Source organism: Lissotriton vulgaris, chromosome 3_2, assembly GCF_964263255.1.
Source record: "Lissotriton vulgaris chromosome 3_2, aLisVul1.2, whole genome shotgun sequence".
In the NCBI taxonomy this organism is placed as follows: Eukaryota; Metazoa; Chordata; class Amphibia; order Caudata; family Salamandridae; genus Lissotriton; species Lissotriton vulgaris.
Window position 1 is genome coordinate 299,620,990 of NC_141690.1, and position 576,716 is coordinate 300,197,705.

General features: G+C 50.3%; 3 protein-coding genes and 1 pseudogene across 3 annotated transcripts; 3 read left to right on the top strand and 1 right to left on the bottom strand.

Moving 5' to 3' along the window:
* Nucleotides 1–74,949: 74,949 nt before the first annotated feature.
* LOC147725757 (uncharacterized) lies at nt 74,950–464,120 on the bottom strand. Its single transcript, XM_086964587.1, has 6 exons — nt 464,003–464,120; nt 225,648–225,710; nt 212,841–212,936; nt 207,468–207,659; nt 188,672–188,818; nt 74,950–75,742 (listed from the first exon to the last, which is right to left on the bottom strand). The coding sequence occupies exons 1-6, from the start codon at nt 464,046–464,048 to the stop codon at nt 75,051–75,053; spliced, it is 1,236 nt and encodes a 411-aa protein (XP_086820713.1). The 5' UTR covers nt 464,049–464,120; the 3' UTR covers nt 74,950–75,050.
* On the top strand, nt 99,346–101,003 carry LOC147725758 (uncharacterized). The gene is made up of 2 exons (XM_086964602.1): nt 99,346–100,590; nt 100,983–101,003. The coding sequence occupies exons 1-2, from the start codon at nt 99,346–99,348 to the stop codon at nt 101,001–101,003; spliced, it is 1,266 nt and encodes a 421-aa protein (XP_086820728.1).
* On the top strand, nt 101,347–104,410 carry LOC147725759 (uncharacterized). Its single transcript, XM_086964586.1, is given in 2 exon segments — nt 101,347–103,172; nt 103,174–104,410. Coding segments are annotated over 2 exon segments (3,063 nt in total).
* Nucleotides 182,075–183,625, top strand: LOC147725760 (endogenous retrovirus group PABLB member 1 Env polyprotein-like; annotated as a pseudogene).
* Nucleotides 464,121–576,716: the final 112,596 nt, after the last annotated feature.

Here is a 576,716-nt window from a genome sequence, read left to right on the forward strand (position 1 = left end):
TCAACGACACGCTCAAAGACGTCCAACACTGGCTCTCACAAAATCACTTAAAGCTCAATCAAGAAAAAACTGAAGTTCTAATCATCTCCAACAGAGATGAAACCCCCCAAACTGAAGAATGGCTCAAAGCCATTGATGCCCTCAATGTCACCCTCAAGCCAAAAGACTCTGTCAAATCCCTAGGTATCACCTTAGACCCCAAACTAAACTTGAAAAAACACATCGCTAACTCCGCCAAAAGTGCTTTCCTCAATCTTAAACTTCTTTACAAAATAAAACCATTCCTTCCTCCCAAGGACTTCAATAGGCCACGCAAGCACTGGTGCTCTCAAGAATTGACTATTGTATCGCAGACCTGACCGGCACAGCCAAATCACACTTAGGACCCTTGAAAACTACCCTCAATGCCGCGGCCAGAATGGTCACAGGAACTAAGAAATTCGAACACATTTCCCCCACGCTCAAAGACCTGAAATGGCTCCCTATTGAACAACGAGCCAACTTTCGAACAGCATGCCTTACACACAAAGCCCTCCACACAGGCAAACCGGAATACTTGGCTGCGAAACTCAAAAGGGCGGGCCAGTCCAGGACCCTTAGAAGTTCCAACACACTTCTTCTCATTCCGTTGAAACCGCGGAAATGCAAAACTTCAAATAAATGCTTTGCAGGCAACGCACCCAGGATATGGAACGCCATCCCTCCTCACATCAGAATGACCACCCACTTCCCTAAATTCAAGACTCTACTCAAAGCCCTCTTCCTGGAAGACACCTGAACTGTAGGGGATGCTCACATTACCACCTACCCGTTTAACCACTACGATCTGTATGTACTTTGTTATTTGAAATCCCTTTGAGTTGTTCAGATATCAATCTTCCATCGCCGTTAAGGCACTCTCTTGTACATGGTTGTGAAGCGCTCTGATACCTTCGGGTCCAGCCAGCGCTATACAAAACTCTTAATAAATAAATAAATAAATAAATAAATAAATAAATGTTGATGCATGCCAAAATATGCAAAAAGACCTTTTGCGATTTGCAAAGGCCGAAATTCTGCGAATTACGGCCTTTGCGAGTCGCAAAAGGCTTGATACATCTGCCCCTTAACCCCTTGCATGTGTGTGACGGAACCGTTCCATCACAAGCCTCGGGTGAGCTGTGCTTGTGACGGAACGGTTCCGCCACGGCCCGCTCGCCGCGCCTGCGCGGCGCGAATTCCGCGCCTGCGCTGACGTTTTAATGGGCGGGCGGGTTCGTGACGGAACCGTTCCGTCACAAGCACAGCTCACCCGCGAGCCATGACAGAGCGGTTCCGTCACAAGCACGAACCGCCGCGCAGCCACCCTACCCCCTTACCGCTGCAGCGGAATTGCCGCAGCGAAGGGGTTAAACAGGTACTAGAAAGATTCAGTCAACATAACCTCACGGTAAGATTAGAGAAGTGTAAATTCAAGAAATCTTCTAATGACTATTTAGAGCACACTAGATAAGGTAATGGTGTGGAACCTAAACGTGAATTGATTGAGACCAAGTTCTTGGGATGACCGAGTACTGTAGCAAATTTGTGGAATGTTTTGCAGAAAAAACTGTTAACATAAGGAGTTTGTTGTGCAAAGGGATTTACTTCAATTGGTCTAATTCATGTGAAAATGAATTTGTTAACTTGAGAAATTGTCTCAAGAAAACACCAAAATTTCCGAGCTTTGATCCCTCGTTGAACTCGTTTTTTATCACTGACGCAAGTATGAAGTGTCTTGGTGCTGTTTTACAGCAAGAGAGTGGTGAAACTCTAAATGTAATCTTGTTTCTCTCTCGTAGTTTGAAGGGTGCTGAACTCAGATACTCAGTAATAGATAGAGAAGCTCTAGCTGTTCACTGGTCCATTAAGAAGCTGAAGAATTTACTTTGGGGCACGAAATTCTTGGTGAGAAGTGAACATAAACCCTTGTGTGAAGTGTTCAACAACAAAGGTGTTGATGCTATTTCAAGCAGGATCTCTAAACGGATTGTGGGTCTTCAAGCGTATGATATTAAAGTTGAATACCTACCTGGTGTGCATAATTGCAATGCTGATACGCTCTCCAGGCTAGTTCATCATGAGAAGGACAATGTGGACATAGAGGATGAAGATATGAATGAATGGGTTTGCAATATTGAGCTTGACGGTATTAAAGAGGACAAATAGCGAGAAGCGTGTGATTCTGATGTTGAATGTATGGAATTACGCTCACTCATTAAAAAAAAGGGTGGTTTTGCAAGACTCATGGGAATGTTGACAATTTGTGGAATGTAAGGCATGAACTGTCTGTAAGTGGTGGCCTAATCTTCAGAGGTTCAAGATTAATTCCTCCGAAGGTAATTCGTGAGAAGCTGGTCAAGTTAGCTCATGAAGGTCACCAGGGAATATCTAAAACTAAAGAAAGACTTAGACTCAATTACTGGTGGCCAGCCATGGATCTTCAAATTGAGAGGAAGGTTAGAGACTGTATACCTTGTATTTCAAGTGAGAAATCTCTCAAACCAAGAGTACAACCAATGGTCATAAGGGAGCGGCCCAAATGTCCATGGCAGGAACTTGCTCTTGACATTTTGGGTCCTGTATCTTGTAGCGGTGGTGAGACCTACGTTCTTGTTCTGATTGATATGTTCTTATGGTGGCCTGAGACCAAGTTTACTAAATATATTGATACAAACATGTAATTACATTTCTCAAAGAGATTTTTACGCGTAAAGGTCAGCCTGATAATGGTGTGCAGTTTGTGTCACGTGAAATGGAAGATTTCTTACAACGCTGTTCCATTGATCACAAACTGTGTCCCCTTTACCATCCGGAAACAAATGGCATGGTGGAACGCTTTATATGTGTGCTTAAAGAGACAATCTCCATGTCAAAACAAAATGGTCTCGATTGGAAAAATGAATTAAACAAAAGGGTTGTAGCATATAGGTTCACTCCACATGCTACCACTGGCTGCACACAGTTTATATTACTAAAAAATAGACAACCCAATACTTGTTTGGCCCCTTTCTGGGTGAACATTGCTGAATCTAAAAAGAAAGGTTGTTCTTCTCAACTCATGTGTAAATCTAAAGACGAAGAAAAAGCAGATGCTAGGAAACAAAAATGTTGATTCTAGGAAAGCAGTGAAATCTACTGTTGGTTGGAGCACCTTTTGGAAGAAAAGCTTCAGGTTTATTCGTAAAGCTGCACAAAGTTGTTAAAGTGTTAACAGATGCTATAAAGACAGAAGATTCCCGAATCCGGAATCTTAATAGAGTGGTTGTGTTAAAAAAAAAAGATTTGATGTGTGACATAAATAAGCCTGACAAAAATAAGCCTCATTTTAATACTTCTACAGACACTCCTATCTTTGTTCAAAGGGAACGTAGAATTAAAAATGTACCTTCAAGATTCAAGGATTTTAATATGAACTATTGAACTTTTTAACTATTGAACTATTTAATTTTAAGCGTCGTCTTTGTTGTTTTCTGTGTGTGGAGGGACTATAAAATCCAAACATCAAATAGATTTCAATGTCCGTCTACACTGGATGGTTTGGATTGACTCAAGGGGGAGGCTTACCTAGTTGGGGTGAAGAGTAGTCAGTGAAACACTGTCATAACTACTGACGGAAAAATCTCCGCTGTAACTCCCGAGGAAATATGGCTGATACAGGGCACAGGCTCCCAACCGGCTGAAGGTAGCGTCTTAGTTGACCATATAGATAATTACTCTATAGTAATACCACAGGAAATACTGCAAATACAGGTTGTAATCCGTCAACCGATGGTAGGTAGCCCCTCACCCGACCCCATAGATACTCCAAAACTAAAGGCAAAATGTACATTACCAAAACTTTTGGGTTGACTATTCTGGAATGCAGCAGAACTGCAGAATAAAATATAGACTACAGAGTGGCTAGACTTCATAGAGGATTTCCTAATTATTTCCTTACAAGAGACATGGCTTACAGGGGCTATTCATATAAACGGGTATATAACTTATTTTACCTCAGCTACCCCATCAAGGCACGGCAGGGCAAAAGAGGGTTTGTGTATCTATATCTCTAACATGTTGCAATTTACAAATATTATATCTGTCACAAATATTCCTTATTACCAAATAACGGTTTGTGATTCAAAAGGTGTTGCTAGTTTAGCAATAATTACTTTTTTCCACCATGAAACAAATCACAAACGTCAAACAGGAACTAAATAACGATCTGGAGGGTTTTGTCAATTCAGAAAAGAACCTCTGACGATCTTGTGGGGAGGTGATTTTAACATGCGTCAGTGTATGGTATATTCGAAAAAACAGTGCGGCATGTCACTCCTGGAAGATGATGACCAGTCCCACTCTACGCACAGTACTTGTGGTGATAAAATCAATGAATTGTTGCTTAAATTTGACTTGACACTCGCAAATGAGATCTCAACCCCTTATGCCACCAGAAAGAAAACTTTTTAACGGGAGCTCAAGTAACAGCATTATTGATCACGTTCTATTGTCAAAATGATTTGCTGGCCTTACGTTTTCTTGCACCCACTCAATTTCACTCAGTGACCATTTCCCTCTGAGTGTACAGTTATCACTTGATCCGTTTTTTAAACAAGGGCACCAGCACAATGTAATGGGAACACCTTACGCTGGACTCAGGTTATCCCGGAGGAACTCCTTAAACATCTGATAGGTCACAACAAAGAGGCCTGAAGGGCACTACCCCCTAACAAAGTCATTGCAGATTTCCAGACTATATGCCAGGGTGTAAGGGAGAGCCTTTTTGTTAATAACGATAGAATGAAAAAACAAGCCTTGGCATAGCCAACAGGTCTCGCTTTTGGGAACTTATAAGTGTTTAGCCATGCAACACTTGGGGGCCGATTCCGATTCGGGAAAAAACGCTCCGAATAGCCGTTCGATTCGTACCAGGAGCTGGACTCCGTACGAATCGTACAGAGACTGTACGACTCAAATCCCCATACGAATCTCCCTCAGAACCCGCTGTACGCGACATCTGTACTGGTTTCGGGTACGCGCCGTATGACCCTTTTACTACGGGAGCTGAAAACAGCTGTAAAAGCAGAGTTCGCCTCGAAACAGGTACGGAACGGCCCATCCCTGGTACGTGTCACAATTCAACCCACCTGTGTATCCAGTTGGTTCTGCTGGGAAGTCGATGACAGTTCGACCCACCCTCAAACCCCTATTCCTGCCACACTGAACTGAGAACAGCGTGTCAAGAAGAGGAACTCAAGGCAAGGGGGAAAATGGATAAAATAATAAAGTGAGAGAGAACACAGCTCCTGGATAGCGTCTAATGGAATTCACAGGATACTAATGGTTGCTCCTAGTAACACATAAATACAAACAGAAATTACCATTCACCCTTGAGCTATCTTTAAACTCGAAAATATCACAGTGAATCATAACCTTTAATACCTCTCTTATTCTGGTTCTGTGTTCACCAGAGTCTAGAATTTAAAAGGCTTTTCTTGTCAAGAAAGCAATCTGTGAGCATAAAAAAACAAATAAATACTTTTAATAGAACGTATTACTTCCTAAATCTATGTATATATGCAATGTCGGGGTTTTACGCTCACTCTCTTGACCTTTTAATTATGCTGCCCTTGATTTCTCACAGGTTTGTTTTGTCACAACTCGAGCAAAATGATCTTGCTTAAATGAGTCCAAACTGAAAAATAGCTCTTTAAAGTCTCAAAGAAAGGATATATTTAGCACTGAAGTTCCTTCACTTCAATTGCAGTCTAAATTCTCATTTGTGAGCAAGTTCCGAGTTTTCTTTCCAAGCTTTTCTTGCGCCGATTAATTAAAATGTTCTGAACAAGTTTTTTTGAAATAATAATGTCTTTTCACTTACTTGTATCCGATGGGTGAATTAGCGCGCTAACCTTAATGATGTGTTGTTTCTCTTTATTAGTGGAGTGGTGTGGCTCACTGGTAGTGGAGTGGTGTGGCTCACTGGTTAGAGGCGGCAGACCCGTAAGCAGAGAACGGCCCGGGACCAGGGTTCAATTCCCGACGCGGCAGGGTCGTGGACCAGGGTCAAAACGGACTCGATAATTCTCGCCTCGGTGCCTACTCTAACCAGGGAACACACTCGGCAACTCTGGGCATTAAGCTTGCCTCATCTCTACAACGGCCCCCCACAGACGCCGGGGATGCCTGGAGATACCCAGAAAGGGACCATCTAACAGGGAAAACCAGGACGGGTTCCCCAGCGGTCTTCAGCGCCAGGATACTCCATGGAGTCGCAGTGCGCTTTACAAGCACACCCACACACACACATTAGGTAATTGTTGCTGGCGGAATGTTCAAGACGGGGAGCCAGAAGCTGGAGCACCGGAAGAGAAGGATCAGACCTTAAAGCTGATGGGAGAAGTCCCGAGTAGAAACAGGACAAACAGGTAAGAGGAATATGCTGACGAGCACAAGCGCGGGTGATTGACTGAGGAGAGCTTTTATAGAGGAAGGCAGGTGCTGATAGACGCGCTGCACGTTTCTAGGACGTTCGTTGGTAAACGTGCAGCGCTCATTATGTATGCAGCCCTGAATACCTCCAAGGAGAATTACCAGGACTGTGACTACGTGTTGCCTATAAAAATAACAACCTTTGACAAAAACAACATCCTGAATTCCTTGGCAAAACAGCAAATGCAAACTTAAAGTCACGCAATTTCTGGCATAAAACAAAGGCTTTCATACAATTATTATGATTAATGGGAATGGTGAAGACAAGCTATGCATACACAAACCAAGGACTCTCATACTACTATCCTGGCTAATGGGAAGAATAAGGACAAGCTCTTTGCACGGCGCTAACCCTAACAGTACGGTGCGTACACCCCATGATCGCAGAGGTACGGTGCGTACCCCTGTGATCATGAGGTGTACGCACTGTACCCCGCGATCATGGGGTGTATGCACCGTACCCCATGTTCGCTGGGTGTACGGTGCGTACACCCTGCGATCGCGGGGTACGGTGCGTACACCCCATGATCGCAGAGGTACACACCGTACCCCCGCGATCATGTGGTGTACGTCACGTACGGTGTGTATGTGATTTTTTGCTTTTCCGTGCGAATCGCCCTTACATGGCGTGGACCGTATGAATAGCGTCCTCATCCCCCGGTCCGGATCATACTCGTCGGTTCGTACGGTATGTGTATGATTCGTACGGAGTGGGCTCCGGATACGAATCGTACGGACAATTTTTTTCCAGGATCGGAATCGGCCCCGGCCCCTAGATGTTGTTGCACCAAGGATATTGTGCCGGACAACTAAACACTTATAAGGTCCCAAAGGCAAGACCTATTGGCTATGCCAATGCTTGTTTCGATTTTGTAAGAAAACCCTTTAACCTTTCTCTGATCTACAACTCAGTTATTGAGGGGTCAAAGTTACTTATTTTATTACTCTGCTAATTGATGTGGGGTCTGATGTTCAGAAGGGTGTTCTGTTATCGCAAGATCAAGGGTGATGAAGTAGAACCACTAATGGGGAATTTCAATGAGATTGGCATTTTGGGGTACTGGAATTTAGTGTTCAGGGCTCTGCTTCCATAATAGAGGTACATTGGACAAGGGGAGTTTTACTCAATAGAGTCACTAGGGATACAAAATAGGGGGTCCCAGTGAAAAGGTATCACAAATACACGAACAAACACTTTGAAAGACACAATTCAAAGAAATCACAGACTAATAATTCAGCACACTGTTATTTATTCACAATGTGCTTATTCATATTAAATATAACAGAATATTAACACAACTGTCATAGTGCCCCAGGGAAGGGAAAGGTAAGGGACGGTGTTTGTGTGGGGGAGGGATGTGCAAGGTAGGTCATAGTGACAATGATATCAATATATGATTCATGAACGATCAATACAGCTGGCTGCAGACCACTGAGCCAGCACAATAGAGGAGCTACTAATGCTCACAATTAAAAAGAAACCATGATAGCGATGCTAATAATTAATAATTGAAGTGAAGGTTGCATCGACTGGTGTATGGTAATAGCCGTCGACGTTTCGACCCCAAGATTATAATGGTAGGTATACGTCACACCTTAAAGCAGGGTCTTCATCAGGACAAAAAAGCCCAGGGGAACACTGGTTTCTCTATGAAAAATGGAATAAAAATGTGTATCATTTACAGGGGGAATTTTTTTTTTAAAACCCGCGCACAAGAGCGCCACAACACAATCGAATGGAACAAGATTTTAATCAACATGGAAAGTTGGGCTGTTTAGCTCTCAACATGGACAGGAGAACAAAGAGCGTCACTTTATCCGAATGAAATTGCAGGGATCGATATGTATCAGATCCAATAAATTCAATTATGAATACCCAATTCCGGGAGATGCCAAAGTGATCATCAATTTTCTACAGAGGAAAACAAAGAACATAAGGGACATATCGATATTGTGTCCCTCAGATTCTATACTGAGATAAAAATATGCAATGTGACTGATCCGACTCTCCACTGTGCTATTACTTAAATCCTTTCACAAGTGGCTCAGATCTTAACACAATAGGAGGTGGTTATTCCGTCCTTGATATTGCATCACTACAAAGGAAATGGTATAAAACCAAGAAGGGCCGGGACTTACTCATAATATCATACTACAGATGTCACCATACTCAGGACTAACATACACGTGCCAAAAAGGGAAAATTGCCGTGCCTCATCAAGTCAGGTTCTTAGCCGCAGCAGTATTCATAGGCTGGAATGTAACAATAATTTGATCATTGTAGGATTCATCGATAAAGCAAGGCGTAAATTACTAAGGATGCATACCTAAATATGCCGACAATATTGCATGTCCGCTGTGTATAAAGCACTCTGAAGACAGGGACCCTCAACGTGACTGTGACCCTCGTCGTGGCGGTAATGTTCTATAAAAAAGATGGATAATCCAATTAAACCCAAGTGTATGGATGTCATAATCAATGCTGCCCAAAACCGATAGCCGCTACATACCTATTTGCGCTAAACACAGCCTTCACTCAGTACTGGCGGAGGTGTCCATTCCTCAAAAGGGACGTATATACTCTGAAAAACGGTAATGGCAACAATGAGGGGATTGCTCCACGATATACATATTGTATCACAAGTGGCCAACTAGTATAGCTGCAACACCCGCAATACCACTCCAAAGATGGCAAATTCTGACCTTAAACATGACAAATGTCGTTGTTTATCCAACTTCTTCGGTTGCTCGATCCGCGTCTCCGGACTTCGACCGACATTGGTTTAGCAGGAAAAAGAAGTGCGCGTTAACGTCCGGATTGTAAAAAGGAAGGACGGACCTCGGGGAAACCCGAAAGTAGTGAATAAACTTTGTGGGCCTTGAATCGTCATGACAACCAACACGGCTCGCCATAGAACAGGTCCTTGGCAGCAAGCCAAGGACACACAGAAAGCGCAAGTTTTGACACATCACCGAATCTCAAAGTTATCATAAATTTCCAGTATGACATCTCGACTAGTCACTTTAGAACCACCTTATTTGAGTGTGTTATGATTAAAAATATACGCATGGCGACATGGTTGTTATGCGTAGTCGCAATAAAAGTATTTGGACTTAAGTACCGGTACGGTCACTGAAAGGTGTACCGGGGTATGTACATAGCAATGTTTGATGGACCTTATCACTAATAGTGTGGTCAGATATAGATAATTCCGCACCTCTTACACAAAAGGGTGTAGGCAATCCATTTCTTCATAGAAAATTACAAAAAAAAAACTTTTTACCATCATTTAGAATTATTTGCACAATATCCCTGCAAACATACATTGTCTTAAAAGCGTCACGCACCTCCTACGCAGAGGGGTGTAAGCGACTGCATACATCCATTATTTTAGAGCATCACGCACCTCCTAAGCAGAGGGGTGTACGTGACTTGACATATCAGGTTGCATCCTTTATTTGTGATAAAAGCTGTGAACTTTCGTGCACCTCTCACACAGGAGGCTGAAAAGGAGAGTTTGAAGCTATAAGCCTGGCATAATACCGATGACTTAAACCCAGGAGTTTAACGACCTAGTCTTGCTAGCTGGGCATGACTACTATCTGCCTCGTTGAGTCCATTAGTGATTGAATGCAGGATAGCCATCCATTTGGATTCTCGAGTGTTGGGGATAATGGATATATCCCCACCTCTAGGGCCCAGAGTCACCTTTTCCAAAACCAACCATTTCAAGGCTTCAGGGGTATGTCCGTGTCTCTTGCAATGTTCCACCAAAGGGGCACCCGGGACATTACACCTGATTCTACTCCCATGCTGTAGTATTCTGGCCTTCACTTTTTGCTGCGTTTGTCCCACATATATCTGGTCACAGGGGCATTTGATCACGTAGATGACATTTACAGTGTTTCAGTTGGTATGTGCTTTCAATGCATAACTCTGACCTCTGTGTATAAATTCCTTAGTTTGAATGGTAGTGGGGCAGGCAACACATGAGCCAAATGAGCTCTCTGCGTGAAAGACGGGAGACTTGTTTGCTCTCCTCACTAGTCCCTTCCAGTCCCTCCCCCAAAAAATGATTTCTCTTTTGGGAGAAGGATTGTTTAGCCTGGTGTGTAACACTCCGAATTGCACCAGGTGATGGTCCGACCAGCCCACCGGCAACATTTTGTCCATTATGATCGATTCTTCCCCAGCAAAAACCAGGTCTAATATATGCCCTCCATTGTGGGTTGGTTCAGTGACCCATTGCAGCAGGTTCAAATTAGCACAGGATTGAAGGATACTGTTATAGCCTGCAACCATTTTCCCATTATTCCAAAGATTGAAATCTCCTAAGATCAGTAGGCGCGAATGAGTAAGTGCCATATCATTGAATACATCAATCAATCTTTGTTGAAATTGTTCGCTGACAACACCCGGAGGTCTATAGCAGGTAATGCCTGTCAGTACATGGCCTGCAGGTTCTTTTATGGAGAAACCCAGTATTTCTATGCCCACCACCTCATCGATATCCATGGGAGTAATATCCCAGAGTTCCTTGTAAATGACCCCTACCCCTCCACCTCTACCACTGGTCCTTGGTTTGTGAAATGCTTTATACCCTACTGGGCAAGTCAGACCCAACTCCGGGTCTTATCCTGCTTCCGTCCATGTCTCTGTCAAAAACAAGGCATCTATTTTTTGTGTCTCGAGCAGAATTTGCGTCTCAGTGGAATGCTTTGGTAGTGATCTCACATTCAGGAGGACACAGTTCAACACACCCTGCTTTAAAAAGTCTGAAAACGGCCCGCTGTTTTTTGCAGTGTAAATTTACCCGCTACGTTCTCCTGCTCCCCTAGGGCATGTTGTTGTTTCCCGGAGTGTCTAAGGTCAGGTTTTTTGGTATTATAAGTACTCAGACCGGCAGCATGGCTGGCGCTGTGCGTAGTCGATGCATGGACGGGCGCAGACGGGCTTGCCTTTGGCGCGCCTCCGCTGCGCATCTGACTCTGCAAGTAGTTTTATACTGAGGTAGGCTAGTCTGCTAACCTCCCGTCCTTGGGTGTGCCTTACTTCCGGTTTAGTGGCGCCTCCCTCCAGACAACCGGAACAATCCGTGCTGGACCGGGGAGGACGGTAATACTGGGGACAAGAGGTGGGTGACTACGAGTGGTTTGAGACTGTTTTAATCAAGAATTGTAGTGCAATACGACAAATTTTTAAACAGGAACACAACAATGCCAACGTGTGAGAACCCTTTCCCAGGCGCTTTCAGAGCTTAGTGCAGTTTAAAACAGTGCAATTTAACAGTTTAAAAGAAAAGGTTAAAGGAGCCCTTTCCCAGGCCCTCCCCGGGGAGGGCCTATGTATATACATAGGAATGGGGTAGAGATTAGCTCCTGGACTCTGTAGCTCTGAGTGGGGGAGGGCAGGAGGAAGTTAGTTGTTGAAAGCTTATATTTATATTTATTATACTCCTTTGTACCATGTTCATAACATACGCTGCGACAACTTATGATGTTCATTTAGAATGACTAGTACCCGGTATTTACTTATGTATCCTGGTAATGGCATGGATGAGGTAATTTCAAAAATAATAAAGAGCAATATAAAAAGAATTAGCGTTCCTCTGTGGTTTAGAAATCAAGTACAGATGAAATCCAGTTCACATTAGGTAAAATAGAGTCAGTCAAAAAAATTTGGGGCATATTAGCAAGGGCAATATCGCCGGTTAAGCAGCACTTTTTCCCACTAAAGCGACGATATTTTCATCGCCCTATCAGCAAGCTGTCGCTAACAGCAGTTAGCGACAGCTTGCAGGCGATAGCGACCGGTTTGGGGCCCGCTTTGCATGTCAGCAATATTTATCGCTAATGACATGCAAAGTGTGCGTACCCAAACTGTTAGCGACTGAAAGCAGTCGCTAACGTCGCTATCGCCTATTAACAACGCAGGCTTAGCGATATAAAAAGTTGCGCTAAGCGCGATTTTTGCTAGAATCTAACGCCTGCTAAAAAGATGACTTACCTGTGTCTTCAATGGGAGGTGGATTGTCAGATTAAGTCCCCATTGGCGTTAATGCGTGAATATCACTGGATTTCCAGCGATATTCAAGCATTTTGCCGCTATCACTGGATATGTTAGCACAAAGGAGAAAAACGTTGCTAATAGCATGTGTTCTCCGCTAACATATCCAGCGGTAGGCAGCGATAAAAATAAACGCGCTAAGCGCGTTTTGCGATAAATAATGCTATTCCTTGCTAATATGCCCCTTTATTTCGGCTATACAGCCATAAAAGCACATATATTTATACCGTTACATGTATTACAAAAAGATATAATACACAGAAGTTATACATAAAACAAAAAAAAATACAAAATATTCTTAAAACCGAAAGAGGTAGTATAATGCAAGTTTTACATTATTTTCTGACTCCACTACTTCTAATCACCCTGTTATTAATAACCTTAGATGTCAATCTTTGGCTGGTAATCTATGAGCATGATTTTAAAAACATTTAAACACAATTACAATATATACATTTAAAAGGGAATAAAGCAATAGAATAGCTCAAAAAAGGGAAGGTTTCAAAGCAGTTTTTCTAGCTAAAGAGTTGTGCAAACATAGTTTAGCAGCATAATCAACGGGTGAGCACAGTTGGATTATTTCCAGGCTCTTTTTTCTTTATAATGCCCCTACGTATGCACCACATCATGAATAAAAACCTGGAAATGGCAAATACAAAGAGTGGGTGTATGTCATATTTTAGTAGCCTGATGGCCTCGGTATGGTGCCTAATCCCCACATTTCTGCAAAGCTGGAGCTCCCACTTAGACCTTGGACTTCTAAAGAAGGGACAAAAGAGAAGGACATGGAGTTCTGTTTCTTCGGTCAAATTACACCCTGGGCAATCTAGTTTAATATCTCCCTTCCATTTGTTTGTGAGGCTCGGAGCGGGAGCACCCCGTGTCTAAATTGAAGGAACAATTTCTTTGCAATAAAAGGTTGAATACTATCCAGGGCCAACTCTATCTTATATTGCTGTTTGACATCCAGAAACCTGGAGGTCAGACTGTTTGAGCTGATGCTCTGCGATAGTTGGGCTAATTTATGTTCTTTATAGGAGAGGAATAGGGACATTTTGGGAATGGAGGAACAGATCTCTTCTGGTGTTAATCATGTATTCGCCCTCCAAATGCTTGGCATGTATTCCCAATAAGGCACCGCCATGGTATATTCCCTGCTCCCAAGATGGTCATAACATCCTTCAATTCCTCCCTGTAGTTTACTAGCTCTGGTGTGCTCCAGAGACGGCGCCAGAATAGGAGTGGTCAAGAAGTGATTATGTCAGCAATGGGGCCGATACCCAGGTCATCCTTACTGGTGTTAAGGGGGTGCTCTTGGGGAGACCCAACAACTCCCTAAGAAAGGTGTTCTCTGTTATAGATAGCGTGCTAGTTGGGCAGTGGCCCCAGAGTTCTGTTCCATATAGTGACACTCCCCTTGCCTGTATTTTATATATTTCTGCAGGTTGACCTACCACTTTCTGGTTGCTGTTTTTATGTACTTTTAGGATACCCCCTATGGACTGTGTCAGTTCTAAATGAGCTTTCTTCACCCGGGTTCCCCAATCCATCTTATCGTTAAGTGTAAGGCCCAAGTAATCGAAGATGGACACCCTCTCTAAGGCCCTGCCTTCCATTTGGGGGTGGGGGCAATTGATAGTATGAGCATGGAAGAGCATGTATTTTGTTTTTTGAAGGTTTATCTCCAAATCCCTCTTCCTGCAAAATGAACAGAACTCCTCCAATACCCGCTGCATGCCCATGGGAGACTTGGACAGTAGCAGCGTATCGTCGTCAAACATTAAAGCTGGTATTTTGCGGTTTGCTAACCTCTGTGAATCTATGTCTTTCACTGCCAGTAGAGTTTCAATTAGACCGTTTAAAAAGAGGATGAACAGGGTCGGGTCTAAAACACATCCCTGTCTCACCCCTTTCTCTACAGGGAAGGGAGCTGTCAATTCCCCTTTTTTACTGTATCTTATTCTCGTAAACGTATCCTGGTGCAAGCGCTTCAGCTGCTGGCATTGGTAGGCTGGTACTCCCATATCACGGAGTAAGTCCCATAGCTGATCACGCTGCACCATCTCAAATGCGGATTTAAGATCCACAAAGGTTAGGTAAAGGCTGCCACCCTCCAAGATTACAGTTTTCCAATGGATCAATTGCAATCTGAAAGAAGTGGTCAATGGTTGAGGTTTTAGTCCTAAAGCCAGCTTGTAAAGGTGTTAATACATTGTGTTCTTCCATCCATCATTGCAATCGGCCCAGGAGAACACGGGCAAATATCTTTAGGGTAACGTCTATAAGACTTATTGGACGGTAGTTTGCCAGATTGAGCAGGGAGCCTTGGGGCATATTAGCAAGGGCCATATCGCCGCTTTAGCAGGACTTTTTCCCGTTAAAGCGTCGATATTTGTATCGCCCTATCAGCAAGCTGTCACTAACATCAGTTAGCGACAGCTTTTAGGCGATAGCGACCGGTTTGGGGCCTGTTCTGCATGTCAGCGATATTTATCGCTAATGACATGCAAAGTGGGCGTACCCAACCTGTTAGCGACTGAAAGCAGTCGCTAACATCGCTATCGCCTATTAACTAGGCAGGTGAAGCGATAAAAAAAGTTCCGCTAAGCGCGATTATCGCTAGAATCTAACGCCAGCTCAGACCATGACTTAACCTGTTCATCCAATGGGAGTTGGATCTTCAGGTTAAGCCCCCATTAGCGTTAATGCATAAATATCACTGAATCTCCAGCGATATTCACGCATTTAGCCGCTATCGCCGGATATTTTATCGCATTCGAGATGAACGTTGCTAATAGTACCTTATCTCTGCGATATTATCCGGTGATAGGCAGCGATAATAAAAATGCTCTAAGCGCATTCAGTGATAATTATCGCTGTTTGTTGCTAATATGCCCCCTTTTTTGTAAATGGGAATCATTTCTGCCCCCATCCAAGTCGGGGCAGCGCCATACCTTGTAGGATAGCGTTAAATAGTGTCCACACTGCTTGTTCCTTTCTGAATAGGTCTCCAGGAATTCTATCCAGCCCCGTGCCTTGGCTGGAAGGAAATTACCCAGTGCCACAGTGACCTCTTTCATTGTGCAAGGGGGGGGGGGGCACTAATATTTAGGGGGTTTATCTACTGCTACTTCCCTAGCGACTGCAGCTCCATCTAAGGCCCTTGAGTATAAAGTTTTAAAATAGGATCTCCAAACTTCTTCCCCCAAGTTTGGTTGGATTGCTGAGTTGCCTTCGGATTTCCCAGTTTTGACTAGGTTCCAGAAGCCTCTCATATCTCGATTGTCTAAGGCTTTTTTAATTGCTTCACGTTTGTCTATCTCCCAGGTGGTTTTTGCTTCAGCTAGGGTATTTTTTTATATTGTGCCCTGGTTTCTTTAATACGTAGATTGTCATTCTCTTTAATCCACATTAATAGAGCGTGTTTAGCTTCCCTACACATTTTGTTATACCAGGGATGTTTAGGTTTAGCGTCAGAACTAGTATAGTCGCTATTATAAAAAAAACTCTGCCAATTTTAAAAACATATCCTGGTGGTTCTTTCCTAGTAACAACAGAGATTCAGAACATTGACTGTTTTCAAACAATCAAAATGCAGATTCTAAGAAAGGAATGATTTGTTTATACAAGGTGGCCACTTTTTCCGTCGACTGTGCAAATGTTCCCCAACCTACTCTTCTACATCCTTCAATTGTAACTAAATTTGGAACAGGTTGTGTGGGTATACTCTGATGGTCCTTGGGCAGAGGGAGAGCTATTTCTAACACCAACGGATTACAGTCAATTTCGTGTCGGGATTTGACCGAGAAATCTTTAATTTTGTGCAATAGTTCAACGTCTACAAAAATATAATCAATTATAGATGCCTGTCTCAACTTATTAAAGGTAAAGTTACCTGGGCTGTCAGAGGGGAATCGACCATTACATGCCCTTAGAGAGTGGCTAAAAGGAACTGAGTTCATCTGCAGAACTAAAGAGGTCTAGCCCCTAATTGGGTTGATGTTGCATTCAGAGATTGGCCATGCCGACTCTTCCTCACTTGTAATAGTAGTAGTAATGCCATTTAGCGGCTCGAAGTGACAATTAAAATCCCCACCAATAATTACATAGGTATACTGGGGTAGAGTGTAGAGAAAAGTGGTGAGACTATTGTAGGTCTGTGAGGTTTTCCCCTGCCTCACTGGGCGAGAATAGATGTTGATGATAGCAATCTTCAAGGTGTATTAAAAAGAGAGTAGGATGCACAAAATGTCAGGGGAGAGGGTGTCTATCATTTTAATATTGCATCCCACATGTAAGCCAACCCAGGTATATAGGCCCCCTGAGTCTCCCCCTGGCCCCCTGGGCGGCTGGGATACAATACGTGACATATCCCACTCTATGTAGATCTGACCTTGACCATGTATCCTGGAAGAGGCATCGTTCATGAGTGTCTATACAGTCTCCCCAATCTGGGAGATCCATTTTTGAGCTAAGGCCTGCTATGTTCCAGGATAAAATCTTGGTGTTCTTTATTTCGTCTAGGATGGCAGTCTGAGTGTGGAGGGAGCGTCTTTCCTGTTGTGTTACTTGGTGCATGGTTTTGGCTTGGTCGTGAGTCCATGCCTCTATCTGTGGGCTACAGTCAGGGTCCCGAAGCATCTTAATAGAAACACTGGGAGTACTAGTTGCTGTGGTGGCCTCATAGGTTTTCTCAAAGAGTTGGTCACCATTCTACGGTCTACCACAGTTATGGAGCTCAACTGACTGTTTAATAATATTGGTCGAACTTTTACAGGTAGGATTCAGTCAATCAACCAGATCGAGGGGACTAAATCTATTGCTGACGGGGATATTAAATGCCATGATGTTTTTGCATCCCCGGCCCATGTTTAGCATACTACCACTCTGGGCTCTCGATTCCCACTTTTGGATCACAGTTCCCACTCTGTCTGACAAAGGACTAGGGGGATAGAAATAGCCCAAGGGCAGTGTCTGGATGTCTCCTGACTCCCTAGCGTATCCCCATTCAAGAATATGTTGGACCCCCTGCTATCTCTAAAGTTGATCAGAACATAGTCCCCCGGAATTCCCTTTTGCCTCTGCCCCAGCCAGTTGACCCTGCGTGTAAATAGGATTTCGCTTTGTATTAAGTGGGGGAGCGGTCGGTATTCGTAGATTGGGGCATATTAATACCGATGGGAATGGGATCTCCCTTCGCCCTTTGGGTTATTTCTACCGTCCAGTATACTCAAGGAATAACCCAAGATTCCATTCTAGCACCGGCCAGAGACCGAGGTTCCCAAACTATAATATCCAAACATCAAATAGATTTCAATGTCCGTCTACACTGGATGGTTTGTATTGACTCAAGGGGGAGGCTTACCTAGTTGGGGAGAAGAGTAGTCAGTGAAACACTGTCATAACTACTGACCGAAAAATCTCCGCTGTAACTCCCCAGGAAATATGGCTGATACAGGGCACAGGCTCCCAACCGGCTGAAGGTAACGTCTTAGTTGACATTATAGATAATTACTCTATAGTAATACCACAGGAAATACCGCAAATACAGGTTGTAATCCCTCAACCAATAGTAGTTAGTCCCCTACCCGACCCCATAGATACTCTAAAACTAAAGGCAAAATGTACATTAACAAAACTTTTGGGTTGCCTATTCTGGAATGCGGCAGAACTGCAGAATAAAATACAAACTACAGAGTGGCTAGACCTCATAGAGGATTACCTAATTATTTCCTTACGAGAGACATGGCTCACAGAGGCTATTCATGTAAACGGGTATAGAACTTATTTTACCTCAGCTACCCCATCAAGGCACGGCAGGGCAAAAGATTGTCTGTGTATCTATGGGGCATATGTAGGTAATTTTTGTTTTGTGATTCTCAAATTGCAATTTTTAGGGAATCGCAATTAGAGAATCGCAAAACTAAATGTAGGTAGGATTAGCAATTTTTTGTGGGAATCCCACTTATTCCTTATTTGCGAATCGCAAATTGAGATTCGCAAATAAGGAATACCTTCTCATTCATTCCTATGGGCTAGGAGACCCATAGGAATGAATGGGAAGACATCCTCAATTTGTGATTCTCAATTAGAGAATCACAAATTGAGAATGCAATTTCAGGGTTATAGGACACCCTTTTGCAACCCTGAAATTAACATGTGTACATGTATGTGACCCACATAGCACTTTGAAAAATGACAAAAAGTGAATTTTTCAAAGAAATCTCAAAATACCACCAACCTGAAGTTGGTGGGATTTTGCGATTCTTTAAGCCAAAATTCGCACAACTTGGGTGGTTCCTACATTGCATTTAAGGAATCACAATTTGCGATTCCTTAAATTCAATTTCAAAATAAGGAATCGCAAATTTTGCGATTCCTTATTTTGCATGTGGGTTTTTGTGTGCTACATAGCACACTGCCCTAATTGCGATCGCAAATGCTGAAATTCCGCGAATTTCAGCATTTGCAAGCACAATTAGGCTTCCTACATATGGCCCCTTATCTCTAACATGTTGCAATTTACAAATATTATCTCTGTCACACATAATCCTTATTATCAAATAACGGTTTGTGATTCAAATGGTGTTGCTAGATTAGCAATAATTACTTTTTGCCACCATGAAACAAATCACAAACGTCAAACAGGAAATAAGTAACGATCTGCAGGGTTTTGTCAGTGCACAAAAAGAACATCTGACGATCTTGTGGGGAGGTGATTTTAACATGCGTCGGTGTATGGTATATTCGAATAAACAGTGCGCATGTCACTCCGAGAAGATGATGATCGGTCCCACTTTACGCACAGTACTTGCGGTGATAAGATCAATTAATTGTTGCTTAAATTTGACTTGACATTCGCAAATGAGATCTCAACCCCTTATGCCACCAGAAAGAAAACTTTTTAACGGGAGCTCAAATAACAGCATTATTGATCACGTTCTATTGCCAAAATGATTTGCTGGCCTTACGTTTTATTACACCCCCTCAATTTCACTCCGTGACCATTTCCCTCTGAGTGTACAGTTATCACTTGATCTGTTTTTTAAACAGGGGCACTAGCACAACGTAATGGGAACAACTTATGCTGGACTCAGGATATCCCGGAGGAACCTCTTAAACAACTGATAGGTCACAACAATGAGCCCTTCGATTTATGCCTAAAGGGCACTACCCCCCTAACAAAGTCATTGCAGATTTCCTGGCTATATGCCGGGGTGTAAGGGAGAGCCTTTTTGTTAATAACAATAGAATGAAAAAACAAGCCTTGGCGTAGCCAATAGGTCTCGGATGTATGTCAGTACAGTATGTAAAGTACCGCGATCAAAAAGATCGTGGTACTTTACAACGCGGTTTTCACAACGCAAGTCGTTACAATGACTTGCGTTGGAGGGCGCTGGATTGAGGATTAATTTAATTTTCTATTCCAACTCCAGCCCACGTAACAGTAGGGAAGGTGTTGGAATAGAAAATCAAACTATTCCTTAACCAAGAGAGCCATCCAGCGCAAGTCATAGTAATGACTTGCGTTGTAATGGCTGCGTCGTAAAGGTCGCGTGGTGTAAACACAGCGTTGTAAAGGATGTTTCCCGTCTCGCCTTTGGGACCTTATAAGTGTTTAGCCATGCAACACTTGATGTTGTTGCACCAAGGATATTGTGCAGGACAACAAAAAACTTATAAGGTCCCAAAGGCGAGACCTATTGTCTATGCTTGTTTAGTTTTTGTAGTAAAACTCTTTAACCTTTCCCTGATCTACAACTCAGTTATTGAGCGGTCAAAGTTACTTAATTTATTACTCTGCTAATGGATGTGGGGTCTGATGTTGAGAAGGGTGTTCTGTTTTCGCAAGATCAAGGTTGATGAAATAGAACCATAATAGGGAATTTCAATGGGAATGGCATTTTTGGGTACTAGAATTTAGGGTCAGGGCTCTGCTTCCATAATAGAGGTGTCGTCTACTAATGAAGTCCGAGGTCACTTACCTGAGTGATTACAACAGATAAATGAAGGTCCCATTTGTCCGAGTTATGGTCTGGAACATAGTGATGCAGAATAAATACGCAGCGGAGCACACTTAATGTATTGTAGTGTATTGTTTGAGCATTTTTAAAGCGATGTAACCCTACGGGCATCCTGGCGCTGTGACACCTAAGTTACTGACTAGGTCTGCTGTACATCAAACTGAGGAGATTATACTCTGGGGAAGAGCCAGGTCTTGATTTTATTTTGAAACAGCATCAGATCCTGTATCTGTCTCCATACAAGGGGGAGGCTGTTCCAGAGGCGGGCCGCTGCCACTCCAAAAGCTCTCCCCCCCCATGGTTACCCTCTTAGTTTTGGGTATGATCACGAGGTTAGCTGATGAGGAACGGAGGTTACGTATAGGGGCATACCATCCGAACATCTTCTGTATAGGTTTTGGTCCGAGTCCATGTACAGCCTTGAACACTATGCAAGGGACTTAAACTATACCCTCTGAGCCACCGGGAGCCAGTTCAGCTCTGCCATTGACTGAGTGGAAGATGACTGGCGTGGTCTCATAAGGGCAAGTTTTGCTGCTGCCGCTGAGTTCTCCGGAGTCTCTTCAGCAGATATTTTGGGGACTCCAGTATCAAGGCATTGCAGTAGTCCAGTCGGCTCATGATGACACTCCTGACCACTGAGGCTCTGGCCTGAGGGGGTAGTACTTGTAGCACCTTCCGCAGTTCTCTAATAAGATTAGAGCAGTTTCCCACCAACTTGTTGACATGAGATTCTAGGTTCAGCTGATCGTTAAAGCTGACCCCCAGGTTTCGCACAGTCCCCACGGGTACCAGAGGCACCTCCGTGGGAATAGGCCAGAAGTTGGTGGGAAGTGTTGGCGGCACTCTACCCACTCCACCGTGCAGAATCTCAGTTTTATCATTATTAAATTGCAGGGAGTTGTCTCTCAACCAGTTTACCATTTCCCGCATACAGGACTGGAAATTTTCCAGGGCACCATCATGGTCCCGTTCCAATGATTGAATCAGCGGGGTGTCATCAGCATAGTTCACTAACCTAATGTTAAATGACTTGTTAATACCTATCAGCGGCCGCATATAGGGATTGATTATGATAGGGCTGATTGAGGACCCCTGGGGTACTCCGTGATTGATGTAAAGGAAGTCCGATTGAAAGGGAGGGAGGGCCACAGCCTGCTGCCTGTTGGCCAGATATGACTGAACCCATCTCAAGGCCACCCCAACCACCCCCATTTCTTCCAGCCTACCCAGGAGGATCACATGATTCACCATATCGAAAGTGGCGGACAGGTCGAGCAGAATCAGAATGGCCGATTCTCCCCTGTCCGCGCGCATTCGGAGATCATCCAGGGCGGTTATCAGAGCAGTTTCTGTCCTGGGTGGATCCCAAATTACTTGTCCTTCAGCTTGTTATTAGCCTCCAAGAATTGGGACAGCGACCTGCTGACCAGGCGCTCCACTATCTTCACTGGGTATGGGAGCATAGAGATGGGCCTGTAGTTTTTTAGGCTTTTAGGGTCTGCTGTTGGTTTTTTCAGAAGGGGAGTTACTTTTGCCTGTTTTCAGCAGGATGGAAGTAACCCGCTGCCTAATGATTGGTCGCACAGCTGGCGAAGAAGTGGAAATAGTCCCGAATCAACTTACCTCCACATTTTATGAGGGAGGGGGTCCAGGGGTGAGCCAGATGTAACTCCTAAAGCTATCTTTATAAATTCTTCCTCTCAGGGTAGTACAAAGTGGTCCAGGGTGGCGTCCTGCTTTGATGGTGACGCCTCTCTGTCCCTAATCCCAATGACCTTTGGTATTTATCTGTCCTCCTGCTTTACAGTGCTAAATTGTCCTCCGTGTTCATCTCTTTAATAATCGTGCTTATCTTCTCCTGGAAGAAGGAAGCCAGACTATCACATAATTCCTGTGTATGCAAGATCTTATTTTTAACGCATTCAGGGTTGACCATGTTTTTTACTACTATGAAGATGCTTTTAGTAATATTGGTTGACTTCGAAATTATTCGGAGTAATATTCTGCTTTGGTCATGACAATAGCTTTTTTATAAATGACTATTTTCCAAAAATTGAAATCTCCTAAGATCAGTAGACGCGAATGAGTAAGTGCCATATTATTGAAAACATCAATCAATCTTTGTTGAAATAGTTTGCTGACTACACCCGGAGGTCTATAGCAGACCATGCCTGTCAGTACATCGCCTGCAGGTTCTGTTATGGAGAAACACAGTATTTCTGTTGCACTTTTTTTACTGCTTAAGCGGCGAAATTTTCATCGCCCTATCAGCAAGCTGCCGGTTTGGGGCCCACTTTGTATGTCAGCGATATTTCTCGCTAATGACATGCAAAGTGGGCAAGCTCAAACTGTTAGTGACTGAAAGCAGTCACTAACACAGCTATCGCCTATTAGCAACGCAGGCTTCACGATATATAAAGTCGTGCTGAGCGCAATTATAGCTAGAATCTAACGCCTGCTAAAAAGATGACTTGCCTGTGTCTTCAATGGAAGGTGGATTGTAAGATTAAGCCCCCCTGGCCTTAATGCATGAATATTGCTGGATTTCCAGCGATATTCAAGCATGTAGCCGCTATCGCTGGATATGTTAGCACAATGGAGAAAAACGTTGCTAATAGCATGTTGTTACATTCCCCTTTATACTTGTTTGCCCTGTGTTACATTTCCCTTCATACATGTAGTCCCCTTTAATCTTATTAGATCTTTCTGTTAGCTGGTCTGCATCATTTGTTAAGTGTTCCATATTCTAGGTAGACTTACGATGACCATCCGACTTAGCAACAGCTATCTCTTTATGCTCTTCAATAAACTTAATTATACATTTGAATACATATTTTTACGGTATTTTTTACTTCAATATTACACGTTTTCTCTGCTAACATATCCAGCAGTAGGCAGCAAAAAAAATAAACGCGCTAAGCGCGTTTTGCGATAAATATCACTATTCCTTGCTAATATGCCCCTTTATTTCGGCTATACAGCCATAAAAGCACATATATTTATACCGTTACATGTATTACAAAAACATATAATACAGAGAAGTTATACATAAAACAAAAAAAATACAAAATATTCTTAAAACCGAAAGAGGTAGTATAATGCAAGTTTTACAATATTTTCTGACTCCACTACTACTAATCACCCTGTAATTAATAACCTTAGATGTCAATCTTTGCCTGGTATTCTATAAACATGATTTTAAAAACATTTAAAAACAATTACAATATATACATTTAAAGGGGAATAAAGCAATAGAACTGCTCAAAAAAGGGAAGGTTTCAAAGCAGTTTTCTAGCTAAAGAGTTGTGCAAACATAGCTTAGCAGCATAATGAATGGGTGAGCACAGTTGGATTATTTCCAGGCTCTTTTTTCTTTAAAATACCCCTACGTATGCACCACATCGTGAATAAAAACCTGGAAATGGCAAATACAAATAGTGGGTGCATCTCATATTTTAGTAGCCTGAAGGCCTCGGTATGGTGCCTAATCCCCACATTTCTGCAAAGCTGGAGCACCCACATAGACCTTGGACTTCTAAAGAAGTGACAAAAGAGAAGGACATGGAATTGGGGGGCATATTACCAACAAATAGTGATATTTATCGCTAAGTAGGGTTATCGGCAATATTTCTTATCGTTTTTAAGGCTGAGATAACTAGCTATTAGCAAGGTTTATCTCAAAAGCGATAACAATCCAGGAGATAGCAGCAAAATGCGTGAATATCGCTGAGAATACAGCGATATTCACGCATTAGCGACTAAATGCTCTTAGCCATGTTATCCACCTCCCATTGGATAACATGGCTAAGAACTGGTCTGGGCATGTGTTAGTATTTGGAGATATTCGCTCTTAGCGCAAATATTTCCATCGCTACGCCTGCCTTGCTAATAGGCGATAGCGACGTTAGCGACTGCTGTCAGTCGCTAACGGGTTGGGTACGCCCGCTTTGCATGTCATTAGCGATAAATATCGCTAACATGCAAAGCAGGCCCCAAACCGCTCGCTTTCGTCTACAAGCTGTCGCTAACTGTTGTTAGCGACAGCTTGTTAATAGGGCAATAGAATTATCGCTACGGCGATATTCGCCTATCGCCCCCCTTGGTAATATGCCCCTCTGTTTCTTCGGTCAAATTACACCCTGGGCAATCTAGTTTAATATCTCCCTTCCATTTGTTTGTGAGGGCTCGGAGCGGGAGCACCCCGTGTCTAAATTGAAGGAACAATTTCTTTGCAATAAAAGGTTGAATACTATCCAGGGCCAACTCTATCTTATATTGCTGTTTGACATCCAGAAACCTGGAGGTCAGACTGCTTGAGCTGATGCTCAGCGATAGTTGGGCTAATTTATGTTCTTTATAGGCGAGGAATAGGGACTTTTTGGGAATGGAAGGACAGATCTCTTCTGGTATTAATCACATATTCGCCCTCCCAAATGCTTGGCATGTTTTCCTAATATGGGACAGCCATGGTATATTCCCTGCTCCCATATTAGGAATCCTTCAATCCCTCCCTGTAGTTTACTAGCTCTGGTGTGCTCCAGAGACGGCGCCAGAATAGGAGTGGTCAAGAAGCGATGATGTCAGCAATGGGGCCGATACCCAGGCCATCCTTAATGGTGTTAAGGGGGTGCTCTTAGGGAGACCCAACAACTGCCTAAGAAAGGTGTTCTCTGTTATAGATAGTGTTAGATGGGCAGTGACCCCAGAGTTCTGCTAAATATAGTGACGCTCCCCTTGCTGCATTTTATATATTTCTGCAGGTTGACCTACCACTTTCTGGGTGCAGTTTTTATGTACTTTTAGCATACCCCTATAGACTGTGTCAGTTTTAAATGAGCTTTCTTCACCTGGGTTCCCCAATCCATCTTATTGTTAAGTGTAAGGCCCAAGTAATTGAAGATGGACACCCTCTCTAAGGCCCTGCCTTCCATTTGGGGGTGGGGGCAATTGATAGTATTAGCATGGAAGACCATGTATTTTGTTTTTGGGAGGTTTATCTCCAAATCCCTCTTCCTGCAAAATAAACAGAACTCCTACAATACCCGCTGCATGCCCATGGGAGACTTGGACAGTAGCAGCGTATCTTCCGCAAACATTAAAGCTGGTATTTTGTGGTTCGCTAGCCTCGGTGAATCTATGTCTTTCACTGCCAGTAGAGTTTCAATTAGACAATTTAAAAAGAGGAAGAACAGGGTCGGGGCTAAAACACATCCCTGTCTCACCCCTTTCTCTATAGGGAAGGGAGCTGTCAATTCCCCTTTTTTACCGTATCTTATTCTTGCAAACATATCCTGGTTCAAGCGCTTCAGCTGCTGGCATTGGTAGGCTGGTACTCCCATATCACGGAGTAAGTCCCATAGCTGATCACGCTGCACCATCTCAAATGCGGATTTAAGATCCACAAAGGTTAGGTAAAGGCTGCCACCCTCCAAGAATACAGTTTTCCAATGGATCAATTGCAATCTGAAGATCTGGTCAATGGTTGAGGTTTTAGTCCTAAAGCCAGCTTGTAAAGATGTTAATACATTGTGGGGAATATTACCAAGCAATAGCGATAATTATCGCTATTGCTTGGTTAGCGGGAAAAAAATATTGCCGAGCACCGAGGATTTTTACCGCTGAGATACCTTGATGTTATCAAGGTTCATCTCAAAAGCGGTAAAAATCCTGTGAAATGCATGAATATCGCTGAAAAATCAGCGATATTCATGCATTATCGTGACAATGCTCTTAGCCATGTTATTCACCTTCCATTGGATAACATGGCTAAGAACTGCTTTTAGCAGGCGTTAGCTTTTGGAGATATTCGCGCTTAGCGCGAATATTTCCAAAAGTTGTTAATAGGAGTTAGAGATGTTAGCGACTGTTTTCAGTCGCTAACATCTTGGCACGCCCACTTTGCATGTCATTAGCGATAATTATAATTAATTGACATAGAACTTCCTGAGGCGGAAGCCGGGAGTTGTGAGAACCTATAATTATTGTTTTTAGCCTGTGAAATATTGTGTTTTTAATACTTTAACTGATCGTTTGGCACTAGCTTTTAGACTTCCCCGAGCAGCAGACTGAACGCTGTTACGGGTAGACCCCTCCTTCCTGCCGCCATTACCTGCATGTGAGGGAGCCACGAGACACGCCTACCTCTGCTGGCCACGCCCCCCCTTCCCCAGGTTTAAATAGCTCGCGCTGACTACTAACGCCGCATTGACATAGAACCTCCTGAGGTTGAAGCCGGGAGTTGTGAGAACCTATAATTATTGTTTTTAGCCTGTGAAATATTGTGTTTTTAATACTTGCACTGATCGTTTGGCACTAGCTTTTAGACTTCCCAGAACAGCATATTGAACGCCCGTTACGGGTAGACCCCTCCTTCCTGCCGCCATTACCTGCATGCGAGGGAGCCACGAGACACGCCTACCTCTGCTGGCCACGCCCCCCCTCCAACACCCCCAGCACTCCCATAAATCATGTGTCTCTGCCGGAAGCGCAGCGGACGAGCGCAGCGGGCGCGACGATGGCACGCCGAAGGCGCGCTTAAGGCAAGCTCGTCTGCGCTCGTCCGTGCTAGGCAGAGCTCAGAGCTAAACACTATAGATAAGACCATCTACCCCATGCACAGATACTCAAGGGACGCTCTACTACACTTAAATAGAGAACTAAAGGGCCCCTGTTTACACTCCGTATCGGGGGACCACTCCCTTAACCACTGTCTCCATTGCCCGTATAAATATACACCCACCGTGCCCAAAAATTCATCGCCCATCCCAATGCGCATGGCTCTGATCAACTGTAGATCTCTCCCTAAGCACTCATTAGAAATCTACCAAACGCTTGAAAATCATGAGCTAGATGCTCTCTTCCTAACGGAAACCTGGCTAGGACCTGACTCTGACCCCGACATTGTTAAATCCCTCCCCCCGGGCTTCCTAATTCAACACATGGACCGTTCCAAAGGGAAGGGTGGGGGTGTCGCTACAATCTACAAAGACCATCTTTCTTGCCGACTGCAAGGTAGTCCTCTTCTAGAATGTGAAAATATCTTGTTTTCAATTCAAGTCTCCCCATGTAGATCTCTGTCAGGTCTTCTTATCTACCGCCCTCCAGGACCCCAGGGCCAGTTCAGTGAATCTCTTGTGGAACATACATACACACTGGCCGCCACTCATTCCACTTGTATGATCCTAGGTGATCTGAATATCCATTTTGATAAAAAGGAAGCTAAACCAGCCGCTGACCTAATAGCAGACCTCGAAACCCTTCAGCTAAAAGTACAAAGTCGATTACCCACCCATTCATTGGGCCACCTGTTGGATCCGATCTTCTCCAACATTAACGATCTTACCATCTTAGATCCCATCCCGGTACCCTGGACTGCCCACTTTTTAGTCCCACTAAATTGGCAGCTGTCTCCTACCCCACGCCTCAAATCCCTACCTAATAAGCCCACTCGCTCTTGGGCTACGCTAGACCCAGAAAAATAGAAATTCCATCTAGAGCGCTCCCCCCCTAAACTTGTCTCCAACCCCATTCACGCGGACGCAGAGTTTTCGACCTGGATAGGAGAGACACTGGACAAAACGCTTCCAAAAAAGTCTTCCTGCAAGCCTCGGGGTAAAGCTACCTCCCCATGGTTGACTCAGGAAATGCGACTTCTAAAAAAAGCATGTAAGAAATCAGAAAGAGACTGGAGAAAAAATGTTGATCCCATTAAAAAAATTGAATACAAACAGATCCTTCTTAACTATAAAAAGGCACTTAAAACTGCTCAAGTCAATTATTTTGAGGAAAAAATCAGCTCATCCACCAACTCATCTCGGGAGACGTTTCAAATAGCTAAGAAACTTCTCAAAGTACCGGACCCTCCTCCCCTAGTAGAGCCGTCAGTTACCCGATGCAATGAACTTGCAGAATTCTTTGATTTAAAGATAGAAAACATCATCAATTTCCTCCCGCCGCCAACTTCGGACGCTCCCTCCATTGCCGATCAGTCCTGTCCTGCACCTCATGCTACAGCATGTCAACTGTCACACTTCACTCTCCTGACAATAGACACTCTCCCTCCTATATTCAACTCAATCAAAAGTGGTTGCCCTACTGATCCCGCACCACTTAATATCCTTAAGTTAGTTGCGCCTACCATTCTCCCCTACCTGACAAAGCTGATTAACATCTCACTCACCCATGGCATCGTTCCCCCTAGTTGGAAAAAAGCAATTGTCAAAGCACTCATCAAAAAAATCACACCTGGACCCACTAGAACTAGGCAATTATCGGCCGATTTCCTTGCTCCCAGGCATTAGTAAAATAGCTGAGAAGCACGTCAACTATAACCTCTCCCAGTATCTCGAAACCAACGGGCTCCTGGAGCCTTCTCAGACTGGATTCAGGCCCGGCCAGAGCACAGAAACTGTGATATTGGCGGTTGTCGAAGAGGCAAGGAAAATCATAGACTCAGGAGGATCAGTGGCAGTGATCCTCCTGGACCTGAGCGCGGCCTTCGACACCGTCAACCACTCGACACTGGTCCACAGGCTCAGAGAGCTTGGAATCACTGGAACGGCCCTGGCCTGGCTGGAATCCTTCCTTAACAATAGATCTTTCCAGGTAGCAGATGGCAATTTCACTTTCAGGTCCACTGCCATCAGCTGTGGGGTCCCTCAGGGTTCGTCCCTGAGCCCGACCCTTTTCAAAGTTTACATGTCCCCCCTCGAAAAGATCGTCACCCCTTTTGGGATCAAGCTTTTAACCTACGCTGAAGATACCCAACTGGTCGTATCCTTAAGTCAGCAAGACCAATCCCTCTCTAACCTCCAAACCTGTCTAAGCGAAATAACTAAATGGATGAACTCCTCCCATCTCAAACTGAATAACGACAAGACAGAGATAATGATCCTGGGCAATCAATCACTCTACCACCCCAAATCTCTATGGCCGCCCTGCATGGGTACACCGCCCAATCCGAAACAAGAAATCAAGAGCCTAGGAATATGGCTGGATGAAGGCCTCAATTTTTCCGCCCAAGCAAGAAAAACGGATGGTGTGTGTCACGGCCTCCTACGGTCAGCCAGGAAAATTCTGCCCCTACTCCCAACACAGTCCCAACAACTCTTGATCCACGGTCTTGTGTTGTCACGCCTGGACTACGGCAACGCCCTCTATCTGGGGGCCCCTAAAAAAGTACTGTCAAAGCTTCAGACAGTACAAAATGCTGCCGCCCGCCTCCTCACAGGAACTCATCGCCGCTGCTCGGCCAAACCAGCTTTGAGTGCCTTGCATTGGCTACCTATTCAGGAGAGAATACAATTCAAGGCACTCTGCACGACACACAAAATCCTACATGGTAAGGCCCCACCAATCTTACAAAACCTTATCACACCATACACCACCAAGAGAACGCTACGATCCTCAAACTGCAATTTAGCATCTGTTCCCAGGATCAAGAAAGCCCGCTCTGGCGGTCGTCTGTTTGCATACAATGCCTCCAAACTGTGGAACACGTTACCCCCAGGCATCAGAGCCCAACCAAACCTTCTCTCATTCCGTAGGGCACTTAAGACTTGGCTGTTCCCGTAAGGCTCCATCTGCATCTGGTTCATGTCATTAGCGCTGGGACGCTTACGGGCAGCCATACGCTCTACAAATCTGTAAAAATAAAAAATAAAATAAAATAAAAAATAAAATTATCGCTGACATGCAAAGTGGGCCCCTAAATGCCCGCTATCGCCTATAAGCTGTCGCTAACTGGTGTTAGCGACAGCTTGGTAATAGGGCGATAAAATTATCGCCGCATTAGCGGGAAAAAGTCCCGCTAATGCGGCGATAATGCCCTTGGTAATATGCCCCTGTGTTCTTCCATCCATCATTGCAATCGGCCCAGGAGAACACGGGCAAATATCTTTTGGGTAACGTCTATAAGACTTATTGGACGGTAGTTTGCTGGATTGAGCAGGGAGCCTTTTTTGTAAATGCAAATAATTTCTGCCCCCATCCAAGTCGGGGGCAGCGCTATACCTTGTAGGATAGCGTTAAATAGTGTCCACAGGTAGGGTATCCACACTGCTTGTTCCTTTCTGAATAGGTCTCCAGGAATTCTATCCAGCCCCGGTGACTTGGCTGGAAGCAAATTACCCAGTGCCACAGTGACCTCTTTCATTGTGCAAGGGGGGGCACTAATATTTAGGGGGGTTTATCTACTGCTACTTCCCTAGCGACTGCAGCTCCTTCTAAGGCCCTTGAGTATAACTTTTTAAAATAGGATCTCCAAACTTCTTCCCCCCAGGTTTGGTTGGATTGCTGAGTTGCCTTTGGATTTCCCAGTTTTGACTAGGTTCCAGAAGCCTTTCAGATCGCGATTGTCTAAGGCTTTTTTAATTGCTTCCCATTTGTCTATCTCCCAGGTGGTTTTTGCTTCAGCTAGGGTTTTTTTTTATATTGTGCCCGGGTTTCTTAAATTCGTAGATTGTCATTCTCTTTAATCCCCATTGATAGAGCATATTTAGCTTCCCTACACATTTCGTTATACCAGGGATGTTTACGTTTAGGGTCAGAACTAGTATTGTCGCTATTACAAAAAATCTCTGCCAATTTTAAAAACATATCCTGGTGTTTCTTTCCTAGTAACAACAGAGATTCAGAACATTGACTGTTTTCAAACAATTGAAATGCAGATTCTAAGCAAGGAATGAGTTCTTTATACAAGGTGGCCACCTTTTCCGTCGACTGTGCAAATGTTCCCCAACGTACTTATTGTAATTCACAATAAGACTACAAGGAAGACGGTAAGTCTACTTTATTGGTCATCCAACTCTCCTAACCTCGTAGAACTGTCAACATTCCAAGATGAGCTTCAGGGGACTGTTCCAAAAGGGAAAAGCTGTAGGGGTGGGAGGAATGTACATTACAGTTAGAGATTACAACACATCTCCCTTAATCATCATCAGAAAACACATTACATTTTGTAACTCTGTCACAACTCCAATATTGTCCATTTTCCAGACAAATTACATTTTTTAATAATTTGGCTATCCTACAGGGAGGATAGAGCTTGCTCTCTTTATGTGACCCCTGCACATTCGTTTTCACCTGCACCATCTCCCCAACGGTCCACCCAGGGGATTTTACCCCATTCTTTGTATCATACCAGTTTTTGTATTTCTCCTGGTGCAGTTTAACCTTCTCGCTAGCTACTTCAGGATTGTGGTTAGACGCAACACCCCCTCCAACCAACCAGGGTTGAGTTTGGTGCAGGGTTCTTAAATTGGGTGTAGTGTGGTATGCCCATAGACAATCCCACAGGGAGGTTTTTTTTTCCCACCCATTCATAGTGGGAAGCTGAATGTGTTCTTTGATGAGTCTATTCGCCCTTTCAACCAACCCATTAGCCTTAGGGCAATATAGGGCTGTTCTTTCGTGTTTGATGTTCATTTTTGTTGTTAGAAAGTCAATCATTAGCTGTGACGTAAACTGAACCCCATTGTCAGTGACTAGGGATGATGGTATGCCTTCTTTACAAAAGACATGTTTCAGAAATTCGAGGACCACATTTGTGTTTGTGTGGTGGAGAAATCTATAGGAGACCCAATGTGAAGTGTAGTCTACCAGAACTAGCATGAACTGCTTGTGGACCCCAGGACTATCCATTGGCCCTATGATGTCCATAGCGAGTTTGCTCCATGGGTTGGAGGGTACCTCCACTGGTGACAAGGGTTCTTTCCTTAGAGATTTGCTTTTGTCGCTTCTGGCACAATTGATGCAATCTTTGACTAACTGCTCCACCATTGTATCCATTCTTGGGAACCAGAACTTCTCTCTCACTCTTTGTTTGGTGAGGCTGGGCGTTAAGTGTCCTTGATGGGCTAATTCCACGATCTTCTTCCGGAGGTTGCTTGGTGGTACAATCCTGTCCTGTCTGTAAATTCTGTTTCCTATGATGCTTAGTTTGTGGCGCACTTCCCAAAAGTCCTTGATATGATCTTGGAGATCGCTGCACTTGCTGGGCCATGCTTCAGTGATGAGCTCTTTGAGATTTTGTATATTTTCATCTTCTTCTGTTCCTTTCACCCATTCTTCCTCCGTCAGTGCTGGCTTGTCCACAACCATGATGGAGCTGTCTAACATTTCCTCGGTTTGTTCACTTTCTACCGGTGTCCTTGACAGGTAATCCGCTATCTTGTTCTCGGCACCTGGAACGTATTCTACTTTGAATTTGAAATTTTCTAGACCTAGGATCCATTTGCCAATCCTCGGAGTGCAGTTCTCAGTTCCCTTTACTGTAAAAATAAATGTAAGTGGCTTATGGTCAGTGCGGATAGTAAAATTCACTCCCCATAGAAAAAACTTGAACTGCTTCACTTCCCAGTAAACACCCAGTGCCTATTTTTCAATTACAGAGTAATTTCTTTCTGCTTTAGATAGGCTCCTGGATGTGAATGCAATTATTTTTTCCTCCTTCCCGTCTTGTTGAGACAAGGTGGCCCCTAGACCTTTTTTAGACGTATCAGTGGTGAGTATAGTTTTCCTTGTGGAGTCAAATGAACCTAAAGCTGGTAACTAACACTTCTTCCTTCAGCTTGTCTACAGTGATCCGATGTTGGTCCAGCCACTCAAAGTCTCTGTCCTTCTTAAGCAGTTCACGTAAGGGATCGCACTTGGAAGCAAAATCTTTGACGAACTTCGCCATGTACTCCTTCAACCCCAGGAATGACTTGAGTTCATCCTTACTCTGCGGGTACGGTCATCTTTTACTGCTTTAAGTAGATTGTTCTTTGGTCTAAAGCCCTGTTCAGAAATTAAATGGCCGAGGTAGTCGAAAGAAGTCACCCGGATTTGGCAATTAGACTTCTGCACAGTCAATCCTGCGTCCTTTAGTTTAGTGAACACACGTGGAAGGGTGCGGTCATGATCTTCTACCGAGTGCCCATACACTACAATGTCATCCTGGAAGCACATTGTCTGGTCCACTCCACTTAATACTTGGTGCATGATTTTTGGGAATACCACCGCAGCGGAAGCCAGAGCAAACGGCATTCTTTTGAACATAAATGCTCTTTGGGGCATTATAAAAGCAGTGAAGGGCCTTGAGTCAGGGTGTAGGTCAACCTGGTGGTAGGCCATCGACAGATCAATGGCACTAAAGAATCTGGCTTGACCCATTGTGCTGAGCATTTCATTTATGTTAGGAAGTGGAAACCTTTCAACCCAGATGTTATCATTCAAGCTGCGTCAGTCCACACATAAACGGATGCCCTCCCCACTGGCCTTGGCTGCTATTACGACAGGCGCCAACCATTCTGACATGTCAATTTGTTGTATAACTCCTAAATTGCACAACCATTTAAGCTCCTTTTCTAAGGGTTCTCTCATCTGGTGCGGTACATGACGCAATCTGTGTACCACTTGTTTAGCACTAGCCTTGAGTTTGATCTTGTGCTGGAAGTCACGTAGGAGGCCCAACCTGTCCTCGAACAACTTAGGAAACTCTTCACATATTTTGGAGTCAGCAGCACTCTGATCAGTCAGCATTACTTGTTCTTCTTCATTTGGGTTGAGGATTATTCCTAATTCTTTTTGGTGTTGCCACCCTAACAGGTTGGATCCTGCCTGCACTATGTAAATCTTGCCTATGGTGATTCTCCCCTTGAATTCAATCTGCATCACTTCCATGCCTAGGAGAGGAATAGGCTCCTTGTTGTATCCAGTAGGGGAGATATCCGCTGCCCGCAAGAATTTATTCTCCAGCTTGCTAATACTCTCATAGTCCTTGCAGTTTAACAAAGTAAACGGAAAACATGAGTCAGCATACATGGTAACACTTTTGTTGTTTAGTTTTACTTCACACTTGGGATATATCATGTTTATGGTTTCGGTCTCTTCTTTGAGCTGAAACACGTACTTCCTCTCACCTGGCATCACACAGTTAACTTCTTTGCTCATCTGGCCTTCCGTGCTCATGCTCTCTGCGTGATGAAGCTCCCCGTCTCTGCACAGCCTTGCAAAATGTCTTCTCCTGTTGCATTTTTTGCACGTGACACTCCTGGCTGGACAATGGACATTATTCGCCACATAGTTTTCGCTGCCACATCTATAACACTTGTAATTTCTCTCACAGCTGGGAGGTTTGTGTGAAGTGCTCTTATTAATTACTTTATTCACTTCGCTAACTTCTCCCTCCACTTGGACGTTGGCCACTACTTCCGTTGTGGTCTTCATTTCTTTTATGCACTTGGCCATATGATCTACTGACTTAGCAATGCTGACAGCTTCACATAAACATGGATTCTTAGCAAGTAATGTTTCCTGTATGCGCAAGTTGTTAGTACAACGTACTAGTTGATCTTAATTAGGGAATCAGTTAAGTTTCCGAAGTCACACAATTGGGTGAGACCTCGTAGAGCCGCAATGTAGTTAGTGACTGACTCCTGTTTCCCTTGGGACCTGCTAAAAAACGTATGTCGTTCTAATACTACATTTATTTTGTCCCCAATGTGAGTTTCAAGTTTCATCATCGTGGTTTCGAAGTCATCCGTCCCTCCCACTGCTTCACCATTCTGGTTTTCTGGTTCCGGCAATGTTTCATAGATTTTGCGTCCATGTACACCCAGATTGTGGAGTAGTATGTGCTGCTTGCGGGTTGCAGTGAACCGTTCCCCTCCTATGGCAATCAAATACGATTCGAAAAGCTTGACCCATTCTTTCCAGCAAATCTCTGGTTCCCCTACTTCATTTAAAAATGGAGGTGGCTGGGTCATGCTGGCAGCTGCCATCATAGTAGAACAGGTAATTGGCGGGAAAGTGTAATGAAGAGGAAGAATATGAACATAAAAAAAACTGGAAAAAGACCCATGACGCAAAAATTGCCAAGTATAGATTCTTAAGTGGAACTTTCTCTTAATACCTTTCTAGCACTGAATAAGTACATACATGTGAAAATAAGAAAGGTACAGGAAACAAGAACTCAGCATTACTTAAGGTAAAATGTAGCAAAATAACGGCACCATTATGGAAGTAAAGTGAGGAGGAAGCCTAGTAAGACTGCATACAAACAAAATACATGTGCCCTGTGACTAAATGAGGGTCTGTGGTGAAGCAAGTTTAATTTCTAGTACAAGGCCCCACAGGAGTTAATTCCTGCATGTAGTTCCAAAAAAGACCACCAGATGGCTCTCAAACAATAAATGTGCTTCTGAGGGAAAGCTATCCCATTCTCGTCGCCAGTATTGTAATTCACAAGAAGACTACAAGGAAGACGGTAAGTCTACTTTATTGGTCATCCAATTCTCCTAACCATGTAGAACTGTCAACATTCCAAGATGAGCTTCAGGGGACCGTACCAAAAGGGAAAAGAGGTAGGGGTGGGAGGAATGCACCATTACAGTTAGAGATTACTACAGTACTCTTCTAGCTCCTTCAATTGTACCTAAGTTTGGCACAGGTTGTGTGGGTATACTCTGATGGTCCTTGGGCAGAGGGAGAGCTATTTCTAACACCAACGGATTACGGTCACTTTCGTGTCGGGATTTGACTCCGAAATCTTTCATTTTGTGCCATAGTTCAACGTCTACCATAATATAATCAATTGTAGATGTCTGTCCCAACTTATTAAAGGTAAAGTTACCTGGGCTGTCAGAGGGGAATCGACCGTTATATGCCCTTAGAGAGTGGCTAAAAGTAACTGAGTTAATCTGCAGAACTGAAGGGGTCCAGCCCCTAATTGGGTTGATGTTGCATTCAGGGATTGGCCATGCCAAATCTTCCTCACTTGTAATGGTAGTAGTAATGCCATTTAGTGGCTCGAAGTAACAATTAAAATCCCCACTTATAATTACATAGGTATACTCGGGTAGAATATAGAGAAAAGTAGAGAGACAATCTAAGGTCTGTGAGGTTTGCCCCTGCCTCACTGGGCGAGAATAGATGTTGATGATAGCAATCTTCAAGGTGTATTAAAAAGATAGTAGGATGCACAAACTGTCAGGGGAGAGGGTGTCTATCATTTTAATATTGCATCCGAGATGTAACCCAACCCAGGTACATATACTCCCTGATGGTCTCCCCCTGGCCCCCTGGGCGGCTGGGATACAGTACGTGACATATCCCACTCTATGTAGATCTGACCTTGACCGTGTTTCCTGGAAGAGGCATAGCTCATGAGTGTCTATATAGTCTCCCAATCTGGGAGATCCATTTTTGAGCTAAGACCTGCTATGTTCCAGGATAAAATCTTGGTGTTCTTTACTTCGTCTAGGATGGCAGCCTGAGTGTGGAGGGAACATCTTTCCTGTTGTGTTACTTGGTGCATGGTCTTGGCTTGGTCGTGAGTCCCTGCCTCTATCTGTGGACTACAGTCAGGGTCCCGAAGCGTATTAATAGAAACACTGGGAGTACTAGTTGCTGTGGTGGCCTCATAGGTTTTCTCAAAGAGTTGGTCACCATTCTCAGGTCTTCCACAGTTATGGAGCTCAACTGACTGTTTATTAATATTGGTCGAACTTTTACAGGTAGGATTTAGTCAATCAACCAAATCCAGGGGACTAAATCTATTGCTGACGGGGATATTACATGCCACGATGTTTTCGCATCCCCGGCCCATGTTTAGCATACTACCACTCTGGGCTCTCGATTCCCACTTTTTGTACACAGTTCCCACTCTGTCTGACAGAGAACTAGGGGGATACAAATAGCTCAAGGGCAGTGTCTGGATGCCTCCTGACTCCCTAGCGTATCCCCATTCAAGAATATGTTGGACCCCCGCTATCTCTAAAGTTGATCAGAACACACTCCCCCGGAATTTCCTTTCGCCTCTGCCCCAGCCAGTTAACCCTGCGTGTAAATAGGATTTTGCTTTGTATTAAGTGGGGGAGCGGTCTGTATTTCTTTAACCAGAAAGTGGCTTTACTTTTCAGTGCAGGATATGACTCCCCTCGGCCTATTTCTAGCTCTGGTACTCCAGCTAGTATAACAACATAGGGCGTGGAGGTTGGGGGCAGATCTATACAGGGAAATGTAGAATTTGTTTCCCTTGCTTTCGGATGAGATATGTTCCTATTGTCCTCAATGCTGGATCTTTGCGCCTGTTGTTTTGTTTGCGGACCTGAGGTAGTTGCTATAGGCCTAGAATCATGAGCGTTATCAGGGCAATGGGGAGACCTGTGTCGGAGAATAGCTGGGGCCTGATTTTGTGGGGCCTGAGATTTAGTCGCAGTAGGCGCATTCATTTGTACAATTAGTTTATGCCCTTCAAAGAGGGTTGGTGGTACACAGACAGATGGAGTTGCCTGGTATCGTTGGGGGGACATTTCCAAATTTAGGTATTTCATAGATTCAATGGTGTGCATGATGGCTTCAACTTTACTCCCCCGTGAGCCCATCAGTGTGGTTAGGTTGTCAACACGTCTCGTTGCGACTTCAAGTTCGGATTTTATGAGCTGTTCGAAATATCCTTTGAGCTCCGTTACCAGATGTGATACCCATGCTGGGGGCTCCAAAGTTCTGTAGCTACTCTCGTCGGTGACATATCCCCCTGGGGGTTGGTTTGGTGGCATCCCGGGAGCATGTTTCGCATGCTTCCCTCCCTTATGGTCATTTTGCTGCCTAGGCCCTCCTTTCTTTTTTGCCCCCCCCACCCGTGCCAGTCTCGGTAGTATTTTCCAAAGCCATGGTTTCTTGAGTGCACAGCAGTACTAAAATAGTGGGGACAGTTAATGTTTGGGGTGAGTAAAGCAGCTCTGACTCCATAGTTGGTGAGGTGTTTGGGATCATCGGTGTTAGGGACAGGCGTCTCTCAGTGCGTTCTATTTAGCTGGAGACGGCTCCTTTTGCCTGCGGAGCATTTTGTCGAGAGCAGTCAGTTGGGCAATGGGGGTTAGCATGGGAGCTTTCTGCCTGGTCGTTGGCCTTGTGAGCGGGGGGATACGTTTTCCCATGGTTATTTACTATCTAGTCCTCCCCAGCCCACAACAAAATTCAATGATATCAATCATTAGATTAGGACAAGCGCTAACCCCGCTGGCCTCCCGAGATTTAAAGGTCTGTAATTTTTCTCTGTGGGGCCCCCAAATGCTGTCCCTAAATCAAATCGCTCTATGGGAGCCAGTAAACGAACATTAGGGCTAGCAGGGAGCGGATTAAAGGGGGGTGGCCCAGCCCTGCCTCGTCGGGCTCAGACGGGCCCGCCCTTGGCCCGGGCTTGTCCCGCGCAGCGGGGTGCGAGGCAGCGCTTTGTAGTCCGATGGGAACACCTCTGCCCTCGTCAGGTGTGGGTAATTAGCAGCGTTTCACTCTGGGACTCCGAGTCCCACCAGAGTGTAGCCGCTATCAAAGCCAGCAGAAGGAGACCTCCGCGATGTCAAGCAGCTCCTCACGGGAGGGGGGTTTCCCCCAGGCTCCCTGGTGTTCCCTCCAGCAGCGGCAGATGATCCTTGAAGCAGGTAAAACAACCTGATTTTTATCGAGTGTGTTTTATGGTTGCATATGAATTTGTAGCTTCTGTCTAGCTCATGTATTCACTGAAGCTGTTTAACTGTTAGTACTGTGCTTTTATGATAGCTACTGCATATCGAATAAAGATAAATTCGATTAATTGAGATAAAATACAAGAAAAGGCTTGAGTAGACTCGTCCAGAGGGTAGGAACGAGAAGCAAGGTATGCTGCAATAACAGCATGAAAATGCAGTGAACCCAAGCTGCAGTGCCCAGGCCTACAAGCACATGGGTAGCTAGCCAGTGCTCGCTGGCACATTTACAGGAATGCTGCCAACACAGCATATCTGGAAATCAGAGGACAAAAGTCAAAGCTCACAGTGTTGTAACACCTCCCCAACATGGGGACTCCAAACTCCGCTCAACCTGGCACAGTGCAAGCTGTCTGAGGCAAAACAGGCTAATCAATGGGAACACGGGCTACCTAAAGATGTCGGCACTACGGGAAATCCTAAACGACTCAAAATAAAGCAGATAGTTGGTAACAATCACGAAGAAGGTATGGGATTATCAACAGAGGGAAAAGGCTAGCAAATACGGGAGCAGCCAGAAGTGGCCAACCGGAATCCATTTTTCTTGTAGCTGCTGTTGCTGAACTCCATCAGAAGCTTCTGTCTGGCGTATCCCCAGTTTTTTCGCGTGGATATGATGAACATCTGTCTTAAAATAAATCCGGCCCTCTTGGACATCACTTGGACACCACCATTCTAGAGAGAATAGATTTACATTTTTGCATAAAGTCCAATGTGTTCTGAAAATTGCAGTGTCAACTTCCCCCGGCAGGAGTCAACCCAAACACCTGTCCCTACAGATGCCGGGTGGCACTTTCGAGGCTATCCGCCATCATTAGAGGAATTGCCCCAAAGATATAGGGCCATATTATCTAGAAAGGGCGATACATTATCACCGCTTTTATTGGCAGGAAATTGCCGCTAAAGCGGCGATAATGGGCTTGATAATATGCTGTTGTGAATTCCCATAGAAGCTCTCAACACATCAGGGCCTCTACTCACTTCTTGAGACCTCCCTCAAAACATCAGGGCCTCTCCTCACTTCTTGAGACCTTCCTCAACACATCAGGGCTGCTCCTCACTTCTTGGGACCTCCCTCAACACACCAGGGCCTCTCCTCACTTATTGAGACCTCCCTCAAAACATCAGGGCCTCTCCTCACTTCTTGAGACCTTCCTCAACACATCAGGGCTGCTCCTCACTTCTTGGGACCTCCCTCAACACACCAGGGCCTCTCCTCACTTCTTGAGACCTTCCTCAACACACCAGGGCCTCTCCTCACTTCTTGGGACCTCCCTCAACACACCAGGGCCGCTCCTCACTTCTTGAGACATCCCTCAACACATTGGGCCTTCTACTCACATCTTGAAACTTCCCTAAACACATCAGGGCTGTTCCTCACTTCTCGAGACCTCCCTCAACACATCAGGGCCACTCCTCACTTCTTGAGTTCTGCAAGAGGCTGAAGTCCTGGCTCTTTGAATAATTTGATCCGCGGGAACCAGGCACCCACACACCTGCTCAACCGCCTGGATACCCTCAAGGGTGATTAGTGCGTTTCACAAATCTGCATAACATAAAAAATGTCAGCAGATTCAGAATAGATTCCTAGATATGTTGTACAGTGACTATCAAGACAGAGGTCAGAGCCCAAGAGTGGGTCAACACTGAGGTTGCCTATTCTTAAGCCTCTGCTTTGGGGGGACCTGCGGGTCCTCATTGTGCGCTGCTATTTATACCTGAAGGGTTCATATGTAAGGACACAGCCAAGGCCCACAATGCCTGAAAGAGCTGTCACCAGAGAAAAGGAGAACTTTGCGAGTTAGTTACCTGTGGCGGAAACCACATAAAAAACAAGCACATTAGGTGTAATAACTTTAAATACATTGAAATAACCACAGGTAGCCCTAATTTACACTTAACATGGACACTTCAATATTTTGCTTAATTCTTTATTAAAAACAATTCAGCTAGAAGATCATCGCCTCAGGCGTGTTTAGACATAAACAATGCAATGCACCAAGAACAGAAATAATAGGCGGATTACAATACAATATCAATGACAGAAGGACTATCAAAAAGCCAATTTTTCAAGCACACTTAAAATCCTGAATTGGGTCAGTTCATCATATTCAAATTCTCAGGGAGTTTGGTACAAGGAGAGAGGCAGCATCTGCTGCAAACAATGAGGAGAAAGAATTCAGAAGATTCTGGTCCAGATTGGGCAGGCACTGATAGGGGCCAGGCTGAGGCAGGGAGCCGAGTTAGGTTGTCCTGAATAAGTTTCCAATATTCTCCTGTGTGCAGAAACCCATCTCTGGGTTTACCACTGGCTAGTCCGGTAAAGGAGTTAGTGAAACGCTGTAACTTGATTCTCTTCTCTAAAATGATGTTTTACCAAGAAACTAGCAAAGATCAAATGAGATCTACTGGCTGCGGGATCAGGTCGCTGATGTTTGGTGTAACGAATACAGGAAGACATTGCAAAGCAGAGTGCCTCCTTTACCCGACCCTCGCGGCACTTTTGCTCCGCCGCAGCATTACTTTTTTAAAGCTACGGTGCCGTAATGTGCAGCAGCCGCAAGGCCACTATAAATGGCTTTTCATGGCGTAGTAAATATGTTCCTCTTTCATGTACAACACTGCGTGAAAGAGGTGTTCCGTGGGTGTTCTGTGGGTGTTCCATGGGTGTTCCGTGGTTGTTGCTGTGGGTGTTCCGTGGGTGTTCCATGGGTGTTCCATGGTTGTTGCTGTGGGTGTTTCCACGCAACACAGGTGGAATCGGAAGCATTCACACATTTACGAGGGCTCATGTACCTGGAAATGTGCCAGATTCCTAATAATCGCAAGGTGTAGGAGTGGTGCAACGAGGAGAAATACAATTATTTCTTCTCGTTTATTTCACTTTCTGAGTCCTGCATTCTGCAGCACACAAAGAAAGAGGAAAATGTCATTAATGATTGTTTTTGTGCAGGACGGCGCCCCTTGGAGCACAAAAACAATCATCCCCATAACGCAGGCAGCCCTTGCAACATGACGCAAGGGTGTCTGCGTTGATGCACGGCTGCTGTTTGGGCGCTGGCGCAGGACAGGAATGCACCATCATGGCGCGAGGGTGTCTGCGCTGGTGCACGGCTGCTATTTGTGCACCGCCACAGGGGAGAAGGACAGGAATGCACCATCACGGCATGAGGGTGTCTGTGTTGGTGCGCGGCTGCTGTTTGTGCACTGGCGCAGCGGAGAAGGACAGGAATGCACCATCACGGCATGAGCGTGTCTACGCTTGTGCATGGCTGCTTTTTGTGCGCTGGCGCAGGGAGAAAGACAGGAATGCACCATCACGGGGCAAGGGTGTCTGCGCTCGTGCACGGCTGCTGTTTGTGTGCTGGCGCAGGGGAGAAGGACAGGAATGCACCATCACGGGGCAAGGGTGTCTGCGCTCGTGCACGGCTGCTGTTTGTGTGCTGGCGCAGGGGAGAAGGACAGGAATGCACTTCTTGCCCTTTTCTCGTGATGTGCGGCGATGCAGCTGCCATGCGTCAAAAGTTTGTAAATGGGGTTTAGAATATTTAGTCAAATCTCATGTTTCAGCTGCAATGAGAGATGGGATGAGGAGGGGGGAAAATTCTCTGATCTAGAAGATAAGTTTAGTCTTAGACAGATTTCCATTCTAAATTCTAATCCTAAGCGCTTTAACGTTGTCTAAACTCCCTGGAATTTTAAGTAGACTCTAAAAACCTCTTTAAAACACACACACACACACACCTACACGTGTTACCATCCTTGTGGGGACTATGTGTGAATACCAGCCTTGTGGGGACTAACCTTTCCCAATGTTTTTAAAACACACTAATAACAGAAAAATGTTGAGAAAAAATTCATGATGCAGGATCCTGCTTCAAATTTGGAAATATATTGTTATTTAATCGTGCGCACAGCACCATCCTTGTGGGGACTTGAACACGTGCTACCATCCTTGTGGGGACCTAGTCTTTAACACTCTTTGTGATGGTATACAGTTGAAGGCACATGGCTAAATGTTTATTTTATCAACAATAAACACAAACAGCATTATAATCTATTCATATATAAATTGCTGAATATATACTAGGGGTATACGTTAAAGACACATTATGCTAATGTGCCAGAAAATATCATATCATGCTTAAAGAAAGGACCTTAAAGCTGTATTTAACCTATTTATTAGTGCTTAAAATCTTAGGAGATAAGGGAACTAACACACAAAGAAATTAACATATGGAACTAAGGAATATGGTCAAGTCGAACGCAGAGCTTGATTAACTGCTAACATTTTTGCCAAAATAGATGTTCAAGTCCCCACAGAGATAGTAGGTGAAGATCACTGTGTTTAAGTCTCCATAGAAATAGTGTGTATATTCAAAACTTAAATCCCATTATAACGAGTGTGAAGCTAATGATGTTGTGTGTAATTATAGGAATGCTCTAGTCCCCACAGAGATGGTATGTTATTATAGGAATGTTTAAGTCCCCACAGAGATGGTGTGTTATTATAGTGATGTTCAAGTCCCCACAAAGATAGTGTGTTAATATAGCGATGTTCAAGTCCCCACAAAGATAGTGTGTTATTATAGCGATGTTCAAGTCCCCACAAAGATAGTGTGTTATTATAGCGATGTTCAAGTCCCCACAAAGATAGTGTGTTATTATAGCGATGTTCAAGTCCCCACAAAGATAGTGTGTTATTACAGCGTTGTTCAAGTCCCCACAAAGATAGTGTGTTATTATAGCGATGTTTAAGTCCCCACAGAGAGACTGCATGAAGGTGATTGTGTTTAAGTCCTCATTAAAGTACTACTTGTCAGTATTCACAAAGGTAAATTTAGACCAAAAGTCTAACTTTCCTACTGTTCAATATTCACAAAGCCCCATATAGAGAATGTGAAGCTGATGATGTTCAAGTCAAAGCAAACACAAGGAGATGATGGACGGAGTGATGAAGCCTTTCAGACACTCATCCCCAGTCACAGATCTGGGTTCATTTCATGATCGTTCTTTAGCTCACTTTGCCACCCTAGTTCAGACACAGCTATATGCAAATCAGTCTTGACCCTGTGCCTCATGGCACCCCCTGGTTCTTCAAGTCAAAACAGAGCATGTGTTTAATTTCAGGAATGCTGGAGTCCCCACAGGGTTGGTATGTTGTTCTGTTCAAATCCCCACAAAGATAGTGTTTTATTATAGTTTTTTTCAAGCCCCCACAAAGATAGTGTTATTATAGCGATGTTTAAGTTCCCACAGAGATAGTGCATGAAGATGATTGTCTTGAAGTCTTCATTAAAATAGGGCCCGATTCACAAAGCAAAATTTCAACCAAAAGTCTAACTTTACTACATTTCAGTATTCACAAAGCTCCATACAGTGAATGCTAAGCTGATGATGTTCAAGCCAAAACAGAGCTTGCATGTAATTACAGGAATGGTCAAGTCCCCACAGAGATGGTGTGTGACCATAGTATTACCACGGTCATCACAGAGAATGTGTGTGATTATAGACATGCCCAGGTCCCCAAAAGATAGTCTGTGATTATAGACATGCCAAGGTCCCCACAGAGAAAGTGTGTCATTATAGAGATGTCAAGATCCCTACAGAGATAGTGTGTGATTATAGACATGCCCAGGTCCCCACAGAGATAGTGTGTTAATATAGACATGCCCAGGTCCCCACAGAGATAGTGTGTGATTATAGAGATGGCGAGGTCCCCACAGAGATAGTGTGTAATTATAGACATGCACAGGTCCCCACAGAGATAGTGTGTGATTATAGACATGCACAGGTCCCCACAGAGATAGTGATTATAGACATGCACAGGTCCCCACAGAGATAGTGTGTGAATATAGACATGCCCAGGTCCCCACAGAGATAGTGTGTGATTATAGAGATGGTGAGGTCCCCACAGAGATAGTGTGTGATTATAGACATGCCCAGGTCTCCACAGAGATGGTGTGCGACTATAATATTACCACAGTTGTCAAAAAAGGTTATGTGTGGTCATAGAAATGCCCAGGTCCCCTCAAAAACCTACACCCACTTAAACCCGAAAAATTAACTTGCCACTCAAAAACCCATACCCACCATAAAAAAAGCCATTGTGGCCCAAATACCCATACAAACACTAAACCTTAAATGATTTCATTGCAAGACCGGAGGCTACCATTATGCATATTTGTTTTAATGCTAACTCCAAGCAGCCACTTAGAAGCAATACATCATAAAGTGAAATAGACCTAGAATAGAATCTTCCAGATGTACAATAGCCATTCACATAGGATACTCTGCCTCTTTTAAATGTGGCTCCAATCAGATAAGTACATTTTCTCTTCACTTTCATGTATGACCTGTATCTTCTAGAATGGGCAACTACATGTGTATGTTTTCTCAATTTAATTTGTATACCTTTCTGAATGGACTTGTGCCCTTTTTAAATTAATTTATACCTCTTTGACCTCAAACTCTTCTCAAATTTCGGCTCACACCTAACTGATTTCCAACTTATAGAAATCCTGCTCCCCCCCACTCTCCGCCCTCACCCTGGACCTCACATTGTATTTCCACCCAATAATGGGCTACCCCGAAATACAGACAAGTTGGGAACTCATAACAAAAATCAATAATTAAAATAAAAATAAAATCTTTAACCCATCTATAGTTGAGGGGCTACCTGGGCAGCAGATCAACAGCTGATCGCTCCCAATGCTATCCGATGTCAGGAAGTCTGGCAGTTGGACACTCCTGTGATCAGCTGCTAACTGTGACCGCAAGTACTCAAACTATTTTTACTCCAAAAATCTCATTTTACAGTAAAGGAGCATAAAATGTAAAAGATCTGATGTAACAATGCATTAATTTACATAAGCTCCTCTAACAAATCCCTAATTTACATAAGCTCTTCTGAACCTTACTAATAAATCAGATTGCCTACCTTCCAAGTCATCTATATAGATTACTAACTACTACGACCCGTAAAGGAGTATAACATCCAACATATCTGATGTAGAATCAGATGGTCTTGAGGTACTTACCCCTAACATCAATAATGAAGAAATGAAAAAGATTACTCAACAAGAGATGCACTCCTGCATGTGCAAAACACTCAACCGGTTCATCGCAACCAAAAAAACCTTAATAGTGAAAGAAGATGGCACTATTGAAACCCAGAAAGGCCAAAACGTGGAATGCAATAAAAAAAGGGGGCACAACATTAAAGAGAAAAAACAACTTTGAAAGAGCAAGCCCCATGAGCACATTGGGAGGTCTAAGCACCTCAATTTGGAAGGTCTACGCACCTCATCGTTTAAAGGAGGTCTAAGCACTGTAAGGGAGGTCTACGCACCTCAAAAGTATCAGGTGTCCTTAGCGACACAACCTATCAAAGTGTCCAAAGCGGCACACAATATCTAAGTGCTCGCCATGATGCACAAGATCTTGAAATTGAACCACATGGTGACCAAAACATGAACCTGTTGGATGAATATATCCTTTACCTAGACCAGGATGATCGAGACTTCGAGCGTCCCCTATCAGAGGAAGAGCTCCCTTCATCCTCTAAAGAAATTCTAACCAACCCACTGGGTGAGGAGATGTTCTCTCCACATAATATCAGACACCTGAGGAGCTCAGAATGGTGGCCCCAAGATCCAGTGGTTCAAGAAAAGGTATGCCTGACACCCAACCTCGACCCAGAATTAATCAAATTCCTATTCAAAGTGGGTAGAGACCCCAGGAAGGGCATGAAAAGGTAACTGAAGGCCTGCCAGGATCGCTTGATATTTTAGGCCTGCTAACTAGAATAATTTATGTGGCGGAAGACAGCCATTTTAATGGTACCCCGTTAGACTTGGATCTACTAAGAAAAGAGGATGGAGTCAGAAAACTCTAATCCTATTAGGGAACGCAAATGCAGGGATAAATGCATACGACGAAGAGTAGTCCTAACCAAGATCAACCCTGAGTTGAGAGACATGGTTGACAAAGAACCCTCAGCAAACCCCAAAGGACTCTTATTTGGAGAGGACATGATCAAGATCTTAGGCAAATATATCACAACATCCACAGCCCTAGTCAAAGCCCAGAACAGCGTGCGTCGAGTATTCAACCCTAGTGTTTTTGCCAGACCTGACAGAAGGGGCCGCTCTGCCGGCGGTGTTCACCAAACACCCTACTACAGACAATGAGGATTAGGTCAACTCAGATTTGTTTTTTGAAGACTTGGAAAACAATTACACCAGACCCCTGGGTTTTAGAAACCATTCAAGGCTTCAAAATATAATTTTTGAAAACACCGACACAATCCTCACCCCAAGGAACCTAGTACTGATCACAGAACAGAAAATAGTAGAGGAAGAGGTAATGCCCATGATAGAGTAAGGAGCATTTATATAAGTGCCATGGGATCATATGAAATTGGTAAGCACTCTCTTTCCGGTAAAGAAAAAAGACAAGGGTTGAAGACCAGTCCTAAACCTGAGAGAACAGAACAAATATCTTATCTACAAACACTTCAAAATGAATGGCATCTACCTCCTGAGAGACATGCTTTTAGAAAAGGACTGGCTAGTGAAGTTGGACTAGTGAATGTGCCTACTTCACAATCACCATGGCCTCAGAGTTCCAACCATACCTCCAATTCACATGGAACTGTTGTCTATTCCAATTCTAAGCTCTCCCCTTTGGGCTATATTCTGCTCCCTGGTGTTTCACTGAGGTATTGAGAGCTATAGACATCATTCTTGAGAGAGAGAGAGAGAGAGAGATGACTGATAGTCTATCTCTGTGACATTTTCATTATATCCCAGCACCACTCTCAGATTCTTCAAGACCGAAATACAGCAGTAAATCTCTTAGAGAGCCTTGGCTTCATAATAAACCAAACAAAATCTGTCATGACCCTCAAAAACTCTGGAGTTATTGGGAATCATTGTAGAGTCTTTTGCTACTACCCAAGAAGAAAATCATGAAAATAGGCAAAGAAATACGACTTGTATTGAAACAAGACCTCTTGTCCCTGAGAGAACTTCCCAAACTCTTCCTATATCCAAGCTATCTTTCCAGAACCTTTACATTATCTAGCCCTTCAAAGAGTGAAGGCAAAAGCCCTCCATGCTGGACTATGGTACAGAGACAAAGTAACCCTAGACCACAAAGCCAAACCAGAACTGAACTGGTGGTTAGAGAATTTAGATGCCTGGAACGGCAAAACCGTTTTTGGAAACTCCTCAGAATTCATTCTAGAGTCAGATGTGAGCCATCATGGCTGGGGAGCATGCTTACAGAACCAGAACATGGGAGGTCTATGGTCCTATACAGAGAGCTCACACCACATAAACTACCTAGAGTTAACTACTGGCCTTTATGCTCTGATGAGCTTCAAAAAATCCCTACAAGGCTGATTGGTTATTATAAAAATGGACAACATATCAGTTGCGGCATACATAAATTGCTTATAGGGTACAAAATCCTTAGACGTATGAAATCTAGCAAAAAACTCTGGATGTTCTGCCTAGAACACCAGATAGTCCTAAAAGCAGTATACTTACCAGGAAAAAGCAACGTCACTGCTGACTGGAATTCAAGATTCCTCCTAGACCACAGCAAAGCCTTCAGTTCTGGGGCCCTCTGAAAGTAGATCTTTTTGCAAGCAGACTGACATTCCAACTGCACATATATTTTAGCTGGATGCCATATCCCGGTGCTCAAGCAGTCAATGCCCTTCTCCAGCCATGGAAAATAATTCGAGCATATGCATTTCCCCCATGTGCAATGACCCAGGGTGTCTTCCGGAATGTGAGACAAGACCAATGCTCCTTATTACTAATAACCCCTTTCTGGCCCTCCCAAGCATGGTTTCCGATGAGCTTGGAATTAGCCTGTGAAATACCCTTTCTACTTCCACCCACAGAAGGCCTTTTAGGAGACATCCTGCAAGAGTCATGGGCTCCTGGAACCCACTAGATGCAATAGCATCTGGAAAACTTGGGTACGCTGGTGCATGGAGAGGAACCTGGATTCCTTGGAGGCTACTATTGTACACGTAGCAAACATTTTAGTTTAACAATATGAGAGAGGGGTTACTTACAGATCAATTAATTGCTACAGATTAGCTATTTCATCAGGCCATGCTGTAATAAAGGGCAAGACCATAGAGAAAAATGCCACAATATGCAGAAATATGAAAGGTATCAAACTAAGGAGACCACCTAAACCTAAATATAAAACCCTATGGGATGTTAAGTTACTACTATACTCTTTCAACACCTGGCCTGAGAACAGATACCTAAATAAGAAGAGACTTTCCATAAAACTAGCATTTCTTCTCTGCCTAATCTCCTGCCGTGGAGTATCAGACGTTAAAACACTAGAAGTAACTCAGTCTATGATGCTTTTGGTGTCAATTTCGAGATTATTAAGAGAACTAAGACTATATCAGATACAATTCTCATCAAAGTTTAACTCGTGGAAAAAATCTTTTGTGGTAGAATGTATGAAAGAATAAGATGCAAGAATAAGCGAACATCATGCGAATGGTGTTAATCAATTACTTATCTCTTTTGTGAAACCCTTCAAACCCATTACATCAGATTCTATAGCAAGATGAGTTCTATAAGCAATGCAATCAGCTGGTATTGGCCTAAAAGATTCCAGGCACAGATTCCGGGCACACTCATATAGGGCGCTATGGCTAGCGAATCACTTTAGAAAGTGGGTAAACTAGATGACATGCTCAAAGCAGCTGTTTGGTCAAATTCTAACACTCTTGCTAAACACTATTGTAATCCTATTAAACATATGTCAGATGTCATATTACTAAACTACCAACATGCATAATGGTAGCCTCCGGTCTTGTAATGAAATTGCGATTCTCCTAATAACATGACAAGAGAATCTGGATTTCATTAAAGGCACGGAGGCTAACATTATCCCACCCTAGCCCTCCCGTGAGTGGATACATGAATTACTGACCAATAGATGCATAATTTATGATACAACCTTTATTCAATGTATTGTTGAAAGTTTCATACAATCTTTTTTCAAAGGATTGTTAAAAATGTCATAACTTGAGCGCTTTGATATTTCACCTTTCATAACATGACAACAGAACACTAATACTCTTTCTTATATCAGATAATTCAATATAACTAATTCATCTATACACTGCTGTTTCCGCAAGGAAGATGTCCAGAAAGAATTAACTCTTTGCCCCCTTCATTCAATCTTCATTATTTCTATCCATTTGGAATGCACACAAAAAAAGAAAGAATATTCTACACAGAAGAAGACTTTCCATATTAGCTTGCATATGAAAGAGGCAGACTATCCTATGTGCATGGCTATTGTACATCTGGAAGATTCTATTCTAGATCTATTTCACTTTATGATGCATTGCTTCTAAGTGGCTGCTTGGAGTTAGCATTAAAAGAAAATGCAGAATGTTAGCCTCCATGTCTTTAATGATATCCAGATTCTCTTGTCATGTTATTAGGAAAATCGCAATTCATTACCACCATACCAGCCCTAACCCTTGAATGTTCCATTGCCACCCAAAAACCATGCTCACTCGAAATCCTAAAAAATCCTTTTCCACCCACCCTAAACCTTAAAAAACCCTTGTGTCCCAAAAACCCATAAACACTGTAAAATCTACAATATCACCAAAAATCTCACACCCTCCCTCAACACAAAAAATTCCCTTGCCACCCATAAAGCCCATACCAATCCTAAACCCTAACAAATCTCTCACCACTCAAAAACCTACACCCACCCTAAATCCGAAAAATGCACTTGCCTCCCAAACACCCATACCCAACCTGAAAAATCCCTTGCCACCCAAAAACCCGCATAAAAACTACACCTAAACAATTCACTACCAGCCAAAAACCAATGCCCAGCCTAAACCCTAAAACCTTTCTTACCAACCAAAAATCCATACCCACCCTAAACCCCAAAAATTACCTTATCACCCAAAATCCCACACCCACCCTAAACCTTAAAAATGCCCTTGCCACTTGAAAAAACATACCCACCCTAAAAAAATCCCTTGCTAATCAGAAACCCATGCCCACCCTAGAAATAAAAATTCCCTTGCCACCCTAACCTTAAAAAGTCCCTCACCTCCCAAAAAACACACATCCACTCTAATCCCTAAAAATTCCCTTATCCAAAAACACATACCCACCTAAAACCATAAATTTCCCTTTCCCCCAAAAAATCCACACCCACTCTAAACCTTAAAAAATCCTTTGCCACTTAAAAACCCACCCCATCCTAAATGCAGAAAAATCCCTTACCACTCAAACACCTACACCCACCCTAAACCCTAAAAAATCACTTGCCTCCCAAAGCCCATAACCATTCTGAAAAATCCATTGCTACCCAAAAACCCATACAAATACTACACCTAAATGATTCATTACCACCCAAAACTCCATTCTCACCCTAAACCCCAACAATTACCTTATCACCCAAAAACCCATACCCAACCAAAACCATAACATTTCCCTTGCCCCCAAAAATCCACACCCAACCTAAACCTTAAAATTTCCCTTGCCACCCAAAAACCATACCCACCCTAAAAATAAAAATTCCCTTGGCACCCTAAATCCTAACAAATCCCTTGCCACACAAAGACCCATACCCACCCTAAGCCCTAAACACTCCCTTACCACTCAAAAAACCGATAGCCACTCGAAATCCTAAAAATTCCTTGCAACCCTGAACTGAAAAATTTCCTTACCACCCAAAACCCGTACCTGCCGTAACCTTAAAAAAACCCTTGCCTCTCAAAAACCCATACCCACCCTAACCCCAGAAAAATTCACTGGTCACCCGAGAACTATACAGAACCTAAACACGAAAAAGTATGTGACAACCCAAAAACACACCACCTCTCTAATCCCTAAAAATTACCTAATCATCCAAAATCCCATACCCACCCAAAACCATAAATTTCCGTGCCCCCAAATATAGACACCCACCCTAAACCTTAAAAATTCCTTTGCCACTTAAAAACCCACACGCATCCTAAATGCTCAAAATTCCCTTGCCTTCCAAACACCCATACCCACCCTAAACCCTAAAAATTCTCTTTTCAACCGAAAACCTATATCCAATCTAAACCCTACAAATTCCCTTGCCTCCTAAAAACCCATACCCACCCTAAACCCTAAAAATTCCCTTGCCACCCAAAAACCCATACCATCCAGTCCTGGGCCCTTGGAGGTGAATTTAGCACTGCAATCAAGAAACCAATGCTTTGACTCCAAGTGTCTGTTTGGAATTGGTGCATTCCTACAATATTCGATGCATTGCTGCTGCCTGCACCGATGCTGCGATCCTCGCTCGCTAAGGGCACGACACATCGACCATGACTCACAATGCTGCCATGACTTTACTGATACAGCCCCTCCAAAGAACCGCCACTATGTGAGTCTCGAGCACCACTTCACTGAGGTTTTGACACACCACCCCAACACCAACACAGCCCCGCGGGACTTTCACTCAACGCAGCACCTACAATTCAGCTGCTCAACATCGAAGCTGAAAAATCAACATAGCACGCTTTTGACATCATCAACACTGTGTCGCCTTCAGGACAGAGGTCTAGCACAAGTGACAGATGCATCACCTCATCTGTGCAACATATTGTCCCCAAGCGGGAAAGCTCAACGACCCTGCACCGCCTTAAGGAACCAAAGCATCACTTACATCCGTAATGACTCACCTCTACTGCGCCATGCATTGTCTTTGTTTTCTGATGCATCCCAGATACTGTAAGGGGATCTAAGTGATTTCTAAATCCAGCCCGTGCTCCTTCACATCCGTACTGAACTTTTGGATTTCGCCCTGTCATTTGCTACCAGATATCTCCAGTTGGAGCTATTATTTTCTCAGAACTAGAACTGTATTTAACCTCAAAGAATTCATAGCTCGATTTGTGTAAGTTGGATTTTTTTTTGTAGTTGTGGCCTTGTTTTACTCAGATAAATATTGTCTATTTTTATAACCTGAGGTGGAGCACTTTTGTGGTGTTTTCACTGTGCTACTTTGTGTGAATGGGCACAAATACTTTACACTAACCCTTGGTGGAGTTCCGCACAGCGGAACTCTGCAAAGTGGGAAAAAAGCTCAGCTACGCGGAGGTCTGCAAGCAGTGGAGTGTGATAGAAAAATGCTGTTTGCGGTGCCGGATGCTTGTCCGCAGTGTGCAATAATCACGAACGACACCATGCACTGCGCAAGCGGGCGCTGCATTCCTTTCTGCCGTTCGAGTAGATTTTTTCTCAAGCTGCAGCTTTCTCAACGCGAATGGACAGTTTCTCAACGCGAGCGGTCACGTGCATACATGACCACTTGCAATGAGGAATCTGACCCCCCCTTGGAACAGGCTGACTCTTGCCACTATCCTCGCGTTCCCCACCACCGACTTGGGAGCCAGATGAGTCCTGTGAAGAACGAGGAAAACACTGATCAGGGACCTGAAATCTATCCGGAGTCTTAATTTTCACATGGTCGCGCAAGTCATAACCACGCTCACAAGTGTCTTGTGTTGGTGAACCTGCACTTGACCCCTGCTTTTGTTGTTGTTGTTGCCCCCTTTTTTTGTTCCTCCAGTTCATTTTGGAAAAGACTGGCGTCCATCTGTGGCAGATGGAACTTTCAGCTGTGTTTGAGTCTGAGTTTGCATTTGAGTAAAAGGTTTTTTCTGCAAACTATTGTGGCCAATGGTTTTATAAGCCTTTGCAATAATTTTTGTAATTTGCGTGGTTTGTCCACTTCAGGGACTGCTGCCAAGCCATTAGCGACTTGAAAGCTTACTTCATCGCCCTTGACATTGGCAAGGAACATATCAGCCACCACGTCAAACACCCCCACCAGACGCATCCCCAATTCCACAGTGGCTTCAGCGTCCTGCTCATCTTGAACACGGTTAATCACGGAGGGGAGGACTGTCATAGAAGGAGTGCCGAAACACTTAGAATACACAGCTGCAAACACCTTGCCCCAGGTATTACAATCAGCTAACTCAGGAGTAATTTTGTTTTCCTCCCACTCTCCCTTGTAAAATCAGACAACCATTAACTTAAAATGCTAATTACGGAACTGACAGTGGCCTGCAAAGAACAAGAGAAACTAAAGAAACCAATGTTGCAGGACTAAGTTGTGGTTGAAACAACATCTAATTTAGAATCTTAACTGACTTGGGTCCCCAGCTTCTGGGAAAGAGCTCTCCTAGCCAAATTTCTACTAGGAACCATTAGATCATTGCTCTGTTTCCTATTAGAGCAGTACGACAAAGAGACCATTCTTATGTTCCCATGTGATAAATCTTAGTTTTTTGTATATAACCACCATGCACTTTTATCTAACAAATACCAAAAACCTTTTCTTAAATTTTATGGTTTTGAAGAGTACAGATCTGCCTAGTACTTTTCACCAATGTTGGTAAGCCCTTTCATCTGTTTCCATGTAGGATGCTTTCAGAAATCCGCTATTTCTTAAACGTGGTGTTATTATGACTTTTTATAATGCATTGTTGGTACCCCACACTCTTTTGCAGGTGTACTTTAGAAACTGTAGTTCTTTTTAATGCTACTTCTTTATTTTATTCTATGTGTAATTTGTCTTTTATGTCCATTTTTTTATGATCGAAAAAGGTTATATTGATGTATATTGATATTGACATATACCTTTATATACAGGCTGCTATCCCTTCCAAGTTTAACTTGAATCCAGTTATTATAATAGAAAGCTATGATGGTATTTAACGTATTGGCAGGCGTAACCCATTGTTCAAATTTTGCTATAGCAAATTCCTTTTAGTGATCTCGAAACCCTTCTAAATGTTGATTGCATTAAATAGCCTTTGACTTAATATAGCGTTGAGGGCTAGTAGGGCGTGTGCCACAATGTTGTCGATGGTTCAGCTGTTCATCAGAAATCCAGTTTGGAACTATGGTATCCGATCTGCCTGCTCTACCCACTCATGGATATCGTATTTGAATTCCACTTCCTGGAGGGATACCAACCTATACTCTAGAAAATCATGCTGGTTTCCTTTTTTATGGATTGGATACATGTAGGAGCCTTGCCAGGGTTAAGGTATTGTGGTGAACGATGAGAATTTTCTTTCTGAGATTTTCATCTTTGATATTTAGACCTGGCATAAATTGCCATCTTTCAGCATCAAGATGCAAGGGTATCTGCATTAGAGCCTGGCAGCCAAAAGTGTGTCAACATTAGGGGAAAGAAAAACAACACTATATCTTTGTAGAGATAGCAGTCATTTTGTCTTTCCTGTTGAACCTTAGCTTGATGTGACTTGCACCAAAACTTAGTAAATCTAATCACATGGCAATTTCAGAAGATGGAGACAAACTCTTGGCCTTTTGATTTGCCTGCCCAGACCGTTTAGGTTAAATGTTTATCGCATTTGCCAAAAGTTGGACCCTGGACCTGATACAGGATCACTTGGACAACAGACATATTTTTTATCCATGCTTTCAGTCTATTATGGTCAGCGGCAAGAAAGAGCATACTTTTGACTTTTTTGTTACCTCCAGCATTGTCATTATATTCAAGCCAACCATTTGTTCAGTATTTCTTGTCTTTCAGTCACCATTCAAGGCCTACATTTGAAAAGCTGGCCCCCGGACTTGTAACTTGTAACACCTCTTTTTGGAAGGCGTATATTTTTGGTGTATTCCCAGGTTTACCAGTTCGGGGAAATCTTGGAATGCGTCAAAAACCACGGGAAATGCATGGGAACACCCATCCAATGCCCAAGGAATGCCTCTCTCATGCAGAGTAAGACAATGCAGCGATTTCCGCTGCACGGCATTGCTTTACTCCAGATTTATTGGGCCACTCAGGGTGATGCAAAGAGGCCTTGCGTGGCTTCGTAAATAGCCTTTAGGGTTTGCGTCAGGCATGCACCTTGGAGCATTTAGTGATTCTGATTTCCTGATGGTAGCATCTGAGGTCGGATTTGTGGGTGCTCCTGTAGGTGGCGTCCTGACTGTATTGCCATCTGCCTTCAAGTTGTTTGCAGAGGCCTTCGATGAGCCTGAGCTCTTCGCTGTTCCAGTTTGCGTGCAGTCTGTTTCTTGTGGCTTTGTTGGCTTTCAGCGGCACCAAGGTATCTGTGCAGGTGGTGATCTAGGCATTGAAGTTGGAGATAGATTAGGGAAGGTTGTTTTTGTATCAAGGCTGGTGGTGTAGGAGTTCGGAGAGTAGGATGTTTCTAAGATCTTGTGATCTGGGGCTGCTGCTTCATTAGGGCAGAGGAGCACCGCCCCACTGCTTTCTTGCAGTGTGAGAAGCAGAAAAATAAAATGGTATTTTAAATACCATTTTATGTTTCTGCTTCTTGCACTGCGAGAAAGCAGAAAGTTATGACTGTTTGGGGGCGTTGGAGAGGAGTGGCTTGCCCAAAGCTGTGGTCCCTGACTGTTTGGTGGGCCCTCTGGGGGCTGATCAACCAGTCATGCGTACTCTGCATTTTCACTATGTAGGCTGCATGCAGCCTACATAGAGAAAATGGCCTCCCCATCGACACCCGGCTGGGCGCCTTCCTCACCAATCACAACACTTCCATAGCAGCGCTGTGATTGGCTTTGGGGAGGGGAGGGAGGCTGCATTTGTCCTGTTGCTGCCGGAGGTAGGAGAGCAGAAAGGCAGGCGCAGCAGGAAAATGCAGGACCCGGTCAGGAGTGGAGGCAGCATGGAACCCGATAGGTAAGGTTTTTATTTATTTTTAATTTTTAAATCCACACCCCATGCGATTCCCCCCCCCCCCCCAGCACCGGCGAGTCATGCCAGCCGCGATTGCTTGTGATGGTGTTTCTACTGTGATATGGCTTGGCTCTGCTGAAGTTGATGAGGGTGTGGTCAGACCAGGTGATCGGTGCAGGCTTCTCTACTGTGAATTTGCTGAAAGGGGTGAAGATGATGTCCAGTCATTGTCCGGCAGCATGTGTGGGGGTTCCACTCACTGAGAAAGTCCGAGGTTGGACATGTCCTTGAGGATGTTGGCGGTGTTGAGATCAGTGAGGTCCTCCAGGTGGTATTTGATGTCCCAAGGAGGAAACTAGCACTGGAGTCAAGGATCAGGGAGGTTGAAATGTTTGCAATGGTGCCATTGAAGGTGGCATATGGCGGTAGACAACAGTGCCACTCAGGATGTAGTTCACTATGATGAGGAGCTTGTAGGTCAAGTGTTCCATGTTGCTGGAGGTGCTTTCCAAGGTGGTGGAGCACTGGATGAATTATTTGAAGATGATAGTGATTCTGCTAGTCTGCTTGTCTTGAGATCTTGTATCTAGGGAGATTGGCGTGGCAATAATGTGAGCAGAGGATAAAGTCGAACAGGTTTCGAGCAGGAATAGCAGGACTGGTGATCAGTCGTGTAGCAAATCCCAAATTTCGGTGGCATGTTTAAAACAACAACATGTGTATTTCTAAAGCACACGTTCACCCAGAAGGGTATTTTGATGCAGAATAACAGATGTTTATTTTTACACAACGGTACTTATTTTATCGACCATAGAAGGATGAAAGGCTGAGTGGACCTGCCGGGATTTGAGCCTGTGACCATGAGGCCAAACACAGGTTTCTACAGTAGATGCATTATTCCATTAAGCCACCAAACATGAAGCCCCATCAACTTCAAGTGACAGTGCTCCATCTGGAATCAAGACAATGTGAACAGATGGAGCTGCAGTCCTCAAGGCAGGAAAATACTGCCAAAACAAAGGACTCCCACCTGCCTTAAGGCTGTGACTGTTGAAAACTAGTGACAACTGCAAAGGTCTGTTATGCTATTTTGCATCCATCAATAAAGTCCTGAGGTGTGAGTTTGCTGCCCTCAATCCTATGCCCACTGGCTGAGACATTGACTGTGCCACTGTGAATGGTGAGCACCACTAACTCCTGTGCTGTTCTGCATTTCAGCGAACAGGTAACAAGAGGCCTAAATCTAGACACTGAGAGATTGTGTCTGGGACTTTGCTAAACCCCCAGTGATGTGTACAGTATATCATTATGCTGTGAAATGAAAGAGCTTTTCTTTTTAATAAGTCAAGCTCTGGATTGAATAGTGCATCACTTTCTCATAAATGAGCCCGAAAAGGTTGCTGTTCAAAACCATTAACTTAAATTTGCCTACCAAAATGAATACTTCACTCTTCAAAATCTGTATTTCCAGCTTTGAATGTTTCGTTTTAATGGACTTTTTAAAGACCTATAGAATACCAAATGAAATCATTTGTTTTTGCTAAATTGTTAAGTATGCTATGTTTGCAAATGATTTGATTTGGGTTTATGAAAGTCAAATTGCTGCTGTCATCGCTGATCATCAGATTAATAAACATTTTATAACTTTGATATTTATTGTAAAATTTAAATTTTGATACAGCAGCTTGAAACATCAGAGCACTTTACATGTGAAGAAAGAGCGCTAAAGTTTGTCACCAAGCAGAAAAACATCATATAGTGTTGTATACGTCGGAACACCTAGCTGCGTCTCCTTGAACATTTACCTCTGAAGTAGGCATGGTATTTTCTAATCGTTAAGATTGTAAGAGATGCAGTTCTGAAAAAGTGCGTTTTTCACATGCTGTAAACGTGCATGCCCTACCTAACTCAATTCAAGGTTACCCCAGTCAGTTAAAAGCCAATATTTTTGTTTGCTAAACTCGTCTCCAGGCAGCTTCGTTTGAGAAGCAGAAACCAGCGCAACACATCAGCCCCACTGGCTCCCCTTCCCCCCATCTACAGCCCCCTGCTGCAGGTGAGCCCAAGGAATGCTCACTCAGTTTAGGCGCAGGTGCCAGGGTGTGAACAGGCCTGAATGGAGCCGAGACTGTCAAGCTCTCGGCCCTTTGTTATGCTGAACTTGGGTCCGAGCGCATTTGCACCTAACCCCATGACAACAGAGGCCGAGGAGAGGCTCCCAACTTGCATATGACAGGTGAGCTGGCAGGCCTGGTGCAATGAATACCGCGCCTGCATATTTCACGTTAGGACAGTTAGCCGAGAATGAAGAGCGGTAACACATGCCTGGGCATTTCAGTAACTAGCACTTTTGGAAATCCAACCAAAACTACTAGCATCTTCATGACCATTTCAAGACTAAAATGAAATTCCCATACAAAAATTAATTACATATCCTGAGTGGAAGAAACATTTTTCATATTAAATTCCCTAAACAGTTCTTTTAAAACAAATCTATTTCTACTCATGCACTAACGCGGTAGTATTTTTTAAATGCACGCAATGTAAAATACATTGTATTAGTTTGAACTTTTTACATAATCTTAATTTTATAGGTAAAATGTGTGTGATTTTCCATCTTCGGTTGCAGGCATAACTTCTCTGCACGAGCTTAGATTAGCTTAGAGGCGCTTCTGAAATTTATATTGTTTTTTCGTTACAAATATGGGCTCACAAGTGCCAGAATGGAGAGAGAAAAAACAAGCACTAGCAAAGCCAATAGGTCTGGTCTTTTGGTGATCAGTTATATTAGTGTTAAGGTCCAGATACACTGAATATAATGGCTCGAAATATATGTGATGGCGCTTTGGTTGGGTACTCAAATGATTTCTCAAAGACTTCCAAATGTTGCAGTAGAAAAAATATTCTTTACTTCATGATAATTCTTGCACATAAGCTACAAGCATGTTATAGCTTTGGCTACATAAATCTTGTGATGATGTCTAAGCAGGGGGGAGGGGGTGTGCACAGCGCCTGCATGCTCATGACGAGCTAAACTAGTCATGAGGCACGGCGCTCCTGTGCTCATGACGAGCTGAGCTCGTCACAGGTGTACCGGCTCCCGTGGAACGCTCAGCACAGCAGGGGAATTCTCCCCGCACCTGAGCGCTCAACGGCTCATGACGAGCTGAGCTCGTCATGAGCACCGGAGCACCGTGCCTCATGACGAGATCAGCCTCAGTGAGTTCAGAATGTTAGAAAGGTCTTAGTGGGAGATAGTCTTGAAGAGTGACCAGTTAGTGGTGTACTGGCTGGGTATAGGTGATGGTGTGGATGATACTGATGAATGGCTGATGTTAAATCCGATTTTGTTTTTTCCATGAAGAAGGAGTTGATAGTGCTGAATCTGTTGGATTAGGGTGGGATAACGGTAACTCGGTTGGGGTTGGCACACTGTATGACAGCCTTAACCCCTTAGCGCTACGGCGGCTATTCCGCCGCAGTGCTAAGGGGAAGGGGCGGCTGCGCGGCGCTCCCATACTCGTGACGGAACCGCTCTGTCACGAGCCTCAGGTGGGCTGTGCTTGTGACTAAACGGTTCCATCACGGCCCCGCCTGCCTAATAGAATGTTCAGCGCAGGCACGGAATTCACGCCGGCGAGCGGGCCGTGACGGAACCGTTCTCTCACCAGAACAGCCCACCCGAGGCTCGTGACGGAACGGTTCCATCACGAGCACGCAATGGGTTAAAGTGGGCTATGCCTCTGTTGATTGCTCTGTTGAATAAGCCCTTGGAGTATGTGGCTTTCGCTGGGATGATAATGTAATGATGGATGCAGCAGAGCGGTTTCAGAATGATCGGGTCCTCCTGGAATTTCATTCTTCTCCATTTCTTCTCCAGTCTTCAAGTACTGTGCTTGTCTTCAGTAAGTTCTTGGATTTATCAGGGTGCTGACAGCGTATTCTTGGTGACACGAGTTTTCAGAGTAGCAAAGTGTTCTAGCTATAAATCTTGAGAATTTTATCTTTAGACGGCTGGAAGGGGAATTGAGGCTATGTCTGAAGAATGACAGTGGTGACTCTGTACCCGACTGTCTTTTTTTATGGGCATAGTGCTCCCAACAGTCATCACTATTAGTGGGCCTAATAGATGGTGGTGGCCAACAAATGGGCTTTTAAAGAACTGTATGAATCAGCACTTACATTGCATTAAAAAACTGATGGACAAAATATTCCTGCACTCAGTGCTTAATTTGAGACATGGTTTCTGGTGCTCAGCACAGACACTTAATCATCAACACTATTGCTTTTCATGAGCACCAGTTAAGGACACATTCGCTTATGGTAGGCATGGGGAGATTAAGTGATTCGTCAGGAATCAGAGGATGTTGAGCCGACCCCAAAACTCAAACCTGGTTCCCACTGGCTACGAAGTAAGCAGCACCACTGGCCATTACATACATTCTCACCCTATTTTTTATGGTTAGTAGTTGGTTCTATTTTAGGCAGCACTAACGGGAAATATGGGCTAGTAGTGCATGCTGCCTCCTGACCAGAGCCCCATACTTATTTTTTTTGCAAATTAACCGTTGCTTACACTACTTAATGAATGGAGCTGGGATGAGAATGTCATGAGTTGAATGCTATGATTGGGTTTGTTTGAGTTCTTACCTTATCCCATCCCACAGCATCTGTGACAATTTTCAAAACTTGCCAAAGTGGAATGGAGAAATGATGTGGGATGCGAAACAATTGAGAAATTTCTGAAAATATGATAACATAGGCGTATCAATTTGGGAAATATATTCCTGCGAAGATTTTCATGAGGAATACAAACAACTTCTCACAACTGTACAGATAATTACAGCTTAAGAACGCCTTCCTCCCACTCAAGAGGGCCTCGCCAAAAATCCAAAATGAACCACTCTAGAAAGAAGAGTACTGAGAGAAGCGAAAGGAAAGTGCCATCTCCCAAGACTATAAAACACACCCAAACTTTGGGAATGACCCTAGCAGACAGGGCTAAGTCCAAAACTAGTCATGTGTTTCTCACACATCAGACACTGCCCTAGACTCACACTTTAATTAATGTATTAGACTGGAATAGGAAGTATTGACACAGTCCACTCAGAAACAAGGGTGACCTATAAAGCTGGCATGCTACACCTTGTTAGAATCTGTGTGTTATTCATGGCTGTCTGTACCAAAGGAGGCAAACACAAGAAGATGGACGGAGTGCTGAAACTTTTCAGACATGCACCCCCCCAGTCACAGATCTGGGTTGAATCCATCAATAATCTTTATGTCACTTCACCACCCCAGTTCAGACTCAGCCATATGCAAGTTAGTCTTGACCCTGTTCCTCATGGGAAAAGTCCAGCCCAAACTGCCAAGACAGGTCTTCCCTGGATCGGAAACAACCATCCTAAGACCAGTTTCAGGGTAACAGAACTCATTACTTGTTCCACACTCTCCCCTGAGGCGGAAGCCGGGGGATCTCTTTACTATTCTGTTTAGAAACTCCCTGCACGTTGTTGACTCACTAATTGTGTCTTTTAGAAATTGTATATATTTTAAGCAGATCGCTTTTAATTGCTCCTTACCTCGGCGCGAGATCAGCGTCGCCCCGAGGCAGAACCTAGGCTCTTCCAGTTCACAGCGCTGCCGTTCCCCAGGCGCCGACACGTCACCTGACCCACCTTCACCCGCCATCTTGAGGGATGTAAGGGTGGCGGTGTAGTGGTTGGACCCCTCCCACCCTCCTTCTCCCCATCACATGTATAAAAATGCTAGACCACCCCGTCCGCGCAGCGGGCGGGCACAGCGGGCGCGCCGGCGGCGCGCCAAAGGCAAGCCCGTCTGCGCCCGTCCGCGCCGGGACCGGGCCCAGGGCCATAACCCCTGCCCGACCGGCACCTAACAGCACCCGGGCTTACTCCCAAACCTCCCTATTGAAACTCCGGCCATCACCAAAAACGTGTTGCACAAGGATAGATCCCACCCTGGCTTTACCTGAATTCGCCACAAAATGTTCGCACTGTAACAGCACAATACCTATACTAACTGCCCCTGCCTATACTAATCAAGTAATAATCACAAAAGAGGACATCATTACAATCGCCCTGATTAATGCTCGCTCACTTTGCAAGCACAGGCAGGAGATAGCAGATTTGAGTACCGACTTTAAACTAGACATTCTTTTTGTCACAGAAACGTGGACTGACGATTCATCTGAGCCAGATTTGGCAATTGCAGTGCCTAATGGATACAAAGCTTATCGCCAGGATAGAGTCAGGAAAAAAGGAGGTGGACTAGCTATTATAGCCAGAGAACGGTTTACAGTTAGAACAACCCCTATTCCATCCACCTTCTGTGAATACATGCAGTTTGGCATCAAGTTATCCGCCCTTTTCAATTTTAAAGGAATATTGTTATACCGCCCCCTGGAACGAAGACTGGCTTCCTTGCCAAAATCAATACCATAATGGAATCAGTAGCCACCGAAAGTTCGTTCACGGTCCTAGGCGACTTGAACTTTCACTTAGAACAAGGCAATCAAACTGACACGTCCACTCTAATTTCCGACATGGAAACACTGGGGCTAAAACAACTAGTCACCTCTTCCACTCACTCGGCGGGCCACACTTTAGATGCCATATTTTCCAACGTCGAAGGTCTACAAATAACGGACATTTTGCCCATGCCGTGGACCGACCACCACGCCATACTCACTAAGATCACCATCAAGACCCTCCCTAATAAAAAATTAGCTCTAACATCTCTAAAAATCTTTCAAAGACTGGAAAAACATAAATCAGGCCGACCTCAAAACAAAACTGGACTATACCCGCCCAAATGTGTCCACTGACCCCAATGTGGCAATACAACAATTTCAGACCTGGCTGGGCCATGCAACTAACCACCTAGTTCCCACCAAGTTACTGTCTAGAAATAGAGCTAAACCTACCGCCCCATGGTATACTGAGGAGCTAAGGCTACAAAAACAAATTAATAGGAACAAGGAAAGGCTTTGGAGGAAAACTTATGACACAGCTAGCAAAACCTGCTATAAAGATTCATTGGCGCTCTACAAAGCTATGATCATAAAAGCGAAAAAATCTTTTTACTCAGATCAAATTTATAAAGCAAAAAACTCAAGCAAACAATTATACCAAATTACCAAAACATTGTCAGGCAACGCCCCTGACCTCACTCCTCCTCCCTCACAAGCACTGTGTGATGCTTTGGCCACCTTCTTCTTCACCAAGGTTGATGATATTTATCAAGCCTTTACTGCCAAATCACCTCTGATGAAATCCGCCTCCCCCACTGCACCTCCGGCAAATATCTTTCCCAGCTTCCAAGCACTTACAAGTGACCACATAAGAACAATCGTGTCAACAATCAAAACAGGATCTGCACTGGACCCCTGTCCTTTTTCAGTCCTCCCACCTGTTATGGAGTCCATTATCCCAGTAATTACACAAGTTTGTAATTCCATTCTGCTATCAGGGATATATCCGGACTGGTTAAAAAACACCTTACTAAAACCCCTATTAAAAAAACCTTCCCTTGATAAAAACGAACTGAAAAACTATAGGCCCATTGCGAGTCTCCCGTTCGTAGCTAAAGTGACTGAAAAGGCTATGAATACGCAATTATCGGAATATATTGAAAAATATCACCTCCTGGACGATACTCAATTCGGCCTCCGGAAGTATCACGGGACCGAAACAGCCTTGATCAAGGCCGCTGATGATGTCAGGGCAATTAGGGATCAAGGTGGGACAGCGATCCTGGTACTGTTGGATCTATCCGCAGCCTTCAACACGGTCGACCATACCATCTTGGTCGACCATGTCGGAAAGCTCGGCATCTGTCATTCCGCCAGAGACCTGCTTGCGTCTTTTCTGGCTAGAAGAACGCAGGCGGTCACTCTAGGACCTTTCCAATCTGCGCAACTTTCGTCGCCATGCGGAGTTCCCCAAGGCTCATCCCTTAGTCTGACACTATTCAACATCTATGTGTCGGACCTTGCTAATGTCATCAAAGCACACGGGATGAGCCTAACCTCCTATGCCGACGACACGCAGTTGGTATTAGCCATCAAAGGCGATGGAGATCAAGTAGCAAAGAAATTCAAAAATGGAATGCTTGACACAGGAGAATGGATTGCTACTAACTGCTTAAAACTGAACTCAGAAAAAACTGAGGTAGTTATTTTTGGACCCCTTCTCCCAGCCTGGCCATCTTGTTGGTGGCCAGAAGCCTTCGGCACTCCCCCGGGCCCGACAGCCAAAGTCAGGAATCTAGGAGTCATCTTCGACGAAGGACTTAATTTTATGGACCATGCAAATAAAACAGCTACCACAGCCCACTACAAATTGAAAATGATCAGAAAATTCCGCCCTTTTCTCCCGGAGACAGCCATTAAAACATTGGTCAGCTCCTTAGTTTTGTCAACTCTAGACTACTGTAATGGTTTATTTCTCAATGCCCAGTCCAGAGTCACAAGGAAACTACAATCAATACAGAATGCTGCAGCACGTCTGCTCTCTGGGAAGACCAAATATGAGCCCATATCAAAAATCATAAAGGAATTCCATTGTCTGACGATTCAGAACAGAATACATTTCAAGTCCTTATGTATAGTTTATAAGGCACTCAACAATCAAGGACCACATTTTCACAAAGATCAACTTCAAATTTACAAACCTAGTAGACTGCTTCGTTCTGCCACCCTCAACCAACTAGTCATTCCACGTTCCAAAACAGTGTCTTGGGGCGATCGCCGCTTTCTAGTGGCAGCACCCAAACTGTGGAATACTCTCCCCCAAAATATTAGGCTGAGTCCTTCCCTTCTTCAGTTCCGTAAACTCTTAAAGACTTGGCTGTTTGACCAATAACTCCCTAACTCTCTCCAGCTCCCAGCTTTACAAGTAAGTGTATTTCCCAGCGCCGAGACGCCTGCGGGTATTTGTCGCGCTCTAGAAATGTCAAAAATAAAATAAATAAATAAAATGAATCAACCAGGCTAGCTTGAATCTAGTGGCAAAGTGAGAAAGGGACCCACGCCAACTTAAGGCATACAAAGCAAGCACAAGGAGATGATGGACGGAGTGCTGAAACTTTTCAGACACTCACTCAAGCCACAGAAATCTAGCCTGGCTGATATGGGTGTTACTTTGAATGCGGTCCCAGGATGCTTGTTTCCGTTCAGGCTAGACAGTTCCCATGAGGAACAGGGTCAAGACTGATTTGAATATGCCTGGGTCTGAACTGGGCTGGAAAAGTGAGCTAAAGAATGATCCAGATCTGTGACTAGGGGTGAGTGTCGGAAAAGTGTCAGTGCTCCGTCCATCATCTCAGGGCATGCCCAGACGTGGGTCTCTTGTTCACTTTGCCACTGGATTCAAGCTAGCCTGGCTGATTTGGGATGCTACCCCGAAACCAGTGCTAGGATGCTTGTTTCCGGTCCAGGGAACACCTGACTTGGCAGGACTGTTCCAATGAGGAACAGGGTCAAGACTGATTTGCATATGGCTGTCTCTGAACTGGGGTATTGAAGTGAGCTAATGAACAATGATGGGTTCAACCCAGATCTGTGACTGGGGCGAGTGTCTGAAAAGTTTCAGCGCTCTGGCCATCATCTCCTTGTGTTTGCTTTGTTCACCCTAAGTTGGCATGGTATGCCCAGATGTGGGTCTCTTGCTCACTTTACCACTGGATTAAAGCTAGCCTGGCTGATGGGGTCTGTTAACCCAAAACCAATCCTAGGATGCTTGTTTCCGGTCTAGGGGAGACCTGGCTGAGCAGTTCGGGCTGGACTGTTCCCATGGGGAACAGGGTCAAGACTGATTCACATATGGCTAGGTCAGAACTTGGGTGGTGGCTAGAGAACGATGTTGGATTCAACCCAGATCTGTACGAGTGTCTGAAAAGTTTCAGAACTCCGTCCATCATCTCCTTGTGTTTGATTTGTGTGCCCTAAGTTCGAAGGGTATGCCCAGACAGGGGTCCCTTACTCACTTTGCCTCTGGATTCGAACTAGCCTGGCTGATGAGGGATGTTACCAGGATGCTTGTTTACAGTCCATGGAAGACCTGGCTTGGCATTTAGGAATACATTGTTCCCATGAGGCACAGGGCCAAGACTGATTTGCATATAGCTCGTTCCGATCTGGTATGGTTAAGTGAGCTAAAGAACGATGATGGATTCAACGCAGATCTGTGACTGGGGTGAGTATCTGAAAAGTTTCAGTGCTCCGTCGATCATGTCCTTGTGTTTGCTTTGTACGGAAGGAGGACCAGGCAGCCAGCCTTTTTTTACAGAAAAAGTCAGACTACAGAAATGTGGCCTTTTCCTCTCTGTGAATTCCGAAAACAAAATTCATTTCAACACTTTTTGAAAATGTGTGATGGATTCTTAGATCAGCTGGAGTGCAGGGTCTAGTCACTTATGCATTATAGTCCGAGTCACTGGAATTATGCAAATTTGCAGTCATAGTATTTTCTGCGTAAGTATGGTTTTGCCTCCTTTCCTACATAATCTATCACCTGCTGCAAAATCTGCAGATTTTAACACAAAAATTATTGCTAGCGCAAATGAATAAAAAGTTACTAAAACACAGCATAACGTGTTGCTGCGCAAAGGATGAGTGATCACCTTTCTTTTGCATACTGTTGTATTTGGGTGTCAAAGTGATACTAATGAGGTGAAAGCTTTGCCCAGATAGTGTTAATGTGTAAAATTGACAAAATAATAAGGTAATACTATCATAAAATGTGCTGCATTATGCTGCATAACTTGCCTTTTCTTGACACATAATTTAGTCAAACCTGTCACATAATTTGGGGCCCCCATGCTGCATAATTCCAGCGCCCCTGAATGGAGTGTACTAGACTGCATATGCCAACCTTACCAGGGAGACCTTCAGGATTTAATTTGAGCTCATTCCCAGTCACAAAAAGGTAATTTTACCAAACATAGCTTTACATTTGCCATGCTTACTAAACTTCTAAGCTGAGAGTAATTTAATTAGCCAATCTAGCATGCTTATTTCGCAGATAATGTTATCCCATATTGATAGGGTAACTCGGGAGCCTGGATTTGCTGAGTCTGTCTTCTTCAACAGATTTAGAACGTTTCCGGTTTTAAGTAATGGGCAGCTAGACACAGAGGAAAACAGGTTCATGAGTTCCAGTGCAGAGTTAGCTAGCTGCCCCAAAGCAAAAACAATTTAGTTAACACAGATTATACTGTGCAAGGGCTGCTTTTAATTTCTCTTACTGTAACGTGGACCGTGTTGGAGAATGCTGGCATTTAAAGTATGTAAGGTATGCAGTGGCCCTGGGTCCATGCAAAATTATATTTCCATGTCTATGTTCGGGGAACACTAGAGTTTTTTGATTTTCAAAATTTGGTTATCATGAATGTCGGACCTTTTTATATTTTTCATGCATCCTGTGACTTATTGTTCCCATATATAATGATAAAAAAATGTTCCAGAATGAAAAGGATAAAAATAGAATTTGAAGAATTAGTTGTTGAGTGTGCAGTGTTTATGTGGTAATATCAAGGAGATGCTTATGAGACCTTAGTGTCTAGAAGCCACGCAGCATATAATTGAAAATTTGCAAAGTCAGACATTTTATCTATACAATTCAAATAAGGGAAAACGCACAAGCAAATTCAAAGCTTTTCACTGTGTGTGCTTTTCAAAGTACACCCTCTCTAAAGCACCAGCACAGGAAACTAATTATAGATTTGAAATTAGTAATATTGGGTTTCTCCCGTTACAGACACTTAACAGTTTACTTATATTGGCATATAGTTGATGGGTTATTTCAGAATGAATTTCCAGTCCGTGCATAAAGATGCAGAAATGCCAAGGTCAGAGAATAGGAGTTCCATTCACCTTTTTATTCCTAACAGGATAGCATACAAGGAATGTGTCAGTGGCGATAGCAACAGGGTCTTTGCCTCTGCACATTTTTAGGTCGAAGGCCTAAAAGGCTGCGCTTGCGCAGTCTTAGGCCGGAGACTTAATGAGTCTGAGTAGGGCGAAGGTCCCGCCTCCGTGCCCCATCTCTCCTTCATTGGCTGGCTTCCTAAACGGAGGCCAGCCATTGGAGGAGAGATGAGTCACTCCAAACAAGCCCCGTCCTTTTCGGATTTGGGGGCGTAATTTTTGATGTTCTTTAGACAGTGACGTTGCCTGTCACTCAGAACATCAAAACCACGCCCCCAAATCGGAAAAAAATTTCGGAGTTGCTGGCGCCATTTTGGTTCACCGGTTGAGGAGTCCGCATCTCTGCTTTCCTTCCCTCCCCGGTCAATCCGGTGTAGTTCGGGGTCATATTTCCATGCCCCTGGCTCACTTCGGTTCCCTGCGATCCCCCTTCCAAGTTCCCTTCTGCCCAACCCGAGAGCATGCCCCTGGCTCACTTCTGTTCCCTGCGATCCCCCTTCCAAGTTCCCTTCTGCCCAACCCGAGAGCATGCACGGCGAGAAGCACAAGTACTGCAGCGCCGCCATTTCAGCGAGGGTGAGGAACAATTACAAGGTGAGTTCTGTGTGTCCGGAATGTAGTGACTGGGGTCGTGAAGGAGTTATTTGCAGTCTGTCTTCCGTTTTTTGTGCCTCTGTGTTCCACTGTCTGTGCTCCGGTTTGTGTGCCTCTGTGCTCCCCTGTCTGTGTTCCGGTTTGTGTGCCTCTGTGCTCCTCTGTCCGTGATCCTGTTTTTGTGTTGCTCTCCTGACCCCCCCCCCTCACCGCTGCAACTGGGCCTGGATGCCCGCCCAACCCGCCTCAACAGCCCAGAGCCCTCACATGGAGCACAGCGGGGTTCCGGGGTTTAATTAAAAAAAAAACAACGGGGGTCTCGAGCACACCACCACAAATGGGTCCGGAGCCCCCACCAGCAAAAACCCTCACAGAACCACCAGAGCTCCGCATGGAGCACAGGGGCACCTGTGGGGATTCAATTATTTTTTTTAAACCAGCGACGCTCGGGCTTTGTATTTTTTCTTTGTCCCTCTGAGACCCCAGTATTGCGGAGGTCTTTCTGTCCCTCCCACCCCCCCCCCCTCCCGCTGCCATGAAGATGTCCGCTATGGAGGCTCGTGACCCAGGGACCGCAGCACTGGGGTCGTGAAGGAGTTATTTGCAGTCTGTCTTCCGTTTTTTGTGCCTCTGTGTTCCACTGTCTGTGCTCCGGTTTGTGTGCCTCTGTGCTCCCCTGTCCGTGATCCTACCCGAGAGCATGCACGGCGAGAAGCACAAGTACTGCAGCGCCGCCATTTCAGCGAGGGTGAGGAACAATTACAAGGTGAGTTCTGTGTGTCGGGAATGTAGTGACTGGGGTCGTGAAGGAGTTATTTGCAGTCTGTCTTCCGTTTTTTGTGCCTCTGTGTTCCACTGTCTGTGCTCCGGTTTGTGTGCCTCTGTGCTCCCCTGTCTGTGTTCCGGTTTGTGTGCCTCTGTGCTCCCCTGTCCGTGATCCTGTTTTTGTGTTGCTCTCCTGACCCCCCCCCCCCTCACCGCTGCAACTGGGCCTGGATGCCCGCCCAACCCGCCTCAACAGCCCGGAGCCCTCACATGGAGCACAGCAGGGTTCCGGGGTTTAATTAAAAAAAAAACAACGGGGGTCTCGAGCACACCACCACAAATGGGTCCGGAGCCCCCACCAGCAAAAACCCTCACAGAACCACCAGAGCTCCGCATGGAGCACAGGGGCACCTGTGGGGATTCAATTATTTTTTTTAAACCAGCGACGCTCGGGCTTTGTATTTTTTCTTTGTCCCTCTGAGACCCCAGTATTGCGGAGGTCTTTCTGTCCCTCCCACCCCCACCCCCCCCCCCTCCCGCTGCCATGAAGATGTCCGCTATGGAGGCTCGTGACCCAGGGACCGAAGCCACTTCATCTTTCGCCATTATGGAATCTTTACCCGACTGGCCAGGCTCACCACATTTTGGCAGCAGCAGCTTTCAAACTCCGGCGCTGCCACCCATTCCTTCCGCTTTTGAGTGAGGAAATCCAGATCCTCATGCAGCCACTGATCTCCCAGGTCGCTCCCGCAGCCATTGATTCTCCCCGGGCCCTGCCTTTTCCTATAACCCTTTAGTCCACCCCTGTGTCTTTGTTCACCTGCTCGTTACACCCCTAGTGTGTGCCAGCTGCATGTAAACGCTGCTTCAATGCCCTCTGCACAGTTATCTGCTAAAACAATTGTTGCAACCCATGTCCATGCTCTTTAGGGGCCCCTTGCCGCAACTTTCACATTCTGTGAGCACCTTTACTTTGTGCCCCAGTGTGTATGTTTTCCCTACATCCGTCTGTGGTCTCCCCGTCTATACCAGCAGCTCCAATTTTTGCGCCAAATCCCCTGTCCTCCCTCGCTTGCTGACAGGATGTAAACGCTGCTTCAATGCCCTCTGCACAGTTATCTGCTAAAACAATTGTTGCAACCCATGTCCATGCTCTTTAGGGGCCCCTTGCCGCAACTTTCACATTCTGTGAGCACCTTTACTTTGTGCCCCAGTGTGTATGTTTTCCCTACATCTGTCTGTGGTCTCCCCGTCTATACCAGCAGCTCCAATTTTTGCGCCAAATCCCCTGTCCTCCCTCGCTTGCTGACAGGACTCTGAAGCACTACAAGGCTCAGTCACTGAATAAATAGTCGGTGACTGCAGTTGAGCTTGCTCTACGTTATCCAGCCACCTTCATGCTCGTGGTTGTTCAGAGTTTGTGTTTGCAGTTCATACTTGATGTGGTTGCACCCCCTCACAGTTTTAACATTGCTCCAGCTGCAATAACCAGTAGCGGACTTTTTTTTTCTTTTGCCTTTCACGCGGACTGTTACATTTTCACATGTGACTGCAATTATTTAATACACTGGTGCTTGTTACTTGCAGGGAGATAATTCTCGAGGTTGGGCAGGGACGAAAAGGATTTGTTTTGAAACTATTAGCATTCTGCCCCTGAGGAATCCGTGGGTGCATTGTTGTGTCTCTGTGTGTGTGGGGGGGGCTTTGTGTGTGTGGGTAGGGCTCTGTGTGTGTGGGTAGGGCTCTGTGTGTGTGGGTAGTGCTCTGTGTGTGGGTAGGGCTCTGTGTGTGTTTGGGTGGCTCTGTGTGTGTGTGGGTGCCTCTGTGTGTGTGGCTTTTTGTGTGTGTGGCTCTGTGCCCGCGAATAATCTCTAGTACTCTCTAATGCTCACCCATTGCCATTGTAAATGACAATACCATTTATTTATGTTTTAAAAAAAATGTCATGAGCAATGCCAATAGCTCTACCTTTAATAATGCCGAGACCATTGCATTGTAAATGCTTGTTTGCCTTTCTCCTTCGGGAAGAGCCCTTTCACTGCCCGTTCTCCTTGGCAGCCCTTCCCCCCTGAAGGTGTGCTGGGCGTGGACCCTGCAGCGCAAGAGAGCCTCTATTGAGAAGAGGTGTGATGGGGAGCTTCCTTCAGCGCTGCATGACAAAGACTTTGACTTTGCCGGCTCCGTCAGGCCTCTTTCAACCCACGCCCCCAGCAGTGTTTGCATAGCTGAGACTGCGCCTTCCCCAGCAGTCTGATTTCTAAAACTGTCCGTCTTTGCTCATAATTCCTGTCTTCTGACTCTAGAAGCGAGGATACTTGTGTGCCTTTCTTTTAGTGCGCACGCATTCTTTGATTGGGGGGGGGGGGGTGGGGGGGGGCGTAGGATTTTTCCTCTCATTAGCCCCTTTCTTCTTGTAGGAGACGAAGGCATGTGTTCATAAAATATTCGGTATTCAGAGTAAACTCAGCGTGTACACACAACAGCTCCGTAGAAGCACTTCTGCTGAAGCTGTTGAAACCATTGTTAATAATGCTTTAATTTATGGATTATCAACCACTACAGGCCCCCCAAAGGCTTTTCTAAATACTTTTAGCAGATTTTTAAGATTGGATCCCACGTTTATTTTTACCCAGTACTTACAGCTCCCGGTGAGTGCACGCACGTAAGGAGCATGTATATGAAAGCAACTTGTAAAGGAAAGTTGTGCTTGCTCCAAAACGATCACTGGGACAAAGAAAATCGTTTCTTGTTATGAAGTGCTTGTGCATGAACAGAGTGAGCACAAAACAAGTGTTCTCATGAAACAATTGTGTGCCTGAACAAAGTGTACATAAAAGACGTTTCTGCTAAAAAACAGTGGCCTATTAAAAAAGTGTGCTTACGGCAGAGCGCACACATGAAAGAAATCAGTGACTGTGTGCATCAGCGAACTTGTGCATAAAAGCAGTATGTTCTTGAATCCAATGCATGCATTAAATAGGTTTAGACACAAAGTAATGTGCAGGAGACAACAGTGTGCATGAACTGCTCTTTTCCATTCAACCATCGATCCATTTATATCACATTTTCATCCTTCCATTCACCCACTGATATCCACCATTACAACTTTGCATTCAGTGATCCATTCATTCTTTCATCCATAGTTTAATTTATATCCATCCATCCACTCTGCCATTAATACAGTGTGCCATCCACCACCCTATTCTGGTATCCATCATCCATTCACACATCCAGCTACTCTGCCATCCATTCTTTCATCTTTTAACACACCCTTCCGTCCCTTTACTTTCCCATCCTTTACCTGTCCATCAAACTATCCATCCATCTCTTTTCTCTGCCATCCTTTCACCTATCCATCCACCGATTCATTTACTCACCGATCCATCCATTCTTCCACCCATCCTTTTATTCTGCCATCCTGTCCATCCACCTATCCTTTTTTTCATCCTTTCACCCACTCATCCATCTACCCACCCACTCATACATCCATCTATCCTTCCTTTCACCCTTCCTTTCATTTAATATTCCTTCCTTCTTTCTCCTTTCTATTTGCGCACCTTTTGTTATTCAGCGCTCCTGCGTGCTCTTTTATTAACCCAATATTCCTTTAACGCGTTTATTATGAACTTCTGTCTGCCGAGTTGCAGACATAGGAGGCCCTAAAAGAGCCCCAATCCTGCTTTAATTGATAAAGCGGTAGTTCACGACAACACTAATTGTCTCCCCTATGTATGTCATCCAAAGTGCTTTGAGGCTACTGCAAGGTGGGCATAACATTGCTTCAGTTAGCTGCCTGAGAGAAGGTAGCCTTTACCACAAAACAACGCTATTCTCTCAATCCTCTAGCCATAATCTAAAAGAACATATTCCATGTTGCATAGTAATATTTAAACAAAGGCAAATCAATATAAAGGCTCTGCATTTTTGGTATAAGCACTAACCCGTTTACCGCTGCCGCGATTTTGTGGCAGTACGGAACTTCCGCAAAACGGGCGGGCCGTGTCGGCCATTGGCCGACGGCAGCACTGGGGAGGTAGTGCTGCCGTCGGCCATTGGCCGATGGCAGCATGGAAGGGGTTAAACTAACAATTGCCATTGATGCCCCTAGGTTACTTGCCAAAAGCAAGAAAATCAGTTTATATTATATTACATTGTCTTTCACCTTCATTCTTTAATTGCAGGTAAGGATCAAATGTCTATAATAAAGTAATCTGGGATTCGATACTGACCAAAATTGTTTATAGGAATCCTATAAAACCACTAACAATTTTTAGACCTGAGTAGTCTAAATTGAAAAGCTTCATAGCAATAAAGTTTTATATTAATAAATAGAGAAAATGTTAATTTGAATGAAAAATATTTGGATAAACATCGGGCTATACAGCTTTTACTTCGAAATGTCTATCCTTTCTGCTGCTAGTCTGTTTCTGGTGAGCAAAGTGTGTTTAAATGCAAAGTGTGTTTAAGGCTGCAGTACCACCTCCTGTCTACAGGGACAGAGCGAGCAAAAATATAAACACACTTTATGAAACACAGGTCCCCACAAGGCAATTTTTTCAAAAGTTGTAAAAATCGGCACATATGTTCCTGAAGTCATTCTTTATCATTTAGAAGACATTGCCTTGTGGGGACCTGGGTTCAAGTCCCCACAGTGCAATCAAGTCCCCACAGCGTGAGTGTGTTATCGCACTCAAGTCCCCACAAGGATAGTAACACAAACCCACACCCACACACACACACACACACACACACACATTGTTTCCTAAATGCAGGGCGGGGAGGAACAGCTGCCTTCATTGTGTGATCAGCCCCCATCTGTCTCCTCTCCTCTCTGCCGGAAGTCCGAGGGTGGATTTCCGGTGTGGGGGGAGTGGCAGGCAGGGCCGGGGGGCCTCTGTGGTCTAAGGTGCTCCTGCCTCAGCCTCCTCCCCCTTGGCTCCTGCCTCAGCCTCCTCCCCCTTGGGTCCCATCATGCTGTGTTTGATGCTTTTCATCTTGTGCTGGACCCGGAGGCAGATGGACTCTGTCAGCTCCGGCAGGAGGCGATCGACGTCTTCATAGTCCTTCGGCAAGAACACGTGGGCTGCGGCCGGGGGGCTGGTGAGGGGCTCCAGCCTACCCCTCATGTACATCGCATTCCAGAACACTCCAAGAGCAAAGACCTCCACCCCGGCCCCCCGGAGCTCCCGGGACGCACCCGCAGCATCGGCGTCTATACTCCAACGTGTGATGAGGATCAGGAGGACCCGTGGTACGAGGGGCAGCCCCCCCCCCGCCCTCGGACAGCACCCCCGTCTGACCTGGGTGAGGGCTCCCCCCAGGGTAGTGACATTAGGAAGCACATGAACGGTCCACGGGGACGGGGGGTCCATGAGGCGACGGAGCACGGGGCGGCTCTTCAAGCGGCGCAGTGTCCGTGGATCAGAGTTGTACAGGACCAGGTGGAGGCGCACGGAGCTCGGGGACACGTGGAAACCCCCCAGCAGTGCCCCCAAGGAGAACTCCAGGAGGAGAATATAGACATCAGTTAGAACGGAATCACCATCGACCAAGAGCGCGACCTCCGCCTCGATGTCCGTCCGACCAGAGCAATCTGTGGAGAGAGAAAGAGAGGAGTCAGAGGGAGCAGACAACAGGTGCCGAGGAGCACAGGAGGAGGAGGGGGAGCCGGGATCCTGCCCACGAAATACACACCAGCATCCACACTGCACTGTCACCAAATACACTTCAGCATCCATACTGCTCTGTCACCAAATACACTCCAGCATCCACACTGCGCAGTCACCAAATACACTCCAGCATCCACACTGCGCAGTCACCAAATACACACCAGCATCCACACTTCACTGTTACCAAATACACACCAGCATCCACACTGCGCTGTCACCAAATACACTCCAGCATCCACACTGCACTGTTACCAAATACACACCAGCATCCACACTGCGCTGTCACCAAATACACACCAGCATCCACACTGCGCTGTCACCAAACACACACCAGCATCCACACTGCGCTGTCACCAAATACACACCAACATCCACACTGCACTGTCACCAAATACACACCAGCATCCACACTGCGCTGTCACCAAACACACCCCAGCATCCACACTGCTCTGTCACCAAACACACTCCAGCATCCACACTGCGCTGTCACCAAATACACTCCAGCATCCACACTGCGCTGTCACCAAATACACTCCAGCATCCACACTGCGCTGTCACCAAATACACACCAGCACCCACACTGCACTGTCACCAAACACACCCCAGCATCCACACTGCGCTGTCACCAAACACACCCCAGCATCCACACTGCTCTGTCACCAAATACACTCCAGCATCCACACTGCGCTGTTACCAAATACACACCAGCATCCACACTGCGCTGTCACAAAATACACTCCAGAATCCACCCTGCGCTGTTACCAAATACACACCAGCATCCACACTGCGCTGTTACCAAATACACACCAGCATCCACACTGCGCTGTCACCAAACACACTCCAGCATCCACACTGCGCTGTCACCAAATACACTCCAGCATCCACACTGCGCTGTCACCAAATACACTTCAGCATCTACACTGCGCTGTTGCCAAATACACACCAGCGTCCATACTGCGCTGTCACCAATTACACACCAGCATCCACACTGCGCTGTCACCAAATACACTCCAGCATCCAGCATCCACACTGCGCTGTCACCAAATACACTTCAGAATCCACCCTGTGCTGTCACCAAATACACACCAGCATCCATACTGCGCTGTCACCAAATACACACCATGCTGCCGGTCCACCAGTGGGACTTCAACTCCCAGAGGCCTTGGTGACGCCGTTACACCGCATCATCCATTAGCGCCAGAAGGCCCTTTAAACAGTGGGCGGCCACACGCAGCGCGGGACGCGCGCGGGCCTGCCCGGGCGAATCCTGGGCAAGGGGCGCGCCCGTCCGCGCCCGTCATAGCTAGGATAAGGCAGGGCTGGGCCATCCCCCTTTCAACTTTTACCCAACATCTTCAAGGATCTGGTTAGTGACTGTTATTTGGACAAATTGATTTGCTTTTTGTTTTCCCTATGTTATATTGTGATCAGATTTTGGGATCCAAAGCTGATAATGTCTAAGACTGTCCACAAGGGTGTTGTCGGGACTCTTGATGCATTTCTCCTACGAGTTGAATCTGTCCTTATCAAAGAAAACAAACTTACTCAAAAAGACTGTCCCTTGATTCATGAAGAGCCTCAACTGGGGCTCCTGTATTGTGTTCTCAAGAGGGGGTGGGTGGTTCTGTTAATGTTTCACAGCAATCGTCATTGGGGCAAACACTCCCAGTGCTCCCAGTACTACCAGTCCCTTAACCCCTTTAAGTGTTCCCTCGCCCACCAACACCTCCTCTGACATGGGATTAACATGCCAGCAGAGGCAAAATCTATCTAACAGGGAATCCCTTGAGTTCTTTGAACCCAGCATTAGTTCCCGCTCCTTTGATTCCAGCCAGTACACACGCTAACAGCAATTATATGGCCGGGACCATTGCTGAAGATCTCCAGCCCCCTGTATTGGGTAATCGACTAGTAGCAGTTGAGCCAGCACACAATGGGAGAGTAGTGCCAGGGAGCAGTACATGTAATAAGGTCCCACAGGGAGGCAGACCCAGGCATCACGCTAATGAGTCCCTCAATCTACCACCCGAGTCCACCCCCTATACTGTGGTTCTTACCAATGTACCCCACTTGTAATTTGGCGCTGAGGAAAACGGGGCCTCGGTGAGAAATAAGGCTCTCCATTTGATTATCTCCAAAACTAGATTGGGGAATTCCTATTTGGGAGCTTCAAATTAGCACGGAAAATAAACTGGGTAGGCCCTGCCAGGAAAACAAGTAGAGGTGTGTGGTGGTCAATTTCGGGTCCCCGCACGTAGTTAAATCAATTCTTGACATAGCTGGCTCATGACACTTGAGTCAAGATGGTATAAACATCGTTCCACTAAGGTTTTTCTATAAAAACACAAGGCCACCGATGATATCCATGAGTGTACGTAATCTTCAATGTGTCAATATTGGGGGTTCATCTCTTATGACCGTTGACCAAGCACCTACTACCTTAATACCAAATACAGACCCTGGTTCAATGACTTCTGCTCAAATTGGGTCCTGCCCTGCTCTCAAAATAATTTCATGGAACGTAGCGGGGCTTGCATCTAAAATTGTAACTACGGAATGGACCTCATTTATTGAGGAGCAAGATATTGTATTCCTTCAAGAAACTTGGGCGGTGGATCAAGTGTTCTTTGAGGGTTATACTAACTTTTCCAAATTAGCAGTTATGGGAGATAGGGGTAGACCGAAGGGCGGCTTATTGATCTAGATTAGACAGCTCCTCTCCTACAAACTTCAGGAGATTGTCATTGACAGCCAGGACATCCTTATAGTGAAACTTTCGCTAGGTAATCCCCCCGACACTATACTTGTTAATGTTTATTGTAGGGGACAGCAAGGAGGGAGGGCATTAGCCACAATAGAACTTTTAGATACTTTTTTAAATCACTATAGAGACAATAGTAATATCATAATTGCAGGGGATTTTAACTGTACCACTTGACTGTGAGGAGCTAAACATTGGCTTCGAGGAAAACGATCAGTGGCTGATCCCTTCACTTGAACATCCTCCAATTAAAAAGTGGACAAGAGCAGCACTCCCATTAAAAGCTTTCTGCATGGAACATGTGCTAAGTGCGGCCAACGGGCGTACAAAATCTGATAAAGAAGGGACACCCACATTTAGCAATGGCCATCGATCCAGTCGTATTGGCTACTTTAGTTTACATAAGGAAATGTGGCCAGAATTGCTTGATATGAAGGTGGTAACCAGGTCCGAGAGCGATCACAACCCACTCTCAGTGTCAGTGCGGGAGAGGTGTGGCGCCGCGGCCAGGGCGACTGACGCTGGAATCTGGGGATCACGGTTCGATCCCCGGCTCCGGCGGCAGGTTAGCCCAGCACCATGTGACTCTGGGGAATAGCTTGCTTAATCTTCCCGACGGCCCCCAGCGCCTAGAGACCCTCACGGGTGATTGTGCGCTTTACAAATGTGGATTATTATTATTATTAGTGCGGGCATTTGCCCATAACTGTGGTGTAGGTGTGTTAGATTGTCTGGATTCTGTAGAAGCTATCCTTTCTAACGACACCAGACATCTCAAACGATGCAAGCTCGCAATTGACACATAGAACAATTTAGTAGTTAATACTTTTGATATTCTTCAGACAGAAGCTGAAATGGGGTTGCTAGGGACAGGTTTCCCCAGGTTCATGAGCTTCTTTTTAACCAACTGAAAAGTTTTCTTATTACCAAAATCAAAAAAGGGCCAGCTCCACCTACCACAAAGGGGGCAGCATGGTATAATTCTAACTGTTGTTTAGCATACAAACCCCAGTCAATGGCAATCAGGAGTAAGGATCAGGCCTCAATTAAAGACATGAGGAAGGTTTACAAGGTGGCCAAATTGAAAGCCAAGCAAGAATGGGACGAGGCCTGCTGGGCTGATCTTCTCGAGGCTTGCTCAAGGAGGGATATGACTTGTTTCTGGCATCTGGTGAAATGGGGGAGTGGTACTCCAAGCAATGTTCCAGTTAACCATGTGGAACCGGATAAATTGATCAGTCATTATAGCGGCCAATTTGCAAACAGTTTGGGGGCTCGGGATAACTTCATTGTGCCATTGTCCTCTGTCCCACTTAACATTACTAGATTGGAAGTAGAACAAGCGCTTGAATTAGTTCCAAAAGGAAGGGCCACAGGCCTCGACTGTGTCCAAACAGATCTTTTCATTCATGATCAGATATCTTGGGTAATCTATATTCAACTAATCATGAATGCCATTGATGAGGGAGCAGCTATTGCTGGCTCGTGGGCAGGCACAGTTATTCTTCCAATCCACAAAAAGGGGGACTCCTCTCAACCAGGGAATTACAGGCCTATAAGCCTGATCGACTGTATTCAGAAGGTAGTGGCAAGAGTGATTCTATCTAGAATACAGGTATGGTTGGGCGAGCATAACATTCTTTCTGATTTACAAGCAGGTTTCCGACGAGGGATTAGAACGGTGGACCAGGTGTTGAGGTTTATTCTCATCTACTGGCACACCGTTACTTTAGGAAAAGGGTCAATTTACGCAGCTTTTGTGGACCTTAAGTCTGCATTTGACCTAGTGCCTCGCTCCAAACTGTGGCAAAATCTTATTAAGCTGGGCATGCCACTGGAAATCGTGTCCTTTATGGTTAAACTGTATGCAGACAACTATGCCCAGGTTAGATGGAACAACTTAGGACATACGACGGATACATTTTTGGTGGAAATGGGGGTAAGGCAGGGATGCGTCCTTGCACCCACCCTCTTTTCGATTTATATTAATGGGGTACTCAAATACTTTGAAAACTGCCCCACGGACGCCCCCACCATAGCTGGCAAAAAGATCCCACTCCTAATGTTTGCCGATGATACCCTCATACTATCAAAGACACGCCAAGGGCTCCAACGTGTGCTAAACAGATTCGAAGAGTTCTGTGTAGATCATGATCTTGCAGTTAATGTAGACAAAACTAAATTCATGATTCTCCAGAACTCTAGCAAATCCATTGGCGGTGGTCTTAGAGCAAACCGAGATATTTTCCTACTTGGGTGTAGTTTTAGACAAACGGATGAGCTGGAAGCCCCAAATCGACAGCCTTTTGGTTAGACATGCCCAACTCTTGGGTGTCCTGCTCAGGGAGCATAGTCGGTCATTTATTAAACCTGTGACTCCAGCATTGCACATTTACAACCTAAAAATGAGTGCCTCAGAGCTTTGGGCCCATGCGAACTATGAGGCTCTGGTGGTGGCGCAAAACAAATTTCTCCGATCCTTGCTGGGGCTGCCACAATCCGCTCCCTTGATTCCCCTGTATTTGGATCTGGGGTGCCACTCCATCAGAGACGTAGTCCGCTACAGGTTACTAATATACTGGAGAAGGCTTTGGGTGACTCCTGAACTTGCCATTTATGCTTTGGCTGTTTTAGAACTCTGTGAATTAGATGTGAGCAATAAAATTGGGTGGTTTAGTAGTATTAGAAATGTTCTCTGTGATTTGGGCATGTAGCAACTGTGGACTTCTCCGGCTGACAGCCCATTCCCGAGCAAAGCAGAATTTAAGGGTGCATAATATTGGCACCTGGTATATTCCAGGCAATTTGTATCCTTAACTCTGTCTAGCACCTTTCTACAAACTGAACACGTACCCAAGTATTAACCATATTGGGATCTCATCACATCATCCCACGATAGAAAACTTTTCCACCAATTTAGAGTAGGAACCCTACCTACCAAGACCTTCACCTCGAAATAGTCTAATTCGGGCTCCAACTCTAGTGATTGCCCCTTTTGCCGAGGCCATCGTGATACTGTGAAACATATGTTATTTGCCTGCCCAGCCCACTGTAATCCGAGAAGACGCTGGCTGAAACCAGTGTGCTTAAATATGGGTACTAGGGACCACAGCGAGGCCTATAGATTATGGAAAACAGCAGTGAATGGCCCCTTCGTGGTTGCCCTAGCCAAGTTCTTTGGATGGGCGTATGTGACCTGCTGGTCAGCAGGGAGGAATAGTTAGACCTCCTCTGTTTTTTTTATATTTTAAAATGTACAGATTGTGGATTACTTCTATTTCTGCATCGGATGCTCGTATGTATATGATATATCGATCTTGGGTACTACCTGGAGTGGAGTGGCTCACTGGTTAGAGGCGGCAGACCCGGAAGCAGAGAACGGCCCGGGACCAGGGTTCGATTCCCGACGCGGCAGGGTCGTGGACCAGGGTCAGCGGACTCGATAATTCTCGCCTTGGTGCCTACTCTAACCAGGGATCACACTCGGCAACTCTGGGCATTAAGCTTGCCTCATCTCTACAACGGCCCCCCACAGACGCCGGGGAGGCCTGGTTTCACCTTGGAGATACCCAGAAGGGGCCATCTCACAGGGAAAGCCAGGACGGGTTCCCCAGCGGTCTCCAGCGCCGGACCGCTTACGGGCAGCCGTGCGCTTTACAAGTCCAATACATTTACATTTACATTACCTGGTATTCTTTTATAGTTGTATTTAAAATTTATTGTTTTAACATTGTCATACTTGTCTGTAACATTTACACTATGTTTCCCACGTCAGTGTGTTTCTATTATTTAATTCATTAACTCAGTCCCTCTGTGGTTTTGTGATGACTTTTTTTTATTTATTTTTAATCGAAATAAAGTTTATAAATTGAAAAATTGCTATTAACAAATGCACGCCAGAGTCCACACTGCGCTGTTACCAAATAAACGCCAGAGTCCACTCAGCGCTGTTACCAAATACACGCCAGAGTCTACACTGCGCTATTACCAAATATACGCTAGAGTCCACACTGTGCTATTACCAAATACTTGCCAGTATCCATACTGCAATGTTACAAAATACACACCAGAGTCTACACTGTGCTATTACCGAATACACACCATAGTCCACACTCCGCTGTTACCAAATACACGCCAGAAAGCACAGAGTGTGATAGATAAGAGATAAGAGGCGGCGGTGAGTGAACTGCAAATACTACGGTAAGACCAAGAAAGCACAGAGTGCCAGAAATAAGAGATAAGAGGAGGAGGTGAGTGAACTGCAAATACTACAGTGAGACCCAGAAAGCACAGAGTGCCAGAGATAAGAGGAGGAGGCGAGTGAACTGCAAATACTACAGGAAGACGCAGAAAGCAGAGAGTGCCAGAGATAAGAGGAGGAGGTCAGCGAACTGCAAATACTACAGTGCGACCCAGAAAGCACAGAGTACCAGAGATAAGAGGAGGAGGTGAGCGAACTGCAAATACTACAGTAAGACACAGAAAGCACAGAGTACCAGAGATAAGAGGAGGAGGTGAGCGAACTGCAAATACTACAGTAAGACACAGAAAGCACAGAGTACCAGAGATAAGAGGAGAAGATGAACGAACTGCAGATACTACAGGAAGACGCAGAAAGCAGAGAGTGCCAGAGATAAGAGGAGGAGGTCAGCGAACTGCAAATACTACAGTGCGACCCAGAAAGCACAGAGTACCAGAGATAAGAGATACGGGGAGGTGAATGAACTGCAAATACTACAGTAATACCCAGAAAGCACAGAGTACCAGAGATAAGAGGAGAAGATGAACGAACTGCAAATACTACAGGAAGACGCAGAAAGCACAGAGTACCAGAGATAAGAGGAGAAGATGAACGAACTGCAGATACTACAGGAAGACGCAGAAAGCAGAGAGTGCCAGAGATAAGAGGAGGTGAGCGAACTGCAAATACTACAGGAAGACAAATGGACTTGGCCCTTCTGGCAGGTTTACCCCTAAACTTTTTGCTTTTGGTATGTGACCTGGTGTTAGTTATTTTTGGCTTCTGCGCACTGTCACTGTGTCCCGGTGTAAAGTGCGTGCGCTCCCTGAGTGCATGTTGTGAGATTGGCCTGCCCTCCTATTGGATTGCATGGGGAATGTATGTGTCCATGTTAGTTCCTGATGTGTGGGGAGTGCAGGCTCGAGTTTGGTATGTGCGGTGATTGAATGCTGCGCGATGATGTGTGCAGCATAAATGCATCTACTGTGGAAGTGCCACTTCTAGAAGTTACTAAACAAAGAAGGTGTACCAAGTAGGAACGAAGAAGGTAGCATGGAGGTCGGTCCTCGCTTTGACTGAGTAGGAGACATTGATCTTTGAGATTTAACCACAATTGGAAGGTAAGCGCGCTCTGCCGCTTTCATTAAATATTAGACACGCTGACGAGTCTTCACTCGGTTGGCGGTTTCTTCCAACTGGAATTCTTTTTCCTTTTTCAGAACCCTAATATCGGCGCTGTTGGCTTTCTTCCGAAAGACTCATCCAGCCCTGATGAGAGTCCGGTAATTCCAAAAACCGAGACTTGAAACGCGTCGGCCACTATATTAAGTATAGCTTGAATCTCGAATGATAGAAATCTTTGCATCAATTTGTAATTGTACTTATAACAGTTGCATTTTCCTTTTTCATGAATTGTGTAAATATGCAAGAATGATTTCATCACATTCCAACTGTTTTCACCAGGTAGATGATTAGATCACTACATGTTATAGTTGTTGATGTTGTTGTTTAAAACTTGTGATTTTTGTGTATATTCTTTTTTGTAAATGTGTATAATTGATTTGTGATTTCTTTAGTCGCTTTGTGTATTCTTAGTAGGACATCACCAATAATGTATTCTCTGTTGAGTTGATTACATGTCCTTCTTCTTTTTATAAAAGTGTTGAATAATTAAATACTAATTAGCCAAAGTCAAAGGCTAGGAATAACGGATTGATTTGCGTTTTTTCCGTTCTAATTAATTTTTCAAACTAAGTGGTTGTGAAGGTACACCTTCTTTGTTTAGTATTAATCGGCCCTACCTTCCTTCCCCAAACCTGCTGGGCCAATCCCCTTCTTTGAATACTTCTAGAAGTTGGCATGTCTGTGTAATGTATGTGAGTTGGCTGTCTGGCTTGGGATTGGCTGGAGCTGGCTGGTGAGCCTGGCTCCAGGAGTCAGGATGGGTATGCCCCGGTGGTGAATGGGAGATCTGCATGAGTGTTGTGAGGGAGGGATGCACCTGGGACCTGAATAGGGCTGGGCTTTCCCTCAGACAATGCTGGCTCCGCCCCCGGTGGTGCGACTGATGACCCTACCCATCCTTTGAATAGGCAGAGGGGCTGAGCAAAAAAAAGTGCTCAGGAACCAGTTGTATCTGGTTCGCCTCTTGCCTGCACCCTAGAGACAAAGGATTTCTTGGATTAAGAAGGGGGTGGGACCCAATACAAAATGTTCCTCTTTCCTGATTCTAACTTGAGGGGGGCCTGCTGCTGCTGGGCGCCAGGAGGAACCGCCACTGGGGACTGCCTCCCTGCCTGGAGGGCCCTGTGAGCCGGCCCCTGGGCCCACCTTGCCCCCCTGCCTTTCTAAAAAGACTTTACTGGACACTGACCAACACACCACTATTTCAACCTTAGGACTACAGAGAAATCAGCGTGTAGAAAAAAGACACGACAGACACAGTCTGTCTTCGAATTTGTTGATCACATGACCGCAACTCGGCCATTAACTAACACACGCTACGGCGCACAATCTTTCGAGAGACGCCGTTTTCTGAGTAAACAGACGGTTGGGAAAAGTTTCAGCCTATCCGGCATACTGAAAAGGTTAGTCCATTCACGAACATCTTGTTCGAAAATGTATTTAGGATACTCACGGAGCAGTTAACAAACAGGACACAGTTTAGACATATCCTCTCTTTTACTTTCAGTGCACAAACACTTAAAGAACAGCACCAGGCATGTGAGTTGACAACGTGTCTAATTTTATTTCATTTTGTTCACCGATATCGATACCGTAATATATGTTATTTAGGCTATGGACCAGAACTATTTGTCACGATGGCTAATTACAATATGCATGGCAACTGTTTTATAACATCATGAGAACTTTGTGCAACAGTCATAGGTTAAAATGTTTTTGTTACAGTATGTGAACGACAATTAGTTACATTACCATACTTATACTATTTCTTTCAGCTATGTCATTCCCTGATGAAGGGCTATGGTAGAGCCCGAAATGCATTGGATATGATAATTTGACAAAGATGCCTCATTGGAGAAAATGATAACTGTTTAAACTGAATTTGAGTTTGAAGAATAACTATAAATAAATTCATGATGAACTTTCAATAAACAGTGTGAGGAATCCTTCTTAAAATGGAGACACGTTAGCCCTCTCTGGGATGGTCCTAGTGAATCACTGGAGCCACATCATTTGAGTACAAGATAAGGCGTGTTTGGGGAAAAGACGCCACCAGAGGGGACCAATTAAACTATGATTTAATCAGAATCTACATCAGCTGTGCATCTACCCAATTCTGTGATTTTGAGTGCCCCAGAGAGGGATTTCAAAGACGAAGGGGCATTTACTCAGAGTCCACGAGGGACTCCAACGTGTGGGGCATTCTGTAATTAGAGCCACGAGGCTCCCACCTGATTAGGGGGCATTTTCTTATTCAGAGCCATAGAGGCTCCTGGGGGCATTTTGTGTCTTGAGCCCACGAGGCTCACACGTTGTTTTGGGCACTCCGTGTGATTCAGAAGCCCAGAGGAGATCCCCAGCTGCCCAGCACTTAGTGGGCAGCTGCTACGTTTAGGCTGGTCCCTCTGATGCATTTCTGTTGGCTGCCCGCGTAGCCGGCCCTGACACTTTGCTGGACACAGGGCATTCCAGCCCCTGAGAGGCCAGTTGGCCTAGGGACGTTTTCATGTGTTGTACCCTTGCTAGGAGTACATGTTTTCCCTCTTGTCATCTTTGCGCAATGTGATTACCTGCCTAATGTGATTCCTTCATCATGTGTAATGCTTTATTTATTTATTTATTTTATTTGAAAGTTTTATATAGCACGAACAAGATCTTTGCAGATATCAGAGCGCTTTACAGAAGAAGGTTATAGCATGTGAGTACATATCAATTGGGGTGGGGAAGGTACATGTGGGAGCATAGTTGGACTCAACAGCATATTCAGGTCAGACAGATGCATCCTAATATAGGTCCTACTAGTGAGTTCATGATTCCCTGCGTGATATTTTCCTAAGGTGGTTAGGGTTGCGTAGGTGGTACTTACCTCTTGCCAGTGGTTACTGGTTGTGTGCTACATTTGGTATTTGGTGCTACAGTCATTATATGTTCTATGTCCTAAGAGTTATTTCTACCAGGTGCTAGGTCTAAAAGTGCTTATTCCTGACAGTGGTCCATGTGGCTCTGTCCTGTACATATATCCTCTGTAAATTCTGCCCGTTCCTGTCGGCACATTGTAAAGTGTGTGTTTTTATCTAATGTGTTTGAATAATACAAAGGCTATTTTTATACATAACCTTGTGTGGCGTTTCCTTTGTGGTGGGCCTTGGGTGTTGTCGCTGGGTGCGTGCGCAAATACTTAACCCACATTGCCTCCGGGATTAGCCTTACTGCTCGTATCACGTTGCCTAGAGGGTGAGCAGGGGTTATCTTTGGCGTGTAACTCCCTTGCCCTGACTAGAGTGGTGGTTTCTGCCTGGCTTTGGCGCAAGCCTTAGCCAACCGTAAATCCCATTTCTAACAAAGACGCAGAAAGCAGAGAGTGCCAGAGATAAGTTATCATAGGAGGAGGTGAGTGAACTGCAAATACTACAGTAAGACCCAGAAAACACAGAGTGCCAGAGATGAGAGGAGGAGATGGCACAGATGTCTTGCACAGGTAGGTTGTTGATATATTGGCAGGCAAAAGCACCAAATGCTGGATCACAGCAATAAACTGAGCAGATGCAAAGAGCTGAGCTAACTTTAAGAAATAAAGAAGAAATGGCTAAAAAGGGAGAACAATTTGTTATCAGCGAAAAAAACTCCCAAAAGTTATACTGAGCAAGTCATTAAGCGGGCAAGTAGACAAATTAAAGCAACAGAACAAGAGGGATTTAATCTAGTAAACTCTTGCAAGTTTACATCTAAAACTACATAATCCAGCAAGGTGGAATACCTATAGTTTGGGGTAGGCTGTGTGTGACGTGCAAGCTAAAGCTACAAAAATCCCCCAAATTTACAATTTTAAAAATGAAAGAGACACTTGCCAAAATGCAACGGTTAAAGAACTGAGCTGTTGAACTCAAGTTTAGCCTAAGATGTAAAAACCAAATTGCACCTGGATTTTACTTAAAGAGATTACTGAATTCAAGACTCTTGCAAGACCCCTTTGATCACCCACAAGTCACTCTAGCCACGTGCCAATCTTCCTAACCAAACACTTTTGGTCCTTCCAACCTCCAATGCAAGATCTGCCTCCTGGAACCTTCTGGACACCTACTCATACAGGCTCAACGATTGTCAGATCACTCCAATTATTTATTTATTTATTTATTTATGCAATTTTATGTAGAGCGAACTTTACCAGAAGGTGTCAGAGCGCTTTACATAAGAACCAGTTGAAAAACATAAGGACTTAGGATTACATGCGTTACATAAAGGATACAAACAGAAAAAAATTGCAAATGTACAAGATGTAAAGTCATACAAGGAGGAGATACAAATGGATATACTCTAAGAGTCACATAGGAATGGTAGAGAGTACAAAGGTCTACGCATATACTAGTGATTAGAGTTATCTCTATATACATAGGGAAGGGATACGGATGGATATACTCTAAGAGTCACATAGGAATGGAAGAGAGCACAACGGTCTACTTCATATACTAGTGATTAGAGTTATTTCTATATACATAGGGAAGGGATACAAATGGATATACTCTAAGAGTCCCATAGGAATGGAAGAGAGCACAACGGTCTACTGCATATACTAGTGCTTAGAGTTATCTCTATATACATAGGGAAGGGATACGAATGGATATACTCTAAGAGTCACATAGGAATGGTAGAGAGTTCAAAGTTCTACTGCCTATACTAGTGATTAGAGTTATCTCTATATACATAGGGAAGGGATACGAATGGATATACTCTGAGTCACAAAGGAATGGTAGAGAGTTCAAAGTTCTACTGCCTATACTAGTGATTAGAGTTATCCCTATGTACATATATATACATACATAGTAGATTTCCTCAGGCAGAGTTCCATTAAGTGGGGTCGGAGGGGGGACATAGTCACAACACCAAGGGAGGGAGGGAGCGATGCGTGGGTATTGAGAAAAGGCAAAACAGAGAGGGGAAGAAACATTTGAGGATCCTCAAGGGGGAAAGGAGGGAAAAGGGTAAAAGACGAGGGAATGGACAAGATGACGGGTCAGGGACCAGAGAAAAAACGGCAGAGAACAGCAGCAAAATGGCGGGCAGGACAAAGTGAAAAGTAAAGAAGTCCGTGAGAGACTGTGGTCCACAATTTCAGTGCCTCAGGAGTTTCACGTACCGAGAGCTGCAATTGTTGTCATACGATTCTCCAAAGCATCTTATAGGAGTGCCCCTAGTCAAAATAAGGTGCCCTGTCCGGCCTGATGCCTGCCTGTATGGGTGTGTTTATCAAAAATCTGCTTCAGAAAGAGCAGCCTGCTTTGTGGTCATTTCGAAACTCTGTTTTGTTGAAAGAGCAGAGGGTTCTGCTTAGTGGTAAGGGTCAATTTAACTACTGGAGTACTTGAACATTGTGCTTGTGTAGAGAGGGAACCAAGGGCCCAGCTCTGCCTAGGTAACAGAGTTTCAGACCCAGGGCTAATCTGCTGGCCATCCTTTGGATGGCCTCAATCGACGCTATCTGGTACACGAGGATGTGCCTGAAAAGGGAGATGGCACATTGTAGGTACCAGAACCATCAATAGCTTTGATGACCAAGAGTTGCTGATTTACAGAGATGAATGGACCAATAGCATTCTCTCCTTTGTTCTTGCTGTTTGAACAATGGCACCTATGCAAACCTTTCAAAACGCATGTGCGCTAGCGGATCCGAAGAAGCACTTGCTGGTCTACAAGTAGGCCTTTCTCCAAGTCCCATTTCATGCTCTGAATATCAGCACTGAACGCGTTTCGACTGGAAAGTTCCAGTGCATCATGACAAGGCTGTCTTAGTACACACGAGGCAGTAATTGCATTTCTCAGCAAGGCTGCGTGCACTCATCCGACACTAGTAGCAGCACTTAAATAGTGTTGACCTATGTGATTGTGCAGCAACTGCATTTCTCAACATTACATTAAATGGAACAGTACCCGCACTGTATTTTATGTTCAAAGTTTTATATTGACACAAACAAAGCCTGAAGGCGTTTAGTTGGCCTAACATGTCCTGGTATTTCAAATACAATAATTAACATTGGCTTGGGAGTGACCCACAATAATTCGAACATGCCTTATACGAGTTGTTAAAATGAATTGCTTTGTTGTACTTTCCATGTGCTTTGATGTACTCTCTGGAATGCCCCCCGCTCCTCAGCTGGCCCCGCTCCTTGTGCACTCACCCTTCTTTACCTCACCTCCCATCGGAGTCCAATTCTAACTGTGCTGCTGAAAAGCAGCAATTTCCTCAAGGCTTGTGTTACTCCCCGAGTTTTGGGATTCTTAGTTGTAGGAGACGGTGTACCCGTTCTGTGCCTTTTCAGGCCCTCCCGTTGTCATTCCCGATTCTGTGCCTGTCCAGGCCCTCCCGTTGTCTTCCACATTCTTGCCTGTCCAGGCCCTTCCATGGTCATTCCCGATTCTGTGCCTGTCCAGGCCCTCATGTTGTCTTCCGCATTCTGTGCCTGTCCAGGCCCTCCCGTTGTCATTCTTCATTCTTTACATGTCCAGGCCTTCACATTGTCATTCCCTATTCTCTGCCTGTCCAGACCCTTGCGTTGTCATTCCCCATTCTGTGCCTGTCCATGCCCTCCCATTGTGATTCCCCATTCTGTGCCTGTCCAGGCCCTCGCGTTGTCATTCCCCATTCTGTGCCTGTCCAGGCCCTCACGTTGTCATTCTCCATTCTGTGCTTGTCCAGGCCCTCCCGTTGTCATTCTCCATTCTGTGCCCGTCCAGGCCCTACCGTTGTCATTTTTCATTCTTTATATGTCCAGGTCTTCGCATTGTCATTCGCCATTCTGTGCCTGTCCAGGCAATTGCGTTGTCATTTCCCATTCTGTGCCTTTCCATGCCCTCCCATTGCCATTCCCCATTCCGGGCCTGTCCAGGCCTTCCTGTTGTCAATCTTCATTCTGTGCCTATACAGGCCCTCCCATTGTCATTCTCCACTCTGTGCCTGTCTAGGCACTCACATTGTCATTGTCCATTCTGTGCCTGTCCAGGCCCTCCCGTTGTCATTCTACACTCTGTGCCTCTCTAGGCCCTCCCGTTGTCATTCTCCGTTCTGTGCCTATTCAGGCCCTCCCATTGTCATTCCCCATTCTGTGCCTGGCCAGGCCCTCGCGTTGTCATTTCACATTCTGTGCCTGTCCAGGCCCTCCCATTGTCACTCCTCATTCTGTGCCTGTCCAGGCCCTCCCGTTGTCATTCTCCATTCTGTTCCTGTCCCGGCCCTCCCGTTGGCATTCTTCATTTTGTGCCTGTCCAGGCCCTCCCATTGTCATTCTCCTCTCTGTGCCTGTCCATGCCCTCGCATTGTCATTCTCATTCTGTGCCTGTCCAGGCCCTCACGTTGTCATTCTCCATTCTGTGGCTGTCCAGGTCCTTCCATTGTCATTCTCCATTATGTGACTGCCAGGCCCTCCCGTTGTCATTCCCCACTCTGTGCCTGTCCAGGCCCTCCCATTGTCATTCTCCATTCTGTGCCTGTCCAGGCCCTCCCATTGTCATTCCTCTTTCTGTGCCTGTCCAGGCCCTCTCGTTGTCATTCTCCATTCTGTGCCTGTCCAGGCCCTCCCATTGTCATTCCTCTTTATGTGCCTGTCCAGGCCCTCTCGTTGTCATTCTCCATTCTGTGCCTATCCAGGCCCTCCCATTGTCATTCCTCATTCTGTGCCTGTCCAAGCCCTCTCGTTGTCATTCTCCATTCTGTGCCTGCCTAAACACTCTTGTTGTAATTCCCCATTCTGTGCTTGTCTATAACTCCCATTGTCGTTCCCCATTCTGTGCCTGTATAGGCCCTCCCGTTGTCATTGCCCATGCTGTGCCTGTCCAGGCCCTCTCGTTGTCATTCTCCATTCTGTGCCTGTCCAGGCTCTCTTGTTGTCATTCTCCATTCTGTGCCTGTCCAGGCCCTCCCTTTGTCATTCTCCATTCTGTGCCTGTCTCGGTCCTCCCATTGTCATTCCTCATTCTGTGCCTGTCCAGGCCCTCTAGTTGTCATTCTCCATTCTGTGCCCGTCCAGGCACTCCCATTGTCATTCTCCATTCTGTGCCTGTCTAAGCCCTCCCGTTATCATTCATCATTCGGTGCCTGTCCAGGCCGTCCCACTGTCATTCTCCATTCTGTGCTTGTCTAGGCCCTCTGTTGTCATTCCTCATTCTGTGCCTGTCCAGGCCGTCCCACTGTCATTCTCCATTCTGTGCCTGTCCAGGCCTCCCATTGTCATTCCCCATTCTGTGCCTGTCCAGGCCTCCCTTTGTCATTCTCCATTCTGTGCCTGTCTAGGCCCTCCCGTTGTCATTCCTCATTCTGTGCCTGTCCAGGTCGTCCCACTGTCATTCTCCATTCTGTGCCTGTCCAGGCCTCCCATTGTCATTCCCCATTCTGTGCCTGTCCAGGCCTCCCATTGTCATTCCCCATTCTGTGCTTGTCCAGGCCCTCCCGTTGTCATTCTCCATTCTGTGCCTGTCTAGGCCGTCCCGTTGTCATTCTTCATTCTGTGCCTGTCTAGGGCCTTCCGTTGTCATTCTGCATTCTGTGCCTGTCCAGGCCTTCCCGTTTTCATTCTAAATTCTGTGCCTGTTTAGGCCCTCCCGTTGTCATTCTGCATTCTGTGCCTGGCTAGGCCCTCCCGTTGTCATTCTAAATTTTGTGCCTGTCTAGGCCCTCCCGTTGTCATTCTCCATTCTGTGCCTGTCTAGGCCCTCGCGTTGTCATTCTCCATTCTGTGCCCGTCCAGGCCCTCCCGTTGTCATTCTTCATTCTGTGCCTGTGCAGGCCCTCCCATTGTCATTCTTCATTCTGTGCCTGTCCAGGCCCTCTCGTTGTCATTCTCCATTCTGTGCCTGTCCAGGCCCTCTCGTTGTCATTCTCCATTCTGTGCATGTCTAGGCCTTCCCTTTGTTATTCTCCATTCTGTGCCTGTCCAGATCCTTGCGCCCTCTCGTTGTCATTCTCCATTCTGTGCCCGTCCAGGCCCTCCCATTGTCATTCCACATTCTGTGCCTGTCTACGTTCTCCCATTGTCATTTTCCATTCTGTGCCTGTCCAGGCCCTTGCATTGTCATTCTCCATTCTGTGCCTGCCCAGGCCGTGCCGTTGTCATTCTCCATTCTGTGCCTGTCCAGGCCCTCCAATTGTCATTCCACATTCTGTACCTGTCCAGGCCCTCACGTTGTCATTCTCCATTCTGTGCCTGTCCAGGCCCTCCCATTGTCATTCCACATTCTGTACCTGTCCAGGCCCTTCCGTTGTCATTCCACATTCTGTACCTGTCCAGGCCCTCGCGTTGTCATTCTTCATTCTGTGCCTGTCCAGGTCCTCCCGTTGTCATTCTCCATTCTGTGCCTGTCCAGGCCCTCCGATTGTCATTCTCCATTCTGTGCCTGTCTACGTTCTCCCATTGTCATTCTCCATTCTGTGCCTCTCCAGGTCCTCCCGTTGTCATTCTCCATTCTGTGCCTGTCTAGGCCCTCCCATTGTCATTCTCCATTCTGTGCCTGTCTACGTTCTCCCATTGTCATTCTCCATTCTGTGCCTGTCCAGGCCCTTGCATTGTCATTCTCCATTCTGTGCCTGCCCAGGCCCTGCCGTTGTCATTCTCCATTCTGTGCCTGTCCAGGCCCTCCCATTGTCATTACACATTCTGTACCTGTCCAGGCCCGCACGTTGTCATTCTCCATTCTGTGCCTGTCCAGGCCCTCCCGTTGTCATTCTTCATTCTGTGCCTGTGCAGGCCCTCCGGTTGTCATTCTCCATTCTGTGCCTGTCTAGGCCCTCCCTTTGTTATTCTCCATTCTGTGCATGTCCAGATCCTTGCGCCCTCTCGTTGTCATTCTCCATTCTGTACCCGTCCAGGCCCTCCCATTGTCATTCTCCATTCTGTGCCTGTCCAGGCCATCGCATTGTCACTCTCCATTCTGTGCCCATCCAGGCCCTCCCATTGTCATTCCACATTCTGTACCTGTCCAGGCCCTCGCGTTGTCATTCTTCATTCTGTGCCTGTCCAGGTCCTCCCATTGTCATTCTCCATTCTGTGCCTGTCCAGGCCCTCCCATTGTCATTCTCATTTCTGTGCCTGTCTACGTTCTCCCATTGTTATTCTCCATTCTGTGCCTGTCCAGGCCCTTGCATTGTCATTCTCCATTCTGTGCCTGCCCAGGCCCTGCCGTTGTCATTCTCCATTCTGTGCCTGTCCAGGCCCTCCCATTGTCATTCCACATTCTGTACCTGTCCAGGCCCTCGCGTTGTCATTCTCCATTCTGTGCCTGTCCAGGCCTCCCATTGTCATTCCCCATTCTGTGCCTGTCTAGGCCGTCCCTTTGTCATTCTTCATTCTGTGCCCGTCTAGGGCCTCCCGTTGTCATTCTGCATTCTGTGCCTGTCCAGGCCTTCCCGTTTTCATTCTAAATTCTGTGCCTGTTTAGGCCCTCCCGTTGTCATTCTGCATTCTGTGCCTGTCTAGGCCCTCCCGTTGTCATTCTAAATTTTGTGCCTGTCTAGGCCCTCCCATTGTCATGCTCCATTCTGTGCCCGTCCAGGCCCTCCCATTGTCATGCTCCATTCTGTGCCCGTCCAGGCCCTCCCGTTGTCATTCTTCATTCTGTGCCTGTGCAGGCCCTCCCGTTGTCATTCTCCATTCTGTGCCTGTCTAGGCCCTCCCTTTGTTATTCTCCATTCTGTGCCTGTCCAGATCCTGTGATGTATTCCTATAGGTTCTGTATCGATCCCCCTATTCCTGACCCTGTTCTGGTTAATAATTAACTAGCAGCCATCCCACGGTACAAAAAACCGTTATCTGATTAAGCCACACCACGGTACAGGAACGCGTTATCTGATTAGGTCATAACGCTTGCCATCTAATTAGGCAAGCACTATTCCTCCAGCCCCTGATAAGGCATACGGAGTTCTCAAAACAAATCAAACCTATGACAACCTGGGAAAATCCCTGCGGCCATTGTTTTGATTTCACCGAGAACTTCAGCAAAAGAATGTCCGAACAAGCCCGTTCGTATGACATCCTTATTGATGTATCCATGTCCATCCTTACGTCAATCTCGGCACCTTACAGGTATAACTATTACCGACATTGACTTAAGCAAACACACGCAGTGGTGACGAGATCGGAGCAGCGAGACGTGCTGAGGAGCCCAGCAGAGAGCGAAGCCCACACGCGCTGCCCTGCCTTCCTGACGCGCTGAGAACGAGACGCTGCTTTTCTCCTACCGAGAAATCCAGCTCCGGCGCTTCCAAGCAGCCCTCGCAGGCAGCTGGAATATCAAGACCAGAGACGAGAGATACCAGCCCTCAACCATTCTAGACCTCAGGTACAGAACTGAACAACCCCTTGCAGAGAATTCTTGAGTCAGTCCCTCGGCAAAACAAACTTAACTTAAACTGCTACTTATCTACTCCCGCCCACGTATTAGGCTTAGGCCAGGTACACTGGGGTAGGCGTGGTTAGAAGCACCAGTTGAGTACGATTAGTCAAATGTATATATGCATTTATCTATTTTATCAATTTTAAATATCATATGGCTTAGAAACCATATCAATGCTTCTGCAGTATTATTTTATACTCCTGCTTTTATTGTATGCACTTTACTTAACCATAAGTATCGCAATATTATCGATTCATTTCTCTTGTACGAGAAAAGAGACTGATCAATAAATACCATCTTTTATTGAACACGCCCGTCTCTTCCTTTTCTCTACAATCTGGTGAAACTAAGAATGCACGTACTGACTGAGTGAAATAAGTTGTCTTTTGTTTTCACACGACTCTAGAGATACACTCTTGATTAGGGGAGAGCAAAGTTGTCATGTTCTATGGTTGTCAGAAACTAAATCCCTTCTTGTCTATCCAGGGAGGTTAAACTCCTCCTTGGCTATTCGAGAAAGTTTCTAGTGAACTCTGAGCTAGCTGGAAAAACCAAAAACTGAAAGTCTAATATCGTCAGTAGAAGACCTAGTTAACCTCTGCCCTAGGTCTATACTATTGAAGATATTATTCCAATGCGCAGAGCCTATTGGGATAATAGGAACTACACTACATGGCGCCCAACGTTTGGATAGGCGATAAAACTAACGCAAGACATAAGAGTAACTCAGTCGTGCTTTTTCACACAGAACCCCTTTTTTTCCCATAATACTCCAAAGACGTCTGGAGTGGGTGAAAGGTCATATCCGCCAAACCTCGCAGGAGGAGACTCCTATGTATGGTTATTGGTCTAGTCAACGTTGAAGGATACACTGTTCCAAAATATTGTGCATCTAATCTTTGTTTCCATAGAAACCTGATCTGCAAACAAACAGAATAACCTTCCTGTCGGAAAAATGGTAGACAGTGATGATGAAAGGGAGACAGTTAGACTAGCAGCTGAACTAATAGCAGCTGATAATACACTGCTACAAAATGACCCGGATATAATACTCATCCCGGTCAACATAAGAAAATCTATAACCTTAAAAGTTATAGAAAATGGACTGACATCGAGAGGTGGTACAGTCATATTCGTAATTGAGGCACACGAAAATCGGCAGACAGAGGTATTCCTTTCATGGATAAACTTTCCAGCAGCAAATGCTGTAACAAAAGAGTTCCACTATTATAAAATAAAGGAACCACCGGATACCTACACTCCTTTCGAGGAGGTGGAAGTACCACTTAAATTCCAAGAGCACCTGCTCTTGTTTAAAGGCGCCCTAAAACATAATAATCACATCACCAGGCTCGGTCGACTAGGTAGACCAGGAGCAACGTGGCCGGTCCTAGCCGGATATACACCACATCCAGACATTGAAGAAATGTCTGCACCAGATCTTTTAATACAGCTAAAACAACTAATCAAAATACATAGACAATTAGTCCAATATGTAATGCGGACTTCAACAGTCCAACCAGCAAGTAAAATTCCACAGCTGACCCCTCATCAGGGGAACACAAATAAAATTACACCACAGAACATACAGTCCGATCTGGGTAAAGTACCCGCGAAACGGGAACAAATACCTTTCTGGCTAGCACAAAAAAAATCACTCAAATAGAGGCGGTGTTTCCAGACACCACCCCGGTAGAGAAACACAGGATTCTGTCTTCCAATGGGAATCGCACCACACGTGGAGGACTGTGACACTTGGGGTACAGTCTTTGCTTCCATATACACAAAAACACATGGTGTACCATCCATGTCAGTAATACCAGATGTGCTAAAACAGATTCAAGATGAATATGGTCCAGAACCCGCTTTAACTCTTGGTATGAAATTACTGAAAGACTTCAAGCAGGTCTCGGCTATATTATTAGCCAACATAAAGGGAGAAGCAGCAAACGTGGCGATCCGCCAAAGGTTAAAAGAGACAGATATAGCAGACCAACCAACTGAAATTGCCAGAATCATAGAGAAATCCTATGAAGAACTTGGAAGAGATAGTCTAGGTGGAATACCGGTAAAACCTCAACTGATTGAAAGTCCTGAAAAGGTATTTATTAAAAATAATTCAAACACTCAAAAAAAGAGCTGGGATGGAAACAAACAATCCAATCCTAAAGAAAAAAGATTCCAGTCCAGAGGAAGGTCTCCTCGGCGGAGAGAAAGATCTCCGAACCAAGGACGCAGGTCTCCCCAAAGTGAGCCCTCTGGGAAAAAATACAACCTTAGAAATAGGGATAATATAAAGAAACCTGATAGATATCAAGATAATGATACACGTCCCTCTCAATCTTTTCAGACTTCCTCGCAGAAATCGGAAAGAAGAGGACGATCAGAACACAGGGAAGAGCACGTCAAGTTCAAAGACAAGGAACCTGCTCATCCAAATAAAAAGTTACAATTTCCAAAAAAGAAGGTAGCCAGTATTAAAGTAATCAAAGATGCCGAGAATACTGAGAACACAGCTGAAAAACTGAGAATGGGCTCAGACAATGCTAGACAGCGCAGCAGAAGTGAGCATAGCTCGCAAAGTCCTTATGAATCATCTGGAGACAGTGGACACGAATGAATACATTCAGGTGGAAACTGCAGATACCAGAGTTAGCAAACCTCATAAAATATATGAAATAACATTACGTATAGAAGGGGATAAGACTAGAAAAAAAAGGGGACTATTTTGGGATAATCTCTCCCAGGGCTATGACATCCTTCTAGCTGAGAAAGACTGGCCACCAGAGTTTGTCAGGGAGTGTCCTCATGGCGAAGAAATAATTATGCCTGCCTTCTCAAATCATATTCCAATTCATAAAAAATATACACTTGCTAGAAAGTGGGCAGTAGCTCAAGCTCCTGCTTTATATAAAAATCATGTAGGATGGGATGAGGACTCTCCTCCTCACAAAATCCAGTTAAAATCACAACCTACTGCACAGAGGCAGTACCCAATTAAGCAAGAAGCTAAAAAACAGGTAAAAGAGATCCTAGATCAACTTGAATACCAGGGGGTGATTGAAACTTGCACCTCACAAATGAACAATCCTTTGTTTCCTGTCTCCAAACCAGACAACTCATATTGTCTAGTTTTGGATTACAGACACCTTAACTCATGTTGCAAAACCTTTGCAGTGCACAACTCGCATAGTGCTGCACTAATGAATACCATAGTGCGCAAAAAATACAAAACAACATTAGACATCTCTAATGGATTCTTTTGTCAAAATATAGCACCAGAGAGCAGATATTTGACTGCGTTCTTGGTAAATGGCTCGCAAAAAAGTTTCTGCCGTTTACCCCAGGGGCACAAGAACAGCCCAGGATTATTCTCAAAGAGAGTAACAGAATTACTACAAACATACGATGACGAGGCATTATCATATGTCGACGACATTTACCTAACAGATGACTTGGATACTCACTTGAAGAGAGTGAACACCATAATACTTGGGTTCGCAGCAGAGGGTTACAAATTCAACTTTAAAAAATCAAGAATTGCCCATCTAACAGTCCTGTTTTTAGGATATGAATTATCAAGTGAAGGCAAAAGCCTGGCTGACAATTTCCTAGAGAAATGTGCTGTACTCCAAGCTCCTAGAAGACTAAAAAACTTACAATCAATTCTAGGCTTCCTAAACTTCGGAAGAACATACATTGCAAATTACGCAGAAAGGGTTAAACCCCTTTATGATCTAATAAAACCAGATTTTAAAAGAATCAATTGGACTCAAAAACACACAGAAATTTTGAGATCTTTACAAACAGACATGCTAATTAAAACAAAATTAGAAACACGTGACAACACACGCAATCTTGTGATTCGAGTCATCCCAGGAAGATGCAGATTCACATACCTGACCTCTAATGAGGGAGAAAAGGTACCATTTGCATACAAATCACACTTGTACACAAAGGCTGAAATGAAGTTTAGTCCAACGGAAAAAATTCTGACCGCGGTACAGACTGCTGTAGCAAAGGAGCGGGCCCTAGCACAAGGTAAACGAATAATCATCGTGACACCGATACCAGCCCTGGAGGCGGTAACAAAGGCAAGCATTCCGAATGCTAAAGCACTCCATCCAAGGTGGATACAGTGGGCTAATTCTCTTGCTGCAACAGACGTGGTATACGAATTTGATCCCAACTTAAAAACACAAGAATTTCTCCAATACGAATTTGAATGTCCTCCGCCAATCGAAATTCTGCCTCTAGAACATTACGGCTGTATAATATATACAGACGGGTCAGCACAACCCGCAGTAGGGGGTAAACAAGCTTACAGTGCTGCTTGCGCGATTGGTAAAGATCACTGGCACGAAGGGAAATTTAAACCAGCGGTCACTAAAACACAATCTCTAGGAGATTGTACAGCTCAGCGAGCTGAACTACTGGCATTCAAGATGGCGCTTGAAAATACGGATCGAGAATTCCCCACACTCATAGTGTGCGATTCGTATTATTGCATTCAGTCTTACAATGAATACTTGCAGATCTGGCTTCAGAATGGTTTTAAGGATGCAAAAGGAGGCACAATCAAGCATAAAATGCTTTGGGAACAAGTAGTTCATTTGCAAAAAGAACTACCAAAGACTCACGTGATACATACACTGAGTCATCAACGTGATGGCGTTCACGTTGCAGGGAATTCATTGGCTGATGAGGCCGCGAAGGCAGCTGTGCAAACGGCTTCCGTAGCTGCCATCACACGGTCAAAAACAAAAATAGACAGCGATATATTGCAAGCTGTCAGCGCTACAGAAAAAGATTCGATAGAAACACTCCCGAAAGGCTTTCCAGTGAAGTACTCATATATAACTGATACAAACAATGTTCCGTTTGCTCGAATCCCTGGAGTGGGGGATAGGGCAATTCCAAACATGGAACATAGGTTAGGACTAATAATAGCGGCACACGAAGGACTTGCTTCTGTACATGCTGGCGTCTCAGCCACAGTATTGTTATTAAAACAGAGATACTGGTGGCCACAAATGAGAAGACAAACACGGAACTATGTTCTAGAATGTGAAATATGTCAAAAAATGAAAGTATCAACAGTGAGACGACCAGCGCAGACGCCCCTTCTAATCTCGGATAAACCATTAGCCTGTGTTTACCTGGACGACTGCGGTCCCTTACAAAGGGATGGTAACTATAAATATATCTTGGTTGCAGTGGATTCATGCACGAGATTCATATGGATGTGGCCCCAGCGATCGGCTGACGCCAGAACTGTTATAAAAGATTTGCGAGTCTTTATCGGCACATACGCAATTGGCATGCTGCATTCTGACCAGGGTCCTGCTTTTAGCTCTAGAGCTTATAAGGAGGCCATGACCAGCATGGGCATTGCATTGCGGTACTCTTGTCCATTTCATCCCGAGGGAAACGGAATCGTAGAAAGAAAAAAATGTGATATAAAGCAATCTATAACAGCGAAGGTATTAGGTTCGGGAGCTGGGTGGGTCAAACATCTAATAAGTGTCCAACGTAGTCTAAATAACCTGCCAAGAAATTCTCTGAGGGGATTCAGTCCGTACAAATTATTGTTTGGAACTAGAATGATGGTCTTAGATCTTGACAGTCAGACTTCAGTGGTTAAAGAAAAAAGCTTTGATATCAAAGATCGTTTGGCTATTTTACAGGACTTAAACGAAACAAGGAAAGACCTGAGCAACATAAAGTTGAAACAACAGCCAACGACCACTGAAGAAAAAACCACCTGTCCCAGCAAGACCTGTCTGGATTCCAAAAGTCGGGGATCTAGTCAGAGAAAAGATCGCGGTAAAGAAGGAATTTGGGCCTTCTTACAGAAAAGCAGTTCCTGTCTTGTCTATCAACGGGACAAGATCAGTAGTACTACCGCCCCTTGCTGGTAAAAAGGAGAACAGGGTTGTATCAATTGACCTGATAAAACCACAGTCATGTGGCCGATAACAAACAGTAGGCCAAGTGGACTCCCGATAAGTAGCAGAATACCAAGGTTTGCTACAAACACAGAGGTTCAATCTAAGAGGCTACTCACATTTGAAATGCCAACAGAACAACAACAAGGACTATGCAACAATGCTATGGAACTTAAACCTCTAAAAACCCAAATAAAAACATTTAGCAGAGACACACCAATCTACAATGAAGTAACAAATGACTATGCTGCTGCAACAAAACACACTTATAAAGCAAAGAGCAATCCTGAAACAATAGGAACAATAGACAGAACGGCATCCGGTTACTTCATCAACTTCAGTGATTCATCTGAAGACCTGAGTGAATCAAAGGAACAAACATCAACAAAAACCTTTAAAGATAAAGCTAAGGAACTTTTTCAACATCTGAAAGAAACCTATCTGATTTCTCCATGGAATGAATTCTGGGTGGCCTTAGGTGCAATAATCCTCATACTTTGGCTCATCATGGTACTATGTTTGGGACACTTCATTGAGGGAAAATATGCTAAAATGGACACAGCAAGCCAGAAAATCAACCTGGTCCTCAAACCACACACGTCTTCACACGTCGAGAAAAGAGAACTTTCTTCAGTCAACTTCACAGCCAATCTTATACCCGGTGGGGTAGCATGGGACAATACTGATTATGAAATCTATGGTCCGGTTGAAATCCTGAAGTATCCACATCAAATCAATATCTCATTGAGTGACTTTGTAAAACCAAGCTCAGTTGCTGATGATTGGGACGTTGAAAGCATTAATAATATGATGTCTGACCTAGTGATGTCTGCTAAATTTACAAAACATGATTATTTGCAGGGTTCGTCTAATTATGATAAAATGTTCTGCTATAATCACAATAGTAATCATTATCTGCATAAATCTGCACAACCTAGAAATGTTTTGAATTATAATCAATGGGAACACTGTGCAACCCCTCCAAAAGGTAGCTCAATAACTTTTTATGACAAATATTCATATTTTTCAGGGTGCAACACAAGCAATGCAGAAACATTTTATTTCAAATTATCAAATAAGACAGGTACAAAGACCATGCTTACAAACACTAAATTGATATATTCAGACTCGTTTTTTGAGCAAATGAATACATTTGGTTTTGATTACTGGGACAAAAATGTTGAAGTAAAAAGTGTTTGGGGTACAAAGGAATGGCAAGTACAAGGTATAGAATCATTGTTTAGAGCCTGCATGATCCCAGAAAAAATTATATTTTTGAATGACACTGTTCAACAAACTACCTGTCTTGGCCTAGCCAAAATCAAAGACTTAAACAAACCGTCTATTCCAAAGCCATCAATGAACGGTAATATATCTTTAGATGAGGAGATAGACATAAACCATATATTAAGCCAAAACAGAACACATCCTGATTGGAAAAAGTGGTTGATCTGGCCCACAGATACAAATAACCGTCAAGACAGATTCCTGAACAAAATCCAAGGGTTCACATTGACCAGGCCAGACCCTAGATATTCCCAAAGACAACACCCAGGGATAATTACCACGTACAGTGTGGGCAAGCTCTGCCTTCAATGGCTACAAACATCCACACTGGCAGAAATTAAGCAACACCTGACTTTACTTACTGATGGTGCTGACTTGCGTGATTTCATTATGGGACCGCGCAAACAGCGTCAAAAACGCTTCATAGCAGCCTCTGTATATGCAGCTTATAACGAAGCCTGGAAAATAACTCAAATTGAAACATCAGAGAGAATACGGGAAATTGACCGTATTCATTTGGAAAAATCACTTTCTGTAGTGGACAATGGGTTAATGACTGTCTTCCAGAATATACTCTTTGGACAGCATTGTGTCTTCAGCAATCGACATAATATCGCAAGACTTACTGTTGTTACAACACGGTCAGTCTCAATTGCGTTCTATTGTACAACTTGGCTGGACGTTACAAAATCTGCGTTCAGGCTATGTGCCTTGGCGTTTAATCAACACAACGTCACTGTTCAATATCTTTAACCTTACTGATAAACAAATCAGTATGGCACAGAAGGGTGCTGATTATACAATCCTGAGCATTGAGAAACTCGAGAGATTACCATTGACAATGTCAGAACGACCTGTCAGTGAATGGATAATACATGGAATAATTAATATTCCAATATCTACTTTCAGGTTTCAATATTGCCAAAAATATATACAGGCTGGCATGTACGAAAAATTGGGTAAAGGGTACATTAAGTCAACATGGAACTTGCCCTATTCACATGCTTGTGTCAGTAATAAAGGCCGGAAAGTGTTTCTTAGTGGCAATAATTGTGCCATGTCACTAAGCGGTACACTTCTGTGTAATGGTATTAGTTTACACGGAGCCTGTGAAGGGTCCTCAAATAACCTTTCATGTCACCAGCTAGGCACACCTGCAACACAAATAGAACCATTCTTTAGGAGACTATCGAACGGGAGTTATATTATAATCGTAGACCGCAGATGTTGTAGCTTGGTGCCCGGAATAGCTTATCTCATAACTACAACTGCGAAGGTTATGTGCTGTGAACGAGTATTGTTCCCCAGCGCAATGCCAGACAGGGAGGCAAGGTTATGGCCGAATTTGAAAATTGCTTCCATTCGAGTTGATACTGTAAGCAGAATGAAAACAGTGCTCCTTCAGACGCCGACCAGGCTCACGTCATCAAAAGAAACGTATGATCTCCAAGTTGCAAGGACAACGGCAGAGATTCATTCATTGTTATCAACTAATTCCCCCATACATTTCTCAGAAATCCTGAACGAAATCTTAAATATTTCTGATACCAGTGGAGTCTCAAATGTATTTAAGACAGTGTTTTCGGGGGCTTTAACACCATTTAAAGCCATTCTGGGTATTTTTCCGGACTTTGTCCATTCCATCTTTGGTGGACTTCCTCTCCTTTTGGGACTAGTGGCAGGAATCCTATTTTTGATTCTGTTATTTCGCTATGGCAAACCGTGTCACAGACAAAACACCTGCGACAAGGGAAGAAACAATCCTAGCCATTGGATACCGGGACCGGATATCTAAAATCCTTGGAATGTCCCGGCTTAGAGACCTAAACATGACTTGGTTTCTTTCATTTAGACCAATGTGGCAAAGCTGTGTTTTACCTGTATTAAGGTGCTTGCTATGCGGAGAAGAATGCGTGTTAGACACCTGTCTGATGCTACAATCGGATGCGCCAATGGATGCAGAAACTTTGTTGGGTCCGGTCACGGCTCATGCATTGTGCTGTCCCCTGCGGCTACCAATCCTGATGACGGCATTCGTGGAGACTTCACCACTACGATTGAGGGGTAGTGAGGTTCAAGATGAAAGCAGCATCGATCAGGTACGACCTTCTGTTAGCTATGCTGATCAAAACATCAATGAAGGCAATCATGCTCATGAATGCATGGTAACATCTTTTTCCGAGTTAATGGAACTTTCGCAGGAAGCTGTTGACAGTTTTTTCGAGAGTCTAAATGATATGATGTTCTCACCAGAGCAGAAATAATGACTTTTGAGCAGGCTAGCACACGGCGTTCCCAACACCCTGAATTTGGCCTTCAACTTTGATAATAAAGTATCATGAACAATTTTTTCCAGTTTACGGACAGCGGAACATAATTTTTTCAGCGGCCCCAAAATATTTTGCAGTTTTTCGGGACACTTATCTTCTGCTTAAAGTAGAAACTATTCTTAGGGAACTAAATTTCTATTTTAGGAACTTTAGAGACATTAAATATTTTATTTTGTGATGAAATGGTCTCACATTTTTTTTCTTCTGTATTAAGAGCCATTTCATGTGTTATTTTTCAATATTTTATTAATAATGATGTATGAATATGGGTGATTAATTTAGCATTTTTCTACTGCTTGAGTGCATATAATGCATATATTTATCTTTTAGTATACGTCATGGTTTCAAAATGCATATGAATGTATTTTGGGGTGGTACGGTATACACATGCTCTACTAGTATATTTACTATGCCTAGATTTGTAAATATGGACATAGTCTGCGTGGAGTGGGTGTGATGTATTCATATAGGATCTGTATCGATCCCCCTATTCCTGACCCTGTTCTGGTTAATAATTAACTAGCAGCCATCCCACGGTACAAAAAACCGTTATCTGATTAAGCCACACCACGGCACAGGAACGCGTTATCTGATTAGGTCATAACACTTGCCATCTAATTAGGCAAGCACTATTCCTCCAGCCCCTGATAAGGCATACGGAGTTCTCAAAACAAATCAAACCTATGACAACCTGGGAAAATCCCTGCGGCCATTGTTTTGATTTCACCGAGAACTTCAGCAAAAGAATGTGCGAACAAGCCCGTTCGTATGACATCCTTATTGACGTATTCATGTCCATCCTTACGTCAATCTCGGTACCTTACAGGTATAAATATTACCGACATTGCCTTAAGCAAACACACGCGGTGGTGACGAGATCGGAGCAGCGAGACGTGCTGAGGAGCCCAGCAGAGAGCGAAGCCCACACGCGCTGCCCCGCCTTCCTGACGCGCTGAGAACGAGACGCTGCTTTTCTCCTACCGAGAAATCCAGCTCCGGCGCTTCCAAGCAGCCCTCGCAGGCAGCTGGAATAACAAGACAAAAGACGAGAGATACCAGCCCTCAACCATTCTAGACCTCAGGTACAGAACTGAACAACCCCTTGCAGAGAATTCTTGAGTCAGTCACTCGGCAAAACAAACTTAACTTAAACTGCTACTTATCTACTCCCGCCCACGTATTAGGCTTAGGTCAGGTACACTGGGGTAGGCGTGGTTAGAAGCACCAGTTGAGTACGATTAGTCAAATGTATATATGTATGTATCTATTTTAAATATCATATGGCTTAGAAACCATATCAATGCTTCTGCAGTATTATTTTATACTCCTGCTTTTATTGTATGCACTTTACTTAACCATAAGTATCGCAATAATATCGATTCATTTCTCTTGTACGAGAAAAGAGACTGATCAATTAATACCATCTTTTATTGAACACGCCCGTCTCTTCCTTTTCTCTACAATCTGGTGAAACTAAGAATGCACGTACTGACTGAGTGAAATAAGTTGTCTTTTGTTTTCACACGACTCTAGAGATACACTCTTGATTAGGGGAGAGCAAAGTTGTCATGTTCTATGGTTGTCAGAAACTAAATCCCTTCTTGTCTATCCAGGGAGGTTAAACTTCTCCTTGCCTATTCGAGAAAGTTTCTAGTGAACTCTGAGCTAGCTGGCAAAACCAAAAACTTTAGGTCTAATATCGTCAGTAGAAGACCTAGTTAACCTCTGCCCTAGGTCTATACTATTGAAGATATTATTCCAATGCGCAGAGCCTATTGGGATAATAGGAACTACACTACAATCCTTGCGCCCTCTCGTTGTCATTCTCCATTCTGTGCCCGTCCAGGTCCTTCCGTTGTCATTCTCCATTCTGTTCCTGTCCAGGCCATCGCATTGTCACTCTCCATTCTGTGCCCATCCAGGCCCTCCCATTGTCATTCCACATTCTGTACCTGTCCAGGCCCTCGCGTTGTCATTCTTCATTCTGTGCCTGTCCAGGTCCTCCCGTTGTCATTCTCCATTCTGTGCCTGTCCAGGCCCTCCCGTTGTCATTCTCCATTCTGTGCCTGCCATGCCCTCCCGTTGTCATTCTCCATTCTGTGCCTGTCTAGGCCCTCCTGTTGTCATTCCTCATTCTGTGCCTGTCCAGGCCGTCCCACTGCCATTCTCCATTCTGTACCTGTCCAGGCCCTCGCGTTGTCATTCTTCATTCTGTGCCTGTCCAGGTCCTCCCGTTGTCATTCTCCATTCTGTGCCTGTCTACGTTCTCCCATTGTCATTCTCCATTCTGTGCCTGTCCAGGCCCTTGCATTGTCATTCTCCATTCTGTGCCTGCCCAGGCCCTGCCATTGTCATTCTCCATTCTGTGCCTGTCTAGGCCCTCCCAATGTTATTCTGCACATGACAATGAGCTGGGCGACTTTGTGAACACCGTCACATTAGTCTGCAACAGCCTTTTGAGTCGAGCACCAATGACAAATCCAGTCCAGGGGCCTGTTTACCTCACCATAGGCCATCAGTCGAATTTGAATTTTCCTTCTCCTTGCCTTGCTGAGCCTGGCCCCTTTCCCTGGGCCTCACAACACTTAAGTCTTATCGGGTGCCTTATAATCCTTCTCACTGCACAGGACCCTTTGGCCACAGATAGAAATAGTAAGATGTTTGTTGAGGATTGGGGGACTAGTAGTAACAGCACATTGTTGTGGTGCTTCATTCCATTAACACCTTCTCTAGATCTGATCATTTTAAAAGACGGAAATAGAGTGGCTGGATCCGGTGCTTATATCTCTCACCCAGCCTCTTTCCTTCTTTCTCTGGTTCAGCCATTTTTGTATTCTTCTTTCCTCTTCATGCTCTACTCTTTTTTTTAAGTTTGAAAAGCTTTATTGAGTAAATGAAGACCATGTAAAACATCAGTACAACTGCAGGAAGATAAAATACAGTATAAGAAGAAACAAAAATAAGCCTTGTGTGTATAAATAATAACCTCAAAGAGGTAAAGAATATACCAAGGGAAAATGCTTTTATAACTTTTAGAATTTTGGGGAGGGAACAGAAAGAAGAAGGAAAAGAGAGAGAGGGGAGGGAGGAAAGGGAGGGGAGAGAAACATCAATAATAGAGCAATAATAAAGCTATTACATTATGTAATTATATTAATAGTATGTAAAAAAAAAACATCTTATAGCAGACAAATGAATATGAAGCTAAATGGCACATTTGGATAGGTAATCTGTTAAAGGGGACCATAATAAATCACGTTTAATCAGAAGGGAGGTAGAAGAGGCATATGCACGATCTAATCTATGGTGATGACAAATTAAATTCCACCATGCAGCATATTCGACATTCTTGGTATCTTTCCAATTGGTAGTAATGATTTGAAAAGCAATAGCAATACATAAGTCAATGAATTTGCGAGTAAATGGTGGACCTTCCCAGACTGGAGCTAAACCACCCAGAAAAGCCAGAGAAATATCAAAGGGTATATTATTAGATAACATTTTGTTCAGGGAAGACCAAATACGTGACCATAACAATTGTACTTTAGGGCATAGAAAAAACATATGTTTAAAATCACTTGTAATACAGGAACAGGACCAACATTTTTTGGAATGTATTAGTTTAAATTTAAAAAGATCACAAGGAGTGTAAAACAATCTATTGTAAAAATAGTATAGGGTCTGTGTGGTACTAGCGGAGCGGGAAGTTGAATGGAGTTTAGACCAAATAGAATCCCATGTGGACTCGAGGAAGGTTTGGCCAAGGTCTAGTTCCCAAGAAAGTTCAAGTTTTGATTTGGGCCTCACTAAAGGTGAGGGAGAAAGTATTTTATAAATGGCTGAGGCTTTGAGGGGAATGTGAAAATTGGGAGGGGAGGATAAGAGAGGGGGAGTGTAGGAAGTGGATGAATCTTGTATGATATTGGAGTGTAGTGAAGGAATAAGTGTGAGAAACTGTGAAGAGAATTTATTGGAGATACCAAAAGAGTCACGAAGTATCTGAAAAGTCGTTAGAGAATTATTAAGAAGAAGATGACTATGTAAGGATTCCTTTATCAATCCATTCTTTCCAAAAAAGGGCATGGTTGCGAAATTTAAGAGATTTATTGTACCACAATGGGGTATTCAAGTGGAGAGTAGAGGACGAGGAAAAGAAGCGGAAAAGAGCAACTACAAGGGTTTTCGAATGTTTGAAAATAGGTGAAGAGAATTTTGAAGGTGGCTGAGTAAGGTTAGAAGCGGTGAGAAGAGAGAAAGGGGAGATTTGTGTTGATTCTAAAGAGCTCCAGGATGTAATAAGTGGCGAAGGAGAGTCAAGTAAAGAAGGCCAGATTTGTTTAAGGGAAAATGCAGAGTGGAAGCGTGAAATGTTTGGAAAGTTGACTCCACGGAGATGTTTAGGTTGTTGAAGACGGGATAAGGCAACTCTGGCTTTGTGATTATTCCATAGAAATTCAGAGAAGAGACTGTTGATGGATTTAAAGAAGAAATGAGGAAGGGGAATGGGAAGCATAGAGAGATAGAAATTCACAATGGGAAGGAGCATAATTTTAATAGTAGAGAGACGACCCCACCAAGAGAGAAAAAGAGGAGACCAGCGATCAATAAGTGAAGAGAGTTTTTTTAGAATATCAGAATGATTGATTCTAACAGTCTCTCTAGTGGAGTTAGCGTAAAGAATACCGAGACACTTGATATGGCTTGAGGTCCATTGGAAACCATAACCATGAAACATATGTGGGAGACAAAATTTATTGAGAGGGAGAATTTCTGTTTTGTCGATTTTCAATTTATATCCGGAATCAGAGGAATAGTCGTGTAGTAGAGAAAAAAAAGCGGGAAGGGAGACCGAAGGGTTAGAAATGTAAAGCAAAATATCATCCGCATAGGCGGTGAACTTAATTTCCACATTCTTAAAAATAAAACCAGAATAAGAAGAAGATTGACGAATCTTCACGAGGAAGGGTTCCAACGCCAAAATGAAAAGAAGAGGGGAGAGAGGACATCCCTGTCTGGTACCTCTATAAAGGGGAAAGTATTTGGACTGCATACCGTTGATCCAGATAGAGGTAGATGGAGCAGAATAGAGGAGTTGGACATATTTAAGGAAAGTGGGGCTAAAGCCATGCCAACGCAAAGCACCAAACATGAAGTCCCAATTAACCCGATCAAAGGCCTTCTCAGCATCAAGAGTAATTGCGGCAAGTGGGGTATTCATTTTAGCAGAGAGGTGAATAATATTGAGAAAAGTTCTTGAGTTATCGGTGATGGATCTACCTTTAACGAAACCGGATTGATGGATATTAATCAGTTCAGGAATAATGGAATTTATGCGAAGAGCTAAGAGTTTCGAAAAGATCTTGCAATCAGTGTTGATTAATGAAATAGGCCTGACATTTTTGCACAGGGAGGGATCGTTATCTTTTTTGGGTAAAAGGACAAGCATAGCCTGTGTGAAAGAACCTTTGGACTCGCCGGTGATGAAAAAATGATTGAGTAACTGGAGTAGATAGGGGAGTAAAACAGATTTGAAATGAAAAACAAAAGCGAACTGTAAAACCATCGGGACCAGGAGTTTTATCTTTGGGCAAGAGGGAGAGGGCAGCAAGAATTTCCTTTTCTGAAGGTGGAGCATCAAGAGAAGAAAAGTCAATCAGCGGAGTGGAGGGTTTGAGAATTGACTGAAAAAAAGCATCTAATTGATCAGTAGAGGGAGTGGATTCGGGGGTGTAAAGAGAGGAATAGAACTGTACAAAACAGTCGAGGATTTTAGCATCAGAGGAGTGAATAGAACCTTGTGAGTCTTTGATGGAGATTATTTTAGATTTTTGTTTTTTGATTTTAAGATAGTTCGCAAGAGCTCTACCGGTTTTATTTCGACCACCGTAAATTTTTGCATTAAATTGGAGAAGTTGATTAGAAGCAGAGTTCCAGGTGTGATTATTAAACTGCATTTTAGCGGAGATGAGAGAAGATAAAGAATCGGGGGAATTGGAGGTATAATAGAGATGTTCAAGTTCTTTAATGCGTGTAAGAAAGGAAGAAGCTTGGGAATGTGTTTTCTTCTTTTTGCATGACACATAATCGATAATACAGCCACGAGCAGTAGCTTTAAAAGCATCCCAAAGGAAGTGAAAATCAGAGGAAGTGTGTGAATTATTTGTAAAGAACTCATCCATAAATTGAGTGAAGTGTGTTGTAAAGGCAGGATCCAGTAAAAGGGAGTTGTTAAAACGCCATCGGGAAGATTGAGGTGTAAGGGAAGAGTAGTCCATATGTAGAATAACGGGAGCATGGTCAGAAATGAGGATGGAGCCTATTTCGGAATTAGTCATGAATTGAAAAGCGTGATGTGTTAGAAAGATATAATCGACACGGGAAAGGGAAGTATGTACAGGAGACCTCTGGAGGAGATGGATTTATGGAAGGATTTCTGCATTTTATTGGGAACATAACGCATTTGTGATTTGCGATCCATAAATGGGTCCATCAATTGATTGCAGTCCCCCCCAATAATCATGTCCTCATTAGCATTGGAGGAGATGAGGGAGGAAAAATCGTGCCAAAAGGAGAGATCTATACCATTCGGACCATGAACATTACAGAGGGAGAGATGAACATTATTTACAGTACAGTCTAGGAACAACCATCTACCATCAGCGTCAACAGTTTCTTTTTGTATTTGAACAGATAAAGTCTTATGAAAGAGTATAACCACTCCATTTTTATGATTAACAGCAGGAGAACAGAAAACTTCGCCAACCCATTGTCGACGTAACATTGATAAATCTTGTGTTGAGAGATGTGTCTCTTGAAGAAAGGCAATTTGACATTTCAACCGGGCAAGGTGGGATAAAACTAGCTGTTTCTTAATAGGGTTCCGAAGACCCTTAATATTCCAAGAAATGAATCGGAAACCTTTCATGAGGAGAGAGTAAAAGAGAAATAGGGAAAGGAGACAAGACAAGTAAGAGGAGAAAATAGATTAAGAAATAATTGGAAGAAATGAGTAGCATACAAAGTAGGAAGTAAGATTGAATAAGTAAGAGAGCAAGCAAAATGGAAATAGGAAAACCAATTAAAACAAAGCAGGAGTAGCAGATAAACGTGCAAAATGAGGAAATATGTACGAAAGAGGAAAAGAGTGGAGAATTTATTGCCATAGTGCCAGAGTGAGAAGAGGGAAGAGGATAAGAAAAAAAGAGTAGGAATAGTCCAGAATGAAGAGCAGTGAAAAAAGGAAATGAAGAGAACAAAGGAAAGAGAGATAGAGAGAGAAGGGAAGGAAGAGAGGGAAAAAGGAAGGAGGAAAAGGGAGGAGAATCCTCCCGAGAAAAAAGATAGGAAAGAAAGGATGGCCAAAAGTCGGAGAGCTTTAGCCATAAATTGCGCACAACGAGAACAGAACGAACAATATAGTGAGAGCGGGAGCAGCAAAGAGAGACAGCCGCATAAAATAAGTATAATGCGGGAATCTGGACTAAAAAAAAAAGCTAGAAGTAAAAGAATAACAGAAAATAGGGAGAGAGACCAGGCCCGTCAATTTAATACAAGTGAAGGAGACTTACCAAATAACCATGAAGGAGGATGGCGTACTGGGGTAGAACAGAGACAATCAAATAGTGACTTAACAAAACGGAGGAAGGGAGAGGCTAACAAACCAGGACCGGAACACCCAATCTTAAAAATAAGAAAGGAGCAAAACATCACGTTATGAGAAGAAAAGGAAACGGGCCATAACAAAATAGAATCAACAAAACAAAAACAAGAGAAACATTAAGAGCCACTGTGGTCCATGTTGTCCACCCTATGTGTGTCGATGAACTTGCGAAGGTCTGCAGGATCGTCGAAGCTGTAGGACCTTTCATTGTATGTAACCTTGAAAAAGCATGGGTGAATGAGTCCATATCTGGCATTCATAGCACGAAGTGTGGGTCTTAAGTCCAAAATTTTTTTGCGACGGTCGGCTGTCGGCTTTGATACATCTTGGGTGAAAAAAAGTTTATAACCAGACCACACTAGCTGTTTATGTTGTTTAGCAGAGTGGAGGACTTCCATGAGGTCGGAGTAAAGAAGAAAGTATGCAATTATGCCCCTGGGCTTCGAGGAAGCAGAAGAGTGTTTAGGACCAAGGCGGTGTGCTCTCTGTATGTTAACGTCCAGATGTTTAGGGATTCCTGTGATTGGCAAAACTTGAGATTTCAGAAAGGCGATGATATCAGATCCCTCTGAATTTTCTGGAACACCATAAATACGCAGGTTGTTGCGCCGATTTCTATTTTCTAAATCCTCTGTGGTTTTTTTAAGCAGCACAACTTCCTTAGTAAGACTTTCGACCTTAGCAGTAACATCTTGAACATCACAAATATGTTGTTCAACATCAGTCACTCTTTTGTCTAAGGAAGACCATTTTTCGTCGATTTTCGGTAATGTGGTAGTAGTGTCTGCCATAAAAGGCCTAATAAGGCGAAGTTCTTCCATAATATCCTCAAGTGTTATGGGGAGAGGAGATTTGGAAGGCGAAGGAGGATATATCTTGACGCGTTTATTGGTATTAGCAGATTCTTTGCGAGACGCATGAGTTACAGATGAGGCTTTAGAACTCTACGCGTGTTCCATTGTGAAAAAGGCAGACAGAATTAGGCGTGTAGGTAAAGAAGGCAGGTGATAACTAAAAGGAGGCCAGTGACGGGATTGTTCTAATCCAAGAGTTCAATAACAGGAGCAGCAAAGTCATTAGATGTAATATTCAAAACAGTCGAAGTATCAAATAAATGCGGTATGCAGAGACCATGGGGCAATGTTAATAGGAGGAAATTAGAGCGTGGCAATTTAAATGAGATGACATACAGCATCAGACAAAAATAAAGTTAGTAGATAAAATGGCGGTCATTATCCTGACTGGTAGATCCTCACAGGGAAAGCGGAGGTCAGTATCCAAAAACTGAAGAGGCAAATATGTTCAGAGGAAGTGTGGTGTTCCACATGACAAGTCCACCAGTTAATGATAAGAAAAAAAGTGCCAGAATAAGCTAATTAGCTTAAAACGAAATTCAGGACCAAAAAAAAACGATATGAGGAAAATCAAAATGGCGGCCGGAATTTGATTAGGCAGTTAAAAGTATTTCCATTGAAAAAACGAAATATGGAAGTCAATATGCATACCCTCGTAATCAGGGAGACTTCCGACGCTGGAATCGGCATCTAATTTGTATATTTGCCGCTTCTGTGAAATCCTTCGTGTGCGAAGCGTCGCAGCTGTTGCGGAGCTCACGGAAGGGCGGCCATCTTGGCTACCGCGTCGCGCGCTCTACTCTTTACCTCTCAATTTTCCGTCCAGTCTCTCAACTTCTCTCGCTATTCCTGCCCCTCTTACAGCCACATCTCCCTGCCTAACTCAATTCTTCACAACTGAACTCACCACCCAGCATTTTATCTGGCTCAGATTAAGCTCTGGTCTCTGCCTGCTTGATCCATCCCTTTCTCTTCCTGCCTCCTTTTCCTCCTGCCCCTGTGCTGATTCTGCTGATCTCTCTTTACTATCCCTATCAGCTCTTCCCTCTCCTGCACCTTTTACCATTTTATTATCAACTCACCTGGTTATGCTCTGCTATACTCCTGTTCCCTTCATCATGGGTGAGCAGTGCCCATTGTGATGCAAAGCCATTTTTGTGGAGTGTGATCTTTGTAGGATACACCTGCATTTCATTCATGAGGGGGCAGTAATCACTAACACATAAGGGCACTTTAACGGCCCTTGTAAACATCGCTGTTAATATGCAGATACAGCATTTAGTCCTTCACTCTCTCCCATCAGGTAATGGGGCTGCATCCTCCCTTGGGGGATTCTTGGCATCACACCTACACACACTCTAGGTACATTCAGAGTAGGGTTCACATAGTACGAGTACGCTAGATTACTGCCTTGCTTATATGCCAGCATATATACAATTGTTTAGCACCGTGGCAGGAATATGTCTACTATTTACGCTTTTGGTGCTTGTGATCACCTTGATCTGCTTCTGTCTACTAATTATGGCCGCACATGTAATCTATACAAGAATAACGTTTTTTCAATAAATATTATTGAAAACGTCCCACTGTGTAGTCTCTGTATATTAATCTGAGAATAAGTGAGCACGAGTGACTGAGCGAAAGGTTCTGCACTGTTTCCACGATTCCTGAGGGGACAGGGTTGTCATGTTCAATGTTTGCCCAAAACAATTTGCTCCCCGGGAGGTGCAGGGGGCTGACAGTGGCACTGTGAGCTTGCTGGTCTATCGACCAACATATCCTGTGGAGTGTTCGGAATCAGTCTTGACACTGAGTCCTTAGTTTATGTCGTCCAAACCACGCACAGATCTAATGGGTCAGTAGGAACTACATGACAACCCAGCCCTGCATGCTGCCAGAGGTGTCTCAGTGCCACCTACCACTACAAGCTGGCAAAGGTACCTCAGTGTCACCCACCACTACAAGCTGCCAGAGGTGTCTCAGTGCCACCTACCACTACAAGCTGGCAAAGGTACCTCAGTGTTACCCACCACTACAAGCTGCCAGAGGTGTCTCAGTGCCACCTACCAGTACAAGCTGCCAGAGGTGTCTCAGTGCCACCTACCAATACAAGCTGCCAGAGGTGTCTCAGTGCCACCTACCAATACAAGCTGCCAGAGGTGTCTCAGTGTCACCTACCACTACAAGCTGCCAGAGGTGTCTCAGTGCCACCCACCACTACAAGCTGCATCTGGTGCCTCAGTGCCACCTACCACTACAAGCTGCCAGAGGTGTCTCAGTGTCACCTACCACTGCAAGCTGGCAAAGGTACCTCAGTGTTACCCACCACTACAAGCTGGCAAAGGTGCCTCAGTGTCACCACCACTACAAGCTGCCAGAGGTGTCTCAGTGCCACCTACCACTACAAGCTGGCAAAGGTACCTCAGTGTTACCCACCACTACAAGCTGGCAAAGGTGCCTCAGTGTCACCTACCACTACAAGCTACCAGAGGTGTCTCAGTGTCACCACCACTACAAGCTGCCAGAGGTGTCTCAGTGTCACCACCACCACAAGCTGCCAGAGGTGTCTCAGTGTCACCACCACCACAAGCTGCCAGAGGTGTCTCAGTGCCACCTACCAGTACAAGCTGCCAGAGGTGTCTCAGTGCCACCTTCCCCTACAAGCTGCCAGAGGTGTCTCAGTGCCACCTTCCCCTACAAGCTGCCAGAGGTGTCTCAGTGCCACCTTCCCCTACAAGCTGCCAGAGGTGTCTCAGTGCCACAACCACTACAAGCTGCCAGAGGTGTCTCAGTGCCACCTACCACTACAAGCTGCCAGAGGTGTCTCAGTGCGACTTACCCCTACAAGCTGCCAGAGGTGTCTCAGTGCCACCTTCCCCTACAAGCTGCCAGAGGTGTTTCAGTGCCACCTACCACTACAAGCTGCCAGAGGTCTCTCAGTGCCACCTTCCCCTACAAGCAGGCAAAGGTACTTCACTGTCACATACCAACACAAGCTGGCACTGGTGCCTCAGTGTCACCCACAGCTACAAGCTGCCAGTGGTGTCTCAGTGCCACCTTCCCCTACATACCTACTTGCGATGTCTCAATGTCACCCACCCCTATATACCTGGCAGAGGTGTCTCAATGTCGCCCACCCCTATATACCTGGCAGAGGTGCCCAAGTGTTACCTAGTCGTACATACCTGGCAGAGGTGTCTCAGTGTCACCTACCCCTAACTTCTGGTAGAGACGTCTCAGTGTCACCTACCCTACATACCTCAAAGAGATGTCTCTGTATCACTTACCCCTGCATAGCTGACAGAGGTGGCTCAGTGTCACCTACCCCTAACTTCTGGTAGAGACGTCTCAGTGTCACCTACCCTACATACCTCAAAGAGATGTCTCTGTATCACTTACCCCTGCATAGCTGACAGAGGTGGCTCAGTGTCATCTACCCCTATATACCTGGCAGTGATGTCAGTGTAATCTACCCCTACCTGCTGCCAGAGGTGTCTTAGTACCACCTAATCCCACATGCTGCCAGAGGTGTGTAAGTGTCACATCCGCAGAGGTCTTCAATCTGTGGGGCGCGACCCCCAGGGGGGTCGTGGAGTCCTGGGAAGGGGGTCGCAGATTCTGCCAGAGTGCAGTTCCTGGCGTCGGGCTGATCGAGGGTGCTCAAGGCGGAGGCCGCCTAATTCACACCGAGGTGTGAAAAACATCAAAGCCTCGTTAACAAGTAAAGGTCTTTTAAAGACCTGTGATAGTACTCTGGTGTGCCTTTGTGCGTGTCCAAGCTGTTTCAGCCAGGCTGACATACACGAGCTGGGGGGGGAGGGGGGGCGGAGGCTGTAGCCCTTTGAGTTCAATGGACTTAGCTGTGGGTTTATTTTTACTTTTAACGTTTTATATAGCGCTAGTTTAACCCGTAGGTATCAGAGCGCTTTACAAATACACAGTAAACAGCAGAAGGACAGCAGAAGGACATTACAATCATATCATTGGTTCAAGTCCCACGAGCCCTCATACCTGGCGCCTGTGCAGGAGAAATGTGGCTGAGAGTCTGTTCTTCATGGTGAGATGTTTTCACAGCCGGCTGCCACCCCCCCCCCTCCCCCCCAAGCAGGGAGGCACAGAGATGCCCTCCCATGAGAGAGGAAGACGAAGCAGAGAGATACTGACCCCCCCCATGAAATAGGCACAGACAAGGTGGGTGAATGAATGATGGGTGGATGGATGGATGAAAGGGTGGACGGATGAAGGATGTATGGATGGATGGATGGAAGGATGAAAGGGTGGACGGATGTGTGAAAAGGTGGGTGGATGAATGATGAGTGGATGGATGTGAAGATGAAAGGGTGGATGGATGAAGGATGGATGGATGTGTGAAAAGGTGGGTGGATGGAGGATGGATGGATGAAAGGGTGGATGGAAGGATGAAAGGGTAGATGGATGAGGGATGGATGTATGGATGGATGGATGGAAGGATGAAAGGGTGGACGGATGTGTGAAAAGGTGGGTGGATGAATGATGAGTGGATGGATGTGAAGATGAAAGGGTGGATGGATGAAGGATGGATGGATGTGTGAAAAGGTGGGTGGATGGAGGATGGATGGATGAAAGGGTGGATGGAAGGATGAAAGGGTAGATGGATGAGGGATGGATGTATGGATGGATAAAAGGTTGCATGGATGAATGATGGATGGATGGATGTGTGAAAAGGTGGGGGATGAATGATGGATGGGTGGACGGATAGATGAAAGGGTGGGTGGATGAAGGATGGATGTATGGATGAAAGGGTGGATAGATATATGGATGGATGAAGGATGGATATATGGATGGATGGATGGATGGATGGATAAAAGGTTGCATGGATGAATGATGGATGGATGGATGTGTGAGAAGGTGGGTGGAAGAATGATGGGTGGATGGATGGACGGGTGGATAGGTAAAGGATGGATGTATGGATGGAAGGATGAAAGGGTGGATGGATGTATGGATGGATAAAAGGTTGCATGGATGAATGATGGATGGATGGATGTGTGAAAAGGTTGGGGATAAATGATGGATGGGTGGGTGGATGGATGGATGAAAGGGTGGGTGGATGAAGGATGGATGTATGGATGAAAGGGTGGATGGATATATGAATGGAATAATGAAAGGGTAAATGTAAATGTAAATGTAAGGTCCATTTATACCGCGCTAGCAATCGCTCCAGGGAGTATCTCGGCGCCATTAAAGGGTCAACCAGGTGAAAAAAGTTGCCTTACTGCTTAAGGAGACTGAGACCGGAGTCATACTAGTGCTCTGGCGATTGAGTCTGGAAGGTTGTAAATCCAGGTTTTCAGTTGTTTACGGAAATCAGATTCCTTGTCCAGGGCTCTTAATGGGGTGGGGATGGATGGATGAAGGATGGATGTATGGATGAAAGGGTGGATGGATGAAGGATGGATATATGGATGGATGGATGGATAAAAGGTTGCATGGATGAATGATGGATGGATGGATGTGTGAGAAGGTGGGTGGAAGAATGATGGGTGGATGGATGGACGGGTGGATAGGTAAAGGATGGATGTATGGATGGAAGGATGAAAGGGTGGATGGATGTATGGATGGATAAAAGGTTGCATGGATGAATGATGGATGGATGGATGGATGTGTGAAACGGTTGGGGATAAATGATAGATGGGATGGGTGGATGGATGGATGAAAGGGTGGATGGATGAAGGATGGATGTATGGATGGAAGGATGAAAGGGTGGATGGATGAAGGATGGATGGATGTATGGGTGGATGGATAAAAGGTTGCATGGATGAATGATGGATGGATGTGTGAAAAGGTGGGTGGAAGAATGATGGATGGATGGACGGGTGGATAGGTAAAGGATGGATGTATGTATGGATGGAAGGATGAAAGGGTGGATGCATGATGGATGTATGGATGGATAAAAGGTTGCATGGATGAATGATGGATGTGTGAAAAGGTGGGTGTGTGGATGGACGGGTGGATAGGTAAAGGATGGATGTATGGATGGAAGGATGAAAGGGTGGATGGATGAAGGATGGATGGATGTGTGGAAGTGTGGGTGGATGAATGATGGATGGATGGATGTGATGAGGTCTAACAGGCGCATTTATGGTTGTCGATAGTTGTTTATGATGAAGAGTACCAGTTTCTAGAATCTTTTGTCGGAAGGGGGTCCTTACGCCTAAAAAGGTTTTACAAGGGGGTCTCGGCATCAAAAAGTTTGAAGACCTCTGCCCTACGTGATGGTAGAGGTGTCTTGGTGTCACTCACGTCTACATGCTGGCAGTGGTGTCTCTGTGTCAACCCCCCACGCACACTAGCAGAGGTATCTCAGTGTCACCTACCCCTACATGCTAGCAGAGGTTTCTCAGTGTCACCTACCCCTACGTGCTAGTAAAGGTGTCTCAGTTTTACCTACCCCAACATATGTAGCAGCGGTATCTCAGTGTCACCCACTTCTACATGCTGGTCGAGGTGTCCAAGTGTCACCCTCCCCTATATTCTGCCAGAGGTGTCTTGGTGTTGTAGGAAGGTGGAATCTGACTGCATGGTTATCCCCACTTTTTTCCTGGTGTTTTGCTGGTTTTAGACTTAGTCTGACTGGGATCCTGCCTTATCAAGACCTCAGTCTATCTGATTTCTCTCTAAATAGGTTTTTCATGTACTTTAGGTACACTCCAGATTGGATTCTGGGGTACCCTTATCAGTCCCTAGTCTATGATATACTATGTACCCAGGGCATAGGTACCCCATATGCCTCTCAGGGTCTGCAGCATGTATTATGCCACCGCTGGGAGACCATTCAAACTGACACCACAGGTCTGATACTGCAACCTGTGTAAGGTGGTGAACCCCTTACTTAGATATAGGTTCACTAAATCTATCATATATCACTGCACATAAAAAATCCATCAGTCACCCCTATGGCTGGCCTAATCAACCCTGAAGGCAGGGTGCTGGGTTTTAGGTGAGAGGGTGCCCCTGCATAAGGAGAGCCCCCTGCAGCTTTCGGAACCTATATTTGATGCTTTGATGTCTGCACTGGGGGCACATTTGGTGTCCCTGGGCATAGCCAAGTTTCTGGTGTGAAACAGGACAAAGGACATGGGTGTAGCCACCCCTCTAACCTGACTCTCGCATAGGTGGGTTCCCAGAGTTTGTCCCACCCCTTCCTTGGGTATAAAGTAGGAACCCCTGTCTACAGGACTTTGGATTTACTTGGACAAAACTTTGCTACAAAAACCCATACTTCGACGATCTACACTGCGCTCGATGAATGAAGAATCTCCCTTGGAGTAAAGGAGTTACTCCCCTGATTGACAGGCACCAAAGATGCATCTGACCGGTTTGCATCTCCAGAGCTCCTGAGAACTCCGACGATTTCTGCAACACAGGAGGTGGGTTCCCAAGTTTCCCCGAGGTCGACTAGTGCTCTCAGCAAACCTGAGACCCATATTCCTTGTGGGGACCGTGAAACCCTGGCCCCTGTGCACCGTGTCCATTTGCAGCAGCATATGCTTCTTGGCAATCCCTAAGGCTGTGCTTTTGGATACTTGTAGTCCTGACCCGAGTAGTAATTCCACCAAAGATTTCCGGCCTACACTCCACAAGTGTTCCGTGGGCTGGTATTTTGTGATTTAGGTCGAGGTACCGTCGCGATCCCTGGTCCATCGACCTGTGGGTCCCTGTGAAGGCAACGTTAACTTTCAGTGGGATTTCCTGGTTGCTCCAGGCGTGCCCTGACTCTCCATCACTTGGGGAGTCCCCAGGACTTTGCCGGTCCTCACCGAAGCATCTTTATTCTGACTGTGTGGGTTGCAGTTGGTGTTCAATCCGGACACTGACCCCTGAGCACTCGACATCCTTAGTGGGACAGCTCACCTCTGTACTTTGGTCATCGTCGACATCTCCTGGTCCCCGTGGCTGCAGAGTCAAGCTTCACCTCTTTTCCCCTGAAACACCCGACATCGGTGGGCATTCGTCTATCGTGCCCCTGGTCGCTAGTAAGTGAACCAGACTCTGTCCCCGCTGCTTTCAGGTTCTTCTCAGCTCAGATCCAGGCTTGGATCACACCAGACACTTCTCATCTTCCCGCCAGGAGCACTTCTTCGCATCATTCTATTTAAATCAATGAGTGTTTCTGACACCACCTGACCCTTATGCACCCGGCTCCCCTGGGATAGGTAACACAGGTACCTCGGTTCTCTTAAGGGTGCTGGCCTTAGAACCTTCTATGTACAAAGGGTTTTCTTAAAGTCCTCTCCTAAGTGTCCTTAATCTTTAAAATTCCAACTGTGACTTTCTCATAGAGTTGTACGGAACTCGCGTCTGTGTTCTCACACTGCACACGTCCTCTGCAGGTTCCCTGTGTCACTACCTTGGGTGGTTCCTTGGAGTCCCAATGATTCTACGTGCTCTAGGCACTGTGTCTAGTCAAGTCGGGGTGTTATACCACTTTCTTAGTATATGGTTCGGTCTCCCCCTGGAGCCCGCTGTGTATTGTGCTATTTACTGTCGTTCTAGTGCTATAATATTGTATATCTTGTGCTCTAATTTCATAAAGAGATTAGTAGAGAGTGTGTTAGAAATAGGGATTTCTGGTTGTCTAAGGCTTGCGCCAAAGCCAGGCAGAAACCACCACTCTAGTCAGGGCAAGGAAGTCACCCGCCAAAGATAACCCCTGCTCACCCCCTTGGTAGCTTGGCACGAGCAGTCAGGCTTATCATGGAGGCGATGTGGAAAGCATTTGCGCGCGTACTTAGCAACAACACCCAAGGCCCACCACAAAGGAAACTCCACACAAGGTTATATATAAAAATAGCCTTTGTATTATACCAAACACATTAGATAATAAGCACACAATTTCCACTGTGCCACTGGCACGGGCAGAATTTACAGGGGATTATATACATAGGACATGGCCACATGGACCACTGTCAGGAATAAGCACTTGGTAGAACTACCACTTTGTAGGAAAAGCACTTAGAACATAGAATAATTGTAGCATCAAATAGCAAATGTAGCACACAGCCAGTAACCACTGGTAGAAGGTAAGTACACCCTACGCAATCCTAACCACCTTAGGCCTATATCACGAAGGGAACCATGAACTCACTAGTATAACCTATACTAGGAAAAACAACCTCCTAAGCATAAAAATACATTTAGGGGTATAAGCAAGAAGAATTGCATATTATGCATACATCACATCAAGGTCCAGGTTGCCCAAATGCGCCAAAACCTAAATGTGAGAAAAACACCAAAAATGCCCCCCACCCTTATTCACAATTTTACTTAAAAAAACAAACTATATTACTATATTTTATTTAGATTGGTGAGGTATTTTTATTCATACCGATCATTTTTATATTTTTTAATTATTTTTCAAAAAGATTTCTAAATGCAAAAAAAGACCACTGTACATTGATCAATTTACAACACTATACATTCACAATAGAAAAACACATATAAGTGAAATATATCAAATCAAAATGAATTGCTATCAGTCATTCATCCCAAACATAAACAATTCTAAATGAGACAATACATTACGTACACTTCAAATGTCAAAAAGTGAATAGACAAAGTAAGACAACGAGGAGTTCAATTAATGAAAAAAGTATATATATCTACACATCGGATTTTCTTCATTGATACTTTAATGAAATATTTGCTCCTCCCTGTTTGCCGACGCGTTTCGAAACCGGGGTGTCAGTTCCCAGAATCTCGTCAGGGCTTTGTCATTATCTACATTAAATGAAAAATAATAAAGTTTTATTTACACAAAAAATTCTCAATTTGAGTTGCACTGATTAAGTTTATTTACCATTGCACCAACAACCTACCAAAATTTCCACAGAGGAGGGTTGTGGGAAGCTTCTTTATTCTATCACACTGGTGTGGGTTTCTTCTCATTAAGTGCAACCTTTCGTTCAGATCGAGCAGTCCTGCTCGAATCTATTATTTCACTCACCACCTATCCAAAAGAAGTTTTAAAGGGCTAGTGTTATTTTTTATCTAACATTGGACTATGTTTGTAGGAAAAGAGTCTCTCTAATTGGCACATACCTCGTGAGTATTCCTGTAAGAATACAGCAAGTTTTCTTTATGCCCTCTTGCTGGGCAGCGTATTTAGTGGCTGGCGTTTACCATCGCCTGGATTCTGTCTGGAAAAATTAGCGTTTGAAACTTGTGTTACCAAGACTTGTCGTGTGCTAATATATTTCTGCTCACTTCATTTAAACAAAAATGGAGCGTAGCTGAAACTCTTTCCTCTTCTTTTGTGTGCTAAGTAGCAGCGCTCAAATTCTGTTAAAAAACGGAGCAACTTGTTACACCATTATTCTGTATATTAGTAGCCCCACTGTTCTCCCCGTTTTTAAACTATTTAGCTCAAGTTGTGTGCTCAGGCTTACCTCTGCTTCATGAACGCTGTGTCCAACAACCCGGTTAATCCAAGATGGCCGCCGGTTGTCTTTTGCGCTATTTATGTTAATTAGTGCTCGGTGTGGAATTCTGGGATCTGTAGTTTTTGGATTTTCAGCATTCTTTTAACTAGTGTTGGAATTAGCGAACTTGATGAGCTTAAAGTATTTAAAGGGGGAACAGGGTTTCTTAGATTGAAAACCGACACTGGGGTGGTTCATTAGCATATCTTTTGTATAATGAGAAATCAAAATCTTTAGTGTAAACGAAGATGGAAACATTTAAATTAAAGGAGGCCAGGGGCACCCACTGTGCCAAAGCAGTGCTTGAGAATATCCACTTTATTGTAAATGTCAGACAGCTGGGGCGCATTAATGATGGTGGTGGTGTAAATTCATCATCAGTGCATAATTCATAATCTTGCTACTTCGGACAGATTATTAAGTCCTGTCTGTGTGCTATTAAATTTCAAGATTAGATAGGCTTCTTTTTGAAGTAGTCCTATGCAACAGTAATCGAGTTTATAGATAAATACAGACACAATGGAACCCGTATTCTACTGACTTGTCCAGCCGGACAGGGGTCAAAAATCTTTTTAATGAATTCAACTGGATAAATAGAGAATATCCTTCGACACTCTCACGTAGTGGGGTACAAGCCTGTAACACATTCAAACACACAAAACACTTTAGTACATTCAAAGTGAACAGAAAGGGCTTTTAGGCAAAAAAGCTGAGTTGTTCTTCAAATCAAAATACGAAGAAATATTTTCAAGATGCGCCATTACAACGACATGGTACTCATTATATACACACTGTATATGGCACACAATTTGGTCGACGGCGTTTCGATCCCACTTTTTAAATCAAAGGGATCATGATCAGGACATTTTAATAAGTGCCTAATAATTTCAAGCCTCTAGAACCTAAAAAGAATTGGAGCGAGAAAGCTTTAGGATTTTAAAACATTGTGGTTATATCAACGTGACCTTTAGTGCAAGGGTGAGTTTAAAAGTCGTCCAAGTCTTGTTCAGGTGACGAACTCGCGGTGTGTGCATGGCTATGGACTGACGTGGCGACCAATAATCGTGGCTATATGTGAGTCGATAAGGTGAGAATAGATGGTTAGATCCCTGTGAACGGGGAACAACTGTGCGTATAACCTATCAGGTAAAAGGGTTTCCTAGTTACCGCAGTACGGTCCGGTATATATAGCAGATATTTAAAAAATGGCGGGAGTGTCCCGTGAGCGGGTATTATCGAGGTGGAATTCGATTAAGGGTTGTTTAAAATTCCGGCGCAGTGGCAAGATCGAATGGCGCAGTGGAAAAAGAGAGCTCACTATTGGATTTCAGGGCATAGGGTCAGGATATCGAGTCACCGAAATTGGGACCGAACAGGCTGGATAAGTCTTGAAGTTGACCAGTACCTGTAAAGGGGATGGGAATTACCGTCAAAAATGTGCGTTCAGTTCCCGAGTTCCACACTGGAGGGGCACTGGGCAGGCGAGTGGAGACTTACCGGTTGAGTCGGTATCACGGCGGCCTCGGCAATGCGTGCTGGAGTAGGAGGCAACAACCAAACGCCATGTTATGTTGGTCCAAGGACCGCAATGGAAAGTGAAGCGGGGGCTCTGTGACCCAATACATGCTGGGTAGTGTGGCGGCCATATTGGAAAGGGAAGGTAAATCAAGGGAAGGTGAGTGAAAGTGACAGTAGTGCTCGTGAGTGACATAATAACGAACCTAGATCATCACTTTAATGATTACAGATAATAACCACTGAGGTACATTTGCAGTTAAACTATAGGTTGACTGCGAAGACAGACTGGATAAGCAGACAGTTAAGGGTTAGACCAGATTGGTCCAGTCTTCCTGAAGGTTCAATCCGGTGTTAAGACTGTCCGTTCTCAGTATCCACTTTAGTTCTTCTTTGTTGAGTAGTCTTGTGAGATCACCACCTCTTGGTGGAAGTGTGACCTGATTGACCACTGTCCAACGTACATCATTATCATTATGCCCTTTCTCGGTGAAATGTTCGACAAGTGGGACATTTGCTGTCTTGCACCGGATCCTGCTGCGGTGCTGGGAAATGCGTTGTTTTATTTTCTGCGTTGTCTGTCCCACATAGATTTTATTACAGGGACAGAAAATAGCGTAGATCACATTACAGCTATTACAATTCGTGAATGTACCATGCTCATTCCTTACATTCTCAAAGACAAAATCCTTGCCCTCAATGCAGAATAGACATACAACACAAGACCCACATTTGTGATGCCCCTTCAGGGGGGGCAAGTCCCAATGGTCATTTAAAGTTACGTTTGGAGAAGTTATTCCAGGCAGTGCCGCCCTAACGAGTTGATCCCTCAAGCTTTTATTCTTCTTGAACGCAAACATCGGTATTTCTAACTCTAAGGTGCCTGCATTGATGATATGTCAGTTTTTCTTAATGGATTTACGTACTTTGTTGGAAATGGGAGAGAAGGTGGTTACACATACCAGTTTTTCAGTGGATTTCTTAGGTTTAGATTCTAACAATGTCTCCCGAGGGCAGTACCACGCCCTCTTCATTGCATTTCTCACTAAGCGACGTGGATACCCTCTATGTTGTCATTTCTCAGACAAAGTGTTTGCCTCCATAAAGTAATCAACTTTCTGGAAGCAATTCCTCCTTAGTCTAAGGAATTGGGAATAAGGCAGACTGTCCTTGAGTGCCCTAGGGTGGCAGCTATGATAGCTGAGTAAGGTATTTCTTTCCGTAGGTTTACGAAAAAGGGAAGTAAATAGTAGGCCATCCTTATGTTTAATGAGTAGGTCCAAGAAAGATATTTCAGTTTTGCTGTGGGATAGGGTGAAGGTAAGACCACTGCAATTGTTGTTCAACCAGTGGAGGAAGGAATTAAGATTCTCGACTGGCCCTTCCCAAATCAGGAACATATCGTCTATATAGCGTTTCCATTTTGAGATGCCAAGATGAAAAGGGTTACTGGGTAGAAGTATGGTGTTACACTCCAACCAGTCCATGTAGAGGATTGCCAGAGTTGGAGCAAAAATGGCTCCCATGGCCGTCCCTCTGACCTGTTGGTAATACTGGGAGTCAAAGGCAAAAAAGTTACGAGTCAAACAGATTTCCAGTAATTGGATTATGAACAATGTGGACACTGCATGGGGACGCGTTCTCCTATTCAGTATACTTTCCATGACCAGCAGTTACTCTCGCTGAGGGATATTGGTATAGAGAGACTCTATGTCCATAGTGCATAGAGTCTCTCTACACGGGTCAAAAGGGTGATTTTCAATTAAGTTGATCATAAACATATTGTCTCGAATTAAGCAGCATGTTTCAGGTACAGAATCTTTCAAAAAGAAATTTACATAGTGGCCAAGTGGTTCCAATATGGAGCCACAACCAGATACAATGGGTCGACCGGGTGGACACTCAAGCCTTTTGTGGATTTTCGGTAGAGTATAAATCACAGGCATCCTGGGATTCGTCACATTAAGGTAGTCCAATTCGTGTTTACTTAAATACCCGGTATCAAACGCCTCTCGTGTGATTTGTCTAATTAATTTTTGTAATTCTCTGGTGGGGTTAGTTGGTAATAGACAATAGTGATCTGTGTTGGAGATCTGACGTATAATTTCGGTTTTGTAGTCGCTTGTACCCTGCAGGACAATTCCACCCCCCTTATCAGCTGGTTTTATGACAAGTTGGTTGTTGTTACGGAGGGTTGAAATGGCTGCTTTTTCATTTAATGAGAGATTGTATGGGATGAATACATGCGATTTGGCCAGTTCTGTAATCTCTATAAGGATAATTTTTTAAAAGGTGAGTATTTCCTTGGGTATCATATAAGCAGATGGTGAGAAGGTCGATGGAGGTCTAAAAGGAGTAACAGCTACCCTGGGTTCGGGTGGTTTCAGATCAAAGAAAGCACGAAGTCTAATCTTTCTGAAAAAACCTAGTAGTTCTGATTGGAGATCCAGAAAGTTAGGGTACGTGGACGGGACAAAGGATAATCCTTTACTAAGGATAGAAATTTCTGCACTAGAAAGGACATGGTCAGAAAGGTTAAACAGGGGGATAGTCATGTTGGAAGTGTTTGCTACCACTGATAGAATTTCTGGCGGGTCTGTCTCTCGCCCGGGGATTGTACCATCTCGGTTGGCGTTTTACTCTGCCCCTCCGCCCTTGTTCGAAAGTACCTCTCCCTAAAAAATGGGGGTTCTGATTATGGGGGTTCGGATTGTGTGTTGAGGAACTTGCACCCTCTCCAGGGTCAGAGCTATCAGAAGAATCGGCAGAGGAATCTGTGAAGCCGACAACAGTGTTTCTTCTGTTGAAGCGCCCCCACGGTTTGGGATTTTGCGGGGTCTGGTTAAAGTTACGATTGGTGTAAAAATCCTTGTGGAGGTACGGGTATGCCCGTTCCAATGTAAAGGATTTAATGTCTTTTTTTTACTTTGAGGGGTATTCACAGATAACCCTAAATACATCACTGGGTTTAGCCAGATTGGTACCACCTCCTCCCGCCACTGGTTAGTCCTTGGGATTGAAACAGCAACCGAGGAACTCAAGAAACTTGATGAACTAATTAAAGACATTGAGAAACAAATTAATGATAACAATACTGTTCCTGATGCAAAGAAACTACTGGACAAAGTAGAAAAAACTGTACTAGAATTTCACCGCATTGGGCAGAACAAAAAATCGAACAAAGTAAAAAAAATCATTAAATCCTTTACATTGGAACGGGCATACCCGTACCTCCACAAGGATTTTTACACCAATCGTAACTTTAACCAGACCCCGCAAAATCCCAAACCGTGGGGGCGCTTCAACAGAAGAAACACTGTTGTCGGCTTCACAGATTCCTCTGCCGATTCTTCTGATAGCTCTGACCCTGGAGAGGGTGCAAGTTCCTCAACACACAATCCGAACCCCCATAATCAGAACCCCCATTTTTTAGGGAGAGGTACTTCCGAACAAGGGCGGAGGGGCAGAGTAAAACGCCAACCGAGATGGTACAATCCCCCAGGCGAGAGAGAGCCCCGCCAGAAATTCTATCAGTGGTAGCAAACACTTCCAACATGACTATCCCCCTGTTTAACCTTTCTGACCATGTCCTTTCTAGTGCAGAAATTTCTATCCTTAGTAAAGGATTATCCTTTGTCCCGTCCACGTACCCTAACTTTCTGGATCTCCAATCAGAACTACTAGGTTTTTTCAGAAAGATTAGACTTCGTGCTTTCTTTGATCTGAAACCACCCCAACCCAAGGTAGCTGTTACTCCTTTTAGACCTCAATCGACCTTCTCACCATCTGCTTATATGATACCCAAGTGTGAGAAGTTGGCCTGGTATATAATGCTCACTAATTCTAGTGATCACTTTGTACCATGCCAAGCAACCCTTATGATGATGGTTGTAATTCAACCTTGTAGACCAGTTATCCTAGTGGTAACGTGGACAAAGCAGTCTTAGGCTAAACTCTGAAAGGCATGTGAAGCCAGCTGTTATACCATACACAACCCCCTTGAATACCAAATGAAAGGGACACCACACAGATATATATTGAAAATATATATTGATTTATTAACTATAAAATCCCCTGGACTCTTTATGAGCACAGAAGCACAAGCGTTAAATCACAAGACAGTTTAAAATACACAAAAGTTGCACAATATGGATGAGCCCTAGGGGCCACCTAAACCATATACTAAGAAAGTGGTATAAGAGATACCAGGAGGAAAGTGAAGAGGCCTAGGGCCTTGGGAATCGCTGGAGCTATTCGAGACTGGCAATGACTAAGTCGGGAAAGGCCCACGGGACTCGGGTGCAGTGTTCAAAGTGCACGCACTTCTCAATACAAAGTCTATGGTGCGTAAAAAGCACAGAGTTAGAAAGTTAGGAACCTTCCGAGTGACCTACGGAGCTGAAACTTAAAACACAGGCCCTTGGGATGTGTACCAGTGCAGGAGCACCGGCGGAGCTGAGTTACCTCACCCACAGGAAGCGGGTGCACAGGGTCGAAGTTGTGTCGGGTTTCGTCACGCTGGTCGATGGTGCTTGGAGCTGAAGATGCTGCAGGCGGCTCGATGAGAAGAGTTCCGGTGGATCCAAGGGTGGATCTGAAGATGTGAAGACCTGAAAGCAGAGGGGACAGTGTTCAAAGTCACTAGCCAGTGACTACCGTGGAACCAGATTGGAACCAGGCGATGTCGGGTGCAAACAGGCGTTGTCGGGTAGCTTCTTTCTGCAGCCACGTGGATACCCGGGGTCGAGGACGTCCAGGAGTCGGTCACAAGCTGTCCCACGTAGGCTTCTCGCTGTTGGCGGTGTCAACGACCTGATCGGAGCAAACAGGCCTTGGCAAATGCAAGCCACGCAGAAGTTGAAAGATGCTGTTCACTCGGACCAGCAAGGTCAGAGCGGGTGCTCCTTTTCACAGGAGCTTGGGTAGGTTTGGAGCAACCAGACCTGCTGTGTAAATCTTCGGGTTCGTCGCCAAGATGGCCGCTGACCACGTGGCTAGTGGCCGGGATGGCGCGTCGAGTGGCACAATGCAAAAGGGCCCCACGCAGATCGTGGAGATGCTGGAGGGCTGATCTTCGGTGCAAGGGCTGCTCGGTGGTGGGGGTTCTCAATCCCCAAAGCACAACGTCGAGGATGCCTCAGAAGCTGCGCAGTCAGCTTTTCGAGTGTCTTTCAAGAGGTCCGGTCCCACGCCACTCGGTGCCTCCACGGGTCCCTTCTTCGCAGGGACTGTGGATCAGGCTCTGAGAGGTCTGGGAGTCTGGTTCTTGTCGGGCTCTGGGCTCGGTCTCCGGCGGGAGGCGGTGGCAAAGCAGACGTCGAGTTGCTGGTTGGTACCTGTGTTCACAGGGTGGCCACTCCTAGGCCACAAGGGAGATTCTCTTCAGTCTTCTGTGCAGCAGAATGTCGAAGTCCAGTCTTCTTCTTGTTTAAAGTTGATTTCGGGATGATCTGCTGTGCAATGGCACTGCTCCCCCTCTTATTCCCAAACTGGGGGTGGATCACCTACTAGGTCCCTCCTCTGGGAGGAACCAGGAAGGGGGGCGGTTACACCCCCTTTCCTTTGTCCAGCTCCGCGCCAGGACTGGGGCTGGAAGGCCCCAGAACCGGTTTGGACTGGCCTATGCACGGGGACACCTTGTGTGCCCCGGGCATGTCTGATTCTATTCAGCCCTGTCCTACCCAATACACAAAATCCTGTCTGGGGTGGTGCTCGCACCTCCCAAGGCAGGAAACCCTTTGTCCAGGCCACCATCTGCCGAGTTTCGGTCAGCAGCAGGAGGCCAGACTTGTGTCTGTGGTGGCAGCGTCCATTTTGTGAAGCTGAGGCTCTGTTTAACTTTAACCGGGGTTAAGGCTACACACATGTCGTGTCCCTCTAGAAGGGTGGAATGCTATCCCCGTCGCCAGAATTGGCGAGGGGATAGTATTCCAATTCGTATGACACCTTACTCGACATGTTTTGATAAAGCCAAACCAAAGATAGCATTTAACCGCGAGGATTATAATGCACTTAAGAGTATATGGTATGGCAATATCCCGGAACAGCTTAGGGAGTTGTTCCCGACAGCTGCAGACAGGCTCAGCTCATGCTAGAGCACCATCTCACATATTTCCAAGCACTCTGCCTCCAGGATTGATGAGGCCTTCCATAGGAGTGGCTGATAGGAACATATGTGTCCAGTTTAGGGTTAGGCACAGACATACTGTACCTAAGTAAGAGGTGGTTACACCGACTTACCCCAGCTGAGTGATCAGCCAGTTGTGTCAAATATGGAGGCCAGGCCAGGGGTGGCACAATGCGTGCTGCAGCCCCTGGTAGGCCTTGGATAAACCTATGCCCTGGGCACCTAGGGTGCACTATTACAGGGGCTCATAAGGTGAACCAGTTCCAATTCGTAATGCACCTAGAGTGCATTGGCAGTAATTTAGAGAGAGAACAGCAGGCTGTGGGTCTGATTAGCAGGCCCACAGCCACATTAAGTCAGAAACCAGTGAAGCAAAAAGCAAAAATTTGGGGTGACCATAGGATAGCAGACCCTACTCTCCTACACCAAGGAAATACTCACCTTTGAAAAAATTATCCTTAAAGAGATTACAGAACTGGCCAAATCGCATGTATTCATCCCATACAATCTCTCATTAAATGAAAAAGCAGCCATTTCAACCCTCCGTAACAAGAGCCAACTTGCCATAAAACCAGCTGATAAGGGGGGTGGAATTGTCCTGCAGGGTACAAACGACTACAAAACCGAAATTATACGTCAGATCTCCAACACAGATCACTATTGTCTATTACTAACTAACCCCACCAGAGAATTACAAAAATTAATTAGACAAATCACACGAGAGGCGTTTGATACCGGGTATTTAAGTAAACACGAATTGGAGTACCTTAATGTGACGAATCCCAGGATGCCTGTGATTTATACTCTACCGAAAATCCACAAAAGGCTCGAGTGTCCACCCGGTCGACCCATTGTATCTGGTTGTGGCTCCATATTGGAACCACTTGGCCACTATGTAAATTTCTTTTTGAAAGATTTTGTACCTGAAACATGCTGCTTCATTCGAGACAGTATGTTTATGATCAACTTAATTGAAAATCACCCTTTTGACCCGTGTAGAGAGACTCTATGCACTATGGACATAGAGTCTCTCTATACCAATATCCCTCAGCGAGAGTCACTGCTGGTCATGGAAAGTATACTGAATAGGAGAACGCGTCCCCATCCAGTGCCCACATTGTTCATAATCCAATTACTGGAAATCTGTTTGACTCGTAACTTTTTTGCCTTTGACTCCCAGTATTACCAACAGGTCAAAGGGACGGCCATGGGAGCCATTTTTGCTCCAACTCTGGCAATCCTCTACATGGACTGGTTGGAGTGTAACACCATATTTCTACCCAGTAACCCTTTTCATCTTGGCATCTCAAAATGGAAACGCTATATAGACGATATTTTCCTGATTTGGGAAGGGCCAGTCGAGAATCTTAATTCCTTCCTCCACTGGTTGAACAACAATTGCAGTGGTCTTACCTTCACCCTATCCCACAGCAAAACTGAAATATCTTTCTTGGACCTACGCATTGAACATAAGGATGGCCTACTATTTACTTCCCTTTTTCGTAAACCTACGGAAAGAAATACCTTACTCAGCTATCATAGCTGCCACCCTAGGGCACTCAAGGACAGTCTGCCTTATTCCCAATTCCTTAGACTAAGGAGGAATTGCTTCCAGAAAGTTGATTACTTTATGGAGGCAAACACTTTGTCTGAGAAATGACAACATAGAGGGTATCCACGTCGCTTAGTGAGAAATGCAATGAAGAGGGCGTGGTACTGCCCTCGGGAGACATTGTTAGAATCTAAACCTAAGAAATCCACTGAAAAACTGGTATGTGTAACCACCTTCTCTCCCATTTCCAACAAAGTACGTAAATCCATTAAGAAAAACTGGCATATCATCAATGCAGGCACCTTAGAGTTAGAAATACCGATGTTTGCGTTCAAGAAGAATAAAAGCTTGATGGATCAACTCATTAGGGCGGCACTGCCTGGAATAACTTCTCCAAACGTAACTTTAAATGACCATTGGGACTTGCCCCCCCTGAAGGGGCATCACAAATGTGGGTCTTGTGTTGTATGTCTATTCTGCATTGAGGGGAAGGATTTTGTCTTTGAGAATGTAAGGAATGAGCATGGTACATTCACGAATTGTAATAGCTGTAATGTGATCTACGCTATTTTCTGTCCCTGTAATAAAATCTATGTGGGACAGACAACGCAGAAAATAAAACAACGCATTTCACAGCACCGCAGCAGGATCCGGTGAAAGACAGCAAATGTCTCACTTGTCGAACATTTCACCGAGAAAGGGCATAATGAGAATGATGTCCGTTGGACAGTGGTCAATCAGGTCACACTTCCACCAAGAGGTGGTGACCTCACAAGACTACTCAACAAAGAAGAACTAAAGTGGATACTGAGAACGGACAGTCTTAACACCGGATTGAACCTTCAGGAAGACTGGACCAATCTGGTCTAACCCTTAACTGTCTGCTTATCCAGTCTGTCTTCGCAGTCAACCTATAGTTTAACTGCAAATGTACCTTAGTGGTTATTATCTGTAATCATTAAAGTGATGATCTAGGTTCGTTATTATGTCACTCACGTGCACTACTGTCACTTTCACTCACCTTCCCTTGGTTTACCTTCCCTTTCCAATATGGCCGCCACACTACCCAGCATGTATTGGGTCACAGAGCCCCCTCTTCACTTTCCATAGCGGTTCCTTGGACCAACATAACAGGGCGTTTGGTTGCCGCCTCCTACTCAAGCACGCATTGCCGAGGCCGCCGTGATACCGACTCAACCGGTACGTCTCCACTCGCCTGCCCAGTTCCCCTCCAGTGTGGAACTCGGGAACTGAACGCACCTTTTTGACGGTAATTCCCATCCCCTTTTCAGGTACCGGTCAACTTCAAGACTTATCCAGCCTGTTCGGTCCCAATTTCGGTGACTCGATATCCTGACCCTATGCCCTGAAATCCAATGGTGAGCTCTCTTTTTCCACTGCGCCATTCGATCTTGCCACTGCGCCGGAATTTTAAACAACCCTTAATCGAATTCCACCTCGATAATACCTGCTCACGGGACACTCCCGCCATTTTTTAAATATCTGCTATATATACTGGTCCTTACTGCGGTAACTAGGAAACCCTTTTACCTGGTTATACGCACGGTTGTTCCCCGTTCACTGGGAACTAACCATCTATTCTCACCTTATCGACTCATATATAGCCACGACTATTGGCCGCCACGTCAGTCCATAGCCATGCACACACCGCGAGTTCGTCACCTGAACAAGACTTGGACGACTTTTAAACTCACCCTTGCACTAAAGGTCACGTTGATATAACCACAATGTTTTAAAATCCTAAAGCTTTCTCTCTCCAATTCTTTTTAGGTTCTAGAGGCTTGAAATTATTAGGCACTTATTAAAATGTCCTGATGATGATCCCTTTGATTTAAAAAGTGGGATCGAAACGCCGTCGACCAAATTGTGTGCCATATACAGTGTGTATATAATGAGTACCATGTCGTTGTAATGGCGCATCTTGAAAATATTTGTTCGTATTTTGATTTGAAGAACAACTCAGCTTTTTTGCCTAAAAGCCCTTTCTGTTCACTTTGAATGTACTAAAGTGTTTTGTGTGTTTGAATGTGGTACAGGCTTGTACCCCACTACGTGAGAGTGTCGAAGGATATTCTCTATTTATCCAGTTGAATTCATTAAAAAGATTTTTGACCCCTGTCCGGCTGGACAAGTCATTAGAATACGGGTTCCATTGTGTCTGTATTTATCTATAAACTCGATTACTGTTGCATCGGAACACTGTTGTTCTAATAATCATAGCTCCCCGAGGTCCTGTGCTGACGCCATTTGTGGCCCCCCTTGTTGTTTGAAAATATCTTTTTGAAGTAGGGCACGGTCCATATCCAAGTGAGTTCGTTTCATCACTGACAAAATGGACCATATAATGTCATTTTCGTCATGTCCTTTTTCAATAAAATGCTCAACCATTGGCGCGCTAATCACTCTTTTCTTAATGCGCGATTTGTGTTGGCTAATTCTTAGGTTGACCTGTTGGCTAGTTTTGCAATATATATCATTTTGCCGGGGCAAATTATTACATAGACCACATTCTTGGTCCTACAGTTTGTAAAGTCTAGATGTTTCCATTTCATGCCCTTGTGGCAGAATTCTTTCCCTTCGACAGTGCTTACACAAGCCACACAGTTCACACATTTGTGATGGCCCTCAATGAGTTTCATTTGCCATTGTGACATCAGGTCAACTTTCTTTTTCGGTAACGCCACATCAGCGCGGATAATTCCTTGCCCAATTGACTGCTTTTTTTTTTTTTCTCGGGTGTGCACTTTTGTAGTGCAAAATAGTGTTTTTGTCAGTAGCACACCGGAGAAACCTAAAAGCCAACCTTCCGTATGGACTGCTGTTACGCATAAGACGTAATTGCTCTGAAGTGAAGGAGTATGAACAACATGCACAGACTTTTTGCAACGAAATGAAAGAGCGAGGTTATCCTAAAAAGTTGCTCAAAAATTCCTTCAAAAGAGCACGATTCACACCACGTGAATGCTTACTGGAAACTAAAAAGAAACCAGAAATGGAGAGGCTTGTATGCGTGACCACTTATGGTCCGGATACACATAAATTAAGGCAAGCAGTACTAAAAAATTGGCATCTTCTAGGGCAATTAGATTGCCCTTTTCCAAAACCCATTTTTTTTTTTTTAAAAACCATTCAATTGGGCAAGGAATTATCCGCGCTGATGTGGCGTTACCGAAAAAGAAAGGTGACCTGATGTCACAATGGCAAATGAAACCCATTGAGGGCCATCACAAATGTGGGAACTGTGTGGCTTGTGTAAGCACCGTCGAAGGGAAAGAATTCTGCCACAAGGGCATGAAATGGAAACATCTAGACTTTACGAACTGTAGGACCAAGAATGTGGTCTATGTAATAATTTGCCCCTGCAATATGATATATATTGGCAAAACTAGCCAACAGGTCAACCTAAGAATTAGCCAACACAAATCGCGCATTAAGAAAAGAGTGATTAGTGCGCCAATGGTTGAGCATTTTATTGAAAAAGGACATGACGAAAATGACATTAAATGGTCAATTTTGTCAGTGATGAAACAAACTCACTTGAATATGGACCGTGCCCTACTTCAAAAAGAAGCCTATGTAATCTTGAAATTTAATAGCACACAGACAGGACTTAATAATCTGTCCGAAGTAGCAAGATTATGAATTATGCACTGATGATGAATTTACACCACCACCATCATTAATGCGCCCCAGCTGTCTGACATTTACAATAAAGTGGATATTCTCAAGCACTGCTTTGGCACAGTGGGTGCCCCTGGCCTCCTTTAATTTAAATGTTTCCATCTTCGTTTACACTAAAGATTTTGATTTCTCATTATACAAAAGATATGCTAATGAACCACCCCAGTGTTGTATTTCAATCTAAGAAACCCTGTTCCCCCTTTAAATACTTTAAGCTCATCTAGTTCGCTAATTCCAACGCTAGTTAAAAGAATGCTGAAAATCCAAAAACTACAGATCCCAGAATTCCACACCGAGCACTAATTAACATAAATAGCACAAAAGACAACCGGCGGCCATCTTGGATTAACCGGGTTGTTGGACACAGCGTTCATGAAGCAGAGGTAAGCCTGAGCACACAACTTGAGCTAAATAGTTTAAAAACGGGGAGAACAGTGGGGCTACTAATATACAGAATAATGGTGTAACAAGTTGCTCCGTTTTTTAACAGAATTTGAGCGCTGCTACTTAGCACACAAAAGAAGAGGAAAGAGTTTCAGCTACGCTCCATTTTTGTTTAAATGAAGTGAGCAGAAATATATTAGCACACGACAAGTCTTGGTAACACAAGTTTCAAACTCTAATTTTTCCAGACAGAATCCAGGCGATGGTAAACGCCAGCCACTAAATACGCTGCCCAGCAAGAGGGCATAAAGAAAACTTGCTGTATTCTTACAGGAATACTCACGAGGTATGTGCCAATTAGAGAGACTCTTTTCCTACAAACATAGTCCAATGTTAGATAAAAAATAACACTAGCCCTTTAAAACTTCTTTTGGATAGGTGGTGAGTGAAATAATAGATTCGAGCAGGACTGCTCGATCTGAACGAAAGGTTGCACTTAATGAGAAGAAACCCACACCAGTGTGATAGAATAAAGAAGCTTCCCACAACCCTCCTCTGTGGAAATTTTGGTAGGTTGTTGGTGCAATGGTAAATAAACTTAATCAGTGCAACTCAAATTGAGAATTTTTTGTGTAAATAAAACTTTATTATTTTTAATTTAATGTAGATAATGACAAAGCCCTGACGAGATTCTGGGAACTGACACCCCGGTTTCGAAACGCGTCGGCAAACAGGGAGGAGCAAATATTTCATTAAAGTATCAATGAAGAAAATCCGATGTGTAGATATATATACTTTTTTCATTAATTGAACTCCTCATTGTCTTACTTTGTCTATTCACTTTTTGACATTTGAAGTGTACATAATGTATTGTCTCATTTAGAATTGTTTATGTTTGGGATGAATGACTGATAGCAATTCATTTTGATTTGATATATTTCACTTATATGTGTTTTTCTATTGTGAATGTATAGTGTTGTAAATTGATCAATGTACAGTGGTCTTTTTTTGCATTTAGAAATCTTTTTGAAAAATAATTTAAAAATATAAAAATGATCGGTATGAATAAAAATACCTCACCAATCTAAATAAAATATAGTTAGTTTTTTTAAGTAAAATTGTGAATAAGGGTGGAGGGGGAATTTTTGGTGTTTTTCTCTTATATAAGGTCCAGCTTCTCCATGTCCTAAAGGACCTATCTCCATAGTTTTACAAAAAAAAACTAAATGTAGCAGCTGCCCACTTCTTGCTGGACAGCTGGTGGAAAAGAACAGGCCCTAAACGCTGCAGCTGGCACTAAGTGCTGCACAGCTGTGGGAGGCCAAAGTAGGGGCGAAGGAGTTCAACTCACTCCTGGATGCAGTGTACATGTCCCTAGAAAGAAAAGCCTAAACGGTGCAGCTGCCCACTACTTGCTGGGCAGCTGGGAAATCAAACTGCGGCAGGGGGTCTCTCACTAGCCCCTCAGGACAAGTTGCGCCAACATTGTAGCCCTCTAGGCTCTAAAACAATACATGTGCCCTCTGGAGCACTCTGGCTCCTCAAACAAAAAGATTGCCCAAAAGGTTGGAGCCACACGGGGCTCAGTAACTAAGTAAGGTACCCCCTGTGAGTCAACTGGCTCAAAAAACAACTGGGGCTTCGCGGGAGCTCTCAGGCTCCAGGGTTAAATGAGGCCAACAAAAAAGGTGGGCGAGAGCAGGGGCCCTTCTGTACCCCCTTACGGCGCTGCAATAATCACTGCCCCTGGGCCACTCAGGCCCCTTTTAGAAATAGGTGCCCTCTCGTGCCCTCTCGTGGGAGCGGCCCGCTGGTAGACGGGGCCGCTATACCTCGGTGCCTCACTCGGGCACCACCTTCTCCATCTGCTCCTTTGGGGAGCGGAAACTGGAATGTCTCCCCCGTTCCCCGGCCAGCCCTAACTCACCGGGCTGCTCGCAGGCTGCGGGGCTGTCTCCTCTCGCAGGGGACTACGGCGGCCATACTTTGCTTGTGGCACGGGACTTCCCTGTTCCCTGCCCTGCGCTGCCTATGGTGGCCTCTGCCGCCTCCTCACTTCACCCGGTCCCCCCTCCAGGGACCCAGGACCTCTAAATGGAGCCGGCGAGGCTTCAGGCAGATTCTTCCTCCGGGGCTCCCCCTCGCTCATGGGAGCCCCGTGACTCTTGTTCTGCTTCCTGCCCAGACGAAGGCCCTGCCCACATCACAGGCGGGTTTGCCTGACTTCCGGGAGGCCGCGGCTGGGTGGCCACGGCAATTTTCTTTCTCTCTGGGCACAGCGAGTGGTAGGCTCCCTCGAGCATAAAAATAAATAGCGGGGTGGGCACCCGTAGTGAAAAATAGTTAAAGAGCGGGGTAGGCACCCATATGAGATCAATGTGACAAAAAGCGGGGTGGGCACCCGCGAGGCCGGTAAGATCGGGGGAATCCCTACGCAGGGGATTCCCTCAGGACAAGGGGCAGCTCAGCGCTCAGCTGGGCAAGTTCCAAAAAGCAAAATAGAGCGCTCCTTAGGCACTGGAAGGCTGTAGCAAGCCTGGGTAAAATCCACCAAGGATGAAGTAGGTCCCAGAGGTCCTGGGCATAAGAGATGGAACACAGCAGCTCCCAGCAAAGGCAATTCCTCCAGCATCCAGGGGCTGGGCTGGGCAGGGCCCAGGAAAGCAAGCCTTCCCCTGGGCCCCAGCAGCAGCACACCCCTGGTAGATTCAAGTCAGGAAACAAGAACATTTAACATGAGGTCACAGCCTCTTTTAATACACAGAAATCCTTTGTTGGCAAAGGTGCAGGCAAGGGGCGAACCAGATGCAACTGGTTCCTGAGCACTTTGTTTTGCTCAGCCCCTCACCCTATTCACAGGACAGGCCAGTGACATCAGACCCACCACAGGGGGTGGAGCCAGCATTGTGGAGGGAAAGCCCAGCCCTATTCAGGTCCCAGGTGCACCCCTCCCTCACATCTCCATGCAGATCTCTCCATTCACCACCGGGGCAGACCCATCCTGACTCCTGGAGCCAGGCACACCAGCGAGCTCCAGCCAATCACAAGCCAGACAGCCAATTTACATTCACTGCACAGACAGGCAAACTTCTAGAAGTGGCACTTCCACACTAGACACAATAAATCTGGACACAACATCGCGCAGCATTTAATCACACGAGTCCGCACATACCAAACTCGAGCCTGCACTCCCCACACATCAGGAACTACCATGGACACACATATACCCCATTCATTTCTATGGGAGGGCAGGCCAATCTCACCCACGCACTCAGAGAGCGCACCCACTTTATACTGCTCCACAGTGCTAAAGTACGCAAAGACCAGAAATCACTATCATGATGTAACATTAAAAGGCAAAAAGTTCAGCGGTGAACCTGCCAGAAGGGCCAAGTCCAACAGAGTGTTTAAAATAAATACAGATTTTTATAATAATACTTGTGTGGTTCTCCTTTCATATAGTCATTCAGGACGTTATGATCTGGTAAAACAAGCTGCTTTACACTCCTTCAAGACTTAGCCTGAAGGCTGCGCTCCACAGCTACCACTAGGATAGCTTTCTATAAAGGTTGTCTTTAACCTAAACATCAGTAAGGGTCGTTTGGGCTGGTTCAAGGTGCCCACTAGCATAGTGGACAGCATATACCAGGCCAACCTCTCACATTGGTGTGCAGCGGTGGGATTCAAGCTTGCTGCTATTGCTTTACCAGATAATCTCATTGAGTGACTAACTGAAAAACACTAAGGGGCAGATTTACAATAACTGGCGCTTCCCTGCATATCAGCCGTGATGTGCCATTTATTGTGGGTCACGGCTCCGCCAACCATGGATGTGCCACATTTACAATGCGGCGCACCATGGGGCAAAAATGGACAGATGTGTGACGCATCTGTGCCGTAAAGGCAGCGCATTGCTGGAGTTACATTGCAAGCGCGACACAGCTCCAGCAATGCTCTGGGGTGCCCTTTCTGTACAATGATGCTTCAATCCTTAAAGCTGCATCAAGTAGGCGCAGGGTTTTGACACAGCATGGGCTCAAAAGTGACTGAGTGAAATCTTGTAGCTTCCACTTTTAGGAGGTGTTCCTGCGCCTGAACGCCCCCCCGCCCCTGCGCAGGAACGCCTACTTCTGGAGCAGGGCTTTACAACATGACGCATCTCCCAGATGCGTCATATTGTAAATACCCTGTAGCATGGCGCTGGTTTTGCCCCACCGCTGCGTCACAAAAGTGATGCAGCAGCGGCGTAAAAGAGATGCAAGGGGCTTGTAAATCTGCCCCACAAGGTATTAGGTACATATAAATCAAGACGAGAATAAGTAAGTTCTGCTGAACTTGGAGTTGGGTAGTCAAGGGTCTAGCACACCCTTTCTGCAACTCAAGACAGTTTAGTAGTTGCCACTAGGTAAGGTAGGTGCCACACCACATAACACTAGTATGTCTTCAAGGCCAGAAGCCAGTGGGCCTCTGCCAACCAAGTATGACCACATCTCATTCCAAGAATTGAGAACCGTGGGCCCGATTCACAGAATGAACTTAAGACTCAATCCTAAACTTACTACTATTTTGGTATTCACAGAATGCACTTACTACTTTTGGTATTCACAGAAGTTAGGATTTTGTCTTAAGTCTGTCTTAAATCTGTCTTAAGTTTGTCTTAAGACAGATTTAAGACAAAATCCTAACTTCTGTGAATACCAAAAGTAGTAAGTGCATTCTGTGTATACCAAAATAGTAGTAAGTTTAGGAATGAGTCTTAAGTTAATTCTGTGAATCGGGCCCCATGTGTACATCTAGAAAACTGATGATCGAGAAAAACCCAAACAATCAACGCCGCATAGAGGCTTTGCTGTTAGATGACCTCAGAAAGACCCCAGGGTCTGATGAGGCAGGTACGTTGTGTGGGAGAGCAGAAGAGGAAAGGTCAGGAAATGAAAACTTCTATGACCTGGACTCTGCTGCTGGCCACGAGGATCCAGAGGATCCTAAGCTGGACAATCCAATCCTTCCTGAAGGTGAGAGAGAAAGCCTCAGTGGCCCTCTCCTTACCCCACCTGGAAGGGTTAACAGTGTACCAAGAAGATCCAGATCTCCTTCTCAGAAGTCTAATCATTTGTGTACATCTATAGGGACCTCTGTCTCTCAAAGGACCTCTGCTTCTCACAAAAGGTAGTCCTCTTATAATAAGAAGGGCCAACTGCTTGAGTTTGAGAGAGCGAAGCTCGGAATCAAGAGAGAGCAATTGGCCTTAGACAGGGAATCCCTGGAGTTTCAGAGAGCTTCAAAAAGGTTGGGGCTAGATGTAGGAGAGTAGGAACTGCTTCCTATGCTCACCCCCACTTTTTGCAGTGTTTCACTGATTTATCGACTCTAGTCTGGCTGGGGCCCTACTAACCAGGACCCCAGCCTAGCTGTTCTCTCTCTAAATTGATTGCATGTACATTAGGTACACTCCAGATTGGTTCCTGGGTTACCCTTGTGAGTCCCTAGTATATGGTACCTTAGGTACTAAGGGAATAGGTACCCCAGAGGCCTATTAGGGGCTGAAGCCTGTATTATGGCACCACATGTCTGCTACTGTAGCTTAGGTAAGGTGGTACTTGTACCCCTTACTTAGATATTTTATACCTATATCGACCTATATATATAGACACACATAAACCTATAAGTTACTCCTATGGCAGCCCTTAACAATCCTGAAGGCAGAGTGCTTGGTTTTGAGTGAGACGGTGCCCAAGCATGAGCTGAGCCCCTCTGCAGCTTTCAGAAACCCTTCCTTATAGCTGTTCTATGATACAGCCATACCATATATTCTTAAGTGCATTATAACATTACGGTTAATGGCAACATTGGAATGACTGCCTCAAAACATGTCGTGTTTGGTGTCAAACACTTTGGAATACTACCCCCCCTCCACCAGTTCTGGCGGCTGGGGTAGCATTCCACCCTTCTAGAGGGAGAAGACATGTACACACTGGTCTAACCGGTAAAAGATAAACAGAGCCCCAGCATCACAAAATGGATGCTGTTGCCACAGACACTAGGCTGACCTCCAGCTGCTGGACGACACTCCGGCAGGGGAGGCCTAGACAATAGGTTTCCTGTCCAGGGAGGTGCCAGCACCTCCCCAGTCAGGCTTTAGTGTAATGGGGCAGGGTGGGTGCATTCACAGAATGCTTTTCAGACACTGCCTGGGGCACATAAGGTGCGCCTGTGCATACCCCAGTTCAAACGGTTGCAGCGGCACTCAGGCCCTGCTCTGTCATGAAACTAGAAGGCGGGAAGGGGTGTAACCACCCCCTCCGGAGGTCCTCCCATAGGTGAGACCTTAGAGTTAGTCCAACCCCTAAACTTACTATAAGTATAGGAACCCAATCTTTAGGACTTTAGATTACCCTGGATGAAACTCTGCAACATATATCTTAGACCTTCGACATTCTATTTCGACTAGAAGACTGAAGAAATCTCCCTTGGGGTCAAGGAGTGATTCCCCTGTTCAAACAGGCACAAAAGAAGTATCTTGCCGGTCTGCATTTTCGAGGCTCCCGCCGGATCCCGAAGAATCTGTGACACATGACATGGACTTCCAGACATCTCCGAGGCCGACACGAGATCTCAGCAGAGCTGAGACCTGTAGCCATCACGAGAGACGTGGGACTGGAACTCATGAACATCCAGCACATTTGCTAGTGCATCAACTTCCTGAGCTTTCCCGAAGTCGTGCATTGGGCTACTTGTAGTCCAAGCCCTGAGCACCTCTTGCACTGAAGCTTAAGGGCCTACACACAGCGAGTGTCCCGTGGCCTGCTTCCTGCATTCCTGCTCGAGGCACTTTCACGATCATTGGTCCGTCGATTGGTGGGTCCCCACAAAGGAAACTCTTTTGTTTCTTGGGCTTTTCTGGTTGCTCCAGATGTGCCCTGACTCCCCTCTAAAGGGTGAATCCCTCAGACCTTGCTGGTCTGCCCCAAAGCCAATCTTTGCATCTTGCGTGCGTTGCTGTTGCCAAGGCTTATTGGGTCCAATCCGGATACAGATGCTGCAGCACTCAACATCCAACGTGGGACAGTGCAAATCCAGCTCCTGGTTGTCGTCGATGCCTCCTGAACCTCGAGGCTGAAGAGTTAAGCTTCACCTGCATCACCTGAAATCACCCCACATCGGCTGGCATCTTCTTGTCGCCTTCCTGGTCACTGGCTAGTGACCCAGACTCTGTCCCCTCTGCTTTCAGGTTCTTCAGATCTCTGATCCACCCTTGGATCCATCCGTACACTTTTCACCTGGTCACCTGCAGTACTTCTTCGCAGCTCTCCATAGGAAACGACGACGAAACCCAACACGAAAAGACACCTATTCACCCGGCTTCCCTGGGTCAGGTAACACGAGTACTTCGGTGCTCCCGTGGGTCTTGACTCTCGAAGTGTCCATTACTGAAGGGGTTTGTTTGTAGACCACTCCCAAGTGTCCTTATTCTTTAAAAACCTAACTGTAATTTTCTCCATAGAAGTCAAAGGTGATTCACGGCTGTGTTTAGACACTGCACGCGTCCCCCGTGGGTCTCCTGTGTCCCTACCTTGGGTGGTTCCTGGTCGACCCAGCGGTTCTACAGGCCCTAGGCCTTGTCTCTATGTTCACTGCGGTAATTATACCACTTTCATAGTATATGGTTTGTGAGACCCCCAGGGCAAAAAGCATACTGTGCTAATTTACTGTGTGCTACTTAAGTTCTTGTATTGTACTTTTACTTCTAGCCTCATAAAGAGACTAGAGGGTTATGTTTAGAATAAATCCATATATGTATTATATATACCTGGTGTGGTTCTCCTTTCATTTGGTCATTCACGAGATGATAGCCTGGTAAAACAAGCTGCTTTACATTCCTTCAAGTCTTAGGGGTCCATTAGGATGTCGGGCGGATTGCCCCCGCCAGAGTGGCGGTGGCCACCGCCACCCTGGCGGGGGCAATCCGCCCAACATCCGCATTCTAATTCCCCCCCGCCATATTAGGATGGCGGGGGGGACCGCGGCGGACGAAAACACTGTCCGCCGCTTTTCCGCCCCGGTCGCATTGCGGCCGGGGCGGTAATGGAACCATATGGTGGCGGTGTCCATCAGACACCGCCATCCATATTAGGGTGCCTGTCTGCAGCTGCTTTTCCGCGGCGGCAATTCCGCCACGGAAAGGCAGGCGGGGATTGCTGTGGGGGCCCCCTGCAGGGCCCCCAGGTTCACGACACTGTCAGGGGGCACATGGGGGGTACCTATGGTACCCCCCCACATTTGCATATGCAAAGCGGCAGGCACCGCGCGGTGCCTGCCGCTTTGCATATGCAAATGCAAAAAAGCATTTTTAGCATCGTGGCGGGCGGTGCAGAGTGCACCGCCCGCCACAATGCTAAAACTACAGGATGTGCCCGCCACTGTGGCGGGCACATCCTAATGCCCCCCACGGGACCCCCGCCCTTATGGCGGGCGGTCCCGTTTCCCACTATGGTGATAGGCGGACAAAGTCCGCCCGTCATCATAATGACCCCCTTAGCCTGAAGGCTTCTCTCCATAGCTACCACTAGGATAGCGTGTTGACGAGCTGCTTCAGTCCGAGGTTGTCAAGAAGTGTGGTGGAGTCAGGGTATCTGCGGTTGTCAAAGTGGAAATTTAGGGCCCCGAGTAGGATGTAGTCCATGGAGGTGATGGCGTGGGGTGTGACGAGCTCGGTGATGGTAGTTGCGGACTGGGTGCGAGGTCCCGGGGGTCTGTAGACAAGGGTGCCATGTAGTGTGGTCCTGGGGCTGGTCTGGATCTGGAAGTGGAAGTGGAAGTGTTGGAGTGGGGGTCTCTCATGCTGGAGGTGGAGAGTCGGAGGGAGGTCTTGTGTGGGATGGCAAGACTCCCTACTGGGTGGTGGGGGTGGTCCTTTCTCTGGATCTTGTAGCCATCTGGATGGCAGTGGCGATGTCGGGCCGGAGGTGACATTGGTCAGTTTTCAGTGAAGAAGGTGATGTCGGGCTAGAGGGTGTCGATCAGGTCCCAGATCTCTACGGCATGTCGGTGTAGGGAGCGCACGTTGAGCAGGATGCATGTCAAGGCTTGGGCGGGGAGTAGTTACAGAGGGCCTTCGTCGGTTGGGCGGGCGTTGTCGATGGTGAAGGATCTTTGGTAGAGTCTGCAGGAGAACTATCCATGGGTGGTATTCAGTGAGGATCTTTCGCTGTTGGTTTGTCTTCTGGGATTGAGTGAGTGGAAGGCTGCGGAATCATATCGGTGGGGCCTTGAAGATCCAGGGTTCCTGGCGCTGGCCGCGGTCGGGACGCGGACGGGCGCAAGCGGGCCTGCCTTAGGTGTGCCTTCGGCACAACAGCAATGGGACCGCGCAGTGGCCATCATTAAATAGGTAGGAGGAGGGAGGAAGCTGAGAGACGGAAATGAGTGAGAGCAGGGAGAGAGGCCGCAGGGGCAGCAGCGGCATGCAAGAAAAATGAACAGAGGGCACAAAACAAAATACAGCAAGAGCAACAATACAGTAACAACAGCAGTAAACCAAACACAAGTCATAGCAGGACATAAAGGAATACCCAGAGCACAGTCACAACTCACGGGCAAGAAGAAGCAGGCAGGCAGTGGCCTCGAATTCCTCGAGGGAGGAGTCAAATACTCAACGGCAGCGATGATGGCGATGAGCTGCAAGGGAAGAGCATGCCGGTGACCTGGGTCAGCTGCCTCACTTACACTCTCTCGCAGCGGCCGCTAGTAAATTGGGGAGGGGAAGGGATGAAGCTGGGAGGCAGGAAAGAGCAAGAGCAGGGGAGGGGCCACAGGGGGAGCAGCAGCGTGTGAGAAAACGAACATAGGACACAAAACAAAATACAGCAGGAACAACAATACAGTAAAAACAACAGTAAACACAAAAAAAGTCACAGCAGGAGAAAAGGTATACCCAGAGCACAGTCACAACTCGGGGGCAAGAAGAAGCAGGCAGGCAGTGGCCTCAAACCCCTCGAGGGAGGAGTTAACAGCTCAACGGCAGCGACGATGGTGATGAGCTGCGGGAGAAGACCATGCCTGTGACCAGGGTCAGCAGCCTCAATCCTCTAGTCATACAAACTTCAATATACCATTATTCAGGTTACAAATTGACAAGTATAATAAATTCCAGGTAATCAAAACACCGAGTAAAAATACATGATTTACAATACAGATCTTAATTACCACTTGACCTGAGTCTGACGGCAACCCGTAAAAAGTTAAGAGTATACAAAACGGTATCACTAGAAAGAAGTTGTAAAAAGATAAAAACTGGTCTCACCCTTCTAAAACCCGTTTTTTTAAGAATGGGAATGATAAATTACTGTGCAGGAAGAGCATAAAAAGTACAAAACATTAAAAATGCATCATGTTCTGAGGAGACTGTGAATCACAGCCACAGGGCATGAGGCACTGACCACTGTGGGAGCCATGGGGGTATGCCAATAAGTAATAAAAGAGGTCAAGCTGGAACCTCATCAATAAAAAATGATTGTAGATACTTTTAAGCCGTAAAATAAAGGCTCTGTGGTAGGCACCGTTTTCCGTACAATTCACTTTCGCACACTGGGCTTACACAGCTCTTTTCCCTCTCTTTCACAATGATGTGTCCTTGTCAGAACTGGTACTTTCAAACACACACAGGAGCAGACTTTCGCCTAGTCCCAACTCCCCACTCAAGACTCATCCGCAAGGAACTACATTCTCCGTTGCAGGTAAGTACCAAGGGGGGAAAGGGGAATGGGATAAAAGAAGAGACTGCCCTGTAGTCTTCTTGGTTCACTGTCTCTTTCATCTTGATCTTCTTCTTAAGAGCTGTAATAAATGTACATCGGTTACCTTATACATCTATTCTACAGCACTTTACCTTTTTTAACTAAACAACTGTATTATCTCTTACCAGGAACCTTCTCAGGGCTTGCCTCTCTTCTGTTCTGTTGGCTGATGTTTTTTCTTTATCATATAGGTTCGCTATAAGTACAATTCTACTAATCTTAAAGAGTAAAATAACTTGGTAAGTATCTTTCTCTATTTCTACAATGTTCTTATATTGTCATGTACGTATTTTTCCTTACTTACTATATTGATCTCTAGCTTCCTCTATTAATCTCTCTTGATATTTTCAATGTAGTGATATTATATCTTGTTGTGATTCTTGACAACGATAACTCGAGGGCTATCTTATCAGCAACAACTTGAGTCACAAAAGTAATTTCTGTCTGAACCCAAAACAACTATATACTAATCTCGCAACTGGCCAATAAACTAAGGAGGTTCTCTAACTCAGCCGAGTTATGCTTTTATCAAATAACCAAACGTCACACAATCTCTAAATTCAAGGTATCGGTTAAATTCACCTTAGGTAAACTGCAGATAACCAAATAAGACTCTCGGCTTTAGCGGAAAACTGTCTCTTCAGATGTTTCTCACCAAAGAATTGTTTCTTCACTGTAATGCTACTCTTAGCACATGCGCATACAATTTTCAGCCAACTAAGTTTTTATTCACACTCCGTATACTCATTCTTGACTGCTTTTACTTGGGACCTGCGCACTAACAAATGACTCAGGTAACATGCGCCAAGACCCAAACACTAACCTGTGGAACTCTTCCCTAAACCGGACCTGAAGTGGAAGCCCCGACGACTTAGATGGAAACCCTAGCTGACTAAACATGACGCTCCAGAAGTAGGTTTTCTCCTTGGAATCTTCTCGGTGAAGTGCGCTGAGAAATGTTAACGTGCGCACTTCACCTGTGTTCAGGGAATGAGGGCTGAGAACTAGACCGTTAAACGGCGGGTGTGCTGGTGGCCATCTTAGATGTCAATGTCGCCAGCACACTCGTAAACTCCAGGCACAAGGGGCCCTGCGATAGATAAACCGTGAAGCAGAGGTTGACATCAGAGCCACAACAGGGCTGCGGGGAGGAAACCTCCCGTGAGCCCTGACAGTCCTTAAAAAACACTCCAAGGCCCAAACGAGGTCTCTTTCACAAGTACCCTCAGGGTTCGTAAAATGATCTGCTCTTCCTAGCCTGGCGAGGCCAACTCTTATGTACTGAAGCCATCGGATAGGTGAGACATGATCAAGAGAAAGACAATCCCGTAGGACGTCTTTACTAAGTGTGTTCTCTTGCTTAGCCCAGATCTTGAGCCACAAAGACGAAAGGCCAGATCATCACAAAGGAAGGACATCCCCAGTTCCTCATGAACAACATAAGATGGAGTACATTGGGGAACAGAAAAAACTCTTCACAAGAAGGAGTTTTCAGTGCTTTGCTCAGCCCCAAGCTTAATATTGCCCCATATCTCACTCCCATAACTAACCTTTGAAATACATTTTGCCTGGTAGACCATCAAGAGGGCCCCTATTGGCTTCCCTCCCACTCTGCTTGCAAAGTTAAAAACGGCTGTGGAGGCTTTAACTAGATCCCCTTTCTTACATTTAAGCAAGGGGCACCAACAAAAGGAGTCAGCAAACACTACTCCCAAGTAGAAGAAAACATTTGTCTTGGGTATAGAAAACATTTGTCTTGGCTATTGATGAGCATCCTAATTTAAAAAATGGGCTGCTTTGTCTCTGCTTTTCCGGAGCCACCTGCTTGATGTAACATTTGGAGTGGTTCACCGACAGGTCCAGCTCCTCCACGAATGGGGCGAAAGAGAGGAGAAGTTGTAAGCTCCTTGCTGTCCACGCCAGGAGGACTGCATTGTCCGCGTATAGGAGGACCGGCAGGCTACGCTTGCCTACCTGGGGACTATCTGCTTTTTTGCTACGGGGGCCTTCTTTAGGGAATTGATGTATAAGTTAAAAGGGAAGGGTGCGAGGATACACTTCTGGTGCACCCCCCTCTGATGTTAAACTGGCGGGACACTTTCAAGTCCCTTGAGTAACGGACTAATGCCCTAGAATCTCGGTGAAGAGCCCTCAAGAAACAAATAACGTTATTGTGAATGCCGATGGATGACATCAACTGCCATAACTTGGACCTATTCATGCAGTCAAAGGCTTAAGACAGGTCCATGAAGGCTAGATATATGGGGCAGACGCAAGCCACAATATACTTATTCAGGGCAAGATATAAGTTTAGACACTGCTCCACAGTGGAACGACCAGGGCGGAAGCCGTATTGAATCTCGGATATAAAATTACTTTCGTCTGCCCAGGATACCAGTCAGTCAAGAATCATGCGGCTCACCCCCTTCACCACAGAGTCTAGGATGGAAATGGGCCTGTAACATGAGGTGTGGTCCAGATCACCCTTTTTAAATACCGGGAATATAGTTGATAAAGCCGAGGAATCAGGGCGGCCAATCCGAACTGAAGCATTAATGACAGCTGTTGGGGCGGGCACCCATATTTCTACATGGGCAAAGTAGAGGTCAGGCAGGATCCCGTCTGACCCAGGTGCCTTACTTTTAGTCAGACCTAGTATACCAGCTCTCACCTGGGTGGTAAAAACTAGATCCGCCTTACCTTCCACCTTTTCCTGCCCCTCAATTAGCATAGTGTCCAGCTGAAAAATACTCTCAAAATGATTAACCCAATCGTCTTCCGTGATATGGGCATCCAGTAGATGAACATTATATTCTGGAAGGAGTGGGCTATTGATGATAGCCCAGAACTTAGAGCTGTTACACAATGTACTTGCCTCCACTAAGTTAGACCAGGCCTCCTCCTTCAGGATGGACTTGTGAGTTGCTAACACAGCCTTGTATGCTCTGCGGAAACCTTTAACCACCAACATATCTCAGGGCTTATCGCTCATTGCCTGTCTCAGCTTCATGAAAGCCAGGGAACACGTAGAATCAAACCATCTTGGGCCTATTGACTCGAGGCCCCCGTCCGGGGCCCATAATAGCCTCCGTTTAACAGTGGGCATGGTTCCAAATGCACCCAAGATGTCCGAGGCACTTGCCTCGATGTCAAGACGGGTGGCAAACTCCCTACAACACTGGTTTGCGAGAGACTTATGAAGTAACTCTGGTGCTATACACCCCGATTTTAGACCCCTCCCCACCTTAACCACTTTAATCGGGACCCCCCCCCCCCCCCCCGCCCACCTCGTTGCATCTGTGTACTAGGGACCAACCATCCTGTTGAAACACAAATGGGATTATGGTCACTAAATTCACTTGTCTGGGCAGAAAAATCTGTAACCAAGGAAAAGAAAGGGGTAGATACAAAGGTAAAATCTATAAAGGTCTCACAACCTCTCCCAATGGCAGTGGGAGTGATATCTGCTTTCCCCGGAGGCAACTTATTCATGACTGATATTGAATCAAATTCAAGCAGAATTGAGTTGAGCTCAGTGCCCTGAGGGGTGTGTTCCATATGCCGGCCTGATTGTCGTGTACGACCCATGGCTTCCGCTCCTCCTTGTCTGAAGTCCCAACACATGCGGATGTTAAAATCCCCTGTTAAGAAGATATAATGCCAGTTCTGACTTATCAAGATGCCACCCCGCAATACTGACCCCAGCTGCATTATGTTACGCTCATCCTCGTGTGTAATTCCTGCATTATAAAAATTTACCAAAATGAGTCTGCTCCTGCCACTAGACAGCAACATCACATGTACATTGGATGACTCATAAAGTGCAGTAACAGAGATGTCAAGGACAGCTAACGAGTGAGTCGCCCTTAGCTCTCTGACAGGGATGGAAGTGCTGGGATGAAAATGGTTTTGTAGCCATCCAGGTGGTCAATCAATCAATCAATCATATCATTTGTAAAGCGCACTACTCACCCGTGAGGGTCTCAAGGCGCTGGGGTGGGGAATGCTGCTACTGCTCGAAAAAAGCCAGGTCTTGAGGAGTTTTCTGGAGGTCAGCAGGTCTTGGGTCTGCCGTAGGTGGATGGGGAAGGTGTTCCAGGTCTTGGTGGTGAGGTGGGAGAACGATCTGCCACCGGAGGTCGCACTTCGAAAGCGGTGGACTGTGGCGAGGTCAAGGTTGGTGGAGCTGAGCTGGCGGGTGGGGGTGTAGAAGCTGAGCCGTCTGTTGAGGTACGTTGGTCCGGTGTTGTGGAGTACCTTGTGTGCGTGGGTGTGGAGCTTGAAGGTTATCCTCTTGTTGACCGGGAGCCAATTCAATTCAATTCAAAAGTGCTTTATTCGAGTAATTACTCATAAAAGCAAGACATACAAACATATTAAAAAACGATTAAATATACAAGTAATCAGAAATTACAGAGCACTTACAAATCCCTAAGAACAGTTATACAAAGATAAACCACAATATTAATAAGCAAATAAGAAGGTGTAAAAGTTCTTTGTTAAAAACTTTTTTGGGTAACCAATAAGTTAAAAACATTAATATACATTTCGTGGAGACACTAATACAATACATAGGCAAAGAATAGTCAATTCACTAGCAGTCTCTGCCTAATATCGGCAGAGAATAGTTACATAACTAGCAGTCTCTGCCTGATTATCCAAGACCAGCCAAGGTATTTTGCCGTGGCAATTATAATCCATGTGAGGGAGGTTCAATCAATCAATCAGTGACACTTATAAAGCGCGCTACATACCCGTAGGGTCTCAAGGCGCTGGGGGGGGGGGGGGGTGCCGCTACTGCTCGAACAGCCAGGTCTTCAGCTTCTTCCTGAAGGAGAGGTGGTCTTGGGTCAGGCGCAGGTCGGACGGGAGGGAGTTCCAGGTCTTGGCGGCCAGGTAGGAGAAGGACCTTCCTCCTGTGGTTGCTCTTCGGATGCGGGGGACGGCGGCGAGGGCGTGGTTGGCTGATCGGAGGTGGCGTTTGGGAGCGTAGAAGTTGACTCGGCTGTTGAGGTAGCTCGGGCCTTGGTCGTGTAGGGCTTTGTGTGCGTGGGTGAGGAGGCGGAAGGTGATTCTCTTGTTGATGGGGAGCCAGTGAAGGTCTCTCAGATGTCCGGAGATGTGGCTGGATCGTGGGATGTCGAGGATGAGTCTGGCTGAGGCGTTTTGGATCCGCTGGAGTCTCTTCTGGAGCTTGGCGGTGGTCCCGGCGTAGAGGGCGTTGCCGTAGTCCAGTCGGCTGGTGACGAGGGCCTGGGTGACGGTCTTCCTGGTCTCTGTGGGGATCCACCAGAAGATCTTCCGTAGCATGCGTAGGATGTTGAAGCACGCCGAGGAGACGCTGTTGACTTGCCTGGTCATGGAGAGGGAGGAGTCCAGGATGAAGCCCAGGTTACGTGCATGGTCTGTTGGTTCGGGTGCGGTGCCCAGGGCGGGAGGCCACCAGGAGTCGTCCCAGGCGGAGGGAGAGGAGCCCAGGATGAGGACCTCCGTCTTGTCCGAGTTCAGTTTCAGGCGGCTGGTCGTCATCCACTCGGCTACCTCTTTCATCCCTTCGTGTAGGTTGGCTCTGGCGGCGGCGGGGTTGTTGGTCAGGGAGAGGATCAGCTGGGTGTCGTCGGCGTAGGAGATGATGCTGAGGTGGTGTTTGCGTACGATGGCCGCGAGGGGGCTCATGTAGACGTTGAAGAGGGTGGGGCTCAGGGATGATCCTTGGGGGACGCCGCAGATGACTTCGGAGGCCTCTGACTTGTACGGTGGTAGGCGGACTCGCTGTGTTCTTCCGTCGAGGAAGGAGATGATCCATTCCAGCGCCTTGTCCTGGATTCCGATGTTGCTGAGGCGCCGTATTAGGGTGCGGTGGCAGACCGTGTCGAATGCCGCGGAGAGGTCTAGGAGGATGAGGGCCGCTGTTTCTCCATTGTCCATCAGGGCTCGGATGTCATCGGTGGCGGCGATGAGGGCGGTCTCGGTGCTGTGTTTGGCTCGGAAGCCGGACTGTGAGGGGTCGAGGGATCCGTTCGTCTCGAGGAAGGCGGCCATCTGCTTGTTGACGGTCTTCTCGATGACTTTGGCTGGAAACGGGAGAAGCGAGATGGGGCGGTAATTCTTGAGGTCGGTGGGGTCCGCTGTTGGTTTCTTGAGTAGAGCGCTGAGTTCGGCGTGTTTCCAGCTCTCGGGGAAGATGGCGGTGTCGAAGGATGTGTTGATGATGTCTCGCAGGTGGGGTGCGATGACAGCGTCGGCCTTGTTGAAGATGTGGTGGGGGCAGGGGTCGGTTGGTGATCCGGAGTGGATTGAGTTCATCGTGCGGATGGTGTCTTCTGTGCTGATCGGGGTCCAGGCGTGGAGGGTGGTGGTGGGGGGGGGGTGGCTGGTCGGTCGTGGTGTGCGTTGGTTGGTTGTTGAAACTGCTGTGTATGTCTGTGATCTTGTTGTGGAAGTAGGAGGCGAGGGAGTTGCAGAGGTCTTGCGATGGGGTGATGTCGTTGTTTCCTGCGTTGGGGTTGGAAAGCTCTTTCACGATGTTGAACAGTTCCTTGCTGTTGTGTGCGTTGTTGTCCAACCGGTCCTTGAATGCTGTTCTCTTGGCGGCGCGGATCAGCTGGTGGTGTTTCCGGGTGGCAAGTTTGTAGGAGGTCCTGTTGTCCGGTGTCGGATCCCTTTTCCAGACTTTCTCGAGGGCTCGGCAGTTCTTCTTGGAGCTCTTGAGTTCGTCGGTGAACCATGGGGCCTTCTTGCTGCCGGGTCTGCTAGGCGGGGTCCTCAGCGGGGCGAGTTCGTCCGCGCAGTTGCTGATCCACTTCGTGATGTTATCGGCGGCCTGGCTGGGGTTCGCTGAGCTGGCAGGAGGGTGTTGGCTCAGGGAGGTGGCGAGCTGGTCTGCTGTGATCTTGTTCCAGCTTCTGCGGGCGGTGTGTTGCTGGTGTTGGTGGGTCGTTGTTCTCGTGAAGGTGAAGTGGACGCAGCTGTGGTCCGTCCATTGAAGCTCTGTGGCGTGGCTGAAGTCGATGTCTGTGCTGGATGAGAAGACGGCGTCGAGTGTGTGTCCGGCGAGGTGGGTGGGGGTGGACACCAGTTGCTTGAGTCCCAGGTTGGCGAGGTTGTCGAGCAGGGTGCTGGTGTTGTGGTCGTTGTTGTTCTCCAGATGGAAGTTGAGGTCTCCCAGGAGGATGTAGTCATGGAGGTTGAACATAAAATACGCAACGCAACTCTACTGCATGTGGTACCAAGGTTCCTGCACATAGGTGCCAGCCAGACTCGTCTAGGGTCTCTGTAAGCTTTGCAGGAAAACAAAAAGTGACCGAGAGATTCTCTTCCTAAGCCACAAGCAGGGCAGATAGTGGATCCTAAGTGGCCCCATTTTGCTGTTAGTATTCTTAGAGGGAGTGAACCCGCTCTCATTTGGTATAGAAGTTTCCTGTCTAAGGGTTTAGATATAAAATCCCAATAAATTTCAAATACAGGAAACAATTTGACCTCCAGAAAACTAACAGACATGGACCCATTATTAGAATTACGCAAGCTGACATTAGCAACATATTCCCAAAACATATTCTTTAAGATTGACTTGGACGGAAATAAAGCTCCTGATGGGTCATCCCACAGCTCACTTAACCCAAGCTCAAACAACATCAATTTTAACGATTTAAACCAGGTAATCTTATGGAAACAGTCTGCTTTGATAACGTCAGTAAAGCCTTCCGCATAGTGGGAAAGCTCGGGGGTAGTCCAGAGCCTACGCCAGTATAGGATTGGCCGTAGTCTGGCTAAGTCCACAATTTGCTTCCTGCCAAGATCGTATCTCAAGGGCAGTAATGGAGTGCTACTTGGGGTACCAGTAATTGACCTCAAAAATGTGTTCTCGGATATTTGAAGCACACTCAGATTTTCATACCCCCACATCTCTGCCCCATATAACGCAGACCAGATTGCCTTAGCTTCATAAATCATCAGAGCTGGTTTAACTGGTTTAGTCAAAGACTTCCTATGTTCCAGATTAATAACACCAGCTAGTTGTTTATGACGTAGAGTTGCTATATCAATGTGATGACACCACCTATTGTTATCCGTTATATGAATCCCCAAGTAGGTGAATGATTTTACCACATCAAGAGGACTACCACTCATGACAATTTTGGACTTAAAGCTACGATGTGGGTTAAAAATCATGAGCTTCGTTTTAGACACCTTCACCTCCAAACCGTGATCCACACAAAAGGTATCAAAGATGGTCAGTGCATGTTGTAAACCACTTGGGGTTTTGGATAAAATTAACGTGTCATCCGCGAACCTTAAAATAGGAACTTTTACACCTGCAAGAGAGGGAGCATCCACTGACTGGGATAACATGCGTGGGACAATACCGTTAATAAATAAGGTAAACAAGGTTGGGGCCATTGAACACCCTTGCCGAACCCCGCGCTCAACAGGAAATTCAGCAGTGTCCTTACCATAACCACCCCACTGAATTTTTGCGTAGGTTAATTCATGAAGTCTCATAATCACGGTCAGCAGAACCATGGGAACCCCCAGAGCCTCCAGAACCTGCCACAATTTTGCCCTTGGCACCAGGTCGAAGGCAGCCCGTAGATCTACAAAAGCCGCGTAAAGGCTGCCTCCTCCTAATACCACGGTCCTCTACTGGATCAATTGGAAGCGAAAAACTTGGTCCACTGTACTGGTTGCCCTTCGGAAGCCAGCCTGGAACGGTGATAGAATATTATTATCATCCGCCCATTCAAGCAATCTATTAACAATCACTCGGCCGACTATTTTTTGTACAGTGTCGATCAAGCTTATTGGTCGATAATTACTTGGCTGAGCACGATCACCCTTTTTATACACAGGTATAATCACAGCCCCCCGCCATGCTGCCGGAATGTCAGCACCTTTAGCGATATGATTGATAAGCAGATGAATATATTTACACCATCTCTCTTTGTCATTTAGAAAAACGTCCGCGGGGACGCCGTCTAAGCCCGGTGCACGCCCACTATGTACAGATTTGAGGGCAGACAGAATTTCATTATGTGTGAATATATTATCCTCTGCTAAAGACTGTATAGGGCGATTCCCAACTTCCACCTGGGCACTTGCAGCATAATGGGAGATAAAAAATTCCACCCAGTCATCCTGTGGGACATTATTATTAGGTTGCTCCTCAGATCTTTCGCTACCCCATTTAACGATATTCCAAAACAACCGGGAATTTTTCCTATCACTAGCATATTTCAATTTATTCCAATGTGCCTCATCCCAGATTCTCTTGGCTTTCGCAATACAGGCTTTGTAGTTCTTTCTAGCAAGGCGGATATCCTCTACCCCCTTTAGCCTGATTGTCTGTCCCAATGCAATTCGAGCCAACCTGAAATCAATATTATACCATTTAGCAGGTTTGCATGCACGTAATCCATGTTTTTTTGCCGGTTTCAAAAAGTGACATTTAATTTTGCCAAAAAGGTTATCGTGAATTTTTGCCACGGCACCCAGGCCAGGAGACACACCTACAACTGACTCCACGGCCGAGATAGCTTTATCTGTTTCCTCTTTAATATTTCCAATAGCCTGCTGATCAGTCATAACGCTAGCCCACCGTAGCCTGCGCATATCGTTTTCAGGAATAATCAGCGGTGGAACAAGAGCATTAGGGCAAATTAAATCATCAACAGTAAGCCACCATTTATGCACCACACATAGAGGGTTATGATCACTTTCAGGTCTTAGCACAACTTCCATGTCACAGACAGTCGACCATAGAGTCATGCTACAGATCACATAATCTATTCGACTTTTGTGTCTCCCATTATCAAATGTCATGGAGGCTGTCTTGTCTGACATAGTCCTGCTGTTTAATGCTCTTAATCCTAGTTCTAGACACATGGCATTCAGACCTAAGATATCCTCTGTCCAGCGTAAAACTGGATTTGTTTCTAAGATAGGGATGCCCCATTGTAAATCCTCCTCAGCACCTAGAAAAGCTTGACCAGAGGCTCAAAAGTTCGGTTCAGGTCACCAGCTATTACAATCCTATGACCAAGCGAATATGTGTCAAGGAGATTATAAAGAGCAAGGAGGACATCAGATCTACCAGTCTTACTGCCTCTAGCATATATGTTATAAATGTCTAGAACATCAGAGGTATCACTAGTAATCCTGATTAACTGGATATCTTTTTGGCTAGTCGCCAAGCTCTTTACTGACATTTTAAGGGACTGACGAACCCAAATAGTGAGTCCCCCCATAGGTCGCCCTTTTGGTCCCTTAATAGCTGGTACATAAAAATTTAGATATCCCAAAACATAAACAGGTTCACAAGCCCAGGTCTCCTGGAACATACAAAGATCGTATGTGCTGGCGAAGCCTAGCGAGTTTCCACATACTAACTTGGAGCTTAACCCAGCCACATTCCAGGAGATTAAGCTCCCCATCCCAGGCAGTGATTCACCTATTGGCTTTGAAATAGTAACAGGATTAGTTGGTGGAACATCACCTCGAATTTTGACATTATCTTGACATGCATTACCCAAAACAACAGACTTTACCACTCCCTGAGGAGCGGATACTAAATCACAAGGTTTCCTTGCTGTACCACAAACCACCTGGTGGTCATTCACAATAGGCCTGCTAGCACATGGATTAAATGGAGGTTGTATTGCAAACTTTGAGCATGCAAAAAGTCAATCACACTCGTTCAAGTTGGAAAGAGCAGAAAACCTGTTATCAAGACTTAGTCCCCAGTCATTAAATACAGGAGCATTACTCCCCCTATTAGGCACCACGTTCCATTTTGTCCTTAGCGTACAGGGATTGGGGCCTTTTCCTTTACATGGGTAGAAGAAATTCAAAGTCAATGGGACAATAGTGGTCGATCTTCTCTGTGGAGGTAGTAAGTTAGGTAAAATATTTGACAGCACCTCAGCGTTAGAAAAATTAAGAACAACACAAACCCCCTTAAATCTTTTAGCCCTATTTCCAATCCACTTAACGCTTCTAGCCATCACTAGCTCTTCTGATAGTTGTTCTTTCCCCCAAGGAGTTATCACCATGTTATTGGTTAGCCAGGATAAAGATTTATACAGTAAAGATGGGGTGGTTTCTTCTTGACCAGGGGCCAGTGGGGGAACATTGGCTAAGACAAGAACGAGGGGAGAGGCCTCAACAATAAGCTCGCATGAGCCCTTTCCAAGGTTCGTGGCATTAGGTGTAGGTAATGGGGCTGCCAGTCCTTGCACACTTCCAGCTAGATTTATCTGCGGGGCCATTGGCTGAGCTATCAAAGGGATGGCATCAATACCACCCTCAGGGTTAGAGCTACTCTTTAGGGACTCTACTCTAGTCACTACTTCCTCAGGTAGTTTTTCTACTTCCACTAATGTTTTACTCAGCAAACCACTCAATCTATTAACCTCAGCAGTTAACTTTTCAATCCGACCAACCAAGGGCTTTACGATGCCCCTAATTTTAGCATCCAACATACCCCACAACTTATTAAATTGTGTATTAGTTAGAGTCACGCAAGCTTCGTCGCTAGACCCATCCTCCTCCTCCTCAACTATTTTTCTAGGGGGAGTAGCAACTTTTTTCCTACTTGAACGAAGCCCCCCACGTTTAGGCAGATCCTTTTTTCCACCCCTGGTGGTACACGGGGCAGGCACTGGGTCAGGGGGGGAGGCCTCGATCACAACCTCACCCTCACTTTCACTGCTATCTTCTATACCATCTACTGTACCACTGGGCTGCACAATATCAGCATCGGTGGGAAAATCAGGAGTTAGCCCAAGGCTACCACTATTTTCTTGGTCAAAAGGATCAGCCAGCTCTAAGTCCCGGGGAGGGAATTCAGTAGGTACATCTAAGCCCAGCGAAGATCTTCTGTCGCTGTTTATTTTTGCCACTACTTGGACGAGATAGTTCTCCATAGTGTTTTTAGCTGGTGATTGTTTTTTGGGTGGCATGGTTAACCGTAGCAAGTTAGTGAGTGCCTCTGGGTGCACTATGCTAAAACACAAAATAGTACCTAGTTGTAGCAAATGTTGTCCGAGATGGGCCTTGAGTCTTGAGTCTCACAGCAGGTTTCCAGGAGAGTTCCTGGCCCAGACCAGAGGCTGCCAGTCCCGGACTGTCGCAGACTGTCCCGCCCTTGTCCCGGGCTTCTCCCGGGCGCACTCCTGCGCGCTCCCGCGCAGCGGTCAAATGACCTCCCTTTATTGCAGTGAGGAACGATGATGGGTGGGGGGGCGGGGCCAACAGGGAGAGCAGCCCAGGTGTAATCAATCGGGCTCGCAGGGTCTCCTGGTAGCTGGAGTCCCTGCCTCGAGACTCGCAGCCCTGCCGGCAGTTCCACGCACCCCAAAGTCTCTAACACAGCTCCTGGTGGATGTGGAGCGCTGCGGGACCTGCGGAGCGGGTCCGGCTAGTTGTAGAAGCCCTCACAAAGTCAGGGGTTAATAACAGAAAAAAGGCGGCGTCGGTTGAAAGGCAGCAGCAAAATCCTCAGCCAAAGGGTCCTACCAGCTCAAAGAACAAGACCCGCTTTTCACTCCGTGGGCGGGGGGGGCGGGGCCAACAGGGAGAGCAGCCCAGGTGTAATCAATCGGGCTCGCAGGGTCTCCTGGTAGCTGGAGTCCCTGCCTCGAGACTCGCAGCCCTGCCGGCAGTTCCACGCACCCCAAAGTCTCTAACACTGCTCCTGGTGGATGTGGAGCGCTGCGGGACCCGCGGAGTCAAAGGTCTCTCAGGTGGGGTGCGATGTGGCTGCAGCAAGGGATGTCGAGGATCAGACATTCAGAGGCATTCTGGATGCGTTGGAGCCGTCTCAGGAATTTGGCCGAGGCTCCTGCGTAGAGGGCATTTTCATAGTCCAACCTGCTGTTGACGAGGGCCTGGGTGACCGTTCTTCAGTGGGGATCCACTTGCAGATCCTGCGGAACATGAAGAGGGTGTTGAAGCAGAAGGAGGAGACAACATTGACCTGTTTAGTCATGGAGAGGGTGGAGTTGAGTATGACCCATAGGTTGCGTGCGTGGTCGGTGGGTGTTGGGGCGGTTCCCAGTGTGGTCGGCCACCAGGAGTCATCCCAGGCCAAAGGGGTGGATCCGAGGATGAGGACATCCGTCTTGTCCGAGTTCAGCTTCAGTCGGCTGTTCCTCATCCATTCAGCAAAGGCCTTCATTCCTTCATGAGGGTTGGTTTTGGCAGTGTGGGGGTCCTTGGTGAGGGAGAGGATCAGCTGGGTGTCATCGGCGTAGGAGATGATGTTGAGGTCATGCCGATGGGCGACGTGGGCGATTGGTGCCATGTAGGTGTTAAACAGAGTTGGGTTGAGAGAAGGGCACTGGGGTACGCCGCAGCTGATATCGGTGGCTTCTGAGCGGAAGGGGGGAAGGCGGACGCTCTGTGTTCTGCCAGAGAGGAAGGAGGTGGAAGTCCAGGGCCTTCTCTTGGATCCCAGTGTTGTGGAGGAGTGTTCGTAGTGTGTGGTGGCAGACAGTGTCGAAGGCGGCTGACAGGTCCAGGAGGATGACGGTCGCCGTTTCTTCGTTGTCCAGCAGGGACATAATGTCATCGGTGGCGGCGATGAGGGCAGTCTCGGTGCTGTAGTTGCTGCGGAACCCGGACTGGGAAGGGTCCAGGATGTTGTTCTCCTCGAGGTAGCGGGTCAGTTGTTCATTGACGGTCTTCTCGATGACCTTTGCCGGGAACGGTAGCAGTGAGATGGGCTGGAAGTTCTTGAGGTCTGCCTTGGGTTTCTTGAGTAAGGCGTTGATTTCGGCGTGCTTCCAGCTCTCCGGGAAGGTTGCTGTCTCGAAGGAGGTGTTGATGACTTTCCCGAGATGGGGTGCGATGGCTGTGCTGGCTTTGTTGAAGATGTGGTGTGGGTATGGGTCTGACGGAGATCCGGAGTGGATGGTGTTCATGATCTTGATGGTGTCGCCGTTGTTAATGTTGGTCCAGTAGAGCAGGCGGTTGGTGCGGATGGTGGTCGTGGAGACGGAGGTCTCAGTGGTTGTCGGGGTGGTCGTGGCGTTGAAGCTGTCATGGATGTCTGCTATCTTGCGGTGGAAGAAGGTGGCCAGCGAGTCGCACAGGTCTTGCGAGGGTGGGATGTCGTTGCTGTTGGAGCTGGAGTTGGAGAGTTTCTTCACTATGTTGAAGAGCTCTTTGCTGTTGTGTGCGTTGTTGTCTGCATGTTCTTTGAAGGAGGTCCTTTTGGAGGATCTGATGAGGTGATGGTGTTTGCAGGTGGCATCCCTGTGGGCTGCGTGGCTGTCCGGTGTTCGTTCATGGAGCCAAATCTTCTGCAGCTTTCAGCAGGTTTGCTTGGAGGCCCGGAGGTCTTCAGTGAACCTGCTGGCTTTTTTGTTGGTGTGACTATTGGAGGGTTTCTTGATCGGGACGAGGGTGTTGGCGCAGTCGTTGATCTACAGTCGGGTGGGCTCTTGGTGAGGCTGGTGGTTAGCTGGTCTTCGGTGACTTTGCTCCAGCAGCATCGAGGCATCTGTTGGGTGCGGTGGTGCGTGGTGGGTTTCTTGAAGGTGAAGTGGATGCAGCGATGGTCGGTCCAGTGGAGTTCGGTGGTGTGGTTGAAGGAGACGGAGAAGATGGGGTCAAGTGTGTGACCGGCGGAGTGGATGGGTGTTGTGACGAGTTGTCTGAGTCCGAGGTTGGCTAGGTTGTCATTCAGGGTGGTGGAGTTGGTGTCGTTGTTGTTCTTGAGGTGGAAGTTCAGGTCCCCGAGGAGGATGTAGTCCATGGAGGTGAGGGTGTGTGTGCTGACAAAGTCGGCGATGGTGAGGTTCTGTGAGAATCGGTACGACGTTTTTGGCATGATCGAATATGGACGAGCTTGGTGTCGGTGAACCGTAAATGACGAGTACAGTAAGTGTACGCATTTTCGCTACACTACTCGAAGGGATTATGCCTAGTTTACGTGTTTCTTCACCTGAACCCTCGGGTTCCATTTTAGATACGGCATCCATTTTGTTTCTTGCCCTCAAGTTGTCAGCAAGCAGGCAACTGTTCGCTTCATGACCCTTTGGTTCCCAAGCCTTATGGAAGACGCATCTTCCTTTCATGCGTCTTTATAACCGGAGGAATGACACTGTAGAGGCAGGTGGCCCAGCTTGAGGGTAATCTTGCCGTGCCAGGCTATTGTTTCAGCCGTGCATGTGCGGGGATCAAGCCCTTTGATCCTACGATTACGCTACGATATTACCCCCACACTTTTTCTCTCTGTTTGTCTGACTTCCTTGCAGCTGCTCTTGTCTCTTCTTCTCGCTCATTTACAACTCACGTGGAATGTGCATAATGGTGGGAAGATGTGCTTTTACAGTTGGGAACCGGCAATGCTACTGTGATTATGTTCCGGGGTTCTGAAAACATGAAAGTGACCCTTTTGTAGTTTTACTGTGAGAACGAAGTGTAACCTTTTGTTCACATGTTGTGCTATGATGAAATCATGTATAAAAGGAGCGACTCACATATGCAATTTGAAGCAGACTCTCAGAACCTACATGCCGATGTACTTCTAATGACTCTTGCCTCCCTGCAGTAATAAACGCTGATCTTTGACGCCGAAGGAAGTCTCCCGTGTCTCTGTCTCTTGTGCGCCGAAACAGGTATCCCATGAAGGTTATAGGTGTTGTTCCCTGGCACCGCTGGTTCTGCTAAAAGTCCAGTCCTTCAGTTGGCGCCCAACGTGGGGCGACATCAGCGGTACCGGTCCAAAGCCTGACGATTGCGAGGAACTTCGTGTGAAATCTCCGAGGGAAGGTGCACCCCGCTTCATCGATCCTGTTGTCGAAATAAGTGGCCCGAAGATTTTCCCTGCGAAGCTTCCCGCCTCCTGACGGCTGCAACGGACTGATGCCCTGACTGTCGACCTGTCTTTGGTGCCCGGCGTAGACCTTATGTAAAGCTAGACGATAGACGGGCCTTCCTGGTGACGCCATCGAGTTCTCAGTTAGGTATTTGTGGGTCGCTCCCAGTCCTTAGTTGTTGTATGCACGGTTCCATTACGGTTCCGTTGCATTTGTGGTTGTTCATGCAAGGTTACGTAACAGTTCCTTCGCATTTGTGGTCGTTCTTGGTGCTTAGTTGTATACATGGTTCCATTGCATTTGTGGTTCTTAGTTGTTGGTGCTTAGTTGTTATTTGACAGTTGCAATTGCCAAAAACCGAGGGTTTTGTTTTCCACGGAGATTTAGTACTTCGGTAACCCTTGAAGTTTGATACTAGGTTAGTGTGCACGATGCCTAGCCATAGTGGTTTGCTTAGTTTATTTAAATGTTGCAACAAGGATTCCCGGTTGGAGGACTCGTGTCCGATACCTCCAGTTGGAACTCCGATATATGAGCTCTACAGCCGGCATGGTGTGGGTCCTATTATTTATAATAAATATTGGGTCCGTTACACGAAAAAAGATGGTGTCCTTAGTTGGCCACCACATGGAAGTTTTGAGTCTACAATTCTGGATAATCTCGAAGCTAAATTGTTTAAAAAGAAAGTTAGACCCGCTATGTTTGATTCTTTTCGGATGTGGCGTAAAGAGGCCAAACAAAAAGAAATCAAACAGCTTAAAAGGAATCGAAGAGTGGGTATTGCTCCGATAGAGCAAGTTGTACAACAATATGAGCAGGATAAAGATGAAAGAGAAATAGAAGTTTCTACTAGATTAAGGCACATGCGGATAGACAAATGTTATCCGGCCTTACCAACTAGTCCAGATAAGAAAGAAAAGGATTCAAAAGAGGATCCTCTGTTAGCGTATTGAGGTAATTGGAATTTTTATGGTCAATTGTGTCCCCTAACGTAGACCCCAACGGCTCCGTGTTCGTGCTTCAAGTACATGTAATTTCCCTCCATGACCAGATATGAAGACGCAAATACATTTGCGTCCAACGTTAACATGTCCTCTATCAGATCCACCATGAATGGGTCGATAATTCCGTTCCTAAGTATACCGTGCCACCGTCTTTACATGGTGCATTTTCACGTTTTCCTGGCTCTGTCGAGTTAGGCCCTGATTTCTGCCATCGAGCAATTTCTGTTTCTGCCTCAGAAAGCTACAGCCTGGACCTGCATCCATGACCCTTACCTTACTCCCTGCGCGGCGAGCGGTGCCCGGCTCGACCTGCTTGCCTGCCAAGACAATTCAGCCTTCAAGTTATCTGCTCCGCTCCTCGAAAATACATTCCTGTCTAGTGATTTAGGTAAACATCTCCCCAGCTGCAGAGCAAAGGGCCCGGCCTTTCTGTCTCCGTGCAGGAAATTCATTGCTCCCGTTACCATGGTAGGCCCATGGCCCCTCGCATTACACGTAGACCCATAGACACATATGCACGCACTAGCAGTCAGTATAGAATAGCCTCTACCCGAAAGACCTTTCCTTCTAGATAAAAACAGTTCTCCAAACACAAGATATCAGATATGATTTGGGTTTAGGTTGTTCTGACACGCCAGACTTCTGTCTCCCCTTATAGTGCTAAATGTCAAGTCCCCTTCACCCTCCAGTTCCACGTCAATCACACGTCATCTTGCCTGCGCGCGCATCCAGCCATATATTTCTGCTGACACTGCAGGATTCCTCTATGAATCCACCCACCTGTGACACTTTCCTGTGACGTTTCTAGCACACACCTCCGTGTACGCCCTCGTGCACGCCTTCTGTTACGCACATGTGTTCTTATCTCGTTTCTTTCAGCTGTTACGCCTTCTGTATCCTTTACCACTGTATGCATTTACTATATATATTGTGCACTGTTAATAAAGCATTGTCTATCCCTTCCTGAACCTTCGTGGTGATGGAACATGATACCATGGTTCGAACCATTCCCTTTCATGGAATAAAACCCTTATAAACTCAGACTCCACGGATTCTGCCTCTCATTTGATTGAGTATTTTATTAAACTTATACCGCATAGAAATTCAGTATACGGTAAAACTTATTTACCACATAATTTGGCGCCCGAATAGGGACTTCTCCCCCACCTTACACGCCGGCGATGCGTCGCAGGCCTTGCCCCCTGCCACAGCCGTGACGGACAACTACGCGTACCCACAGGATTTCCTGTATCTCCCTCAGGCCTACGGAGGTGACGGAGACTGCGATCGACATCCAGACGAGGCGGTAAGGAGTGCGGAGGATCCCGACCAGAGCCCAGCCGAGAGAGCAAGGTCTGAGGTGTCTAGAGGCCCATCAGTTCCGAAGTATCTGCGTCACGTGTCGAGTCGAGTCCAGTCCGGTCCAGTCCAGTCGAGTTTCCGAGGCCTTCTGTTCTGTGCTTCCCGGTGAGTACCGTTGCTGGGGACGCATCTAGGCGGGTGCATTAATTTGTGTCCGGTCAAGACGGGTTTGGGTACGCAGACCCGGTCTGCACTGTTTTAGCAGTGTATCTGTACTGTTTAGCAGTATATCCAGTATCCAGTTATCCAGTTATCTAGTTATTGTTGTTCGTTTTCGAAATGTTTATACGTGTTTTAATGTCGTGGTATGAGTGATTGTTCGCATTTTTACTGTGTTAAATCAATCCGTGTTTATTGTGTATAGTGTCTAGATCGAGGTAGCGATGCCTCTATTCTCTAAATTAAGACAGATAGGAACTAGGAAAGGGATACTTGAGGAAGCTGTTCCCATCCCACCCAGGGACACTCCTGGATATTTTATGTACCACAAGCACGGCTTAGATGCCATATTATATCTTGACTTGTGGGTGGATTACACTAAAGACTTAGCAGAGAATCAGAGATGGCCCGTTACAGGGACATGGGATGCCGAGTGCATCATGAGAGTAGAGGAAGCATTATGGAAAAAGAAAGCCAGACAGTCACAGAAAGATGCCATTGAATTATGGCGTAAAGAATCACATAGACGGACCGAGAAAGCACTCAGAAAGGCAGAGAAAAGTAGAGAGGATTCTGAAAAAGCCAAAGAAAAAGAACTACTAGAAGAAGGAGAACGAGTTAGAATGGAACAACACGATAGACAGAGTAATGCCATTTCGACAGGACTGTATCCGGTCCTGGCCGAGGGCCTGCCCAAGGCGACCCCGGAAACACCGAAAAATCTGCCCCCTCCATTGGTTCCGACTAAATTACGTCACAAGACCGCAGCAGATATTTTCCTTTCTTCCTATTTAGACGATGTAGCTCCCGCATATACCAATGTACCTGTCCATGTACCACCTGCTGACGTTAACTTACCCCATGGTCATCAGCCCCCAGGTCCGCAACAGCAGACCCCTCCCGGTCCGCTTCCTGCACCCTTGCCTGTTGTTCCCCCTGGTATTCAGCAATTACATCCACTTAATCCTTTTGGGGCTGGCACGGTTCAGGCCCCAACCCAGTTACAGCAGGTACCGACCCTACAGCCAGGTTATGCTCAAGCCTCCGCTACAGGAGGTGCTACAGGAGGTTATCGAACCCCGCCACAATTACACCGAGTGACAATGAGAGATTTCGCAATGGCACGGACACCTAAAGGTGCCCTGGCAGAACAGCTTAGAGAACAGCTTACAGATTGCAGATATGACACAGTGCCTGGTACGACAGGACCCATGTTGTTAGCGTCACTACGTTTAAGACGTGTTACAGATTATTTGCTATTACTACCAGAAATGCCAGAGCATCTAGACAAAATGTATCATTTTATTAGAACAGGAGAAAGACCGGAGAGTGTTGGTGAAGCCATGTCACGTCAGAAAGTTGAGAACAAAGGTTTAATCATGCGATTTCTGGTTAATTGTTTGATAAGAGAACAAGATCAGGCAGGTTTTTCACAAAATGAGATGGATAGATTGAACAGATGGGGTCAGAATATTGCTGATGGTAAACATGATAAAGAGAAAAGTGTACATGCTATGGTTAGAAAGATCCGTAAAGAAATAACAGATATACATGCCCGTCGAGAATCTGATGAACCACTCGAATCAGACGATCCAAACTCCTCGCAGGAGGAGGATGAATCAGAGAAAACAACAGAAACATCGCAACTAGCAAGTAGAGACATGGTGGCATATGTAGGTAGAGAGAAACTCCCTAGACCGCACCCTCTTGATAGGCCCTTCGATAGACCCATTCGTAAACAAGAAACGTTCGAAAACAAGAAACGATACCTTTGTCCAATACCAGAGCGATGTACCCTTGAACATGTATTCCAGGTTACTGATAAAGTACTGAAAGAAAGGATAGGTTATCAAGAACTCAATACCTTACGTGATCAGGAACTAGCTCGGTCCGCAGTACAGTGGGCCGGGGATGACAGCATATATAGAGACGATTCAGTAGTACAAACGTTTTTAAGTCTTACTCCAGAAGAACAGCGACTGGCTGGTATATACATGACACAACACCTCATTATACAGTATGAAAATCAAGCATCCGATCCAGGTCCGTTATATAATTTACTGCAAGACTTACTCCTGAGAAGATGGAGAGGTCTGGGTACCGATCTAATTGAAACGATTTTAGAACAACGCCACAAATATAGATCTTTCTTGACTCCACATCTTGTTTCTGTTCCACCCCCAGTCAGGAAACCGTTTCACTTTGACTTTGACAAACAGAATCCTTTACGAGAAGTACATCCAGTCAGGAATACTGATGATACCCTTACACGTGTGTATGTATACACGCCTATAACTAAGATGGAATTATTGGAAATGAAGAAAATAGTGCAGAGTCATGATAAAGACCCTGCAGGTTTTCATCGTGAAATAAAAGACATGTTACTCATGGGAGATTACACCTATCCCGACATTATGAAAATATTGAAAGTGTTATTGCCTGCCGGTATTTACGAGAAACTCAAAGAAAAAGAATGGGAGGTGGGAGACAAAAAGATTGATTGGGCTGCATTAGAAACGGAAGAGACTGCTCGAACCCCAGGTTTAGGGCTTGGGGATAAAACTAAAGCACTACCAGGATTGTTAGTACAGGTTTTGCCACATTTGTTAGCAACTAAAAAGGAGGACTGGGATGCAATCTCAGCCTGCAAACAGAAACCCGATGAAGACACTAGTGATTTTTATTCCCGATTTGAGAAATGTTTTATTATTAATAGTGGCCTGAAAGCAAATAGCGAGTCATACCCACACCTTTTTGTATCCAAATTAGTCGAGAATTCCTTGCCCCAGGTTAAGAACCGTGTACTGAAAGTCGAGAGCACATGGCAAGCTAATTCACCTTCCCAAATGTTACAAATGTTACAGTATCACCAGAACAGGATCAGGGAAGAACATGACCACGAACAGAGACGTATGAAAGACACGAAAATGAAAATGTTAGTTGCTCAGTCAGTCCCAACTGACGGTCATAAAAAGGGTACAACACAATCACAGTTCAATAATTCAGCAGCTCCTGTTAAAGGGACATGCAACTATTGTAAACAGCCAGGTCACTATGTAAACGATTGTGCAGTTTTGAAACACAACATAGCTACAGGTAAGACTAAGGAGAGACCGCGTCCCCCTAGACAGGACCAGGTCCAACAACACGTTCCGCAGAATATACAGCCTATGCAGATTCCACAACAGACCGTAGCGGTACCACAGCCACAACCCACTGCCGCAACACAACATGTTACACAGCAGATGTACCAATATGCACAATCTGACTATCCCGATTATCAGCGATACACTTGAAACAGCCTAGAGAGGGAGGTTGGCTTGCCTCTTATTGAGGTTCCTGTAGATCAAGAGGGTCCTTACGTACATAGTCAGGTATTAGGAAAGGATAGAAAGTTTTTGATTGACACAGGGGCAAGCAGGACGACAATCAGTCACGACGAGGTTCCAGGGGCACCCCTCTCAGGCTCACAGAATGTTTCCCTTGGATTTTCAGGAAAGCCTATTGTTAATGAAGTTTCTAAACCAGTTCCCCTTGCAGTTGGTCCATTGTCACGTACTACAGATTTGTTGCTCACGAAATTATGTCCAGAAAACTTGCTTGGTATACAGACCTTGAAAGCTCTAGGAGCTGTAATTTGTTGTTCTCCGGAAGGAGTAAGACTGTTTCTGCGTGACTTTAAAGGTCACTATGTGTTGAGAGATATTGATTCCAGATTACAGAATGTTCCTGCACATTTATGGGCACAAGGCCCCACTGATGTAGGTTGTATGCACATTACACCATATCGAGTTACACTCAAACAAGGAGTGGTACTACCACGCATCCGACAATACAAGTTACCCTCTGAATCTGTAGTGGCTTTACTGAAAATCATTGACGAGCTCATTGCACATGGAGTGGTTGTAGAAACCGACTCCAACATTTGTAATTCCCCTATCATTCCGATTCTTAAACGCACTGATCCGAATCCACCTCCAGTTTATCGATTAGTGATTGATTTACGAGAATTGAATAAATGTATTGTACCACAGTATCCTGTGGTACCAGACATCTCTTCATTATTGACAGCTATTGATTCAGAAGCAACGTTCTTTACTGTAATAGATCTGAAGAACGCCTTCTTTAGTGTCCCCATTGATCCGGAAAGCCAATATCTTTTCGGATTCAGTTTAAATGGCCGAAGCTTCAAATTTGCACGTGCACCTCAAGGATTCACAGAAAGCCCCAGTATCTATAGCCAAGCATTAAAATGACAACTTGACAGTATCCACATGCCTGACAACACTGCCCTACTCCAGTACGTCGATGATCTATTGATCACCGCCCGTAGTGAACCAGAATGTGAACAAGCGTCACTGACAGTTTTGCATTTCCTGGCGGACAAGGGACACAAGGTGTCTCCTTCGAAGCTACAATTCTGTGTTCAGCAAGTGGTGTACCTTGGGCACTTGCTGACCAAGTGGGGTAGGCAGCTGACACCTGAACGAATTCAGTTAATTGCACATTTTCCGCAACCCAAGACACAGAAAGAAGTACGAGCCTTCATTGGACTCACTTCCTATTGCAGACAGTGGATTCCACAGTATGCATTCTTAGCTAAGCCACTCATAAAGTTGACAACACAGGAGGCAGCGTCTTCGACTGTCCTCCCTTGGACTCAGGAACATACACAAGCTTTTGACGAATTAAAGAAAGCCTTATGTCAAGCACCAGTTTTAGCAACACCATGTTACAGCAAGCCTTTTACACTTTTTGTCACGGAACGCGAAGGTACTGCATTGTCAGTACTCACCCAGGATCAAGCAGGTTCACACAAACCGTGTGCTTATTTTTCTAGTACATTAGATCCAGTAGCCCAGGCTCTGCCTGCGTGTTTGAAATCTGTAGCAGCAACAGCTCTAGCAATCAGACAAAGTGATTCCATAGTGTTAGGACATCCATTGACAGTACAAGTTCCACATTCTGTGGAGGTCCTTTTGAACAGAACACAGACGCAGCATTTGACTATAGCACGACTGACAGGTTATGAATTGACATTGTTTCAGCCACACATAGAAATCAGGCGCTGCAATACATTGAATCCGGCTACACTTCTACCGTTAAGTATGACAGACCCTATGGCACATGATTGTGTAGAAGTCATTACCATTACGACGAAACCCAGACAAGACTTAACAGACATCGCATTACCAGATCCAGACCTGACACTTTATGTGGATGGTTCATGTATGAGAACAAGTACAGGAGAGTTGGTGGCCGCATATGCAGTAACGACAGAAACTGAAGTCATAGAAACACATCGCATTGACACATTGTCAGCTCAAGCAGCAGAGCTCATTGCTCTGACTCAAGCCTGTATACAAGCAAAGAACAAGAGAGTTGACATATACACGGATTCCCGTTATGCATTCGGAGTCGTACACGACTTCGGGTCCTCTGGCAAGAAAGAGGTTTTTTGACCTCTCACGGAGCCAAGATTCAGCACGGTCCCCTCATTCAAGCTCTGTTAGAGGCCATACATTTGCCTACAGCCATAGCCATCATGAAGTGCAAAGCACATACGAAAGTTACAGATACCATTTCCCAGGGTAATGACCTGGCAGATCGAACAGCCAAGCATACAGCTTAGACTCATACTCACACAACTGATATGACAAAGACAGTAGTCCCGACACCGACACATTGCATGACAGTTAGGGATCCCGCCCTAGATGTAATTGACATACAGACACATGCTACACCGGACGAAATCAAGAAATGGACTGAACTAGGAGGGATACAGACAGAACAAGGATGGATGACGAAGGGAAAAGCCACATGGTTTCTCCCCGACTCTATGGTTCAAGTTATCATTAACACAGCACATAGTCCTGCACATTTAGGAGAAAAAGCCATGTTGGACAGTATTCAAAACCTTTAGTTCAATAAGCATTTACGAGCAGCAGCAAAACAGAAAGTGCGTACTTGCATGATCTGTTGTCAGTTCAACCCAGGCAAAGGCATTCCCGTAGAGCAAGGTGGATTTCATCCTCCCGATCACCCTTTTGAAGTCCTCCAGATGGATTATATCCAGATGGAACGTTGTTGAGGATTCAAGTATGTCCTCGTAGTTGTATGTGCACTTTCCCGATGGACAGAAGCATATCCAGTCCCAGATTACACTGCTCCGACCACTGCCAAGCAGCTGGTACGTGAATTCTTCCCACGGTATGGTTTGCCCCGTATCGCGTACTCAGATAATGGTCAGCCATTCTCGTCCGAACTTATGAAGCAGGTATCACTCCTGCTAGGATATCAGTGGAAGTTCCACTGTGTCCGACATCCCGAGGCAGCAGGTCTCGTAGAAAGACACAATCAGACCCTGAAAACACGTCTCGCCAAAGTGTGTAAAGATAAAGGCGTAGATTGGATAGTAGCTTTACCAGTTGCCCTTTTTTATATGAGAATGATAGCACATTCAAGAACAGGGCTATCCCCGTACGAGGTGGTCTTTGGCAGGCCGCTGAATATGTGGGGGACGCCTCTGCCCCCTAAAATCACAGATGTTGACTGTAATATGCTGACAGATTACCTTGCCTCCTTGATGTCTGCACTACAATCATGTCGTTCACAGGTAGCTGCAGCCTTTCCCGACAACACCGAGGTGAAGCCACACGAGATCGTCCCTGAAGACCTAGTGTTTATCCGGAATTTCGATAGGAGGAGTCCGCTGGAACCCCGTTGGCAGGAGCCGAAGCTTGTTCTGCTGACAACAAGGACCGCTGTTAAAGTGGAGGGCCGCAAAGGCTGGCTCCACTCGAGTCATATCAAGAAATGCCATGGACTACCGCCAAAGACTGTTTTCCAGCCCTGCCCCATTCCAGAGACTGATACTAAACCCCCCCTGGTAGAGAAAACTCCTCAGCAGGAGTTTCGCATGAAATTGAGGTCTAGCAAGTCAGACAGTTTAATTGTTTAAGTCCTCCCCTAGGTGAAGCGGTTAGACAGGTTCCTGACATGTACAAGTTAGACCCCAATAGAGAGAGAGATAGACAGAAACAGATCAAGAAACGAATATATTGTAAATCTCTCCGTAGTCACTGTATTGTGACATTATTGATTATGTTTTTTATGAGTCTTACGATTATTATTGCAAGTTTATTGTTACACATGTACTTTCCTATTTCCGTACATGCACATTCTTCCTCAAATGACACTGTCGAGCATACTTTCAGTGAATTGCCCCCTCACGAGTTATCATACCGACTTGCGCTGCGCAACAATACTTTCATCAGTATGTTACATCATTCCCATCAGACCAGCAATGCTACAAATTGTTGGATATGTGGCCGACTCCCTCCCTATCAGAAATACAAGGGAGTTCTGCCCCTCTTTCCGTACCCGTTTACACACAATGGTTCATGTGGTGCATGGTTTAGTTTAATACATTCTTTAAATTCCGATTCCATAGTTTACCAAGGCAAGTGGGTATGGGGAAATCTGAACACAGTTATGCATAAAGCATGTTTCCCTGACAAGAAGGGTCTTCCACGTAGGACAGGGGGTTCCAGCGATCTAGAAAACAAAGTGTATGGATTAGGTAATTTTACACTTAACCTCATGATTCTGAATATCCAGTCCGATACAAAACCAGACTTACCCGCTATGTCAGTATTACCAGTCAAAGGTGAATTATGTGTCAGAAAGAATGGTTCAGTACACCTAGGTCATAGTGAATGTACTACTGTGATTGAATTCAGTGATAAAGGCAAGTCTACATTCAAAGCTTCCCGTCATTCCTATTTCATTTGTGGTCAGACAGCTTATGTACGCTTACCTCTAGATTGGGATGGTACTTGTTACATTGCATTCCTTCTGCCACCTGTTTTCCTAGCCCCACCTGACTATCATAGGGACTCCCATCTAGTACACAACAGACCCAAGAGAGATCTCCCGATTGTCGACTATACTGAAACAGCATGGGAGCAATACACAGACTTCAATAAAGGTTTCTTTCCCTATTTAGGTACTGTCTCGAATAGTAAACTGATACGTAAATTAACTAGAACCCTTGAAGCAGTAGTGAATGAAACTACTTCCGCCCTAGGCAACCTAACAGAGGAACAGTCTGCTATGAGACTTGTTGTTCTTCAGAATCGTCTCGTTCTTGACGTCATCCTGGCCGATAGGGGCGGAGCTTGTAGAGTCATCGGATCGAGTTGCTGTGTTTTCATTCCAGAAAACGCACCATCAGTATATAGAGCCATAACACGTCTCCACAAGATTGCAAGTCAGATACACCAGAATCCAGGCACTTGGACTTGGTCCGGTTGGCTCTGGAGCGTGTTATCAGCCTGGGGATGGAAAGTCCTATCCTTCCTCGGAATAGCCCTTCTCATAGAATTCAGTTGTTGTCTATGTTTACAGTGTGGGCCAGCGATTTGCGGCTTGTGCGCCACTTCATGTATTCCCCATCCAAGTCCACGTTCTAAATCACACCTGAAAAAGGAAGAGCAAATGATGTTATATGAACAAATAGATGGACTAATGAAGATCGATATATCATGAAGGGTCCGTAGGGGACAAGGAGGGAATGAGGTAATTGGAATTTTTATGGTCAATTGTGTCCCCTAACGTAGACCCCAACGGCTCCGTGTACGTGCTTCAAGTACATGTAATTTCCCTCCATGACCAGATATGAAGACGCAAATACATTTGCGTCCAACGTTAACATGTCCTCTATCAGATCCACCATGAATGGGTCGATAATTCCGTTCCTAAGTATACCGTGCCACCGTCTTTACATGGTGCATTTTCACGTTTTCCTGGCTCTGTCGAGTTAGGCCCTGATTTCTGCCATCGAGCCATTTCTGTTTCTGCCTCAGAAAGCTACAGCCTGGACCTGCATCCATGACCCTTACCTTACTCCCTGCGCGGCGAGCGGTGCCCGGCTCGGCCTGCTTGCCTGCCAAGACAATTCAGCCTTCAAGTTATCTGCTCCGCTCCTCGAAAATACATTCCTGTCTAGTGATTTAGGTAAACATCTCCCCAGCTGCAGAGCAAAGGGCCCGGCCTTTCTGTCTCCGTGCAGGAAATTCATTGCTCCCGTTACCATGGTAGGCCCATGGCCCCTCGCATTACACGTAGACCCATAGACACATATGCACGCACTAGCAGTCAGTATAGAATAGCCTCTACCCGAAAGACCTTTCCTTCTAGATAAAAACAGTTCTCCAAACACAAGATATCAGATATGATTTGGGTTTAGGTTGTTCTGACACGCCAGACTTCTGTCTCCCCTTATAGAGCTAAATGTCAAGTCCCCTTCACCCTCCAGTTCCACGTCAATCACACGTCATGTTGCCTGCGCGCGCATCCAGCCATATATTTCTGCTGACACTGCAGGATTCCTCTATGAATCCACCCACCTGTGACACTTTCCTGTGACGTTTCTAGCACACACCTCTGTGTACGCCCTCGTGCACGCCTTCTGTTACGCACATGTGTTCTTATCTCGTTTCTTTCAGCTGTTACGCCTTCTGTATCCTTTACCACTGTATGCATTTACTATATATATTGTGCACTGTTAATAAAGCATTGTCTATCCCTTCCTGAACCTTCGTGGTGATGGAACATGATACCATGGTTCGAACCATTCCATTTCATGGAATAAAACCCTTATAAACTCAGACTCCACGGATTCTGCCTCTCATTTGATTGAGCTATTTTATTAAACTTATACCGCATAGAAATTCAGTATACGGTAAAACTTATTTACCACAGTATTTAATGAAATCGCCACCTCTCTACGCACAGGGTGCTACGGCTCCCGTAGTTCCACCTGTAGTTCCCCCTGTTGACCCTCCTTTAGTTCCAGTGGCTGCTGGTCAGCCTATTGTTGGTCCTACGTTTGTCCCTCCATCTGTTTCTGTTCCTACCGCTCCTTTGCCTATACCTCCTCAATCGCTAGTTTCTGCTACTTCGACAGCCTTGTCGGCTTCTACTGTCCCTACGTTCACTTCTAATATTGTTGCTCCTGTTCTTTTTCCTTCTTCTCCTTCTGCTCGTACCCGTATTCCTAATTCTGTTGCTACGCTCTATTCACCACTGTCTGGATCGATACTACCGTCCAGCGTTTCTGAAACTCCTCAGAGAAGTAGTCAAATCCCTGGTGGAAGAGAGAGTGCAACACTAGCGAATATGGCCCGTAAATGGATAAGACATCCTGTTAACTATCCTTCACGTGTGGTTTTCGACACGTTTTCTCAGTTTAATGAGCCTACGCAGAGATTTGTGTTCGAAGAAATGTGTAACTCTTTGAGAGAACAGTGGTATAATGATGATCTAGATAATGTACCGCCCGATATGATTGAACTTCAGAGTCAATTTTCGAACGGTATGATTGTAGGTGGAGACGTGCGGCGTGCCTTAGAGCGCTTGTTAGCATTTAGATCCACAGTACCTTCTCGAGTATCATTTGATGGCAATGTTGAAACTTGGAAAGCGACTCCTGGTCAGTACCCTATGCGAGAGGTCCCGCCTCTTTGGGTGCCAGGTGATGCTACTGCTGTTCCTCCGGTTCAGCCGCATTTCCAAAGAGTATGGATACACCTCCCATGGAAACGATCAGAGGTTTTGCAGGTGAAACAATCTTTGCCTGATCCACGTAAAAATCTGGCAGGTTATTATAAGGAGTTATCCCAATTAGTGGATGCTACCATTATGAACCTTGCCGAATGCTGTTCGGAAATGTTGTACCGCAACCAGTTTGGGCGAGAATTCGTCAGGAAAATCATGCGAATGAGTTAGGCGGTGATTGGCCTGCACTTATAGCGGCTGATGGCCGACAGGTTGGTGGGGCTAAACCTGAACAGGTAATTACGGATCTGCCACAGAGAATTATTACGCTCATGAAAACGCTTATGCCGGCGATGAAGGTAAACTGGGATAAATTAGCAGCCTGTAAGCAAAAGAAGGATGAGAGTGTCTCTGATTTCTTTACAAGGTTTGAAGAGGCATTTATTGATCATAGCGGCCAAGATATGGGCACCGAGGGAGGTCAGCGGTTATTTGTCGATAAGTTTGTTTTAAATTTATTGTCTGAGCTATGCAACAAATTGGAGAATTCGGAAAGTGCATGGGCTGTTTCGACCACTGCACAGATATTAGCGACTGCTCAGTATTATGAGAATAGGGAGAAAGAAGAAAGTGATCGTTCAGAGAAGAAAACGAAAGAGCTCAAAACGAAGGTTTTGCTGCAGCAAGCATATCCTCCACGTTCGAATCAAAATGATTCGCAACAGCAGTATAGGCCGCAATCGCAGTCCTCCAGAACGCAGTCACGCTCTGACTCCTTTGACTCTAGATCTATGCTTGGGTATAATCAGTGCGCATATTGTAGGAGAGAAGGACATATAAAATATGATTGCCCGGCTCTACGTGATCGCCTTAATGGTGTATCGACACGAGGGGGTCGTGGTGGTCCTCAACAAGCATCACGAGGTAGAGGTCGTGGTACTTACCAGAATCAAACTGAGCGCTCTAATACGTCGGCCGATGCGAATAATTGTTTTGACCAGCGTAATGCGGGATCAGTTAGATCAACATCATGTGGACGATTATTACGTTGAACATGAGACTATTGCAAATGATCAGTACTAGGACAGCCACCGACAAAGAGAGGGAGTAGTATCAGTTCCAGTTGATCAGAGTGGGCCTTACATCGCAGTTGCTACATCTGGCGTGGTTGAGCCTTTTCTGTTAGACACTGGTGCGACGAAAAGTTCTATCATGCATTCGAAACTCCCTGGCGCACCTTTGTCTGGCTTAACAAATGTTTCTGTTGGATTCTCTGGCGCCCCGGTTAGTAACCCTGTCTCTAGCCCTTTGCACCTTATGATTGGTCCTCGTGAGCTAGAGGCTCCTTTGATTCTATCTACTGGTTGTGGTGAGAATCTTTTGGGTTTGGATTTGCTAAAACGGTTATATGCGACTCCGTATTGCTCTCCTGAAGGAGTGGAGCTTACATTAGGTCGGAGAGTGATCTCTCCCATGTACTTATCGATCGATAAATTCCCGTCGGAATTGAGCTCCCTTCCTGCGTCTCTGTGGGCCACCGGTCCCAATGATGTGGGTCTGTTGGACATTCCACCTTATGTGATTCAACTGAAACCAAATGTGCGATTACCTCGTATACCTCAATACCGCATCTCTCTTGAAGGTGAGTGAGCGCTATTAGCGATCATTGGTGACCTGATCAGCAAGGGTGTTGTTGGAGAAACTGGCGGAAATGTGTGTAATAGTCCTGTGCTACCCATTCTTAAACGAACTGATCCATCCAAACCTCCTGTGTACCGTTTCATAATAGATCTGAGAGAGGTGAATAAAATTGTGATTCCGCAGTTTCCCGTGGTCCCTGATATCACGGCCTTGTTAACTCTGATTCCAGCTTCTGCCTCCTGGTTTACGGTGATCGATCTGAAGAATGCCTTCTTTAGTATTCCGATTGCTGAGGAAAGCAGGGACCTATTCGGATTTTCATTAGGTGGTCGCAGTTTCAGACTAAAACGTGCACCACAAGGCTATTGTGAGAGTCCGTCGATCTACAGTCAAGCCCTTAAAAGTCAACTTGACGTGTTTGTGTTACCGACAGGCGCGGCTTTGATTCAGTACGTTGATGACCTATTAATAGCTGCTGATACAGAAGATGTTTGTAGAACTGCTACAGTGTCACTGTTGCGGTACTTATGCGACTTACATCACAAGGTATCACCTTCTAAGCTGCAATATTGTTGCCAAGAAGTGACCTACTTGGGTCACTTATTGTCAAAAGAAGGGAGGAAGTTGACCCCAGAGAGAATTGCAGCAATTTCCCGAATGACTGTGCCAAAAACTCAGAAAGATGTACGTGCCTTTCTAGGTATTACGTCATACTGCAGACAATGGATCCCAAATTTTTCATTGTTGGCGAAACCATTGATAGCCCTTACGTGCAAGGATGTGTCATCTCCTTTGCCTTGGACTGAAGAGTGTCAGAAAGGTTTTTCTGAATTGCGTGATGCGTTGTGTTCGGCTCCTGTGTTGGGTACTCCTGATTACAGTAAGCCGTTTACAATATACGTTCACGAGAGGGATGGTTGTGCGTTGAGTGTTTTGACGCAACAATTTGGTGACAAACAGCGACCATGCGCATATTTTTCTTCGACCTTAGACCCAGTAGCTAGAGCCTTGCCGAGTTGTTTAAGAGCAACAGCGGCAGCTGCGGCGTCCATTCGACAGTCCGCAGGTCTGGTCATGGATAATATGCTCACGGTGATGGTTCCGCATGCAGTTGACACTCTTTTGAACCGAACGAAAACTCAACATTTGACGAGCGCAAGATTGTCTGGGTATGAGTTGACGTTACTGGCCAGTCACATACAGATAAAACGGTGTAACGTGTTGAATCCAGCAACATTGCTGCCGATCAACACGGAGCCAAGTGATGTAGCACCACATGACTGTTATCTGCGCACTGAAGAGGAAACAAAAGGTCGTATCGACCTGAAGGATACTCCATTAGTAGACCCTGATGGTACTTTGTATGTTGATGGCTCGTGTTTTAAGTTGCCGAATGGTGATGTGACGACTACGTATGCTGTAGTGACATTGAGTACGATTGTAGAAACTGAAAGATTGAGTCAGAATTCGGCCCAGGCTGCTGAATTGATCGCCTTGACGAGAGCATGTGTGTTGTCCAGAGGAAAACGGGTGAATGTGTTTACAGATAGTCAGTATGCTTTTGGTGTGGCACATAGTTTTGGGCGATTGTGGAGAGAAAGAGGATTCCTTACGTCGCATGGCGCGAAGATTCAGCATGGACAACTCGTGAATGACCTTCTAGATGCACTTACATTGCCTAAGCAGGTGGCAATAATTAAATGTAGTGCGCATCGAAAAGTGACGGATGATGTTGGTCGTGGTAACGCGTTTGCAGATGAAACAGCTAAGGAGACAGCTAAAGATTTGACGAATCGGATGTACGTTACGAGTTCAGTGAGATGGCCGACTGAGACTAGTATGTGTGAAGATACAGTTGAGAGTGTGAAAGGAATACAGAATGAGGCCACTGAGACGGAAAAGACTAAGTGGAAAGAAAGCACGGGGAGATTGGATGAGAATGGATGTTGGGTTGATTTGTCAGAGAAACAGAGATGGATGTTACCGGATGCATATGTGCTTGCTGTTGTTACAATGGCTCATGGTACAGCACATATTAGCGCAAAAGGTATATGCAAGCTGCTGTCTCCTGTATGGAAGAATGATGGGATTACTAAGTGTGCAGAGAGAGTGGTTAAAAATTGTATGGTATGTTTGATGTATAACCCTGGTAAGGGTACTCCCACTCCACCTGGTCATTTTGCCCCTCCTACATGCCCGTTCGAAGTTATTCAATTGGACTTCATCCACATGGAGAGATGCCGCAATTTGAAGTATGTGTTGGTTGTAGTGTGTGCGTTCTCCAGATGTATTGAGGCTTACCCCCTTAAAGATAATACTGCTCTGTCCACAGCGAAAATTTTGCTTAAAGAGTTTTTCCCCAGGTATGGAATGCCTCGGATTGTATGGTCGGACAACGGAAGTGAGTTTGTGGGGAGTGTGATGAAGAGTGTGTGTCGAGGTTTAGGTATAGTGCAAAAATTTCACAGTGCTAATCATCCTCAGTCAGCAGGTTTGGTGGAAGGGTACAATGGCACCCTGAAGCTGAAACTCGCTAAAATTCAGGCAACTACTGGTTTGTCATGGCCGGATGCATTGCCTCTAGCTCTCCTATCGACCAGGGCAGCTGTACACTCACGAGTAGGGCTTAGCCCATATGAGATTGTATTTGGTTGTCCTGCTAATGTTTGGGGAGTCCCAAGGCCAAAAGAATTGAACAGACTTGAATATCCTATGTTGATTGATTATCTTCATGATCTGACTGCTAAATTGAGTTTGATTCATCAACAGGTCTTTGAGGCTCTGCCGTCACAAACAGAGGGTCCTGGCCATCGGCTCCAACCAGGGGACTGGGTATTAACCAGAAACTTTGGACGAAAACGAAACCTTGAGCCGAGGTTTGTGGGACCCTTCCAGGTGCTGTTGGCGACGAGGACGGCGGTTCGGCTGGAAGGACGAAAGCACTGGGTGCATGCCACCCACACCAAAAAGATCCCACTTCCTCTGCCGGCGGACACCTAGATACGTAAAGGCTTTTCCTCGTCTGAAACCGACACTCCACAACACTTTGTCCCGTTCAGCGAAGCTCAGCCCATATCTGACACCCCTCAAACAATTTCTTTGCCATCACCCTTGGAGAACTCAAGTACTGAACAATCACCTGAACAATCAAACACTCAGTTGTCAGCCGATCCACTGTTTGAAGATCAGACTCGTCCCGGAAGCAGCCGATACTTCCTTCGTCCACGTACAAAAGACAAATAAAAAATATTTTTTTCCCTTTTTAGATTTTACATTTGCTCTGAACATTGTGGACATATTATAGTGTGTACCTTTTTCCTTTTCGTGCAGCCAAGAACATTATAGTAAATTGAATGATCAATTTATCTAGAACCTATCATCTGGGTTGGCCGTAGGGCCGTGCGGGTACTTTCTTCTGTTTAGCAGCTATCGACACTAGGTCGGTTTCTTTTATCAATTTCTGGGAACTCCTGGGGATTGATAATCGCTACTCAGAACGAAGTGCGTCAAGAACGTCGCGGACGGTCGTTAGAGGATGGAATTGCCTACGCTGTCGAAAAGAGAGAAAATGTTGGCATAAAGAGCTGTATTAGATAAGGTGTTTCGTACAAGATGTTTTTTATTGCAGGTTTTCATTCTGTTCCTGACTGTATCTATGCTGCTGGTGGGAGGAGTATATTATGGTTCTCAATTATTGCTGCCTTCTATGATACCTACTCCACCTTCTCATGATCTAAATTTCATTTCTACTGTCTCTCCACATTCCTTTCATCTTCTGCCTCAACACGAACAAGTCAGACGTGCAGAATTTAGAAATAATTCCTTTATCCAACTCTTGCATCAGCATCAGTTAGTGGTAAACACTACCAATTGTTGGGTGTGTGGGTTAATGCCCCATACCATGGATAAGGGTATTCCGTATTTGGTTCTTCCCTATAGCTCCCAAGGGTAGGCTCGAGCATTCCAAACTATGTTCCGTAGTGCACTAGATTCCTATCCCCATCGAGAGCCACGCTCAGCAAACTTTGGTCCTGGCCCGTACCACAAGTCTCTGGCGATAGCTATTGCTGATTTAGATAGAGATATTTTTGACGCATCGCTTATCCCAGAGGAGGAGGTGCGAGCATATAGGGAACTAAGTGAGACTGAGTATAGTGTATCAGTGGGTGACAGGCAGCTTAAAAGCTCATCACCAATATGGATTGTACCTCACCTTGGTCACTTCTGTCTGGAAGGTCTTGGGCGAAATCCAAGGGCACGGTTTGGGAAGAGTGCTTGTACTGAGACGTATGTCTTACCGATGCTCTCTTCCCCTGTCTTCCTAACTGCCAAGGGTACCTATTTTGTATGTTATGATCGAGCATATACGTGGTTGCCTCATGACTTCTCAGGTACCTGCTATATTGCAAATCTCTTGCCCCCGACCTTCACTGTTGCCTCAGATTATCACAGAACTAGAATTGTGAGAGGTGTAATTAGCAAAGAAGATACTGCTGGTCAAGAAGCAGGAGACTTCTTTAAGGGTTTCCTACCGTTCTGGGGCCCTATGGTCAATAGCAGGAATTTGAGACAGTTAACCCGTGTAGTAGAGTCAACTGCTAACATACCTGCAAGTGCCCTAGGTAATTTGACAGCCGAGCTTCAGGCGGACAGACTTATGACGTTACAGAACCGTATGGTTCTAGACGTTGTTCTAGCAGATAGAGGTGGTGTGTGCAAGGTCATCCATTCAAGCTGCTGCATATTCATCCCTGATAATGCTCCAACGGTTTATCAAGCCATCTCTAAGTTGCACAAAATCTCGGAGTCCATACACGTGGATGAGGGGAATTGGACGCTTCTAGGATGGTTTTGGGGCCTGATGTCGACTTGGGGTTGGAAGATTCTGATGATCATAGGGGTTGCTGTGACGTTTCTGTTCACGTGTTGTCTTTGTGTACAGTGTGGTCCTGCCTTATGTGGCCTTTGTGCTACAACGTGTATAAGAAGGCCATCTGTTACCAAAGAGGCATTGATGGATAGAATAATGTTTCAGCAACATCTGAATGATCTGATGAATATCGAGATCGATTATGATTCCGACTAGTGCTTGCCTACATGAGGGCAAAAGGAGCGTCTGAGGTTCCGTGAGAATCGTTACGATGGCATGATCGAATATGGACGAGCTTGGTGTCAGTGAACCGTAAATGACGAGTACAGTAAGTGTACGCATTTTCGCTACACTACTCAAAGGGATTATGCCTAGTTTACGTGTTTCTTCACCTGAACCCTCGGGTTCCATTTTAGATACGGCATCCATTTTGTTTCTTGCCCTCACTTAGTCAGCAAGCAGGCAACTGTTCGCTTCATGACCCTTTGGTTCCCAAGCCTTATGGAAGACACATCTTCCTTTCATGCGTCTTTATAACCGGAGGAATGACACTGTAGAGGCAGGTGGCCCAACTTGAGGGTAATCTTGCCGTGCCGGGCTATTGTTTCAGCCGTGCATGTGCGCGGATCAAGCCCTTTGATCCTACGATTACGCTTCGATATTACCCCCACACTTTTTCTCTCTGTTTGTCTGACTTCCTTGCAGCTGCTCTTGTCTCTTCTTCTCGCTCATTTACAACTCACGTGGAATGTGCATAATGGTGGGAAGATGTGCTTTTACAGTTGGGAACCGGCAATGCTACTGTGATTATGTTCCGGGGTTCTGAAAACATGAAAGCGACTCTTTTGTAGTTTTACTGTGAGAACGAAGTGTAACCTTTTGTTCACATGTTGTGCTATGATGAAATCATGTATAAAAGGAGCGACTCACATATGCAATTTGAAGCAGACTCTCAGAACCTACATGCCGATGTACTTCTAATGACTCTTGCCTCCCTGCAGTAATAAACGCTGATCTTTGACGCCGAAGGAAGTCTCTCGTGTCTCTGTCTCTTGTGCGCCGAAACAGGTATCCCATGAAGGTTATAGGTGTTGTTCCCTGGCACCGCTGGTTCTGCTAAAAGTCCAGTCCTTCAATGGAGTCGCTGAACTGTGGTCTATGGCCCAAGTTTCCTGGAGACGTATCATATCGAAACTTTTCACAAGTGCCAACCATCCAGGATTATCAATCTTACTTGCCAGCCCCGCGATGTTCCAGGAAAGGAACACCCTCCGTTCCTACTCAATACCTGGTCCGGGGGCGGTTATCTGCTTTGTGTTAGGCTGGATTATTTCCATTTCTGTATTACATTTTTTCTTTTCCTCCGGGTAGGTCGCTTCTCCACCACTGCAGCGCCTCCTCAGCCTGCCACCGACCTCTGCCTGCCTGCGACATCGACCCTCCTGCCTGCCACCTGCTGCTGCCTCATCCACCCGCCTTGCCAGTGTGCCTGTGCCTGCTCCCCGCCTTTTCTTTCTGTACCGCCCGTGTGCCTGTAGCCCCTGTAACCTCGTTCAGCTGCTCCCCCGGGTGGCCCCGCCCCCCATGCCCATTGGCTCGCATGCTCTCCTGCCTCCCAGCTGACCCCAGTTGAAGGGGGCCGCTGCGTGACAGAGACAGCGACCCTTGACCCTCCGGATAGGTCGCTTCTCCACCGCTGCAGCGCCTCCTCAGGCTGCCACCGACCTCTGCCTGCCTGCGACCTCGACCCTCCTGCCTGCCGCCTGCTGCTGCCTCATCCACCTGCTTTGCCAGTGTGCCTGTGCCTTCTCCCAGCCTTTTCTTTCTGTACCCCCCGTGTGCCTGTAGCCCCTGTAACCCCTCACCCTGCTCTGCTGCTTCCCCGTTTTTCCCGGTGGCCCAGCCCCTCAGTGCCCATTTGCTCGTCTGCCCTCCCGCCGCCCAGCTGACCCCTCCTCCCCCTCCATCTTATGGAGACCCCACAGTCTGCACCCATCCGCGCCTGGACTGCGCCCAGCACCAGGATCCCTGGCCCTCGACGATGCCAGCCCACCCGATGGACCTATGAAGCCACCACCATCCACGCACTCAACGCTGGCCGGAACCCCGCCTGCTACCGAGCTATCCCGAAATGCACCCACGGACCCTTCACCTGCCAAACCTGCAAATTCACCTGCCTCCGAACCTGCACCGCACCCGCTAAGCCAGACACCAGCAACAATCATCTCAAGTGCATCCTGCTCAAAACCCGCTCCGTCCACAGACACGCCGTCGAACTCTGGAACCTCCTCGACACAACCTCACCAGACGTCGCCTCCTCAGAGAAACATGGATGAACGCCTCCACAGCCCCTGACATCGCCATAGCCAACCTGGATCGCTAAAAGATCACCCGGCGGGACCACATCAAACAAACCGGAGGAGGCATCGCCATCATCCACAGAAACACCATCCGCATAACGACCAACTCCGACGACACCCTCACTGCCGCCGAGCACCTTTACTTCCAGATACACACCGACCCCAAGACCACCCTCAGGGGTACTCTCATCTACCGACCCCCGGGACCACGCACCCAATTCAGCGTAGCCATCGCAGACTTCATCAGCCAGCACGCCCTAACCTCCTCAGACTACATCCTCCTTGGGGACCTCAACTTCCACCTGGAGAACAACAATGACAGCAACACCGCAGCCCTACTGGACAACCTCGCCAACCTCGGACTCAAGCAACTGGTGAACACCTCCACCCACTACGCCGGCCACACACTAGACCCCATCTTCTCCTCCAGCAAGCACATCTCCTTCAGCCACGCCATCGGACTACACTGGACAGACCACAGCTGCGTCCACTTCAACCTCGAAAGAACCACGACCCACCACCACCCGCAACAGGTTCCCCGCAGAAGCTGGAGCAAGATCACCACCGACCAGCTCACCAACTCCCTCAGACAGAACCCTCCCACCAACACGAAGGACCCCAACGAAGCAGCCCACAACCTCACTCAGTGGCTCACCCACTGCGCCGATGACCTCGCACCGCTGAAGTACCCTCCCAGCAGACCCAGCAGCAAGAGGGCCTTGTGGTTCACCAACGACCTCATAAACTCCAAGAAAACCTGTCGCACCCTCGAGAAAGCATGGCGCCACGACCAGACAACAGAAAACATGTCAGCCCTGAAGGACGCCACCCGCAAACACCACCAGCTGATCCGCACCACCAAGAGGACAACATTCAAAGAAGGATTGGACAACAACACCCACAACAGCAAGGAACTCTTCAGCATTGTTAAAGAGCTCTCCAACCCCAGTGCCGGAAACAACGACAGCACACCCTCACAAGACCTCTGCGACTCACTCGCCTCGTTCTTTCACCGCAAGATCGTTGACATACACAACAGCTTCGGCGCACAGTACACGTACCCCACCACCGAACCAGCACCCCCCACCACCACCCTCTGCACCTGGACCCTAGTCAGCACCGAAGACACCACCTGCATGATGAACACCACCCACTCCGGCTCCCCAACCAACCCCTGTCCACACCACATCTTCAACAAAGCAGACACCATCATCGCACCCCATCTCCGGGACATCATTAACTGCTCCTTCGCATCCGCCACCTTCACGGAGAGCTGGAAACATGCCGAGCTCAGCGCCCTCCTGAAGAAACCCACCGCGGACCACACTGATTTCAAGAACTTCCGCCCCATCTCGCTCCTCCCTTTTCCTGCCAAAGTCATCGAGAATACCGTCAACAAACAACTCTCTGCCTTCCTCGAGGCAAACGGATCCCTCGACCCCTCGCAGTCCGGCTTCTGAGCAAACCAGAGCACTGAGACCGCCCTCATCGCAGCTACCGACAACATCAGGTCCCTGCTCAACAAAGAGGAAACAGCCACCCTCATCCTCCTAGACCTCTCTGCAGCCTTCAACACCGTATGCCACCGCACCCTAGTACAGCGCCTCAGCAACACTGGAATCCAAGGAACGGCCTTGGAGTGGATCATCTCACTCCTCACCGAAGAACCCAGAGAGTCCGCCTCCCCCGTTCCGTTCCGCGGCCACCAAAGTCATCTGCTGCGTTCCACAAGGATCCTCGCTCAGCCTCACCCTCTTCAACGTCTACATGAGCCGCCTTGCAGCCATCGTACGCCAACACAACCTCAACATCATCTCCTACGCTGATGACTCCCAGCTGATACTCTCCCTCACCAACGACCCCACCACCGCCAGAACCAGCCTCCAGGAAGGAATGAAAGACGTCGCGGAATGGATGAAGCTCAGCCGTCTGAAACTGAACTCAGACAAGACGGAAGTCCTCATCCTGGGACCTCCCCCCTCTGCCTGGGACGTCTCCTGGTGGCCCCCGGCCATGGGCTTCACCCCCAAGCAAACGGGCCATGCACACAACCTGGGTTTCATTCTGGACTCCTCGCTCACGATGACCAAACAAATAAACGCCGTCTCGTCATCCTGTTTCAACACCCTGCGCCTGTTCCATAAGATCTTCCGGTGGATCCCCACCGATACCAGGAAGACGGTCACCCATGCCTTCGTCACCAGCCGACTGGACTACGGGAACACCCTCTACGCGGGAACCATAGCCAAACTCCACAAAAGACTCCAGCGCATACAGAACGCTTCTGCATGACTCATCCTTGACACCCCCCACCATGACCACATCTCTGCCCATCTGAGAGACCTGCACTGGCTCCCTGTCAGCAAGAGGATCACGTTCAGGCTCCTCACCCACGCAAACAAGGCTCTCCAGGACACGGGCCCCAAATACCTCAACAGCCGCCTCACATTCTACACACCCACCCGCTAGCTTCGATCCACCAACCTCGCCCTCGCCTCCGTCCCACGAATCCGCAGAACCACCGCCGGAGGAAGATCCTCCTCCTACCTGGTGGCCAAGACATGGAACTCCCTCCCCACCCACCTTCGGCTGACCCAGGACCATCTCTCCTTCAGGAAGCAACTGAAGACCCGGCTGTTCGAGCAGTAGCATCTCCTCCTCCTCCCAGCGCTTTGAGACCCTAGCGGGTGAGTAGCGCGCTTTACAAATTTTGTTGATTGATTGATTGATTGATTGATCGATTTCCATTTCAATGGTTTTTTTGATATATAAAAGACAGGAGGCCTGGCAAGATAATATATTTTAACCTAACTCCTGTTAAGGTGCTTAAAGTTTAATTTCTTGTACTGTATTTTTTTAAATCACCAAATAAGCTTCAAACTTTTCAATTAAGTTCGCTTACCAGAGTGGAGACATAATGTCTCTCTCAGGTAGGGCAATACACCCATCCAGGAAGAGGAATCTTCAGTTCCAGGCTTGTCTCTTGGACAGGTGTAGTCCTGTCCACCAGCTCCTCCTTGTTTGTTATGTTGGTCACACTGAGTCACTGCTGTGGGGGAAAAAGAAGAGGGACTGATTTAAAGAGAGAGAGAGAGAAGGTGAGAGACAGAGATTAAATAAGAGGACTCAGAAGAAAGAGAGCTACAGGCAAAGAGAGATAAAGGGAAAGGTGAGGACAAGAGAGCCAGAGGGAGAAGCTGAATAGAGAGAGAGAGAGACAGACAGAGACAGAGAAAGAGACAAAGAGTTGAAAGGAAGACTAGGATAGCCTGAAAAACACAGAGAAAGATAAAGGGAACAGAGAGAGAGAGAAGAGGGAATGAGTGAAATGCAGATGGAGAGAAAGAAACAGGTGAAATAGAAAGAGGAAGCAAGAGAAAGAGAAAGAGCGGTTCAGGCAGAAATAGATCAAGCAATGGAGAGATAGAGGGGGAAGTGGAAGAGAGTTTGAGTAATAGTGAAAAAGAGGTAAGGAAAAAGAAAGTATGTAAATTACTACTCTTGTAGTATTATTCCATTATAAATCCCATTACTCATAAACACTTTTGTAAATCAGCCATAATGTGTTTTTTGAATCCTGGTTATATTGTCCATTGGCACAAGGTGGGAGGGAAAGGATAGAAAAACGATGACTGAGAGAAATAGAAAAAAGAAGAGAGAAGTAGAAGAAACTGCTGGGAGAAAAAGAGTGGCGGAGAACCAGAGACAGAATGTGAAAAAAAGGAAGCCAGAGACAGTGAAGGAAAGGGATAAAGAAAGCCTGAGATAGAGATAGTGAGAAGGAGGAGGAAGAGTGAAAGAGATGGAGATGGAGGAATCAAGAAAGGGAGAGAGGAAAAGAGAGAGGGAAATAGACAAAATGAGTGAAAAACGGTTATAGGCGCTAACAGCCCCTGCTCTGGCACGAAACTGGACAAAGGACATGGGTGTAACCACCCCTCTGTCCTGACCCTCCTATAGGTGGGTCCCCAGAGTTTGTCCCACCCCTTCCTTCGGTATAAAATAGGAACCCCTGAATACAGAACTTTAGATATTACCTGGAGGAAACTCTGCTACAGAAACCAAGTACTTTGACGATGTACACTGTGCTTGGAGTAAAGGAGTTACTCCCCTGCTTGGCAGGCACCAAAGGTGCATCTGACCGGTCTGCATCTCCGAAGCTCCTGAGGACTCTGAAGAACTTTGCAGTACAGGAGGTGAGTTCCTGTGGTCTCTGGGGTCGATCACAAGAAGTCTAAGGCCTGTATCTCTCTCCAAGACCGTGCAACCCGAACCCCTGTGCACCACAATGATTTGCAGAAGAATCAGCTTTGACGCAACCTCTGAGGCTGAGCTTTGGGTTACTTGCAGCCCTCACCCTGAGCAACAATTCCATTGAAGATTGCCAGTGTTCCGTGAGCCAGCCCTTCCTGTTTCCACTCAAGGTTCCTTCGCGATCCCTGGTCTGTTGACCTGTGGGTCCCTGAGAAGAATCCTTAAACTACAGTGGGCTTTCCTGGTTGTTCCAGACGTGCCCTGACTCTTCATTGCTTGGAGAGTCCCCAGGACCTTGATTGTCCGCACAGAAGCATATTTACTCGTCTTGCATGCGTTGCTGTTGCAAAGGTTTGTTATGGTCAATCCGAGCACCGACACCCCATCACTCGCCATCCTTCGTGGGACAGCTCACATCTGGATCCTGGTCTTCGTCGACATCTCCTGGTCCCTTTGGCTGCAGAGTCAAGCTTCTCTTCTTCATACCTGAAGCACCCAACATCGGTGAGCATTCGCCTATCGTGCCCCTGGTCACTGGCAAGTGTCCTAGACTCGGTCCTCTCTGATTTCAGGTTCTTCCCATCTCCGATCCAGGCTAGGTTCGCGCCGGACACTTCTCTTCCCAGCAGCAGCACTTCTTTGCACGACGCCATTGAAATCGACAAGCGTTTCCGACACCACTTGACTCCTATGCACCCAGCTCCTCTGTGTTAGGTAACACGATGACTCTGGTACTGTCAAGGGTGCTGGCCTTTGAACTGTCCTAGTTCTAAAGGGTTTGCTTAGAGTCCGCTCCTAAGTGTCCTTATTCTTTAATTTTCCAACCGCAACATTCGCATAGCATTGTACAGGGCTCGCGGTTGTGTTCTTACACTGCACGTGTCCCCCAGGGGTCTCCTGTGTCACTACCATGGGTGGTTCCGTGGGGTCGCAGCGAGTCTACGTGCTCTAGGAAATGTGTCTAGTCAAGTCGTGGTTCTTATACCACTTGCTTAATATATGGTTCAGTCCCCCCCGGGGCCTATCGTGTATTGTGCTTATTACTGTGTATCAGGTGATGGTAAATTGTGTGCTTTGACCTCTAATCTTATTAAGAGATTAGTAGGGACTGTTTAGAAATAAATACATATATGTAACATATAAACCTGCAGTGGATCTCCTTTCATTTGGTCATTCAAGAGATTATAGACTGGTAAAACAAGCAGCTTTACATTTCTTCACAACTTAGCCTGAAGGCTGCTCTCCATAACTAGTCAAAAACAGTAGAGGATCCCTGTGTATTAAATGCTAGGAGAGGAGGCAGGGAAAAACAGTCCAAGGAACATGTAAAGAACCTCTCCTAGAAACTTATATAACATCAGGTAGCATATCCATCAATATATTGATGTATATGCTACCTAATGTTATATAAGTTTCAATATATTGATGGATATGCTACCTGATGTTATATAAGTTTCAATATATTGATGGATATGCTACCTGATGTTATATAAGTTTCAATATATTGATGTATATGCTACCTGATGTTATATAAGTTTCAATATATTGATGGATATGCTACCTGATGTTATATAAGTTTCAATATATTGATGGATATGCTACCTGATGTTATATAAGTTTCTAGGAGAGGTTCTTTACATGCTCACCATAACTACCACTAGGATAGCTTTCTTCAAAGGTTGTCTTTACCCTATCATCAATAAGGGTCGGTTGGACTGGTGCAAGGTGTCCACTTTAATTAGTGAACAACATATACCAGGCCAACTTCTCACAGTGAAGACCTGTCCAGGTGCTCCTTGCCACCAGGAGCGCTGTGAAGGTGTGCGGCTTGAAACACTGGATTCATACCCATCATTGTAAAAAGGCACCCCTACCGTTGCCCTACGACAAGTGGGTGAGTGACGGAGTCGGCAACTCTGAGTTTGAGAAAGTGCCCCTCTTTTTTCCCTTCTCGGATGCCTGGTTGACATGGGCACAAACAAAGGGAGAAAATAACGCAGTGTTGAATGAGGCAGTGCTCCCTTAGATCAAGGCGATCCAGGAGCCCCTTTCTACTGGCCCATCCGTGCTTGAGCCCCAGACAATTTGCATTTCTGAGTTTGAGCCCCTTTTTGTTGATCCCGCTGTGCCTGGAGTGGCTAGGTTCAATTTGCGTCCCTGACGGAGGAACAGTGCACCAAAGGAGAAGTCAGATTAAAAAGGATGGACTGCGAGGATAAAGAATAGGGTGCACCTTGCCTGTGGTACCAACGGTAGTTTAGGGACTGGTGCATTGTTCAGACATACAACAGGATAAGTTTGGTGTTCTTCCCCGGAGAGAGGTGCACTATCCAGAGCGATGTGGGATTCCGCAGCCCCATCGAAAAGTGTTCAATAGCCTCACCATTGAGGCTCTGACGGACGCTGGGAACCCTTGCCCATTTCCTGTTTCATTGTGATTAGCCCCATTACATTTCTCTTGCTCCAATTACTATTCATCCCTTTGGTAGGAAAATAGCTGATGAAGAGCACCCAATGATTCTTGTTACTCCGCCAAAAATAGCATGGACCCGGAAAAGAAAGATCATGTGTGTTATTATTGCTATTCTGTTGAAGAGCATTCTCTGTGGGGTTTTGTGAGTGTTAGAGTATGCTTCTAGTGTACCCCCTCCCCATGAAAATGGTAAGAGTTTTTCCCCAAAAAGAGGCAAGAGAACGGTACTGAGTAATATATTTTTCGAAGCACATAAGAGATTTTTGGGTAATGGAACAGCTTGTTACCCCACTGATTCTGTCACTAGTCTATGGACTGCTTATCCTTTGTCTTTGGTAAAATATACATACACTGAACCACCAGGTTTTGTTGAGGTTAAAGGGGAGTTAGGCTTTGGGTATTCAGGTCCGTGTTTGTATCATCCCAAACCAACTGGGAAGGGGTACCCAGGCTGTGATCACGTATTGTGATAATTTCTATATGGAAGAACAGAATATAACATTGGTGGGTTGGCATTACAAAGAAGTGACAGTCTCCCGCAAAGCTGGTTATTACCCTGTCTTTTGTCCTATTGTTAATAGTACTGACACTGCGTTTTATATAAATTGTTCAGGGATGGTCTTATATAAGCAGACATTCCCTTGGAGAAGTGTGGCTCAATGGTTAGAGCGGCAGACCTTGATGCAGAGCGCTGGCCAGGGACCAGGGTTCGATTCCCGCCTAGGCAGGATCGGGCTTAAATTCCTCTGACTGGATATTCTCGCCTCAGTGCCGAATCTAAGCATGGGCCCCACGCTGCAACTCTGGGCAATAGCTTGCTTAGTCTCCACAACGGCCCCCGATACACAAGGGATGCCTGGTTTCACCATGGGATGCCCAGGAGTGGACACCTCACAAGGAAAAGCCAGGAGGGGTTCCCTTGTGGTAGGAGTACAAGCGCCGGGATGCTTACGGGTTACTGTTCGCGCTATACAAATACAACACATTTACATTTACATTTACTTTGGTACATCCGAAAGATTCAAGTACCATCAATACAGGAATGCACAGGGAAAATATCAGGGTCCATGCAATGTTCTGCTCCAGAGGATAAGCGGGTAATTTACCTCGAGGAGATCTATGGCAATTGGCCAAGGAGGGAGGCCATACAACCATCTAGTTGGCCAGGAGTGAGGGAAGAAGTAATGGAGCAGTTCTCCCTAGGTCACACTAAAATCGTGATAGCCACCTTAAATTTAACACGAGCTGCTGGCCCAGGCAATCTACCCGCCATTATTATAAAAGCAAATATAGATTGGTGGGCGGATTTGTTTGCAAAGACGTTCTTAAGTATACTAAAAACAGGAACATTACCAGATAGCTGGAAAGGGGCTATCATTAGACCCATACACAAAAAAGGTGATGTAAACTCCCCCAAAAACTATCGCCTGATAAATCTCTTGGATATTGGGGAAAAAGTGTTCTCTAAAATTATTTTGGGGTTGCTAAAAGGTTGGGCTGAAGATAATGGTATAGTACCTCCTGAACAGGGGGGTTTTAAAGAAGGTCATTCAACTGTGGATCATTGCTTTGCCCTCTGGGCGGTAGCGCGGAAGTCCATAGAGCAAAGGGGTAACCTGTTTTGTTGCTTTGTGGACTTCCACGGGGCATTTGATCTTGTATGCAGGGAGCAACTATGGTCTACCTTGAAAGGCTATAAATTACATGCAGACCTGTTAGCCCTTATCCAGGCCTTGCATACAGACAACTGGGCCCAGGTAGTCCTGGATGTGAAGGGTGGATTATCTGGTAGGATCCAGATTGGAAATGGCCTAAGGCAGGGGTGCGTATTAGCCCGTTGCTCTTTTCTCTGTTTATATCGGACCTACCCCGGATTCTGAAAGAGGTTGGAGGGGCGAGTCCAAAGTTAGGGGGTAACCATATATCCTGTCTGCTTTATGCAGACGATCTGGTGATCATGGACCAGACGGAGATAGGTCTGCAGAGGAAACTAGATATGTTCCATAAATACTGCCTAAATAAAAAATTGGTAGTAAATATGGAAAAGACTAAAATCATATGTTTCAGCAAAAGTAAGACCCAGTTCCCTTGGTATTTGGGTACGGAACTTCTTGAGAGGGTTTTGGAATATAGATATTTGGGAGTATGGTTCACGAGTAACCTGAATTGGACCACCCATCTGGAAGCTTTAAAAATTAGGGCAACAGCTTCTATAAAGGGCTTAAAAAGGTTTAATAGCTTTTACGGAGACTTGTCAGACGAGGCGGTTATTAAGGCCTATCTGGCAATGGTCCCCGCGCAATTCCTATATGGATCAGAGGTTCTCCTCCTGAGTGGGAAAAAAGGTTGGGATAAAGAGGAGGGTATGATCCTGAAAAGCTTATTCTTGCTACCTAAATCAGCTATGGTACAGGCAGCAAGATTGGAGATGGGAGTCACTTCCTGGGCAATTATAACCAGAATGGCACTAATACGGTTTTGGCAGCTTCTGGAGATAGAGGAGGCGCCCAGAAAAATATCACAGTGGTGTAGAGAGGAAATTACCTCCAGTGAGTTATCATGGGCTAAAGAAGTCAGACTCTCATTAAAGGAAGCTTATGGGAAGTTAGGAATAGAACTTGATGCCCAGTTAGGACACACCAATATAGGCAAAAAAGAACTACGGACATTGGGAACGGATGTGTCCCGTACATGTTATCACGAGTACCTTCGGCAAAAAATATCAGTGTCCCATATGATCCAAGTATGGACTTCAGAAGATCATCCCTACCCGTACTTGGATAGGTTGCCGAATCAGAAACTAAGAAGAGAGGTTTTAAAACTGAGAATGGGTGTAAACCCCTGTTATGTAAATACCAGGGGCAAAAACCTCATGATTAATAGTAATGGCAATTGCACATGTACGTTAGGCTCCACCTGTGACATTACTCATGTGTTATTAGACTGTAGGAGGACCCTTGATATACGTAAGGAGATTTTAGGCCCGTTATTAAAAAATTACAGGATTACGAATAGGAAGCAAGCTGCAGAGCTCCTGGTGGGGATTGGAAACCTGGATATAGCCTGCGCCTTGGGGAAATACATGATTCGAGTCAGGGGGTTCCTCCAGAATACAGAGTTATAGGCGTATGTTATCGAGACTGTACTCTAATGTATGTATTGTGCTTGGAAGGCCTAGTCAGATATGTTTTCTCATGTGTTTTTAACATCTCAAGAGGATACTGTTAGAAATAATGTTGTCGGGGTTATCCTCCAGGAAAAGACTGAATCGCAATCTTATACATTTTAATTCCTGTTTTTATAAAGTTTTATATATGTATAGTGTATACTTTTATGGTTGTAATAACTCAAATAAAGTTTTAATGACTGACTGACTGACTGACAAGTACCATCGGGAGGAATTCTCGATACTCTGCTGTGAATTATAATAGCTGCAAAAGCAACAGTTGATGGACAGAATGCAGAAAAATGTCATACATTCACCCCAGTACAGAGATCTGGCCCTAAGTCCATCGTTTTTTTGCACTCCACAACACCCCAGGTCAGACATGGCCATATGCAAATCAGCCTTGACCCTGTGCATCATGGGAACAGTCCAGCCCGAACTGCCACGCCCTGTCTTTCCTGGATCGGAATCAAGCATCCAAGGACCGGTTTCTGGCTATCAGCCTTCATCAGCCTGGATAGCTTGACTCCAGTGATGTGGAGAGCATGGGACTCACGTCGGAGCATACCCATCCCACTCGGGGTGACAAATGCATATCAACAGTTGATCGACATAATGCAGAACAATGTCATACATTCACCCCAGTACAGAGATCTGGGCCTAAATCCATCGTTTTTTTTCACTCCACACCATCCCAGGTCAGGCATGGCCATATGCAAATCAGCCTTGACCCTGTGCCTCACGGGAACAGTCCAGCCCGAACTGCCAAGCCATGTCTTTCCTGGACCGGAATCAAGCATCCAAGGACCGGTTTCTGGCTATCAGCCTTCATCAGCCTGGATAGCTTGTCTCCAGTGATGTGGAGAGCATGGGACTCACGTCTGAGCATACCCATCCCACTAGGGGTGACAAATGCAAAAACAACAGTTGATGGACAGAATGCAGAACAATGTCATACATTCACCCCGGTACAGAGATCTGGGCCTAAATCCATCATTTGTTTGTACTCCACACCACCCCAGGTGAGACATGGCCATATGCAAATCAGCCTTGACACTGTGCCTCATTGGAACAGTCCAGCCGGAACTGCCAAGCCATGTCTTTCCTGGACCGGAATCAAGCATCCAAGGACCGGTTCTGGCTATCAGCCTTCATCAGCCTGGATAGCTTGACTCCAGTGATGTGGAGAGCATGGGACTCACATCTGAGCATACCCATCCCACTCGGGGTGACAAATGCAAAAACAACAGTTGATGGACAGAATGCAGAACAATGTCATACATTCACCCCAGTACAGAGATCTGGGCCTAAATTCATCATTTGTTTGCACTAAGCATGAGCGAATTTTGCAGATCTCGCGTTCGCGAATTTTGCGGATTTGCGGATTTGCAATCCGCAAAATCCGCGAATTCCCGCGAATTTGCGGATTTTTTTTTTTTGTGTTCGCCCGTGTTTCTGCCAGTTCGCGAGGGTTTTTACAATTTCGCAATTTGCGAACTTACCTGTCGGGTCGCAAGTTTTGCGAACTTGTTGTTTCTACGTGTCCAGCCTGTTTGGGACACTCTTCTTCATCACTGCCACTCTCTGTCACCACTGCCACTCTCTAACTACTCATGCCACCCTCTGGCCCACCCATGCCACCCTCTGTTTCATCACCACACCCTCTGGTTGTCCAGTGTACATTATTTTCGGCAAAGCAAAGCACACCTTCCCTGCCTCAAGTGACCTGAATTAATTTGGGGCTGATTAATGTGTCACAGAATATTTTTTTAGCTGGCACCTGCTTCCTTAGTGCGCCCTGATTAGTGATCTTTTGCACTTGCTAAGTGCTTTCATTGTTGCAAAATTAGTTACAACACCTGCCCTGCCCCAACTGACAATAATGAATTAGGGGCTGATTAATGGATTTTAACTTCCAGCCTGGCTCCTGCTTGTCTCCCTTAGCTGTAATTCAGGACCTTTGTGGCATATGTGTAACTATTCTGAGGTTCAGAGCAGGGTCACATAATAGTTTCAACTGGCAACTGAACTCTGGAGGGGCCCCTCAGGAAGCACTACAGGAAATGGCTACTAATGATGAGCCTGAACTTTTGAACCTGGTAAGTAGTTACTTTCAGTTTTGCTAAGATCGTATTTCTGCAATTTTGCACTTATTCGCGGGGCGCGAACTCACGCGAACAGTGCGAGCAGTGCGAGCAAAATCCGCTGCTCGCGGATTTGCGGATTTTGCGGGAGATTCGCAAATCTCGCGGATTGCGAATTTCCCAAAAATCCGCAAAATCCGCGAGCGGAACGGATTTTCCGCCCATGCCTAGTTTGCACTCCACACCACCCCAGGTCAGACATGGCCATATGCAAATCAGCCTTGACCCTGTGCCTCATGGGAACAGTCCAGCCCGAACTGCAAAGCCATGTCTTTCCTGGACCGGAATCAAGCATCCAAGGACCGGTTTCTGGCTATCAGCCTTCATCGGCCTGGATAGCTTGTCTCCAGTGATGTGGAGAGCATGGGACTCACGTCTGAGCATACCCATCCCACTCGGGGTGAGAAATGCAAAAACAACAGTTGATGGACAGAATGCAGAACAATGTCATACTTTCACCCCAGTATACAGATCTGGGCCTAAATCCATAGTTTTTTGCACTCCACACAACCCCAGGTCAGACATGGCCATATGCAAATCAGCCTTGACCCTGTGCCTCATGGGAACAGTCCAGTGCAAACTGCCAAGGCATGTCTTTCCTGGACCGAATCAAGCATCCAAGGACCGGTTTCTGGCTATCAGCCTTCATCAGCCTGGATAGCTTGACTCCAGTGATGTGGAGAGCATGGGGCTCACGTCTGAGCATACCCATCCCACTCGGGGTGACAAATGCAAAAACAACAGTTGATGGACAGAAGGCAGAACAATGTCATACATTCACCCCTTTACAGAGATCTGGGCCTAAATCCATTGTTGTTTTGCACTCCACACCCAGGTCAGACATGGCCATATGCAAATCAGCCTTGACCCTGTGCCTCATGGGAACAGTCCAGCCCGAACTGCCAAGCCATGTCTTTCCTGGACCTTTGTTCGCCATAAGTTAGCAGGGCATGCTCAGACATGAGTCCCTTGCTCACTTTGCCACTGGATTCAAGCAAGCCGGGCTGAAGACAGCTGAAATGCCAGGCACCTGTCCTCAGTAGCTTGTTTCCGGTCCAGGGAAGGCATGGCTTGACAGTTCGGGCTGGACTGTTCCCATGAGGCACAGGGTCAGACTGATTTGCATATGGCCATGTCTGAACTGGGGTGGCAGAGTGGGCTAAAGATCGGTGATGGTTTAAACCCAGATCAGTTGACTGGGGGTGAGTGCTTGTATTGTCAACGCTCCATCCATCATTTCCTTTGGTTTTTCTTTGTTCGCCATAAGTTGGCAGGGTATGCTCAGACGTGAGTCCCTTGCTCACTTTGCCACTGGACTCAAGCAAGCCGGGCTGAAGACAGCTGAAATGCCAGAAACCGGTCCTCTGTGGCTTGTTTCTGGTCCAGGGAAGGCATGGCTTGGCAGTTCGGGCTGGACTGTTCCCATGAGGCACAGGGTCAGACTGATTTGCATATGGCCATATCTGAACTGGGGTGGCAGAGTGGACTGAAGAACGGTGATGGATTAAACCCAGATCAGTTGACTGGGGGTGAGTGCTTGTATTGTCAACGCTCCGTCCATCATTTCCTTTGGTTTTTCTTTGTTCACCATAAGTTGGCAGGGTATGCTCAGACGTGAGTCCCTTGCTCACTTTGCCACTGTATTCAAGCAAGCCGGGCTGAAGGAAGCTGAAATGCCAGAAACCGGTCCTCGGTAGCTTGTTTCCGGTCCAGGGAAGGCATGGCTTGTCAGTTCGGGCTGGACTGTTCCCATGAGGCACAGGGTCAGACTGATTTGCATATGGCCATGTCTGAACTGGGGTGGCAGAGTGGGCTAAAGAACGGTGATGGATTAAACCCAGATCAGTTGACTGGGGGTGAGTGCTTGTATTGTCAACGCTTCGTCCATCATTTCCTTTGGTTTTTCTGTGAATTTTAATAGGCCAGATTATGCACAACCGGGATTTTTCATTTTGTCGAATGGCACTTACTCCAATGTTCAAAATGGTACAGAAGATGTGGTCCATGGAACGGTAGTACCTTTGGGTGTGCTTTGCAGACGTGCCCAACATAGGGTGAAATGGGTGAAAAGGACTCTGGCAAAAGAGTTCTGTGAAGGAGTGACAGATATAGAGATAAATACCTGTAGCAATGGTATTACATTTTGCTATATCTGGTCTTCAATTTTCACATTAGGAATAGCGATGGCTAGAGGTGAAAAGGCTCGAGAATATTTTGGATGTAAGTTGCAAATATTATCCAACACCACTGTGGCAGCTTTGCGTGACATCACCACTCAGTTAGAACGCATGCAGATCTATTCCGAACAGACCGGGTATGCAGTTGATTTTATTTTGGCCAAGAGTGGTGGTGCATGCGCTGTAATTGGCGACCAATGTGTAGTTGGGATAACAAATATTCAAAAGAATATTACCCACCACATTTGAGATATCTGTGAAAATGTCAAGGGAATGGAGAGCGGGACTTGGAATTGGTTCCTTTTTGGAGGCTGGGGATGGATTTTAGAGATGTGATTTCTCTTGTTGTGATATTGGTGTTCTGCTGTGTTCTCAATCAATGTCTGCCTAGGTGGTGCTCCAATTGTGCTACTGTTTGACTGCCAAAAGGAAAATATCGATCCACGATACCAATGCTGCAATTATGTTGCAAAAGAAGGTAGACAACATCATCCAGATTGATGAGGGCTTTTTCGAAGCCTCTTCCCTTCTTACAGATTCCCTTCCTAATGCAGACAATATGGAATGTGTACAAAATGTATTCATGTGTTCCTGTTCTTCACATTTGTTCGCTTTTTGTTCTAAACACAAACTGTGTTAGCTCATGCTAACAGGGGGTCTGTTAGAATAGAAATGATTGTGTTCAAATAAGTTAGCATTCGCTGCACCATTTTGTATTTTAGACATCATTTTGTATCGCAATCAAAAGTACTCCTTAGCTGTTTTCGAGAAAACAACCTTGGTAGGTTTCATTTCTCCAAGGCCGAGCTTTGCTTCTTTCATGAATACAATATTCTTTCCCGTTAGATAAAGGCCTTCTCCCACTTGTCTAGTAGTGGGAACAAGCCGAGCGACCTTGGGTAGTGGATAATGTGTGCCCTTCCTCGGAATCAAAACTTATGCTCTGTACTCCACTGTAATACAGCATCTGTTTAGAAAATTCCATAATGGGCGTGTCTTTATTCGTTCTGGAATGTACATAATGTAACTTTATGCTTGCTGATGTCAATTCCTCTACAGTTCCTCTAGGAGGCTGGTCAGACTGGACTCCGCTCTATCTTTATACTAATAAATAACTTGGTTTGTATTCTCTACTGTCTGACTGACTCTTCATTTGTGTGGAAGGGAATGCCTAGACATGGGTCCTGTGCTGATTTAAGCTAGCCTGGCTGATAATGGGTGATACCCCAATACCGGTCCTAGGATGCTTGTTTCCGGTTAAGGAAAGACTTGGCTTGAAAGTTCAGGCTGGAATGTTCCCATGAGGAGAAGGGTCAAGACTGATTTGCACATGGCCGGGTCCAAACTGGGGTGGTATGGCGAGCAAAAGAATGATGGATTAAAAACTCAGATCTTTGTGACTGGGGATGAATGCTTACCTGTTGTCCATAATTTGTTCCTTTTTGTTTGTATCGTCCTAAGTGGGAAGGGTATGCCCAAATGTGGGTCCTGTGCTCACTGCCCCACTGGATTCAAGCTATCCTGGCTGAAGGGGGTGATGCCCCAATAACGTTCCCAGGATGCTTGTTTCGAGTCCAGGGAGGACCTGGCTTGGCAGTTCGGGCTGGACTATTCCCATAAGGAACAGAGTCAAGACCTATTTGCATAAGGCTAGGTCCAAACTGGGGTGGCTTGGTGAGCAAAAAAACAATGGATTAAACCCAGATCTTTGTGACTGGGGGTGAAAGTTTGCATTGTTCAGCATTCTGCCCATCATTTGCTCCTTTTGTTTGAGACATAATCCCAGGCCCTGGATCATGAGGCCGGAAGGTATTTTAACAAACCTCTCTCAGTGATGGGCTTGGCTGTGCCATGCCTGCCTCTGATTTGAGATATGACACCTCAGTGGTTTGACGGGGTTTCGACCTCTATAGAATTAGACGGTTATCATCAAGACAATAAAGCATTAACCATGAAAGTAAATCTACAAATGGCAAATTAATATAGTTAGATTTGGAAAACCCCTATTGAATGGCCATGGAAAGAAAATAGGACTTTCTCAAGGGCCGTCAATGAAAATACAATCTGAAAAATCGGAATTACAAAATCTTTGGGGTAAATACCGAAGGTGTTCCATCCTGCCCAAAAGAATCCTGTCTACAACGCATAAGCCCTTGTACAATAGCGTAAGAGTGACTGCATTGTCGCGAAGTAGCAGAGCGACCCAAGTCCCTGGTTCAGGCCGGGCCACTCCCCCACGGCGTTAGCACACCCTGCTGGTGCTGTGTCCCCGATGCTCACTACTGCTGTGAGTTCGAGGCGGTCCTCCACCTGCAGGCTCCTGCCTGCGCCTCATCCCTGGTGGCCCAGTGGTGGGCCTGTAAGTAATTTGTGTGTCTTCACTGCCGTTTATCTTTTTTGTTTGTTTTTATCTGTTACTGTTACTGTCTGTACTTGCCCTTCTTCGTAGTCTCTGCCCTTTAGTTTGCCCCTGTCTCCGTTATCTGCTGCTGTGCCCCTCCGTAGTTGCCACTCTGTTTTTGTTTGCCTTCTGTGACCATTTCTTGTTTTTCGTCGCCATTGTTCTGTACCGCCCCCCTCCCTCGGCTGCCCCGCGTTTCCCGCCGCTGCGTCCCTTACAGCCCGCCACCCCATGACCCGATTTGTCTCCCCCTCTTAGCTGCTCCTCCCTCCCTCGTCCCCTCATAATGCAGACATCTGCGTGGCCGCGCAGTGGATGTACGCAGCGGGCGCGTCGCTGGCGCGCCGAAGGTGAGCCTAAGGCAAGCCCATCTGCTCCCGTCCGCGCCTAGATCCCGCCCAGCGCCAGACCCCCTGGCACCCGCGGGAGCCAAGAAATCCGACTGAGATACGACACCGCAAACCCTCCACGCCCTCAACACTGGCCGATCATCCACCTGCTACTGAGCCACCCACAACCGCACCCACAGACCATTCTCCTGCCGAGAATGCAACTTCACCTGCCTCCAGACCTTCACCCCACCTTTAGCACCAGGCAACAACAACCACCTCAAGTGCATCCTGCTCAACACCCGCTACGTCCACAAGCACGCCGTCGAACTCTGGGACCTCCTCAACACTACAGCTCCGGACATCGCCTTCCTCACGGAGACCTGGATGAACGCCTCCTCAGCCCCCGACATCACCATAGCCATCCTGGACGGCTACAAGATCACCCGGAAAGACTGCACCAACAAAACCGGAGGAGGAATCGCCATCATTCACAGGAACATCATCAGCGTCTCAACCAACACCAAGGAAACCCTCACCACCGCCGAACACCTACATTTCCAGATCCACACCGACCCAAAGACCACCCTCAGCCATCGTCGACTTCATCAGCCCGCACGCCCTCGCCTCCGCAGAGACTACATCCTCCTAGGGGACCTGAACTTCCACCTGGAGAACTTCAACCATAACAACACCACCACCCTGCTCTACAACCTAGCCAACCTCGAACTCAAACAACTGGTGATCACCCCCACCAATTACGCCGGACACACGCTTGACCCCATCTTCTCCGCCTGCAACCACGTCACCTACAGCCACACCCCCGGCCTCCACTGGACCGACCACAGCTGCATCCACTTCACCTTCAAGAAGACTATATCCCACCACCACCCGCAGCAGATCCCCAGCAGAAGCTGGAGAAAAATCACCACCAACCAGCTCACAACGTCTCTAAGCCAGAACCCACCATCCGACACCACTGACCCCAACGCCGCCGCATACAACCTCACACAGTGGATCAGAAACTCCACCATCACCCTCACACCACTGAAGAACCCTCCTGGCAAGCCCGGCAACAGAATAGCCACCTGGTTCACCGACGAACTCAAGGACTCTAAGAATTCCTGCCGAACCCTCAAGAAGACCTGGCGCCGGGAACAGATGTCAGAAAACCATGCAGGTCTCAAGAACGCCACCCGCATACACCACCAACTGATCCGCACCACCAAGAGGACTTCTTTCAAGGAGCGCCTAGACAACAATGTACACAACAGCAAGGAGCTCTTCAGCATCGTGAAAGAACTCTCCAACCCCAGCGCCAACTCCAATGATGTCCCACCATCGCAAGACCTCTGTGACACCCTCGCCACCTTCTTTCACCGCAAGATCGCTGACATACAAAACAGCTTCGGCGCCCAGACTCTGCCATCAGCCACAGAACCATCACCCCCCACCGCGATCCTCCTCACCTGGAACCCCATCAAAATTGAAGACACCACCCACGTCATGAACACCATCCACTCCGGCTCACTGTCCGATCCATGCCCCCATCACATCTTCAACAAAGCAGACGCCATCATTGCACCCCACCTCCGGAACATCATCAACAACTCCTTCTCGACCGCCTTCTGGAAACATGCAGAGATCAATGCTCTACTGAAGAAACCCACAGCGGACTCTAAGTACCTCAAGAACTTCCGGCCCATCTCCCTTCTTCCCTTCCCGGTGAAAGTCATTGAGAAGACCATCAACAAACAACTGACTGCCTTCCTCGAGGCAATGGCTCCCTCGACCCATCCCAGTCTGGATTCCGCGCCAACCACAGCACCGAGACCGCCCTCATCGCAGCCACCGACGACATCTGGACCCTGCTCGACAACGGGGAAACAGCCGCCCTCATCCTCCTTGACCTCTCAGCCGCCTTCGACACCGTCTGCCACCGCACCCTAAGATCTCGCCTACACAACACAGGGATCCAAGGAAGAGCCCTGGACTGGATCACATCATTCCTCTCTGGCAGAACCCAGAGAGTCCGCCTCCCTCCCTTCCACTCCACGTCCACTGAGATCATCTGCGGCGTACCCCAAGGCTCCTTGCTCAGCACGACTCTCTTCAATGTCTACATGAAACCCCTCACCGCCATCGTCTGCGCACACAACCACAACATCATCTCCTACGCCCACGACCCCCAGCTGATCTTCTCCCTCACCAAAGACCCAGCCACGGCCAAGACCAACCTCCAGGAAGGAATGAGGGACGTCGCAAACTGGATGAAGCTCAGCCGCCGGAAACTGAACTCGGAAAAGACGGAAGTCCTCATCCTGGGACCATCCCCAGCCACCTGGAACGAATTCTGGTGGCCCACCAAGCTGGGCACCGCACCGACACCCACGGATCATGCACGCAACCTGAGATTCATCTTGGACTCCACGCTCACACTGTCCAAACAAGTCAACGCCATCTCATCCTCATGCTTCAACACCCTGCACATGCTCCGAAAGATATTCAGATGTATCACCACCGAAACAAGAAAAACCATCACCCAAGCCCTCGTCACCAGCCGGTTGGACTACGGGAACGCCCTCTACGCAGGAACCACAGAAAAACTGCAGAGAAGACTCCAGCGCATACAGAACGCCTCAGCTCGCCTCATCCTCAACATCCCTCGCCACAGTCACATATCCGCCCACCTAGAGACCTGCACTGGCTTCCAGTTAGCAAGAGAATCACATTTAGGCTCCTCACCCACACACACAAGGCTCTCCACGACATAGGCTCGACTACCTCAACAGACGCCTCACGTTCTACACTCCTTTCCGCCAGCTCCACTCCGTCAGCCTCGCCCCCATCCCACAGATTTGCGGAACCACCACCGGAGGAAGATCGTTCTCCTACCTGGCCGCCAAGTCCTGGAACTCCCTCCCCGTCCAACTTCGACTGACCCAGGACCACCTCACCTTCAGCAGACACCTCAAGACCTGGCTGTTTGAGCAGTAGCAGCACCTCCCTCCCCTCCAGCGCCTTGAGACCCTCGCGGGTGAATAGCACGCTTTACAAATGCTAAGATAGATTGATTGATTGATTGTGAGCAGTGCAGGCAGAGAGCAGGAATGCATTAGATTTTGGCATAAATGCCGCACTTCTGCCTTCTCCCTTTCACGCAGCGCACCAGGCTGTCACGCTGTGTTTGGGAAATATCAATAAATCTGGTCCGTGGTCCGCACTTGGGAAGCATCTTACAACTTTTTAGCAGATTCATGAAACAATTGCCAAGTTATTAAAAATGGCTTATGAATTTGCTATCTGAATTAAAACATTGAGTACAGAGCAGCTACTGCCGACCCTACAATATGCACATAAATCACGGCTGGATGAAGAAAACCTTTTCTGTTTGAACGAGCTCGGAAACCCTGATGTTGGTGATTCACATTTCAAACCCATTTATTTAGCCTACAAATCTGGGGTTCAACCCCATACACAGCAGAGAAAATGAAAAATTAAGGTTTCATACATGATACAGACCTTTCTTTCACATATCAAGATTTCATTCAGGATACAGACCTTTCTTTCACATATCAATGTTTCATACATGATACAAACCTTCCTTTCACATATCAAGGTTTCATACATGATACAGACCTTCCTTTCACATATCAAGATTTCATACATGATACAGACCTTCCTTTCACATATCAAGGTTTCATACAGGATACAGACTTTTCTTTCAAGGTTTTATACATGATACAGACCTTCCTTTCATATATTAAGGTTTCATACATGATACAAGCCTTCCTTTCACATATCAAGGTTTCATACATGATACGGACCTTCCTTTCACATATCAAGGTTTCATACATGATACAGACCTTCCTTTCACTTATCAAGGTTTCATACATGATAGGGACCTTCCTTTCACATATCAAGGTTTCATACATGATACAGACCTTCTTTTCACATATCAAGGTTTCATACATGATACAAACCTTCCTTTCACATATCAAGGTTTCATACATGATAGGGACCTTCCTTTCATATATCAAGGTTTCATACATGATACAGACCTTCCTTTCACATATCAAGGTTTCATACATGATACAGACCTTCCTTTCACATATCAAGGTTTCATACATGATACAGACCTTCCTTTCACATATCAAGGTTTCATACATGATACAGACCTTCCTTTCACATCTCAATCAATGCCAGAGTCAAGGGTGGGATCTTCCAACTGTCCTCACTTAGATAACTCTGTGGCTCCTGCAAACCATTCCCCGGATCAAGCTGACTGAGGATGACATTGTGATTACACTGACCGAGTCTGCGCAGGGCATAAGTATAACTTGCCCCGCCATAGATTTGAGATGTCAACAGTGATGTGATATGTGTGGTCATACACAGTGCATCACAGCAGTGCAAGATACACTTATGTCTGGTAAGTGTATCTGGCGAATGTCAGTGTTTTTTTTGTTTTTTAAACATTAGTTTTTGATATCATTAGAAGACCTAAGTATTACTCCAATTTAACCTTTGATTTGTTCAGTGAATTTCTATGGTTTTTGTAATATAAAGTAATATCTTATTATTATACGTCTTCATATCAGGTTGGTTCTAGTGCTGTGTGTGTACTCAACTTACCATGAATCCACGGCTCTACGGATTTCTCCTCACACCTTCAAAAGACACTCATCTCTCGTGCACACTGACATCTCTCCATTGTTATGCACACATATTACACATACTCTACAATCACATACCTTTTTGAAATAGAATATGATTCTTTTCAGCTGGACGGAAGCATTGAGTGGATTTCAGAAGAGAGGCTACAGAAGTCTGGAGTGACCGGTCATCATTTTGAACGCCATGTTGTACATGAAGACAGCTCTTTGCATAAGACTGGAGATCAGCAGAGCTACGCCCTTTGGGATTGTAGAATATTTCTCGCTCTACTGCAAGACAGAAGGACCAGGAGAGACAGAGTGGATGATACAGACTGGAAGAATAAACAGCTGTGAGACTGTGCAAGGAGCAATGAAGCAAAGGGACTCTTCAGCAAGACCAACATAGGTCTACACTGCTTTCGAGTAATAACAACAAGCACTTAAGAGGCACTTTCCACCATGAATGTAAACATTTTTAAAGTGTTAGAAATGACTGACTCCATTGATATAACAATACAAGAGAATGACCAAGATAATCAGGATCTATATTTGGACTACTAGACACATTACAATCAAAGCTGATTGGTCCAGGACATCTAATGTGTGCCACTATTCAGGTCTTGATATCACCCATATCGTAACAAGATCACAGAAGAAACAGACAACGCCCAACTTCAAGATCAACACCAACCATCTCCTGCATGACTATCAATCTGGTGTCACATCGAGCTGCAGCATGGAGACAACTAACCTACATATCACAGACCGCATCCTTCTGATTACCAAAACAGATGACCCAACTAACCTACTTATCACAGACTGCATCCTTCTGATTACCCATAGAGATGACCCAACTAACCTCCATATCACAGACCGCATCCTTCTGATTCCAAACAGATGATCCAACAAACCCACTTATCACAGACCGCATCCTTCTGATTCCAAACAAATGACCCAACTAACCTACATATCATCGACCGCATCCTTCTGATTCCAAACAGATGATCCAACTAACCTACATATCATCGACCGCATCCTTCTGATTCCAAACAAATGACCCAACTAACCTACATATCATCGACTGCATCCTTCTGATTCCAAACAGATGACCCAACTAACCTACATGTCATCGACCGCATCCTTCTGATTCCCAAACAGATGACCCAACTAACCTACATATCACAGACCGCATCCTTCTGATTCCCAAACAGATGACCCAACTAACCTACATATCATCGACCGCATCCTTCTGATTCCCAAACAGATGACCCAACTAACCTACATATCACAGACCGCATCCTTCTGATTCCCAAACAGATGACCCAACTAGCCTCCATATCACAGACCACATCCTTCTAATTACCAAAACAGATGACCCAACTAACCTACATATCACAGACCGCATCCTTCTGATTCCCAAACAGATGACCCAACTAACCTACATATCACAGACCGCATCCTTCTGATTACCAAAACAGATGACCCAACTAACCTACATATCACAGACCGCATCCTTCTGATTACCAAAACAGATGACCCAACTAACCTACATATCACAGACCGCATCCTTCTGATTCCCAAACAGATGACCCAACTAACCTACATATCACAGACCGCATCCTTCTGATTACCAAAACAGATGACCCAACGAACCTACATATCACAGACCGCATTCTTCTGATTCCCAAACAGATGACCCAACTAACCTACATATCACAGACCGCATCCTTCTGATTCCCAAACAGATGACCCAACTAGCCTCCATATCACAGACCACATCCTTCTAATTACCAAAACAGATGACCCAACAAACCTACATATCACAGACCGCATCCTTCTGATTCCCAAACAGATGACCCAACTAACCTACATATCACAGACCGCATCCTTCTGATTACCAAAACAGATGAGCCAACTAACCTACATATCACAGACCGCATCCTTCTGATTACCAAAACAGATGACCCAACTAACCTACATATCACAGACCGCATCCTTCTGATTCCCAAGTAGATGACCCCTGCCTCCTGATATTACTTAACCTCCCAGCTCCCTTCAACAATATTATCCACCCCATCCTCATTGACACTGTTTAGTCTCAAATGGGATTCCAAGAGACAACCTTCACTGGTTCTTCACCTGCCTTTCCAACTGACATGAGTTCATTCACATGGGCACCTGCTGGTCCCCAAAGATGTGGCTCACCTGTGGAGAGCCTCAGAGTTTCATATTGCCCTGCATCCTCTTCAGTCCAAACATTGAGCCCCCTGTGGCTCTACTCACAGATAACATGAAAGATCACCACTACACTCATGACTCACAGCTGTATTTTAAAGTCACACCTGGGACAGACATCCAGTTCTAAACGTGCTTCTTGTACCTTATTCAGACCGGGATGTACAGCACCTACCTGAAGTTTAATCTGACCAAAGTAAAAATCCTGCTCTTCCCCAAGAAAACAAGCATCAACTAGCCATACCCGCTCAAAGACAAAGAACCTGGATGGATTTAAACACAAATTTTCAGCCAAAGCCAGTTCACCCTAGACACAGATATTATCTTCAAGGAGCACATTGCCAAGAAAACTAAAATGGCCTGTGACCAGCTTTTTCTACTAAGTGAGGCCGCCCAGGAAGCAACTTTAGACCCGTCATTCATCCGCTTGGTAGCAATGCTCTGCTCCACAAGCTCCTCCTTCAGAGCATTCTTCATACAGCAACGCAGCAGGACGGCTAATGATGGACCTGAAGAAGTATGACCAATGACCCTCACCCTGATGGATCTCCACTTATTGCACTTCACAGACTGTAGCATCGTCAAAACCAGCTGTATCATCTACAAAGCCTTAACGACCGGCGCCCCTGCAGGTCTAGCTAGGAACACCATCTCCTGTGGACCTACAGCAAGGACACTATCAGACTGAAGACAAAGAGGTGGGACAATCAACACAAGGCATCAGGCTCTCTCCATCAATGCATCCAGCTCTATCATCTACAAAGCCTTCACGACCGGCGCCCCTGCAGGTCTAGCTAGGAACCACCATCTCCTGTGGACCTACAGCAAGGAGACTATCAGACAGGGGACAAAGAGGTGTAACAATCAACACCAAGGCAACAGGCCTTCTCCATCAATGCATCTAGGATACGGAACAACAATCCCATAACAACCAGAACTGCTCAATCCCGCTTCAATTTAAGAAAGCGCTAAATATCCACCTCCTTGAAGAACTTTAGATCGCAAAGCAGTACAGTGTGCATTGGTTATTAATAAACAGCCGACTCCTCAATCACACAATGACTGTATCGTCGCCTTTGAACCTCTAAAAATGCTCTGTTACCTTTCAGCTGTGTTAGCGCTCTATACATACCACTTTCATAGATACAAAACCTAGACAAGGTCACACATTTCATTTATATTAATAGACATACGGATCTGAATAGTCATATTATGTAGCCAATCCTTAGAGCAATAAGGGCCAATTAAAAATACTTTAAACAGAAAATTAGCAATAGACCTAAATAATAAAAGCAGATGAGCGCTATTGAAGTCTATGGTTCAGAAGCCCAATTTAGGGTTAGATATACAAAGCCATTTTACAATCACAAACCCTACAATTGACAAAATCACAGGGCTTGCCTCCCAAAATGTCCATTTACTATGCACTAAATTAGTTGGGAAAGAATAGGTTTTGAGACATATTTCAAATCACCCTTATGAAGGTTTGTAAAATGGTTATTCCTTTCTAACTGCAATTTGGTATTGTACGCACAATAGTTTCTCACCATAACTGCCGTCACAAACCATTGACCAGTTAACAAAACCTTAAAGGAGGTGGTAACTAGTTTGCAAAGGAGAAAGGGTTCGGAGGGGAGCACCTGCCCCTTGAAAGTCAGGTCAGTCGATCACAGAGGTAACAGGCAATGGTCACGGGGACCACTGGTTGTTCTCACCAACGTCTTCCCAAATGTAATTTTTTTTAAAGCAGCGTCGGTCCCTTTACTGTAAAAAGTTTCACAATGAAAATACAAGAATGGAGGTCTGACGCTCCTAGCAGGCCTTCGCCCCTGTATTCTAAGCTAATGATAGAATAAATGTAAATACAAGAATGGAGGTCTGCTGCTCCTAGCAGGCCTTCGCCCCTGTATTCACAGCTAATGATAGAATAATTGCAAATACAAGAATGGACGTCTGCTGCTCCTAGCAGGCCTTCACCCCTGTCTTCACAGCTAATGATAGAATAAATGTAAATACAAGAACTGAGGTCTGCTGCTCCTAGCAGGTCTTCGCCGCTGTATTCACAGCTAATGATAGAATAAATGTAAATACAAGAATGGAGGTCTGCCGCTCCTAGCAGGCCTACGCCCCTGTATTCACAGCTAATGATAGAATAAATGTAAATACAAGAACTGAGGTCTGCTGCTCCTAGCAGGTCTTCGCCGCTGTATTCACAGCTAATGATAGAATAAATGTAAATATAAGAATGGAGGTCTGCCGCTTCAAGCAGGCCTTCGCCCCTGTATTCACAGCCAATGATAGAATAAATGTAAATACAAGAATGGAGGTCTGCTGCTCCTAGCAGGCCTTCGCCCCTGTATTCACAGCTAATGATAGAATAAATGTAAATACAAGAATGGAGGTCTGCTGCTCCTAGCAGGCCTTCACCCCTGTATTCACAGCTAATGATAGAATAAATGTAAATACAAGAATGGAGGTCTGCTGCTCCTAGTAGGGCTTCACCCCTGTATTCACAGCTAATGATAGAATAAATGTAAATACAAGAATGGAGGTCTGCTGCTCCTAGCAGGCCTTCGCCCCTGTATTCACAGCTAATGATAGAATAAATGTAAATACAAGAATGGAGGTCTGCTGCTCCTAGCAGGCCTTCACCCCTGTATTCACAGCTAATGATAGAATAAATGTAAATATAAGAATGGAGGTCTGCCGCTTCAAGCAGGCCTTCGCCCCTGTATTCACAGCCAATGATAGAATAAATGTAAATACAAGAATGGAGGTCTGCTGCTCCTAGCAGGCCTTCGCCCCTGTATTCACAGCTAATGATAGAATAAATGTAAATACAAGAATGGAGGTCTGCCGCTCCTTCCAGGCCTTCGCCCCTGTATTCTAAGCTAATAATAGAATAAATGCAAATACAAGAAAGAAGGTCTGCTGCTCCTAGGAGGCCTTTGTCCCTGTATTCGCAGCTAATGATAGGGGTGGCAAATTGTGACCTTCCTAATTAATATTCATCAGACAGGCCATTTTGTTACCACCTGTGATTGTACGTATGGCAATGCAGCTATTTTGTACATATGTTGCATCACATATTGCATTACCATTTGCAAACCAGTCGATGTGCTAATTGCACATCCCTGGTGTGCGAATAGGAATAGTATATCATTTTCCAAGTCCCTTCATCCAGTCCTTGTGCCTGCTGGTCAGGTGTGTGAAGATCTGCTCACTGTTGCTTACCCAAACGGTAAAGAACGATGGTTATGAAGGTGCTAACGGCTGTCATCACTCCCAGGATTATAGCTTGTCTCCTCACTCGACGGAGCTCTGAGCGAACTGCAAATAAAATAATACATGATTATTTTTTACTAGGGTTATTGCTCTTCAATACCTGATGTTCAACCTCATAGGGGAATTTATAATGAAGGGCCAGTGAAGATGTGTGTGCCAGCTCGAGTTAGTGTGGTTGAGTGTGTGTTAGGACTAGCCAGTGACTCTGAATGTCTCATTGGTCCAGTAAGTGCCTCTGTGTGTGTGCCAGGCTCAGTCATTGGCTGTGAGTGTGTACCAGGACAAGGCACTGATTGAGCATTTGACACGACTGTTTATAGAATCTTAGTTTGTGCTAGGGTATCCAGTGCCCCCCATCTGTGCCAACATTGGTCAATGACTTTCAGATTCTACCAAGACCGCCACCGATTTCCGGTGTATCCCAAAGGTTATTACTGGCTATGAGTGTGTGCTGACCTAGACACCAATTCCTTATGTGTGACAGGTCTAGTTATCAACTTGCAATGCATCTCAAAACTGACCATTACCTCTCAGAGTGTTTGCAGTCTGGCAGGTGACTCTCTGTGCCAAACCCAGGCACTGATTCTCTGCGTATACCCGGCATATACAGCTTCAGAGTCTCAACAAGTACTATGGTCTTTGACTCAGCGTATGCCAAGATGGGGCACTGACTAACGGCGTGTGACAGCGCTAGCAGGTCAGTTCCAGTGTATCCATGACTAGCCAGTAAACATCAGTGTTTAGGAGTAAGGGGTCCCAGTGAAGGAAGAGCATATGGTTACATAAATTGTTAAAATAGATACTAATCAACAAAGAAAATACCTCTATAATGTTTTAATCACATTATAGGAAAGGAGCAATATTACATATTTACAAAGATTACACATTCATAGTGATATTGGTGCCCCTGGGGGGGAAGAGGGGAAAATGTGCAGTAGTGAAGGTATGGTGGGGGGAGGGTTAAGTGACAGTAAAAAACGCGATATTGATCAGATATTAGTGATAAGATTCAAACTGTTCAATATTAGACAAATAAACATTTAGTCAATGTCATGGTTTACAATAACATGCCCCAATGTCCATTCTATGTAGAAGTAGTGGGTTGAGCGGGGCTGTTACAGGGTAGGAGAATATGTCGACGTTTCGACCCTAGAAAAGCAGGATTGGTCGATTTCCTTGCACATGGGTCTTCTTCAGGACAGGCGGTAGGTTAGGGGCAGCCAACCTGTGTACATCCAGTAGAGGATGGAATTATTCCAGAAAAAAGGTCCATGATGTGAATTCAAAACTATTGAGGAGAAGTTGGGATTCCCTGTTGGGTCCACGTGTTGAACGGAATACTGCTCGAACATTCGATTGGCTCTGAAGTCCGCTCTTGTATATTGTTTGGAGAGGGATCGCCGGAAAAATCAGGCGCGATTCCGGTCGGCTCGAAAGCTCGGCGTTTCATGAAACGCGACATGAAACGCCGAGCTTTCGAGCCGACCGGAATCGCGCCTGATTTTTCCGGCGATCCCTCTCCAAACAATATACAAGAGCGGACTTCAGAGCCAATCGAATGTTCGAGCAGTATTCCGTTCAACACGTGGACCCAACAGGGAATCCCAACTTCTCCTCAATAGTTTTGAATTCACATCATGGACCTTTTTTCTGGAATAATTCCATCCTCTACTGGATGTACACAGGTTGGCTGCCCCTAACCTACCGCCTGTCCTGAAGAAGACCCATGTGCAAGGAAATCGACCAATCCTGCTTTTCTAGGGTCGAAACGTCGACATATTCTCCTACCCTGTAACAGCCCCGCTCAACCCACTACTTCTACATAGAATGGACATTGGGGCATGTTATTGTAAACCATGACATTGACTAAATGTTTATTTGTCTAATATTGAACAGTTTGAATCTTATCACTAATATCTGATCAATATCGCGTTTTTTACTGTCACTTAACCCTCCCCCCACCATACCTTCACTACTGCACATTTTCCCCTCTTCCCCCCCAGGGGCACCAATATCACTATGAATGTGTAATCTTTGTAAATATGTAATATTGCTCCTTTCCTATAATGTGATTAAAACATTATAGAGGTATTTTCTTTGTTGATTAGTATCTATTTTAACAATTTATGTAACCATATGCTCTTCCTTCACTGGGACCCCTTACTCCTAAACGTTAGCTACCCAGGTCCCAGCGACTTTCTTGGGTTAACCCTGTTCTTACTCAAAGTAAACATCAGTGAGCATCATTCATGGCCAAGGACTCCCAGTTAGGCATGAGCGGATTTTGCAGATTGGCAATCCGCGAATTTGCGGATTTGCGAATTTGCGGATTGCGAAAATCCGCAAAATCCGCAAATCCGCGCGGATTTTTTTTTTATGTTCGCACGGGTTTCTGCAAGTTCGCGAGGGTTTCGTACAATTTCGCAAATTGTGAAATTGTACAAAACGCATGCGAACTTGCAGAAACCCGTGCGAACACAATGTGCCCAGTAGGGTATGTGCCTCTTGTGTGAATAAAAGGTCAGTGAAAGATCAGTTCAGCAGATGAAGAGAAAGAAGCTCCTGGTCACAGGAACAGCACGGGTATTGCGCTCGTGAAAGTCAAGGATGCAAAGCCTATCCAGCATCACAGCTGATTTTCCACGGTAGATTTGGGAAGAAGGCACACCTGTCCAGCCTCGACGACGCTCACGATTGTTTTTGGGCTAATGAATGAGTCACTGAATTTGAGCATCAACTAGTTCGAGCGACCATGTGTGTGTTACTATGCAATCGCCCCGAAGGGTGCAGGGGTCCCTTGAGTGAGCTGCAGACCTGTGCCCAGCCATGCAACTATTTTACAATGGCGCCAGCAAGCTGCCAGCGTCGTTGTAAAATAGTTACAAAGTTAGCTTGCACAGGAAGCACTTAGATAAAATAAAGCAGCACCTGCTTCGTTTTATCTAGTGGTTCCTGTGCAAGCTAACTTTGTAACTATTTTACAACGGCGCTGGCAGCTTGCTGGCGCCATTGTAAAATAGTTGCATGAGTGGGGGATCAACTTTTGAACCCGTTACGCTCGTGGATTTTTTTTTGCGGATTTTGCGGGAAATCCGCAAAATTCGCAGATTGCGGATTTCCCAAAAATCCGCAAAATCCGCGAGCGTAACGGATTTCCCGCTCACACCTACTCCCAGTGTGCACCAGGACCAGCCTGTCAGTCTCAGTGAAGGTCTTAATTAGGTCATTGGCTCTCAGTGTATGTCAAGATGGGAGACTGACAGGCAGTTAGAAACAACACTGGCCGGTGGCTTTCAGTGCATTCCACATCTGTTGAGTATATATCAGTGTTCACCATTCATGGCCAGTGACTCCCAGTGTGCACCACGACTACCAGTGAGACCTTTAATTAGGTCATTGGCTCTCAGTGTATGTCAGATGAGACACAGTCCAGCAGTTAGACAACACTGGCCGGTGGCTTTCAGTGTATGCCAAGATGGGACACTGACAGGCAGTTAGACAACACTGGCCGGTGGCTTTCAGTGTATGCCAAGATGGGACACTGACAGGCAGTTAGACAACACTGGCCAGTGGCTTTCAGTGCATTCCAGGACTGTAGAGTGTAGGAAAATGCTCCTTTTTGCATGGTTAATTTCTTGTTAATTTAAATTCGTAAATTGTTGGCATTTAGGGCCAAATGTATCAAGATACCCTTTTGCGATTCTCAAATAGCGATTTTGTGAGAATCGCTATTTGAGAATTGCAAAATGGTATGTATGTAGAAATTCGCAATTTTTTAGCGATTTCTTAAAATTCCTTAATTGCGATTAGCAAATTGCTAATCGCAATTAAGGAATAATTTCCCATTCATTCCTATGGGCCAGGAGGCCCATGGGAATGAGTGGGGAGTTATTCTCAATTAGTGATTCTCAATTTGCTAATCGCAAATTGAGAATAATTTCAAGGGTGCAGGGGTGTCTTAACCCTGCTGCACCCCTGAAATTTACATGTGTGCGCATATGGCGCACATACATGCCCTAAGGGCATATATGAGCGTCAGATGGCACCTTTACAAATGGCAAAAAGTACAATTGTAAAAGAATTTGCAAATTACCACCAACTGCAAGTTGGTGGTAATTTGCGATTTCTTAGCCTAAATTCGCAAAACTTAAATGCTTCATACATAGCATTTAAGGAATCACAATGTGCGATTCCTTAATTGCTTACGCAATATTAAGGAATCTCAAAATTTGCGATTCCTTAATATTGTGAGGCTTTTTAGTTGATACATTCCATTTTCCTATTTTATTGTCACAAACGCTCCTTTTTAGCGATTCGCAGCGTTTGCGACAAAAATGGTTTGATACATATGCCCCTAAGAGTAATAAATTGCAAACAGAGTATAAAATTTCAGTAAAGACTGTTCGAAGTTAACCCAAAGTGGAGTGTTCCTATTTGCTGAGAACATATAAGTAGAAAGAGCTCATCGTTGTGCAATCGAGTAATATTGTAAGTGAGCAAGACGTAAACAACCTTTTAGTGAGGGGGAGTGTAACTCTGGCCCACTCAAGGGGGGCCCATCACCCCCTCAAATGAATCCAGAAATAATAGAAGAGATTGTTTTGAAAAAGAATCATGGAGTGGATAGTGGTATCATACCAAACATATGATTAAATGTGGGGATTATGTTCATTTTTATCATTTCTACTCTACCCCAAAGTAGTAAATTGAGGAGTGTCCAATGGTGAAAATATCTTTCAACCTGGCCAATGATGGGATTGAGTTTATCCATCAGCATATTCTTTATGCAAGGGTTTGGGAGTTTCCCTAAATATTTTATTTGAAATGTAACCATTTAAAGGTAAAATCTCCAATAGAGGCTTTAGTAGTAGTGGGGGTCATTGGTGATGCTTCACATTTAGACCAATTTATTTTGTAACCGGAAAAGATTTGAAAAAATGGTTAATTGTGAAATCAAAGAGGTTGCAGATGATTTTTGCTGTGAAAGAGTCAAAAGTGTATAATCCGCACAGTAAGAGGCTTTAGTTCTCCAGCAGCGGTGTCGATGCCTTTAATATCCATGTTTTCCGGCATGGCAACAGGTAGCAGTTCTAAAGTCGAAAGAAATAATAACTGAGATAATGGACACCCTTGTCTAGAGCCACAACAGAGATGGAAGTGTGGGGGTTTAAAGCCACTGCATTTAACAGCTGTCGCTCGAGCTGATTCTTGTTGGCGTCATTAATAAGCTAGTAGTTGCCCAGCTGTTTTCCTGCGTTCACAGTGCCCCTAATGAATAGGGATTAAACATTTCTCTACATAAGAAGTATAAAGATTGTTAAGAGGGAATTGAGCAACTTTTTCAATATTTCTGGAGACTCTGGTTGGGAGTAAGTGGCTGTAAGAGATGTGTGATTACCGAGCTGGGGCACGGACCACAGCCCCCACGCTCCACTGCACCACCCGCATCATCTCTCCCGCGCTTGGAGGCGCATATAAGCACTCTATAGGCCCCGAGGTGCGGGACGCGCCCGGGCAGAGGCGCCCGTCATAGCCCGGAAGAGGCTGGGCTGGGTCCACCCCCTGAAATTGTGTCCTTGAGAACTGCTGTCACCCAACCTCTGAAAAGAACGTGCCTCGCCGCTGAATTTGTAGGGGCCTTGCTTTGCTGGGGGGCCTCTAATCTAATTTTCCCCATCTCCCCTCACCCTAGTGGGACCCTTGCCCAGGGTAAAACTGTCGCTCTGCTAGACTGCGGACAAGGCTGCTCATACCCTGGTGGGACCACGAGTCCCAGGGTGCAGCTCGTGACTTGCAGAGTCATGGAGGGACCACGAGTCCCAGGGTGCATCTTGTGACTTGCAGAGTTATGGTGGGACCACGAGTCCCAGGGTGCATCTCGTGACTTGCAGAGTTATGGTGGGACCACAAGTCCCAGGGTGCATCTCGTGACTTGCAGAGTTATGGTGGGACCACGAGTCCCAGGGTGCATCTCGTGACTTGCAGAGTTATGGTGGGACCACAAGTCCCAGGGTGCATCTCGTGACTTGAAGAGTTATGGTGGGACCACGAGTCCCAGGGTGCATCTCGTGACTTGCAGAGTAATGGTGGGACTATGAGTCCCAGGGTGCATCTCGTGACTTGCAAAGTTATGGTGGGACCACGAGTTCCAGGGTGCATCTTGTGACCTTCGGAGTTATCTTGGGATCACAAGTCCCAGGGTGCATCTCATGACCTGCAGAGTTATGGTGGGACCACAAGTCCCAGGGTGCATCTCGTGACCTGCAGAGTTATTGCCTCTCGCTTCTTGTCCATTGGAGGCCCCCTGGCTGAGCGCTGCTGCTCGAGATGCTGTCACTCTTCCTTTGTCCTATCTGGGCTTTCGTTTAGACCAGTCATTCTGAAGCCACGCCTTTACTCTGCCTGTGCCTTTATGCAACTTGCTGTGTAAGGACTGCCAGACATCCTGTGATTCCTTAGGCTTACTGCCTTCTATGACTGCCCCATTTGCAAGCATTGGTGGTACCGGTAGCCACCTAGCCAAAGCAGTGTACCCACACCCTCCCACAGCTCACTGTTGGACCGAACTAGTCAAGTCAAGTCAAGTCATAAAATTTGTATAGCGCACTACATACCCAGAGGGTTTCAAGGCGCTTAGGAAGGGGAGGAGGATTATTTGTCAAATATCCACGTTTTAAGCTGCTTTCTGAACGCTAGGTGGTTCTGGGTGAGGCGAAGGTAAGCGGGGAGTGAGTTCCATGTTTTAGCAGCCAGGTATGAAAAGGATCTGCCTCCCATGGTGGTCTTGTTGATGCGAGGTACAGTGGCGAGGGCTTGGCTGGAAGAACGTAGTTGGCGGGAGGGGGTGTAGAAGGACAGTCGAGAGTTGAGGCAATCTGGTCCGATGTCGTAGAGTGATTTGTGTGCGTGGGTAAGCAGTCGGAAAGTGATCCTCTTATTGACGGGTAGCCAGTGGAGGTCTTTAAGGTGACCAGAGATGTGTTCGTTGCGTGGGATGTCTAGTATGAGCCTGGCTGAGGCGTTTTGGATTCGTTGGAGTTTCTTCTGGAGTTTAGCGGTGGTACCTGCGTAGAGGGTGTTTCCGTAGTCCAGTCGGCTCGTGACCAGAGCGTGGGTGACTGTTTTCCTTGTTTCGGAGGGGATCCAGCGAAATGTTTTTCTGAGCATGCGAACAATGTTGAAGCAGGAAGAGGATACGGCGTTGACTTGTCTGTTCATTGAGAGTGAAAAATCCAGGATGACGCCAAGGTTCCGTGCGTGGTCTGTCGGGATGGGTGCTTTTCCGAGGGCTTCCGGCCACCAGGAGTCGTCCCAAGCAGAGGGGGATGTACCTAAGATGAGGACTTCTGTTTTGTCTGAGTTCAGTTTCAGACGGCTTTGTTTCATCCATTCGGCAACTTCTTTCATTCCTTCGTGTAGGTTAGTTTTGGCGGTGTTGGGGTCTTTGGTGAGTGATAGGATCAGTTGGGTGTCATCCGTGTAGGAGATGATGTTGAGGTTGTGTTGGCGTGCGATGGCCGCGAGGGGGCTCATGTATACGTTGAAGAGGGTGGGACTGAGTGAGGATCCTTGTGGTACGCCACAGATGACTTCAGTGGCCTCGGACTTGAATGGTGGGAGGCGGACTCTCTGTGTTCTTCCGGAGAGGAAGGAGGTGATCCATTCAAGTGCTTTTCCTTGTATTCCGATGTTTCTGAGGCGTTGTAGAAGGGTGCTGTGGCAGACTGTATCGAATGCTGCAGAGAGGTCGAGGAGGATGAGGGCGACTTTGTCTCCATTGTCCAGTAGAGTTCGAATGTCGTCTGTTGCTGCGATGAGGGCGGTCTCAGTGCTGTGTTTTGCTCGGAAGCCAGATTGTGAGGGGTCGAGGGATTTGTTGGCTTCGAGGAAGGCGGCGAGCTGGTTGTTGACGGCTTTCTCGATGACTTTGGCCGGGAATGGAAGAAGCGAGATGGGGCGGTAATTTTTGAGTTCGGTGGGGTCCGCTGTTGGTTTTTTCAGAAGGGCGGTGAGTTCAGCGTGTTTCCAGTCTTCTGGGAAGGTAGCGGAGTTGAAGGAGCAGTTGATGACGTCTCGGAGGTGCGGTGCTATGACGGAGTCTGCTTTGTTGAAGATGTGGTGAGGGCATGGGTCTGTGGGGGATCCTGAGTGGATGGAATTCATCAGGCGGATGGTGTCCTCAGTGGAGATTGGGTTCCAGGCGTTAAGGGTGTTCACGGGGGGAAGATGGTCAGCAGATGGTAGGGTGGGTTGGTTTCCGGGTTGGTTGTCAAAGCTGTTGTGGATGTCTGCAATCTTGTTGTGGAAAAAAGAGGCTAGGGAGTCGGAGAGGGTTTGAGAGGGGGTGATGTCGTTGGAGTTGGCCGAGGGATTGGAAAATTCCTTGACGATGTTGAAAAGTTCCTTGCTGTTGTGGGCGTTGTTGTCAAGTCGATCCTTGAATGCTGTTTTCTTGGCTTTTCGGATCAGTTGGTGGTGAGTGCGGGTGGCGCTTTTGAAGGCGTCCTTGGTGCTGGTGGTTGGGTATTTTTTCCAGGCCTTTTCAAGGGAGCGGCAGAGTTTCTTAGACTTCTTGAGATCATCGTTGAACCATGAGGCTTTCTTGCTGCCAGGTTTGTTTTGACGTTTTTTCAGTGGTGCTAAGGTGTCGGTGGTGTTGGATAACCATAGGGTGAGGTTGGCGGCGGCTTCGTTGGCGTTAGAAGAGAGGGCTGGGGAGTTTCGAAGGAGCGATGCGGAGATTTGGTCCGTGGTGATTTTGTTCCAGTTTCTTTGCAGGGTAGGTTGGGAGTGGTTGATGGGTTTCGGCTTGTTGTAGGTGAAGTGAACGCAGCTGTGGTCGGTCCATAGGAGATCCGTAGTGTGGCTGAAGGAGACATGATTGCTGGAAGTGAAGATGGGGTCGAGTGTGTGACCTGCGATGTGGGTGGGGGAAGTGACTAGTTGTTTAAGTCCGAGGTTGGCGAGGTTGTCCACGAGGGTGGCGGTGTTGTGGTCGTTTATCTTTTCAAGGTGAAAGTTGAGGTCTCCCAGAAGAATATAGTCTTTGGAGGGGAGCGCGTGTGGAGAGATGAAGTCCGTGATGTCTTCACTGAATTTTGCGCGGGGTCCTGGTGGTCTGTAGAGGAGAGTGCCTCTGAGTGTTGTTTTGGGGTCGATGTGGATCTGGAAGTGAAGGTGTTCGGAGTTGGCGAGGTTGGCGTCAGAGCTGGTTGAGATGCGGATAGATTTCTTATGGACGATAGCGATTCCTCCTCCTGTGTGGCTGGTACGGTCTTTGCGGGTGATCTTATAGTCTTCAGGGATGGCAATGGTGATGTCTGGTGCGGAGGAAGCATTCATCCATGTTTCCGCAAGGAAGGCGACGTCTGGAGAGAAGGTGTCTAGTAGGTTCCATAGGTCAATGGCGTGCCTGTGCACCGATCGATAAGTGAGGGGAAAAGACCCAACAACAAGAGTACACCCCCAGTGAAAAGGAAGTCACAACACACACACTGTGAGAGTTCATGCTCCCCTCACTGACATCCACTCCCCGAGCCAGCCAGCCCCAGGGCTTCATTGCAGCAACAGGTTTACTCCCCTATCAGACCTAAAAGATGACCCGAAGGATGATACCATTCGCCAGCCACAAGGGGCGCTACACAAACCAGCACCAAACCTCCCCTGCTTGGAACAGTGCACCTCCCAGCTCATTAGTGACCTGATGGCTGAAATGGGGGTTATGACCTCACAGGGACGGTGAAACAATTATTGGACAGTGGCCCATGATCTCTTCCCTTTGCTGAGCCTGCCCCGAGATCACCTCGCCATCCCTGCCATGCTCCCCCGTTTCCACACTCATATACGCGCTCTCAATCCCAGCCCACTACTAACTCTAAAACCTGTGTGTTTGCTGGAAATAAGGACCCCAAAATTAATCCCCCAACAAACTTCATGGCAGGGAGGGGTCACCATAACTACTTTGGGGAAACAAGTGGCACCGCACATCGGGGGGGAGACCCCACGAGCCAAGGCAGGACGCAAACACCATTACTAGTCCCCCCACACTGCTGTCTGCCTGGAAAATGTGCATATTAAATGGTCCCAAACTTGGAGGGAGGGAAAGGTTTGAGAGAGAAGATTCACTGACAAATAAAACGATCCACTGGATCTGCCAGGTCAGGGGCTGGTGTTCTGGGATCCGTGATGACATTGTAAGGGCAAGAAGATGCCCAGTTGTTGGTCAGATTACAGATTGCACCCAACAAACCCTCACAGGGGAAGAACTAGCAGAAAACCTTTTAGCCTTAGAGTTCTGAATCTTCTCCCAGACTCATTGCTCATTCAACTCAAATGCCACACCCCCTCAGTTCAACCAAGAACAAACTTTCCTTCCACAACTGATAGAATCTCTTGCAGCTCAAACCTGAGGGGCATTGACTGACTCTTGGGGAAGGTCCATCAACAGGCTAGGAATACCCCTACCCACTCCATAAAATCCATTGTGAGTGCGGTTTCAGGGGACACCCCGCTACCAATTCATGAGAGGGCGACTAGCAGGGTTCAACAGGCTAGGGACACCCCCACCCACTTCGTCAAACCCATTGTGAGTGCGGGCCCAGGGGTCACCCAGTTACCAAACTATGAGAGGGTGACAGGCAGGGGGCTAGACGCACAAGGTTTTGGAGCAGCGAATAACAATAGGGTGGCAGGCACTAGCTTAAATCACATACCCAGGTGCACACTAGTGGCCCCCTAGCCATTTCGGGCGACGTACCTCATCCAAGCCCAGAACCCAATTGCCAGCTTAAAATAGTATCCTGGAATGTCGCAGGGCTCAGCAGCAAAATGCCTCTTCCTCTTCGGAATATCCTTATGGAAGGATTCAACATATGCATTTTTCAGGACCCCTGGAGCTTTGCTCCTCTTTATAAACCATGGTATGCCTGCTACTGCTATCCAGAAACCACCAGGGGGATAGGACGCCCAGCAGGGGGACTGATAATATGGGTTAAGATCGCATTGGGAGGCCAAATCATCCCCCTAGTCACTGGTAGCCCTGACATCCTGGGATCCACATTGAGGACACGCTGGGGAAACCCATTGAGTTATTCAATATATATGTGAGGGAGACCAAAGGGGGTAGACTTTCCACAGCACTCACACAATTAGAGGAGCTACTGGACAAACCCCCCCCACCGCCAAGATTAATAATTAACCCTGGGCGTAGTTCACAAAGTAGCGCTACGCGTAGCTACACGAAGTGCACTTCGCGAGCTAATCCTAGCACTACGCGAACTGCGTAGTGCGCTGTTCACGATGATTGCACAGTGCCATATGCTTGTCCGCACTGTGCAATCATTGAAAACGGCATCTTGCACAGTGCGAGTTTTCGTTTTCTGCCGCTCGACTAGATTTTTACTTGAGCGGCAACTTTCTCAACGCGGACTGGTAGTTTCTCATCGCCAGCGGTGACCACTTACAATGAGAAAGCTGACCTCCCCACATTGAGAATCTCGCCAGGAGGTTTATTTTCCATGCTCGCGATCGGCAACTTGATGTTGCTGATCGCGAACAAGGAAAAAGTCTCGCCGGGATGTCATTTTGCTTACTTGCGGCCACCAACTTGACGTTGAGGACCGCGAGCAAGCAAAAAATGACCGCTGGGCTACGCTACGTGTGTTTGCACTGTGCTACGTGCAATTCACGTAGTGCGAAGTGGCGCAAACTTCGCAAACTATGCGAGCGTACCATAGTGCTTCGCCCAGGGTTGTTAATATTAGCAGGTGAATTCAACACCACATTTAAACCCCTTGATAAAGATGACATTATGGGGACATGCGAAGATGACCTGAAGTGGGCTGTTCCTCCCCTAGATCTCCCATCAATAAAGAAATGGACGCAGCTGGCGCTCCAGATAAACTCCCCCAACCTTGAACATGGGCTAAGAGCTGCAAACAGAAGATTGCAATCTGACAGCCTAGACGCTAACTCTTTCATGAGGATAAGTAGCCCTTATCGCATCAACTACATTCTCCTAGATCTGAGATTATGTAGGACTGTGGTCGACATGACTGTGGGGATCTGTCAGAGCCTCTAAGAAAGTTCCCATCAATAATCTAATTGCGGCTTACACACTGGGAGGAAAGGTGTCAAAACAATATAGATACCTTTGTCCTAGTGGAAAATAGAGATCAAATTGGCGACATTGGAAAACTAAGATGTCCGCCAACTTAGTCCTTCCTTTAGCGCACTAGTTGTGCTTCTTTGAAGCCATTTGGAATGTGAAGAGCATTTGAGTTCTAATCGGCGCACTTCACCTGAATGTTGTCCGTGAGTAGATGCTTCTGTGAAATTCTCGTTGGTTAGTTAGGGTAGGCGTGATGTAATTGGTTGTATATTGTTGCTTCGGTAAATAATAATATTCCTGATAACTATCTGCTCATGCCCAAGTATCCTTGATAGTGATCGTTTCCTGCGTTTGTGCTTACGTTATACAAATTGGTCAGATGAATGTTGCCCACTTCTTTTCAACATTGTTTCTGAGCTAATTAGAGTTACTTGTTGAATTGAAAAAAGCTTGTTAAATGAGCGCTCCGCGTTAGTTGACTGGAATTAGGTCAAAAGAGCTAGGAAACTTTTCTCTCAAAGTTGCTTCATGCTTAAGAGATAAGGTTCGACTAATTTAAGAACAGTTAGTTATTCACAGATATTCTCTCAGAGTGCATTGGTCTAAGTGTAATTAATTGCTCAAAGAAGAGAAATACTCATACATACTTGCAGACGTTTCTGCTTGCTGCTGTTCAAGTTGTCTGTTTCCTGGAACCGCAAGTACTTCCTCTGGAAGAAAAAGTACATTTAGAGTATAATAAAAGTATAGCATGTGATAAGTTATTCTTTGCAAGAAAACTTAATAGAAGAGGAGCAATGGTCAAGAAAACAGTGGGCAGCATATGTTGAGATTACGTAAATATAAATACAAATGTTTCAGGAAGATTACAGAATTAATTAGGATTAATGTGATTACAGTTTTCAGGTTAATCAAGGGATAAAATGAAAAGCAGAGCTACAACCCTTGAGATGAAGACCACGATTCCTTGGCAGTCTCTTCTCTATCCCCAACCCCTTTCCCCCATTGGAGCATATTCGCAAGTAATTAAAAAGAAAGTATTTGTGGAATTGTTCTGAAGGGAGTGGGGGAAATTGCTAAATTCTGCTCCTTTCTAACTTGGAAATTGAGGTGCTTGGTTCTGACAGAGTGAAGTGCCCAAGTCGCAATTGCACCCAAGTAGACGGGGGGAAGGTTTTGACTTAAAAAACTTGGGAGAAATCCTGGGAAGTATTCAAAAGGACTTGGAGTCTGTGAGAGAGGAAAATAAAACCCTGAGATTAGAAATAATCACTTCTAGGAGAGAAACTTCTGAGTTAGCTAATCGTATGAGTGGTATGTGTTCTGAAGAGGGTTTTAAAACACAAACTTTATCAGATGTAGGGTCCCGTTGAAGGCCAATGAACCTTCCGGTCACTTAAGTAATACACTCTCTCCCGTAATCCCGCTAGCACCTCCTCTGCATTTCTGTGGAGACCCTCAATAGACTCAGTTTTTACTGATGCAATGTTCGCTCCATTTTATGTGCCGCCCAACCATATTTCCTGATGCAGAGTCCTGTGTTGCATTCTTCTTGTCTTATCTCATTGGTGACGCTGCCTCTTGGTCCATGCCCGTGGTAACAAAAGACAACCCAATATTATATGAACTTGAGGTTTTCAAGAAAGAGTTTCTATGGATCTTCGACAGGAGAAAAGCTTCACAGGCTACAGATAATGAATTATTGGAGCTTAGGCAAGGAAATCGAGAACTAGTTCCTTATTTAACTCAGTTTAATAAACTAGTAGTCGAAACAGAGTGGCCTGAACATAAGAGAGCTGCAGTTTCTTATCCAGGCTTAAGAGACAAACTGAAGGATGCCTTGGTGCAGATCCCTATCGTCCAACTGAGATCTCGGCCTTGGTGGACTTAGTTCTGGAGATTGACTATCGCCAAAGTGAAAGAAAAGGTGAAAAAGGGAAGGAATTCCGACCGAGTGTACCCCCTTTTGACAGGGTATGATCCGATGCAAGTAGACCTACAGAAGGTTCAACTGGCCCAGAATCCATGCAAATTGGTGCTATCCGTGGTCCATTGAAAAAAATAGAAGAAAAGGACAAAAGAAGACTGAACAAATTGTGCCTTTATTGTGGAGGAAGTGAACATTTCGTGAAAACTTGTCCCAAGAAGCCCAAAACGCAGTTGAAGGAAAACTTGCAGCGCACCCAGCAAGAGTAATTGAATTGGCGTGTGCGACTGAGGCATCAACTCCAAAGGATCATTTGTTGGCCAATATGTTACAAGTCTCTTCTCCTTGAATAATTAACCCCTTCGCCACGGGGCTAATTCCCCAGCGGCGGTGGGGGGAAGGGGCCCGCGCAGCGCCATGATGCTTGTGACAAGCTGAGCTCGACACGCTGCACGGTGGCATTGTGCTCATGACGAGCTGAACTTGTCATGACCACACCTGTTTCTGTGAAATGCTCAGCAGGGGAAGTATCTCCGCGTTTGAGCGTCGCAACCGTGCCTCATGACTAGCTGAGCTCGTCATGAGCACAGGAGGGGTTAAATAATTCTGTCCTTGATCCTGACATTTCGAAATACCACCTTAGAAGGAATCTAAGTGATGATTGATTCAGGAGCCACTGGCAACTTCTGCGATCTTAAGTTTCCTTGGTCTATTGGATTAGTCGCTATCAAAAAAGAAAAAAGTGAGACAGTTCGAGGTGTCAATGGAACAAATTTATTTGTCTTCTGAACCTATCACTAGTCACACAGAGCCCCTGCAGCTAAGAAATTCAGATGGTCACCCAGAAATGTTACTGTTTAATTTGATAGACGCCCCACAGTTCCTACTCATCCTGGGGCTTCCTTGGTTGACCAAACATAATCCGGCAATTAATTGGAACACAAGAACTGTTAAATTAAAACCAGACTACTGCAAGGAACATTGTTTTGGTCTTGAGGAATGCCAACACAATTCAAATGCTGCAACCCTACTCTGTGAAAATGGAGTTTCTGTTTGTGTAATACAGACCAAAGAAATCCCAAAGGAATGTGACGATTTTGCAGATGTGTTTAGCAAAGTAGATACAGAAGAACTCCCATTGCACGGGTGTTACGACTGCAAAATTGAACTAGATCCCGGAGCCAACATGCCCTGCAGTCGTATCTATGCACTGACGGAGAAGGAGAACGAACACTTGAAAGAATATCTAAAAAGATACCAGGAAAATGGATTAATCAGACCATCACAGACTCCGGTTTCCTCGCTACTTTTTTTCGTGCCCAAGAAGGGGGGGGCGGGGGAGGGGCGAATTACAAATGTGCATTGTCTACAGAGTGATTAATAGGGCCACAATCAAGAATAGATACCCATTACCTCTCATCTCCTTTCTCATAGACCAAGTTAAGGAAGCCAATATCTACATCACACTGGACTTGAGAGGGGCATACCACCTGATAAGAATTTGTAAGGGTGACGAATGGAAAACGGCCTTTTGAACCAAGTACGGCTTGTTCGAGCATCAAGTCATGCCTTATGGCCTTTGTAATTCACCAGCAGCATTCCAGGAAGTTATAAATGACGTACTGAATGAAGTCATTGATAAATGCGTGATCGTATATTTTGATCTACTCAGATTCCGAAGAAGAATATCAAAAACATGTGAGAGCTGTACGCCAACGGTTGATTGAAAATGCCTTATACGCCAAGTTGGAAAATTGCCTCTTCAATATGGCAACTCTCGAATTCCTGGGATTTATTCTCTCACCTTCTTGAATCTTTATGGATAAACACAAGATTCAGGCAGTCATCGAATGGAAATCACCGACCACCGTGAAAGAAGTTCAGAGCTTCAATGGGTTCCCAAATTTCTACAGGAGATTCATCCACAAATTCTCTCTGAAAATCCTACCTCTCACTAGACTACTAAGGAAAGGAGTGATCTTTGAATGGCCAGGAGAAGCAGAAGAAGCTTTTTGCTCCCTGAAAGAAAGTTTCACCTCAGCTCCGATCCTTTTACATGCAGGCCCAATAGAACCCTTTTGATCTTGAGACTGATGCTTCAGAGCTGGCGATCGGAGGAGTCCTTTCCCAAAGACATATGGAAACTGGGCAGTTTCATCCGGTGGCCTCACGCTCCAGAAAACTGAGTCCAGCTGAAGCTAATTACACTATTACAGACAAGGAACTGCTAGCCATTAAGGATACGTTCAAGGAGTGGAGACACTATTTGAAGGGAACGTAACATACTATGACTGTCTTCACAGACCTTAGAAATTGGCAGTTTCTAAAATCGGCACGAACACTCACTCCTAGACAGCTTAGATGGTCCTTGTACTTTGCTGACTATGATTTTGTTATCACCTTCAGACATTGAAACAAAACTGGCAAGGCTGATGCCCTTTCTAGGATAGGCACCAAGAATCAAAAGATGGAAATAGAAGATCAGAAAATAATCCAAGAGGAATATTTTGTGGGTGCAATTTCTAAGGAAAAATTTGAAGAAGAGGTGCGTTGTTCATTAGGGAAAGAAGAAATGAGACAGTGGGCTGATGAAAATCCAATAAGAGAAATACGAAATTAATTACCTCCTTGGCGCTCGGTTTCCCTAGATCTCATAGTGGATCTTTCTTTAAGTCAAGTCAATTTATTTATTTAGAATTTTGTAGAGCGCACAGCTACCTCCGACGGAGGTGTCTCGGCGCTGAAGACATAATATCAGAAGGGTCGAGAAGGAGTAAAGTAGTATCGTTAGATCTGGGAGAATAACCAGGTCTTTAGTTTTTTCCGGAATTGGGGTTCGGACGTCAGGAATCTTAACTCTGTGGGCAGCTGATTCCACAGTTTGGAAGTGGCTACTGCCAGGGCCCTTCCTCCTGTACGTGTAAGGCGAAAGCGGGGGCAGACCATGAGGCGTAGATGATTGGATGTCAGGTTTCTTGGTGCTTGTGAAAACCTCATTCTGCGACGTAGGTAGGTTGGGCCTCGGTCATTGAGCGCTCTGAAGGCCAGTGTTAAGGCCTTGAATTGAATGCGAAGTTTTATTGGGAGCCAGTGCAGTTTTATCAGGTGGGGTGAGATGGAATGACGGTAAGGGATATTGCAAACTAGCCTAGCCGCAGCATTCTGAACTTTTTGAAGTTGGTTAATGAGTTAAGTAGGGGCGCCTACGTATAAGCTGTTGGCATAGTCCAGATGAGCAGTGATGAGGGCATGAACTACCATTTTACGGGACTCAAGTGGTAGGTAGGGGATGATTTTTTTTATCATTCGAAGTTTCCAGAAACAGGCTGAGGTGACTTTGTTGATTTGAGTCTTACAGGAGAGGGTGGTGTTGAATTGAAAGCCAAAGGACCCTACGATCAGCCAAGCTTTCCTACGCCGTGTTCCCCCGCACCAGAAAGACCAGATCTGGAGGCGGCTCCTTCTCCTTCCTCGCGGCCAAGGCATGGAACGCCCTTCCGCTCCACCTCAGACAGACAACATCGCTCCCCATCTTCGCAAGAAACCTCAAAACCTGGCTCTTCGACAGACCCCCTCCTTGATGGAATGGAACCTGCACCCCTCACCCCTGCACCCCCACCCCTAGCGCCTTGAGACCCTTACGGGTGAGTAGTCGCGCTTTAACAAACTCCTGATTGATTGATTGATAGAAGGTTTCGGGCTGTTTGCACTGGTTCCGGGGGGGGGGGGGGGGTTGAGTTCAGACGGCCACCAGAGATTGGAGGGTACAGGCGATTTTTGATTAAAGAACAGGACCTCGGTCTTGTCTGTATTGAGCTTTAGGTTGCTGGCCGACATCCAGGCGGCGATGTTGAGCATACAGAGGCGAAAGTTGTTAAAAGATTTTTCAGTGTGGGCTTTGAAGGAGAACACCAGTTGTTGGGTGTCGTCAGCGTAGAAGGTTACTTTGACGCCACAGGATTCAACCACTTTTGCCAGAGGTTTGAGGTACACATTAAAAAGGAGTGGGCTGAGGGCAGAGCCCTGTGGGACGCCCCAGATCAGATGTTTCTTGGAGGAGAGAAATGGTCCCAACATCACTTGCTGTATTCTGTTTGTAAGAAAAGATTTTACCCATGCGAGGGGCGGCCCGCCGACACCAACTTCTTGCAGGCGAGTCAGAAGTTTGTCGTGGGAGATGGTATCAAGCGCAGCGGATAGGTCGAGGAGGACCAGCATGGCCTCCTCTCCCCTGTCCGTGCATTCGCGGATCGATTCGGATACCTCGAGTAGCGCCGACTCAGTACTATAGTCTGGTCTAAAGCCTGATTGGGTGTCGTGGAATAAGGAGTTGGATTCCAGGTAGTAGGACAATTGTTTTTGGATGGCCTTTTCAAGAACTTTTGCGGGCTTGGGTAGAAGTGAGATCGGTCGGTAGTTATTTAAACAGGAAGGATCAACAGCAGTTTTTTTTTTGAAGTGGAATTAACATGGCGTGTTTCCAGGCGGAGGGAACAATCCCAGTGAGTAAAGAGGAATTCCAAATGTTGAGTAGGGGGTTAATGATGATGGGGGCAATTTCGTTCATGATAAGGGATGGGGCTGGGTCCAGAGGTGAACCAGATTTACATTCATGAAATAGATTTAGAGCAAGTTCTTTGGTGAGTGGTTGGAATGCGGTGAATGCATGAGTGCACAGACCCAACCCCCGTGAATGCATGAGTGCATTGGGGGTTGGGTCTGTGGTGTGAGGTTCCGTGACGGTTCCGTGACAACTTGAACCCGTGTTTTCAAGTTTGTCGGAAATACATAAAAATGATATCAGTGAACCGCAAATGATCCATTTAGTATATCCTAGTGTTTTCGCTACGCTACGAGCAAGAGCACTCCTTCCACCGACACATTTCTGATATACACACGGCATCCATCTTAGTCGTGGCCGCCATTTTGTGGTTCCTTGCCCTCACATATGCAATAGCCTCTGATCATTTCATTCACTCCACTTTGATTAAGGACACGTAGCTTTAGCCGGAGATTCACCTCTTACGTGACACGTGCACCTTAAACCAGATCACGCTGTAGCTGCATGACTCGACAAAGGCTGCCTCCTCTGCCCGAGGCCAGTCCTGCCAAACTGGTCTTCGTGTCCATTGTACCTGATCATGATTAGGCGGCCGAAGCCGGTAGCCTTGCCCATTTACAACCCACAAACATCTCTTATCCCGCTTTTCTATCTTCTGCACCTGGCTCTGCTCCTTTCCTTCTGGGCCTTTATTAGGGGGAGGTAATGAACTTTACGATGAGGCGGTCCGGCTCCTGAATACAATATTGACAAGGGATTGTGATGGACTGGTGGGAACCCCTCTTCGTGATGTTTGGTATCAGATATTATCGACAGTTCCTGTGTAACGCCAAATATTTATTGTTTAGAGACACAAAAGGTTTAGGAATGTACCGACATGTGAAATATTTGCCTAGAGCACAATTTTTGGTATATAAGGAGCAACCCACTTTGTGCAAATCGAACAGGCTCCTAGAATCTGCCCATGTGTGGTTTCTGTGACTTCTGTGTCCCTGCAGTAATAAACCTTTGGTCTTTGACGCCACCATCGAGAAGCCCGTGTTTCTGTTCATTTGTGCACCAAGGCAGGTGGGACTCCGGGGTCTTTGGGTGTTGTACCCTGACACCTCTGGACGGAACCAAAAAGTCCAGAACTCCAATTGGCGCCCAACGTGGGGCGACGTCATTCGGTACCGGTCCAAAAGCCTGAAGAGTTCGAGAAGCTTCGTGTGAAGATTCCTGAGGGAGGCGCCCCACTTCATCGATCCCGGCATATCGCAAAAGTGGCCCTGAAGTTCTCTTCCACGAGGATTCCCGTTCAGGACGGCTGCAGTGGGCCGTTGCCTTGACCGTCGCCCTGTCTTGGACCCGAAGTGGTGCAGTCCTTAGTACGGCGAAACGTGACGGGTTTCTCCTTGGTGACGTCTTCAGTGACTCAGTTAAGTATTTAGTAATAGCTAGCTGGTTACTTTTGTGAGGATTGTTAAAAATCCTTGATCGGTTCTTGGTTTGGTTTGGTTTTGTAAGATTATCGTTGGTTGTTCTAGTTACGATAATCTGTTTGGTTTAGTTTTGGGTATCGATACATCAGTTCGTTTTTGGTAGGCCTAAGTTCTTGGTTCAAGTGCACAATTTGTTTCGTGTTTGTTTGTTTTGTGTTCCGGACTGAAAATGGTAAGTCGGAAAATGTTGTCTTGTTTTAGTTGCAACAGTGACTCACAATTAGAGGACTCTTGTCTGGTTCCTCCGATTGGGACTCCCCTATATGATTTATACTGTAAGTATGGTGTGGGTCCTATAGCTTATAATGAGATATGGGTCCGTTATTGTAAGAAGGATGGTGTCCTTAGTTGGCCACTGCATGGTAGTTTTGAACAAGAGATTCTCGACAACTTAGAAGCGAAATTGTTTAGGAAGAAAGCCCGGCCGGCAATGTTTGACTCTTTTCGTTATTGGCGGAAAGAATCCAAACAGAGAGAAATGAAAAGGTTGAAGAAAGAGCAAAAAGAACAAGAAGAGTTAACTCTAGAGCAAGCGACTAAACAGTTGCAGGCTAACGAGTGTGAAAAGGCCATAGATGTAGCCATTAGAGAGCATAACTTAGCGATTGACAAGTGCTATCCTGCCTTGCCATCGAAAATGGCTAAGACACTGGAGGATTCCGAAAACGATCCTCTGCTATCTTATCTGTTACGTTCACCTCCACCGTATGCACAAGGTGCTACGGCTCCACTCATCCCGAATGTTCAATTGCCGGTTGCTGGACAACCTGGTGTTCCTGTTCCTGTTCCTCAGAATCAAGTTCCTATACTTCCTGTGGTAAATGTACATGTTCCTACAGCTCCTCCTCTTCCCGCACTGCCAGCTCCTATACCTACCACTGTACCTACTGGTCCTCAAACTATTTTTCTCGATACTCCTACTGTTTCGTCATCTATTCCTACCTCTACTGCATTCTCTATGTCTGCGAGTGTACTAACTCCACTTTCTGTTCGTCGAAGAATCACTGATTCTGTTACTAATATGCTGTCTCCTATATATAAAACCTTGATTAAGACTCCTACTCCTGACTCTGTTCAGAGACGGAGTCAGCTTCCAAGTACTGAAGAACGGGGAGTTTTAGACTCCACGGCTCTCAGATGGATTACGAAAGTTAGAAGATATAATACGAGAGATGTGTTAGAGACATTTATGCAATGGGGAGAGCCAACGCAACGGTACGTCTTTGATGAGATGTGCTCGTTGTTACGTGAAGAGATAGAAGAAGACGATGTCGAATCAGATTTGGAAGATTTAATTAAAGTTCAAAAGGAGTTTGCTGCTGGAATGATAGTGGGTGAGAATATAAAGCAAGCGATGGAACTCATTTTAAGTTTTAGAAATGATCCATCTCTTCGTTCACCGAGAGATTTAGAAAAAGGTAAAGTGAAGCCAAGTCGCCAATATCCTATGAGGGAGGTTCCTCCAATTTGGCGCGAAGCTGTGCAAGCTGATCAAAATGCAGGTATTGCAGCTGCTCCAGCACAGTTCCAAAGAGTATGGATACATATTCCATGGAAGCGGGCAGAAGTGTTAGCAGTGAAACAGGCTTTGCCAGATCCACGTAAGAATCCAGCCGGATATTACAAGGAATTGACACAGACAGTTGAGGCTTGTATAATGAACTTAGCCGACATTGATATGTTGTTTGGTAATGTAGTTCCGCAACCAGTGTGGGCTAAAATTCGTAGAGAGGATCATCAGGCTGCTTTAGGTGGTGATTGGGCAGCTATCACTGCAGCAGATGCTCAACAAATAGGTGGTGCGAAACCCGAACCTTTGATTGCTAATCTGCCAGGTAGAATAATTGATTTAATGAAGACTCTGATGCCTGCGTTGCGTGTTAATTGGGATAAATTATCCGCATGCAAGCAAAAGAAAGACGAAAGTGTCTCCGACTTCTTCACGAGGTTCGAAGAGACTTTTGTAGATCATAGTGGTCAGGATATGAGCACAGAAGGAGGACAGAGACTCTTTGTCGATAAATTTGTGCATAATTTGTTACCTGAATTATGCAATAAATTGAAAGACTCAGAAAGTGCGTGGGCTGTATCTACGACAGCGCAAATACTTGCGACTGCGCAGTACTACGAAAATAGGGATAAAGAGGAAAAGGAGAAATCAGAGAAGAAAACAAAAGATTTAAAAACTAAAGTTCTTTTACAGCAGGCGTATCCGCCTCGTACGAATCAGACTAATACACAGCAAAACTCATATCAAAGGACAGATTATAATACATCAAGGCCTCAATATCAGTGGAATCAGTGCGCGTACTGTAAGAAAGAGGGTCACTATAAAAATGAATGTCCGATCTTAGCGCAAAATAATGCAGCAGCAGCTCAGAGAGGTCGTGGTGGTTATGCGCAGAATTCTAGAGGTCGAGGGCGAGGTGCTATGCCTCCGCAAACAAATGATCGTCCTTCTAATCACTTTGATCAACGAAATGTACAGTCAGCTCAACAGAATAGATCTCAGCAATATCTTGTTGAGGATTATTGTGAAGTTGATGAGGGATTCCAACAAAATGGGTACTAGGACAGCCATGGACAGAGAGAGGGAGTAGTATCAGTTCCAGTGGATCAGAGTGGGCCTTATGTCGCAGTAGCAACATCAGGTGTAATGGAACCGTTTCTGTTGGATACTGGTGCCGCAAAAAGTTCTATCATGCATGCGAAACTCCCTGGCGCACCTTTGTCTGGCTCAACAAATGTTTCCGTAGGTTTTTCAGGCGCCCCTGTGTACAATCCGATATCTGGTCCTTTGTCTATTTCTGTTGGACCGTGTCAATTGAAAGCACCCCTGATTTTGACGACAGGTTGTAATGAAAATCTGCTTGGTTTAGATTTGTTAAAACGACTATATGCGACATTGTACTGTTCTCCGGAAGGAGTACAGCTTACTTTGGGTAAAAGATTCACCTCTCCGATGTACTTGTCAATGGACGCACTCCCGCCGGAGCTACGTTCACTCCCTGATTCTCTTTGGGCGACTGGTCCCAATGATGTAGGTCTACTAGAAATTCCACCATATGTAGTAACTTTGAAAGCGAATGTAAAATTTCCAAGAATTCCTCAATATAAAATCTCGAATGAAGGGGAACGTGCACTTTTACTAATTGTGCAAGATTTGATTACAAAAGGTGTGGTTGAAGAAACGCGAGGAAATGTCTGTAACAGTCCTGTATTACCGATCTTGAAACGAACTGATCCTACAAAGCCTCCAGTCTATAGGTTTGTCATAGACCTTAGAGAAGTTAATAAGATTGTAATTCCGCAGTTTCCTGTAGTGCCAGACATTACTGCCTTGTTAACATTGATTCCTGCCACAGCTACGTGGTTCTCAGTTATAGACCTCAAGAATGCATTTTTCAGCATTCCAATAGCTGAAGAAAGTAGGGATATTTTCGGCTTCTGTTTAGGAGGTCGCAGTTTCAGATTTAAACGCGCTCCACAAGGCTACTGTGAAAGTCCATCCATTTACAGTCAAGCTTTAAAAAGTCAGCTAGATTCTTTTGTCCTTCCTCCAGGTTCTGCCCTAGTACAGTACGTAGACGACCTTTTAGTGGCTGCCGATGACAAGGAAACTTGCAAAGCAGCTACAATTTCACTATTGCACCATTTGTCTAATTTGAATCATAAGGTGTCACCTTCCAAAATGCAATACTGCTGCCAAGAAGTAACCTACCTAGGTCACCTCTTATCAAAGGAGGGAAGGAAGTTGACCCCAGAAAGAATAAAAGCAATTATGCAGATGAGTGTTCCACGCACACAGAGGGAAGTACGTGCCTTTCTAGGTATTACCTCCTACTGTAGGCAGTGGATTCCAAATTTTTCTCTTTTAGCGAAACCATTGGTAGCTTTGACTGGGAAAAATGTTCCGAGTCCGATGCCATGGTCTGATGAATGTCAAGAGAGTTTTATTGAATTACGAAAAGCACTGTGTTCAGCTCCTGTATTGGGTACACCTGATTACAGTAAGCCATTCACGCTCTACGTTCATGAGAGAGAAGGTTGCGCGTTGAGTGTCCTGACACAGAAGTTTGGTGACATACAACGCCCTTGTGCGTATTTCTCATCAACATTAGATCCGGTAGCTAGAGCATTGCCTAGTTGTTTGAGGGCTACAGCGGCAGCTGCAGCTTCCATTCGACAATCTGCTGGTTTGGTGATGAACAATATGCTAGTGGTCATGGTTCCTCATGCAGTGGATACACTCATGAACCGAACGAAGACACAACACCTTACTAGTGCGAGATTATCTGGTTACGAGTTGACGTTATTAGCGAGTCATATTCAGATCAAAAGATGCAATGTATTGAATCCAGCAACATTGTTGCCGACTGATCAAGAGTCGAGTGATTCTGAGCCACATGACTGTTATTTTAGAACGGAGGAAGAGACAAAAGGTCGCATCGATTTGAGGGATACTCCTCTATCCGACCCGGAGGGTACACTGTATGTGGACGGGTCATGTTTTAAATTGGAGAATGGTGATGTAACTGCTGCCTACGCGGTAACGACTTTGAAGACGATTGTGGAGACTGCAAGAGTGAGTCAGAATTCTGCCCAAGCTGCAGAATTAATAGCTCTTACGAGAGCGTGTGTTTTAGCTGAGGGAAAGAGAGTGAATGTGTTTACAGATAGTCAGTACGCATTTGGCGTGGCCCATAGTTTTGGCCGGTTGTGGAGAGAAAGGGGTTTCATTACGTCCCATGGGACTAAAATTCAGCATGGTCAGCTAGTTAACGACTTGTTGGAATCTCTAACCTTACCGACTGAAGTTGCGATTGTGAAGTGCAGTGCTCATAAAGCAATCACGGATGATGTTGGTCGGGGAAATGCCTTTGCTGATGAAACCGCTAAACAAACAGCTAGAGACATGATGAGTAGAATGTATGTTGCTACGTCTGCAAGATGGATTGCTGAGTCTGGAATGTGTGAGGACACAATGGAAAGTGTGAAAGAGATTCAGAAAGAAGCGACTGAGGAAGAGAAACGTGTATGGAGAGAAAGTACGGGCAAATTGGACTCGAATGGATGTTGGATCGATTTGACAGAACAGCAGCGTTGGATGTTGCCTGATGCGTATGTGCTTGCAGTAGTGACGATGGCGCATGGAGTGGCGCACATAAGTTCTAAAGGGATATGTAAGATGTTGGCTCCGGTTTGGAAGAATGAGGGAATCAGTAAGTGTGCAGAGAGAGTGGTGAAAAATTGTATGGTGTGCTTGATGCATAATCCTGGCAAGGGAACTCCAACTCCAGCTGGTCATTTTGCTCCTCCTTCCTGTCCCTTTGAAGTGATCCAGCTAGACTTCATTCACATGGAACGCTGCAACAATTTAAAATACGTCCTGGTGGTAGTTTGTGCTTTTTCCAGGTGGATAGAAGCATACCCACTAAAGGACAACACTGCTCTATCTACTGCCAAAATTCTTCTAAAAGAATTTTTCCCTAGGTACGGAATGCCACGGATTGTATGGTCAGATAACGGAAGTGAGTTTATAGGGAAAGTTATGCAGAGTGTGTGTGCTGGTCTAGGATTGAAACAAAAATTTCATAGTGCGAACCATCCCCAGTCTGCTGGTTTAGTCGAGGGTTACAATGGCACCCTCAAGCTTAAAATAGCCAAAATACAAGCATCCACAGGTTTGGCTTGGCCAGACGCACTTCCCTTGGCTTTGTTATCAACGAGAGCAACAGTGCATTCTAGAATAGGGCTTTCTCCATATGAGATTGTGTTTGGCCGCCCAGCAAATATCTGGGGTGTGCCAAGGCCTAAAAGGTTTTGCTCCATTGAATATCCTATGTTGATAGACTACCTTTACGACTTGACTGCTAAATTAAGTCTTATTCATCAACAGGTTTTTGATGCACTACCAAAGCCTCCGGAGAGTCCAGGGCATCAACTGAAACCGGGTGACTTCATTGTGGTCCGGAACTTCGCGAGGACAAAGAATCTTCAGCCTCGCTACATCGGCCCCTTCCAGGTCCTGCTGACGACGAGGACAGCTGTACGTGTTGCTGGCCGCAAGCACTGGATCCACGCTTCTCACGTAAAGCGTGTTCCACTGCCGCTGCCCTACGACGACTGGGTGAAGAAGGGAATTGGTGCCTCCGAATCTGAAATAACTCCGAAATTTGTCCCTTTCAGCGATGCCGATTTGATTACTGACACTTTGAAACTTGACTCTCCTCCTGAAAAGACTGCTTTGAACATTGAACATTTGTTTCCAGCATCAAAAGAAACTTTGCCATCTGCGAACTTAAACTCTACAACAACTGCTAGTGATACACTATTTTCCGATCAAACAGTACCAGCGAAGAAGAGATACAACCTTAGAAGCCATAAAACGGACAAATAAAGCAGGCAACTGCATATTGTGATTTTGACATATATATATATATATATATATATTGAACTTTTGCTTTTCAGCCAGGAAGTTTGCTATTGTCTATTGTTTTTTTTAATTGCCTTGCCGTCTGGGTAGCCGTAGGGTCGTGGCTGTGTGCCTAGTTTGAATTTGCAGGGGTCTGACACAAGGTCGATCTTTCTGTTAGTTTTGGGAACTCCCAGGGCTGACAGAGGCATTTTCATCTACGCACACATCATCAGTGGTCGCGAGCGGATTGTAGAAGATGGAACTTCCTGCGCTGCAACGAGAAAATGTGATTTACGTTCGCAGAAACAGACTAAATAGAATTCTTCACAGCAAATGTTTCTTGATGCAATGTGCCGTTACATTTTTGATTGTTTTAGCAACATTGGTGGGTGGAATTGTTTTTAGCATAAATTTGATTTTCGTGCCAGTTTCTACAGTGCCTCCCCTTGATCCAGCTATTTCTACTGTTTCTTCTATACACTCTTTTCACTCATTTCCAGAACATGAACAAGCCCGACGCTCAGAATTCATTAATAACACTTTTGTACAGCTCTTGCATCAACACCAACTGGTAGTTAACACTACAGACTGTTGGGTGTGTGGCTTGATACCTCACACTATGGATAAAGGTATTCCCTATTTGGTTTTGCCTTACAGCTATAATGGATCATTTCAGGCCTTCCAAACCATCTTTGCTTATGCCCTTGAAACCTATCCTCCACGTCCACCACGTTCCACTAAATATAACTCTGCCAACAAAGCCTTAGTCCAGGGAATTATTGACATGGTTAAGGACGTCAATAATACTCCATCTTACCCTAGAGACGAATTGCGAGTATATTTAAGTTGGAATACTTCAGAGTATCGCCTTAGTTTAGGAGAAAACAAGCGTAGAAGCTCAACTCCAATCTGGGTCGTACCTCACCGAGGTCAGGTCTGTCTGCAAGGTAATGGGAGAAATCCGAGAGCTCAGCTAGGGAGGAGTGAGTGCGTAGAGACTTATGTGTTTTCGGCTAACTCCTCCCCTGCCTTCCTCACTGCTAGGGGTACCTACTTCATTTGTCGAGACAGAGCTTATACATGGTTGCCTGCCGACTTCTCAGGATCATGTTATATTGCTCGATTGTTGCCTCCAACATACACTGCTTCACCGGATTACCACAGAACAAGAGTAGCAAGAGGTGTTTTCAGCAAGGAAGATACCGCTGGCCAGGAAGCTGGAGATTTCTTCAAAGGCTTCCTTCCGTTCTGGGGGCCTATGGCCAATAGTAGAAACATACGTCAGCTAACACGGGTAGTTGAATCTACTATTACCGAAACTGCTGGTGCCCTTAGCAATCTGACAGCTGAGCTTCAGGCGGATAGGCTCATGACATTACAGAACCGTATGGTTCTAGATGTTATACTTGCAGATCGAGGTGGGGTATGCAGAATGATCCAATCGAGCTGCTGTGTCTTTATTCCTAATAATGCTCCAACAGTTTACGAGGCGATCTCTAAGTTGCACAAGATTTCGGACTCCATACATGTAGACAAGGGAAATTGGTCCTTCATGGAGTGGGTTTGGACTCTGATCTCAGCGTGGGGATGGAAGATTCTAATGGTCATTGGTGTCATCTTAGTATTCCTATTCTCATGTTGTCTGATTATCCAGTGTGGTCCTGCTCTGTGTAGTCTTTGTGCTGCAATTTGTCTCAGAAAACCACCTGCGTTTGGAGAAAAGACACGAGAAAGGATGATGATACAACAGCATGTCACTGACCTGATGAACATAGAACTAGATTCAGACATAGATTGAGTAATTGCCTATGTAAGGGCAAAAGGAGGGTCTGAGGTTCCGTGACGGTTCCGTGACAACTTGAACCCGTGTTTTCAAGTTTGTCGGAAATACATAAAAATGATATCAGTGAACCGCAAATGATCCATTTAGTATATCCTAGTGTTTTCGCTACGCTACGAGCAAGAGCACTCCTTCCACCGACACATTTCTGATATACACACGGCATCCATCTTAGTCGTGGCCGCCATTTTGTGGTTCCTTGCCCTCACATATGCAATAGCCTCTGATCATTTCATTCACTCCACTTTGATTAAGGACACGTAGCTTTAGCCGGAGATTCACCTCTTACGTGACACGTGCACCTTAAACCAGATCACGCTGTAGCTGCATGACTCGACAAAGGCTGCCTCCTCTGCCCGAGGCCAGTCCTGCCAAACTGGTCTTCGTGTCCATTGTACCTGATCATGATTAGGCGGCCGAAGCCGGTAGCCTTGCCCATTTACAACCCACAAACATCTCTTATCCCGCTTTTCTATCTTCTGCACCTGGCTCTGCTCCTTTCCTTCTGGGCCTTTATTAGGGGAGGTAACGAACTTTACGATGAGGCGGTCCGGCTCCTGAATACAATATTGACAAGGGATTGTGATGGACTGGTGGGAACCCCTCTTCGTGATGTTTGGTATCAGATATTATCGACAGTTCCTGTGTAACGCCAAATATTTATTGTTTAGAGACACAAAAGGTTTAGGAATGTACCGACATGTGAAATATTTGCCTAGAGCACAATTTTTGGTATATAAGGAGCAACCCACTTTGTGCAAATCGAACAGGCTCCTAGAATCTGCCCATGTGTGGTTTCTGTGACTTCTGTGTCCCTGCAGTAATAAACCTTTGGTCTTTGACGCCACCATCGAGAAGCCCGTGTTTCTGTTCATTTGTGCACCAAGGCAGGTGGGACTCCGGGGTCTTTGGGTGTTGTACCCTGACACCTCTGGACGGAACCAAAAAGTCCAGAACTCCAGGTGATGTCGGAATCTTTCTGAAGAATCGCTGCCGCTATGTTGGCAATTTTTTCTTCAAAGAAGTTAGATAGGTTTTCACATAGTGAACAAAGAAGGGGGTTCCCCGTGGGTATCTTTGGGATATGGGCAGGTAGTAGGGGGGAAGAAGCCAAAATAGAAGAGGAGAGTACCCTGCCTCAAGATATATAGGCCCTAACTAGGGGGTCCTAACTGATATGTTTGGAGGGGTGATTAACCTAGGGGTTGACAAGACATAAAACAATCACATGGTCAAATCAAAAGGACTGAACAGTTCAAGTTTAGAAAATATATTTTTTATTTTTATTTTCTGATAACAGGGATTAAAAAGGTTTTTTTTGGAAAAATATATTTTTTTTGGTATATCATAGGTACATATAAGTCATAAATAAGACAGACAGATATGGGAACAACAATGTCACAAAAATTCGTCCTACCCAGTAACAGCCTATATTTACACACACATAATCATTCACTTCGATCCCTACTCACACTTTCTCTCCTAATTTCATACACCATTCACTCTATCATTCATTCTACTTTTCCTTGCGAATATAGCACATAGATGGTCAAATCGGGATGTTCATCCGGATAGTTGGTTTTAGCTACGGGTCCTGGTGTAATGAGGACAATAACCGTATTCCAGGAGACATACGCCGACGCGCGTTTTGGTGACCGGCCAATAAGGCCGCACCTTCGTCAGGGCAAGGGGCAGTATACTGGGGCGGGCACAAAGGTAAAAACTCTGATTTATTATTAGGTTCTGCTGTTCAAGAGTAGCAGGCTTTAGATGGCGTCATAGGGGTGCAAGAGCGTCAACGCTGTGATTATTTCACGAGACAGGCTACATACAATTCGAATCCAGAATTGTTTGGCTTCCCGGCGTTATGTTTTATAGCACCTTAGGGTTTTAGCGGTCATCAGGGTTCTAGATAGTAGTTGGCAGACACAGAGCCTTTAAGGCTTCAAAGCGGTGTTACCAGTCGGGCATTCCACTCGTATTCTGGTATATATGTTCTGTCCCTAAGTGTATTCCGGGGGCATAGAGATGCAATATTCTGATGGGCACCTACGAGCCTCTTTGCAGGCGGGGTGGCCGTTCCTAGATGGTGGTTTCAATAATAGTCTGTTTCCCTGCTAGTCGATAGAAGCGATCACGTCTTGTAATTCCGGGCCACTTTCGGGAGGAGCTGGCTGCTACATCGCCTTTATCCCGGACGCCGATGTCTTCAAGCTGGGGTTCCGCCGACTCAGTCTGTCGGCCAGTTGACGGATGTCGGACGACTCCTGGTGGCCTACCGCCCTGGGAGCTACCACGACACCCACAAACCACATACGCAATCTGGGGTTCATCCTGGAAGTCAACGCTGTCTCCTCCTCCTGCTTCAACACCCTCCGAATGCTCCGGAAAATCTACAGATGGATCCCCACTAAAACCAGGAGAACGGTCACCCAGGCGCTCGTCAGCAGCAGGCTAGACTACGGCAACGCACTCTATGCAGGAACCACGGCTACACTCCAAAAGATAGACCAGCGCATACAGAACGCCTCCGCAAGCCTCGTCCTCGGACTCCCTCACCACAGCCACATCACCACCAACCTACGAGACCTGCATTGGCTACCGGTCAACAAGAGGATCACCGTCAGGCTCCTCACCCACGCTCACAAAGCTCTTCACAATGCCGTACCAGCATACCTTAAACAACTGTCCTCCTACACCCGAACCGCCAACTGCGATCTGCCGACTTCACCCTCGCCACTGTCCCACGCATCTGTCGAACGACCACCGGCGGCAGATCCTTCTCCTACCCTGCCTCAAAGACATGGAATACCCTCCCCGCCCATCTACCCAAGACCCAGGACCTGCTGACCTTCAGGAGACACCTCAAGACATGGCTGTTTGACCAGTAGCTGCCTTCCCTCTAACACCCCCGCTCTTAGCGCCTTGAGACCCTCTCAGTGAGTAGCATGCTCTACAAATGGATTGACTGATTGATTGACTCACCATGGAGTTTCAAATGCACAAACAGGTCAGACTTGTTAAACCTTATCTTGACCTAATCCAGGTTGCATTGCATAGAAAGCACTATATACAATTTAGGCTAGGAACCCTACCTGTCAACAAAGTATTAGCTAAGTGGCATTCCAAGGAACCAAACCCCGCATCAGCCCAGGGTGCAAGGCACCCGTGGAGTCTGTTGCCCACGTGCTGTTCGCCAGCCCAGCCTAACTGCGCCCAAGATCCAAGTGGATAAAACTCATTTGTTAGCAATTGGGCACATGGAACTACGTATCCTCAAATCAGACACCAGACCTCTTTTTGCCCGCACAGTAGCTACGTTCTTGGGGCCCATGTGGGTTACGAGGAAAAAGGACCATGAGAGAAGAATCACAGCATGTAGTGCGATGGTCCCAAGCACATAACTGGCCCCGGATATTAAGCACTAGTCCTAATTGAAACACTCTCACTAGTCGAGGTGATGCACTAGCCTTTCACTGCTTTAGCAGCTGAGTCCAACTACACAGCCATACTACACAAGGGCCTTTATGGCGATAAACCTGATAAATGCTAGCCGGCACCCCACTTTCACAACACTTTTTAAACCACAGTGGTACCTTCATTGTTATCTTTTTAATTGTTTTGTATTTTGGTATTTATACGAATTTAAACCTTTTATTGTAATATTGCTTCGCATGATGAACTGCTGTTTTTAACTGATCAGAACAGGCGGTCCCTTCCAAGGCACAAATGTTGTTACAAATTGAATTTTTGCTTTCCTCAACATCTGCACCGGTTGACTTTTGTGGACACTGTATGAGGGACTGATCTCTGCCAAACACTCAAGAGCCCCAAAGCTGTGGACGCTGTATGAGGGACCGATCGCTGCCAAACACTCAAGAGCCCCAAAGCTGTGGACACTGTATGAGGGACTGATCTCTGCCAAACACTCAAATGCTCCCAAAGCTGTGGACAATGTGTGAGGGACCGATCTCTACCGAACACTCAAGAGCCTCCAAAGCTGTGGACACTGTATGAGGGACCGATCTGCCAAACACTCAAGAGCCCTTAAAATTGTGGATGCTGTATGAGGGACCGATCTCTGCCAAGCACTCAAGAGCCCCAAAGCTGTGGATGCTGTATGAGGGACCGATCTCTTCCAAACACTTAAGAGCCCCAAAGCTGTGGACGCTGTATAAGGGACAGATCTCCCCAAACACTCAAGAGTCCCAAAGCTGTGGACGCTGTATGAGGGACCGATCTCTGCCAAACACTTAAGAGCCCCAAAGCTGTGGAGACTGTATGAGGGACCAATCCCTGCCAAACACTCAAAAGCCCCAAAGCTGTGGATGCTGTATGAGGGACAGATCTCCCCAAACACTCAAGAGTCCCAAAGCTGTGGACGCTATATGAGGGACCTATCTCTGCCAAACACTTAAGAGCCCCAAATCTGTGGAGACTGTATGAGGGACCAATCCCTGCCAAACACTCAAAAGCCCCAAAGCTGTGGATGCTGTATGAGGGACCGATCTCTTCCAAACACTTAAGAGCCCCAAAGCTGTGGACACTGTATGAGGGACCGATCTCTTCCAAACACTTAAGAGCCCCAAAGCTGTGGACACTGTATGAGGGACTGATCTCTGACAAACCCTCAAGAGTCCCAAAGCTGTGGACGCTGTATGAGGGACCGATCTCTCTAAACACTCAAGAGTCCCAAAGCTGTGGATTCTGTATGAGGGACTGATCTCTGCCAAACACTCAAATGCTCCCAAAGCTGTGGACAATGTATGAGGGACCGATCTCTACCGAACACTCAAGAGCCCTTGAAATTGTGGATGCTGTATGAGGGACCGATCCCTGCAAAACACTCAAAAGCCCCAAAGCTGTGGATGCTGTATGAGGGACCGATCTCTTCCAAACACTTCAGAGCCCCAAAGCTGTGGACACTGTATGAGGGACCGATCTCTTCCAAACACTTAAGAGCCCCAAAGCTGTGGACACTGTATGAGGGACTGATCTCTGACAAACCCTCAAGAGCCCCAAAGCTGTGGACGCTGTATGGGGGACCGATCTCCCCAAACACTCAAGAGTCCCAAAGCTGTGGATTCTGTATGAGGGATTGATCTCTGGAAAACACACAAGGACCCCAAAGCTGTGGACGCTGTATGAGGGACTGATCTCTCCAAACACTCAAGAACCCCAAATCTGTGGACGCTGTACGAGGGACCGATCTCTACCGAACACTCAAGAGCCTCCAAAGCTGTGGACACTGTATGAGGGACCGATCTCTGCCAAACACGCAAGAGCCCTTAAAATTGTGGATGCTGTATGAGGGACCGATCTCTGCCAAGCACTCAAGACCCCCAAAGCTGTGGATGCTGTATGAGGGACCGATCTCTTCCAAACACTTAAGAGCCCCAAAGCTGTGGACGCTGTATGAGGGACCGATCTCCCCAAACACTCAAGAGTCCAAAAGCTGTGGACGCTGTATGAGGGACCGATCTCTGCCAAACACTCAAGAGCCCCAAAGCTGTGGATGCTGTATGAGGGACCGATCTCTTCCAAACACTTAAGAGCCCCAAAGCTGTGGACACTGTATGAGGGACTGATCTCTGACAAACCCTCAAGAGCCCCAAAGCTGTGGACGCTGTATGAGGGACTGATCTCCCCAAACACTCAAGAGTCCCAAAGCTGTGGATTCTGTATGAGGGACTGATCTCTGGAAAACACACAAGGACCCCAAAGCTGTGGACACTGTATGTGGGACTGATCTCTCCAAACACTCAAGAACCCCAAATCTGTGGACGCTGTACGAGGGACCGATCTGTGCTAAGCACTCAAGAGCCCCAACGCTTGGGATGCTGTATGAGGGACTAATCTCTGTAAGCACTCAAGAGCCAAAAAGCTGTGGACCCTGTTTGAGGGACTGATCTCTGTCAAACACTCAAGAGCCCCAAAGCTGTGGACGCTGTATGAGGGACTGATCTCTGTAAGCACTCAAGAGCCCCAAAGCTGTGGACGCTGTATGAGGGACTGATCTCTGCCAAGCATTCAAGAGCCCCAAAGCTGTGGACGCTGTATGAGGGACCGATCTCTGCCAAACACTCAAGAGCCCCAAAGCTGTGGACCCTGTTTGAGGGACTGATCTCTGCCAAGCATTCAAGAGCCTCAAAGCTGTGGACGCTGTATGAGGGACTGATCTCAGTAAGCATTCAAGAGCCCCAAAGCTGTGGACGCTGTATGAGGGACCGATCTCTGCCAAGCATTCAAGAGCCCCAAAGCTGTGGACGCTGTATGAGGGACCAATCTCTGCCAAGCACTCAAGAGCCCCAAAGCTGTGGACGCTGAATGAGGGACTGATCTCTGTAAGCACTCAAGAGCCCCAAAGCTGTGGACGCTGTATGAGGGACCAATCTCTGCCAAGCATTCAAGAGCCCCAAAGCTGTGGACGCTGTATGAGGGACCGATCTCTGCCAAGCAGTCAAGAGCCCCAAAGCTGTGGATGCTGTATTGGGGGGACGATCTCTGTAAGCACTCAAGAGCCCCAAAGCTGTGGATGCTGTATTGGGGGGCCGATCTCTGTAAGCACTCAAGAGCCCCAAAGCTGTGGACGCTGTTTGAGGGACCGATCTCTGTAAGCACTCAAGAGCCCCAAAGCTGTGGACACTGTATGAGAGACAGATCTCTGCCCGTATTATGGACTGATCTCTGTACTCCCCTCTATATTTGTACTCTCTTTTTACATCTGCATGAGGGACTTTTGTCCAACAAACTCCAAACAGCTCTAAGCTCCAAACTCCATGTTTCCCCACATGAGAGCATTTGTTTGAATCCTTTTGCATGTGTTTTATAAATTGTGCATTCTGCTATTTATATCTTTATATCTTTGTTGTACGTCTGTTTATTGTTTACTTTATTACATGAGCTGTCGAAATAAAGCTTATATTGATCGTAAGGGTAGGGTTTTATGTTTCAAAACCAATTCTAATGTTGTTTGTTTGTATTTTAGTGTTATGTCTTTCATTTTCAAGTCTCTTCTTACCGCTTTCCCTGTACCCCAAAGTGTATGTGCATCAGGGGCTGAATGTTGATTGTCTTTCAAAAATTGTTCAACATGTAAACATAATTTAAGTTTTTCTTGATTTGTCTTATAGGAGGAAAAGTCTCCAATGGGGCTTCGGGATTGGGATGAACCTATACTTAACTAAATATCTGTGAGATCATGATCGTATGCACTGCAAGGGACAATATTTACATATGTTTCCTATTGTAAAACTGAGGGACAAACTAAGAAACAGTCACTTCTTGTACGTAATTAGTGTTGGCATAATGTAAAGGTATGATCCCTTTCATTCGGATGTAACAGTCTCCATGGTTCCTGAAGCATGTAATCTTTGATGACGTCCACTGGCATGTATCTATCTTTATTGTGATGAATGTCAGCTTTCCCTGATCTATCAAAGAATGAATCAATGGTCACAGTCTAGTCTTCTTCTGTTAATACACGGCTGGATCCAAAGGGAGATAATAGTCCACTAAGGGCCAGATTATGATGCCTTTAGGAAGCTGCTCCAGACGACTATGGGGTCGATTATGATTGCGGTGAATCTGCATCCTCCGGGCCGGTGGAAGCCACCGCCGGCCCGGAGGATGCGGATTCAACGCCGCAGACCCTGAAAACACCCCCCGCCAGATCATGATGGCGGTGGGATCAGCAGCGGACGTCAGGTCCGTCCGCCGCTGATTCGCGGGGTGTTGACCGCAATTTGGTGGCCGTGTCTGCAAGACACCAGCAGCCAAATTACGATGTGTGTGCAAGCATGCTTTTCCACAGCGGATTTTCTGCCGTGGAAAAGCATGTGGAGATTTGCTTCTGGGGGGGACTTGTGGGCCCCCAGGGTATCGGGGGTGGGGAGTGCACATGGGGAGTACCATTGCATGCACAAAGCGGCAGGCACCGCGGTGCCTGCCGCTTTGTGTATGTAAATGCAAAGCATGCATTTTTAACCTTGCGGCAGGTGCTGCTTCAAGCATCGCCCGCCGCAAGGTTAAAGATACGGGATGTTACCGCCAGGGTGGCGGTCACATCCTTATTGGTATGGAGGGACCACCGCTGCCCCTGCGGACGGTCCCTCCACCTCAGGGGTGGCGGACGGACGCAGGTCTGTCCGCCATCCTAATAGGCCACTATGTTCCTTAACCATTTCTATATGACTCAGGTTCTGAGAGTCCGACCGAACGATTACGATGACTTCAGACATCATTCTGGCGGACTTGCATTGACTTCAATGGGAGCCTGTGTTCCGAATGACAACACAAGCTTCGGCTCCAATTGAAATAAGTAGTGGTGGGGGCAACCTTGCACCCTGTGGTGGACACCCTATGGTGCCTGCCACACTGTGCATGGTTGGAAAGAGAAGTTCCTTGGGTTCGCCCAAAGGCCCCATCGGCGGACTACGGGTGAAAGGGGGCCTGCTACGGGCCCCCAAAGTCAGATTCTGACAGCCATTTTGTGTCAGACAGTCTGACTCCCAATGGCTGTCGGAATCTGACATTCAATCAAACAATCATAACACTTGTATAGCGCACTACTCACCTGGAAGGGTCTCAAGGCGCTTGGGGGAAGGGGTCCGCTACTGCCCGAACAGCCAGGTCTTGAGTTGTCTCCTGAAGGCGAGATGGTCCTGGGTCAGCCGAAGGTGGATGGGAAGGGAGTTCCATGTCTTGGCCGCCAGGTAGGAGAAGGATATGCCTCCGGCGGTGGCTCTTCGGATGCATGGTACGGCGGAGAAGGCGAGGCTAGTGGACCGTAGCTGGAGGGTGGGCGTGTAGAAGGTCCGGCGGTCGTTGAGGTACTTGGGGCCCAGGTCATGGAGAGACTTGTGTGCGTGGGTGAGGAGCCTGAACGTGATCCTCTTGTTGACAGGGAGCCAGTGCAGGTTCCTCAGGTGGCCGGAGATGCGGCTGCATCAGGGGATGTCCAGGATGAGTCGGGCGGAGGCGTTCCGGATGGGATGGAGTTTTTTCTGTAGCTTGGCTGTGGTTCCGGCGTAGAGGGTGTTTCCGTAGTCCAGACGGCTGGTGACGAGGACCTGGGTGACCGTCTTCCTGGTTTCGATCGGGATCCATCGGAAGATCTTGCGAAGCATGCGTAGGGTGTGGAAGCATGATGAGGAGACGGCCTTGACTTGTCTGGTCATCGAGAGGGAGGAGTCCAGGATGAAGCCTAGGTTGCGTGCGTGGTCTGTTGGCTTGGGAGCGGTGCCCAGGGCTGGGGGCCACCAGGAGTCGTCCCAGGCGGAGGGCGATGGTCCCAGGATGAAGACTTCCATCTTGTCTGAGTTCAGTTTCAGGCGGCTGTTCTTCATCCACTCAGCGACGTCTTTCATCCCTTCGTGCAGGCTGGTTCTGGGGGTGTCGGGGTCTCTGGTGAGGGAGAGGATCAGCTGGGTGTCGTCGGCGTAGGAGATGATGTTGAGGTTGTGTTGACGTGCGATGGCAACAAGAGGTCTCATGTAGATGTTGAAGAGTGTGGGGCTGAGTGATGATGCTTGCGGAATGCCGCATATGACTTCGGTGGCCTCGGATCGAAACGGGGGGAGGCGGACTCTCTGTGTTCTACTGGTGAGGAACGAGATGATCCACTCCAGTGCCTTCTCTTGGATGCCGATGTTGCTGAGGCGTTGAACTAGGGTGCGGTGGCAGACAGTGTCGAACGCTGCAGAGATGTCCAGGAGGATGAGTGCCGCTGTTTCCCTGTTGTCGAGCAGGGCTCGGATGTCATCGGTGGCTGCGATAAGGCCGGTGTCGGTGCTGTGGTTGGCTCTGAAACCGGACTGCGAGGGGTCGAGGGATCCGTTCGTCTCGAGGAAGGCGGCAAGATGTCTGTTGATGATAACCTCGATGACTTTGGCAGGAAAAGGGAGGAGCGAGATGGGGCGGAAGTTTTTGAGGTCGGTGGGGTCCGCTGTTGGTTTCTTCAGTAGGGCGCTGAGCTCGGCATGCTTCCAGCTCTCCGGGAAGGTCGCGGTGTTGATGGAGGTGTTGATGACGTCCCGGAGTTGGGGTGGGATGGTGGAGTGGGCCTTGTTGAAGACGTGGTGGGGGCAGGTGTCTGTCGGAGATCCGGAGTGGATGGTGTTCATCGTGCGGGCTGTGTCTTTGGTGGTCACCGTGGTCCAGGTGCAGAGGGTGGTGGTGGGGGGCGTCAGTTAGACGGTTGGGTGCGTGGACGGTGCGCCGAAACTGTTGTGGATGTCGGCAATCTTGCGGTGGAAGAACGAGGCGAGAGAGTCGCAGAGATCTTGTGAGGGAGTGATGTTGTTGTTGCCGGTGCTGGGGTTGGAGAACTCCTTGACGATGGTGAAGAGTTCCTTGCTGTCGTGGGCATTGTAATTGCTTGGTCGGAAACGCAGTCAATAGTGCTGTACGATTCGGCACCGAATGATGCTGAGTCTTCTTAAAGCCATTCCGAACCAATTCAGACAGCCCAAACGGTTTCCAACCATTGTAATTGTTTGTTCAGACAGTGTTCGAAGAGGTCAGAAACCTAGGTTCCGGAATGGATTCGGAGATTCCCAATACCATTAGGAGCATTTCCTAATGACATCGTAATCGGGCACTAAGTTGGGAAGTAAAGATAATTTTAGAATCTGTTGGGCATATATTGGTCCCACTATTAGATCAGTGTTGTGAATATGGAGTTTGACAAAAATATTCCTTCCTTCTAGGCCTACCCATTTTTGAAGTATCTTGTAGGGTAAGTGTTCATTAAAGAGAATGGCAACACCACATTTCATTTGTGGTAAAGAATCACAGGGCCTCGGATTAGGAGTCATGCTTGCATGTATAACATGCTAACCCAGTCTCTTTTTAAGGTATTACTTTCTTGTAAAATAAGGTGGGTTTCTTGTGGTAGTGCAACATCTGGCTTGTTCTACCCATTGTAAGTAAGTATTGTTTTCTTCTTGATAAAATGTGTTAGACCATGTACATTTAAAGTTGTGATCTTTAGCGATTTCATAGGAGAAAAATGCATTTAATTTGAGTGTAGCAAAGAAAAGTAAGGAAAAAATAATGCAATTATGTATTAAAAAGAATAAATAAAGAACGAAGAAATAAAAGGAGGTAAAGGGAAATAAGAAACAGTATGAGTCAATAGACTTCTTTGAAGCTGTATAGAATGAGTAAAATAATGTATCTGCAGGATACGATGAAAATGTGAGACAATGAACTCAGATTCTATAATATTTTTACATTCAGATATAACAGGACACAGTTATCCTAGTGGTTGTGAAATGAACAAAAGTAAGAATATGGATAATAATTAGGAATATGTCCATCACAATGTGGCCAATTACGATATCGGTCGGAAAGGCTCCGACCAACAGTCGGATACTCCGAATCCATTTTGGAATCTGTGTTTCCGACCGAATTGTAAAACTTTCCAACCAAACAATTAAGATGCAAGGAAACTGTTCTGGCTTTCCGAATGTGTTCCGATCGGTAATCTGAGAGCCGACTCGTATAGCTCTATAGACCGCGTCACCGACTGAGCAATTACGATGTCAGATTCTGACAGCCATTCCAAGTCAGCCTGACTTACATGAAGCGGCTGTCAGAATCTGACTTTGGGGACCTGTTGCAGGCCCCCCTTTACCTGTAGGCCTCTGGTTGGGGCCCGTGGGGGTACCCCAGGGACCCTTCCCAACCATGCACACTGTGGCAGGCACCAATGGGTACCCGCCACAGGGTGCAATGTTTTCCCCAACCACCCCTTTTTTCAATGGGAGCCTGTGTTCTCGGTCGGAACACAGGCTCCCATTGAAGTCATTGAGAGTCCGACCAAACAGTGTTCGAAGACATCATAATCGGTCGGTTGGACTCTCAGAACCTGAGTCGGTCTGAACCGTATCCAACCTACAATGTAATCAGACCCAAAGTGATTAGACAACAGTATACACTATACTAACACTTTTAGCCGAGAGAATGTGTATGAAACAGCGCAGAGTGAGGGGGAGGTGAGGTTGTCAGCCCTAAAAAAAGGATTAAGTATGATTACGCCGTCCCTCATCTAAATTGAGAGATATAATTGAGGAGGGAATATAATATTGTGCAGAATCAAACAGTTGTGATTAACAGTTTATCATCTCCGACAATCGATCAATCAATCAATCAATCAATCAATCAGGGTTCTTGTAGAGATCGACTAATCACCTGTCAGGGTCCCAAGGGGGGGCGTGCAGTTCATTCGATGAGCCAGGTCTTGAGGCCCTTCCTGAATTGAGGCAGAGACAGTGATTGCCTGAGATGCAGAGCTAGGGAGTTCGTAGTCTTCGCAGCAAGGAAGGAAAAGGGTCTTCCTAAATCCAGGGTCTTGCAGATCTCTGGGATAATGGCCAGTGCCAGATGGGTGGAGCAGAGATGTCTGGTTGGTGTGTAGGAGAGTTGGTGGTTGAGGTATTTGGGTCTGATATTGTGAGGAGCTTGAAGGTGATTCTTTTGGTATTTAGACAGAATATTGAAAAAAATCCCCGTGCCAAAATATCGAGCATAAAATATCGTGAGATGGAAATATCGTCAGCAAGAATATCGATGTCAAGAATACAGATTTTAAGTGCATAATATTGGTTTTTAAAGTATAGAAGTCATTAACATCATTTGCAAAAACATAGTTGTTTAAAATATCGTTTGTTAATTAGTATTATACATTTTTTGCATTAGTAGTTATCAGTAGCGGGTTGTGGGTTAATAGGTTGTGGGTTGATTGGGGAATAGTTTAGGTAGTCATTTGATTATAATAAATTAGTGATTATTTTGTATTTAATATATTTATTTAATTGATATTTAATTGTCTTAATCGTGCTTTTAATTTATTTGGTAAATTTTATGTGTGGGTTGTGGGTTTTATAAGGGTAAATGGTGGGAAGTAATTCATTTTTAATTAAGTAAGAAATATTTGTTAAGTAATTAATTTATAAATAATTCATAAAATATTGTTTTGGTGCATCTTTTGGGTTTATAGGAGTAAAGGATGGGGAATAAATTAATTTTAAATAATTTATAATTAGTTGTTAAATACTATGAGTTATTTAATTGATAATTCATTTTATTTGTGTAATAAATTGTTTTAAGTTTAATTTTAGGTGCAGATTGTGGAATTCCAATCGAAGCACATGTTAGATGTGAAGACATCTAACATGGGCTTCGATTGGAATTCCACAGAGCATTTTATCAAGCCCATTATCGCCGCTTTATCGGCCGTTTTCGGGCGATAAAGCGGCGATAATTTTAGCGCACAGGCTTGATAATATGCCCCTATGTTTTCAAAACAAAATAATTTCTAAAAAGAAATTATATGTATGAAAATTATTTTTATATTTTATTTATAATAATATTTGTAGGTATTTTTGACATGTATTCAACATTGTAATATGATTTTATTTGTTTTAATTTTTAATAATAAATATATTTTAATTTTATTTTTCAATACTTTGTTTATAAAATTATTTAATTTTGTTGAAGATATTTTGTTTGTTTTGAATGTTGAACAGACTGAACAGTGAACAGTACATTTGACACCTCTGCTATCCAACACTTTCCCTTTACTGTTGCACCTATTGGAGTGGGAATAGTCATTTGTTACTTCTCCACTATCCAACACTTTATATTATTTATTTGAAATTATAATACTTTTAATTAATATTTTTAATGTGTAAAATAATTGTTACAAAGGTTAAAGAATTTTAATTTGTTTAATTTGTTTATTTAAATAGAAGTTTGTTTTTTCAAGATTTCATGTTAGTTACATGTATACATGTTTATCTGTTTAATATTATTTTTAAATTATAATATGAATTAAAATTATTAGTTTAATAACTTTTTATGTATATATCTGTGTATATGTGTAGCACACCCTCCTTCTCAGAAAAAGAAGCAGTCAGAGGCCACGTGAGGGGAACACCAATGAAGTAGTTTAATGACCAGATGTTGCGAATGCATTTCGGCATATTCATGCCTTCTTCAGCGCCCACGCAGATACTGTGCTGTCCTTAACGCAGATACGAGTCCTGCCTCTTATGAGGAAATCCTGATAAGCTCCACCCCCAATAAAGATGTTAGCACACCTGCTGCCGGTCCCGTGATTTTCCATGGACTGCAGAGCCCAGGATGCACTGTGATGCTCCCAGGTAGGATGTGGGTGGGGAAAATAATGCCAAATGGTAGCATTGGATGCAGGACACTGCGCAGAGATCAGACAATTGTTTCTGCTGGAAAGCCAATTAAAAACAACCTCCTCGGGTCCCCATACTGCTCCAGCCAGGAATGTTCGAGAATCCTTACATTGGGGGCAGCCAGACAATGCTCGCCGCCCAGCATGAGGTAAATACCCCAAAGCCAGCTGCTTCTACTCCCAAACACCCGGGCGGGCCCTGGCCATCCGATCCCTCGGAAAAACAGAAGCTGCCGTCGGCAGAAAGCCAGTGAAGTCCGGGCCACTTGAAGGAGCAGGGGCCTCTGCAAAACGTCTCTGGCTGACGTTGTACTTAATGTAGCACACCCTCCTTCCCAGAAAAAGAAGCAGTCAGAGGCCACGTGAGGGGAACACCAAGGAAGTAGTTTAATGACCAGATGTGGCGAATGCATTTCGGCATATTCATGCCTTCTTCAGCGCCCACGCAGATACTGTGCTGTCCTTAGCGCAGATACGAGTCCTGCCTCTTATGAGGAAATCCTGATAAGCTCCACCCCCAATAAAGATGTTAGCACACCTGCTGCCGGTCCCGTGATTTTCCATGGACGGCAGAGCCCAGGATGCACTGTGATGCTCCCAGGTAGGATGTGGGTGGGGGAAATAATGCCAAATGGTAGCGTTGGATGCAGGACACTGCGCAGAGATCAGAGATGTGTATATATATATATTCACAGAAAAAACCATAGGTTATAGACCATATATAGTTAGGAATTTGCATTTACAAAACCTTGAAAATTCACTGAAAAAACCATAGGTTATAGACCATATATAGTTAGGGATTTGCATTTACAAAACCTTATTTTACTCGCATAAAACCATTGAAATTCCATATATAGTTAGTTGCGCTAACTATATATCGCGCACCCGCAATCCACTGCTGATGATGTCACATATTACATCATTCATGACATGGTTAGTGACATCACTGGTGACATCACTGATGACATCTCAAATGACATCACTGATGACATCACTGATAACATCTCATTTGACATGACTGATCACATCACTGATGATATCATTCATGTGATAATACCATGAACCTCTTCAGACTCTAATATAACCTTAGATACAATCAGTGTAAACAGACAGTCACAGACTGTCACTCATCCATGGAGTTACTCACACACCTAGTCAGTTATGCCAAAAATCAATCACACCTCCATTTTCTCAACTATACAGTTATACACACCTTACTTATTCAAACATATACTAACACATATTTACTTTACTCTCTTATACAATCTCTGATACATGTTCACAATGATCCATACAGCCACTCACACATTCACTGGCTCTTATGCACAGTTATTTATAGATGTCAACTCTCACATGTACTGTGTTTTACATATGTACTTAATTTGACATGTAGCACTGAGATATCCATTCACTCACTAATACACTCATGCACAGTCAACCGCCCATACAGCTGTTTGCACATGCACTTTTGAATCTATACATATAGTGAATCAACTACTCACACATCTATGTACAGAGTCACACACCTTCCAGCCACCCATACACACACACTCAGTTTCCCATACAAATACTTGGACAACCAATCAATAACCCATACAGTTACTCATATAGCTACTGATCAACATATGCAGCAGTTTGTAGAACAACAGATATAATGATGCACAAATTAAAACAGTTTAGTCACTAACCCATGCACTCAGTGAGACACATTTAATCACTCACTCAATCAGTCAGTCATGCACCTAGTAAATCCTTCATCCAGACACTTATATATCCACTCATTCTTCAATATGTAAAACATATTTTAACTTTACAGAAACATACAGTCACTGGATGTTGTAATCAGTGATGTCATCAGTGATGTCATTTGAGATGTCATCAGTGATGTCATCAGTGATGTCACTAACCATGTCATGAATGATGTAATATGTGACATCATCAGCAGTGGATTGCGGGTGCGCGATATATAGTTAGCGCAACTAACTATATATGGAATTTCAATGGTTTTATGCGAGTAAAATAAGGTTTTGTAAATGCAAATCCCTAACTATATATGGTCTATAACCTATGGTTTTTTCAGTGAATTTTCAAGGTTTTGTAAATGCAAATTCCTAACTATATATGGTCTATAACCTATGGTTTTTTCTGTGAATTTCATTGGTTTTTTAAAAGCTAACATCTGTAGCTGGAAAATGTATTCTTCTTTAAATCTTAAAATATATTTTAGATGTTTATTAATAATTTTTTTTTTTATATTTTTTTTCTTCGCTTCCAGTTCGCGAACCGGGAAGCTTTCCGTTAGCTCATCTTGATGCCGCGACCTAGTCCGCGAACCGGTAAACGTTACGTTAGCGGAACTGTGACGCGTCACGGAAGCGCGACGTATCACGTTGTCGCGTAATGCGTCTAATGGAAGCGATCCGAGACGCGGCGCGCACCGCGTAACGTAAGCGGAACAGGTCATGTGACTTGTTTATCAAAGTTTTCATTGGTTCATTTCACTTTTGGTTTCCAAATGATGTATGACTAGGTCATGTGACCTAAAAATAACACTTTTCATCGGTTCAGAACTTTTGCTTTTCCCAAATCATGTAAACCCCTCCTTCTTTCCTCACTCTGACTTTCATCTTGGTGAGAGAAAGACCATTTTCCTGGAGTTCAGCAATGGCTTCTATACTTGCTGCAGCTGGTGCACCCCCACCACCACCTCCACCTCCTCATAAGAAGAGAGGACCACCAAGTCAATTCATCTCCAACAGAGAGGAGGAAGAGGAGGAAGAAGAAGAAGAGGATAGAGATCAACCAGAATTTATCCCGGAGTTGCCCCGTGTTTCTAAAAGGAAAACAAGTTTCATATGGCAGTTTTTTTCCATCCCTCCAGGGGACAAGAAGGTCAATGCTAAATATGCCACCTGCCTCATCTGTAAATACAGATTGTCTAGAGGCACAGAGAAAAAATATAGTATGGGCAACTATACTATGCATCGCCATATGGCCAGGTGGCATCCCTTAAACTACAGCCGGGCAGAGTTGAGGGACCTACAAGATAATCCCCCGACAACTCCTGTGGCCCGATCAACGTCAACTATATCTTTGACAGGAAGAGAGGCACAGGAAACTGTGCCAAACATTCAGCCAAACTTCAAACATATGAATTTTACCTGTATATATTGTGGTGCTATGCTCTCATATGGGAACATGAGCGTGAACTTGATCAATATGGTGTACGAAAACCATAAGTGCCCTAACCCACCCAAGCAGTAATTTTTTTTTTGCTCCTGTTGAGCCCTTTTCAATGCCTGTTTTTTTGTTGTTTCCCCTCCATAAAAAACACAAAAAAAACATAAAACTGTTCTAAAAATACAAAAAAATCAAAAAATGTTCAGAAAAAAAAAAAAAAGTTCTTTTCAGAACTACCTCCTCTTTCAAATAAAATTGCTAGAATGTTTATCACTCTGGCAAGCTCTATTTCTTTTGGTTCGCTTTCCCGTTCGCTGCCCGGTTCGCGAACTTGAAGCGAACCAAAAAAATATTTTTTAAAAAAAAAGAAGAGTTAGTATAAGGGAAGTAAACAGAGAGTAATGTTAAAAGAAAGACAGCTATAGGGAGTAAACCAGAGATACTGTTTAATAGATCTATTTATTAATTCAGGATGACGATAAGGTGTGATCTGTCCTGAGGTTTGTTTAAGGTGAGACCTACTCAGGGTTACAGATCAATTTTACACTTGTTGAAGAATACAGAGCAGATAATGCATGTGAAGGCCTACCATTGAAGTAAGTCATGTCCTCTTATTACATCATTCATGACATGGTCAGTGCCATCATCAGCAGTGCATTGCGGGTAAAAAGAGTAGAAAACATTTACCTTATAATTCTTGTTACCTTTTTAAAATATTTTTTCATACTTTCAATCTGTAAAAGAGAGAACAAACATTTCCAAAAATATTAAAACATGTATTTAAAAATTAGAAAAGACAAGGGAAAAGGTTCAAGAACAAACAGTTTTTCAACAACTTTGACATTTACAGAAGCCTCTGCTTCTCTACGTCCCCTACACAATCCTAAACATATATATTTTAAACAAACTGTATCTTGATGTTGATGAACTGAGGCCTATTTTGGAACATGGTGCTTCTTTTGCACTGCTAATGTCTCACAATAGTGATGCAATAGCAGCGCAAAAAAGATGTAAAGCCATCATAAAATTGTGTCTAACATTTTAAATGATTGTTTCAGGATGCACATAAGATGTGTGCTTTCAAGAGCTTTCTTTGAGGTGAGGCCTATTCATTTTTTTTTAAAAAAAACAGTACCCAGAAGTACAGCACTGTAAGCATTAAAATTGACACTTACAGAAGACTCAGTTTCTCCATATCTACCTCACATTTCTAAATGTATATCATAAGTACAAAAAGCAGAACATTAATTATACATGTTAAATCGTTTATTTTTGCTGTTCTCAGAATGTATCAAATTTCACTTAAATCAGTGACTTGAAGGTATTCATCATGTAACAGCGGGGAAAAAAAAACACAATCAAAATGATTGTGTTTAAAAAACCCATTCAACATAAGAAATCTGAATTCAAAACTCCTTAAAATTAACTTACTTTCAATGACGTCGAAGGATGTCGTATGAACAGCGTCCACTGTGTTGTGCTATAAATATTGTCAGCCCGCCACTTTCTGAAAGAAAACCTCCAACGATTCGAAAAATATGTTACATACAAGAAAAGACTTCTCACATTCTACCACATGTTTCCACTTGGCCAAATCATGTTGCAGCTATTCACAAGTCTTGTAATTCTTCCAATCAAATCCCGTCATTTTCTATTTTCGCAACTTTCAAAAAGAAAACATTTAAGATAATTTTCACAATCCTGGACTACTAATATCTTACCCTTCTTTGTCACTCATGTTCTCCTTTTCCTATGACACTGATACTGCTTACTATGAAGCAGACTTACTTGCATCAGGTTTATATAGTCGGATTTTACAAAATGACATTATAATTAAAAGTTTTGGAGCAATAATCTAGACAGCATTGCAGACTTACATTCCCTCAACTTCATGAACCTTTTGCAATTCTTCACAGGAAATCCCGAGATTCTTTCTTTAAAATTTTGGTTTTAAAAACACCAGGTAAGAATTTTTAAGGTCAAACGGCAATTTTTTTTTAAAGTTACAACGGAATCATTGCAGAATGACTAGCCGTTTCGAGACTTTAAATAAGCTGTATAATGTCCTGAAGTTGTTGAAGGACCATCGTGATAGATAATTGCTACAGTTACAAAAGTCCTCCCTGATATTGACAGCTGAGAAGCCACAAAATTTTTTATTAAAGTTGACAATTTTGATCCATCAGGCCTACATCGTTGCATCATTAAAATGACATACTGTCCATATCTACGTATAAGTAATGTTGACATCATTTCAGATTTACATTGGCTACACTCCATGTTGTGATCCGCTGCATTTACTAGCTTATTAAAGGAGACTGATTTACTGTCTGGCAAAGTTAAATATATAAATCTTTCTGAGTCTACACTAGTAGTACTTGATACCCTACAATTCTCGCAGTCATGCTGCCATTGATAAGAAAGCCCAAACAGGTGATCTACATCTACACCCTCATCTTGCAATATATCAAGCATATACATTAAAAACTCCTGACAATCTTGCTGATTATTTTCAGAGAAGTCTGTTTGACCTGAACATTCATCTAACAGATAACGAACTTCAGACACACTTTCTACTTTTGTTCGATCAGTGCTACATTTCTCGAAAACAGAATTCAACAAACAGCATAAAATTTGTTCTGAATTCAACAGAATCTGTTCTTTTAAACTCTCTAGTGAAAAGAGAACATTAACCACTACATTTGCATAGCAGTTGACACCAGAACTGTTTTCAAATTGAAAACCGACAACATCTTCAACAGAATCCACTTTCTTTCTGCTAACAATTTTCGGTTCATTGACTTTTAGTCTTTTTGCAACAACCTCCGTACTATTACTGATATTTCTACGTTTCCGGCCTACCACACGTTTCTCAAACAAAGGATATTGAGGCAAATGTGGCGCATACTCTCTTCTTAACCTATTGTATTCCTTAACACAATCTAGATCCGCACAAATGTTTGTGACATCACAGTCAATCAAGTACAATCCCGATAAAGTTCTAACTCGTGACAATGCCACATATGCCATACCCTCCTTGAACACAGAACTGCCAATATTCACCAATGCACTGTCTACACTTAAACCTTGCGATTTATGGATTGTCACCGCATATGCCAAGCAAACAGGAAACTGTTTACGGCGAACATATAAGTCTTTAACAAGCAAAAACCTAGCAGAGCAACGACCAATTAGCTGTACTTTCTCAATGCCATCAAATTTAATTCTTAAAAATTCTACTCCATCTCTATTTCTGTATTTCTCAAAATCAACAACATTACCCATTGATCCATTTACCAGACCTCTTTCTACATGTAAATTCCTTCTCAAAATGATTCGGCAATTTAAACACACATTCAAAGTCTTTTCAAAACCCGCTGTTTTAGATATAGTCTTCTCTAATGAATCCAATTTTGATTTCAAATTGTCTGACAAAATAATTGTTGATCCCATATGCTCTAATTTGTCGATAGCTTCAAGTTTCACAATCTCTTGCTTTTCTAAATTCAACATTTTGTTGTTGAAGATGGCACATTCTGCAAGAGTTGGCATGAGACATATCCCGGATTTCTTCTCAGTAATTTTCTGAAAAATATTCTCAGGCACAATCTCTTGTTTGGGATATAAATTTGACAGTAATCGTGCATTTAAAGCTTCTTTCCCATGCTCGGTCACTTTTCCAATTCTAATATCTTGTAGAATATTCTTGTAATCTTCATCTTTTGCCTGACGCATATTTTGATGCAGTTCAGCATAATTGAAGTTTAACCATATATTGACGTTGCCAATGCTCCCTAGGCACTTCCTGGTATCTTCATGCGTGAGTATTTTGAACACAGGTTGACCTTTTACTGGTGTCAGCTGCAGAAGATCTCCGAAAACAATGATGTGTTTCCCACCAGATAACACATCATATTCAGTTTTAAGTACTTCTTGCATTCTCAAATGCACAAAGGCAAGCATGACATTGGAAACCATGCTTACTTCGTCAATGATAAGTAGTTTCATTTTCCTCAAGACTCTTGAAACTTCACAGCAAGCATCTCCAGATAACTTGTTGTATTGTAATTTGTTGTCATGCTCCACCGGCAGCATCATTAGACGATGCAAAGTAATACCTTTAATGTTATGTGCTGCCAGTCCAGTAGGAGCGGTGACAACACAAGACAGCGATGACTCAGTCCTTTCCTGCAAATAACAAGAGATTGCTTTAATGAGGAAACTTTTTCCAGTTCCCGCTTCTCCACTCACGTACAGTCGAACAGGCTTCAACGATGTACATGAGCACTTGTTCTTCTCATGACTTAATCCGTGCTCAATTTCCTTGGTAACTTCATCATATATTTTCCTCTGCTCAACGTTGAGTTGTTTTTCCAAGTCTTCTAAGTTAACTGAATCCTCCTGAGCATGTGCCATGGCTCTTTCTACTTCATTCATAGCAGTGGCAGCTTCATTTTCGATAATAGGTCCTCCAAGTGGATCTTGACTCAATGAAACAGAACTCTGACTGTCCTGAGAACTGTCTCTGGCAATCTCGGCTGCAATCGTTGCTTCCTGCTCAATTTCCAAAGTTAGCATTTCTTGATATTTAGAAAAAGCAGGACATTCTATGGACTCCTTGGCTGCATTGAAAGAGTCTTCGTAACAGAGGAAATCTCCAAGCAGTTCCTCTTCTGCACGCCAAGGCTTGAAAAGTTGCAAAAGTGCTAAATAAAAAAACTCCTTTTTTTCTGGAGATTCACCACTCAATTTTCGATGGTTTACTAATTGGCATTTTCTTTGCTTGACCAGGCATCCCTCACTTCCAATTACAGCATACACTCCTTTCTCAATATCTTCTTTGATGTTCCTCTTGAATATATAATTTTGGAGAACCTCATATAGACAAACATTCTCAAGGTGACTGCTTCGATTTGGATAATATGTATCCAACATGTTGGTCTTCAAAATGTCGGTACTGTTTGGTTCCTTTTCTGCCAAATACTCAATTTCCCGGACAGGTTTTAGAACTCGATTTCGCGTTGCAGCAAGACCAAGACTCGCCCAAACGAGACTCCTGGATTTGGCATAGAGACTTGCTGAAGACAATCGATCAGAACATTCGTAAGCTCCGATTTCTCGATGCGACAACATCTTCAGACTGAAACTGTACAACTTCTTGCTGAGGCTCTTTTCATGGGAAATGTCCTCCCACATATCCTTCAGTTCGGTCTTTTCTTTTTTGGTGATGTAAGATGTCACATACCGAGCCACAGCCATACAGTTGTCAGCCACAAACTGTATATCCATGTTAGCATTCCACATGGACAAAATCACTGGGTTGTAGTCATTGATGTACTTGGACTCTTCGTTCCTTTTCAAATTGTATGTATTCTTGGGTGATTTCCTCGTCACATTATGTCGCAGCGAAGACATCAAACTGTTCACTCTTCCTTTAGAAATCACCGGTCGTGGAAAGTTGAAACGACATTTGGTGTAGAACTTGTCCTTGTTTCTGAATTTACGACGACAGTACTTTCCACAACGATGGCTTTGGAAACGTAGAACTTGTTCTCTTAGACTTTTGTTCTCCGTTGCGTTTGGAACAGCACACGTAGAATACTGTTCTATGAAATTCATCACTAAGTCATCCGGATCTGTTCCAAATTTAGGTACATCCTTGATCCACAACAACATATGTATATGAGGGGCACCTCTTGCTTGGTACTCCTTTCTCCAGAAGAAATCCAACACCTCTCCAAGAGGTGGATTCTTTTTATTTGTGATGAAAGACATCATAGCTTCAAATCTATGATTGAAGTACCTGCATACATTCACTGGATCCAAAGAACACAGTTCTCCAGGTGTCTTGAATTCAATGTTTTCAATATTTCCATTTGCCTCTCGTAGAAATTCAAGTAAGTCTTCCCATTCATACTCGGCACAGCTCAGAGTGAGGAACCATGTTGGAGTTCCTAAATTCCTCAGCATACATTTTAAATCACCATGACGACGGTACCAGTACTCATTAGTACCACGCTGACACGCCATGAGATTAATTAAGTGAGAATCCAAAATACTGTCTTGGACATTGACTTTATGCATAAAGTCACTTGCCGAGATGTTTTGCATCTGTATACCACTTTTTAAAATGTGGTTCACTGCATATGACAGTCCTGACAGATCGCTTTCAAACAAGAGATGAAACAAATAGGGAATGCATTGCCGAAACCTAGGATCTTCTGCATACAATCGTAAAGTCCGGTATTCAGACGCAGGAATTTGATGAGGTCGCTCATCATATCTTCCTCCTTGACCTGTGGGAAATAGCTGTGGGAAACACCGAGCTTCCAAACTTTCCTCCCAAACACTAATGGGACTCCCTTTGGCTTGTTTCATTTGAAACAACTCAATTGCATTCCCCATGACTTCCTTGGAATGCAAAGGATGAACACTATAATGTTCATATATTTCTTCACTATTAGACACCTCTACTTTCTCAATTTGGCCAGCACACAAAACGCTATCCTCTTCATCACTTACTTCCTCTTCTGCAACATATACATTCTTATAGTACTTATTATTTTTCTTCAAATACAAAGTTGCATTTTTCACTTTCCTAACATCCACTAAATCTTGCCATATTTTCTTATTCTTTGTCGGAACCCCATTAACCAAGATAACCAGAGGTTCCTCTTCCACTTTCTCAACTCCAATTGTGTTAATGTTTTTGTTCAAATCTAGAGGCAAATAAACAACTCTTCCCTTTAATCCTCTCTGTAAATCTGCTGGAGGCAACTTCCCTGTCTTTGGCTCCATTCTTACAATAGCCTGAAAGGGATGGATACTTTGAATCAAAATAGATTCATAAGTATTTAAATCCTTCAATTCTGAAGGAATCTCAACCAATTCCAGATTATTATGAACCGCCCTAGCAGGCATCTGGTTTTGGTTTAATTTGTTACAACAATAAGTACACACACGTTGGTCCACTCCCAAATCAAAACAATTTTCTACCATCAAGTATGTGGCAAAATCCTTCCATTCACTATTATTTTCCCTTTCACTTTTTGCATATAAATCCACTAACTTAGTCTGATTCTTATAATAAGTGCGTCGACAACATACACAAGTGAAATTAGGCCTCTCACTTGATTTCATCTGAAACGTGGCAATTTCCTTCTGAAAATAATCTGTACTGGAAACCTGTACATTATCTTCAACATTACCCTCTACTTCAGGGTCAATTTGAACATTCTCATCTTTACTACCAAAGTAACAAAACTCAATTTCTTCACAAATATTCTTCACATCTATTTCAGAACCATGCAAAAGAGCAGCACATAATTGTTTAAGCATAATTGCTGGACTCTTAGCATAATACAACATTCTCACTAATTTTCTCACTTTATTATGATGCACTGCTAGCATCCTGAAATGATGAAAAACACTCTGGCATACTCTCCTGGAAAGACAAGCCAGTGAATGACCACGCAAACCTGTCATTTGTCTCACTCTGCAAGGATCTAAATCTTGCAACAACTTCATTTTCTGCTTCAAACTTTTCTTATTAAATGTCCGTATAAAATCACAAAGCAAATTGATGGAAACCTGTCGCACACTGCAAATAGAACTACACTTCCAAATGTACACAGGACCCTTAGGACGTCTTCCTAAAACCTCATCACTTAGCGCCTCTTCTGTCTCTGTTGTCACAAGTTGTTCTTTTTCAACTGGACAACCATCCTTCACTTCATAAGCTCGACCACTGGTGTCAACTGCAAACACCAAATCATTATCCTGAAAATAACTCTCCTCATTAAAAAATGCCTCACAACTTGAACTATGCATCCATTCTCCGGAAAAAACTTCACAAAAGTTAGTACGATTTACTACTCTCTTCCATCTACTTTTTGTTTTGAAATCAGAAATTACCTTGCTTAGTTTCCTAATTCTATTGATTACCAAAATAAACAACTTTCGCTTAATTTCAAAAGCATGATCAATAATTTTCTCTACATTTTTCTTCTTCTTATAAAATGCCGCTTTCTGTTGGCCTTTCTTTTTAATATTTTTCAATAAATTAACTAATATCCTATTACGGAACATTCGATTTCGAATGTCCCTAAACTGTTGTTTCCTTCTACTATCATGCACAGAGTTATCTCTTCCTCTACCAGTAACATTTGTGATGGGTCTCTCCTTTCCATTTAAATTACTTTTCTTTTTGTGGACTGAAACATTTTTTTGAGCAAAACTTTTTTTACTACAAATATTTCTTAAGAATGATTTTGTGCTCTTACCCGGACCTTTATTGGTGTTTTGACAAGTATTTGGGGAAGAGGACTGCTGCAATAAAACATCATCCTGCTGTCTTTGACGTTTTCTAGCCTTTCTTATTCTACTTTTTGTAGGCATTTTCCAAACTATGAAAGAATCTGCAGTTGAATCTGTGGAAAAATATAATATAAAATGTTATTAACCACTATTACCAAACAGTAAATAAATAACAGTCATCTAAAACTTAATGCCCTACTAATTATTTAACATAGCAAATGTTTTCCACCAGCACTGCATCACAAAAATGACACTCAATGGTACAAAACAGGCATACAACAATCATAAATCACTCCCTAATATTTTAAATAATTAATTCAGGATGACGATAAGATGTAGCCTATCTAAAGATTTGTTTAGGCCCAGATCTTTAGACTGGGGTGAATGTGTGTCATTGATCCACATTCAGTCCATCACCTGTTTTGTTTATTTGAGGTGAGGCCAACACATGGTTGCAGATAAGATTTTCACTGAAAAAAACCAAGGTAAAAAAACATGTGAAGGCCTACCAATGAAGTAAATCATTAAATGAAAACCAATACATTTCTGGAAATATGCACTGCTAGTGCTTCATAAGATGTTTTGGGTCATATTTATAAGGCATTTGAGTGTCTATTATGCTATTTTACGTTCTTCATGGTGCAAATTTATTGTAAATACGCTCCCACCTGCGGTTGGCAAATTTAGATTTTGATTATGGGAGTTACATAGGCATGTTAATAATTTCCCAAAAATGGTGTATGACCCCAAACAACCTTTGAAGCAAATGCTCTTAGCCATGTTATCCACCTCCCATTGGATAACATGGCTAAGAAGTGCTTGCAAATGGGAAAAAAAACGGCCGCAATGCATGAATATCGCAGAAAAGTCAGCGATATTCATGCATTTTCCAGCAAATGCTCTTAGCCATGTTATCCACTTCCTATTAAATAACATGGCTAAGAACTGCTCAGGGCCCCATGAGGAACGCTTTCCATTTAAAAAGGGAAAAATAACATCAAAGACACTAAAATGCCTTCTAAATATGACCCCAAACAACCTATGAAGCTCTAACAGTACATATCCTGAAATTTAATTGATTTCAAAATTCGTTTTTAAACACAGCATATAAATCAATTGTATACCTGCATTCATGAAGAAATGACTAAAAATGTCCTTGAGACACATGAAAGTGTTTTCTGGAATGCCCTAGCACCATTTTTGGGACACTATTAACATGGCTAGATAACTCCCATAATCAAAATCTAAATTTGCCAAGCGCAAGTGGGAGCGTATTTACAAGACACTTGCCCCAAGAGGAATGCTTTCCATTTAAAAAGGTAAACATAACATCAAAGACACTAAAATGCCTTCTAAATATGACCCCAAACAACCTATGAAGCTCTAACAGTACATATCAAGAAATGTAATTGTTTATCACAAATGCGATTAAAAACGGCCGCAATGCATGAATATCGCTGAAAAGTCAACGATATTCATGCATTATCCAGCAAATGCTCTTAGCCATGTTATCCACCTCCCATTGGATAACATGGCTAAGAACTGCTCGCAAATGCGAAAAAAAACGGCCGCAATGCATGAATATCGCTGAAAAGTCAGCGATATTCATGCATTTTCCAGCAAATGCTCTTAGCCATGTTATCCACCTCCCATTGGATAACATGGCTAAGAACTGCTCGCAAATGCGAGAAAAAAAAACGCCCACAATGCATGAATATCGCAGAAAAGTCAGCAATATTCATGCATTTTCCAGCAAATGCTCTTAGCCATGATATCCACTTCCCATTAAATAACATGGCTAAGAACTGCTCAGGGCCCCATGAGGAACGCTTTCCATTTAAAAAGGTAAACATAACATCAAAGACACTAAAATGCCTTCTAAATATGACCCCAAACAACCTATGAAGCTCTAACAGTACATATCAAGAAATGTAATTGATTTGAAAATTCGTTTTTAAACACAGCATATAAATCAATTGTATACCTGCATTCAAGAGGAAAGGACTGAAAATGTCCTAGAGACACAGAAAAACGTTTTCTTGAATGCCCTACCACTATTGTTTGGACATTATTAACATGGCTATGTAACTCCCATAATCAAAATCTAAATTTGCAAAGCACAAGTGGGAGCGTATTTACAAGACACTTGCCCCATGAGGAACACTTTACATTTTAAAAGGAAAACATAACATCAAAGACACTCAAATGCCTTATAAATATGGCTCAAAACAACCTATGAAGCTCTAGCAGTACATATCCAGAAATGTAATTGATTTCTTAAATCGTTTTTAAAAACAACATATCTGTTTCAGCTTACATAACAGACCATGGAATGGGCTCCATGTACCACAATAACTTGTGTTACTGCATGCCAGAATGCTACACCGAATATGCAATTACAATTTCTCAAAGAAACTAATTCTATTAGTATATCACTAGAGACAAAACCACATTTTAAAAACACAGCTTTCTTCATCATTTTCTCCTTAAATCATACTATTCTCTATCTAAATTAAATAAATCTTTTCTCACCTTAGCAAATATTTTTTGAGTTTTGAAAACAGTCTCAGAAATACACCAAATTGTCTTCAGCAGAAGAAAAAGGATGCACTCCAAAGGCTGCAGCTATTGAAAGCACAGAAATACAGATATTCATTTCACATATCTCTCATATTAGCCAATCATACCTCTTCCCTCACTTTTTTCAAATCAAAACCCTTCCCCCCTCTGCCCTCTCTGCCTTGTTTCCATAGCAACCACCTCCTGGAAGACCTCTCATGTTTGCAAATTCACACAACAATGTTTCAATTGAACTCTGAACTCTCAGTGCACCTGCGTATCCAGTGCAATCTTTCATTAAATGTTTCTTCCTTGACCATTCAAATTACATGTTTCAAAGAACACATCCATGCACCCTAACTTTCTGTTTTCAGAAATGGAAATGCACCAATCACTGCTAATGAATCATTAGCATTGGAAATCCACAGTTTTTTTTCTTTAGAAACTCCTACTGTTTCAACTGCCCTTTCATTACCACACTTCATCTGACTGCAGAACAACCTTCTCCCACCATGTTTAAGGTCTGGATTGTTGGACATAGTTACATCCACTGGGCTCAAAGGTATGCTGAGAACAGAAATTTACCTAACCTCAATTTACAAGATGTGGAAATTAAGTGGTTGGGCCAAAGAGGATTAAAATGTCACCAATTGATACCATTGGTGAAAACCTTTATGCATTTGCCAAAACCTGACCTGTTAATAGTGCACTGTGGAGGTAATGATTTGGGCACTTTGACAGGGGTAGGTCTGGAAATGCTTTTAAAGGACACCTTTGAGCAATTAATGGCACTTTTTCCTCAAACTGCCTTGGTATATTCCAATATATGCCAAAGACAGAAATGGAGGTGGTCCAACCAATTTTGTCCACAAATTGAGAAAGCGAGGAAGCATGTAAACAAATCTGTTTCAGCTTTCATGAGAGACCATGGAATGGGCTCTCTGTACAACAATAACTTGCGTTACTACATGCAAGATATCTACAGAGGAGATGGAGTTCACTTCTCAGATGAGGGCAACAGAATTTTCATTCTGAATTTAAGACTGTGCATTGGTACCTACTTATAAGTACCTAAATGTACCATAAACCCAAAAGCTCTTCTCAGAGCTACCCTTCCTCTGATCACTCACAATTATTATTTTTTTCTAACTTTTTTCACTAATTTTCCACAAAATACGCTCCCCGGGGCGCTACCCGGTTCGCGAACCGAAAGCTAACCTCGCGGAATTTTTAAAAAAAATGTTTTTTTCCGCACATATAAGCCTCCTCAGCCACCCTCAGAAAACCTAGAGGGTCAAGATAAGTCTACCATGACCCCTTCTACCCATTCTAAACATTATTTGCCCTCCATTTTGTATCTTAATGCGACCGAAACACAAAATGGTGGACTCCCGTGACGCTTAAGGTTCGCTAACCCGGCCGCTTCCCGGAAAGCGGTCCTAAAAAAAAGGTGGGAAAGTAATTAACAGAAAAACGACTAGAGACACTCTCACCAAATATAGATTAGCTCATACTACATAACAATCCCTTTCATTTTCACAAATTTGATTGAAATTCCATTTAGCCATTAAGCCTGTAGACCTCTCTAAGTACCGTGAGGTAAATTACTTCACAAAACACATCTGAAGTGTTGGAATTGACAACCAATGAAAATGTTACTTTCATTTTCAATTTTTTTTTCCTGACATTTGATTGGTTATGTACCTGAATATATATAAAGGAAGAAAAGGAAACACAGCCATTTTGACTACTACTTCCTGAACTACATTTCAAGAGCCTTTTCACCTCCCTGTAAATTAAATTGATAATTTGTAAGTGGCACTTTAAATTAATTTGTAAAAACGTTTTTTGATAATTATTTACTGTCCCCCTGCTATAGTTATAGATACAGATAGACTCCTCTGTTATATTTATTGATTGACTTACACTTCTCTGCTATAATTATGAATTTACTTACTTTAACTTCACTGTTAAAAAAACAGAACTACCTGTCTGAACTTAAACCCAACAGTGCCCTAACTCTTCTAATTTAATAATTTTTTTAATGCAATTTACAGCAAAAAAATGGAAGGGGAGCAAGAAAAAACTAATGTTTCCTTCGAGATTACATCCGAAGACATTGTAACTGAAGAAAATGTAGATGAAGATTTTATGGATCAATCTTTTGACGAACAATTTATTCAAACCTTACAAGAGACAGAAACATCCATGTTTGATGAGATACCAGATGATATAATGCTGGAAGTTTTAATGAACTATGAAAATAATAAATAATTTTTTTTTAAATCAAAATAAATAAATAAATAAAAAAACGAACAAAAACAACAAATAATTAACATACAGTATTAGAAAAGTCTATCATTCTTTTATCCTTAAAGTTCGCTGCCCAGAACGCTTTCCGGTTCGCGAACTTGGCGCTTACCACACAAAAAAAAAATTTTTTTTTTTTTGGACCCTCCTAGGCCCTTTTAAAACCTCCACATAAAACCTAGGGGGTCAACGAGGATCTACTATGCCCCCTTATGGTAATTTCCCCCTTTGTTTTGGCCTCCTCTTGTCTCTCGATCCTACCGAGAGACAAGATGGCGGCCGCTCCGGACTGTTTAGAATGTTGACAGACACCGGAGGGCCAATCAGCTTCGCATCGCAAAGTTCCGATACGCGAAAGGTTCGCTAACCGGATCGCTGCCCGGAGCGCTGTTACAGATATATATCTTGATTTAAACGTTAATTTCTCAAAATCCACTGAAGCACATATCTTGAGACCTAGCAAAGGCACATCGGGCTAACAGTCCCTACAATTTTGCCAAGTTTCGTGCAAATCCATTCAGCCGTTCGGGCTAAAAGTGAGTCCAACCGCCCTATGGAAATTAACATGGAAAAAACGCGTTTTGGGACCCCCCTTTTTTCTCGGCCCCCCCTCCACAAAACCCCCCCAAATTTTCAAGGGCTGCTCAGAAACAAAATGTGCCATTTTCCTGAAAATTTCAGCCGATTCCGTCCACAAACGCCAAAGTTATTAGGCATAGAATTTTCAGAAATCCCATAGGGAAAAAATCCTAACTATATATACCTACTGGCGACCGCCAGTAGGTAATATATATATATATATATATATATATATATATATATATATATATATATATATATATATATATATATATATATATATATATATATATATATATATATTACCTACTGGCGGTCGCCAGTAGGTAGTTATAGTTAGGATTTTTTTCAATGTTAATTCTCAAAATTCTATCTGGAATAACTTTGGCACCGGTTGACGAATCTGCCTGAAAATTTCCTGAAAATGGCCTTATCGGCGCCCCGGTCCTTCCCTGAAAGTTTGGGGGAGATTCGTCAAGCGGGGGCCAAGATAAAAGGGGGGTCCCAAAACACGTTTTCTCCATGTTAATTTCCATAGGGCGGTCGATTTCACTTTTAGCCCGAACGGCTGAATGGATTTTCACCAAATTTGGCAAAATTGTAGGGACTGGTAGCCCGATGTGCCTTTGCTATGTCTCGAGATATGTGCTCCTGTAGATTTTGAGTAATTTAGGTTAAAAAAAATATATATATCTATAGGTGCGCCCCGGTACGCGCCCCGGGGAGCGCTCCGGGTGCGCCACGTGAGGTGCGCACGGAAAGCTGATTGGTTCTCGGGTGTCTGTAAACATTCGAAACAGTCCGAAGCGGCCGCCATCTTGTGTCTCGGTAAAATCGAGACATAAGAGGTGGCTAAAACAAAGGGGGAAATGACCATAAGGCGTCAGGGATAGACCCCCTCTGACCCCCTAGGTTTGATGTGGGGGCAATAAAAGGGACCAGCGGGGCATTTCAAATATATATTTTTTTTCATTTTGCGCGGGGGGAGCGCTCGGTGCGCTCCCTGGTGCGCGTACCGGGGAGCGCACTATGAGGAAAAAAGAATGACAGAGTTTTTAAAAAAGAAAGCCATATTTTAGTAATTGGAGGTAGTTCTAAAAAGAACTTTTTTTTTTCTTCTTTTTGTTGTTTTATATTTTTTTTGTGTTTTTTGAACATTTTGTACTTTTTTTGTCTTTTCAAAACAGTTTTATATTTTTTTGGTATTTTTTTAGGGGTAGAAACAAAAAAAGGGAATTGAAACTGGCTCAACTGGAGCAAAAAAACAAAAAAAAACAAAAATTAGTTCTTTTTGGGGCACTTGTGGTTGTCACCTGCAAGGACGATTAGCTTTACGCTCTGTTCACCATAGGCGATAAGCTTGCCACATGCAGTACAAGTTATTTTAAAATCAGAAAATCTTGGCTGAATACAAGGCATCATCTCTGATGTTTCTGGTCCTGATGAAGTGGGTTTGTTTCTTTGGGAGGTGGTCCTTGAAGAATGGGGAAGGTTACTGGCCAGTTCCCTGAGCTCTGCACGAGAATAGTTGTTAGGGTGCTTTCTGGTCATATGACGAATCATGGTATAGTTACCAAATGAATATTTTTTGTTTGGGTTGCCCCTTGAAAGTTCTTCTTTGCAGATTAGGCAAGTTACCTTCGCCGCATTGACTTTTTTCTTCCCCTCTGGGATTGAAAAAAACTCCCATACAATGTGTGGATTGGGCTTGTATGGGGTATTTTCTTCAGGAAGCCATCTTCTCCTCCCCTCCTCCTCTTCCTCTTCCTCCTCCTCCTCTTCTTGACCACCAATATAAACTGGAGCTGGTCCTGTTGGTGGTGGCGGTGGTGGTGGTGGGGCAGATGCACCAGCTGCTGCTGCTACTGAAGCCATTATTAAGATCAAAAAGGTACAGAGATGTACAAACAGGTCTTCCTCAGTCAAAGGACAAAGTCAGAATAAGGAAAAAAGGTGGGGTCTTTCATCATTTGGAAAAAAAACTGTCCTGAACCAATGAGAAGTGTTATTTTCACGTCGCAAGACCAGGGGCTTCATCATTATGAAACCAAAACTATTATGAACCAATGAAAAGTGTTATTTTCAGGTCACATGACCTGACGCGGTTACGCTACGCGACCCGGGGCGCGCCCGGGGGCGCACTCCGGGTCGCGTAGCGTAAGCGCATCGGATGTTTACGTTGCGCGATCGTATTCGCTCGAGTGCTTCCGGGTGCGCTTAAGCCGTGCGTATCACGCGGACGCGGCTACGCGACACGTCACGATCATGTTTTCGTTTGCGATATTGGCGCTCACGTGACGCTCCCCGGAGCGCGCCCCGGGGCGCTTTACAGAAGTACGCTCTCCGGGGCGCTCCCCGGGGCGCGCTCTGAGAGCGCTCCAAAAATAAAAAAAAAATTAAAAAAAGGGAAAATTGTAGGGACTGGTAGCCCTATTCTGAAGTGGTTTTTAAAAAAATGTACTTTTGAAAAATATGTATTGCGCTACATTGGGCTTAATATATGTTAGAGCCAAAATGTAGCCCAAATGTAGCCCAATGCAGCCCAATGTAGCCCAAAGATGGCCACCAGAGACAAAAAAATATATCTCAAATATCAGCCAGATGTAGCCAAACTGTAGCCCAATGACAGAATGTATCAGAGTGTTCTAAACAACTAGAGCGCTAACAGTCTTACTTATAAAGTGAGATTTATAGTTAGGAATTAGTATTAAAAAAACCTATAAAATTCACTGAAAAAACCATAGGTTTCACACCAGTTATAGTTAGGAATTAGCATTTAAAAAACCTATGAAATTCACTGAAAAAACCATAGGTTTCACACCAGTTATAGTTAGGAATTAGCATTTAAAAAACCTATTAATATCACTAAAAAAACCATAGATTTCACATCAGTTATAGTTAGCTGGAAATTTTACTGTCATAAAACCATTGAAATTCCACGTTATAGTTAGTTGGACTCACTATAACTTGCGCGTGTAATGCACTGCTGATGACGTCACATATTACATCACTCATGACATGGTCAGTGACATCACTCATGACATCACTGATGACACCATTCTTGTGACAGAGTGACAGACCTCCTTTCACTGTAATGTAACCCATGAAAAACATATTGAAAAATATAAATTAAAACATTTTAAAAAATGGAGATACCCATACCAGTAACAACAACCAATTCAATAATTCCACCATCTATATACACATTTACACATTCATCAACAGTTCCATATACTCACTCATCATATGTAGTGATACACCTATTCATCCTGTTACACACCGACAGTCACCAAAAAGTTACTCACACATATACTCACATATGCAAATAAACTAATAAACATCCATTTATTTGCATATACAAGTATACACACACTACAACCTTACTTCTAAGGAAACTTACACATACTTACTCTCTTAAACAATCACTTATAGAAACACATACTTATTTAAACAGGAACTCTTACAATCTCTCACTCTCTCATATACTCACTTATATACATCAATACTCACATATACTAGATAAAAACATATCTTGTTACTGATAAAGACAATAGTGAGATAGTCATTCACTCACTAACACACACATATACACACTCATCCACCCATACAGTCCTGCACATATGCTGTCTTCTAAACACATACAAACAGTGAGTCAGTCACCAACCCATGCAGCCACTTATACACAAAGTGAAACCCTGATACATATATTACAATATTTAAAAGTTACTTGCTAATATATGTATTCACTAAAATACACTTAATAAGGCAGTTAACCAATCAATTCTTTTTAAAAAAAACATCCATTTACACACTTATTTAACCATTTATTCTTCCATCGTCCTTTACAAATACATATATAAAAAAAATTATTTTTCAGAAAGACACACATTCACTGGATGGTGTCATCAGTGATGTCATGAGTGATGTCACTGACCATGTCATGAGTGATGTAATATGTGACGTCATCAGCAGTGCATTACACGCGCAAGTTATAGTGAGTCCAACTAACTATAACGTGGATTTTCAATGGTTTTATGACAGTAAAATTTCCAGCTAACTATAACTGATGTGAACCCTTTGGTTTTTTTAGTGAATTTAATAGGTTTTTTAAATGCTAATTCCTAACTATAACTGGTGTGAAACCTATGGTTTTTTCAGTGAATATATATATATTATATATATATATATAATATATATATATATATATATATATATATATATATATATATATATATATATATATATATATATATATATATATACTATAAAATTTGTGTTTAACTTTTTTTAACGAAGTTCATTTCTATATGTGTTAAGTTATAGATTAAATATTTTTTAACTTTTTGAAATTAATGTTTCTATCGAATATATTTAATATTTGTTATTCATGTATTATTTTATTTTATATATATTTAAAAATGTATATTTAGTACAACTATATTAATAATATCAGTATGTTCCCCCAAGTATAGGATGAAAATATTGTGGTCACGATATTTTGTCAGTGAACTGATTTTTTTGTTGATTCGAAGCCAGTGGAGGTATTACAGGTCACCGGATACGTGGCTTTGGCTGGAAGTGTTCAGGATAAGTCTGGCAGTGGTGTTCTGAATGCGTTGCAATTTGTTTGGTAGTTTTTGGGTCGTGCCGGCATAGAGTTAGTTGCCGTAGTTCAGCTTGCTACTTGCGAGCAACTGTGAGACCGTTCTTCTAGACTCAATGGGAATTTATTTGAAGATCTTTCTGAGCAGGTGGAGCACGTGAAAGCAAGAGGATGATGCAGCATGGATATTGCAGTTCACAGAGAGCGAGGAGTCGAGGATGATGCTGAGGTTGCGTGCGTGGTTGGTTGGCATGGGGGGGTCTGAGAGCTGCTGGCCATGAGGAGTCGTCCCAAGTGAAGGGGGTGGAGACCAGAATGAGGAAATCAGTTTTGTCGGAGTTGAGTTTGAGGCAGCTCTCCTTCATCCAGGCAGCTACAGGCTTCATCCCATTGTGAAAGTTGCTCTTAGCAGCTGTAGGTTCATCGGTGAGGGAGAGAATCATCTGTGGGTCGTTGGCCTAGGAGACAATGTGGAGTCTGTGGTTTTTGACAATGGCTGCAAGCGGGGCCATGTAGATGTTGCAGAGGATGGGGCTCAGGGAAGAGCCCAAGGGGACTCTGAAGCTTATCTCTGTAGGATTTGAGAAGAACAGTGGGAGTCTGACTCTCTGGGTTCGGCCGATGAGGAAGGAGTGGATCCACTCTAGCTCTTTGTTGCGGATGCCGGCGCTGTTTTGTCATGTGCAGAGGGCGTGGTTGGAAATGGTGTTGAAGGTGCCAGAAAGGTCCAGGAATATGAAGGCTGCGGTCAAGGAGTGTGTGGTTGTCATCAGATGCAGCGAGGAGTGCTCTCTTGGTGCAGTGGTTGCTCCTGAAGCCAGATTGGGAGTGGTCCAGGGTGTGGTTTATTTCGATGAATTCTGTGAGATGGGCATTGATAGCCTTTTGTTGACTTTAGCTTGGAAAGGGAACAGAGATGGTTCTGTAGTTCTTGAGGTCTGTCGGGTCAACCGAGGGTTTCTTCAGCAGGGAGGTGATCTCTACATGTCTGCAGTCTTTGCGGAAGGTAGCAGATTCAATGGAGCAGTTGATGGTGCAGCAGAGCCCGGGGTGATGGCAGCGCCTGCTCAGATGAAAATGTGGTGGGGGCATGGGTCTAAAGGGGCCCCAGAGTGTATGGTTTTCGTGATCCTTAGGGTGTCGTCAACGGTGAGGGTGGTCCAGTTGAGCAGTGTTGACTGGGATCTGAAACATTTAGGTGCAGTGGTTGTGGTTGGGGTGGGTGAGTCCAGGATTCCAAATCTGTCATAGAAATCTAAGATCTTATTGTGGAAAAAGGTGGTGTGGTTGTTAGGGAGATCTTGGTAAGGGGTATGTCTGTGATGTCCGTGCAGGGTTTGGCAAATGTTTTGATCACGGTGAAGAGTTCTTTGCTGTTGTGTGCATTGGCATTGATGTGTTCTTGGTGGTTCTGATAAGTTTGTGGTATGCGGTGACAGCAATCTTGAGGCCTGAATGAGGGCTGCATGGTCTGCTGAGGTCTTGCTGCTCCTCCATTTTCTTTCAAGCCATCTGCAGGTGCAATTGGACTCTTAGGATGCGGGAGAGAATCAACTGCATTTCCAGGGGTGCTGCTTGATGGATGGTTTTTCTAATGGGGAGCCAGAGTTTTGGCACAGTCGGAGATCCAATGGCGGAGGTTGCGTGCTGAGGCATTGATGTTCGTGATCGTTTGGCTTTGCTGAGGGAGGTGGCAAGTTGGTCTTCAGCAATTTTGTTCCTGTTTCTGCATTGATCGAGGTCGGTGCAGTGGTGTTTGGTATGTTTGCTGACGGAGAAGTACCTATGGATGCACTAAAAACGGTGGTAACAGCGTTAGCCATGTCAAGGTTAGACTATGGAAATGCGCTGTACACTGGTCAGCAGAAGCAGCTTCTGCTTAGACTCCAGCGGATGCAGAATGCAGCGGCTAGGCTGATACTGGATATTCCTAAATACGAACCAATAACTGACCGACTAAATTATCTCCACTGGCTGCCGGTGCATAAGAGAATCATATTTAAGTCACAGTGCATGGCTTTTAAGGCGTTGCAGGGGAAAGGACCCCTCTTCCTTAGAACCAAACTTAGGAAATATGTACCCACCAGAAATTTAAGATCAGCTCAGTCTCACCTACTGGTAGTGCCAAGGTACAGGCCGTTGCGCTGGGGTGGAAGGAGATTTGTCGTGGGAACGGCCAAGTTATGGAACTCACTCCCCCTACAGATTAAAAACAGCAACTCCTTGGTGAGGTTTAGAGGTCAACTCAAGACCTGGCTATTTAAAAAAAATTAGTCATTCCAAAGGGGTTCAGTTGGTACTCGAGTTTCCCAGACTAGGCTAGCGCCAAGACGCCCTCGGGCATACGCCGCGCTTTACAAAACGCAAAATCAAATCAAATCAAATCAAGTGGACGCAGTGGTGGTCTGTCCAATGTAGTTCGGAGGTGTGACTGGTGTAGATGTTGTTGGCTGCGGAGAGGATGGGGTCAAGCATGTGTCCTAATGAGTGAGTAGTTTCAGTCTGATGGTGGCAAAGGTCTCTAGTAGGAAAGATGTGTTGTGGTCATCGAGGTTGTCCAGGTGGAAATTAAGGTCACCGAGGAGGATGTTGTCCGATGAGGTGAGAGTGTGGTGAGCAATGAAGTCGGCTATGGATTTGGCTGAATTGGGGGGTGGGGTCTGGAAGGTCTGTAGATGAGGGGGCCGCAGAGGGTGACATTTGGGTTGGTCTGAATCTGGAAGTGGGCATGTTCCATGTTGCGTGAGTGTCATCGGAGCTAGTTATGAGGCGGATGGTGTTTTTATGTACGATAGCAAAGCTTCCTCCCGGCGGGTTGGGTTGATGCAGTCCTTGTGGATGATTTTGTAGCCATCAGGAATGGCAGTTGAGATGTTCAGGGCTGGGATGGGGTTCATCCAGTTTTTCATGAAGAAGGTGAAGTTGGGGGAGTTCAAGTCGAGCAGTTCTCAAATCTCCATGGCATGTCTGTTGCGGAGCCCGTTTTGAGTCGGATGCAGCGGAAGTGGTTGGGTCCTATTTTTGTGCACCATACAGGTGCTGGATCTAGTTTGCCGGAGGTAGGAGAAGGTACAGTTGTGGCAGGAGGAGGTACAGTTGTGGAAGGAGAACGGGCCTTGGGTGTCCTTTAAATTAGCAGGCGATGGAATGTCCAGTGCTGAGTGCGTGGAAAGTGCTGGCATCATAGCGCTGGAAGGCGTGAGGACCAGGGTCTGCGGTGATGAATGCGGTCCACGCACAGACAGTTAAAGATAAGCTTGCCTTTGGCGGTGCACCTGCTGCATGGCCATGCAGCACTCACCATTAAGTGGTAAAGGGGATTCCAGAGGGCTGGTCAGCTGGGGTGCAGGAGGCGGGAATCAGTGCTGGAAGGGGACGGGCCGCAGGCAGTGAGCAGCAGTGAGGGAGGAAAGGGGCCCACGGAGAAGGGAAAGGGGAAAAAAGTGAACCAGAGCAACAATACCAGAGAGAAATAAGGCTATGAGAAAGAACTGAGACTAAAAACAGAACAGAAAATAAAAGAGAACAGAAAAAAGAAACAGCAAATAAAAAGACAGAAAAAGGCTATAAAGGAAAACAACAAAACAGAAACAGCAGCACAGAAACAAGAGACAGGCTCCCCACTGGACGACCAGGGATGAGGTGCAGACAGGATCCTGTGGGTGGAGGAGGGCCTCAAACACTGAACCTGGAGTGCAGAACGCTGCCAAGTGGAGCTGAGCGGCAGGGGGAGCAATGCACACTGACAAGGTCAGTGAGGTTGATTGTCTGAGGTAAAAGTATTGTTTAATTCACGTGCAGGTGATGAAGAAGAAGACTTATGTTCCATTTCAGATTCATTGTCATCTAGTTCATTTAGAAATTATCCTAGTTGTTGAGGGTCAAAATATTGCTTGTTTTTTCCCTGATAGGTTATAATCAAGGTTGCCAGTTCCCAGAGTCTATATCCAGGAGTCCATATTTAACGTATCTTTTCTTCAGTCTAAGATGGAGTGCTAAGAAGCATTTTTTCTTGAGGTTAGTGAGAGCCGTAAAATCTGCAGTAAATATAATTTGCACTTTGTCATATGTGTATGGTCCATGTTTCCGTGCGTCTGTGATAATTTGTTGTGCATATTGATGGTGTAGGCAGCAAGCCAGGATGTGATGAGGTTGAGTAGTGCGAGTAGAGTTTCTTGAGCATACTTGGTGAGCATATTGTAATTCAAGTTGAGGAGAGAAGGTAATATTCATCAATGTGGGAAGTAAGTTAAATAAAAATTGCATGATGTCTTCTTTTTCCAAATGTTCAGGAAGACCAATATTACTGACATTGTCCCTTCTACTGTGGTCTTCTAGATCGATTGTTTTTTTGTTGAAGATACCAGATATCTTGACTGTGATTGAGAGTTTTAGCAAGGCGTGTTTTAACTTCAGTGTGGCACTTGGTTAAATTCTCCCTTTAAAGATTGTACTTGTAGGGTAGTAGCAGATACTCCATTATTTACCATAGAAGTTGAATTTTTAATATCTAACAATTATTTAATAGAGTATCCATTGCTGATGATGGAATATTCGGGGTGTCTGCCATAGTGGTTGAGGAATCTTTGTTGACTGAAGTTGACATTAAATTCTTACTGTGTGATAAATGGATGATGTGTTTGAGTTTGGATTCGAAAGCATGAGTGATCAAGTAAGTTGAATGTTACTCTGTTTTGTGCAAGATCCAGTTCAATGATATTGAAAAAAATAATAAAATAATCTGAGGTTGAGTCTTTAGTCTGAATATCCAGTAGTACCCAAGCCAGGAAAGTATTTCTCCCAGATTTAGCATGCAGTAACAAGCTATAGACTCCTGAATCTTTCGTAAGATATATATATATATATATATATTTTTACTTTCCCTACTTCAAACTTTATTCAGAGGTACTATCAAACAGACCTTTTGAGGTTAATGAAATATTAAAGCTTGTCAAAAAGCTAAAAAAAGAAAAGATCAATGTCTCTTTGATGAAAAAAAGACAACCATTGCTCAGGTCAGTGTGAGGCATTCTCAAAACGAGGGTGAGAAAATACCAGGATTTCTTTAATAACCCCAAAATTACTGAACAAATTTACACCAAATTATAAAAAGAGATCTTTCTGCACTAAGATCTAGCTTTCTGCCAAATTTGGTGATATTCCGTTCAACGGTTCTGGCTGTAGTCATGTGTAAAAGTCATTTGAGAAACTGCATGGGGAAAATGTGTTTTGGGACCTTTAGATCCCCCCACGCCAACATTTTCAAAACAGCAGTTGAAGTGAGTGGCAAACTACCCTTTTAAACATTTTGTGTAGATTCGGCAAACTATGCCATAGTTTTTAGCAAAGAACAAAATGCTTCATCAATCGAAACTAGGGGGCATATTTACATGCCCCTATTGCCACCACAACGTCACTTTTAGTGATGTTCTGGTGGTGATAGGGGCTTCGCCTTATTTACAAGGCAGCATAAAGCCATTAAATGTGGCTTAACGCTGCCTTGTTAATAAGGCACCCTTTCACGTAGTACTAGCGTGAAAGGGGCGGGCAATGGGTGCTGTTGTGGGTGTTCCACCGCAACATTCATTGATTTTGACACTACCCCCTATTTACAATCAATCAATCAATCAATGACATTTATAGAGCGCACTACATACCCGTAGGGTTTCAAGGCGCTGGGGGAGGGGGGGTGCCGCTACTGCTCGAACAGCCAGGTCTTCAGCTTCTTCCTGAAGGAGAGGTGGTCTTGGGTCAGGCGCAGGTCGGTCGGGAGGGAGTTCCAGGTCTTGGCGGCCAGGTAGGAGAAGGACCTTCCTCCTGTAGTCGCTCTTCGGATGCGGGGGACGGCGGCGAGGGCGTGGTTGGCTGATCGGAGGTGGCGTTTGGGAGCGTAGAAGTTGATTCGGCTGTTGAGGTAGCTCGGGCCTTGGTCGTGTAGGGCTTTGTGTGCGTGGGTGAGGAGGCGGAAGGTGATTCTTTTGTTGACGGGGAGCCAGTGAAGGTCTCTCAGATGTCCGGAGATGTGGCTGGTTCGTGGGATGTCGAGGATGAGTCTGGCAGAGGCGTTCTGGATCCGCTGGAGTCTCTTCTGGAGCTTGGCGGTGGTACCGGCGTAGAGGGCGTTGCCGTAGTCCAGTCGGCTAGTGACGAGGGCCTGGGTGACGGTCTTCCTGGTCTCGGTGGGGATCCACCAGAAGATCTTCCGTAGCATGCGTAGGATGTTGAAGCACGCCGAGGAGACGTTGTTGACTTGCCTGGTCATGGAGAGGGAGGAGTCCAGGATGAAGCCCAGGTTGTGTGCATGGTCTGTTGGTTTGGGTGCGGTGCCCAGGGCGGGAGGCCACCAGGAGTCGTCCCAGGCGGAGGGTGAAGAGCCCAAGATGAGGACCTCCGTCTTGTCAGAGTTCAGTTTCAGGCGGCTGGTCGTCATCCACTCGGCTACCTCTTTCATCCCTTCGTGCAGGTTGGCTCTGGCGGCGGCGGGGTCGTTGGTCAGGGAGAGGATCAGCTGGGTGTCGTTGGCGTAGGAGATTATGCTGAGGTTGTGTTGGCGTGCGATGGCCGCGAGGGGGCTCATGTAGACGTTGAAGAGGGTGGGGCTCAGAGAGGATCCTTGAGGGACGCCGCAGATGACTTCGAAGGCCTCTGACTTGTACGGTGGAAGGCGGACTCTCTGTGTTCTTCCGTCGAGGAAGGAGATGATCCATTCCAGCGCCTTGTCCTGGATTCCGACGTTGCTGAGGCGCTGTACTAGGGTGCGGTGGCAGACAGTGTCGAATGCCGCGGAGAGGTCTAGGAGGATGAGGGCCGCTGTTTCTCCGTTGTCCATCAGGGCTCGGATGTCATCGGTGGCGGCGATGAGGGCGGTCTCGGTGCTGTGATTGGCTCGGAAGCCGGACTGTGAGGGGTCGAGGGATCCATTCGTCTCAAGGAAGGCGGCCATCTGCTTGTTGACGGTCTTCTCGATGACTTTGGCTGGAAACGGGAGGAGCGAGATGGGGCGGTAATTCTTGAGTTCGGAGGGGTCCGCTGTGGGTTTCTTGAGTAGAGCGCTGAGTTTGGCGTGCTTCCAGCTCTCAGGGAAGGTGGCGGTGTCGAAGGATGTTTTGATGATGTCTCGCAGGTGGGGTGCGATGACAGCGTCGGCCTTGTTGAAGACGTGGTGAGGGCAGAGGTCGGTCGGTGATCCGGAGTGGATGGAGTTCATCGTGTGGATGGTGTCTTCGGTGCTGATCGGGGTCCAGGCGTGGAGGGTGGTGGTGGGGGGTGGTTGTTCGGTCTTGGTGTGCGTTGGTTGGTTGTTGAAGCTGTTGTGTATGTCTGCGATCTTGTTGTGGAAGTATGAAGCGAGGGAGTTGCAGGGGTCTTGCGATGGGGTGATGTCGTTGTTTCCTGCGCTGGGGTTGGATAGCTCTTTCATGATGTTGAAGAGTTCCTTGCAGTTGTGTGCGTTGTTGTCCAACTGGTCCTTGAATGCAGTTTTCTTGGCGGCGCGGATCAGCTGGTGGTGCTTCCGGGTGGCCAGCTTGAAGGTGGTCCTGTTGTCCGGTGGAGGTTCCCTTCTCCAGACTTTCTCGAGGGCTCGGCAGTTCTTCTTGGAGCTCTTGAGTTCGTCGGTGAACCACGGGGCTTTCTTGCTGCCGGGTCTGCTGGGGGCGGGGTCCTTAGCGGGGCGAGCTCGTCCGCGCAGATGCTGATCCACTTCGTGAGGTTGTCGGCAGCCTGGCTGGGGTTCGCTGAGCTGGCAGGAGGGTGCTGGCTCAGGGAGGTGGCGAGCTGGTCTGCTGTGATCTTGTTCCAGCTTCTGCGGGCGGCCTGTTGCTGGTGGTGGTGGGTCGTCGTTCTCTTGAAGGTGAAGTGGACGCAGCTGTGGTCCGTCCATTGAAGCTCTGTGGCGTGGCTGAAGTCGATGTCTGGGCTGGAAGAGAAGACTGCGTCAAGTGTGTGTCCGGCGAGGTGGGTGGGGTTGGACACCAGCTGCTTGAGTCCAAGATTGGCGAGGTTGTCGAGCAGGGAGCTGGTGTTGCGGTCGTTGTTGTTCTCCAGGTGGAAGTTGAGGTCCCCCAGGAGGATGTAGTCAGCGGAGGGGAGGGCATGCGGGCTGACGAAGTCGGTGATGTCCTCGCTGAATTGTGTGCGTGGTCCCGGGGGTCGGTAGATCAGGGTGCCTCTGAGGGTGGTGTTCGGGTCGGTGTGGATCTGGAAATGCAGGTGTTCGGCGGTGGTCAGGGTGTTGTCGGTGCTGGTCGTGAGACGGATGGTGTTCCTGTGGATGATGGCGATGCCTCCTCCCATCTGGTTGGCGTTGGGGTCCCTCCGGACGATCTTGTAGCCCTCTGGGATAGCGATGGCGATGTCGGGAGCTGAAGAGGCGTTCATCCAGGTCTCCGTGAGGAAGGCGACGTCAGGGGCTGTGGCGTCTAGGAGGTTCCAGAGTTCGATGGCGTGTCTGTGGACGGAGCGGGTGTTGAGCAGGATGCACTTGAGGTGGGTGCTGCTGGTGTTCGACTTGGCGGGTGCTGGTGTGAGGCAGGTCCGGGTGCAGGTGAATTTGCAGGCGTGGCAGCTGAAAGGTCCGTGGGTGCGTCGTGTTGAGGCTTGGTGGCATTCTGGGAGTCGGCCGGTGTTGAGTGCGATGAGGGTGGCGGCGGAGTACGGCAGGCGGGTAGGTCGGGGTCTTCGTGGGCCAGGGGTCCTGGCGCTGGTCATGATCCGGTCGCGGACGGGCGCAGACGGGCTTACCTTTGGCGCGCCTTCGGCGCACAATCGGCGCGCCCGCTGCGCGTGACCGCTGCGCGTTCGCACGGTCGCCATATAAGGCGAAGTGCGCGGGTGGGCGGAGCAGCTGGGAGGCGGGAGCGGGGAGGAAACAGAAGGAAAAAAGGGGCGGGGTCAGCGGTGGTGGCGGGAAGCGGGGAGCGGGGAGGGAAGACGGAGGGCGGCGAGGTAGGCGGGCAAACAGGAAGGAGAACGCTAATACGGGCACAAACTGACAAAATACAGGCACAAATGGATATCAAAAACGCTAACACGGGCAACAAATACTAATTAAACAAGCACAAATGGAGAACAAAACAAAAACAAAACAAACGACAGCAGAGTCAACCGGCAGCGAGGCAGGCAGCGAGGCAGAGGGCAAGGCAATGGGGCACACGCAGCAGCTGGTGGCCGTGCGGCGCGGGGGTGTCCCACAAGTGGGTCACACTCACCTGCGTCGCACGGTCGCCATATAAGGCCAAGTGCGCGGGTGGGCGGAGCAGCTGGGAGGCGGGAGCGGGGAGGGAACAGAAGGAAAAAAGGGGCGGGGTCAGCGGTGGTGGCGGGAAGCGGGGAGCGGGGAGGGAAGACGGAGGGCGGCGAGGTAGGCGGGCAAACAGGAAGGAGAACGCTAATACGGGCACAAACTGACAAAATACAGGCACAAATGGATATCAAAAACGCTAACACGGGCAACAAATACTAATTAAACCAGCACAAATGGAGAACAAAACAAAAACAAAACAAACAACAGCAGAGTCAACCGGCAGCGAGGCAGGCAGCGAGGCAGAGGGCAAGGCAATGGGGCACACGCAGCAGCTGGTGGCCGTGCGGCGCGGGGGTGTCCCACAGGGGTGGCGTAAATAAGAGGCAGCGCCAAAATTAAGACCAGGGAAAGCCTGGTCTTAAATAATGAGAAATGCTTTATTTCTACTCGTTGTAGCTGTTTTAGCTCCTTTGATTGTTTATGTGCAGGATGGTCCCTCTTTCTTCAAATAAACAATCATCTAAAAAAATGCTCTTTTGCTAATTCTATGTGTGTTGCATTAAGCAGCTCACATAGAAGTTACAAAACGGCGGGGACCTTCCTGCACATAAACAATCTTCCCTCAACATAGGAACCCTTGCACTATGGTGCAAGGGTGCCTGCGTTGGCGCTAGGCAGCTGAAGTTAGCGCCACTGGTGGAGGAAACACAGAGCTGCACCATAATCTAGTAAATATGGTGCAGCCCTGTGTTTCAAAGTGACAAAGTGTGTCGTCAGCATTCTTGGCCACTTTATTGTAAATATGCCCATAGGTCCTAACTATAACTACCTACTTTTATTTAAAAAAACAATATAATGTAAAAGATATTTTATATTAAAGTACACGAGCACAATATGGTAATAAACAATATTTTTGGCACAACATTTTTGTCAACAATATTGTTTTCTGTGTCAGAGATCCCTACTGCTCCACTTTTTTAAATAACATGTAATAAACTGATTATAATATCTTTTTTTGCAAAAAATATCTAACAGCTTTCTTGAAGTGTTTAATTTTGCACTCGAGTGTTTTTTTAAAATTAATGTTTGCAAAAATTCTCTCGCTTTCATATGAAAAAGCTAAACACCAACAGCCTTATTCATCAAGGCCGAATCGGCTCGCAAAGGGCCAGATTCTGAGAATCTGGCCCTTTGCGAGTGCGATTTTTGCATTTGGGATTCAACATCCCAAATGCAAAAATCGCTATTTGCTAATTCGCATACAGCCTTATTCATCAAGGCCGAATCGGCTCGCAAAGGGCCAGATTCTGAGAATCTGGCCCTTTGCGAGTGCGATTTTTGCATTTGGGATTCAACATCCCAAATGCAAAAATCGCTATTTGCTAATTCGCATATTTGCGAGGATTTACATTTAAGGAATCTCTATTTGAGATTCCTTAAATGTAATTCATCATCCATTTTACAATTGCGAAATCGCAATTTCGGCCCGCAATTTACCGCGAGGTCAAACCTCGCGGTAAATTGCGAAAACTCAGAAAAATGCATTTAAATGCATTTTTCTGAGTTGCACGTTACACACACACATGTCCTTTGGACATGTGTGTGTGCAACACCTGTGTTAATTTCCATGCAGGGGTGCTACAGGGTGTCCTTTGGACACCCTTGGCACCCTTGTACTCGCAATCTCATTTGCGATTAGCTAATTGCTAATCGCAAATTTTGGCCCATAGGAATGCATGGGGAGTTATTCCTTATTTGCGATTAGCAATTAGCTAATCGCAAATAAGGAATCAGTGGGAATCGCAATTACTATTGTGATTCCTACATGAATACCGTTTTGCGAGTCTCAAATAGCGATTCCTTATGATTCGCTAATTGAGCCTCGCAAAACGGCCCGTACATGAATCAGGCTGATATTTGCGAGGATTTACATATAAGGAATCTCTATTTGAGATTCCTTAAATGTAATTCATCATCCATTTTACAATTGCGAAATCGCAATTTCGGCCCGCAATTTACCGCGAGGTCAAACCTCGCGGTAAATTGCGAAAAACTCAGAAAAATGCATTTAAATGCATTTTTCTGAGTTGCACGTTACACACACACATGTCCTTTGGACATGTGTGTGTGCAACACCTGTGTTAATTTCCATGCAGGGGTGCTACAGGGTGTCCTTTGGACACCCCTGGCACCCTTGTACTCGCAATCTCATTTGCGATTAGCTAATTGCTAATCGCAAATGAGGAATGACTCCCCATGCATTCCTATGGGCCTTTTGGCCCATAGGAATGCATGGGGAGTTATTCCTTATTTGCGATTAGCAATTAGCTAATCGCAAATAAGGAATCAGTGGGAATCGCAATTCCACGGGGCTTTCTTGCTGCCGGGTCTGCTGGGGGCGGGGTCCTTAGCGGGGCGAGCTCGTCCGCGCAGATGCTGATCCACTTCGTGAGGTTGTCGGCAGCCTGGCTGGGGTTCGCTGAGCTGGCAGGAGGGTGCTGGCTCAGGGAGGTGGCGAGCTGGTCTGCTGTGATCTTGTTCCAGCTTCTGCGGGCGGCCTGTTGCTGGTGGTGGTGGGTCGTCGTTCTCTTGAAGGTGAAGTGGACGCAGCTGTGGTCCGTCCATTGAAGCTCTGTGGCGTGGCTGAAGTCGATGTCTGGGCTGGAAGAGAAGACTGCGTCGAGTGTGTGTCCGGCGAGGTGGGTGGGGTTGGACACCAGCTGCTTGAGTCCAAGATTGGCGAGGTTGTCGAGCAGGGAGCTGGTGTTGCGGTCGTTGTTGTTCTCCAGGTGGAAGTTGAGGTCCCCCAGGAGGATGTAGTCAGCGGAGGGGAGGGCATGCGGGCTGACGAAGTCGGTGATGTCCTCGCTGAATTGTGTGCGTGGTCCCGGGGGTCGGTAGATCAGGGTGCCTCTGAGGGTGGTGTTCGGGTCGGTGTGGATCTGGAAATGCAGGTGTTCGGCGGTGGTCAGGGTGTTGTCGGTGCTGGTCGTGAGACGGATGGTGTTCCTGTGGATGATGGCGATGCCTCCTCCCATCTGGTTGGCGTTGGGGTCCCTCCGGACGATCTTGTAGCCCTCTGGGATAGCGATGGCGATGTCGGGAGCTGAAGAGGCGTTCATCCAGGTCTCCGTGAGGAAGGCGACGTTAGGGGCTGTGGCGTCTAGGAGGTTCCAGAGTTCGATGGCGTGTCTGTGGACGGAGCGGGTGTTGAGCAGGATGCACTTGAGGTGGGTGCTGCTGGTGTTCGACTTGGCGGGTGCTGGTGTGAGGCAGGTCCGGGTGCAGGTGAATTTGCAGGCGTGGCAGCTGAAAGGTCCGTGGGTGCGTCGTGTTGAGGCTTGGTGGCATTCTGGGAGTCGGCCGGTGTTGAGTGCGATGAGGGTGGCGGCGGAGTACGGCAGGCGGGTAGGTCGGGGTCTTCGTGGGCCAGGGGTCCTGGCGCTGGTCGTGATCCGGTCGCGGACGGGCGCAGACGGGCTTACCTTTGGCGCGCCTTCGGCGCACAATCGGCGCGCCCGCTGCGCGTGACCGCTGCGCGTTCGCACGGTCGCCATATAAGGCGAAGTGCGCGGGTGGGCGGAGCAGCTGGGAGGCGGGAGCGGGGAGGGAACAGAAGGAAAAAAGGGGCGGGGTCAGCGGTGGTGGCAGGAAGCGGGGAGCGGGGAGGGAAGACGGAGGGCGGCGAGGTAGGCGGGCAAACAGGAAGGAGAACGCTAATACGGGCACAAACTGACAAAATACAGGCACAAATGGATATCAAAAACGCTAACACGGGCAACAAATACTAATTAAACAAGCACAAATGGAGAACAAAACAAAAACAAAACAAACGACAGCAGAGTCAACCGGCAGCGAGGCAGGCAGCGAGGCAGAGGGCAAGGCAATGGGGCACACGCAGCAGCTGGTGGCCGTGCGGCGCGGGGGTGTCCCACAAGTGGGTCACACTCACCTGCGTCGCACGGTCGCCATATAAGGCCAAGTGCGCGGGTGGGCGGAGCAGCTGGGAGGCGGGAGCGGGGAGGGAACAGAAGGAAAAAAGGGGCGGGGTCAGCGGTGGTGGCGGGAAGCGGGGAGCGGGGAGGGAAGACGGAGGGCGGCGAGGTAGGCGGGCAAACAGGAAGGAGAACGCTAATACGGGCACAAACTGACAAAATACAGGCACAAATGGATATCAAAAACGCTAACACGGGCAACAAATACTAATTAAACCAGCACAAATGGAGAACAAAACAAAAACAAAACAAACAACAGCAGAGTCAACCGGCAGCGAGGCAGGCAGCGAGGCAGAGGGCAAGGCAATGGGGCACACGCAGCAGCTGGTGGCCGTGCGGCGCGGGGGTGTCCCACAGGGGTGGCGTAAATAAGAGGCAGCGCCAAAATTAAGACCAGGGAAAGCCTGGTCTTAAATAATGAGAAATGCTTTATTTCTACTCGTTGTAGCTGTTTTAGCTCCTTTGTGGTTTATGTGCAGGATGGTCCCTCTTTCTTCAAATAAACAATCATCTAAAAAAATGCTCTTTTGCTAATTCTATGTGTGGTGCATTAAGCAGCTCACATAGAAGTTACAAAACGGCGGGGACCTTCCTGCACATAAACAATCTTCCCTCAACATAGGAACCCTTGCACTATGGTGCAAGGGTGCCTGCGTTGGCGCTAGGCAGCTGAAGTTAGCGCCACTGGTGGAGGAAACACAGAGCTGCACCATAATCTAGTAAATATGGTGCAGCCCTGTGTTTCAAAGTGACAAAGCGTGTCGTCAGCATTCTTGGCCACTTTATTGTAAATATGCCCATAGGTCCTAACTATAACTACCTACTTTTATTTAAAAAAATAATATAATGTAAAAGATATTTTATATTAAAGTACACGAGCACAATATGGTAATAAACAATATTTTTGGCACAACATTTTTGTCAACAATATTGTTTTCTGTGTCAGAGATCCCTACTGCTCCACTTTTTTAAATAACATGTAATAAACTGATTATAATATCTTTTTTTGCAAAAAATATCTAACAGCTTTCTTGAAGTGTTTAATTTTGCACTCGAGTGTTTTTTTAAAATTAATGTTTGCAAAAATTCTCTCGCTTTCATATGAAAAAGCTAAACACCAACAGCCTTATTCATCAAGGCCGAATCGGCTCGCAAAGGGCCAGATTCTGAGAATCTGGCCCTTTGCGAGTGCGATATTTGCATTTGGGATTCAACATCCCAAATGCAAAAATCGCTATTTGCTAATTCGCATACAGCCTTATTCATCAAGGCCGAATCGGCTCGCAAAGGGCCAGATTCTGAGAATCTGGCCCTTTGCGAGTGCGATTTTTGCATTTGGGATTCAACATCCCAAATGCAAAAATCGCTATTTGCTAATTCGCATATTTGCGAGGATTTACATTTAAGGAATCTCTATTTGAGATTCCTTAAATGTAATTCATCATCCATTTTACAATTGCGAAATCGCAATTTCGGCCCGCAATTTACCGCGAGGTCAAACCTCGCGGTAAATTGCGAAAACTCAGAAAAATGCATTTAAATGCATTTTTCTGAGTTGCACGTTACACACACACATGTCCTTTGGACATGTGTGTGTGCAACACCTGTGTTAATTTCCATGCAGGGGTGCTACAGGGTGTCCTTTGGACACCCTTGGCACCCTTGTACTCGCAATCTCATTTGCGATTAGCTAATTGCTAATCGCAAATTTTGGCCCATAGGAATGCATGGGGAGTTATTCCTTATTTGCGATTAGCAATTAGCTAATCGCAAATAAGGAATCAGTGGGAATCGCAATTACTATTGTGATTCCTACATGAATACCGTTTTGCGAGTCTCAAATAGCGATTCCTTATGATTCGCTAATTGAGCCTCGCAAAACGGCCCGTACATGAATCAGGCTGATATTTGCGAGGATTTACATTTAAGGAATCTCTATTTGAGATTCCTTAAATGTAATTCATCATCCATTTTACAATTGCGAAATCGCAATTTCGGCCCGCAATTTACCGCGAGGTCAAACCTCGCGGTAAATTGCGAAAAACTCAGAAAAATGCATTTAAATGCATTTTTCTGAGTTGCACGTTACACACACACATGTCCTTTGGACATGTGTGTGTGCAACACCTGTGTTAATTTCCATGCAGGGGTGCTACAGGGTGTCCTTTGGACACCCCTGGCACCCTTGTACTCGCAATCTCATTTGCGATTAGCTAATTGCTAATCGCAAATGAGGAATGACTCCCCATGCATTCCTATGGGCCTTTTGGCCCATAGGAATGCATGGGGAGTTATTCCTTATTTGCGATTAGCAATTAGCTAATCGCAAATAAGGAATCAGTGGGAATCGCAATTACTATTGCGATTCCTACATGAATACCGTTTTGCGAGTCTCAAATAGCGAATCCTTATGATTCGCTAATTGAGCCTCGCAAAACGGCCCGTACATGAATCAGGCTGCAAGTATTTAAGTGGTTTGCGGGAAAGGGGAACATGTGACCATGCATTATAAGGTATAAAGTACCCCCTGTCATACATGGTAAAGATATTGTAAACCACCTCAGAGTTCAATAACCTTACAAAGAGACTTGGCATGCAGCCTCATAACTCAATATGGTCATGGAAACCCTCAGTGACTTGCAATATCATTATGATCAACGGCAAGGGGTACTTTATCCCATATGTAATAGAGGACAGAATATCCACCACAATTGTGATTTATTCACCAAACTCTAAAAATAGGCCACCTAGCCAAGATTTTCTAAAAAGTAACACAATGCAGGGGCAACAACTAACGTTTCTGTGCTATGTTGCCTGACAGGGAGTCAGCAGAACAGCTCCATATTAACTAACATATGGCTCTGTTATCCTGTTATGCCATTTGTAAGGAATTGTTCTTGTACTAGAAAGGGACATTGTGGTACAAAAAATTCCCATTAAAACGTTAGCTGCTTTGTATATGTGATTACAGGTACAATTCGCCATGCATGCAAAGTAGAAAAATGAGGAGAAATTACAACACTTCTCGTTGCACCTGCATTCAGGGTTTTATCGGAAATCACTGACTACTAAGGTTTGTGACAGGGATTTTCATCAAAACCCATGTGAACGCCCGTACTCTACCAATGGAACCCCTCCTCGCCGGACTATACCGCGACGCAGCACATTGTACAGCTTTGTGTTACTTTGGGAAACTATCCAATGCAAATTCTGGTTTGCCCTTGCTTGATTTATTTTAACCCCTGTCTGTCTACTATAAAGTGTCTGACTCTGACGTACATGCTGCCACTGCTCAAAAGAAATGAAATCCATCAAAGCCAAAGCACCAGCGGGATAAAAAAGGTGTGATAATCTCTCTGTAAATCATCATCACTTCCTGTGCTTTGCCCTGTGTGTACAGGGGCACCAGGTCAGCAGAGACGCTCGGGCCTGTGCAGCCTTCCTGTGCTTTGCCCTGTGTGTGCAGTGGCACCAGGTCAGCAGAGACGCTCGAGCCTATGCAGCCTTCCTGTGCTTTGCCCTGTGTGTGCAGTGGCACCAGGCCAGCAGTGACGCTCGGGCCTGTGCAGCCTTCCTGTGCTTTGCCCTGTGTGTGCAGTGGCACCCGGCCACCAGTGACGCTCGAGCCTGTGCACCCTTTCTGTGCTTTGCCCTGTGTGTGCAGTGGCACCAGGTCAGCAGTGACGCTCGGGCCTGTGCAGCCTTCCTGTGCTTTGCCCTGTGTGTGCAGTGGCACCAGGCCAGCAGAGACGCTCGGGCCTGTGCAGCCATCCTGTGCTTTGCCCTGTGTGTGCAGTGGCACCCGGCCACCAGTGACGCTCGAGTCTGTGCAGCCTTCCTGTGCTTTGCCCTGTGTGTGCAGTGGCACCAGGCCAGCAGAGACGCTCGGGCCTGTGCAGCCTTCCTGTGCTTTGCCCTGTGTGTGCAGTGGCACCAGGTCAGCAGTGACGCTCGGGCCTGTGCAGCCTTCCTGTGCTTTGCCCTGTGCGTGCAGTGGCACCCGGCCAGCAGTGACGCTCGGGCCTGTGCAGCCTTCCTGTGCTTTGCCCTGTGTGTGCACTGGCACCAGGGCAGCAGAGACGCTCGGGCCTGTGCAGCCTTCCTGTGCTTTGCCCTGTGTGTGCAGTGGCACCAGGCCAGCAGTGACGCTCGGGCCTGTGCAGCCTTCCTGTGCTTTGCCCTGTGTGTGCAGTGGCACCAGGCCAGCAGAGACGCTCGGGCCTGTGCAGCCTTCCTGTGCTTTGCCCTGTGTGTGCAGTGGCACCCGGCCAGCAGAGACGCTCGGGCCTGTGCACCCTTTCTGTGCTTTGCCCTGTGTGTGCAGTGGCACCAGGCCAGCAGTGACGCTCGGGCCTGTGTAGCCTTCCTGTGCTTTGCCCTGTGTGTGCAGTGGCACCAGGTCAGCAGTGACGCCCGGGCCTGTGCACCCTTTCTGTGCTTTGCCCTGTGTGTGCAGTGGCACCAGGTCAGCAGTGACGCTCGTGCCTGTGCAGCCTTCCTGTGCTTTGCCCTGTGTGTGCAGTGGCACCAGGGCAGCAGAGACGCTCGGGCCTGTTCAGCCTTCCTGTGCTTTGCCCTGTGTGTGCAGTGGCACCAGGCCAGCAGAGACGCTCGGGCCTGTGCAGCCTTCCTGTGCTTTGCCCTGTGTGTGCAGTGGCACCAGGCCAGCAGTGACGCTCGGGCCTGTGCAGCCTTCCTGTGCTTTGCCTCGTGTGTGCAGTGGCACCAGGCCAGCAGAGACGCTCGGGCCTGTGCAGCCTTCCTGTGCTTTGCCCTGTGTGTGCAGTGGCACCAGGCCAGCAGAGACGCTCGGGCCTGTGCAGCCTTCCTGTGCTTTGCCCTGTGTGTGCAGTGGCACCAGGGCAGTAGAGACGCTCGGGCCTGTGCAGCCATCCTGTGCTTTGCCCTGTGTGTGCAGTGGCACCAGGCCAGCAGAGACGCTCCGGCCTGTGCAGCCTTCCTGTGCTTTGCCCTGTGTCTGCAGTGGCACCAGGCCAGCAGTGACGCTCGGGCCTGTGCAGCCTTCCTGTGCTTTGTCCTGTGTGTGCAGTGGCACCAGGCCAGCAGAGACGCTCGGGCCTGTGCAGCCTTCCTGTGCTTTGCCCTGTGTGTGCAGTGGCACCAGGCCAGCAGAGACGCTCGGGCCTGTGCAGCCTTCCTGTGCTTTGCCCTGTGTGTGCAGTGGCACCAGGCCAGCAGTGACGCTCGGGCCTGTGCAGCCTTCCTGTGCTTTGCCCTGTGTGTCCAGTGGCACCAGGCCAGCAGTGACGCTCGGGCCTGTGCAGCCTTCCTGTGCTTTGCCCTGTGTGTGCAGTGGCACCAGGCCAGCAGTGACGCTCGGGCCTGTGCAGCCTTCCTGTGCTTTGCCCTGTGTGTGCAGTGGCCCCAGGTCAGCAGAGACGCTCGGGCCTGTGCAGCCTTCCTGTGCTTTGCCCTGTGTGTGCAGTGGCACCAGGGCAGCAGTGACGCTCGGGCCTGTGCACCCTTTCTGTGCTTTGCCCTGTGTGTGCAGTGGCACCAGGCCAGCAGAGACGCTCGGGCCTGTGCAGCCTTCCTGTGCTTTGCCCTGTGTGTGCAGTGGCACCAGGGCAGCAGTGACGCTCGGGCCTGTGCAGCCTTCCTGTGCTTTGCCCTGTGTGTGCAGTGGCACCAGGGCAGCAGAGACGCTCGGGCCTGTGCAGCCTTCCTGTGCTTTGCCCTGTGTGTGCAGTGGCACCAGGCCAGCAGAGACGCTTGGGCCTGTGCAGCCTTCCTGTGCTTTGCCCTGTGTGTGCAGTGGCACCAGGCCAGCAGTGACGCTCGGGCCTGTGCAGCCTTCCTGTGCTTTGCCCTGTGTGTGCAGTGGCACCAGGCCAGCAGTGACGCTCGGGCCTGTGCAGCCTTCCTGTGCTTTGCCCTGTGTGTGCAGTGGCACCAGGCCAGCAGTAGCGCTCGGGCCTGTGCAGCCTACCTGTGCTTTGCCCTGTGTGTGCAGTGGCACCAGGCCAGCAGAGACGCTCGGGCCTGTGCAGCCTTCCTGTGCTTTGCCCTGTGTGTGCAGTGGCACCAGGCCAGCAGAGACGCTCGGGCCTGTGCAGCCTTCCTGTGCTTTGCCCTGTGTGTGCAGTGGCACCCGGCCAGCAGAGACGCTCGGGCCTGTGCAGCCTTCCTGTGCTTTGCCCTAGTGTGCAGTGGCACCAGGCCAGCAGAGACGCTCGGGCCTGTGCAGCCTTCCTGTGCTTTGCCCTGTGTGTGCAGTGGCACCAGGCCAGCAGAGACGCTCGGGCCTGTGCAGCCTTCCTGTGCTTTGCCCTGTGTGTGCAGTGGCACCAGGCCAGCAGTGACGCTCGGGCCTGTGCAGCCTTCCTGTGCTTTGCCCTGTGTGTGCTGTGGCACCAGGCCAGCAGAGACGCTCGGGCCTGTGCAGCCTTCCTGTGCTTTGCCCTGTGTGTGCTGTGGCACCAGGCCAGCAGATACGCTCGGGCCTGTGCAGCCTTCCTGTGCTTTGCCCTGTGTGTGCAGTGGCACCAGGCCAGCAGAGACGCTCGGGCCTGTGCAGCCTTCCTGTGCTTTGCCCTGTGTGTGCAGTGGCACCAGGCCAGCAGAGACGCTCAGGCCTGTGCAGCCTTCCTGTGCTTTGCCCTGTGTGTGCAGTGGCACCAGGCCAGCAGTAGCGCTCGAGCCTGTGCACCCTTTCTGTGCTTTGCCCTGTGTGTGCAGTGGCACCAGGCCAGCAGAGACGCTCGGGCCTGTGCAGCCTTCCTGTGCTTTGCCCTGTGTGTGCATTGGCACCAGGCCAGCAGCGACGCTCGGGCCTGTGCAGCCTTCCTGTGCTTTGCCCTGTGTGTGCAGTGGCACCAGGCCAGCAGTGACGCTCGGGCCTGTGCAGCCTTCCTGTGCGTTGCCCTGTGTGTGCAGTGGCACCAGGCCAGCAGAGACGCTCGGGCCTGTGCAGCCTTCCTGTGCGTTGCCCTGTGTGTGCAGTGGCACCAGGCCAGCAGTGACGCTCGGGCCTGTGCAGCCTTCCTGTGCTTTGCCCTGTGTGTGCAGTGGCACCAGGTCAGCAGTGACGCTCGGGCCTGTGCAGCCTTCCTGTGCTTTGCCCTGTGCGTGCAGTGGCACCCGGCCAGCAGTGACGCTCGGGCCTGTGCAGCCTTCCTGTGCTTTGCCCTGTGTGTGCACTGGCACCAGGGCAGCAGAGACGCTCGGGCCTGTGCAGCCTTCCTGTGCTTTGCCCTGTGTGTGCAGTGGCACCAGGCCAGCAGTGACGCTCGGGCCTGTGCAGCCTTCCTGTGCTTTGCCCTGTGTGTGCAGTGGCACCAGGCCAGCAGAGACGCTCGGGCCTGTGCAGCCTTCCTGTGCTTTGCCCTGTGTGTGCAGTGGCACCCGGCCAGCAGAGACGCTCGGGCCTGTGCACCCTTTCTGTGCTTTGCCCTGTGTGTGCAGTGGCACCAGGCCAGCAGTGACGCTCGGGCCTGTGTAGCCTTCCTGTGCTTTGCCCTGTGTGTGCAGTGGCACCAGGTCAGCAGTGACGCCCGGGCCTGTGCACCCTTTCTGTGCTTTGCCCTGTGTGTGCAGTGGCACCAGGTCAGCAGTGACGCTCGTGCCTGTGCAGCCTTCCTGTGCTTTGCCCTGTGTGTGCAGTGGCACCAGGGCAGCAGAGACGCTCGGGCCTGTTCAGCCTTCCTGTGCTTTGCCCTGTGTGTGCAGTGGCACCAGGCCAGCAGAGACGCTCGGGCCTGTGCAGCCTTCCTGTGCTTTGCCCTGTGTGTGCAGTGGCACCAGGCCAGCAGTGACGCTCGGGCCTGTGCAGCCTTCCTATGCTTTGCCTCGTGTGTGCAGTGGCACCAGGCCAGCAGAGACGCTCGGGCCTGTGCAGCCTTCCTGTGCTTTGCCCTGTGTGTGCAGTGGCACCAGGCCAGCAGAGACGCTCGGGCCTGTGCAGCCTTCCTGTGCTTTGCCCTGTGTGTGCAGTGGCACCAGGGCAGTAGAGACGCTCGGGCCTGTGCAGCCATCCTGTGCTTTGCCCTGTGTGTGCAGTGGCACCAGGCCAGCAGAGACGCTCCACCTGTGCAGCCTTCCTGTGCTTTGCCCTGTGTCTGCAGTGGCACCAGGCCAGCAGTGACGCTCGGGCCTGTGCAGCCTTCCTGTGCTTTGTCCTGTGTGTGCAGTGGCACCAGGCCAGCAGAGACGCTCGGGCCTGTGCAGCCTTCCTGTGCTTTGCCCTGTGTGTGCAGTGGCACCAGGCCAGCAGAGACGCTCGGGCCTGTGCAGCCTTCCTGTGCTTTGCCCTGTGTGTGCAGTGGCACCAGGCCAGCAGTGACGCTCGGGCCTGTGCAGCCTTCCTGTGCTTTGCCCTGTGTGTCCAGTGGCACCAGGCCAGCAGTGACGCTCGGGCCTGTGCAGCCTTCCTGTGCTTTGCCCTGTGTGTGCAGTGGCACCAGGCCAGCAGTGACGCTCGGGCCTGTGCAGCCTTCCTGTGCTTTGCCCTGTGTGTGCAGTGGCCCCAGGTCAGCAGAGACGCTCGGGCCTGTGCAGCCTTCCTGTGCTTTGCCCTGTGTGTGCAGTGGCACCAGGGCAGCAGTGACGCTCGGGCCTGTGCACCCTTTCTGTGCTTTGCCCTGTGTGTGCAGTGGCACCAGGCCAGCAGAGACGCTCGGGCCTGTGCAGCCTTCCTGTGCTTTGCCCTGTGTGTGCAGTGGCACCAGGGCAGCAGTGACGCTCGGGCCTGTGCAGCCTTCCTGTGCTTTGCCCTGTGTGTGCAGTGGCACCAGGGCAGCAGAGACGCTCGGGCCTGTGCAGCCTTCCTGTGCTTTGCCCTGTGTGTGCAGTGGCACCAGGCCAGCAGAGACGCTTGGGCCTGTGCAGCCTTCCTGTGCTTTGCCCTGTGTGTGCAGTGGCACCAGGCCAGCAGTGACGCTCGGGCCTGTGCAGCCTTCCTGTGCTTTGCCCTGTGTGTGCAGTGGCACCAGGCCAGCAGTGACGCTCGGGCCTGTGCAGCCTTCCTGTGCTTTGCCCTGTGTGTGCAGTGGCACCAGGCCAGCAGTAGCGCTCGGGCCTGTGCAGCCTACCTGTGCTTTGCCCTGTGTGTGCAGTGGCACCAGGCCAGCAGAGACGCTCGGGCCTGTGCAGCCTTCCTGTGCTTTGCCCTGTGTGTGCAGTGGCACCAGGCCAGCAGAGACGCTCGGGCCTGTGCAGCCTTCCTGTGCTTTGCCCTGTGTGTGCAGTGGCACCCGGCCAGCAGAGACGCTCGGGCCTGTGCAGCCTTCCTGTGCTTTGCCCTAGTGTGCAGTGGCACCAGGCCAGCAGAGACGCTCGGGCCTGTGCAGCCTTCCTGTGCTTTGCCCTGTGTGTGCAGTGGCACCAGGCCAGCAGAGACGCTCGGGCCTGTGCAGCCTTCCTGTGCTTTGCCCTGTGTGTGCAGTGGCACCAGGCCAGCAGTGACGCTCGGGCCTGTGCAGCCTTCCTGTGCTTTGCCCTGTGTGTGCTGTGGCACCAGGCCAGCAGAGACGCTCGGGCCTGTGCAGCCTTCCTGTGCTTTGCCCTGTGTGTGCTGTGGCACCAGGCCAGCAGATACGCTCGGGCCTGTGCAGCCTTCCTGTGCTTTGCCCTGTGTGTGCAGTGGCACCAGGCCAGCAGAGACGCTCGGGCCTGTGCAGCCTTCCTGTGCTTTGCCCTGTGTGTGCAGTGGCACCAGGCCAGCAGAGACGCTCAGGCCTGTGCAGCCTTCCTGTGCTTTGCCCTGTGTGTGCAGTGGCACCAGGCCAGCAGTAGCGCTCGAGCCTGTGCACCCTTTCTGTGCTTTGCCCTGTGTGTGCAGTGGCACCAGGCCAGCAGAGACGCTCGGGCCTGTGCAGCCTTCCTGTGCTTTGCCCTGTGTGTGCAGTGGCACCAGGTCAGCAGAGACGCTCGAGCCTGTGCACCCTTTCTGTGCTTTGCCCTGTGTGTGCAGTGGCACCAGGCCAGCAGAGACGCTCGGGCCTGTGCACCCTTTCTGTGCTTTGCCCTGTGTGTGCAGTGGCACCAGGCCAGCAGAGACGCTCGGGCCTGTGCACCCTTTCTGTGCTTTGCCCTGTGTGTGCAGTGGCACCAGGCCAGCAGAGACGCTCGGGCCTGTGCAGCCTTCCTGTGCTTTGCCCTGTGTGTGCAGTGGCACCAGGGCAGCAGAGACGCTCGGGCCTGTGCAGCCTTCCTGTGCTTTGCCCTGTGTGTGCAGTGGCACCAGGCCAGCAGTGACGCTCGGGCCTGTGCAGCCTTCCTGTGCTTTGCCCTGTGTGTGCAGTGGCACCAGGCCAGCAGTGACGCTCGGGCCTGTGCAGCCTTCCTGTGCTTTGCCCTGTGTGTGCAGTGGCACCAGGCCAGCAGAGACGCTCGGGCCTGTGCAGCCATCCTGTGCTTTGCCCTGTGAGTGCAGTGGCACCAGGGCAGCAGTGACGCTCGGGCCTGTGCAGCCTTCCTGTGCTTTGCCCTGTGTGGGCAGTGGCACCAGGTCAGCAGAGACGCTCGGGCCTGTGCAGCATTCCTGTGCTTTGCCCTGTGTGTGCAGTGGCACCAGGCCAGCAGAGATGCTCGGGCCTTTGCAGCCTTCCTGTGCTTTGTCCTGTGTGTGCAGTGGCACCAGGCCAGCAGAGACGCTCGGGCCTGTGCAGCCTTCCTGTGCTTTGCCCTGTGTGTGCAGTGGCACCAGGGCAGCAGTGTCGCTCGGGCCTGTGCAGCCTTCCTGTGCTTTGCCCTGTGTGTGCAGTGGCACCAGGCCAGCAGAGACGCTCGGGCCTGTGCAGCCTTCCTGTGCTTTGCCCTGTGTGTGCAGTGGCACCAGGGCAGCAGAGACGCTCGGGCCTGTGCAGCCTTCCTGTGCTTTGCCCTGTGTGTGCAGTGGCACCAGGCCAGCAGTGACGCTCGGGCCTGTGCAGCCTTCCTGTGCTTTGCCCTGTGTGTGCAGTGGCACCAGGCCAGCAGAGACGCTCGGGCCTGTGCAGCCTTCCTGTGCTTTGCCCTGTGTGTGCAGTGGCACCAGGCCAGCAGAGACGCTCGGGCCTTTGCAGCCTTCCTGTGCTTTGTCCTGTGTGTGCAGTGGCACCAGGCCAGCAGAGACGCTCGGGCCTGTGCAGCCTTCCTGTGCTTTGCCCTGTGTGTGCAGTGGCACCAGGGCAGCAGTGTCGCTCGGGCCTGTGCAGCCTTCCTGTGCTTTGCCCTGTGTGTGCAGTGGCACCAGGCCAGCAGAGATGCTCGGGCCTGTGCAGCCTTCCTGTGCTTTGCCCTGTGTGTGCAGTGGCACCAGGGCAGCAGAGACGCTCGGGCCTGTGCAGCCTTCCTGTGCTTTGCCCTGTGTGTGCAGTGGCACCAGGCCAGCAGTGACGCTCGGGCCTGTGCAGCCTTCCTGTGCTTTGCCCTGTGTGTGCAGTGGCACCAGGCCAGCAGAGACGCTCGGGCCTGTGCAGCCTTCCTGTGCTTTGCCCTGTGTGTGCAGTGGCACCAGGGCAGCAGAGACGCTCGGGCCTGTGCAGCCTTCCTGTGCTTTGCCCTGTGTGTGCAGTGGCACCAGGCCAGCAGAGACGCTCGGGCCTGTGCAGCCTTCCTGTGCTTTGCCCTGTGTGTGCATTGGCACCAGGCCAGCAGCGACGCTCGGGCCTGTGCAGCCTTCCTGTGCTTTGCCCTGTGTGTGCAGTGGCACCAGGCCAGCAGTGACGCTCGGGCCTGTGCAGCCTTCCTGTGCGTTGCCCTGTGTGTGCAGTGGCACCAGGCCAGCAGAGACGCTCGGGCCTGTGCAGCCTTCCTGTGCGTTGCCCTGTGTGTGCAGTGGCACCAGGCCAGCAGTGACGCTCGGGCCTGTGCAGCCTTCCTGTGCTTTGCCCTGTGTGTGCAGTGGCACCAGGCCAGCAGAGACGCTCGGGCCTGTGCAGCCTTCCTGTGCTTTGCCCTGTGTGTGCAGTGGCACCAGGCCAGCAGTGACGCTCGGGCCTGTGCAGCCTTCCTGTGCTTTGCCCTGTGTGGGCAGTGGCACCCGGCCAGCAGAGACGCTCGGGCCTGTGCAGCCTTCCTGTGCTTTGCCCTGTGTGTGAAGTGGCACCAGGCCAGCAGAGACGCTCGGGCCTGTGCAGCCTTCCTGTGCTTTGCCCTGTGTGTGCAGTGGCACCAGGCCAGCAGAGACGCTCGGGCCTGTGCAGCCTTCCTGTGCTTTGCCCTGTGTGTGCAGTGGCACCAGGCCAGCAGTGACGCTCGGGCCTGTGCAGCCTTCCTGTGCTTTGCCCTGTGTGTGCTGTGCCACCAGGCCAGCAGAGACGCTCGGGCCTGTGTAGCCTTCCTGTGCTTTGCCCTGTGTGTGCAGTGGCACCAGGTCAGCAGAGACGCTCGGGCCTGTGCAGCCTTCCTGTGCTTTGCCCTGTGTGTGCAGTGGCACCAGGGCAGCAGTAACGCTCGGGCCTGTGCAGCCTTCCTGTGCTTTGCCCTCTGTGTGCAGTGGCACCAGGCCAGCAGAGACGCTCGGGCCTGTGCAGCCTTCCTGTGCTTTGCCCTGTGTGTGCAGTGGCAGCAGGCCAGCAGAGACGCTCGGGTCTGTGCAGCCTTCCTGTGCTTTGCCCTGTGTGTGCAGTGCCACCAGGCCAGCAGTGACGCTCGGGCCTGTGCAGCCTTCCTGTGCTTTGCCCTGTGTGTGCAGTGGCACCAGGCCAGCAGAGACGCTCGGGCCTGCGCAGCCTTCCTGTGCTTTGCCCTGTGTGTGCAGTGGCACCAGGCCAGCAGAGACGCTCGGGCCTGTGCAGCCTTCCTGTGCTTTGCCCTGTGTGTGCAGTGGCACCAGGCCAGCAGTGACGCTCTAGCCTGTGCAGCCTTCCTGTGCTTTGTCCTGTGCGTGCAGTGGCACCAGGCCAACAGTGACGCTCGGGCCTGTGCAGCCTTCCTGTGCTTTGCCCTGTGTGTGCAGTGGTACCCGGCCAGCAGTGACGCTCGGGCCTGTGCAGCCTTCCTGTGCTTTGCCCTGTGTGTGCAGTGGCACCCGGCCAGCAGTGACGCTCGGGCCTGTGCATCCTTCCTGTGCTTTGCCCTGTGTGTGCAGTGGCACCAGGCCAGCAGCGACGCTCGGGCCTGTGCAGCCTTCCTGTGCTTTGCCCTGTGTGTGCAGTGGCACCAGGTCAGCAGTGACGCTCGGGCCTGTGCAGCCTTCCTGTGCTTTGCCCTGTGTGTGCAGTGGCACCAGGCCAGCAGAGGCGCTCGGGCCTGTGCAGCCTTCCTGTGCTTTGCCCTGTGTGTGCAGTGGCACCCGGCCAGCAGAGACGCTCGGGCCTGTGCAGCCTTCCTGTGCTTTGCCCTGTGTGTGAAGTGGCACCAGGCCAGCAGAGACGCTCGGGCCTGTGCAGCCTTCCTGTGCTTTGAACTGTGTGTGCAGTAGCACCAGGCCAGCAGTGACGCTCAGGCCTGTGCAGCCTTCCTGTGCTTTGCCCTGTGTGTGCAGTGGCACCAGGCCAGCAGTGACGCTCGAGCCTGTGCAGCCTTCCTGTGCTTTGCCCTGTGTGTGCAGTGGCACCAGGCCAGCAGAGACGTTCGGGCCTGTGCAGCCTTCCTGTGCTTTGCCCTGTGTGTACAGTGGCACCAGGCCAGCAGAGACGCTCGGGCCTGTGCAGCCTTCCTGTGCTATGCCCTGTGTGTGCAGTGGCACCAGGCCAGCAGTGACGCTCGGGCCTGTGCAGCCTTCCTGTGCTTTGCCCTGTGTGTGCAGTGGCACCAGGCCAGCAGAGACGCTCGGGCCTGTGCAGCCTTTCTGTGCTTTGCCCTGTGTGTGCAGTGGCACCAGGCCAGCAGTGACGCTCGGGCCTGTGCAGCCTTCCTGTGCTTTGCCCTGTGTGTGCAGTGGCACCAGGCCAGCAGAGACGCTCGGGCCTGTGCAGCCTTCCTGTGCTTTGCCCTGTGTGTGCAGTGCCACCAGGGCAGCGGAGACGCTCGGGCCTGTGCAGCCTTCCTGTGCTTTGCCCTGTGTGTGCAGTGGCACCAGGCCAGCATTGACGCTCGAGTCTGTGCAGCCTTCCTGTGCTTTGCCCTGTGTGTGCAGTGGCACCAGGGCAGCAGTGACGCTCGAGTCTGTGCAGCCTTCCTGTGCTTTGCCCTGTGTGTGCAGTGGCACCAGGGCAGCAGTGACGCTCGAGCCTGTGCAGCCTTCCTGTGCTTTGCCCTGTGTGTGCAGTGGCACCAGGCCAGCAGAGACGCTCGGGCCTGTGCAGCCTTCCTGTGCTTTGCCCTGTGTGTGCAGTGGCACCAGGCCAGCAGAGACGCTCGGGCCTGTGCAGCCTTCCTGTGCTTTGCCCTGTGTGTGCAGTGGCACCAGGCCAGCAGAGACGCTCGGGCCTGTGCAGCCTTCCTGAGCTTTGCCCTGTGTGTACAGTGGCACCAGGCCAGCAGTGACGCTCGGGCCTGTGCAGCCATCCTGTGCTTTGCCCTGTGTGTGCAGTGGCACCAGGCCAGCAGAGACGCTCGGGCCTCTGCAGCCTTCCTGTGCTTTGCCCTGTGTGTGCAGTGGCACCAGGGCAGCAGAGACGCTCGGGCCTGTGCAGCCTTCCTGTGCTTTGCCCTGTGTGTGCAGTGGCACCAGGCCGGCAGTGACGCTCGGGCCTGTGCAGCCTTCATGTGCTTTGCCCTGTGTGTGCAGTGGCACCAGGCCAGCAGAGACGCTCGGGCCTGTGCAGCCTTCCTGTGCTTTGCCCTGTGTGTGCAGTGGCACCCGGCCAACAGTGACGCTCGGGTCTGTGCAGCCTTCCTGTGCTTTGCCCTGTGTGTGCAGTGGCACCAGGCCAGCAGAGACGCTCGGGCCTTTGCAGCCTTCCTGTGCTTTGTCCTGTGTGTGCAGTGGCACCAGGCCAGCAGAGACGCTCGGGCCTGTGCAGCCTTCCTGTGCTTTGCCCTGTGTGTGCAGTGGCACCAGGGCAGCAGTGTCGCTCGGGCCTGTGCAGCCTTCCTGTGCTTTGCCCTGTGTGTGCAGTGGCACCAGACCAGCAGAGATGCTCGGGCCTGTGCAGCCTTCCTGTGCTTTGCCCTGTGTGTGCAGTGGCACCAGGGCAGCAGAGACGCTCGGGCCTGTGCAGCCTTCCTGTGCTTTGCCCTGTGTGTGCAGTGGCACCAGGCCAGCAGTGACGCTCGGGCCTGTGCAGCCTTCCTGTGCTTTGCCCTGTGTGTGCAGTGGCACCAGGCCAGCAGAGACGCTCGGGCCTGTGCAGCCTTCCTGTGCTTTGCCCTGTGTGTGCAGTGGCACCAGGGCAGCAGAGACGCTCGGGCCTGTGCAGCCTTCCTGTGCTTTGCCCTGTGTGTGCAGTGGCACCAGGCCAGCAGAGACGCTCGGGCCTGTGCAGCCTTCCTGTGCTTTGCCCTGTGTGTGCATTGGCACCAGGCCAGCAGCGACGCTCGGGCCTGTGCAGCCTTCCTGTGCTTTGCCCTGTGTGTGCAGTGGCACCAGGCCAGCAGTGACGCTCGGGCCTGTGCAGCCTTCCTGTGCGTTGCCCTGTGTGTGCAGTGGCACCAGGCCAGCAGAGACGCTCGGGCCTGTGCAGCCTTCCTGTGCGTTGCCCTGTGTGTGCAGTGGCACCAGGCCAGCAGTGACGCTCGGGCCTGTGCAGCCTTCCTGTGCTTTGCCCTGTGTGTGCAGTGGCACCAGGCCAGCAGAGACGCTCGGGCCTGTGCAGCCTTCCTGTGCTTTGCCCTGTGTGTGCAGTGGCACTAGGCCAGCAGTGACGCTCGGGCCTGTGCAGCCTTCCTGTGCTTTGCCCTGTGTGGGCAGTGGCACCCGGCCAGCAGAGACGCTCGGGCCTGTGCAGCCTTCCTGTGCTTTGCCCTGTGTGTGCAGTGGCACCAGGCCAGCAGAGACGCTCGGGCCTGTGCAGCCTTCCTGTGCTTTGCCCTGTGTGTGCAGTGGCACCAGGCCAGCAGAGACGCTCGGGCCTGTGCAGCCTTCCTGTGCTTTGCCCTGTGTGTGCAGTGGCACCAGGCCAGAAGTGACGCTCGGGCCTGTGCAGCCTTCCTGTGCATTGCCCTGTGTGTGCTGTGCCACCAGGCCAGCAGAGACGCTCGGGCCTGTGTAGCCTTCCTGTGCTTTGCCCTGTGTGTGCAGTGGCACCAGGTCAGCAGAGACGCTCGGGCCTGTGCAGCCTTCCTGTGCTTTGCCCTGTGTGTGCAGTGGCACCAGGGCAGCAGTAACGCTCGGGCCTGTGCAGCCTTCCTGTGCTTTGCCCTCTGTGTGCAGTGGCACCAGGCCAGCAGAGACGCTCGGGCCTGTGCAGCCTTCCTGTGCTTTGCCCTGTGTGTGCAGTGGCAGCAGGCCAGCAGAGACGCTCGGGTCTGTGCAGCCTTCCTGTGCTTTGCCCTGTGTGTGCAGTGCCACCAGGCCAGCAGTGACGCTCGGGCCTGTGCAGCCTTCCTGTGCTTTGCCCTGTGTGTGCAGTGGCACCAGGCCAGCAGAGACGCTCGGGCCTGCGCAGCCTTCCTGTGCTTTGCCCTGTGTGTGCAGTGGCACCAGGCCAGCAGAGACGCTCGGGCCTGTGCAGCCTTCCTGTGCTTTGCCCTGTGTGTGCAGTGGCACCAGGCCAGCAGTGACGCTCGAGCCTGTGCAGCCTTCCTGTGCTTTGTCCTGTGTGTGCAGTGGCACCAGGCCAGCAGTGACGCTCGGGCCTGTGCAGCCTTCCTGTGCTTTGCCCTGTGTGTGCAGTGGTACCCGGCCAGCAGTGACGCTCGGGCCTGTGCAGCCTTCCTGTGCTTTGCCCTGTGTGTGCAGTGGCACCCGGCCAGCAGTGACGCTCGGGCCTGTGCAGCCTTCCTGTGCTTTGCCCTGTGTGTGCAGTGGCACCAGGCCAGCAGCGACGCTCGGGCCTGTGCAGCCTTCCTGTGCTTTGCCCTGTGTGTGCAGTGGCACCAGGTCAGCAGTGACGCTCGGGCCTGTGCAGCCTTCCTGTGCTTTGCCCTGTGTGTGCAGTGGCACGAGGCCAGCAGAGACGCTCGGGCCTGTGCAGCCTTCCTGTGCTTTGCCCTGTGTGTGCAGTGGCACCCGGCCAGCAGAGACGCTCGGGCCTGTGCAGCCTTCCTGTGCTTTGCCCTGTGTGTGCAGTGGCACCCGGCCAGCAGAGACGCTCGGGCCTGTGCAGCCTTCCTGTGCTTTGCCCTGTGTGTGAAGTGGCACCAGGCCAGCAGAGACGCTCGGGCCTGTGCAGCCTTCCTGTGCTTTGAACTGTGTGTGCAGTGGCACCAGGCCAGCAGTGACGCTCAGGCCTGTGCAGCCTTCCTGTGCTTTGCCCTGTGTGTGCAGTGGCACCAGGCCAGCAGTGACGCTCGAGCCTGTGCAGCCTTCCTGTGCTTTGCCCTGTGTGTGCAGTGGCACCAGGCCAGCAGAGACGTTCGGGCCTGTGCAGCCTTCCTGTGCTTTGCCCTGTGTGTGCAGTGGCACCAGGCCAGCAGAGACGCTCGGGCCTGTGCAGCCTTCCTGTGCTATGCCCTGTGTGTGCAGTGGCACCAGGCCAGCAGTGACGCTCGGGCCTGTGCAGCCTTCCTGTGCTTTGCCCTGTGTGTGCAGTGGCACCAGGCCAGCAGAGACGCTCGGGCCTGTGCAGCCTTTCTGTGCTTTGCCCTGTGTGTGCAGTGGCACCAGGCCAGCAGTGACGCTCGGGCCTGTGCAGCCTTCCTGTGCTTTGCCCTGTGTGTGCAGTGGCACCAGGCCAGCAGAGACGCTCGGGCCTGTGCAGCCTTCCTGTGCTTTGCCCTGTGTGTGCAGTGCCACCAGGGCAGCGGAGACGCTCGGGCCTGTGCAGCCTTCCTGTGCTTTGCCCTGTGTGTGCAGTGGCACCAGGCCAGCATTGACGCTCGAGTCTGTGCAGCCTTCCTGTGCTTTGCCCTGTGTGTGCAGTGGCACCAGGGCAGCAGTGACGCTCGAGTCTGTGCAGCCTTCCTGTGCTTTGCCCTGTGTGTGCAGTGGCACCAGGGCAGCAGTGACGCTCGAGCCTGTGCAGCCTTCCTGTGCTTTGCCCTGTGTGTGCAGTGGCACCAGGCCAGCAGAGACGCTCGGGCCTGTGCAGCCTTCCTGTGCTTTGCCCTGTGTGTGCAGTGGCACCAGGCCAGCAGAGACGCTCGGGCCTGTGCAGCCTTCCTGTGCTTTGCCCTGTGTGTGCAGTGGCACCAGGCCAGCAGAGACGCTCGGGCCTGTGCAGCCTTCCTGAGCTTTGCCCTGTGTGTACAGTGGCACCAGGCCAGCAGTGACGCTCGGGCCTGTGCAGCCATCCTGTGCTTTGCCCTGTGTGTGCAGTGGCACCAGGCCAGCAGAGACGCTCGGGCCTCTGCAGCCTTCCTGTGCTTTGCCCTGTGTGTGCAGTGGCACCAGGGCAGCAGAGACGCTCGGGCCTGTGCAGCCTTCCTGTGCTTTGCCCTGTGTGTGCAGTGGCACCAGGCCGGCAGTGACGCTCGGGCCTGTGCAGCCTTCATGTGCTTTGCCCTGTGTGTGCAGTGGCACCAGGCCAGCAGAGACGCTCGGGCCTGTGCAGCCTTCCTGTGCTTTGCCCTGTGTGTGCAGTGGCACCCGGCCAACAGTGACGCTCGGGTCTGTGCAGCCTTCCTGTGCTTTGCCCTGTGTGTGCAGTGGCACCAGGCCAGCAGAGACGCTCGGGCCTTTGCAGCCTTCCTGTGCTTTGTCCTGTGTGTGCAGTGGCACCAGGCCAGCAGAGACGCTCGGGCCTGTGCAGCCTTCCTGTGCTTTGCCCTGTGTGTGCAGTGGCACCAGGGCAGCAGTGTCGCTCGGGCCTGTGCAGCCTTCCTGTGCTTTGCCCTGTGTGTGCAGTGGCACCAGACCAGCAGAGATGCTCGGGCCTGTGCAGCCTTCCTGTGCTTTGCCCTGTGTGTGCAGTGGCACCAGGGCAGCAGAGACGCTCGGGCCTGTGCAGCCTTCCTGTGCTTTGCCCTGTGTGTGCAGTGGCACCAGGCCAGCAGTGACGCTCGGGCCTGTGCAGCCTTCCTGTGCTTTGCCCTGTGTGTGCAGTGGCACCAGGCCAGCAGAGACGCTCGGGCCTGTGCAGCCTTCCTGTGCTTTGCCCTGTGTGTGCAGTGGCACCAGGGCAGCAGAGACGCTCGGGCCTGTGCAGCCTTCCTGTGCTTTGCCCTGTGTGTGCAGTGGCACCAGGCCAGCAGAGACGCTCGGGCCTGTGCAGCCTTCCTGTGCTTTGCCCTGTGTGTGCATTGGCACCAGGCCAGCAGCGACGCTCGGGCCTGTGCAGCCTTCCTGTGCTTTGCCCTGTGTGTGCAGTGGCACCAGGCCAGCAGTGACGCTCGGGCCTGTGCAGCCTTCCTGTGCGTTGCCCTGTGTGTGCAGTGGCACCAGGCCAGCAGAGACGCTCGGGCCTGTGCAGCCTTCCTGTGCGTTGCCCTGTGTGTGCAATGGCACCAGGCCAGCAGTGACGCTCGGGCCTGTGCAGCCTTCCTGTGCTTTGCCCTGTGTGTGCAGTGGCACCAGGCCAGCAGAGACGCTCGGGCCTGTGCAGCCTTCCTGTGCTTTGCCCTGTGTGTGCAGTGGCACCAGGCCAGCAGTGACGCTCGGGCCTGTGCAGCCTTCCTGTGCTTTGCCCTGTGTGGGCAGTGGCACCCGGCCAGCAGAGACGCTCGGGCCTGTGCAGCCTTCCTGTGCTTTGCCCTGTGTGTGCAGTGGCACCAGGCCAGCAGAGACGCTCGGGCCTGTGCAGCCTTCCTGTGCTTTGCCCTGTGTGTGCAGTGGCACCAGGCCAGCAGAGACGCTCGGGCCTGTGCAGCCTTCCTGTGCTTTGCCCTGTGTGTGCAGTGGCACCAGGCCAGAAGTGACGCTCGGGCCTGTGCAGCCTTCCTGTGCATTGCCCTGTGTGTGCTGTGCCACCAGGCCAGCAGAGACGCTCGGGCCTGTGTAGCCTTCCTGTGCTTTGCCCTGTGTGTGCAGTGGCACCAGGTCAGCAGAGACGCTCGGGCCTGTGCAGCCTTCCTGTGCTTTGCCCTGTGTGTGCAGTGGCACCAGGGCAGCAGTAACGCTCGGGCCTGTGCAGCCTTCCTGTGCTTTGCCCTCTGTGTGCAGTGGCACCAGGCCAGCAGAGACGCTCGGGCCTGTGCAGCCTTCCTGTGCTTTGCCCTGTGTGTGCAGTGGCAGCAGGCCAGCAGAGACGCTCGGGTCTGTGCAGCCTTCCTGTGCTTTGCCCTGTGTGTGCAGTGCCACCAGGCCAGCAGTGACGCTCGGGCCTGTGCAGCCTTCCTGTGCTTTGCCCTGTGTGTGCAGTGGCACCAGGCCAGCAGAGACGCTCGGGCCTGCGCAGCCTTCCTGTGCTTTGCCCTGTGTGTGCAGTGGCACCAGGCCAGCAGAGACGCTCGGGCCTGTGCAGCCTTCCTGTGCTTTGCCCTGTGTGTGCAGTGGCACCAGGCCAGCAGTGACGCTCGAGCCTGTGCAGCCTTCCTGTGCTTTGTCCTGTGTGTGCAGTGGCACCAGGCCAGCAGTGACGCTCGGGCCTGTGCAGCCTTCCTGTGCTTTGCCCTGTGTGTGCAGTGGTACCCGGCCAGCAGTGACGCTCGGGCCTGTGCAGCCTTCCTGTGCTTTGCCCTGTGTGTGCAGTGGCACCCGGCCAGCAGTGACGCTCGGGCCTGTGCAGCCTTCCTGTGCTTTGCCCTGTGTGTGCAGTGGCACCAGGCCAGCAGCGACGCTCGGGCCTGTGCAGCCTTCCTGTGCTTTGCCCTGTGTGTGCAGTGGCACCAGGTCAGCAGTGACGCTCGGGCCTGTGCAGCCTTCCTGTGCTTTGCCCTGTGTGTGCAGTGGCACGAGGCCAGCAGAGACGCTCGGGCCTGTGCAGCCTTCCTGTGCTTTGCCCTGTGTGTGCAGTGGCACCCGGCCAGCAGAGACGCTCGGGCCTGTGCAGCCTTCCTGTGCTTTGCCCTGTGTGTGCAGTGGCACCCGGCCAGCAGAGACGCTCGGGCCTGTGCAGCCTTCCTGTGCTTTGCCCTGTGTGTGAAGTGGCACCAGGCCAGCAGAGACGCTCGGGCCTGTGCAGCCTTCCTGTGCTTTGAACTGTGTGTGCAGTGGCACCAGGCCAGCAGTGACGCTCAGGCCTGTGCAGCCTTCCTGTGCTTTGCCCTGTGTGTGCAGTGGCACCAGGCCAGCAGTGACGCTCGAGCCTGTGCAGCCTTCCTGTGCTTTGCCCTGTGTGTGCAGTGGCACCAGGCCAGCAGAGACGCTCGGGCCTGTGCAGCCTTCCTGTGCTTTGCCCTGTGTGTGCAGTGGCACCAGGCCAGCAGAGACGCTCGGGCCTGGCAGCCTTCCTGTGCTATGCCCTGTGTGTGCAGTGGCACCAGGCCAGCAGTGACGCTCGGGCCTGTGCAGCCTTCCTGTGCTTTGCCCTGTGTGTGCAGTGGCACCAGGCCAGCAGAGACGCTCGGGCCTGTGCAGCCTTTCTGTGCTTTGCCCTGTGTGTGCAGTGGCACCAGGCCAGCAGTGACGCTCGGGCCTGTGCAGCCTTCCTGTGCTTTGCCCTGTGTGTGCAGTGGCACCAGGCCAGCAGAGACGCTCGGGCCTGTGCAGCCTTCCTGTGCTTTGCCCTGTGTGTGCAGTGCCACCAGGGCAGCGGAGACGCTCGGGCCTGTGCAGCCTTCCTGTGCTTTGCCCTGTGTGTGCAGTGGCACCAGGCCAGCAGTGACGCTCGAGTCTGTGCAGCCTTCCTGTGCTTTGCCCTGTGTGTGCAGTGGCACCAGGGCAGCAGTGACGCTCGAGTCTGTGCAGCCTTCCTGTGCTTTGCCCTGTGTGTGCAGTGGCACCAGGGCAGCAGTGACGCTCGAGCCTGTGCAGCCTTCCTGTGCTTTGCCCTGTGTGTGCAGTGGCACCAGGCCAGCAGAGACGCTCGGGCCTGTGCAGCCTTCCTGTGCTTTGCCCTGTGTGTGCAGTGGCACCAGGCCAGCAGAGACGCTCGGGCCTGTGCAGCCTTCCTGTGCTTTGCCCTGTGTGTGCAGTGGCACCAGGCCAGCAGAGACGCTCGGGCCTGTGCAGCCTTCCTGAGCTTTGCCCTGTGTGTACAGTGGCACCAGGCCAGCAGTGACGCTCGGGCCTGTGCAGCCATCCTGTGCTTTGCCCTGTGTGTGCAGTGGCACCAGGCCAGCAGAGACGCTCGGGCCTGTGCAGCCTTCCTGTGCTTTGCCCTGTGTGTGCAGTGGCACCAGGGCAGCAGAGACGCTCGGGCCTGTGCAGCCTTCCTGTGCTTTGCCCTGTGTGTGCAGTGGCACCAGGCCGGCAGTGACGCTCGGGCCTGTGCAGCCTTCATGTGCTTTGCCCTGTGTGTGCAGTGGCACCAGGCCAGCAGAGACGCTCGGGCCTGTGCAGCCTTCCTGTGCTTTGCCCTGTGTGTGCAGTGGCACCCGGCCAACAGTGACGCTCGGGTCTGTGCAGCCTTCCTGTGCTTTGCCCTGTGTGTGCAGTGGCACCAGGCCAGCAGTGACGCTCGGGCCTGTGCAGCCTTCCTGTGCTTTGCCCTGTGTGTGCAGTGGCACCAGGCCAGCAGTGACGCTCGGGCCTGTGCAGCCTTCCTGTGCTTTGTCCTGTGTGTGCAGTGGCACCAGGCCAGCAGTGACGCTCGGGCCTGTGCAGCCTTCCTGTGCTTTGCCCTGTGTGTGCAGTGGCACCAGGCCGCAGTGACGCTCGGGCCTGTGCAGCCTTCATGTGCTTTGCCCTGTGTGTGCAGTGGCACCAGGTCAGCATAGACGCTTGGGCCTGTGCAGCCTTCCTGTGCTTTGCCCTGTGTGTGCAGTGGCACCAGGCCAGCAGAGACGCTCGGGCCTGTGCAGCCTTCCTGTGCTTTGCCCTGTGTGTGCAGTGGCACCAGGCCAGCAGAGACGCTCGGGCCTGTGCAGCCTTCCTGTGCTTTGCCCTGTGTGTGCAGTGGCACCAGGCCAGCAGAGACGCTCGGGCCTGTGCAGCCTTCCTGTGCTTTGCCCTGTGTGTGCAGTGCCACCCGGGCAGCAGTGACGCTCGGGCCTGTGCAGCCTTCCAGTGCTTTGCCCTGTGTGTGCAGTGGCACCAGGCCAGCAGAGACGCTCGGGCCTATGCAGCCTTCCTGTGCTTTGCCCTGTGTGTGCAGTGGCACCAGGCCAGCAGAGACGCTCGGGCCTGTGCAGCCTTCCTGTGCTTTGCCCTGTGTGTGCAGTGGCACCAGGCCAGCAGTAGCGCTCGGGCCTGTGCAGCCTACCTGTGCTTTGCCCTGTGTGTGCAGTGGCACCAGGCCAGCAGAGACGCTCGGGCCTGTGCAGCCTTCCTGTGCTTTGCCCTGTGTGTGCAGTGGCACCAGGCCAGCAGAGACGCTCGGGCCTGTGCAGCCTTCCTGTGCTTTGCCCTGTGTGTGCAGTGGCACCCGGCCAGCAGAGACGCTCGGGCCTGTGCAGCCTTCCTGTGCTTTGCCCTAGTGTGCAGTGGCACCAGGCCAGCAGAGACGCTCGGGCCTGTGCAGCCTTCCTGTGCTTTGCCCTGTGTGTGCAGTGGCACCAGGCCAGCAGAGACGCTCGGGCCTGTGCAGCCTTCCTGTGCTTTGCCCTGTGTGTGCAGTGGCACCAGGCCAGCAGTGACGCTCGGGCCTGTGCAGCCTTCCTGTGCTTTGCCCTGTGTGTGCTGTGGCACCAGGCCAGCAGAGACGCTCGGGCCTGTGCAGCCTTCCTGTGCTTTGCCCTGTGTGTGCTGTGGCACCAGGCCAGCAGATACGCTCGGGCCTGTGCAGCCTTCCTGTGCTTTGCCCTGTGTGTGCAGTGGCACCAGGCCAGCAGAGACGCTCGGGCCTGTGCAGCCTTCCTGTGCTTTGCCCTGTGTGTGCAGTGGCACCAGGCCAGCAGAGACGCTCAGGCCTGTGCAGCCTTCCTGTGCTTTGCCCTGTGTGTGCAGTGGCACCAGGCCAGCAGTAGCGCTCGAGCCTGTGCACCCTTTCTGTGCTTTGCCCTGTGTGTGCAGTGGCACCAGGCCAGCAGAGACGCTCGGGCCTGTGCAGCCTTCCTGTGCTTTGCCCTGTGTGTGCAGTGGCACCAGGTCAGCAGAGACGCTCGAGCCTGTGCACCCTTTCTGTGCTTTGCCCTGTGTGTGCAGTGGCACCAGGCCAGCAGAGACGCTCGGGCCTGTGCACCCTTTCTGTGCTTTGCCCTGTGTGTGCAGTGGCACCAGGCCAGCAGAGACGCTCGGGCCTGTGCACCCTTTCTGTGCTTTGCCCTGTGTGTGCAGTGGCACCAGGCCAGCAGAGACGCTCGGGCCTGTGCAGCCTTCCTGTGCTTTGCCCTGTGTGTGCAGTGGCACCAGGGCAGCAGAGACGCTCGGGCCTGTGCAGCCTTCCTGTGCTTTGCCCTGTGTGTGCAGTGGCACCAGGCCAGCAGTGACGCTCGGGCCTGTGCAGCCTTCCTGTGCTTTGCCCTGTGTGTGCAGTGGCACCAGGCCAGCAGTGACGCTCGGGCCTGTGCAGCCTTCCTGTGCTTTGCCCTGTGTGTGCAGTGGCACCAGGCCAGCAGAGACGCTCGGGCCTGTGCAGCCATCCTGTGCTTTGCCCTGTGAGTGCAGTGGCACCAGGGCAGCAGTGACGCTCGGGCCTGTGCAGCCTTCCTGTGCTTTGCCCTGTGTGGGCAGTGGCACCAGGTCAGCAGAGACGCTCGGGCCTGTGCAGCATTCCTGTGCTTTGCCCTGTGTGTGCAGTGGCACCAGGCCAGCAGAGATGCTCGGGCCTTTGCAGCCTTCCTGTGCTTTGTCCTGTGTGTGCAGTGGCACCAGGCCAGCAGAGACGCTCGGGCCTGTGCAGCCTTCCTGTGCTTTGCCCTGTGTGTGCAGTGGCACCAGGGCAGCAGTGTCGCTCGGGCCTGTGCAGCCTTCCTGTGCTTTGCCCTGTGTGTGCAGTGGCACCAGGCCAGCAGAGACGCTCGGGCCTGTGCAGCCTTCCTGTGCTTTGCCCTGTGTGTGCAGTGGCACCAGGGCAGCAGAGACGCTCGGGCCTGTGCAGCCTTCCTGTGCTTTGCCCTGTGTGTGCAGTGGCACCAGGCCAGCAGTGACGCTCGGGCCTGTGCAGCCTTCCTGTGCTTTGCCCTGTGTGTGCAGTGGCACCAGGCCAGCAGAGACGCTCGGGCCTGTGCAGCCTTCCTGTGCTTTGCCCTGTGTGTGCAGTGGCACCAGGCCAGCAGAGACGCTCGGGCCTTTGCAGCCTTCCTGTGCTTTGTCCTGTGTGTGCAGTGGCACCAGGCCAGCAGAGACGCTCGGGCCTGTGCAGCCTTCCTGTGCTTTGCCCTGTGTGTGCAGTGGCACCAGGGCAGCAGTGTCGCTCGGGCCTGTGCAGCCTTCCTGTGCTTTGCCCTGTGTGTGCAGTGGCACCAGGCCAGCAGAGATGCTCGGGCCTGTGCAGCCTTCCTGTGCTTTGCCCTGTGTGTGCAGTGGCACCAGGGCAGCAGAGACGCTCGGGCCTGTGCAGCCTTCCTGTGCTTTGCCCTGTGTGTGCAGTGGCACCAGGCCAGCAGTGACGCTCGGGCCTGTGCAGCCTTCCTGTGCTTTGCCCTGTGTGTGCAGTGGCACCAGGCCAGCAGAGACGCTCGGGCCTGTGCAGCCTTCCTGTGCTTTGCCCTGTGTGTGCAGTGGCACCAGGGCAGCAGAGACGCTCGGGCCTGTGCAGCCTTCCTGTGCTTTGCCCTGTGTGTGCAGTGGCACCAGGCCAGCAGAGACGCTCGGGCCTGTGCAGCCTTCCTGTGCTTTGCCCTGTGTGTGCATTGGCACCAGGCCAGCAGCGACGCTCGGGCCTGTGCAGCCTTCCTGTGCTTTGCCCTGTGTGTGCAGTGGCACCAGGCCAGCAGTGACGCTCGGGCCTGTGCAGCCTTCCTGTGCGTTGCCCTGTGTGTGCAGTGGCACCAGGCCAGCAGAGACGCTCGGGCCTGTGCAGCCTTCCTGTGCGTTGCCCTGTGTGTGCAGTGGCACCAGGCCAGCAGTGACGCTCGGGCCTGTGCAGCCTTCCTGTGCTTTGCCCTGTGTGTGCAGTGGCACCAGGCCAGCAGAGACGCTCGGGCCTGTGCAGCCTTCCTGTGCTTTGCCCTGTGTGTGCAGTGGCACCAGGCCAGCAGTGACGCTCGGGCCTGTGCAGCCTTCCTGTGCTTTGCCCTGTGTGGGCAGTGGCACCCGGCCAGCAGAGACGCTCGGGCCTGTGCAGCCTTCCTGTGCTTTGCCCTGTGTGTGAAGTGGCACCAGGCCAGCAGAGACGCTCGGGCCTGTGCAGCCTTCCTGTGCTTTGCCCTGTGTGTGCAGTGGCACCAGGCCAGCAGAGACGCTCGGGCCTGTGCAGCCTTCCTGTGCTTTGCCCTGTGTGTGCAGTGGCACCAGGCCAGCAGTGACGCTCGGGCCTGTGCAGCCTTCCTGTGCTTTGCCCTGTGTGTGCTGTGCCACCAGGCCAGCAGAGACGCTCGGGCCTGTGTAGCCTTCCTGTGCTTTGCCCTGTGTGTGCAGTGGCACCAGGTCAGCAGAGACGCTCGGGCCTGTGCAGCCTTCCTGTGCTTTGCCCTGTGTGTGCAGTGGCACCAGGGCAGCAGTAACGCTCGGGCCTGTGCAGCCTTCCTGTGCTTTGCCCTCTGTGTGCAGTGGCACCAGGCCAGCAGAGACGCTCGGGCCTGTGCAGCCTTCCTGTGCTTTGCCCTGTGTGTGCAGTGGCAGCAGGCCAGCAGAGACGCTCGGGTCTGTGCAGCCTTCCTGTGCTTTGCCCTGTGTGTGCAGTGCCACCAGGCCAGCAGTGACGCTCGGGCCTGTGCAGCCTTCCTGTGCTTTGCCCTGTGTGTGCAGTGGCACCAGGCCAGCAGAGACGCTCGGGCCTGCGCAGCCTTCCTGTGCTTTGCCCTGTGTGTGCAGTGGCACCAGGCCAGCAGAGACGCTCGGGCCTGTGCAGCCTTCCTGTGCTTTGCCCTGTGTGTGCAGTGGCACCAGGCCAGCAGTGACGCTCTAGCCTGTGCAGCCTTCCTGTGCTTTGTCCTGTGCGTGCAGTGGCACCAGGCCAACAGTGACGCTCGGGCCTGTGCAGCCTTCCTGTGCTTTGCCCTGTGTGTGCAGTGGTACCCGGCCAGCAGTGACGCTCGGGCCTGTGCAGCCTTCCTGTGCTTTGCCCTGTGTGTGCAGTGGCACCCGGCCAGCAGTGACGCTCGGGCCTGTGCATCCTTCCTGTGCTTTGCCCTGTGTGTGCAGTGGCACCAGGCCAGCAGCGACGCTCGGGCCTGTGCAGCCTTCCTGTGCTTTGCCCTGTGTGTGCAGTGGCACCAGGTCAGCAGTGACGCTCGGGCCTGTGCAGCCTTCCTGTGCTTTGCCCTGTGTGTGCAGTGGCACCAGGCCAGCAGAGGCGCTCGGGCCTGTGCAGCCTTCCTGTGCTTTGCCCTGTGTGTGCAGTGGCACCCGGCCAGCAGAGACGCTCGGGCCTGTGCAGCCTTCCTGTGCTTTGCCCTGTGTGTGAAGTGGCACCAGGCCAGCAGAGACGCTCGGGCCTGTGCAGCCTTCCTGTGCTTTGAACTGTGTGTGCAGTAGCACCAGGCCAGCAGTGACGCTCAGGCCTGTGCAGCCTTCCTGTGCTTTGCCCTGTGTGTGCAGTGGCACCAGGCCAGCAGTGACGCTCGAGCCTGTGCAGCCTTCCTGTGCTTTGCCCTGTGTGTGCAGTGGCACCAGGCCAGCAGAGACGTTCGGGCCTGTGCAGCCTTCCTGTGCTTTGCCCTGTGTGTACAGTGGCACCAGGCCAGCAGAGACGCTCGGGCCTGTGCAGCCTTCCTGTGCTATGCCCTGTGTGTGCAGTGGCACCAGGCCAGCAGTGACGCTCGGGCCTGTGCAGCCTTCCTGTGCTTTGCCCTGTGTGTGCAGTGGCACCAGGCCAGCAGAGACGCTCGGGCCTGTGCAGCCTTTCTGTGCTTTGCCCTGTGTGTGCAGTGGCACCAGGCCAGCAGTGACGCTCGGGCCTGTGCAGCCTTCCTGTGCTTTGCCCTGTGTGTGCAGTGGCACCAGGCCAGCAGAGACGCTCGGGCCTGTGCAGCCTTCCTGTGCTTTGCCCTGTGTGTGCAGTGCCACCAGGGCAGCGGAGACGCTCGGGCCTGTGCAGCCTTCCTGTGCTTTGCCCTGTGTGTGCAGTGGCACCAGGCCAGCATTGACGCTCGAGTCTGTGCAGCCTTCCTGTGCTTTGCCCTGTGTGTGCAGTGGCACCAGGGCAGCAGTGACGCTCGAGTCTGTGCAGCCTTCCTGTGCTTTGCCCTGTGTGTGCAGTGGCACCAGGGCAGCAGTGACGCTCGAGCCTGTGCAGCCTTCCTGTGCTTTGCCCTGTGTGTGCAGTGGCACCAGGCCAGCAGAGACGCTCGGGCCTGTGCAGCCTTCCTGTGCTTTGCCCTGTGTGTGCAGTGGCACCAGGCCAGCAGAGACGCTCGGGCCTGTGCAGCCTTCCTGTGCTTTGCCCTGTGTGTGCAGTGGCACCAGGCCAGCAGAGACGCTCGGGCCTGTGCAGCCTTCCTGAGCTTTGCCCTGTGTGTGCAGTGGCACCAGGCCAGCAGTGACGCTCGGGCCTCTGCAGCCATCCTGTGCTTTGCCCTGTGTGTGCAGTGGCACCAGGCCAGCAGAGACGCTCGGGCCTCTGCAGCCTTCCTGTGCTTTGCCCTGTGTGTGCAGTGGCACCAGGGCAGCAGAGACGCTCGGGCCTGTGCAGCCTTCCTGTGCTTTGCCCTGTGTGTGCAGTGGCACCAGGCCGGCAGTGACGCTCGGGCCTGTGCAGCCTTCATGTGCTTTGCCCTGTGTGTGCAGTGGCACCAGGCCAGCAGAGACGCTCGGGCCTGTGCAGCCTTCCTGTGCTTTGCCCTGTGTGTGCAGTGGCACCCGGCCAACAGTGACGCTCGGGTCTGTGCAGCCTTCCTGTGCTTTGCCCTGTGTGTGCAGTGGCACCAGGCCAGCAGAGACGCTCGGGCCTTTGCAGCCTTCCTGTGCTTTGTCCTGTGTGTGCAGTGGCACCAGGCCAGCAGAGACGCTCGGGCCTGTGCAGCCTTCCTGTGCTTTGCCCTGTGTGTGCAGTGGCACCAGGGCAGCAGTGTCGCTCGGGCCTGTGCAGCCTTCCTGTGCTTTGCCCTGTGTGCGCAGTGGCACCAGACCAGCAGAGATGCTCGGGCCTGTGCAGCCTTCCTGTGCTTTGCCCTGTGTGTGCAGTGGCACCAGGGCAGCAGAGACGCTCGGGCCTGTGCAGCCTTCCTGTGCTTTGCCCTGTGTGTGCAGTGGCACCAGGCCAGCAGTGACGCTCGGGCCTGTGCAGCCTTCCTGTGCTTTGCCCTGTGTGTGCAGTGGCACCAGGCCAGCAGAGACGCTCGGGCCTGTGCAGCCTTCCTGTGCTTTGCCCTGTGTGTGCAGTGGCACCAGGGCAGCAGAGACGCTCGGGCCTGTGCAGCCTTCCTGTGCTTTGCCCTGTGTGTGCAGTGGCACCAGGCCAGCAGAGACGCTCGGGCCTGTGCAGCCTTCCTGTGCTTTGCCCTGTGTGTGCATTGGCACCAGGCCAGCAGCGACGCTCGGGCCTGTGCAGCCTTCCTGTGCTTTGCCCTGTGTGTGCAGTGGCACCAGGCCAGCAGTGACGCTCGGGCCTGTGCAGCCTTCCTGTGCGTTGCCCTGTGTGTGCAGTGGCACCAGGCCAGCAGAGACGCTCGGGCCTGTGCAGCCTTCCTGTGCGTTGCCCTGTGTGTGCAGTGGCACCAGGCCAGCAGTGACGCTCGGGCCTGTGCAGCCTTCCTGTGCTTTGCCCTGTGTGTGCAGTGGCACCAGGCCAGCAGAGACGCTCGGGCCTGTGCAGCCTTCCTGTGCTTTGCCCTGTGTGTGCAGTGGCACTAGGCCAGCAGTGACGCTCGGGCCTGTGCAGCCTTCCTGTGCTTTGCCCTGTGTGGGCAGTGGCACCCGGCCAGCAGAGACGCTCGGGCCTGTGCAGCCTTCCTGTGCTTTGCCCTGTGTGTGCAGTGGCACCAGGCCAGCAGAGACGCTCGGGCCTGTGCAGCCTTCCTGTGCTTTGCCCTGTGTGTGCAGTGGCACCAGGCCAGCAGAGACGCTCGGGCCTGTGCAGCCTTCCTGTGCTTTGCCCTGTGTGTGCAGTGGCACCAGGCCAGAAGTGACGCTCGGGCCTGTGCAGCCTTCCTGTGCATTGCCCTGTGTGTGCTGTGCCACCAGGCCAGCAGAGACGCTCGGGCCTGTGTAGCCTTCCTGTGCTTTGCCCTGTGTGTGCAGTGGCACCAGGTCAGCAGAGACGCTCGGGCCTGTGCAGCCTTCCTGTGCTTTGCCCTGTGTGTGCAGTGGCACCAGGGCAGCAGTGACGCTCGGGCCTGTGCAGCCTTCCTGTGCTTTGCCCTCTGTGTGCAGTGGCACCAGGCCAGCAGAGACGCTCGGGCCTGTGCAGCCTTCCTGTGCTTTGCCCTGTGTGTGCAGTGGCAGCAGGCCAGCAGAGACGCTCGGGTCTGTGCAGCCTTCCTGTGCTTTGCCCTGTGTGTGCAGTGCCACCAGGCCAGCAGTGACGCTCGGGCCTGTGCAGCCTTCCTGTGCTTTGCCCTGTGTGTGCAGTGGCACCAGGCCAGCAGAGACGCTCGGGCCTGCGCAGCCTTCCTGTGCTTTGCCCTGTGTGTGCAGTGGCACCAGGCCAGCAGAGACGCTCGGGCCTGTGCAGCCTTCCTGTGCTTTGCCCTGTGTGTGCAGTGGCACCAGGCCAGCAGTGACGCTCGAGCCTGTGCAGCCTTCCTGTGCTTTGTCCTGTGTGTGCAGTGGCACCAGGCCAGCAGTGACGCTCGGGCCTGTGCAGCCTTCCTGTGCTTTGCCCTGTGTGTGCAGTGGTACCCGGCCAGCAGTGACGCTCGGGCCTGTGCAGCCTTCCTGTGCTTTGCCCTGTGTGTGCAGTGGCACCCGGCCAGCAGTGACGCTCGGGCCTGTGCAGCCTTCCTGTGCTTTGCCCTGTGTGTGCAGTGGCACCAGGCCAGCAGCGACGCTCGGGCCTGTGCAGCCTTCCTGTGCTTTGCCCTGTGTGTGCAGTGGCACCAGGTCAGCAGTGACGCTCGGGCCTGTGCAGCCTTCCTGTGCTTTGCCCTGTGTGTGCAGTGGCACGAGGCCAGCAGAGACGCTCGGGCCTGTGCAGCCTTCCTGTGCTTTGCCCTGTGTGTGCAGTGGCACCCGGCCAGCAGAGACGCTCGGGCCTGTGCAGCCTTCCTGTGCTTTGCCCTGTGTGTGCAGTGGCACCCGGCCAGCAGAGACGCTCGGGCCTGTGCAGCCTTCCTGTGCTTTGCCCTGTGTGTGAAGTGGCACCAGGCCAGCAGAGACGCTCGGGCCTGTGCAGCCTTCCTGTGCTTTGAACTGTGTGTGCAGTGGCACCAGGCCAGCAGTGACGCTCAGGCCTGTGCAGCCTTCCTGTGCTTTGCCCTGTGTGTGCAGTGGCACCAGGCCAGCAGTGACGCTCGAGCCTGTGCAGCCTTCCTGTGCTTTGCCCTGTGTGTGCAGTGGCACCAGGCCAGCAGAGACGTTCGGGCCTGTGCAGCCTTCCTGTGCTTTGCCCTGTGTGTGCAGTGGCACCAGGCCAGCAGAGACGCTCGGGCCTGTGCAGCCTTCCTGTGCTATGCCCTGTGTGTGCAGTGGCACCAGGCCAGCAGTGACGCTCGGGCCTGTGCAGCCTTCCTGTGCTTTGCCCTGTGTGTGCAGTGGCACCAGGCCAGCAGAGACGCTCGGGCCTGTGCAGCCTTTCTGTGCTTTGCCCTGTGTGTGCAGTGGCACCAGGCCAGCAGTGACGCTCGGGCCTGTGCAGCCTTCCTGTGCTTTGCCCTGTGTGTGCAGTGGCACCAGGCCAGCAGAGACGCTCGGGCCTGTGCAGCCTTCCTGTGCTTTGCCCTGTGTGTGCAGTGCCACCAGGGCAGCGGAGACGCTCGGGCCTGTGCAGCCTTCCTGTGCTTTGCCCTGTGTGTGCAGTGGCACCAGGCCAGCATTGACGCTCGAGTCTGTGCAGCCTTCCTGTGCTTTGCCCTGTGTGTGCAGTGGCACCAGGGCAGCAGTGACGCTCGAGTCTGTGCAGCCTTCCTGTGCTTTGCCCTGTGTGTGCAGTGGCACCAGGGCAGCAGTGACGCTCGAGCCTGTGCAGCCTTCCTGTGCTTTGCCCTGTGTGTGCAGTGGCACCAGGCCAGCAGAGACGCTCGGGCCTGTGCAGCCTTCCTGTGCTTTGCCCTGTGTGTGCAGTGGCACCAGGCCAGCAGAGACGCTCGGGCCTGTGCAGCCTTCCTGTGCTTTGCCCTGTGTGTGCAGTGGCACCAGGCCAGCAGAGACGCTCGGGCCTGTGCAGCCTTCCTGAGCTTTGCCCTGTGTGTACAGTGGCACCAGGCCAGCAGTGACGCTCGGGCCTGTGCAGCCATCCTGTGCTTTGCCCTGTGTGTGCAGTGGCACCAGGCCAGCAGAGACGCTCGGGCCTCTGCAGCCTTCCTGTGCTTTGCCCTGTGTGTGCAGTGGCACCAGGGCAGCAGAGACGCTCGGGCCTGTGCAGCCTTCCTGTGCTTTGCCCTGTGTGTGCAGTGGCACCAGGCCGGCAGTGACGCTCGGGCCTGTGCAGCCTTCATGTGCTTTGCCCTGTGTGTGCAGTGGCACCAGGCCAGCAGAGACGCTCGGGCCTGTGCAGCCTTCCTGTGCTTTGCCCTGTGTGTGCAGTGGCACCCGGCCAACAGTGACGCTCGGGTCTGTGCAGCCTTCCTGTGCTTTGCCCTGTGTGTGCAGTGGCACCAGGCCAGCAGAGACGCTCGGGCCGTTGCAGCCTTCCTGTGCTTTGTCCTGTGTGTGCAGTGGCACCAGGCCAGCAGAGACGCTCGGGCCTGTGCAGCCTTCCTGTGCTTTGCCCTGTGTGTGCAGTGGCACCAGGGCAGCAGTGTCGCTCGGGCCTGTGCAGCCTTCCTGTGCTTTGCCCTGTGTGTGCAGTGGCACCAGACCAGCAGAGATGCTCGGGCCTGTGCAGCCTTCCTGTGCTTTGCCCTGTGTGTGCAGTGGCACCAGGGCAGCAGAGACGCTCGGGCCTGTGCAGCCTTCCTGTGCTTTGCCCTGTGTGTGCAGTGGCACCAGGCCAGCAGTGACGCTCGGGCCTGTGCAGCCTTCCTGTGCTTTGCCCTGTGTGTGCAGTGGCACCAGGCCAGCAGAGACGCTCGGGCCTGTGCAGCCTTCCTGTGCTTTGCCCTGTGTGTGCAGTGGCACCAGGGCAGCAGAGACGCTCGGGCCTGTGCAGCCTTCCTGTGCTTTGCCCTGTGTGTGCAGTGGCACCAGGCCAGCAGAGACGCTCGGGCCTGTGCAGCCTTCCTGTGCTTTGCCCTGTGTGTGCATTGGCACCAGGCCAGCAGCGACGCTCGGGCCTGTGCAGCCTTCCTGTGCTTTGCCCTGTGTGTGCAGTGGCACCAGGCCAGCAGTGACGCTCGGGCCTGTGCAGCCTTCCTGTGCGTTGCCCTGTGTGTGCAGTGGCACCAGGCCAGCAGAGACGCTCGGGCCTGTGCAGCCTTCCTGTGCGTTGCCCTGTGTGTGCAGTGGCACCAGGCCAGCAGTGACGCTCGGGCCTGTGCAGCCTTCCTGTGCTTTGCCCTGTGTGTGCAGTGGCACCAGGCCAGCAGAGACGCTCGGGCCTGTGCAGCCTTCCTGTGCTTTGCCCTGTGTGTGCAGTGGCACCAGGCCAGCAGTGACGCTCGGGCCTGTGCAGCCTTCCTGTGCTTTGCCCTGTGTGGGCAGTGGCACCCGGCCAGCAGAGACGCTCGGGCCTGTGCAGCCTTCCTGTGCTTTGCCCTGTGTGTGCAGTGGCACCAGGCCAGCAGAGACGCTCGGGCCTGTGCAGCCTTCCTGTGCTTTGCCCTGTGTGTGCAGTGGCACCAGGCCAGCAGAGACGCTCGGGCCTGTGCAGCCTTCCTGTGCTTTGCCCTGTGTGTGCAGTGGCACCAGGCCAGAAGTGACGCTCGGGCCTGTGCAGCCTTCCTGTGCATTGCCCTGTGTGTGCTGTGCCACCAGGCCAGCAGAGACGCTCGGGCCTGTGTAGCCTTCCTGTGCTTTGCCCTGTGTGTGCAGTGGCACCAGGTCAGCAGAGACGCTCGGGCCTGTGCAGCCTTCCTGTGCTTTGCCCTGTGTGTGCAGTGGCACCAGGGCAGCAGTAACGCTCGGGCCTGTGCAGCCTTCCTGTGCTTTGCCCTCTGTGTGCAGTGGCACCAGGCCAGCAGAGACGCTCGGGCCTGTGCAGCCTTCCTGTGCTTTGCCCTGTGTGTGCAGTGGCAGCAGGCCAGCAGAGACGCTCGGGTCTGTGCAGCCTTCCTGTGCTTTGCCCTGTGTGTGCAGTGCCACCAGGCCAGCAGTGACGCTCGGGCCTGTGCAGCCTTCCTGTGCTTTGCCCTGTGTGTGCAGTGGCACCAGGCCAGCAGAGACGCTCGGGCCTGCGCAGCCTTCCTGTGCTTTGCCCTGTGTGTGCAGTGGCACCAGGCCAGCAGAGACGCTCGGGCCTGTGCAGCCTTCCTGTGCTTTGCCCTGTGTGTGCAGTGGCACCAGGCCAGCAGTGACGCTCGAGCCTGTGCAGCCTTCCTGTGCTTTGTCCTGTGTGTGCAGTGGCACCAGGCCAGCAGTGACGCTCGGGCCTGTGCAGCCTTCCTGTGCTTTGCCCTGTGTGTGCAGTGGTACCCGGCCAGCAGTGACGCTCGGGCCTGTGCAGCCTTCCTGTGCTTTGCCCTGTGTGTGCAGTGGCACCCGGCCAGCAGTGACGCTCGGGCCTGTGCAGCCTTCCTGTGCTTTGCCCTGTGTGTGCAGTGGCACCAGGCCAGCAGCGACGCTCGGGCCTGTGCAGCCTTCCTGTGCTTTGCCCTGTGTGTGCAGTGGCACCAGGTCAGCAGTGACGCTCGGGCCTGTGCAGCCTTCCTGTGCTTTGCCCTGTGTGTGCAGTGGCACGAGGCCAGCAGAGACGCTCGGGCCTGTGCAGCCTTCCTGTGCTTTGCCCTGTGTGTGCAGTGGCACCCGGCCAGCAGAGACGCTCGGGCCTGTGCAGCCTTCCTGTGCTTTGCCCTGTGTGTGCAGTGGCACCCGGCCAGCAGAGACGCTCGGGCCTGTGCAGCCTTCCTGTGCTTTGCCCTGTGTGTGAAGTGGCACCAGGCCAGCAGAGACGCTCGGGCCTGTGCAGCCTTCCTGTGCTTTGAACTGTGTGTGCAGTGGCACCAGGCCAGCAGTGACGCTCAGGCCTGTGCAGCCTTCCTGTGCTTTGCCCTGTGTGTGCAGTGGCACCAGGCCAGCAGTGACGCTCGAGCCTGTGCAGCCTTCCTGTGCTTTGCCCTGTGTGTGCAGTGGCACCAGGCCAGCAGAGACGCTCGGGCCTGTGCAGCCTTCCTGTGCTTTGCCCTGTGTGTGCAGTGGCACCAGGCCAGCAGAGACGCTCGGGCCTGTGCAGCCTTCCTGTGCTATGCCCTGTGTGTGCAGTGGCACCAGGCCAGCAGTGACGCTCGGGCCTGTGCAGCCTTCCTGTGCTTTGCCCTGTGTGTGCAGTGGCACCAGGCCAGCAGAGACGCTCGGGCCTGTGCAGCCTTTCTGTGCTTTGCCCTGTGTGTGCAGTGGCACCAGGCCAGCAGTGACGCTCGGGCCTGTGCAGCCTTCCTGTGCTTTGCCCTGTGTGTGCAGTGGCACCAGGCCAGCAGAGACGCTCGGGCCTGTGCAGCCTTCCTGTGCTTTGCCCTGTGTGTGCAGTGCCACCAGGGCAGCGGAGACGCTCGGGCCTGTGCAGCCTTCCTGTGCTTTGCCCTGTGTGTGCAGTGGCACCAGGCCAGCAGTGACGCTCGAGTCTGTGCAGCCTTCCTGTGCTTTGCCCTGTGTGTGCAGTGGCACCAGGGCAGCAGTGACGCTCGAGTCTGTGCAGCCTTCCTGTGCTTTGCCCTGTGTGTGCAGTGGCACCAGGGCAGCAGTGACGCTCGAGCCTGTGCAGCCTTCCTGTGCTTTGCCCTGTGTGTGCAGTGGCACCAGGCCAGCAGAGACGCTCGGGCCTGTGCAGCCTTCCTGTGCTTTGCCCTGTGTGTGCAGTGGCACCAGGCCAGCAGAGACGCTCGGGCCTGTGCAGCCTTCCTGTGCTTTGCCCTGTGTGTGCAGTGGCACCAGGCCAGCAGAGACGCTCGGGCCTGTGCAGCCTTCCTGAGCTTTGCCCTGTGTGTACAGTGGCACCAGGCCAGCAGTGACGCTCGGGCCTGTGCAGCCATCCTGTGCTTTGCCCTGTGTGTGCAGTGGCACCAGGCCAGCAGAGACGCTCGGGCCTGTGCAGCCTTCCTGTGCTTTGCCCTGTGTGTGCAGTGGCACCAGGGCAGCAGAGACGCTCGGGCCTGTGCAGCCTTCCTGTGCTTTGCCCTGTGTGTGCAGTGGCACCAGGCCGGCAGTGACGCTCGGGCCTGTGCAGCCTTCATGTGCTTTGCCCTGTGTGTGCAGTGGCACCAGGCCAGCAGAGACGCTCGGGCCTGTGCAGCCTTCCTGTGCTTTGCCCTGTGTGTGCAGTGGCACCCGGCCAACAGTGACGCTCGGGTCTGTGCAGCCTTCCTGTGCTTTGCCCTGTGTGTGCAGTGGCACCAGGCCAGCAGTGACGCTCGGGCCTGTGCAGCCTTCCTGTGCTTTGCCCTGTGTGTGCAGTGGCACCAGGCCAGCAGTGACGCTCGGGCCTGTGCAGCCTTCCTGTGCTTTGTCCTGTGTGTGCAGTGGCACCAGGCCAGCAGTGACGCTCGGGCCTGTGCAGCCTTCCTGTGCTTTGCCCTGTGTGTGCAGTGGCACCAGGCCAGCAGTGACGCTCGGGCCTGTGCAGCCTTCATGTGCTTTGCCCTGTGTGTGCAGTGGCACCAGGTCAGCATAGACGCTTGGGCCTGTGCAGCCTTCCTGTGCTTTGCCCTGTGTGTGCAGTGGCACCAGGCCAGCAGAGACGCTCGGGCCTGTGCAGCCTTCCTGTGCTTTGCCCTGTGTGTGCAGTGGCACCAGGCCAGCAGAGACGCTCGGGCCTGTGCAGCCTTCCTGTGCTTTGCCCTGTGTGTGCAGTGGCACCAGGCCAGCAGAGACGCTCGGGCCTGTGCAGCCTTCCTGTGCTTTGCCCTGTGTGTGCAGTGCCACCCGGGCAGCAGTGACGCTCGGGCCTGTGCAGCCTTCCAGTGCTTTGCCCTGTGTGTGCAGTGGCACCAGGCCAGCAGAGACGCTCGGGCCTATGCAGCCTTCCTGTGCTTTGCCCTGTGTGTGCAGTGGCACCAGGCCAGCAGAGACGCTCGGGCCTGTGCAGCCTTCCTGTGCTTTGCCCTGTGTGTGCAGTGGCACCAGGCCAGCAGTGACGCTCGGGCCTGTGCAGCCTTCCTGTGCTTTGCCCTGTGTGTGCAGTGGCACCAGGGCAGCAGAGACGCTCGGACCTGTTCAGCCTTCCTGTGCTTTGCCCTGTGTGTGCAGTGGCACCAGGCCAGCAGAGACGCTCGGGCCTGTGCAGCCTTCCTGTGCTTTGCCCCGTGTGTGCAGTGGCACCAGGCCAGCAGAGACGCTCGGGCCTGTGCAGCCTTCCTGTGCTTTGCCCTGTGTGTGCAGTGGCACCAGGTCAGCAGAGACGCTCGGGCCTGTGCAGCCTTCCTGTGCTTTGCCCTGTGTGTGCAGTGGCACCAGGCCAGCAGTGACGCTCGGGCCTGTGCAGCCTTCCTGTGCTTTGCCCTGTGTGTGCAGTGGCACCAGGCCAGCAGAGACGCTCGGGCCTGTGCAGCCTTCCTGTGCTTTGCCCTGTGTGTGCAGTGGCACCAGGGCAGCAGTAGCGCTCGGGCCTGTGCAGCCTTCCTGTGCTTTGCCCTGTGTGTGCAGTGCCACCAGGCCAGCAGTGACGCTCGGGCCTGTGCAGCCTTCCTGTGCTTTGTCCTGTGTGTGCAGTGGCACCAGGCCAGCAGTGACGCTCAGGCCTGTGCAGCCTTCCTGTGCTTTGCCCTGTGTGTGCAGTGGCACCAGGCCAGCAGTGACGCTCGGGCCTGTGCAGCCTTCCTGTGCTTTGCCCTGTGTGTGCAGTGGCACCAGGCCAGCAGAGACGCTCGGGCCTGCGCAGCCTTCCTGTGCTTTGCCCTGTGTGTGCAGTGGCACCAGGCCAGCAGAGACGCTCGGGCCTGTGCAGCCTTCCTGTGCTTTGCCCTGTGTGTGCAGTGGCACCAGGCCAGCAGTGACGCTCGGGCCTGTGCAGCCTTCCTGTGCTTTGCCCTGTGTGTGCAGTGCCACCAGGGCAGCAGTGACGCTCGGGCCTGTGCAGCCTTCCTGTGCTTTGCCCTGTGTGTGCAGTGGCACCAGGCCAGCAGTGACGCTCGGGCCTGTGCAGCCTTCCTGTGCTTTGCCCTGTTTGTGCAGTGGCACCAGGCCAGCAGTGACGCTCGGGCCTGTGCAGCCTTCCTGTGCTTTGCCCTGTGTGTGCAGTGGCACCAGGTCAGCAGTGACGCTCGGGCCTGTGCAGCCTTCCTGTGCTTTGCCCTGTGTGTGCAGTGGCACCAGGGCAGCAGAGACGCTCGGGCCTGTGCAGCCTTCCTGTGCTTTGCCCAGTGTGTGCAGTGGCACCAGGTCAGCAGTGACGCTCGGGCCTGTGCAGTCTTCCTGTGCTTTGCCCTGTGTGTGCAGTGGCACCAGGGCAGCAGTGACGCTCGGGCCTGTGCAGCCTTCCTGTGCTTTGCCCTGTGTGTGCAGTGGCACCAGGCCAGCAGTGACGCTCGGGCCTGTGCAGCCTTCCTGTGCTTTGCCCTGTGTGTGCAGTGGCACCAGGTCAGCAGTGACGCTCGGGCCTGTGCAGCCTTCCTGTGCTTTGCCCTGTGTGTGCAGTGGCACCAGGCCAGCAGAGACGCTCGGGCCTGTGCAGCCTTCCTGTGCTTTGCCCTGTTTGTGCAGTGGCACCAGGCCAGCAGTGATGCTCGGGCCTGTGCAGCCTTCCTGTGCTTTTCCCTGTGTGTGCACTGGCACCAGGCCAGCAGAGACGCTCGGGCCTGTGCAGCCTTCCTGTGCTTTGCCCTGTGTGTGCAGTGGCACCAGGCCAGCAGAGACGCTCGGGCCTGTGCAGCCTTCCTGTGCTTTGCCCTGTTTGTGCAGTGGCACCAGGCCAGCAGTGACGCTCGGGCCTGTGCAGCCTTCCTGTGCTTTTCCCTGTGTGTGCAGTGGCACCAGGCCAGCAGAGACGCTCGGGCCTGTGCAGCCTTCCTGTGCTTTGCCCTGTGTGTGCAGTGACACCAGGCCAGCAGAGACGCTCGGGCCTGTGCAGCCTTCATGTGCTTTGCCCTGTGTGTGCAGTGGCACCAGGGCAGCAGTAACCCTCTGGCCTGTGCAGCCTTCCTGTGCTTTGCCCTGTGTGTGCAGTGGCACCAGGCCAGCAGAGACGCTCGGGCCTGTGCAGCCTTCCTGTGCTTTGACCTGTGTGTGCAGTGGCACCAGGCCAGCAGTGACGCTCGGGCCTGTGCAGCCTTCCTGTGCTTTGCCCTGTGTGTGCAGTGGCACCAGGCCAGCAGTGACGCTCGGGCCTGTGCAGCCTTCCTGTGCTTTGCCCTGTGTGTGCAGTGGCACCAGGCCAGCAGAGACGCTCGGGCCTGTGCAGCCTTCCTGTGCTTTGCCCTGTGTGTGCAGTGGCACCAGGCCAGCAGAGACGCTCGGGCCTGTGCAGCCTTCCTGTGCTTTGCCCTGTGTGTGCAGTGGCACCAGGCCAGCAGAGACGCTCGGGCCTGTGCAGCCTTCCTGTGCTTTGTCCTGTGTGTGCAGTGGCACCCGGCCAGCAGTGACGCTCGGGCCTGTGCAGCCTTCCTGTGCTTTGCCCTGTGTGTGCAGTGGCACCAGGCCAGCAGTGACGCTCGGGCCTGTGCAGCCTTCCTGTGCTTTGCCCTGTTTGTGCAGTGGCACCAGGCCAGCAGTAACGTTTGGGCCTGTGCAGCCTTCCTGTGCTTTGCCCTGTGTGTGCAGTGGCACCAGGCCAGCAGAGACGCTCGGGCCTGTGCAGCCTTCCTGTGCTTTGCCCTGTGTGTGCTGTGGCACCAGGGCAGCAGTGACGCTCCGGCCTGTGCAGCCTTCCTGTGCTTTGCCCTGTGTGTGCAGTGGCACCAGGCCAGCAGTGACGCTCCGGCCTGTGCAGCCTTCCTGTGCTTTGCCCTGTGTGTGCAGTGGCACCAGGCCAGCAGTGACGCTCGGGCCTGTGCAGCCTTCCTGTGCTTTGCCCTGTTTGTGCAGTGGCACCAGGCCAGCAGTGACGCTCGGGCCTGTGCAGCCTTCCTGTGCTTTGCCCTGTGTGTGCAGTGGCACCAGGTCAGCAGTGACGCTCGGGCCTGTGCAGCCTTCCTGTGCTTTGCCCTGTGTGTGCAGTGGCACCCGGCCAGCAGTGACGCTCGGGCCTGTGCAGCCTTCCTGTGCTTTGCCCTGTGTGTGCAGTGGCACCCGGCCAGCAGTGACGCTCGGGCCTGTGCAGCCTTCCTGTGCTTTGCCCTGTGTGTGCAGTGGCACCAGGTCAGCAGGGACGCTTGGGCCTGTGCAGCCTTCCTGTGCTTTGCCCTGTATGTGCAGTGGCACCAGGGCAGCAGTGACGCTCGGGCCTGTGCAGCCTTCCTGTGCTTTGCCCTGTGTGTGCAGTGGCACCAGGCCAGCAGAGACGCTCGGGCCTGTGCAGCCTTTCTGTGCTTTGCCCTGTGTGTGCAGTGGCACCAGGCCAGCAGAGACGCTCGGGCCTGTGCAGCCTTCCTGTGCTTTGCCCTGTGTGTGTAGTGGCACCAGGCCAGCAGTGACGCTCGGGCCTGTGCAGCCTTCCTGTGCTTTGCCCTGTGTGTGCAGTGGCACCAGGCCAGCAGAGACGCTCGGGCATGTGCAGCCTTCCTGTGCTTTGCCCTGTGTGTGCAGTGGCACCAGGCCAGCAGAGACGCTCGGGCCTGGCAAGCCTTCCTGTGCTTTGCCCTGTGTGTGCAGTGGCACCAGGCCAGCAGTGACGCTCGGGCCTGTGCAGCCTTCCTGTGCTTTGCCCTGTGTGTGCAGTGGCACCAGGCCAGCAGTGACGCTCGGGCCTGTGCAGCCTTCCTGTGCTTTGCCCTGTTTGTGCAGTGGCACCAGGCCAGCAGTGACGCTGGAGCCTGTGCAGCCTTCCGGTGCTTTGCCCTGTGTGTGCAGTGGCACCAGGGCAGCAGTGACGCTCGAGTCTGTGCAGCCTTCCTGTGCTTTGCTCTGTGTGTGCAGTGGCACCAGGGCAGCAGTGACGCTCGGGCCTGTGCAGCCTTCCTGTGCTTTGCCCTGTGTGTGCAGTGGCACCAGGCCAGCAGAGACGCTCGGTCCTGTGCAGCCTTCCTGTGCTTTGCCCTGTGTGTGCAGTGGCACCAGGCCAGCAGTGACGCTTGGGCCTGTGCAGCCTTCCTGTGCTTTGCCCTGTGTGTGCAGTGGCACCAGGCCAGCAGAGACGCTCGGGCCTGAGCAGCCTTCCTGTGCTTTGCCCTGTGTGTGCAGTGGCACCAGGGCAGCAGTGACGCTCGGGCCTGTGCAGCCATCCTGTGCGTTGCCCTGTGTGTGCAGTGGCACCAGGGCAGCAGTGACGCTCGGGCCTGTGCAGCCTTCCTGTGCTTTGCCCTGTGTGTGCAGTGGCACCAGGACAGCAGTGACGCTCGGGCCTGTGCAGCCTTCCTGTGCTTTGCCCTGTGTGTGCAGTGGCACCAGGCCAGCAGAGACGCTCGGGCCTGTGCAGCCTTCCTGTGCTTTGCCCTGTGTGTGCAGTGGCACCAGGCCAGCAGTGACGCTCGGGCCTGTGCAGCCTTCCTGTGCTTTGCCCTGTGTGTGCAGTGGCACCAGGCCAGCAGAGACGCTCGGGCCTGTGCAGCCTTCCTGTGCTTTGCCCTGTGTGTGCAGTGGCACCAGGCCAGCAGTGACGCTCGAGCCTGTGCAGCCTACCTGTGCTTTGCCCTGTGTGTGCAGTGGCACCAGGCCAGCAGAGACGCTCAGGCCTGTGCAGCCTTCCTGTGCTTTGCCCTGTGTGTGCAGTGGCACCAGGCCAGCAGAGACGCTCGGGCCTGTGCAGCCTTCCTGTGCTTTGCCCTGTGTGTGCAGTGGCACCAGGCCAGCAGTGACGCTCGGGCCTGTGCAGCCTTCCTGTGCTTTGCCCTGTGTGTGCAGTGGCACCAGGCCAGCAGTGACGCTCGGGCCTGTGCAGCCATCCTGTGCTTTGCCCTGTGTGTGCAGTGGCACCAGGCCAGCAGAGACGCTCGGGCCTGTGCAGCCTTCCTGTGCTTTGCCCTGTGTGTGCAGTGGCACAAGGCCAGCAGAGACGCTCGGGCCTGTGCAGCCTTCCTGTGCTTTGCCCTGTGTGTGCAGTTGCACCAGGCCAGCAGAGACGCTCGGGCCTGTGCAGCCTTCCTGTGCTTTGCCCTGTGTGTGCAGTTGCACCAGGCCAGCAGAGACGCTCGGGCCTGTGCAGCCATCCTGTGCTTTGCCCTGTGTGTGCAGTGGCACCAGGCCAGCAGAGACGCTCGGGCCTGTGCAGCCTTCCTGTGCTTTGCCCTGTGTGTGCCGTGGCACCAGGCCAGCAGAGACGCTCGGGCCTGTGCAGCCTTACTGTGCTTTGCCCTGTGTGTGCAGTGCCACCAGGCCAGCAGTGACGCTCGGGCCTGTGCAGCCTTCCTGTGCTTTGCCCTGTGTGTGCAGTGGCACCCGGCCAGCAGTGACGCTCGAGCCTGTGCAGCCTTCCTGTGCTTTGCCCTGTGTGTGCAGTGGCACCCGGCCAGCAGTGACGCTAGGGCCTGTGCAGCCTTCCTGTGCTTTGCCCTGTGTGTGCAGTGGCACCCGGCCAGCAGTGACGCTCGGGCCTGTGCAGCCTTCCTGTGCTTTGCCCTGTGTGTGCAGTGGCACCAGGTCAGCAGGGACGCTCGGGCCTGTGCAGCCTTCCTGTGCTTTGCCCTGTATGTGCAGTGGCACCAGGGCAGCAGTGACGCTCGGGCCTGTGCAGCCTTCCTGTGCTTTGCCCTGTGTGTGCAGTGGCACCAGGCCAGCAGAGACGCTCGGGCCTGTGCAGCCTTTCTGTGCTTTGCCCTGTGTGTGCAGTGGCACCAGGCCAGCAGAGACGCTCGGGCCTGTGCAGCCTTCCTGTGCTTTACCCTGTGTGTGTAGTGGCACCAGGCCAGCAGTGACGCTCGGGCCTGTGCAGCCTTCCTGTGCTTTGCCCTGTGTGTGCAGTGGCACCAGGCCAGCAGAGACGCTCGGGCATGTGCAGCCTTCCTGTGCTTTGCCCTGTGTGTGCAGTGGCACCAGGCCAGCAGAGACGCTCGGGCCTGGCAAGCCTTCCTGTGCTTTGCCCTGTGTGTGCAGTGGCACCAGGCCAGCAGTGACGCTCGGGCCTGTGCAGCCTTCCTGTGCTTTGCCCTGTGTGTGCAGTGGCACCAGGCCAGCAGTGACGCTCGGGCCTGTGCAGCCTTCCTGTGCTTTGCCCTGTTTGTGCAGTGGCACCAGGCCAGCAGTGACGCTGGAGCCTGTGCAGCCTTCCGGTGCTTTGCCCTGTGTGTGCAGTGGCACCAGGGCAGCAGTGACGCTCGAGTCTGTGCAGCCTTCCTGTGCTTTGCTCTGTGTGTGCAGTGGCACCAGGGCAGCAGTGACGCTCGGGCCTGTGCAGCCTTCCTGTGCTTTGCCCTGTGTGTGCAGTGGCACCAGGCCAGCAGAGACGCTCGGGCCTGTGCAGCCTTCCTGTGCTTTGCCCTGTGTGTGCAGTGGCACCAGGCCAGCAGTGACGCTTGGGCCTGTGCAGCCTTCCTGTGCTTTGCCCTGTGTGTGCAGTGGCACCAGGCCAGCAGAGACGCTCGGGCCTGTGCAGCCTTCCTGTGCTTTGCCCTGTGTGTGCAGTGGCACCAGGGCAGCAGTGACGCTTGGGCCTGTGCAGCCATCCTGTGCGTTGCCCTGTGTGTGCAGTGGCACCAGGGCAGCAGTGACGCTCGGGCCTGTGCAGCCTTCCTGTGCTTTGCCCTGTGTGTGCAGTGGCACCAGGCCAGCAGTGACGCTCGGGCCTGTGCAGCCTTCCTGTGCTTTGCCCTGTGTGTGCAGTGGCACCAGGCCAGCAGAGACGCTCGGGCCTGTGCAGCCTTCCTGTGCTTTGCCCTGTGTGTGCAGTGGCACCAGGCCAGCAGTGACGCTCGGGCCTGTGCAGCCTTCCTGTGCTTTGCCCTGTGTGTGCAGTGGCACCAGGCCAGCAGAGACGCTCGGGCCTGTGCAGCCTTCCTGTGCTTTGCCCTGTGTGTGCAGTGGCACCAGGCCAGCAGTGACGCTCGAGCCTGTGCAGCCTACCTGTGCTTTGCCCTGTGTGTGCAGTGGCACCAGGCCAGCAGAGACGCTCGGGCCTGTGCAGCCTTCCTGTGCTTTGCCCTGTGTGTGCAGTGGCACCAGGCCAGCAGTGACGCTCGGGCCTGTGCAGCCTTCCTGTGCTTTGCCCTGTGTGTGCAGTGGCACCAGGCCAGCAGTGACGCTCGGGCCTGTGCAGCCATCCTGTGCTTTGCCCTGTGTGTGCAGTGGCACCAGGCCAGAAGAGACGCTCGGGCCTGTGCAGCCTTCCTGTGCTTTGCCCTGTGTGTGCAGTGGCACAAGGCCAGCAGAGACGCTCGGGCCTGTGCAGCCTTCCTGTGCTTTGCCCTGTGTGTGCAGTTGCACCAGGCCAGCAGAGACGCTCGGGCCTGTGCAGCCTTCCTGTGCTTTGCCCTGTGTGTGCAGTTGCACCAGGCCAGCAGAGACGCTCGGGCCTGTGCAGCCATCCTGTGCTTTGCCCTGTGTGTGCAGTGGCACCAGGCCAGCAGAGACGCTCGGGCCTGTGCAGCCTTCCTGTGCTTTGCCCTGTGTGTGCCGTGGCACCAGGCCAGCAGAGACGCTCGGGCCTGTGCAGCCTTACTGTGCTTTGCCCTGTGTGTGCAGTGCCACCAGGCCAGCAGTGACGCTCGGGCCTGTGCAGCCTTCCTGTGCTTTGCCCTGTGTGTGCAGTGGCACCCGGCCAGCAGTGACGCTCGGGCCTGTGCAGCCTTCCTGTGCTTTGCCCTGTGTGTGCAGTGGCACCAGGCCAGCAGTGACGCTCGGGCCTGTGCAGCCTTCCTGTGCTTTGCCCTGTGTGTGCAGTGGCACCAGGCCAGCAGTGACGCTCGGGCCTGTGCAGCCTTCCTGTGCTTTGCCCTGTGTGTGCAGTGGCACCAGGCCAGCAGAGACGCTCCGGCCTGTGCAGCCTTCCTGTGCTTTGCCCTGTGTGCGCAGTGGCACCAGGGCAGCAGTGACGCTCGGGCCTGTGCAGCCTTCCTGTGCTTTGCCCTGTGTGTGCAGTGGCACCAGGGCAGCAGTGAAGCTCGGGCCTGTGCAGCCTTCCTGTGCTTTGCCCTGTGTGTGCAGTGGCACCAGGCCAGCAGTGACGCTCGGGCCTGTGCAGCCTTCCTGTGCTTTGAACTGTGTGTGCAGTGGCACCAGGCCAGCAGTGACGCTCGGGCCTGTGCAGCCTTCCTGTGCTTTGCCCTGTGTGTGCAGTGGCACCAGGCCAGCAGTGACGCTCGGGCCTGTGCAGCCTTCCTGTGCTTTGCCCTGTGTGTGCAGTGGCACCAGGCCAGCAGTGACGCTCGGGCCTGTGCAGCCTTCCTGTGCTTTGCCCTGTGTGTGCAGTGGCACCAGGCCAGCAGTGACGCTCGGGCCTGTGCAGCCTTCCTGTGCTTTGAACTGTGTGTGCAGTGGCACCAGGCCAGCAGTGACGCTCGGGCCTGTGCAGCCTTCCTGTGCTTTGCCCTGTGTGTGCAGTGGCACCAGGCCAGCAGTGACGCTCGGGCCTGTGCAGCCTTCCTGTGCTTTGCCCTGTGTGTGCAGTGGCACCAGGGCAGCAGTGACGCTCGGGCCTGTGCAGCCTTCCTGTGCTTTGCCCCGTGTGTGCAGTGGCACCAGGCCAGCAGAGACGCTCGGGCCTGTGCCGCCTTCCTGTGCTTTGCCCTATGTGTGCAGTGGCACCAGGCCAGCAGAGACGCTCGGGCCTGTGCAGCCTTCCTGTGCTTTGCCCTGTGTGTGCAGTGGCACCAGGGCAGCAGTGACGCTCGGGCCTGTGCAGCCTTCCTGTGCTTTGCCCTGTGTGTGCAGTGGCACCAGGCCAGCAGAGACGCTCGAGCCTGTGCACCCTTTCTGTGCTTTGCCCTGTGTGTGCAGTGGCACCAGGTCAGCAGAGACACTCGAGCCTGTGCACCCTTTCTGTGCTTTGCCCTGTGTGTGCAGTGGCACCAGGCCAGCAGAGACGCTCGGGCCTGTGCAGCCTTCCTGTGCTTTGCCCTGTGTGTGCAGTGGCACCAGGCCAGCAGAGACGCTCGAGCCTGTGCACCCTTCCTGTGCTTTGCCCTGTGTGTGCAGTGGCACCAGGCCAGCAGAGACGCTCGAGCCTGTGCACCCTTTCTGTGCTTTGCCCTGTGTGTGCAGTGGCACCAGGGCAGCAGTGACGCTCGGGTCTGTGCAGCCTTCCTGTGCTTTGCCCTGTGTGTGCAGTGGCACCAGGCCAGCAGAGACGCTCGGGCCTGTGCAGCCTTCCTGTGCTTTGCCCTGTGTGTGCAGTGGCACCAGGGCAGCAGTGACGCTCGGGCCTGTGCAGCCTTCCTGTGCTTTGCCCTGTGTGTGCAGTGGCACCAGGCCAGCAGTGACGCTCGGGCCTGTGCAGCCTTCCTGTGGTTTGCCCTGTGTGTGCAGTGGCACCAGGTCAGCAGAGACGCTCGGGCCTGTGCAGCCTTCCTGTGCTTTGCCCTGTGTGTGCAGTGGCACCAGGCCAGCAGAGACGCTCGGGCCTGTGCAGCCTTCCTGTGCTTTGCCCTGTGTGTGCAGTGGCACCAGGGCAGCAGTGACGCTCAGGCCTGTGCAGCCTTCCTGTGCTTTGCCCTGTGTGTGCAGTGGCACCAGGCCAGCAGTGACGCTCGGGCCTGTGCAGCCTTCCTGTGCTTTGCCCTGTGTGTGCAGTGGCACCAGGGCAGCAGTGACGCTCGGGCCTGTGCACCCTTTCTGTGCTTTGCCCTGTGTGTGCTGTGCTACCAGGTCAGCAGTGACACTCGGGCCTGTGCAGCCATCCTGTGCTTTGCCCTGTGTGTGCAGTGGCACCAGGGCAGCAGTGACGCTCGGGCCTGTCCAGCCTTCCTGTGCTATGCCCTGTGTGGGCAGTGGCACCAGGCCAGCAGTGACGCTCGGTTCTGTGCAGCCTTCCTGTGCTTTGCCCTGTGTGTGCAGTGGCACCTGGCCAGCAGTGACGCTCGTGCCTGTGCAGCCTTCCTGTGCTTTGCCCTGTGTGTGCAGTGGCACCTGGCCAGCAGTGACGCTCGTGCCTGTGCAGCCTTCCTGTGCTTTGCCCTGTGTGTGCAGTGGCACCAGGCCAGCAGAGACGCTCGGGCCTGTGCAGCCTTCCTGTGCTTTGCCCTGTGTGTGCAGTGGCACCAGGCCACCAGTAAAGCTCGAGCCTGTGCAGCCTTCCTATGCTTTGCCCTGTGTGTGCAGTGGCACCAGGCCAGCAGAGACGCTCGGACCTGTGCAGCCTTCCTGTGCTTTGCCCTGTGTGTGCAGTGGCACCAGGGCAGCAGTGACGCTTGGGCCTGTGCAGCCTTCATGTGCTTTGCCCTGTGTCTGCAGTGGCACCAGGCCAGCAGAGACGCTCGGGCCTGTGCAGCCTTCCTGTGCTTTGCCCTGTGTGTGCAGTGGCACCAGGGCAGCAGAGACGCTCGAGCCTGTGCAGCCTTCCTGTGCTTTGCCCTGTGTCTGCAGTGGCACCAGGGCAGCAGAGACGCTCGGGCCTGTGCAGCCTTCCTGTGCTTTGCCCTGTGTGTGCAGTGGCACCAGGCCAGCAGTAGCGCTCGGGCCTGTGCAGCCTTCCTGTGCTTTGCCCCGTGTGTGCAGTGGCACCAGGGCAGCAGAGACGCTCGGGCCTGTGCAGCCTTCCTGTGCTTTGCCCTGTGTGTGCAGTGGCACCAGGCCAGCAGAGACGCTCGGGCCTGTGCGGCCTTCCTGTGCTATGCCCTGTGTGTGCAGTGGCACCAGGTCAGCAGAGACGCTCGGGCCTGTGCAGCCTTCCTGTGCTTTGCCCTGTGTGTGCAGTGGCACCAGGCCAGCAGAGACGCTCGGGCCTGTGCAGCCTTCCTGTGCTTTGCCCTGTGTGTGCAGTGGCACCAGGGCAGCAGTGACGCTCCGGCCTGTGCAGCCTTCCTGTGCTTTGCCCTGTGTGTGCAGTGGCACCAGGTCAGCAGTGACGCTCGGGCCTGTGCAGCCTTCCTGTGCTTTGCCCTGTGTGTGCAGTGGCACCAGGGCAGCAGTGACGCTCGGGCCTGTGCAGCCTTCATGTGCTTTGCCCTGTGTGTGCAGTGGCACCAGGCCAGCAGAGACGCTCGGGCCTGTGCAGCCTTCCTGTGCTTTGCCCTGTGTGTGCAGTGGCACCAGGGCAGCAGAGACGCTCAGGCCTGTGCAGCCTTCATGTGCTTTGCCCTGTGTGTGCAGTGGCACCCGGCCAGCAGAGACGCTGGGGCCTGTGCAGCCTTCCTGTGCTTTGCCCTGTGTGTGCAGTGGCGTCAGGGCAGCAGTGACGCTCGGGCCTGTGCAGCCTTCCTGTGCTTTGCCCTGTGTGTGCAGTGGCACCAGGGCAGCAGTGACGCTCGGGCCTGTGCAGCCTTCCTGTGCTTTGCCCTGTGTGTGCAGTGGCACCAGGGCAGCGGAGACGCTCGGGCCTGTGCAGCCTTCCTGTGCTTTGCCCTGTGTGTGCAGTGGCACCAGGCCAGCAGTGACGCTCGGGCCTGTGCAGCCTTCCTGTGCTTTGCCCTGTGTGTGCAGTGGCACCAGGCCAGCAGTGACGCTCGGGCCTGTGCAGCCTTCCTGTGCTTTGCCCCGTGTGTGCAGTGGCACCAGGGCAGCAGAGACGCTCGGGCCTGTGCAGCCTTCCTGTGCTTTGCCCTGTGTGTGCAGTGCCACCAGGCCAGCAGAGACGCTCGGGCCTGTGCAGCCTTCCTGTGCTTTGCCCTGTGTGTGCAGTGGCACCAGGCCAGCAGTGACGCTCGGGCCTGTGCAGCCTTCCTGTGCTTTGCCCTGTGTGTGCAGTGGCACCAGGGCAGCAGTGACGCTCGGGCCTGTGCAGCCTTCCTGTGCTTTGCCCTGTGTGTGCAGTGGCACCAGGGCAGCAGAGACGCTCGGGCCTGTGCAGCCTTCCTGTGCTTTGCCCTGTGTGTGCAGTGGCACCAGGTCAGCAGAGACGCTCGGGCCTGTGCAGCCTTCCTGTGCTTTGCCCTGTGTGTGCAGTGGCACCAGGCCAGCAGTGACGCTCGGGCCTGTGCAGCCTTCCTGTGCTTTGCCCTGTGTGTGCAGTGGCACCAGGCCAGCAGAGACGCTCGGGCCTGTGCAGCCTTCCTGTGCTTTGCCCTGTGTGTGCAGTGGCACCAGGGCAGCAGTAGCGCTCGGGCCTGTGCAGCCTTCCTGTGCTTTGCCCTGTGTGTGCAGTGCCACCAGGCCAGCAGTGACGCTCGGGCCTGTGCAGCCTTCCTGTGCTTTGTCCTGTGTGTGCAGTGGCACCAGGCCAGCAGTGACGCTCAGGCCTGTGCAGCCTTGCTGTGCTTTGCCCTGTGTGTGCAGTGGCACCAGGCCAGCAGTGACGCTCGGGCCTGTGCAGCCTTCCTGTGCTTTGCCCTGTGTGTGCAGTGGCACCAGGCCAGCAGAGACGCTCGGGCCTGCGCAGCCTTCCTGTGCTTTGCCCTGTGTGTGCAGTGGCACCAGGCCAGCAGAGACGCTCGGGCCTGTGCAGCCTTCCTGTGCTTTGCCCTGTGTGTGCAGTGGCACCAGGCCAGCAGTGACGCTCGGGCCTGTGCAGCCTTCCTGTGCTTTGCCCTGTGTGTGCAGTGCCACCAGGGCAGCAGTGACGCTCGGGCCTGTGCAGCCTTCCTGTGCTTTGCCCTGTGTGTGCAGTGGCACCAGGCCAGCAGTGACGCTCGGGCCTGTGCAGCCTTCCTGTGCTTTGCCCTGTTTGTGCAGTGGCACCAGGCCAGCAGTGACGCTCGGGCCTGTGCAGCCTTCCTGTGCTTTGCCCTGTGTGTGCAGTGGCACCAGGTCAGCAGTGACGCTCGGGCCTGTGCAGCCTTCCTGTGCTTTGCCCTGTGTGTGCAGTGGCACCAGGGCAGCAGAGACGCTCGGGCCTGTGCAGCCTTCCTGTGCTTTGCCCAGTGTGTGCAGTGGCACCAGGTCAGCAGTGACGCTCGGGCCTGTGCAGTCTTCCTGTGCTTTGCCCTGTGTGTGCAGTGGCACCAGGGCAGCAGTGACGCTCGGGCCTGTGCAGCCTTCCTGTGCTTTGCCCTGTGTGTGCAGTGGCACCAGGCCAGCAGTGACGCTCGGGCCTGTGCAGCCTTCCTGTGCTTTGCCCTGTGTGTGCAGTGGCACCAGGTCAGCAGTGACGCTCGGGCCTGTGCAGCCTTCCTGTGCTTTGCCCTGTGTGTGCAGTGGCACCAGGCCAGCAGAGACGCTCGGGCCTGTGCAGCCTTCCTGTGCTTTGCCCTGTTTGTGCAGTGGCACCAGGCCAGCAGTGACGCTCGGGCCTGTGCAGCCTTCCTGTGCTTTTCCCTGTGTGTGCAGTGGCACCAGGCCAGCAGAGACGCTCGGGCCTGTGCAGCCTTCCTGTGCTTTGCCCTGTGTGTGCAGTGGCACCAGGCCAGCAGAGACGCTCGGGCCTGTGCAGCCTTCCTGTGCTTTGCCCTGTTTGTGCAGTGGCACCAGGCCAGCAGTGACGCTCGGGCCTGTGCAGCCTTCCTGTGCTTTTCCCTGTGTGTGCAGTGGCACCAGGCCAGCAGAGACGCTCGGGCCTGTGCAGCCTTCCTGTGCTTTGCCCTGTGTGTGCAGTGACACCAGGCCAGCAGAGACGCTCGGGCCTGTGCAGCCTTCATGTGCTTTGCCCTGTGTGTGCAGTGGCACCAGGGCAGCAGTAACCCTCTGGCCTGTGCAGCCTTCCTGTGCTTTGCCCTGTGTATGCAGTGGCACCAGGCCAGCAGAGACGCTCGGGCCTGTGCAGCCTTCCTGTGCTTTGACCTGTGTGTGCAGTGGCACCAGGCCAGCAGTGACGCTCGGGCCTGTGCAGCCTTCCTGTGCTTTGCCCTGTGTGTGCAGTGGCACCAGGCCAGCAGTGACGCTCGGGCCTGTGCAGCCTTCCTGTGCTTTGCCCTGTGTGTGCAGTGGCACCAGGCCAGCAGAGACGCTCGGGCCTGTGCAGCCTTCCTGTGCTTTGCCCTGTGTGTGCAGTGGCACCAGGCCAGCAGAGACGCTCGGGCCTGTGCAGCCTTCCTGTGCTTTGCCCTGTGTGTGCAGTGGCACCAGGCCAGCAGAGACGCTCGGGCCTGTGCAGCCTTCCTGTGCTTTGTCCTGTGTGTGCAGTGGCACCCGGCCAGCAGTGACGCTCGGGCCTGTGCAGCCTTCCTGTGCTTTGCCCTGTGTGTGCAGTGGCACCAGGCCAGCAGTGACGCTCGGGCCTGTGCAGCCTTCCTGTGCTTTGCCCTGTTTGTGCAGTGGCACCAGGCCAGCAGTAACGTTTGGGCCTGTGCAGCCTTCCTGTGCTTTGCCCTGTGTGTGCAGTGGCACCAGGCCAGCAGAGACGCTCGGGCCTGTGCAGCCTTCCTGTGCTTTGCCCTGTGTGTGCTGTGGCACCAGGGCAGCAGTGACGCTCCGGCCTGTGCAGCCTTCCTGTGCTTTGCCCTGTGTGTGCAGTGGCACCAGGCCAGCAGTGACGCTCCGGCCTGTGCAGCCTTCCTGTGCTTTGCCCTGTGTGTGCAGTGGCACCAGGCCAGCAGTGACGCTCGGGCCTGTGCAGCCTTCCTGTGCTTTGCCCTGTTTGTGCAGTGGCACCAGGCCAGCAGTGACGCTCGGGCCTGTGCAGCCTTCCTGTGCTTTGCCCTGTGTGTGCAGTGGCACCAGGTCAGCAGTGACGCTCGGGCCTGTGCAGCCTTCCTGTGCTTTGCCCTGTGTGTGCAGTGGCACCCGGCCAGCAGTGACGCTCGGGCCTGTGCAGCCTTCCTGTGCTTTGCCCTGTGTGTGCAGTGGCACCCGGCCAGCAGTGACGCTCGGGCCTGTGCAGCCTTCCTGTGCTTTGCCCTGTGTGTGCAGTGGCACCAGGTCAGCAGGGACGCTTGGGCCTGTGCAGCCTTCCTGTGCTTTGCCCTGTATGTGCAGTGGCACCAGGGCAGCAGTGACGCTCGGGCCTGTGCAGCCTTCCTGTGCTTTGCCCTGTGTGTGCAGTGGCACCAGGCCAGCAGAGACGCTCGGGCCTGTGCAGCCTTTCTGTGCTTTGCCCTGTGTGTGCAGTGGCACCAGGCCAGCAGAGACGCTCGGGCCTGTGCAGCCTTCCTGTGCTTTGCCCTGTGTGTGTAGTGGCACCAGGCCAGCAGTGACGCTCGGGCCTGTGCAGCCTTCCTGTGCTTTGCCCTGTGTGTGCAGTGGCACCAGGCCAGCAGAGACGCTCGGGCATGTGCAGCCTTCCTGTGCTTTGCCCTGTGTGTGCAGTGGCACCAGGCCAGCAGAGACGCTCCGGCCTGGCAAGCCTTCCTGTGCTTTGCCCTGTGTGTGCAGTGGCACCAGGCCAGCAGTGACGCTCGGGCCTGTGCAGCCTTCCTGTGCTTTGCCCTGTGTGTGCAGTGGCACCAGGCCAGCAGTGACGCTCGGGCCTGTGCAGCCTTCCTGTGCTTTGCCCTGTTTGTGCAGTGGCACCAGGCCAGCAGTGACGCTGGAGCCTGTGCAGCCTTCCGGTGCTTTGCCCTGTGTGTGCAGTGGCACCAGGGCAGCAGTGACGCTCGAGTCTGTGCAGCCTTCCTGTGCTTTGCTCTGTGTGTGCAGTGGCACCAGGGCAGCAGTGACGCTCGGGCCTGTGCAGCCTTCCTGTGCTTTGCCCTGTGTGTGCAGTGGCACCAGGCCAGCAGAGACGCTCGGTCCTGTGCAGCCTTCCTGTGCTTTGCCCTGTGTGTGCAGTGGCACCAGGCCAGCAGTGACGCTTGGGCCTGTGCAGCCTTCCTGTGCTTTGCCCTGTGTGTGCAGTGGCACCAGGCCAGCAGAGACGCTCGGGCCTGAGCAGCCTTCCTGTGCTTTGCCCTGTGTGTGCAGTGGCACCAGGGCAGCAGTGACGCTCGGGCCTGTGCAGCCATCCTGTGCGTTGCCAGGTGTGTGCAGTGGCACCAGGGCAGCAGTGACGCTCGGGCCTGTGCAGCCTTCCTGTGCTTTGCCCTGTGTGTGCAGTGGCACCAGGACAGCAGTGACGCTCGGGCCTGTGCAGCCTTCCTGTGCTTTGCCCTGTGTGTGCAGTGGCACCAGGCCAGCAGAGACGCTCGGGCCTGTGCAGCCTTCCTGTGCTTTGCCCTGTGTGTGCAGTGGCACCAGGCCAGCAGTGACGCTCGGGCCTGTGCAGCCTTCCTGTGCTTTGCCCTGTGTGTGCAGTGGCACCAGGCCAGCAGAGACGCTCGGGCCTGTGCAGCCTTCCTGTGCTTTGCCCTGTGTGTGCAGTGGCACCAGGCCAGCAGTGACGCTCGAGCCTGTGCAGCCTACCTGTGCTTTGCCCTGTGTGTGCAGTGGCACCAGGCCAGCAGAGACGCTCAGGCCTGTGCAGCCTTCCTGTGCTTTGCCCTGTGTGTGCAGTGGCACCAGGCCAGCAGAGACGCTCGGGCCTGTGCAGCCTTCCTGTGCTTTGCCCTGTGTGTGCAGTGGCACCAGGCCAGCAGTGACGCTCGGGCCTGTGCAGCCTTCCTGTGCTTTGCCCTGTGTGTGCAGTGGCACCAGGCCAGCAGTGACGCTCGGGCCTGTGCAGCCATCCTGTGCTTTGCCCTGTGTGTGCAGTGGCACCAGGCCAGCAGAGACGCTCGGGCCTGTGCAGCCTTCCTGTGCTTTGCCCTGTGTGTGCAGTGGCACAAGGCCAGCAGAGACGCTCGGGCCTGTGCAGCCTTCCTGTGCTTTGCCCTGTGTGTGCAGTTGCACCAGGCCAGCAGAGACGCTCGGGCCTGTGCAGCCTTCCTGTGCTTTCCCCTGTGTGTGCAGTTGCACCAGGCCAGCAGAGACGCTCGGGCCTGTGCAGCCATCCTGTGCTTTGCCCTGTGTGTGCAGTGGCACCAGGCCAGCAGAGACGCTCGGGCCTGTGCAGCCTTCCTGTGCTTTGCCCTGTGTGTGCCGTGGCACCAGGCCAGCAGAGACGCTCGGGCCTGTGCAGCCTTACTGTGCTTTGCCCTGTGTGTGCAGTGCCACCAGGCCAGCAGTGACGCTCGGGCCTGTGCAGCCTTCCTGTGCTTTGCCCTGTGTGTGCAGTGGCACCCGGCCAGCAGTGACGCTCGAGCCTGTGCAGCCTTCCTGTGCTTTGCCCTGTGTGTGCAGTGGCACCCGGCCAGCAGTGACGCTAGGGCCTGTGCAGCCTTCCTGTGCTTTGCCCTGTGTGTGCAGTGGCACCCGGCCAGCAGTGACGCTCGGGCCTGTGCAGCCTTCCTGTGCTTTGCCCTGTGTGTGCAGTGGCACCAGGTCAGCAGGGACGCTCGGGCCTGTGCAGCCTTCCTGTGCTTTGCCCTGTATGTGCAGTGGCACCAGGGCAGCAGTGACGCTCGGGCCTGTGCAGCCTTCCTGTGCTTTGCCCTGTGTGTGCAGTGGCACCAGGCCAGCAGAGACGCTCGGGCCTGTGCAGCCTTTCTGTGCTTTGCCCTGTGTGTGCAGTGGCACCAGGCCAGCAGAGACGCTCGGGCCTGTGCAGCCTTCCTGTGCTTTACCCTGTGTGTGTAGTGGCACCAGGCCAGCAGTGACGCTCGGGCCTGTGCAGCCTTCCTGTGCTTTGCCCTGTGTGTGCAGTGGCACCAGGCCAGCAGAGACGCTCGGGCATGTGCAGCCTTCCTGTGCTTTGCCCTGTGTGTGCAGTGGCACCAGGCCAGCAGAGACGCTCGGGCCTGGCAAGCCTTCCTGTGCTTTGCCCTGTGTGTGCAGTGGCACCAGGCCAGCAGTGACGCTCGGGCCTGTGCAGCCTTCCTGTGCTTTGCCCTGTGTGTGCAGTGGCACCAGGCCAGCAGTGACGCTCGGGCCTGTGCAGCCTTCCTGTGCTTTGCCCTGTTTGTGCAGTGGCACCAGGCCAGCAGTGACGCTGGAGCCTGTGCAGCCTTCCGGTGCTTTGCCCTGTGTGTGCAGTGGCACCAGGGCAGCAGTGACGCTCGAGTCTGTGCAGCCTTCCTGTGCTTTGCTCTGTGTGTGCAGTGGCACCAGGGCAGCAGTGACGCTCGGGCCTGTGCAGCCTTCCTGTGCTTTGCCCTGTGTGTGCAGTGGCACCAGGCCAGCAGAGACGCTCGGGCCTGTGCAGCCTTCCTGTGCTTTGCCCTGTGTGTGCAGTGGCACCAGGCCAGCAGTGACGCTTGGGCCTGTGCAGCCTTCCTGTGCTTTGCCCTGTGTGTGCAGTGGCACCAGGCCAGCAGAGACGCTCGGGCCTGTGCAGCCTTCCTGTGCTTTGCCCTGTGTGTGCAGTGGCACCAGGGCAGCAGTGACGCTTGGGCCTGTGCAGCCATCCTGTGCGTTGCCCTGTGTGTGCAGTGGCACCAGGGCAGCAGTGACGCTCGGGCCTGTGCAGCCTTCCTGTGCTTTGCCCTGTGTGTGCAGTGGCACCAGGCCAGCAGTGACGCTCGGGCCTGTGCAGCCTTCCTGTGCTTTGCCCTGTGTGTGCAGTGGCACCAGGCCAGCAGAGACGCTCGGGCCTGTGCAGCCTTCCTGTGCTTTGCCCTGTGTGTGCAGTGGCACTAGGCCAGCAGTGACGCTCGGGCCTGTGCAGCCTTCCTGTGCTTTGCCCTGTGTGTGCAGTGGCACCAGGCCAGCAGAGACGCTCGGGCCTGTGCAGCCTTCCTGTGCTTTGCCCTGTGTGTGCAGTGGCACCAGGCCAGCAGTGACGCTCGAGCCTGTGCAGCCTACCTGTGCTTTGCCCTGTGTGTGCAGTGGCACCAGGCCAGCAGAGACGCTCGGGCCTGTGCAGCCTTCCTGTGCTTTGCCCTGTGTGTGCAGTGGCACCAGGCCAGCAGTGACGCTCGGGCCTGTGCAGCCTTCCTGTGCTTTGCCCTGTGTGTGCAGTGGCACCATGCCAGCAGTGACGCTCGGGCCTGTGCAGCCATCCTGTGCTTTGCCCTGTGTGTGCAGTGGCACCAGGCCAGAAGAGACGCTCGGGCCTGTGCAGCCTTCCTGTGCTTTGCCCTGTGTGTGCAGTGGCACAAGGCCAGCAGAGACGCTCGGGCCTGTGCAGCCTTCCTGTGCTTTGCCCTGTGTGTGCAGTTGCACCAGGCCAGCAGAGACGCTCGGGCCTGTGCAGCCTTCCTGTGCTTTGCCCTGTGTGTGCAGTTGCACCAGGCCAGCAGAGACGCTCGGGCCTGTGCAGCCATCCTGTGCTTTGCCCTGTGTGTGCAGTGGCACCAGGCCAGCAGAGACGCTCGGGCCTGTGCAGCCTTCCTGTGCTTTGCCCTGTGTGTGCCGTGGCACCAGGCCAGCAGAGACGCTCGGGCCTGTGCAGCCTTACTGTGCTTTGCCCTGTGTGTGCAGTGCCACCAGGCCAGCAGTGACGCTCGGGCCTGTGCAGCCTTCCTGTGCTTTGCCCTGTGTGTGCAGTGGCACCCGGCCAGCAGTGACGCTCGGGCCTGTGCAGCCTTCCTGTGCTTTGCCCTGTGTGTGCAGTGGCACCAGGCCAGCAGTGACGCTCGGGCCTGTGCAGCCTTCCTGTGCTTTGCCCTGTGTGTGCAGTGGCACCAGGCCAGCAGTGACGCTCGGGCCTGTGCAGCCTTCCTGTGCTTTGCCCTGTGTGTGCAGTGGCACCAGGCCTGCAGAGACGCTCCGGCCTGTGCAGCCTTCCTGTGCTTTGCCCTGTGTGCGCAGTGGCACCAGGGCAGCAGTGACGCTCGGGCCTGTGCAGCCTTCCTGTGCTTTGCCCTGTGTGTGCAGTGGCACCAGGGCAGCAGTGACGCTCGGGCCTGTGCAGCCTTCCTGTGCTTTGCCCTGTGTGTGCAGTGGCACCAGGCCAGCAGTGACGCTCGGGCCTGTGCAGCCTTCCTGTGCTTTGAACTGTGTGTGCAGTGGCACCAGGCCAGCAGTGACGCTCGGGCCTGTGCAGCCTTCCTGTGCTTTGCCCTGTGTGTGCAGTGGCACCAGGCCAGCAGTGACGCTCGGGCCTGTGCAGCCTTCCTGTGCTTTGCCCTGTGTGTGCAGTGGCACCAGGCCAGCAGTGACGCTCGGGCCTGTGCAGCCTTCCTGTGCTTTGCCCTGTGTGTGCAGTGGCACCAGGCCAGCAGTGACGCTCGGGCCTGTGCAGCCTTCCTGTGCTTTGAACTGTGTGTGCAGTGGCACCAGGCCAGCAGTGACGCTCGGGCCTGTGCAGCCTTCCTGTGCTTTGCCCTGTGTGTGCAGTGGCACCAGGCCAGCAGTGACGCTCGGGCCTGTGCAGCCTTCCTGTGCTTTGCCCTGTGTGTGCAGTGGCACCAGGGCAGCAGTGACGCTCGGGCCTGTGCAGCCTTCCTGTGCTTTGCCCCGTGTGTGCAGTGGCACCAGGCCAGCAGAGACGCTCGGGCCTGTGCCGCCTTCCTGTGCTTTGCCCTGTGTGTGCAGTGGCACCAGGCCAGCAGAGACGCTCGGGCCTGTGCAGCCTTCCTGTGCTTTGCCCTGTGTGTGCAGTGGCACCAGGGCAGCAGTGACGCTCGGGCCTGTGCAGCCTTCCTGTGCTTTGCCCTGTGTGTGCAGTGGCACCAGGCCAGCAGAGACGCTCGAGCCTGTGCACCCTTTCTGTGCTTTGCCCTGTGTGTGCAGTGGCACCAGGTCAGCAGAGACGCTCGAGCCTGTGCACCCTTTCTGTGCTTTGCCCTGTGTGTGCAGTGGCACCAGGCCAGCAGAGACGCTCGGGCCTGTGCAGCCTTCCTGTGCTTTGCCCTGTGTGTGCAGTGGCACCAGGCCAGCAGAGACGCTCGAGCCTGTGCACCCTTCCTGTGCTTTGCCCTGTGTGTGCAGTGGCACCAGGCCAGCAGAGACGCTCGAGCCTGTGCACCCTTTCTGTGCTTTGCCCTGTGTGTGCAGTGGCACCAGGGCAGCAGTGACGCTCGGGTCTGTGCAGCCTTCCTGTGCTTTGCCCTGTGTGTGCAGTGGCACCAGGCCAGCAGAGACGCTCGGGCCTGTGCAGCCTTCCTGTGCTTTGCCCTGTGTGTGCAGTGGCACCAGGGCAGCAGTGACGCTCGGGCCTGTGCAGCCTTCCTGTGCTTTGCCCTGTGTGTGCAGTGGCACCAGGCCAGCAGTGACGCTCGGGCCTGTGCAGCCTTCCTGTGGTTTGCCCTGTGTGTGCAGTGGCACCAGGTCAGCAGAGACGCTCGGGCCTGTGCAGCCTTCCTGTGCTTTGCCCTGTGTGTGCAGTGGCACCAGGCCAGCAGAGACGCTCGGGCCTGTGCAGCCTTCCTGTGCTTTGCCCTGTGTGTGCAGTGGCACCAGGGCAGCAGTGACGCTCGGGCCTGTGCAGCCTTCCTGTGCTTTGCCCTGTGTGTGCAGTGGCACCAGGCCAGCAGTGACGCTCGGGCCTGTGCAGCCTTCCTGTGCTTTGCCCTGTGTGTGCAGTGGCACCAGGGCAGCAGTGACGCTCGGGCCTGTGCACCCTTTCTGTGCTTTGCCCTGTGTGTGCTGTGCTACCAGGTCAGCAGTGACACTCGGGCCTGTGCAGCCATCCTGTGCTTTGCCCTGTGTGTGCAGTGGCACCAGGGCAGCAGTGACGCTCGGGCCTGTCCAGCCTTCCTGTGCTATGCCCTGTGTGGGCAGTGGCCCCAGGCCAGCAGTGACGCTCGGTTCTGTGCAGCCTTCCTGTGCTTTGCCCTGTGTGTGCAGTGGCACCTGGCCAGCAGTGACGCTCGTGCCTGTGCAGCCTTCCTGTGCTTTGCCCTGTGTGTGCAGTGGCACCTGGCCAGCAGTGACGCTCGTGCCTGTGCAGCCTTCCTGTGCTTTGCCCTGTGTGTGCAGTGGCACCAGGCCAGCAGAGACGCTCGGGCCTGTGCAGCCTTCCTGTGCTTTGCCCTGTGTGTGCAGTGGCACCAGGCCACCAGTAAAGCTCGAGCCTGTGCAGCCTTCCTATGCTTTGCCCTGTGTGTGCAGTGGCACCAGGCCAGCAGAGACGCTCGGACCTGTGCAGCCTTCCTGTGCTTTGCCCTGTGTGTGCAGTGGCACCAGGGCAGCAGTGACGCTTGGGCCTGTGCAGCCTTCATGTGCTTTGCCCTGTGTCTGCAGTGGCACCAGGCCAGCAGAGACGCTCGGGCCTGTGCAGCCTTCCTGTGCTTTGCCCTGTGTGTGCAGTGGCACCAGGGCAGCAGAGACGCTCGAGCCTGTGCAGCCTTCCTGTGCTTTGCCCTGTGTCTGCAGTGGCACCAGGGCAGCAGAGACGCTCGGGCCTGTGCAGCCTTCCTGTGCTTTGCCCTGTGTGTGCAGTGGCACCAGGCCAGCAGTAGCGCTCGGGCCTGTGCAGCCTTCCTGTGCTTTGCCCCGTGTGTGCAGTGGCACCAGGGCAGCAGAGACGCTCGGGCCTGTGCAGCCTTCCTGTGCTTTGCCCTGTGTGTGCAGTGGCACCAGGCCAGCAGAGACGCTCGAGCCTGTGCGGCCTTCCTGTGCTATGCCCTGTGTGTGCAGTGGCACCAGGTCAGCAGAGACGCTCGGGCCTGTGCAGCCTTCCTGTGCTTTGCCCTGTGTGTGCAGTGGCACCAGGCCAGCAGAGACGCTCGGGCCTGTGCAGCCTTCCTGTGCTTTGCCCTGTGTGTGCAGTGGCACCAGGGCAGCAGTGACGCTCCGGCCTGTGCAGCCTTCCTGTGCTTTGCCCTGTGTGTGCAGTGGCACCAGGTCAGCAGTGACGCTCGGGCCTGTGCAGCCTTCCTGTGCTTTGCCCTGTGTGTGCAGTGGCACCAGGGCAGCAGTGACGCTCGGGCCTGTGCAGCCTTCATGTGCTTTGCCCTGTGTGTGCAGTGGCACCAGGCCAGCAGAGACGCTCGGGCCTGTGCAGCCTTCCTGTGCTTTGCCCTGTGTGTGCAGTGGCACCAGGGCAGCAGAGACGCTCAGGCCTGTGCAGCCTTCATGTGCTTTGCCCTGTGTGTGCAGTGGCACCCGGCCAGCAGAGACGCTGGGGCCTGTGCAGCCTTCCTGTGCTTTGCCCTGTGTGTGCAGTGGCGTCAGGGCAGCAGTGACGCTCGGGCCTGTGCAGCCTTCCTGTGCTTTGCCCTGTGTGTGCAGTGGCACCAGGGCAGCAGTGACGCTCGGGCCTGTGCAGCCTTCCTGTGCTTTGCCCTGTGTGTGCAGTGGCACCAGGGCAGCGGAGACGCTCGGGCCTGTGCAGCCTTCCTGTGCTTTGCCCTGTGTGTGCAGTGGCACCAGGCCAGCAGTGACGCTCGGGCCTGTGCAGCCTTCCTGTGCTTTGCCCTGTGTGTGCAGTGGCACCAGGCCAGCAGTGACGCTCGGGCCTGTGCAGCCTTCCTGTGCTTTGCCCCGTGTGTGCAGTGGCACCAGGGCAGCGGAGACGCTCGGGCCTGTGCAGCCTTCCTGTGCTTTGCCCTGTGTGTGCAGTGCCACCAGGCCAGCAGAGACGCTCGGGCCTGTGCAGCCTTCCTGTGCTTTGCCCTGTGTGTGCAGTGGCACCAGGCCAGCAGTGACGCTCGGGCCTGTGCAGCCTTCCTGTGCTTTGCCCTGTGTGTGCAGTGGCACCAGGGCAGCAGTGACGCTCGGGCCTGTGCAGCCTTCCTGTGCTTTGCCCTGTGTGTGCAGTGGCACCAGGGCAGCAGTGACGCTCGGGCCTGTGCAGCCTTCCTGTGCTTTGCCCTGTGTGTGCAGTGGCACCAGGCCAGCAGTGACGCTCGGGCCTGTGCAGCCTTCCTGTGCTTTGCCCTGTGTGTGCAGTGGCACCAGGGCAGCAGTGACGCTCGGGCCTGTGCAGCCTTCCTGTGCTTTGCCCCGTGTGTGCAGTGGCACCAGGCCAGCAGAGACGCTCGGGCCTGTGCCGCCTTCCTGTGCTTTGCCCTGTGTGTGCAGTGGCACCAGGCCAGCAGAGACGCTCGGGCCTGTGCAGCCTTCCTGTGCTTTGCCCTGTGTGTGCAGTGGCACCAGGGCAGCAGTGACGCTCGGGCCTGTGCAGCCTTCCTGTGCTTTGCCCTGTGTGTGCAGTGGCACCAGGCCAGCAGAGACGCTCGAGCCTGTGCACCCTTTCTGTGCTTTGCCCTGTGTGTGCAGTGGCACCAGGTCAGCAGAGACGCTCGAGCCTGTGCACCCTTTCTGTGCTTTGCCCTGTGTGTGCAGTGGCACCAGGCCAGCAGAGACGCTCGGGCCTGTGCAGCCTTCCTGTGCTTTGCCCTGTGTGTGCAGTGGCACCAGGCCAGCAGAGACGCTCGAGCCTGTGCACCCTTCCTGTGCTTTGCCCTGTGTGTGCAGTGGCACCAGGCCAGCAGAGACGCTCGAGCCTGTGCACCCTTTCTGTGCTTTGCCCTGTGTGTGCAGTGGCACCAGGGCAGCAGTGACGCTCGGGTCTGTGCAGCCTTCCTGTGCTTTGCCCTGTGTGTGCAGTGGCACCAGGCCAGCAGAGACGCTCGGGCCTGTGCAGCCTTCCTGTGCTTTGCCTTGTGTGTGCAGTGGCACCAGGGCAGCAGTGACGCTCGGGCCTGTGCAGCCTTCCTGTGCTTTGCCCTGTGTGTGCAGTGGCACCAGGCCAGCAGTGACGCTCGGGCCTGTGCAGCCTTCCTGTGGTTTGCCCTGTGTGTGCAGTGGCACCAGGTCAGCAGAGACGCTCGGGCCTGTGCAGCCTTCCTGTGCTTTGCCCTGTGTGTGCAGTGGCACCAGGCCAGCAGAGACGCTCGGGCCTGTGCAGCCTTCCTGTGCTTTGCCCTGTGTGTGCAGTGGCACCAGGGCAGCAGTGACGCTCGGGCCTGTGCAGCCTTCCTGTGCTTTGCCCTGTGTGTGCAGTGGCACCAGGCCAGCAGTGACGCTCGGGCCTGTGCAGCCTTCCTGTGCTTTGCCCTGTGTGTGCAGTGGCACCAGGGCAGCAGTGACGCTCGGGCCTGTGCACCCTTTCTGTGCTTTGCCCTGTGTGTGCTGTGCTACCAGGTCAGCAGTGACACTCGGGCCTGTGCAGCCATCCTGTGCTTTGCCCTGTGTGTGCAGTGGCACCAGGGCAGCAGTGACGCTCGGGCCTGTCCAGCCTTCCTGTGCTATGCCCTGTGTGGGCAGTGGCCCCAGGCCAGCAGTGACGCTCGGTTCTGTGCAGCCTTCCTGTGCTTTGCCCTGTGTGTGCAGTGGCACCTGGCCAGCAGTGACGCTCGTGCCTGTGCAGCCTTCCTGTGCTTTGCCCTGTGTGTGCAGTGGCACCTGGCCAGCAGTGACGCTCGTGCCTGTGCAGCCTTCCTGTGCTTTGCCCTGTGTGTGCAGTGGCACCAGGCCAGCAGAGACGCTCGGGCCTGTGCAGCCTTCCTGTGCTTTGCCCTGTGTGTGCAGTGGCACCAGGCCACCAGTAAAGCTCGAGCCTGTGCAGCCTTCCTATGCTTTGCCCTGTGTGTGCAGTGGCACCAGGCCAGCAGAGACGCTCGGACCTGTGCAGCCTTCCTGTGCTTTGCCCTGTGTGTGCAGTGGCACCAGGGCAGCAGTGACGCTTGGGCCTGTGCAGCCTTCATGTGCTTTGCCCTGTGTCTGCAGTGGCACCAGGCCAGCAGAGACGCTCGGGCCTGTGCAGCCTTCCTGTGCTTTGCCCTGTGTGTGCAGTGGCACCAGGGCAGCAGAGACGCTCGAGCCTGTGCAGCCTTCCTGTGCTTTGCCCTGTGTCTGCAGTGGCACCAGGGCAGCAGAGACGCTCGGGCCTGTGCAGCCTTCCTGTGCTTTGCCCTGTGTGTGCAGTGGCACCAGGCCAGCAGTAGCGCTCGGGCCTGTGCAGCCTTCCTGTGCTTTGCCCCGTGTGTGCAGTGGCACCAGGGCAGCAGAGACGCTCGGGCCTGTGCAGCCTTCCTGTGCTTTGCCCTGTGTGTGCAGTGGCACCAGGCCAGCAGAGACGCTCGAGCCTGTGCGGCCTTCCTGTGCTATGCCCTGTGTGTGCAGTGGCACCAGGTCAGCAGAGACGCTCGGGCCTGTGCAGCCTTCCTGTGCTTTGCCCTGTGTGTGCAGTGGCACCAGGCCAGCAGAGACGCTCGGGCCTGTGCAGCCTTCCTGTGCTTTGCCCTGTGTGTGCAGTGGCACCAGGGCAGCAGTGACGCTCCGGCCTGTGCAGCCTTCCTGTGCTTTGCCCTGTGTGTGCAGTGGCACCAGGTCAGCAGTGACGCTCGGGCCTGTGCAGCCTTCCTGTGCTTTGCCCTGTGTGTGCAGTGGCACCAGGGCAGCAGTGACGCTCGGGCCTGTGCAGCCTTCATGTGCTTTGCCCTGTGTGTGCAGTGGCACCAGGCCAGCAGAGACGCTCGGGCCTGTGCAGCCTTCCTGTGCTTTGCCCTGTGTGTGCAGTGGCACCAGGGCAGCAGAGACGCTCAGGCCTGTGCAGCCTTCATGTGCTTTGCCCTGTGTGTGCAGTGGCACCCGGCCAGCAGAGACGCTGGGGCCTGTGCAGCCTTCCTGTGCTTTGCCCTGTGTGTGCAGTGGCGTCAGGGCAGCAGTGACGCTCGGGCCTGTGCAGCCTTCCTGTGCTTTGCCCTGTGTGTGCAGTGGCACCAGGGCAGCAGTGACGCTCGGGCCTGTGCAGCCTTCCTGTGCTTTGCCCTGTGTGTGCAGTGGCACCAGGGCAGCGGAGACGCTCGGGCCTGTGCAGCCTTCCTGTGCTTTGCCCTGTGTGTGCAGTGGCACCAGGCCAGCAGTGACGCTCGGGCCTGTGCAGCCTTCCTGTGCTTTGCCCTGTGTGTGCAGTGGCACCAGGCCAGCAGTGACGCTCGGGCCTGTGCAGCCTTCCTGTGCTTTGCCCCGTGTGTGCAGTGGCACCAGGGCAGCAGAGACGCTCGGGCCTGTGCAGCCTTCCTGTGCTTTGCCCTGTGTGTGCAGTGCCACCAGGCCAGCAGAGACGCTCGGGCCTGTGCAGCCTTCCTGTGCTTTGCCCTGTGTGTGCAGTGGCACCAGGCCAGCAGTGACGCTCGGGCCTGTGCAGCCTTCCTGTGCTTTGCCCTGTGTGTGCAGTGGCACCAGGGCAGCAGTGACGCTCGGGCCTGTGCAGCCTTCCTGTGCTTTGCCCTGTGTGTGCAGTGGCACCAGGGCAGCAGTGACGCTCGGGCCTGTGCAGCCTTCCTGTGCTTTGCCCTGTGTGTGCAGTGGCACCAGGGCAGCAGAGACGCTCGGGACTGTGCAGCCTTCCTGTGCTTTGCCCCGTGTGTGCAGTGCCACCAGGGCAGCGGAGACGCTCGGGCCTGTGCAGCCTTCCTGTGCTTTGCCCTGTGTGTGCAGTGGCACCAGGCCAGCAGTGACGCTCGGGCCTGTGCAGCCTTCCTGTGCTTTGCCCTGTGTGTGCAGTGGCACCAGCCCAGCAGTGATGCTCGAGCCTGTGCAGCCTTCCTGTGCTTTGCCCTGTGTGTGCAGTGGCACCAGGCCAGCATGAAGAAAAGTGGTAAATGACTCACTCTCCCCACCAGGGATCTATCCAGCAGTTTGCATAATAAAGCAGCAAAGGAAATTGACAGCCAATCTGTAAAATTAAAAGACATCTTTATTATAATTAATTATGAGGCTTCGTCGTCCAACCGTAGTTTTACAATTGAAAGAGGGAGCCTGCCTGAGCTTTCTCAGGCAGGCCTTTTATACAAAAAGTTTGGCCCTAGGCTCACATTCTTGCTGACGAACACATCATTGTAGGTCGCTCCCATGGTACCATAACAAAGCAGGCTATAATTATGAATTCCATTCTACTTGCCCAAACTGACCAACCCATCTTCCATCATGAACATATGTCAAACTTCACATATTTTCCTGTGCAGGCCGGAGGAGCTCACCATAGAACTGGTTTCCTCCCCATCATATAAACAGTCACCTCCCCATTGTAAAAGCCCAGAAGCAGAGAAACAGAGCCAGGTGTGGAAGATAGAAATGTAGGATAAGGGATGCTTGTGGGTCATAAACAGGCATGGCTACTGTATTCGGCCTTCTAATCTTGCTCAGGCCAATGTACACAACAAGTTGCTCAGATCTTTAATATAGATTGACTAGAGGGCATGGACTGGTTTGGTGAGGCCAACATCACGTAGGCAGATTCAGCCTGTTCAGGTCAAATGGGAGTCAGGAAGAACTCAAGCTAAGGAATACGTGTCCTTTAAGAATCATTGGCTCATGTATATGCCTATGTAAAGGGCAACAACTAAAATGGACGCTTGTTCACAACCTAGAGCCTGTGGGCTCAGAATGAATTTGCCAATAACTCCTGCATGCATCATTGTATCGTGATGAAAATACACAGGCATAATGTCCTGATCATTACCGGTCTATTGATACCAAATTCGTCGTGGTATGATGATATTTTCTGCACAAGTGTTTAGGCCTTGGTACACCATTATGGCAGGGTCCGGAATTTTCAGAACCACAAGCAGAGACGGTAGGGCCTGTGCAGCCTTCCTGTGCTTTGCCCTGTGTGTGCAGTGGCACCTGGCCAACAGAGACGCTCGGGCCTGTGCAGCCTTCCTGTGCTTTGCCCTGTGTGTGAAGTGGCACCAGGGCAGCAGTGACGCTCGGGCCTGTGCAGCCTTCCTGTGCTTTGCCCTGTGTGTGCAGTGGCACCAGGCCAGCAGTGACGCTCGAGCCTGTGCAGCCTTCCTGTGCTTTGCCCTGTGTGTGCAGTGGCACCAGGGCAGCAGAGACGCTCGGGCCTGTGCAGCCTTCCTGTGCTTTGCCCTGTGTGTGCAGTGGCAGCAGGCCAGCAGTGACGCTCCGGCCTGTGCAGCCTTCCTGTGCTTTGCCCTGTGTGTGCAGTGGCACCCGGCCAGCAGTGATGCTCGGGCCTGTGCAGCCTTCCTGTGCTTTGCCCTGTGTGTGCAGAGGCACCAGGCCAGCAGTGACGCTCGGGCCTGTGCAGCCTTCCTGTGCTTTGCCCTGTGTGTGCAGTGGCACCAGGCCAGCAGTGACGCTCGAGCCTGTGCAGCCTTCCTGTGCTTTGCCCTGTGTGTGCAGTGGCACCAGGGCAGCAGAGACGCTCGGGCCTGTGCAGCCTTCCTGTGCTTTGCCCTGTGTGTGCAGTGGCACCAGGCCAGCAGTGACGCTCCGGCCTGTGCAGCCTTCCTGTGCTTTGCCCTGTGTGTGCAGTGGCACCCGGCCAGCAGTGACGCTCGGGCCTGTTCAGCCTTCCTGTGCTTTGCCCTGTGTGTGCAGTGGCACCAGGCCAGCAGTGACGCTCGGGCCTGTGCAGCCTTCCTGTGCTTTGCCCTGTGTGTGCAGTGGCACCAGGGCAGCAGAGACGCTCGGGCCTGTGCAGCCTTCCTGTGTTTTGCCCTGTGTTTGCAGTGGCACCAGGGCAGCAGTAACGCTCGAGCCTGTGCACCCTTCCTGTGCTTTGCCCTGTGTGTGCAGTGGCACCAGGCCAGCAGAGACGCTCGGGCCTGTGCAGCCTTCCTGTGCTTTGCCCTGTGTGTGCAGTGGCACCAGGCCAGCAGTAACGCTTGAGCCTGTGCAGCCTTCCTGTGCTTTGCCCTGTGTGTGCAGTGGCACCAGGCCAGCAGAGACGCTCGGGCCTGTGCAGCCTTCCTGTGCTTTGCCCTGTGTGTGCAGTGCCACCAGGCCAGCAGAGACGCTCGGGCCTGTGCAGCCTTCCTGTGCTTTGCCCTGTGTGTGCAGTGGCACCCGGCCAGCAGTGACGCTCGGGCCTGTGCAGCCTTCCTGTGCTTTGCCCTGTGTGTGCAGTGGCACCAGGCCAGCAGAGACGCTCGGGCCTGTGCAGCCTTCCTGTGCTTTGCCCTCTGTGTGCAGTGGCACCAGGGCAGCAGAGACGCTCGAGCCTGTGCAGCCTTCCTGTGCTTTGCCCTGTGTGTGCAGTGGCACCAGGGCAGCAGTGACGCTCGGGCCTGTGCAGCCTTCCTGTGCTTTGCCCTGTGTGTGCAGTGGCACCAGGCCAGCAGAGACGCTCGGGCCTGTGCAGCCTTCCTGTGCTTTGCCCTGTGTGTGCAGTGGCACCAGGCCAGCAGTGACGCTCGGGCCTGTGCAGCCTTCCTGTGCTTTGCCCTGTGTGTGCAGTGGCACCCGGCCAGCAGTAACGCTCTGGCCTGTGCAGCCTTCCTGTGCTTTGCCCTGTGTGTGCAGTGCCACCAGGCCAGCAGAGACGCTCGGGCCTGTGCAGCCTTCCTGTGCTTTGCCCTGTGTGTGCAGTGGCACCAGGCCAGCAGTGACGCTCGGGCCTGTGCAGCCTTCCTGTGCTTTGCCCCGTGTGTGCAGTGGCACCAGGCCAGCAGAGACGCTCGGGCCTGTGCCGCCTTCCTGTGCTTTGCCCTATGTGTGCAGTGGCACCAGGCCAGCAGAGACGCTCGGGCCTGTGCAGCCTTCCTGTGCTTTGCCCTGTGTGTGCAGTGGCACCAGGGCAGCAGTGACGCTCGGGCCTGTGCAGCCTTCCTGTGCTTTGCCCTGTGTGTGAAGTGGCACCAGGCCAGCAGAGACGCTCGGGCCTGTGCAGCCTTACTGTGCTTTGCCCTGTGTGTGCAGTGCCACCAGGCCAGCAGTGACGCTCGGGCCTGTGCAGCCTTCCTGTGCTTTGCCCTGTGTGTGCAGTGGCACCCGGCCAGCAGTGACGCTCGGGCCTGTGCAGCCTTCCTGTGCTTTGCCCTGTGTGTGCAGTGGCACCAGGCCAGCAGTGACGCTCGGGCCTGTGCAGCCTTCCTGTGCTTTGCCCTGTGTGTGCAGTGGCACCAGGCCAGCAGTGACGCTCGGGCCTGTGCAGCCTTCCTGTGCTTTGCCCTGTGTGTGCAGTGGCACCAGGCCAGCAGAGACGCTCCGGCCTGTGCAGCCTTCCTGTGCTTTGCCCTGTGTGCGCAGTGGCACCAGGGCAGCAGTGACGCTCGGGCCTGTGCAGCCTTCCTGTGCTTTGCCCTGTGTGCGCAGTGGCACCAGGGCAGCAGTGACGCTCGGGCCTGTGCAGCCTTCCTGTGCTTTGCCCTGTGTGTGCAGTGGCACCAGGCCAGCAGTGACGCTCGGGCCTGTGCAGCCTTCCTGTGCTTTGAACTGTGTGTGCAGTGGCACCAGGCCAGCAGTGACGCTCGGGCCTGTGCAGCCTTCCTGTGCTTTGCCCTGTGTGTGCAGTGGCACCAGGCCAGCAGTGACGCTCGGGCCTGTGCAGCCTTCCTGTGCTTTGCCCTGTGTGTGCAGTGGCACCAGGCCAGCAGTGACACTCGGGCCTGTGCAGCCTTCCTGTGCTTTGCCCTGTGTGTGCAGTGGCACCAGGCCAGCAGTGACGCTCGGGCCTGTGCAGCCTTCCTGTGCTTTGAACTGTGTGTGCAGTGGCACCAGGCCAGCAGTGACGCTCGGGCCTGTGCAGCCTTCCTGTGCTTTGCCCTGTGTGTGCAGTGGCACCAGGCCAGCAGTGACGCTCGGGCCTGTGCAGCCTTCCTGTGCTTTGCCCTGTGTGTGCAGTGGCACCAGGGCAGCAGTGACGCTCGGGCCTGTGCAGCCTTCCTGTGCTTTGCCCTGTGTGTGCAGTGGCACCAGGGCAGCAGTGACGCTCGGGCCTGTGCCGCCTTCCTGTGCTTTGCCCTGTGTGTGCAGTGGCACCAGGCCAGCAGAGACGCTCGGGCCTGTGCAGCCTTCCTGTGCTTTGCCCTGTGTGTGCAGTGGCACCAGGGCAGCAGTGACGCTCGGGCCTGTGCAGCCTTCCTGTGCTTTGCCCTGTGTGTGCAGTGGCACCAGGCCAGCAGAGACGCTCGAGCCTGTGCACCCTTTCTGTGCTTTGCCCTGTGTGTGCAGTGGCACCAGGTCAGCAGAGACGCTCGAGCCTGTGCACCCTTTCTGTGCTTTGCCCTGTGTGTGCAGTGGCACCAGGCCAGCAGAGACGCTCGGGCCTGTGCAGCCTTCCTGTGCTTTGCCCTGTGTGTGCAGTGGCACCAGGCCAGCAGAGACGCTCGAGCCTGTGCACCCTTCCTGTGCTTTGCCCTGTGTGTGCAGTGGCACCAGGCCAGCAGAGACGCTCGAGCCTGTGCACCCTTTCTGTGCTTTGCCCTGTGTGTGCAGTGGCACCAGGGCAGCAGTGACGCTCGGGTCTGTGCAGCCTTCCTGTGCTTTGCCCTGTGTGTGCACTGGCACCAGGCCAGCAGAGACGCTCGGGCCTGTGCAGCCTTCCTGTGCTTTGCCCTGTGTGTGCAGTGGCACCAGGGCAGCAGTGACGCTCGGGCCTGTGCAGCCTTCCTGTGCTTTGCCCTGTGTGTGCAGTGGCACCAGGCCAGCAGTGACGCTCGGGCCTGTGCAGCCTTCCTGTGGTTTGCCCTGTGTGTGCAGTGGCACCAGGTCAGCAGAGACGCTCGGGCCTGTGCAGCCTTCCTGTGCTTTGCCCTGTGTGTGCAGTGGCACCAGGCCAGCAGAGACGCTCGGGCCTGTGCAGCCTTCCTGTGCTTTGCCCTGTGTGTGCAGTGGCACCAGGGCAGCAGTGACGCTCGGGCCTGTGCAGCCTTCCTGTGCTTTGCCCTGTGTGTGCAGTGGCACCAGGGCAGCGGAGACGCTCGGGCCTGTGCAGCCTTCCTGTGCTTTGCCCTGTGTGTGCAGTGGCACCAGGCCAGCAGTGACGCTCGGGCCTGTGCAGCCTTCCTGTGCTTTGCCCTGTGTGTGCAGTGGCACCAGGCCAGCAGTGACGCTCGGGCCTGTGCAGCCTTCCTGTGCTTTGCCCCGTGTGTGCAGTGGCACCAGGGCAGCAGAGACGCTCGGGCCTGTGCAGCCTTCCTGTGCTTTGCCCTGTGTGTGCAGTGCCACCAGGCCAGCAGAGACGCTCGGGCCTGTGCAGCCTTCCTGTGCTTTGCCCTGTGTGTGCAGTGGCACCAGGCCAGCAGTGACGCTCGGGCCTGTGCAGCCTTCCTGTGCTTTGCCCTGTGTGTGCAGTGGCACCAGGGCAGCAGTGACGCTCGGGCCTGTGCAGCCTTCCTGTGCTTTGCCCTGTGTGTGCAGTGCCACCAGGCCAGCAGAGACGCTCGGGCCTGTGCAGCCTTCCTGTGCTTTGCCCTGTGTGTGCAGTGGCACCAGGCCAGCAGTGACGCTCGGGCCTGTGCAGCCTTCCTGTGCTTTGCCCTGTGTGTGCAGTGGCACCAGGGCAGCAGTGACGCTCGGGCCTGTGCAGCCTTCCTGTGCTTTGCCCTGTGTGTGCAGTGGCACCAGGGCAGCAGTGACGCTCGGGCCTGTGCAGCCTTCCTGTGCTTTGCCCTGTGTGTGCAGTGGCACCAGGGCAGCAGAGACGCTCGGGACTGTGCAGCCTTCCTGTGCTTTGCCCCGTGTGTGCAGTGCCACCAGGGCAGCGGAGACGCTCGGGCCTGTGCAGCCTTCCTGTGCTTTGCCCTGTGTGTGCAGTGGCACCAGGCCAGCAGTGACGCTCGGGCCTGTGCAGCCTTCCTGTGCTTTGCCCTGTGTGTGCAGTGGCACCAGCCCAGCAGTGATGCTCGAGCCTGTGCAGCCTTCCTGTGCTTTGCCCTGTGTGTGCAGTGGCACCAGGCCAGCAGAGACGGTAGGGCCTGTGCAGCCTTCCTGTGCTTTGCCCTGTGTGTGCAGTGGCACCTGGCCAACAGAGACGCTCGGGCCTGTGCAGCCTTCCTGTGCTTTGCCCTGTGTGTGAAGTGGCACCAGGGCAGCAGTGACGCTCGGGCCTGTGCAGCCTTCCTGTGCTTTGCCCTGTGTGTGCAGTGGCACCAGGCCAGCAGTGACGCTCGAGCCTGTGCAGCCTTCCTGTGCTTTGCCCTGTGTGTGCAGTGGCACCAGGGCAGCAGAGACGCTCGGGCCTGTGCAGCCTTCCTGTGCTTTGCCCTGTGTGTGCAGTGGCAGCAGGCCAGCAGTGACGCTCCGGCCTGTGCAGCCTTCCTGTGCTTTGCCCTGTGTGTGCAGTGGCACCCGGCCAGCAGTGATGCTCGGGCCTGTGCAGCCTTCCTGTGCTTTGCCCTGTGTGTGCAGAGGCACCAGGCCAGCAGTGACGCTCGGGCCTGTGCAGCCTTCCTGTGCTTTGCCCTGTGTGTGCAGTGGCACCAGGCCAGCAGTGACGCTCGAGCCTGTGCAGCCTTCCTGTGCTTTGCCCTGTGTGTGCAGTGGCACCAGGGCAGCAGAGACGCTCGGGCCTGTGCAGCCTTCCTGTGCTTTGCCCTGTGTGTGCAGTGGCACCAGGCCAGCAGTGACGCTCCGGCCTGTGCAGCCTTCCTGTGCTTTGCCCTGTGTGTGCAGTGGCACCCGGCCAGCAGTGACGCTCGGGCCTGTTCAGCCTTCCTGTGCTTTGCCCTGTGTGTGCAGTGGCACCAGGCCAGCAGTGACGCTCGGGCCTGTGCAGCCTTCCTGTGCTTTGCCCTGTGTGTGCAGTGGCACCAGGGCAGCAGAGACGCTCGGGCCTGTGCAGCCTTCCTGTGTTTTGCCCTGTGTTTGCAGTGGCACCAGGGCAGCAGTAACGCTCGAGCCTGTGCACCCTTCCTGTGCTTTGCCCTGTGTGTGCAGTGGCACCAGGCCAGCAGAGACGCTCGGGCCTGTGCAGCCTTCCTGTGCTTTGCCCTGTGTGTGCAGTGGCACCAGGCCAGCAGTAACGCTTGAGCCTGTGCAGCCTTCCTGTGCTTTGCCCTGTGTGTGCAGTGGCACCAGGCCAGCAGAGACGCTCGGGCCTGTGCAGCCTTCCTGTGCTTTGCCCTGTGTGTGCAGTGCCACCAGGCCAGCAGAGACGCTCGGGCCTGTGCAGCCTTCCTGTGCTTTGCCCTGTGTGTGCAGTGGCACCCGGCCAGCAGTGACGCTCGGGCCTGTGCAGCCTTCCTGTGCTTTGCCCTGTGTGTGCAGTGGCACCAGGCCAGCAGAGACGCTCGGGCCTGTGCAGCCTTCCTGTGCTTTGCCCTCTGTGTGCAGTGGCACCAGGGCAGCAGAGACGCTCGAGCCTGTGCAGCCTTCCTGTGCTTTGCCCTGTGTGTGCAGTGGCACCAGGGCAGCAGTGACGCTCGGGCCTGTGCAGCCTTCCTGTGCTTTGCCCTGTGTGTGCAGTGGCACCAGGCCAGCAGAGACGCTCGGGCCTGTGCAGCCTTCCTGTGCTTTGCCCTGTGTGTGCAGTGGCACCAGGCCAGCAGTGACGCTCGGGCCTGTGCAGCCTTCCTGTGCTTTGCCCTGTGTGTGCAGTGGCACCCGGCCAGCAGTAACGCTCTGGCCTGTGCAGCCTTCCTGTGCTTTGCCCTGTGTGTGCAGTGCCACCAGGCCAGCAGAGACGCTCGGGCCTGTGCAGCCTTCCTGTGCTTTGCCCTGTGTGTGCAGTGGCACCAGGCCAGCAGTGACGCTCGGGCCTGTGCAGCCTTCCTGTGCTTTGCCCCGTGTGTGCAGTGGCACCAGGCCAGCAGAGACGCTCGGGCCTGTGCCGCCTTCCTGTGCTTTGCCCTATGTGTGCAGTGGCACCAGGCCAGCAGAGACGCTCGGGCCTGTGCAGCCTTCCTGTGCTTTGCCCTGTGTGTGCAGTGGCACCAGGGCAGCAGTGACGCTCGGGCCTGTGCAGCCTTCCTGTGCTTTGCCCTGTGTGTGAAGTGGCACCAGGCCAGCAGAGACGCTCGAGCCTGTGCACCCTTTCTGTGCTTTGCCCTGTGTGTGCAGTGGCACCAGGTCAGCAGAGACACTCGAGCCTGTGCACCCTTTCTGTGCTTTGCCCTGTGTGTGCAGTGGCACCAGGCCAGCAGAGACGCTCGGGCCTGTGCAGCCTTCCTGTGGTTTGCCCTGTGTGTGCAGTGGCACCAGGTCAGCAGAGACGCTCGGGCCTGTGCAGCCTTCCTGTGCTTTGCCCTGTGTGTGCAGTGGCACCAGGCCAGCAGAGACGCTCGGGCCTGTGCAGCCTTCCTGTGCTTTGCCCTGTGTGTGCAGTGGCACCAGGGCAGCAGTGACGCTCGGGCCTGTGCAGCCTTCCTGTGCTTTGCCCTGTGTGTGCAGTGGCACCAGGCCAGCAGTGACGCTCGGGCCTGTGCAGCCTTCCTGTGCTTTGCCCTGTGTGTGCAGTGGCACCAGGGCAGCAGTGACGCTCGGGCCTGTGCACCCTTTCTGTGCTTTGCCCTGTGTGTGCTGTGCCACCAGGTCAGCAGTGACACTTGGGCCTGTGCAGCCATCCTGTGCTTTGCCCTGTGTGTGCAGTGGCACCAGGGCAGCAGTGACGCTCGGGCCTGTCCAGCCTTCCTGTGCTATGCCCTGTGTGGGCAGTGGCACCAGGCCAGCAGTGACGCTCGGGCCTGTGCAGCCTTCCTGTGCTTTGCCCTGTGTGTGCAGTGGCACCTGGCCAGCAGTGACGCTCGTGCCTGTGCAGCCTTCCTGTGCTTTGCCCTGTGTGTGCAGTGGCACCTGGCCAGCAGTGACGCTCGTGCCTGTGCAGCCTTCCTGTGCTTTGCCCTGTGTGTGCAGTGGCACCAGGCCAGCAGAGACGCTCGGGCCTGTGCAGCCTTCCTGTGCTTTGCCCTGTGTGTGCAGTGGCACCAGGCCACCAGTAAAGCTCGAGCCTGTGCAGCCTTCCTATGCTTTGCCCTGTGTGTGCAGTGGCACCAGGCCAGCAGAGACGCTCGGACCTGTGCAGCCTTCCTGTGCTTTGCCCTGTGTGTGCAGTGGCACCAGGGCAGCAGTGACGCTTGGGCCTGTGCAGCCTTCATGTGCTTTGCCCTGTGTCTGCAGTGGCACCAGGCCAGCAGAGACGCTCGGGCCTGTGCAGCCTTCCTGTGCTTTGCCCTGTGTGTGCAGTGGCACCAGGGCAGCAGAGACGCTCGAGCCTGTGCAGCCTTCCTGTGCTTTGCCCTGTGTCTGCAGTGGCACCAGGGCAGCAGAGACGCTCGGGCCTGTGCAGCCTTCCTGTGCTTTGCCCTGTGTGTGCAGTGGCACCAGGCCAGCAGTAGCGCTCGGGCCTGTGCAGCCTTCCTGTGCTTTGCCCCGTGTGTGCAGTGGCACCAGGGCAGCAGAGACGCTCGGACCTGTGCAGCCTTCCTGTGCTTTGCCCTGTGTGTGCAGTGGCACCAGGCCAGCAGAGACGCTCGTGCCTGTGCAGCCTTCCTGTGCTTTGCCCTGTGTGTGCAGTGGCACCAGGCCAGCAGAGACGCTCGGGCCTGTGCAGCCTTCCTGTGCTTTGCCCTGTGTGTGCAGTGGCACCAGGCCACCAGTAAAGCTCGAGCCTGTGCAGCCTTCCTATGCTTTGCCCTGTGTGTGCAGTGGCACCAGGCCAGCAGAGACGCTCGGACCTGTGCAGCCTTCCTGTGCTTTGCCCTGTGTGTGCAGTGGCACCAGGGCAGCAGTGACGCTTGGGCCTGTGCAGCCTTCATGTGCTTTGCCCTGTGTCTGCAGTGGCACCAGGCCAGCAGAGACGCTCGGGCCTGTGCAGCCTTCCTGTGCTTTGCCCTGTGTGTGCAGTGGCACCAGGGCAGCAGAGACGCTCGAGCCTGTGCAGCCTTCCTGTGCTTTGCCCTGTGTCTGCAGTGGCACCAGGGCAGCAGAGACGCTCGGGCCTGTGCAGCCTTCCTGTGCTTTGCCCTGTGTGTGCAGTGGCACCAGGCCAGCAGTAGCGCTCGGGCCTGTGCAGCCTTCCTGTGCTTTGCCCCGTGTGTGCAGTGGCACCAGGGCAGCAGAGACGCTCGGACCTGTGCAGCCTTCCTGTGCTTTGCCCTGTGTGTGCAGTGGCACCAGGCCAGCAGAGACGCTCGGGCCTGTGCAGCCTTCCTGTGCTATGCCCTGTGTGTGCAGTGGCACCAGGTCAGCAGAGACGCTCGGGCCTGTGCAGCCTTCCTGTGCTTTGCCCTGTGTGTGCAGTGGCACCAGGCCAGCAGAGACGCTCGGGCCTGTGCAGCCTTCCTGTGCTTTGCCCTGTGTGTGCAGTGGCACCAGGGCAGCAGTGACGCTCCGGCCTGTGCAGCCTTCCTGTGCTTTGCCCTGTGTGTGCAGTGGCACCAGGTCAGCAGTGACGCTCGGGCCTGTGCAGCCTTCCTGTGCTTTGCCCTGTGTGTGCAGTGGCACCAGGGCAGCAGTGACGCTCGGGCCTGTGCAGCCTTCATGTGCTTTGCCCTGTGTGTGCAGTGGCACCAGGCCAGCAGAGACGCTCGGGCCTGTGCAGCCTTCCTGTGCTTTGCCCTGTGTGTGCAGTGGCACCAGGGCAGCAGAGACGCTCAGGCCTGTGCAGCCTTCATGTGCTTTGCCCTGTGTGTGCAGTGGCACCCGGCCAGCAGAGACGCTGGGGCCTGTGCAGCCTTCCTGTGCTTTGCCCTGTGTGTGCAGTGGCACCAGGGCAGCAGTGACGCTCGGGCCTGTGCAGCCTTCCTGTGCTTTGCCCTGTGTGTGCAGTGGCACCAGGCCAGCAGTGACGCTCGGGCCTGTGCAGCCTTCCTGTGCTTTGCCCCGTGTGTGCAGTGGCACCAGGGCAGCAGAGACGCTCGGGCCTGTGCAGCCTTCCTGTGCTTTGCCCTGTGTGTGCAGTGCCACCAGGCCAGCAGAGACGCTCGGGCCTGTGCAGCCTTCCTGTGCTTTGCCCTGTGTGTGCAGTGGCACCAGGGCAGCAGTGACGCTCGGGCCTGTGCAGCCTTCCTGTGCTTTGCCCTGTGTGTGCAGTGGCACCAGGGCAGCAGAGACGCTCGGGACTGTGCAGCCTTCCTGTGCTTTGCCCCGTGTGTGCAGTGCCACCAGGGCAGCGGAGACGCTCGGGCCTGTGCAGCCTTCCTGTGCTTTGCCCTGTGTGTGCAGTGGCACCAGGCCAGCAGTGACGCTCGGGCCTGTGCAGCCTTCCTGTGCTTTGCCCTGTGTGTGCAGTGGCACCAGCCCAGCAGTGATGCTCGAGCCTGTGCAGCCTTCCTGTGCTTTGCCCTGTGTGTGCAGTGGCACCAGGCCAGCAGAGACGGTAGGGCCTGTGCAGCCTTCCTGTGCTTTGCCCTGTGTGTGCAGTGGCACCCGGCCAACAGAGACGCTCGGGCCTGTGCAGCCTTCCTGTGCTTTGCCCTGTGTGTGAAGTGGCACCAGGGCAGCAGTGACGCTCGGGCCTGTGCAGCCTTCCTGTGCTTTGCCCTGTGTGTGCAGTGGCACCAGGCCAGCAGTGACACTCGAGCCTGTGCAGCCTTCCTGTGCTTTGCCCTGTGTGTGCAGTGGCACCAGGCCAGCAGTGACGCTCGAGCCTGTGCAGCCTTCCTGTGCTTTGTCCTGTGTGTGCAGTGGCACCAGGGCAGCAGAGACGCTCGGGCCTGTGCAGCCTTCCTGTGCTTTGCCCTGTGTGTGCAGTGGCACCAGGCCAGCAGTGACGCTCCGGCCTGTGCAGCCTTCCTGTGCTTTGCCCTGTGTGTGCAGTGGCACCCGGCCAGCAGTGACGCTCGGGCCTGTGCAGCCTTCCTGTGCTTTGCCCTGTGTGTGCAGTGGCACCAGGCCAGCAGTGACGCTCGGGCCTGTGCAGCCTTCCTGTGCTTTGCCCCGTGTGTGCAGTGGCACCAGGGCAGCAGAGACGCTCGGACCTGTGCAGCCTTCCTGTGTTTTGCCCTGTGTGTGCAGTGGCACCAGGGCAGCAGTAACGCTCGAGCCTGTGCACCCTTCCTGTGCTTTGCCCTGTGTGTGCAGTGGCACCAGGCCAGCAGAGACGCTCGGGCCTGTGCAGCCTTCCTGTGCTTTGCCCTGTGTGTGCAGTGGCACCAGGCCAGCAGTAACGCTCGAGCCTGTGCAGCCTTCCTGTGCTTTGCCCTGTGTGTGCAGTGGCACCAGGCCAGCAGAGACGCTCGGGCCTGTGCAGCCTTCCTGTGCTTTGCCCTGTGTGTGCAGTGCCACCAGGCCAGCAGAGAGGCTCAAGCCTGTGCAGCCTTCCTGTGCTTTGCCCTGTGTGTGCAGTGGAACCCGGCCAGCAGTGACGCTCGGGCCTGTGCAGCCTTCCTGTGCTTTGCCCTGTGTGTGCAGTGGCACCAGGCCAGCAGAGACGCTCGGGCCTGTGCAGCCTTCCTGTGCTTTGCCCTGTGTGTGCAGTGGCACCAGGGCAGCAGAGACGCTCGAGCCTGTGCAGCCTTCCTGTGCTTTGCCCTGTGTGTGCAGTGGCACCAGGGCAGCAGTGATGCTCGGGCCTGTGCAGCCTTCCTGTGCTTTGCCCTGTGTGTGCAGTGGCACCAGGCCAGCAGAGACGCTCGGGCCTGTGCAGCCTTCCTGTGCTTTGCCCTGTGTGTGCAGTGGCACCAGGCCAGCAGTGACGCTCGGGCCTGTGCAGCCTTCCTGTGCTTTGCCCTGTGTGTGCAGTGGCACCCGGCCAGCAGTAACGCTCTGGCCTGTGCAGCCTTCCTGTGCTTTGCCCTGTGTGTGCAGTGGCACCAGGGCAGCAGAGACGCTCGGGCCTGTGCAGCCTTCCTGTGCTTTGCCCTGTGTGTGCAGTGGCACCAGGCCAGCAGTAGCGCTCGGGCCTGTGCAGCCTTCCTGTGCTTTGCCCTGTGTGTGCAGTGGCACCAGGCCAGCAGAGACGCTCGGGCCTGTGCAGCCTTCCTGTGCTTTGACCTGTGTGTGCAGTGGCACCAGGGCAGCAGAGACGCTCGGGCCTGTGCAGCCTTCCTGTGCTTTGCCCTGTGTGTGCAGTGGCACCAGGCCAGCAGAGACGCTCGGGCCTGTGCAGCCTTCCTGTGCTTTGCCCTGTGTGTGCAGTGCCACCAGGCCAGCAGAGACGCTCGGGCCTGTGCAGCCTTCCTGTGCTTTGCCCTGTGTGTGCAGTGGCACCCGGCCAGCAGTGACGCTCGGGCCTGTGCAGCCTTCCTGTACTTTGCCCTGTGTGTGCAGTGGCACCAGGCCAGCAGAGACGCTCGGGCCTGTGCACCCTTTCTGTGCTTTGCCCTGTGTGTGCAGTGGCACCAGGGCAGCAGAGATGCTCGGGCCTGTGCAGCCTTCCTGTGCTTTGCCCTGTGTGTGCAGTGGCACCAGGCCAGCAGAGACGCTCGGGCCTGTGCAGCCTTCCTGTGCTTTGCCCTGTGTGTGCAGTGGCACCAGGGCAGCAGAGACGCTCGGGCCTGTGCAGCCTTCCTTTGCTTTGCCCTGTGTGTGCAGTGGCACCAGGCCAGCAGAGACGCTCGGGCCTGTGCAGCCTTCCTGTGCTTTGCCCTGTGTGTGCAGTGGCACCAGGGCAGCAGAGACGCTCGGGCATGTGCACCCTTCCTGTGCTTTGCCCTGTGTGTGCAGTGGCACCAGGCCAGCAGTGACGCTCGGGCCTGTGCAGCCTTCCTGTGCTTTGCCCTGTGTGTGCAGTGGCACCAGGCCAGCAGAGACGCTCAGGCCTGTGCAGCCTTCCTGTGCTTTGCCCTGTGTGTGCAGTGGCACCAGGCCAGCAGAGACGCTCGGGCCTGTGCAGCCTTCCTGTGCTTTGCCCTGTGTGTGCAGTGGCACCAGGTCAGCAGTGACGCTCGGGCCTGTGCAGCCTTCCTGTGCTTTGCCCTGTGTGTGCAGTGGCACCAGGGCAGCAGAGACGCTCGGGCCTGTGCAGCCTTCCTGTGCTTTGCCCTGTGTGTGCAGTGGCACCAGGCCAGCAGAGACGCTCGGGCCTGTGCAGCCTTCCTGTGCTTTGCCCTGTGTGTGCAGTGGCACCAGGCCAGCAGTGACGCTCGTGCCTGCTCAGCCTTCCTGTGCTTTGCCCTGTGTGTGCAGTGGCACCAGGCCAGCAGAGACGCTCGGGCCTGTGCAGCCTTCCTGTGCTTTGCCCTGTGTGTGCTGTGCCACCAGGTCAGCAGAGACGCTCGGGCCTGTGCAGCCTTCCTGTGCTTTGCCCTGTGTGTGCAGTGGCACCTGGCCAGCAGAGACGCTCGGGCCTGTGCAGCCTTCCTGTGCTTTGCCCTGTGTGTGCAGTGGCACCAGGGCAGCAGAGACGCTCGGGCCTGTGCAGCCTTCCGGTGCTTTGCCCTGTGTGCAGTGGCACCAGGCCAGCAGAGACGCTCGGGCCTGTGCAGCCTTCCTGTGCTTTGCCCTGTGTGTGCAGTGGCACCAGGCCAGCAGTGACGCTCGGGCCTGTGCAGCCTTCCTGTGCTTTGGCCTGTGTGTGCAGTGGCACCAGGCCAGCAGTGACGCTCGGGCCTGTGCAGCCTTCCTGTGCTTTGCCCTGTGTGTGCAGTGCCACCAGGCCAGCAGTGACGCTCGGGCCTGCGCAGCCTTCCTGTGCTTTGCCCTGTGTGTGCAGTGGCACCAGGCCAGCAGAGACGCTCGGGCCTGTGCAGCCTTCCTGTGCTTTGCCCTGTGTGTGCAGTGGCACCAGGCCAGCAGTGACGCTCGTGCCTGCTCAGCCTTCCTGTGCTTTGCCCTGTGTGTGCTGTGGCACCAGGCCAGCAGAGACGCTCGGGCCTGTGCAGCCTTCCTGTGCTTTGCCCTGTGTGTGCAGTGGCACCAGGCCAGCAGTGACGCTCGAGCCTGTGCAGCCTTCCTGTGCTTTGCCCTGTGTGTGCAGTGGCACCAGGGCAGCAGAGACGCTCGGGCCTGTGCAGCCTTCCTGTGCTTTGCCCTGTGTGTGCAGTGGCAGCAGGCCAGCAGTGACGCTCCGGCCTGTGCAGCCTTCCTGTGCTTTGCCCTGTGTGTGCAGTGGCACCCGGCCAGCAGTGACGCTCGGGCCTGTGCAGCCTTCCTGTGCTTTGCCCTGTGTGTGCAGTGGCACCAGGCCAGCAGTGACGCTCGGGCCTGTGCAGCCTTCCTGTGCTTTGCCCTGTGTGTGCAGTGGCACCAGGCCAGCAGTGACGCTCGAGCCTGTGCAGCCTTCCTGTGCTTTGCCCTGTGTGTGCAGTGGCACCAGGGCAGCAGAGACGCTCGGGCCTGTGCAGCCTTCCTGTGCTTTGCCCTGTGTGTGCAGTGGCACCAGGCCAGCAGAGACGCTCGGGCCTGTGCAGCCTTCCTGTGCTTTGCCCTGTGTGTGCAGTGGCACCAGGCCAGCAGTAACGGTCGAGCCTGTGCAGCCTTCCTGTGCTTTGCCCTGTGTGTGCAGTGGCACCAGGCCAGCAGAGACGCTCGGGCCTGTGCAGCCTTCCTGTGCTTTGCCCTGTGTGTGCAGTGCCACCAGGCCAGCAGAGACGCTCGGGCCTGTGCAGCCTTCCTGTGCTTTGCCCTGTGTGTGCAGTGGCACCCGGCCAGCAGTGACGCTCGGGCCTGTGCAGCCTTCCTGTGCTTTGCCCTGTGTGTGCAGTGGCACCAGGCCAGCAGAGACGCTCGGGCCTGTGCAGCCTTCCTGTGCTTTGCCCTGTGTGTGCAGTGGCACCAGGGCAGCAGAGACGCTCGAGCCTGTGAAGCCTTCCTGTGCTTTGCCCTGTGTGTGCAGTGGCACCAGGCCAGCAGAGACGCTCGGGCCTGTGCAGCCTTCCTGTGCTTTTCCCTGTGTGTGCAGTGGCACCAGGCCAGCAGTGACGCTCGGGCCTGTGCAGCCTTCCTGTGCTTTGCCCTGTGTGTGCAGTGGCACCCGGCCAGCAGTAACGCTCTGGCCTGTGCAGCCTTCCTGTGCTTTGCCCTGTGTGTGCAGTGGCACCAGGGCAGCAGAGACGCTCGGGCCTGTGCAGCCTTCCTGTGCTTTGCCCTGTGTGTGCAGTGGCACCAGGCCAGCAGTAGCGCTCGGGCCTGTGCAGCCTTCCTGTGCTTTGCCCTGTGTGTGCAGTGGCACCAGGCCAGCAGAGACGCTCGGGCCTGTGCAGCCTTCCTGTGCTTTGACCTGTGTGTGCAGTGGCACCAGGGCAGCAGAGACGCTCGGGCCTGTGCAGCCTTCCTGTGCTTTGCCCTGTGTGTGCAGTGGCACCAGGCCAGCAGAGACGCTCGGGCCTGTGCAGCCTTCCTGTGCTTTGCCCTGTGTGTGCAGTGCCACCAGGCCAGCAGAGACGCTCGGGCCTGTGCAGCCTTCCTGTGCTTTGCCCTGTGTGTGCAGTGGCACCCGGCCAGCAGTGACGCTCGGGCCTGTGCAGCCTTCCCGTACTTTGCCCTGTGTGTGCAGTGGCACCAGGCCAGCAGAGACGCTCGGGCCTGTGCACCCTCTCTGTGCTTTGCCCTGTGTGTGCAGTGGCACCAGGGCAGCAGAGACGCTCGGGCCTGTACAGCCTTCCTGTGCTTTGCCCTGTGTGTGCAGTGGCACCAGGCCAGCAGAGACGCTCGGGCCTGTGCAGCCTTCCTGTGCTTTGCCCTGTGTGTGCAGTGGCACCAGGGCAGCAGAGACGCTCGGGCCTGTGCAGCCTTCCTGTGCTTTGCCCTGTGTGTGCAGTGGCACCAGGGCAGCAGAGACGCTCGGGCCTGTGCAGCCTTCCTGTGCTTTGCCCTGTGTGTGCTGTGCCACCAGGTCAGCAGTGACACTCGGGCCTGTGCAGCCATCCTGTGCTTTGCCCTGTGTGTGTAGTGGCACAAGGGCAGCAGTGACGCTCGGGCCTGTCCAGCCTTCCTGTGCTATGCCCTGTGTGGGCAGTGGCACCAGGCCAGCAGTGACACTCGGGCCTGTGCAGCCTTCCTGTGCTTTGCCCTGTGTGTGCAGTGGCACCTGGCCAGCAGTGACGCTCGTGCCTGTGCAGCCTTCCTGTGCTTTGCCCTGTGTGTGCAGTGGCACCTGGCCAGCAGTGACGCTCGTGCCTGTGCAGCCTTCCTGTGCTTTGCCCTGTGTGTGCAGTGGCACCAGGCCAGCAGAGACGCTCGGGCCTGTGCAGCCTTCCTGTGCTTTGCCCTGTGTGTGCAGTGGCACCAGGCCACCAGTAAAGCTCGAGCCTGTGCAGCCTTCCTATGCTTTGCCCTGTGTGTGCAGTGGCACCAGGCCAGCAGAGACGCTCGGACCTGTGCAGCCTTCCTGTGCTTTGCCCTGTGTGTGCAGTGGCACCAGGGCAGCAGTGACGCTTGGGCCTTTGCAGCCTTCATGTGCTTTGCCCTGTGTCTGCAGTGGCACCAGGCCAGCAGAGACGCTCGGGCCTGTGCAGCCTTCCTGTGCTTTGCCCTGTGTGTGCAGTGGCACCAGGGCAGCAGAGACGCTCGAGCCTGTGCAGCCTTCCTGTGCTTTGCCCTGTGTCTGCAGTGGCACCAGGGCAGCAGAGACGCTCGGGCCTGTGCAGCCTTCCTGTGCTTTGCCCTGTGTGTGCAGTGGCACCAGGCCAGCAGTAGCGCTCGGGCCTGTGCAGCCGTCCTGTGCTTTGCCCCGTGTGTGCAGTGGCACCAGGGCAGCAGAGACGCTCGGGCCTGTGCAGCCTTCCTGTGCTTTGCCCTGTGTGTGCAGTGGCACCAGGCCAGCAGAGACGCTCGGGCCTGTGCAGCCTTCCTGTGCTATGCCCTGTGTGTGCAGTGGCACCATGTCAGCAGAGACGCTCGGGCCTGTGCAGCCTTCCTGTGCTTTGCCCTGTGTGTGCAGTGGCACCAGGCCAGCAGAGACGCTCGGGCCTGTGCAGCCTTCCTGTGCTTTGCCCTGTGTGTGCAGTGGCACCAGGGCAGCAGTGACGCTCCGGCCTGTGCAGCCTTCCTGTGCTTTGCCCTGTGTGTGCAGTGGCACCAGGTCAGCAGTGACGCTCGGGCCTGTGCAGCCTTCCTGTGCTTTGCCCTGTGTGTGCAGTGGCACCAGGGCAGCAGTGACGCTCGGGCCTGTGCAGCCTTCATGTGCTTTGCCCTGTGTGTGCAGTGGCACCAGGCCAGCAGAGACGCTCGGGCCTGTGCAGCCTTCCTGTGCTTTGCTCTGTGTGTGCAGTGGCACCAGGGCAGCAGAGACGCTCAGGCCTGTGCAGCCTTCATGTGCTTTGCCCTGTGTGTGCAGTGGCACCCGGCCAGCAGAGACGCTGGGGCCTGTGCAGCCTTCCTGTGCTTTGCCCTGTGTGTGCAGTGGCACCAGGGCAGCAGTGACGCTCGGGCCTGTGTAGCCTTCCTGTGCTTTGCCCTGTGTGTGCAGTGGCAGCAGGCCAGCAGTGACGCTCCGGCCTGTGCAGCCTTCCTGTGCTTTGCCCTGTGTGTGCAGTGGCACCCGGCCAGCAGTGACGCTCGGGCCTGTGCAGCCTTCCTGTGCTTTGCCCTGTGTGTGCAGTGGCACCAGGCCAGCAGTGACGCTCGGGCCTGTGCAGCCTTCCTGTGCTTTGCCCTGTGTGTGCAGTGGCACCAGGCCAGCAGTGACGCTCGAGCCTGTGCAGCCTTCCTGTGCTTTGCCCTGTGTGTGCAGTGGCACCAGGGCAGCAGAGACGCTCGGGCCTGTGCAGCCTTCCTGTGCTTTGCCCTGTGTGTGCAGTGGCACCAGGCCAGCAGAGACGCTCGGGCCTGTGCAGCCTTCCTGTGCTTTGCCCTGTGTGTGCAGTGGCGCCAGGCCAGCAGTAACGGTCGAGCCTGTGCAGCCTTCCTGTGCTTTGCCCTGTGTGTGCAGTGGCACCAGGCCAGCAGAGACGCTCGGGCCTGTGCAGCCTTCCTGTGCTTTGCCCTGTGTGTGCAGTGCCACCAGGCCAGCAGAGACGCTCGGGCCTGTGCAGCCTTCCTGTGCTTTGCCCTGTGTGTGCAGTGGCACCCGGCCAGCAGTGACGCTCGGGCCTGTGCAGCCTTCCTGTGCTTTGCCCTGTGTGTGCAGTGGCACCAGGCCAGCAGAGACGCTCGGGCCTGTGCAGCCTTCCTGTGCTTTGCCCTGTGTGTGCAGTGGCACCAGGGCAGCAGAGACGCTCGAGCCTGTGAAGCCTTCCTGTGCTTTGCCCTGTGTGTGCAGTGGCACCAGGCCAGCAGAGACGCTCGGGCCTGTGCAGCCTTCCTGTGCTTTTCCCTGTGTGTGCAGTGGCACCAGGCCAGCAGTGACGCTCGGGCCTGTGCAGCCTTCCTGTGCTTTGCCCTGTGTGTGCAGTGGCACCCGGCCAGCAGTAACGCTCTGGCCTGTGCAGCCTTCCTGTGCTTTGCCCTGTGTGTGCAGTGGCACCAGGGCAGCAGAGACGCTCGGGCCTGTGCAGCCTTCCTGTGCTTTGCCCTGTGTGTGCAGTGGCACCAGGCCAGCAGTAGCGCTCGGGCCTGTGCAGCCTTCCTGTGCTTTGCCCTGTGTGTGCAGTGGCACCAGGCCAGCAGAGACGCTCGGGCCTGTGCAGCCTTCCTGTGCTTTGACCTGTGTGTGCAGTGGCACCAGGGCAGCAGAGACGCTCGGGCCTGTGCAGCCTTCCTGTGCTTTGCCCTGTGTGTGCAGTGGCACCAGGCCAGCAGAGACGCTCGGGCCTGTGCAGCCTTCCTGTGCTTTGCCCTGTGTGTGCAGTGCCACCAGGCCAGCAGAGACGCTCGGGCCTGTGCAGCCTTCCTGTGCTTTGCCCTGTGTGTGCAGTGGCACCCGGCCAGCAGTGACGCTCGGGCCTGTGCAGCCTTCCCGTACTTTGCCCTGTGTGTGCAGTGGCACCAGGCCAGCAGAGACGCTCGGGCCTGTGCACCCTCTCTGTGCTTTGCCCTGTGTGTGCAGTGGCACCAGGGCAGCAGAGACGCTCGGGCCTGTACAGCCTTCCTGTGCTTTGCCCTGTGTGTGCAGTGGCACCAGGCCAGCAGAGACGCTCGGGCCTGTGCAGCCTTCCTGTGCTTTGCCCTGTGTGTGCAGTGGCACCAGGGCAGCAGAGACGCTCGGGCCTGTGCAGCCTTCCTGTGCTTTGCCCTGTGTGTGCAGTGGCACCAGGGCAGCAGAGACGCTCGGGCCTGTGCAGCCTTCCTGTGCTTTGCCCTGTGTGTGCTGTGCCACCAGGTCAGCAGTGACACTCGGGCCTGTGCAGCCATCCTGTGCTTTGCCCTGTGTGTGTAGTGGCACAAGGGCAGCAGTGACGCTCGGGCCTGTCCAGCCTTCCTGTGCTATGCCCTGTGTGGGCAGTGGCACCAGGCCAGCAGTGACACTCGGGCCTGTGCAGCCTTCCTGTGCTTTGCCCTGTGTGTGCAGTGGCACCTGGCCAGCAGTGACGCTCGTGCCTGTGCAGCCTTCCTGTGCTTTGCCCTGTGTGTGCAGTGGCACCTGGCCAGCAGTGACGCTCGTGCCTGTGCAGCCTTCCTGTGCTTTGCCCTGTGTGTGCAGTGGCACCAGGCCAGCAGAGACGCTCGGGCCTGTGCAGCCTTCCTGTGCTTTGCCCTGTGTGTGCAGTGGCACCAGGCCACCAGTAAAGCTCGAGCCTGTGCAGCCTTCCTATGCTTTGCCCTGTGTGTGCAGTGGCACCAGGCCAGCAGAGACGCTCGGACCTGTGCAGCCTTCCTGTGCTTTGCCCTGTGTGTGCAGTGGCACCAGGGCAGCAGTGACGCTTGGGCCTTTGCAGCCTTCATGTGCTTTGCCCTGTGTCTGCAGTGGCACCAGGCCAGCAGAGACGCTCGGGCCTGTGCAGCCTTCCTGTGCTTTGCCCTGTGTGTGCAGTGGCACCAGGGCAGCAGAGACGCTCGAGCCTGTGCAGCCTTCCTGTGCTTTGCCCTGTGTCTGCAGTGGCACCAGGGCAGCAGAGACGCTCGGGCCTGTGCAGCCTTCCTGTGCTTTGCCCTGTGTGTGCAGTGGCACCAGGCCAGCAGTAGCGCTCGGGCCTGTGCAGCCGTCCTGTGCTTTGCCCCGTGTGTGCAGTGGCACCAGGGCAGCAGAGACGCTCGGGCCTGTGCAGCCTTCCTGTGCTTTGCCCTGTGTGTGCAGTGGCACCAGGCCAGCAGAGACGCTCGGGCCTGTGCAGCCTTCCTGTGCTATGCCCTGTGTGTGCAGTGGCACCATGTCAGCAGAGACGCTCGGGCCTGTGCAGCCTTCCTGTGCTTTGCCCTGTGTGTGCAGTGGCACCAGGCCAGCAGAGACGCTCGGGCCTGTGCAGCCTTCCTGTGCTTTGCCCTGTGTGTGCAGTGGCACCAGGGCAGCAGTGACGCTCCGGCCTGTGCAGCCTTCCTGTGCTTTGCCCTGTGTGTGCAGTGGCACCAGGTCAGCAGTGACGCTCGGGCCTGTGCAGCCTTCCTGTGCTTTGCCCTGTGTGTGCAGTGGCACCAGGGCAGCAGTGACGCTCGGGCCTGTGCAGCCTTCATGTGCTTTGCCCTGTGTGTGCAGTGGCACCAGGCCAGCAGAGACGCTCGGGCCTGTGCAGCCTTCCTGTGCTTTGCTCTGTGTGTGCAGTGGCACCAGGGCAGCAGAGACGCTCAGGCCTGTGCAGCCTTCATGTGCTTTGCCCTGTGTGTGCAGTGGCACCCGGCCAGCAGAGACGCTGGGGCCTGTGCAGCCTTCCTGTGCTTTGCCCTGTGTGTGCAGTGGCACCAGGGCAGCAGTGACGCTCGGGCCTGTGTAGCCTTCCTGTGCTTTGCCCTGTGTGTGCAGTGGCACCAGGGCAGCGGAGACGCTCGGGCCTGTGCAGCCTTCCTGTGCTTTGCCCTGTGTGTGCAGTGGCACCAGGCCAGCAGTGACGCTCGGGCCTGTGCAGCCTTCCTGTGCTTTGCCCTGTGTGTGCAGTGGCACCAGGCCAGCAGTGACGCTCGGGCCTGTGCAGCCTTCCTGTGCTTTGCCCCGTGTGTGCAGTGGCACCAGGGCAGCAGAGACGCTCGGGCCTGTGCAGCCTTCCTGTGCTTTGCCCTGTGTGTGCAGTGCCACCAGGCCAGCAGAGACGCTCGGGCCTGTGCAGCCTTCCTGTGCTTTGCCCTGTGTGTGCAGTGGCACCAGGCCAGCAGTGACGCTCGGGCCTGTGCAGCCTTCCTGTGCTTTGCCCTGTGTGTGCAGTGGCACCAGGGCAGCAGTGACGCTCGGGCCTGTGCAGCCTTCCTGTGCTTTGCCCTGTGTGTGCAGTGGCACCAGGGCAGCAGTGACGCTCGGGCCTGTGCAGCCTTCCTGTGCTTTGCCCTGTGTGTGCAGTGGCACCAGGGCAGCAGAGACGCTCGGGACTGTGCAGCCTTCCTGTGCTTTGCCCCGTGTGTGCAGTGCCACCAGGGCAGCGGAGACGCTCGGGCCTGTGCAGCCTTCCTGTGCTTTGCCCTGTGTGTGCAGTGGCACCAGGCCAGCAGTGATGCTCGAGCCTGTGCAGCCTTCCTGTGCTTTGCCCTGTGTGTGCAGTGGCACCAGGCCAGCAGAGACGGTAGGGCCTGTGCAGCCTTCCTGTGCTTTGCCCTGTGTGTGCAGAGGCACCCGGCCAACAGAGACGGTCGGGCCTGTGTAGCCTTCCTGTGCTTTGCCCTGTGTGTGAAGTGGCACCAGGGCAGCAGTGACGCTCGGGCCTGTGCAGCCTTCCTGTGCTTTGCCCTGTGTGTGCAGTGGCACCAGGCCAGCAGTGACGCTCGAGCCTGTGCAGCCTTCCTGTGCTTTGCCCTGTGTGTGCAGTGGCACCAGGGCAGCAGAGACGCTCGGGCTTGTGCAGCCTTCCTGTGCTTTGCCCTGTGTGTGCAGTGGCAGCAGGCCAGCAGTGACGCTCCGGCCTGTGCAGCCTTCCTGTGCTTTGCCCTGTGTGTGCAGTGGCACCCGGCCAGCAGTGACGCTCGGGCCTGTGCAGCCTTCCTGTGCTTTGCCCTGTGTGTGCAGTGGCACCAGGCCAGCAGTGACGCTCGGGCCTGTGCAGCCTTCCTGTGCTTTGCCCTGTGTGTGCAGTGGCACCAGGCCAGCAGTGACGCTCGAGCCTGTGCAGCCTTCCTGTGCTTTGCCCTGTGTGTGCAGTGGCACCAGGGCAGCAGAGACGCTCGGGCCTGTGCAGCCTTCCTGTGCTTTGCCCTGTGTGTGCAGTGGCGCCAGGCCAGCAGTGACGCTCCGGCCTGTGCAGCCTTCCTGTGCTTTGCCCTGTGTGTGCAGTGGCACCCGGCCAGCAGTGACGCTCGGGCCTGTGCAGCCTTCCTGTGCTTTGCCCTGTGTGTGCAGTGGCACCAGGCCAGCAGTGCCGCTCGGGCCTGTGCAGCCTTCCTGTGCTTTGCCCTGTGTGTGCAGTGGCACCAGGCCAGCAGTGACGCTCGGGCCTGTGCAGCCTTCCTGTGCTTTGCCCCGTGTGTGCAGTGGCACCAGGGCAGCAGAGACGCTCGGGCCTGTGCAGCCTTCCTGTGTTTTGCCCTGTGTGTGCAGTGGCACCAGGGCAGCAGTAACGCTCGAGCCTGTGCACCCTTCCTGTGCTTTGCCCTGTGTGTGCAGTGGCACCAGGCCAGCAGAGACGCTCGGGCCTGTGCAGCCTTCCTGTGCTTTGCCCTGTGTGTGCAGTGGCACCAGGCCAGCAGTAACGCTCGAGCCTGTGCAGCCTTCCTGTGCTTTGCCCTGTGTGTGCAGTGGCACCAGGCCAGCAGAGACGCTCGGGCCTGTGCAGCCTTCCTGTGCTTTGCCCTGTGTGTGCAGTGCCACCAGGCCAGCAGAGACGCTCGGGCCTGTGCAGCCTTCCTGTGCTTTACCCTGTGTGTGCAGTGGCACCCGGCCAGCAGTGACGCTCGGGCCTGTGCAGCCTTCCTGTGCTTCGCCCTGTGTGTGCAGTGGCACCAGGCCAGCAGAGACGCTCGGGCCTGTGCAGCCTTCCTGTGCTTTGCCCTGTGTGTGCAGTGGCACCAGGGCAGCAGTGACGCTCGGGCCTGTGCAGCCTTCCTGTGCTTTGCCCTGTGTGTGCAGTGGCACCAGGCCAGCAGAGACGCTCGGGCCTGTGCAGCCTTCCTGTGCTTTGCCCTGTGTGTGCAGTGGCACCAGGCCAGCAGTGACGCTCGGGCCTGTGCAGCCTTCCTGTGCTTTGCCCTCTGTGTGCAGTGGCACCCGGCCAGCAGTAACGCTCTGGCCTGTGCAGCCTTCCTGTGCTTTGCCCTGTGTGTGCAGTGGCACCAGGGCAGCAGAGACGCTCGGGCCTGTGCAGCCTTCCTGTGCTTTGCCCTGTGTGTGCAGTGGCACCAGGCCAGCAGTGACGCTCGGGCCTGTGCAGCCTTCCTGTGCTTTGCCCCGTGTGTGCAGTGGCACCAGGCCAGCAGAGACGCTCGGGCCTGTGCCGCCTTCCTGTGCTTTGCCCTATGTGTGCAGTGGCACCAGGCCAGCAGAGACGCTCGGGCCTGTGCCGCCTTCCTGTGCTTTGCCCTGTGTGTGCAGTGGCACCCGGCCAGCAGTGACGCTCGGGCCTGTGCAGCCTTCCTGTGCTTTGCCCTGTGTGTGCAGTGGCACCAGGGCAGCAGTGACGCTCGGGCCTGTGCAGCCTTCCTGTGCTTTGCCCTGTGTGTGCAGTGGCACCAGGCCAGCAGAGACGCTCGAGCCTGTGCACCCTTTCTGTGCTTTGCCCTGTGTGTGCAGTGGCACCAGGTCAGCAGAAACACTCGAGCCTGTGCACCCTTTCTGTGCTTTGCCCTGTGTGTGCAGTGGCACCAGGCCAGCAGAGACGCTCGGACCTGTGCAGCCTTCCTGTGGTTTGCCCTGTGTGTGCAGTGGCACCAGGTCAGCAGAGACGCTCGGGCCTGTGCAGCCTTCCTGTGCTTTGCCCTGTGTGTGCAGTGGCACCAGGCCAGCAGAGACGCTCGGGCCTGTGCAGCCTTCCTGTGCTTTGCCCTGTGTGTGCAGTGGCACCAGGGCAGCAGTGACGCTCGGGCCTGTGCAGCCTTCCTGTGCTTTGCCCTGTGTGTGCAGTGGCACCAGGCCAGCAGTGCCGCTCGGGCCTGTGCAGCCTTCCTGTGCTTTGCCCTGTGTGTGCAGTGGCACCAGGGCAGCAGTGACGCTCGGGCCTGTGCACCCTTTCTGTGCTTTGCCCTGTGTGTGCTGTGCCACCAGGTCAGCAGTGACACTCGGGCCTGTGCAGCCATCCTGTGCTTTGCCCTGTGTGTGCAGTGGCACCAGGACAGCAGTGACGCTCGGGCCTGTCCAGCCTTCCTGTGCTATGCCCTGTGTGGGCAGTGGCACCAGGCCAGCAGTGACGCTCGGGCCTGTGCAGCCTTCCTGTGCTTTGCCCTGTGTGTGCAGTGGCACCTGGCCAGCAGTGTCGCTTGTGCCTGTGCAGCCTTCCTGTGCTTTGCCCTGTGTGTGCAGTGGCACCTGGCCAGCAGTGACGCTCGTGCCTGTGCAGCCTTCCTGTGCTTTGCCCTGTGTGTGCAGTGGCACCAGGCCAGCAGAGACGCTCGGGCCTGTGCAGCCTTCCTGTGCTTTGCCCTGTGTGTGCAGTGGCACCAGGCCACCAGTAAAGCTCGAGCCTGTGCAGCCTTCCTATGCTTTGCCCTGTGTGTGCAGTGGCACCAGGCCAGCAGAGACGCTCGGACCTGTGCAGCCTTCCTGTGCTTTGCCCTGTGTGTGCAGTGGCACCAGGGCAGCAGTGACGCTTGGGCCTGTGCAGCCTTCATGTGCTTTGCCCTGTGTCTGCAGTGGCACCAGGCCAGCAGAGACACTCGGGCCTGTGCAGCCTTCCTGTGCTTTGCCCTGTGTGTGCAGTGGCACCAGGGCAGCAGAGACGCTCGAGCCTGTGCAGCCTTCCTGTGCTTTGCCCTGTGTCTGCAGTGGCACCAGGGCAGCAGAGACGCTCGGGCCTGTGCAGCCTTCCTGTGCTTTGCCCTGTGTGTGCAGTGGCACCAGGCCAGCAGTAGCGCTCGGGCCTGTGCAGCCTTCCTGTGCTTTGCCCCGTGTGTGCAGTGGCACCAGGGCAGCAGAGACGCTCGGGCCTGTGCAGCCTTCCTGTGCTTTGCCCTGTGTGTGCAGTGGCACCAGGCCAGCAGAGACGCTCGGGCCTGTGCAGCCTTCCTGTGCTATGCCCTGTGTGTGCAGTGGCACCAGGTCAGCAGAGACGCTCGGGCCTGTGCAGCCTTCCTGTGCTTTGCCCTGTGTGTGCAGTGGCACCAGGCCAGCAGAGACGCTCGGGCCTGTGCAGCCTTCCTGTGCTTTGCCCTGTGTGTGCAGTGGCACCAGGGCAGCAGTGACGCTCCGGCCTGTGCAGCCTTCCTGTGCTTTGCCCTGTGTGTGCAGTGGCACCAGGTCAGCAGTGACGCTCGGGCCTGTGCAGCCTTCCTGTGCTTTGCCCTGTGTGTGCAGTGGCACCAGGGCAGCAGTGACGCTCGGGCCTGTGCAGCCTTCATGTGCTTTGCCCTGTGTGTGCAGTGGCACCAGGCCAGCAGAGACGCTCGGGCCTGTGCAGCCTTCCTGTGCTTTGCCCTGTGTGTGCAGTGGCACCAGGGCAGCAGAGACGCTCAGGCCTGTGCAGCCTTCATGTGCTTTGCCCTGTGTGTGCAGTGGCACCCGGCCAGCAGAGACGCTGGGGCCTGTGCAGCCTTCCTGTGCTTTGCCCTGTGTGTGCAGTGGCACCAGGGCAGCAGTGACGCTCGGGCCTGTGCAGCCTTCCTGTGCTTTGCCCTGTGTGTGCAGTGGCACCAGGGCAGCAGTGACGCTCGGGCCTGTGCAGGCTTCCTGTGCTTTGCCCTGTGTGTGCAGTGGCACCAGGGCAGCGGAGACGCTCGGGCCTGTGCAGCCTTCCTGTGCTTTGCCCTGTGTGTGCAGTGGCACCAGGCCAGCAGTGACGCTCGGGCCTGTGCAGCCTTCCTGTGCTTTGCCCCGTGTGTGCAGTGGCACCAGGCCAGCAGTGACGCTCGGGCCTGTGCAGCCTTCCTGTGCTTTGCCCCGTGTGTGCAGTGGCACCAGGGCAGCAGAGACGCTCGGGCCTGTGCAGCCTTCCTGTGCTTTGCCCTGTGTGTGCAGTGCCACCAGGCCAGCAGAGACGCTCGGGCCTGTGCAGCCTTCCTGTGCTTTGCCCTGTGTGTGCAGTGGCACCAGGCCAGCAGTGACGCTCGGGCCTGTGCAGCCTTCCTGTGCTTTGCCCTGTGTGTGCAGTGGCACCAGGGCAGCAGTGACGCTCGGGCCTGTGCAGCCTTCCTGTGCTTTGCCCTGTGTGTGCAGTGGCACCAGGGCAGCAGTGACGCTCGGGCCTGTGCAGCCTTCCTGTGCTTTGCCCTGTGTGTGCAGTGGCACCAGGGCAGCAGAGACGCTCGGGACTGTGCAGCCTTCCTGTGCTTTGCCCCGTGTGTGCAGTGCCACCAGGGCAGCGGAGACGCTCGGGCCTGTGCAGCCTTCCTGTGCTTTGCCCTGTGTGTGCAGTGGCACCAGGCCAGCAGTGACGCTCGGGCCTGTGCAGCCTTCCTGTGCTTTGCCCTGTGTGTGCAGTGGCACCAGCCCAGCAGTGATGCTTGAGCCTGTGCAGCCTTCCTGTGCTTTGCCCTGTGTGTGCAGTGGCACCAGGCCAGCAGAGACCGTAGGGCCTGTGCAGCCTTCCTGTGCTTTGCCCTGTGTGTGCAGTGGCACCCGGCCAAGAGAGACGCTCGGGCCTGTGCAGCCTTCCTGTGCTTTGCCCTGTGTGTGAAGTGGCACCAGGGCAGCAGTGACGCTCGGGCCTGTGCAGCCTTCCTGTGCTTTGCCCTGTGTGTGCAGTGGCACCAGGCCAGCAGTGACGCTCGAGCCTGTGCAGCCTTCCTGTGCTTTGCCCTGTGTGTGCAGTGGCACCAGGGCAGCAGAGACGCTCGGGCCTGTGCAGCCTTCCTGTGCTTTGCCCTGTGTGTGCAGTGGCAGCAGGCCAGCAGTGACGCTCCGGCCTGTGCAGCCTTCCTGTGCTTTGCCCTGTGTGTGCAGTGGCACCCGGCCAGCAGTGACGCTCGGGCCTGTGCAGCCTTCCTGTGCTTTGCCCTGTGTGTGCAGTGGCACCAGGCCAGCAGTGATGCTCGAGCCTGTGCAGCCTTCCTGTGCTTTGCCCTGTGTGTGCAGTGGCACCAGGGCAGCAGAGACGCTCGGGCCTGTGCAGCCTTCCTGTGCTTTGCCCTGTGTGTGCAGTGGCACCAGGCCAGCAGTGACGCTCCGGCCTGTGCAGCCTTCCTGTGCTTTGCCCTGTGTGTGCAGTGGCACCCGGCCAGCAGTGACGCTCGGGCCTGTGCAGCCTTCCTGTGCTTTGCCCTGTATGTGCAGTGGCACCAGGCCAGCAGTGACGCTCGGGCCTGTGCAGCCTTCCTGTGCTTTGCCCTGTGTGTGCAGTGGCACCAGGCCAGCAGTGACGCTCGGGCCTGTGCAGCCTTCCTGTGCTTTGCCCTGTGTGTGCAGTGGCACCAGGGCAGCAGAGACGCTCAGGCCTGTGCAGCCTTCCTGTGTTTTGCCCTGTGTGTGCAGTGGCACCAGGGCAGCAGTAACGCTCGAGCCTGTGCACCCTTCCTGTGCTTTGCCCTGTGTGTGCAGTGGCACCAGGCCAGCAGAGACGCTCGGGCCTGTGCAGCCTTCCTGTGCTTTGCCCTGTGTGTGCAGTGGCACCAGGCCAGCAGTAACGCTCGAGCCTGTGCAGCCTTCCTGTGCTTTGCCCTGTGTGTGCAGTGGCACCAGGCCAGCAGAGACGCTCGGGCCTGTGCAGCCTTCCTGTGCTTTGCCCTGTGTGTGCAGTGCCACCAGGCCAGCAGAGACGCTCGGGCCTGTGCAGCCTTCCTGTGCTTTGCCCTGTGTGTGCAGTGGCACCCGGCCAGCAGTGACGCTCGGGCCTGTGCAGCCTTCCTGTGCTTTGCCCTGTGTGTGCAGTGGCACCAGGCCAGCAGAGACCGTAGGGCCTGTGCAGCCTTCCTGTGCTTTGCCCTGTGTGTGCAGTGGCACCCGGCCAACAGAGACGCTCGGGCCTGTGCAGCCTTCCTGTGCTTTGCCCTGTGTGTGAAGTGGCACCAGGGCAGCAGTGACGCTCGGGCCTGTGCAGCCTTCCTGTGCTTTGCCCTGTGTGTGCAGTGGCACCAGGCCAGCAGTGACGCTCGAGCCTGTGCAGCCTTCCTGTGCTTTGCCCTGTGTGTGCAGTGGCACCAGGGCAGCAGAGACGCTCGGGCCTGTGCAGCCTTCCTGTGCTTTGCCCTGTGTGTGCAGTGGCAGCAGGCCAGCAGTGACGCTCCGGCCTGTGCAGCCTTCCTGTGCTTTGCCATGTGTGTGCAGTGGCACCCGGCCAGCAGTGACGCTCGGGCCTGTGCAGCCTTCCTGTGCTTTGCCCTGTGTGTGCAGTGGCACCAGGCCAGCAGTGACGCTCGGGCCTGTGCAGCCTTCCTGTGCTTTGCCCTGTGTGTGCAGTGGCACCAGGCCAGCAGTGACGCTCGAGCCTGTGCAGCCTTCCTGTGCTTTGCCCTGTGTGTGCAGTGGCACCAGGGCAGCAGAGACGCTCGGGCCTGTGCAGCCTTCCTGTGCTTTGCCCTGTGTGTGCAGTGGCACCAGGCCAGCAGTGACGCTCCGGCCTGTGCAGCCTTCCTGTGCTTTGCCCTGTGTGTGCAGTGGCACCCGGCCAGCAGTGACGCTCGGGCCTGTGCAGCCTTCCTGTGCTTTGCCCTGTGTGTGCAGTGGCACCAGGCCAGCAGTGACGCTCGGGCCTGTGCAGACTTCCTGTGCTTTGCCCTGTGTGTGCAGTGGCACCAGGCCAGCAGTGACGCTCGGGCCTGTGCAGCCTTCCTGTGCTTTGCCCCGTGTGTGCAGTGGCACCAGGGCAGCAGAGACGCTCAGGCCTGTGCAGCCTTCCTGTGTTTTGCCCTGTGTGTGCAGTGGCACCAGGGCAGCAGTAACGCTCGAGCCTGTGCACCCTTCCTGTGCTTTGCCCTGTGTGTGCAGTGGCACCAGGCCAGCAGAGACGCTCGGGCCTGTGCAGCCTTCCTGTGCTTTGCCCTGTGTGTGCAGTGGCACCAGGCCAGCAGTAACGCTCGAGCCTGTGCAGCCTTCCTGTGCTTTGCCCTGTGTGTGCAGTGGCACCAGGCCAGCAGAGACGCTCGGGCCTGTGCAGCCTTCCTGTGCTTTGCCCTGTGTGTGCAGTGCCACCAGGCCAGCAGAGACGCTCGGGCCTGTGCAGCCTTCCTGTGCTTTGCCCTGTGTGTGCAGTGGCACCCGGCCAGCAGTGACGCTCGGGCCTGTGCAGCCTTCCTGTGCTTTGCCCTGTGTGTGCAGTGGCACCAGGCCAGCAGAGACGCTCGGGCCTGTGCAGCCTTCCTGTGCTTTGCCCTGTGTGTGCAGTGGCACCAGGGCAGCAGAGACGCTCGAGCCTGTGCAGCCTTCCTGTGCTTTGCCCTGTGTGTGCAGTGGCACCAGGCCAGCAGAGACGCTCGGGCCTGTGCAGCCTTCCTGTGCTTTGCCCTGTGTGTGCAGTGCCACCAGGCCAGCAGAGACGCTCGGGCCTGTGCAGCCTTCCTGTGCTTTGCCCTGTGTGTGCAGTGGCACCCGGCCAGCAGTGACGCTCGGGCCTGTGCAGCCTTCCTGTGCTTTGCCCTGTGTGTGCAGTGGCACCAGGCCAGCAGAGACCGTAGGGCCTGTGCAGCCTTCCTGTGCTTTGCCCTGTGTGTGCAGTGGCACCCGGCCAACAGAGACGCTCGGGCCTGTGCAGCCTTCCTGTGCTTTGCCCTGTGTGTGAAGTGGCACCAGGGCAGCAGTGACGCTCGGGCCTGTGCAGCCTTCCTGTGCTTTGCCCTGTGTGTGCAGTGGCACCAGGCCAGCAGTGACGCTCGAGCCTGTGCAGCCTTCCTGTGCTTTGCCCTGTGTGTGCAGTGGCACCAGGGCAGCAGAGACGCTCGGGCCTGTGCAGCCTTCCTGTGCTTTGCCCTGTGTGTGCAGTGGCAGCAGGCCAGCAGTGACGCTCCGGCCTGTGCAGCCTTCCTGTGCTTTGCCATGTGTGTGCAGTGGCACCCGGCCAGCAGTGACGCTCGGGCCTGTGCAGCCTTCCTGTGCTTTGCCCTGTGTGTGCAGTGGCACCAGGCCAGCAGTGACGCTCGGGCCTGTGCAGCCTTCCTGTGCTTTGCCCTGTGTGTGCAGTGGCACCAGGCCAGCAGTGACGCTCGAGCCTGTGCAGCCTTCCTGTGCTTTGCCCTGTGTGTGCAGTGGCACCAGGGCAGCAGAGACGCTCGGGCCTGTGCAGCCTTCCTGTGCTTTGCCCTGTGTGTGCAGTGGCACCAGGCCAGCAGTGACGCTCCGGCCTGTGCAGCCTTCCTGTGCTTTGCCCTGTGTGTGCAGTGGCACCCGGCCAGCAGTGACGCTCGGGCCTGTGCAGCCTTCCTGTGCTTTGCCCTGTGTGTGCAGTGGCACCAGGCCAGCAGTGACGCTCGGGCCTGTGCAGACTTCCTGTGCTTTGCCCTGTGTGTGCAGTGGCACCAGGCCAGCAGTGACGCTCGGGCCTGTGCAGCCTTCCTGTGCTTTGCCCCGTGTGTGCAGTGGCACCAGGGCAGCAGAGACGCTCAGGCCTGTGCAGCCTTCCTGTGTTTTGCCCTGTGTGTGCAGTGGCACCAGGGCAGCAGTAACGCTCGAGCCTGTGCACCCTTCCTGTGCTTTGCCCTGTGTGTGCAGTGGCACCAGGCCAGCAGAGACGCTCGGGCCTGTGCAGCCTTCCTGTGCTTTGCCCTGTGTGTGCAGTGGCACCAGGCCAGCAGTAACGCTCGAGCCTGTGCAGCCTTCCTGTGCTTTGCCCTGTGTGTGCAGTGGCACCAGGCCAGCAGAGACGCTCGGGCCTGTGCAGCCTTCCTGTGCTTTGCCCTGTGTGTGCAGTGCCACCAGGCCAGCAGAGACGCTCGGGCCTGTGCAGCCTTCCTGTGCTTTGCCCTGTGTGTGCAGTGGCACCCGGCCAGCAGTGACGCTCGGGCCTGTGCAGCCTTCCTGTGCTTTGCCCTGTGTGTGCAGTGGCACCAGGCCAGCAGAGACGCTCGGGCCTGTGCAGCCTTCCTGTGCTTTGCCCTGTGTGTGCAGTGGCACCAGGGCAGCAGAGACGCTCGAGCCTGTGCAGCCTTCCTGTGCTTTGCCCTGTGTGTGCAGTGGCACCAGGGCAGCAGTGACGCTCGGGCCTGTGCAGCCTTCCTGTGCTTTGCCCTGTGTGTGCAGTGGCACCAGGCCAGCAGAGACGCTCGGGCCTGTGCAGCCTTCCTGTGCTTTGCCCTGTGTGTGCAGTGGCACCAGGCCAGCAGTGACGCTCGGGCCTGTGCAGCCTTCCTGTGCTTTGCCCTGTGTGTGCAGTGGCACCCGGCCAGCAGTAACGCTCTGGCCTGTGCAGCCTTCCTGTGCTTTGCCCTGTGTGTGCAGTGGCACCAGGGCAGCAGAGACGCTCGGGCCTGTGCAGCCTTCCTGTGCTTTGCCCTGTGTGTGCAGTGGCACCAGGCCAGCAGTAGCGCTCGGGCCTGTGCAGCCTTCCTGTGCTTTGCCCTGTGTGTGCAGTGGCACCAGGCCAGCAGAGACGCTCGGGCCTGTGCAGCCTTCCTGTGCTTTGACCTGTGTGTGCAGTGGCACCAGGGCAGCAGAGACGCTCGGGCCTGTGCAGCCTTCCTGTGCTTTGCCCTGTGTGTGCAGTGGCACCAGGCCAGCAGAGACGCTCGGGCCTGTGCAGCCTTCCTGTGCTTTGCCCTGTGTGTGCAGTGCCACCAGGCCAGCAGAGACGCTCGGGCCTGTGCAGCCTTCCTGTGCTTTGCCCTGTGTGTGCAGTGTCACCCGGCCAGCAGTGACGCTCGGGCCTGTGCAGCCTTCCTGTACTTTGCCCTGTGTGTGCAGTGGCACCAGGCCAGCAGAGACGCTCGGGCCTGTGCACCCTTTCTGTGCTTTGCCCTGTGTGTGCAGTGGCACCAGGGCAGCAGAGACGCTCGGGCATGTGCAGCCTTCCTGTGCTTTGCCCTGTGTGTGCAGTGGCACCAGGCCTGCAGAGACGCTCGGGCCCGTGCAGCCTTCCTGTGCTTTGCCCTGTGTGTGCAGTGGCACCAGGGCAGCAGAGACGCTCGGGCCTGTGCAGCCTTCCTGTGCTTTGCCCTGTGTGTGCAGTGGCACCAGGCCAGCAGAGACGCTCGGGCCTGTGCAGCCTTCCTGTGCTTTGCCCTGTGTGTGCAGTGGCACCAGGGCAGCAGAGACGCTCGGGCATGTGCACCCTTCCTGTGCTTTGCCCTGTGTGTGCAGTGGCACCAGGCCAGCAGTGATGCTCGGGCCTGTGCAGCCTTCCTGTGCTTTGCCCTGTGTGTGCAGTGGCACCAGGCCAGCAGAGACGCTCAGGCCTGTGCAGCCTTCCTGTGCTTTGCCCTGTGTGTGCAGTGGCACCAGGCCAGCAGAGACGCTCGGGCCTGTGCAGCCTTCCTGTGCTATGCCCTGTGTGTGCAGTGGCACCAGGTCAGCAGTGACGCTCGGGCCTGTGCAGCCTTCCTGTGCTTTGCCCTGTGTGTGCAGTGGCACCAGGGCAGCAGAGACGCTCGGGCCTGTGCAGCCTTCCTGTGCTTTGCCCTGTGTGTGCAGTGGCACCAGGCCAGCAGAGACGCTCGGGCCTGTGCAGCCTTCCTGTGCTTTGCCCTGTGTGTGCAGTGGCACCAGGCCAGCAGTGACGCTCGTGCCTGCTCAGCCTTCCTGTGCTTTGCCCTGTGTGTGCAGTGGCACCAGGCCAGCAGAGAAGCTCGGGCCTGTGCAGCCTTCCTGTGCTTTGCCCTGTGTGTGCTGTGCCACCAGGTCAGCAGAGACGCTCGGGCCTGTGCAGCCTTCCTGTGCTTTGCCCTGTGTGTGCAGTGGCACCAGGCCAGCAGAGACGCTCGGGCCTGTGCAGCCTTCCTGTGCTTTGCCCTGTGTGTGCAGTGGCACCAGGGCAGCAGAGACGCTCGGGCCTGTGCAGCCTTCTGGTGCTTTGCCCTGTGTGCAGTGGCACCAGGCCAGCAGAGACGCTCGGGCCTGTGCAGCCTTCCTGTGCTTTGCCCTGTGTGTGCAGTGGCACCAGGCCAGCAGTGACGCTCGGGCCTGTACAGCCTTCCTGTGCTTTGGCCTGTGTGTGCAGTGGCACCAGGCCAGCAGTGACGCTCGGGCCTGTGCAGCCATCCTGTGCTTTGCCCTGTGTGTGCAGTGCCACCAGGCCAGCAGTGACGCTCGGGCCTGCGCAGCCTTCCTGTGCTTTGCCCTGTGTGTGCAGTGGCACCAGGCCAGCAGAGACGCTCGGGCCTGTGCAGCCTTCCTGTGCTTTGCCCTGTGTGTGCAGTGGCACCAGGCCAGCAGTGACGCTCGTGCCTGCTCAGCCTTCCTGTGCTTTGCCCTGTGTGTGCAGTGGCACCAGGCCAGCAGAGACGCTCGGGCCTGTGCAGCCTTCCTGTGCTTTGCCCTGTGTGTGCAGTGGCACCAGGCCAGCAGTGACGCTCGAGCCTGTGCAGCCTTCCTGTGCTTTGCCCTGTGTGTGCAGTGGCACCAGGGCAGCAGAGACGCTCGGGCCTGTGCAGCCTTCCTGTGCTTTGCCCTGTGTGTGCAGTGGCAGCAGGCCAGCAGTGACGCTCCGGCCTGTGCAGCCTTCCTGTGCTTTGCCCTGTGTGTGCAGTGGCACCCGGCCAGCAGTGACGCTCGGGCCTGTGCAGCCTTCCTGTGCTTTGCCCTGTGTGTGCAGTGGCACCAGGCCAGCAGTGACGCTCGGGCCTGTGCAGCCTTCCTGTGCTTTGCCCTGTGTGTGCAGTGGCACCAGGCCAGCAGTGACGCTCGAGCCTGTGCAGCCTTCCTGTGCTTTGCCCTGTGTGTGCAGTGGCACCAGGGCAGCAGAGACGCTCGGGCCTGTGCAGCCTTCCTGTGCTTTGCCCCGTGTGTGCAGTGGCACCAGGGCAGCAGAGACGCTCGGGCCTGTGCAGCCTTCCTGTGCTTTGCCCTGTGTGTGCAGTGCCACCAGGCCAGCAGAGACGCTCGGGCCTGTGCAGCCTTCCTGTGCTTTGCCCTGTGTGTGCAGTGGCACCAGGCCAGCAGTGACGCTCGGGCCTGTGCAGCCTTCCTGTGCTTTGCCCTGTGTGTGCAGTGGCACCAGGGCAGCAGTGACGCTCGGGCCTGTGCAGCCTTCCTGTGCTTTGCCCTGTGTGTGCAGTGGCACCAGGGCAGCAGTGACGCTCGGGCCTGTGCAGCCTTCCTGTGCTTTGCCCTGTGTGTGCAGTGGCACCAGGGCAGCAGAGACGCTCGGGACTGTGCAGCCTTCCTGTGCTTTGCCCCGTGTGTGCAGTGCCACCAGGGCAGCGGAGACGCTCGGGCCTGTGCAGCCTTCCTGTGCTTTGCCCTGTGTGTGCAGTGGCACCAGGCCAGCAGTGACGCTCGGGCCTGTGCAGCCTTCCTGTGCTTTGCCCTGTGTGTGCAGTGGCACCAGCCCAGCAGTGATGCTCGAGCCTGTGCAGCCTTCCTGTGCTTTGCCCTGTGTGTGCAGTGGCACCAGGCCAGCAGAGACCGTAGGGCCTGTGCAGCCTTCCTGTGCTTTGCCCTGTGTGTGCAGTGGCACCCGGCCAACAGAGACGCTCGGGCCTGTGCAGCCTTCCTGTGCTTTGCCCTGTGTGTGAAGTGGCACCAGGGCAGCAGTGACGCTCGGGCCTGTGCAGCCTTCCTGTGCTTTACCCTGTGTGTGCAGTGGCACCAGGCCAGCAGTGACGCTCGAGCCTGTGCAGCCTTCCTGTGCTTTGCCCTGTGTGTGCAGTGGCACCAGGGCAGCAGAGACGCTCGGGCCTGTGCAGCCTTCCTGTGCTTTGTCCTGTGTGTGCAGTGGCAGCAGGCCAGCAGTGACGCTCCGGCCTGTGCAGCCTTCCTGTGCTTTGCCCTGTGTGTGCAGTGGCACCCGGCCAGCAGTGACGCTCGGGCCTGTGCAGCCTTCCTGTGCTTTGCCCTGTGTGTGCAGTGGCACCAGGCCAGCAGTGACGCTCGGGCCTGTGCAGCCTTCCTGTGCTTTGCCCTGTGTGCGCAGTGTCACCAGGCCAGCAGTGACGCTCGAGCCTGTGCAGCCTTCCTGTGCTTTGCCCTGTGTGTGCAGTGGCACCAGGGCAGCAGAGACGCTCGGGCCTGTGCAGCCTTCCTGTGCTTTGCCCTGTGTGTGCAGTGGCACCAGGCCAGCAGTGACGCTCCGGCCTGTGAAGCCTTCCTGTGCTTTGCCCTGTGTGTGCAGTGGCACCCGGCCAGCAGTGACGCTCGGGCCTGTGCAGCCTTCCTGTGCTTTGCCCTGTGTGTGCAGTGGCACCAGGCCAGCAGTGACGCTCGGGCCTGTGCAGCCTTCCTGTGCTTTGCCCTGTGTGTGCAGTGGCACCAGGCCAGCAGTGACGCTCGGGCCTGTGCAGCCTTCCTGTGCTTTGCCCCGTGTGTGCAGTGGCACCAGGGCAGCAGAGACGCTCAGGCCTGTGCAGCCTTCCTGTGTTTTGCCCTGTGTGTGCAGTGGCACCAGGGCAGCAGTAACGCTCGAGCCTGTGCACCCTTCCTGTGCTTTGCCCTGTGTGTGCAGTGGCACCAGGCCAGCAGAGACGCTCGGGCCTGTGCAGCCTTCCTGTGCTTTGCCCTGTGTGTGCAGTGGCACCAGGCCAGCAGTAACGCTCGAGCCTGTGCAGCCTTCCTGTGCTTTGCCCTGTGTGTGCAGTGGCACCAGGCCAGCAGAGACGCTCGGGCCTGTGCAGCCTTCCTGTGCTTTGCCCTGTGTGTGCAGTGCCACCAGGCCAGCAGAGACGCTCGGGCCTGTGCAGCCTTCCTGTGCTTTGCCCTGTGTGTGCAGTGGCACCCGGCCAGCAGTGACGCTCGGGCCTGTGCAGCCTTCCTGTGCTTTGCCCTGTGTGTGCAGTGGCACCAGGCCAGCAGAGACGCTCGGGCCTGTGCAGCCTTCCTGTGCTTTGCCCTGTGTGTGCAGTGGCACCAGGGCAGCAGAGACGCTCGAGCCTGTGCAGCCTTCCTGTGCTTTGCCCTGTGTGTGCAGTGGCACCAGGGCAGCAGTGACGCTCGGGCCTGTGCAGCCTTCCTGTGCTTTGCCCTGTGTGTGCAGTGGCACCAGGCCAGCAGAGACGCTCGGGCCTGTGCAGCCTTCCTGTGCTTTGCCCTGTGTGTGCAGTGGCACCAGGCCAGCAGTGACGCTCGGGCCTGTGCAGCCTTCCTGTGCTTTGCCCTGTGTGTGCAGTGGCACCCGGCCAGCAGTAGCGCTCTGGCCTGTGCAGCCTTCCTGTGCTTTGCCCTGTGTGTGCAGTGGCACCAGGGCAGCAGAGACGCTCGGGCCTGTGCAGCCTTCCTGTGCTTTGCCCTGTGTGTGCAGTGGCACCAGGCCAGCAGTAGCGCTCGGGCCTGTGCAGCCTTCCTGTGCTTTGCCCTGTGTGTGCAGTGGCACCAGGCCAGCAGAGACGCTCGGGCCTGTGCAGCCTTCCTGTGCTTTGACCTGTGTGTGCAGTGGCACCAGGGCAGCAGAGACGCTCGGGCCTGTGCAGCCTTCCTGTGCTTTGCCCTGTGTGTGCAGTGGCACCAGGCCAGCAGAGACGCTCGGGCCTGTGCAGCCTTCCTGTGCTTTGCCCTGTGTGTGCAGTGCCACCAGGCCAGCAGAGACGCTCGGGCCTGTGCAGCCTTCCTGTGCTTTGCCCTGTGTGTGCAGTGGCACCCGGCCAGCAGTGACGCTCGGGCCTGTGCAGCCTTCCTGTACTTTGCCCTGTGTGTGCAGTGGCACCAGGCCAGCAGAGACGCTCGGGCCTGTGCACCCTTTCTGTGCTTTGCCCTGTGTGTGCAGTGGCACCAGGGCAGCAGAGACGCTCGGGCCTGTGCAGCCTTCCTGTGCTTTGCCCTGTGTGTGCAGTGGCACCAGGCCTGCAGAGACGCTCGGGCCCGTGCAGCCTTCCTGTGCTTTGCCCTGTGTGTGCAGTGGCACCAGGGCAGCAGAGACGCTCGGGCCTGTGCAGCCTTCCTGTGCTTTGCCCTGTGTGTGCAGTGGCACCAGGCCAGCAGAGACGCTCGGGCCTGTGCAGCCTTCCTGTGCTTTGCCCTGTGTGTGCAGTGGCACCAGGGCAGCAGAGACGCTCGGGCATGTGCACCCTTCCTGTGCTTTGCCCTGTGTGTGCAGTGGCACCAGGCCAGCAGTGACGCTCGGGCCTGTGCAGCCTTCCTGTGCTTTGCCCTGTGTGTGCAGTGGCACCAGGCCAGCAGAGACGCTCAGGCCTGTGCAGCCTTCCTGTGCTTTGCCCTGTGTGTGCAGTGGCACCAGGCCAGCAGAGACGCTCGGGCCTGTGCAGCCTTCCTGTGCTTTGCCCTGTGTGTGCAGTGGCACCAGGTCAGCAGTGACGCTCGGGCCTGTGCAGCCTTCCTGTGCTTTGCCCTGTGTGTGCAGTGGCACCAGGGCAGCAGAGACGCTCGGGCCTGTGCAGCCTTCCTGTGCTTTGCCCTGTGTGTGCAGTGGCACCAGGCCAGCAGAGACGCTCGGGCCTGTGCAGCCTTCCTGTGCTTTGCCCTGTGTGTGCAGTGGCACCAGGCCAGCAGTGACGCTCGTGCCTGCTCAGCCTTCCTGTGCTTTGCCCTGTGTGTGCAGTGGCACCAGGCCAGCAGAGACGCTCGGGCCTGTGCAGCCTTCCCGTGCTTTGCCCTGTGTGTGCTGTGCCACCAGGTCAGCAGAGACGCTCGGGCCTGTGCAGCCTTCCTGTGCTTTGCCCTGTGTGTGCAGTGGCACCAGGCCAGCAGAGACGCTCGGGCCTGTGCAGCCTTCCTGTGCTTTGCCCTGTGTGTGCAGTGGCACCAGGGCAGCAGAGACGCTCGGGCCTGTGCAGCCTTCTGGTGCTTTGCCCTGTGTGCAGTGGCACCAGGCCAGCAGAGACGCTCGGGCCTGTGCAGCCTTCCTGTGCTTTGCCCTGTGTGTGCAGTGGCACCAGGCCAGCAGTGACGCTCGGGCCTGTACAGCCTTCCTGTGCTTTGGCCTGTGTGTGCAGTGGCACCAGGCCAGCAGTGACGCTCGGGCCTGTGCAGCCATCCTGTGCTTTGCCCTGTGTGTGCAGTGCCACCAGGCCAGCAGTGACGCTCGGGCCTGCGCAGCCTTCCTGTGCTTTGCCCTTTGTGTGCAGTGGCACCAGGCCAGCAGAGACGCTCGGGCCTGTGCAGCCTTCCTGTGGTTTGCCCTGTGTGTGCAGTGGCACCAGGCCAGCAGTGACGCTCGTGCCTGCTCAGCCTTCCTGTGCTTTGCCCTGTGTGTGCAGTGGCACCAGGCCAGCAGAGACGCTCGGGCCTGTGCAGCCTTCCTGTGCTTTGCCCTGTGTGTGCAGTGGCACCAGGCCAGCAGTGACGCTCGAGCCTGTGCAGCCTTCCTGTGCTTTGCCCTGTGTGTGCAGTGGCACCAGGGCAGCAGAGACGCTCGGGCCTGTGCAGCCTTCCTGTGCTTTGCCCTGTGTGTGCAGTGGCAGCAGGCCAGCAGTGACGCTCCGGCCTGTGCAGCCTTCCTGTGCTTTGCCCTGTGTGTGCAGTGGCACCCGGCCAGCAGTGACGCTCGGGCCTGTGCAGCCTTCCTGTGCTTTGCCCTGTGTGTGCAGTGGCACCAGGCCAGCAGTGACGCTCGGGCCTGTGTAGCCTTCCTGTGCTTTGCCCTGTGTGTGCAGTGGCACCAGGCCAGCAGTGACGCTCGAGCCTGTGCAGCCTTCCTGTGCTTTGCCCTGTGTGTGCAGTGGCACCAGGGCAGCAGAGACGCTCGGGCCTGTGCAGCCTTCCTGTGCTTTGCCCTGTGTGTGCAGTGGCACCAGGCCAGCAGTGACGCTCCGGCCTGTGCAGCCTTCCTGTGCTTTGCCCTGTGTGTGCAGTGGCACCCGGCCAGCAGTGACGCTCGGGCCTGTGCAGCCTTCCTGTGCTTTGCCCTGTGTGTGCAGTGGCACCAGGCCAGCAGTGACGCTCGGGCCTGTGCAGCCTTCCTGTGCTTTGCCCTGTGTGTGCAGTGGCACCAGGCCAGCAGTGACGCTCGGGCCTGTGCAGCCTTCCTGTGCTTTGCCCCGTGTGTGCAGTGGCACCAGGGCAGCAGAGACGCTCGGGCCTGTGCAGCCTTCCTGTGTTTTGCCCTGTGTGTGCAGTGGCACCAGGGCAGCAGTAACGCTCGAGCCTGTGCACCCTTCCTATGCTTTGCCCTATGTGTGCAGTGGCACCAGGCCAGCAGAGACGCTCGGGCCTGTGCAGCCTTCCTGTGCTTTGCCCTGTGTGTGCAGTGGCACCAGGCCAGCAGTAACGCTCGAGCCTGTGCAGCCTTCCTGTGCTTTGCCCTGTGTGTGCAGTGGCACCAGGCCAGCAGAGACGCTCGGGCCTGTGCAGCCTTCCTGTGCTTTGCCCTGTGTGTGCAGTGCCACCAGGCCAGCAGAGACGCTCGGGCCTGTGCAGCCTTCCTGTGCTTTGCCCTGTGTGTGCAGTGGCACCCGGCCAGCAGTGACGCTCGGGCCTGTGCAGCTTTCCTGTGCTTTGCCCTGTGTGTGCAGTGGCACCAGGCCAGCAGAGACGCTCGGGCCTGTGCAGCCTTCCTGTGCTTTGCCCTGTGTGTGCAGTGGCACCAGGGCAGCAGAGACGCTCGAGCCTGTGCAGCCTTCCTGTGCTTTGCCCTGTGTGTGCAGTGGCACCAGGGCAGCAGTGACGCTCGGGCCTGTGCAGCCTTCCTGTGCTTTGCCCTGTGTGTGCAGTGGCACCAGGCCAGCAGAGACGCTCGGGCCTGTGCAGCCTTCCTGTGCTTTGCCCTGTGTGTGCAGTGGCACCAGGCCAGCAGTGACGCTCGGGCCTGTGCAGCCTTCCTGTGCTTTGCCCTGTGTGTGCAGTGGCACCCGGCCAGCAGTAACGCTCTGGCCTGTGCAGCCTTCCTGTGCTTTGCCCTGTGTGTGCAGTGGCACCAGGGCAGCAGAGACGCTCGGGCCTGTGCAGCCTTCCTGTGCTTTGCCCTGTGTGTGCAGTGGCACCAGGCCAGCAGTAGCGCTCTGGCCTGTGCAGCCTTCCTGTGCTTTGCCCTGTGTGTGCAGTGGCACCAGGCCAGCAGAGACGCTCGGGCCTGTGCAGCCTTCCTGTGCTTTGACCTGTGTGTGCAGTGGCACCAGGGCAGCAGAGACGCTCGGGCCTGTGCAGCCTTCCTGTGCTTTGCCCTGTGTGTGCAGTGGCACCAGGCCAGCAGAGATGCTCGGGCCTGTGCAGCCTTCCTGTGCTTTGCCCTGTGTGTGCAGTGCCACCAGGCCAGCAGAGACGCTCGGGCCTGTGCAGCCTTCCTGTGCTTTGCCCTGTGTGTGCAGTGGCACCCGGCCAGCAGTGACGCTCGGGCCTGTGCAGCCTTCCTGTACTTTGCCCTGTGTGTGCAGTGGCACCAGGCCAGCAGAGACGCTCGGGCCTGTGCACCCTTTCTGTGCTTTGCCCTGTGTGTGCAGTGGCACCAGGGCAGCAGAGACGCTCGGGCCTGTGCAGCCTTCCTGTGCTTTGCCCTGTGTGTGCAGTGGCACCAGGCCAGCAGAGACGCTCGGGCCTGTGCAGCCTTCCTGTGCTTTGCCCTGTGTGTGCAGTGGCACCAGGGCAGCAGAGACGCTCGGGCCTGTGCAGCCTTCCTGTGCTTTGCCCTGTGTGTGCAGTGGCACCAGGCCAGCAGAGACGCTCGGGCCTGTGCAGCCTTCCTGTGCTTTGCCCTGTGTGTGCAGTGGCACCAGGGCAGCAGAGACGCTCGGGCATGTGCACCCTTCCTGTGCTTTGCCCTGTGTGTGCAGTGGCACCAGGCCAGCAGTGACGCTCGGGCCTGTGCAGCCTTCCTGTGCTTTGCCCTGTGTGTGCAGTGGCACCAGGCCAGCAGAGACGCTCAGGCCTGTGCAGCCTTCCTGTGCTTTGCCCTGTGTGTGCAGTGGCACCAGGCCAGCAGAGACGCTCGGGCCTGTGCAGCCTTCCTGTGCTTTGCCCTGTGTGTGCAGTGGCACCAGGTCAGCAGTGACGCTCGGGCCTGTGCAGCCTTCCTGTGCTTTGCCCTGTGTGTGCAGTGGCACCAGGGCAGCAGAGACGCTCGGGCCTGTGCAGCTTTCCGGTGCTTTGCCCTGTGTGTGCAGTGGCACCAGGCCAGCAGAGACGCTCGGGCCTGTGCAGCCTTCCTGTGCTTTGCCCTGTGTGTGCAGTGGCACCAGGGCAGCAGAGACGCTCGGGCCTGTGCAGCCTTCCGGTGCTTTGCCCTGTGTGCAGTGGCACCAGGCCAGCAGAGACGCTCGGGCCTGTGCAGCCTTCCTGTGCTTTGCCCTGTGTGTGCAGTGGCACCAGGCCAGCAGAGACGCTCGGGCCTGTGCAGCCTTCCTGTGCTTTGCCCTGTGTGTGCAGTGCCACCAGGCCAGCAGAGACGCTCGGGCCTGTGCAGCCTTCCTGTGCTTTGCCCTGTGTGTGCAGTGGCACCCGGCCAGCAGTGACGCTCGGGCCTGTGCAGCCTTCCTGTACTTTGCCCTGTGTGTGCAGTGGCACCAGGCCAGCAGAGACGCTCGGGCCTGTGCACCCTTTCTGTGCTTTGCCCTGTGTGTGCAGTGGCACCAGGGCAGCAGAGACGCTCGGGCCTGTGCAGCCTTCCTGTGCTTTGCCCTGTGTGTGCAGTGGCACCAGGCCTGCAGAGACGCTCGGGCCCGTGCAGCCTTCCTGTGCTTTGCCCTGTGTGTGCAGTGGCACCAGGGCAGCAGAGACGCTCGGGCCTGTGCAGCCTTCCTGTGCTTTGCCCTGTGTGTGCAGTGGCACCAGGCCAGCAGAGACGCTCTGGCCTGTGCAGCCTTCCTGTGCTTTGCCCTGTGTGTGCAGTGGCACCAGGGCAGCAGAGACGCTCGGGCATGTGCACCCTTCCTGTGCTTTGCCCTGTGTGTGCAGTGGCACCAGGCCAGCAGTGACGCTCGGGCCTGTGCAGCCTTCCTGTGCTTTGCCCTGTGTGTGCAGTGGCACCAGGCCAGCAGAGACGCTCAGGCCTGTGCAGCCTTCCTGTGCTTTGCCCTGTGTGTGCAGTGGCACCAGGCCAGCAGAGACGCTCGGGCCTGTGCAGCCTTCCTGTGCTTTGCCCTGTGTGTGCAGTGGCACCAGGTCAGCAGTGACGCTCGGGCCTGTGCAGCCTTCCTGTGCTTTGCCCTGTGTGTGCAGTGGCACCAGGGCAGCAGAGACGCTCGGGCCTGTGCAGCCTTCCTGTGCTTTGCCCTGTGTGTGCAGTGGCACCAGGCCAGCAGAGACGCTCGGGCCTGTGCAGCCTTCCTGTGCTTTGCCCTGTGTGTGCAGTGGCACCAGGCCAGCAGTGACGCTCGTGCCTGCTCAGCCTTCCTGTGCTTTGCCCTGTGTGTGCAGTGGCACCAGGCCAGCAGAGACGCTCGGGCCTGTGCAGCCTTCCTGTGCTTTGCCCTGTGTGTGCTGTGCCACCAGGTCAGCAGAGACGCTCGGGCCTGTGCAGCCTTCCTGTGCTTTGCCCTGTGTGTGCAGTGGCACCAGGCCAGCAGAGACGCTCGGGCCTGTGCAGCCTTCCTGTGCTTTGCCCTGTGTGTGCAGTGGCACCAGGGCAGCAGAGACGCTCGGGCCTGTGCAGCCTTCTGGTGCTTTGCCCTGTGTGCAGTGGCACCAGGCCAGCAGAGACGCTCGGGCCTGTGCAGCCTTCCTGTGCTTTGCCCTGTGTGTGCAGTGGCACAAGGCCAGCAGTGACGCTCGGGCCTGTACAGCCTTCCTGTGCTTTGGCCTGTGTGTGCAGTGGCACCAGGCCAGCAGTGACGCTCGGGCCTGTGCAGCCATCCTGTGCTTTGCCCTGTGTGTGCAGTGCCACCAGGCCAGCAGTGACGCTCGGGCCTGCGCAGCCTTCCTGTGCTTTGCCCTTTGTGTGCAGTGGCACCAGGCCAGCAGAGACGCTCGGGCCTGTGCAGCCTTCCTGTGGTTTGCCCTGTGTGTGCAGTGGCACCAGGCCAGCAGTGACGCTCGTGCCTGCTCAGCCTTCCTGTGCTTTGCCCTGTGTGTGCAGTGGCACCAGGCCAGCAGAGACGCTCGGGCCTGTGCAGCCTTCCTGTGCTTTGCCCTGTGTGTGCAGTGGCACCAGGCCAGCAGTGACGCTCGAGCCTGTGCAGCCTTCCTGTGCTTTGCCCTGTGTGTGCAGTGGCACCAGGGCAGCAGAGACGCTCGGGCCTGTGCAGCCTTCCTGTGCTTTGCCCTGTGTGTGCAGTGGCAGCAGGCCAGCAGTGACGCTCCGGCCTGTGCAGCCTTCCTGTGCTTTGCCCTGTGTGTGCAGTGGCACCCGGCCAGCAGTGACGCTCGGGCCTGTGCAGCCTTCCTGTGCTTTGCCCTGTGTGTGCAGTGGCACCAGGCCAGCAGTGACGCTCGGGCCTGTGCAGCCTTCCTGTGCTTTGCCCTGTGTGTGCAGTGGCACCAGGCCAGCAGTGACGCTCGAGCCTGTGCAGCCTTCCTGTGCTTTGCCCTGTGTGTGCAGTGGCACCAGGGCAGCAGAGACGCTCGGGCCTGTGCAGCCTTCCTGTGCTTTGCCCTGTGTGTGCAGTGGCACCAGGCCAGCAGTGACGCTCCGGCCTGTGCAGCCTTCCTGTGCTTTGCCCTGTGTGTGCAGTGGTGTTAGACGGACCGGGAAGGTCGGCCGAGATTACGGGGAGAGGTCTCCGGGGAGAGCCGCCTCCAACGACTGTACAGACAAGTAACTTCCCCCCCACAGACGGACACCACACAAGACTGAAGGTTAACGAGACTTTATATGCAATTCTTAGGTTACGATGGTATGATACAAGGAGGTCTGGACTCAGGGGTCCCCTCGATTCAAGTCTTTGGCTGAGGAAAGGGGTAGCTGGACAGTCTTAATTACCAATGAGTACGAAGTAGCTCTTAATCCTCGAGCTCGGCGTTGAGATGATCGGGCCGTGGAGGAGCCAAGCAGGTCCCGAGTGAAAGGTGACGGTTACAACGGTCCGCGGCCACGCCAGCAGGTCCCGACGACGATGAAGACTGTAGGTTACGACGGCTGTGGCAGCGCCAACAGGCAGGATGATGGTGCACAGGACAGAGCTACGGCAGCGCCAGTAGTCCGTCCAGGATGAGTTCCTCTTTACGTCTCTCGACTCCAAGATACAACTGCCTTCCTGCTCTGGAGCTGCCCCAGTTATAGGGCTGGCGTGCTTTGATGTCCGGACCCTCGCACTTGGAGGTCGGGAGGTCCGGGATGAGGGAGTCCAGACACCCAGCAGGGGGGTGGAGCCAGCGCCCGGGGAGGTGATGGGCGAGCGGCACTTGGCGGGGGAGAGCCATCGGCACCTCTTTCTCCCATTGACTTGCCAAGTAGCCCGCTCACCTCCTGGGTGGAGGGTGGTGCCGGAATGTCTGAGGCCGGGCTAGGCCCAGGGTTGAGGTCGATCGGGGGCCAGGCGGCCTCGTGATGAAGTGTCCAAGATGGCGGCCCAGGCTGGGCGCGTGGGCCGGCAGTGGATCGGGCCCACGAGGTCGATCTGTTTGAAGGCAGGGGTCCCTGAGGGGACGGAGGACGTGCAATGGTGGTGTGTGGTACTTGCGTGACCGGGCTCGGGCCTGGTCGAGCCGGGGGAGAGCGGCCCTTCACGTGGCCTGTCCAACATGCGTCCCCCCCAGCTGAAGGCGGGGAGAGCTACCCATCCTCTTGGGGACTCTCCTCGTCGAGGCGGAAAAACCGGGACAGGCCATCCGCGTTGGCGTGATCTGGCCCGGGCCGGTGTTCGACTGTGTTGGACTTGGCCCGCAGGGCAGGTTCACCCCTAGACTTTTTGCCTTATGTGTGACCCTGTGTCAGTGATTTTTGGGTCTCTGCGCACTTTCCCCTGAGTCCCAGAGTGAAAGTGCGTGCGTGTGGTATGGCTGGCCTGCCCTCCCATAGGAATGCATGGGGAATGTGTGTGTCCCTGGTAGTTCCTGATGTGTGGGGAGTGCAGGCTCGAGTTTAGTATGTGTAAACTCGTGAGAGTGAATGCTGCGAGATGGTGTCTGCGGCATGTGTGTGTCTAGTTGGGAAGTGCTACTTCTGGACATTGAGATATGTGTACAGTGAGGGTGCTGGAGCGTGATTGGCTGGAGCTGGCTGGCATGCCAGGCTCCAGGAAGTCTGGATGGGTCTGCCCGGTGGTGAGTGGGAGATTAGCATGAGTGATGTGTGGGAGGAGTGTACCTGTGTCCTGGATGGGCTGGGTTTTCCCCACACAATGCTGGCTCCGCCCCCCTGTGGTGTGACTGATGTCCCTAGCCCTGCCAGTGAAAGAAAGGGGTGGTTGGGCCATCAAGGGTACTCAAGAACCAGCTGCAACTGGTTTCTCCCCCACCCTGCACCTTAGACAAAGGAATGAGGTGTATAAAAATGGGGCTGTGTCCCCACAGAAGTGCTCTCTGCCAGGATCCTGCCTGAGGGGGCTGCTGCGTTTGCTGGGCCAGAGGACCGCCACTTGGACTGTCTCCCTGCCTGGAGACCCAGTGAGCTGGCTCTGGGCCCAGCCTTGCCCCCCCTACCTGCCTAGAAGGACTTTTGCTGGGCTTGTTGGCCCCTAGCGCCTGGGAGCGCTTTGGATTGCCTTTTGGCGCTTGAGAGTGCTTCGTTTTCCTTCTAGCGCCTAACAGCGCTTTATTCGGGCTGTAGCGCTTGAGAGCGCTTTGCCTGCTACAGCCGGTGCCCACCCGGCGTGTGCCCGCCTAATTTGCTGATTTTGAAGCCCCTGGCGAGTGCCCACCTCGCCAGGGACCGTGCCGCTATTTTCGTGGCCATAGCGAGAGCCCACCTCGCCTTATTTAAATTATCGGGAGCTCACCCCGTGTGGAAATCACCGACGCAGCCCAGGAACACGGCCGGGCCGCCGCGCTGCCTACGGCGACCCGGAAGTCCCGCCTCCACACCCTCAGGGCCGCGCTGCCATTGGCGGCCCCGAACCGGAAGTCAGGCGGAACAGGTGGGACAACCGGAAGTCGACAGGAGCCCACCCTGCGCTCCGGTACCAGGACCTGCAGCAAGAAGAGTGAGGCTGGGCGCGAGGTTCCCCAGGGCAGGAGAGCCCAGGAGAGTGAGAGGAGCCCCGCCCGCGGCCCCAGAGCGACCGCCGGAGAAGTGCTGCAGGGAGCGAGGCTCCCGTGTGAGGAGGAGCGCCCCGCCCGCCCGCCAGGAGGGAGCCGGTGAGTGGGGCCCCGGGGGCATTTCGTCTTTAGAGCCTGAGAGGCTCCATCCGGGGGCAGTGTTCAGAGCCCAGCGAGGCTCCAACGACGGGGCATTTCTTTAATTAGAGCCCAGTGGGGCTCAGGTGGCAAAGTGGTGACGAGCCCTGGGAGGGCCGCGAGGGCATTTTGTTTCCTGCCCACAAGAGGCTCAAGGCGCCCGATCTGTTGGCAGAACCACGGAGGCTCGAAGGGGCACCTTTATTTACAAGCCCTGAGAGGTTCCTGAGTGCCCCCATTGCTAATTCAGAGCCCAGAGAGGCTCCTGGCCCCCATTGCTGTGTTAGAACCCCTGAGAGGCTCAGGGGGCAATTTGTGTGCTTGAGCCTAGAGAGGCTCCCACGTTGGCACAGTATTGTCTGCACAGTTGCCCAGCACTTTGTGGGCAACTGCTACGTTTAGGACCCTGGACACTGGACACCGGGCGTCCTAGCCCCAGAGAGGCCAGTTGGCCTAGGGACAGTCACAGGTGGTGACCTACGTGAGTTTGGCGCAATTGTTCATTTTCTGCACCTCTGAATGTATTGTTGATGCATCATGTGTTTTCCTCCTTACACCGCTGAATGAATGTTATGCATTGCCTCATGTGTTATGTTCTTACACCCCTACAGGTAGTGTAATATGTAGGTGGTTGTTTCCTTCTTGCTAGTACAGGTGGTGCTAGCAGAGCCCAGGTTCCCTAGTGTAATCTCCTAAGATAGTGAGGGTTGCATAGGGGGTGCTCACCTGGTACCAGTAGTGACTGGTTGTATGTTATTTTTGCGCTACAGTAATAATTCTATGATCTAAAAAGTGCTATTTCTGAAAGGGTTACTTCTGAGTCCTGACAGTGGTCCAGGTGGCCCTGTCTTGTAAATATTCCCCTGTAAATTCTGCCCGTGCCCCTGGCACATTGTAAAGTGTGTGTTTTATCTAATGTGTTTTGGTGTAATACAAAGGCTATTTTTATATAACCTTGTGTGGAGTTTCCTTTGTGGTGGGTCCTGGGTGTTGTTGCTGGGGTGCGTGCGCAAATACTTAACTTACATCGCCTCCAAGTTTAGCCTTGACTGCTCGCGCCACGTTACCTAGAGGGCGAGTGGGGGTTGCCTTGGTGTGTAACTCCCTTGCCCTGACACTTAGAACTGGCGATCCCTGACTGACCTCGACGCGAGTCTTGGCCGGCCAGGGTCCCGGGTCTAACATTGGCGGCAAGCGGTAAGGATAAGAATTTGTGTCTGCGTTGTACCACAGTAGCAACTGGCCACTACAAAGCTCTGCATTTTAGATGACCACATTTTTGGGGATTATTGTGTTTTGGTGAAGTTCCATTATTGCTTCTCCTGAAGAGTGTCATTTGATAATTGTGTTCAGTACATTTGTCCCCCGCCCTGCTTCCAGAGTTTGGTACCTGTGTCACATGTGGTCAGGTTGAGAAGTCAGGGGTGGTAGAAACTGCCTTACCGATCCGAGGGGAGGGTGTGTGTGGATGAATGGTGTGTTTTCCTGGACGCATGAGTGAGTTCTTTTTTAAGGAGATTGTTGAGATTTTGGAATTGTGTACTCTTACTTCAGATTGCTAGGTCCCTTGTGTTGCACGAGTCTGTGAGCATCCTGTCAAGATGGAATCTCCTTTTAACCTGTGTGGCCTGTCTAAGTACAGTGTGCATGAGTTGGTACGGTTATGTAAGGAGAGAGACTTCCCAGTGAGTGAGTCAGACACCCAGTCCAAGCTTAGGGATAACATGATCCTGTGGCAGAGCGACTGGGAGCGTGAGCACAGTGAGAGGGAGAGGGCCCGGACCGCACACCATGAGGGTGGTGGGTCTGAGGGGAGCCCTGAAGAGTCTGATGTGAAGAGTGAGTTTGACAGTGAAGGGGCGCCAGCAGAGAGCGAGTACCCCCTAGATAGGGAGTCCCTTGCTGGGTCCCGTGTCAGATGTAGCACCCCATCCCTTTCCCTGTCCCCAGAGGAGTGGATGGATAGGAGAGAAGAGAGGGAGCACCAGCTGGCCATGGAGAAGCTCAGGTTAGAGTATGCCTGGAAGATGGCGCAGCTGGGTGTGAATGAGCGGATTGCAGAGGCTGAGAGGGCCTTGGCCAGGGAGAAGATAGCCCTAGAGTGTAGGTTATCCCCTGCCCGCAGTCTTAATCTTCTGGATCCCCCAGGGAGGGTGGAGTCCAGTGGTGGCAGCTATGTAGAGCCCAGTGCGAGCAGTCCCACTCCCAGTTCCCCCAGTCTGGTACCTGTTTCCCCAGAGGAGGAGTTAAGGTTGAAATTCAGGGGCAGTAGGAAGCTGCCTCACCAGTCGTGGGAGGAGTTTGAGGATGAATGTTGTGGGACACTGTTTGATTGGGTGAAGGTTAACACGAGAGATGATTTTGATGTCTTGTTTGATCTGATTGTCAAGGAGCACCTGCTCAGTTGTTGTTCTCCAGAGTTGCGCACACACCTGTTGGGGTGTGGATTGTCTGAGGCATGTGAGCTTGCAGATAAAGCGGACCGCTGGGAGAGTGCGAGAGGTTCTGTACAGTCATTAGAGAGTGAGTCCAACAGCAGTGGTACAGGGAGCTTCCAGCCCAGCGTGGTGGAAGAGGCTCAGTGTAGCCCAGCTAGGTCCCAGTATAGTGAGAAGGGTGGAGGGGATGACTGCCTGGCTCAGTGGAGCAGGAGTCAGGGGGTGGCTGAGAGCACCCAGAGGCCCGAAGCCCTGTCTCAGAACTTGGGTGGTTTCTTGAGGGAACACCAGGTTAGGGACCTAGGCTGTCCTGTTAGTACACTTGAGGAGGATCTCCTAGTGTCTAGGGAACCGGGAGTGTCTGTAACCAGAACTCCAGGGGTTCCAGTGTCCGGCAGTGTCGCTCCAGTTGGGAGGGCACAGAAGTCCGAAGCGAGGAGTGATTGGGGGACGAGTTTCCCAGTGGATGCACCAGTGGACCAGAGACTAGCCAGTTGGGCTAGGTCTTGGGTGGACCCGGGTGGCGCCACTTCTGGTCTGGGGGATCTTTGCGCACTGTCAGGTGGACAGGAGGCGGGAGATCTGCGCCAGACAGACCGTCACACGACACATGGGTCATGTGTCAGCCTCAGGGGGATTGCGTGTGAGTCCTCAGAAGTCCTGGAGTGCCAGGCAATTATTCCACTAAAGGTTTTAGACCGGAGGTTGAGAGGCCAGGTGCAGGTTCGGCCTGACCTGAAGGGTAGGACGACTGTAAGCAGTGTCCTGACCAGTTCTTCCAGGGGAACTTCTCCAGTTGGGAGAGGGCAGACCTCTGGAAGGGGGTGCAGAGGGTGGGAAAGCCCACCTCTGACCCCGGCGCAACCTGAGGGGTTAAACCCTGGGTTGGAGTGGCGTTGTAAGGGTACCCCTCGCAGGAGGAGGAGGAACCCTGGAAGACGAGGTAAGGGGAGGAGAACCTTCCCTGAGACTCCTGGTCCGCCTGAGGTTGTAGACCAAAGGCTGGTGAACCAGTGGCAGTCCAGTCCTGTCTTGCAGACAGGGAGAGTGGAGAATGGACACTATGTGCCAGGGGTTACTACCCCCCGCTCAGCGAATTGGCAAGGACCGGTGGCACTTGGGTGGCCCAGGGCCGGGTCCTGGCCGCGGACAGCTGAGGAGTACCAGTGGGGTAGCCCAGTTGGTCCTTACAGGAGCTTTAGAAGGAACCCTAGGGGTTCACCGTGGCATAGAACAGGAGAGTGTCCCGGCAGTGGCGGGCCTGCGTCCGTGTTCTATCGCCCCAAGCAGGGAAGTCCATCACGGTGGTGATTGTTCTCCCCTGCGTTTTGGCTGGAAGGGGGTTGTGTTGGACTTGGCCCGCAGGGCAGGTTCACCCCTAGACTTTTTGCCTTATGTGTGACCCTGTGTCAGTGATTTTTGGGTCTCTGCGCACTTTCCCCTGAGTCCCAGAGTGAAAGTGCGTGCGTGTGGTATGGCTGGCCTGCCCTCCCATAGGAATGCATGGGGAATGTGTGTGTCCCTGGTAGTTCCTGATGTGTGGGGAGTGCAGGCTCGAGTTTAGTATGTGTAAACTCGTGAGAGTGAATGCTGCGAGATGGTGTCTGCGGCATGTGTGTGTCTAGTTGGGAAGTGCTACTTCTGGACATTGAGATATGTGTACAGTGAGGGTGCTGGAGCGTGATTGGCTGGAGCTGGCTGGCATGCCAGGCTCCAGGAAGTCTGGATGGGTCTGCCCGGTGGTGAGTGGGAGATTAGCATGAGTGATGTGTGGGAGGAGTGTACCTGTGTCCTGGATGGGCTGGGTTTTCCCCACACAATGCTGGCTCCGCCCCCCTGTGGTGTGACTGATGTCCCTAGCCCTGCCAGTGAAAGAAAGGGGTGGTTGGGCCATCAAGGGTACTCAAGAACCAGCTGCAACTGGTTTCTCCCCCACCCTGCACCTTAGACAAAGGAATGAGGTGTATAAAAATGGGGCTGTGTCCCCACAGAAGTGCTCTCTGCCAGGATCCTGCCTGAGGGGGCTGCTGCGTTTGCTGGGCCAGAGGACCGCCACTTGGACTGTCTCCCTGCCTGGAGACCCAGTGAGCTGGCTCTGGGCCCAGCCTTGCCCCCCCTACCTGCCTAGAAGGACTTTTGCTGGGCTTGTTGGCCCCTAGCGCCTGGGAGCGCTTTGGATTGCCTTTTGGCGCTTGAGAGTGCTTCGTTTTCCTTCTAGCGCCTAACAGCGCTTTATTCGGGCTGTAGCGCTTGAGAGCGCTTTGCCTGCTACAGCCGGTGCCCACCCGGCGTGTGCCCGCCTAATTTGCTGATTTTGAAGCCCCTGGCGAGTGCCCACCTCGCCAGGGACCGTGCCGCTATTTTCGTGGCCATAGCGAGAGCCCACCTCGCCTTATTTAAATTATCGGGAGCTCACCCCGTGTGGAAATCACCGACGCAGCCCAGGAACACGGCCGGGCCGCCGCGCTGCCTACGGCGACCCGGAAGTCCCGCCTCCACACCCTCAGGGCCGCGCTGCCATTGGCGGCCCCGAACCGGAAGTCAGGCGGAACAGGTGGGACAACCGGAAGTCGACAGGAGCCCACCCTGCGCTCCGGTACCAGGACCTGCAGCAAGAAGAGTGAGGCTGGGCGCGAGGTTCCCCAGGGCAGGAGAGCCCAGGAGAGTGAGAGGAGCCCCGCCCGCGGCCCCAGAGCGACCGCCGGAGAAGTGCTGCAGGGAGCGAGGCTCCCGTGTGAGGAGGAGCGCCCCGCCCGCCCGCCAGGAGGGAGCCGGTGAGTGGGGCCCCGGGGGCATTTCGTCTTTAGAGCCTGAGAGGCTCCATCCGGGGGCAGTGTTCAGAGCCCAGCGAGGCTCCAACGACGGGGCATTTCTTTAATTAGAGCCCAGTGGGGCTCAGGTGGCAAAGTGGTGACGAGCCCTGGGAGGGCCGCGAGGGCATTTTGTTTCCTGCCCACAAGAGGCTCAAGGCGCCCGATCTGTTGGCAGAACCACGGAGGCTCGAAGGGGCACCTTTATTTACAAGCCCTGAGAGGTTCCTGAGTGCCCCCATTGCTAATTCAGAGCCCAGAGAGGCTCCTGGCCCCCATTGCTGTGTTAGAACCCCTGAGAGGCTCAGGGGGCAATTTGTGTGCTTGAGCCTAGAGAGGCTCCCACGTTGGCACAGTATTGTCTGCACAGTTGCCCAGCACTTTGTGGGCAACTGCTACGTTTAGGACCCTGGACACTGGACACCGGGCGTCCTAGCCCCAGAGAGGCCAGTTGGCCTAGGGACAGTCACAGGTGGTGACCTACGTGAGTTTGGCGCAATTGTTCATTTTCTGCACCTCTGAATGTATTGTTGATGCATCATGTGTTTTCCTCCTTACACCGCTGAATGAATGTTATGCATTGCCTCATGTGTTATGTTCTTACACCCCTACAGGTAGTGTAATATGTAGGTGGTTGTTTCCTTCTTGCTAGTACAGGTGGTGCTAGCAGAGCCCAGGTTCCCTAGTGTAATCTCCTAAGATAGTGAGGGTTGCATAGGGGGTGCTCACCTGGTACCAGTAGTGACTGGTTGTATGTTATTTTTGCGCTACAGTAATAATTCTATGATCTAAAAAGTGCTATTTCTGAAAGGGTTACTTCTGAGTCCTGACAGTGGTCCAGGTGGCCCTGTCTTGTAAATATTCCCCTGTAAATTCTGCCCGTGCCCCTGGCACATTGTAAAGTGTGTGTTTTATCTAATGTGTTTTGGTGTAATACAAAGGCTATTTTTATATAACCTTGTGTGGAGTTTCCTTTGTGGTGGGTCCTGGGTGTTGTTGCTGGGGTGCGTGCGCAAATACTTAACTTACATCGCCTCCAAGTTTAGCCTTGACTGCTCGCGCCACGTTACCTAGAGGGCGAGTGGGGGTTGCCTTGGTGTGTAACTCCCTTGCCCTGACACTTAGAACTGGCGATCCCTGACTGACCTCGACGCGAGTCTTGGCCGGCCAGGGTCCCGGGTCTAACAGACTGTGAAGTCCATACCTTGCAGGGAGATGGACCAGCGTAGCAACTTTGGGTTTTCCCCCCGCATATGCATCAGCCACTGCAGGGGTCGGTGGTCGGTCTGCACCCGAAAGTGGGTGCCAAAAAGGTAGGGCCGGAGCTTCTTGAGGGCCCATACCACCGCGAAGGCTTCCCTCTCTATGGTGCTCCAGCGTTGCTCCCGTGGTAGGAGTCTCCGGCTGATGAAGGCCACCGGTTGATCGAGGCCTTCGGTGTTCACTTGAGACAGGACCGCCCCAATGCCCTGGTCGGAGGCGTCCGTCTGGACGATGAACTCCCGGCTGTAGTCGGGGGCCTGGAGCACAGGGGCGGAACACATGGCGGCCTTCAACTGTTCGAATGCCGTTTGACACTCTGAGGTCCAGTTCACTTTCTTGGGCTGATTCTTTGACGTGAGTTCTGTGAGAGGCCCCACTATGGTACCATAGTCTTTCACGAACCTTCGGTAATAGCCCGTGAGGCCCAGGAAGGCTCGTACCTCGGTTTGGGTGATAGGGGGCTGCCAGTTCTGGATGGCGGCAATTTTCAGCTGTAGAGGGGCCACTAGGCCGCTTCCCACCTGGTGTCCGAGGTAGGTCACAGACCCTTGTCCAATTTGACACTTGCTGGCCTTGATCGTGAGGCCAGCTCGCTGAAGGGCTTGCAGCACTGCTCGGAGGTGGTGAAGGTGCTCGGTCCAATGGTGGCTGTACACAGCGATGTCGTCGAGGTAGGCGGCGCTGAACCCTTCGAGCCCCGCCAGGACCTGATTGACGAGCCGTTGGAAAGTCGCTGGGGCATTCTTCATGCCGAAGGGCATGACCGTAAAATGGTAGTGGCCATCGGGGGTGGAGAAGGCAGAACGTTCTTGTGCTCGGGGGGTGAGGCCGATCTGCCAATAACCTGCTGTCAGGTCGAAGATGCTGAGGAAGCGGGCAGCTCCCATTCGGTCGACCAGTTCATCTGCCCGGGGGATGGGGTGTGCGTCTGTTTTGGTGACTTCATTCAGGCCCCGGTAGTCGACGCAGAACCGGAGTTCTGGTGTGGCTCCGGGGGCGGCTGCTTTGGGGACCAGTACGACCGGGCTGGCCCATGGACTGTCGGAGGGCTCGATGACCCCGAGCGTGAGCATTTTGGCCACTTCCGCCTGGATGCAGGCCCGTACCCGATCAGGTACGCGGTAGGCCCGGTGGCGGATAGGAGAGCTGTCGCCGGTGTCCACATCGTGCACACACCAGTGTTAGACGGACCGGGAGGGTCGGCCGAGATTACGGGGAGAGGTCTCCAGGGAGAGCCGTCTCCAACGACTGTACAGGTAAGTAACTTCCCCCCCACAGACGGACACCACACAAGATTGAAGGTTAACGAGACTTTATATGCAATTCTTAGGTTACGTCGTTATGATACAAGGAGGTCTGGACTCAGGGGTCCCCTCGGTTCTGATCTCTGGTTGAGGAGAAAGGGTAGCGGGACAGTCTTAGTTACCAATGAGTTAAATAGCTCTCAATCCTCGAGCTCGGCGTGGTTGCTGATCGGGCCGTGGAGGAGCCAAGCAGGTCCCGAGATGGATGAAGGATGGTCGACGGGCCGTGGAGAAGCCAAGCAGGTCCCGATGAAGATGATGGTTACAACGGTCCGCGGCCTCGCCAGCAGATCCGGACGACGGTGAAGAATGAATGTTACGACGGCTGTGGCAGCGCCAACAGGCAGGACGATGGTGCACAGGACAGAGCTACGGCAGCGCCAGTAGTCCGTCCAGGATGAGTTCCTCTTACGTCTCTCGACTCCAAGATACAACTGACCTCCTGCTCTGGAGCTGCCCCAGTTATAGGGCTGGCGTGCTTTGATGTCCGGACCCTCGCACTTGGAGGTCGGGAGGTCCGGGATGAGGGAGTCCAGACACCCAGCAGGGGGGTGGAGCCAGCGCCCGGGGAGGCGATGGGCGAGCGGCACTGGGCGGGGGGAGAGCCATCGGCACCTCTTTCTCCCATTGACTTGCCAAGTAGCCCGCTCACCTCCTGGGTGGAGGGTGGTGCCGGATTGTCTGAGGCTGGGCTAGGCCCAGGGTTGAGGTCGATCGGGGGCCAGGCGGCCTCGTGGCGAGGTGTCCAAGATGGCGGCCCGGGCTGGGTGCATGGGCCGGCAGTGGATCGGACCCACGAGGTTATCATGTTCGAGGGCAGGGGTCCCTGAGGGGACGCAGGGCGTGCAATGGTGGTGTGTGGTGCTTGCGTGACTGGGCTCGGGCCTGGTCGAGCCGGGGGAGAGCGGCCCGTCATGTGGCCTGTCCAACATGCGTCCCCCCCAGCTGAAGGCGGGGAGAGTTACCCATCCTCTTGGGGACTCTCTTCGTCGAGGCGGAAAAACCGGGACAGGCCATCGGCGTTGGCGTGGTCGGACCCAGGCCGGTGTTCGACTGTGAAGTCCATACCTTGTAAGGAGATGGACCAGCGTAGCAATTTTGGGTTTTCCCCCCGCATATGCATCAACCACTGCAGGGGTCGGTGGTCAGTCTGCACCCGAAAGTGGGTGCCAAAAAGGTAGGGCCGGAGCTTCTTGAGGGCCCATACCACAGCGAAGGCTTCCCTCTCTATGGTGCTCCAGCGTTGTTCCCGGGGTAGGAGTCTCCGGCTGATGAAGGCCACCGGTTGATCGAGGCCTTCGGTGTTCACTTGGGACAGGACCGCCCCAATGCCCTGGTCGGAGGCGTCCGTCTGGACGACGAACTCCCGGCTGTAGTCTGGGGCCTGGAGCACAGGAGCGGAACACATGGCGGCCTTTAACTGTTCGAACGCCGCTTGACACTCTGGGGTCCAGTTCACCTTCTTGGGCTGATTTTTTGACGTGAGTTCGGTGAGAGGCCCCACGATGGTACCATAGTCTTTCACGAACCTTCGGTAGTAGCCCGTGAGGCCCAGGAAGGCTCGCACCTCAGTTTGAGTGATAGGGGGTTGCCAGTTCTGGATGGCGGCAATTTTCAGCTGTAGGGGGGCCACTAGGCCGCTCCCCACCTGGTGTCCGAGGTAGGTCACCGACCCTTGTCCAATTTGGCATTTGCTGGCCTTGATCGTGAGGCCAGCTCGCTGAAGGGCTTGCAGCACTGCTTGGAGGTGGTGGAGGTGCTCGGTCCAATGGTGGCTGTACACAGCGATGTCGTCCAGGTAGGCGGCGCTGAACTCTTCGAGCCCCGCCAGGACCTGATTGACGAGCCGTTGGAACGTCGCTGGGGCATTCTTCATGCCGAAGGGCATGACCGTAAAGTGATAGTGGCCATCGGGGGTGGAGAAGGCAGAGCGTTCTTGGGCTCGGGGTGTGAGGCCGATCTGCCAATAACCTGCCGTCAGGTCGAAGATGCTGAGGTAGCGGGCAGCGCCCATTCGGTCGACCAGTTCATCTGCCCGGGGGATGGGGTGTGCGTCCGTTCTGGTGACTTCATTCAGGCCCCGGTAGTCGACACAGAACCGGAGTTCTGGTGTGGTCCCGGGGGCGGCTGCTTTGGGGACCAGTACGACCGGGCTGGCCCATGGACTGTCTGAGGGCTCGATGACCCCGAGCGTGAGCATCTTAGCTACTTCCGCCTGGATGCAGGCCCGTACCCGATCAGGTACGCGGTAGGCCCGGTGGCGGATAGGAGGGCTGTCTCCGGTGTCCACATCGTGCACACACCAGGAAGTGACACCCGGGGTGAGGGAGAACAGACTGGCGAACCGTGATAGGAGGGCTTGGCACTCTTGCCGTTGTTCTCTGGTGAGGGTCTCCGAGAGTCGGACCCCATCCACGGAGCCGTCTTGCTCCTGGGTCCGCAAGAGGTCAGGGAGAGGCTCGGAGTCGTCTTCAACCCCATTGTCTGTGGCCATCAAGAGGCTGAGTTCTGTTCGTGCAAAGTGGGGTTTCAGTCTGTTGGTGTGGAGGACTCGGAGCGGATTCCGGGCGGACTCCATATCGATCAGATAGGTGGCAGGACCCTTGCGCTCGATTACCTTGAAGGGTCCCGTCCATTTGTCTTGGAGAGCGCACGGTTCTGTGGGGGACATTACCCAGACCTGTTGCCCCGGCTCGAATTCAATGGATGAGGCGTTCTGGTCATACCATTTCTTCATGTCCTCTTGACTGGCCTCTAGGTTGGCTTTTGCTAGGTCTCTGAACCGCCGGGACTGGTTGCGGAGGGTGAGGAGGTACCGGAAGACATCTGGAGGACTCTTGGCCGGAGGCATCTCCCAGCCTTCTTTGATCAGGCTGAGTGGCCCCCGTACTGGGTGCCCATAGAGCAGCTCGAAGGGGCTGAAGCCTAGGGACTTCTGTGGGACCTCCCGGTAGGCGAAGAGGAGGCACGGCAGCAGCACGTCCCACTGGCGACGGAGGGGCTCTTCCAATCCCCCGATCATCCCTTTTAGCGTGCGATTGAACCGCTCAACAAGTCCGTTTCCTTGGGGGTGATAGGGGGTCGTGAAGCGGTAGGTGACCCCACACTGTTGCCAGAGGGACTTCATATATTTAGAAATAAAGTTCGCGCCTCTGTCACTGACGACTTCCCGGGGGAACCCCACACGGGAGAAGATCCCCATCAGGGCCCGGCCGACCACTGGGGCTGTCACGGTCCGGAGAGGAATAGCCTCAGGGTAGCGGGTGGCGTGGTCCACTAGTACCAGGATGAAGCGATGGCCTTGTCTTGTACGCGGGTCCAGGGGTCCCACAATGTCTATCCCGACCCTCTCAAATGGGGTTGTGACTACTGGAAAGGGTTGCAGGGGAGCCTTTAATTTGCGGCCGCTCTTCCCACTGGCTTGGCACGTGGGGCAAGATCGGCAATGCTGGTGCACATCGTTTCTCATTTTGGGCCAGAAGAAGTGGGTCACTAGGCGGCTGTAGGTTTTATCCTGTCCCAGGTGCCCTGCCAGGGGGGCATCGTGGGCCAGGTTTAGCAGGAAGTCTCTAAAGCGGAGGGGCACCACTAGTACTCGGTTGGCCCCCAGCTCGGCGATTCGTTGCTCGCTGTACAATAGATCATTGTCCCAGTAGACCCAATGAGTTCCGGAGGTATCCCCGGCGCTTTGGGCGAGCGCTTGTTGTCGGAGTCCCTCAAGGGAGGGACAGGTCTTCTGTTCCTGACGAAATTGTTCTTGTGTGGGTCCCCCTTCTTGAGCCCACTGATCAAGATTAGCGAGGTCGGAAGGTTGAGCAAGTTCGAGGGGGATGCCATGGTCGGGGGTCTCGGCGGGGGCGACCGGAGGCGGTGGCGCCGGCCATTCGGGTTCTTCCGGGTGATGGTTGGCACGGGCGGCCATGGACCGGGTGGTGACGCACGCCCAGTCTGGGACGCCCAACATCCCCAAGTGTTCTTTTCGCTCCACGGCTGCCCACGGGGAGCTTTCCAGGTCATTTCCGAGGAGGCATTCCACGGGGGCGTCGTCTCGGACCGTTACCTTCAACATGCCGGAGACCCCTCCCCACTCAAAGGGGACGCAGGCCATCCGACACAGACTTTCCGAGTTGTCGGCTGATCGCACAGGGCAGAGAACGTTCGGTAGATATTGTTCTGGGGTCACCAGATGACAGCGGACGGCTGTCACACTGGCCCCGGTGTCTCGAAGGGCTTCGGCCCGTTGTCCATTGATGCTCACCCATTGGCTGTACTTCTGGGTGTTAGCGGGTAGGGGGACCCGCGGGACCATGTCTCTTCCCCCTAAGCACGCGAGAGTCATGGCGGCTGGCTCCCACTCTTGATACTCTTGCTCGCCTGTTTCTTGTTCCTCGGGGATCTGTTCTTCCCCTAGTGCCGCGGCGGCCACCTGGCGGGGTCTTGGACTCTGATACTGCGGGCAGCTTGGGTCGTTTGCATAGTGGCCGACTCGTTGGCATCGGTGACATGTAACATTGGCTCTGTATCCCGGTCGCGCCGGGGTGCTGCCCCGGTTGGCCGGGGGGGTGGTGCTGGTAGCGGGGGCGGCCGGAGTATTGTCTCTTCCTCGTCCTTGGCCCCCTCCTCCTCCTCTGGGTCGGTAGTGACCATTGTTGTTCCTGTTCTGCTCGTAGGACCCATTCCGGCCCACTCTGGTGATCTCCCACCGGTCAGCTTCGGCTGCGAGCTGCCGGGGATCGGTTAACTTGCTGTCGAGGAGGTGTTGGCGTAGTTCAATGAAGCAATTGTTGGACAGATGCTCCCATACCATCAGATTGAACAGCTGCTCGTAGGTCGTGACGTTGTTCCCTCTGATCCAGCCTTCGAAGGCTCGGCTAAAGTACGTTACATAGTCCACCCAAGTTGTACCTGGAATGCGTGTGCAGTCTCGGAACCTCTGACGGTACATCTCGGGCGTGAGGCCATAGCGGGTGAGGAGGGCCGCTTTCATATGGTCGTAGGAGGTCATCTGGTGGTCTGGGAGCTGTAACAGAGTATCGCGGCCCTCATTGAGGAATTTGCCCCATAGGCCGGCTCCCCAGTCGGCTCTATCGATCCGGTGCGCAGTCATCGCGATTTCATAGGCCTTAAACCATTGCTGGATGTCGTCTTCTCGAAAATATTCTCGGACCACATCCTTGGGGATGTGCACTTTTTTCTCCGCGGTCCCTGGGGTGGACGGTCTGTCGGGCACCCCTAACTCTTTATTTTGTTTGCGCAGGTTGATCTCGGCTAGGTTCCGTTCGTGCTCGTACGTTAGTCTTTTTTCCTCGAGCTCCCTTTGCCTCTGTTTCTCCTCTCTTTCTTCTCGGAGGCGAAGGTGCTCTAAGTTTATTTTTTGCTCGGCCAATTTGAGTTCTATGTCCATCTTGAGTCGGGCCATTTCGAGTTCGTGTAGTCGGGCTTTTTCTCTTTCTTGGATCTCGTCTTGCGAGAGACTGGTTCTTTGCCCCTCAGGGGCCGTGTTGGTATTTTTCGCGGTGCTTTGCTCAGGGGTTTCGACATCCCCGGTCTCTGCCCAAGATTCTAGGGCATGCTTAAAATCGTCCTTGGTACTTAGTCCGGTGGTAGCGATACCTAGTTCGATGCAGAACTGCTTTAGTTCACGATGGCTGTATTCCTCTAGTTTTTCCATTTGGAACTTCTCAGTTGATCCGCTCTCTTTAGTCGACATTTGTTGTTCGTTGTGGGGTGAGCTACTCTCTGTACGTTATGCGGTGATTCGGATCGCGCCGCTGGCCACCAATGTTAGACGGACCGGGAGGGTCGGCCGAGATTACGGGGAGAGGTCTCCAGGGAGAGCCGTCTCCAACGACTGTACAGGTAAGTAACTTCCCCCCCACAGACGGACACCACACAAGATTGAAGGTTAACGAGACTTTATATGCAATTCTTAGGTTACGTCGTTATGATACAAGGAGGTCTGGACTCAGGGGTCCCCTCGGTTCTGATCTCTGGTTGAGGAGAAAGGGTAGCGGGACAGTCTTAGTTACCAATGAGTTAAATAGCTCTCAATCCTCGAGCTCGGCGTGGTTGCTGATCGGGCCGTGGAGGAGCCAAGCAGGTCCCGAGATGGATGAAGGATGGTCGACGGGCCGTGGAGAAGCCAAGCAGGTCCCGATGAAGATGATGGTTACAACGGTCCGCGGCCTCGCCAGCAGATCCGGACGACGGTGAAGAATGAATGTTACGACGGCTGTGGCAGCGCCAACAGGCAGGACGATGGTGCACAGGACAGAGCTACGGCAGCGCCAGTAGTCCGTCCAGGATGAGTTCCTCTTACGTCTCTCGACTCCAAGATACAACTGACCTCCTGCTCTGGAGCTGCCCCAGTTATAGGGCTGGCGTGCTTTGATGTCCGGACCCTCGCACTTGGAGGTCGGGAGGTCCGGGATGAGGGAGTCCAGACACCCAGCAGGGGGGTGGAGCCAGCGCCCGGGGAGGCGATGGGCGAGCGGCACTGGGCGGGGGGAGAGCCATCGGCACCTCTTTCTCCCATTGACTTGCCAAGTAGCCCGCTCACCTCCTGGGTGGAGGGTGGTGCCGGATTGTCTGAGGCTGGGCTAGGCCCAGGGTTGAGGTCGATCGGGGGCCAGGCGGCCTCGTGGCGAGGTGTCCAAGATGGCGGCCCGGGCTGGGTGCATGGGCCGGCAGTGGATCGGACCCACGAGGTTATCATGTTCGAGGGCAGGGGTCCCTGAGGGGACGCAGGGCGTGCAATGGTGGTGTGTGGTGCTTGCGTGACTGGGCTCGGGCCTGGTCGAGCCGGGGGAGAGCGGCCCGTCATGTGGCCTGTCCAACAACCAGGAAGTGACACCTGGGGTGAGGGAGAACAGACTGGCGAACTGTGACAGGAGGGCTTGGCACTCTTGGCGTTGTTCTCTGGTGAGGGTCTCCGAGAGTCGGACCCCATCCACGGAGCCGTCCTGCTCCTGGGTCCGCAGGAGGTCAGGGAGAGGCTCGGAGTCGTCTTCAACCCCATTGTCGGTGGCCATCAGTAGGCTGAGTTCTGTTCGTGCAAAGTGGGGTTTCAGTCTGTTGGTGTGGAGAACTCGGAGTGGGTTCCGGGAGGACTCCATATCGATCAGATAGGTGGCAGGGCCCTTGCGCTCGATTACCTTGAAGGGCCCCGTCCATTTGTCTTGGAGAGCGCATGGCTCCGTGGGGGACATTACCCATACCTGTTGTCCCGGTTCGAATTCAATGGATGAGGCGTTCTGGTCATACCATTTTTTCATGTCCTCTTGACTGGCCTCTAGGTTGGCTTTAGCTAGGTCTCTGAACCGCCGGGACTGGTTGCGGAGGGTGAGGAGGTACCGGAAGACATCTGGAGGGTTCTTGGCCGGAGGCATCTCCCAGCCTTCCTTGATCAGGCTGAGCGGCCCCCGCACTGGGTGCCCGTATAGCAGTTCAAATGGGCTGAAGCCTAGGGATTTCTGTGGGACCTCTCGGTAGGCGAAGAGGAGGCACGGTAGCAGCACATCCCACTGGCGACGGAGGGGCTCTTCCAATCCCCCGATCATCCCTTTTAGCGTGCGGTTGAACCACTCAACAAGTCCGTTCCCTTGGGGGTGATAGGGGGTCGTGAATTGGTAGGTGACCCCACACTGTTGCCAGAGGGATTTCATGTATTTAGAGATAAAGTTCGTGCCTCTGTCGCTGACGACTTCTCGGGGGAACCCTACACGGGAGAAGATCCCCATCAGGGCCCGGCCGACCACTGGGGCTGTCACGGTCCGGAGAGGAACAGCCTCAGGGTAGCGGGTGGCGTGGTCCACTAGCACCAGGATGAAGCGATGGCCTTGTTTTGTACGCGGGTCCAGGGGTCCCACAATGTCTATTCCGACCCTCTCAAATGGGGTCGTGACTACTGGAAAAGGTTGCAAGGGGGCCTTTAGTTTGCGGCCGCTCTTCCCACTGGCTTGGCACGTGGGGCAAGATCGGCAATGCTGGTGCACATCGTTTCTCATTTTGGGCCAGAAGAAGTGGGTCACTAGGCGACTGTAGGTCTTATCTTGTCCCAGGTGCCCTGCCAGGGGGACATCGTGGGCCAGGTTTAGCAGAAAGTCTCTAAAGCGGAGGGGCACTACTAGTACTCGGTTGGCCCCCAGCTCGGCGATTCTTTGCTCGCTGTACAACAGATCACTGTCCCAGTAGACCCAATGAGTTCCGGAGGTATCCCCTGCGCTTTGGGCGAGCGCTTGTTGGCGAAGTCCCTCTAGGGAGGGACAGGTCTTCTGTTCCTGGCGAAATTGTTCTTGGGTGGGCCCCCCCTCTTGGGCCCACTGGTCAAGGTTAGCGAGGTCGGAAGGTTGAGCAGGTTCGAGGGGGGTGTCATGGTCGGAGGTCTCGGCTGGGGCGACCGGAGGCGGTGGCGCCGGCCATTCTGGTTCTTCCGGGTGATGGTTGGCACGGGCGGCCATGGACCGGGTGGTGACGCACGCCCAGTCCGGGACGCCTAACATCCCCAAGTGTTCTTTTCGCTCCACGGCTGCCCACGGGGAGCTCTCTAGGTCATTTCCGAGGAGGCAGTCCACGGGGGCGTCGTCTCGGACCGTCACCTTCAACATGCCGGAGACCCCTCCCCACTCAAAGGGGACGCAGGCCATCCGACACAGACTTTCCGAGTTGTCGGCTGATCGCACAGGGCAGAGAATGTTCGGTAGATATTGTTCTGGGGTCACCAGGTGACAGCGGACGGCTGTCACACTGGCCCCGGTGTCCCGAAGGGCTTCGGCCCGTTGTCCATTGATGCTCACCCATTGGCTGTACTTCTGGGTGTTAGCGGGTAGGGGGACCCGCGGGACCATGTCTCTTCCCCCTAAGCACGCGAGAGTCATGGCGGCTGGCTCCCACTCCTGATACTCTTGCTCGCCTGTTTCTTGTTCCTCGGAGATCTGTTCTTCCCCTAGTGCCGCGGCGGCCACTTGGCGGGGTTTTGGACTCTGATACTGCGGGCAGCTTGGGTCGTTTGCATAGTGGCCGACTCGTTGGCATCGGTGGCACGTGACATTGGCTCTGTACCCCGGTCGCGCCGGGGTGCTGCCCCGGTTGGCCGGGGGGGTGGTGCTGGTAGCGGGGGCGGCCGGAGTGTTGTCTCTTCCTCGTCCTTGGCCCCCTCCTCCTCCTCTGGGTCGGTAGTGACCATTGTTGTTCCTGCTCTGCTCGTAGGACCCATTCCGGCCCACTCTGGTGATCTCCCACCGGTCAGCTTCGGCTGCGAGCTGCCGGGGATCGGTTAACTTGCTGTCGAGGAGGTGTTGGCGTAGTTCAATGAAGCAATTGTTGGACAGATGCTCCCATACCATCAGATTGAACAGCTGCTCGTAGGTCGTAACGTTGTTTCCTTTGATCCAGCCTTCGAAAGCTCGGCTAAAGTACGTGACATAGTCCACCCAAGTTGTACCCGGGATGCGTGTGCAGTCTCGGAACCTCTGACGGTACATCTCGGGCGTGAGGCCATAGCGGGTGAGGAGGGCCGCTTTCATATGGTCGTAGGAGGTCATCTGGTGGTCTGGGAGCTGTAACAGGGTATCGCGGCCCTCATTGAGGAATCTGCCCCATAAGCCGGCTCCCCAATCGTTTCTATCGATCCGGTGTGCAGTCATAGCGATTTCATAGGCCTTAAACCATTGCTGGATGTCGTCTTCTCGGAAATATTCTCGGACCACATCCTTGGGGATGTGTACCTTTTTCTCCGTGGTCCCTGGGGTGTGTGGTCTCTCGGGCACCCCTAACTCTTTATTCTGTTTGCGCAGGTTGATCTCGGCTAGGTTCCGTTCGTGCTCGTACGCCAGTTTCTTTTCCTCGAGCTCCCTTTGTCTCTGTTTCTCCTCTCTTTCTTCTCGGAGACGTAGGTGCTCTAAGTTGATTTTTTGTTCGGCCAATTTGAGTTCTACGTCCATCTTGAGTCGGGCCATTTCTAGCTCGTGTAGTCGGGTTTTTTCTCTTTCTTGGATTTCGTCTTGCGAGAGACCGGTTCTTTGCCCTTCAGGGGCCGTGCTGGTTTTGTTCGTGGGGCTTTGCTCAGGGGCTTCGCCATCCCTGGTCTCTGCCCAAGATTCTAGGGCATGCTTAAAATCGTCCTTGGTGCTTAGTCCGGTGGTAGCGATACCTAGTTCGATGCAGAACTGCTTTAGTTCACGATGACTGTATTCCTCTAGTTTTTCCCTTTGGAACTTCTCAGTTGATCCGCTTTCTTTAGTTGTCATTGTGGTTCGTTGTGGGGTGAGCTACTCTCTGTACGTTATGCGGTGATTCGGATCCCGTCGCTGGCCACCAATGTTAGACGGACCGGGAAGGTCGGCCGAGATTACGGGGAGAGGTCTCCGGGGAGAGCCGCCTCCAACGACTGTACAGACAAGTAACTTCCCCCCCACAGACGGACACCACACAAGACTGAAGGTTAACGAGACTTTATATGCAATTCTTAGGTTACAATGGTATGATACAAGGAGGTCTGGACTCAGGGGTCCCCTCGATTCAAGTCTTTGGCTGAGGAAAGGGGTAGCTGGACAGTCTTAATTACCAATGAGTACGAAGTAGCTCTTAATCCTCGAGCTCGGCGTTGAGATGATCGGGCCGTGGAGGAGCCAAGCAGGTCCCGAGTGAAAGGTGACGGTTACAACGGTCCGCGGCCACGCCAGCAGGTCCCGACGACGATGAAGACTGTAGGTTACGACGGCTGTGGCAGCGCCAACAGGCAGGATGATGGTGCACAGGACAGAGCTACGGCAGCGCCAGTAGTCCGTCCAGGATGAGTTCCTCTTTACGTCTCTCGACTCCAAGATACAACTGCCTTCCTGCTCTGGAGCTGCCCCAGTTATAGGGCTGGCGTGCTTTGATGTCCGGACCCTCGCACTTGGAGGTCGGGAGGTCCGGGATGAGGGAGTCCAGACACCCAGCAGGGGGGTGGAGCCAGCGCCCGGGGAGGTGATGGGCGAGCGGCACTTGGCGGGGGAGAGCCATCGGCACCTCTTTCTCCCATTGACTTGCCAAGTAGCCCGCTCACCTCCTGGGTGGAGGGTGGTGCCGGAATGTCTGAGGCCGGGCTAGGCCCAGGGTTGAGGTCGATCGGGGGCCAGGCGGCCTCGTGATGAAGTGTCCAAGATGGCGGCCCAGGCTGGGCGCGTGGGCCGGCAGTGGATCGGGCCCACGAGGTCGATCTGTTTGAAGGCAGGGGTCCCTGAGGGGACGGAGGACGTGCAATGGTGGTGTGTGGTACTTGCGTGACCGGGCTCGGGCCTGGTCGAGCCGGGGGAGAGCGGCCCTTCACGTGGCCTGTCCAACAAGTGGCACCCGGCCAGCAGTGACGCTCGGGCCTGTGCAGCCTTCCTGTGCTTTGCCCTGTGTGTGCAGTGGCACCAGGCCAGCAGTGACGCTCGGGCCTGTGCAGCCTTCCTGTGCTTTGCCCTGTGTGTGCAGTGGCACCAGGCCAGCAGTGACGCTCGGGCCTGTGCAGCCTTCCTGTGCTTTGCCCCGTGTGTGCAGTGGCACCAGGGCAGCAGAGATGCTCGGGCCTGTGCAGCCTTCCTGTGTTTTGCCCTGTGTGTGCAGTGGCACCAGGGCAGCAGTAACGCTCGAGCCTGTGCACCCTTCCTATGCTTTGCCCTATGTGTGCAGTGGCACCAGGCCAGCAGAGACGCTCGGGCCTGTGCAGCCTTCCTGTGCTTTGCCCTGTGTGTGCAGTGGCACCAGGCCAGCAGTAACGCTCGAGCCTGTGCAGCCTTCCTGTGCTTTGCCCTGTGTGTGCAGTGGCACCAGGCCAGCAGAGACGCTCGGGCCTGTGCAGCCTTCCTGTGCTTTGCCCTGTGTGTGCAGTGCCACCAGGCCAGCAGAGACGCTCGGGCCTGTGCAGCCTTCCTGTGCTTTGCCCTGTGTGTGCAGTGGCACCCGGCCAGCAGTGACGCTCGGGCCTGTGCAGCTTTCCTGTGCTTTGCCCTGTGTGTGCAGTGGCACCAGGCCAGCAGAGACGCTCGGGCCTGTGCAGCCTTCCTGTGCTTTGCCCTGTGTGTGCAGTGGCACCAGGGCAGCAGAGACGCTCGAGCCTGTGCAGCCTTCCTGTGCTTTGCCCTGTGTGTGCAGTGGCACCAGGGCAGCAGTGACGCTCGGGCCTGTGCAGCCTTCCTGTGCTTTGCCCTGTGTGTGCAGTGGCACCAGGCCAGCAGAGACGCTCGGGCCTGTGCAGCCTTCCTGTGCTTTGCCCTGTGTGTGCAGTGGCACCAGGCCAGCAGTGACGCTCGGGCCTGTGCAGCCTTCCTGTGCTTTGCCCTGTGTGTGCAGTGGCACCCGGCCAGCAGTAACGCTCTGGCCTGTGCAGCCTTCCTGTGCTTTGCCCTGTGTGTGCAGTGGCACCAGGGCAGCAGAGACGCTCGGGCCTGTGCAGCCTTCCTGTGCTTTGCCCTGTGTGTGCAGTGGCACCAGGCCAGCAGTAGCGCTCTGGCCTGTGCAGCCTTCCTGTGCTTTGCCCTGTGTGTGCAGTGGCACCAGGCCAGCAGAGACGCTCGGGCCTGTGCAGCCTTCCTGTGCTTTGACCTGTGTGTGCAGTGGCACCAGGGCAGCAGAGACGCTCGGGCCTGTGCAGCCTTCCTGTGCTTTGCCCTGTGTGTGCAGTGGCACCAGGCCAGCAGAGATGCTCGGGCCTGTGCAGCCTTCCTGTGCTTTGCCCTGTGTGTGCAGTGCCACCAGGCCAGCAGAGACGCTCGGGCCTGTGCAGCCTTCCTGTGCTTTGCCCTGTGTGTGCAGTGGCACCCGGCCAGCAGTGACGCTCGGGCCTGTGCAGCCTTCCTGTACTTTGCCCTGTGTGTGCAGTGGCACCAGGCCAGCAGAGACGCTCGGGCCTGTGCACCCTTTCTGTGCTTTGCCCTGTGTGTGCAGTGGCACCAGGGCAGCAGAGACGCTCGGGCCTGTGCAGCCTTCCTGTGCTTTGCCCTGTGTGTGCAGTGGCACCAGGCCAGCAGAGACGCTCGGGCCTGTGCAGCCTTCCTGTGCTTTGCCCTGTGTGTGCAGTGGCACCAGGGCAGCAGAGACGCTCGGGCCTGTGCAGCCTTCCTGTGCTTTGCCCTGTGTGTGCAGTGGCACCAGGCCAGCAGAGACGCTCGGGCCTGTGCAGCCTTCCTGTGCTTTGCCCTGTGTGTGCAGTGGCACCAGGGCAGCAGAGACGCTCGGGCATGTGCACCCTTCCTGTGCTTTGCCCTGTGTGTGCAGTGGCACCAGGCCAGCAGTGACGCTCGGGCCTGTGCAGCCTTCCTGTGCTTTGCCCTGTGTGTGCAGTGGCACCAGGCCAGCAGAGACGCTCAGGCCTGTGCAGCCTTCCTGTGCTTTGCCCTGTGTGTGCAGTGGCACCAGGCCAGCAGAGACGCTCGGGCCTGTGCAGCCTTCCTGTGCTTTGCCCTGTGTGTGCAGTGGCACCAGGTCAGCAGTGACGCTCGGGCCTGTGCAGCCTTCCTGTGCTTTGCCCTGTGTGTGCAGTGGCACCAGGGCAGCAGAGACGCTCGGGCCTGTGCAGCCTTCCGGTGCTTTGCCCTGTGTGTGCAGTGGCACCAGGCCAGCAGAGACGCTCGGGCCTGTGCAGCCTTCCTGTGCTTTGCCCTGTGTGTGCAGTGGCACCAGGGCAGCAGAGACGCTCGGGCCTGTGCAGCCTTCCGGTGCTTTGCCCTGTGTGCAGTGGCACCAGGCCAGCAGAGACGCTCGGGCCTGTGCAGCCTTCCTGTGCTTTGCCCTGTGTGTGCAGTGGCACCAGGCCAGCAGTGACGCTCGGGCCTGTGCAGCCTTCCTGTGCTTTGGCCTGTGTGTGCAGTGGCACCAGGCCAGCAGTGACGCTCGGGCCTGTGCAGCCTTCCTGTGCTTTGCCCTGTGTGTGCAGTGCCACCAGGCCAGCAGTGACGCTCGGGCCTGCGCAGCCTTCCTGTGCTTTGCCCTGTGTGTGCAGTGGCACCAGGCCAGCAGAGACGCTCGGGCCTGTGCACCCTTTCTGTGCTTTGCCCTGTGTGTGCAGTGGCACCAGGTCAGCAGAGACGCTCGGGCCTGTGCAGCCTTCCTGTGCTTTGCCCTGTGTGTGCAGTGGCACCAGGGCAGCAGAGACGCTCGGGCATGTGCACCCTTCCTGTGCTTTGCCCTGTGTGTGCAGTGGCACCAGGCCAGCAGTGACGCTCGGGCCTGTGCAGCCTTCCTGTGCTTTGCCCTGTGTGTGCAGTGGCACCAGGCCAGCAGAGACGCTCGGGCCTGTGCAGCCTTCCTGTGCTTTGCCCTGTGTGTGCAGTGGCACCAGGCCAGCAGAGACGCTCGGGCCTGTGCAGCCTTCCTGTGCTTTGCCCTGTGTGTACAGTGGCACCAGGCCAGCAGTGACGCTCGGGCCTGTGCAGCCTTCCTGTGCTTTGCCCTGTGTGTGCAGTGGAACCAGGCCAGCAGAGACGCTCGGGCCTGTGCAGCCTTCCTGTGCTTTGCCCTGTGTGTGCAGTGGCACCAGGCCAGCAGGGACGCTTGGGCCTGTGCAGCCTTCCTGTGCTTTGCCCTGTGTGTGCAGTGGCACCAGGCCAGCAGTAACGCTCGAGCCTGTGCAGCCTTCCTGTGCTTTGCCCTGTGTGTGCAGTGGAACCAGGCCAGCAGAGACGCTCGGGCCTGTGCAGCCTTCCTGTGCTTTGCCCTGTGTGTGCAGTGGCACCAGGCCAGCAGGGACGCTTGGGCCTGTGCAGCCTTCCTGTGCTTTGCCCTGTGTGTGCAGTGGCACCAGGCCAGCAGAGACGCTGGGGCCTGTGCACCCTTTCTGTGCTTTGCCCTGTGTGTGCAGTGGCACCAGGTCAGCAGAGACGCTCGGGCCTGTGCAGCCTTCCTGTGCTTTGCCCTGTGTGTGCAGTGGCACCAGGCCAGCAGTAACGCTCGAGCCTGTGCAGCCTTCCTGTGCTTTGCCCTGTGTGTGCAGTGGCACCAGGCCAGCAGAGACGCTCGGGCCTGTGCAGCCTTCCTGTGCTTTGCCCTGTGTGTGCAGTGCCACCAGGCCAGCAGAGACGCTCGGGCCTGTGCAGCCTTCCTGTGCTTTGCCCTGTGTGTGCAGTGGCACCCGGCCAGCAGTGACGCTCGGGCCTGTGCAGCTTTCCTGTGCTTTGCCCTGTGTGTGCAGTGGCACCAGGCCAGCAGAGACGCTCGGGCCTGTGCAGCCTTCCTGTGCTTTGCCCTGTGTGTGCAGTGGCACCAGGGCAGCAGAGACGCTCGAGCCTGTGCAGCCTTCCTGTGCTTTGCCCTGTGTGTGCAGTGGCACCAGGGCAGCAGTGACGCTCGGGCCTGTGCAGCCTTCCTGTGCTTTGCCCTGTGTGTGCAGTGGCACCAGGCCAGCAGAGACGCTCGGGCCTGTGCAGCCTTCCTGTGCTTTGCCCTGTGTGTGCAGTGGCACCAGGCCAGCAGTGACGCTCGGGCCTGTGCAGCCTTCCTGTGCTTTGCCCTGTGTGTGCAGTGGCACCCGGCCAGCAGTAACGCTCTGGCCTGTGCAGCCTTCCTGTGCTTTGCCCTGTGTGTGCAGTGGCACCAGGGCAGCAGAGACGCTCGGGCCTGTGCAGCCTTCCTGTGCTTTGCCCTGTGTGTGCAGTGGCACCAGGCCAGCAGTAGCGCTCTGGCCTGTGCAGCCTTCCTGTGCTTTGCCCTGTGTGTGCAGTGGCACCAGGCCAGCAGAGACGCTCGGGCCTGTGCAGCCTTCCTGTGCTTTGACCTGTGTGTGCAGTGGCACCAGGGCAGCAGAGACGCTCGGGCCTGTGCAGCCTTCCTGTGCTTTGCCCTGTGTGTGCAGTGGCACCAGGCCAGCAGAGATGCTCGGGCCTGTGCAGCCTTCCTGTGCTTTGCCCTGTGTGTGCAGTGCCACCAGGCCAGCAGAGACGCTCGGGCCTGTGCAGCCTTCCTGTGCTTTGCCCTGTGTGTGCAGTGGCACCCGGCCAGCAGTGACGCTCGGGCCTGTGCAGCCTTCCTGTACTTTGCCCTGTGTGTGCAGTGGCACCAGGCCAGCAGAGACGCTCGGGCCTGTGCACCCTTTCTGTGCTTTGCCCTGTGTGTGCAGTGGCACCAGGGCAGCAGAGACGCTCGGGCCTGTGCAGCCTTCCTGTGCTTTGCCCTGTGTGTGCAGTGGCACCAGGCCAGCAGAGACGCTCGGGCCTGTGCAGCCTTCCTGTGCTTTGCCCTGTGTGTGCAGTGGCACCAGGGCAGCAGAGACGCTCGGGCCTGTGCAGCCTTCCTGTGCTTTGCCCTGTGTGTGCAGTGGCACCAGGCCAGCAGAGACGCTCGGGCCTGTGCAGCCTTCCTGTGCTTTGCCCTGTGTGTGCAGTGGCACCAGGGCAGCAGAGACGCTCGGGCATGTGCACCCTTCCTGTGCTTTGCCCTGTGTGTGCAGTGGCACCAGGCCAGCAGTGACGCTCGGGCCTGTGCAGCCTTCCTGTGCTTTGCCCTGTGTGTGCAGTGGCACCAGGCCAGCAGAGACGCTCAGGCCTGTGCAGCCTTCCTGTGCTTTGCCCTGTGTGTGCAGTGGCACCAGGCCAGCAGAGACGCTCGGGCCTGTGCAGCCTTCCTGTGCTTTGCCCTGTGTGTGCAGTGGCACCAGGTCAGCAGTGACGCTCGGGCCTGTGCAGCCTTCCTGTGCTTTGCCCTGTGTGTGCAGTGGCACCAGGGCAGCAGAGACGCTCGGGCCTGTGCAGCCTTCCGGTGCTTTGCCCTGTGTGTGCAGTGGCACCAGGCCAGCAGAGACGCTCGGGCCTGTGCAGCCTTCCTGTGCTTTGCCCTGTGTGTGCAGTGGCACCAGGGCAGCAGAGACGCTCGGGCCTGTGCAGCCTTCCGGTGCTTTGCCCTGTGTGCAGTGGCACCAGGCCAGCAGAGACGCTCGGGCCTGTGCAGCCTTCCTGTGCTTTGCCCTGTGTGTGCAGTGGCACCAGGCCAGCAGTGACGCTCGGGCCTGTGCAGCCTTCCTGTGCTTTGGCCTGTGTGTGCAGTGGCACCAGGCCAGCAGTGACGCTCGGGCCTGTGCAGCCTTCCTGTGCTTTGCCCTGTGTGTGCAGTGCCACCAGGCCAGCAGTGACGCTCGGGCCTGCGCAGCCTTCCTGTGCTTTGCCCTGTGTGTGCAGTGGCACCAGGCCAGCAGAGACGCTCGGGCCTGTGCACCCTTTCTGTGTTTTGCCCTGTGTGTGCAGTGGCACCAGGTCAGCAGAGACGCTCGGGCCTGTGCAGCCTTCCTGTGCTTTGCCCTGTGTGTGCAGTGGCACCAGGGCAGCAGAGACGCTCGGGCATGTGCACCCTTCCTGTGCTTTGCCCTGTGTGTGCAGTGGCACCAGGCCAGCAGTGACGCTCGGGCCTGTGCAGCCTTCCTGTGCTTTGCCCTGTGTGTGCAGTGGCACCAGGCCAGCAGAGACGCTCGGGCCTGTGCAGCCTTCCTGTGCTTTGCCCTGTGTGTGCAGTGGCACCAGGCCAGCAGAGACGCTCGGGCCTGTGCAGCCTTCCTGTGCTTTGCCCTGTGTGTACAGTGGCACCAGGCCAGCAGTGACGCTCGGGCCTGTGCAGCCTTCCTGTGCTTTGCCCTGTGTGTGCAGTGGAACCAGGCCAGCAGAGACGCTCGGGCCTGTGCAGCCTTCCTGTGCTTTGCCCTGTGTGTGCAGTGGCACCAGGCCAGCAGGGACGCTTGGGCCTGTGCAGCCTTCCTGTGCTTTGCCCTGTGTGTGCAGTGGCACCAGGCCAGCAGAGACGCTGGGGCCTGTGCACCCTTTCTGTGCTTTGCCCTGTGTGTGCAGTGGCACCAGGTCAGCAGAGACGCTCGGGCCTGTGCAGCCTTCCTGTGCTTTGCCCTGTGTGTGCAGTGGCACCAGGGCAGCAGAGACGCTCGGGCATGTGCACCCTTCCTGTGCTTTGCCCTGTGTGTGCAGTGGCACCAGGCCAGCAGTGACGCTCGGGCCTGTGCAGCCTTCCTGTGCTTTGCCCTGTGTGTGCAGTGGCACCAGGCCAGCAGTGACGCTCGGGCCTGTGCAGCCTTCCTGTGCTTTGCCCTGTGTGTGCAGTGGCACCAGGGCAGCAGTGACGCTCGGGCCTGTGCAGCCTTCCTGTGCTTTGCCCTGTGTGTGCAGTGGCACCAGGCCAGCAGTGACGCTCGGGCCTGTGCAGCCTTCCTGTGCTTTGCCCTGTGTGTGCAGTGGCACCAGGACAGCAGTGACGCTCGGGCCTGTGCAGCCTTCCTGTGCTTTGCCCTGTGTGTGCAGTGGCACCAGGCCAGCAGAGACGCTCGGGCCTGTGCAGCCTTCCTGTGCTTTGCCCTGTGTGTGCAGTGGCACCAGGGCAGCAGAGACGCTCGGGCCTGTGCAGCCTTTCTGTGCTTTGCCCTGTGTGTGCAGTGGCACCAGGGCAGCAGTGACGCTCGGGCCTGTGCAGCCTTCCTGTGCTTTGCCCTGTGTGTGCAGTGGCACCAGGCCAGCAGTGACGCTCTGGCCTGTGCAGCCTTTCTGTGCTTTGCCCTGTGTGTGCAGTGGCACCAGGCCAGCAGAGACGCTCGGGCCTGTGCAGCCTTTCTGTGCTTTGCCCTGTGTGTGCAGTGGCACCAGGCCAGCAGAGACGCTCGGTCCTGTGCAGCCTTCCTGTGCTTTGCCCTGTGTGTGCAGTGGCACCAGGCCAGCAGAGACGCTCGAGCCTGTGCACCCTTTCTGTGCTTTGCCCTGTGTGTGCAGTGGCACCAGGCCAGCAGTGACGCTCGGGCCTGTGCAGCCTTCCTGTGCTTTGCCCTGTGTGTGCAGTGGCACCAGGTCAGCAGTGACGCTCGGGCCTGTGCAGCCTTCCTGTGCTTTGCCCTGTGTGTGCAGTGGCACCAGGGCAGCAGAGACGCTCGGGCCTGTGCAGCCTTCCTGTGCTTTGCCCTGTGTGTGCAGTGGCACCAGGCCAGCAGAGACGCTCGGGCCTGTGCAGCCTTCCTGTGCTTTGCCCTGTGTGTGCAGTGGCACCAGGCCAGCAGTGACGCTCGTGCCTGCTCAGCCTTCCTGTGCTTTGCCCTGTGTGTGCAGTGGCACCAGGCCAGCAGAGACGCTCGGGCCTGTGCAGCCTTCCTGTGCTTTGCCCTGTGTGTGCTGTGCCACCAGGTCAGCAGAGACGCTCGGGCCTGTGCAGCCTTCCTGTGCTTTGCCCTGTGTGTGCAGTGGCACCAGGCCAGCAGAGACGCTCGGGCCTGTGCAGCCTTCCTGTGCTTTGCCCTGTGTGTGCAGTGGCACCAGGGCAGCAGAGACGCTCGGGCCTGTGCAGCCTTCCGGTGCTTTGCCCTGTGTGTGCAGTGGCACCAGGCCAGCAGTGACGCTCGGGCCTGTGCAGCCTTCCTGTGCTTTGCCCTGTGTGTGCAGTGGCACCAGGCCAGCAGAGACGCTCAGGCCTGTGCAGCCTTCCTGTGCTTTGCCCTGTGTGTGCAGTGGCACCAGGCCAGCAGAGACGCTCGGGCCTGTGCAGCCTTCCTGTGCTTTGCCCTGTGTGTGCAGTGGCACCAGGTCAGCAGTGACGCTCGGGCCTGTGCAGCCTTCCTGTGCTTTGCCCTGTGTGTGCAGTGGCACCAGGGCAGCAGAGACGCTCGGGCCTGTGCAGCCTTCCGGTGCTTTGCCCTGTGTGTGCAGTGGCACCAGGCCAGCAGAGACGCTCGGGCCTGTGCAGCCTTCCTGTGCTTTGCCCTGTGTGTGCAGTGGCACCAGGCCAGCAGAGACGCTCGGGCCTGTGCAGCCTTCCTGTGCTTTGCCCTGTGTGTGCAGTGGCACCAGGGCAGCAGAGACGCTCGGGCCTGTGCAGCCTTCCTGTGCTTTGCCCTGTGTGTGCAGTGGAACCAGGCCAGCAGAGACGCTCGGGCCTGTGCAGCCTTCCTGTGCTTTGCCCTGTGTGTGCAGTGGCACCAGGCCAGCAGGGACGCTTGGGCCTGTGCAGCCTTCCTGTGCTTTGCCCTGTGTGTGCAGTGGCACCAGGCCAGCAGAGACGCTCGGGCCTGTGCACCCTTTCTGTGCTTTGCCCTGTGTGTGCAGTGGCACCAGGTCAGCAGAGACGCTCGGGCCTGTGCAGCCTTCCTGTGCTTTGCCCTGTGTGTGCAGTGGCACGAGGGCAGCAGAGACGCTCGGGCATGTGCACCCTTCCTGTGCTTTGCCCTGTGTGTGCAGTGGCACCAGGCCAGCAGTGACGCTCGGGCCTGTGCAGCCTTCCTGTGCTTTGCCCTGTGTGTGCAGTGGCACCAGGCCAGCAGTGACGCTCGGGCCTGTGCAGCCTTCCTGTGCTTTGCCCTGTGTGTGCAGTGGCACCAGGCCAGCAGTGACGCTCGAGCCTGTGCAGCCTTCCTGTGCTTTGCCCTGTGTGTGCAGTGGCACCAGGGCAGCAGAGACGCTCGGGCCTGTGCAGCCTTCCTGTGCTTTGCCCCGTGTGTGCAGTGGCACCAGGGCAGCAGAGACGCTCGGGCCTGTGCAGCCTTCCTGTGCTTTGCCCTGTGTGTGCAGTGCCACCAGGCCAGCAGAGACGCTCGGGCCTGTGCAGCCTTCCTGTGCTTTGCCCTGTGTGTGCAGTGGCACCAGGCCAGCAGTGACGCTCGGGCCTGTGCAGCCTTCCTGTGCTTTGCCCTGTGTGTGCAGTGGCACCAGGGCAGCAGTGACGCTCGGGCCTGTGCAGCCTTCCTGTGCTTTGCCCTGTGTGTGCAGTGGCACCAGGGCAGCAGTGACGCTCGGGCCTGTGCAGCCTTCCTGTGCTTTGCCCTGTGTGTGCAGTGGCACCAGGGCAGCAGAGACGCTCGGGACTGTGCAGCCTTCCTGTGCTTTGCCCCGTGTGTGCAGTGCCACCAGGGCAGCGGAGACGCTCGGGCCTGTGCAGCCTTCCTGTGCTTTGCCCTGTGTGTGCAGTGGCACCAGGCCAGCAGTGACGCTCGGGCCTGTGCAGCCTTCCTGTGCTTTGCCCTGTGTGTGCAGTGGCACCAGCCCAGCAGTGATGCTCGAGCCTGTGCAGCCTTCCTGTGCTTTGCCCTGTGTGTGCAGTGGCACCAGGCCAGCAGAGACCGTAGGGCCTGTGCAGCCTTCCTGTGCTTTGCCCTGTGTGTGCAGTGGCACCCGGCCAACAGAGACGCTCGGGCCTGTGCAGCCTTCCTGTGCTTTGCCCTGTGTGTGAAGTGGCACCAGGGCAGCAGTGACGCTCGGGCCTGTGCAGCCTTCCTGTGCTTTACCCTGTGTGTGCAGTGGCACCAGGCCAGCAGTGACGCTCGAGCCTGTGCAGCCTTCCTGTGCTTTGCCCTGTGTGTGCAGTGGCACCAGGGCAGCAGAGACGCTCGGGCCTGTGCAGCCTTCCTGTGCTTTGCCCTGTGTGTGCAGTGGCACCCGGCCAGCAGTGACGCTCGGGCCTGTGCAGCCTTCCTGTACTTTGCCCTGTGTGTGCAGTGGCACCAGGCCAGCAGAGACGCTCGGGCCTGTGCACCCTTTCTGTGCTTTGCCCTGTGTGTGCAGTGGCACCAGGGCAGCAGAGACGCTCGGGCCTGTGCAGCCTTCCTGTGCTTTGCCCTGTGTGTGCAGTGGCACCAGGCCTGCAGAGACGCTCGGGCCCGTGCAGCCTTCCTGTGCTTTGCCCTGTGTGTGCAGTGGCACCAGGGCAGCAGAGACGCTCGGGCCTGTGCAGCCTTCCTGTGCTTTGCCCTGTGTGTGCAGTGGCACCAGGCCAGCAGAGACGCTCGGGCCTGTGCAGCCTTCCTGTGCTTTGCCCTGTGTGTGCAGTGGCACCAGGGCAGCAGAGACGCTCGGGCATGTGCACCCTTCCTGTGCTTTGCCCTGTGTGTGCAGTGGCACCAGGCCAGCAGTGACGCTCGGGCCTGTGCAGCCTTCCTGTGCTTTGCCCTGTGTGTGCAGTGGCACCAGGCCAGCAGAGACGCTCAGGCCTGTGCAGCCTTCCTGTGCTTTGCCCTGTGTGTGCAGTGGCACCAGGCCAGCAGAGACGCTCGGGCCTGTGCAGCCTTCCTGTGCTTTGCCCTGTGTGTGCAGTGGCACCAGGTCAGCAGTGACGCTCGGGCCTGTGCAGCCTTCCTGTGCTTTGCCCTGTGTGTGCAGTGGCACCAGGGCAGCAGAGACGCTCGGGACTGTGCAGCCTTCCTGTGCTTTGCCCTGTGTGTGCAGTGGCACCAGGCCAGCAGAGACGCTCGGGCCTGTGCAGCCTTCCTGTGCTTTGCCCTGTGTGTGCAGTGGCACCAGGCCAGCAGTGACGCTCGTGCCTGCTCAGCCTTCCTGTGCTTTGCCCTGTGTGTGCAGTGGCACCAGGCCAGCAGAGACGCTCGGGCCTGTGCAGCCTTCCTGTGCTTTGCCCTGTGTGTGCTGTGCCACCAGGTCAGCAGAGACGCTCGGGCCTGTGCAGCCTTCCTGTGCTTTGCCCTGTGTGTGCAGTGGCACCAGGCCAGCAGAGACGCTCGGGCCTGTGCAGCCTTCCTGTGCTTTGCCCTGTGTGTGCAGTGGCACCAGGGCAGCAGAGACGCTCGGGCCTGTGCAGCCTTCTGGTGCTTTGCCCTGTGTGCAGTGGCACCAGGCCAGCAGAGACGCTCGGGCCTGTGCAGCCTTCCTGTGCTTTGCCCTGTGTGTGCAGTGGCACCAGGCCAGCAGTGACGCTCGGGCCTGTACAGCCTTCCTGTGCTTTGGCCTGTGTGTGCAGTGGCACCAGGCCAGCAGTGACGCTCGGGCCTGTGCAGCCATCCTGTGCTTTGCCCTGTGTGTGCAGTGCCACCAGGCCAGCAGTGACGCTCGGGCCTGCGCAGCCTTCCTGTGCTTTGCCCTGTGTGTGCAGTGGCACCAGGCCAGCAGAGACGCTCGGGCCTGTGCAGCCTTCCTGTGCTTTGCCCTGTGTGTGCAGTGGCACCAGGCCAGCAGTGACGCTCGTGCCTGCTCAGCCTTCCTGTGCTTTGCCCTGTGTGTGCAGTGGCACCAGGCCAGCAGAGACGCTCGGGCCTGTGCAGCCTTCCTGTGCTTTGCCCTGTGTGTGCAGTGGCACCAGGCCAGCAGTGACGCTCGAGCCTGTGCAGCCTTCCTGTGCTTTGCCCTGTGTGTGCAGTGGCACCAGGGCAGCAGAGACGCTCGGGCCTGTGCAGCCTTCCTGTGCTTTGCCCTGTGTGTGCAGTGGCAGCAGGCCAGCAGTGACGCTCCGGCCTGTGCAGCCTTCCTGTGCTTTGCCCTGTGTGTGCAGTGGCACCCGGCCAGCAGTGACGCTCGGGCCTGTGCAGCCTTCCTGTGCTTTGCCCTGTGTGTGCAGTGACACCAGGCCAGCAGTGACGCTCGGGCCTGTGCAGCCTTCCTGTGCTTTGCCCTGTGTGTGCAGTGGCACCAGGCCAGCAGTGACGCTCGAGCCTGTGCAGCCTTCCTGTGCTTTGCCCTGTGTGTGCAGTGGCACCAGGGCAGCAGAGACGCTCGGGCCTGTGCAGCCTTCCTGTGCTTTGCCCTGTGTGTGCAGTGGCACCAGGCCAGCAGTGACGCTCCGGCCTGTGCAGCCTTCCTGTGCTTTGCCCTGTGTGTGCAGTGGCACCCGGCCAGCAGTGACGCTCGGGCCTGTGCAGCCTTCCTGTGCTTTGCCCTGTGTGTGCAGTGGCACCAGGCCAGCAGTGAAGCTCGGGCCTGTGCAGCCTTCCTGTGCTTTGCCCTGTGTGTGCAGTGGCACCAGGCCAGCAGTGACGCTCGGGCCTGTGCAGCCTTCCTGTGCTTTGCCCTGTGTGTGCAGTGGCACCAGGCCAGCAGTGACGCTCGTGCCTGCTCAGCCTTCCTGTGCTTTGCCCTGTGTGTGCAGTGGCACCAGGCCAGCAGAGACGCTCGGGCCTGTGCAGCCTTCCTGTGCTTTGCCCTGTGTGTGCTGTGCCACCAGGTCAGCAGAGACGCTCGGGCCTGTGCAGCCTTCCTGTGCTTTGCCCTGTGTGTGCAGTGGCACCAGGCCAGCAGAGACGCTCGGGCCTGTGCAGCCTTCCTGTGCTTTGCCCTGTGTGTGCAGTGGCACCAGGGCAGCAGAGACGCTCGGGCCTGTGCAGCCTTCTGGTGCTTTGCCCTGTGTGCAGTGGCACCAGGCCAGCAGAGACGCTCGGGCCTGTGCAGCCTTCCTGTGCTTTGCCCTGTGTGTGCAGTGGCACCAGGCCAGCAGTGACGCTCGGGCCTGTACAGCCTTCCTGTGCTTTGGCCTGTGTGTGCAGTGGCATCAGGCCAGCAGTGACGCTCGGGCCTGTGCAGCCATCCTGTGCTTTGCCCTGTGTGTGCAGTGCCACCAGGCCAGCAGTGACGCTCGGGCCTGCGCAGCCTTCCTGTGCTTTGCCCTGTGTGTGCAGTGGCACCAGGCCAGCAGAGACGCTCGGGCCTGTGCAGCCTTCCTGTGCTTTGCCCTGTGTGTGCAGTGGCACCAGGCCAGCAGTGACGCTCGTGCCTGCTCAGCCTTCCTGTGCTTTGCCCTGTGTGTGCAGTGGCACCAGGCCAGCAGAGACGCTCGGGCCTGTGCAGCCTTCCTGTGCTTTGCCCTGTGTGTGCAGTGGCACCAGGCCAGCAGTGACGCTCGAGCCTGTGCAGCCTTCCTGTGCTTTGCCCTGTGTGTGCAGTGGCACCAGGGCAGCAGAGACGCTCGGGCCTGTGCAGCCTTCCTGTGCTTTGCCCTGTGTGTGCAGTGGCAGCAGGCCAGCAGTGACGCTCCGGCCTGTGCAGCCTTCCTGTGCTTTGCCCTGTGTGTGCAGTGGCACCCGGCCAGCAGTGACGCTCCGGCCTGTGCAGCCTTCCTGTGCTTTGCCCTGTGTGTGCAGTGGCACCAGGCCAGCAGTGACGCTCAGGCCTGTGCAGCCTTCCTGTGCTTTGCCCTGTGTGTGCAGTGGCACCAGGCCAGCAGTGACGCTCGAGCCTGTGCAGCCTTCCTGTGCTTTGCCCTGTGTGTGCAGTGGCACCAGGGCAGCAGAGACGCTCGGGCCTGTGCAGCCTTCCTGTGCTTTGCCCTGTGTGTGCAGTGGCACCAGGCCAGCAGTGACGCTCCGGCCTGTGCAGCCTTCCTGTGCTTTGCCCTGTGTGTGCAGTGGCACCCGGCCAGCAGTGACGCTCGGGCCTGTGCAGCCTTCCTGTGCTTTGCCCTGTGTGTGCAGTGGCACCAGGCCAGCAGTGAAGCTCGGGCCTGTGCAGCCTTCCTGTGCTTTGCCCTGTGTGTGCAGTGGCACCAGGCCAGCAGTGACGCTCGGGCCTTTGCAGCCTTCCTGTGCTTTGCCCCGTGTGTGCAGTGGCACCAGGGCAGCAGAGACGCTCGGGCCTGTGCAGCCTTCCTGTGTTTTGCCCTGTGTGTGCAGTGGCACCAGGGCAGCAGTAACGCTCGAGCCTGTGCACCCTTCCTATGCTTTGCCCTATGTGTGCAGTGGCACCAGGCCAGCAGAGACGCTCGGGCCTGTGCAGCCTTCCTGTGCTTTGCCCTGTGTGTGCAGTGGCACCAGGCCAGCAGTAACGCTCGAGCCTGTGCAGCCTTCCTGTGCTTTGCCCTGTGTGTGCAGTGGCACCAGGCCAGCAGAGACGCTCGGGCCTGTGCAGCCTTCCTGTGCTTTGCCCTGTGTGTGCAGTGCCACCAGGCCAGCAGAGACGCTCGGGCCTGTGCAGCCTTCCTGTGCTTTGCCCTGTGTGTGCAGTGGCACCCGGCCAGCAGTGACGCTCGGGCCTGTGCAGCTTTCCTGTGCTTTGCCCTGTGTGTGCAGTGGCACCAGGCCAGCAGAGACGCTCGGGCCTGTGCAGCCTTCCTGTGCTTTGCCCTGTGTGTGCAGTGGCACCAGGGCAGCAGAGACGCTCGAGCCTGTGCAGCCTTCCTGTGCTTTGCCCTGTGTGTGCAGTGGCACCAGGGCAGCAGTGACGCTCGGGCCTGTGCAGCCTTCCTGTGCTTTGCCCTGTGTGTGCAGTGGCACCAGGCCAGCAGAGACGCTCGGGCCTGTGCAGCCTTCCTGTGCTTTGCCCTGTGTGTGCAGTGGCACCAGGCCAGCAGTGACGCTCGGGCCTGTGCAGCCTTCCTGTGCTTTGCCCTGTGTGTGCAGTGGCACCCGGCCAGCAGTAACGCTCTGGCCTGTGCAGCCTTCCTGTGCTTTGCCCTGTGTGTGCAGTGGCACCAGGGCAGCAGAGACGCTCGGGCCTGTGCAGCCTTCCTGTGCTTTGCCCTGTGTGTGCAGTGGCACCAGGCCAGCAGTAGCGCTCTGGCCTGTGCAGCCTTCCTGTGCTTTGCCCTGTGTGTGCAGTGGCACCAGGCCAGCAGAGACGCTCGGGCCTGTGCAGCCTTCCTGTGCTTTGACCTGTGTGTGCAGTGGCACCAGGGCAGCAGAGACACTCGGGCCTGTGCAGCCTTCCTGTGCTTTGCCCTGTGTGTGCAGTGGCACCAGGCCAGCAGAGACGCTCGGGCCTGTGCAGCCTTTCTGTGCTTTGCCCTGTGTGTGCAGTGCCACCAGGCCAGCAGAGACGCTCGGGCCTGTGCAGCCTTCCTGTGCTTTGCCCTGTGTGTGCAGTGGCACCCGGCCAGCAGTGACGCTCGGGCCTGTGCAGCCTTCCTGTACTTTGCCCTGTGTGTGCAGTGGCACCAGGCCAGCAGAGACGCTCGGGCCTGTGCACCCTTTCTGTGCTTTGCCCTGTGTGTGCAGTGGCACCAGGGCAGCAGAGACGCTCGGGCCTGTGCAGCCTTCCTGTGCTTTGCCCTGTGTGTGCAGTGGCACCAGGCCAGCAGAGACGCTCGGGCCTGTGCAGCCTTCCTGTGCTTTGCCCTGTGTGTGCAGTGACACCAGGGCAGCAGAGACGCTCGGGCCTGTGCAGCCTTCCTGTGCTTTGCCCTGTGTGTGCAGTGGCACCAGGCCAGCAGAGACGCTCGGGCCTGTGCAGCCTTCCTGTGCTTTGCCCTGTGTGTGCAGTGGCACCAGGGCAGCAGAGACGCTCGGGCATGTGCACCCTTCCTGTGCTTTGCCCTGTGTGTGCAGTGGCACCAGGCCAGCAGTGACGCTCGGGCCTGTGCAGCCTTCCTGTGCTTTGCCCTGTGTGTGCAGTGGCACCAGGCCAGCAGAGACGCTCAGGCCTGTGCAGCCTTCCTGTGCTTTGCCCTGTGTGTGCAGTGGCACCAGGCCAGCAGAGACGCTCGGGCCTGTGCAGCCTTCCTGTGCTTTGCCCTGTGTGTGCAGTGGCACCAGGTCAGCAGTGACGCTCGGGCCTGTGCAGCCTTCCTGTGCTTTGCCCTGTGTGTGCAGTGGCACCAGGGCAGCAGAGACGCTCGGGCCTGTGCAGCCTTCCGGTGCTTTGCCCTGTGTGTGCAGTGGCACCAGGCCAGCAGAGACGCTCGGGCCTGTGCAGCCTTCCTGTGCTTTGCCCTGTGTGTGCAGTGGCACCAGGCCAGCAGTGACGCTCGGGCCTGTGCAGCCTTCCTGTGCTTTGCCCTGTGTGTGCAGTGGCACCCGGCCAGCAGTAACGCTCTGGCCTGTGCAGCCTTCCTGTGCTTTGCCCTGTGTGTGCAGTGGCACCAGGGCAGCAGAGACGCTCGGGCCTGTGCAGCCTTCCTGTGCTTTGCCCTGTGTGTGCAGTGGCACCAGGCCAGCAGTAGCGCTCGGGCCTGTGCAGCCTTCCTGACTTTGCCCTGTGTGTGCAGTGGCACCAGGCCAGCAGAGACGCTCGGGCCTGTGCAGCCTTCCTGTGCTTTGCCCTGTGTGTGCAGTGGCACCCGGCCAGCAGTGACGCTCGGGCCTGTGCAGCCTTCCTGTGCTTTGCCCTGTGTGTGCAGTGGCACCAGGCCAGCAGAGACGCTCGGGCCTGTGCACCCTTTCTGTGCTTTGCCCTGTGTGTGCAGTGGCACCAGGGCAGCAGAGACGCTCGGGCCTGTGCAGCCTTCCTGTGCTTTGCCCTGTGTGTGCAGTGGCACCAGGCCTGCAGAGACGCTCGGGCCCGTGCAGCCTTCCTGTGCTTTGCCCTGTGTGTGCAGTGGCACCAGGGCAGCAGAGACGCTCGGGCCTGTGCAGCCTTCCTGTGCTTTGCCCTGTGTGTGCAGTGGCACCAGGCCAGCAGAGACGCTCGGGCCTGTGCAGCCTTCCTGTGCTTTGCCCTGTGTGTGCAGTGGCACCAGGGCAGCAGAGACGCTCGGGCATGTGCACCCTTCCTGTGCTTTGCCCTGTGTGTGCAGTGGCACCAGGGCAGCAGAGACGCTCGGGCCTGTGCAGCCTTTCTGTGCTTTGCCCTGTGTGTGCAGTGGCACCAGGGCAGCAGTGACGCTCGGGCCTGTGCAGCCTTCCTGTGCTTTGCCCTGTGTGTGCAGTGGCACCAGGCCAGCAGTGACGCTCTGGCCTGTGCAGCCTTTCTGTGCTTTGCCCTGTGTGTGCAGTGGCACCAGGCCAGCAGAGACGCTCGGGCCTGTGCAGCCTTTCTGTGCTTTGCCCTGTGTGTGCAGTGGCACCAGGCCAGCAGAGACGCTCGGTCCTGTGCAGCCTTCCTGTGCTTTGCCCTGTGTGTGCAGTGGCACCAGGCCAGCAGAGACGCTCGAGCCTGTGCACCCTTTCTGTGCTTTGCCCTGTGTGTGCAGTGGCACCAGGCCAGCAGTGACGCTCGGGCCTGTGCAGCCTTCCTGTGCTTTGCCCTGTGTGTGCAGTGGCACCAGGTCAGCAGTGACGCTCGGGCCTGTGCAGCCTTCCTGTGCTTTGCCCTGTGTGTGCAGTGGCACCAGGGCAGCAGAGACGCTCGGGCCTGTGCAGCCTTCCTGTGCTTTGCCCTGTGTGTGCAGTGGCACCAGGCCAGCAGAGACGCTCGGGCCTGTGCAGCCTTCCTGTGCTTTGCCCTGTGTGTGCAGTGGCACCAGGCCAGCAGTGACGCTCGTGCCTGCTCAGCCTTCCTGTGCTTTGCCCTGTGTGTGCAGTGGCACCAGGCCAGCAGAGACGCTCGGGCCTGTGCAGCCTTCCTGTGCTTTGCCCTGTGTGTGCTGTGCCACCAGGTCAGCAGAGACGCTCGGGCCTGTGCAGCCTTCCTGTGCTTTGCCCTGTGTGTGCAGTGGCACCAGGCCAGCAGAGACGCTCGGGCCTGTGCAGCCTTCCTGTGCTTTGCCCTGTGTGTGCAGTGGCACCAGGGCAGCAGAGACGCTCGGGCCTGTGCAGCCTTCCGGTGCTTTGCCCTGTGTGTGCAGTGGCACCAGGCCAGCAGTGACGCTCGGGCCTGTGCAGCCTTCCTGTGCTTTGCCCTGTGTGTGCAGTGGCACCAGGCCAGCAGAGACGCTCAGGCCTGTGCAGCCTTCCTGTGCTTTGCCCTGTGTGTGCAGTGGCACCAGGCCAGCAGAGACGCTCGGGCCTGTGCAGCCTTCCTGTGCTTTGCCCTGTGTGTGCAGTGGCACCAGGTCAGCAGTGACGCTCGGGCCTGTGCAGCCTTCCTGTGCTTTGCCCTGTGTGTGCAGTGGCACCAGGGCAGCAGAGACGCTCGGGCCTGTGCAGCCTTCCGGTGCTTTGCCCTGTGTGTGCAGTGGCACCAGGCCAGCAGAGACGCTCGGGCCTGTGCAGCCTTCCTGTGCTTTGCCCTGTGTGTGCAGTGGCACCAGGGCAGCAGAGACGCTCGGGCCTGTGCAGCCTTCCGGTGCTTTGCCCTGTGTGCAGTGGCACCAGGCCAGCAGAGACGCTCGGGCCTGTGCAGCCTTCCTGTGCTTTGCCCTGTGTGTGCAGTGGCACCAGGGCAGCAGAGACGCTCGGGCCTGTGCAGCCTTCCTGTGCTTTGCCCTGTGTGTGCAGTGGAACCAGGCCAGCAGAGACGCTCGGGCCTGTGCAGCCTTCCTGTGCTTTGCCCTGTGTGTGCAGTGGCACCAGGCCAGCAGGGACGCTTGGGCCTGTGCAGCCTTCCTGTGCTTTGCCCTGTGTGTGCAGTGGCACCAGGCCAGCAGAGACGCTCGGGCCTGTGCACCCTTTCTGTGCTTTGCCCTGTGTGTGCAGTGGCACCAGGTCAGCAGAGACGCTCGGGCCTGTGCAGCCTTCCTGTGCTTTGCCCTGTGTGTGCAGTGGCACGAGGGCAGCAGAGACGCTCGGGCATGTGCACCCTTCCTGTGCTTTGCCCTGTGTGTGCAGTGGCACCAGGCCAGCAGTGACGCTCGGGCCTGTGCAGCCTTCCTGTGCTTTGCCCTGTGTGTGCAGTGGCACCAGGCCAGCAGTGACGCTCGGGCCTGTGCAGCCTTCCTGTGCTTTGCCCTGTGTGTGCAGTGGCACCAGGGCAGCAGTGACGCTCGGGCCTGTGCAGCCTTCCTGTGCTTTGCCCTGTGTGTGCAGTGGCACCAGGCCAGCAGTGACGCTCGGGCCTGTGCAGCCTTCCTGTGCTTTGCCCTGTGTGTGCAGTGGCACCAGGGCAGCAGTGACGCTCGGGCCTGTGCAGCCTTCCTGTGCTTTGCCCTGTGTGTGCAGTGGCACCAGGCCAGCAGAGACGCTCGGGCCTGTGCAGCCTTCCTGTTCTTTGCCCTGTGTGTGCAGTGGCACCAGGGCAGCAGAGACGCTCGGGCCTGTGCAGCCTTTCTGTGCTTTGCCCTGTGTGTGCAGTGGCACCAGGGCAGCAGTGACGCTCGGGCCTGTGCAGCCTTCCTGTGCTTTGCCCTGTGTGTGCAGTGGCACCAGGCCAGCAGTGACGCTCTGGCCTGTGCAGCCTTTCTGTGCTTTGCCCTGTGTGTGCAGTGGCACCAGGCAAGCAGAGACGCTCGGGCCTGTGCAGCCTTCCTGTGCTTTGCCCTGTGTGTGCAGTGGCACCAGGCCAGCAGTAACGCTCGGGCCTGTGCAGCCTTCCTGTGCTTTGCCCTGTGTGTGCAGTGGCACCCGGCCAGCAGTGACGCTCGGGCCTGTGCAGCCTTCCTGTGCTTTGCCCTGTGTGTGCAGTGGCACCCGGCCAGCAGTGACGCTCGGGCCTGTGCAGCCTTCCTGTGCTTTGCCCTGTGTGTGCAGTGGCACCAGGTCAGCAGAGTCGCTCGGGCCTGTGCAGCCTTCCTGTGCTTTGCCCTGTGTGTGCAGTGGCACCAGGCCAGCAGAGACGCTCGGGCCTGTGCAGCCTTCCTGTGCTTTGCCCTGTGTGTGCAGTGGCACCCGGCCAGCAGTGACGCTCGGGCCTGTGCAGCCTTCCTGTGCTTTGCCCTGTGTGTGCAGTGGCACCCGGCCAGCAGAGACGCTCGGGCCTGTGCAGCCTTCCTGTGCTTTGCCCTGTGTGTGCAGTGCCACCAGGGCAGCAGTGACGCTCGTGCCTGTGCAGCCTTCCAGTGCTTTGCCCTGTGTGTGCAGTGGCACCAGGCCAGCAGTGACGCTCGGGCCTGTGCAGCCTTCCTGTGCTTTGCCCTGTGTGTGCAGTGGCACCGGGCCAGCAGAGACGCTCGGGCCTGTGCAGCCTTCCTGTGCTTTGCCTTGTGTGTGCAGTGCCACCAGGGCAGCAGTGACGCTCGTGCCTGTGCAGCCTTCCTGTGCTTTGCCCTGTGTGTGCAGTGGCACCAGGCCAGCAGTGACGCTCGGGCCTGTGCAGCCTTCCTGTGCTTTGCCCTGTGTGTGCAGTGGCACCGGGCCAGCAGTGACGCTCGGGCCTATGCAGCCTTCCTGTGCTTTGCCCTGTGTGTGCAGTGGCACCAGGCCAGCAGAGACGCTCGGGCCTGTGCAGCCTTCCTGTGCTTTGCCCTGTGTGTGCAGTGGCACCAGGGCAGCAGAGACGCTCGGGCCTGTGCAGCCTTCCTGTGCTTTGCCCTGTGTGTGCAGTGGCACCAGGCCAGCAGTGACGCTCGGGCCTGTGCAGCCTTCCTGTGCTTTGCCCTGTGTGTGCAGTGGCACCAGGCCAGCAGTGACGCTCGGGCCTGTGCAGCCTTCCTGTGCATAGACGGCGGTTCCTGTTAGTGCAGGAGCCCCTCTTGGATGTGCTTCTTAGGTACACAAAACACTGCAAATCAATTACCAAAACATACTTTATTTTGCAATGAGCTTAGAGCCATTGTAGTGGGGGTTGGTAAACATGAACACAATGCTGAGGTTAGTAAAAGGCGCCTCTCTTCAGCCCATCCTCCCACCCCAGCTCTCAGGGGACCCTCCCTCACCGTGAAAACAGACTCAGCAGGAGGTGGATGAAAATTGCCCACTCATTGGCAGGTGCGAGGTCGAGCTCTGATGCCGCCTGACAGCTCGGGTGACGTTTACCACGAGAACGGAAATGACGCCGCGCACCAGAACTATTTGTTAGCTTCGCAGCTCGGGGTAAAAAAGATACAGCGCTCTCCAATAAAAACGGGGACACCAGTAGACAATCCTCATTGTTTGTTCGTTAAAGTTGTGTAAGTCCGTGCTGGAGGAGGCTTTACAACTCTAGCATAGAGTATGTTTGAATCTGTGCATTCCTTTTACAAAAACAAAACTAATACCTGTCACAGCAGCAAGTGCTCTGTTGCATCAATCTTTTTGTCTTAAGTTGTTTCACGTTGTGTACGTGTCTTGTGTGTGTTGGATCACGTTTTCCCTTCTTTGTCTACCCTCACCACTGTTCTTCGTTCATTCTTCATTGTGCTCCATCCAGAGTGTTGGTCTGCACCTGGATGTATGATGTGGCCCAAGGATGAAGCATGACACTGCAAAGTGTGTGAGGGCAGTGTTAAGACATGTGTTGTCTTCCCTTGTTTTGTTTTGTGTTCAAGTAGATACAATATCTACAGTTCCTATGTGGATAACTACATGACCTGTAGCTCCAGCCTGTCTTCGATAGTTTATTTAGATAGGATTATGTTTCTAGTACTTCTCTGTTGAGTGGGTTTAAATCAATGAAGTAACACCAGATCTAAGTCTCCCCATCTCAGGTGGATGACTTTAAATAAACACAAACTCACTTCCTCCAAACACATTTTTTTTATTGTCTGAGAAACACAACTGTGCCATAAAGTACAGTTTTCTTGTTGGTCAATATGTATATTCGACTTCCAAATTGCATGCAATTTAATCGAGTACGCATGTGTCCTACTCCCTCACAGGACACATTGTTTCCCACAAGCATAGGTATTACCATCAAATGCCAGAGATGGCACCATAATTCCAAGGACAACACAATTGGCCAATAGTGGGTGCCATTGCGCGGACGCCACCTTTGTGTCAGGTCTTGACACCATTAATACTACGGATGCCCAAAATATATTACAAACGGTAATCAGGGTGGCATCATCAGTTCAAGGATGCCCTCAGTTTGTCAGTCATGGCCACCATTATACAACATGTGGCTAGCTCAATTTGACGGTGATGCTAATATCCGAACGCCGGCCGCCACTGTGTCTTGCCACCATTCTGCAGGGCGAGGCATTATAATGCACGTGAGTATTGTCCTTTCCCTAAATCGGCACATTGAGCACTGGAGTGTTTAACATGTTCCTTTTCAATGGACTACTCATTGTAGCTAATTCAGTCCCAAATTGTGCTTTAAATGCACTTTTAATTTTATCTTTTTCAAAATGTTCACAGGGCAGGGAACCTCCTATCAAAACCTTACTTGGAGGAAGGCTCCCTGATGAAATTCAGATCGGGTATTACATCTGCCTTTGATCAGTGCCAGTTGAGGATGTGGGCGGAGGCAATAGAGAGTTGGTGGCGCCAGTAGAGGAAGTGGGTGGAGCCAGGTGTAAGTGGGTGTGGCCTCCCACCAATATTTGAGCACCTGGACTTCATATTTTTCAAATTAAGCACTGGTTGTCACACATTCATGTGAATATACCCCTTGGTGTTGGGTTTGTGTTACAAAAGTAAAAAATAGAACACATGCCTGGCGCCAAGTATCAGTAAATCTGGTCCCGGCATTTAGAAGTTTTTCATTCACCAGGTTGTACGGTTCACTTATATCCAGCGGCAAAGTCACCAAAGAAGGCAAGGTCAGCAGGGAGATTATTAATTTATTATCAGCTAAACACATTCATGTTGTCAACAAATTTGAAAATAGAGTGTACTTTACTCCAGGCATTAAAGCTTAATCTGAAAAAGAAAAGAGTTTACCATGTAGGATGCTTATTTTGATTAACGTGCACTAACCAGAGTTATGCATTTAAGGATTCTGCTCCTGCAAAATTAATTGATAGAATTAATTAGGATGAAGTCAATATCCAGAGGCGTATTTTCTTCTTTGAGGATTTCAGCTCAAACTTTCTATCAAGGTCGGCCGTTGAGACGTATTTAGGGCCCCAAGATGGTCAGCGTGGAATTAACGCAAATGCACCATTGCGGGCGTTAACATCTAAGGAAGGAGGCACCCAATGTTTAAATGTTCCCTGTGTCATGGGCCTACACGCCTTAAATGGTCATTTCCCCACCGAATGTCCTCTGAGAATCACCCATACTGTCACCACAGGGATTGCAGTGTTTGATCACAGTCTTCCATCTGCAGAGTGCTTTAACTTTTTAAGAAGCTTCATCATATGTTTGAGGTTACAGAATGATCACCATCCTCAAATGCTACAATTGGGTGTTTCTGGTGTATTCGTGGGGAGATTCCCCGGCTCTGTGCTTTTGAAGGATGTTCCTGGCTGGAAAGAGTAAAGTGGCATCTTAATTTGAATAGTAAATACCAAGTAATTTGACTCAATAGGTTCCATCCACCAAAAGTAGGCAGTTCAAGGAGGCGTTGAGTGCACGTGACAGTGATGAAACCTCTTATTCTTACCTCTCCATCAGCCTGTGATGATACCTCTTATTCTGACCTCTTCAGCCTGTGATGAAACCTCTTCTTCTGACCTCTCCATCAGCCTGTGAAGATACCTCTTATTCTGACCTCTCCATCAGCCTGTGATGATACCTCTTATTCTGACCTCTTCAGCCAGTGATGATACCTCTTATTCTGACCTCTTCAGCCTGTGAATATACCTCTTATTCTGACCTCTCCATCAGTCTGTGAAGATACCTCTTATTCTGACCTCTTCAGCCTGTGAATATACCTCTTATTCTGACCTCTCCACTAGCCTGTGAAGATACCTCTTATTCTGACCTCTCCATCAGCCTGTGATGATACATCTTATTCTGTCCTCTTCATTAGCCTGCGATGAAACCTCTTCTTCTGACCTCTCCATCAGCCTGTGTGGTTTGATGAAGCGCAGGGTTCAGGTTTTACTCAAACCTCAAAATGGGTCATTTCTGGCTACACAGGGTGTGGGGGAGGGCTCTGATAGGTACTTCAAAGCACTGAGAGATCAAGAGAGCAATGAAAACAATCATAGGAGCTGACCTGGTCATCCTGGATATTTTTCACAAATAAGAGAATGGTAGAAGAAGACGGTTTGTGTCACCAAAGAAGGGGTGGAGGATAAGCAATGGGTTGAACTTCATAAAATCGCTAGTTCAAGAAATGACAAGAGGTTTTGGACATTCAACGATTTCTTGACTATCGCCACTTCCTTCATCAGGGCAATAATGTGTCACCAACCAATGGGATGTGTGTATCCCTGCGCTAAATGAAGAGTCAAAGTATCTCCGTCAACAACCAATGGTTTGGTCCAGTGGACCACCCCCAACAAGGTTAATGAGGTCATAAAACATCAGGCCTGACGAGGCTCCAGGTAAGAGAGGTTCATCATCCGCACTCATTAAACACGCAATAGACTCCGGGGATCATGACCGATGGGACCGTCTTTGGGCATGGGAGAGCTGGGCCCACGCCCAGGGCACCAACCTTCAAAGGGGCGCACGGAGCTGTCTGCATTGATCATGCATGCAGCAGCCTCCTCCTCAGATGGCTCCAGGGAGTCTCCTTCATCAGCTTTGAATCATTTTATTCTATCTGCTTGTCTAACAAGCAATCAACCTCCTTCCTTCCCCTCCAAGGCTGCCTCGCAGAAAGAGCTTCAAAGGCAGGACTGAACAATTCAAAGTGGGCAACCACTGGAGCAAAAACTTCAAGACAGAGACCCCATGGCCCATGTTTATCAAGCCTTCGCATCGCCCTTGTGCAGCAAGGTGATGCAAGAACAACGCAAAGGCTTCAGTAATATTTATAAAGCCGCACAACAGGCGGTTTGCTCTGCCTTGCATTGCTTTGTAAAGAAATGTAACGCAACACAGCAGCTTGTGCTGCATTATGTCACATTTCTTGGTGCCAGGACACCCTGGGGTAACTGTGCGCTCTATAAGCATTAATTACATAACATTACATGTCAAGCATGGAGGCGTTCTATGGGTGGAGCTTGAGCATTTCCTTGCATCCACCTGTGAATTTTGAGGCATTCCCACTTCTACTAAACTTAGTACAGTAGGAATTCTTCAAAATGCTGCACCTTCCCCAGTACATTCTGTAGTACTAATAGACAGAGCAAAATGGTTCTAAGGATTTTTTTCTCGCAGGAAGATGTCTCTTCCTGTACAAAAACAATCCTGCCTGTAACGCAGGCACCACTGCATGTGGGTGCACGGGTGCCCCCATTGGCGCTATGAGAATTGATAGTGGGCGACCCAGTATACCCTTGAGGGTTTGGGCAAAGAGTATGATGGGGTAAAGATACCTTCAAGGGATTTTAATAGACACAGGAATTTTGAAATCACTTAAAGGATGAGATTGTGTGGGCTTAGTGATTTGGACCCACTAATGCTGGTTATCCCACAACAAAAATGACATATATTCAAAGCTGTTACTTGTGAGTAATCAGTCAGGAGAGAGAGCAAAAAGAGATTGAAAAACAGGTGTATATAAACAAAGAGTATTTAATCTTTTTTTCAAATCAATTCAAAAAGTTGGGTACATGATAAACAGCAAAGATGTAAAAGGGTAAAACCATTAATCCACACAGCCCTTGTTACATCAATTGCTCAAGCTTTTCTACCTAACACAAAATTAATTAAATATTCAATGGTAGATAAATCCACAGTCGACGTTTCGGTCTCTATTCTTTCGTGTAGGAGACCATCCTCAGGACATGGATTTCATATCTTGAGTACCCTCAATCATGTAGGCGCATGTGTCAATCATGCAAGCGTCCGGATCATAAAGTCAATTTCCTAGCGCTGATACCGATTCAAGAATTATCGTATTGTGCTGAAGTACCCTTATGGGAGCCAACAGGTGTCCCAGGTAGATGGAATACTCAATACGATAATTCTTGAATCGGTATCAGCGCTAGGAAATTGACTTTATGATCCGGGCGCATGCATGATTGACACATGCGCCTACATGATTGAGGGTACTCAAGATATGAAATCCATGTCCTGAGGATGGTCTCCTACACGAAAGAATAGAGACCGAAACGTCGACTGTGGCTTTATCTACCATTGAATATTTAATTAATTTTGTGTTAGGTAGAAAAGCTGGAGCAATTGATGTAACAAGGGCTGTGTGGATTAATGGTTTTACCCTTTTACATCTTTGCTGTTTATCTTGTACCCAACTTTTTGAATTGATTTGAAAAAAAGATTAAATACTCTTTGTTTATATACACCTGTTTTTCAATCTCTTTTTGCTCTCTCTCCTGACTGATTACTCACAAGTAACAGCTTTGAATATATGTCATTTCTGTTGTTGCATAACCAGCATTAGTGGGTCCAAATCACTAAGCCCACACAATCTCATCCTTTAAGTGATTTCAAAATTCCAATTGGCGCTAGGCAGCACATTGGGTGCAGAGCAAGGAGAGAGAATCTTCTCTATATCTTTGTAGATATGGAGGCTTGCTGCCCTGCACTGCATGAACGATTAGTAAATATGCATATACATCACACTGATGCCTGGAAATGAATTATAAAAAGGAGGGCTTGAGATTCTCAAATGTTCAGACTAAAGCTTTAGACCAGCGTGGAGGAGATCAGCACAAGTTCTGACTGTTGTGACCAGGACCGTGGACTAAGGGTCTTCTAGTCTCCCATGATGGGGGAGGAAACAACACCCTTGATAAAGAAGAGCACACGCCTGGAGCCTGGAGGTCCTGCCTCATCTAAGACCAGCGGACCTTGTGAGGAGAAGGAGGCTGCCTGGAGGAAGCCAGGTCCAGTGAGGGCCCTACCTGGATGATCCCGGGAGCAGGGTGTGAGGCGAGAGATACTGCTCTGTCAAGAACAGCGTGCTGAGCCGGTTGTGTGCCTTGTGTGCTGTGGCCGCCCCTACATGCCAGGTAGAAGCCATGGAGAAGACTGGACCGCCGCACCGATCAGGCCATCTGTGGGTGTGGACCACGCAACCCACCTGATGTCAAGAGGGGACGGTTGCAAAGAGTAAGAGTTTCCGCTCTGGGCCCACATTATGATGAGAGGGGTGCTGCCCTTCGCAACGCTGTGACCCAAAGAGGGCCATCGTCTTATCTGTTCTGCCAGTGATCTCCCTATGCCAGGAGGGGATTGAGCTGAAGACTGAGGGTCACTGCCCTGTATGTGCTTTGATGACCCCCTGTATGCCAGGGCCGGTCGTGTGGTCCTGGAAGGGGGTTGTTGCCCTGTATGTTCTGCGATGACCCCCTCTATGCCAGGATGGGTGGTGTGGTCCAGGAAGAGGGTCTTTGCCCTGTATGTGCTGTGATGACCCCTGTACGGCAGGATGGGTGGTGTGACCCAGGAAGAGGGTTGCTGCCCTGTAGGAGCTACGATGACCCCCTGTATGCCAGGACGGGTGGTGTGGTCCAGGAAGAGGATTGTTGCCCAGTATGTGCTGCGATGTCCCCCTGTATGCACGGACGGGTGGTGTGGTCCAAGAAGTGAATTGTTGCCCTATATATGCTGCGATGACCCCCTGTATGCCAGGACGGGTGGTGTGGTCCAAGAAGAGGGTTGTTGCCCTGTATGTTCTGCGATGACCCCCTGTATGCCAGGATGGGTGGTGGGTCCAGGAAGAGGGTCGTTGCCCTGTATGTGCTGTGATGACCCCGGTATGCCAGGACGGGTGGCGTGGTCCAAGAGAGGGTCGTTGCCCCGTATGTGCTGTGATGACCCCCTGTATGCCATGACAGGTGGTGGGTCCAGGAAGAGGGTCGTTGCCCTGTATGTGCTGCGATGACCCCCTATATGCCAGGATGGGTGGTATGGTCCAAGAAGAGGGTTGTTGCTCTGTATGTGCTGCAATGACCCCCTGTATGCCAGGACGGGTGGCATGGTCCACAAAGATGGTCGTTGCCTTGTATGTGCTGCGATGACCCCCTGTATGCCAGGATAGGTGGCGTGGTGCACAAAGAGGGTTGTTGCCTTTTATGTGCTGCGATGACCCCCTGTATGCCAGCACGGGTGGTGAGTCCAAGAAGAGGGTTGTTGCCACCTTGTATGTGCTGCGATGACCCCCTGTATGGCAGGACATGTGGTGTGTTCCAAGAAGAGGGTCTTTGCGCTGTATGTGCTGTGATAACACCCTGTATGCTAGGACGGGTGGTGTGGTCCAGGAAGGGGGTCGTTGCCCTGTATGTGCTGCGATGACCGCCTGTATGCCAGGACGGGTGGTGTGGTCCAGGAAGAGGGTCATTGCCCTGTATGGGCTGTAATGACCCCTGTATGCCAGGATGGGTGGTGTGACCCAAGAAGAGGGTCGCTGACCTGTAGGTGCTGCGATTACCACCTCTATGCCAGGACAGGTGGTGTGGTCCAGGAAGAGGGTTGTTGCCCTGTATGTGCTGCTATGACCCCCTGTATGCCAGGACCGGTGGTATGACCCAGGAAGGGGGTTGTTGCTCTTGGACATCCTGCAGCTGTAACTGCACAGTTATAGCTGAGGAGGAGCAACATTTTATATGCCTGAGTCTGGGAGCAACTGAGCCTGGGACCACCTTAGTCTGGGAGTGCCTGAGTCTGGGAGTGCCTGAGTCTGGGAGCACCTGAGTCTGGGAGCGCCTGAGTCTCGGAGCACCTGAGTCTTGGACACCTGAGTCTAGGAGCACCTGAGCCTGGGAGTGCCTGAGTCTGGGAGCGCCTGAGTCTGGGAGTGCCTGAGTCTGGGAGCGCCTGAGTCTGGGAGCACCTGAGTCTGGGAGCATCTGAGTCTGGGACCGCCTGAGTCTGGGAGTGCCTGAGTCTGGGAGCACCTGAGTCTGGGAGCACATGCACCTAGGAGCACATGAATCTGGGAGCACCTGAGTCTGGGAGCACCTGAGTCAGGGAGCAACTGAGTCTGGGAGTACCTGAATCTGGGAGCACCTGAGTCTGGGAGCACCTTAGTCTGGGAGTGCCTGAGTCTGGGAGCACCTGAGTCTGGGAGCACCTTATTTTGGGAGTGCCTGAGTCTGGGAGTACCTGAGTCTGGGAGCACCTGAGTGTTGGAGCACGTGGGCCTGGGAGCACCTGAGTCTGGGAGCGCCTGAGTCTGTGAGCACCTGAGTCTGGGAGCGCCTGAGTCTTGGACACCTGAGTCTGGCAGCACCTGAGCCTGGGAGTGCCTGAGTCTGGGAGTGCCTGAGTCTTGGAGTGTCTGAGTCTGGGAGCGCCTGAGTCTGGGAGCACCTGAGTCTGGGAGCACCTGAGTCTGGGACTGCCTGAGTCTGGGAGGGCCTGAGTCTGGGAGCACCTGAGTCTGGGAGCACATGCACCTAGGATCACATGAATCTGGGAGCACCTGAGTCTGGGAGCACCTGAGTCAGGGAGCACCTGAGTCAGGGAGCGCCTGAGTCTGGGAGCACCTGAATCTGGGAGCACCTGAGTCTGGGAGCACCTTAGTCTGGGAGTGCCTGAGTCTGGGAGCACCTGAGTCTGGGAGCACCTTATTTTGGGAGTGCCTGAGTCTGGGAGCACCGAGACTGGGAGCAGCTGAGTGTTGGAGCACGTGGGCCTGGGAGCACCTGAGTCTGGGAGCGCCTGAGTCTGGGAGCGCCTGAGTCTGGGAGTGCCTTAGTCTGGGAGTGCCTGAGTCTGGGCGCTCCTTTGTCTGGGAGTGCCTGAGTCTGGGAGCACGTGAGTCTGGGAGCACGTGAGCCTGGGATCACCTGAGTCTGGGATCACCTGAGTCTGGGAGCGCTTTAGTCTGATAGCACCTGAGTCTGGGAGCGCCTGAGTCTGGGAGCGCCTGAGTCTGGGAGCACCTGAGTCTGGGAGCACCTTAGTCTGGGAGCGCCTGAGTCTGGGAGCACCTGAGTCTGGGAGCCCCTGAGTCTGGGAGCACCTGAGTCTGGGAGCGCCCAAGACCTGCCTCCATGTGGAGAAAGAGTCTTACTGGAGGACCGGAGGAGCGCTGTGGAGGTCTGTTGCTTCACCCGCAGCTTCCAGACTTATGCTCCTTGCTGGGCCGTACAGGGGCACTGGGGGGCTCTGAATTTCTGCACCAGCTGTAGTGGGCCAGACTGACCACTGGACCCTCAGGCCCTGAAAGGAGCGCCTGAGTCTGGGAGCGCCTGAGTTTGGGAGCCCATGAGTTTGGGAGCACGTGAGCCTGGAAGCGCCTGAGTCAGGGAGCGTCTGAGTCTGGGAGCGCCTGAGTCTGGGAGCGCCTGAGTCTGAGAGCATGTGAGTCTGGGAGGGCCTTAGTCTTGGGGTGCCTGAGTCTGGGAGTGTATGAGTCTGCACCTGAGTCTGGGAGCGCCTTAGTCTGGGAGTGCCTGAGTTTGGGAGCACCTGAGTCTGGGAGCACATGAGCCTGGGAGCACCTGAGTCAGAGAGCGCCTGAGTCTAGGTGTGCCTGAGTATGGGAGCGCCTGAGTCTGGGAGCACCTGAGTCTGGGAGCGCCGGAGTCTGAGAGCATTTGAGTCTGGGAGCGCCTTAGTCTTGGAGGGCCTGAGTCTGGGAGCGCCTGAGTCTGGGAGCGCCTGCATCTGGAAGTACCTGAGTCTGGGAGCGCCTTAGTCTGGGAGTGCCTGAGTCTGGGAGCACCTGAATCTGGGAGCACCTGAGTGGGAGCGCCTTAGTCTGGGAGTGCCTGAGTCTGGGAGCACCTGATTCGGGGAGCGCCTGAGTCTGGGAGCACCTGAGTGTGGGAGCACCTGAGTCTGGGAGCACGTGAGCCTGGGAGCACCTGAGTCTGGGAGCGCCTGAGTCTGGGAGCGCCTGAGTCTGGGAGCATGTGAGTCTGGGAGCACGTGAGCCTGGGATCACCTGAGTCTGGGATCACCTGAGTCTGGGAGCGCTTTAGTCTGATAGCACCTGAGTCTGGGCACGCCTGAGTCTGGGAGCGCCCAAGACCTCTCTCCGTGTGGTGGAAGAGTCTTACTGGAGGACCAGAGGAGCGCTGTGGAAGTCTGTTGCTTCACCTGCAGCTTCCAGGCTGGTGCTCCTTGCTGGGCCGTACAGGGGCACCGGGGGGCTCTGTATTGCTGCTCCAGCTGTAGTGGGCCTGACTGACCACTGGACCCTCTGACCCTGAAAGGAATTGCTTTGACTTACGTACTCCGGCGCGTGGACATGTTCATTTCTGCTGAAGCCAGTGTAGAACTTTAAAGACCTCTATCGAGGCCGCGCATGGAGATGGCCATAAATGAATGGGGAATAACCACCATCCTTAGAAGGGGAAGTTGAACTTGAAGCTGAACCAGGTAACTGCCGCACACCTACCTTAAGAAGAGTGTGTATATTATTTGTAGTCTGTTGTATTGTACGTTGTGTTTATAGATGTTATTGTTAATGTTAAAAATGACTTATAAAGCGCACGTACACCGGATGGCTTCATAGCGCTATAGAGGCTCAGAGAATGTTAGAGGACAGCTTTAGTAATGCTTTAGTTGTAGGCTTGTGCAAATAGCCACGTTTTAAGGGATTTCCTAAATTGCATTAGTTCAGTGCAGGAACGTATCTCCAACGGGAAGGTGTTCCCTAATCTAGGAGCAAGAATGGCAAATCTACAACCGCCCTGACGAACTCGTCTGAAAACAGGGATGGTAAGAAATGAGAGGTGAGTAGAGTGGAGGTTCCGGGACAGGGTATGTCTAGATATTAAGGAGTTGATAAATTTGGGGTTGCTGCCATGCAGGGATTTGAAGATAAGGCAGCCCGCCTTAAAGGCACAACGTTGGGAGATTGGGAGCCAGTGGAGTGTCCTCAGCAGAGGGGTGGCAGGCTTCCACGTGGGTTGATGCAAGATCAATCTGGCCGCCGGGTTTTGGGCCATCTGTAATCGTTTAAACAAGTATATAGGCATGCCCACATATACCGAGTTTGAATAGTCCAGGATAGACAGGACAGTGGCGACCACCACTTGGATCAAGGCTTCCTGAGTGAAGAATCGATGTATGTTTTTGATCTTCCTTATTTGAAAGAAACATTTGGAAATGACCATGCCGACCTGGGTTTTAAGTGTCAGGTCGTGGTTGACGGTAACTCCTAATGTTTTAGCCGAGTGGGAAGGGGAAGGGGAAGGACCTAACTAGTAGTGAGGGCTCCAAAATTTAAGGCTGTCCCCAATAAGATCCAGTTCAGTCTTTCCAAGGTTTAACTTAAGATGGTTCTGGTCCATCCAATGTTGGATGTGTAATATATTGGCCTGAAATTCGGTGATGGAACTGGGGGAGTTATCGATCGGAAAGACTAGTTGTAGGTCGTCTGCGTAGTTAAAGACTGTTACATTCCTGTCTTTAAGGGACTGAATTAAGGGGCAGATGTAAAGATTGAAAAAATTGGGAGAAAGAGCAGAGCCCTGTGGTACACCACAGCTGGTTTTGCGTGCTGGGGCCGTAAAGTGGCCTAGGCGGATGGCCTGGAAGCGGTCCTCCAAGAAGGAGGAAAGCCAACAAGCTGCAGTACCCAGGATACCGGCTTGTTTGACACGGTCGACCAAAATGGTATGGTCGACCTGTGTCAAAGGCGGCAGAGAGGTCCAAAAGGACCAGTGCTTGAGGAAAACGTTTATCTGCACTGACACGGAGAGTGTCCAGGACAGATAGATTGACAGTTTCAGTCGAATGAGCGGCCAAAACCCTGCCTGATCGGAATTCAGATATTTAGATTCTTCCAGGAAAATTGACAAGCATTTGGCTACGTGAGTCTCCAGTACTTTTGCTAAGAAGGGGAGTAGGGAGATGGGGCGATAGTTAGGTAACAGTGTAGGGTCTGCACTGGGTTTCTTCAGAAGAGGGACAACAGTGGCTTTCTTAAATGCTTTTGGAACTTGGCCAGTATTGAGTGACTGTTGGACAGGCCACATGAAGGGCCGCTCTCCCCCGGCCCAACCAGGCCTGAGTACCGTCACGCAAGTACCACACACCACCATTGCACGTCTTCCGTCCTCTCAGGGCCCCTGCCCTCGAGCACGTTAACCTCGTGGGTCCGATCCACTGCCGGCCCACGCGCCCAGCCTGGGCCGCCATCTTGGACACTTCACCACGAGGCCGCCTGGCCCCCGATCGACCTCAACCCTGGGCCTGGCCCGGCCTCAGACATTCCGGCACCACCCTCCACCCAGGAGGTGAGCGGGCTACTTGGCAAGTCAATGGGAGAAAGAGGTGCCGATGGCTCTCCCCCGCCAAGTGCCGCTCGCCCATCGCCTCCCCGGGCGCTGGCTCCACCCCCCTGCTGGGTGTCTGGACTCCCTCATCCCGGACCTCCCGACCTCCAAGTGCGAGGGTCCGGACATCAAAGCACGCCAGCCCTATAACTGGGGCAGCTCCAGAGCAGGAAGGCAGTTGTATCTTGGAGTCGAGAGACGTAAAGAGGAACTCATCCTTGACGGACTACTGGCGCTGCCGTAGCTCTGTCTTGTGCACCATCGTCCTGCCTGTTGGCGCTGCCACAGCCTTCGTAACCTTCATCCTTCATCGTCGTCGGGATCTGCTGGCGTGGCCGCGGACCGTTGTAACCGTCATCTTCACCGGGACCTGCAGGCTCCGCCGCGGACCGTCGTTTTCCTTCGTCCATCTCGGGACCTGCTGGCTCCGCCGCGGCCCGATCATCTAGAACGCCGAGCTCGAGGATTGAGAGCTATATCCACCTTCTGGTAACAAGACTGTCCCGCTACCCCTTTCCTAAACCAGAGACTAGAACCGAGGGGACCCCTGAGTCCAGACCTCCTTGTATTATATCATCGTAACCTAAGAATTGCATATAAAGTCTCGTTATACGTCAATCTTGTGTGGTGTCCGTCTGTGGGGGGGAAGTTGCTTGTCTGTACAGTCGTTGGAGACGGCTCTCCCCGGAGACCTCTCCCCGTAATCTCGGCCGACCCTCCCGGTCCGTCTAACATTGGTGGCCAGCGGCGCGATCCGAATCACCGCATAACGTACAGAGAGTAGCTCACCCCACAACGAAATCACAATGACAACTAAAGAAAGCGGATCAACCGAGAAGTTCCAAATGGAGAAACTAGAGGAGTACAGCCACCGTGAACTAAAACAATTCTGCATCGAACTGGGTATCGCTACCACCGGACTAAGCACCAAAGACGATTTTAAGCATGCCCTAGAATCTTGGGCAGAGACCGGGGCTGCCGGAACCCCCGATCAAAGCACCGCGGAAAAAACCACCACGGCCCCTGAAGGGCAAAGAACGGGTCTCTCGCAAGACGAGATCCAGGAAAGAGAAAGAAACCAACTACACGAGCTAGAAATGGCCCGACTCAAGATGGACGTGGAACTCAAGTTGGCCGAACAAAAAATCAACTTAGAGCACCTGCGTCTCCGAGAAGAAAGAGAGGAGAAACAGAGACAAAGGGAGCTCGAGGAAAAGAAACTGGCGTACGAACACAAACGGAACCTAGCCGAGATCAACCTGCGCAAGCAGAATAAAGAGTTAGGGGTGCCCGAGCGACCCCACACCTCAGGGACCACGGAGAAAAAAGTACACATCCCCAAGGATGTTGTCCGAGAATATTTCCGAGAGGACGACATCCAGCAATGGTTTAAGGCCTATGAAATCGCTATGACTGCACACCGGATCGATAGAAGCGATTGGGGAGCCGGTCTATGGGGGAGATTCCTCAATGAGGGCCGCGATACCCTGCTACAGCTCCCGGACCACCAGATGACCTCCTATGACCATATGAAAGCGGCACTCCTCACCCGCTATGGCCTCACACCCGAGATGTACCGTCAGAGGTTCCGAGACTGCACCCGCATCCCGGGTACAACTTGGGTGGACTATGTAACGTACTTTAGCCGAGCTTTCGAAGGCTGGATCAGAGGAAGCAACGTCACGACCTACGAACAACTGTTCAATCTGATGGTATGGGAGCATCTGTCGAACAATTGCTTCATTGAACTACGCCAGCACCTCCTCGACAGCAAGTTAACGGATCCCCGGCAGCTCGCAGCCGAAGCTGACCGGTGGGAGATCACCAGAGTGGGCCGGAATGGGTCCTACGAGCAGAACCGGAACAACAATGGTCAGCACCGACCAAGAGGAGGAGGAGGGGGCCAAGGACGAGGAAGAGACAACGCTCCGGTCGCCCCCGCTACCAGCACCACCCCCCCGGCCAACCGGGGCAGCACCCCGGCGCGACCGGGGTACAGAGCCAATGTCACGTGTCACCGATGCCAACGAGTCGGCCACTATGCAAACGACCCAAGCTGCCCGCAGTACCAGAGTCCAAGACCCCGCCAAGTGGCCGCTGCGGCCCTAGGGGAAGAGCAGATCTCCGAGGAACAGGAAACATACGAACAAGAGCATCAAGAATGGGAGCCAGCCGCCATGACTCTCGCATGCTTAGGGGGAAAAGACATGGTCCCGCGGGTCCCCCTACCCGCTAACACCCAGAAGTACAGCCAATGGGTGAGCATCAATGGACGCCGGGCCGAAGCCCTTCGTGACACCGGGGCCAGTGTAACAGCCGTCCGCTGTCACCTGGTGACCCCAGAACAGTATCTACCGAACATTCTCTGCCCTGTACGATCAGCCGATAACTCGGAAAGTCTGTGTCGGATGGCCTGCGTCCCCTTCGAATGGGGAGGGGTCTCCGGCATGTTGAAGGTAACGGTCCGAGACGATGCCCCCGTAGACTGCCTCCTCGGAAATTACCTTGAGAGCTCCCCGTGGGCAGCCGTGGAGCGAAGAGAACACCTGGGGATGTTAGGAGTCCCGGACTGGGCGTGCGTCACCACCCGGTCCATGGCCGCCCGTGCCAACCATCGCCCAGAAGAACCAGAATGGCCGGCGCCACCGCCTCCGGTCGCCCCAGCCGAAACCACCGACCATGACATCCCCCTCGAACCAGCTCAACCTTCCGACCTCGCTAACCTCGACCAGTGGGCCCAAGAGGGGGGGCCCACGCAAGAACAATTTCGCCAAGAACAGAAGACCTGTCCCTCCCTCGAGAGACTCCGCCAGCAAGCGCTCGCCCAAAGCGCAGGGGATACCTCCGGAACTCATTGGGTCTACTGGGACAATGATCTGCTGTACAGCGAGCAAAGAATCGCCGAGCTGGGGGCCAACCGAGTACTAGTAGTGCCCCTCCGCTTTAGAGACTTTCTGCTAAACCTGGCCCACGATGTCCCCCTGGCAGGGCACCTGGGACAAGATAAAACCTACAGTCGCCTAGTGACCCACTTCTTCTGGCCCAAAATGAGGAACGATGTGCACCAGCATTGCCGATCTTGCCCCACGTGCCAAGCCAGTGGAAAGAGCGGCCGCAAACTAAAGGCCCCCTTGCAACCTTTTCCTGTAGTCACTACCCCATTTGAGAGGGTCGGAATAGACATTGTGGGGCCCCTGGACCCGCGCACAAAACAAGGCCATCGATTCATCTTGGTGCTAGTAGACCACGCCACCCGCTACCCTGAGGCTGTTCCTCTGCGGACTGTGACAGCCCCGGTAGTCGGCCGGGCTCTGATGGGGATCTTCTCCCGTGTGGGTTTCCCCCGAGAAGTCGTCAGCGACAGAGGCACGAACTTTATCTCTAAATACATGAAATCCCTCTGGCAACAGTGCGGGGTCACCTACCGATTCACGACCCCCTATCACCCCCAAGGGAACGGACTTGTTGAGCGGTTCAACCGCACGCTAAAGGGGATGATCGGGGGGTTGGAAGAGCCCCTCCGTCGCCAGTGGGATGTGCTGCTGCCGTGCCTCCTCTTCGCCTACCGAGAGGTCCCTCAGAAATCCCTAGGCTTCAGCCCATTTGAACTGCTATATGGACACCCAGTGCGAGGGCCGCTCAGCCTAGTCAAAGAGGGCTGGGAGATGCCTCCGTTAAAGAACCCTCCAGATGTCTTCCGGTACCTCCTCACCCTCCGCAACCAGACCCGGCGGTTCAGAGAACTAGCGAAAGCCAACCTAGAGGCCAGTCAAGAGGACATGAAAAAATGGTATGACCAGAATGCCTCATCCATTGAATTCGAACCTGGCCAACAGGTATGGGTAATGTCCCCCACGGAGCCATGCGCTCTACAAGACAAATGGACGGGGCCCTTCAAAGTAATCGAGCGCAAGGGTCCTGCCACCTATCTCATCGACATGGAATCCTCCCGGAACCCTCTCCGGGTCCTCCACGCTAACAGACTAAAACCCCACTTTGCACGGACAGAGCTCAGCCTCCTGATGGCCACAGACAATGGGGTTGAAGAAGACTCCGAGCCTCTCCCCGACCTCCTGCGGACTCAGGAGCAAGACGGCTCCGTGGATGGGGTCCGACTCTCGGAAACCCTCACCAGAGAACAACGCCAAGAGTGTCAAGCCCTCCTGTCACAGTTCGCCAGTCTGTTCTCCCTCACCCCAGGTGTCACTTCCTGGTGTGTGCACGATGTGGACACCGGGGACAGCCCCCCTATCCGCCACCGGGCCTACCGCGTGCCAGATCGGGTATGGGCCTGCATCCAGGCAGAAGTAGCCAAGATGCTCACGCTCGGGGTCATCGAGCCCTCAGACAGTCCCTGGGCCAGCCCTGTCGTACTGGTCCCCAAAGCAGCTGCCCCCGGCACCACACCAGAACTCCGGTTCTGCGTCGACTACCGGGGCTTGAATGCGGTCACCAGAACAGACGCACATCCCATCCCCCGGGCAGATGAACTGGTCGACCGAATGGGAGCTGCCCGCTACCTCAGCATCTTCGACCTGACAGCAGGCTATTGGCAGATCGGCCTCACACCCCGAGCGCAAGAACGTTCTGCCTTCTCCACCCCCGATGGCCATTACCATTTCACGGTCATGCCCTTCGGCATGAAGAATGCCCCAGCAACATTCCAACGGCTCGTCAATCAGGTCCTGGCGGGGCTCGAAGGATTCAGCGCCGCCTACCTAGACGACATCGCTGTATACAGCCACCATTGGACCGAGCACCTCCACCACCTCCGAGCAGTGCTGCAAGCCCTTCAGCGAGCTGGCCTCACGATCAAGGCCAGCAAGTGTCAAATTGGACAAGGGTCTGTAACCTACCTCGGACACCAGGTGGGAAGCGGCCTAGTGGCCCCTCTACAGCTGAAAATTGCCGCCATCCAGGACTGGCAGCCCCCCATCACCCAAACCGAGGTACGAGCCTTCCTGGGCCTCACGGGCTATTACCGAAGGTTCGTGAAAGACTATGGTACCATAGTGGGGCCCCTCACAGAACTCACGTCAAAGAATCAGCCCAAGAAAGTCAACTGGACCCCAGAGTGTCAAACTGCATTCGAACAATTGAAGGCCGCCATGTGTTCCGCTCCTGTGCTCCAGGCCCCAGACTACAGCCGGGAGTTCGTCGTCCAGACGGACGCCTCCGACCAGGGCATTGGGGCGGTCCTGTCTCAAGTGAACACCGAAGGCCTTGATCAACCGGTGGCCTTCATCAGCCGGAGGCTCCTACCACGGGAGCAACGCTGGAGCACCATAGAGAGGGAAGCCTTCGCTGTGGTATGGGCCCTCAAGAAGCTCCGGCCCTACCTTTTTGGCACCCACTTTCGGGTGCAGACCGACCACCGACCCCTGCAGTGGCTGATGCATATGCGGGGGGAAAACCCAAAGTTGCTACGCTGGTCCATCTCCTTGCAAGGTATGGACTTCACAGTCGAACACCGGCCTGGGCCAGATCACGCCAACGCGGATGGCCTGTCCCGGTTTTTCCGCCTCGACGAGGAGAGTCCCCAAGAGGATGGGTAACTCTCCCCGCCTTCAGCTGGGGGGGACGCATGTTGGACAGGCCACATGAAGGGCCGCTCTCCCCCGGCCCAACCAGGCCTGAGTACCGTCACGCAAGTACCACACACCACCATTGCACGTCTTCCGTCCTCTCAGGGCCCCTGCCCTCGAGCACGTTAACCTCGTGGGTCCGATCCACTGCCGGCCCACGCGCCCAGCCTGGGCCGCCATCTTGGACACTTCACCACGAGGCCGCCTGGCCCCCGATCGACCTCAACCCTGGGCCTGGCCCGGCCTCAGACATTCCGGCACCACCCTCCACCCAGGAGGTGAGCGGGCTACTTGGCAAGTCAATGGGAGAAAGAGGTGCCGATGGCTCTCCCCCGCCAAGTGCCGCTCGCCCATCGCCTCCCCGGGCGCTGGCTCCACCCCCCTGCTGGGTGTCTGGACTCCCTCATCCCGGACCTCCCGACCTCCAAGTGCGAGGGTCCGGACATCAAAGCACGCCAGCCCTATAACTGGGGCAGCTCCAGAGCAGGAAGGCAGTTGTATCTTGGAGTCGAGAGACGTAAAGAGGAACTCATCCTTGACGGACTACTGGCGCTGCCGTAGCTCTGTCTTGTGCACCATCGTCCTGCCTGTTGGCGCTGCCACAGCCTTCGTAACCTTCATCCTTCATCGTCGTCGGGATCTGCTGGCGTGGCCGCGGACCGTTGTAACCGTCATCTTCACCGGGACCTGCAGGCTCCGCCGCGGACCGTCGTTTTCCTTCGTCCATCTCGGGACCTGCTGGCTCCGCCGCGGCCCGATCATCTAGAACGCCGAGCTCGAGGATTGAGAGCTATATCCACCTTCTGGTAACAAGACTGTCCCGCTACCCCTTTCCTAAACCAGAGACTAGAACCGAGGGGACCCCTGAGTCCAGACCTCCTTGTATCATATCATCGTAACCTAAGAATTGCATATAAAGTCTCGTTATACGTCAATCTTGTGTGGTGTCCGTCTGTGGGGGGGAAGTTGCTTGTCTGTACAGTCGTTGGAGACGGCTCTCCCCGGAGACCTCTCCCCGTAATCTCGGCCGACCCTCCCGGTCCGTCTAACAGTGACTCATTCAGTAGTGTCATTCCTGGGCCTGGGTAGACGGATAGACAGTCTTTGAGTATATGGGGAGGACAGCAGTCAGAAGGGGCTCCAGGTTTTGACTTTTACAAGGAGCTCCTGAAGAGTCTCAGTACTAATGGGGGGGGAACAGCTCAAGGTACAATCGTTGCTATGTGGAATGGTAGCTGGTGGCATATGGGGGTGCAAAGGGATGCTGGCTATTATGGTAACAATTTTTTCAATAAAGTAGTCATTAAGAGAATTGCAGGGAACTTGAGAGGGCATGACTTTTGTAAGAACCCTGTCTGGGTTGGACAATTCGTTCATAATAACGAAAATTTCTTTGGAGCTTTTGTTAGAATTGAGAATGCGTGGGAATTGAGAATGCGCTGGGTTGATGGTAAATCATCCTTTTACATAAAGGCGAGTATTTGACTAGAAAATCCTTTATTCGAGTTACTTGATGAATTTTGAGTCCACTTACCTCCCCCCCAAGAAGCCTTGGACTGCTCGACCCACTCTACCCCTGAGAGCAGGGCCGGTGGCTCCTTGTGCAACACTGTTTGTTACGCTCCTGAATTACCATATATGCCACGGATTCCCCACCTATCACCCTTTAACATTGCCTCTCAAGTCTCCATGCCCACTCTCTCGCTTGGATACATTTAACAAGGTTTATAGCGCCACTCATGCCAGTGTAGGGTGTCAGAACACTTTACATCAAACACACATTACACAGAGGCAGTCAATCTTATGTGTGTCAATCATTGTATAGGAATGTTACATAAGCCAGAGGACTACAAGGTGTAGGAGGCACACGTCATCCATACTGATGGATATTAGAGTTTAAAAGTACTTGGGGGCATATTTGCCAGTCCCCTGCACCACCAGTATGTCACTTTTCGTGATGTACTGGTGGCGCAGGGGGCTCCTCCATATTTACAGGGACAGGAAAAGCCAGGCTGTGTGACCTTTTCCTCTCCTTGTAAATACGGCCCCTTCACACACAGCACTGTGCGTTGAACGGGTGTTCCATGGGTGTTGTTGTGGGTGTTCCCACGCAACACCCATGGAACAAGACACTTCTCAAGATTTACAAGAAATCGTAAATCTGGAGATGCGTCTGAATGCTTCGCCACCCTAAAGGTGGGGAAGCGAGGCGCAACAAGAAGAAATGTTTTCATTTCTCCTTGTTTTTTCCTCTTTCAATGCGTGTTACATTCTACAGCATGCATTGAAAGAGGAAAAAGCCTTTAGTGATTGTTTTGTGCAGGAAGGTGCACCTCTTGCGACAATTTTGCACCGCCATTGCGTCACTTTTGTGACGCAGTGGCGGCGTAAATGTGGCCAATTTACAACGTGACGCATCTAGGGAGATGCGTCAGGTTGTAAAGCCCTGCATCATATTATACCAGCGTCAGGTATAATGTATGCAGAGTGGGCGTTCCCACGCAGGAAAGCTTCGTAAAAGTGATGCAGTGAAATATACAAGATTTCACTGTGTCATTTCTAGGACGACACAGCGTCAAAACCTTACGCCTGCTTGAAGCAGGCGTAAGGAGTGACGCAGTGTGGTGGGAATAGGCCTCAAAATGCATTGCTGGAGTTGCGTCGTGCTTTTCACTCGACTCGACTCCAGCAATGCGTGACTTTTGCCCCAACAGATGCGTCAGAATCTTTGGCGCATCTCTTAGTACTTGCGCCAAGGTGCGCCGTATTCTAAATACGACGCATCCATGGTGGGGAAGGGTTTCTCAAGTTGGCGCAAGGAAAATGGTGCATCTCTACAGATGCATCACTTTCTTGTAAATCTGCCCCTCAATATTTAACACGTATATTAAAAAACAAAAGCAAAACTTATACAAAAAAATTGATCACATACTTCTGAAATACATACTAACATACATAACACTAATTTAAAAATCTATATTTTAAACAACAATATTTTTGCAAACGATATTACTACCTTCGATATTTTCAAAAACAATGGGCCCGATTCACAGAACTAACTTAAGACAAAATCCTAAACTTACTACCATTTTCGAATTCACAGAAGGCACTTACTCATTTTGGTATTCACAGAAGTTAGGACTCCTAACTTTAGGACTCCTAAATGCATTCTGTGAATACCGAAAGTTTTAAAATTTAGATTTTTGTCAATTTAGTAGTAGTAAAGTTAGGACTCCTAACTTTAGGACTCCTAAATGCCTTCTGTGAATACCTAAAGTCTTAAAATTAGGATTTTTCATAACTTTACTACTTCAAAATTGAGAAATATCCTAACTTTAAGACTTTCGGTATTCACAGAAGGCATTTAGGAGTCCTAAAGTTAGGACTCCTAACTTCTGTGAATACCGAAATGAGTAAGCGCTTTCTGTGAATACCAAAATGGTAGTAAGTTTAGGATTTTGTCTTAAGTTAGTTCTGTGAATCGGGCCCAATATTTCTTATCTTAAGTTGATATTGACCATGATATTCTTGCTGTCGATATTTCTGTATCACGATATTTCAAACTTAGTGTATGTTGACATTTTCAACTCGATATTCTGTCTGTGCACCCTGGGTGCAGGGTGACTGTGTCATACTGTGTAAGGATTCCCACTTTAGGAAGTGTGGCCCTCTATGTGAAGCGTTGTTGTGTCATACTGTGAAAGGATTACCACTGTTGGAATTGTGACCCTCTAGGTGCAGCGTGGCTGTGTCATACTCTGTACAGATTACCGCTGTTTGAAGTGTGACCCTCTAGGTGAAGCGTGGCTGTGTCATTCTGTGCAGGGATTACCGCTCTAGGAAGTTAGTCCATCTAGGTGCATTGTGGCTGTGTCATACTGTGCAAGGATTACCGCTCTAGGAAGTGTGACCCTCTGGGTGCAGTGTGGCTGTGTCATACTGTGCAAGTATTTCCTGCTGTAGAAAGTGTGACCCTCTAGGTGCAGTGTGGCTGTGTCATACTGTTTAAGGATTACCGCTGTGGCAAGTGTGACCCTCTAGGTGCAGCCTGGCTGTGTCATACTGTGTAAGGAATACCGCTGTAGGAAGTGTGACCATCTAGGTGCAGTGTCGCTGTGTCATACTGTTTAAGGATTACCGCTGTAGGAAGTGTGAACCTCTAGGTGCATGGTGACTGTGTAATACTGTTTAAGGATTACCGCTGTGGCAAGTGTGACCCTCTAGGTGCTGCCTGGCTGTTTCATACTGTTTAAGGATTACTGCTGTGACAAGTGTGACCCTCTGTGTGCTGCGTTACTTTGTCATGCTGTGTAATGACATACCGCTCTATTAAGTATTCCCTGCCAGACTGTATGATACCCACCTCTAGCTGAAAGCTGACCCCATCATTCTGTATCACAATACCTTCACGAAAGACGGTCATGACAGACCGGATCAGAATTACCTGTGGGTGCAGGTTCACCCCTCCTCCGAGCACTGGTTGACGCCATTTGATCCTCAACAAATCCGCAGGACTCTGTGAAGTGAAGAGCGTGAAGATAGGTGGTTTGTACCTAATACAGACACAGGAAAGGGCCTAGAAAGTGCTGATGCAGCTGTACATGCTGCACACAGTGGAAGAGGAAGGGAGGTGCTAATGATCAGATACAATCTTTTTGCTGCTGCATTTTGTGTGAGATGGAGAGATGCTCAGAGTTAAGATAACAGTTTTTTAAACAAGAGGAACCAGGGGCTTTTTAACGGGTCCTGCATACAGATTCCTAAGTAATATATGAGAAAAGGGGGGTATGCAGTTCCTAGAAGCGAGGGAAGGTTCAGGTCTTTCTAAAAAAAAGTGCCCTCACACACCCCGAAGAATGTCAAGCTTCATCATTGGGCCTGCTCCTCGTCGGGCCGGTACTGCAATGCCCGACGGGCACCCACGAAGGGGCTCTTTGGTGGAGATCTTTTGTTGATGAGACCGTATTGTGAGTGCGGGTGTGTGGGCTGGATAGTGCAGTGAGTATGAAGATTAAAATAGGTCTAGAGCAACCCTTTCTGACACTTTTATTCCTAGGGGGCACTAGCCTAACTAAAAGAAGTTAGCCCTGGCTGGATGTAATGATCCTACAGGGCTTGTATGGTGCATATGGTCGACATGTTTCATGCCAGTAGAAGCCACTAACAGGTCCGGTGGCAAGTCATCAGAACGGTATTTGAGGAATTAATTATTATACTCTAGCACTTCCGCAATGCTGGTTTGAAGATTCGTGTGATGTGATGGTAACCAGCTTTGCAGTTGGGAAACCGGGTCCGATTTGGCCCAGTAATCTGAGACCTGAAAAACAAGGGAGGGGAAAAGGAAATAAAAACAAGAACAACCATAGATCGACTTAAGGAGATTCTCATACAAAGGTCATAATGATGGAATTGCATTCTGAGTGATTGGGAGTGTGTTTCGCCCAGTTGAGCAAGACAGCGAGTGTCTAGTTATCAAAGTGCCTATGACGCGTGAATAATTAATAACATTCACACAGTTCCTATGCTCCTATGCTAATGACTAAACATTCGTCATTAGGAAGTTTATTTTGTTTGTCCTTTATTAAACCAGTGAGGGATCAAAAATGATTTGACCGCACGGCTGCTATGGGTACTCTCTGTGTGTGTGGGAGGCCTTGGGACTCGTGGAAACCTCTTATTGCCAGCGATTCCAAGTCCAAGGTGCTAGAGCAAAGACAAACTTGCTTTTTTATTATACTTTTGATGGCAGAGCACTTGATTGTCTCGGGGTTCCAGTTCTCTAGTGCTAATTTCAAAAGGTCTTTAGCAGCGGCGAGAGTGGCTCACCAAGGGTTGCCAGGTTCCAAGAAGATACTTTTTAAAACTGCCTTCATTGTATTCTCTTGTGCTGCTTTTGTGAGATAGAAGTATTTACTCAGAGAAGCCATCTCTTCCAGTTTTTGTTGGTTCAAGTTGAATTCTAATTGCACTAGAGTGTTCCTGGTGCAGGCAGGTAGATGGAATAGCTTTTTATATGCAGTACAGTGGATTTTTTCTAGGTATTTCGCTAGTTTTCCTGGAAACGCCTGTTGTGCGTAAATAAGGGATGGCATTAATTTTGCACTCAAAACTCTTTGAATGGCCGTTGTTGTGGGGCTATGTAGAGTGGCGTGTAGCTTGCAAAGGGCGTAAGTGATGCTTTTCCCTTTAGTTTGAATTTTGAGGAAATTTGTGCCTGTTTCGGTAAACCAGACCCCCAAGTAGTTGTGTCATACACTGCAAGGATTACCGCTCTAGGAAGTGTGTCCCTCTAGGTGCAGTGTGGCTGTGTCATACAGTGCAAGGATTACCGCTCTAGGAAGTGTGACCCTCTGGGTGCAGCGTGGCTGTCTGTGCAGTCCAGGGTCAGTCCAGAGTCAGCTGGCCAAGCCTCCATTTTGCCAGTTTTTTTGGAGTGTAATGCCCGAACATGACTGTTTTGGATTGAGATGGGTTGGCCACCAGCTTATTTTTAACATTGTGAGTTGCCAGAGCCGTGAGTGCTTTTTGTAAGCCTATTTTAGTGTGATCCAGGAGTACCAGGTCATCAGCGTATTGCATTAGTTGGATCTTAGTGCCCCCAATCCTAGGTGTTGCTAGAGTGGCTCCAGTCAAAGCTTGGCCCATATCTGCGGTGCATAAATTGAAGAGCAACGGCGCTAAAACGCACTCTTGCTTTAGGCCGCAGTTCGTGTCGACTTTCTCTGTAGCAGAATCGCTCGAGAGTTTAATTCTGACCAACGTTCTTAAATACAGTGATTGAATTGCTTTTAATAGAGCTGGGTTAATGTTCCAGCGTGCCAGCTTCTGCCAGAGGGTGGAACGATCTACGCTATCGAACGCTGCAGAGTAGTCAGTAAAACAAGCGAACAGAGGGAGGCTTTGGCGGGACACAGCTTTTTGGACTAGATATGAGAGGGCAATTATGTCGTCCATCATTGATGCCCCGGGTCTAAACCCTGTTTGGAAGAAAGGCAAAAGGCCTTCAGTGCTGACCCAGTTTGATAGTTCCTCCAGAAGGGTACTTGCATAGGCCTTGTCCTCGATGTCCAACAGGGGAATCATGCGGTAATTTTTTGGTCGGATTTCGGCTCTTTCTTATGTATTAGGTGCAGAAGTGACCCTCTCAAGGAGTCTGGAATGTCTCCCAAAAACCGACATTCTGTGTATAGCTGGGGCAAATTTTCTGTCCAGCAGTCTGTGTCCGCCCTGAAGAGGGAGCCAGGCAGGCCATTAGGGCCCGGTGCCCCATTATGTCTATTTTTTTTTTAAGATAGTACAAACTAAAATTTTTCCTGGGAGAGCGTCGTCATCCAATGTTTCCGATGTGTGAGCAGTGATGTCTAATTCTTCGCTCGTATTAAGGCCTTTATTTGAGGAAGGTCTACTTCGATCTTCTTTGTACAGTGTTTTTATGTGGCCGACCCAGGTGCGTGCATTGAGTGACTTCTCTCTGTGATTGTCTCCTTGAGCTAGGGTATTTAGGTATCTCCAGAACTCTTGGTTTTGCAGGGTCTCAGCCAGTCAAAGATCTTCAGCCATTTTGCGTCAATGCATTCACATTTCGCGGCCCAGACCTTCTTCGAGTGACTTTTTGCGGCTTCTTTAAATACCTTTTGGCCGATGCTGAGCCGGTTTTCCAATAAGCTCTACGTTTGGCACTTACAGCCTGATTCATGTAGCTGAATTGCGCCCGCAATCGCTGCGAAAACGCAAATGCGGGCGCAATTTCCGTATTCGGCATTCAACAACAAAATAGCGAATTCGCTAACACATATTAGCGAATTCGCTATTATAATCGCAGAATCCCTGCCGCTGAGCATTAGCGAGTCGGTAATAGCGACACACCACGGAATCTGCGAAAATAATAGCGAATTCGCAATAGGAAATCGCAATCGGCATTCAAGAAAAATCGCAATTAGCGAAAAACCCAAAAATCGCTATTTGCACGGCGCAAAATAAGGACAGCTCAAAGCAGGTGGTAACCATGAAAGGCATATAAAAAATTTTTCAAAAAACTGTTGTCCTATCACCAACAGGGCCAGGCCTGACCAATCACACATAAGGACATTCAGTAGCAGCATTAGGCTTTCCACAATGCCTGGGATGTACATGGTGGTGAGGCGGCGAAGGCTACAGCGAGCAGCACGGAGGAGACGCATGAGGCAGGCGAGGATTTACCGGCTGCGGGTCACCTTGCTGGGCCAAACCAGAGAACAGATTTATGCTAAATACAGGCTGAATGGGGAAATGATCACCTGGCTGATACAAGAACTCGACCCCATCATGCAGCACCCAACAAGGCGAAACAATTCTGTGCCCACACATGTGCAGGTATTGAGTAGCCTGCACCTCCTGGCCTCTGGAAGCTTCCAGGGGGTAGTAGCGGCCGCTGGGGGAATATCCCAGCCCACCATGTCACGCTGCCTCAACAGTTTTGTAGACGCCATGCTCACCCAGCTACACCGTCACATCAAATTCCCCGCCAGCCAACAGGAATTGGACATGACAAAGCTACAATTCTACAATGTAGCCCATTTTCCACATGTGCTCGGATGCATAGACTGTACCCACGTCGCCGTCTGCCCACCAGCTGGCATGGAGTATATGTTCCGCAACAGAAAGTGCTACCACTCCCTCAACATCCAGATGGTCTGCAATGCCAAGACATACATCACTGACATTGTCTCACGGTACCCAGGGAGTACCCATGACTCCTTCATCTTCCGGCACAGCGCACTCCACACACGGCTGGTCAGGGGAGAGTTTGGGGAAGGACACCTACTTGGTAAGTACACTTTGATTGAAAAGTCACATTGCAAAGATGTTACAGCGCAGCACAGGCAATCACCATCTGCTCCTCCCATTCAGGTGACAGTGGCTACGCCCTCCGTGAATACCTCCTGACCCCATACCTCAACCCTGCTACACCCCAGCAACGGCGCTACAATATTGCTCACATACGGACAAGAAATTGCATAGAAAGGACATTTGGCCTGCTCAAGAGCAGGTTCCGCATACTGCACAAGACAGGTGGGGCCATGTATTACAGTCCTGCAAAGTGCTGCCGCATAGTGGCTGTCTGCGCAATACTACATAACATGGCAACCAAGCGCCGGATACCTGTTGACATCTCTGGCAGTGAATCTGAGGGGGACAACCAGCCACCTGCACATGCGCGCCATGCACAAGGGGAGACCCCAGCAGAAGGGCACAGACGTCGCAACCACATCACAGTGAACAGTTTCTAGTACAACCACTGCCATCACCCCACGAATCGACAATGCATGCAAAATGTAAAGAAGACACAACGCTAATGTGTGTAGGAAAAGAAATGTATTTGTTCACTTCACAAAAGTAAAAGTAATGGTCCGTGCCAAATGTCAAAATAAAAGTATCTGTTCACTTCACAAAAGTAAAAGTAATGGTCCGTGCCAAATGTCAAAATAAAAGTATCTGTTCACTTCACAAAAGTAAAAGTAATGGTCCGTGCCAAATGTCAAAATAAAAGTATCTGTTGACTTCACTAAAGTAAAAGTAATGGTCCGTGCCAAATTAGTCCCACACACAGTATTCCGTCATACTGCTGTGCTTGCCAGGCTTCACCTCAGCCTGTGCCAATGGTTATTCCAGTCCTCTAGGTGCGCCTAGAGCGTGCCCCTCCACAACGCCTCTGAGGGCCTTCCTCCTCCGGGGCGTCAGGCAATGGGGGGGTCCTGGTGCTGCGGGTGGGTAGTGGGGCCTGTGAGGCTGATTGCGAGCTCAGGCTGGACGCCACCTCACTCGCATCATCACCCCCCACCACAGATGGAATGGGTGGAGGGTGCAGAGCCACGACAGCTGTGGTGAGGGTCTCCAGCATCCTCGACATGTCAACACTGCACTGTATGACAGTGTGCTGCTGTGTCAGACAGCGCCTCGCCAGTAGAGAAGTGGCATTTGCTGACACGTAGCTCGCCCTGCTGTAGGTGCCAAGCTGTGTCAGCAGTTGGCGGTGGTGCCGGCGTTGGCCACCGTACATTCGATTCATGGCGCGGGTGTTAGCCTCCACGGCTGCAGCTATGCGGGCCATTCCATTGCCCACCCCGGCCAGGTCGGCCCTCATTCCTTCAATCTGTGTAGCTACACAGGCCACGTTGCGGACAATGTTGCATAGTTGCAGGTGAATTGCCCCCTGCTGCCGTGCCTGGCGCTGATGTATGTGCAGCATCCGTCGCTCGATGCTGAGCCGCGCCTGTCCTTCTCCATTGGCCCGCCTGGTGGCAGCTGCGGATCGCTGGCGTGACCTGCCACGCCTGCCCTGCTGGCCGGATTGTGAGGCTGGGGGCTGACTGGACAGTGGCGCAGCCCCGGATGTGGAGGCGCCAGCTGATGGGGATGAGGCCACCGGTGTTGCAGGTGTGCTCGTCGCTGGGGGTGTGCCTGCTGGTGTGGCTGTGGCAGTCGCTGCGGGGGCCACAGGAGTGACTGACCTGGCTTTAGCTCTGGGAGGAGCAGCGGTGGCAGGGAGCACAATGGGTGCTGCGATGGCAGCAGATGAGGGCGCTGCAGCAGTTGCAGGTGGGACGCTGCCGGTGAAAGTTGATGGTGGTACAGTTGCAGCGTTAGGGGCTGCTGCCTGGGTATGTGTTGGCTCCTCCAGGACGCTGTCGTCTATCACCAGCCTGTCGCTGTCACTGGTATCTCCTCCTGTGGGGGTAAGTGGAGGACCATTAGTTGTATGCATCTGGCAGACGTGCAGTTGCAACATGCATGCTGGGTGACATTCCCTGAATGGCAGTGGCTTTGTGTGCATTGGGACCTGACTACATCTCCCACAATGGCTGCATTGTGGTACTACTACATTGTGGTCAGACTACATCTCCCACAATGCTTCAGGGCAATACTTGATGTGCAACAATTACATGCCTATGGGACATTGGGGGGGCCTATTTGGTCATGGACATCCATAGGGGGCAGGGTCGCAGTCGCATGCCACTTACCTTGGGTGTCTTGTGTGGGGGCGGATGAGTCCAGTGCTGTGAAACCCACAACGGCCTCCATCTCGAGGGTGTTTTCCACCTGGTCCTCCAGGGGGGTGTTCGGTGGTACCGTCGGACCTCCTCCGCCTGTGCCCGAGGACTCCCCGAGGCGCGCCGCCACCTTCTCCTTGGCACGGCCTCGGAGGTCGTACCACCTCTTCTTCAGTTCTTCAAGGGACCTTGACGCCACTCCCACAGAGTTAACTGCAGAGGCTATCCCCTGCCAAATGCGTCTCTTCTCCATCTCCGGGACCCTCCTGGAATTTGCCCCGAACAGCTGGTCGTGGTTAGCCACGACTCCCTCGATGAGGTGCTCGAGCTCCTGCTCGCTGAATTTCAGCTTTCGCTTCCTCCCAGCCGAGCTGCTGGTCCCTGGTGCAGCTTCCTCTGCCATGTTATGGTTTGTGGCTCAGTGGTGCACTCTACAATCCAAACTGTGCAGCTGCTCTTCGATCTGCTCCCTGTCTCTCTGCCTCACTGTGGAGAATGGTGCTCGGAACCGGCAGCTTCCTGGTTGTGATGTCATCACTGGGCTCGAAATGCGACTTCCCGTTTTCCCGATCTCGCGAGTTTGCGATCTCGCAAATAGCGATATCGCTAATAGCGATATCGCTATTTGCGAGATCGCAGTCCAGCCGCGGGTAGGCCGAAATAGCGATTAATCTGCGATTAATCGCAATTTCTATCGGATCGCTATCGGATTTTGCGATCGCGTGCGAATCGCTTTTTTTATCGCAATTCTTCATGAATTCGGATTTGCGATTTCTGAATAGCGACTCGCTATTTTTCGCTATTTCAGAATCGCTAATGCCGATGTTCATGAATATGGCGGTTAGTTGTTTGGTGCTCTCTTTAATAGCTGGGATAAATCCAAAAGTATGTGATGGATGTCGGGGGATTGTGCTTATTATATCTCCTCGGAGCAGTGAGGCTAATTTGCTGGTAGATCGGTCCCATTCTTCTATAGCGCCCCTGTTATGTGCACTAAGTGGCCAGCCTGCCCATGTTTTTTTTCCATTTGTCAAACTTACTGGTTGGCGCTGGCCCCCATTTGATTCTTCTTAGTAGCTTGTGCAGTTCTTCTCCATTAGATGCCCCAATGCAGCGTAGCGTATGGCGTGTGTCTGCTGAGACTTTCAATGTAGTTCTTAGGGAGGCATGATCACCTTCGTTTCGCTGGTGCACTGTGTAGTTCGACATTAGATTTTGTATTTTTTCGCTAAGTATGATGTAGTCTATTGTCATTTGATTGTTGTATGTGGGGGCAAAGAAAGCCCCTGGCTTGATCCTGAAAAACAGAGAATGTGCTGTTAACAGGTTGTAGGTCTGTATTAGGGCGTTGTAAGCGTCTGTAACCCCGGAATGGTTGCTTTGTATTGCAGTGATCCCTATATTGTGTTTGTTGAGGTCCACAAGGATGATGGATTCCATTGATGCAAACTGTAAGAGCAGAGATTCTATCTGGCTTATCACCAGGGTCAGTTTATCCTTGGCGACCGGCCCATGGGAATTGAAGTAGACATTAATTAAGAGTATTGGAAGTGGGCCGTTGGTCGTGGAGAGACCTTTCACAATGCCCGCCAGAAACATGTTTGATGTGGTTTTGATTTCTGTGAAATGAATTTTCAGCGAGTGCTTGATGTAGATGGATATCCCTCCTGGGGATCTTCCAAATATGTTGTCTTTGATGGCTAGTTTGCAATATTCTGCAAACCCTCTTATTGATATTGGCTTTGTTGCCCATGTTTCTTGGGTGCAAATTAAGTTGGTTCCTTCCAAGAATTCCAATGCCGCTGGATTTTGGACGAGCTTTGTAATCACTGAGACGTTCCAAGTCATGATGTTCAATCTACGAATGCTGAGCGTCGAGTTGATGTGCTTGGCTGAGCCATTTTTCGACAGGTGCTGAGCGATCTCCTTGCTTACAGAGGGACGGGTGTGAGGGGCTGGGGTTTATGGGTAGTTGGTGTCACCATAGTGCGGTGATCCATACTCAAATTGGTGTACTTTCCCTTGCGTAAAACATGCATCTACATAGTGGGAATTCGTCGGGATTGTGCAGTAAACATACAAACAAATGTAACAAAAACATAAAAATATGTAATATATCATCTGTGTGTGCTTTAGTATAGGGGTTCAACAATTTGCAGTAGCCAGATTATTAGGGGGCATATTAGCAAAAACCTCGTTAAAATTATCGCAGTTTTAGCGGCAGGAACCTGCTGCTAAAATCATGGCGATAATGGGCTTGCTAATATGTGTTATAGAATAACAATAGAAGTCCAGGTTAGATGTGCAGCACATCTAACCTGAGCCTCTATTGGAATTCTTTAACACATATTAGCAAGTCCATCATCGCCGTTTTAGCAGCAGTTTCCTGCCGCTAAAACTGCGATAATTTTAACGAGGTTCTTGCTAATATGCCCCATGGTTATTCCTATATGGGTACACACATAGAGTAGCCCAACTATGGGCTTTGTGGTAATCCATTCATCGTGGTAATCATGACAAAAAGTAGCCAAAAGTGTGCAATGGCACCCCGGTACAGAGCGCAATATAGACTTGTGGACTCACCCCTAGAGAAGTAGGTCTGAGCTCACGGGGGCGTGTGACAGAGCACTTTGTTGCTCTGACCTGGAACAGATTTGAATACGTCGAGCATAGGATCATTACTAGTGGTGCAGCGTTTTTCTTACCAGTAAAGTTGATTGCAGTCAAGCGGCTTGTCTAGAGAAAACAGGTATACTCACAAAGGGAGGTGCAGCAACTAGCTCTGATCCGACCCTGGCTCTGGTCCCCGCAAGGAATACTTCCGGGTACGTGGTTTATGCAGTGTTACTTGTTCTGACGCTCGTGCATGTTGGGACTAGACCGTTATCTGAGTCGGCCATCTTGGTAGTGGATATTATTGATACCTCCAAAATGGTCAGAGCTTAGATACAGCGAAGTACGTGTATGCCGGAACTCATTAAATTATTGTAGTAAGCTAAATTATAAGTTGCTCCTGAAGACATGCTTATGTGGAAAACCAGATGTTCGGCTTGCAAAGACAGCATAGTAATTGCACATGTGCAGAGCTAGAACAGGGGCATGATAACAATGCAGCTGTTGTCAGCCTCAAAGGAGCTAAGTATTGTTTGGTCAGAAAAAAATGGCTGGCATAAAAATACATATTAGGGCTACTCATTCCACCCCTTGGATTTAATCTATTCACCCTAGTGGTGCAGCGTTTTTCTTACCAGTAAAGTTGATTGCAGTCAAGCGGCTTGTCTAGAGAAAACAGGTATACTCACAAAGGGAGGTGCAGCAACTAGCTCTGATCCGACCCTGGCTCTGGTCCCCGTAAGGAATACTTCCGGGTACGTGGTTTATGCAGTGTTACTTGTTCTGACGCTCGTGCATGTTGGGACTAGACCGTTATCTGAGTCGGCCATCTTGGTAGTGGATATTATTGATACCTCCAAAATGGTCAGAGCTTAGATACAGCGAAGTACGTGTATGCCGGAACTCATTAAATTATTGTAGTAAGCTAAATTATAAGTTGCTCCTGAAGACATGCTTATGTGGAAAACCAGATGTTCGGCTTGCAAAGACAGCATAGTAATTGCACATGTGCAGAGCTAGAACAGGGGCATGATAACAATGCAGCTGTTGTCAGCCTCAAAGGAGCTAAGTATTGTTTGGTCAGAAAAAAATGGCTGGCATAAAAATACATATTAGGGCTACTCATTCCACCCCTTGGATTTAATCTATTCACCCTGCTTAGGAGTGGGAGGATCGTGTGTAGGTGACACAGGTGGCATATCAATATGAGCAGGCATGTGATGTGTGTGGTGTGTGTACAATGCCAAATGGGGTGTTTATTAAGCTAAGGCAGTGTGTTGGAAGCGGGGGTCCTTCCCGCACTGCTGTCACCACGTGCGGGACCCAGACCCCTCATATCAACATTAGGCTAAGTAAGGACACCGTCTGAAGGGAAACAACCTTTACAACATAACTTTTGCCTGGCACTACCATTACAACGCAGTCATTGCATCGCAACATCCCTTACATCGCATGCCATTACAACGCAACCATTACATCGCATGACACTACAACGCATACCATTACAATGCACATCATTACAACACAGTCATTACAACGCATACCATTATAACGCATATCATTGCAACCCATTGTACCCTTACACTATCCAACACTTACCCTACTGTTGCACCCCCTGGAGTTAGAATAGTAATTTTTACCCCTACACTATCCATCACTTACCCTACTGTTGCACCCTCTGGAGTTAGAATAGTAATGTTTACCCCTATACTATCCAATACTTACCATAAATGCAATTTAATGGTATGCATTGTAATGGTGTGCGTTGTAAAGGTAGTATGCGATGTAATGGAATGTGTTGTAAAGGTAGTTTCTTATAATGCGATGTCCTGTCGTGCAATGTAATGGAATGGGTTGTAAAGGATGTTGCGATGTGAAAAATGCGTTGTAAAGGCATGCGTTGTAAAAGTATGTGTTGTATCGTCATACATCCCCATCTGAGATAGCCCTGCACACCCCCTTAGTAGCTTGGCACGAGCAGCCAGGTCTATCCACAAGGCACAAGTGTACAGTACGTGCAACCACACTCACAGCAACCCAATGATGACACCACAAATGGACTCCACACAAGTTTTATAAAACGAGTATAAAATTTATATAGAGAGATATACTATATGACCATAACGATACAAAACCAACATATAATAATGGGTAGTATTACTTCCGGTTGGTTGGTAGGTTCCAATCCCCAACTACCACTCCTAACCAACAGTTAAGCTGACTTGTAACCGCTTCGAAAAGGTTAGGCACGTCGTATTGCTAGAATCACACGCATTGCAAAATGAAAGAAATACTGCAATGCATAACAATAGGTTAGTGTACTGTGCAACAGAGAAATAATGCAAGGCCTAGCATCACAATTATATACTTTGCAATAGAAGGAATAATGCAATGTGTATCCCAACCGGCATGCCCTCCAATGAAGAAATAAAACAATGCGACACGCGGCAATCATGTACATTGCAATGAAGAATAATGCAATGCGTATCCCTACCAGAATGCCCTGTGCAATGAGGGAAATAAAGCAATGCGTCACGCTACAATCATGTACAGTGCAATAAAGAAATAATGCAATGCGCCATGCTACTATCCTGTACTCTGCAATAGGAAAATAACGCAGTGCGTAGCGCACTAACAATGTAGTTCGTAAGGCACAAATAATGTCAGGCGTCATACGACAGGTCGATAGTTCATCAGCAGCAATAATGCATTATGGAATACGACAGTTTAGGTACTTTGTTAACAGTTGCCTCGAACACGGATCAATGATGACACAAAGGTTCCGCTTCTCACTCCGGCCCCACTCCCGCATCCTTGGGCCAGCACAGGCCTAGATCCAAGCTGAAGCAAAAGGTTCTAGCTGCTGACAGAAGCGAGAGGCTGAGAGAGTGTCCCTCCGAGCCCGCACCCCGCTCCAGGTGATGATCCACATTACCGGAGGGGGCGAGACCCCACTCTCCTCTTCTCCTTCAGCGACTTGGGACTTGAGCCAGAACTCCATCAGTGGGCACGGCGAGCTTGGGCTGGGGGTTCAGCTCCTCTGGAGCTGCCGGTCCGGGCCGCCTGTCTTTCGGTAGATATCAAGCCACATCGAGGCGAAACTCGTGCTCACCAATACCAACCCTTATAAGGACAGCATCACCTACATTGCTACATTGACAACCTACTGGTGTTCTGGAAAGGCGGCCTAGATCTCATTCCCGCCTTTGTCTCCTGGGTCAACGGCTTCAATCCCTATCTCTGGTTCATGGCCGATCCATCTGACCATGAACTACCATTCCTGGATCAAATGATCAGTCGTAACTCCAACAGATTGGAGACCAAAACTTTTAGGAAACCTACAGAAAGTCACAGTCCCCTTCTATTCAGCAGCTTCCATCCAAAAGACCTAAGGGAAAACCTCTCATATGGGCAGTTCATGCAGATTATACACAACTGTAGCAATTTGGAGGATTTAAAATCACAGGCATCAGAATTAACCAACCATTTGGTTAAACGGCAATACCCAGTTAGCAACATAAAAACTGCTCAGAAGAGGAGAGCCCTCAATGCCAATAGAGAAGCACTGAACACAACCAAAGGCCGAAACTGAGCATATGACATGTGTAACCACCTTCACACCCGAATCTAATTTGATCACTTGCTCATGTCAGCTTCAATATGTGGGCGTGACTACCCATCCTGTAAAAACCAGGATCACCGAGCATAGGAGCAATATAAGATGCAAGAAGACGAACACAAAAATGTGTGCTCACTTTTCCGAACACATTCATACTACCAATGACCTACACTGGACCATACTGGAAGCCCACCCACAAATATCAAAAGAGGCCTTGTTTAGGAAAGAACAAAACTGGGTCTTTAAACTTTCTACACATACCAGGGGTCTAAATGATGATATACCATGGGCAGAGATGAACAAACCAGGGTAACTATCACATATATATCTGTGATGGGTCCTGTCCCCATTATGATGTCCTCATATGCAATATTTGCAGTACCACTGCCTTAGCTGAATAAACACCAGATTTGGAATTGCACGCACACCACGCGCATCACATGCTTGCTCATATTGATATGCCACCTGTCTCACCTATACACGATCCTCCCACTCCTGAGCAAGGTGAATAGACTAAACACAAGAGGTGGAACGAGTGGCCCTAATATGTAATTATACCAGCTATTTATTGGTCATTTTCTGACCAAAGAATACTTAGCTCCGTTGAGGCTGAGAACAGCTGCATAGTTAGCATGTCCTAGTTCTAGATCTGCACAGGTGCAATCACTATGCTGTCTTTGCAAGCCGAACATCTGGTTTTCCACATAAGCATGCCTTCAGGAGCAACTTATTATTTAGTTTACTACAATATATTAACAAATTCCGTGCTGCACGTACTTCACCGTACATAAGCTCTGTCCATTTTGAAGGTACCAATAATATCCACTACCAAGATGGCCGACACAGTTAATGGTCTAGTACAATTAAGCACAAGCACAAGTAACACTACATAAACCATGTCCCCGGAAGTATCCCTTACGGGGACCAGAGCCAGGGTCGGATCAGAGCTAGTTGCCGCACCTCACTTCGTAAGTATACCTGTTTTTTCCGGGCAAGCCCCTTGACCGTAATCAACTCTACTGGTAAGAAATACTCTACACCACTAGTAATGATCCTATGCTCGGCGTATTCAATTCTGTTACAGGTCACAGCAACGGAGTGCTCCATCACACGCCCTAGTAAGCTTAGACCTACTTCTCTAGGGGTGAGTCCACAAGTCTATATTGCGCTCTGTACCGGGGTGCGATTACGCGCTTTTGGATACTTTTTGTCATGATTACCACAATGAATAGATTACCACCACGCCCACAGTTGGCTACTTTATGTGTGTACCCGTATAAGAATAACCTAGTTATCTGGCTGCTGCACATGGTTGAACCCCTATACTAAAGCACACACTGACGATATTTTAACTCTGGGTGATTTATTACATATTTTTATATTTTTGTTATGTTTGTTTGCCTGCACAATCCCGACGAATTGCCACCATGTAGTGGCATGTTTTACGCAAGGGAAAGTCCACCAATTTGAGTAAGGACCTCCGCACTATGGTGACACCAACGACCCATAGCACCCGTGCGGTCAAATCATATTGGATCCGACGCTGGTTTAATAAAGGAAAAACACAATAAACTCCCAAATGACAAATGTTTAGTGATTAGCATTGGCACTGTGTGAATGTTAGTAAATATTCACGAGTTGTAGGACTTGGTCTTTTGGCTAAAGTTCCCTGAAACATTTTGCTTTCCCCCTGTACCGTTTTCCTGACATAGAGTAGCCAATTTAGATGCTGTGGGTACTTTGCCACTGCTGATCAGTGTCAAAGTACAAGTGTTCCCTGTTCAAGTTGCAATCGTAATTGGTTGGCCATGATTGGTATGCTTACCTTACTAGTAAAGTCCCTAGTAATGTGCACTGAGTGTGCCAGGACTAGAAATGCAAAGTTGCACAGAGAAGGTAACTCAGGCCTTCAGTTTAGGGCCTGCACGCATTGTGCTAAGTTAGCATGTTGTACTGACAAGGGCAACCACTTGTCAGGCCTTACTTTCCCTTTTGCATACACGGGAGGCACCCCTACGGTAGGACCAGGGTAACCCCTGGGGCAGGGTGCAGTGTAGGTAAAAAGCAGGACATGTACTGAGGTGTGTACTATTTCCTGACAGTGAAAACACTCCATTTCGTTTTTCACCCGTGAAAGGCCATCCTGCCCATAGGACAGAATGGGGGAGGCTGGGTATTGTGTTTGTTAGCCTAGTTTCCCATAATATTTAAATCGAGAGGTGAAGTTTGGTATGTCTGAACTCACAGTGTCATGACACATCTTTCTATGAAGGTGGTTTTATCACTGTGTGTTCGGAAGCCACTCTTTTAAGCTATGAGGGGGTGAGCATGTCTATCTTCGACGGTGTCTTTACTAAGCCTAATGTTGAAACGAGGGGTCAGAGACCCCCACTTCCAACATGCGTCATAGTCACTTTGATAACTAGACACTTGCTGTCTTGCTCAACTGGGCGAAACACACTCCCAATCACTCAGAATGCAATTACATCATTATGACCTTTGTATAAGAACCTCCTTAACTAGATCTATGGTTGTTCTTGTTTTTATTTCCTTTTCCCCTCCCTTGTTTTTCAAGTCTCAGATTACTGGGCCAAATGCAAAGCTGGTTACCCTCACATCACACGAATCTTCGAACCAGCTTTGCGGAAGTGCTAGAGTATAATAATTAATTCCTCAAATACGGTCCTGATGACTTGCCACCAGACCCGTTAGGGGCTACTACTGGCATGAAACAAGTTGACCATATGCACCATACAAGCCCTGTAGGATCATTACATCCAGCCGGGGCTAACTTCTTTTAGTTAGGCTAGTGCCCCCTAGGAATAAAAGGTTTGCTCTAGACCTATTTTAATCTTCACGCTCACCGTCCTACCCAGCCTACACACCCGCACACTCAATACGGCCTCATCAACAAAAGATCTCCACCAAAGAGCCCCTTCGTGGGTGCCCGTCGGGCATTGCAGCGCTGACGAGAAGCAGGCCCAATGAAGAAGCATGACATCCTTCGGGGTGTTTGAGGGCACATTTTAGAAAGACTTGAATCCTCCCTTACATCTAGGAACTGCATACCCCCCTTTTTCTCAGTCAAGATAACAGGCCAGCATTACCAACACCTGTCTTCAGCGATGCATAGGAGGGAGGTAGGAGGGAGAGACAAAGAGAGGCAGAGAGAGAGAGAGAGAGAAAAAAATGAGATATTTGTGCACAGGAAGGTGCTGGGAATAGAGAAACAAGCATTTGTAATGCAATAGGTCTTGCATTTGCGAGAGTTTGAGCTATTGGCATTGTAAATGTAAATGTGTTTTATTTGTGTGTTTTGAAAACCTGCAAGCGGTGTGTAAACACACACTTTATACTCATTGTCTTTGCTTAGAAGATGCAAGGCTGGCAGTAAGAGAGGCACAGTTTCTGCCAGCCTTGCTTCTTGTAAGCAACAACTATAAGTACAAAGTGAGTGTTTACGCACCACTGGCAGGTTTTCAACATGCATAAATAAAAGGCTTTGTCATTTATAATGCCAATAACTCAAACTCTCGCAAATGCGAGACCTATTGCATTGTCAATGCTTGTTGAGCTCTGAGACATAGGTGGCAGCAGTCATAGGAAGGCAGGGACTGTGACGCCAAGCGGTGCGTTTCCAAAGCAGGAAGGAGGAAGAAGCAGCTGCAGCCGAAACAGGCCTTGGTCTTTGAATGCACAGCAAATGCGGCAAGATAAGAAAAACATTTACAGCCCTGTTTATAACAGACTAGGTAAACCACGAGCACTGGTCTTGAGAGCTGCAGCTTAAAGAAAGAATGTACAGTCCTGTTTACAACAGAGCTCTGTAAACAACGAGCACTGGTCTCCAGGACTCCAGCTTAAATAAAGAATGTACAGTCCTGTTTACAACTGAGCTCTGTAAACAACCAGCTCTGGTCTCCAGGGCTCCAGCTTAAAGAAATAATGTACAGTCCTGTTTACAACTGAGCTCTGTAAACAACCAGCACTGGTCTCCAGGGCTCCAGATTAAAGAAAGAATGTACAGCCCTGTTTACAACGGAGCTCTGTAAACAACCAGCACTGGTCTCCAGGGCTCCAGCTTAAAGAAAGAATGTACAGCCCTGTTTAAAACAGAGCTCTGTAAACCAGGAGCACTGGTCTCCAGGGCTCCAGGTTAAAGAAAGAATGTACAGCCCTGTTTACAACTGAGCTCTGTAAACCAGGAGCACTGGTCTTCAGGGCTCCAGGTTAAAGAAAGAATGTACAGCCCTGTTTACAACTGAGCTCTGTAAACCAGGAGCACTGGTCTCCAGGGCTCCAGCTTAAAGAAAGAATGTACAGCCCTGTTTACAACAGAGCTCTGTAAACCAGGAGCACTGGTCTCCAGGGCTCCAGCTTAAAGAAAGAATGTACAGCCCTGTTTACAACTGAGCTCTGTAAACCAGGAGCACTGGTCTCCAGGGCTCCAGCTTAAAGAAAGAATGTACAGCCCTGTTTACAACTGAGCTCTGTAAACCACGAGCACTGGTCTCTAGGGGTCCAGCTTAAAGAAAGAATGTACAGCCCTGTTTACAACTGAGCTCTGTAAACAACCAGCACTGGTCTCCAGGGCTTCAGCTTAAAGAAATAATGTACAGCCCTGTTTACAACTGAGCTCTGTAAACCACAAGCACTGGTCTCCAGGGCTCCACCTTAAAGAAAGAATGTACAGCCCTGTTTACAACTGAGCTCTGTAAACCAGGAGCACTGGTCTCCAGGGCTCCAGCTTAAAGAAAGAATGTACGGCCCTGTTTACAACTGAGCTCTGTAAACCTCGAGCACTGGTCTCTAGGGGTCCAGCTTATAGAAAGAATGTACAGCCCTGTTTACAACAGAGCTCTGTAAACCACAAGCACTGGTCTCCAGGGCTCCACCTTAAAGAAAGAATGTACAGCCCTGTTTACAACTGAGCTCTGTAAACCAGGAGCACTGCACTCCAGGGCTCCAGCTTAAAGAAAGAATGTACAGCCCTGTTTACAACAGAGCTCTGTAAACCACAAGCACTGGTCTCCAGGGCTCCACCTTAAAGAAAGAATGTACAGCCCTGTTTACAACTGAGCTCTGTAAACCAGGAGCACTGGTCTCCAGGGCTCCAGCTTAAAGAAAGAATGTACAGCCCTGTTTACAACTGAGCTCTGTAAACCACGAGCACTGGTCTCTAGGGCTCCACCTTAAAGAAAGAATGTACAGCCCTGTTTACAACTGAGCTCTGTAAACCACGAGCACTGGTCTCTAGGGGTCCAGCTTAAAGAAAGAATACACAGCCCTGTTTACAACTGAGCTCTGTAAACCACGAGCACTGGTCTCCAGTGCTGCAGCTTAAAGAAAGAATGTACAGCCCTGTTTACAACAGAGCTCTGTAAACCACGAGCACTGGTCTCTAGGGGTCCAGCTTAAAGAAAGAATACACAGCCCTGTTTAAAACAGAGCTCTGTAAACCACGAGCACTGGTCTCTAGGGGTCCAGCGTAAAGAAAGAATACACAGCCCTGTTTACAACAGAGCTCTGTAAACCACGAGCACTGGTCTACAGGGCTCCAGGTTAAAGAAAGAATGTACAGCCCTGTTTACAACAGAGCTCTGTAAACCATGAGCACTGGTCTTGAGAGCTGCAGCTTAAAGAAAGAATGTACAGCCCTGTTTACAACAGAGCTCTGTAAACCATGAGCACTGGTCTTGAGTGCTGCAACTTCAAGAAAGAATGCACAGCCCTGTTTACAACAGAGCTCTGTAAACCACGAGCACTGGTCTCCAGGGCTTCAGCTTAAAGAAAGAATGCACAGCCCTGTTTACAACAGAGATCTGCAAACCACAAGCACTGGTCTCAAGAGCTGCAGCTTAAAGAAAGAATGCACAGCCCTGTTTACAACAGAGCTCTGTAAACCACAAACACTGGTCTCCAGGGCTCCATCTAAAAGAAAGAATGTACAGACCTGTTTACAACAGAGCTCTAAAAACCATGAGCACTGGTCTCAAGAGCTGCAGCGTAAAGAAAGAAATAGTGCTCATAGGCTCTGTGTAACAACACATATAACAGAGACGTTGTGATGGCGATAGGGGCTTCGCCTTCTATACAAGGCAGCGTAACTAAGGCACCCTATCACGCTGTACTCACCTCACAACCCATTGATTTAGACACTTCCCCCTATTTACAAATGTGACCTAATTAGGAGGCAGAGACAACATTAAGACCAAGGAAAACCTGGTCTTACCCCGGCTCAATGAAGAGAAATGCTTTATTTCTCCTCGTTTTTGCTGTTTCCATGTGTGCTGCGTTGTGCAGCGCACATTGAAACAGCAAATAGCCATTGGTTGTGTATGTGCAGGAAGGTGACCCCTCCTGCACAAAAACAATAAAAGAAAATGCCTTTTTGCAACATTAAGCAACACACATAGAAGTTTCAAAATGCCAAAAATGGTTGTTCATGCGCAGGAAGAGAGACCTTCCTGCGCACAAATAATCATTTCCCCCACTGCTGACACCCTTGCACTATGGCTCAAGGGTGCCTGCGTTGGTGCTAGGCAGTTGAACTCAGCACCAGCGCTCGGGGAAACGCAGGGGTGCGCCGCATTCTTGTGAATACTGCGCATCCCTACCTTTTCAGAATGGCGAAGCGTAGCATTGGCAATGTTTGCTTAACTCCACGCTTCTCCATTCTGTTGTAAATATGCCCCAAGTGCCACAGAAATAAAGTGAGGCTAAACTTGTAGAGAACTGACAGAGCATGAGTGCCGCAGTAGAAATAGACAAAGTGGGAGAAACAGAGGGGCTAGATTGGCTCGAAGCAAGGGGGATATATACAAGGAAGTGGCGGAGAGAGGCGTTATCCGTCATGGCTCAACGCCTTACTTAAGAAACGCAAGGCTGCACCATATTTGCAACGATATGGTGCAGCCTTGCGTTTCCCCCTGCAATGGTACTACGCTTAGCAGTGTAGCGCCAACGCAGGCAGACTCGCACCAGAGTGTAAGCGTGTCTGCGTGCAGGGGAGGATTGTTTGTGTCTAGGAAGGTGTCCCTTCCTGCACATAAACAATCCTGAAATGCCATTTTGTCAGTTTTATGTGTGCTGCTTAATGCTGCACACATGAAAGTCCCAAAATTGCATTTTTGTAAACGATTCTTTATGTAGAGGAAGGGGGACCAACTTAAGACCAGGTTTTACCTGGTCCTAATTTTGGCGCAGCGTCCTAGTGCGCTGCACTTGTACATAGGGGGCACCATCAAAATCAATGGGTGTTGCGGTGGAACTCCCACCACAACACCCACTGCCCACCCTTTCACGCTAAGCATAGCGTGAAAGGGGGCCTTATTTACAAGGCAGCGTTAAGCCACGGTAAGTGGCTTAACGCTGCCTTGTACAAAAGGCGCAGCCCCTCTCGCCACCACAACGACAAATAAAAGTGACGTTGTGGTGGCGATAAGGGCTTGTACATATGCCCCCAAGTGTCTCTAGGAAAGAGTCTAAGAGAAACAGAGAGAATGCAGGCATGCTATCACCTCAGATTCACACCTTTGAGAAGACAGTCTTAAAAGCAATCTTAGACAAACGCACAAATTCAGCATTCCATAACACTTCTAGAAAGGAAAATTAGGGCATTCAAGCTTGGCAAAGGACACCGCCATTAAAGCCAAAGAAGCTGATAAGGGGGGGGGGGGTGCAGTGGGTGTTGTGGTGGGAGTTCCACCGCAACACCCATTGATTTTGATGCTGCCCCCTATGTACAAGGGCAGCGTACATAGGAGGCAGCGCCAAAATTAAGACCAGGTGAAACCTGGGCTTAAGTTGGTCCCCCATCCTCTACATAAACAATCTTTGCAATTAAACACACTGAAAAGCAGTTTGTATTTTGCAAAAATATATTTAAATCAATTTAATATGTCAGGTTCGAAAATGTTGTGTCTCAAATTGTGAAGAAACATGCAGATAGGTTTCTTTTCAAATAATTGATATTCCCGACATATAATAGTGTCATCTATTTTGCATTCTGTTTGCTGCCGTAGTTTGCAACTCTGTAAGTGAAGGTAACACAGACTACATAGGCTGGAAGTAATAATAATGTTAATCAAGATATATGTGTTTTTGTGTAGTGCTTGCTATGTGTGCATTATTTAACAAACACTACAATTAATAAACTTCTAAATATACCACAGTTAATTTAGAACATAAATATTAAGACAGGCTGATATTTAAATACCATCCATCTCCCCCTTCTTGTAAATAACTGTTGTATACTTAGATACTTTTAATTGTAGTGTTTGTTAAATGTTGTATTCTCTTGACAAAGGATGGAGGGAAATCAATGTAAATATTAGTTTGGCTTAATATTGAAGTTCTAAATTAACTGTTGTATATTTAGATATTTTTTAATTGTAGTGTTTGTTAAACCATGCACACTCTTGACTTAGGAAGAAGTGTGCTTGATGTAAATGTAAATGTAAATGTAAGTTTGATCCAATGTCTTTGTATATATTTGGTAAATTTCCTTTGGTACCTGTACATAGTGTCCCTGTCTTAATGGTTGTAATGTTTTTATTGTTGTTGTTTATTTCAAATGGTATAGTATGTGTCTGTGCCAATTGGTGTATATATATATATATGTGTGTATATCTTTGTGAAATCCACAGCCCTGAAGAAGTACATTTGATTGGACGAAACGCGTCGGCTGTCTCTGCTAATCTTGAATGATTTTTTATGCAACTTGAAATAAAAGAAGATAATCAAAGAAAAAAATCACTGCGGACACGTATTTGATCTTAAATTAAGTGTCTAGTCTAAATTAGTAGTAGGAACAGTCATTGTTACAACAATTTCATTTGTAATTTCTTGTCACAATGGCTGATTTACAAAAGCAATATACCATTAAATCGGTTACACCATTCTGGTTGCTGTGATATGTATAGGCTTTGTGAGTTTTCCAATAACGAGAGGTACCCAGAGCAAATAACTGAGCGGCTCCTTGCAATGGTTTTGCATTGTGTGCTGGGTATAGAGCATATTATATGGTAAAATATAAAGAATGAAAAATAGGTGTCAAGGAAACCTATGGCAACTTGGAAACTTAGCAAACCTGTAAATGTTTTGAAAATTAGACACCGGGGGAAATCCTGGATAGGGTGACTTGTGTGGATCTCATCAGGTTGTTATAGCCAGCATCCCTTGAAAACCTCAAACTTTGATTAAAAAAAACATACTTCTCTCAGATTTCTTCAATGGAAAGTTCTGCAATCTGCGGGTAGCCACAAACTACCTTCCACACAGCAGAGCCCCAAGTCTTTTGACAAAAATTGCACCTCAATTGTATGGGCCGACCTCGTGCGTGTAACAGGAAACAGCGTAACATGCAACATGCACATTTTTCAACTCAAAACAGACCCATTTTATGCTGTATATTTTGGGCCCTTTCTCAGCCGGCACCTAGGGAAACCTAGCAAACTTGTACATTGTTGAAAACTCAACATCTAGTGGAATCTAGGATAGGGTGACTAGTGTGTCTTGCTACTTGAGTGAACTTGTTTGTGCCTGTTTCTCAGGTCATTGTAAAAATGATCGTCTTTGGTGTATCATATTCGGCTCAAGAAGTATTCAATTGGCCGCTAGGAAGAATGTTTTATATCTTTCTGAGTCATATGGCCAATTTTGTATTATGGGCGTCTTTCTAGGAGCCTCTAACGTTGTAGGGTGCTCTCTATTTTATTATCTGTTATTCCTTTTGCTTTTCCTCCTTCCCCACATTATACTAATTATTTTTATATTTCTTATGTACCTTAGTCTATCCCGTGATGTTTTTCACTCTCAAACTCTACCTCCTTACCGGTTTAAGTTCCTTGGGTTTAAATTCTTGTTCTTTTTCTTTCTACACTCAATCTATTGGAGATATCTGCTTTGCTTTCAGCTTCTCTTATCTCTGCTGCCGATACACAAATGTATTTGTGTATCGTCAGCACAGAGATGAAGAGAAGCTGATAACTTTTCGAAAAAAGGTAAAGTCTCATATTCAAAATGTAGAAATTAGCCTGAAGTTATCCTCATTTACTTAACTACGAACACCATGACTCCTTAAAGCCCTCTAATATCAACATGTTGATGTGGATGATTTTTTACTAGTTATCTAGTAAGGTTGATGCAAATTGTGTGTTCAGTGGGCTTCTTAGACAGACAAACTACAAATTGGTCCAGCGTAATTTTAGTGCCTTATGCACTTGTGTAATATGAGTTTAATTGTATTAAATATCTTGCCAGTGTCTTCGTTTCTCTCTCCGCTACAGGTGTCGTATTGCCCCATTCATTAACCGTTTTGCTGCTGGGCCTTCCCTCCCCCCCCTCAGTGCTGAGCCTTAATTTGGCTTTTCAGGATAGTTCACACTTAGCCCTCCCTAACTTTTTTTCACATAGGCTTCTCATGCCAAATTGGCGTCCGTTTTTGACAGCATCCTGGGGATTCTACAGATTAGCAGGGTTTGTAGATTCCACTGGAGGGGACTGAGAAATAAACCAAAATATAGCAAAGAAAAGCACTGCAGAAAATGTTTTTTCTCCTGAAAATGGCATGAACGAAAGTAGTGTGGTACTAAAATCCCCATCTTACCAGCTTTCAGGATGAGGCAGACTTGAATCCAAAAACAAACTATTTTTTAACCGTTTTGACATTTTACAGAGAGACAGTCCATTTTTCTGATTTTTTATCTTTGAACCTCATTCCAGTTTGTGGTGTAAATGGGTTTTAAACCCATAATGGATCCCAAAAACTATTCTAACACAAAAGATTGGGGGACAGGGAGAACATTTTGAAAAACGAGGTCCAGTACCAAAGCTCCCACAGATGTACGTGTCTGCACTAAAGTGGCAAAAGTTCCTCTGAAGTAAAGAAAGGTAAACCAAAACTTTTGGTACAAGAGGGAAAGAAGTAGTAAAGAAAGAAAACTGGCTTGTTAGAAACACTCTTGGAAGGTTGGGTTGCGGTGTAGTGAGGGAATTACTCCTTTTGTCTCTAGTGCCCTCAGACACCCTTGCGAGTGTCAAATATCATCATAGGGCGTGGCTCCTCGTGTGGCTGGCTCTGCAGTCCCTCACGGGCCCCGCAAGAGGGCTCTTTGATGGAGATTTTTTTTCGGAGATGCCGCAGTTGTGCTTGTGTGTGTTGGGGCCTAAGGGAATTAAGTGAATTAAAAAGATCATACGGTGCCCAGAACCTATTTATTCAAGGGTCCGGATGATCGATTAAAAGGGAGATACCTCTGAAAACAAATAAGAGGGGCGGTTGTGTAACTAACTGCTACTTACAGGACAAGTGCTCTAGTGAAAAAAAGGTGTAAATAGTACTAGGTCAACACGTTTTGCACTCTCTCGTGGTCCCTACCGGATCCAAAGGCGCTTCGTCAGGACCACGAATAAACGTGAATATCACTAAAGTAGTGATGGATTAAATAGAGTGGCAGGTACCGGGCCTAGAGCCCGTGAACCTGTGGTACCTTAATCTTCAACGTGTAGAGCTTTTGAGTGCTGATGGGTACCCTTAGTCTTGGTACTCATCCCCAACCCCTTGATTGTGAAGGCAGGGCTCCTTCGACAGCTGCTCGGTGGAAGCTGGAAAAAGTTTCCGCTTCTCCGCTGCCGTGCAACCTGCCGTTCATTGCCACAGGAACGTCACTTTTTACAATGTTTCTGTGGCGATAGGGGCTTTGCTTTATTAACAAAGCGGCGTTAAGACAATTAATGTGGCTTAACCACGCCATGTAAATAAGGCACCTTTTCACTCTATACTTAGCGTGAAAGGGGTGGCAATAAGTGTTGTAGTGGGCGTTCTCCCGCAACACCCATTGATTTTGACACTGCCCTATATTTACAAAGGTGGCCTAATATGCCGTAGCCCCAAAATTAAGACAAGGGAAAACTTGGTCTTAACATGACTAAAAGACGAGAAATGCTTGACTTCTCCTTGTTTTTGCTGTTCTATGTGTACTGCATTGTGCAGAACATATAAAACGCCATGAATGATTGTCTATGTGCAGTAAGACATTCTGCCTCCTTCGACACCGCAACCTTCCCTGAGAGCTGGAAGCACGCCAAACTCAGCGCTCTACTAAAGAAACCAACAGCAGACCCCACCGAACTCAAGAACTACCGCCCCATCTCGCTCCTCCTGTTTCCAGCCAAAGTCATCGAGAAGACAGTCAACAAGCAGCTGGCCGCCTTCCTCGAGACAAATGGATCCCTCGACCTCTCACAGTCGGGCTTCAGGGCCAACCACAGCACCGAGACCGCACTCATCGCTGCCACCGATGACATCCGTGCCCTGCTTGACAACGGAGAAACAGCGGCCCTCATCCTCCTAGACCTCTCCGCGGCATTCGACACTGTCAATCAATCAATCAATCATAGACATTTATAGAGCGCACTACCTACCCGTAGGGTCTCGAAGCGCTGGGGGGGGGGGGTGCCGTTACTGCTCGAACAGCCAGGTCTTGAGCTTCTTCCTGAAGGAGAGGTGGTCTTGGGTCAGGCGTAGGTCAGCAGGGAGGGAGTTCCAGGTCTTGGCGGCCAGGTAGGAGAAGGACCTTCCTCCTGTGGTGGCTTTGCGGATGCGTGGGACGGCGGCGAGGGCGCGGCTGGCAGATCGTAGGTGGCGTTTGGGAGCGTAGAAGTTGATTCGGTTGTTGAGGTAGCTCGGGCCTTGATTGTGTAGGGCTTTGTGTGCGTGGGTGAGGAGCCGGAAGGTGATTCTTTTGTTGACGGGGAGCTAGTGCAGGTCTCTCAGGTGTCCGGAGATGTGGCTGTTCCGTGGGATGTCGAGGATGAGTCTGGCTGAGGCGTTCTGGATCCGCTGGAGTCTCTTCTGGAGCTTGGCGGTGGTTCCGGCGTAGAGTGCGTTGCCGTAGTTCAGTCGGCTGGTGACGAGGGCCTGGGTGACGGTCTTCCTGGTCTCCGTGGGGATCCACCAGAAGATCTTCCAAAGCATGCGCAGGATGTTGAAGCACGACGAGGAGACGGCGTTGACTTGCCTGGTCATGGAGAGGGAGGAGTCCAGGATGAAGCCCAGGTTGCGTGCGTGGTTCGTTGGCTTGGGTGCGGTGCCCAGGGCGGGGGGCCACCAGGAGTCGTCCCAGGCGGAGGGCGAGGAGCCCAGGATGAGGACCTCCGTCTTGTCTGAGTTCAGTTTCAGGCGGCTCGTCGTCATCCACTCGGCTACCTCTTTCATCCCTTCGTGCAGGTTGGCTCTGGCGGCGACGGGGTCGTTGGTCAGGGAGAGGATCAGCTGGGTGTCGTCGGCGTAGGAGATTATGTTGAGGTTGTGTTGGCGTGCGATGGCCGCGAGGGGGCTCATGTAGACGTTGAAGAGTGTCGGGCTCAGCGAGGATCCTTGAGGGACGCCGCAGATGACTTCGGTGGCCTCTGACTTGTACGGTGGTAGGCGGACCCTCTGTGTTCTTCCGTCGAGGAAGGAGGCGATCCATTCCAGTGCCTTCTCCTGGATTCCGACGTTGCGGAGGCGCTGTACTAGGGTGCGGTGGCAGACCGTGTCGAATGCCGCGGAGAGGTCTAGGAGGATGAGGGCCGCTGTTTCTCCGTTGTCCATCAGGGCTCGGATGTCGTCGGTGGCGGCGATGAGGGCAGTCTCGGTGCTGTGGTTGGCACGGAATCCGGACTGCGATGGGTCGAGGGATCCATTGGTCTCGAGAAAGGTGGCCAGCTGTTTGTTGACGGTCTTCTCGATGACTTTGGCTGGAAACGGGAGTAGAGAGATGGGGCGGTAATTCTTGAGTTCGGTGGGGTCTGCCGTAGGTTTCTTGAGTCTGCCACCGCACCCTAGTGCAACGCCTCAGGAACGTCGGAATCCAGGAGAAGGCACTGGAATGGATCATCTCCTTCTTCGCTGGAAGAACACAGAGAGTCCGCCTACCCCCGTTCAGGTCAGAGGCCACCGAAGTCATCTGCGGCGTTCCTCAAGGCTCCTCGCTCAGCCCCACCCTCTTCAATGTCTACATGAGCCCCCTTGCGGCCATCGCACGCCAACACAACCTCAACATCATCTCCTACGCCGACGACACACAGCTGATCCTCTCTCTGACCAACGACCGTGCCACCGGCAGAGCCGACCTACACGAATTGATGAAACACGTAGCTGAATGGATGATGACCAGCCGCCTGAAACTGAACTCAGACAAGACAGAAGTTCTCATCCTGGGCTCCTCGCCCTCCGCCTGGGATGACTCCTGGTGGCCACCCGCCCTGGGCTCCGCACCCAAACCAACACACCACGCACGCAACCTGGGCTTCATCCTGGACTCCTCCCTCTCCATGACCAGACAAGTCAACGCCGTCTCCTCGTCTTGTTTCAACATCCTGCGCATGCTACGTAAGATCTTCCGGTGGATCCCCACTGAGACCAGGAAGACGGTCACCCAGGCCCTCGTCACCAGCCGTCTGGACTACGGCAACGCCCTCTACGCCGGAACCACCACCAAGCTCCACAAGCGTTGTTGTTACTTCTAGTGATGGTTCTGTGTAGGGGTGTTCGCGCAGAGATTTCTAATGGAGGTGAGTTGTTATTAATTCTTTCGAGGGATCTAGGTGAAGGTGAGCGTCGATAAGAATCTGGAGAAATAGGGGTAGAGAGAATGGTTGGGTCCTGGGGGACAGTGGGCGAGGTGTTGGTGAGGGTTTTTAGCGTGGGAAAGTATTTTTCGAATAATCCTAGGTCCTTGTTGGCTGCTTGAATAAGAACAGTGCCATTTTTGTAGGAAGTTATATTTAGGTTTGTTCTAAGGTTTTGTGCAGGTGTCGTAATAATCCTGGTTCCATAGGGAATATTTTTCTTGTCATGGATGGTTAATAACTTGGAGAAGGCAGTTCGCCATTTGGCCATTTTTCTAGTGAAGATAATATGGTCATTGATTATTACACTTTTCTTAGAGTTGATGGAGGGGTTAAGGAACTGTGTTTTGGGGTTATTTCTGTGAAGGTTGTTTTTGAAGGTTTTAGAAGCATTTTTAGAAAGATTGAGGGGTATTGAATAGCAAATGCGTTGTTTCCTGCAGGTATAATGTGTGGTCCAGCCATAATGTGCAATTGCTTGATCTAGGTGGAAGGGCCGGTTCGTACTCCTTTTGAGGAGTCGCTGGGGTAAAGTGTTTCCAGGGGAGAAGAGAGGGACTAGAGCAGACCAGAGGGGAGGGAATATGTTTGGTGATAAATTAGAGGAGACGATTGAGAGGGGGGCTGCACAGGGAGTTTATTTAGTCTAAGTTGGCAGAAGAGCTAGAATGGCAGAGCATTTACAAGATGGCTGCTGTTTTTACACATTGTGGCTGATGGAGGTACTGCAAGCCTTTGTAGGCACAAAGCAGAAGTCCTCTGTTACTTTTTACTGTAGTGGGATTCGGGCTCCTGTGTCCTGGGAAAGAAGAGAAAAATAACCCAAGCCATGGAATGGCAGCCTGTTTGTAGGCAACCCACTAGGAGGGAATCGAGTCTCCTGTTTTGCATTTGTTGTTGTCGCTTGAGAGACCCTTCCATGTATTATTGTTGCTTGCTTGCTTTAGAGAGCTCCTCGTAGCTGCAGAGGCTCGAATCTGGAAAGAGAGAGCAGTGAGCTTTCGTAGCAGTGGACACGCCCCTGCACACCTGGACCTGAGGATAGGAGGGCGAGCTTCTCGTGAAGCCTCTTGAGGCTACTGATGTGGCAACCGGTCCGCAAGAGGGAAAAAGAAATAAAGAAAGATGGCGGGCGGATGACTGTAGAGGCCGGGTCCTCCAAGGTCAAGTGGCGGCCGGCAGCCTCACATCATCCACAGAAACCTCAATGCATATAGTAAGTCGCAGCCCAGCAAATCTGCCCAACCGGTGAAACAAATGCAGCGGGTTGCTTGCCTCCCCACAGCAAAAGCAGCTCATCAGTGACTTCCAAGAACAAAAAGGCTCACACTGTTGCTGAATGTCCGAAGGAGCCAACGCAATCTCCCAACTCAGCAGCTGTGCAGGATCAGGAGCGGATTCTCAGCAGCAGTGCAGAGAGCCCTCCCGGCACAGCGACAGAGTGCGTGGCCGTGAAGACCGCTCAAGACTGCGAAAGGAGCAAGGGGGCTCGCCGCAGGTCCAAGCAATCGTCCACATCTTGCACTCGTCCCTCCTGTCTCCAAAAACACTCTATAAGCGAGGCAGTCTGTTTCCCCGGTGTCTGCGGATCTTGGCAGCAGCAGCCCTGCCCCTCTCGCTGAGCATTTCCAAAATGGGCACAAGTTATGGAGTTTAAGGGCAGTGTTTATTTCCACATCTCCCAATTTATGGGTTCCATACTAGCATGTTAGTAGAGGTCATTTCTCAAAATGTCTTCTTTCTTACACACGGGCTACATTTAGAAGGCAGAAACAAAGAGAAAATTATAGGTAAAAATGGTACCTCCCTTGTGTGTGTTGAGCTACTACCCGCAACAGGAAAGGCACCAAAACGCAACATGAAGACATCAGATGTTCTCACTGAATCCATACCTTCTTTTGCGAAGTGCCTAACTGTGGATTTTGGGCCCTAGCTCAGCCAACAACTAGGGAGACCTGGAAAAACTGTACAATTTTGAAAATTAGAACATGGAGGAATCCATAATGGGTTGACTTGCGTGGTTCTCACTAGTTTGTTTTACCCAGAATCCCTTACAAACGTCAAACTTTGACTGCAAAACACATTTAACTTACATTATTGTAATGCAAAGTTCTTGAACCTGTGGGGGGCACAGATTACCATCCACCCAGCAGTCCCTTAAGTCTTCTGATACAAAAGGTACCTCACTTGTGTGGGTAGACCCAGTGCCTGCAACAGGAAATGTCCCGAAACGCAACATGGCTACATCAAATTTATCCACTCAACTCTGACCCATTTTTTGCAGTGTGTAGCTTTGCATTTTGAGTCCAAGCTCAGCCGGTAGTGAGGGAAACTTAGCAAACCAGTACATTTTTGAAACCTAGAACCTAGGAAAATCTAGTGTGTCTTGCTACTTGAGTGAACCTTGTTTGTGTCTGTTTCTCAGGTCATTGTAAAAATTATCATCTTTGAAGTATCATATTTGGCTCAAGAAGTATTTAATTGGCCACTAGGAAGAATGTTTTATATATTTCTGAGTAATATGGCTAGTTGTGATAGTATTATTGGCACCTTACTAGGAGAGGTTGTAGTTTGCTCTCTATTTTATTATCTGTTAGACCTTTTGCTTTTCCTCCTTCCCCACATTATACTAATTATTTTTATGTTTCTTATATACCTTAGTCTATCCCATGATGTTTTTCACTCTCAAAGTCTACTTCCTTGCCAGTTTAAGTTCCTTGGGTTTATCTTCTTATTCTTTTTCTTTCTACACGCGATCTATTTAGAGATATCTCCTTTGCTTTCAGCTTCTCTTATCTCTGCTGCCGATACACAGATGTATTTGTGTATCGTCAGCACAGAGATGAAAGGAAGCTGATACCATTTCTAAAAAGGGTAAAGTCTCACATTTACAATTTAGAAATTAGACTGAAGTAATCCTCATTTACTTAACTGCGAACACCATGACTCCTTAAAGCCCTCTAAAATCAACATGTTGATGTGGATGACTTTTTACTAGTTTCAGTGAGTTTCTTAGACAGACTAACTTCAAATTGGCCCAGCGTAATATTAGTGCCTTTTGCACTTGTGCGTTATATACACATTATACACTAATAACATTAATCCATATATTAATTCATCAACATTAGGTGGCTTCATTTACCTTAAGTAAGAGCCACATATATAACTGAAATGTATCACTTTGTTTATTGATGCTAATTGCACTTATTTGGAATCCATTTTGATGCAAGTTAGCTTAATGATTAACCGGGCCTGAGTAATATGAATGTAATTGTATTAAATATCTTGCCAGTGCCTTTTTTCTCTCCTCTGCAGGTTTCTTATTATCCCATTCATTAACCGTTTTGCTGCTAGGCCTTCCCTCCTCCCCCTCAGTGCTGAGCCTTAATTTGTCTTTTCAGGATAGTTCACGCTTAGGCCTGAGTAACTTTTTTTCACTCAGGCTATCCATGCCAAATTGGTGTCCTTTTTTGCCAACATCCTGGGGATTCCACAGGTTGCAGGGTTTGTAGATTCCTCTGGAGGGGACTGAGAAATAAGCTGAAATATAGGACAAAAAAATTGGAGGGTAAAATGGTAAAAAAGCGCTGCAGAAAAAAGTGTCTGTTTTTTCTCCTGCAAATGGCGTGAACAAAAGTTGTGCTTTACTAAAATCACCATCTTACCAGCTTTCAGGATGAGGCAGACTTGAATCCAAAAACAAACTTTTGCACCACCTTTTGACATTTTACTGAGAGACAGTCCATTTTCCCTATTTTTTGTCTTTCAACCTCCTTCCAGTTTGTGGCGGAAATGGGTGTTAAACCCATAATGGATCCCAAAAACTATACATTTTTGTAGACTAGAGGAAATTTTAAATTCAGCAAGGGGTCATTTGTGTAGTTATTTCAATTTTTTCCAAAGAAACTAAGGTGCACATTTACAAGCCCCTATTGCCACAGGAACGTCACTTTTTACAACGTTTCTGTGGCGATAGGGGCTTTGCCTTATTTACAAGGCGTTGTGAAGCCAATTAATGTGGCTTAACCCCGCCTAGTAAATAAGGCACCTTTCCACTCTATACTTAGCGTGAAAGGGGTGGGCAATGGGTGTTGCACTGGTTGTTCCGCCGCAACACCCATTGATTTTGACACTGCCCTATATTTATAAGGGTGGAATAATTATGTGGTAGCCCCAAAATTAAGACAAGGGAAAATTTGGTTTTAACATGCCGAAAAGAGGAGTACTGCTTTATTTCTGCTCGTTTTTGCTGTTTCTATGTGTGCTGCATTAAACCTAGGAAAATCCAGTTTGGGGTGACTAGTGTGGCTTGCTGCTTGAGTGAACCTTGTTTGTGTCTGTTTCTCAGGTCATTGTAAAAATGATCGTCTTTGATGTATCATATTCGGCTCAAGGAGTATTCAATTGGCCACTAGGAACAATGTTTTATATATTTCTGAGTCATATGGCCAGTTTTGACAGTATTATGGGCGTCTTACTAGGAGTCTACTAACGTTGTAGGGTGCTCTCTATTTTATTATCTGTTATTCCTTTTGCTTTTCCTAGTTCCCCGCTTTATACTAATTATTGTTATATTTCTTATGTACCTTAGTCTATCCTGTGATGTTTTTCACTCTCGAAGTCTACCTCCTTGCCAGTTTAAGTTCCTTGGGTTTAACTTCTTGTTCTTTTTCTTTCTCCACTCGATCCTTTGGAGATATCTCCTTTGCTTTCAGCTTCTCTTATCTGTGCTGACGATACACAAATGTATTTGTGTATTGTCGGCACAGAGATGAAGAGAAGCTGATAACTTTTATAAAAAAGGTAAAGTCTCATATTCAAAATTTCGAAATTAGCCAGAAGTCTATTTGTTTGGAATCCATTTTGATACAAGTTAGCTTAATGTTTAACCAGGCCTGAGCAATATGAATTTATTTGTATTAAATATCTTGCCAGTGCCTTTTTTCTCTCCTCTGCAGGTGTCTTATTATCCTATTCAAATTCTTTATTTCGGTTCACATAAAACCATAAAAGATGCATCATGAATTTACACATACACTTTGTTTAAATAAAAATGTACAACTTCCACTGCATTTGGTAACACATCATCCAGGTATGGGCTGTCGTTAAGAGGGTTAATACAATTACCTAACCGCTAAAATTACAGTTAAAATATATAAATAAGTGTGGATAGACCCAGTGCCTGCAACAGGAAATGTCCCAAAACTCAACATGGCTACATCAAATTTTCCCCTCAAACTTGACCCAATTTCTGCAGTGTGTAGATTTGCATTTTGAGTCCTAGCTCAGAGGGTACCTAGGGACACTTAACAACCCTGTAAATTTTTTAAAACTACACACCGAGGAAAATCCAGTTTTGAATGACTAGTGTGACTTGCTACTTGAGTGAACCTTGTTTGTGTCTGTTTCTCAGGACATTGTAAAAATGATCATCTTTGATGTATCATATTCGGCTCAAGGAGTATTCAATTGGCCGCTATGAAGGATGTTTTATATATTTCTGAGTCATATGGCCAGTTTTGATAGTATTATGAGCATCTTTCTAGGAGTCTACTAATGCTATAGGGTGCTCTCTATTTTATTTTTTCATTTTTTTAATTTTTATTCCTCATTCGCCTCAGACCACAGTGAGCATGCTCGCCTCCCGTACCGTTACTGGTTATTGGAGAAACATAGGCTGGTGTAAAGGGGAACGGGAAGGAAGACACCTCTCCCTCCCAGCACCTGAGTAGACGAGAAACTACACTGACCCACAGGAAAGGGGCGCAGTCACACTCCCATATGGTGCAGGTTACCCAGGCGATTGTTGATGTTGGCAATGGGGAAAGCGGGGGTGCCCAAGGCAGTCAGGAGAGAACCAAAGAGGCATCATCATAGGAACCGTGATTTTAAATAAAGACTGTCATCCGGTCTCACCAGACTCAGCATTTGACCATTTCAAAAGAGAGTCCCTTACAGCTTTCTTTCTCCTACTCTGGGTGCGACTCAGGTCCAACTTAGATGCTGAGGATACCGGGGACAACCACTCAGCATGCATAGGAGGTGCACATTCAACCCATCTTTTACATATTTACCTCCTGGCCAACAGTACAGCGTAGAAAAGGGAAGGCCGAGCCTGTAACTTCACTACCTAACCCGAAAATGATCAAGGCCAGATTCATTTGAATTTGAAGGCCTAGAATATCTGAGGTGGTTTTACCTACTTTTTCCAGAATTCCGCAATAGCTGGGCACTCCACAAGCATGTGTATGTCTGAGACTCTTTCCAAGACGTATTTCTTACAGCTGATTGGGGGGTGGTCCGTCATCTTTGACAGCCTAAATGGTGTTTACTCGGCTCTATGAACCATAAAAAGATGATTCCTTCTCAGCCATGCTGGTTTTACAGTGGCAAACAAAATACAAAAGGATCTTTGCCACAGGTGTTCCCGAGGTTCATTTGGTAGGCTGTCGCCCCACAGTTCTTGGGCAATTTAAAATCCCCGTCAATTGACTCCTCGATGCTCCAGTACAAAGTGGAGACCTCCTTTTCCCCTGTAGGTCTAACCACAGCTGTTTCTCTAAGGTGTTAACTATGTCAATGGGCATTTTCCAATTTTGGGCCAAACTCTGCAACTGGATGTATTTAAATTTAAATAAACCCCCTTCCGACATGTTTTGATACAATGGCCTCTTGAGCCAAGTCCCCCCACACCTTCAACCCAGCCGCCCTGAGTGGAAGTGCTAGTCTGTCCTTCAGGCACTCCAGTGCACCGGGAGAGTCCCAGAGGGAGGCCAGACTCGAGAAATAATTGAGACCGTCAACCGTTTGATATCAGCCCATGTTCTTGCCATTTCCTCTAGGACCTTTATCTTGATATTCTTGAAGAATTTAGGTTTTCCAAATTTAAACAAGAACTCTCTTGAGACAAACTAGAACCCCTTAACATTGCGGAAAACATCGCACCAACTCCCGCACTTTCCGGAGTTTTTAAAAGCATCCTTGAATGGGAGAATTGAAAGGTCCAGTTAACAAAAGATCTCCCTTCTCCCTTCTACATCTCAGCTTCTTCCAGGTGATCCTGGTCCCCCTATAAGCTCATATGAATGAATTAATGGCCTGCTGAAGCTTCCCTATAAGCAATGTATCGAAGTGTAGTGGGAAAGTAATAAAAAGGAAGGTTATTTTAGGGAGTACCACCACCTTGACCAGACTTATCCTACCAAAGATGAAAAAAGGGAGCTGAACCCAGGACTTCATGAGCTTCTGACGCTCCCTTGCTACATTGGCAAGTTTTGTCTCTGAGATCTTATTAATTTTCTTAACTATTCTGACCCCAAGGTAACTCATGTCACGCTTGGTCTGAAGCTGTCTCATCCCCAAGTTCCATGCCATGACCTCGGTCTTCTCTGCGTTGATTTCATATCCAGATATCTGACCAAAATCCTGCGCAAGCTCTAAAACTGTCGGAAAGGCAGTAGAGAGAGCCGAGGAGAGAACCAAGCTATCATCAGCATAAAGGGCCACCTTCTTCTCCCACCCCTCATGCTTAAATGGCCGCAAGTTTCGATCCTCCCTTAACCGCTGGGCAAATGGCCCAATATACCGGTCGAACAGCAGGGGAGACAGAGGGCAACCCTACCTGCTGCCTCTTGTGATTTTTAAAGAGCCAGTTATATTACCATTTACTAGGGGTGGGCTGAATTTGCGTAATCGTGCCACGCAAAGCTCTTCGAAACTGTAAGAAGTCTCAGCGAGCGCGCTAAAGTTCCACGAACATGCGGAATGTCTTGTTCCGCCCGATTGCGATGCTTTTTTCCTGTACGCAAACGATGTTTGCATGCTCGGGGGAAATATCTTGCGAACATGAATTTTGAAAGTGTGAACAAGCAACAATTTCCGCAAAGCCGCGGACTGTGGAATTTTTGGCAATTCAGCGTTCTCCACGGAACAAAAAATTACCCACATTTTGCAAATTCCACGAGAGGAACGGAATTTACTGCCCTGGCTTACCGTTTACCAACAGTTCAGCTGACGGATCTTGATAGATACGCTGGATTGCTCTGCGGAACATGCTACCTAAGTTAAATTTCTCTGGGACCGTCGACAGATACACCCAGGTAACCCTGTCAAAAGCCTTGGTGGCGTCTAGGGTCATGGCTGCGGGGGGAAACGAGTAGATTGTAGCCAGATCAATGGCACCTATAAAGTCATATATGAGGTTGTGTAGTTTCCTACCCTTGACAAAACCTTTTCGGTCAGAGTGTAACATAGCTCCTGCTACCAATCTCAACCTGCACGCCAGGATCCCGTCAAAGATTTTATAATGTGCGTTCAACAGCGAGATGGGTCTATATGACCCACAGCTCGCTGGATTCTTCCCCGCTTTCAAAATTAAGGTGATGGTTGCCTCTCCCCAGGAACCTGACAGATCTGTTCCAACACTACGAATCTCATTAAAGATCTGTGTCAGGCTTGGAACTATCACTAACCACAAGGACTTGTAGAGCTCTATAGGCAGCACTCTCTATTTTATTATCTGTTATTCCTTTGCTTTTCCTCCTTCCTGCATTATACTAATTATTTTTATATTTCTTATGTACCTTAGTCTATCCCGTGATGTTTTTCCCTCTTGAAGTCTATCTCCTTGCCAGTTTAACCCCTTCCACGCTCATGACGAGCTGGGCTCGTCATGGCGTAGCCTCCTCGCACGCTGATGACGAGCCCAGCTCGTCACGTAAAGTGCGGTTTTAAAAAACTCCGCACAGGAGCGGAATTGCGCTAGCGCGCATGCGGTTAAGTTCCTTGGGTTTACCTTCTTGTTCTTTTTCTTTATACACTCGATCCATTCGAGATATCTCCTTTGCTTTCAGCTTCTTTTATCTCTGCTGACGATACACAGATGTATTTGTGTATCGTCAGCACAGAGATGAAGAGAAGCTGATAACTTTTCTAAAAAAAGTAAAGTCTCACATTAAACATTTAGAAATTAGCCAGAAGTAATCCTCATTTACTTAACTGTGAACACCATGACTCTGATATCAACATGTTGATGTGGATGATTTTTTTTACTAGTTATCTAGTGAGGTTGATGCAAATTTTGTATTCAGTGTATTTCTTAGACAGACAAACTACAAATTGATCCAGGGTAATTTTAGTGCCTGTGTGTTATATACACATTATACACTAATAATATTAATCCATGTATTAATTTATCAACATTAGGTGGCTTCATTTATCTTAAGTAAGAGCCACATATATATCTGAAATGTATCACTTTGTTTACTGATGCTAATTGTACTTGTGTTGAATCCATTTTGATACAAGTTAGGTTATTGTTTCACCAAGCCTGAGTAAAAAGAATTTAATCGTATTAAATATCTTGTCAGTTCCTTTTTTTTCTCTCCTCTGCAGGTGTCTTATTATCCCGTTCATTAACCGTTTTGCTGCTGGGCCTTCCCTCCTACCCTCAGTACTGAGCCTTAATTTGTCTTTTCAGGATAGCTCACGCTTAGGCCTCCATAACTTTTTTTCACTCAGGCTATCCATGGCAAATTGGCATCCTTTTTTGCCAACATCCTGGGGATTCTACAGGTTGCAGGGTTTGTAGATTCCTCTGGAGGGGACTGAGAAATAAGCTGAAATATAGGACAAAAAAATTGGAGGGTAAAATTGTAAAAAAGTGCTGCATAAAAAAGGGTCGTTTTTTTCTCCTGCAAATGGCGTGAACAAAAGTTGTGCTTTACTAAAATCACCACCTTACCAGCTTTCAGGATGAGGCAGACTTGACTCCAAAAACAAACTTTTTAACCACAGTTTTGACATTTTACTGAGAGACAGTCCATTTTTCCTGTTTTGTGTCTTTCAACCTCCTTCCAGTTTGTGGCGGAAATGGGTGTTAAACCCATAATGGTTCTGAAAAAACGTGTACATTTCTCTAAACTAGAGGAAATTTTAAATTCAGCAAGAGGTCATTTGTGTAGTTCCTTCAATTTTTCTCAAAGAAACTAAGGGGCATATTCACAAGCCCCTATTGCCACAGTAACATCACTTTTTACGACGTTTCCGTGGCGATAGGTGCTTTGCCTTATTTACAAGGCGGCGTTAAGCAATTTAATGTGACTTAACTCCGCCTTGTAAATAAGGCACCTTTTCACTCTATACTTAGCGTGAAAGGGGTGGGCAATGTGTGTTCTGCTGCAAAACCCATTTATTTTGACCCTGCCCTATACTTACAAGGAGGCGTAAATATGTGGTACTCCCAAAATTAGGACAAGGGAAAACACTGGTTTTAATATGACGAAAAACAGAGATATGCTTTATTTCTCCTCGTTTTTGCTGTTTCTATGTGTGCTGCATTGTGCAGCACATATGGGAAAAGCAAAATGTCACGAATGATTGTTTATGTGCAGTGAGGTGTCCCTTCCTGCTCATAAACAAAATGACGATTTGCAAATTCTATATGTGCTGCTCAATGCAGCACACATAGGAGTTAGAAATCACCATTTGTGATTGTTTATGTGCAGAAAGGACACATTCCTGCTCACAAACAACAATTCACCGCAAATGCACGCACCCTTGCGCTATAGTGCTGCGTTAGCACTAGGCAGCTTAATTTACCACCAGCGCTATGGGAAATGCAGGGGTGCACCATGTCTTAGTAAATACGTTGCATCCCTGCATTTTCAGAATGGTAGAGCGTGGTGGTATTATTTTTGCTTAACGCCATGCTGTGTCATTCTGTTGTACATATGCCCCTAAGTGTTAAAATAAAAAAATAAAAAAATATTCATTTGCAACAACGTTTCATTCGTAACCTCTGGTCATGATGGCCGATTTACAAAACCAATATCTCATTACTTCATCTAAACCATTCTGGTTGTGGGGATATGTAGGGTTTGTGGGCTTTCCAAGAACTAGAGGTACCCAGAGTCAATAACTGAAGTGCACCTTGCATTGGTTTTTCATTGTGTACGGAGTATAGAGCAATTCATATGGAGAAACAGGTATCAAGGTAACCTATGTATTCCTGAAATGTGTACAGGATGTGCCTTTTAGGGGCAGTGGTCATTTGCAGATCTCCCAAATTATGGGTTCCATACTAGCATGTCAGTTAGAGGGCATTTTTCAAAATGCCTTCTTTCATACACACTGGCTACATTCAGAAGACAGGAATACAGAGAAAAAGTATAGGTAATAACACCTGTTCTGCTATTCTACATTCTCCTAAGTCTCTCGATAAAAATTGGTACCTCCCTTGTGCTGTCCAGCTATTAACCGCAACCCATTTTTTCACTGAAACCATACCTTCTTTTGCAAAGTGCCTAGCTGTGTATTTTGGCCCTAGCTCAGCCAACACCTAGGGAAACCTGGAAAAACTGTACAATTTTGAACATTAGACACCTGGAGGTTGGGGCTTTGTGAACCGCCGAACATGGCGGACTCAGACGGAGGAAGCTCCGGAGCCGGGACACTATAATCCTTCTCCATCGATGTCTGCTGTGCTCTGTCGAGTCTGGCAGGGCGGCCAGTGTAGCAGAACACATGAGGCCTTACAAACACTTTGGGAGCTTGGCGGTGCCGTACTGAATGGAAGACTTCATCCCAAGCCTGCGAGTAGGATGCCATTAGACAGTGAGGCGGGGCCAGAGATGGCGTGAAGCGGGACGCAGATCGAGACGAAACTGCTGTGGCGAAGAGAAACTGGAGCAGGTGCCCACTGGCTCTCCTCACCATTCTCCGGTTGATGGAGGGCGAGTCCTGTGATGAGAATTGCGGACCCGGGCCCCCAGTGCTGGTGACTGCTTGCGGCATACACCGGGGGTGCCTCTGAGGAAGGCCTGCACTGGTGGACACCCGAGACGAGGTACGGTTCTTCACCCCTCTTCTCCCCCTCCCTCCTGTATACACGGGCCCCTCGGAGACTACCCCAAGTGCCAAGTGGGTCACTGATTGCAATAGAGGCGGCGGGTGGCCTTATTAGCAAGATCACCGGAGAAACATTGAACTCTCAGGCTGGGCCTATGTTTCCACCATCAGGCGCCATTCTCTCTAGAACAGGAGAGACGTAATGGCGAGGGTGCACTAAAGGGACGTCGCCTGCCTTCTTTTTGTGGTCCCAGCTGCTGAAAACCTCCCCTCTACTCCCACCTCCACAACAGTCACGGATGTTACAACCCGGGCAGACGGGATCAGAGTCCAGAGAAGCACTGTAGGAGTGCCAGGATGTGTGACTGAGGGAAACGCTGCCTTCAAATGGGCTGTTGTTGTTCATCCTGACCCTGGCTCTGCTGCCCCACAATCCTGATTAGTCTGGGAACTGTGAGAGCAAATTCTGCATGCAACCCAGCAGTGGGTGGATTGAGGCATCACAACGTCACAGTGCACGACGCCATTGTTGTCGATCCCTGTACAGCATCCTGATATCTACCCACCAGCCCGACAAGTATAACAGGAAGGTTCTTGAGGACGTCCCCACCACTTGGGCATGTAAAATCATGAAAGGGGCGGCACTTGGGGGGACTGGGTGAGGACACCAAGACTCTGCAGTAGACAGCCAGTAAATATTAACTTCTTCGCAATCAGAACACTAAGCGCCTGGAATACAGAGCTGTGCTATAGCACGCACACTCATGCAAGGAAGCCTGGAGCGGGAGACGGGTCTCAAATGCATCCACTGGAAGAAATCCAAATAGTACTGTAAATTGGTCTGCGAATAGGGGTTTCAAATCCAAAACTAAGATAGTCCGGGTGCCTGAACCGCAATCGACAGTCCAGACACACTGTCAGGAAGCGATACCTGAAACATTGTGTTGCTTGCCAAACTGCAGGGGCTACTTTAATAGGCAGTAAAACAAGGAGAATGTTCTCCGCTGACTATCTAAACTAAAGGCAACACCAATCTTAGACCGCATTGGTGCAGACGTGTTTTTCCAAGACGGCGGCCTACTAGAGTCAGCGCTCTAGTTATTTCAAGAAGGGCGCCAGGAGCTGTTTGAAGCTCGAGCGCGCCCACCTCTCCGCTCACTTTACTGATGTTCCGTCCGCGAATGGTTGTGCTTCAGCCTTGTTCGTCGTTTCTTCCACACTGGCTTACATTCAGAAGACAGAAACACAGATAAATAAAATTGGTAATAATACCTTTTCTACTATTCGCGCTCCCCTAAGTCTCTTGATAGAAATGGTAACTCACTTGTGTGGGTAGAACTAATACCCACAAGAGAAAAGGCTTTAAGACGCAACATGGACACATCAAATGTTTTCACTTTTTTGGGAAAGGGCCTAGCTATGGCTTTGGGCCTTAGCTCAGCTAGCAACTCGGAAACTTAGCAATCCTGTAAATTTTTGAAAATTAGACACCTGGGGAAATCCTGGATAGGGCCCAGCATCCCTTGAAAACCTCAAACTTTGACAAAAAATTCATACTTCTCTCAGATTTCTTCAAAGGAAAGTTCTGCAATCCGCGGGGAGCCACTAACTACCTTCCACACAGCAGTGCCCTAAGTCTTCTGATAAAAATGGCACCTCAATTGTAGGGCAGGAAGACACCTCTGCCGCCCAGTACCTCAGCAGAATAGAAACAACACTGACCCAAAGGAAAGGGGCGCAGTCACACTCCCATATGGTGCAGGTTACCCAGGCGATTGTTGATGTTGGCAATGGGGAAAGCGGGGGTGCCCAAGGCAGTCAGGAGAGAACCAAAGAGGCATAATCATAGGAACCGTGATTTTAAATAAAGACTGTCATCCGGTCTCACCAGACTCAGCATTTGACCATTTCAAAAGAGAGTCCCTTACAGCTTTCTTTCTCCTACTCTGGGTGCGTCTCGGGTCCAACTTAGATGCTGAGGATACCGGGGACAACCACTCAGCATGCATAGGAGGTGCACATTCGACCCATCTTTACATATTTACCTCCTGGCCAACAGTACGGCGTAGAAAAGGAAGGGCCGAGCCTGTAACTTCACTAGCTAACCCGAAAATGATCAAGGTAACATTCATTTGAATTTGAAGGCCTAGAATATCTGAGGTGGTTTTACCTACTTTTCCCAGAATTCCGCAATAGCTGGGCACTCCACACACAAGCATGTGTAAGTCTGAGGCTCTCTCCAATGCACATTTCTTACAGCTGATTGGGGGTGGTCCGTCATCTTTGACAGCCTAAATGGTTTTAACTAGGCTCTATGAACCATAAAAAGATGATTCCTTCTCAGCCGTGCTGGTTTTACAGAGGCAAACAAAATACTAAAGGATCTTTGCCATAGGTGTTCCCAAGGTTCATTTGGTAGGCTGTCGCCCCACAGTTCTTGGGCAATTTAAAATCCCCGTCAATTGACTCCTCGATGCTCCAGTACAAAGTGGAGACCTCCTTTTTCGCTGTAGGTCTAACCACAGCTTTTTCTCTAAGGTGTTACCTATGCCAATGGGCATTTTCCAATTTTGGGCCCAACTCTGCAATTGGATGTATTTAAATTTAAATAAACCCCCTTCCGACATGTTTTGATACAATGGCCTCTTGAGCCAAGTCCCCCCACACCTTCAACCCAACCGCCCTGAGTGGAAGTGCTAGTCTGTCCTTCAGGCACTCCAGTGCACCAGGAGAGTCCCAGAGGGAGGCCAGACTCGAGAAATAATTGAGACCGGTCAACCGTTTGATATCAGCCCATGTTCTTGCTATTCCCTGTAGGACCTTTATCTTGATCTTCTTGAAGAATTTAGGTTTTCCAAATCTAAATAGGAAGCTCTCTTGAGACAAACTAGAACCCCTTAACATTGCGGTAAACATTGCACCAACTCCCGCACTTTCCGGAGTTTTTAAAAGCATCCTTGAATGGGAGAATTGAAAGGTCCAGTTAACAAAAGTTCTCCCTTATCCCTTCTACATCTCAGATTCTTCCAGGCAATCCTGGTCCCCCTATAAGCTCATATGAATGAATTAATGGCCTGCTGAAGCTTACCTATAATCAATGTATCGAAGTGTAGTGGGAAAGTATTAAAAAGGAAGGTTATTTTAGGGAGTACCACCATCTTGACCAGACTTATCCTACCTAAGCATGGGCGAATTTTGCGAATCTGGCGTTCGCGAATTTGTGTATTTGCGAACTCGCAATCTGCAAAATCCGCGAATTCTCGCGAATTTGAGGATTTTTTTTTTGTGTTTGCAAGGGTTTCTGCCAGTTCGCGAGGGTTTTGTACCAGTTTGCAATTGCGAACTTACTTGTCGGCTCGCAACGGTCGCGACTATGTTGTTTCTACGTCTGGTTCATCATCACAGGTTCCCAGCACCCTCTGTTTCACCACTGCCACCCTCTGTTTCACCCATGCCACCCTCTGGTACATCATGCCACCCTCTGGTTCATCATCACTGTAGATTATGGGGGGAAAAGCAAGCACACCTGCCCTGCTTCAACTGACATGAATTAATTTGGGGTTGATTTAATAATGTGTCACTGTTTTAAAATTCCAGTCTGGCACATGCTTCCTTATCTGTAATTTGCTTTCTGTTGCAGTGCAATCTTATTTTCCAGGACCTTTGTGGCCTACTTGTAGCTATTCTATGAGCCTGCTGTGAGGGTCAGAGCAGGGTCATAGAATTGTTACAACTAGCAACTGAACTCTGGAGGGGCCCCAGTCAGGAAGTTCTACAGGGAATGGTTACTATTACTAATGATGAGTTTGAACTTTTGCACCTGCTGAGTGCTTTCAGTTTTGCGAAAGTCGTTTCTCTGCAGAACAGCAACTGTAATGCCCCAAACAAACATAGGCAACTGAATTCTGGAGGGGCCCCTCAGGGAGTACTACAGGGAACGGTTACTAATGATGAGTGAACTTTTGCACCTGCTGAGTGCTTTCAGTTTTGCAAAACTCGTTTTTCTGCAGAACAGCAACTGTAATACCCCAAACAAACTTACTTGTGAAAGTTGATTTCTAATCCAAAAGTGATCCAAAGAAATTCAAAAGGCCTCAAATCCCAAACAGCGCAGGCAAATGTCAACCTGAGGAGTTATTCTGATAAAAATCATAATTTTCAGAAGGTCTGTGCTGCTTGCTAGTGGATTTCTTGTGCAGAATTGCAAATTTTGTAATTTCGCGAGTGCGAGATTGTTGCTGTCCGCCGCACCTACATGTTCGCAATTGCGAACTCTCGCGATGCGTCGCCAAACTCCCGCGGGATCCTGCAGCAAGATCCAAAATGGCGCAGCACTCGCAAAATATCGAGAAAAACAACTCGGCAAACGCTGATGATGGTAAGTGAACGCCGCATGCCGCAAAATTGTATCACCAAGAAAAAAAATCCGCTGCGTGCGAATTTGCGGATTTTCGGTAAATTCGCAAGCGTTCGCGGATTGCAAATTTACAGAAAATCCACAAAATCCGCGAGCAGAACGGATTTTCCGCCCATGCTTAATCCTACCAAAGATGAAAAAAGGGAGGTGAACTCAGGACTTCATGAGCTTCTGACGCTCCCTTGCTACATTGGCCAGTTTGGTCTCCGAGATCTTATACATTTTCTGAACTATTCTGACCCCAAGGTACCTCATGTCACACTTGGTCTGAAGCTGGCTCACCCCGAAGTTCCATGCCATGACCTCGGTCTTCTCTGCGCTGACCTCATATCCAGATATCTGACCAAAATCCTGCGCAAGCTCTAAAACTGCCGGAAAGGCAGTAGAGAGAGCGGAGGAGAGAACCAAGCTATCATCAGCATAAAGGGCCACCTTCTTCTCGCACCCCTCATGCTTAAATGGCCGCAAGTTTCGATCCTCCCTTAACCGCTGGGCAAATGGCCCAATATACAGGTCGAACAGCAGGGGAGACAGAGGGCAACCCTACCTGCTGCCTCTTGTGATTTTTAAAGAGCCAGTTATATTACCATTTACTAGGGGTGGGCTGAATTTGCGTAGTCGCGCCCCACGCAAAGCTCTGCTAAACGGTAAGAAATCTCAGCGAGCACACTAAGTTTTAGTTTTAGTTTCTTTGAAAAAAATTGAAGGACCTACACAAATGACCCCTTGCTGAATTTAAAATTTCCTCTAGTTTACAAAAATGTATACTTTTTTAGATCCAGTATGAGTTTAACACCCATTTCCACCACAAACTGGAAGGAGGTTGAAAGACACATAATAGGAAAAATGGACTGTCTCTAAGTAAAATGTCAATCTCTTTTATCTGACCACATGCCTGTTTTTCCTACCGCGCCAGGACACTCTGGTAGTAACGGAGCGCGTTATAAAACAGCTAAAAATAAAAAATAAATAAAAAGGTGGTACAAAAATGTGTTTCTATAGTCTCCTAAGTCTCCTGATAAAATGTATTTTTTATTTTTATTTATTTATAAAGTTTTATTTATAAAGTTTTATATAGCGCTAGCTCGACCCAGGGGTATCAGAGCGCTTTACATAAACAAGAGAGGAAGAAGTTACATTACATCGTAGACCATGGGGAATCATAAAATATATAAGCTAATACATCACACTTAAATATACATTGGGGGAGTGAAGAACGAAGGTGGATGAAACAGTCAGATGACCCCCCCCTCCTAGAAAAAGTCAGAGTGAGAGGGGAGACCATTAGTCTATTGATGTCAAGGTTGGTTGACTTGGTCCGGGAAGTGTCGGTTGAGGAGCAGTAGTTTCAGGTCCTTTTTGAAGCAAGGGAATGAGGGGTTGCATCTGAGGTCAGTGGGGAGTGTGTTCCATATCCTGGGAACTTTGCCAGAGAAGGATCGGCACTGGGTTGCTTTTCTTTTCAGTTTCAGGGGGATGAGAAGAAGTGAGTTGGTGCTTCTCAGAGTTCTTGATTTTCCTGCTTTAACCAGTTTGTTGTTCAGGTAATTGGGGGATTGGGTGTGAAGGGCCTTGTGAGTGATGCAGGCTAGTTTGTAAATACATCTGCCTTCCATGTGGAGCCAGTTGAGAGATTTGAGGGTAGGTGTGATGTGTTCAAATCTCATTCCCACCAGTTATGAGATAAGCTGCCATAATAAGGACTGACATTAGTGGGGCAAGGTGAGCTTTTGGCACACCTGTAAGGATGGCGTTCCCGTAGTCTAGTTTAGAAAGGACTAGGGATTGTACAATTGTGGAGAAGTGTGGCTCGATAGGTAGAGAGGCAGACCCTGATGCAGAGGTCTAGCCCGGGACCAGTGTTCAATTCCCGCCTCAGCGGGTCTTGGGCTCAAATTTCCTCGGACCTGATAATTCTCGTCTCGGTGCCTAATCTAATCACGGGCCCCACGCTGCAACTCTGAGCAATAGCTTGCTTAATCTCCACAATGGCCCCAACAGCGCTGGGATGCCTGGCTTTACCTTCGGGGTGCCCAGGAGTGGACATCTCACAGGGAAAAGCCAGGAATGGTTCCACAGCGGTATGAGCACAGCGCCAGGACACCACAGCTGGGGTAGCAGTGCGCTATACAAGTACGATATTTCATTTCATTAAGATCATCTTGGGGAATGAAAGGTTTAATTTTCTTGAGGTGTTTTAGAGAGCACAGCGCACCTTTTGCAGAGATCTTGATGTGGTCTTTCATTGACAGGTTCTTATCCAGGGTAATGCCTAGAGATTTTACTGAATCCGATAGGACAAAGGAGCAGTAGATCATTAAGATTTTTGAGCCAGGCTTGGATAGGTTGGTGGTTACTTTTCGGAGAGAACAGTATCAATTCCGTTTTGTCAGGATTCAGCTTTAAATGGTTTGTGTTGAACCAGGATTGGATCTTGGTAAGCGTGGTATTGAGGTGTAGGATATCCTTAGGTGATTTGATTTTGTGGTATATTTGGGTGTCATCGGCATAGAGGTGGTATTGAACCCCTGCATGCTTCAGAATAATTGCAAGAGGTTCCATGAACAGATTGAAGAGGGATGATGAAAGAATCGATCCTTGGGAGACTCCAAGTTTGACACGTGATGGTGCAGAGAGGCAGGAGTTGATGTTAATTTGTTGCGAACGGTGCTGAAGGAAGGAAGTGAACCATTTAAGAACTGTGTCTTTAATGCCAGAGCGTCTATTCAGAGTCTCAAGTAAAGCTGTATGGTTTATTGTGTCGAATGCCGCTGATAAGTTAATAAGGATAAGGAGGCAGGCTTCACCTTCACTTAAGGCTCTGAGGATATCATCTGAGATATTGAGCATCGCTGTTTCAGTGCTAAAACCTTTACTGAAACCCGATTGAAAGGTGTCCAGCAGGCTGAAGTCGTCCATATGTTTGTTGAGTTGTTGGAGAACCCATTTCTCTAATGTTTTAGCTAGGAACGGAAGGTTGGAGATAGGTCTGAGGTTGTTGAGCTCGTTGGGGTCGGCCCCTGGTTTCTTGAGTATGGGGGTGATTTGCCCTAGTTGTAGGGAGTCTGGGACACAACCTGATGAGAGAGGTGAGTTAATGATTTTTGTCCAGAAAGGGGTAATGATGTGGTTGAGATTTTTTACTATTGAGGAAGGGAGGGGGTCCAAAGTGTGGGAAGATGGCATTAAGCTGGCAGTTATATTGAATATTTCAATTTCTAACATGAGTTTGAAGTTTGACCAATTAGCGCCATTCTTCTGTTGGAAGCAGGGCTGGTTGTCTGTGGTAGGATTTTGGTCTGTTTGGTCAGGAGTGGTTAAAAGGGGGCCAGTTGCGGGGGAGGCAGGCTTAGGGGTTTGGATGAAGCATTGCTCAATTTTTGCGACTTTATCTGTGAAGAAGCTGTCAATTTCTTCGCATCGATCCTTGGTGGCAATTATTTTTTGTGGCGGTGTGACTTTCATTTGGTTTTTTACAATTTTGAAGAGTTCTCTAGTTCTATTCTTTGCCTGGTCTTGTTGGGTGCGAAAGAACAAGGCCTTTTCTCTAAAGATGTGTTTCCTATATGCCAGCCGGGTAGACCTAAGTTGTGCTAGGTGGAGAGTCAAAGGGTTTAGTCTCCAAGTCCTTTCCGATTGTCTGAGTTGTTTCCTTTCATTATTAAGATCAACATTGAACCAGGATTTCGATTTGGTAGATCTCAATGTTTGTGTTTGAGAGTAGCTACTTGATCTAACACTTCTCTCATTGTGGAATTAAAGTGGGCTGTGAGGTCATCAGCTGTCATATTGGAATGCTGGGGTAGTAGCTGGGCCTGAATTCTGAATTCTAGGTCTGTTATGGGGACTCCTTTGATGTTCCTGGTCCAGTGCTTAGGTTTGACGGGACGCATAGACTGGTTTCTAACCTGTGAGACAATATTAAACAATATGAAGTGGTGATCGGACCAGTCAATGGGAGAAATCGATCTTAGAGAGATCAGCTCATTTTTGGTGATGATCGTATCCAGTGTAGCTCCTTTGATGTATGTTGGTCCATTGCAAAGTTGTTTGAGGTTGTTTATTACAAGGAGGGTGGAGAGGACCTGTGAAGTGGTGTCTTCTGGGTTGTTCCATTGACTATTGAAGTCACCCAGGAACACGTCTTCTATGTCTGTTAGGGAGAAGTGAGATATTATGTCGGTAAGCTCTTCAGTGACGATGACACGTTCATCGGGAGGATGATAGAAGGTGTGAAATTTGATGGGTGTGGTGCCTTTGATCGAAAGTTCCACACCTAGGTACTCCAGAGTTTGGTATTCCATGGATTTTAATCTGGTAAATTGTATTCCTTCTTTGTAAATAATAGCTAGGCCGCCACCTCTTTTGATTTGTCTGTCGTGTCTGATGATGCTGTAGCCTGGGGTGCTGAGAAGGTCAAGGATGGGGGTAGAATGGTCCTTGAGCCATGATTCTGTGAGGAATGCGATGTGTATTTCCTCCGCAAGTAAAACTTCAGCAATACCTGTGGCGTGTTGAACTGCTGATCTGCAGTTGAGGAGCATGCATGCTAGGGAACGGGAGGCCTCAGTGTTGGTGTGTCCTGTATGTATAGACGTGTATAGAGCAGGGGGTCTTAGCAAGCTGGCAGGTCTAGGGATTCTGTTTGTGCTCACTAAAACAGGGATAGCAGAAGGGGCCTTGTTCTGGCTTATTGTGAGGTACGAGTCGTTGATCTCCTCTGCTTCTCGTGCTGAGATAGGGCAGAGAGTCCGGCTAGGTCGATGAGCCTGCTTCCTCAAAGGGTTGGTGGGCCAAGGTGTGCCAGGCAGGGTCATTGGCGAGGCTGAGGGGCAACCTTGATTGTGAGAGCAAAGTGGTTTAATCTGGTAGGTGAGGTCGTGTTGAAGGTGTAGGATATCTGCCGCTAGGGAGTCTATTTTCTGCTCCATTCTGGTCAGTAAGTGGCTAAGAGCGCTGCAAGGGCATAATGCATTCATCTGAGGTAGTGTATGACTAGAGTTAGTGGAAAAAGAGAGTAGACGGTTGTGAGACTGACTAGCATCATTGGGGTTAGTAGTTGGGATAGAGGAGTCAGGTCATTGTTGCTTCTGGTCTAGGGGTTGGGTGGAGGTGTTTTGCATCTTGGCTCCAAGGGCAAGGACAGAGAAATGTTTGGGCTGTGGGTTGTTTGAGTATGTGGCCGAGGGTCGGGGGAGGGTGCGTGTGCAATGGTTTGAGGGGGGTCAGTATCCAAGGGCCTGTCGGTGACGTATGATAAGGAAATGGTACCTCCCTTGTGTGTGTGGAGCTATTACCAGCAATAGGAAAGGCACCAAAATGCAACATGGCTACATCAAATTTTTCCACTCAAAACTGACCCATTTTTTGCAGTCTGTAGCTTTGGACTTTAAGTCCTAGCTCGGCTGGTAACTAGGGAAACTTAGCAAACCTGTATATTTTTGAAAACTAGAACCAAGGACAATCCGGTATGGGGTGACTACTAGTGTGTCTTGCTACTTGAGTGAACCTTGTTTGAGACTGTTTCTCAGGTCATTCTAAAAATAATGATCATCTTTGATGTATCATATTCGGCTGAAGGAGTATTCAATTGGACGCTATGAAGAAAATTTTATATATTTCCGAGTCATATGGCCAGTTTTGATAGTATTATGGGCATCTTTCTAGGAGTCTACTAACGTTGTAGGGTACTCTCTATTTTATGATCTTTTATTCCTTTTGCTTTTCCTCCTTCCCCATATAATGCTAATTATTTTATGTACATTAGTCCATCTGATGATATTCTTCACTCTCAAAGTCTTCCCCCTTGCCGGTTGAAGTTCTTTGGGTACAATCTCTTGTTGTTTCTACACTACATCCATTGGAGATATCTCCTTTGTTTCAGCTTCTCTTAGCTCTGTTTATGATACACAGATGTATTTGTTTACCGTCAGCAGTGATGAAGAGAATGTGATAACATTTATAAATGAAGTTAAAACTCACATGCAAAATTTAGAAAGTAGCCTAAAGTAATCCTTATTTACTTAACTGTGACACCATGACTCCCTAATGCCCTCTGTTATCAATATGCTGATGTGGATTTTTTTTCTAGTTTATCTCGTAAGGTTGATGCAATTTATGTATTTAGTCTGTTTATTTGACAGACTAATTACCAATTGGTCCACCGTAATTTTAGCGCCTTATGCATTTGTGTGTTATATGCACGTTATATGCTATTAATCCATGTGCAATGTATTAATTTAGCAACAGAAGATGGCTTCATTTATTAAGTAACAGCCACAAATATATCTGAGATGTTTCACTTTGTTTATTGAAGATAACTGTACTTGTTTAGAAACCGTTTTGATGCAAGTTAGCTTAACATTTACCCAGGCCTGAGCAACATGAATTTCCATTTAATATTTACTGACGCAGTGCTGTTCAGGAGGGGTGCTCTAATGTCGGCGCTGTTGGAGATGCATCAGTGGTGGTTGCGTGCTGCGGTGTAATTGTTTGGAAGCATTGGTGGAGTGTTGGTGCTGAGGAAGTTGACGAGATGTTCTTCGCTGGCCTTGATCCAGCTGCGAGGGGGTGCGATGATGGTGGTGGCGTCTGGTGGGCAAGGTGAAGATGCAATGTGTTGTGGCTGTAGTTGAAGTACCCGCTGGGGGAGATGACGTGTTTGACCGTGTGTGCTGCTATGTGGTCTGTTGAGGTGACTTGCTGCTTGTGTCTGATGTCGGTGACCCTCACCAGGAAGGGGTGGGGCTCTGGTCACTTGGGTTGTCCAGGTGGAACTTGAGTACACCTACTCGGATGTCGTTGGTGGATGGGCGACCCTGGGGAGCAGAGGTTGGTCCTGGCAAGCGAGGTGGCGTCCAGGGTTGATGATGAGAAGGGTGCAGGCGTCGTAGCAGTGGAGTGTCCAAGAGGAATGCTCCTTTGGGCTGATCATGGTCCAGGGGCAGACGGGCGCAAATGGCATACCCTATGGGTTGCCTTTGGCACCGGAGATGACCATTACAATGCAGGCAGTACATTGTTAACAACGCAACTCCGACAATGCGGGTGCCTTAACATCACATTTGATCACAATTCATTGTGAGGTCAGTAATGGGGTAAATTAAAGTTTCTCATGTGTGTATGGGTTTTGGGGTACAATTTGAAAATATACATTTATTGGCGGAAATATATGAAAAATTGGGTGTTTTTTGGGGTAAAATATGAAAAACGGGGTGAATTTTGGGGTAAAATATGAAAAATGGGTTGTGCATTTGTATCAAATGTGATTTTTGGGTGTGTTTTGGGGACTCAAAAAAGGAATTTGAGGGTTCAAGGTTGGGTTTGTGGGTGCAAAGGTTAGTTTTGGGTTGCACTCACTGAAGTGGGAACAGTGATCTTTATGTCTCCGCTATGCAACTCCCACTCTACTGTTGTAATGAGCCTAGTATCAGTATGCATTGGAATGGAATGTGTGGTGATGGCATGTGTCGCATCAAGTTATGGGCCTTTGGCACACGAGTTGGACTTCAGCTGTGCATGGGTGTACAGTGGCCAACATTGAGAAGTGCGGGGGGCTAGACAGCTGTGAGGTGGGAAACACCGGAAATAACACTGGATGGTGTGTGGACGCGGGGATGTGTGTGTGAGCGAGTGTTGTTAAAAATATATTGAGGGAAGTCTCACCTCAAAGCTGTGTCCTGTGTCTTTGGGGCTCATGCTCTACTGCATCTGCTTGCAGGAAAAGGAAGTAGGCAGCCAGGCTCCCTCCCCTGAAGCAATCACAACACTGCGATGCACTTCCCGCTTCCCACCGCTGCTGCCCCTGTGGCCCCGCGCCATTTATCCTAGCCCATTGCCGCCTCCAAGCTGATTGTTCCTCCCCCTAGCCCACTAAATGGCGGACGCCGCACTGTCGCGCAGCGGACGTGCGCCGCTGGGGCACCAAAGGCGCGCCTAAGGCAAGCCCGTCTGCGTCTGTCCGTGATCCGACCGCGACCAGCACCAGGAACCCTGGATCTCGAGCCAGCCACTGCTACAGCTCAACCACCCTCCACGCGCTCAACCACAGAAAACTCAGAGACTGACAACAGGCCCCCCCAAACAGGACACAGGGCCAGTTTTCCTGCCTCCACTGCCACCAGAACTTAACCACCACCCTATATAAGCACATGGAGGATTTCAGTTAGATGAAGAGAGAAATAGGGTCGTGGGTTTCTAAGAGAGTGAGTCCTGCAGTGGAAAGTTGAGTGAAGGGGAGAATAGGAGGGACCGAGATGCTCTGAACACCACTACCTCTTTCAGAGATGAAACATTTTCAATTCTAATTATTCATGCTTTCATGCATTCATTTTTGTTACTGATTTATTTGATGCTGCTAACAAGCATTGACAAAGCCAATAGGTTTGGCTTATTTAAGGCGAATTTCCATTGTGTTATGGGTCTGGATCTAATAAGTGAAGACTCATAGAGGCACATACATGCTGGTCATGTGGCATGCTGTGGGTTTACACATTTTAATCCAGCCCCTTAATATTTTATTCAAGGTATTCCTAGCTACACCTCTTTGACTACACCTCATTTATACCAGGTCAGGTTCTTTTGACTACGAGCACCTTGGCGTGTGAAACACCATAGCTTGTGAACTCTTGGGTGAGCCTTACTTTCTTGTAAGACCACCACAGCTCTACAGTCTCTGGGGTCTGAGCCAAACTTCAGGAACCTATTGGTTAATCTGTTATATTTTACCCAATGAATTGTCACTCAGCTGCCTATGTATTAATGTCTTGTGATGATAATGATATGTTCAGCATTTCTAGTCAAAATACATCATTCGAAGTAAATACAAATATACATTTCAGTTTATGCCATTTTCAGCTAAAGTCAGGCTCACTGTTTTTGACTTTTTTTTTACAAAAGGTTTGCAGTGCTCTCATGTTTCGTGAAAACCTGAATTTTGGAATTTTTTTAACCCCTCGGTGGCTGATCAGATAGTTCTTATATATTTAGCAAACAGACTCACCTAAACGCGGATTTTCTATTTTGTGCAGATGTAAGCTAAGGAGTCATTCCTTACTATTTGAACTGACCCTCAGGGCACCACAAACCACGTCTTCACTCCCCCCATCTTCCCGGGAGCTGACAAGCAGGGTCTTGTGTGGACACTCCTCAGCTGCTGTGACTGCACCCCAGAACCCCACTGTCCTGTGGGGTGAAATACCTCACAAAAGATAGATGTTGTGCTCCCTCTCAGCTGTCCTTCCAACCAGCCCAGCACTTTATTTTGTCCTTTTATAGCACTTAAACTGTGCAGGCCCTGCTAGCGCTGCGGCCTTACTTTTTCTTTTTATGAAAACAGGAAGACCTCCACTCCTCTAATTGAGTGGCATATTAGCAAGGGCAATATCCCCACTTTAGCGGGACTTTTTCCTGCTAAAGCATCAATATTTTTTTCACCCTATCAGCAAGCTGTCGCTAACAGCAGTTAGCAACAGCTTTTAGGTGATAGCTACCGGTTTGGGGCCCGCTTTACATGTCAGCGATATTTATCGCGAAAGATGTGCAAAGTGGGCGTACCCAAACTGTTAGCGACTGAAAGCAGTCACTAACACAGCTATCACCTATTAGCAATGCAGGCTTAGCGATAAAAAAGTTGCGCTAAGCATGCTTATCGCTAGAGTCTGACGCCTGCTAATAGGATGACTTACCTGTGTATTCAATGGAAGGTGGATTGTCAGGTTAAGCCCCCATTGGCATTAATGCATGAAAATCACTGGATTTCCAGTGATATTCACACATTGTGCCGCTATTGTTTGATATTTTAGCACAATGGAGAAAAACGTTGCTAATAGCAGGTTTTCACCACTAACATATCCAGCGATAGGCAGCAATTAAAAAAATTCCTTGCTAATATGCCCCTGAATTTTTTGCCTCCTTTGTCGGTGGCAGATGTCACTTCTACATCCGTGCGTCTGTTCAAACGCTGCTTGTCCCCATAATCAGCAGATGTTAAGTGCGATTGGAAGGCTCCAGCGCATGGCAGCCTGGGGGCCAAACCTTGGTGGTGCCCGGTGTGTCTCTGTGCTGGTGCAGGCATGCCAGCTTCAGGTCATCCTCAGGCAATCCACGGTTGTGTTGACTAGGGCCTTCCTGCCTCCTTGCTGCCTCACTGCCTGACACTCACTGCTCGTGTGGAGCACACCATATGCACAAAGGCATTGTCATGCCCAGAATCAATGAACACCACAAACACACACACACGCGAACACCCAAACATACACACACACATGCGCGCACACAAACACACACACATGCACAAGTGTGCACACCACACGCACTCACACACACGCACATGCGTGCACACAAACATACACAAGCACACACACAAACACCCATCCTTCCCCCCACCCCCATCCTCTGACATTACCTACACAACCCTCCTGAAACAGCCTGGTAACTGCACAGTAGAATACGACTCCCAGAGGGGTCCATGAGGTACAAAGAGGACACACAGAATGTACAGACACAGGCTCGCTGCAACAAGCAGAAAAATTGTTAAACGGTATATTGCATACCATTGCTACAGATAACATATGGGCCTTGGTGTTATCGAAATCTAGCAATCAATAAAATGTAATCAACTATGAATGGCATCCCTTTCTTACACGGAGCTACAAGATGCACAATGCAGGGGGCATATTATTGTTGCGTTAGCGGATGTATGTCAGTACAACGCGATCTTTTAGATCGCGGTACTTAACAACGCGGTTATTACAACTCAAGTCGTTACAACGACTTGCATTAGAGGGTGCGGATTGAGGAATATTATAATTTTATATTCCAACACCAGTCAACGTAACCGTAGGGAAGGTGTTGGAATATAAAATTACAATATTCCTTAACCAAAAGGGCCATCCAGCGCAAGTCGTAGTAACGACTTGCGTTGTAATGGCAGCGTGGTAAAGGTCGTGCGGTGTAAACACCGCGTTGTAAACGACGTTTACCGCTTTAGCTGGACTTTTCCTGACATTAATGCGGCGATGGCTAGGTATTGCCTAAATGACTATCGCCATCACACAGTCGTTAGCTGGAGTTTACACCCCGTTCCCTAAAACTATCACCTGTTATCGACGTGTTGATAATACGTCGATAACAAGGTGATAATTATCATGGAAAGAAGGCGATAAAAAAACTCCCTCAAACTGGCACTGGCGGTGGTTATCGCCAGGACTTGATAATATGCCCCTTCCTTTTTAGGTCTCGCCTACGCTGGTGCATGTGCGCTGCTAAGGAGAGACCTAAAGCCATCGGTACCGCTTTGTCATCAAAGAAGTGCACATGTTGCATTGCTTGAAATGCAAGCGCGTGCATGCCTGGAGATTTCATTGCGGGAGCGCGCGGTCGCACTCTCCCGCAAGGACATCGCGCATGTCCCCTCGTCCTGAGGCGCGCGCTTGTTCGCCACAGCGGTCGGAGCGTTGCGCGAGCACGGCTGCACCACTCAACTCACTCCTGTGCCCCCTAACATCTCTCATTGGGACTTGTGCCCGGGTCCTTCTGTGCTCCTCCGCTGTAGTAGAGGGTCCTGCCGTGCCATGCCCTCTCAGGCTGGAGTCAAAATTGTGAAGCAAGCAGGCTGGGTGCACCCCACGGCAGCTACTATCGCCTCCTTGCGCTTTTTAGCGCGGTCCACTCCAGGTGCAGAAGCTCAGCATGTTTTGAACCACGTGACTTTGGCGACTGCCTACCACAATTTTTTCATCACATCTACTCCCCGGCTATTGCCACGATGCTATATAACAACAAAGGCAATTTACTGCCATTTTCTCACGCTCACCAAAAATGTTTTTATGTACATAAAGATATTAGAACCCTCTCATGCACCACAAACGTCCCAGTTGCCTCCCAATTGGACTTGTCAGACCAGTTGTCACTGTTAACATGAAAGAGAACTCCAGCACGTACGCTTAATTGGCTTTCGCCCATGAGGGGCCTAGCGCTACAGCTCGCCTCAAATTAAAGAGATGGAGACGCTGGCGCTGTTATGCTGGAGCCCCGAGTTTGTCGTCAGTGCACTCGGGGTTCTGATATGTGCTTTTCTGTGCCGGCTAAGAAACCTGGGTTTGCATTAAAAATCTCCACAGCCTCTGAAAAGCCGAAGTGCACGCAAATACTTTCATGTTGGTTTTGTTGATTGCCGTCCTGGTTTTGCTGTAGGCAGTGCCTTTAAGTGGGATGAAGGAATTAGGGGGCTCTTAAAGGGGCGTGGCTAAAGTAATTAAGGGCGTGGCTCACAAACCCCAGCTAAACATCTGTACTTAGCAGAGTGTGCCGCCCGACTTGTATTTTGCTATTTATGTCATTGCATCCAGATATATGATACAAGTAACATCATACCTACAAGAAGTCGGGACAATTGGCTTTGTCAATGGTTGTTTGTTGCATAACATAAATAAGCAGCAACTACAGCTTGTTTGTAACTTGTTCACTGCCCTAGAGTATCGCCCCAGGACTTGTCTGCTTCTGCTTTTTTTCAGGTTTACTTTTAGGGGTGGGAACTTTTTTATTTTTTTTATTTTGCCAAGCTCTTCACTTATGCGAATGCTTGCTCCCTCTCTTCGGGCTGTGGCTGCCTTCTCCTCCTCCCTCCTTGTGAGGCTCTTTTGTCCCCTGCAGCCAGCGCAACACTGCTGATCCCCCCACTTCTTCCTTCTCCAGTCTTAATATCTGCATTCTGTCAAGTCTCTTACCCCCTTCTACCCATTACACCCACTATTCTTTCCTCTGCCTTCGTTTCCCTCGGCTCCGTACTCCGTGATTGTATTCACACCCTTCCTCCCTCTCGCACCCTCTTGGTAGCCCATGCCCTCCTTCCTGGTGTGTACTCACGCTCATTGTAAGGCAGGAATACATCAGTTGCCTTCTCAGCTAGAAATATACACAGTGGAGATCAGACGCATGGTTCTCCTCCATGGTGTCGAATGAATCACGTGCCCGTGGTCTCAGTCACTGCCGCAAACATGGCCACTCGTTGTTCAACCTAAAGTGCAGTAGTTTGAGTTTAGGCAAAAATAAATTTTTAATCATTTTTATTTTTACGTATTAATCAATATTGCAGTTGCATGGCTTGCTTTACATATCGCATCAGCTCTGCAATTAATGGTCAAATACAACTGTATCTTTGCTGAAAAAATAATGCATGCTCGTCAACATTGATAGTTCTATTTTATAAAAAACAGTTGGCTGTGTTTAGTGATGCTTGTAGATTATATACACAGGGGCAGATTTACAATTACTGGCGCATCCCTGCATATCGGCAGGGATGCGCCAGTAATTGTGCGCCGCAACTCCGCCACCCTTGATGCGCCGCCTTTACAATGCGCACAGATGCATGACGCATCTGTGCCGTAAAAGCTGCGCATTGCTGGAGTTGCGTTGTTACTCGTTGCAGCTCCAGCAATGTTCAGGGGGGCCCTATGTGCACAAGCAGGCACAGGGTTTTGACGCAGCATGGGCCCAAAAGTGGCTTAGTAATCTTGTAGATTTCACTCAGCCACTTTTGGGAGGCGTTCCTGCGCTGGAACGCTCCCCATACCCCCCCCCCCCCCCGCGATGAAAGGCCTTCTTCTGGTGCAGGGCTTTACAACGTGACGCATCTGGGAGATGCATCACATTGAAAATACCCCGCACCAAGGTGCATCTTTTGCGCCGCCGCTGCGTCACGAAAGTGACGCAACGGCACTGTAAAAGCGGCGCAAGGGGCTTGTAAATCTGCCCCTTAGATTTGAACAGTACAAGATTGCCGCAACCGTGAATCAGGATGTACGTAGTCATTTCTGTCTGCTAGCTAAATGAATCTCCCACCCCCTCGGGCAGGTGCTTGCGCATGCTCTTTTGTGGCCTACACTGGAGCAGACTCAGTGGAGCAGCCGGTGTAGCGTCTGCTGAGCAGTGGCACAGTCACACTGGGAGGATGCGTTGCTCTTGCCCTGCACCGAAGGCCTAATCCCTGCGCCGTCATGAGCTGGGACATATGTCCATTACGGGGCGCTGCACTGCTCTGTATGATCGCCCATCCGGGGGAAGCGACCATGGGCCGGACGGGGAAGCAGGGTGTCGATTAAACAGGGGTTTGGCTGCAACACCCGTAAACCTCATGGGACAATGCTGCGCTTGTATAACATTTGACAATTGGACCGTTGAATCCTTTGACATCATACTTGCATTTTGAGAACCCCTGGCTGCACCTAAAGAACTGTTGCCATCTTGTTTGAGCCTCTAAATTCTCTCCTGTCTTACTTTTACCAGTGAAATTACTGCACTTGTCTTTCTTCAGCTTTGGTAAAATGACTGTCCACATCGCCTCTTCCTGTGCAACTACCGACAGCACCTTCATGCAGTTCACATTAACAGGAATGCCCTACACTTAGCGCCCATTGGAGTTATGCTTCGAGAACTGCAGACCTCTCCTGTGACACAGCCATAAAAATGTCTTTTTGGATAGAGGGACATAATACAAAGGTGAAGTATCACCTCTTTTTCGGCAAATGTTGCTGAGAAAGCAGCGATACTTCCAGCGCCCTATTAAAAAGGGCATGCTAATGCCTGCCTCAAGCCCACTTTGCATGTCAGCGAGAAACATCGCTAATAACATGCAAAGTGGGCGTTCCCACGTCCAACCACATGTAAAATGTGGTTGGAGGTGGTAACACCCTATCACCAAGGCAGGCGTTGGGAGAAACTCGTTTATCGCAGGTCCCCCAACGCCTGCTCTGATCAGGCGTTAGGCATTGATAACATGGGGGTGTGGATCATAAAGCTGAATCCAACCCCCTATATTATCAAGGTACACATTAGCGCGTGACAACAATACTTGTTTTCACACGCTAATGTTCCCTATCGCCGGCTATCAACGGATTAAATATTGCCTACGTGTTGCGCGTTGATAATGACGCGCTAATACGGCGATAAAATCCGGCGATAGCCGGCGATAGGGAAATGTGCGATGTGCGTTTTTTAACGCACATCTTGGTAATATGGCCCAGAGTTCTTTTATACCTCCTTTATTCTTGTTACATGCTGTAAATAATACGTAGACCTAGCATTTTACGCCATCGTTTTTCCTGTTTTTAATACTCGTGGTACAGAAAGCCGTGCTTGACAAATGTATAAATACAATCTTCCTCAACAAGAGTAACAAATCAGTAGTACCACTATGACAGGTTATAAAGCGCCGTAATCCTGGGCCATTTGCAACAACACCTGTAACATGGTACGTGCAAGCAGTGCAGTGAATGTAAGATTTACTCTTTGGTTTACACCTTGAGAATGTGCACCAACTGTGAAAAAATGAATTCCCTTTGCAAAAGCCGTAACCAAAGGGTAAGTACAGTTATATGCTGTAGACATTAGATTTCACCCTTTGATGTTTGGAACCAGGATACACGTCTAGAGATTTCTGGATTTAGTAAGTTTCGGAAATGGTATTGTTATTGTACACAGGACTCTGCATTGGAGGAATCTTGTCCGATTCCTCCTTTGGGGACCCCTCATCATGAAGTTTATGCTAAACATGGTGTTGGCCCGATTATGCTTTGCTCACTTTGGCATAAGTATACAAAGGGTAATGCTGAGTTACAATGGCCAATATATGGTAGTTTTGAACCTCCTGTACTAGATAATTTAGAGGAGAAGTTGTTTTAAAGAAAAGCTAGACCTGCGATGTTTGATTTCTTTTGGGGTTTGGCACAAGCAATCCAAACAGAAAGAAATCAAAATCAAAAAGAGCGAAGCTAAAGTAATGCGCATGAGTGTGATTCAGAAAGCCCAGAATCATGATAATCAAAGAAGGTTCCCGAAAAGGCCCGGGACAAGGAGGATGACCCTCTCCTGTCCTCGATGTTGAACACCCCTCCACCCTATACCCCCACCATGTATCCAGCCCTTAATCACACGCAATTGACTCCCGCTACTGCTCCAGTTGTAGCCCCTGCCCATGCCCTGGTTTGTCTGATTCCTCAGCCACTTGTTCCCAACGCCCCGACTATTCAGGCCACTGTTCCAATGGAAGTCCACCTTTCCCTTCCCCTTGTTGCACCTTCCACTGGTCCCGTACCTGTCCAACCTAATATGCCTTCAACTCCCGTTGCAACCAACCCATTTCTTGTTGACAGTCATCCGACACCTTCCCCCAGTGCAGGGCTATTAGCGAATGCCTGGTCAGTGGTCCCTGATCATATCCCTTATGTAACTCCGCATAGACCACCCACTCCCCGACGACGCACCTTGCGCAGACTGATAGGTAGTACACAGGAACAACTCGCTATGAGTCAACAAGCTCGTATGTGGATGGAAAATAACACTATGTACACCGCTCAGGATATATGGATGACAATGGATCAGTGGACACGCATCCAACAGATTGAAATTTTTTGTGAAATGTGTGACATACTGATCCAAATGTGGGAGTATTTTGTAGAATCAGGTCCGCCCCCAGGTCTGCCTGACCTTTGTCATAAGGTTGAAAAAGGGGACATACAGGGCCCAGCACTATTATGCGATCTAATCAGGCTGGTAGCCTACAGAGACTCCTCCTTATCTGGTGTTATGTTAAATAAGGGCTTTCCAATGAGGGAGGTACAGCCTGTTTGGAGAGACCGCGTTGTTGGCATAGATGGCAACCCTGACACACTGGCAGGTTTTAGACAAATGTGGGTCCATGTCCCTTGGAAAAGGTCTGACGTCCTCCAACTTAACTCCATGGCTGCTAAGGGTTTTCCCCCCCGGTGCTGGGATCCCACATTTACCATTGTTCATGACGAGCTCAGCTCGTCATGAGTGCAGCTCCGCTGTGCCTCATGACGAGCTGAGCTCGTCATGAGCATGGAAGGAGTTAAAAGCCAATTGCCTGACCCGCGTAAAAATCCAGCAGGCTATTATAACGAATTGACTCAGACACTCTAATCTTGCGTAATGACTTTAGCAGATATAGATATGTTAATTAATGGGACAGGTAGTACCAACTGAAGTATGGTCCAAAATACGCCGTAATGATCAGACAGAATTTGGCCATACGTGGAAAGAATTTGAGGAAGCTGACAGGGCTCAAACTGGTGGTGAGAAACCTGATCCCATCATCTTATTCCTTCTGGTCCAGATACTTACCGCCATGAAAAAGATGTTGACACCTCACCGTATTAATTGGGACAGATTAGCTGCTTGCAGGCAAAAGAAAGATGAAAGTGTCTCTGACTTTTTCACACGATTCGAAAGCACATTCACCGACTAAGCTTAAAATGTCAGAAAGTGCATGACCCATTTCCACCCTGTCTGGCACATTGAGAATGACCCTGTACTATGAGAATAGGGAGAATGAAGAGCGAGACAGAACGGATAAAAAGACTAAAGACTTAAAGACAAAGGTCTTACTCCAACCAGCATACCCGACCCAAAACAGAGGTGCCCCTAAGTTTCAACGAACAGCTCAGAGACCTGCCCCTATGACTCCTCACCCCCTGCTGGGACCAAACCAGTCTGCTTATTGTCCCCAGGAGGGTCATTGGCGTGATGAGTGTCCCTTGTTGTCTCAGAGCAACCCTGCCCCTGCTGAGCGCTTCACAGGCCAACGTCCCCAGAGAGGAAGAGGGCGAGGTGGACCGAAAACGCAGTTACAGGACAGGCGCCCCCTTATGCAAGAGAATAGATTTGATACCACTAATTATGAAGACCACAATTATTTTACTGAGGATTATGAGCCTGAAGAAGGGACGGGGTTCCTGTCACACTAGGATTGCCAAGGACAAGAGAAGGGACCCGTGCCTATTTCTGTTGACCAGAAGGGACCGTATGTCCATGTTACAACACTGGGCTATAAGGAGAAATTTTTGGTCGACACTGGTGCAACCAAAAGTTCTAGTGCTAGGTCTAAAGTCCCTGGGGCCCCCTTGTCTGGCGCAAATACCATTTCTGTGGGGTTTTCTGGTACCCCAGTATTTAGCCCCGTTTCACAACCACTGGAACTAACATTAGGACCCTACACAGTTGATTCCCCTTTAGTTTTGACTTCCACATGTGGTATAAATTTGTTGGGTTTAGATCTGTTAAAAAGATTACATGCCACCATATACTGTTCTCCTGATGGGGTTTACATCACTATGGGTCCCCCTACCATGCATCCAGTATATTTAGCCTCCTCAGATCCAATTCCCCAGGAACTTCAGAATGTCCATCCTGCTCCTTGGGCCCAAGGTGATACTGATGTTGGCCTTTTGTCCATACCCCCCTTTTCTGTTACTCTGAAGGAAAATGCTCGCCCTCCCCGACTTCCCCAATACAAAATACCCAAAGAAGGGGAAAGGGCATTACTTCAGATAATTTCGGAACTTGTCGACAAGGGTGTGGTTGAAAAGACAAGAAGAAATGTGTGCAATAGCCCAATTTTGCCTATCCTAAAACGCACAGATCCTTCCAAGCCCCCTGTTTATCGTTTTGTCATCAATTTACGCGAGATAAACAATCCCCAGTTTCCTGTGGTCCCAGATATCACCACCCTACTTACTATGGTTCCCCCGTCTGCATGCTTTTTCTCTGTCATCGACATAAAAATAGCCTTTTTTAGTATACCAGTCGATGAACAGAGTAGGGATCTTTTTGGATTCTCATTGGCAGGACGAAGTTTCCGATTCTGCAGAGCTCCACAAGGATATACAGAGAGCCCCTCAATTTACAGTCAGGCCCTCAAGGGCCAACTTGATTCCCTGACCCTACCCCAAGGTACCGCATTACTCCAGTACGTTGATGATTTGCTTATAGCCGCAGACACCAAGGAATTATGTAAAGAAGCTACAATGAAAATGCTCCTGCATCTAGCACAGTTCAATCACAAAGTTTCCTCTCCAAGCTCCAATATTGTCGACATGAGGTGACCTACTTAGGTCATCTCCTGTCGAAGGTGGGCCTCCGCCTCACCCCTGAACGAACACAAACAATCAGTAAAATGCCCCAACCAAAAACGCAGAAAGAGGTACATGCTTTTATTGGTATTATCTCCGACTGCCGCCAGTGGATACCCAATTTTTCTTTACTCATTAAAGCTTTATTGAGCCTCACACTTAAAAATGTTCCCCACCCACTCCCTTGGACAAATGAGTGCCAGCATGAAAACAGCCTAGTGTTCGGCCCCGGTGCTAGGCACCCCTAGTTATCAGAAGCCCTTCATTCTTTTTGTACACAAGCATAATGGTTGCGCATTGTCAGTGCTAACACAGTGTTTTGGTGACAGACCACGCCCCTGTGCATATTTTTCGGCACTACTAGACCCCGTGGCCCGCGCACTACCCAGTTGCTTGAGAGCAGCAGCTGCAGCTGACATATCCATTCGCGAATCTGCTGGCCTGGTCCTGGATACTGCACTTACAGTTATGGTTCCTCACGCAGTTGGCACTTTATTAAATAGGACAAAAACTCAACATCTTTCTAGTGCACGTTTGTCCAGATAGGAATTGACTCTCTTAGCCAGTCACATCACCATCCGCCGCTGCACTATGCTCAATCCAGCCACATTGTTACCCTTTGTTGATGGTGACACTAATTCTGATACGCATGATTGTGTCCTGTGGACGGAGGAAGAGACTAAAGGCTGTGTGGATTTGACTGACACACCCCTCACTGACCCTGATGGTACCCTGTATGTGGAAGGTTCTTGCTTCAAAATTCCTGATGGTAGCACAACTGCTGCCTATGCTATGACCACGTTACAGACAGTGAGGGAAATTGAGAGAATACCTTACCAATCAGCACAGGCCGCCGAGTTGGTAGCACTGATAAGAGTGTGTGAACTGAGTACGGCGATGGCCGTCAACATCTACACTGACAGTCAGTATGCCTTTGGCGTGGCCCATAATTTTGGGCGACTTTGGGCTGAGAGGGGATTTTTTACTTCTCACAGTACCAAAATAGAGCATGGTCATCTGGTCAGCAGGCTGTTAGAAGCATTGACTCTTCCTTCAAAGATAGCTGTGGTCAAATGTAGCGTCCACAAGAAAGTGACTGATGACATAGGAAGGGGTAATGCATTTGCTGACCAGACTGCAAAGGAAACAGCTAGAGATGTCTCTACCCGTATGTATGTAGCTGGTCCCTCAAACTGGGTACCGGAGAAGGGGATGCACGAGGATACTATTGAGAATGTGAAGGAAATACAGGCAGAGGCGACTAGAGAGGAAAAGGCTCTCTGGGAAGAGCAAACAGGCGTATTAAATGAGAATGGCTGTTGGACGGATCTGTCTGAACAATAGCGATGGTTGTTACCCGATGCCTATGTTTTGCCAGTGGTCACTATGGCTCATGGCCCAGCTCACATTAGTGCAAAAGGTATTTGCAAATTGCTAGCACCGGTATGGCAAAACAAACACATCCCAACATATGCTGAGAGGTAAGTCAGGAATTGCATGATTTGTTTGATGCAAAACCCGTGAAAAGGCACACCAACACCTGCTGGGAATTTTGCACCCCCGTCTTACCCCTTCGAAGTGCTCCAAATAGATTACATACAGATGGAAAGATGCAACAATCTCCGATATGTCCTGGTAGTTGTGTGTGCCTTTAGTAAGTGGATTGAGGCCTACCCCCTTAAGGACAACACTGCTATAAGCACTGCCAAAATACTGTTTAAGGAATTTTTGCGCAGAATTGGGATGCACAGAATCATCTGGAGCGACAACGCAAGCCACTTTACAGGAGAAATAATGAAAAAAGTGTGTTTAGTGATGGGGATCTGACAAAAATTCCATACCGCCAATCACGCCCAGTCAGAGGGTTTGGTTAAGCGCCACAATGGAACAATGAAATTGAAAATGGCGAAAATCGAGGCTGACACAGCACTGTCTTGGCCGGACGCCCTGCCCCTTCCCCTCCTATCAACTAGAGCCACTGCATATTCTCGTACCGGACTATCTCCATACGAAATAGTGTTTGGTCAGCCAGCAAATGTTTGGGGAGAACCCCACCCAAAGAAATAGCCTGATATTGAATACCCATTGTTGATCGATTATTTACATGAATTGACCACTATCCTACATCTCATTCATTGTCAGGTACAAGATATCCTGCTACCCAAACCCGAGGGCCCTGTTCACATCATCCAGCCAGGCAACTGGGTCTGCATCCGCAATTACCAGAGAACAAAGAACTTGGAGCCGAGGTGGAAGCTGCCCCAGCAAGTGTTGCTGGCTACCGGGTCTGTAGTGAAGGTGGCAGGAAGAAAGAACTGGGTTCACGGAGTGCACTGCAAGAAGGTGCCTCTACCGCTACCATACGACCGGTGGGTCAAGGAAGGCCTGGGAGACGACGAATGTGAGAAAGTCCTGCACTTTGTACCATTCAGTGCCGCCAACATTGCCTGGGCTTCATATGAACGAGAGGACGACAACATCCTGCAATCTGCCGTTCCTCTGCATCTTAGGTTGCGGAACACTCAACAGCCAGAACCTTTGTTTCCTGATCAAACAATGCCCAGGTCCACCCGGTACAACCTCCAACCCAGAAAAAAAGGACTGAAGAGGCAAAGGTCTCTGCCCTCTGTTTGACATGGTCCGACAAATTGCTGCAGGGCTGTGATACACCAGCGCATTTGACCGGAGCCGGTACAGCGGACCAGAGCATGCCAATAGGACTGCCGGAATCACTGACCGGTGAATCAACCACCAATCACAGGCAGCAACTAGGGAAGACCAAGTGAAGCAGATGGAGACCAAAATGAACACTGTAAGCTTGAGGAGCAAAGAAATAAAAAACAAGAGTACATAAAGACAATACGAGGCCGGTACTCGATCTGTCTAATCGTACTAATGACTATTTCAATGGTACTGGCCTGCCTCTAGTGGGTAATACACGCTGCCCTTGCAGCACCTACCTCTAGAGAATCACCTCATCAACATGTTTCATTACCCACCCATGAGAAAAATAGAAGGATACGTTTCTTCAACAACACTTTCATTTAAATGTTACACCAGCACCAGCGTGTGGTGAACACAACAAACTGTTGGGTATGTGGGTTGCGGCCCCATACTGCAAGCACTGGGATGTCCCTGATTCCTGCTCCTTTTTCTCGAGCTGGTTCAGCCTACGGCTGGTACACTGTGTTCTTTGACGCATTCTATTCAGGTGACACATCCACACGATCCCTGGGGAAGATCAGTAGCAGACAAGCATTCCGCCACATCATGGCTGCGGAGTGGCCAATCATGGATAAAGATTCAGCAGGAAAGAATGAACATGAGAACAATCATGGGTCTTTTTATCCATCGAACATCTACAATGGTGGGGGAAAGAAAAGACTCCCACCTCTCAGGGATCTCCCTGTCTACCCACATCCCGGAAAATACTGCATGAAAAGCAATGGAACAGTATGGGTGGGGCAAAGTGGATGTGCCTACACGCTCCAGCTCAATGGTTCGACTCTCCTAGCTCAGGTGTCCTCACTGAATATGTACTTTGTGTGTGGGAGCAAGGCCTACACCTGGCTTCCCAAGCCTTGGGCGGGCAACTGTTACATTGCGTGGTTACTCCCCCACCTACACAGCTGATGCAACACACCACATCCAGAAGAGGGGTGTGATTGACGCTGAAGACACAACTGGCCAAGAGTTTGGGGACTTTGCTAAAGGGTTCCTGTCCTTTTGGGGCCCTATGGTCAATACTCACAGTCTGCAACATCTTACAAGGGTGGTAGAGGCCACCATCAATGCAACTGCCAGTGCCCTCAGTAACATCACGGCGGAACTTCAAGCAGACCGCCTGATGACTTTGCAGAACAGAATGGCGCTTGACATAATACTGGCAGACCGAGGGGGAGTCTGCATATTGATCAGAACAAGCTGCTGTATATACATACCTGATAATGAACCAACAGTCTATCAAGCAATACAGAGACTGCATAAAAATGCTTCCGACATCCATCAGGATGAGGGCTCATGGTCCCTAGCCGGCTGGTTTTGGAGCATAGTATCTCAGTGGGGATGGAAGATAATGATTTTCATTGCCATCATTGAAGCCACATTGTTCTCTTGCTGCCTCTGTGATGAATGCATGCCCGCGCTATGTGGGCTCTGTGCCACCTCTTTAACACCCAAACAAATGAAATTACACCATCAAAATGCCATGATGATGATCGAGAGAGAGGTCCAGGAAATGATGGACATTGACCTAGACGACGATTGATTGTTGCCTCTGCATGGCAAAAGGAGGGACTGTTGAACTGTATTTTGAAATGACCCACACAACTCCATTTTGCTATTTTCCCAATAGGCCCTGCGCATTGGAATAACATAAACAGTAGTATCAACGTAGAAGTGCGGATCTTCCAGGCCTCTACTGACTATGCTAAACTTAATTGGGTTTGTTACCAACTAGCTCAGAGGTCACTGGAAACTTTCTTGACTGAAAGAGGAAGTGATCAGCTTCCCTGGCACAGACAAGAAGAAATTCAGTTTTCCAACAACCGTGCAACATGACAACTTTGCTCCTCAGATCAAGAGTCAATCTCTAGGGTCGTGTGAAACAATAGACAGTTATTTTACTCAGTCAGGTTGGTGCAGTTTACTTTCACAATATGTAGAGAATAGAGAGACGGGCATTTGTCAATAAAAGGTTAACATTTATTGAACAGTCTTTCTTCTCATACAAGAGAAATGAATTGCCACAATTGCAAGACTTGTTATGATAAAAAGTACGTACAGTAAGATAAGTATTGCGAAATAATACTGTAAAAGCATTGATATGGTTTCTTAGCCATACAATGGTTTAAAAGTAATAAAACATATATACATTCATATATACATTAGGCTAAAATACTCAACTGGTGCTTCTAACTACGCCTACCCCAGTGTACCTGACCTAAGCCTAATACTTGGGAGGGGAGTAAGTAAGTAGCTTTAAGTTAAGTTGGTTTTGCCAAGGTTTGCTTCAAGAATTCTCTCTCAAGGGTTTAGTCAACACCATACCTCTGGAATAGAATGATGGAGGTCTGGTATCTCCCTCAGGGCTCGATATCCCAGTCACCCGCAAGGGTAGACCAGAAACGCTGGAGCTGGATTTCTCTGCAGGAGAAAGACAGCGTCTCTTCTCAGTGCGTCGAGGAGGAGAAGGAGGGGAGACAGCGTCCGCGGGCAGCTTGCATCTGCTGGGCTCTTGCAGGGGGACGGCTGTTCAGCTCCTTAGTTCACCACACCATCGTTCGCTAGTTAGCAGCGATAGCAGTAGCGATAGCAGCTATGATATCTTCAGCATAACAGCAGCTTCAGGCGATGGGCAACAGGGGACTTGCTTAAGGCCACGTTGGTAGTATTTATACCTGAAAGGTGCCTTGTTTGACGTAAGTTTGCTGGACATAAGACGTCAATAAAGATGTCACTAGGAAGTGATCGTCTATCAGTGCTCATTAGAGTTCTATTACTAATCAAAACACAGCAAGCGGGATTTCCAGGTTTGCTGAGTTTTTATCTTGTTGAAGAACTCAGAGTGTTTGCTCTAGGAATCTCAAATAGTGACTTCTGCTCTGTCATTGCACTAATTGGTTGCAAAGGAAGTGGCAGAGAAAGCTATTCTGGAATGTGGCTCTGTTCTTGTGAGGCCAGAGATGAGTTACTGAATATTGCACTTGAACGGTTATGCCAATATAGGGAATAAATGGATTTATAGCCGAATAGGGGCATAAGGTCACAGTATCGATCAGGATCCTAGATTAGAACGCCACACCCACTCCACGAATTCATGTCCATCAAATTACTAAAACTAGAGCAATAAGATGCATGTGTAACATTGCCCACCCCAAAATACATAAATGCATTCGAAATAGGCGTATATTGTAATACGTGAAAATGTAGGTACTGTACGTTTTTTAAGCATAGAAATCATTCAAAAATTATTGCATATGAAATCAATGAACGATTATGCAAAAGAATTACACATGAAATATCTATGAAACAGAAGAAGGGCGAGATAATTTCATCACATATAAATGCATTGCAATAAAATGTGCTAGAGGCTGGTGTAAAGTTATTATGTCTCTAGATGTATGTAGAAATAGAAGTTGAAGCTTCTGTTTTCTATGATTAGTTTTACTTTAAGCAAAGAATTTTTCGTGCCAAAAAGGGTGAATATTAAAAAGTTTTCAAATCAAAAGAATTATTGCTTGAACGGGGAAAATAAAGTTCCAACGCATTTAGCAGTTTTTGTTGTTCAAAACTGAAGGCCGAATTCAGAGTTCATGGGAACGCTGTGTGTCGGAAAGCTTCTCCAAAGTTATTATTTCTGTTCGGGTGAGAACATCATATCAGACAGGCTCTCAAAGAATTGGTTTACAAAATCAGGTGACAGTTCGACCAAATTCGATAGTGCTGTAACTTGGTAGGTCTGAGAATGATTGCTGTCATCATAGTCGGGATCAGCAATGCTCACAGAAGGTCGTACCTGGGTGATGCTGCTTTTGTCACTCGCTCCACTGTTACCACCTAGTCGTAGCACAGGAGTCTCAACGAATGCCGTCATCAGGATTGGTAGCCGCTGGGGACAACACAATGCGTGAGCCGTTATCGGACTGAGCAAAGTATCGACGCCCATTGGTACTGCTGATGGAAGTGAAAGACAGATGTCCAACACGCACTCATCTCCGCATAGCATACATCGAAGTACCGGTAAGATACAGGTCTGCCATATAGGTCTGAATGAAAGGAACCAGGTCATGTTTAGATCTCTCAGCCTGGCCATCCCAAGGACTCTAGTTATTTTGTCCCGGTAGCGCATTGCTAGGATTGTCTCTTCCATTCCCATAGGAGTCATGTTTGAGCTTTGGCTTGCCATAACGAAGCAGGAGGGTCAAAAATAAAATCCCTGCTACAAGTCCCAAAAATAGGGATATGCCGCCAAAAACGTGGACAAAATTTGGAACGATTCCCAGAATTGCTTGAAATGGTGTTAGCAGTCCCGTAAAAATCGTCTTAAATATGCCTGGGATGCCTGTGGCACTAGACATGTTAAGGAGTTGGCTAAGCATTTCTTCGAAATGCACGGGGCAATTTGTTGATAAAAGGTCATGAACCTCCGTAGCTGTCCTTGCAACTAGAAGAGCATACGTCTCTTTTGATGACGTTATGGGCACTGTTGTCTGTAAAAGCACACACTTCATTTTGCTTAAAGTATCAATTCGTATAGAATAGAGATTCAGACGAGGCCAGGTGGGAGTCTCTATGTCTCCAGGCCCGCTCGGGAACAATGCTTGCATACAGCATTTGACCATGGATGTTACGCATACTAGATAACTTTTCCCTGGAACAAGGCCACAACATCTGTGATCCGTTCTAAGAATGTAACTCCCATTTGCGAGTTGCATAAAGAAGGGCTCTATCTGAGTTGCAGGTGTGACAAGCTGGTGGCATGAAAGGTTGTTAGAATTACCTTCACAGGCTCCGTGTAAATTAATACCCAGACACAAAAGTATACCGCTTAGTGAACGTTTACAGTTTTCACCACTAAGAAATACATTTTTGTCGCTGTCACTGTAGCATGAATGTGTGTATGGTAATTTCCATTCTGATTTTACATATCCTTTACCCAATCGTTCATACTGGCCAGTAGGTATGTATTCAAGGCACTTTTTAAATCAGAAAGTTGTTATCGGAATAGTGATAATTCCGTGTATTATCCATTCAATGACAGGACTTTCTGACATTGTCAATGGTAATCTCTCAAGTTTTTTGATGCTCAGGATTGTATAGTCTGCTCCTTTCTGTGCCAAACTGATTTGTTTATCAGTAAGGTTAAAAATGGAAAATAATGACGTTGTGTTGATTAAACGCCAAGGCACATAGCCTGAACGAAGATTTTGCAGCGTCCAGCCTAATTGTACAATAGAACGTAATTGAGATTGGCCATGCTGTAACATTAGCAAGTCTCTGTCTATTATGTCAAAGGCAGAAGATACAATATTGTCCAACGAATACATTCTGGAGGACAGAGTCATTAACCCATTGTCCACTACAGAAAGTGATTTTTCCAAATTAATACGATCAATTTCTCTTTTTTTTTCAGCTGTTTCAATTTGTGTGACTTTCCAAGCCTCGTTGTACGCAGCATAGATGCTGGCCGCTATGAAACGCTTTTGACGCTGTTTGCGTGGTCCAAGAATGAAATCGCGCAAATCAGCACCATCTTTTAGTAAAGACAAGTGTTGCTTAATTTCAGCCAGTGTGGATGTTCCTAGCCATTCGAGGCAGAGTTTCCCTACACTGTATGTTGTTACTATCCCTGGATGTTGTCTCTGGGAGTATCTAGGGTCTTGTCTGGTCATTTTTAACCCCTGTGTTTTATTCAGGAATCTATCTTGACAGTTGTTTGTGTCAGTAGGCCAGATTAACCACTTTTTCCAATCAGGATGTGTTCTGTTAAAATGTAAAATTTTAGTTACGTCTATCTCAATATCTGTTGTTGCATTTTCAGGTATTGGCTTTGGAATAGACAGTTTGTTAAGGTCTTTGATCTTAGCTAAGCCAAGACAGGATGTTTGGTGTATTGTGTCATTTAAAAACATCATTTGTTCTGGTATCATGCAGGTTCTGAATAGTGCTTCAAGGCCTTGTACCTGCCAATCCTTTGTACCCCAAATGGTCTTTGTTTCAATGTTATTTTTTCTGCGACCCAAATGCTGAGAAAGCGGTCAAATATCTGCTTTCTGGTGCAATGTTTTGACTAAAGAAACCATTAGATATGTCTAACGTTGTTTTATATTTTTTCCTAACTATGTTATTCATTAGGGCAGCACTATGCGAGTTTTGTACTGCAAATGTTTTACAACATGCATTAAGATGTCTGTAGTCCAAAACTAGACGATATGAATTGTCTGGCTTGGAGCCAGGAAACAAAGGATTGTTCATTTGAGAGGTGCATGTTTCAATCACCCCCTGGTATTCAAGTTGATCTAAGATCTCCCTGACTTGTTTTTTAGCTTCTTCCTTAATGGGATACTGCCGTTGGGCAGCTGGTTCACTTTTTAACTGGATTTTGTGAGGAGGAGAGTCCTCATCCCGTCCTACATGATTTTTATATAATGCCGGTGCCTGGGCTACTGCCCATTTCCTTGCATAAGTATATTGTTTGTGAATCGGAATGTGATTCGAGAAGGCAGGCATAATCATTTCTTCGCCACAAGGGCACTCCCTGACAAACTCTGGGGGCCAATCTTTTTCAGCTAACAGATTATCATAGCCTTTTGAGAGTTTATCCCAAAATAGACCCTTTATATTCCTAGTCTTATCACCCTCTATACGCAATGTTATTTCGTATATTTTATGGGGCTCGCTAAGTCTGGTGTCGGCAGTTTCAACCTGAATGAATTCATTCGTGTCCACTGTCTCCAGATGACTCATCAAGATCTTGCGGGCTATACTGATTTCTGCTGCACTGTCCAACATTGTCAATGCCCACTCCCCGTTTTCCAACTGTGTCCTCAGTATTCTCGGCATGGTTGATTACTCTAATACTGGCTACCTTCTTTTTTGGAAATTGAGATTTTTTACTCTGAGCTGGTTCCTTGTCTTTGGACTTGGTGTGCTCTCCTGGGTCTGACCGTCCTCTTCTTTCCGATTTCTGCAAAAAAGATAGAGAGGGACCTGTATCAATACTTTGATATCTATCAGGTTTTTTCAAATTATCCCTATTTCTATGGTTGTATCTTTTCTCAGAGGGCTCCCTCTAGGGAGACTGGTGCTCTCGAGTCGGAGTTCTTTCCCTCCGTCGAGGAGACCTTCCTCTGGACTGGAAAACTTTTTCCTTGGGAGTGGATTGTTTATTTCCATCCCAGCTCTTTTTAGTAGTGTTTAAATTATTTTTAATAAACAATTTTTCAGGATTTTCGAGCAGTTGGGGCTTAACTGGTTTCCCACCCAAGCTGTCTCTACCTAATTCTTCATAGCATTTTTCTATGATTCTGGCAAGCTCAACTGGCTGATCTGTTATATCTGTTTCCTTCAACTTCTGGCGGATCGCCACAGATGCTGCTTCTCCCTTTATATTGGCTAATAATATAGCCGAGACCTGCTTAAAGTCTTTCAGTAATTTCATACCAAGATTTAAAGCGGGCTCTGGACCGTATTCATTTTGAATCTGTTTTAGCACTTCTGGTATTACCGCCATAGACGGAACACCGTGTGTTTTTGTGTAAATGGAAGCAAAGACTGTACCCCAAGTGTCACAGTCCTCCACGTGTGGTGCGATTCCCATAGGAAGGCAGATGGTCAAGATTCTGTGTTTCTCGATAGGGGTAGTATCCGGAAATACTGCCTCTATTTGAGTGATTTTCTGTGCTAACCAGAAAGGAATTTGTTCCCGTTTTATGGGTGTTTTACCAAGACATGACTGTATGTTCTGTGGTGTAATTTTATTAGTGTTTCCCTGATGAGGGGTCAGCTGTGGTACATCAACAGCTGGTTGGACTGTTGCAGTCCGCATTACATATTGCACTAATTGCCTATGTGTTTTTATAAGGGTTTTTAGCTGTACTAACAGCTCTTCTCTAGACATTTTTGCAATGTCCTGATGTGGTGTGTAGCTGGCTAGAACCGACCACGTTGCTCCTGGTCTACCTAGTGGACCGAGCCTGGTAATATGATCATTATGTTTTAGGGCGCCATTAAACCAGAGCAGGTGATCTTGGAATTTTAGTGGGATTTCAGTCTCCTCGAAAGGAGCGTACTCTTCCGGAGGTTTCTCTATTTTGTAATAGTGAAACTCTTTTGTTCTAGCGTTTGCCGCAGGAAAGTTTATCCATGAATAGAATACCTCTGTCTGCCGATATTCGTGTGCCTCTATCACGAAAATTACTGTATCACCTTGTGGTGTCAGTCCGTTCTCTATAAGTTTTAAAGTTATAGATTTTTTTAAGTGGACCGGGATGTCGATGGCATCCGGGTCAGTCTGTAGGAGACTTGAGTCTTCCTCTATTAGTAGGGTTGCGAGCCTAGCTGCTTCTCTTTCTTCACTGTCTGACATTTTATAAATGCAGGCTTTGCAGAGTAGGTCTCCAAGGAGACAAAGATTAGGTGCACAATATTTTGGAACACTGTATCCTTCAACGTTGAATAAACCAGAGCTTTACATAGGAATCTCTTCCTACTGAGTTCGGGCGGATTTTAACCTTTCACCCACTCCAGACGTCTATTGGAGTATTTACGGGAGAAAGGGGTCTGTGTGAAATATGCACGACTGAGTTACTCTAACGTCTTGCGTTAGTTTATCGCCTTACCAAACGTTTGGGCGCCATGTAGTGTAGTTCCTAGTTTCCCACTAGGCCCTGCGCATTGGAATAGCATAAACAGTAGTATCGACATAGAAGTGCGGATCTTCCAGGCCTCTACTGACTATGCTAAACTTAATTGGGTTTGTTACCAACTAGCTCAGAGGTCACTGGAAACTTTCTTGACTGAAATAGGAAGTGATCAGCTTCCCTGGCACAGACAAGAAGGGATTCAGTTTTCCAACAACCGTGCAACATGACAACTTTGCTTCTCAGATCAAGAGTCAATCTCTAGGGTCGTGTGAAACAATCAATCGCACGTGCTATTGGGAAATTACCATGAGTGGAGCAAACCAGAGGAAGCTGCCCCTTGTAAATGTGACTATCATTCATACCAGGACACGATGCATTTTGTGTTTTTTTGTCCATTTTACAAGGAAGGAAGGAAAAATTTCATTACTCCACTGCTGAAAAACAGGGGTTTCATACAAGTAAAACCTGCTTTACTTTACCTACAGTTAATGGAATCCCCCGTTGTTATGTTTGGGGTAGCAAACTTCCTGGTAGCCTCCATTCGTAATAAAAAGATGAGGCAATTAGGGGAAATATCTTCAGATCAAGTGTAACATCATTAATTGAAGAAATTTTTAAACAATCAATTGTGTATATACATGAAAGTGAACCTCCGGTGTGTAAAATTGTTGTCCCATAGATAGCGTGTACCTTTCGTAAGATAAATTGAAAATTTATGAATTTGACAACACTGTGCGTTATGTATATATGAATTGTATATTATGTAAATAATTTTTATATATTTTGTACCCTTGATTTTAACATGCGATTAAATAGCATACTTTTATGATTTTAAATAATCAAATAAAGTGGATTTATCTTGACTTGACTTGTCAGAAGAGGAACTTATCAAAATAAGGAACTTGTATTACAAATGGGCGTGGCTAGTACTATAATAATGTGTGAGCTGAGGATTAAAGCAGCAGTCTCCTTAGAATTGTCTTTATACCATTCTGGGACCCTGTCCTTAGCTCAAGCTAATAAATACCTTACTTCCCTCCACCGCTGGTCATCCTGGTCTCTTTGGTAATGTATGATTTGAGCAAGAAGAACCCATAGATTCTAGGTGTACCCTCCAACGCTGGCTCTGACTCTCCCAGTGGGGAGAGGTCTCCAAAAAACCATTTCTACAGGGTGTGTATGGTCTCCCTTCCTCGGATGTATTCGGCTCGGGGACTCCATTCCCAAGGGCCTGGTGCAATTACCGGGGGAGGGGGTGTCATGTCCTTTAGGATAGTCCCATCATGATCATACCAATTACATAAATTTTGTCCCATCCACAAGACATAACCATCCTACACCGGTGACCTTTTTTCCTAGTAGCTTACTTCTGTCTAATCGAGACCAGGCTCTCGGTACCCTATCTTAAACTCTGTACTTGATGTACAAACATGTCCCCTGGCAGAGCAGATTTGTTCTGTATACGGGTCACCACTTTTATTCATCCACGGCCAACAGCCATATGTGCATGATCATGTTTGTTAGAAACGGATTAGCAAATGTTTTCAGAACATATCAATTCTAGAAGAAACCCTGGAGTGACCACTTTTAGCATAACGGACCCTCACTCCCTCTTATAGAAACAGAGGAGAATTCCTTCCAGGCTGTACCGAGGCTCGGCAGGCTGATCATTCGACAAAGAGAGACCTGACGTCCCTTGCGGGGTGCCATCCTTGATGAGGAGACAGGGTCCTTCTTACTGAACCATGAGGGGTTAGTACTTCCACGTGGGATTCTTGGCTCCATTAGGATATATACTAGCACTTATGTACACATGCTTCACCTACATATCTAGGCTAGGTACATTTAGGTAGGCTACGCATCGTAGGAGTACGCCAATGCTATTTTTGATATATTCTGCTTTTAATCATCTTATTGGCACTATGGTAGAAATGTTTCTACTATTTACAATATTAGTGCTAGTAATCACATTTGTCTGTCCCTGTCTTTTGACTGTCGCAGCAAATATGTTTCAATTAGGTTGACTCTTGACCAATAAATATTTATTGAAACTGTTCTAATCGTAATTCTATATGTATTCTGAGAAAAGTAAGCACGAGTGACTGAGAGAAAGATACCGTATTGTTTTCCACGATACCTGAGGAATCAGGGTTGTCATGTTCAGTGGTTGGCAGAAACTACAAACACCGTTGTAGAATACAGGGGGGTGGTATGGTAGTGGCACTGTAGATCTAGCTGGTCTAACTGCGGACTCAGCCTGTGAGGTTGTCCAGAGTCAGTCTGCACACCAAACCCTCAGTTTATGTCATCCAAAACGTGCAGGTGATGGAGGGTCCTGTGAACTAGATGACAGGGGTACACAGTCTAATGTTTAAAAGGGAAGGGGGCACACATCCCTCCTCCCCGAGCTGACTTCATGCCCGGGAAACCTATCCCTTAGGGTCCAGCCGCATTGCTACAGGGGGAACATGTGGAGTGGTGTGGCTCACCAGTTAGAGGCGGCAGACCCGGGAGCAGAAGTCGGCCGGGACCAGGGTTCAATTCCAGACGCGGCAGGGTCGTGGACTTGGGTCAGCGGCCTCGATAATTCTTGCTTCGGTGCCTACTCTAATCTGGGGTGTCACTCGGCAACTCTGGGCATTAGCTTGCCTAATCTCCATGCCTGGCTCCACCCTGGGGACTCCCAGCAGGGACCATCCCACGAGGAAAGCCAGGACGGGTTCCCCAGCGTTGCACAGCGCCAGGAAACCTCCGGGTAGCAGCGCGCTTTACAAGTGCAAACATAATAATGGCCGCTCCCTGGGTCAATTTCAGCCTGGGAACTCCATTCCCGAAGGGGCTAGTTCCCCCTGCATTTCTAAAGAGGGAGGGAACATGGCCCCCTCCCTGGCAGATTTTGGTCCGAGGACTGTATCCCCTGTGGCCCAGCAAATGCTTTAACCCCTTGCCTGCAGGGCTAATTTCCCCGTTGTGCTGGGGCTCAGGGGGGGCGTGCTCAGCGCCCAGTGATCATGACGAGCTCAGCTCGTCATGAGCCACGGTGGCGGTGTGCTCATGACGAGCTGAGCTCGTCATGGCCACACCTGTTTCTTCAGAACGTTCAGCACAGCGGGGGAATTAGCCCCGCGTGCGAGCTTTCTGACCGTTATGGCGAGCTCAGCTGGTCATGAGCATGGGAGGGGTTGAGGGGAGGGTGGCTGCATGGCCCCCTTTCCAATCCTTTTAAGGGTCCCTTGATGCCATCTCCCTGTGCTGCAAAATCAAGAAATATGATGGGGCTGCATGGCTCCCTTCCCTGAGTCTGTAATGGCCCTGAGGACCCCATTCCCCAGGGTCTCCTCTCAGACTATGTCTCAGGAGTAATTTAAAATCTCCTGGGAGCAGACTTTAGCTCTGTTTCCCTGCCCAGCAGTGATATGGGCAGGGAACATATCTATATATCATTCCTGCGCACAGGGAGAAGCATTTTCAGCTGTTCCCTGTAAGGAGGAAAAATGCAGACTCCCACTGGAGCTGGCTGAGGTTTGCCTGCCCCACCCCCTAACAATAAAGCAGGGCACTGGTGAATGGGATCCCCAGGGACAGCATTGGCTCTGGGAGGTGTACCACATGCGTCACCCCCCCTGAAGATGTCACCAGGCCCCAGGGGACAGGATCCCCAGGGACAGCATTGGCTCTGGGAGGTGTGCCACATGCATTACTCCCTCTGAAAATGTCACCAGGCCCCAGGGGACAGGATCCCCAGGGACAGCATTGGCTCTGGGAGGTGTGCCACATGCGTCATCCTCCCCTGAAGATGTCACCAGGCCCCAGGGGACTGTGGTAATTAAATCACTACCCTGTCATAGTTTCTATACATTAATAAGGAATAAGGATAGCTCATACAATGAGAGGCAGAGTCCGTGGTGTCCGAGTCAAAAGGGCTTTAATACAATGACTTGAGTCAATGGAGAATCGGGTTCCATCACCACTAAGGTTCAGGAAGGGTCGTCGTCTAAAATGTTATCCACATAACACATTATATATAGTAAAACCATACAATTACATTGAATGAGAAGGCGGAGCACTCCAGGCGGAGCAAGTGAAAGAGAAAGATAAGAACACATGGGCGTGAATGAAGGCGTGTAAGGAGGCGTACACGTGGGTGTTCACTTGATGAGTCATAGGTGTGTCATAAGTGGGTGGATGCATAGAGGAGGTCTGCAGGGTCAGCAGAAACCTTTACCCTACTTGTGCGCGCAAAACTGGTCATGACGTAAAATTGACGTGTAACTGGGGAGAGCTGGGGGGAGCCGACTTTAGCACTAGTAGAGGAGTCTGGGATGTCAGAACGACCTGCACCTTTGGCACATCTGATATCTTGTGTTTGGAGGATGTATTGTCTGAAGTAAGGTCTCTCGAGCAAAAGCTGTTCATCACTAAATGCTAGTGTGTGCATATATTTCTTCGTGTATTGCGTGGGGCCATGGGCCTTCTATGGATGCGGGTTCAGTAAATCACTTGCATGGAGACAGGAAGGCTAGGCCCTACGCTCTGCAGGCGGAATATGTTTACCCCTTTCACTAGACTGGAATGTGTTTTCGCGGAGCTGAGCAGATAACTGTAGGAAAAATACCGTCTTGGCAGGCCAGGCCGGGCACCTCTCGGCTGAGCAGGGAGTAAGGGAGAGGTCAGGGATGCATACCTGAACTGCAGTTTTCAGAGTCAGAATAGGCTCAAAGCCTGAATTCAGGGCCTGGCTCGGCTGGGCCACAAAAACGTGTGCTTCTCGACTTTTAAACGTGTATCACGTTTCATTCATGGAAGGCCTAATAACCGACATGCTAACATTACACCGGAATGCAGGGGCATTATTATTACAGGCACGAGATGGGAATTACATGATAACATGGACATACATGGGGCATAGGTACATGGTACATGGATAGGGTGCGAGTGGGGGACACACTAGCCACATAAAATTTCCTGTTTCCTCAGGACAGGATCCCCAGGGACAGCATTGGCTCTGGGAGGTGTGCCACATGCGTCAATCCCCCTGAAAATGTCACCAGGCCCCAGGGTTTGGGATCCCAAATCTGAAATTGGTTCAGAGAGGGGGGGGCATGTGTCCCCTCACAATTAGCATCACTCTGGGCCCCGGGAGATGGTGTCACCAGGTACCAGTCCTGAGACCAACTACCTACAGTGCATAGCCAAAGGTCGTTTGGCTGCATTTGGAGGAGTTGGAAGCAACGACTGGCTGGGATTTGGATGTATGTATTTTAATTAAATATCACGGGGCATATTATCAAGCAGGGCGATAGGCAATTATCGCCGCTTTAGCGGCCGTTTTCGGCCGCTAAGCGGCGATAATTTTATCGCCCTATTAGGAAGCTGTCGCTAACTGATGTTAGCGACAGCTTTTAGGTGATAGCGAGTGGTTTGGGGCCTGCTTTGCATGTCAGCGATGTTTATCGCTAATGACATGCAAAGTGGACGTACCCAACCAGTTAGGAACTGAAAGCAGTCGCTAACGTCGCTATCGCCTAATAGCAAGGCAGGCGTAGCGATGGAAATATTTGCAATAAGCGCGAATATCTCCAAATACTAACACCTGCCCAGACCAGTTCTTAGCCATGTTATCTAATGGGAGGTGGATAACATGGCTAAGAGCATTTCGTCGCTAATGCGTGAATATCTCTGTATTCTCAGCAATATTCACGCATTTCGCCGCCATCGCTGGATAGTTTAGCACAATGGAGTAAAACGTTGCCAATAGCATGTTTTCTCCGCTAACATATCCAGCGATAGGCAGCGATAAAAAAATCGTTGCTAAGCCTATTTAGCGAATATTATCGCTACTTGTTGGTAATATGCCACTACGTTTGTTAAAAAGAAACTCTAGAAATTCACTGAAAAAAACAAAGGTTAAGGTATCATTTTAGTTAAATGAAATATTCTGTAACATCCTAACGGATTACACTCTAAAAACCACAGAAATGCACCAGTTATAGTTATAGTTAGCTTAAGTAAGTTTAACTCCTGCCCGAAGGTAATTCAATTTTGTGCAGTCGTTATGCCCTGCTAATATGCTCACTTATCACATCATTGAAAATATCACTACAACATTTTCAGTGAAAATATTGAATGGAAAACTGCGGATGGTAGGAGGCGAGTTATAGTTACCTTAGGGCATGGGTTATGGTTACTTGGGACATCTATAAGTCTAAATGGCAAATTGCAGTGTTTTAGAGTTTAAAATATTATGTTGTTACTGAACATTTCAACTAACTATAATGATACTTTTACGCTCGGACATGAGGAGTAATGTGACCGGTGTGCCATATGCACTCAAGGAAAAGCTAGACACCTAAAACCACCAAGATTATTAAGACGATTCCTATCCCATACCGTTTCTATGGTGGAAATGCCACATAGGGGAGGAAACATGGTAATACTCGTTGTCATTGACCATCCGAGAAAAATGGGTCACTTCATTCCTGTGAGTAAAGAGCCTACATCCTCTACACGGCCAAAATATTTCTACAACATTTGGTGAGAGCCCAGGGCATACCCTCAGTGCTTATCACCAACGGAGGATCCCAGTTCACCTCAAGGTTTTGGCGAGCTCTATGTGAAATCATGAAAATCGATGCCACACTGTGCACTAGTTTCCATCCACAAACGGATGGGAAAACAGAACGACTGAATCAGACTCTAGAGCAGAGGTCTTCAAATTTTTTTGGGTTGAGCCCCCCCAGCTGAATTTATTTAGATGTTGGGCCCCCCCACCACTTGACAAAAAATTCTGGAACCTGATATTCTACATAATCGACCGTCATCCTCATTTCGCAGTCCATATCTGGCTAATAATGTTAAACACAGTAAGAGTGTTTAGAAAACTGCAGGTTTGCGAGTTGGTGCGGTGAAATGACAGAGGCTTATTACACAGTCTAAAACTACATTTTTCAAGATAAAATGTGTGCAAATTGTAACGGGTTCTCCACTTAATTCATGCAAAGCCTCCTCAAAGAAACTTCTGTGGTCAATAAAATGAGTACCATTCAAAGACTATGCTCTCCACTGAGAAGCACTGTAGGGTTAGATTTATTTCACCACATTTTTTATTTCACCTCATTTATTCAGGCCGTACTTGCATGTTTCCAAAGCCTCGTGCTTGTGTTTGGCATCGCAGGAACCTCAGGAACAAAGCCTCGTGCTTGTGTTTGGTTTTTCATGCCGTACTTGCATGTTTTCAAAGCCTCGTGCTTGTGTTTGGCATTGCAGCATTCATGCATCCATCCACCCACCCATCCATCCACCCACCCATCCATCCATCCATCCACCCACCCATCATGCATCCATCCATCCATCCCCCATACATCCACATGCACCCATCCATCCATCCATCATGCATCCATCCATCATTCACCCATCCACCCATCATGCACCCATCCATCCATCATGCACCCACCCATCCATCCATCCATCATAATGCATCCATCCATCATTCACCCATCCACCCATCATTCACCCATCCACCCATCATGCACCCATCCATCCATCCCCCCCATACATCCACCAGCCACACATCATGCATCCATGCACCCATACATCCACCCATCAATTATCCATCCATGCATCCATCATGCACCCACCCATCCATCCATCCATCATGCATCCATCCATCCATCCATATATTCCATCATTCATCCATCCATCCATCCATCCCCCATACACCATCCACCCATCCATCATCCATCCATCCATCATGCACCCACCCATACACCCATCCATTATGCCCCCATCCATCCATCCATCCATCCATCATGCATCCATCCATCATTCATCCATCCATCCATCCTTCCATCCATCCACCCATCATGCATCCATCCATCCCCCATACATCCACATGCACCCATCTATCCATCCATCATGCATCCATCCATCATTCACCCATCCACCCATCATGCACCCATCCATCCATCATGCATCCATCCATCCATCATTCACCCATCCACCCATAATGCACCCATCCATCCATCCATCCCCCATACATCCACCAGCCACACATCATGCATGCATCCATGCACCCATACATCCACCCATCCATATCTATCCATGCATCCATCATGCACCCACCCATCCATCCATCCATCCATCCACCCATCCATCCATCCATATATTCCTTCATTCATCCATCCATCCATCCCCCCATACACCATACACCCATCCATGCATCCATCCATCATGCACCCATCCATCCATCAGGCATCCATCCATCCATCAGGCATCGATCCATCCCATCACCCATACATCCACCACCAACCTCTTGGCACAGAATAATGTAATGCAGAAATATACTTATTTCATGCATAATTATAGTTATTTCACAAAGCCTCGTGCTTGTGTTTTGTTTTTCATGCCGTACTTGCATGTTTCCAAAGCCTCGACCAGAGCAGGAACCTCTTGTGCATTACAATAAGTTGACACTGCAGGAACCTAGCCTCGTGCTTGTGTTGGGCATTTGACACTGCATTACAATAAGTTACTGCATTACAATAAGTTCACAGTAGCGGTAAGCGTTGTAATTGCATGCGGTGTTAACGGCATCGTGCCGTTGTCGCATGCATAGTGATTGCATGCGATTCAAACGATACTGCGATGTAAAAGTCGTGGTGTGATGGCACCGCGATTTTTATTATTTTTATACAGAAAACAATCGCAACCGTTGTTACAGGGTTTGAAAAGGTTGTCTTGTTCCTTTTTTCATGCTTATTGCTGTATTCTGGAATAAAGCAGGTGCTAATGAAGGGAAACCTTTGCCCAGATAGCATTAATCAGTGCACATGATTTGCCTTTTCTTGCTGCGCGGAGTGGGCAGAGCAGACAGTCTACTTTGCAGAGTTGTAGGCATCATTGGAGCTGCAGGTACTGGACACCAGGGCCCAGTGGCATAATGAGACAGCTAAACCTCAGTTAAGGCTGTCGTACTATCCTTCCTTGCTTGCTTGCTTGCATTAGGGCACAATACACACTTGCTGTACCAGTGTTTCAAACTGGCTAGAATCGCAACCCGGAAAGCTGCTTGCTTTGGTGCTCCATATTCAGACAGGAGCATCAGCCCCGATAGACTTGGCACCAGCAATAAAGGAAAACCAGTTGCAGTCTGACAAAACTGCGCTGGAATACATACTTCTCTACTGGTATAGTTGATGCCTTCACTTGAAAAGTGATTTGGGTTGCCATAACTGTAGATGTTTAGGTCACTGAAGAAAACGTTCAGCGGTGTCGGGGATGGGGGGGTGAGGGAAAGGGGCCGCTCTCAGCGAGGTGGGGGAAGAGAAGTCTCCATGCCGGGCAGTGGTCGCAATGCCGCCCGGGCTTCGCCGTCCTACTGGAGCCTGTTTCCCGTCTTTTAAAGACCTTTTGACATGTAAATGAGGTGTTGATAGTCTTCACCCCTTCTTAGGGCCCCTGCAGCTCCAGTCTGCCTCGCCACCTTTGGGAACAATGAAAGGTGAAATTTTATGGTGCTGGTGGAGTGGCGCCCCCCTGAGATGGCTTTGCGCCCCCCCAGGGGGGCGCGCCCCACAGTTTGAATAACTCTGCTCTAGAGCAATCACTCAGATGCTTTTCCTTGCAGTATGATCAGGAATGGAGCACTTTATTATGAATGGCAGAGTTTGCCTACAACATTGCTGAACATACCACCTTATGCTGTTCTCCCTTCATTGTCTGAAAGGTTTCTATCCCTATATACTTCCTGAATGGCCCATTACCTCTAACCATTTCTTCTATTCCGGAACAACATGCACATCTTCGTGCTGTACATTTGGATGCAAAAAAAAGTAACAAAAGTACAAGCAGCAGGGAAGAGATTTGCTGATAAGAAACGCTCGGGAAAACCTCCCTATCAGATGGGGGATAAGGTTTGATTGGTCCCAAAGAATTTAGTGGCAGATTTACAAGCCCCCTTTGCCTCTTTTATGCCGCGTTGCTTCACTTTTGAGACGCAGCGGCGGCGCAAAAGATGCGCCATGATGCGGGGTATTTACAACGTGACTCATCTGGGAGATGCGTCACATTGTAAAGCCCTGCACCAGAAGGAGGCGTTCCTGCGCAGGGGGGGGAGGGGCGTTCAGGCACAAAAATGCCTCCTATAAGTGGCTGAGTGAAATCTACAAGATTTCACTTAGTCACTTTTGGGCCCATGCTGCGTCAAAACCCTGCGCCTGCTTGAAGCAGACGCAAGGCTTTAGGTAGTGTCATATGGATACTTCGTTACATATATTGCGTTAAGTTAGCATGAGTGCATTACATGTTTAAACAGCCTTTTTTCCTTCGGCTTCAGTTTTGCACACGACACATACTTGTTGTTGTCGCCTTCACCCTAGAAGCGGTGAGGTGGTTTATTTGAGAATAATATGTTATTTTCTATGCTATCAGCTTTGCCTGGTACACTTGGTACAACTGTCTGCACACTGAGAGCTGCACACTCTAAAATTAACCTAACACAAGGTTGCTGGGAGGCTTGATCCTCGCACCACATTAGACATAACACAAATAATGTTGATGCCAACATTTTGGGCTCTACGCGGGTTTAAGATAGAGTTACACGGAATGAACGTAGACACTTGGTGCTGCGCATGAAGAGAGCTGGTAGCTGTTGATGTGAACTGCTCCTACTGACATTGAGAGGTATGGGGCCGCCCTGCTAAAGCCCAAATGAGACCTTCCTAGATATAATATAATATGCTAAGATAGGGTGCGCGAAATATAGGTGATATAGATTTCTATAGAAATTGCATTATAACATGCTAGCACCTTTTGCTTACTATGGATTAGTGACTATGCTGCTGACTCTGATTTTTATAATCTGCATTTTGGTATTATACAAGATACTGCGTTTGAGAACTTTGCATTGAATAATACATATTTCAAACTTGCACTTGTGTTCTTTGACTCTCAGTTTTGGTTTGAAATGATTATATAACGAAAGAGTGTTCATGTGTTCCACGACTCCTGAGGTATTCTAAAGATCATGTTCTGGTTTGTCTAAGACATGGATCATTCCATAATGATCCATGAGACACTGTAGCTAGCTAGGTAAGGAGATTTCTGACACTGAGATGAGTTTTTGGATCATCCTAACTCACTGAGGTTCTAGATCTCTATGCACAGTTCTGTGGGAGAACGGAAACCCTGCTACAGTAGCATTGTGAAAATAGGGCCCTCCAGAGCATTGCTGGAGCTGCATCGCGCTTGCGAAGCAATTTCAGCAATGCGCCGCCTTTACGGCGCAGATGCGTCACACATCTGTGCCGTTTTTGCCCTATGGCGCATCCATGGTGGTGGAGGCGTGGCGCACAATAACTGGCGCATCCCTGCTGATATGCAGGGATGCGCCAGTTATTGTAAATCTGCCCTTTACATTTTAAGGGGACTAACAGGTTAAACCCAAGTATGTGGGACCGTCTAGCATAGAAAGAGTAGTGAACCCTGTTGCTATGAAACTGTCCATACCCTCTTCTTGGCACATACACCCAGTGTTCCATGTTTCCTTACTTTGCTCCTGTCCTGCACATACTAGACTGCCAACTACACCGCCTCTCATGAAAATCGAGGAAGAATCGGCGTGTGAAGTCAGGTGTGTTTTAGATTCTAAAATGAGCAGTGGACGAGTATACTACTTTATTGATTGGAAAGGGTTTGGTCTGGAGGATAGGACATGGGAGCCTACCGGTAACCTCCATTGTTCAAGACTTCCCAGGTGATTTTATGAGCTACATCCTTCAAAACCTGGGAGACCGCTGAGGCATTGGTCCTTGCAGGAGGGTTCTGTTATGGTGGTATACAGGGACACGAGAGTCAGATGCCACAGCATTGGTGAATGCACCAGACAAAATTTAACACCCTTCCTTTATAATGGTTTAACTGGGATTCGGATGTGGAATAAATATGCCCAAACTACATTTCCCAGAAACCCTCAGGGTGGTCCACTAAGAAACACCTCCCAATAGTATAAAAAGCACACCTAAGGGATTGTCCAGTTGTTATGTTCGATATAGGTACCTCAATATAGACTCAGGTAAACATCCTAACCTTCCATCTATATTCTCCCCTACATTACACACACAACTGTTTTTGGGACTGACCTTTTACCTAGATCCGGCTTTGCGCACAGGATGTGGGATTTTCCCTAGTAAATAACCTCATACATTATGTATGAGGAATCTTGGAAACTCAGCAGGACTGCCATCTCCTGCATATTAACTATGTATAAGATTAACTCCCTATGTCATCCTAAGCCCGACAAAGGCACAGCAAAGCAGGACCCCTAAGGGTAAAACTTTGGGTATATAAACATCACATCATGCTGAAATAGTCACAGAAGAACAAGGACTTCCCTGCCAACACACTGACGCGAGACGCTGAGGCTCTTGCATGCTGATATTCCAGCTCGCAGTGGTCTGACATCCCTTGGGGGGTGTCCAACTCGGGACCAAGACAGGGTCCGACAGTCTCTCACTTCAGGTAATGGGCTTGACTTTATCCTAGAGGGATTTTTGGCACTACACCTACATACATGCTAGGTACACGTAGGTACATATAGTTAGGGATGCATCATAGGAGTACGCATTTTACTGTCATGTATTTTATATACTTACCATCCTTTTACTCTGTTATCGCTTATTATCATTTATATCTGATTCTGTCTAATGGTTGTCTCAGCACCTATTTTACACTAGAATAACGACTGTTCAATAAATGCTTATTGAAAATCGCCCACACCGTTTATTCTGTGTATCTCTCTGAGACAAAGTGAGCACAAGTGACTGAGCAAAAAGTGAAACACTGTTTCCACGGTCCTCATTGATAAGGCTTGTCATGTTTGATAGTTGCCAAGAACTATTCTCTCTTCGGTAAGATTGATTTCTAGTGGCACTGTGAGCTAGCTGGTATACATGCTAACATACCCGGTGGGGGTGTCCACAATCAATCTGGACACGGATCCCGCAGAGTATGTTGTCTAAACACGCAGATCCTATATAAGTGTGGGCGTAAAATCCGTTTTGCGGGCGAATTTGCGGATTTTTGACGATTTCGCGATCCGCGAATCTCGCGAATTTTCCCAAAAATCCGCAAATTCACAAGCTACGAATTATTTTGCTTGGTCGCGTTTGAAAAATACAATATTGCACGCGCGGCGTTGACTCTGAGCCTGCCGAGTTGTTTTTCTCCCGGTTTTGCGTGTGCTGCGCCATTTTCGATCTTGCTGCGTGATCGCGCGAGAGTTTTTCAAACGCAATTACGTGCCTTGCCATCTTGCACGACGAACGCGGGTACGTCCTAAATGCCCGCATGGCGCGCAGCTGACTTCCGGGGGGAGGTTCCAACAGCTCGTGTTCCGTAAATTGCAAAAATTGCAATTCTGCACCAGAAATCCACCGCAGGAAGCATAAACCTTGTTAAAATGTAGATTTTGATCAGAATACCTCCTCAGATTGACATTTGACTGCACTTTTTGGTGCAGGAGTAAATTTTTTGGGGTGGGGTGGGAGGAAGGAAGTGCCTCGGATTCTCCAACTTCCTGTTCCTGTCCAGCAGGCTCCTCTCAGTGCTTTGTGCATGTACTGGTCACTTTTTTGATTTGGATCTGGAGCTGGAAGGATTACTTTCTGTGACTGCTGCTGGATTTGTATTTGAGGACTTTTTGGACTTTGGAGTTTGGATCACTTTTGGACTTGAGATTTTACAAGTAAGTTGGTGTTGTTTGTTTGGAGGGTTGCACTTGAGGCAACTACAGTTCTAAAACTTTTTTCACAACTTTAACAAAATATATATTGTGGTGGGTATCCACAGCATCCAGAAGGCCCAGGGTTAGTCATGGGTGCATGATACAACTGTTTCTGTGATATTTTTTTAACTTAATTCTCATTTATGTCATGGAATTTTAGCTCACTGTTATATGTTGATTTTCTTTTAAATGTTGTGTTGCCTGTAAAGCCTCACTAGCCAGGAGGCCCAGGTGTAGTGAGTGGTGCATGGGCCTAGTCTTTCTGTGGGGTGTCTTGAATTTAAACATCATTGAGGGCATGGATGGCATGGGATTGTGCTGATTTTTGTGTGTTTTTCGATTTTTTTGGCTGCTGTTGGGGCCTTTTGCCCAGGCGTGGTGAGTGGTGCATGGACTGAGTCTTTCTGTGGGGTCTCTTTAATGTAAACATCATGGAGGGCATGGGTGGCATTGGATTGTGGTGATTTGTGTGTGTTTTTCGATTTTACGGGGTGTTGATGGAGACTGGCCATGTGGGTGGGGGCATTTTGAGTGCTGGTACAGGCAGGCCCTGGCCATGTGCTGGGGGGCAAGGGGCCATTTTGAAGGCAGGCAGTGTTCTCAGGCCTGCACCCATTTTGCCTAGCTTTCATCCATTATGCCCAGGGGTAGTGAGTGGTGCATGGGCCTAGTCTTTCTGTGGGGTGTCTTGAATTTAAACATCATTGAGGGCATGGATTGCATGGGATTGTGCTGATTTTTGTGTGTTTTTCGATTTTTTTGGCTGCTGTTGGGGCCTTTTGCCCAGGGGTAGTGAGTGGTGCATGGACTGAGTCTTTCTGTGGGGTCTCTTTAATGTAAACATCATGGAGGGCATGGATGGCATTGGATTGTGGTGATTTTTGTGTGTTTTTCGATTTTTTGGGGTGTTGATGGGGACTGGCCATGTGGGTGGGGGCCATTTTGAGTGCTGGTACAGGCAGGCCCTGGCCATGTGCTGGGGGAAAGGGGCCATTTTGAAGGCAGGCAGTGTTCTCAGGCCTGCACCCATTTTGCCTAGCTTTCATCCATTATGCCCAGGGGTGGTGAGTGGTGAATGGGCCTAGTCTTTCTGTGGGGTGTCTTGAATTTAAACATCATTGAGGGCATGGATGGCTTGGGATTGTGCTGATTTTTGTGTGTTTTTGATTTTTGGGGGTGGTGTTGGGGTCTTTTGCCCAGGAAGAGTGAGTGGTGCATGGACTGAGTCTTTCTGTGGGGTCTCTTTAATGTAAACATCATGGAGGGCATGGCTGGCATTGGATTGTGGTGATTTTTGTGTGTTTTTCTATTTTTTGGGGTGTTGATGGGGACTGGCCATGTGGGTAGGGGCCATTTTGAGTGCTGGTACAGGCAGGCCCTGGCCATGTCCTGGGGGGCAAGGGGCCATTTTGAATACAGGCAGTGTTCTTAGGCCTGCACCCATTTTGCCTAGCTTTCATCCATTATGCCCAGGGGTAGTGAGTGGTGCATGGGCCTAGTCTTTCTGTGGGGTGTCTTGAATTTAAACATCATTGAGGGCATGGATGGCATGGGATTGTGCTGATTTTTGTGTGTTTTTCGATTTTTGTGGCTGCTATCGGGGCCTTTTGCCCAGGGGTAGTGAGTGGTGCATGGACTGAGTCTTTCTGTGGGGTCTCTTTAATGTAAACATCATGGAGGGCATGGATGGCATTGCATTGTGGTGATTTTTGTGTGTTTTTCGATTTTTTGGGGTGTTGATGGGGACTGGCCATGTGGGTGGGGGCCATTTTGAGTGCTGGTACAGGCAGGCTCTGGCCATGTTCTGGGGGGCAAGGGGCCATTTTGAAGGCAGGCAGTGTTTTCAGGCCTGCACCCATTTTGTCTAGTTTTCATCCATTATGCCCAGGGGTAGTGAGTGGTGCATGGGCCTAGTCTTTCTGTGGGATGTCTTGAATTTAAACATCATTGAGGGCATGGAATTGTGCTGATTTTTGTGTGTTTTTCGATTTTTGGGGGTGGTATTGGGCCCTTTTGCCCAGCGGTACTCAGTGGTGCATGGACTGAGTCCTTCTGTGGGGTCTCTTTAATGTAAACATCCTGGATGGCATGGGATTGTGGTGATTTTTATGTGTTTTTCGATTTTTGGGGGTGTTGTTGGGACTGGCCATGTGGGTGGGGGCCATTTTGAGTGCTGGTACAGGCAGGCCCTGGCCATGTGCTGGGGGGCAAGGGGCCATTTTGAAGGCAGGCAGTGTTCTCAGGCCTGCACCCATTTTGCCTAGCTTTCATCCATTATGCCCAGGGGTAGGCAGACTGATAGGTAGTACACAGGAACAACTCGCTATGAGTCAACAAGCTCGTATGTGGATGGAAATTAACACTATGTACACCGCTCAGGATATATGGATGACAATGGATCAGTGGACACGCATCCAACAGATTGACATTTTTTGTGAAATGTGTGACATACTGATCCAAATGTGGGAGTATTTTGTAGAATCAGGTCCGCCCCCAGGTCTGCCTGACCTTTGTCATAAGGTTGAAAAAGGGGACATACAGGGCCCAGCACTATTATGCGATCTAATCAGGCTGGTAGCCTACAGAGACTCCTCCTTATCTGGTGTTACGTTAAATAAGGGCTTTCCAATGAGGGAGGTACAGCCTGTTTGGAGAGACCGCATTGTTGGCATAGATGGCAACCCTGACACACTGGCAGGTTTAAGACAAATGTGGGTCCATGTCCCTTGGAAAAGGTCTGACGTCCTCCAACTTAAATCCATGGCTGCTAAGGGTTTTCCCCCCCGGTGCTGGGATCCCACATTTACCATTGTTCATGACGAGCTCAGCTCGTCATGAGTGCAGCTCCGCTGTGCCTCATGACGAGCTGAGCTCGTCATGAGCATGGAAGGAGTTAAAAGCCAATTGCCTGACCCGCGTAAAAATCCAGCAGGCTATTATAACGAATTGACTCAGACACTCCAATCTTGTGTAATGACTTTAGCAGATATAGATATGTTAATTAATGGGACAGGTAGTACCGACTGAAGTATGGTCCAAAATACGCCGTAATGATCAGACAGAATTTGGCCATACGTGGAAAGAATTTGAGGAAGCTGACAGGGCTCAAACTGGTGGTGAGAAACCTGATCCCATCATCTTATTCCTTCCGGTCCAGATACTTACCGCCATGAAAAAGATGTTGACACCTCGCCGTATTAATTGGGACAGATTAGCTGCTTGCAGGCAAAAGAAAGATGAAAGTGTCTCTGACTTTTTCACACGATTCGAAAGCACATTCACCGACTAAGCTTAAAATGTCAGAAAATGCATGACCCATTTCCACCCTGTCTGGCACATTGAGAATGACCCTGTACTATGAGAATAGGGAGAATGAAGAGCGAGATAGAACGGATAAAAAGACTAAAGACTTAAAGACAAAGGTCTTACTCCAACAAGCATACCCGACCCAAAACAGAGGTGCCCCTAAGTTTCAACCAACAGCTCAGAGACCTGCCCCTATGACTCCTCACCCCCTGCTGGGACCAAACCAGTCTGCTTATTGTCCCCAGGAGGGTCATTGGCGTGATGAGTGTCCCTTGTTGTCTCAGAGCAACCCTGCCCCTGCTGACCGCTTCACAGGCCAACGTCCCCAGAGAGGAAGAGGGCGAGGTGGACCGAAAACGCAGTTACAGGACAGGCGCCCCCTTATGCAAGAGAATAGATTTGATACCACTAATTATGAAGACCACAATTATTTTACTGAGGATTATGAGCCTGAAGAAGGGACGGGGTTCCTGTCACACTAGGATTGCCAAGGACAAGAGAAGGGACCCGTGCCTATTTCTGTTGACCAGAAGGGACCGTATGTCCATGTTACAACACTGGGCTATAAGGAGAAATTTTTGGTCGACACTGGTGCAACCAAAAGTTCTAGTGCTAGGTCTAAAGTCCCTGGGGCCCCCTTGTCTGGCGCAAATACCATTTCTGTAGGGTTTTCTGGTACCCCAGTATTTAGCCCCGTTTCACAACCACTGGAACTAACATTAGGACCCTACACAGTTGATTCCCCTTTAGTTTTGACTTCCACATGTGGTATAAATTTGTTGGGTTTAGATCTGTTAAAAAGATTACATGCCACCATATACTGTTCTCCTGATGGGGTTTACATCACTATGGGTCCCCCTACCATGCATCCAGTATATTTAGCCTCCTCAGATCCAATTCCCCAGGAACTTCAGAATGTCCATCCTGCTCCTTGGGCCCAAGGTGATACTGCTGTTGGCCTTTTGTCCATACCCCCCTTTTCTGTTACTCTGAAGGAAAATGCTCGCCCTCCCCGACTTCCCCAATACAAAATACCCAAAGAAGGGGAAAGGGCATTACTTCAGATAATTTCGGAACTTTTTGACAAGGGTGTGGTTGAAAAGACAAGAAGAAATGTGTGCAATAGCCCAATTTTGCCTATCCTAAAACGCACAGATCCTTCCAAGCCCCCTGTTTATCATTTTGTCATCGATTTACGCGAGATAAACAATCCCCAGTTTCCTGTGGTCCCAGATATCACCACCCTACTTACTATGGTTCCCCCGTCTGCATGCTTTTTCTCTGTCATCGACATAAAAATAGCCTTTTTTAGTATACCAGTCGATGAACAGAGTAGGGATCTTTTTGGATTCTCATTGGCAGGACGAAGTTTCCGATTCTGCAGAGCTCCACAAGGATATACAGAGAGCCCCTCAATTTACAGTCAGGCCCTCAAGGGCCAACTTGATTCCCTGACCCTACCCCAAGGTACCGCATTACTCCAGTACGTTGATGATTTGCTTATAGCGGCAGACACCAAGGAATTATGTAAAGAAGCTACAATGAAAATGCTCCTGCATCTAGCACAGTTCAATCACAAAGTTTCCTCACCAAGCTCCAATATTGTCGACATGAGGTGACCTACTTAGGTCATCTCCTGTCGAAGGTGGGCCGCCGCCTCACCCCTGAACGAACACAAACAATCAGTAAAATGCCCCAACCAAAAACGCAGAAAGAGGTACGTGCTTTTATTGGTATACCTCCGAATGCCGCCAGTGGATACCCAATTTTTCTTTACTCATTAAAGCTTTATTGAGCCTCACACTTAAAAATGTTCCCCACCCACTCCCTTGGACAAATGAGTGCCAGCATGAAAACAGCCTAGTGTTCGGCCCCGGTGCTAGGCACCCCTAGTTATCAGAAGCCCTTCATTCTTTTTGTACACAAGCATAATGGTTGCGCATTGTCAGTGCTAACACAGTGTTTTGGTGACAGACAACGCCCCTGTGCATATTGTTCGGCACTACTAGACCCCGTGGCCCGCGCACTACCCAGTTGCTTGAGAGCAGCAGCTGCCGCTGCCATATCCATTCGCGAATCTGCTGGCCTGGTCCTGGATACTGCACTTACAGTTATGGTTCCTCACGCAGTTGGCACTTTATTAAATAGGACAAAAACTCAACATCTTTCTAGTGCACGTTTGTCCGGATAGGAATTGACTCTCTTAGCCAGTCACATCACCATCCGCCGCTGCACTATGCTCAATCCAGCTACATTGTTACCCTTTGTCGATGGTGACACTAATTCTGATACGCATGATTGTGTCCTGCGGACGGAGGAAGAGACTAAAGGCTGTGTGGATTTGACTGACACACCCCTCACTGACCTTGATGGTACCCTGTATGTGGAAGGTTCTTGCTTCAAAATTCCTGATGGTAGCACAACTGCTGCCTATGCTATCACCACGTTACAGACAGTGAGGGAAATTGAGAGAATACCTTACCAATCAGCACAGGCCGCCGAGTTGGTAGCACTGATAAGAGTGTGTGAACTGAGTACGGGGATGGCCATCAACATCTACACTGACAGTCAGTATGCCTTTGGCGTGGCCCATAATTTTGGGCGACTTTGGGCTGAGAGGGGATTTTTTTACTTCTCACAGTACTAAAATAGAGCATGGTCATCTGGTCAGCAGGCTGTTAGAAGCATTGACTCTTCCTTCAAAGATAGCTGTGGTCAAATGTAGCGCCCACAAGAAAGTGACTGATGACATAGGAAGGGGTAATGCATTTGCTGACCAGACTGCAAAGGAAACAGCTAGAGATGTCTCTACCCGTATGTATGTAGCTGGTCCCTCAAACTGGGTACCAGAGAAGGGGATGCACGAGGATACTATTGAGAATGTGAAGGAAATACAGGCAGAGGCGACTAGAGAGGAAAAGGCTCTCTGGGAAGAGCAAACAGGCGTATTAAATGAGAATGGCTGTTGGACGGATCTGTCTGAACAATAGCGATGGTTGTTACCCGATGCCTATGTTTTGCCAGTGGTCACTATGGCTCATGGCCCAGCTCACATTAGTGCAAAAGGTATTTGCAAATTGCTAGCACCGGTATGGCAAAACAAACACATCCCAACATATGCGGAGAGGTAAGTCAGGAATTGCATGATTTGTTTGATGCAAAACCCGTGAAAAGGCACACCAACACCTGCTGGGAATTTTGCACCCCCGTCTTACCCCTTCGAAGTGCTCCAAATAGATTACATACAGATGGAAAGATGCAACAATCTCCGATATGTCCTGGTAGTTGTGTGTGCCTTTAGTAAGTGGATTGAGGCCTACCCCCTTAAGGACAACACTGCTATAAGCACTGCCAAAATACTGTTGAAGGAATTTTTGCGCAGAATTGGGATGCACAGAATCATCTGGAGCGACAACGCAAGCCACTTTACAGGAGAAATAATGAAAAAACTGTGTTTAGTGATGGGGATCTGACAAAAATTCCATACCGCCAATCACGCCCAGTCAGAGGGTTTGGTTAAGCGCCACAATGGAACAATGAAATTGAAAATGGCGAAATTCGAGGCTGACACAGCACTGTCTTGGCCGGACGCCCTGCCCCTTCCCCTCCTATCAACTAGAGCCACTGCAAATTCTCGTACCGGACTATCTCCATACGAAATAGTGTTTGGTCAGCCAGCAAATGTTTGGGGAGAACCCCACCCAAAGAAATAGCCTGATATTGAATACCCATTGTTGATCGATTATTTACATGAATTGACCACTATCCTACATCTCATTCATTGTCAGGTACAAGATATCATGCTACCCAAACCCGAGGGCCCTGTTCACATCATCCAGCCAGGCGACTGGGTCTGCATCCGCAATTACCAGAGAACAAAGAACTTGGAGCCGAGGTGGAAGCTGCCCCAGCAAGTGTTGCTGGCTTCTGGGTCTGTAGTGAAGGTGGCAGGAAGAAAGAACTGGGTTCACGGAGTGCACTGCAAGAATGTGCCTCTACCGCTACCATACGACCGGTGGGTCAAGGAAGGCCTGGGAGATGACGAATGTGAGAAAGTCCTGCACTTTGTACCATTCAGTGCCGCCAACATTGCCTGGGCTTCATATGAACGAGAGGACGACAACATCCTGCAATCTGCCGTTCCTCTGCATCTTAGGTTGCGGAACACTCAACAGCCAGAACCTTTGTTTCCAGATCAAACAATGCCCAGGTCCACCCGGTACAACCGCCAACCCAGAAAAAAAGGACTGAAGAGGCAAAGGTCTCTGCCCTCTGCTTGACATAGTCCGACAAATTGCTGCAGGGCTGTGATACACCAGCGCATTTGACCGGAGCCGGTACAGCGGACCAGAGCATGCCAATAGGACTGCCGGAATCACTGACCGGTGAAGCAACCACCAATCACAGGCAGCAACTAGGGAAGACCAAGTGAAGCAGATGGAGACCAAAATGAACACTGTAAGCTTGAGGAGCAAAGAAATAAAAAACAAGAGTACATAAAGACAATACGAGGCCGGTACTCGATCTGTCTAATCGTACTAATGACTATTTCAATGGTACTGGCCTGCCTCTAGTGGGTAATACACGCTGCCCTTGCAGCACCTACCTCTAGAGAATCACCTCATCAACATGTTTCATTACCCACCCATGAGAAAAATAGAAGGATACGTTTCTTCAACAACACTTTCATTTAAATGTTACACCAGCACCAGCGTGTGGTGAACACAACAAACTGTTGGGTATGTGGGTTGCGGCCCCATATTGCAAGCACTGGGATGTCCCTGATTCCTGCTCCTTTTTCTCGAGCTGGTTCAGCCTACGGCTGGTACACTGTGTTCTTTGACGCATTCTATTCAGGTGACACATCCACACGATCCCTGGGGAAGATCAGTAGCAGACAAGCATTCCGCCACATCATGGCTGCGGAGTGGCCAATCATGGATAAAGATTCAGCAGGAAAGAATGAACATGAGAACAATCATGGGTCTTTTTATCCATCGAACATCTACAATGGTGGGGGAAAGAAAAGACTCCCACCTCTCAGGGATCTCCCTGTCTAACCACATCCCGGAAAATACTGCATGAAAAGCAATGGAACAGTATGGGTGGGGCAAAGTGGCTGTGCCTACACGCTCCAGCTCAATGGTTCGACTCTCCCAGCTCAGGTGTCCTCACTGAATATGTACTTTGTGTGTGGGAGCAAGGCCTACACCTGGCTGCCCAAGCCTTGGGCGGGCAACTGTTACATTGCGTGGTTACTCCCCCCACCTACACAGCTGATGCAACACACCACATCCAGAAGAGAGGTGTGATTGACGCTGAAGACACAACTGGCTAAGAGTTTGGGGACTTTGCTAAAGGGTTCCTCCCCTTTTGGGGCCCTATGGTCAATACTCACAGTCTGCAACATCTTACAAGGGTGGTAGAGGCCACCATCAATGCAACTGCCGGTGCCCTCAGTAACATCACGGCGGAACTTCAAGCAGACCGCCTGATGACTTTGCAGAACAGAATGGCGCTTGACATAATACTGGCAGACCGAGGGGGAGTCTGCATATTGATCAGAACAAGCTGCTGTATATACATACCTGATAATGAACCAACAGTCTATCAAGCAATACAGAGACTGCATAAAAATGCTTCCGACATCCATCAGGATGGGGGCTCATGGTCCCTAGCCGGCTGGTTTTGGAGCATAGTATCTCAGTGGGGATGGAAGATAATGATTTTCATTGCCATCATTGAAGCCACATTGTTCTCTTGCTGCCTCTGTGATGAATGCATGCCCGCGCTATGTGGGCTCTGTGCCACCTCTTTAACACCCAAACAAATGAAATTACACCATCAAAATGCCATGATGATGATCGAGAGAGAGGTCCAGGAAATGATGGACATTGACCTAGACGACGATTGATTGTTGCCTCTGCATGGCAAAAGGAGGGACTGTTGAACTGTATTTTGAAATGACCCACACAACTCCATTTTGTGTTGCCATGCTCTCGGCAACCTGGTTCGAATTGCTTTCCACGTCCCTGTTGAAACTTGCACAACCCTTCTTGTTCCTTATGGTCAAGCCGATTCCGAGAAGCTGCCTGTGTGCCTCACCCCCCCCCAGTTTTGTCAGAGACTCAACCACATCCTGTCCATTGTTGGTAACTCAGCCTGTCACAACCAACTGCCCCGTGACCACACCATGTGGGCAAGGAACCACGAGGCTCACGACCAACTGCCCCGAGACCACACCAAGGAAGCACAAGGCCATGTACATTGTGCACACAGAGACATATGTCCCATGGCCATGATTGCACCACACAAGACTAACGAATAACATGTCAATAGTGAACTTGTCAATAGGTCAAGGCTGTGGAAGATGCTCCTGGAGTTGGGATTAGACCAGGCTTTGGTGAACTTTCTAGCTGAGTTGCATAGGGACCTTTCTGCATCGATTAGAATGACGCAAGAGGGAAAATGCACTGCTGAGTTTAAATCCGGCAGAGGGATGCGTCAAGGATGTATATTGGCCCTAATGTTGTTCACTCTTTACATAAACTCCCGGGAAGACGTCCTGGTAACTGTAACATCTGATATTCCGCATATGGGAGGAACGCCCATCCCTGTACTCCTGTACGCGGACGATACAGTATTGTTGGAGAGAACACCTAACGCCTTACAATGAATGCTTGACTCATTTGGGGAGTAGTTCCTATTTTCCCAATAGGCCCTGCGCATTGGAATAACATAAACAGTAGTATCAACGTAGAAGTGCGGATCTTCCAGGCCTCTACTGACTATGCTAAACTTAATTGGGTTTGTTACCAACTAGCTCAGAGGTCACTGGAAACTTTCTTGACTGAAATAGGAAGTGATCAGCTTCCCTGGCACAGACAAGAAGAAATTCAGTTTTCCAACAACCGTGCAACATGACAACGTTGCTCCTCAGATCAAGAGTCAATCTCTAGGGTCGTGTGAAACAATAGACAGTTATTTTAATCAGTCAGGTTGGTGCAGTTTACTTTCACTATATGTAGAGAATAGAGAGACGGGCGTTTGTCAATAAAAGGTTAACATTTATTGAACAGTCTTTCTTCTCATACAAGAGAAATGAATTGCCACAATTGCAAGACTTGTTATGATAAAAAGTACGTACAGTAAGATAAGTATTGCGAAATAATACTGTAAAAGCATTGATATGGTTTCTTAGCCATACAATGGTTTAAAAGTAATAAAACATATATACATTCATATATACATTAGGCTAAAATACTCAACTGGTGCTTCTAACTACGCCTACCCCAGTGTACCTGACCTAAGCCTAATACTTGGGAGGGGAGTAAGTAAGTAGCTTTAAGTTAAGTTGGTTTTGCCAAGGTTTGCTTCAAGAATTCTCTCTCAAGGGTTTAGTCAACACCATACCTCTGGAATAGAATGATGGAGGTCTGGTATCTCCCTCAGGGCTCGATATCCCAGTCACCCGCAAGGGTAGAACAGAAACGCTGGAGCTGGATTTCTCTGCAGGAGAAAGACAGCGTCTCTTCTCAGTGCGTCGAGGAGGAGAAGGAGGGGAGACAGCGTCCGCGGGCAGCTTGCATCTGCTGGGCTCTTGCAGGGGGACAGCTGTTCAGCTCCTTAGTTCACCACACCATCGTTCGCTAGTTAGCAGCGATAGCAGAAGCGATAGCAGCTATGATATCTTCAGCATAACATCAGCTTCAGGCGATGGGCAACAGGGGACTTGCTTAAGGCCACGTTGGTAGTATTTATACCTGAAAGGTGCCTTGTTTGACGTAAGTTTGCTGGACATAAGACGTCAATAAAGATGTCACTAGGAAGTGATCGTCTATCAGTGCTCATTAGAGTTCTATTACTAATCAAAACACAGCAAGCGGGATTTACAGGTTTGCTGAGTTTTTATCTTGTTGAAGAACTCAGAGTGTTAATCTAGGAATCTCAAATAGTGACTTCTGCTCTGTCATTGCACTAATTGGTTGCAAAGGAAGTGGCAGAGAAAGCTATTCTGGAATGTGGCTCTGTTTGTGTGAGGCCAGAGATGAGTTACTGAATATTGCACTTGAACGGTTATGCCAATATAGGGAATAAATGGATTTATAGCCGAATAGGGGCATAAGGTCACAGTATCGATCAGGATCCTAGATTAGAACGCCACACCCACTCCATGAATTCATGTCCATCAAATTACTAAAACTAGAGCAATAAGATGCATGTGTAACATTGCCCACACCAAAATACATAAATGCATTTGAAATAGGCGTATATTGTAATACGTGAAAATTTAGGTACTGTACGTTTTTTAAGCATAGAAATCATTCAAAAATTATTGCATATGAAATCAATGAACGATTATGCAAAAGAATTACACATGAAATATCTCTGAAACAGAAGAAGGGCGAGATAATTTCATCACATATAAATGCATTGCAATAAAATGTGCTAGAGGCTGGTGTAAAGTTATTATGTCTCTAGATGTATGTAGAAATAGAAGTTGAAGCTTCTGTTTTCTATGATTAGTTTTACTTTAAGCAAAGAATTTTTCGTGCCAAAAAGGGTGAATATTAAAAAGTGTTCAATTCAAAAGAATTATTGCTTGAACGGGGAAAATAAAGTTCCAACGCATTTAGCAGTTTTTGTTGTTCAAAACTGAAGGCCAAATTCAGAGTTCATGGGAACGCTGTGTGTCGGAAAGCTTCTCCAAAGTTATTATTTCTGTTCGGGTGAGAACATCATATCAGACAGGCTCTCAAAGAATTGGTTTACAAAATCAGGTGACAGTTCGACCAAATTCGATAGTGCTGTAACTTGGTAGGTGTGAGAATGATTGCTGTCATCATAGTCGGGATCAGCAATGCTCACAGAAGGTCGTACCTGGGTGATGCTGCTTTTGTCACTCGCTCCACTGTTACCACCTAGTCGTAGCACAGGAGTCTCAACGAATGCCGTCATCAGGATTGGTAGCCGCTGGGGACAACACAATGCGTGAGCCGTTATCGGACTGAGCAAAGTATCGACGTCCATTGGTACTGCTGATGGAAGTGAAAGACAGATGTCCAACACGCACTCATCTCCGCATAGCATACATCGAAGTTACCGGTAAGATACAGGTCTGCCATATAGGTCTGAATGAAAGGAACCAGGTCATGTTTAGATCTCTCAGCCTGGCCATCCCAAGGACTCTAGTTATTTTGTCCCGGTAGCGCATTGCTAGGATTGTCTCTTCCATTCCCATAGGAGTCATGTCTGAGCTTTGGCTTGCCATAACGAAGCAGCAGGGTCAAAAATAAAATCCCTGCTACAAGTCCCAAAAATAGGGATATGCCGCCAAAAACAGAGTGGACAAAATTTGGAACGATTCCCAGAATTGCTTGAAATGGTGTTAGCAGTCCCGTAAAAATCGTCTTAAATATGCCTGGGATGCCTGTGGCACTAGACATGTTAAGGAGTTGGCTAAGCATTTCTTCGAAATGCACGGGGCAATTTGTTGATAAAAGGTCATGAACCTCCGTAGCTGTCCTTGCAACTAGAAGATCATACGTCTCTTTTGATGACGTTATGGGCACTGTTGTCTGTAAAAGCACACACTTCATTTTGCTTAAAGTATCAATTCGTATAGAATAGAGATTCAGACGAGGCCAGATGGGAGTCTCTAGTCTCCAGGCCCGCTCGGGAACAATGCTTGCATACAGCATTTGACCATGGATGTTACGCTTACTAGATAACTTTTCCCTGGAACAAGGCCACAACATCTGTGATCCGTTCTAAGAATGTAACTCCCATTTGCGAGTTGCATAAAGAAGGGCTCTATCTGAGTTGCAGGTGTGACAAGCTGGTGGCATGAAAGGTTGTTAGAATTACCTTCACAGGCTCCGTGTAAATTAATACCCAGACACAAAAGTATACCGCTTAGTGAACGTTTACAGTTTTCACCACTAAGAAATACATTTTTGTCGCTGTCACTGTAGCATGAATGTGTGTATGGTAATTTCCATTCTGATTTTACATATCCTTTACCCAATCGTTCATACTGGCCAGTAGGTATGTATTCAAGGCACTTTTTAAATCGGAAAGTTGTTATCGGAATAGTGATAATTCCGTGTATTATCCATTCAATGACAGGACTTTCTGACATTGTCAATGGTAATCTCTCAAGTTTTCCGATGCTCAGGATTGTATAGTCTGCTCCTTTCTGTGCCAAACTGATTTGTTTATCAGTAAGGTTAAAAATGGAAAATAATGACGTTGTGTTAATTAAACGCCAAGGCACATAGCCTGAACGAAGATTTTGCAGCGTCCAGCCTAATTGTACAATAGAACGTAATTGAGATTGGCCATGCTGTAACATTAGCAAGTCTCTGTCTATTATGTCAAAGGCAGAAGATACAATATTGTCCAACGAATACATTCTGGAGGACAGAGTCATTAACCCATTGTCCACTACAGAAAGTGATTTTTCCAAATTAATACGATCAATTTCTCTTTTTTTTTCAGCTGTTTCAATTTGTGTGACTTTCCAAGCCTCGTTGTACGCAGCATAGATGCTGGCCGCTATGAAACGCTTTTAACTCTGTTTGCGTGGTCCAAGAATGAAATCGCGCAAATCAGCACCATCTTTTAGTAAAGACAAGTGTTGCTTAATTTCAGCCAGTGTGGATGTTCCTAGCCATTCGAGGCAGAGTTTCCCTACACACTATGTTGTTACTATCCCTGGATGTTGTCTCTGGGAGTATCTAGGGTCTTGTCTGGTCATTTTTAACCCCTGTGTTTTATTCAGGAATCTATCTTGACAGTTGTTTGTGTCAGTAGGCCAGATTAACCACTTTTTCCAATCAGGATGTGTTCTGTTAAAATGTAAAATTTTAGTTACGTCTATCTCAATATCTGTTGTTGCATTTTCAGGTATTGGCTTTGGAATAGACAGTTTGTTAAGGTCTTTGATCTTAGCTAAGCCAAGACAGGATGTTTGGTGTATTGTGTCATTTAAAAACATCATTTGTTCTGGTATCATGCAGGTTCTGAATAGTGCTTCAAGGCCTTGTACCTGCCAATCCTTTGTACCCCAAATGGTCTTTGTTTCAATGTTATTTTTCCAATAATCAAAACCAAATGTCATCATTTTTTCATAAAATGCTTCTGAATATATCAATTTAGAATTTGTCAGCATTGTTTTCATTCCTGTTTTATCTAACAGTTTGTAATAAAACGTTTCTGCATCACTGGTGTTAAACCCTGAGAAGTATTTGAATTTCTCAAAAAATGCTTTCAAACTGCTTTTAGGCGGTGTAGCACAATGTTCCCATTGATTATACTTAAAAACATTTCTAGGCTGTGCAGATTTATGCAAATAATGATCGCCATAATGTGTGTAGCAGAATAACTGTTCATAACTAGACGAACCTTGTAAATAATCATGTTCTGTGAATCTAGCTGGCATTACTAAATCAGACATCATGTCATTAATACTGTTAAAGTCCCAATCATCAGAGAATGTATTAGCTTTAACAAAGTCACTTAAGGAAACCTTCAGTTGATGAGGATACTTCAGGATCTCGACCGGACCATAGATCTCATAGTCAGTTTTCTCCCATACTACCCCACCAGGTATTGGAATTGCTGTGACATTTACTGTTGACAGTTCTCTTTTCTTCAAGTGGGATGATCTGTGTGGTTTGAGGACTAGGTTGATGTTCTGACTTGCTGTGTCCATTCAATTGTAATAAACTTTCCTAAAATTAAAACTAAAATTAGGCATAGTAGGAGTATGAGTACCCCTGAAATAATCCAATGCTCAATCAACGGTGTATCCAGATATAATTCTTTGATTTGTTGAAGGAGTCCTGTTGTATTTTCTTTAGAATACTTTTTTGTTTCTGGCATCACTTCGGGGTCGTTTTGATCTTCAGAGAAGTTGTCGAAGTTCATGAAATAACCAGAGGCAGTTCTGTCAATTGTTGGGATTGTTCTTTCAATCTGTCTCTCCGTAGCACTTTCTGATGCCACATTATTGTAGACTGGTGTTTCTTGACGAACTGTTTCAATCTGTGTCTCAAGAGGCACGAGTTCCATGGCATTATTGCATAGTCCTTCTCTGTGCACTGCAGGCTGATCGAATGTGATTAGTCTTTCAGTTTGAACCTCTTGGATTGTTGCAAGTTTGGGTATTCTGTTGTTTCTTGGGAGTCCACTGGGCCTACTGTTGATTATAGGCCACATGGTTGTGGTTTTACCAGGTCGATAGACACAACTCTGTTCTCCTTTTTACCAGCAAGGGGCGGTAGTACAACTGATCTTGTTCCGGTGACTGCCAAGACAGGTACTGCTTTTCTGTAAGAAGGCCCAAATTCCTTCTTCACCGCGATTTTTTCTCTGACTAGATCCCCAATCTTTGGAATCCAGACAGGCCTTGCTGGGGCTGTTGCTTGTGGTGCCTCGTCAGTGGTATCTGGCTGTTGCTTTAACTTTATGTTGCTTAAGGATTTTCTTGTTTTATTCAGTTCCTGTAAAACAGCCAAAGATCTTTAATGTCAAAGTCTGTTTTCTTATCTTGTACCACTGATACCTGACTATCTAAGTCCTGCATTGTCATTCTAATTCCGAACAATAGTTCATATGGGCTGAAACCTTTTAGAGATTTTCTTGGCAAATTGTGAAGACTGGTCTGGACACTTATTAAATGTTTGACCCACCCAGCGCCTGAACCTAATACCTTCGCTGTTATAGATCGCTTTATGTCTCGTTTTTTTCTTTCTACCACACTATTCCCTTCGGGGTGCGACGGACAAGAATACCGCAACCCAATTCCCATGCCGGCCATGGCCTCCTTATAAGCTCGAGAGCTGAAAGCAGGATCCTGGTCAGAATGGAACGTGGTAATTGCGTATGTGCCGATAAAGACTCGCAGATCTTTTATAACCGTTCTGGCGTCAGCCGAGCGCTGGAGGCCACATTTTTTAGGTGTGTTTAGCCTTAACCATTAATAGGACGCAGGATGGGGTGTAGACAGCGTTACGCTGTTTCTGATTGGTAGCCGGTAGCATGGTTCACTACTGCGATCCCTATTGCAGTTTTCACAGTTGTTTGCATATATTTGGTGTTGTACACTCATTCCTGGCCACCAGTATACTGATTGTAATTCAGTCAGGGATTCCTTGATCTTTCTGTGCCTAGGACCCAAACCCATGTGTGCGTCTGCTATTAAAAATATTCTCCTGTTCGTGTTTGGAATTACCCTATCCCCCACTCCAGGGATTCGAGCAAAAGGAGCGGAGTTTGCATCGATTATGTATGCATATTTCAGTGGATAGTTCACGGGCAGTGCTGCACAGTCGCCTTTTACGGTCGTTTTTACTGCCAGAATGGTTTCCCCGTCTATGTATTTTTCTGTACGCTTTTTTGTGGCTACGGAAGCCGGTTAAGTTGCTTCCGCTGTGGCTGTATTAGCCAATGAATCCCCTGCAACGTGAACGCCATCACGTTGAAGACTCTGTGCGTGTATCACGTGAGTCTTTTGTAGTTCTTTCTGTAAAAGAACTACCTGTTTCCAGAGCAATTTATGCTTTATTTTGGCACCTGTGTCATCTTTGTAATCGTTTTCAATCCAACTCTGCAGTTTATTATTGTAAGAGTTGACGCATAAATGATAATCGCACACGATAAGTGTCGGGAATTCACGTTCTGCATTTTCGAACACCATCTTTAAAGATCTGATTTCAGCTCTCTGAGCCGAACAGTTTCTTACTGATTCAGTTTTTGGTATTTCCGGTCTGAATTTACCCCACAGCCAACGACCTTTAACAATCGCACAGGCTGCATCGTAGGATTTGCTCTCGAGGTTGAAATGCTGTACAAATCTATCTGTATAGATTATACAGGCGTACTGTGGGAGAGGCAGAAGTTCGATTGGCAGAGGATATTCTTCTTCATATTCTAAATCATTCAGTTCTTCAAATTGCGGGGCGAAATAGTATTTCACATCATCCGCTCCTAGAGAATCTACACACTGTATCCATTTCGGATCCAGTGACACTGTAGGCAGGTATACTGGGCTGAATATCGCCTCGAAGGCGGATTCCGCTGTGAGGATATTAATCTGTTTGCCGTGTGCTAGTTCTCTTTCATTTGCTAATGCAATTTGCACTGCTTTCACAGTATTTTCTGTGTGACTAAATGTTTTTTCTACTTGTGTGTACAAGTGAGATTTAATTGAAATTGGTACCTTTTCTCCCTCATTAGAGGTCAGGTACGTGAATCCGCATCCTCCTGGGATGACTCGGATTACAAGATTGCGTGTGTTGTCACGTGTATCTAATTTTGTTTTAGCTAACATGTCTGTTTGCAGTGATCTCAAAATTTCTGTGTGTTTTTGAGTCCAATTGATTTGTTTAAAATCAGGTTTTATTAGTTCGTAGAGAGGTTTAACCCTCTCTGCGTAATTTAGAATGTATGTTCTTCCGAAATTCAGAAAACCTAGTATGGATTGTAAATTCTTCAGCGTTTTTGGAGCCTGGAGTACAGCGCACTTCTCTAAGAAGTTGTCCGCTAGGCTTTTTCCTTCACTTGATAATTCGTATCCTAAGAATAGTACTGTCAGATGGGCAATTCGAGACTTTTTAAAGTTGAATTTGTAACCCTCTGCTGCAAACCCAAGTATAATGGTGTTCACTCTTTTCAAGTGAGTATCCAAGTCGTCTGTGAGATAGATATCATCTACGTAAGATAATGCCTCATCATCATATATTTGTAATAACTCTGTTACTCTAGCTGAGAATAGTCCTGGGCTGTTCTTGAACCCCTGTGGGAGTCGACAGAATTTTTTCTGCGACCCAAATGCTGAGAAAGCGGTCAAATATCTGCTTTCTGGTGCAATGTTTTGACTAAAGAAACCATTAGATATGTCTAACGTTGTTTTATATTTTTTCCTAACTATGTTATTCATTAGGGCTGCACTATGCGAGTTTTGTACTGCAAATGTTTTACAACATGCATTAAGATGTCTGTAGTCCAAAACTAGACGATATGAATTGTCTGGCTTGGAGACAGGAAACAAAGGATTGTTCATTTGAGAGGTGCATGTTTCAATCACCCCCTGGTATTCAAGTTGATCTAAGATCTCCCTGACTTGTTTTTTAGCTTCTTCCTTAATGGGATACTGCCGTTGGGCAGCTGGTTCACTTTTTAACTGGATTTTGTGAGGAGGAGAGTCCTCATCCCATCCTACATGATTTTTATATAATGCCGGTGCCTGGGCTACTGCCCATTTCCTTGCATAAGTATATTGTTTGTGAATCGGAATGTGATTCGAGAAGGCAGGCATAATCATTTCTTCGCCACAAGGGCACTCCCTGACAAACTCTGGGGGCCAATCTTTTTCAGCTAACAGAATATCATAGCCTTTTGAGAGTTTATCCCAAAATAGACCCTTTATATTCCTAGTCTTATCACCCTCTATACGCAATGTTATTTCGTATATTTTATGGGGCTCGCTAAGTCTGGTGTCGGCAGTTTCAACCTGAATGAATTAATTCGTGTTTACTGTCTCCAGATGACTCATCAAGATCTTGCGGGCTATACTGATTTCTGCTGCACTGTCCAACATTGTCAATGCCCACTCCCCGTTTTCCAACTGTGTCCTCAGTATTCTCGGCATGGTTGATTACTCTAATACTGGCTACCTTCTTTTTTGGAAATTGAGATTTTTTACTCTGAGCTGGTTCCTTGTCTTTGGACTTGGTGTGCTCTCCTGGGTCTGACCGTCCTCTTCTTTCCGATTTCTGCGAAAAAGATAGAGAGGGACCTGTATCAATACTTTGATATCTATCAGGTTTTTTCAAATTATCCCTATTTCTATGGTTGTATCTTTTCTCAGAGGGCTCCCTCTAGGGAGACTGGTGTTCTCGAGTCGGAGTTCTTTCCCTCCGTCGAGGAGACCTTCCTCTGGACTGGAAAACTTTTTCCTTGGGAGTGGATTGCTTATTTCCATCCCAGCTCTTTTTAGTAGTGTTTGAATTATTTTTAATAAACAATTTTTCAGGATTTTCGAGCAGTTGGGGCTTAACTGGTTTCCCACCCAAGCTGTCTCTACCTAATTCTTCATAGCATTTTTCTATGATTCTGGCAAGCTCAACTGGCTGATCTGTTATATCTGTTTCCTTCAACTTCTGGCGGATCGCCACAGATGCTGCTTCTCCCTTTATATTGGCTAATAATATAGCCGAGACCTGCTTAAAGTCTTTCAGTAATTTCATACCAAGATTTAAAGCGGGCTCTGGACCGTATTCATTTTGAATCTGTTTTAGCACTTCTGGTATTACCGCCATAGACGGAACACCGTGTGTTTTTGTGTAAATGGAAGCAAAGACTGTACCCCAAGTGTCACAGTCCTCCACGTGTGGTGCGATTCCCATAGGAAGGCAGATGGTCAAGATTCTGTGTTTCTCGATAGGGGTAGTATCCGGAAATACTGCCTCTATTTGAGTGATTTTCTGTGCTAACCAGAAAGGAATTTGTTCCCGTTTTATGGGTGTTTTACCAAGACATGACTGTATGTTCTGTGGTGTAATTTTATTAGTGTTTCCCTGATGAGGGGTCAGCTGTGGTACATTAACAGCTGGTTGGACTGTTGCAGTCCGCATTACATATTGCACTAATTGCCTATGTATTTTTATAAGGGTTTTTAGCTGTACTAACAGCTCTTCTCTAGACATTTTTGCAATGTCCTGATGTGGTGTGTAGCTGGCTAGAACCGACCACGTTGCTCCTGGTCTACCTAGTGGACCGAGCCTGGTAATATGATCATTATGTTTTAGGGCGCCATTAAACCAGAGCAGGTGCTCTTGGAATTTTAGTGGGATTTCAGTCTCCTCGAAAGGAGCGTACTCTTCCGGAGGTTTCTCTATTTTGTAATAGTGAAACAGTTTCAGTTTTTCAGTTTTTAACGTCTTTATTTCGATTTTTCATCATAAAAGACACACATATACACAAATTTACTTTCAATACAATTATTTCGACGAAGTCATAAGATCATAAATATTTAAATACACATACTAAACAAATCAAAAAGAAACAAGACAAGAAAAATTAAGACAGGACAAATCTAGTTAAAAATCTCAATTAAACATGCTTGTAAAGACGTCAAGGCGAATTATAAAAACGTTTGAGCATATATAAAAAAATAGCAGATCATCAATACTGATAAAGTCATAGGCCAAAAAAATCAGTGGGGTAACACAGTATACAAGTTATTTAGGTCATGATACTATGAGCTGACTGATTTAATCCTTATCAACCAAGCCCACCCAAGGAATTTGGCCAATCCTATGGTTAGCCATTCAGATGTGTTAGTTCTCAGGATGTACAGTGCTTCACTACTCACTCGGGTGTTAAGTCTAGTACATATAGGTTTCAGCCACTTAATACGTGGTTCACAATAAGCAGTACAGACAAATAAAAAATGACCCACTGTTTCTTTGCAAACAGTACAACAGGGACAGAAACTTGACTCTAACCTCTGCCAGCCGCTAGTAAAAGCCCTCAGAGGCAGTGTACCTACACGGAACTGATGGTATAGTTTCCTATCTAATGTTTTAAGGATAACATCCCAATATACTTCTTTGTTGGGTACTGCTTTATGGAGCAAAAACTGGCCTGTCAAATTCATTTTCTCAGAAAGTGCAACATGTTCCGTTTTTACCATGGACCAAAAGAGAAGTTTAAATTCATTCTTGGTAGGGAAGGTTTGAGAACCCGGCTCCGACCAAAGCAAGGGAAGACCCATTTCGGTAAGAGTGTTCTTAATTAGCTTTAGCCACGGTATGTCACCTGCCCCTTGTTGCATTCTCACATCCTGTAATTCACGGGCAAACATGGCCAACTCCGGGGTGGACCATATACGTCTCCATAATGCCACCATCCTATAGAGGGCCTGGTGTTTAATGGTATGCATGCCCATGTCCATCAAGAGTGGAAGGACTGGTGTTGAGGGGGGGAGGCTAACTAAGTTTCGAAGGAATTTATTCTGTATCCTGTCCAGGACAGCCAGGTCCACACAACCCCAAATATCGGCCCCATATAATATGGCTGAGCTGATTTTAGCACTATAAATTTTAAGTGCGGGCAGTACTCTTTTAGTCAGAGAACACCGCTGCTCTTTTACTAGACAACCAGTCAAGCGGGCAAATTTCAGGCAGAGTGCCGCTACTTGATCTTTCCATTGTAGCCTATAATCCAAGGTAACACCTAGATAAGTCATTACATCAACCTGCTCCAGTCTAGACCCATTCATTAAAACATGGCCCCTCAGTGGCTTTTTCTTAGTTAGGACCATGAACTTGGTTTTATTAATATTGATCTCAAGATCATTCATAATGCAAAAGTCCATGAATTTATTTATTGCTACCTGTAAACCCTTCTGTGTTTTGGCCAATATGAGAGTGTCATCTGCAAAAATTAAAAGAGGGAATTTGGTCCCACCCAGTGAAGGAGCATCGGTGGGGGTATCTGAGAGGAACTTAACCACCTGATTGATGAAGAGTACAAATAGGGTGGGGGCCAGGACGCAACACTGCCTCACACCGCGAGTTACGGGGAAGGATTCGGTAACCTGGCCCTGGCGACCCCATCTGACTCTTGCAAAGTTACCCTCATGCATCCTAATGGTAAGTTCTAATAGTGCACTAGGGACCCCCATCCTTCTCAGTGCTGCCCACATCTTCCCTCTGGGGACCAGATCAAACGCTGATTTGAGGTCCACAAATGCAGCGAAGATCTTCCCGTCTCTCAATAACACAGTTTTCCAATAGATCATGACAAATCTTAATATCTGATCAACTGTGCTAATGTGTGCTCTAAAACCCGCCTGCATTGGAGACAGAATATCTACTTCTGACATCCACGAATGGATTTTCCCTAACAGCATTCTGGCTATTACTTTTTGTAGGGCATCGATGAGGCTGATGGGGCGGTAATTTCCCGCATCAGATCTATCCCCTTTTTTGTGCACTGGCAAGATCTCAGCCCCTTTCCAGGAATTTGGGATCCTGGTCCCTCTAGCTATAGCATTTGCTAAAATTAATATATACGGGACCCAGTGTGTTTGATCGTATTTGAAGAGGTCCGCAGGGATGCAGTCCATGCCGGGGGCTTTGCCATTCTGCACTTGTTTAAGAGCAGAGATAGCTTCAGTTTCAGTGAAGACAATGTGATCAAGTGAGGCCACCTCAGACTGCACACTGGCATCTTCCCTAATAGTAGTAAGGGAGATCCCTTCCGTGTGGCTGAACTGCGCCTCGTAGTGCTTGACCCATTGCTCTGCCGGGACATGGTTTACTGGTGTATGTAATTCCCCCGCCCCTCCCCATTTCACAACCTCCCAAAATTTTTGTTGGTTAGATGAGGTACTTGCCTGGTATAAATCTAACCAACGCTGATCATCCCATTTGGATTTTGCCTCTTTTAATGCTTTCTTATAATTCACCCTGGCTATCCTTATATCCGGGCATGATTTGGATTTAATAGCCTTTAACAGAGAGCTGTGGGCAATACTACAGGTCTTATCATACCATTTCAACCTAGATTGTGCTGGGACATTATTTCCTCCTTTTACAGGTTTGATAAAAAAAGACTTAATTTTACTAAAAAGAGACTCGTGAATTGTCCCAATTTGGTCGAGTGGGGTTCCAGCCTCGAGTATGGGTACCATCTGTCTTGTAGCCGCTAGGACCTCCATGGCAATCCTGCTAATAATAGCAGTATTGTCTTGGAGCCCAGCCCATCTTACCCTTCTACAATCATTTGTGAGACAGGCATCTGCTGTATCAATATTAGTTGCAGGGTTCATGTGGAGACCCTCATCCACTGATAATTTTATTACCAAGGGGTTATGATCACTCTCAGATCTAGTGACTATTTCCATGTCCACCAATATTTTCCAAAACTCTATCTTTAACAAAAAATAATCAATGCGGCTCGAGTTTAGGGAGTTATCAAATGTAACTTTTCCCATCTGGTCTGATTTGGTCCTACCATTCGCTGCACGCAAGTTCCATTCGAGGCAAAGACCCAACCACTGCATAACTGCCTCCGTTACTTTTTTAATTGGAGGGATAGTCAAAGGAGGAACATTCCAAATCTGATCAACTTCCCCATATCCCCCGCTATCAAGGTTAGGAAACGGTTCGAAACAACAGTTGAAATCTCCTGCCACCATAACACATTTGTCACTACTAATGTTATTCAGTAGTGAGTCAAGTTCAGCTACCACTCCCGCAGGCTTCCCACCTGGTAACCCTCTAGCATATATGTTGAACAAACAAAGGTCCTGGTTATTTTTGCCAGATAATTTCAACGCTAGGATATCATTACTCAGAGTAGGGAGTTCTGTGATGGTAATGGCTAATGATTGCCTAATCCAAATAACTAGGCCTCCTGAAGGGCGACCCTTCGGTCCCTTACTAGCTGGTTTGTAGTAATTAAGGTAGCCAACCCGATAGATAGCGTCGGTTGACCAGCTTTCCTGCAAGATAATAACATCATGTAGATCCACAAAGGAGCCCCAATCAGCCTCTGATGCTTTCCCCTTTAAGCCCGCTATATTCCAAGACAAGACTGCGAGGGTGTAAGTTGTTTTCTCTGGCATCTTGGCGGTTTGGTTGACGACAGCCTTAGTGATCGTCTGTCTAGGGGTACCTGACAAGAATGTTTCCCTTATTTCCACCCTCTGTGGATTTGCGCTAGACTCTGGGACAGTCTCTACCCCAGGGACACTCACATTATTTAACAAACACGTTACTACAGCACTAGAACGGCCAGTAATCGATTGTTCTACATCATGTCAATCCACACCTTCCAGACCAGAGAGGGGAGCAAACCGGTTCGCAAGGTGGGGATAGAACATTGGATAGAGTGGAGTGTCAAAATGGAATCTCCCTCTAGACCTATCCCTTCTTGAAAGATGAAACGGGGTATGGGATCTATTTGCATATAAAGCTGGATAAAAATAATGCAGTAGTAAAGTTTGTACATCCCCAACTCTACCGAATCTTGGTTCCCTACAAATGTAATCGGCAACCCAAGGCTCTCTAAAGCTAACCACCACACAATCCCCCTCAAGATCTTTCTTACCAAAACCTATCCAATCCACCCTCCTTACATTAAGTATTTCAGGATTTAGGTTAGGAGGTAGTGGCCGGTTTTTATTAAGCCAGAATGTGACCTTATTGTAAAGGTCCTTGTGTGTTTCCCTCTTGCCATCTACAAGCGGAGCCATGCCAGTTAAGACAATTGTATAGGGTACTGACTCCGGTGGGAGGTTCACACACTGTTTCTTTGGGATGGGTTTTGCGATGGGCTGATGACTAATATTTTTGCCCCTAACAGAGGTTGAATTTTTCTGAACCTGCTGATTTTTTACAGGCTTTGGCCTTGCAGGGTTCTCTGTAGAAGTTGCTTTCTTAGGATCGGGTACAGTTTTTTGCGGGGCCTTGGATATGGAGGGTCCCACTTGTACACTATTAACCCCCGCTTTATTATTCGTCATAATGGTGGGCTTCGGGATGGTCGGGACAGGAGGGGTCAAACCAGCAATTGCTAAACTGGCGAGGATTCTGTCAGAGGTCGCTATATTATCCTTC

Bases quoted from the DNA above. Each gene is read 5' to 3' on its own strand.
- LOC147725758 (XM_086964602.1), top strand. From the start codon at position 99,346: ATGAAGTTTAGTCCAACGGAAAAAATTCTGACCGCGGTACAGACTGCT. The intron at 100,591-100,982 runs GTTGCAGTGGAT...GTTTGGAACTAG, and splicing joins GTAACTATAAATATATCTTG to AATGATGGTCTTAGATCTTG.
- LOC147725757 (XM_086964587.1), bottom strand. From the start codon at position 464,048: ATGGCGTCAACCAGTGCTCGGAGGAGGGGTGAACCTGCACCCACAG. The intron at 212,937-225,647 runs GTATGTATGAGT...TTTTATTTGCAG, and splicing joins GCAAGCAGAAACGTCTGCAA to TTCGCTCAGAGCTCCGTCGA. The intron at 207,660-212,840 runs GTAAGCAACAGT...TCTGTCTTGCAG, and splicing joins CATCGTTCTTTACCGTTTGG to TAGAGCGAGAAATATTCTAC.